This window comes from Corythoichthys intestinalis, chromosome 4 (genome assembly GCF_030265065.1).
Source record: "Corythoichthys intestinalis isolate RoL2023-P3 chromosome 4, ASM3026506v1, whole genome shotgun sequence".
Taxonomy (NCBI): Eukaryota; Metazoa; Chordata; class Actinopteri; order Syngnathiformes; family Syngnathidae; genus Corythoichthys; species Corythoichthys intestinalis.
In genome coordinates, this window is record NC_080398.1 from 36,876,086 (window position 1) to 37,452,801 (window position 576,716).

General features: G+C 39.4%; 1 protein-coding gene and 2 long non-coding RNA genes across 4 annotated transcripts; 1 reads left to right on the forward strand and 2 right to left on the reverse strand.

The window, feature by feature from the left end:
- Positions 1–12,011: 12,011 nt before the first annotated feature.
- LOC130915449 (uncharacterized) lies at positions 12,012–127,773 on the reverse strand. 2 transcript variants are annotated; one of them, XR_009063092.1, is made up of 4 exons: positions 127,703–127,773; positions 127,515–127,607; positions 43,620–43,725; positions 12,012–12,132 (listed from the first exon to the last, which is right to left on the reverse strand). It is a non-coding gene; the product is annotated as an uncharacterized LOC130915449 (long non-coding RNA). The 2 variants fall into 2 exon arrangements; XR_009063093.1 differs by lacking the exon at positions 12,012–12,132 and adding an exon at positions 43,432–43,546.
- A 50,793-nt stretch (positions 127,774–178,566) lies between these two features.
- Positions 178,567–462,308, reverse strand: grik3 (glutamate ionotropic receptor kainate type subunit 3). The gene is made up of 16 exons (XM_057834915.1): positions 461,820–462,308; positions 323,338–323,511; positions 321,101–321,358; positions 318,797–318,978; positions 302,920–302,973; positions 289,592–289,762; positions 285,419–285,562; positions 263,318–263,425; positions 253,861–253,974; positions 242,571–242,774; positions 222,449–222,672; positions 209,962–210,080; positions 196,799–197,016; positions 190,504–190,729; positions 187,441–187,691; positions 178,567–183,738 (listed from the first exon to the last, which is right to left on the reverse strand). Exons 1-16 carry the CDS (start codon positions 461,926–461,928, stop codon positions 183,373–183,375), a joined length of 2,922 nt encoding a protein of 973 aa, XP_057690898.1. The 5' UTR covers positions 461,929–462,308; the 3' UTR covers positions 178,567–183,372.
- Positions 193,985–195,595, forward strand: LOC130915129 (uncharacterized). The gene is made up of 3 exons (XR_009063054.1): positions 193,985–194,873; positions 195,190–195,321; positions 195,429–195,595. It is a non-coding gene; the product is annotated as an uncharacterized LOC130915129 (long non-coding RNA).
- Positions 462,309–576,716: the final 114,408 nt, after the last annotated feature.

Below are 576,716 nucleotides of genomic sequence, written 5' to 3' on the forward strand. Positions count from 1 at the left end.
GCTAATGAATGAACGCCGTGCACCTCTCCGGCGTCTCGACGGGCCGTGCTCTATTTCCGTTTTTTACGATCCCCTTGACGTGGGAAAGAGGTTTAATACCTTATTTGCTATTTGGAAAATGAGACAGCTACAAATGATTGTCGTGTGGAAGCGTAATGAATGATGATGAAGGTTTGTTAATCCCTTGTGAGGATTAATTAGCACCTCCTAAAGAAATGTTGTTGTTCTGTTTCGAATTGTAATGAATTAGTCAAGAACGTAGCAGAAATATTGAGACAATTCAACTTGTTTTGGGCCTCGAAACATAACGAAACTGACAAAATGGAGTCTCCAGGGAGGTGTGGCTAGGGGTAGTTTTTCTTTCAGTGTTTTCACTTTTTTTTTCTTCAAGCTAGCAGTCCCTGCTCCAGGCAACAGTAAATCAATAGCTACACCGCGTGGGTAAATGACACTTCGTTTAGTTTGGCAGCCCACTTCTTTTCACAACACGCCACCCGGCATTCTCAACCCAACTCAGGGATCCCAAAGAGGAAATGTCCCCCCATGCGCTAAAAGAGATCTGACGGCGGGTGGCCCGGCAGAGTTGTGAGGCAGCGGCGAAAACAAAACGACACGTTAGGTGTGCGCCCCTAATTGTGCCGTCGGTCTTCTAGATAGGAGTTTGTAGTGGGAGTGTAAAAGATGTGAAGGACACATTTAACAGGTCCAAAGCTGGCCAAACAAATGGTGTACCGCAAGCAACACGTCACTTCCGCTCATTAATATTCATGACGTTAGCTACTGTTGCTAAGTGCCCCCCCTTAGACAATAATAATAGGAAATAAATGGAAATCGTGTACGAAGGAGATGTTTACAGAGCTAAACCAACCAATTCTCTCTGAAAATGATGTCAATGGTATCCAATTCACTGGCAAACATAAGCAGAGTTTAAGGGGCTGCCAGGGGGGCCAGGCTCCCCTTGGTGGCCGAAAAGTGTCATTGCATGTAATTAGGCCTGAACAATATTGGGAAAAACTATTGTGGCGATTTTTTGGGGGGTTGCGATATATTGCGATATTTAAAAAATATGTACATATATTTTTTTTAAAGAAATTTTCACTAGATGACTTGAATAGCTGTTTGAAAAGACTTTGGATGACTCACCATCACCACAGTGTACAGTGATCCCTCGTTTTTCGTGGTTAATGGGGACCAGAACCCGCCGCGATAAGTGCAAAACCGCGAAGTAGCACACACCCCCCAATTTTTTTTTTTTTTTTGGTGTGTTTTTTTTGTGCTCAATGTATTTATTCTGATTTAACATAGGAAAGAGATACATATAAGACATGTTTTTTTCTCACTTTTTCCCCCAAAGTGATTTAAAAAATGTATATAAATAAATGGTTTTCAAGCACTTCAAATGTCATAATTAGGATCAGTTTTAAACATAACTGTCCAACCAAATCATTTTTGAAAAAGAATAAAGTACTTTAGTAGAAAAAATCCTGGCTTTATTAAATGCTTCTGTTTATCTACCTTAGCTGTAACTCTTGGAGTGACATGTAGAAATCTCAAACTCTTCATGATCACTTCTGGCATTTATTTTATATGTCTCCATCGTCTCCACACACACCAGAGGTTGCGCTAGACATTTTTGTTGTCTGTCATTTTGACTGACAGGGTCATAAAAATCCGGTCATAATCTATTTTTACCCGTCACTTAAATTTTTTAAATGATAATGATGACATATTCAATAGTATTTAGTTTTCATTCATTTTTAATTAATATTGTAACGCTTGCTTGGCGGCGAAAAATTAGACCCGGAAGTCGTGGTATTTTTCTCCCTCTTTTTACTCTGCTTACCTCCAACAACACCAACAAAACAACAACTCCGCCCCCCAAGAAAAAGAGGCAACTATATAGACCCCAATCACCAACGTCACACAATGATCTTAATTGTGGTTGTCAGCCCAAAATCTTCTAAATATATATTAAATGCATCTTAACAGATATAAAATGACTACTACATAGTCTGTGGTGATCGTTTGGTGCCCAGATTTCTTGTCGAATTACAGCAGTCCATCTCGCTCTCCTCTTCGGGTCTCTCAGAATACGGTAGAACTTCAAGTCTCTCCGTCTATCTTCTCCGTTACTGCAACCAACCGCCACACACGCCTTCACCATTTTGATGATTAATGTTAACGAGCAGAAAAACACGCCGTAATAGGAGGAGTGAACATAGCTGTAATGTGTAAACACGACGAGCTTACACACAATATGGCGGCTCCAGTCAGGGGGGCGGAGTTGTGACGTCATGTGATTGGGGTCTATACACAGGCGGCAATCTAGTCCACCAATTGGATGACGCGCTGGCACACCGGGTGCACCAATAAGAACCTCGTGTTGATGTGTCAATCACGGTGCCGCCGCCAGACCCCGGTGACGCTACAATATTCTGACAGAATAGCCAACGACGTCATGCATTAAGAGAGACAACAGCTAATTAATATGCTCACTCGCCACCCTGTGGTCTGAGGTGTGAATTGCAACCTGTCAAAATGACGGACGGACTTCAGTTTTTTCCGTCACCGTTTTAAAAAACCGGTCAACGACGGAAAATATTTGGTTAACGCGACCCCTGACACACACACACATTCATTCAGGCGCGGCTTCCTTGCAGAAACTGTTTAACAAGTTAAACGATGATTGACACATTGCTCCACTCGGCTTACATGTAATTGACTTTCCTATATACCGTATTTTTCGGACTATAAGTCACACTTGAGTATAAGTTGCACCAGCCATAAAATGCCCAACGAAGAGGAAAAAAACATATATAAGTCGCACCGGTGTATAAGTCGCATTTTTGGGGGATATTTACTCGATAAAATCCTACACACAGAACAGATATGTCATCTTGAAAGGCAATTTAAAATGAAAATACAATAGAGACCAACATGCTGAATAAGTGTACAGTATGATAATGTTACATGATGAATGAACAACGAAATGCGAACGTGGCCGGTATGTTAATGTAACATAGCTATTAAGAGTTATTCAGATAACTAAAGCATAAAGAACCTGCTAACAAGTTTACCAAACTATCAGTCTCACTCCAAAACACCAAAATAACATGTGAAATGATATAATAAAGTATAATAATTAAAAATTTCACACATAAGTCGCTCTGGAGTATAAGTCGCATCCCCAGCCAAACTATGAAAAAAACTGCGACTTATAGTCCGAAAAATACGGTATATAAAAGTTGTAAAGCAAGAAAAGAAACAACAAAAATGAATGAAATGAACAAAAAGATTTTTTTACAGTGGGTCAAAATTATTTTTCGAACAGATCATGTGACTAGCACCTTAGACGGTCATTTGCTTTGCATATTATTTTCAAAAAATAGAAATAAAAAAATGGGGGAGGGCAATTTTATTTTTCAAATGATTTTTTTCTTTGATTGAAAATATATATTTTTTGAACTTTTTGGGGGATTGAATGATTTAGACACAAATATCCTACCCATAATATTGCCCAAACACAAAAAGGATTGCTAAAATCAAAGAAAACTTTTTAAATGAAAAATTAAGAGTTGAAATGCAAATATTTGAGTCTCAAACATTTTTTCGCATTCAAAAACTTTTTTTTCTATGATTGAAATTTGAAAAGTTGAAATTTGAAAGTGATTTTTGTTGGAAAATATTTTTTTTGTATGAAGCAACTTAATTTTTGATTGAATAAGCGTGAATAAGAGGTCAAGATTTTCGAATTCTGCATTTGTGACGCCACTTATAACCGAAGATTTACCTGTGGAAACGTCACTAACTGCGACAAAAGTTGTCCCTACGCCACACATGCGCCCAATGTTTACATTTGGAGTAAATTACCGTAATTTTCGCACTATAAGACGTACCTTACTATAAGCCGCCATCCACCAAATGTGACACAAAAACGGCATTTGTTCATAGATAAGCTGCACTGGACTATAAACCGCAGCTGTCCTCACTGTATTTTTTTGGATATTCACACCAAAAGTTATTAACTGGTAACGCTAAATTCGACAGTGGCGTAATACGACTGTCATAAAACCAAATGAACCACCATGAAGCTTTGAACCAATTTGCTGCAAAGCTTTATTGCTTCAAGAAGCTTCATTTGGCCATCACTGCTCCCTTTGGGGAGACAGTCAACCTCTTCTGCCACATGCTGTCAATGCTGTTGTTGTCCGACATGCCTCCTAGCATGCGTTGCAGCGCTACAGATATAAATAAATCAAATTTCTTGTTCTGTTATATTTATTTATTCAGTGACTGTTCCAGTTGTTTTATTAATTGCTAGTTATGGTATTTGGTAACGCTTTATTTGAAAGTGGCGTCATAAGACTGTCATTAAACAATCATAACTATGACATTACACTGTCATGAGCATTAATGAATGCTTATAGCAGATGTCATTTAGTGTTGTCCGGCAAATTATCTCACTTTTAAATGGATGTAAAAGATCCAAACTGGACATATATGGAGTTAGTAACATAATTTGCAAGATGACATTTAATGACATCTGTCATAAGCATTCAGTAATGCCCATAATAGTGTCATGTCATAAATATGACCTTCTTATGACAGTCCTATGACGCCACTTTCAAATAAAGTGTTACCAAATACCATAACAAGCAATTAAAGAAATAACTGGAACAGTAATTGAATACATAAATAGCACAGAACACAAATTTTGATTATTATTTCCATCTGTAGCGCTGAAATGCATACTAGGAGGCATGTGTTGCCTATTAACCCAAACAAATCAACAAATAAGCCGCACTGGACTAAAAGCCACAGGATTCAAAATGAAGGAAAAAAGTAGCGGCTTATAGTCTGAAAATTACTGTAGGTGCATTTTTGCTTCCATTTATTGACAAACTCCTGCAGTGCCTTATATTGAAGAACACATGCGAAGGATGGGAGTATTATAGACAAAACATGAGTGACGAGACCAAACATTACTAAAATGCGTGCTAACTACGCATACGATAAGAAAATATCGCACATTGTGAATTTATAACGGAAACTATGGCTAATTTTCGTCAGACAAAAATGGCATTATTCTCGTTATGTTTTAGTCTCTGAAGACACATTTTTAGCTAGTCATCGTCTTTTCTTTTTTCTCCAAACATAGATTTTAGTTCTAATGTACATTTATAGCTAAAACGTAAAGCCCAGAGAAATATAACAGTAGCCAAATAACAAGATTTATCAGTCGACCATTTAAAAAAAATAATAAATCTGTGACGAGTCGACTATCAAAATAATTATTTGTGACAGCCTTTAACTTTCAACAACGCTCAAGCAAAATGACAAAATAGAGTTTTCACACAGTAGTTGTCAGTCGGCCAGCGTGACATGACCTTGACGCAGAGACGAACTGTACTGTACGCTTGAGCTATTGCTTCTCAACCTCCCCCAGATTATTCAATCTGGCGCTCCTCTTGCAGGTTCCAGATAAAATGGAGAATCCATGCGGAGGGAGCGCTTATCGGAATTTAGCACACGCTCTCCAGAGGCCGAGCTTTCACCGGCGAGAGTCCCTTGCCGCAATTCAGGTATGACCCAATTAATGTCGACTTTGCAGCCATCTCCCGAAAGTGCAACGATGAGTGATAACAGGTTGCAGTAAAGGCACGGGGGATAGTTTGCCATTTATTTATTTTTTTAAAGTGATATTTCTCCAAAAGCAGAAAACAATGATCTGAAACTTGAGTGGGAAAAACCTTTAAGAAGGGCTGTTTGTTTTTTGTTTTAAATGCACAGATGAGCAAAGTCATTTGTGTATTACAGTCCCGGACAAAAGTCTTGTTGCTTATCCATTTTGTTGAAACAATTGCTAATAACCTGACTTTTAATGATTCAATTGGTTTCAGAAATGGCTCATATAAAAGCTAAGACCCTCCCAAATGATGATGAATGTACAAAAATATATTTGTTTCACTGGAAAAAAGATTCATCATTTAATGAAGACATAAAGGTCAAATTTTGGCAAGACAAAAGTTTTGTCGCCTACAGAAAGTAGTGTGAAAATTGAACAAAAAATGTACTTCAAATTAGGGCTGTCAAACGATTAAAATTTTTAATCGGGTTAATTACAGCTTAAAAATTAATTAATCGTAATTAATCGCAATTATTCGCAATTCAAACCATCTCTAAAATATGCCATATTTTTCTGTAAATTATTGTTGGAATGGAAAGATAAGACACACGACGGATATATACATACAACATACTGTACATAAGTACTGTATTTGTTTATCGTAACAATAAATCAGCAAATGGCATTATTAACATTCTTTCTGTTAAAGTGATCCACGGATAGAAAGACTTGTCGTTCTTAAACGATAAATGTTATAGTTACAAATTATAGTAATTTTATATTAAAACCCCTCTTCATGTTTTCGTTTTAATAAAATTTGTAAAAATTTCAATCAAAAGTAGAGTTAATATAATAAGAATAAAAATAACAATAATAAAAAGAGTGACCAAAGTCGAAGTTTTACGTGTATTTTGCATAGCTATTTTGATAAGGAATGCCAGTTCATTTTGCATTGTTGTTTAACTGTGTCAGAATAGGGGCCTCATTGCTATAGACTGAAGTGCTTTTCTTTTTGTGAACATTATTTTTTTTTGGAGGGATAGGATATTAGTTTTGTTGTGCTTTCACTAAACGATACTTATGTTTGTTGTGAAGGAGTTGCCAAAGTTTATGCCAATAAACGGCGCAGTCCAAGAACGCCTGTGTCCACTCGCCTTTACTGTATAACATATATCTGTACATATCTTACCCAAAATACACCAAGAGACACATAATTGCCACTAAAAGAAAGAAAACTTACTGAAATATGTGTGGGGCACAAATAGCAATTTGCATTGCATTGTGAATACAGCATAAATGTCTCACAACAACTAATTCCCCCACGTTTAGAAGAAATAACATGAGTATGGAACGGCGCTGCCCCCAAGCAGCCGGTGGCATTCTCTTCACTCTTAATGTCCATAAATGGCCTCATTGTAATCTGTTTGAGGCAATATGCGAGCAGGTCATTCAGTGCATGCGTTAATTGCGTCAAATATTTTAACGTGATTAATTTAAAAAATTAATTAACGCCCGTTAACGCGATAATTTTGACAGCATCACTTCAAATACAAAAATATGTTACGTAACATAAGCGAATTAAGTAGTGGTGCTGTGAGATCCAAATTTAATATTTTGTATGACTTCCATGGGCTTGAAGGACTACATCCATGCAGTTCGATAAGGAGTCATACAATTTATTGATGAAGTCATGAGTAACATCAAAGAAAGCAGTCTTGCATGCCTCCCAGAGTTGATCAACATTCTTGGGTTTCGTCTTCCATACTTCCTCTTTCATCCTACCCCAGACATGCGCAATGATGTTCATATCTGGTGACTGGGCTGGCCAGTCCTGGAGGATCTTGATCTTCTTTACCTTGAGGAACTTTGATGTGGAGATTGAAGTATGCGATGGAGCACCATCCTGCTACAGAATTTGTCCCTTTTTATGATTAGGAAACTCTTACACACCCCCATACTGGATGTAACCCCAGACCATGATTTTGCCACCACCAAACTTCACTGTTTTCTGAGTGAATCTCGGATCCATGCGGGCTCCAGTAGGTCTCCTGCAAAATTTGTGGTGACTGTGGTATAACTCAATGGAAGATTCATCTGAAAAATCCACCTTTTGCCACTTTTCCAGCGTCCATCCTTTTGACTTTGCCTTTTGACTTTGACAATGGTTTTTTTAGCCAGCAGTGGCTTTCTCCGTAGAGTCCTCCCATGAACACCATTTTTGGCCATAGTTTTTATGTGTGCACAGACATATTGGACTGTGCCAGCGATTTCTGTAATGCACATCAGACAATGCTTCTCATCAAGACACTTCTTACCAGGTGTGTGTTTTATAGTGGGCAGGGCAACTTTAAACCACTCATCAATGATTGGGCACACACCTGACTTAAATTGTTTGGTAAAAATTGGTTTCAATTGCTCTTTAAGTCTCCTTAGGCAGAGAGTTAACGTACCTATTTTCCCCCCTTCTGTCATTGTTTGCATGCTATCCTCATTAAAATATGAAAACCTATGAATGTTTGGGTGGTTTTAGTTAAAGCAGATACAGTTTTGACATCTGTGGGATTTTGACAAAGATCAGATCACATTTGATGGTGATTTTATGCAGAAATGTGAGAAATTCCAAAAGGTTCAGATACTTTTTCATACCATTGTGTATGCATGTATATATATATATATATATATATATATATATATATATATATATATATATTATACTTAAGGGTGTAACGGTACATGTATTGAACCTTTTCGGTACGGGGTGCTCGGTTCGGAACGGAGGCGTACCGAACGAGTTTCTGACGTAATGTAACCCTTACTTTTCGAGGCTGTGAGTCGATCAGGTTACAGGTTCTTTGCGTAGATTATATTTACTCCGTCATCTCTACTATTATGAGGACCAACACGGTAGGACAGTATAACCCAGAAACGTCAACGGTGCGACAACGTGGCTGCCGCGAGAACGCAGTGAAACGCGGGCGTTAAAGTCAATCAGCCAATGCATAACAGTCGCAGTGCGGCCGCGTCTTACACGCGTCCCAGAAGCGGCTCAACGCGACACACGCGAAAAGAACGGCAGAGTTTATTATTTGACACGAGACGCGGCCCTCCTGCGTCAATACTCCTAGCTAGGATCGGGCAGACCGGAAGTCACTCGTGTAAAAATACGGTGGATCCGGTCGATTTTCAAACTAATATGCAATCGTAAACCACTTTTTGAGTCCATCAGATCTCTTGAGTAGTAGATCGAGGCACAGTTGACTTTTCTTTGTTGATTTACTGCTGTCTTCTCTGCTATAATAATAACCAACACGGCCCCGTGTTCAATACAAAACCCTCCTACCACAACAAAACAAGTAGAAACTAATATTCACATAGGAACTAAAGTTACACAACATAAAATATACAATATAAATGAATACTACATCACATTTGTAAAATATAAACACATAATAAAATAAATAACAGCCCATTTAAATAAAATAAATTGAAATGAGCTAAGACACCTGTAATTAAATACCCTAATTTTCGCACTATAAGGCGCAACTGTCCTCACTGTATCATGGGATATTTACACCAAAAGATATTAACCGGTACAACCTTATTTGACAGCGGCATCATACGACCGACTGTCATAAGATCAAATGAACCGTCATTAAACTTTGAACCAATTAGTGCAAAGCTTTATTGCTTCAAGAAGCTTCATTTGGCCATCACTGCTCCCTTGGGGGAGACAGTCAACCTCTGCTGCCACCTGCTGTTGACTGTTGTCATCCAACATGCCTCTTAGCATGCATTGCAGCACTACAGATGTAAATAAAATAAAAAATAATAATAATAATAAAAATCATGTTCTGTGCTAAATATTTCTTCAGTTACTGTTCCAATTGTTTCATCAATTGCTAGTTATGGTATTTGCTAACACGTTATTTGACAGTGGTGCCAAAAGACTGTCATTACACAATCATAATTATGACATGTCTCTGTCCTGAGCATTCATGAATGCTTATAACAGATGTCATTAAGTGTTATCCGGCAAATGATCTCACTTTTGAATGGATGCAAAAGATCCAAGATGGACAAAAATTGAGTTAGTGACATAATTTGCCAAATGAAACTTAATGACATAAGCATTCAGTAATGTCCATGATAGTGTCATGTCATAATTTTGATGATCTTATGACAGCCATAGGACACCGCTGTCAAATAAAGTGTTACCTAAAAAAAATCAACAAATAAGCCGCACTGGACTATAAGCCACAGGTATCAAAATGAAGGAAAAAAGTAGCGGCCTATAGTCAGAAAATTACGGTAATAAGAATAATACACAGATCCTGCTTACACAATTAAATTTATTAATTTCTGTGTGGCGCTTTAACTTGAGAAAATCCACCAATTAAGCTTTTGAAAACCATTCATAAGAAAAAAAAATGATTCATTGAGGCATTTCATTTGTAAAATACATGTTAAAATCTTTGTCATTGGGATTGCTTTTCTCTTTAGCACAGGACTTCTTTTCCTTCTTTCTTTCAGAAAGAAAACTGACCAATACGTGGGGTCTGAAAGGCAAATTCTTGTTGGATTATTTTCTTTAAATACTCGCGACTTTTTGAGCAGAATTCTAGCTTTGTATAGGCTAATGTTCCTGTTGTTGAAAGCACAAAAATGTGTAATAAACAACTAGCACATTTATATTTTGCATTTTGTTTTCTTACTGTACCAAAAAATGAACCGAGCCGTGACCTCAAAACCGAGGTACGTTCCAAACCGAGATTTTTGTGTACCGTTACCCCCCTAATTATACTTCATTGTACTGCCCTCTCTGAGACGTTGGAGCTAAGTACTAGCTAGAAAGCGAGCTAAGCTCCAAAATGACGATGTTAGACGTCCAGGTGGTTTGCTGATGTTATTCAACTGCTCATGCCATCAACACTTGCAGAATGAAACTAAAATAAAACGAAATTAAATCAGTCTTATCTTGAATAACAGCAATTCAAATTTGCGTTTACAAGTAGCTGCTGATACAGCAATAACAAACGATTAGCATGCATGAGTTAGCGTCCGCACATCATCAAAAACAATCACATAAACTTGCCCCAAGTATTATACCACAATTGAAAACGCACAACAAACAGTACAAAAGAGGTTATATGCAGACGTCACGTCTGGATGATTGGCAAGCAACAAATGTGCGCGCAGGCTGTCACTAGGGCTGGGCGATATGCCCTTAAGTACGTATCACGATAAATTGAGCAGATTTACCTCGATAACGATAAGTGATGATAAATTCGCCCAAGCGGACTGTTATATAATTTGAAAATTTGAATCAATGCATGGAATACAAATTAACCGTTTCTCGTTAAATTTATTTAACAGCTTTCAATTTAAAAATTGCACATGCAGTCTAAACATTAAGTAATAAAAAAAAATCTTGTAACAATAAGAATTCTAGTGTGAACATTTATAACAGCTTGTATGACTTGAAAAATGTACATTATAAAAATCAATATGACGACTGTGCAAACATGTCATTCTAACACAAATGACTTGCAGCTTTAACATTACACTTCAGACAACTTATTGGTAATGACTGCTGTGACATAATTATTCAACACAAGTGTTTTTCCCCGAAACATTTTTTAATACATGCACCCCCCCACACAGACACAACCAGATTAAAACTGTATTGCTCTGATGCCAATGAAATATTTAAGGTTTTATGATGGCAGAATAAAGCAAACACATACAGAAAAATAGCTGTGGCCATTAAACTGTCATATTATATATAGGCTTCACTGTTGGATTATACTTTATGCTGAGTGCTTTACCATCATGAAAGCTTTCAGAGAAATCACACAGAGATGCCAAGTAACACGACATAATGATTGCTACATGAAGTCCGTGCCCAGTCCACTCATTAATTTCAGCCGTTTCGACAAGGTTAGAGCCGCTATCCGACTCTTTCACGTTCATTTGTAGCTGCTGTTAGCCGCTGTGTGGCTTGGCTACCAGAAGAAAGCACTTAAAGCATCTTCTCCTGAAATCGTGAGAACCAGGGAGGACAGCGGGTGAAAACCCGTCTTGAACCCGCCAAGAGTTTACTTAATGTCGGGTGAAAGTTTGGCGAAGCTAACTTAAGCCCGACTCCATCCCGTTTACTTGTAGCGTTAGCCGCTGGCGTTAGCCTACCGAGCTTCTGTTTGTTTGGCTTCCTGAAAACCACGTGACTCGATACGTAAGCACACTGTCTGCTTTCTTAAAGTGGGGTGAACATAGCCGAACAACACAGAGTCAAAGCGGGATGAAAAGACTATATTTTCCTTGTTTTATCAAATTACCGAATTTGCCGACATGGTCAAAATTACGTCGGTCATCATGAAGAATTTCGGTAACGGTATATTTTTGGCTTACCGCCCTGCTCTAGCTGTCACCTCTGTCACTCGGCTGCTCTGAGTGTGTTGGGTGGGCGGGCGCATCAGTATGTGCGCTCGCTTCCTCTTCTATGCTTCCTGCGCCAAAAAAAAGCATGCGTCACAAAACAAATGTCAACATTTAAGAGAGTCAGGCGTCGTAAAGTGGAAATCGCGTAAGTCAAGTCTGTCGTAACCTAGAGACTACCTGTATACATTCCTTTTTAAACAAGAAATCAGCAAATACATCTCCTACTATCAATCATTTAAAATCTTTCAATAAATATATCCAATTCAATTTAGAGGCTGGGGAACAGTTAAATCAATGTTCCAGTTCAAAGAGTGGAGGCCATACTAGTTTTTAAACAGTGAGTCAGTGAGCTGTGTACATTGTAATCAATTGACTGTATATCCACAAGAAGCTCTGAGCCTGTACTACTTTCCAAGTATGGATTGTGTGCATCCTTGGAGAGATGTAAAACAAAGTGCTGCTAAAGACCGGATCACCTCAAATGCACACCGAGATCGTTATCGACAGTACTAATCTGACAGCAAACGCTCAAGAGGAAAATAAAAACACAATACGGGAACTTCGAGTGCAAAAACCACTTGAAAAATAAGCGCCATACCTCAATTTGAGGCCTCATTTCTCACTGCTGAAAAGAAATCCGATACCTACAAAAGACTCAAACTTTCTGCACGCTCACACTTTTTCCCCACAAGGATATCCGCCGATTTCAATGGTGGCCCACTTCAGAGAAAGCAAAAGTGAAAGATGAGAGCGGCGTTTGAAAGACACGCGTTGACTGATAAGCTCGTCGACAAAGCGGCTTGAAGCAGAGACGGCGGCCATTTGGCGAAGAGAATGAGGTAGCGTCCAATTAGGAGTTCGCACTGACTCAGCATCTGGGGAACAGTTGGTGGGTTCTCGTTTAGAGATGCTGACACAAAGGGAAAAAATGCCCGGAGATGAAGGTTCATCCCCCGTTGTGCACTAAGCGGGACAACAACACATCGGTAATATCATGATACGGCAATTACACGATATTTTGGAAGAAAGACTTCAAGCAGCAGATTTTTTACTGTAAAAGTTCGTCTTAAGAAGTTTTGAATAAAGGGAGTCTTCGGGTTATGATGACGACGTAACGACTTGTTCACCATTAAGTCCCCTGCAAATAAGTTTCTGCTTAGCAAATGCATATGGCTTGTGTTTGTGAGGCAGGAGTATATTTGCCTTTTTCTGCCCCCCCCCCCCCCCCCCCCGCCCCCAAATTATAGCCCCAAAAAGAAAGCTGGGTCATCTAGGTCCAGCCAAAAGAATAGCAATTACCATGGAAACACAAGGTGGCAACCTCGGGGTGCTCAGTACTAGATAATATTTCGTTCCTACGCTGGCGAATTTGGCGTAAGTCAGACTTAACCCTTTAAAAATAACAATCCAAAAAAGTCCAAAAGTATTTTATTTTGTTTAATGATGGAGCAGCGTTGGGTGTGGACTAGGTAGCGTCTGATGCGTGTGATAGATATCATATGTATGTAGAACTAGATGTGAAATGACCGACTCGGCGGCGTTAATAAAACAGCCACCATGAGGGCGCCATCTTAAAGCCGTACACTTCTCGGCGCTCATATATAAGATTAACGTTACTGTCACTCGCTCACGTAACGTTAGACCTGCGGAGGGCTAGGTTTCTATTTAGGGTTGTTCCGATCATGTTTTTTTGCTCCCGATCTGATCCCGATCGTTTTAGTTTGAGTATCTGCCGATTCCGATATTTCCCGATCTGATTGCGTTTTTTTTTTGCTCCCGATTCAATTCCAATCATTCCCGATAATTTTTCCCGATGATATACATTTTGGCAATGCATTAAGAAAAAAATGAATAAAACTCGGATGAATATATACATTCAACATACAGTACATAAGTACTGTATTTGTTTATTATGACAATAAATCCTCAAGATGGCATTTACATTATTAACATTCTTTCTGTGAGAGGGATCCACGGATAGCAAGACTTGTAATTCTTAAAGGATAAATGTGACTTTGTATATTGTGACTAAATATTGCCATCTAGTGTATTTGTTGAGCTTTCAGTAAATGATACTGTAGCCATTTAACTTCTGCCCAAATGCATGATGGGAAGTGCAACCATGACAATGCGTTGTGGTACCAATTGATATATCTTCTCTGCGTTGGGAAATAACGTAGGGTGTTAAGAAAAAGATCAACTACTACCTTTCTTCCCCACATTGCTTCCCACGATTATTCTAATCGTTGGGAGAGGGATTGTAAGGCTTTAGCCATTTAAAAAAAGGCTCCAAAGGCCGCCAAAATTCACTCTACTCATTTTACGCTGCCTTTTAGCTCTATATTCTGTATGGGTAAAACGGCGCCATTATAAATTGAACGCGACAATGCGTGAGTGGGTCGTGCAGCGCATGCGTTAATTGCGTTAAATTTTGTAACGTGATAAGTGTAAAAAATATTAATTCTCGCCATTAACGCGATAAATTTGATAACCCTACCTTAAGCTTAAACTAAAGACTCTGGAAGAGTGTAACACATTATGTCTGTCACGTTGAATACAATTAGAAAATGATTTAATTGAAAAAAATATATATATTAAAAAAAGGCATGTCCGATATTTTTTTGCCAATTCCGATACTTTAAAAATGACGTGATCGGACCCGATCGATCGGCATCTCTATTTCTATTCATTATGACCACTGTCGATGCATGGCTAACTCTTACATACAGGCTTTATTTAATCTGTTAAAAATGCGCTGTAGAGTGATTCGGATGTAAAATAAAAACTTAATAATGCTAACTGTCAATTTTAGCTCAGTAGTCATTGCTGGATAAAACACCAAGTAGCACTGGCGCTTAATTTGCTCCGATACAGCACAGCATTTATTTTGAACACAGCAAAAACTCAAACTCCTATCAGGACTTACAGTTTAGACTAACTTAAAACTTAACTAGAACTTATAGCTTGACACAAGTGGAAATTCAATTGAAACACGTGGAAAAAACACCTAACTTTTAAGTGATGTGTGTTATCAAGCGTTATGACATCTGTAGGTAAGAAATGTTTTATAAGATCTAAAAGTTTTTTGAGTGAAAGCAGTGAATTAGTCTTTTTTTTCCTTCTTTTTAGTCACATTTGAGATGCAATTGTTGGCTGTTTTCAACAATGTAGTACATCGAAAATAAAGACATTGATTGACTGAAAATTAAAGATGTCCCGATCGATCGGCATCCAATCACGTCATTTTCAAAGTATCGGAATCGGCAAAAAAAATATCGGACATGCCTTTTTTTAATATATATATATATTTTTTTTTTATTTAAATCGTTTTCTAATTGTATTTAACGTTACAGACAAAATGTCTTACACTCATCCAGAGTAGTTTTGGCTTAAAGTGGGGCTATCAAATTAATTGCGTTAACGGCGGTGATTAATTTATTTAAATTAATCACATTAGATAATTAACGCATGCGCTGCACGACCCACTCACGCATTGTCGCGTTCAATCTATAAAGACGCAGTTTTACCTATAGATCGCGCTAAAAGGCAGCGTATAATGAGTAGAGAGAATTTTGACAGCCTTTGGAGCCATTTTTTATGTGGCTAAAGCCTTACAATACCTCTCTGAGCAATTAAAAATAACGTGGGAGGCAATGTGGGGAAGAAAGGTAGTAGTTGATCATTTTCTTAACACCCTATTTCTTTCCCAACGCAGAGAAGATATATCAATTTGTGCCCCTACACACAGTCATGGTTGCACTTCCCATTATGCATTTGGGCAGAAGTTAAATGGCTGCAGTATCATTTACTGAAAGCTCAACAAATACACTAGATGGCAATATTTAGTCACAATATACAAAGTCACATTTATCCTTTAAGAATTACAAGTCTTTCTATCCGTGGATCCCTCTCACAGAAAGAATGTTAATAATGTAAATGCCATCTTGAGGATTTATTCTCATAATAAACAAATACAGTACTTATGTACTGTATGTTGAATGTATATATTCGTCCGAGTTTTATTCATTTTTTTTCTTAATGCATTGCCAAAATGTATATGATCGGGAAAAATTATCGGGAATGATTGGAATTGAATCGGGAGAAAAAAAAAAAAAGCAATCGGATCGGGGAATATCGAGATCGGCAGATACTCAAACTAAAACGATCGGGACCGGATCGGGAGCAAAAAAACATGATCGGAACAACCCTACTGAAAATGTTTCAATATTAGATGAATTGTCTTGTTTTCTCATCTATAATTACTGTATAATTGCTCTTTACCCAAAAAATAAAATGTTTCATCCGATTACTAGATTAATCGATAGAATTTTCAGTCGATTACTCGATTACTAAAATATTCGATAGCTGCAGCCCTAAACCATTTAAAACTCTCTATCCACCTCTCAGCAACGCAAACGCAGAACTCGCAAAACTGCAAGAATGGTTCGATAATAAGTTATCCCTGAATCTCGAAAAAACTAAATACATACTATTTTGCAGAAAAGGACTGAACGAGAACCTAAACATACAAATAAATAATGTTGCGATACAAAGAGTACAACAGCACAAAGTCTTAGGTATTGTTCTAGATCACCGCCTAACTTGGAAGCCTCATGTGGAGCAACTGCGAAACAAGCTCGCTAGGAGCATCTCCATTCTCTTTAGAGCTCAAAACATGCTAGATACGAGGGCTCTCCAAACCCTATACGGCGCGCTCGTTCTGCCGCACCTCAACTACTGCTTGGAGATCTGGGGACACACATATGCAACACATCTATGTCCACTCTTTATCCTTCAAAAAACAGCCATTAGAATTATTCATAGAGCACCGTTCAGAGCACATACAAATGAACTTTTCATCAAGTCCAAGCTATTAAAATTTCATGACCTGGTTAACTACAAAACTGCTCAAATGATGTACAAGGCCCACGCAAACAGTCTCCCGACTAACCTACAAGCATTGTTCCAACTAAGAGAATCCTCCTACGACCTGAGAGGAAACAGATTGTTTTCCTATCAGACCATTAGGACAACACTGAAATCGTTCTCGATTGAAAACACTGGGGCTCGCCTATGGAATACATGTGATGCAGCGCTAACGAATATAAATTCATTGAGTTACTTCAAAAAAATGTACAAAGAAAATATAATAAAACATTACATTGACCAAAATCCGTCATAACCGCAGAGTGCACACACATCACAGATAGAGCTGGGAATCTTTGGGCACCTAACGATTCGATTACGATTACGATTCAGAGGCTCCGATTCGATTATAAAACGATTATTGATGCACCCCACTCCTTTTTTTTTTTTTTTTTTTTTTTAATTTGTTTTGTACATTAGTTCCAAAATTGTTCAAAAATCCTCTCAGGCTAAACCAAACTACTATTTCAGTATCAAGTTAACATATAGCAGTAAACAAATATACAAAAATAACAGTAAATAAAAAAAACTCCAGTCCCCATTCTATATCAGCAGCTTTAAACTACTTTCAATTAATTTAATGTTGTGAATCAACCGTTAAAGTTGTTAAAATTGCTCCTGTTATTCCATAATTTCTCTTTTGTCTACTTTCAACATGTAAAAGTTTTAAAACTATTTTAAAGATAGATTCAAGTCAATATTTTACCGATTTAGGAGTATTTTAGATAAAAAGTTAATTAGGTTCGCTTGGAAGGTTCGCAACAACAGCCTTGCAGGGAAGTGTACTGCTTTAAGATGGCGGCCATTACTAACGCACGCATCTAGTTTTTTGTAGATGTGCTGGTAACGATACCGAAGCTATAATGCATCTAGTCCTATATAAATGATATCTACCGTAACAATGTGGCTTGTAGCAGCTTTTCGGCAGCAGTCAGGTATGTTGTTGTTGTTTTTTTTATCTCGTGGCATGTGTTGAGCTAGAGCCGTGAGTTGAGCATTGGCGTTACCCGAGGGGCCGGGTAATGAGAAGCATGATGTTTAGCTACTCTCGCTCCATCCCTAATTGCGTACTGAAGACCGCGCGGCGCGCTGAGTGTGTCATACCTCTGCTTTACTTGGCATATTTCAATAATCGGAATTTGGATGTTTGTGAATCGTTCTCGAATCTTCCACGGCCGAATCGCGAATAATCTAAGAATCGGAAATTTTGCACACCTCTAATCACAGATCTGATGTTCTCACAGCAAAGGATGAATAAATGTCAGGGTCAGAGAATAAGACATAACAATTGCTCTTAAGATATGCCCTCCAGCAAAATCGCATTACTGAGCTGCCACTGCAACGAGAGTGCCGTGTTTGACCTGCTACACAATGGAGCTTACGGATTGGGCATTGAGCTCTCTGGATAAAATATTTTCTACGATGAGACCTACACCAAGCCAACGACAACTGATACAATGAACCCACTCGAATTGACAATATGTGAAAATCCATGGCAATCAGTGACTTTTGAACGAAATGTGAAGATTATGACTGGACTGTAAAACAAATATGCTGTCTGTGCGTCACTGGCTGATGGGGGACAGGTATCGATAAGCATCTGCTTTTCCAGTCTTTCCTTTGTCTGTCTTCGTCTTTCCTTCGGGTAAAATTCCACACTCTGAAACTGTCAATGATTTTGATGATGATGACAATGACAATAAATAAATAAATTCAAATAACTGTAAGTGGAGCATTGATATTTTCTTCTATTTATTCTGCACTTTAATATGAGATTTTGAGTTCTACCCAATAGAACAAACTTTAACTTTCAAATGTGGTTAAAATTTTTTTTTTAAAAAAGCCTTTTTGTTTTTCCCGAACCGTGACTGTTCAACATAAGGACATTTTCCAAAGATGGAAAAAGTTCAGTTTTTTCCAACAAAGTAATACTTGACTATTGTATGTCACGAGTAAGAGCGGAAGATATAGAATGTAGACTCCACAGTCAATCACTTTGAGTTTATTCTCCCGAACAAAATGAAGAGCTATGTGAAGATTTGAAGGAAGTCCAAGAGCTCTGTGAGTAAGTCACCCAACTTGGAGTTGACATTTACGGCTCCTCTTGTAATAGTTTCCATTAAGGCCGCCGACCTGACTTTACATGCATCACTCTTTCTTGCCATTCCGCTCCACGGCCTTTTCGATAAAGTCCCCTCTAAAAGAATTCGTGCCCAATGTTCTTTGCGGTAATGATGGTTTTTATTGGTTAGGGATCATTTACGAGCGGGCGTCGTGAAACAGTGGCCGGAGAAGAGTGGAGTCGATCATCTTTTATAATGTAAGAGGACTTCTTTTGTGTCTGCGTGTGTCGGAGACTTGGTCACGCCGACAATAGAACTTTGGACGCAGATGATGGGTTGACCTCCACGCAAGGCTAAACCTGAGTCACTCGCTATTTTAGGGGTGTTAGAAAAAAATGGAGAGACGTTTGCTTGGTTATGTTTGATGTCCTTTCAGTCCAGCGTCATAAAATACGATGAACACTCACTTTGAAGGCGTATTTTAGATAATGTCCTAATACAATGAAAAGTTTTTAAAGTTTTCAATTTCATGGGTTCCTCCACCGAAAATTTCTAATATAGAAATATTTATTGTACAGTGGGGCAAATAAGTATTTAGTAAACCACTAATTGTGCAAGTTCTCCCACTTGAAGATATTAGAGAGGCCTGTAATTATCAACATGGGTAAACCTCAACCATGAGAGACAGAAAAAACAACAGAAAATCACATTGTTTGATTTTTAAAGGTGGAAAACATGGTGGAAAATAAGTATTTGGTCAATACCAAAAGTTCATTTCAATACTTTGTTATGTACCCTTTGTTGGCAAGAACAGAGGCCAAATGTTTTCTGTAACGCTTCACAAGGTTTTCACACACTGTTGCTGGTATTTTGACCCATTCCTCTATGCAGATCTCCTCTAGAGCAGTGATGTTTTGGGGCTGTCGTTTGGCAACACGGACTTTCAACTCCCTCCACAAATTTTCTATGGAGTTGAGATCTGGAGACTGGCTAGGCCACTCCAGCACTATGAAATGCTTCTAACGAAGCCACTCCTTTGTTGCCCTGGCTGTGTGTTTGGGATCATTGTCATGCTGAAAGACCCAGCCACATCTCATCTTCAATGCCCTTGCTGATGGAAGGAGATTTTCACTCAAAATCTCTCGATACATGGCCCCATTTATTTTTTCCTTTACACAGGTCAGTCGTCCTGGTCCCTTTGCAGAAAGACAGACCCAAAGCATGATGTTTTCACCCCCGTGCGTCACAGTTTTTATGGTGTTGTTCGGATGCAATTCAGTATTCTTTTTCCTCCAAACACGAGAACCTGTGTTTCTACAAAAAAAGTTCTATTTTGGTTTCATCTGACCATAACACATTCTCCTACCTAGTCCTCTTCTGGATCATCCAAATGCTCTCTAGTTAACCGCAGACGGGCCTGGACTTGTACTTTCTTCAGCAGGGGGACACGTCTGGCAGTGCAGGATTTGAGTCCCTGGCGGCGCATTGTGTTACTGATAGTAGCCTTTGTTAATGTAGTCCCAGCTCTCTGTTGGTCATTCACTAGGTCCCCCTGTGTGGTTCTGGGATTTTTGCTCACCGTTCTTGTTATCATTTTGACGCCACGGTTTGAGATCTTGCGTGGAGCCCCAGATCGAGGGAGATTATCAGTGGTCTTGTATGTCTTCCACTTTCGAATAATTGCTCCCACAGTTGATTTCTTTACACCAAACGTTTTACTTATTGCAGATTCTTCCCAGCCTGGTGCAGGTCTACAATTTTGTCTCTGGTGTCCTTCGACAGCTCTTTGGTCTTGGCCATAGTGGAGTTTGGGTTGTGACTGACTGAGGTTGTGGACAGGTCTCTTTTATACTGATAATGAGTTAAAACAGGTGCCATTAATACAGGTCACGAGTGGAACCTCGTTAGACCTCGTTAGAAGAAGTTAGACCTCTTTGACAGCCAGAACTCATTCAAAAAAATTCCCTGCGTGGCACGAAAATTCCAGTCATTTCGATATTTGAACGGTGCCGATCGGTCAAATGGTAAGCGCAGTGTAGCGCGCCGAAGAAACACCATTCACAAAAAAAAAAAAAAAAAAAAAAAAAAAAAAAAAAGGAATTTTACTATCTGGGCCTTTGCCTTGCAACGCCCCATCTAAATATGAGCATGGTGTGCGCATCCGTGAACTGGCTCAACAATACGGCGGTAGAATGTCTACGATCTCGACCTCCATTCGCCAGTCTTAATAAGTTAAGGTGACAATTATGATTGTGGTTACATCGCCAAATAAATTGCCAGCTTCGTGAGGTTTTTAATCATTTATTTCAGAACTTGTGCAACACAACATGCCAACTGTCCGCCGCAGCTGATGCCAACAACAGAACACTAAAAGAGAAAGTAAAATCTCTACTGCACCTACAGTATTTCACTCTGTCACGTCAGCCTCAATCAGGTACAGCACACAATACACATCCGCCACACGAGAACCTGATTCGTTACACTGTTACAGGAATGATTATTATTATTAGTGATGCACGATAATACATTTTTTAACCGATATCGATAATTTCCTGCCCCTTCAACCTGATAACCGATAATGTCACGCCGATAATTCTATTCAAATATGTATGTAAAATTTTAAAGTATACGGAGATCAAATGTTACTGTGCAAAAATGTCATTTAGTGCTATTTTTTTCCACATCAAATGTGAACAAGTAGTAAATTCCAACAACTAAACAATGGCAATGGTGTTGTGTAATGGTAAGCTTTTGGCAACAATTACTTAGAGAGTAAACACCCAAGTTGCACAAAAATGCCTTTAAAAGTAAGCCATTCCTAACATATATCACATTACTACACTGCAAAAACACCTCGTTAAAACTAGCAGAATTGGACAAAACTGTTGATTGCGCACATTTGGAGGCTAAATGAAGTATATAATTCAGATTGCATTATCGTTTGAATTTCGTTTTATCTGGATTATCTGTGTGACGTCATAATTGCCATTATTGGCCGATAATTATCGGTGACCGATATTATCGTGCATCTCTAATTATTACTATTATTATTATTCTGATCATTATTTCCAATGTATTTGTTTTGCTTTGTGTGTAATTACCATTTATAATAGTACCAGCAGTATTTATTCAGGATTTAGTGTAGGTTTTTGAGCTGTGGAACGAATTAATGGAATTAATAATGTATTCTTATGAGAAAATCTTGCTCCACATACAACCATTTCAACCTACAAACAAGGTTCTGGAACGAATTAACTTTGTATGTAGAGGTACCACTGTACGTCGCTCCAGCGTATAAAATGCACCTCCAAGAAGAAGATAGTCAAAAAAAAACAAAAAAAAAAAAACGGTACTTTTAAAAACAAATATACAGTATATACTGTATATACACTACCATTGTGTTCATAATGAAAAATCCCATATGATAGACTATGGTTCAAAAGTTTGGGGTCGCTTAGACCCCAAACTTCTGAACGTTAGTGTATAAATATTTTATCTCATGAGACTTTGTTAATTGATAGTATTTCTTAGAAAAAAAAAGTATGACACAATAATTACGCATGAAAAAGTATGAAAAAAAAAATCATCTTTCCTGCCGCTTATCCGTATGAGGGTCACGGGGGGTGCTGGATCCCATCCCAGCCAACTTCTGATAGGAGGCAGGATACGTGCTGAATTGGTCGCCAATTGCAGGATTTTAAAAAAATCCTTATGGTGGCTATTTCATAAAAATTTCAACTAGTGTAATTTTCGGACTATAAGCCGCTACTTTTTCCCTTCATTTTGAATCTTTCGGCTTATTGTCCAGAGCGGCTTATTTGTTGCTTTTTTTTGTGTGTGTGTTAATAGGTAACACTATATTTGAAAGTGGCATTATATGACTGCCATAAGACTACTACTTATTTACTTATTCACTTATTTATTTCTACCACGATCATGGGCATTAATGAATGCTTATGGCAGATGTCATTAAATGCCATCTGGAAATTTAGGTCACAAACTTCATTTATGTCCAGCTGGGATCTTTTACATCCATTCAAAAGTGAGACAATTTGACGGATGACAAAAAATGAGATTTGTCATCAGCATTCATTAATGCTCATGGCAGTATCATGTAGTATTTATGATGGTCTTGTGACAGTGTTATGGGGCCACTGTCAAATGTATTCCAAAAATATCATAACTAACAATTAATGAAACAACTGGAACAGTCACTGAAGCAATAATTAGCACAGAACATGAATTTTGATTGTTATGTAAATATGCAGCGCTGCAATGCACGCTAGGAGGCATGTTGGATGACAACAGTGATGACAGCAGGTGACAGCAGAGGTTGACATCACTGAAAGAAGCTTCTTGAAGCAATGAAGCTTTGCACCCAATTGCTTCAAAGCTTCATGGTGGTTCAATTGGTTTTATGACAGTCTAATGATGCCGCTGTCAAATAAAGTGCTCCTGGTTAACATATTTTTGTGTAAATATTCCAAAAAACAATGAGGACAGCTGCGGCTTGTAGTCCAGTGAGGCTTATCTATGAACAAGTGCAGTTTTCCAGTCATATTTGGTGGGTGGCAGTTTATAATCAGGTGCGCCTAATAGTCCAGAAATTACGGTATTTATTTTAAAGAAAAATAAAGTAAAATAAGGTCAAGGAAAAAAAGTGACATTTAAAAAATATCGGTAATTTTAAGACTAAAGCTTTCTTTTAAATCATCTAATACTAACTGACACACATCCTTTATCATTTTTTTTTCTTAGAGGGAAAATGTTTTGGGAATAAAAATCTAGAAATTTCTTCCCAAAGACGAAATGAAAAAAAAAAAAAAAAAAAAAAAACGAATAAAATGCTGATATTTTACTAAAAATAACATACTTTATACAGAAATATACTGCAAATCCAGTATTTAAACAAATCCATCAAAATCAATCTCGTAATTTGAGAGGACTACTCTTCGATTTGTCATAAATAATGAATACAGCTCTGTGTTTTAGCCATGCGCCAGATTGAAAAAACAAAACAAAAAAAACAAAAAAAAAAAAAAAAAACAATTAACTCCGTCTGAAACAATGAAGACATTAACAGCAGCATGCCTATCTGTCAGAATGTGAGTTTTATCTGTTGTTTTACAGAGCTGCCCTGCAGTAACAGCACAAAGTTTCCCCTGGTTCATATTGCCGCTTTCATTTTTCACATAATAAAACACATTCCGCCCCAACGCTCCATCTCCTCCCCCACGTCCCTTCATTAACTATTTCCTTTATCTAAGAACAACAGCCAGAACTGCTGCTTTTTAAGCAAAGCTGCAGCCGCTAATCCACATTAATATTCATAGCAATTAAATCCTCAAAGGGCCGGCGCCATCAAAATTAGAAAATGATTTAAATGAAAATAGAAATAACCTCCGGGTTTCCTGGCACTATACAGTATGTCTTGTGGTTGGGAAGTTGTCTGTTTTTTTTATGCTTTAGCAAGATAAAGCCGAAAAATCTGTGATGAATCACTTTTTTTTTTATAATTACTACTCGGAGAAGAAAAATGATAAGATCTTCATCAAATCATGGAATTCTTTAGAGAATTTGAGAAATGAAAGGTTAATCGTAATCAGAGATATGTAGTAATGCATTACTTTTTTTTTTTTTTTCATTTACTTGAGTACCGTAATTTTCGGACTATTAGACTCTACTTTTTTATGTCATTTTGAATCCTGTGGCTTATAGTCCAGTACGGCTTATTTGTTGATTTATTTGGGTTAATAGGTAACACTTCATTTGACAATGGTGTCATAAGACTGTCATAATTATGGCATGACACTAGGGCTGCAGCTATCGAATATTTTAGTAATCGAGTAATCGACTGAAAATTCTATCGATTAATCGAGTAATCGGATAAAATAAATATATTTTTAGGTGAAGAGCAATTATAAATATACATGAGAAAACAAGACTTTTCATCTAATCTTGAACCATTTTCAGTCAATCAATGTCTTTATTTTCGATGTATATTGTTGAAAACAGCCAACAATTGCATCTCAGATGTAACTAGAATTTAAAAAAAAGACAAATTCACTGCTTTCACTCAAAAAACCTTTAGATCTTATTAAAATATATATATATTTATACCTAAAAATGCCATTACGCTTGATAACACACATCACTTAAAAGTTAGGATTTTTTCCCACCTGTTTCAATTGAATTTCTATTTGTGTCAAGCCATTTTTAAGTTCTAGTTAAGTTTTACGCTACTCTAAACTGTAAGTCCCAATAGGATTGTGTGTTTTTGCAGTGTTCAAGATAAATGTATGATACAGGCTGTATTGGAGCACATTAGGGACCAGTGCTACTTGGTGTTTTATCCAGCAATGACTACTAAGCTAAAATTGATAGTTAGCATTATTGAGTTTTTATTTTACACCCTTATCACTCCACAAAGCTATGTTATGTTAAAGCCTGTATGTAAGACACGTTAGCCACACATCAAAAGTGGTCATAATTAATAGAAACCTAGCCCTCCGCAGGGCTAACGTTACGTGAGCTAGTGACTCGGACAGTAACGTTAATCTTATTTATTAGCGCTTAGCGCTCTTTATTAGCGCTTAGCGCTTTACTGCTTTAAGATGGCCCCTGTTTATTAACGCTGCCCAGACGCGGCCGAGTCTATCATAATGCATCTAGTTCAACATACATGTGATCTCTATGAGACTCCTCAGATGCTACCTGCTACCAACTTAACATCACGCGGGCTAGTTTTTAGCAACGTCGGCGTAGTTTGGAGCGGCTGTGGAAATGTTTTTTATACTTTTTTATTGCTTCTTCCTCGACGCACGTGACGTCAGCGCGTTGTCCCGCATTAAAAGTAGTCCGAGCGAAACGTGATGCTTAGAGCTGTCAAAATAAACGATTACTCGAGGTGAATAAAATTACTCGGATCAGTTTTTAAACTCGAGTTACTCGAGTTGCTCGAGTATTCGTTTCAGCTCTACATGACACTATCATGAGCATTACTGAATGCTTATGACAGATGTCAGTAAGTGTCATCTGGCAAATTATGTCACTAACTCCATTTTATGTCCAGCTTTGATCAGTAACATCCATTCGAAAGTGAGATAATTTGCCCGAAAACAATAAATGACGTCTGTTATAAGCGTTCATTAATGCTCATGACAGTGTCATATCATAATAATGATTGTCTAATGACATTTGTATGGCACCACTGGATTGATGAAACAACTGGAACAGCAACTAAAGAAATAATTAGCACAGAACATGAATTTTGATTGATCGGTAGCGCTGCAATGCATGCTAAGAGGCATGTTGGACGACAACAGTGTTGAAAGCAGGTGGCAGCAGAGGTTGACTGTCTCCCCTAAGGGAGCAGTGATGATTCAGATACAGAGATTTGTCATTGACACCAGCTCCTACAAGATGACAACAGAGGACAACGAAATTCCGTTTGATGAGTGAGCATCGCGCCGCCAACTTCGCTCTCTTCTTCAGAAATTACAGAGCAAGTTACAAGTAGAGTTGTTACAGAAGTTACAGTACACATATATCATACAACATAGCAGGGATGTGACACGACGCGCAAGTCACGTGCAGGGATTTTTTTGTACAAAAAATGAGAACTACCAATCATGGCTGGAGGAAGGGTGGGGGGGCTCAGTGATAGTAAGAAAAAGGCGGTGGCGGACTGGGGGGGAGCTTGCGTGTGAGTGTGTGCATGCACAAGTATATCAGTATTTGTACGTGTCTGTAGACAAAATAAGAGTCGCAGGGCCCTGCGACCGGCCTTGGGAAGATAATCAAGGGCAAGAGAGAGGGCCATCTGCACGGCTCTCTCCAGAAAAAGGGAGGGGTGGGATAAGCGTGTTTGGGAAAGGGAAAAGAAAATTATAATCGAATTAAGCCAAATAAGTAATTTAATCTGTCCAAATACAGTTGGTCTTCAGTCAAATTCACGCTCCTCAGGGCGTAAGTGAGACCTCAGATCCCTTAAGTCATTGCCAATAATCGCGGTCTGCCTCGACTGTTCCGTCACCAGGTGCAAGGTAGCATCCACTTTTCTCCATCCTTCCTTGGACCGAACCGTGAGTCCACAGAACCAGTTCTTGATCCGAGCTTCGAGGCGGTCTTCCAATGCCTTGAGTCGCACCGTTTGATCCGTGGTCAATTTGTTGATTTCCTTGAAAGGTGCCGTCTTGGAAACTTTCCGGTAGAGCAGGGCACCTCCGAAGCCAAACAGAAGGAATCCCACGACTGTCACGCCAAACAGCCAAATATTATAAATATCTTACACGGATAGGACAGTAAGACACGCTGGCTTCCAATGATCCCATGAATCGCTCACGTATCCAGCGGCGAAGGTACGATGGCTGTCCTGGTGCACAGTGTCTTGTTGGAAAAATCTTGTCAATTGCGCTGAGAGACCAACTAATCAGATCCATTTTCGTATGAGAAACCAGCAACAGTTGATCCACAGAGGAAATACAAAAAAAACCAGACAGAATAGAATGACTAAGATAGCAGCAGCAGGAGCAGGGAGGAAACACGTCCGCTGATGGCCAGCTTCCTAAAGCAATGACGCTTTGCAGCCAATTGGTTCAAAACTTCATGGTGGTTCATTGGTCTTATGAAAGTTGTATGATGCCACTATCCAATAAAGTGTTGGACAAGATATTTCACCGAATATTGACCTTTTTCAATCAATGTTTTTATTTTGGATATAAATTGCTGAAAACAACTAACATATTTACGTAAATTAAATTCTAACTGCCTGTTTTATTATTTTTTTTTGCTTTGAACCAAGAATCGAGACGATTTATGTCCATAACTATAAAGAAAAACGGTAGACTAGAAAGCCCGCAAACAGTTTGCCGAAGATGTGTCAACAAAGCACATGGATTACTGGAACCATGTCCTATGGTCTGATGAGACGGGTGGGCTTTCTTTGTCTACCATCTTCAGATGAGGCTTCCTCTTGGGGTGACAGCCATGCACACCAATTTGATGTAGAGTGCAGCTTATGGTCTGAGCACTAACAGGCTGACCCCCCCCCCCCCCCCCACCCACCCACCTCTTCAATCTCTGCAGCAATGCTGACAGCACTCCTGTAACGAATCACATGACATTTTGGAGGGAAAATGACGAGCAGTACTCAATTTGGAAATTTAGGGATGTACGTCGTTTCTAAGGGGTGTACTCACTTTTGTTGCATGGGGTTTGGATATTAAAGGCTATATTTTGAATTAATTTGAGGGAAAAACAAATGAACTCTATTATACAGTGGGGCAAATACGTATTTAGTCAACCACCAATTGTGCAAGATCTCCTACTTGAAAAGATTAGAGAGGCCTGTAATTGTCAACATGGGTAAACCTTAACCATGAGAAACAGAATGTGAAAAAAAAAAAAAACAGAAAATCACATTGTTTGATTTTTAAAGAATTTATTTCCAAATTAGAGTGGAAAATAAGTATTTGGTCACCTACAAACAAGCAAGATTTTTGGCTGTCAAAGAGGTCTAACTTCTTCTAACGAGGTCTAACGAGGCTCCACTCGTTACCTGTATTAATGGCACCTGTTTTAACTCATTATCGGTATAAAAGACACCTGTCCATAACCTCAGTCAGTCACAACCCAAACTCCGCTATGGCCAAGATCAAAGAGCTGTCGAAGGACACCAGAGACAAAATTGTAGATCTGCACCAGGCTGGGAATACTGAATCTGCAATAGGTAAAACGCTTGGTGTAAAGAAATCACCTGTGGGAGCAATTATTAGAAAATGGAAGACATACAAGACCACTAATAATCTCCCTCGATCTGGGGCACCATGCAAGATCTCACCCGTGGCGTCAAAATGATAACAAGAACGGTGAGCAAAAATCCCAGAACCACACGGGGGACCTAGTGAATAACCTACAGGGAGCTGGGACCACAGTAACAAAGGCTACTATCAATAACACAATGCGCCGCCAGGGACTCAAATCCTGCACTGCCAGACGTGTCCCCCCCACTGAAGAAAGTACAGGTCCAGGCCAATCTGCAGTTCGCTAGAGAGCATTTGGATGATCCAGAAGAGGACTGGGAGAATGTGTTATGGTCAGATGAAAAGAAAATAGAACTTTTTGGTAGAAACACAGGTTCTCGTGTTTGGAGGAGAAAGAATACTGAATTGCATCCGAAGAACACCATACTCACTGTGAAGCATGGGGGTGGAAACATCATGCTTTGGGGCTGTTTTCCATGTTGCCCAACGACAGCCCCAAAACATCACTGTTCTAGAGGAGATCTGCATGGAGGAATGGGCCAAAATACCAGCAACAGTGTTTGAAAAGCTTGTAAAGTTACAGAAAACGTTTCGCCCCCGTTATTGTCAACAAAGGGTACATAACAAAGTATTGAGATGAACTTTTGGTATTGACCAAATACTTATTTTCCACCACGATTTGCAAATAAATTCTTTAAAAATCAAACAATGTGATTTTCTGGGGAGTTTTTCCGCTTTCTGTCTCTCATGGTTGAGGTTTACCCTAGTTGACAATTACAGGCCTCTCTAATATTTCCAAGTGGGAGAACTTGCACAATTAGTGGTTGACTAAATACTTATTTGCCCCACTGTATGTAGGTTTTTCTTATTGGAACTTAATGATTTCTGTGGGGGGATTTTTTTGGCCTAATCTGGGTCACTTAACAGGTTATAGTACAACAGAATAATACCATTTCATGGTGATGAAAAAAAAAAAAATTTTTTTGAAAGAAAAATCAGACATTTTAAGCAATTACTTACTAAGTATTCAGTGAAAAGACAGAATACTTTTTTACTTATTCTTTTCATCAAATGTATTTTTTACGTGTACTTGAGTTATTTGGATGACTACTTGAGTAAAATTTTTTTGAAGTAATGCTACTCTTAATTAAAATTTTTGGCTACTCTACCCACCTCTGATCGTAAAAGTACATATCTAAAATTACTTGTATTTTCAGACTACAAGTTTCAGGTATTGGTGTTTATTCATCTCGATATTCTGTTTCTTCATTCATTCTGTGATTTGTTATATTAAAAAAAAAAAAAAAAAAAAAAAAAAAAAAAAAAAACATCCGTTTCAGTTTGGGTGCCTGTTTTTAGATTTAATCCACATTCATATGAAACAGCATGGCTTTCCTTTCAGTCAATCTGTGCATGCTGGGGAAAAAAGTGGCAGTGTGAATCACCTTGAGTGCATATGAAGCAAACATAAATAGGATTACTGTGCTCAAAAGTCATACGCGAGTGGTAAATATAGCTCTTGCGCTCTACTGAGCGCATGCATTTATGATCTACAGCGGCTCATCTGCGACGTACGTGATATTATTTATCAGAATTTAAATCTCGGCAGTTCAACTCAGCAGGGATTTTGGTTGAGTTATTGATTTCAATTCATTTTTGTGTGGAATATAAGTGACATTATATACGAGTATTTTCAAGCGGTTGTTTGGCCAATTTTTCGCTTTAACTTGCCAAAAAAAAAAAAAAGCAGAGTAACGAGTACCCTATGATTTTGCTTCAAACACAAGCAACTATAAACTGTAAAATTCAATTACATCAAAAAAGTTGTCAGAGCTTGAAATTTCAAGTCAAACATTTTCAATTTTGTGAGGGAGGGCTACTTTTCTCAATGTATAAGCACACTTGCAAAGATGCATTGACAGCATCCACAAAAACGATTTATTACTTGACCCATTTTTATTTCAAATACCGACTACATATAGACACGCGTTGCCCCGGTCAGTGAATCTACATGCTAAATAACGTAGCACTGGTCAATGGATCCACACACTAATATGGCGCACAACAACGGCAAATACAGTGAGGCAAATAAGGATTTAGTCAACCACCAATTGTGCAAGTTCTGCTTGAAAAGATTAGAGAGGCCTGTAATTGTCAACATGGGTAAACCTCAACCATGAGAGAGAGAATGTGGGGGGGAAAAAAAACAGAAAATCACATTGTTTGATTTTTAATGAATTTATTTGCAAATCATGGTGGAAAATAAGTATTTGGTCAACACCAAAAGTTCATCTCAATACTTTGTTATGTACATTTTGTTGGCAATAACGTAGGCCAAACGTTTTCTGTAACTCTTCACAAGCTTTTCACACACTGTTGCTGGTATTTTGGCCCATTCATCCATGCAGATCTCCTCTAGAGCAGTGATGTTTTGGGGCTGTCGTTGGGCAACACGGACTTTCAACTCCCTCCACAGATTTTCTGTGGGGTTGAGATCTGGAGACTGGCTGGGCCACTCCAGGACCTTGAAATGCTTCTTACGAAGCCACTCCTTTGTTGCCCTGGCTGTGTGTTTGGGATCATTGTCATGCTGAAAGACCCAGCCACGTCTCATCTTCAATGCCCTTGCTGATAGAAAGAGATTTTCACTCAAAATCTCTCAATACATGGCCCCATTTGTTCTTTCCTTTACACAGATCAGTCGTCCTGGTCCCTTTGCAGAAAAACAGCCCCAAAGCATGATGTTTCCACCCCCATGCTTCACAGTGGGTATGGTGTTCTTCAAATGCAATTCAGTATTCTTTCTCCTCCAAACACGAGAGCCTGTGTTTCTACCAAAAAGTTCTATTTTGGTTTCATCTGACCATAACACATTCTCCCAGACCTCTTCTGGATCATCCAAATGCTCTCTAGCGAACTGCAGACAGGCCTGAACGTGTACTGGCTTCAGCAGGGGGACACGTCTGGCAGTGCAGGATTTGAGTCCCTGGCAGCGCATTATGTTACTGATAGTAGCCTTTGTTACTGTGGTCCCAGTTCTCTGTAGGTCATTTACTAGGTCCCCCCGTGTGGTTCTGGGATTTTTTTCTCACCGTTCTTGTTATCATTTTGATGCCACGGGGTGAGATCTTGCATGGAGCCCCAGATTGAGGGAGATTATCAGTGGTCTTGTATGTCTTCTATTTTCTAATAATTGCTCCCACAGTTGATTTCTTTACACCAAGCGTTTTATCTATTGCAGATTCAGTCTTCCCAGCCTGGTGCAGGTCTACAATTTTGTCTCTGGTGTCCTTCGAGAGCTCTTAGGTCTTGGCCATAGTGGAGTTTGGAGTGTGACTGACTGACTGATGTTGTGGACAGGTATCTTTTATACTGATAATGAGTTAAAACAGGTGCCATTAATACAGGTAACGAGTGGAGCCTCGTTAGACCTCGTGAGAAGAAGTTAAGACTTATTTGACAGCCAGAAATCTTGCTTGTTTGTAGATGAACAAATACTTATTTTCCACTAGAGCTGGGAATCTTTGGGCACCTAACGATTCGATTACGATTACGATTCAGAGGCTCCGATTCGATTATAAAACGATTATTGATGCACCCCCCTCCTTTTTTTTTTTTTTTTTTTTTTATAAAATAAAGTTTTGTACATTAGTTCCAAAATTGTTCAAAAATACTCTCATGCTAAACCAAACTACTATTTCAGTATCAAGTTAACATATAGCAGTAAACAAATATACAAAAATAACATTAAATAAAAAAACTCCAGTCCCCATTCTGTATCAGCAGCTTTAAACTACATTCAATTAATTTAATGTTGTGAATCAACCGTTAAAGTTGTTAAAATTGCTCCCGTTATTCCATAATTTCCCTTTTGTCTGCTTTTGACATGTGAAAGTTTTAAAACTATTTTAAAGATAGATTCAAGTCAATATTTTACCGATTTAGGAGTATTTTAGATAAAAAGTTAATTAGGTTTGCTTGGAAGGTTCGCTACAACAGCATTGCAGGGAAGTTTACTGCTTTAAGATGGCGGCCGTTACTAACGCCCGCATCTAGCTTTTTGCAGATGTGCTGCTACCGCTACCGAGTCTATGTTCCATCTAGTCCTATATAAATGATATCTATCGTAACATTATGTAGCTTAGCTGTACTTGTAGCAGCTTTTTGGCAGCAGTCAGGTGTGTTGTTGTGTTTTTTAATCTCGTGGCATGAGTTGAGCTAGAGCCGTGAGTTGAGCGTTGGCATTACCCGAGGGGCCGGTTAATGAGAAGCATAATGTTTAGCTACTCCCGCTCCGTTCCGTCCCGAAGTCCGCGCGGCGCGCTGAGTGTGTTGTACTTCCGCTTTGCTTGGCATATTTCAATAATCGGAATTTGGATGTTTGTGAATCGTTCTCGAATCTTCCACGGCCGAATCGCGAATAATCTAAGAATCGGAAATTTTGCACACCTCTATTTTCCACTCTAATTTGGAAATAAATTCTTTAAAAATCAATCAACGTGATTTTCTGTTTTTTTTTTTTTTCCACATTCTGTCTCTGATGGTTGAGGTTTACCCATGTTGACAATTACAGGCTTCTCTAATCTTTTCAAGTAGGAGAACTTGCACAATTGGTGGTTGACTAAATACTTATTTGCCCCACTGTGCCTCAGAAAGTTCTACAGACAGATAAAACATACTCAGGATATATTATTTATCCTCATCCACGAATGACTTTTTTTCCAGCTCTAAGTGTACAGTTACGTCGGTATAAATTTCCTCATGTACAGATGCGAGAATTTTTTTTACTAATAAGAAAGAAGCACATTGTTTAAAAAAAATTTTTCCCACTTCTGCTGGAGTCAGTATAGGTTTAAGGGCAGTTTTCTCACTGCCTGTCCAAGAAGCCACAAAGGAGGCGGTTTCAGTGCTTTCTAACCACACAATGGGCACACCATTTTGCAGGGCAATATCCCAATTATTTTTGACATAAAGCATCCCCCCAAGAAGCCCAGTCATAGTAGTTCCTCCAACTTTCGCCCCCATCTTCCCCTTTGATTCTTGCTCTTATTTTTTTCCTGGAGGAAGACTAATAACACGGGAGGATGAACTTTGAAGGAGAGCGGCTAATTTAATCATCTTTGATGTGATTATATATCCCGCAGATGGCTGCTTTTTTTGTAGTTGCGGAGGAAAAGTTTGCACCTCGCCACATTGTAACGCCACATGCTTTATAACATGGTTAACCATTTTTTTTTTTTTTTTTTGCCGTGACCATATGCTGAATATTTTCACCAGATCTGACAGTTCTTCTTCAAGCCTTCTGTCGTCTACCCAAGAGCGCCTTTAGCATCTTATTCTTAGCAAGAGCGTAACTATGGTTTGTCACAACAAATACTCTCTCATTGTGCCACATGCAGGGTCTGTTGCTGTATGCCCACTAAAAAGCAAACGCACCGAGGATTTTTTTTTTTTTTCATTAGCTCAAGCTGCATGTTTTCCTCCATTTTGCGTTCCTCTTTTGTTCTCTTAAAAATCTTGCTGATCATGATGTCACTTATGTTTCATGGAATTATTGTTCAGACTATATTAAAGTCCTAAAACATAAAGCACATATGTCCATTATCACACTTGTCGAGCTGTCAATGCCTGTTATAGTTGATAACTATCAAATTCAGCACGTTAGTCATGATTTCACTGTTATTGGGTCTGTGTCAGCAGTGTTGGGAATAACGCCCTGTATAAATAACGCAGTTACATAACGGCGTTTTTTTTTTTTTCAGTAAATGTTTGTAGCTTTGTAGCGATTTGTAATTTCGGAATCGCTGATGAGTTTAGTAACATACACTACACAAACAATAAATACAGCAGAATGTCCATTTGGCGTAATTGTGGAAGCCCGTAGACATCTTTACTCCATTTGTCTTCGGCTTGCTCGTAAGGGTCAACATTGTTCACATCCTTAAGTTTGATCACATAGCTGTTCTTCGCCTTAGTAACGAGTTTGTCTAATTATCGAACTGGCAAGTTTAATGTCCCGCGAGCCAGACCTGCTTCCAATATGGCTGGGTTGTTGTCAAATCTCACGTGATCCCCCTTTCTGTGACGTAAATGCTCGAGCCTAATAGCGCAAGTACTTCAGAGCCAGTGTTTTCACACACAAACTGGAACACCGCGTGCGGCAAACGCACATGCAAAACAGATGCAGAGGGATATGATGGCAGAGCATTCAGAGGAAAATTTGTCCTTTACGAGGTGGAGATTTCAACAGTATTTCAAGTTGGTCGAAATTAAAGGAAAGAACGTGCATGTAAAGTGTAATTTATGTCCCAGGGCAAAGCTTCTGTCGATGTCTGTGGTAAGAAATTCAAATCTGTTTATTTTTGTTGCACTTCAAGTGTAGGATAAATCTGTTGCTGGTGAGGTGCAGTAAATATTACAAGGTTCTATAACACAACTACCTGTGTGTTCTTCTCTATTCAACTGACTCGAATACTGCTCAAAAAATTTCAAATTCTTTGACATACAACAACTTTTTAAAGTAACGGAAATAGTTACTTTACCTGGTAACTAGTTACTTTTACTATAGAGTAATTCAGTTACTAACTCAGGTACTTTTTGGAAGAAGTAGTGGGTAACTATAATTTTTTTTTTTTTTAAAGTAACGTGCCCAACACTTTGTGTCAGCCACTACTGGTTAGATGAAAGGTAAGATGATGATGATGAGCTGTAATATAGTGATTTAAGAAGGGCTGCAGCTATCGAATATTTAAGTAATCGGGTATTCTAATTCCATCGATTAATTGAGTAATCGGATAAAAAAATTTTTAGGTAAAGCAATTATAAATATACATGAGAAAACAAAATATTTCACCAAATATTGGCTCTACATTGCTGAAAACAGCAAACATATTTACGTAAATTAAATTCTAACCGCCAGTTTTTTGCTTTTAACCAAGAATCGAGACTGTTTTACGTCCATATCTATAAACAGGGGTGCACATAAGTGGTCCGCATGCGCGCATGCGTACTGGAAGTAGACAAACGCGCTGGCCCTCAATGGGTTCCATACGCTTTTGCGTACGATGGCTGACCACTGTATTTGCGGCAGACACGAGAAAATAACTTCTCAAAATGTCGAAGTGGCAGGCCACACTGAGTAATTACTTCCGTGTTCCCCCACCCCCGTCAAAAGACAGACAGACGACAGCGACGTCACCGGAGCTACCGAAAAAAAGGACTTTTGCTGAAAAGTGGCTACAAGAGGTATCATGGCTAGAAGCAAATGATGCTCGCACGGAAATGAGGTACAAAATGTGCCGTGAGAATCCCAATGTCGCCGATAAGAGCAGCGCAATTTATGTAGGGTCCAGGGGTCGCGTTAACCGGATATTTTCCGTCGTTGACCGTTTTTTTAAAACGGTGACGGAAAAAACTGAAGTCTGCCCGTCATTTTGACAGATTGCAATTCACACCCCAGACCACAGGGTGGCGAGTTAGCATATTAATTAGCTATTGTCTCTCTTAATGCATGAGGTCGTTGGCTATTCTGTCAGAATATTGTAGCGTCACCGGGGTCTGGCGGCAGCACCGTGATTGACACATCAACGCGAGGTTCTTATTGGTGCACCCGGTGTGCCAGCGCGTGATCCAATTGGTGGACTAGATTGCCGCCTGTGTATAGACAAGTTTTCGAGGTACCGGTTTACTTCCTTATGTCTTCCTACCCCTTCCGTTTCCGCCTGTTTACCATTGAAGTCAATGGCGGTGGAATCGAAGTTGGAAGGTCTTTATACAAGATCCCGGGAATGTTATTTTGATGTAGGCGGGTGGAGAACCAAGCCAAGGCCTCCATGCTTCGTACCATGTCGATTTCCAAGCCATGGGTGCTCGTACTCGTCATACAGGAGGGACGGAAGGAGATGTACAAAACTGACAGCTCCTGCAGTCATGCCCCCGCTGTTATGGAAGGTAATGTGCTCTAAAAATACGAAACCTAAAATCTGGCGCATGAAACGACTTGTTGCCTTTGCTATTGATATTACGATGATGATTGTAATTACGAAGTTTAAATGTTTTTACAACAACTAGCTTCTGCTGCTGCTGCTATCCGCCTGTTGCTAATCGTGTTTGAATGCACCGCATAAATCCAAGTGTTAGAAGTTTTTATTCGTTTGTTTACAGCTGGGAAACGCTGTTATAAAAGGGAAGACAACTTGACTTGTACGTTGATGGACATATATCGAACATATATCGTTTGCGTTCCACAATGATGATGACAGCTCGACTCCCGGGAGAGGCCGAGAGAGAGGCAGGAATTGTGACAGACTGTGGTTCGCCGAGATCGCCGTGATCCAACTACGAACTTGTGAACGGCAGCATCTTTAAAATTTATGCTATTGGAGCTGGAATTACCGAGGACAGGAAAAAAGCACATCTAAATGCCACCGAGGGCCTCCGTGATGTCGCTATTTGTTCACGAGGCTCCGGAGCTCTGGGGTCTGATATCACATTCTCGTATGCTATTTTTGCAATACTTTTATAAATGTGATTTATTGACCTGTTTTGGAGTGCACCAATCGTTTTAAAAAAAAACAAGAAATGGAATCATGTCTAAATGTTTTATTGCGATCAATGCCTGCAAAAAAAAAAAAAGAATGACATACTATCTGTGTTAACATCATATGTACATAACCTTGTAGCATTTCCTTGTAACAAAACAATCCATTTCAGCCCTTCTGCAGTCGGCAAATGTAATATAACTTGTAATTTCACCACATTTTGGTCACCAATGGCCGTAGTATCAATCCATTCCTCACGTTAACACAGGCTGACCGTTGTTAATAATTTTGTCCACGAATGATCAACGAAGTGACACGAACTGCTATCCAATCTCATCTACGTGTCATCTAGGTCGTGCTGAATCAATTTTTGAAGATTCCATGGGTTGCTCTGGCTTGATTTCGTAGTTTTATCGTCGTCAATACACTGCTAATACACTGCTACTCAACCGGACCGAAAGTGCGAAGCAGACATTTTCCTAGATGGCGGCGCCCATATTTCGCTCAGGAAAATTGTCTATAGACCCCAATCACATGACGTCACAACTCCGCCCCCTGACTGGAGCAGCCATATTGTCCGTCAGCTCGTTGTGTTTACACATTACCGCTACGTACATGCCTCCTATTACGGCGTGTTTTTCTGCTCGTTAACATTAATAATCAAAATGGCGAAGGCGTGTGTGGCGGTCGGTTGCAGTAACAGAGAAGATAGACGGAGAGACTTGAAGTTCTACCGTATTCTGAGAGACCCGAAGAGGAGAGCGAGATGGACTGCTGTAATTCGACAAGAAATCTGGGCACCAAACGATCACCACAGACTATGTAGTAGTCATTTTATATCTGGTAAGATGCATTTAATATATATTTAGAAGATTTTGGGCTGACAACCACAATTAAGATCATTGTGTGACGTTGGTGATTGGGGTCTATATGGTTGCCTCTTTTTCTTTGGGAGTGGAGTTGTTTTGTTGGTGTTATTGGCGGTAAGCAGAGTAAAAAGAGGGAGAAAAATACAATTTCAGTGTCTAATTTTTCGCCGCCAAGCAAGCGTTACAAAATTAAAAATGAGTGAAAACTAAATACTATTGAATATGTCATCATTATCATTTTAAAAATTTCAGTGACTGGTAAAAATAGATTATGACCGGATTTTTATGACCCTGTCAGTCAAAATGACAGACAACGAAAATGTCTAGCGCAACCTCTGGTCAAAGAATTTCAGCCATCCAAACTTTGAAAAGCACGAAAAAAAACAGAGAGCATGTGGCAATTAAGCAAACTATCGATGTCAAACAGGACCCCACTCGCCCTATGGACAGGTGGCGGAATAAAGGTAATGAACAGCGACATGCACTGACAAACGTGTTTTTGCTCGAATTTTACAAAGCTAAACATGCACGTTCAATGAGGTCTTATGAGGAGGACATCCCACTTTTAAAAAGGCTTGGAGTTAATGTGGGAGCCGCATAATGCCCTTTATTTGGAATTGGTGCTTTTTATTTCTTTACATTTCACTTCAAAGTAATGGCAATTATGTTGTGCCAGTTGATGTTAATCCAGCATTAATTGTTAATATAATTAATTGAAGTTAATTGGCTCTAAGTAAAGCTTGTCATAAATTTATCGCATCAGGCGGGTCGGCTCTCAAGCTCAATGAGGACCAAGTCACATCTCCAGGTCCTCCTCTGAGTACCTGGGCAAAAAAATTATGTGCACCCCTGTCTATAATGAAAAACGGTACACAAGAAAGCCCACAAACAGTTTGCTGAAGATGTGTCAACAAAGCACATGGATTACTGGAACCATGTCCTATAGTCTGATGAGACGGGTGGGCTTTCTTGTGTACCATCTTCAGAAGAGGCTTCCTCCTGGGGTGACAGCCATGCACTCCAATTTGATGTAGAGTGCGGCGTATGGTCTGAGCACTACTAGACTCAACACCACCACCTCTTCAATCTCTGCAGGAATGCTGAAAGCACTCCTGTAAGGAATCACATGACATTTTGGAGGGAAAATGACAAGCAGTACTAAATTTGGAAATTTAGGCATGTACGTCGTTTCTAAGGGATGTACTCACTTTTTTTGCCGGGGGTTTAGATATTAATGGATCTTTTTTTGAGTTATTTTGAGGGGAAAACAAATTACCTTTATTATACAGTGGGGCAAATAAGTATTTAGTCAACCACCAATTGTACAAGTTCTCCTACTTGAAAAGATTAGAGAGGCCTGTAATTGTCAACATGGGTAAACCTCAACCATGAGAGACAGAATGTGGAAAAAAACAGAAAATCACATTGTTTGATTTTTAATTTTTAATTTCCAAATTAGAGCGGAAAATAAGTATTTGGCCACCTACAAACAAGCAAGATTTCTGCCTGTCAAAGAGGTCTAACTTCTTCTAACGAGGTTCCACTCATTACCTGTATTAATGGCACCTGTTTTAAGTCATTATCGGTATAAAAGACACCTGTCCACAATCTCAGTCAGTCACACTCCAAACTCCACTATGGCCAAGACCAAAGAGCTGTCGAAGGACACCAGAGACAAAATTGTAGACCTGCACCAGGCTGGGAAGACTGAATCTGCAATAGATAAAACGCTTGGTGTAAAGCAGGGGTGTCCATACTTTTTGCAAAGGGGGCCAGATTTGGTGTGGTAAAAATGTGGGGGGGCTACCTTGGCTGACGTCCTTTATGTAGAACAATATATTTAAGCAAATTTTAGCAAGCCATTCTGTGGGTCACATTTGCTTTATTTTTTTTTTTTTCATGAATAATTTCAACAATCTCAAAACTAGCCTTTGTGGCATTCTCTTTCGACTCTCGGGGTCTTGCGAAATACTGCTGCAGTGAAATTAAACTAGCTTCAAGTTGCTTCAATTTTTCGCTACGTATCTTCCCTGTAATCTTGCCGTACATGTCAGCGTGTCTTGTTTGCTAATATTGCCTCACATTGAACTCTTTAAAAACAGCGACAGTTTCTTTGCAATTGAGGCAGACACAGTTGTTGCGTATTTTAGTGAAGAAATAGTCCAATTTCCACCTATCCTTGAAGTGTCGGCCGTCACAGTCAACTCTCTTTTTTTTGTTGATTGTCGCCATTTTAGAAAATTGGAAGTAAAGGGTCACATGAGGTAATGTTGCTTAGAGTGCTGCTGCCTTTTAGTGGGTAAATGAGCAGCAGCATTTAGTGTGCAAGATACTTCATATGCCGGTAGCAGTACTGCTGACCAATTTATTAAGTCTGTGTGCGGGCCAGACGTTATTGATTTTATGACAGAGGCTGGGGGCCGGATGAAATTTGACCACGGGCCGCATTTGGCCCCCGGGCCGGACTTTGAACATGTCTGGTGTAAAGAAATCAACTGTGGGAGCAATTATTAGAAAATGGAAGACATACAAGACCACTGATAATCTCCCTCGATCTGAGGCTCCATGCAAGATCTCACCCCATGGCGTCAAAATGATAACAAGAACGGTGAGCAAAAATCCCAGTACCACATGGGGGGACCTAGTGAATGACCAACAGAGAGCTGGGACTACAGTAACAAAGGTTACTATCAGTAACACAATTCGCCGCCAGGGACTCAAATCCTGCACTGCCAGACGTGTCCCCCCGCTGAAGAAAGTACACGTCCAGGCCCATCTGTGGTTCGCTAGAGAGCATTTGGATGATCCAGAAGAGGACTGGGAGAATGTATTCCTATGTGAATATTAGTTCCTACTTGTTTTGTTGTGGTAGGAGGGTTTTGTATTGAACAGGGGCCCGTGTTGGGTATTATTAGAGCAGAGAAGACAGCAGTAAATCAACAAAGACAAGTCAACTATGCCTCGATCTACCTCTCAAGAGATCTGATGGACTCAAAAAGTGGGTTACAATTTTATATTAGTTTGAAAATTGACCAGATCCACCGTATTTTTACCTGCCTTTCACTGTTAGCCTCGCTGCCTCGTCAAAATGCTATGTTGTTGACTGCCGTGGCAGACAGCGCTCAAACAGCATGGTAATACACGTGACCTGTTTTTTTTCCCCCCGATGAGAAAACATGAGATGTGATGTTACTCCCAAACCCAAGAGCAATATTTTCTATTGAAATGCTCTTCGTACATGACTACAGTATTCTTCATTCTACATACATTATGTTGAGTTAATTATCGAGGGTTGATTGAATATTTGCTTGTGCTCATATATACCTAATACATACATAATACATATTGCCCTATTTTTTCTTATTGATATAACCAATAAATGATTATTACTTGCTATACTAGGTTGTAGTATAATGCTTAAGTGTTATAAAGTGTTAAAGAGGGTCGGGGTGACAACTGCCTTGCTTCATGGCCGCAACTTTGCATAACTAGACCTTCTGGGACATCTTCAGCATCTTACGTCTAGACTTTCATCTAGACTTTCGAGGACATCTTCCATTCGAGGACATCTTCAATGTCCGCAGCGTTGCATAACTGAAGTGTCTGGGTCATTCTGACCACTTTATCTAAGTGCCTTTGCTTACACACGTGTATTTAGTTAGTTCCGCCTACATGTTCACACATAGCCAATCAAAATCACATGGGTGTCCCCAGCTTGCTTTCCCCCTCCCTTTAGGGCGGCACCTTTCCGTGTTGGGACAAGCCCCTAATAAAAGAAAGAGCAAGGAGTTTAGTTTTAGATCAATTTTGGTGACTAAACAGCGTAATCCAGCATTTCACTGTCTAGTCCCTCCTTGCTCTCCTTGGCCAAGAAAACTGAGTGTCTTCTCTCCTTATTTTTGGGTAATTTTACAAACGTCTACCTAGGGATCTATTTTTGAACTTGACACATTATGAGGCAAAAACAAGATAGTAACGCATAGACACAAATGAAACTAACTGATCAAATTACTGGCTTGGAAAAATGAACGCTTACATTGCTCGTTACTGAAAGTAAGTAATCAGATTACAGTTACGCGTTACTTAGTAACTTCGTAGTTACTTAGTTCCGCGTTACTGACAACATTGGGTTTAGCCCACATAAGGCTGTAAGTTGTTTCAGCTAATATACTGTATGTTTTTGTACGCATTTGTAATTACGTTTAGAGCTACTGTTTGTGGAGTTATGTGTGAGCAATTTGCTATGAAAATTGTAAATACGTTAGCACACTTTTGTTAGGCAAATTAGGCTGAGAAAAAAAGACGACTGGAGACAAAATGGCGGACAAGACTTCGGCGTCATTAAGTCGATATCACGTGAGTCGAGTACGTCGTAATCCGGGGACTACCTGTACTTGTCAATGATCTTTTTCCACCGGGAGGGACGGGTCGGAGTAAAGGTACTTGAACAAAAAAAAAAATCATATTCGTATTCAAAGAGTTACCTGGGGCACATAATAGGGAGCACAAATAACTGACTTTTAATATTAAGTTTAAGATCTATAAATGTACTAAGGTGTAGCACTGTCCAAATGTGTTTCAAAATGAATTACACTCCACAACTACAGGGGGAGCCAGGGAGCAAAAAAAGCTAGTATTCCAAATTTCAGTGCAACACCTTGCCCATGATTTTTTCGGAATGGTGTTTATTGGGCTAATGAAGTGGAAAATAGGAAATCGGCAAGGCTTTAGAATAAGGGGCGACGGTCTCAAAGGTTAATGGCTGACATTTCTGTGCCGTGTTTGTTCATTATTCAAATGCCAAACGGGCCAGCTTTAATCAGAGCTTTTAGTGCAACGCGCCCAGGTGACGTTCTACTTTTCGAAGCATGTTCATTCGATTCCTCATGTTTAATTTAAGTAATCAGGGTGGATTGCCCTCACACTCTTGTCACAAGTGGGTGCTTTGATCCACAAACAAGACCACAGAGTTGATTTTGACTGGGTGGATGAAGGTGGGCGGAAGGTTTAGGTTGTGTGTGATTCAACAGCAACGTTACAATGTAGCAGGAAAACACACTGTGGGTTTTGCAGATGGTATTTAATTACTTTTAGTCTGAAAGCTGTTGATAAAACTTTCTACAATTTATCGGCTGGAACAAAAAGTCAAACACATCAAATGACAGCACTTGGAAAGAATTAAAATAAGTGACAAGCATTTTTGAGCTGTACTTTGACTGATATTTTAGCTTTGGCTTGTAAGAAAACATCTGAGTCACAAGTGGTCTGTGGTTTTGGCTTCAGATCTATCAGATGGGTTTTCTAATGGCATCAATGTTGCCTATAACCAAGATGCACGGTAGAATACAAATACTCGAGGAATACATATAGATAGATACTAAAAAGATACTTACAAGTCTTTATTCTTTATCCTCTGCAAAGAACAACTTTTTGCCCAGCTCCATGTTTATCTCTATTAACTTGCGCTCCAGGTGGCACCCACGACGAAGAGCAGAATTTCTATAGAATTGAAGCAAAAACAGTTTAAATCATAACAGTTTGTTTTACAGTATCATTATTGCATCTTTTCATGAGTATAATATCATAAATTATTACCGTAATTTCCCGAATATAACGCGCACTTTTTTCCCCCAAAATCAACTTGTAAAATCGTGCGCATTATACACGGGTACATGGATGGAGACAGAAATATATACTGTATATATTATAAACTGTATATATATATATGTATATATATATATAAAACGTTTTTTTTTTATTGACACGGTCATGTTGTGTTGAAGAAACGTATGCAGCGATCCGTTGCCGACCATTACGGTACTTGACGTCACCATTTTGTTTCGGTAATTAATACTTCACTCTGATCGGCTGAATGATTTCGTCTGTGTTAAATTCAGCTTTTTTCACTCTTCATAAAGCACAGAATTTAGTTTTTTTTAACTCATTTGAGTCAACGTTTATTGCAGCTCCGCAACGCGGACCATAACAAACGTAACACAACACAGACTTCCTGTATCCGTCAACTATATCTGTCCCTCGGGAAACTCGAACCCAAATAACAATAGTTCCGATTGTCACTGTTGTGTCGACAGCGATGAGCTCTCTCGGATTTCCGACTTACGTTCTCACTTTCATATTATCGTATCAATCCATGGAGGAAACTTTTATTCATCATGATCAAACGAGCAAGTTATACAGCAGCCTTGAAAAGAAAAGTCACATGTTTTGTTTTCTCCTAGATTCTGGTAAATTCCAGAAGTTGTCATATCATATTAGTACCGTACATATTGTCAGTTTACGGTAATGTTTTGAACTACCAATGTGCTATGCTTGTGCTGTGTTTCACCAGTCAGTAAAATGACATTTCTGTATCTGTACACGAGCTCCGTTTTCTTGTATTCTTCTATTTATTGGTGCTAAAATTAGGGTGCGCGTTATACACGGGTACAATAATTTCCCCTAGATTTTACAAGTAAATTTAGCGCCTTAAATTCGGGAAATTACGGTATACTTTTTTTTTTTTTTTTGGGTGCGGGCAATGAAATGGCATTTAAATCACAATGGTGATTTGATTGTTTTGCTGCAGAGAGAATGAATTCAATGGGTTCACATTTTAACTCAATGCACCTTTGCACTGATTTAGCATACAAGCAAGTTGAGTTACAAATTTGGTTGCGAAAATCAACGTACTCATAAGTCAATGTGCACTTGTATTTTATTTGAGAAAAAACTTTTTGAAACAGAAAAAAAAAGCTTAAAGTGTGGTTCACTACAAATTGGACACTACAAATTTGAATTTTCGTTGTTGCCACTTCCCCACAAAACCAATTAGGCCTTGTTCAGACTGGCAGCTTGTGGTCAATACATTTTCTATGGCATAAGTGCAAAGAGGTGAAAATCGCCAACCCTCTTATGGTGACAAGACACATGACGTTCTTGCAAATGAAATACAAGATACAAGAAAATAGGAAATGGTTCCATTTCTGTCGCTGTCACCTGGCAGTACAACCAATCAGCAATTGATTTATTGATCGACAAATCACCTGCGAAGACACTGGCCAACCGGAAATTGACATCCACATGCCAAACTTTGTCAGCATTAATTTTCAATTTGTTTTACTTGGAAGACTAGATGTTTTTTTTACCTCAAACTGCACAATTTTGAAGATTTTATTTGATAAGAATTTTAGATGACTGGCATACTGCTTTTAACTCACTGGTTTCCATTGACGGCGATTAACGTCCTATCCAGGCAGCGCCATCAATGGCGGCTTTCCTTATGAATATTTATTAGGGCTGTCAAAATTATCGCGTTAACAGGCGGTAATTAATTTTTTAAATTAATCACATTTAAATATTTGATGCAATTAACGCACATGCCCCGCTCAAACAGATTAAAATGACAGCAGTGTAATGTCCGCTGGTTACTTGCTTTTTGGTGTTTGGTGCCCTCTGCAGGCGCTTGGGTCCAAATGATTTTATGGGCTTCAGCAGAATGAGTGAGCATGGTGTAATTATTGACATCAACAATGGTGAGCTACTAGTTTATTTTTTTGATTGAAAATTTTCCAAATTTTTATAAAACGAAAACATTAAGAGGGGTTTTAATATAAAATTTCTATAACTTGTACTAACATTTATCTTTTAAGAAGTACAAGTCTTTCTATCCATGGAACGCTTTAAGAGAATGTTAATAATGTTAATGCCATCTTGTTGATTTATTGTCTTAATAAACAAATACAGTACTTATGTACCGTATGTTGAATGTATATATCCGTCTTGTGTCTTATCTTTCCATTCCAACAATAATTTACAGAACAATATGGCATGTTTTATAGATGGTTTCAATTACGATTAAATACGATTAATTAATTTTGAATCTGTAATTAATTCTATTAAAATTTTTAATTGTTTGACAGCCCTAATATTTATATGTGCGAGGCCAAAAACAATGCAAAAATGAGTCCACGTGTTGCTTTTGTTCTCAATGATATCATGACTTATGGTTTCGATGGCATTATTTTGTACATTTTGTTTTTTCACAATGTGAAATCCATGACTGAATAAACCTTTGTTTTTTCCTCATGTCTGTACAAAAACTCTTTCAACATGGAGTAGCATATGATTCTAGCAGTGTGAAAACAGCACATACGTATCTTATGATTTCTCACGGCACGATTTCCAGGACACAGTGTTGTTTTTGGCAGCCATTTTAATTTTCGTCTTAGTCTTATGGACGAAAAGACTTGTTAGTCTTAGTCATATTTTCGTCTTTTCAAAATGGTTTAGTCGACAATTCTTAAAATGTTTTCGTCTGTAAACTTCAAAAGTTTTAGTCCATGAATAAATAAATGAAAAGTTTCCAACAATGAACATGACAGACGAGCACAGAACTGTAGAGTCTTCAAGGATGTCACCATTTTCATGGTGATAATTAAACTCACCTGGACGCCACGAACTGTATGTAAAATGTTTTACAGAGTTTAAGTTTAAGAGTTTAAGACGACACTGAGTCACTGCGCTAAATGCTAATGCTAACGTGAACCCTATGCAAACGCTACAATTTAGTGTGTGATGATCACTCAGCACAGATCTTTAAGGCTAAAGCAACATGGTATATCAAGCCAAGATAAGAAAGCAAAACTTACCAAGCAGCACCTGACACATAAAGTATGTTTCACAAAAGGAACCTGGAATGGGCACAGGCTTACTCACCAGCCAGTGAATAAAAATGTGTGTGAGGCGCATGTGTGAGGGAAGGAGGCGCAGCACATCACATAAGTGACACGGCCACACACTGTTAAATGTGTGCTAACTACACATACAATAACAAAATCTCACACAACCACTAACCCTTGTAAATATATGACAGAAACTATGGCGGATTTACAACTTCTTCTCGTGTCGTCAAACAACAACTGGCATCCATCTCGTTATGTTTTCGTCTCCCATGACACGTTTTCAGCGCGTCATCGTGAAGTCATAGTCAATGAAAAATTATTCGTTGATGAAATATTTTCGTTGTCGTGATCATTGACGAAAACATTGCCAGGACATAAATAAGAAAGCAACAGTACGGGAAGTTGTTGGCTTTAAAATGCTCTCCAATTTTCTAGCCAATCAGAGACAAGCGATGATGCACAGTGGCAGTGCGTGTCGCTTGCCGCTGCAGTCGCATCACACCCCATGTATTGGCTTGCAGCTCAACGGCGATGACGTTCGCATTTCACCATCGTTCATCGCCTCCCAAATGACTACTGATAAGACAACGCGGGGTGTCAAGTGCAGGCCTGATTAGGACGGCGTCATGCCCCGCACTAAAGGTGCACTTGAAGGCATCTTGTTTTCTTCCCCATTAGCATTTGCTGTGCCGCTGCGAGTAGGCCCGTAGGCGCGCATGTTGTTTATCCCCGAAATCGGCACAGACACCTCATTTTGATGCACCCCCAAATTTAATCAACACCTTGAATGAGGCACTTATTTTCACTTCCAAGCAAACTCCACTGACTCGCCGGGAGGGCGGAGGCAGTTCATAAAGCACAAAGCACGGGCGTTAAAATGAAAGTTAAAGGGCAACTCTTGTTGAATATAAATTTCAAGCGGGGAATGTATCTACTGATGGAATCCATCTTTTGTAATTACCAAAGAATGTGTGAGGAAAATAGCGGGAGGAGGACGGCGAGAAAGCGGGCGGGCGACTTGCTCGGAACGATGAATCTTATTATGGGGGGGTGGCGGGGCGGGCGTGGAATAATAACTTCCTCCGCCACATTATGTCGGCACGCTCCTGATAAGATCATCGCAAAATGGCAGCTGTTGGAAATAATGTAATTCATTTCGTGTTGCTGCAGGGACACTGCGAGCGAGGCCCACCAGACCCCCCCTCTACCCCAAATGAAGCATGTCTTCCATTAGACCCCTAAAGAAACAAACTAATAGCCCTGCAAAGACTTGCCATTTATAATACAACTATAATTCCTATGATTCATTAAGCAGGAGTCGAAAACGATAGTATACTCTGATTAGAACGGTCCTCCAGGGAAATGTTTATGTTAATTTATTCGGAACAGTCTCGTTGACTAAGAAACTTGTCAGGATATTGTGTAGATTAACACCACGCCTCCCGTCGTGTTGCCTGTTGTCTCAGCGGTACATATAACAGATTAATGTTGTGTACCAAGATTATATATGTCAATATGTTTAGCCCTGGATCAAAAAAATGTCATTGCATTCTACATCATTTTTATTAATTCATTATTCATTTAGTAGAGTACGTGCAAGAAATGATCTGGTAATCTTAGTTTAACTGTGCTTTAGCGCCACAATCTCTACTTGAACTTCCTTACTTTACAAGGTAAAACCGGAATATCTCCAAGCCAATAAATACAACTGAAAATATTTCATTTTGTGTTCTATAAAGGACACTTAGAGCTTTCCATTAACGACAAATTTAAAGGGTATGTAACGGCAAAGGGGGTGTGAGACATCAATAGAACCGTTATGTGCCAAGATAACAAATATTGATAAAGTTAACAAAAAAATCAATCACATTAATGAGCAATTATCGAAAATAGATCGAAAATGACGAACATTTCCGAAAGTGTTCCGGAAACAGCCGAATGGGGCGGCGACGTCACAACAAGTGATTGACAGTCAAGGCGGAGCCAGGTGCCATTGTTTTTTATCGACGAGAGAGTAGTTCGGGTTTGTTTGACCAAAACATCACTAAAATGGTTCAAAACTGCTGTGCTATGTGGTGTACAAATAGCTATTTATCGGAATATAGTAACCATGAGTTCCCGAACACGAAAAAAAAAAGCTGGACTACGCAGACATAGGGTAAAGTTCGTCCGTGCAAAGAGGGCTAATTTTCTAGACCCAGCCTCCGGCACCGTTTTCTGTTATTTTCCACCTGAAAGCTTCTCGAACTATGGACAAGTGAAATCGGGTTTTGCTGCAAGATTGCTGCTCAAAGCAGATGCGGTGCCCACCATACACCAGCCACCTAAATGTCCCGAGATATCAAGAAAGAGGACGATGACTGGCAAAGGAGGCTAAGGCTAAGCAAAGGAGGGGAGCAGCCAAGCTCGAAATGGCCAGAATGAGTACTCTTTTATAATAAAAAAATATCACGCATTGGATACAGGACTGGACACATGTATAAATTATCGCTCGTAAAATATATAGAACAAATCCTCTGATCCCATTCATATTTGTGTCTGTTGGCAGAGCGAAAAACTATGATAGCGCAATAAATAACAATCATTCTATACATTACTTTATTTTGCGGTCACGGTGTATCAGCTTCACAAAAAGAAATGCAAAAAATATCATTCGTTGTTTCCCACACGATCTGCTGCCGATGTTTCATCAGTGTCATTGCTCCCCTCAATGACCGTTTCATTACGCTGCATTGGCGTTCGTTTGGGCTCAAATTGGTAACCTAAAACACCAATTAAAGCTTCGTAACTCTCCTCGTCACCATTAGATGAACATTCGTTACGTCCTTCTACGTCGGATTCGTCGCTGAAACTAGAAACGAAATTGTCTGCCATCATCGCCGCCATTCAGTATTAAAGCACTGAGCCTTTTTTCTTGTTGAAGAAACACCCCTCTCTGTCAATTCTGAATTCTCTTTTATTGACAACGAGGGGTGTTTCTTCATGAGGGAACCTGGAATATGTGCAGGACGAACACAATGCAACGGCATAAACAGCTCAAAACACCGCTAATTCTCCCCTCACTAGAAGGAATTAATATTGATGCAGAAAAGCGCTGCCCCCCTAGTGGCCGGTGGCACTCTCTTCACCTGTAATGACGTCACACACACAATCTGCCAGATCTCGGGCGCCGGTCGTTTTAGCTTGACAATCGAGCCAAATTTCTTTCATTTTCTTGTGTGTAATTACACGAAGTGGCATGATATGAATACAAAAGGCATGCGTTTATGGATAAATGATGGAATATTAACATTTTCCCAGGGCATGACATACTCTTTAAGATGATAGTCGGAAAAAAATATACAATTACGGTATGCAATGCTTAATTTGTAAATCATAAGGTGCCGAAATGTAAAGTACATATGACAGCGCAGGGATGACGTCACAGGGACAGGTCCCGGAACATATGCAGAAAATGGTGCTGAAAACAAAACGCAAATGCCCACTTGCCATGCTGTGGGACTTTTCTTTTTTTCTTTTCTCTGTGCTTTTCTGACTGGTTTTGAACCATCTTCCGTCTTTTTGAAAAATGACAGTAAATACAAATGTCTTTTTGGCATGTTGAAATTCCCTGATCCTGGCTGCTTGCTCCCCAGAGGCCGCAAATTTCAAAAGTTTTTTTTATTTTCTTATGTCAGGAGTGTGATTTGTTGCTCCAGCTTTTCAGTGCATCAACAAATCTCCGAATCTTTCAAATGATGTTACATTTTTATAAACAACATGCAATTCTCGGGATTTGTTGTGTAAATGAATTTATGCATATTATTTAAGCCTGTCAAAATTATCGCGTTAACGGGCGGTAATTAATTTTTTTGTATTAATCACGTTAAAATATTTGACGTATTAAATGCACATGCCCCGCTCAAACAGATGAAAATGACAGCACAGTGTAATGTCCACTTGTAACTTGTGTTTTTTGGTGTTTTGTCGCCCTCTGCTGGCACTTGGGTGCGACTGATTTTACGGGTTTCAGCACCATGAGCATTGTGTAATTACTGACATCAACAATAGCGAGCTACTAGTGTATTTTTTGATTGAAAATTTTACAAATTTTAATAAAACGAAAACATTAAGAGGGGTTTTCATATAAAATTTCTATAACTTGTACTAACATTTATCTTTTAAAAACTACAAGTCTTTCTATCCATGGATCATTTTAAGAGAATGTTAATAACGTTTCCCATCTTGTTGATTTACTGTTATAATAAACAAATACACTACTTATGTACCGTATGTTGAATGTATATATCAGTCTTGTGTCTCATCTTTCCATTCCAACAATAAATTACAGAAAAATGTGGCATATTTTATAGATTGTTTGAATTGCAATTAATTACGATTAATCAATTTTTAAGCTGTAATTAACTCGATTAAAAATTTTAATCGTTTGACAGCCCTAGTTTAAAGGCTAATCAGGGTACAATACAGTGGCGATTGCTCTAGAGTTGTATCAACTACGGTAGTTGACGTAATGACGTAAATGTGTCGACGAGCACACCATCCCGTTGACGGTTAATAAAGAGTTGAAAAATATATGCCTGGAAAGTTAAGAATGGCGGAAGTTCGGAATTCAAGCAGGGAAAGCGGCACAAAGCCAAAAGAAGCACACCAAAGCATGGACTTAGTTTAACAAAACAAAGGCGGGTACATTGTACACCAAGCTTGCAAAGCACGGCAGCACATCGGCCTTGAATGAACACCTGAAGCGCAGTCACCCAAGTATAATTTTGGAAGACGACAGGAGACAGCAAGTTGGTGGATCGTAAGTCCATATAACGATATTTTTTTATAAAGTTGCCTTTATGTGGGTCGTACGACAGAATATTACGGGCTAATGTCGTGCTAATGTAGCTGAATAAGCAACCACGTACTTTACGTAGCGCGTTGCCGCTATAACGCGCTCAACTTTTATTCAGAATTAGCTTCTCATCACTGGTTAAGATGCAGCTTGCTTTTCATCCATTTGTGGAGATTTAAACAATGTGGACGCTGTGTGACTCTAGACTTGAGAGTGCATTTTTCCAATACAGCGAAATGAGATGAGTCATTGGCTGAAGGGTGCATTTATCCCGCCCATCAGACGCTATGTGTCTCTGGGGGTCAATGGGTCGTGGGCGGGGCTCGGTTGGCCCGGATGCTCTGATTCTCTTCATGATGATTGGATGATGTGTCTGATGTGCCTGTGTCTCACATGTCTTTTTGACTCACCTCCCCTCCTCTTCAGTCATCAGGCCCCCCACATGGTGTCCATGGGAAATGCAATTTGTTAACGATTACCACTATATTCATAGGTAGTGTAGGTTTTTAATGTACAGGCAGTCCCCGGGGTAAGAATGAGTTCCGTTCCTACGCTGGCGACGTAGCCCGAATTAACACTTTGAAAAAATAACTATCCAAAAAGTCCAAAAGCATTTTATTTTGTTTAATGATGGAGAATACAATGCCCTCTGGTGGCAGCTTTGGGTGTGGCTGGACTGTCCCCTTGACTTCTATGACTGAGTAGGAAACTCGTCTGACAGCAAAGCCCTCTCGTTTGGCCCACATAAGGCTGTAAGTTTTTTCAGCGAATATATGTGTATGCATTTGTAATTAAGTTTAGAGCTACAGTTTGTGGAGTTATGTGTAAGCGATATGAAAATTGTAAATACGTTAGCATTCGTAGCATTTAAGGTAGCAGACTTTTTCTAGACAAATTGGCTAATATAATCTACTACGTTATATTTTTATCAGATGATCAGACGAGATGGGCGTATGAAAACCAATTGTTTTGTGTCAGGTGTTTGACAGTTAAAATGTGTGGTGGAGGGGCAGGTGCTCATGGTTCAAAAGGGGCAAATGAACAAGCATTTAATAAACCTGACAACAGCATAACTTCCAGTTTAACCATGCAGCTTTACAGTATAATTGGCCGTGACTGTGACATACTTTAATTCGGAGGGGGGGATGGTGAATAGAAATCAACACTGTTATCATTACTCTCTGGCTGTGACTCAGTCTGTCTTTGCCTCTTTTCATCCTTCAACCTCTACATCAAAACTTCAACAAATCACATCAGCTGGTCACTGAGTCACCATCAGCACAGTTTTTTCAAAACTATTATTTCATTAGTAGTTATATAGAGTTCATTTTGCCTACACTTCTAAATTTATCAAACCTTTTCTTTTATCCCAGGCAATAGTAGGTGGTTTTATTTACCTGACATGTTTCGGCGAACACTTCCGCCTTCGGAACCCTCTGACGAAGCGGTATGAGGTGCTGTCTACACGCCAACAAGCTGTTTGGGAGGCATGCACGGAGAAAATCTTTCCTCACTCACAATCATAAACGCAAACGTCTGGAGTTCGCCAAGCGGTATTGGGGCTTCAACTGGGACCGTGTGCTTTGGTCAGATGAGACCAAAATTGAGCTTTTTGGCAACAAACACTCTAAGTGGGTCTGGCGTGCCACGAAAGATGCGCATGCTGAAAAGCACCTCATACCCACTGTGAAGTATGGGGGTGGGTCAGTGATGCTGTGGGGCTGTTTCGCTTCCAAATGCCCTGAGAACCTTGTTAGGGTGCATGGCATCATGAATGCTTTGAAATACCAGGACATTTTAATTCAAAATCTGTTGCCCCCTGCCCGAAAGCTGAAGATGGGTCGTCACTGGGTCTTTCAGCAAGACAATAACCCTAAACATATGGCCAAATCTACACAGAAATGGTTCACCAGACACAAAATCAAGCTCCTCCCATGGCCATCTCAGTCCCCAGACCTTGTTTTGTTGGCAAAAGGGGATTGTACAAAGTATTAACACCAGGGGTGCTAATAATTGTGACACACATTATTTGATGTCAAATATTTTTTTCTTAATGTGGGATTTTTTCCCCACTGAATGAATGCACTCGTATTGAAGGTTGGATTTTTCTTTTTTTTTTCCATTAAGGTCCCATATTATTTGAATAAAAAAAAAATATTGGAAGCTAAAAAACACATCTTTTTCAAGGGTGCCAATAATTATGGAGGGCACTGTAAATACAAATAAGGTTACACAACAACAAAGAACACCTAGACACCAAGCAGACAAAAATAACGTTACTGAAACCAAACACAGACTACAACTGCCACAAAGTGATACAGTGTTGACCTAAACGCATTTCATAGCCATGCCATATTTGATCCAATCTTATAAATAACCATGCTTGATACATGAGACGTTTGCCCTTGAATGGCAGAAGGGGATGGATAGCATAAAAAAAAAAAAAAAAAAAAAAAAACGTCACACCTTATGGTCTTTACAGCGGGAAGTAGTGATAAATGAGTGGCCCGATCAAAAGTTGCCATAATTAACAAACAATGTTTTGGCTAGGGAAGCACGGCCTTGATGAGGATGCATTACCTTCAGGCATCTCTGCAGCTCCCCTGCCTAAAGGGGTTTAGATGAATGGACCACCACACGGACGAAGCAGGTGGACGCAGCACTAGCTCACCCCAAAAAACCCACAACCCTGCTGACACAAACTAGCTAATGTGGACACACAATTTATGAAAGTGACGGCGTACGCAGCTGCAAGGTGAACACGGGAAGGGGCAGCGGGGGGGACCAATTGGATTCAAGAACGATGACTCGGAATGTGCACTGAAAACAAAATCAGAGTACGGCTGTCTTGATACAGATTTTTTAAAATTCCGATCGGATCAGATAATAATAGCATTAGCCTTTTAATAAGAATAGCGTAGTAGCACACAGTGCAGGAATTCCCATTGCACTCAAGAGCAAAGTGACCTTGCCCATTCCCAAACCTGTGAATAAAATTAATAATAATAAAAAAAAAAACACTCACTTTTATCATCACTCATTTCACTTTATCTCGCCACCGCCTGTCGCCAATCACAAGCTGAAGTACAAAGTCGCCCGTCTCTTTCTTTGTCCTCCGCTTTAAGCGACATGGAGGGGAAAGTCTCGAGCGAGTCACGACTTGATATCGTCAGGTCACTTTAACCTCTCAATGCTGTGCATGAAATGATAAATGTGACTCGTTTAAAGTGGTTCATGCTTCATCTATTTTATTTCTTTGTATCTCTCATTTCTTGACATTCACTGAAAAAGGAGACATTTCGGAAAACTCCCCATCAAGCACTTTTGGAAGAATTGCTCTCTTTTTGCCATATTGTTGCGATTTGTGAAGTTACTAGACTTATAGTGTAACCCAACAGATAATTGAGTACATTTTTTTAAAATAAATACTAACATGATGGAGTTTAATATTATTAATTTTGTATTTGCATTTCAATAATTTTAGTTTACAGGTGATCTAATTCAGGGGTCCCCAACCGCTGGGCCGCGGACCGGTACCGGTCTATGGCGCATTTGCTACCGGGCCGCACAGAAATAATTTAATAATGACTCCATTCTGGCCATATTAACTTTGGTGAGTGCCCCTTAACACACCAATATTCCTGTCTACTCTACAAATAATACTGTGGCGAGCGACGTGGGGAAGAATGACAGAGGGTTAACTTTTATTTCACACTTACTGCTCTTGTGCCCCGTTCACCACACGACAAGAAACAGCGCACTTCATCTAATACAACGCACATGTAATAACATTTGCAACCACCACCCACAGTCGTGGTTGCCCCAACTCTCCATCATGCAATTGGGCGGGGCATATAAGAATTGCTACAATACTACTGGATAGAGGCGTGCGAAATTTCCGATTCTTAGAGTATTCGCAATTCGGCCGTGGAAGTTTCGAGAACGATTCACAAATATCCAAATTCCGATTATTGAATTATACCAGGTTAAGCGGAAGTATAACACAGTCAGCGCGGTCTTTGAGACGCAATGAGGAACGGACTGTTGAGGTAATTATCGAGGTTTGATTTATTAAATATTTGCTTGATTGATTGAATATTTTCTTGTGCTCATTTATACCATAAATAATACATATTGCCATATTTTTCTTATTGATATAACCAGTAAATGATTATTGCTTGCTATACTAGGTTGTAGAATAATGCTTAAGTGTTACAAAGAGTAAAAGAGGGTCGGGATGACAACTGCCTTGCTTCATGGCCGCATCATTGCGTAACTAGACCTTCCGAGACATCTTCAGCACCTGGCGTCTGGACTTTCGTCTAGACCTTCGAGGACAATTTTCCATCCGAGGACATCTTCCATGGCCGCAGCGTTGCATAACTGAAGTGTCTGGGTCATTTTGACAATTGTTTAAATGAGCCCTTGCTTACATACGTGTACTCACTTAGTTCCACCTACATGCACACACATATCCAATCAAAAGCACATGGGTGTCTCCAGCTTGCCTCCCCCTCCCTCAGGGCGGCATCCATTTTGTGTTAGGACAAACCCCTAAATAAAAAGGAGGGTTTTTCTTTAGATTAATTTTGGTGGACATATGGTGTAATCTAAAATTTCACTATATGTCTCTCTATCTTTGCTCTCCTTGGCCAGGAAAACTGTGTCTTCTCTCCTTATTTTTGGGTAATTTTACAATGTCTACCTAAGGATCTATTTTTGAACTTGACACGGACCAAGAGTAAATATCATGTTCAACTCATGCCGCTAGATAAAAAAACAATCATACCTGACTGCGGCCGACAGTCGCTACAAACAACGCCAATTGCTAGTTGCTTCAAACATACGGCTACAGTAGATATCATATATATGTAGAACTAGATGCAAAATGAAAGACGACGTCGGTATTAGAACATGTATTATTGAACAGAGATGCGATATGACACTTTCCGGCGTAAGTAAACAGCCGCCATCTTAAAGCAGTAGACCTCTCTAGAAGGCTCTGTTGTCCATCCATCCATCCATTATCTTCCGCTTGTTCTGGGGTTGGGTCGCGGGGGCAGCAGCTTTAACAGGGAAGCCCAGACTTCCCTCTCCCCAGCCACTTCAACCAGCTCCTCCGGCGGGATCCCAAGGCGTTCCCAGGCCAGCCGAGAGACATAGTCTCTCCAGCGTGTCCTGGGTCGTCCCCGGGGCCTCCCGCCGGTGGGACATGCCCGGAACACCTCTCCAGGGAGGCGTCTGGGAGGCATCCGAACCAGATGCCCGAGCCACCTCAGCTGGCTCCTCTCTACGCGGAGGAGTAGCGGCTCGACGCCGAGTCCCTCCCGGATGACCGAGCTTCTCACCCTATCTCTAAGGGAGAGCCCGGACACCCTGCGGAGGAAACTCATTTCGGCCGCTTGTATCCGGGATCTTGTTCTTTCGGTCACGACCCAAAGCTCGTGACCATAGGTGAGGGTAGGAACGTAGACCGACTAGTAAATCGAGAGCTTTGCCTTTCGGCTCAGCTCCTTCTTCACCACTACGGACCGGTGCAGAGTCCGCATTACTGCAGACGCCGCACCGACTCGCCTGTCGATCTCCCGCTCCCTCCTACCGTCACTCGTGAACAAGACCCCAAGATACTTGAACTCCTCCACTTGGGGCAGGATCTCATCCCCGACCCGGAGAGGGCACTCCACCCTTTTCCGACTGAGGACCATGGTCTCGGATTTGGAGGTGCTGATCTTCATCCCAACCGCTTCACACTCAGCTGCGAACCGCTCCAGTGAGAGTTGGAGGTCACGGCTTGATGAAGCCAACAGCACTAAATCATCTGCAAAAAGCAGAGATTCAATACTGAGGTCACCAAACCGGACCCCCTCAACGCTTCGGCTGCGCCTAGAAATTCTGTCCAAAAAATTATGAACAAAATCGGTGACAAAGGGCAGCAGGGATTCCCCTATATTCAACAGATTGTGGCGCACCGCCACACTAAAATGAAAGCCGCCACGCCTGGCAAATGAGATGTATTTTATTTATTTATTTAAATAAAAAAAAAATTTTTTAAGGCCGCTTCAAACTAGCGGCAGCCGAGTGGGAGGAGTTCAGCGGACACCTATTCATTGTGTATTGTAGCCTAATGTTCGTAACTATGCAGGCCCCCCCTTAAGAGACGCAAGGGGAAGGAGTAGGAAGAATGGGAGAACGAGCGAGATAGCGAGAGATAGCGGTCGCATGTTGTAGCAGCCCGCTGTTATTTTGTTATTGTTTTTCTTTATTATTGTTACCACAATAAAGTGGGTAAGCAAATACAGACTTCTCTCCTTCTTGCCCATATCCGGGGCATTACAATAATTTGGATCGGACTTTTCGGCGAAAGTGAGCGGTGGACGGCCGTCTTGGACGGAAAGCAAACTTTGACTAACTTGCGCTGAGAGACTGCGGAGAGGCGGGGCCCAAAATAAAGCCTTGCTCTATTTTCAGAGCGTTGGTCACAGTAAACAATTTATCAATTCAAGCAGAGTAAAATGATACATACAGTATTCACGGTACAAGAACGTCGTTTCTGTGTCCATCGATTGGTAAGAAAAGGCTGTTTGTACGAGTGACGTGTGGGCGCTCCCGTCAGGGGGGACATTTCACGTGGAGTGGCTATTTTTCGGCACAACACCGGCGCGCCAACTTCAGACAATTACGGCTGACGAAACTTTGATAAATGCGCCCCCCCACCCAAATTTCGCGAGCTCTGGGACACTCGAAAAATGACTCTCATACCTCTCCTTGCTAAGTTAATGGTACCTCGACGTGCCTTTGTGTGGAAATTTAGTTTACGAACAACGGGGAAAAAACTATTCACCTTCTCACCGAATCAAGTAAAACTCTTTACACGGCTATTAGAATTCCCCCAGTGCTCTAAATGGGTCAGTTGACAGAAGGACTGTTATTGTTGTGGTAATGTAGTACTTATGAGGGTCAAATAAAAGGAAAAAGGAGGACTACGACGGTGGTCTGCAACCCGCGGCTCTCGGGCCGCATGCGGCTCTTTAGCTATGCTTCGGAGCTTTTTTTTTTTTTTTTTTTAAATGGAAAAAGATGGGGGAGGGAAATATATTTTTTTGTTTTAATAGGATTTCTAGGAGGACAAACATGACACAAACATTCTTTCAATTCATTAATATTGTAATGAAGTTAAACTTGTGGTGGCATAGTACAACAGAGTAGTCACGTGGTGCGTCATTCTCTATAGGATCCACTGCAGGGAAAACAAACATTTAATCATGAAGGCTAATTACGTATTTCTATAGTAGGCTAATATAGCTAGTATCGATAATTATAAGGCTGGTACAAGGCTTTTAATTTTTTGTGGCTCCAGACATACTGTATCAGTTTTTTTTGTGTTTTTTTGGGGGTCAAATATGGCTCTTTCAACAGTTTGGGTTGCCAACCCTGAGTCACTACGAGATGTAAGTCGTACTATTGCCACGAGAAAAAAAGTTGCATTAGTACATCGGGTAACGTAGCTGTAATCAGCTACGCATTTTACATACATGTACTGTAGCTGAGAGGTACAACATTAGCCTGGCTAATGAAATATTTCAAATATATCTTTGTTATGGTTCTTCTTGGGGGAAAAAAAGAAGAAAAAAAATTTTGCTGTGGCGCGACATGGTGAGGCTGTCCGACTCCGATGCAGCCCACCACCACAGCTTCAAAAAATCCTAGGGGAAACACTGGGCAGCCTTGGCGGAGTCCAACCCTCACTGGGAACGAATTCGACTTACTGCCGGCAATGCGGACCAAACTCTGACACCGGTCGTACAGGGACCGAACAGCCCTTACCAAGGGGCTCGGTACCCCGTACTCCCGGAGCACCCCCCACAGGACTCCCCGAGGCACACGGTCGAACGCCTTCTCCAGATCCACAAAACACATGTAGACTGATCGGGCGAACTCCCATGCACCCTCGAGGACCCTGCCGAGGGTGTAGAGCTGGTCCACTGTTCCACGGCCGGGACGAAAACCACACTGCTCCTCCTGAATCCGAGATTCGACTTCTCGGCGGACTCTCCTCTCCAGCACCCCTGAATAGACCTTACCAGGGAGGCTGAGGAGTGTGATCCCTCTATAATTGGAACACACCCTCCGGTCCCCCTTCTTAAAAAGGGGGACCACCACCCCGGTCTGCCAATCCAGAGGCACTGTCCCCGATGTCCACGCGATGTTGTAGAGACGTGTCAGCCATGACACCCCTACAACATCCAGAGCCTTCAGGAACTCCGGGCGGATCTCATCTACCCCCGGAGCCTTGCCACCGAGGAGCTTTACAACCGCCTCAGTGACTTCAACCCCAGAGATCGAAGAGCCCACCACGGAGTCCCCAGACTCTGCTTCCTCAAGGGAAGGCGTGTCGGTGGAATTGAGGAAGGCATCGAAGTATTCTCCCCACCGGCTCACGACGTCCTGAGTCGAGGTCAGCAGTACACCATCTCCACTATACACAGTGTTAATGGTGCACTGATGGTGGACCAGAATTTCCTCGGAGCCGTCCGGAAGTCGTTTTCCATGGCCTCGCCGAACTCCTCCCATGTCCGGGTTTTTGCCTCGGCGACCGCCGAAGCCGCAGTCCGCTTGGCCAGCCGGTACCTGTCAGCTGCCTCCGGAGCCCCACAGGCCAAAAAGGCCCGATAGGCCTCCTTCTTCAGCTTGACAGCATCCCTTACCGCTGGTGTCCACCAGCGGGTTCGGGGATTGCCGCCACGACAGGCACCAACCACCTTACGCCCACAGCTCTGATCGGCCGCCTCAACAATGGAGGTGCGGAACATGGCCCACTCGGACTCAATGTCCCCCACCTCCCCCGGGACAAGGGAGAAGTTCTGCCGGAGGTGGGTGTTGAAACTCTTTCTGACAGGGGATTCTGCCAGACGTTCCCAGCAGACCCTCACAATACGTTTGGGCCTGCCAGGTCTGGCCAGCATCTTCCCCCGCCATCGGAGCCAACACACCACCAGGTGGTGATCAGTTGACAGCTCCGCCCCTCTCTTCACCCGAGTGTCCAAAACATGCGGCCGCAAGTCCGATGACACGATTACGAAGTCGATCATCGAACTGCGGCCTAGGGTGTCCTGGTGCCAAGTGCACATATGGACACCCCTATGTTTGAACATGGTGTTCGTTATAGACAAACCGTGACGAGCACAGAAGTCCAATAACAGAACACCACTCGGGTTCTGATCGGGGGGGCCGTTCCTCCCAATCACGCCCCTCCAGGTCTCACTGTAATTGCCCACGTGAGCGTTGAAGTCCCCCAGCAGAACGAGGGAGTCCCCAGAGGGGGCGCTCCCTAGCACACCCTCCAAGGACTCCAAAAAGGGTGGGTATTCTGAACTGCTGTTCGGTGCATAAGCACAAACAACAGTTAGAACCCGTCCCCCCACCCGAAGGCGGAGGGAGGCTACCCTCTCGTCTACCGGGGTAAACCCCAACGTACAGGCGCCAAGCCGGGGGGCAATTAGTATGCCCACACCTGCCCGGTGCCTCTCACCATGGGCAACTCCAGAGTGGAAGAGAGTCCAACCCCTCTCGAGAGGATTGGTACCAGAACCCAAGCTGTGTGTGGAGGAGAGTCCGACTATATCTAGTCGGAACTTCTCTGCCTCACACACCAGCTCAGGCTCCTTCCCTGCCAGAGAGGTGACATTCCATGTCCCAAGAGTTAGCTTCAGCAGCTGGGGGTCGGACCGCCAAGGCCCCCGCCTTTGGCTGCCGCCCAACTCCCTACGCACCCGACCCCTTTGGCCCCTCCCACAGGTGGTGAGCCCTAGATAAAAAAACAATCATACCTGACTGCGGCCGACAGTCGCTACAAACAACGCCAATTGCTAGTTGCTTCAAACATACGGCTACAGTAGATATCATATATATGTAGAACTAGATGCAAAATGAAAGACGACGTCGGTATTAGAACATGTATTATTGAACAGAGATGCGATATGACACTTTCCGGCGTAAGTAAACAGCCGCCATCTTAAAGCAGTAGACCTCTCTAGAAGGCTCTGTTGTAGCGTACCTAATTAACTTTTTATCTAAAATACTCCTAAATCGGCAGAATCTTGTCTTGAATCTATCTTTAAATGATGAAATTGTTTTAAACCTTTGACTAAAGTAGACAGAAGGGAAATTATAACTGTAACAGTTGATTCACAACATTCAATTAATTGAATGTTGTTTAAAGCTGCTGATACAGAATGGGGACTGGAGTTTTTTTATATACTGTTCTTTTTGTATATTTGTTTACTATTATATGCTAAATGGTGTTATACTTATATAGCACTTTTCCACCTTTCAAGGCGCTCAAAGTGCTTTACACTATCTCGCCATCCACCTACTGGTGATGCAGCACCAGGAGCAATGTGGGGTTCAGTGTCTTGCTCAAGGACACTTAGACGGGTTCATCAGAGCGTAGACTTGAACCCGCAACCTCTGGGTTGGGGAACAACTAATCTACCACTGAGCCACGCCACCCCATTATTATTATGTTATATGTTAACTTGATACTGAAATAGTAGTTTGGTTTAGCCTGAGAGGATTTTTGAACAATTTTGGAACTAATGTACAAAACATTAAAAAAAATTTAAAAAAAAAAAGGAGGGGGGTGCATCAATAATCGTTTTATAATCGAATCGGAGCCTCCTAATCGTAATCGAATCGTTAGGTGCCCAAAGATTCCCAGCTCTACTACTGGATAAATTGTCATAATAGAAATCCATTGATTGGACTGCTAGCAGTACATCTTGTTTTGTATATCTATGTGCGCTTGTCCTTGATAATGATGTATGACGTAGGGCGGGAGCATCACATTTGTTCCCGGAAATAATTAGCCCGCCACACTAGAATGGCTGAAAAACAGACGTCTTTGAACAGATTTTTTTACGGGGAAAAGGGCACCTGACGAGCCAGAAGATGAGCCTACAACCTCGAAGAAAACAAAATCTATGCTACTTCCCAATCACTCAAGACCCACGAACTACGAAGGAGTGGATTCGTGACCCGTATGTGAATAAACCGAGTGATTCGAGCATGTCTGTGCAACAGGAATATCAGCTTGTAGAGATCGCAAATCACGGAAACCTTAAACGTACCGTACATTTGAGACAACAACTCTACCGAGGTTCTGGATTAAAGTCATTTTGGAATATGCTGACAGCGCTAGGGAGAGCACTGAAAACTGTGCTACAATTTCCAACATCGTATCTTTGTGAAACGGGCTTCTCTCAATCTCCCATCTCGTCATAACGAAACAAACTCAGGCCTCCCACTGATTCAGCGGGTGAGTTGTATGTTCCCTGCACTTAACACGACGGGGCTAAAAACAAATGTTTTTTTAAAAATTTGTTGTATTTTTCTGCAGCACACTGCCGCTGTTCTGACAAATTTGGCATCCGCGCAACGTTAAAAATGACCGCGAATGCAGCGATTCCAGAGTACACACTACAAACTCTCTTTAAAGAAAGGAATATTACCTTACGTTTGCCATGTTAGCTGCACACAACAACTGCACGCAGGTCTCTCACTTAACGACTTTGCCGTGTCGTTAACCATTAATTTTCGTGTTGCACATGTATGTTTATGATGTAAATAGTTTTTTAGCTCCGTTGGATAACATTAAGAGTCCAACTGAATATAAAAGAGGGCTTTTTTCACCGCCACAAAAGCATTGGGAGCAAAATTTTGTAAGGGTGCAAAATTTGACAGAACACCGGTCCGTGAAAAAAAGACCCAAATCACACCGGTCCGTGGTGCAAAAAACGGTTGGGGACCCCTGATCTAATTCACAATATGTGAGTCTCTACCCCTCTGCTATAGCAGTAAGCCAATGGAAATTTACCAACAACGCGACGAGACCAACCCCTTCTCAACTGACTGCGTTGTGAGCTGCCCCAGCAGAGAGGTGCTGCATAGGAGAGCCACTGAACGAATTTATTCAAAATTTTACGGTTAATACCCCTCCAAAAAGCGAGTTAAGCTTTCCTAGCATATCAGCGTGGGCTGAGTTGGAGACTGTGTGCGTGAGGCAAAATTGCAGTTTACTCGTCCTTGGTAAATTCGAGGTACTCGGCGCTAACGTTAGCATTACCTGGCCAGTTTGGCCGTTAATAAGAATTTGTTGAACCAAAGTTGACTAAAGTTAGTCAAATAATTGCCATCCTGTATGCTGACGAATAGGTAAGGGAGTGGAACCGGAATTCCTTCAGCCTGGAGCCAGTGAAGCTCTTTGAAAGCATCTTGGCTAAGTTTTTTGATCACCCTTGAATGGGGTACAGTACGCTACACGTCACTTCCGCTCATTAATATTTATGACGTTAGCTTCTGTGGCTCCGCTGTTAGCTAAAGGGGGACAAGCTCTTGTTTGTCCTCAATAGGAAATGAATGGGAATAGTGTACGAAGCAGATGTTTACAGAGCTAAACCTACCAATACTGTACGAAAATAATGTCTCTGGGGCCAAATTCACTGGTAAAGATGTGGAAGAACATGAAAAATGTTCAGTTAAATAGAGGGCTTGTGTGTCGACGGCTGAAAAATACGGAAAAAAACGAGCTGACCTAAGCATACCCTTAGCTTTTTTATCGACACCTGACAATAACATTCCCCTGTTTCAACAATCTATCCTTTACCACCATAAGCCCCATCTTTCTTATATATTATATCCTGTAGTTGTCTTACATCTCTGACCTTTCTTTTGGGGGACATTGCCATTTTTGTGTAGCGATCGCAAATGCACCTCGTTGACAGCCAACGAACACTTCATTTTTTTCATTAGTATCAAATTTTAATTCTATTTATTTACACTTCCCCCTTACTAAAGTTGTTTCTTTACAACAGAAAAGGTAACAACGGTGGCAGTCAGATACAACTTTAATTTTTTTTTTAGGTCATTCATTGTCAGAAAGAAGCAGCACGGCAAAACGCTACGCTAAAAAAATAAGTCAAAATATCAAAATGGCTTATCTCTTGGCCCAAACAAAATGTTGACTGCATATGAAATGTGAACGGCTTCACTTTGCTGGCGTTAAACTGGTTTTTTAGACGTCCGCGCCATAGTTGCATTGTACCTCCATTCTTCACATTTTTTCCTCCGAGTTTTTGGTTCCCGGACAGTATGAAGAAAACATCCTTTACATGTCGTAATGTCTAGAGTCCTTTCTACAAGTTCCATGGTAGCAGTGAATAATCGGCATGTCATTTTTTAAAAGATTACCGGAGAAAGAAGGCCGAAATATAATGGTTTGCATGCGAGGGCGTGTATATAATGTCCTACGATGTGACGTCACGGTTTAAAAATAGCCTGCGTGCGGTACGCTATTACACTGGATTTGGATTCTGGATTCTCCCTGACGAGGGAGATGGCGAGCTAACCCTTGATCGACGGACCGGACTGTTTCCTTTTCGATGGAGCAGAATCTTCAAACTCCTACCTCTCCAATGTGGTAGTATTGCGAACTGCTTCGGCAGTGGATTGGAAAAAAAACTGCACTTTTATTTTCATATATATTGGGATCACTCTTCACTTATTTTGAAGGGACGCTTTAATTTATTATTCTTTCTGGTACAGTTTTCCGAAATTTCCAGGTTCGCGGTGAATCAGTAACAGGCACACTTTTGCTCAATAGACGATGTTTATTGATTAGAAAATGCAGAATAAATGAGATTTATTGATTACAATCCCACAAAAGCAAGCAAACAGATATCAGAAGCAAGCAAACAAATGGTAACGTGATGCTAGATTTGAGTTTGTCAATCTCAGAATCCCAGTGTTAGGTTACAGCACAACTAGTTGTCCCTTAGAAATGAAAATCGCTTACCGTGACAAACGAGTGGGAAGCCAACAACACTCCAGTAAAGCGTCAAAAGGACAAAAGCTGGGCGATCTGTACTTAATCCACCAGCGGACTTCACTGGTCGCCCGGAAATGTTCGGTTTTAGTAGGGACGCGCCCCGTGGAGGCGGAGAGGCCAACTTCCGCCCCTGAGCGGTGCGGCCCCTTCCAATCACGAACCTTTAAGCTACTTTTGGTTCAGCCCCCTTGGGCTTTTCACATGGGACAAATGAGCTGTGCTGCAACAGATGCCAACAAATGGTAAATATTATGGGTGCAAAACAAGTTATCTCTATGGGACCCAGGCGTGTAACTATGGGACCCAGGCGTGTAATAAAACAATACTATGGTGCAAAACAAGTTATCTCATGAGATTCTCAAGTGCGTCTCCTAACTATGGGAACAAGGTGAAAAACAATAGAAGTTGTTACAATCTATGTCACAGAAGCAATCATGCATCACAAAAGCATAATGTAATATTTTCCCGCATCAGGTACCAATTTCAACTGTAGAGAGCCGGCTCTTATAGGCAGTGATTGTGGATATATTGTAAATATTCTTACACAGGTTTCTATTTCGATTATATAATTTTCATTTTACCTCTTTCGTGGCTCCAGTTATTTATTGTGTGATCAATTACTAGCTGGTACAAAAAAAAATTCCTTCCAGAGACGAACCTAAGCGCATGTGCCCAATTGAAAAAAACTCTTGTTGGCCTTACAGGGGTTACAATAGCATTGGGAAAATGTTACATTTTCCATTGCCTTTGCTGTTTATAAAGGTTTCATATTGGTGCTTGACCACCAACAAGTTGCATGATCTTGGTTGTAGTCAAGAGACTGACTGACACGTGCATTGTCAGCACACTCCCTGTGCCATTTCCACTCAGTCCGACATCACGTGGGTGGATGTGACAGCTAAGCTCCGGAGGCTTTTGTCTTGGACGAGTGCTAGTCGGCCCCGACACTTCTTCTCACCAGGGTTCTATCGAATTCTTTGGTCGGAGGGCCCCCGAGGAAGCTCGGAGAGCGCGGCGACGCTTTCAGTTCGCCACTGGGAGCTCATGCTCCGTGTCAGGTGTCAGGTAGAGTTATGCGGGCACCCATAAAGAGGACTCAAGGGTTTGTGATAGAGCCATGCGAGTTGTCGCTGAGCTTGTATCGCTGCAAAGGAGAGACAGGTCTTCTAAAGGAGGTCTCAAATGAGAGTTATGTCTGGGTGACCAGATAGATGTCTTCTTTTGCTGATATGGCCACTCTGGAAAAGGATTTTGTGAACATAATCTGAATGAACAGTACACTTAAAAACCTCTGACTAATCTTTTCAAAAGGGGTAAACTGTTGTCATAATCAAATCTAAAGTTAAACAACCAAACAAATTAGAAAGCATGTTTATGAGCAAGCTTTACTGAGTTTCGCCATTTGTACAGAATCTGTTGGGCAATTGCGATATTGTATTTCTGTTGGTTATGGCCTATTGGTTGCAGTCAGTCTCGGTCTGTCGGTAAATCAAGGCTTGTCTGTCGGCAAGTCCTTGTCTGTTAGTCAATTGTGGTTTTTCAATTGTTCACTCATTCTGTTGGTCATGGTTTGTCGGTCTATGCCAGGGGTGTCCAAACTTTTTGCAATGGGGGCCAGATATGATGTGGTAAAAATGTTGGGGGCCGACCTTGGCTGACGTCCTTTACGTAGAACAATATATTTAAGCAAATTTTAGCAAGCCATTCTGTGTGTCACATTTGCGTTATTATTTTTTTAAATGAATAAGTTCAACAATCTCGCAACTACACTTTGTGGCGTTCTCTTTCGGCTCTCTGGCTCTTGCGAAATACTGCTGATGTAAAATTGAACTAGCTTCAAGCTGCTTAAATTTCTCGCATTGAACTCTTTAAAAACAGCGACTGTCTCTTTGCAAATGAGGCAGACACAGTTGTGAAGAATTTTAGTGAAGAAATAGTCTAATTTCCACCTATCCTTGAAGCGTCGGCCGTCCCAGTCAACTTTCTTTTTTTTTTTTGTTGATTGTCGCCATTTTAGAAAATTGGGAGTAAAGGGTCACACAGAATAATGTTGCTTAGAGTGCTGCTGCCTTTTAGTGGGTAAATGAGAAGCAACATTTAGTGTGTAAGCTACTTCATATGCCGGTCGCAGTCCTGCTGACCAATTTATTAAGTCTGTGTGCGGGCCAGACGTTATTGATTTTATGACAGAGGCAGGGGGCCGGATGAAATTTGACCACGGGCCGCATTTGGCCTCCGGGCCAGACTTTGGACATGTCTGGTCTATGCATTAGTCCTCATCTGTTTGATAGGAGCTATCAGCACTGTCTTTTGGTTGGTAGTGGTTTGTCAGTCCAGTCTGTCTTTTCTTTCGGTCACTGACTGTTGCTATGTCTTTTGGTTACAGTCTCTCTGTCTGTCTCTCTTTTGGATAGTCGCAGTCTGTATGCCAGTCAAGGTGCGCGAGTCACAGTCTGTCTTTGAGTTGCGTTCTGTCTGTTGTTTGCTTTCGGTTTGTCTGTTGATCAAGGTCTATCGGGTCTGGTCTATGGATCTACTATGACCTGTTGGTCATGGTCCGTCTGTTGGTCATGATCTGTCTGCACTGAGCTGTGGGTTTGCAGTGTTGTTAATAACGGCATTACAATATAACGACGTTATTTTCTTCAGTAGTGAGTAATCTAATTAATTACTTTTCTCATCTTGGGAACGCCGTTACCGTTACTGAGGCGGGAAAGGCGTGCATTACTATGTTGGTTGAATGATGCAAGAAAAGTCTGAGACGGACTCACGGAGAGGAGAGAGCAGAGCAGGAGTGGGCAGGAGGCAAGGGAGTTGTGACGGCGTTGCAAACGCGATGCTAGGTGGCTCCAATACTACCTGACTGTAGCCGATAGCCTACAAACTACGCCCACATGATGCTACAGTAGATATCACATAATATAGAACTAGATCCAAATGACTGACACAGCAGCATTAGCAACATGTATAAAGAACTAGATGCGTTCGTAAACAGCCGCCAACTTAAAGTAGTAGACCTCTCAGAAAGGCTCTGTCGTAGAGAAACTTCCTAGCAAACCTAAGCGTTTTTTTTTTTTTTATCTAAAATGCTCCTAAAAGGGGCAAAATCTTGACTTAAATCTATCTTTAAATGATGAAACAGTTTTAAAACTTACACGTGTCGAAAATAGACAGAGGGGAACTAATGCATTAACGGGAACAATTTTAACAGTTGATTCACAAAATTAAATGACTTCCACACATAGCAAAGGTTGCTATCTATTTATCGCAATATTCACAATACCCCTGTGTCAAGTTAAGTTTAGGGTAAAGAATTGGGCTAGGGCCAATTGTCCCAAAAAACCCTTCAAACTTCACATTGTGTGTGGTTTTTTTGAGAAAAAAAAAAAACCCATTACATATCACCAGTTACTTTGCCAAGTAACTAATTACTCTTACTTTCAGGTAACTGAGTTACTAACGCAATTACTTTTTGGGAGAATTAATTTGTAACTTTAATTAATTACTTTTTTAAAGTAAGATTAACAACACTGTTGGTTTGTCTGTTGGTCACAAACTGGTTGTCATTCTTTTGGTTGCCGCTGTCTGACAGTCGGAGTTTTAGCAAGTTCAAAAGAAAGTTTGATTGATTTGGTAAGGGAAAGTTAGGCAATTTAACGCAGCAGATTTGCAATGAAATACAATAAAAATGAGAGAAAATACAGTTCTATAATTGAAGAGTGTGTTTTTTTTCTTCAGCTACAGGCCAAATAATGGCCAGTCACGCTCTAGACCATGGGACGGGAACCAATGTCGTGCGAGCCATATCTCTTTTGATCGGTGCATCTGGTTCTCCTCCGACCCGTGAGTTTAAATATTGAACCAGCCGTCTCGCTTGACATGAACAAGCTGTGATGAGCTGATGGTGCATTCACACATTGATTTTCAATACTTCAAACGTACATCACAATAATATGCTTCAATTCGGTGCCCATTGCTGGTCTTTCTATTGTGGACTGAATGGAGATGGGTGTTCCAGAGCTCGCCTCACACGTTAAATCTTCGCTCAGCCATCACAATTCGATGCCAAGCAAACTGGAGTATTTGAAAAATGTATAGGGGAAAAATAACTACGAAAGTGAATTGCGTCACACAGGCACACACGATCGGTTTCACATTCTTGACATATTGGACTGTCAAATTGTCGCCATTTATAGAAGAGAGAGAGTTCGTCATCGTTTTCTCAAGATTTCAATCACAACTAAAAGACGAGCATGACCTCACTCTCACTCCTATGTGATGCCTTCAAATGCGTTCAGGAAAAAAAAAAACAATATTCACAAAATGGACTCTGACAAGCTGGCAATCGAACATAGAATATATACACACACACACACACACACAGAGTATAAATAAATACATATACATATACACAGTATGTATATGTGTGTGAATGAGAGAGACCTATGTGGAAAAGTAAGGTGTGATAGAGTTTCAGCTAAAATGAAAGGAACAATTTATAAAACTGTGGTGAGACCAGCGATGTTGTTTGTTCTGGAGACAGTGCCACTGAGGAAAAGACAGGAGGCAGAGCTGGAGGTGGCAGAGATGAAGATGCTGAGATTGTTTTTGGGAGTGACCAAGATGGACAGGATAGGGAATGAGCACATGTTAGAAGATTTGGAGATAAAGTCAGAGAGGTCAGATTGAGATGGTTTGGGCATGTCTATGGCAGGCAGGAGGTCTCGAGGAAGACCAAAGAGGAGGTTTATGGATGTAGATAAAGAAGACATGAAGGTAGTTGGTGTGAGAGCAGAGGATGCAGAGGACAGAGTTAGATGAAGGCAACTGATTCGCTGTGGCAACTCCTGACGGTAAAAGCCCAAAGATCGACACACAACTAAGATGATATACTGTATATACATAGACACAACCACAAAATGCACAAATGCTCTCATGGAATCTCATTTAAATATATATTGTGTGTTTTGGCTCTGTCAAAAATCTCCGCGCGCCCCGTTCTAGACTGTAGTCTTCATGGTGAACAACAAAATACTCATTGCTGACCCCAAATAAGTGAGATTAGTTTAGACATGTGACAGAATGAGATTCTGACGGTATGATAACCTTAAGCAAAAATATCACGGTTTCATGGCATGATGGTATTGCAATTACAGCTCATAAATGTGTTACTTGATGTGGTCTTGATAAAAAAAAAATCAGTCAGGAAGCTACAGCTAGTACAGAATGCTGCTGCCAGAGTCCTTACAAATACAAGGAAACTGGACCACATTACACCGGTTTTAAATCGTTACGCTGGCTTCCAGTGAATCAAAGGATAGACTATAAAATACTACTGCTCGTCTACAAAACACTGGCTTTGGACCAAAATATATACAGAACTTGATTTGTTGGATCCCTAAGAAACATCTAGACCCCAAAGGTCATCTGGAACCGGTCTCCTGTATGTTCCAAGAACAAGAACAAAGCAGGGTGACGCAGCAGTACCTGAATGTCTGAAGTGTGCTCAAACTGTTAGCTCCATGAAATGAGTGCTAAAATTGCTTTTGTTTATCACAGCATATCCATAAGTTCTATATATTTCACATTTCAAGCTATTTGCTTTTTATTCATTTTCTGCTTTATTTCCATTTCTGATTTCAATTATTATTATTATTATTATTTTAAAAATTGTATACGTTTATAAATGTGATTTTTATGTATAATTTTATTTCTTGTTTCAGTTGTCTTTAACTTTCGTTTGATTTAATGTGATTTTTATGATCTTCATGTGATGTAAAGCACTTTCAATTGCCTTGTGTTGAATTGTGCTATACAAATAAATTTGCCTTGCCTTGCCTACTTTGAGATACCTGTTATTTTTCAAAGTATATTAGCAAATTGGAACATAAATATAATGTTAAGTTAAAATAAATAAATAACAAGAAATTACTGAAAAATTCTAAATTAAAGAAATGCAGTCCTTTAGGTGAGCCTAAACCCACAGCCACAGCTAAACATTATTACAATCACAATAAAATTGAACTATTGTCCATAAACAGCACGTGTGGATGACTCGTACCATGTTTACATTATACTAGGGCTGTCAAAATATTAAAATTTTTAATCGAGTTAACTACAGCTTAAAAATTAATCACAATTAATCGCAATTCAAACCATCTCTAAAATATGACATTTTTTTCTGTAAATTATTGTTGGAATGGAAAGATAAGACACATGACGGATATATACATACAACATACTGTACATAAGTAATGTATTTGTGTATTGTAACAATAAATCTACAAATGACATTAACATTCTTTCTGTTAAAGTGATCCACGGATAGAAAGACTTGTAGTTCTTAAAAGATAAATGTTATAGTTACAAGTTATAGTAATTTTATATTAAAACCCCTCTTCATGTTTTCGTTTTAATAAAATTTGTAAAATTTTCAATCAAAAGTAGAGTTAATATAATAAGAAGAATAGAAATAATAATAAAAATAGAGTGACCAAAGTCTAAGTTTTACATGTATTTTGCATAGTTATTTTGATATGGAATGCCAGTTCATTTTGCATGGTTGTTTAACTGTGTGTCAGAATAGGGCCTCATTACTATAGACTGAAGTGCTTTTCTTTTTGTGAACATTATTTTTTTGGGGAGAGATAGAATATCATTTTTGTTGTGCTTTCACTAAACGATACTTACAGTGGGGAGAACAAGTATTTGATACACTGCCAGTGAATCAAATACTTGTTCTCCCCACTGTATGTTTGTTGTGAAGGAGTTGCCAATAAACGGCGCGGTCCAAAGAAGACCTTTGTCCACTCGCCTCTACTGTATAACATATATCTGTACATATCTTACCCAAAATACAACAAGAGACACATAATTGCCACTAAAAGAAAGAAAACTTACCGAAATATGTGTGAAGCACACATAGCAATTTGCTTTGCATTGTGAATACAGCATAAACGTCTCACAACTACTAATTCTCCCACGTTTAGAAGAAATAACATGAGTATGGAACGGCGCTGCCCCCAAGCGGCCGGTGGCATTCTCTTCACTCTTAATGTCCATAAATGGCCTCATTGTAATCTGTTTGAGGCAATATGCGAGATGGTCATTCACCCAAGCGCCAGTAGAGGGCGGCAAAACTCCATAACAAGTGAGCGTTTCAGTGTACTGTCATTTAAATCTGTCTGAGCGGGACATCTGCGTTAATAGCGTCAAATATTTTAACGTGATTAATTGAAAAACTTAATTAACGCCCGTTAACGCGATAATTTTGACAGCCCTACATTATACACAAACTGTCTTTATCTAAACAGGCAGTTACCAGAGAGAAAAAGATCAATGAGTTTTACCACCGCTAAACACACTAAACACGCTGTAATTAACTCTCGTAGCTGGTGGGAAACGTTCACGACAGTGTTTGCTAACCTTTAATTTTTTATAAATGCGAAATCATATTGTAGGTATTGCCTCCTCGACAGCCACCCTCCTCAAACATGTTTTACATGTCGGCTGGCCCTACTCCTCTAAGCCGCGGCCGTTGTAACTTTTCTGTCGCTGAAATATTCCCAGCGATTTTTTTTTCTTCGATGGGGGAAAAGTTCAGGAGTTTCACCTCCTCCAGCCATTGTGTAACACAGTTGACTTACTGACACTGAGTCTTGCAGCTGCCAGCGAGGGATTTCTCCCTCCATTTTTGGGACATAAAAAACAGCATACTGCAGTGACGGTATGACGGAAAATTTTTGCCCTTCGAAACTGTGACGTTTTCATACCACGGTATACCTTGAATCCAGTAATCGGCACATGTCTAGATTACAGTCCCTGACAAAAGTCTTGTCGCTTATCCATTATGTAGAAAAAATGCTAATAACCTGACTTTTAATTATTTAATTGGTTGCAGAAATGGTTCATTTGAAAGCTAAGACCCTACCAAATGATGTTGAATGTACAAAAATATATTTGTTTCACTGAAAAAAGATTTATTTAATGAAGACAAAGGTGAAAATTTTGGCAAGACAAAATATTTGTCGCCTACAGAAAGTAGTGTGAGAATTTAACAAGAAATGTACTTCAACGACAAAAATATTTTACATAACATAAGCGAATTCAGTAGTCGTGCTGTGAGAGCCAAATTTAATATTTTGTATGACTTCTACGGGCTCGAAGGACTGCATCCATGCGGTTCGGCAAGGATTCATACAATTTATCGATGAAGTCATCAGGAACATCAAAGAAAGCAGTCTTGCATGCCTCCCAGAGTTCATCAACATTGGATTTCGTCTTCCATGCTTCCTCTTTCATCCTACTCCAGACATGCTCAATGATGGTTACGTCTGGTGACTGGGCTGGCCAGTCCTAGAGGATCTTGATTTTCTTGCCTTGAGGAACTTTGAGATAGAGATTGAAGTATGCGATGGAGCACCATCCTGCTGCAGAATTTTTCCCTTTTTATGGTTAGGAATGTAAGAGGCAGCTAAGATTTGTTGATATTTCAGACTCTTTATGTTGCCTTCCACCCTGCAGATCTCTCGCGCACCCCCATACTGTAACCCCAGACCATGACTTTGCCACCACCAAATTTCACTGTTTTCTGAGTGAATCTCGGATCCAAGCGGGCTCCAGTAGGTTTCCTGCACTATTTGTGGTGACTGTGATGTTATTCAATGGAAAATTCATCTGAAAAATCCACCTTTTGCCACTTTTCCAGCGTCCATCCTTTTGACAGGTTGTGGGCCTTGGCAAATGCCACACGGTTTTTTAATTGTCTTTTGTTTAATGCTGGTTTCTGGGCACTGATTCGACCATGGAGGCCATTTCTAGACAGAATTCGACAGACTGTTCTGGTTAACACATGGACTTCAGGTGAACAGGTCTCGTGTAGCTCTGCTGCAGCGGAAAAAGAGCTGGCTTTGGATTTTCCAGCCAACAACCGGTCCTCCCGAGCAGTTGTCTTGCGGGGTCTGCCTGACCTGGGCTTGTCAAAAACGTCTTTTTTTCTATCCTCTGTACCTGACGCTGAGACACATTGAAGGTGTCTGCAACATCTGCAGTGGATCTGGTCTTCAGGCTCTTGATAATTAACACTTTGGTCTCTGGAGGAATCTTAGGCATCTTGTCAGAGGTCAGGTTGCAATTGATGTGGCAGTCTAGTGCACTTGGGTTCTTTTTATACATACCTGAGAGTTAATTTATCCATTATTGGTAACAGGTGAAGTTCAAATATGGGATTGTGTGCATCATTTGACAAGGCGACAAGACTTACGTCTTTGCAAAAATTGACTCAATGGGCTTTACCAAGCTGTAAACATCAGAACACTTTTCAACAGTTTTGTTTTGCACCGAAATGTTATTCCAAAACCTGTTGGGATTAAAATTATCAATTTCTTGTAAGAAAAATAAACATATTAGAGGGACACTTCAGGTCCATGTGTATGCAAGCGACAAGAATTTTGTCAGGAACTGTAGTTGAACAGTGGGTCATTAGTGATAGACTATTGACACTGTAGCTTCTTGCAATTGTGTTTTTCTTGAGTTGAGATTTTCCTGCACTAAAACATTTTTTTTCACAATTTCACAATTTATTCACACACACACATTCATATTTACAAAGTGTACATCATATCTCAGTGCTGAGCCAAGATTATGTGTGAGTCAGGTCTCCTTAAGAAGCTACTAAAAGCTTATAGTCAGGAGCCTGCATACATCAAGACAATCACAAGAAACGTGATCAGATCATTATCAGATGAGCATAGGGTGAGTTGCAGTTTTTTACAGTGTTCTCTTACAAAAACATAGTAATGTACAATAACTCAATATATATATATACACAAACACACTCACACACGCCCACCCACACACACAGAAAAAAAAAATAAAAGAAATACTTCCCTAGAGGACAATTTATAACCTAAGTATGTTGGAATTGTCATATTCAAGTTCAAGGTCAAGTTCACAGGGTCAGAACAACCCAAACTCCTCCAATGCTTCCAGTGCACAGAATGCTTTTGGCTCCTCGGCCATCACTCCCCAGTCTCTGGGAATCTCATCGAGCTCATTCCAAATCTGGGGGCCTCGAGTTGCAATGCCCAGGCTGGTGCTAACAAGTCTTCTCTTTTTTCCACTGATGAGGTCTTTGTTTCTGGTGTTATGAGTATGGAGAGGAGTCCAGACTGGAATGAGCTCAGACAGTCTGCTATTCATATTATTTACAATTTGGAACATTGTACATGCGTTATGAAATGTGTTTAAATCAGTGAGTCGGAGAAGGCGTAAATTATAAAACAAGGAGTAGGTGGGAGCATTGAAACTAGCCCAGGACATGGCCCGTACCATCTTCTTTTGTAGCGTTTCTAATTTCTTTAGGTGACTGGGGAACGTGTTGCACCATATGATGTTACAGTAGTTGATATGGGGCTCAAACAACGTTTTGTACAAGGTAAGAAGTGCGGTTAAAGGGAGATGGTGTCGTATTTTGAAGAATAGTCCAACATATTTGGATAGTGTAGATATAAGGTGTTCTATATGGCATTTGAAGTTGAGAGACTTATCAATGAAGACTCCCAGGAACTTTGTGGAATCAACTTGTAATAAATTGTCGTCGTTTACTTTCAGACAAATCCTGTTTGTGTCAACTGCTTTCTTGTTTGATCTAAATACTATGTAATTGGTTTTGTTGATGTTGAGGGAAAGTTTGTTGCACCTGAGCCAGCTATCTATCTTTAATAACTCTGCATTTAAAATATGCTGTAGGTCTAATGGGTTTTATGTGAAAGAAACAAGTTAGTATCATCAGCAAACAAAATCATGTGTAGTATGTCAGAAGAATTAACAAGGTCATTAATGTAAATAAGAAAAAGTAGTGGGCCCAAAATTGATCCCTGGGGGACTCCATGTTTTATTTCCTTTTTTTGTGAAACGTGATTGTTAATACTTACATATTGTTGTCGACTAAATAAGTAACTTTTGAACCAGTTGTATGCTATTCCTCTAATACCATAATGATGTATCTTATCCAGTAAAATACTATGGTCAATGGTGTCAAAAGCCTTAGATAAATCCAAAAAAATGCCAACGCCACACTTGCCTTGCTCAAAGGCATCATTAATTTTTTCAACAAGATCTAGAATGGCCATGCACGTTGAATTCTTCTTTCTGAAGCCATATTGTGAACTGTTTAGAATGTGAAACTTGTCTAGGTATTCGCTTAGTCTATTGTATACGACTCTTTCTAGTACCTTGGAGAGAGTGGGTAGAATGGCAATTGGGCGGTAGTTGTTCATGTTATTTTTATCTCCAGATTTGTACACTGGAGTGATTCTGGCAATTTTGGTCTGTTTTGGCACTACGCCATGAAGTAGGGACAAATTAATGCAATACGCAAGTGGTTTTGCAATTATATGGGCAATGGGAATCATGATCTTACTGCTTATTTCATCTGCTGCTGCTGTATGAGAACTTCTCAGGTTTTTAATAATTGTATGGAGTTCAGTAACATCTGTAGGTCTAAAGAAAAATGAGTTTAAATAATTGCCAGAAAGATAGTGTTTGTAAAATAGACCTACAGGGGGTCTGATTTTGTTTGCAAGTTCCTCACCTATGGAAATGAAGTGGTCATTTAAGTTGTTAGCCAATAGAGAAATGTTGCCATCCAAAGAATCGGGTAGCACTGGTGACTTCTGGCCTTTGTTTATGACTTTATTTAAAACTGCCCATGTTTTTTTAGAGTCACCTTGGGCTGCACTAATATGTTCTGTATAATAGCTACATTTGCTTTTCCTTAAAATATGCGTGAGTTTATTTCTGTATCTATGATATTTGTTTTTGTTTTCATCAGTAGGATTTTTTAAATAAGCCTTGTAAAGTTTTTTTTTCTGTTTTATAGAGTTTAGTATCCCGTTGGTAAGCCAAGGGTTACAATTATTATTGCTGTGTGTGACAGTCTTCTCAGGAATGGAGTTGTGTATAGAATCAGTTAGTTCATGGATCAAGCAGTTATAAGCAGTGTCGGGATCGCAGGCATTGTAAACAGTTGCCCATGATTTAGCCTCCAAACTCTCACAGAGTTGCTGCAAAGTTTTCTCATTCAGAACTTTGATTTTTGTCTTGGAGCGGACGAGTGCCGGTTTGCATGCGAGGTTTAAAAACAAAACAACAGGAAAGTGGTCAGATATGTCGGTAACAACTGTTCCAGACTCTAACTTTAAGTTCCGAATATTCGTGATAATATTATCAATAGTAGACTTGGATGAAGAAGATATTCTAGTGAACATATGTATGGTCAGGAAAAACGAAGAAGAATATAGAGTGTTAATAAATTCTTTTTTGATAGCATCATTCTTGGAGATATCTATATTGAAATCCCCAAGGAGGATGCACTTTGTGTTTTTCTTGTTTAGTGCATAAAGAATTTCTTCTAATTTGGTATTAAAAATGGCAGGGTTCGAATCAGGTGGTCTATAAATCACTCCAACAACAAGATTACAATCCTTACCAGTATTTATACTAACAAAAAGTGAGTCTGATTGATCATCTTCTAAAACTAAATTTTCGCATACATTGGCATGGAGTCTGGAGTTTACATATAAACACACACCTCCACCTCTTCTACCAAGTCTGTTCTTGTTATATATTTTATAGCCCTGCAGGTGAAGACCATCAATGTATGACCTATCACCTAGCCAGGTTTCACTGCAAGCAATCAAATCAAAGCTGCACCCTGTAATGGACAATAGGGAAATTAATTGATCATGGTGTTTGGTGAGGCTTCTGATATTAAAATGAATTGCAGAAAAGTTGTTGCTATCATTAAGGTATTTCAATTGTTCAGGGTTGTACTGTTTACAAGTAATATCAACATTATCATCATAGCAGTGTTGAGTATCTCCATCGTTGTTATCAAAGTTATCCATACCCATTTAAGTACAGTTCTTCATTTAGCACTACAGGGAAAGTATATAAACATAAAATAGATAAACATAAACATGCCCACAAGCACATGGACAGCCATGTATAGGCGTCTATTTTCATACAGTTGCATTCACACTCATACATACTAAAGAACACCCATCCGCTCATGTGAAATATAGATTGACACATATGTATCATAATAATCTCAAATGATCACTCGTCCACAATATTGTAAAAAGGGGGAAAAATGTAACTATGCCTAAGAATTTATATTCATTTTCATTTTGAAGCAACCCAAAATCATTTCAGGAGTAAAAAAAAAGAAAAGCCACTAACAAATTGTATGACTGCTAGTGATGATGGCATTATCGTTCTGAAGCCACAGACCCTTCATTTTGGGATCACTAAAAGTTCACTAATAAACAGACTACTGTAATAAACTAATGAGTCGACAAAAGGGAAAACAAAACAGTCTCCTTTCTAGCTGTGATATTTGAACTCTGTGACCAGCCATGCTTTTTTTTTTTTTTTTTTTCTTTTTTCCCTTCCTTCCTCCTCCTTCTTTCTCCTTTTTATGTTAATGTTTATGTTAACATCCCACATCTTTACTGATACACAAAACAAACTGAGTTCCAAAGTCAGGTGGCATGGCTGAATGGGTAGGGGGGCAATCACAGGGTTTGATTGCTCCTTCTTCAGGTCTCCAACAGCTTCTGTGTCTCTTCCTCTCGCATGAACACCTTGATTCTTAATCAGCCTCCTTTTGGTAATTTAGAGTGACAGTGCTGTTCTGCATCGCAGGACTCCTCGGTCGCCACGGCAACCGGTAGAAAAAACATCCACGATCACCAGGGAAGCTGACATTCCTTGATTGCATTCAAATCTATTTCTTACCAGGGCTCAACCAGCCATCTATGGTAAACACACTGAATAATGAAAATATAGAAAAGCAGCAATTGCACTAAAGATCTTAAATAATACCATATTTCTACTTCTATCTGAAAATTCCAATTTGCTTACATATTCTTCCTCTTATCCGATTCACTTAAAAGAGCGTAGCCGTCAAAGCGGTGCAATGACTTTGCTTCCTGACTGACAGTGACACTGGGCTGGCCTGGGGGGTGGGGTTCACGGAGGAAGAGCAAAAGGGTGGGGGGGTTAGTTGGAAGGGCAGCGCGCTCTCTTGAGTTTTACCCTCCTGCTTCTGCCACGACAGCGCATGCAAAGAATTTGTGAAATGTTTGCCAGGGCCTGACATCCTCAAGCCACGCGCTTCCCTTTCGTGGCTAACCCAACGTGACGTGTATCCCTGCAGCGCTGCACACTTAATGCTGCGTAATCCTTCTACGCAGCCGCATGGAAGACCGTAATAGCTCTTTAAATGAGACATTCATTGATTTATGTACTGCTAAACATGCATGTTTTGTTCTTTTGATGGCCACTCCTCATCTACTTAAAGAAGCAAGAGTATATGGTTCGTGTGCGTGTGTTAAGGGATATTTTGTTTTATAACATTCTTAAAAAATAAGCCTTAATGTTTATGTGGTTTTCTGTTGAAAGATAATTAAGGATAGCTAATGAATTATCAAAGGCTTGATAAATTCAGCTTTCAGATCAATGGTGAAATTTGATAATTACAGTATTTGGTACTGTGTAATCAGAGAAACACGGTTGCAGATGCATACTAATGCATAGACTTCAGACGGGAAACGGGGCCGTTCCGTAGGGGGCCTATTTTCAAAAACTAAAAATATCTTCAAAACCAAAGCCACGAGCGACCTAAAACCAAAACCAGCCCCTCCCTTAGGCATATTTGTGTCTTTATGAGCAGCGGCATCAAAAAACTCAAAGTCGTTCCCTAATAAAATCCTGATTAATTTTTTAAAACAAGTATAACAAAACTAAAAATGGCTGTAAAATTCTCAGATTTTACACTAGATGTACAAAAATCACCATAATGCAGAGATAATCACCTATATTTTAAGCATCAATAGCAATATTTAACATATCATATACATTTTTGGCCAAAATAGCAACTTAAGTATTTTTATTTAGTTTTCAACAGCTAATAAATAACTCCGTTTTCACAACAGAAACTTAATACTTCAGGAAAGCATGCAGAATCATCTTGATTTTACTCAACAAAATCAAATTTTGCATTTTTTTATATACATTCACAACTTATTTAGGTTGAATCCTGTCAGTATTGCCTTAGCATGTCTTGTTGGCCATCTGGCCCTCGTCGTTTTTGTGGAATGTTCGATATAATAAAACCCAGTAAAAGCCAAATCTTTTTAGTATTGATGTAGAAATGTCTAAATTACTAATTTTGTTTGCCAAAAAATGGGCAGTTGGCCAAAAATGACCTGAATATTTGAATGTAAGGTTACGCTATTGTGTATGTAAACAAAATCCAACATGGCAGCCATCACCAAACAAAGATATTTTTAAATTGAAAATTCTTGTAAATTAATGCGTTAATCCCAGAATTTCTATAAATGTAAAACAGTCTAGATTCTTGGTTTAAAGCACAAAAATGGGCAGTTATCATTCATTTTACGTATATATTTCAAGCTAAAGTTTATGGGGTGCCGTTTGTAAAGCAGCACATGCTGAAAATTACGACAATATTTTCTCACATTTAGCGCCACACAGTGTTTAAAAAGGTGTGAAATTTTTAGAGTCACTTTTATTTGCACATTTACATTATGTAGCAACTTAAATATTTATTTTTAAATAAGACGTTTTGGACCTGATTGTTTAAATCAGATCCAAATCCAGAACTAAATATTTAATTCAAATCTTAAATTTATATCCTATATTTCCTAAATGTTAAATCAGGAAACGGTTGGAACTAAATATTTAGCTTAATACGCAAATTCACATGACTGGAGACCAGAAGTAACAAATAAAAGCTGGTGGAGCAGCTCAGACTGTCTGTTTACGTTGCTTGAAAATGAAAAAAACCTACTCAACGGTGGCAGTCTGCTCTTGGACATGAGTCATTGTGATAATAACAATATATAGGTAAAATATATATTTAGGAGAAACTATTTAAAGAGTAATTTGTGTGCTCCAGCTTTTATTTTGTTACTTCCGGTCTCCAGTCATGTGAATTTGCATATTAAACTAAATATATAGTTCTAACCGTTTCCAGATTTAGCATTTAAGATATAGGATATAAATTTAAGATTTATAATTAAATTAGGGCTGTCAAACGATTAAAATTTTTAATCGAGTTAATCACAGCTTAAAAATTAATTAATCGTAATCAATCGTAATTCAAACCATCTATAAAATATGCCATATTTTTCTGTAAATTATTGTTGGAATAAGACACAAGACGGATATAGGGTTCAACATACTGTACATAAGTACTGTATTTGTTTATTATAACAGTAAATCAACAAGATGGCATTAACATTATTAACATTCTGTTAAAGCGATCCAAGGATAGAAAGACTTGTAGTTTTTAAAAGATAAATGTTAGTACAAGTTATAGAAATTTTATATTAAAACCTCTCTTAATGTTTTCGTTTTAATTAAATTTGTAAGATTTTCAAACAAAAAATAAACTGGTAGCTCGCCATTGTTGACATCAATAATTACACAATGCTCATGGATGGTGCCATAAAATCAATCGCACCCAAGCGCCAGCAGAGGGCGAAAAAACACAAAAAAACACAAGTAACAAATGGACATGACACTGTCATTTTAATCTGTTTGAGCGGGGCATGTGCGTTAATTGCGTCAAATATTTTAACGTTATTGATTTAAGAAAAAAATAATTACCACCCGTTAATGCGATAATTTTGACAGCCCTAAATTAAATATTTATTTCTGGATTTAAACATTCAGGTCCAAAACTTCTTATTTAAAAATGAATATTTAGGTTGCTAAAAAATGAAAAATTTCACACCAGGTTTTCAACACCGTGTGGCGCTAAATGTGAGAAAATGTCGTAATTTTCAGCATGTGCTGCTTTACAAACGGCGCCCCATAAAAGTTACGCCAATTTTTTCCATTTAATTTTTTTCACATTTCAAAGTGCATGCATGCTGCTATTTTATATAATTACCTTGACTCCTTGACCAAATCACTCTTGAGACAGTCCTGCCAGTTTGTATGCAATAAAACTTTTTTCCTGTTTCCACCTAAATCTGGCGTGTGTTTGAGTTTATCGCAGTTAAAGCTGACACGACGTTGATGGGGGAAAATATTATGTGATGCCTTAACATGAGCACATTATGCCTTTGTGATGTATGATTGCTTCTGTGACCTAGATTGTAACAACTTCTATTGTTTTTTTACCTTGGGTCCCATAGTTAGGAGGGAATCTCACGAGATAACTTGTTTTGCACCATAGTACGCCCTTGAGTCCCATAGTTAGGAGGGAATCTCACGAGATAACTTGTTATGCACCATAGTACGTGCTTGAGTTCCATAGTTAGGAGGGAATCCCACGAGATAACTTAAATAAACATTCTACTTTAACCGCTGGGAGCCTCAACTGGGGGGGAATCTCATACCCTTGCGGGGGGGGGGGGGGGGGGGGGGCAGGGAGTGGCCACCCGTGTCCCCGCGTCAGACGTACCTATAAGAGTCGGGAGATTCCCCCAACTCGGCGGAAGTCTGCCAGAGGATTACGTTTGGGTCGCCTGGTTTTGTCCCTTTGCCGCTTTGCCGGAGTGTTTTGGCTCCCTGCTCATTTGTCACGGTAAGCGATTTTCATTACTAAGGGACATCTTGTTTTGTTGTAACGGTAACGCGGAGATTCTGGGATTGACAAACTCAAATCTAGCGTCATCGTTGCCATTTGTTATGCTTGTTTTTTGATACTTGTTTGCATGCTCTTGTGGGATTGTAATCAATAAATCTCATTTATTCTGCATTTTCTAATCAATAAACATCGTCTATTGAGCAAAAGTGTGCTGGTTGCTGACTCACTACGAATCCGGAAATTTCGGAAAACAGGCGCTCTGCCTGGCCCGGCCCCCTACGGGAAGCCGTGGCGCAATGTCTGTAGGAGTTGTCTCTTCAACTGATAGTGAATTTCTATGACTAATGTTTATGCATTTTCAGAGGCTAGCTATTTACTAGTAGCTATCTTTAAATGCTTATTTTGCATGTGGATTATATATAACTTGGAGGGTGGGTTGTGAAATGTTCTCCAATCCTGGAATGACCCATACATTTACTCAAAAATAATTCATCAATCAATGTTTGACAAATATCATGCTACTAACCGACGCCAGTAGGTCATCTTACTTACAAACATCTTCTTTCCCTCTACCAGAAAAATAAACTGTCCTACACGTTTTGGTTCAGTGGAAACATTTGTTCAAGTGTTTTACGCGGTGCCTTTAAAGTCCACCGAAGCGGGAAAAATCGGCGACGGCGCTAAAGACGTGTGTCACGACTTAATGAAACGCATAAAAATCACGAGAAATAAAAGCATCCCGAGGAAGATAACGCATCATAAAAACATCATCCAATCTGCACTACACTCCTATTTCAGCCACTTCATTACCCCCCTGATGTCAATTCTTCACATTTGCTGAGATATGCGCAAAATTCTCCGGGGTTTGCTGTCCTCAGTGAAAGGGGGAAAAATGCACCAACAGCAGAATTTAGAGGGGGGAAAAGTCCAATGTGTGAGCCTCAGCAAACACATTCAGTTTCAATGCGGATTGGATGCGTGTTTGTAATTACACCAACATGACGGCTTTTCTCAGATGTGTACGTTTTCAAGTACAAGCGGAATTATTTACCTTCCACATCAGCGAGCTGTCACGGCCCAGTGAAGTTTACTCACTCGTGTGTGCAAACATGGTGTTAGCTTGAATACTGTACATGCTGACACCGCTGGAAATTATGATCAGGCAAATATGGAGGAGTTCTGTTATGTTGAAAGACAATAATTTCGTCCGTAGAAGATCATGTAAATTTATATTAGCCAAATTTTACTGCAGTCAGGTCACGTGTGAGAATGTATAATGGCAAGCCCGTCGACAGGGGGCGGCAACCGGGTATGTTGTCCCGGGCCTCAGGACCATAGGGGCCCCTGAATCACCCTTAAGTTATTTTACTTTAAATTCACATATTTCTTTTTTTAAGTCATTGTCTGATTAAATATGATGTTGTACTCGATATATACTTAAAAAATTTAACACATTAAATATTTCAAATACCGTATTGGCCCGAATATAAGACGGCCCTGATTATAAGACGACCCCCTCTTTTTCAAGACTCAAGTTTGAAAAGACTTTTTGAACACCAAATTAATTTTTATAAAGAAAATAATTACAGTATATCCGAAACAAATGATTATAACAATATATTTGAGAGAAAAAGCATGTTATCCTGCAGCTATCGATTATTTTAGTAGTCGATTAATCGATGAAGTAGTTAATTCGAATAATCGAGTAATCGGATAAGGAACATGAAAAATTACAATACCTGAGCTGGGCGTCAAACGGTATATATATATATTTTTTAATGAGGATCCATGTATACCAAAAGAACAATTGGCTAACTTATATAGCAAAAGTCTGCTAGCTTAAATGCTATAAAATGCTATGTTTTTTTTGTTTGTTTACAATGTTCTTAACAAATGGTTCAGATACATATTCCCACAAAAAAAAAAAAAAAAAAACAGCTAAATATACCTATAAACACATTAGCTCAAACAAAAACTTAGCTTATGTTGGTCTTAACAGGGAGCAGCTGGATTCAGCCATGTGACATGAGTTATGTCATATTCAGTGGTGCCACTAGAGGGAAGTGTATCCACCCAAACAAACAAACTAAATGCAAACACTTTCAAAATGAACCATGACAACGCCACTTTAATCAAACGAATACTCGAAGCAACAAAATTCAATTTGAATCTTTTTTTCTAATCGAATACTCGAGTTGATCGATTAATCGTTGCAGCACGAGCATGTTATTTTGCCTCATTCAAATGTTAATATCCGAACATTTAAATATGTAAACTAAAGTGCAATCACATTCGTAAATGAATGGCTTCTGGTTTTTGAAATGTAAATAAACCAATCAATTGTGATAAAACAACAAAATTGCAATAATTGCATTAACCATCAAAGTGAAGTCTAACTGTAACTGTAGTCTTGAAACAAATCTGAATAAGGAAAAAAATTGCAATATAATTACGCAAACTGGTTAAACTTGATAGTAGCTGAGATCTGTCATGACAGAACATCGCTTCAATGATATCTGGCGCCATCTAGCGTCGTGAATGGGTATAATGTCTAGACCGCGAATATAAGACGACCCCCTTTTTTTTCTGTCTTATTTCAATGCAAAAAAACACTGTCTTATATTCGGGCCAATACGGTATATATTGTATCGTTCTCCGCTCACACCGCGCGAGTTGTCGCTTTACCAACGTCACGTCTGCCCGTCGCTGATTGGTCCGCACCGCTGTCTGTTTGCTGTGGCTTGCTCCGCCCTGGAAATTTGATCGGTGAGTCTGGTGTACCAGGCTAGCGTTCAAGGGTTTATTAAATATAAACAAAAATACACGCAATCGTGGAAAAGGGTGAATAACACAATTGGCTCAGTAGGTCGACGGGGATTAATAATACTAACCTTAGATGGGGATTAATAATACTAACCTTAGCGGTAGGCACTCAAATACCAGCACTACGCATCGGATTTCAAAACAAGGGCATCAGAGGTGTCGAATGGCACCCATTAAGTTAATATCTCCGCACCCTTCTCTTGGATCGCCTGGGCTTAAATACAGTCTTGATTAGCTTGAATTGGCTACAGTTGATTTAATATAAGTTAGTCGGAAACGCTTCCACAAACGGCTCTTTAAAAAAAACACGATCTAACCAACATTGTGACAGCTGATGCCGACCAAAAATGATGGAATGTCCGGGTTATAAAATCGTGCCAGAAGCCCTCCCCGCACAGAGCGAACCAGTGGGCAACAAGGAGCATGTCTGTGAAAATGTCCAACCTGCGTCATTCCTGGGATACCTCTCCATGCGTGAAAGTAATGACGCGAGTAAATCCCATGTCACTTTACACGGAAATTTACCAGGATATGTGTGCGCGAAAGGGGTTTGTGGCTGACCCCTGCCCCACACCTGACGAGTAGAAATGGGAATTGATACGATTTTTACGATTCCGATTCTATTATCGATATTGCTTAACGATTCGATTCTTTATCGATTCTCTTATCGATTCTAATTTGGGGAAAAAGAAGAACAAATATTTTGATTGGCATGGAGTTTGTTTAATCAGAATTCACAACCCTACAAACTCACAACGAGGTCAAAAGAGGCCCAAAGCCTCAATGTTAACTGTGGCATTCTGTAACTGTGGCAAATATACAAGAATGTGTAACATTTTACTAAAACATTATTCTAATAGAAATTTTAAAAATCCTCCTTTTTAAAAGGACATATGAGCTGATAGCACTCAGAAATAATAATAAAAAAAAGACAAATACTGTCAAATACAACAGAACAATGCATAGTGCAAATGTGCAAAAATAACAATTGTTTTGCAGAAAAAAATAAGCATGTCTGCTTTTTCAGGAAGGATACGTGAGCTTTCTGGACTTATGGTGTCTCCAGCAGTGGAGAACATAGAAGTTACGTGACGTAATTCGTGCTGGTTGGAATTGATAAGAGAATTGCTAGATAAACTGCCAAACGATTCCATGGAATTGAAACACACGGATCCGGTTCTTTATAGGTTCTTGATCCCCATCCCCACTGACGAGTTCGGTTGGTTGCCACACCAGCGAGTGAAAGCCGGGCCAATGTTTTTTCTTGACTATCCATTTATCCTGGAAGCCTCTTTTTTCCTCCTCATACAAAACTTTTTGTCTCTTTTGTTGCTCTGCCATCTTTGCAGAATTTGCACGAAAACGCATCAACCTCCATCTCTATAATGAATGGGGAAAAGGGAGAAGCGACGTATGCCGTAAAGCAGTCACCGCATTTTTAGTTTTTTTGTGTTGCGGGGTCCCTGCCACCCTCCTCAAAGTTAATTAGTGCCGGTTGTGAGTGCAGGTGACTCACTAGCCTTGAACCTCTGAAGTTCTTTCGGACGCGACACATTTCTTAAATAAAAGTCTTGAACCGAAGCTTTATGTTGATGAATTTAGTGAAGCTTAACGTGATACAAAAACAAAAGATGAATTCAAAACTTAACATTAATGTGACGGTCAAAAGACTGTGACGCTTCCAGCCTGGTTCATGGCTTCTGTACTGTCTTTGGGCCGTTGCCGCCACCAGGTGTTGACAATTATTGCCAATCAATTGCGTCACAGCGCCGGGTAAGCTCTACCAAATAAATTCTTACATCACTTCCATTTAATTAATTAATTCCAAATATTGATCATACCACGTAAATATACATAATTAATTCACAACATAAAAAATGGCTCTAACACCGGTGCTAGTGATACAGACCCCCTCAAGATATAAAAGAGGTATCATTCAACTAGTTGTCAGTTAACGTATTGTCACAAATGTTATGGAAATATTTTTAGCATTTAAGCTGACAGTGACAATGTGTTTTTTTTTACTTTTACTTTCTACACATTTACTTTAACAAATTCTTTGACCAATTTAATTAAAACCTCCTTTAAACAAACAAACAAATCAATATCATTCATTGTTGCATTTGACTACGGTATTATTTCCATCTCGTTTCATATTTAATAGTCCTACAACCTTTTCCACTTTATAGACCCTACTCACGTGACGTCAAGGCCACGCCCCCGCGCCATGTTGTCCGTATACTCGTCATGTTAATGCATTAGCGCTTCGTAAATTCCTCCTATTATGGCGTGTTTTTCTGCTCGTTAACATTAATAATCAAAATGGTGAAGTCGTGTGTGGCGGTCGGTTGCAAAAACAGAGAAGATAGACCGAGAGACTTGAATTTTTACCGTATTCCGAGAGACCTGAAGAGGAGACCGAGATTGACTGCTACAATTCGACGAGAAAACTGGGCTCCAAACGACTACCACAGATTATGTAGTAGTCATTTTATATCTGGTAAGATTCATTTAATATATATTTAGAGGGTTTTGGGCTGACAACCACAATTAAGATCATTGCTAGGCTAATCGCCGACAACATACACTCAGACGTTGTGAATGAACTACCTGAAAATATATAATTATAAGGGGATAATTAGACAGTTGTCATACAATTAATTTACAATTTCACTATTGAGGTCAACAGCCAAAAAATAAATTCAACTAGGGACAATCTGGAGTAGTGCTATCGCACTTCATATTTATTACATATTATATATGTATGTAGTGAGAGTGCTATCGCTAAACCATATAAACATTAAAAGCCCTAGCTCCATTGACAAATGATATGAAATACATTAGACTTGACAGTGGATGTTAGCAAGAACAAAAGACTTTGAATTGAAATTTCGTAACTCAACTTCCGAGCACAAGATTCCTGCCGAATTTTCGTGTACGAGGACCTGTTTCACCCAACCAGCAACGTAGCATTTATAAGCCTCCAAGCTCTTAAAGTTTTTCAAACTTTCGTGAGAATAGGCTGATTTTGTGTGGACAAGATAGTTGTAAATATCAGGATAGCAGATGTCAGGCGAAGCCAGCGGGTCGAAAAACATCGATTTAGGCATCAAATATGGATCTGGCGAATGGATAAACTGAAGCTTTTCCACGTAACGCCTTTTATGCAACGCATTCAATGAGTTTACAGCGTCAGATAACACCGGGGCTTCCGTGAATTGCTCTATAACTTGCTCGACTAATTGAAAACAATGAGAATAGGTCTAAAAAATAAGTACAATATGGCGGCCGGAAACAGCGACACGCCCATTTTGTGATGTAGGTGAGTAGGGTCTATACCAGTGGATTCTTTACTCCAGGGGTCCCCAACCTATTCCACTAAGGCACACTGTGGGTGCAGGATTTCATTCTTACCAAACAAGATGACAACACTTTTTCCCCAATCTGGTGTTTTACAAGTGCAATCAGTTGATTGCAGTCAGGTGTGGCTTGTTTTAGCAGAAGCCTCATTGGTTCAACTGTCTCTGCTGGATCGGCTGGAACAAAAACCAGGACCCACAGTGTGCCTTGAGGACTGGGTTGAAAACCCCTGCTTTACTCTATGTCAATCTGTTAGTGAAACACCTCAGGGAAGGGGATTCCTACTGCATATTAATAGCCATAAATCAAGACTTTTTCTGGATGTTAGCTAACAAATTATGAGCTAGCAGATATTAGATCACACCGGGCCCAACTCCAAAGGCAGCGTTCTCGCTTGGCAGCGCTTGATAATCTCTTCCCTTTTAAACAGGACTTCACATATATTTTTTATATCCACCTGATCAAGTAAACACTTCACATTACCTAATGAATTCCATCCAGAACTTGAGTAAATATGTCTATTAAACAAGAGTGTACCGAGACAACAGAAAGAATAAGTAGCGGTGGACAAATATAAGCCAAAAACAGTAGTTGGCTTCATCTAAGGGAGGAAAGCAGTGCAGTATATTTATTCTACTGTTTAGTTACTCGTGGAATTGGAAATATAACTGACACTCACGTTCAAACATGATTATTAGCAATTTTGCATTAGTTCACCTTTGTTGTGTCATCCGCTAACACCTGTTGACGCTAGTTCACGAACATACAATTTAAATCACACGAGAGAGGATGCCAAATAAACAGATGGAAGAAGACTTCGAAGAGAAGTGATCTGGTGATACAAAGTTATTTTGTTGCAGTCTTCATCGGAACATGTTGTTGACTTACTGCAGTAAATCAAACTGTGGACTCGGCCACAAAAGGTCAGGATTATCGCGCACTCCATCATTGTTGCTTATCTTGGTCATGACTGTTGTGTTTGCCAGCAGGATCCGGTCACTGTTGACTTTGGCTCACCTGTATCTAGCCTGTAGTGAATCTAACATAGACTGAGCCCAATACACTAGTACAACCATACCTGTAAACCTGAGGCCGTTGGCAATCTTACAAATCGTGAGGTATGTACGGTGGCCGAGAGGTGTCAGGCGAAATGCAAAGTCCAAACACTTTGCAAATAGAAAAAGCACGAACCCCAATTGCAAACGCTTTGCAAAAGAAAAAAAGCACGAATGCAAACTGCCACAACACGATCCCCAATTCCTAAAGCGCGATTGCAAATTGGCAAAAGAACAAACCCCAATTGCCACAGCACGACAGCAAATGGCTCGCAAGACGAATGCAAATTAGCAAAAGCACGAACGCCAATTGCCACTACACGACCGCAAAAGGCTTGCAAGATAATTGCAAAGACGATGACCCAGAAGTTAAAATAAATAAATAAATAATAAAAAAAAGACGACAATTTGCTACATGTGCTTTGTGACCATCTCTACGGGCCTCCGTAAAGTTGCCCCCCACCATCAGACGTTAATTTATATAAAAATGATGGTAATCATTTGTGCTGCAACGGTTTTGTAGATACAGTATTATGCTTTTATTAGGCTCGAGCGTATGACGTGGCACTCGCGAGGTTTCCGCCGCTATCGCCATTATGGAAGCGAGAAACAAACAGTGAGGTATTTCAACACAGGTCGCTCTTTAAAAATGGTTGGAAATTATTGTGCGGTAAAGAATTGCAACAACCGATCGAATAGAAAGGAGAATGTACAGCTCGACGGAACACCTTTGAGTTTCTTCCGGATCCCTACATGGAGAAAAGGCAAGGGAAAGGTCATATCTGAACCTACCCAAACGTCGAAGAATGGCATGGGTGGCCTCAATCAGAAGGGAGGGCATAACGTTTGATTCTCCAGTTACACACTGAGTTTGGTCTATGCACTTCCACTCCGGTAAGTTAATTTCGTTTGTTTACGCAAATTTCAGTAACTTTACGCCCTAAGTCGGCCTGTTGTTAGCTATAGCTACAGCTAAACAACTAGCATGCATACATGTGCATTGTCTTCATAAGACATAATTCCTGTCGTTGCTAAATGAAAAAGCTGTAATATTTTGACGTGAGAGAGTGGCAAAGAATTTGTACACAGGCTACATTTTCTGCAACAAAAAATTTGTACATCCGTGGTCACAGACTAATGTAAACACACATTGCCTACCTTTGCTAGAAAGATGGTGTTGCCGTTTGCTATGGTCATAATGTGCAGATCCTGCACCCATCCGCAGCAAAACTGTTCGTAGCTTTGTAGCGATTTGTAGTTTCGGAATTGCTGATGAGTGTAGTAACATACGCCAAATACTAAATACCGTATGATGTCCATTTCGCGTAGTGGTGGAAGCTTGTCGACATCTTCATTCCATTTGTGTTCGGCTTGCTCGTGAGGGTCAACATTGTTCACATCCTTAAAATTGCTCACATATCTGTCCTTCGCCGTGGTAACAAGTCTGTCTCTGTATCGAATTGGCAAGTTTTCCCTACATTTTTCCATCTTTGGCACTCATAGTTCAATTGTATTTGCCGTTAAGTTTAAATGTCCCGTGATGCAGACGTGCTTCCGCAATGGCTGCGTTGTCGCAAATCTCGCACGATACCGTGCTGCTGTGACGTAAACGCTCGAGCCTAATTGAGATATTAATTTCGAGTGGGGACGTCACTCGTAGCTTTTTCTTAGCTTAGCTCCTGCAGCTAATGGAGCGTACCAACTCTCTCAATAACAGAGGGGTGTCCTAACAACTAGCACGAACAGAGCACAAACAAATTTGGAACCATTTTTCAGTAAATTGGGGGCTTAGAGGGACGTCATCACTCGAAATTAATATCTCAAGCCCCCCAATTTGCTGCAAAATGGACCCGAATTTGTTTGCGCTACGTTCGTGCTAGCCTTGTTAGGACACCCCTCTGTTATTGAGAGAGTTGGTACGCTCCATTAGCTGCGGGAGCTAAGCTAAGAAAAAGCTACTAGTAACTATTATCGTCCATAACACTGAGACGAAAATTAAAAGGGTTGCAAAAAACAACACTGCTTGACAATTTATATCGCAATGTTGATTTTTTTCCAATATCGTTTAAGCATAATCTATATTTTTATAATAATAATGATCAATAAAATATGTTAGTTCATCGACATGATGCCATTCAGATGTCGCTTGAGTCAACTTTAGCTGATTGATAATCCAGTGCTGGCTGGTGCAACAAATACTCAGGTGCAGCTTATATACAGCTGGTTTCACTCATGGTTAACACACTTAGACAGAAATACAGTTCAAGATCTGCCGTCCATTTAGTCTCCCTCTAATTTCGCCTTTCTTCACGATTCCAGTATTTAAACTCAAAAATGGCCTTGGTCGTCCCACATTTACAGGCATGAAAATGGGTCAGGGGTTAAAAAGGTGAGAAGGGTGTGGAGGAAATATGTTCCAGTACACTGTACACCCCAACAAAATATTGAGCTCTGTCGACCCATACTGTGTTTCAGCAGGGCCGTGCAGAGACCGGTGGAGGGGCGGGTGCTTGTAGATCAAAAGGGGCACATGAACAAGTATTTAATACACCTTAAAACAACATAACTTCAATTTTAACCAGCTTTAGATAATAATTGGCTGCGACTGTGACATACTTTAATTGGGAGGGGGCAACAGTGAATAGAAATCAAAACTGCCATCAACACTTTCTGGCTGTGACTCAGTCAATCTGCCTCTTTTCTTCCTTCAACCTCTGCATCAAAACTTCCTTCCTCAACTTGTTCATCTGAGAACAAACCACATCAGATGGTCACTGAGCAACCAACAGCACAGTTTTCTCAAAACTATTATTTCATTATTATCCATACTTAACAACTCTAGCACCTAATGATTAATAAAGCAATGACATAAAATCTTATAGAAAAATAACATTGTAATTGTGTTTATAATTGTATTTAATACCCGACTATCCTTGCAAACTTGTTCTTACCAGGTCTGCTATTCACCCAGCTGATGAGGTATCCACTGCCTTTAGCAGCCTCATCCAACTCCTTTTTTTATCCCTCAGTCTCCTTTCCCTACGAGGCATATCTATGTAATGAATGAAATATAAATATTTTAAAAAATAAAAATAAAAAATAAAAAAGACTCCCCGATGGCTTTTAGTTTTAAAGCTTTCTTAATTTCTTTCTCTCTCAATAACGATGGAGGTAGATTTGTGTTTTTATTATTCAATCAAAAAACAAAGTTACTTCTATCAAAAACAAAGTTGCTTCAATCAAAATACAGTATATACTTTTAATCCCCAAAAAGTCACTTCAATAAAAAAAAATTGTTTTTGATTGCAAGACTAAATTTGAGACAAAAAAAGCATTTGAAAACTTTTTTTCTTGATTGAAACAAATTTTCCCATTGAAGTAATGTTGTTTTGCGTTTGGGCCACATTTTGGCTAGGACATTTGTGTCTTTATTATTCAATCAAATAAGTTGCTTCAAACAAAAAAATATATATAAAAAGAAAAACTTTGCACATGTGTCAATCACCGTTTAACAAAGCCTGAGAGGGTTTGAGTAGACTCACTATGAAGCATTTAATAAAGCCAAGCATTTTCTTACAACTTTATTCTTGTTTAAAAAATAATTCGGTGGGGCAGTAACATGTTTAAAACTTATCTTAATTCTTACATTTTGAAGTGCTTGAAACCCATTTATAAATTATGCTTTGGTGAAAAAAGTGAAAAAACATGTCTTATATATATATGTATCTTTTTTCCAATGTAAAATCTGAATAAATACATTGAACACGCACAAAAAAATGGGGGGGGGGGCTACTTCGCGGTTTTCACTTATTGCAGCGGGTTCTGGTCCCCATTAACCGCGAAAAACGAGGGATCCCTGTATTTCTGTAAAGCTTTAAGAAGCCAGAGTCATTCCCACCACTCGTCGAGCCGGTGTTGTGCCGACACCGGCCGTCAGCTCAAGTCCCAGCCGAAAATAACGTGTCTCTGGCGGACGACGGGAGCGATGCGAGGCGCCCCACTCCATCTGAGAGCATGCCGCTTAATTTGACTCAACAGTGCGTTTCTTCCTTAATATTACCGCTAAATACACGAGCTTGACGCCAATTTAACGGGAGCTATTTTTTCACGGGAGATTTGGCTAGCTCTGGCAGTGTTCAACGCAAGCTGCAACGAATAGCAGTAACTTTATTATATCGCAAAATATGAAAACGATTGAAAGCATTACTCACCAAATTCAATCTGCTGGCAAATACAGGCAAGTGTGTATGCTGCGCTTTGGTCTGTCCCGCTCTGGATTTGCAATGCAACCAAAGGCTCTCCAAGCACTCCATGTACACGTAAAGAGTGCGCGCGATTGGAATAATGGAACGCAGTTTGGCCCGATGATTAGTTCTCGTCAGTGAAGCATCTAGAATGATTTGCTGTCTGGATTTCTTAAGTGCTCAGTTTACGTACTAAGTTAATCACATGATGATAATAATAATAATAATAATGAAATAAAACCTCCCGACCCCCCCCCCCCAAAAAAAGAATTTCTCCTCGGATCTACGCAATTCACGTAGGTCGCCCTTTTTGACTTCAAAACGGCGAATTTCGCCGAAAGGTGAGAGATTTTCATGCCTGCATTTACCTCCCATGGATGTGGTTAAGGATTTCAGTTGTGGGAGGCCAGAACAATCAATATTTCTCTTTCAATTCAGCTGTGGTAGTCTATTACAAAGTGTAATTCAACATGCTTACACTCTAGTGGCTTTACGAGGACAGCTCAATGCATAAGTGACAGTGGTCCTCATGGGTCCTCAGTCCTTGAGCTGATGAGGAATTAAAAACATTTCCTGGTAGTAAATGGAATTTTTGATTGATTGGTGCTCAGGCAAGAGGTAAAATGGATGACAACCAAGACACTAGATCTTCTAGTTATTAACCGTTCAAATGGAAGCGCTTAAAAAATATAATAGTTTCTACTCTGTTATGCAACTTAATGGAGCTCTTAACTAGTGATATGCTTTGGGCAGTACATAATACTGTATACTGCAGTTCTAATGGAGACGATAAAATGACTTAGTGGAATATATTTCAGCCATTCTATGTGTAGTCATGTGGAAACAGATGCATGACAAAGTAACATTCATTTTTCCAAACTGTAGTTGTAGTATTTGATTGACAGGTGACAAGCCGTGTTTGGTTTGAATCTGTGAGAGAACAGCTTGATTGCTTTTGATTCTGAAGCCTTATTTTTAGTATTGTCAAAGTTAAAGCTTCCGCCAATAACATTTTTAGTGCTGCCAAATATACAGTATTCTCTATACCAGGGGTGTCAGGCTGGACTACTTTATTTATAGTCGAATAACACACTGGCTGCCATTGACAGTCAAAATGGATTGGAAGTCGAGCGCCGTCAATGGCACTGGAAGATTATTACTCACAGCCATTCCTTCCAGTATAATTGAATTGGACGTCTATTGTTGTCACTGGGTGGAGAAAGGTCAATTTTGCGTCACTTTTATGAAATGGCGTACTGCATGCATGCTATTTTTAGACCGTGACGTCGCATCGTAAAGCGGAAGTAAAGTTGAAGTGGGACATTGTAGACGCGCCCTCGCATAGAAACCATGTTAATTCTGCTACTTTTCTCCGGTAATCTTTCAAAAACGAACATGCCGAACACACATTGCTTTTTTGGAACTTGTAGAAACGACTCTAGACATTACGACATATGAAGGATGTTTTCTTCATATGTTTCCCGAAACCAAAAAATTTGAAGAATGAATCAACTTGCGCGGACTTTTAACACCAGCTCGGTGAATCCATTCACATTTCATATGCTGTAAACATTTTGTTGGGTTGGCATGGTCTTTCAGAGGACTAAGAGGTAAGCCATTTTGATATTTTTAACTTATTTTTTAACGTGACGTTGTGCCGTGCTGCTTCTGTCTGACAATGAATGACCTGAGAAGAAATAAAACGGTATCTGACTACCACTGTTATTAGGGTTGTTCCGATAATGTTTTTTTGCTCCCGATCCGATCCCGATCGTTTTAGTTTGAGTATCTGCCGATCCCGATATTTCCCAATCCGATTGCTTTTTTTGCTCCCGATTTAATTCCAATCATTCCCGATCATATACATTTTGGCAATGCATTAAGAAAAAAATGAATAAAACTCGGACGAATATATACATTCATCATACTGTACATAAGTACTGTATTTGTTTATTATGACAATAAATCCTGAAGATGGCATTTACATTATTAACATTCTTTCTGTGAGAGGGATCCACGGATAGAAAGACTTGTGACTTTGTATATTGTGACTAAATATTGCCATCTAGTGTATTTGTTGAGCTTTCAGTAAATGATAGTGTAGTCATGCCCAAATGCATGATGGGAAGTGGAACCATGACTGTGCGTAGTGCTACCAATATATCTTCTCTGCGTTGGGAAATAACATAGGGTGTTAAGAAAAAGATCAATTGCTACCTTACTTCCCCACATTGCTTCCCGTGATATTTCTAATCGTGGGAAGAGGGATTGTAAGGCTTTAGCCAATTAAAAAAAGGCTCCAAAGGCTGCGAAAATTCACTCTACTCATTTTGCACTGCCTTTTATCGCTCTTTATGGGTAAAACGGCACCATTACAGATTGAGCGCAACAATGCGTGAGTGGGTTGTGCAGCGCATGCATTAATTGCGGTAAATATTTTAACGTGATACATTTTTTAAAAAATTAATTACCGCCGTGATTGGGATAAATTTGATAACCCTACCTGTAGCCTAAACTAAAGACTCTGGGATGAGTGTAACATATTATGTCTGTAACATTAAATACAATTAGAAAATGATGTAATTAAAAAATATATATATATATTAAAAAAAGGCATGGCCGGTATTTTAAAAAAAACAAAAAAACAAAAAAAAATTTTTTAAAGGCATGGCCGATATTTTTTTGCCGATTCCGATACTTTGAAAATGACGTGATCGGACATCTCTAACAGGAAGTAGGCGGGGTACACCCTGAACTGGTTGCCAGCCAATCACAGGGCACTATTTATACTTGCTCAATGTGAAACTTGAGCCTGTTTAGATGAACACAAAGCCGATATCCTGGTAGCAATCGTCTTCAACAGCTGTCAGTCTCTTTATGTATGTTTTTCATCATCTCTATCTCTAGCTGTTATTTTTTCCTGTTGTAAAAAACTTATGTAAGGGGGAAGTGTAAATAAATTATAGAATTAAGATTTGTTATCAATGAAAAAAATTAAAAGTGTTCGTTGGCTGTCACTGAGTAGCATATGAGATTGCTACACAAAATATAAATAACCCCCAAGAACGGTCAGAGACGTAGGACAACCAGAGGATATAATATTTAGGAAAGACAGGGCTGGTGGTAAAGGATAGCTTGTTGAAACAGGAGAATGTCATTGCCAGTCGCGTAAGAAAAAGGTTTCGATATAAAAGTGAAGGCTATGCTAAGGTCGGCTCGTCTTTTTCAGCCCCCGACACTCAAGCCATCTCTTTAGCTGAACATTTTTATGTACTTCCACATCTTTGCAAGTGAATTTGGCACCAGGGACATCAGTTTCGGAGAGAATTGGTAGATTTAACTTAGTAAACATCTCCTTCGTACACGATTTCCATTCATTTCCTATTGGGGACAAATGGTGGAGTATCCACCCTTAGCAACAGTAGCTAACGTCATGAATATTAACGAGCGGAAGTAATGTGTTGCTTGCGGTACGCCATTTCAAGATATGAGTCACTTCCTGTAAAGTTGAGATCATTTCCTGTTGATTTTACAGACATTTCTGGGCTGCTTTCTGTTTGGGCCTCGACCTTTCCCTCCTGAGACCTGGACCACCTCAAGCAGGTGCACATGTTTTATCTAATTTACAAGTTGGACGTTAGACACGGCCACAGGTGCAAGCTATCACCATCAGCCACCTTTAAAAGCAAGTGGACGCCTCATCTCGTCGCCAGATCAACTCGTCTAGTTTGCTGTCAGTTGCATCACGCCTTGCTTGTATTTGCTCTGTGATTCCCGGCTCATGATTTTTTGCTCTCATCACAGGACATGTCTCTGGGCGCCCCACGTCGGAACCTCATGCCTGCATTTTTCTTGATCCTTGTCTGCATCCTGTCTATCTGAATACTCCGGAATCTCGCAACAATAAAACATTGTTGATGACAGTCACTCGTGGCGTTGTCTGCATTTGGATCCCCTCCCGTCGCATACCCTAATATTTTCCTGTTGACTTTGGAGCATTTCCAAGTTACTTCCTTATGATTTGATGTCACTTCTGTTGGTTTTGGGGAATTATTTGGTCACTTCCTTTTTAACTCCTAGCTAACACCATCATGGCTGCCATCAAATGTGTTAGATGCCCAATCCCTTTTGACTGGGAGGGGGGTAAATGCTGCAGAGACGAAAGTGAGCCAACTGCAGTAGTGCACGCACTTGATCAATCAAAACACAAATTTCAATGTCAAAATTAAAAGCATGTGATTTTGCATGTACGGTAGGAATGAGCTACAACGTGCCTGTCAGGAAGAACAATCCCAGGGTCCAGATCGTAGCCCCTGGCAATCGCTTCCTAACTGCACCATTTTTTGTTTTAGTTTGGAGGGGACTGCGGCATGTATGTAGGTGCAATTTATAGTTCGTAAAGTACAGTACAGGTAGTCCCCGGGTAACGAACGAGTTCCATTCCTGCTAAAAAGTCATTCAATCGAGACATATTTGCTTACAAAAACATACCTTAATGCAGGGTTTCCCCTACCTACAAGAGACTGTGGCGCACCGCCACACCGAAATAGAAGCTGCCACGCTTTGCAGATGTTTTTATTTATGTTTTTTTTTTTTTTAAGGCTGTTTCAAACTAGCGGCAGCCTAGTGTGAAGGGTTCAGCGGCAACCTATTCATTGTGTATTGTAATGTCCATAAATATGTGAGGCCCCCTTAAGTCAACAAAAGGAGTGTGGCGGACACGGGCTACCATCGGTCCTCAGCTATTCGCTATCCTCTGGATCGAATCAACTGAATAAACTAAGTACTAAATTATGAACTAGTCTTCTGGATCTAATCAACATAACAAGCACATCGATCGACTATGGACTATTGGGAAAATTAACAATCAGAGGGGATGGTTATTATAAAAAAAAAAAAAAAAAAAAAAAAAAAAAGAAATAAAAAAAAAACTTGTGATCATTACGAAATCTGAATGTCAAAAATTTGATATTTTCTGCGTCCTTTATGGTATACTGGGGACGGGTTTCAATAAGCTTCGGCTTCTCCCGTCAGCCCTTTTCTTTTTGGGTTGAATTAATTGTATACGCATATAAATGCTGTATTTTTGTTTGGATTTGTCATGCCTGAAGGGAAAATAAATAAATTTTTAAAAATAATAATACAAATTTAAAATACCTGAGGTTAGCCTCAAACAAGAAAATACATAAATGATTATCTAAGAACAATAAACGAACAATTGGCTAACTTGCACAGCAAAAGTCCGCTAGCTTAAATGCAATAAAATGCAAACTTTTTTCTTAGCAAATTGTTCAAAGATGTTCCTACAAAAAACTACTAAATACACATGTATACTAAATTACGAATGCATTAAAAAAACAAACTTATGTTGGCCTTAACAGGGAGCACCTGGATTCAGCCACGTTAAATGAGTTATGTCATATTCATTGTTGCCACTAGAGTTCAGTGTATCCACCCAAATCAATCAAACTAAATGCAAACACTTTCAAAACAAACCATTGTAACGCCACTCTAATTAAGAGATGAACTGACTAGAGAGCTGTGACATAGAGGGAAGAGAGTAGGAAGAATGGAAGAGCGGGCGAGATGGCCGTCGCATGTTGCGGCAACCCGCTGTTATCTTTTAATTGTTTTTCTTTATTATTGTTGCCACAATAAAGTGGATAAGTCAATACCAACTACTCTCCCTCTTCCCCCTATCTGGGGCATTACAGTATTTTGGATTGGACTTTTCGGTAAAGGTAAGCAGTGGACGGCCGTCTTGGACGGAACGGCAAGTTTGAATGAATTTGCGCCAAGAGGTGGGGCCCTAAATAGATATTATTTCAGAGTGCTGCCGCGCTAACATCAACAACGCATCCAATAGTAGAGGGGCAGGCGTACTTATATCTGTGCTATCAGGCTGTTTCGGCTGACGGATATACGCAATCAAGGCTGACGAAACCTTGATAAATGCGCTTTTTTTCAAGTTTCGCGAGCTCTGGGACACTCGAGAAATGACTCTCACACCTCTCCTTGCTAAGCTAAACGGTACCTCGACGTGCGTTTATGTTGAAATGTAGTTCACGAACAACAACAAAAACATAACATAATAACATACTGATAAAAAAATAACATTAAATACTAAATACACACACACACTCACACAAAAGAAATACTTCATTAGAAGAGGAAAATTTATAACCTGGGTATGTTGAAATTTTAATATTTACTGATCAGAACACTTTTTAGCATCGATTTAAAGGTGGAGATGGATTTCAACACTTTTAGCTTGTCGTCCACCCCATTCCAAATTAGGGCAAAATAAAAGGAAAAAGATGGACGACGACACGTGAGTCATACCATTACTACGAAAAAAAAAGTTGTATTATTACATAGGGGAATGTAACTGTACACAGCTACGCATTTTACAAACACGTACCGTAGCTGAGAGCTACGACATTAGCCTGGCTAATGAAATATTTCAAATAGATTTTTCTTATGGTTCTTCTTGGGAAAAAATGTGGGGGAAAAAAAACTCATTTGTCATGATATGATGCAATTTTGCCATAGCACGACATGGTGAGGCTGTCCGACTTCGATGCAGCCCACCACCACAGCTTCAAAAAATCCTAGGGGAAACCCTGTTAATGGCTGCACCAATAATACCGAGGGAAATAAGGTCCAAATCTTGGGTATTTCAACAAAAAAAAACGGCAGCTATTAGTGGCACCGGTCCAGCGGTGAAACGAACACTGCTCAATAAGCTGGCGGGCTAATAGAGAGCTAATAGGGGGGTGCATCGCCCGGCCCGTCACGTTTACCATTTCTCTGCCTTCTAGAAATGTTAACTGGGGTTCACCCCCGCTTCCCAATGTGAAAGCAACACTCGAAACTAACAGAAAATAGCGCCGCGTGACGTCAAACAAGTGCGAGTCTAACAAAGGAAAGCGGACCACACATATACTGTAGCATACCTGTCAAGTGGTACGGTTTCAGCGTAATTTGTACAAATGAGCACTGACTTTTAAATGTCTACGGCGTACGTTTAAAATCTGTACGTTTTTCGTGCATTACGTTTTTTTTTCTCTGTTCGGATTTTGTCACTGTTTCGACGAGACAATGTGTGTTACTACGTTGGTTGAATGACGCGAGAAAAGTCAGAGACACAGAGAGAAGAGTGTTGTGACGCTGTAGCAAACGCGATGCTAGGCAAGGTGGCTCCAATATTTCCTGACTGTAGCCGACAGCCTACAATCTACGCCTAGAACGCAAATGCTTATAGAACTACATGCGAAATGACAGACTGTGGCATTAATAAACAGCTGCCATTTTGAAGCAGTAGACATCTCAGAAAGAATCTGTTGTAGTGAACCTTCCTAGCGAACTTAAGTAACTTTTTATCTAAAATACTCCTAAATCGGCAAAATCTTGACTTGAATCTATGTTTAAAGGATGAAACAGTTTTAAAACTTTAACATGTCGAAAGTAGACAAAAGGGAACTAATGCAAAAACGGTAGCAATTTTAACAACTTTAACAGTTGATTCACAATATTAAACGATTTCCAAACATAACAAAGGTTACTATGTTTGTTACTCTTACCTTCAGGTAACTGAGTTACTAACTCAATTACTTTTTGGGAGAAGTAATTTGTAACTAATTAATTACTTTTTAAAAGTAAGATTAACAACATTAATAAATAAAGATGAAGTCTGCAGAATGAAAAGTGCCGAAAGCGGAGATTTCATTCTGCCAATTTGGTGCCGAACACAATTTGTCCGCAACTATTGCTGATCACTTCTCAGAACTAGCAAAAGAAACGTTCCCTGACTCAAAGATTGCATCGGTAAGTTAATTTTATCAATTGACCTTTTTAATTTATAATTGGACACACTAATGAACTACTTTCAAGTCAATCTGAATTGCGAGCTAAGTGCCATGAAGTGCAGCCATCAGGACATAATAGAAATTAGGGATGTCCCGATCCTGGTTTTTGCACCTCCGATTCGATACAGATATTGTTTTGCACTTCCGATCCGATACCGATACTGGCCGATACCGATACCGCCCTATCTAAGCATGTGTTAAAGTTTAAAGTTATTTAGCTTCCTTACTTAGTTGTCAGACTCATGTTGAAAAAGGTTTTAGAACTATTGATAACAACTAGCCAGCTGAATTAGGTGAGTTTGAATAACACACAACGGTTGGTAACAAGAAACTGACCTGTTTATTCAATGACAAACACAAAACATTACAAATAAACAGAAACGGCATAGTCAGTCAGTAAAACGTGCAAATAATATTGTAAACTGTCTTAAAAAAGCAAAACACAAAAACAACCTCAGTGGAAAATCCCATAAACTCCGCCAAGCTATTAGATGCTTTTAATGTTTAGTGCATTAGTTACAAAAATTGCATAAAAAGCCTCTCAGGTTTAAATAAACGACTATTTCAGTATCAAGTTAACATTTTAAAACAGTAAATAAAATACTCAAGTCCCCATTCTGTATCAGCAGCTTTAAACTACATTCATTTCATTTACTTTTGCGAATCAACTGTTAAGTTAAAATTGCTCCCGTTATTCCATAATTTCCCTTCTGTCTACTTTCGACATGTGAAAGTTTTAAAACTGTTTTGAAGATAAATTCAAGTCATGATTTTGCCGATTTAGGAGTATTTTAGATAAAAGTTAATTAGGTTAGCTTGGAAGGTTCACAACAGCCTGCAAGGGAAGTCTCCTGCTTTAAGACGGCGGCTGTTTACCAACACAACTAGTTTTCAATCCTTCAATGTTGCTAACGCCGTCGAGTCTGTCATCTTGCATCTAGTTCTATATACATGTGATATCTATTATCTACTGTAAAACGATGTTGATATAGTTTGTAGCGGCTGTCAGCAGCAGGCAGGTATTCTTGTGTTTTTTATCCAGCGGCATGAGTTGAGCTATAGCCGTGAGTTGAGCACTGGCATTACCCGGGTCTATGACAAGCATGTTTACTCTCAGAACGCAATGCGGTCCGTTTCTAATTGCGTCCCGAAGGCCGCGCTGTGTATTAGTTCCGCTTTACTTGACATATTTCAATAATCGGAATTTGGATGTTTGTGAATCGTTCTCGAATCTTCCACAGTCGAATCGCTCAAGGATGTCATGACGGCTGGGCATGTTGTAGCGTGGTTCTACGTGTTGGATGGTACGTCTTTACTCACGAGAGATAATGGCACGTCATCCAGAATGAATTCTTCGGCAATGACTCTTGTTATTCCCTGGGCTTTGGGACTGTCGAGTGCCAGTTTGTCACGCATAGCAAAAGTTTCTGCCAGTGTTAGTTGCGTTGGACCTTTCTTTTTGTCTTCGGTTTTCTTAACATACTTCTTATATTGTTTGTGGTGGTATTTCGCTAAATGCTTGATTAGGTTGGTTGTATTAAAACTTCTTACAGCTTTACCACCACGCTTGTTGCACTCTGCCTCTTTGTCTTTGTCGTCCTTTAAGGTGAAATGATCCCACACAGCTGACATTTTTACCGATAAAGTCTCTCAGTAAATTGGGAGACGGTAATGTAAATGTAGTGTGTTGAAGGTGTGCCGTAAAATGCGGACCGGATTTTAGGGAAACCAAAGCAAAAACTGGAATGGATTATGTAAATCGGTGCGCTGGAAAACCTGGACCGGACTTTAAAAAAAAAAAAAAAAAAAAAAAAAACTGGATTGGAAGTCTGGATCGGAATTTTTCCATGTTGGCCGATCCGATACCGATGCACATTTTTTTGCCCATATCGGCGTCCGATCCGATTCAAATATCGGATCGGGACATCTCTAATAGAAATTGCCAAAAGTGCTACATTAAATTATAACAAAAGTCACTGTTAAATTTTAGTAATCATGATGTAGCTGAAGATATTGATTGTTCTTTGATTGCACCAGGTTATATGTTACAATATTACCAATAAATTCATTTTAAAAATTGAGTTTTATTTTTGTTTCATATTGCACGCTATATAGAACGTTGTAAGATTAGTCACCAATTTGTAAGGGCATACGTCACTATTTGTAAGATTGCCAACGGCCTCGGATTGATCGGTATGCTGTAGTATAATGAAATACAAGATATGCATTTACCATTTAAATGAATTAGACCTAAAAAATAACAAAGTTAAATGATAATATACTGTACTCACCATCAATGCTGAGAGGTGGCAGACTGTTAAGTTGAAAAAAAAAAAAACGACTGGAGAAAAAGAAGCAGACGTAAATAAGGTACGTTGTGACCAGGGGACTACCTGTAAATGTCATGTAAAATGTCTTGTTTCAATGGCAGCAAATGAATTAAACGTGAAATCGCACGGGCTTCGAGGTGGCCAACGCTAAAGTGATCTGCAATGGCACCATTAGTAAAGTTTCAAGTTTGAAACAAGCCAAATTCAATTTGCAACTCATCAGAAATTTGAAATGATCCCTCAGCAGCAAACCCTGGGTTGCATCATTTAACGGCTGGCATTTGTGGGCTTTGCTGACAGTCAATCCACCATATCCCAGCAGGAGTCAGAAGGAAAAAAAACATGTTTTGACATCAAGTTTGACATCTTTCGCAAAGGCAGATATCTGAAAATCCAAACGTAAACACCACACGGAACGACCAAGATTTATTGCCCGACGATTCCGCGTTTTCTTAGAACTCTGGTTCAGATATACAAGTGTCAAACGGCAGATGAGATAACGGCCTTTAATCACCGTTGTTTACAATACGTAGCAGGCTTGCTGGGGATGTTAGACGGTGAGCGCGGCACTAGAGGTTATCAAGCAAATTATAGGAGTTACGTGGGCGGAATGGCTTCGCATCTCAGCGCGGCTCATTTTTGAGTCAAGGCCGTGGAAGAACATTGAAGTTATTATGTACTTTACATTTACACGGATTAAACATCACATTTATTAAAAGGAAGAGACAGTAGAACTCAAGAGTGTCTGAATCAAGTAATGTGATATATATTTCCATAATTATGTTACTTTGACCCCGAGTACAGTTGAAAACTAATGTGATTAGCCCATCTAGGGCATGGTGATTAAACTCAAATGACTGTCACTGGCTGGAAGATGCGTCTCTGCAATGTGTCTTCAAAAAAAGTTGTTTTGAAACACAAAAGGGTAAAATCATTCTTGTTTGGGATAAGGAATGGAGACAGAATTTAGGGGGGGGGAGTTGGAGATGCGACCGCACCCAGGCCTGAGCCTCACAGGGGCACAGTTTGCAGGTGTAAAGTAGGCATGGTTGGGTGAGGGGAGGGCCAAACAGAAAAGTAAGATGAGGCGCGGAGCTAGTGTTATTCAACCTTTTCTGAGTCACGGCATGTTATTACATTGGAAAAAAATCTCACGGCACACCACAAACCAAAAATATTTCAAAATTACTTTCTGTACAGTATATTTAAATATGAATTAATTTCTTAGTATTTATACTTATTCATTCATATATTCATTCATCCATTTTCCATGCAGCTTTTCCTCACGAGGGTCACAGAAGTGCTGGAGCCTATCCCAGCTAACTACAGGAAGTAGGCGGGGTAAACCCTGAACTGGTTGCCAGCCAATCACAGGGCACTATTTATATTTGCTCGATGTGAAACCTGTTTAGATGAACACAAAGCCGATAATGTCCCTGCCGCACTGTGACACTTCTTGGATTTAGCAACAAGTTCAGCAACAAGCTAACTGGCTTCGAGGGCTATGTGGTGACCCTTCATTCAGTGTTCATAATTCACCCATGGAACTAATGTGTGGCATGTTGTGTTCCGAGGGGGAACCTTTTTTGTTGCGCGCTTTTGTCGCAGAGTTACAAGAGATTAGAGTAACAAACAAACTCAACGAGCGACAAGAATCGACAACATCATCCGCTACAGTTCGGAGTCTGCTAAAGGCTCATACAGCTACAGAGAGTCAATCTAAGGATGCTGGAGCTGAAAAACAAAGTGGCACACAACAACTTGAGCTTCCTGTACCATTTCCAATGACAGAACAAAAACAAAGTGCCACACAACCACCTGAGCTTCCTATGTTATTTCCAATGACAGAACCACTGAGAAGATCTACTCGAATGAGAAAACCACTCGTAAAATGCCTCTGAGACTTTAGCAAGGCACCTCGGGGTCACCACTGTAGCAGATAATGTTGTTGAGTCTTGTCGCTGGTTGAGTTTGTGTGTTAGGCCGCTCGTGTCTCTTGTAACTCTGCCGGAAACACGCGTGACAAAAAGTTCCCCCTCAGAACACAGCATGCCCCGCATTAGTTTCATGGGTAAATTATAAACACAGAATGAAGGGTCACCACAGAATTCTCATCTACCTTCGTAATTTTTCTCAAAAAAGTTGCTCGTTTCTCTGTGTTTTCAAAAAGGCGGAAAATAATAGTCCATTGTTTGAAGCGACGGGTGTTTTGTTTTGAGATGACGTTTAAGCTTGCTTGGCATCATGGCGCTGTTGGCTCGTGTCACGTTCAAGAACTGCTTGGATTTCTTACAATCAGCCACCTTGCTGTCCTCAACAATGTGTTGAAATAAAACTCGGGGGGAGGATTGATGGTCGTCACATATGGATAAAATGGAAAGGACACTTTCGTGTATATCGCCACTTGACGAGTGGACGTGCTGGGTTCCACATTGTCACGGACAGCAAGGTGGCTGATGGCTAGAAATCCATGCAGTTTGTGAACGCGACACGAGCAATACCTCGCTCATCTGCACACGACCAAGATCTTTGGCTACGTCTACACTAGGACAGATAATTTTCTCAAGGGTATTTTGTCGACTATTTTTATACCTGTCCGCACTTACGCTTAAGGTGGGTTCAAGGCCCCCCCAGTTCTGCAAGGTACGCTTGCATTAGGGTTAGTCATTAATAATAATAATAATAATAATACATTTTATTTCTAGAGCGCTTTTCAAAACACACAAAGACACTTCACAAGAGACATGGAATCACAATATGATAAAAAGGTATTAAAAGGATAAAAAAATTAAAAGCACAATAAAAAGAAGTAAAAATATAAAGAGCTAGGGGTTATAGTGGGTAAGAAAGAGTGAACAGGTGTGTTTTCAGTCTAGATTTGAAAAGTGATAGGGTAGATATGCCGCGAAGATCAGGGGGTAGGGAGTTCCAGAGCTTGGGAGCGCAATGACTAAAAGCTCTGGAACCAAAGGTGGAGAGGCGGACACGGGGGACGGAGAGGGGAGGAATAGTGGTAGAGCGAAGTGAACGGGTTGGATTGTTTAGACGGAGAAGATTGCAAAGGTAGGGAGGGGCCAGGGCATGGAGTATTTTGAAGGTGATGATGTGGATCTTTTAGTTGATTCTTTGTTTGACGGGAAGCCAATGAAGTTGACGGAGGATGGGGGTGATGAGGCGTGCTGCTGAGTTCTGGAGAAGCTGCAGTTTCTGGAGGGACTTGTTAGGGAGACCGAAGAGCAGTGAGTTGCAATAATCAAGCTGGGAGGTTATTAGATTACAGACCAGGGTGGAAGCGGTATGGCGGGTGAGAGGATGGAGGAGGCGAGAAATGTTGCGAAAGTGGAAATAGGCTGATCTGATGATGCTGTTGATATGTGACCGGATGGAAAGTGTGCTGTCGAGGATGACACCCAGACTCTTAACCTGAGACGAAGGAGAGATCGGTAAATTGTTGATGATAATAGAGAACTTATGGACATTAGAGAGCGTTGCGGTGGTTCCAACTAGGAGGACTTCTGTTTTGGAGCTGTTAAGTAGGAGGAAGTTGGAGGAGAACCAGGAGTTAATGTCATCCAAGCAGAGGGTGAGGGAGGAAGGTGGGAGGGAGGCGGTTGGTTTTGAGGATATGTAGAGCTGGGTGTCATCCGCGTAACAGTGAAAGTGAATGCTGTGTTTGCGGAAGATGGAACCAAGGGGGAGAATGTAGATGATGAAGAGGAGCGGCCCCAGGACAGAGCCCTGGGCCACGCCAGCGGAGACAGGGAGGGAACTGGATTTATGGGGGCCAAGTTTGACGAATTGTGTGCGGTTGGACAGGTAGGAAGTGAACCAGGAAAGGGGTGTGTGGGTGATACCAACGGAGGAGAGTCGGTCGAGAAGGATTGTATGGGAAATTGTGTCGAAGGCGGCAGTGAGGTTGAGGAGGACAAGAACTGATAATAAACCGGAGTCGGATGCTATGAGGAGGTCGTTTGTAATTCTAAGTAAGGCTGTTTCGGTGCTATGGAGGGGGCAGAAACCGGATTGAAAGTGCTCGTAAATCTCATTGGTAATTAGGTGGTTATGGAGTTGGGACGCAACTTTTTTTTCAAGAATTTTGGAAATGAAAGGTAGGTTGGAGATGGGGCGGAGGTTATTGAAATCAGTGGGATCCAGGTTGGGTTTCTTTAGAATGGGTGTGATGGAAGCAGTTTTGAGAGATAGAGGGACCGTACCGGATGTAAGTGAAGAGTGAATGATAGTAGTGATGAGGGGAGCTATTGAGGGAAGACAAGTGTTGATGAGGGCAGTGGGAAGAGGATCAAGGTGACAGGTAGTGTGTTTGGATTTGGTGATGATGTCAGAGATAGCCGGGATTGAAGGAAGGCTAAATGAGGAGAGGGTGCTAATGAGAGGAACATGAAAGGGAACAGGATCAGTCCCAGAAACTGCAGCTCCGTGGTGAGTCAGGGATTGGTGAATGTCAGTGATTTTTGTTTGGAAGAAGTCATTAGTATCCGATTGTTGTACGGAGACAGCAGTCTATATTAGGCGGCGGGTAATGTTACCCGCCTAAATTATCCGTGTAACAACTAATCCGGATAATAGGCATACTAGTGTAGCCGACATGCTGTATTGTCCAACTAATTACACGTTCAAGGCCATTATCAGTCCTAGTTTAGGCGTAGCCTAAATCTATTTCTTCCTTCCTACTGCAACTCCGCCCGACAATGTAAAAAACAAAATGCGATATTGGATAATTTCTCACGGCACACCATTTGAAAACCACTGTTATAGTGTTCAAGTTAAAATATCTAGTCGCTTGGCTGACTGTCTGGAGGAGCCACTTGCACTTCCAATTTCACCTCACACACAGGGCGATCGTCTTGAGGGGCCTGTGAAAGTGTGGTGCCCGCGAATAATTGTCCTCTTGCACCCCCCAACCACCCTGAGTGGTACACTCAGGGGTCTCATTTTTGTCCATCACACCCGGGCAGTATTGCCAACTTTCTCACTAAATCTGGCAACTTTCCAAAGCCTTTTGGAGACCTTTTTTTTTTTTGTTAAAAGTGACAATCGACAGATCCAGCAACAATTACAATATTTTTTTGTTCTAATGCGCTTTATTGTATTTTTGGTTCAATTTGGCAATGTTAAAAAAACTTAGGGTTAGGGTTCATTTGTAGTTCTAAACACGTTTAGGGTGTTTTTTTAAACTTATTTTTTGCTTCTCCCACGACGTTTTTCCTGTCTCCTACAGTGTTCATTACAATTACATGACATGCAAATTGCCAATTATGCAAATTGGTTCAATGCCGTAATCTAGCGAATTCTCGCAACTGTGAGGACAACCAATAGCTACTTTCCTTACAGAGGAGTTGGCAACACTGCACTTGGGCCCTGTTCACATTTGTTCCGCTACTGGTGAGGATAAATACTTGTGAGTTTTGCAAAAAGGCTATTCAAAAATGACATTTTAAATTTCAAAAGTGTTTCAGCCCTATAAAAAGGTCCAAAATCTGCCTTTCCAGCTCCAACTCATCATTTACAGAAAATTGAACTCTAACTTGCCTTCCAGAAAATTAAACTTAAACTTTTCCTGCCAGAAAATTCATCTCTCAATAAAATGTCCTTCCAGAAAATTGAGCTCAAACTTGTCGTACCAGAAAATTGACCAAATGGCTTAGAGTGCCCAGCAGGTTCTGAATCATAACCCTCCTTCTTCGGCTGTTGGCCTACGTCCAAACCTGGATCACGTTTTGCTATTTAGTAAGCTCTGTCCTTCACTAACTCCTTAAACTATAGTATCATGTCAACATTGACTGTGAATTTATAAAAGGTGCAATATCGTCACTAGGGGTGTGACTATTTTACTAAAAAGGTGATATTTGCGATGCTTTGTAGCCCAGAAGTTTATCGTTATTCACCCACCAAGAATTGATGTATCCTTTTAAAAATGTGTCACTGTTTACAAAAATAACCAACAGGTTGCTACCAAACTCTTCAACAAGAATTGTGTGTACATTAGCTTACTGGCTGCCATTGACGGCGCTAGATGTCCAATAGCGTATCACATGAATAATATTTTTAGACCGTGCGTCGCCATCGTAACGCGGAAGTGGGACATTGTAGACTAGAGGTTAGATTTTGTGCCCGAACCCGAACCCGACCCGACCCGACCCGACCCGAATGTCGGGTCGGGTCGGGCCCACAATTTATGCATTCACGTTCGGGTCAGGTCGGGTCGGGCCGCCATGCCGGACTAATAAATTATAAAAAAAAAAAAAAAAAATGGAGAGCATGCTCTCTGTATTGCGCTTTTGCTTGTGCGTGTGCACGAACGCCGTGGCGCCGGACGCTTTTTCTTCTTGTCCTCCCGCTGCACGGCCGAGGCGCCGCCCTCTTCTTGTCAGAGAGGCGCGTCCATGTCAGAACAATATCCCACACACTCAGAAATATGTTTAACAAACTTTCCCAGCGTTATTTCGTTGTGTGAATGCTTTGATAATTCTCAAAAAAATATGTAGATTATTTAAACATTAAGAAAACTTGCGTTTTTTTCTGCCAACTCGAAGAAATGAAAATAAATTGCTGCTGCTGCGTTTTTTCCGCGTCACTCAAAAAAAAAAAAATAAATAAATAAATTTAAAAAATGGAGAGCAGGCTCTCTGTATTGCGCTTTTGCTTGTGCGTGTGCACGAACGCCGTGGCGCCGGCCGCTTTTTCTTCTTGTCCTCCCGCTGCACGGCCGAGGCGCCGCCCTCTCCTGTTCCCTCTCCTTGTCAGAGAGGCGCGTCCATGTGAGAACAATGTCCCACACACTCAGAAATATGTTTAACAAACTTTGCCAGCGTTATTTCGTTGTGTGAATGCTTTGATAATTCTAAAAAAAATATGTAGATTATTTAAACATTAAGAAAACTTGCGTTTTTTTCTGCCAACTCGAAGAAATGAAAATAAATTGCTGCTGCTGCGTTTTTTCCGCGTCACTCAAAAAAAAAAAAAAAAAAAAAATCGGGTTTTTCGGGCTCGGGCCTGCAAATCTAGTTAAGTGATCGAGCTCGGGCCGGGTCGGGCCTCAATACCAGCGGGCCGTGTCGGGTCGGGCTGGATTTTTTAGGCCCGAACTAGGCTCTATTGTAGACACACCCTCGTATACAACTCATGTTATTTCTGCTTGTTTTGTCCAGTAATCTTTCAAAAGAGAACATGCTGATCAAACAGTGCTGCTATGGAACTTGTAGAAACGACTCTAGACATTACCACATATGAAGGTTGTTTTCTTCATACGTTTCCCGAAACCGAAAACTTGGAAGAAAAAATGTGAAGGATGGATCAACTTGCGCTGACGTCCAAAAGACCAGTTTAATGCCAGCAAGGTGAAGCCATTCACATTTCATATGTAATAAACATTTTGTTGGGGGTAATGGTCCTTCAGAGGATGAAGAAGTAAGCCATTTTTATATGTTTTACTTTTTTTTTTTGCATGGATTTGTTATTAATGAAAAAAATAAAGTTCGTTGGCTGTCACTGAGTAGCATTTGCGATCGCTACACAAAAACAGCAATGTAAATTGCCAAAAAGAACAGTCATAGACGTAGGACAACCAGAGGATATAATATACAGTCCCTGACAAAAGTCTTGTCGCTTATCCATTTTATAGAAACAATTGCTAATAACCTGACTTTTAATTATTCAGTTGGTTTCAGAAATGGCTCATATGAAAGCTAAGACCCTCCCAAATGATGTTGAATGTACAAAAATATATTTGTTGTACTGAAAAAAGATTTATCATTTAATGAAGACATAAAGGTCAAATTTTGGCAAGACAAAAAAGTGGTGTCGCTTACAGAAAGTAGTGTGAAAATTGAACAAAAAAATGTACTTCAAATACAAAAAATATGTTCCATAACAAGCGAATTGATTAGTGATGCTGTGAGATCCAAATGTAATATAATGTATGACTTCCATGGGCTTGAAGGACTGCATCCATGCGGTTCACCAAGGATTAATACAATTTATTGTTAAATTCATCAGGAACATCAAAGAAAGCAGTCTTGAATGTCTCCCAGAGTTCATCAACATTCTTGGGTTTCGTCTTCCATGCTTCCTATTTCATCCTACACCATACATGCTCAATGATGTTCATGTCTGGTGACTCGGCTGGCCAGGCCTGGAGGATCTTGATCTTCTTTGCCTTGAGGAACTTTGAGGTAGAGATTGAAGTATGCAATGGAGCACCATTCTGCTGCAGAATTTGTCCCTTTTTATGGTTAGGAATGTAAGAGGCAGCTAAGATTTGTTGATATTTCAGACTATTTATTTTGTCTTGCACCCTGCAGATCTCTCGCACACCCCCATACTGGATGTAACCCCAGACCATGATTTTACCACCACCAAACCTCACTGTTTTCTGAGTGAATCTCTGATCCATGCGGGCTCCAGTAGGTCTCCTGCAATATTTGCGGCGACTGTGGTGTAATTCATCTGAAAAATCCACCTTTTGCCACTTTTCCAGCGTCCATCCTTTTGACAGGCAGTGGGCCTTGGCATATGCCACACGGTTGTCTTTTGTTTAATGCTGGTTTCTGGGCACTGATTCGACCATGGAGGCCATTTCTAGACAGAATTCGACAGACTGTTCTGGTTGACACATGGACTTCAGGTGACCAGTTCTCCTGGAACTCTGCTGCAGTGGAAAAAGATCAAGATCCTCCAAGAATGGCCAGCCCAGTCACCAGACATGAACAGCATTGAGCATGTCTGGGGTAGGATGAAAGAGGAAGCATGGAAGATGAAACCCAAGAATGTTGATAACCTCTGGGAGGCATGCAAGACTGCTTTCTTTGATGTTCCTGATGACTTCATCAATAAATTGTATGAATCCTTGTCGAACTGCATGGATGCAGTCCTTCAAGCCCATGGAAGTCATACAAAATATTACATTTGGATCTCACAGCACCACTACTCAATTCGCTTATGTTATGAAACATATTTTTTGTATTTGAAGTACATTTTTTGCTCAATTTTTACACTGCTCTCTGTAGGCGACAAAACTTTTGTCTTGCCAAAATTTGACATTTATGTGTTCATTAAATGATGAATCTTTTTTCAGTGAAACAAATATATTTTTGTACATTCAACATCATTTGGGAGGGTCTTAGATTTCATATGAGCCATTTCTGAAACCAATTGAATAATTAAAAGTCAGGTTATCAGCAATTGTTTCTACAAAATGGGTAAGCGACAAGACTTTTGTCAGGGACTGTATAAGAAAGACAGGGCATATGGTGGTAAAGGATAGATTGTTAAAACAGGAGAATGTCATTGTCAGTGTCAGAAGGCAATGCACACACGAAAAAGGTGTCGATAAAAAAGCTAACTCTGGATCAGGCCGGCTCTTTTTCCCTTTTGTCTCGACACTCAAGCCATCTCTTTAACTAAACATTTGTATGTTCTTCCAGTGAATCTTTACCAGTGAATTTGGCACCAGGGACATCATTTTCAGACAGAATTGGTAGGTTTAGCCAACTAAACATCTCGTTCGTACACAATTTCCATTCATTTGCTATTGGGGACAAACGGGAGGTTGACCCGCCTAGCAACAATTGCTAACGTCATGAATATTATTGAGCAAAAGTGACGTATTGCTTGCGGTACGCCATTCATTTTGACTGGATTGGACGTCTAGTGCTGTCAATGGCACTGGAACCAGAGCATTCAGAGGTAGTCTTGTGGGCATTTACTGGTCACTTCCGGTTCATTTTAGGGCATTTACAGGTTACTTCCTGTTAATTTGGACATGTTTTGACCCACGGAGGGCACCATGTTTAATGCGTACAATGGACGCTCGGGGTGATGACGTAGTTTGTCACTGTCACTACACGAACGCTACCGGCGTTCTGCAATTCCTTCCTAGGCAGCGTGACATCCAACACATGCGCACATCGGTTAAAAGTGGCGAGTATTTAGTATTTGTGTTTTTATTGAGTCTTTTATTACACTTTATTGCCTCAAAATACTTTTTGCATGTGTTTCCCTGTCATACTTTTTTAAACATTGTGTTTTCTTGTAGTAGCTTTAAACCAGATTGTTGATCTGTTGACCACATTAGTCACGTAGCGTAGTTAAACCACCCTTATTTGACATTACTATGTTTAAGCATTTTCTTGAGGCATCTTTAGTATGTCCATATGCATCTAAACAAAACAAGCTGAAAGCGCACGGTAGTACTCTGGGTGTCAAATTTGCCTCTTCGGCCGTTTCGCCGGTGAAGCACATTTTGGCAGAACATAGGTTTTTCCTTACTCTCGTCTCATCCTGTCTTCCCTGTTCATTTTGCTTTTGCTGCTCGTTTTGTGACATATCGACAGTGCTGTCACGCTCATTAATGTTTCCCTCGGGTTCAAATTGAAAGGGCTGAACAGATGATATGTTTATGTCGCTAGAGTCATACTCTGGAAGACCGGAAGCGTAACCCGGTGACAATGAATGGCGAAATACCAGTTAAACTAATTTTACAAACTGTATAAAAACAAAAATATTATTCTAACTCATAATGATGTTTATCTTTTAAGACCTCCATGGTTCCCTTTAAGGATAGGACAGGTAGCTCTCTGACCCAGCGTGCTGTAAATTGTTGATTTTGAACATGTCGTTGTTATTGGAGTGCTTTTATGAAAACGAACACACGTGGAACCTAGAGAATTAAAGAGTTAACAGGTAATTTAAAACATAGGTTACTTTGAAGTTCATTTTTATTACGGATTAACAGATATGTCACCGCAGCCAGAATTGCTAATCAAAGTCTGCACTAACCCAAACAACAGAACAGGCGTCATTATACACTTTCCCACCAATTGCTATAATTTTCATTGTACTAGTGTCCTGTCATTGTGTTTAATGTCTATTGATTTGCATTGTGACCTTTTTGTGCTGGCCAATGTTAAAAAAACAAGCGGTGGTGTAACTTATATAAACTTGAAACTGCTGTGTTATTGTAAAATCAAAAAAGGTCAAGTTTTTTTGTTGTTTTTACAATCTCATTTATTTTCATTATTCCCTAAGAGATCTTCAGTGGCAGTCTATCAGAGCAAGTAGAAAAAAAAGAACTTGCTACGTTAATGAATCTGCGGTTTGCAGAACATTATTAGATGTTTGCTTTGCAAAACAGTGACTTATGATGCCTCGTAATACTTTAGTGGATTCATGAGAGACTGTATACAACTTGAATGTTATCATTTGAAGGTTCATAATGCATTTTACTCGAAATTGGTTATCATAAACTGACTTGACATTTCATCTAATAAAAATAATTACTTTATGTTCAAGAAACTGCACAAAATAAAGTGAACAACTGTTGATTAATCCCCTGACATTGTATTTTCCAATATTCCCCGATAATGTAATGATGATTTGGTGGCGGGTATATTTCCTGGAAGCTGAAACCACAACCGGAGACGACCAGGGAGACATAACAGTGACTGAGACAGGTGAAGCCTCTCAATTTGACAGTCCAAAAAGACATATAAGTGAAAGCGATTGCATGCCTGTGTGCCTGTGTGTTAATTGTGTCCAAATTAAAGCCCACAACATGCTGCCTTGACATCCTTCCTTCAAACTTTTTCAAAACTGTTTTTCATTGCATAGCCCCAGATATACTTTGGATTATAAATACTTCTCTCCAAACAGGAGAGTTTCCACAGACTTTTAAAACTGCAGAAATAAAACCTCTTCTTAAAAAAAAAAAACCTAATCTGGATGTCTCAACCATTAGTAATTATAGGCCAATATCAAATCTGACATTCCGGGGGAAAATTATCGAGAGGGTTGTGTTCGAACAGATCCAGGTTTTTATGATGTGAAACAATCTTTTTAACTCATTTCAGTCTGGATTTTGGCCACAACACAGCACCGAGACCGTGCTTATCAAAGTCCTGAATGATATTCGTCGGAATACCGATGCAGGCAAATCATCTATTCTGCTACTATTGGATCTCAGCGCCGCATTCGACACGGTTGATCACAATATACTACTCACCAGATTGGAAGAGCGGGTAGGGCTTACTGACTCTGTTCGGCAGTGGTTCACATCTTATTTACCGTATTTTTTGGACTACAAGTCGCTCCTGAGTATAAGTCGATCCAGCCATAAAATGCCCAACGAAGAGAAAAAAAACATATACAAGTCGCACCGGAGTATAAGTCGAATTTTTGGGGGAAATTTACTTTATAAAATCCAACACATAGAACAGACATGTCATCTTGAAAAGCAATTTAATATAAAAATACAATAGAGAACAACATGCTAAATAAATGTACAGTGTACAGTGCATCAACAACGAAATGTGAATATACTGTCCTACGCTACGGCTCGGTCCTGGCTATACAGCGAACTCCCAAAAGACAATGCTGGCCGTCCGTATAATTTGCTGAATCAATTTGGTCCTCGATAGAAAACAGGTTCGCATCAACGTAAATAAATGATAATTAGGTACTATTAGTAATAAGTAACAGGTTAGCATGCGTTCGCTATCATTAGCACATCATTCAAACATCCACACAACTGGCTCTAAGTGTCCGATCGCAGGTGGAAAACACATAACAACAACAGAAAAGATGATACACGCAGGCGTTGCCTCTGTAGAGATGATTTAAAAGCATAAACAATTAAAGTAGGTTCGCAGCCGTCTATTCTCTCTCGCTAACTCGCCCACTCACTCACACAGGGCTACGTAGCTGACCGTCTTCTTCTGGCGTGTGAGCACTCTTCTTCACGTAAACAAGTGCGAGTGTGCCCTCACGTGGGCGTGAAAGCGCCACAAACTAAATGCATCCATTTCAAGATAAAAAAGTCAATAATACAATTGAACATACACTGCCAAAGGCAGAACGCGAACGTGGCCATAGCTATAAAGAGTTATTCAGATAACTATAGCATAAGAACATGCTAACAACTTTACAAAACCATCAGTGTCACTGCAAAACACCAACATAACATGTGAAATTATATCATAATGTGTTAATAATTCCACACATAAGTCGCTCCTGAGTATAAGTCGCACCCCCAGCCAAAATATGAAAAAAACGCGACTTATAGTCCAAAAAATACGGTACATGATAGGGATTTCTTTGTGTCAATCGGAAACCATCAGTTAGAACGACCCAAATTCACATGTGAAGTCCCTCAATGGTAAATTCTTGGACCACTGTTATTTAACATCTATATGCTTCCCCTAGCCCAGATTATGGAACAGTATGACATCTATCACACCGACACACATTTCTGTGTCCCCACATGATTATTGTCCCTTAGTCTCCCTGAGTAAATGCATTCCTCAAATCAATGAATGGATGTGCCAGAATTGTTTTCAGTTAAATGTGGAGAAGACAGAAGTGATCATTTTTGGGCCAAAAAAGGAGAGGTCAAAGATAAGCAGGCACCTTAGCACAATGTTAGTTACAGCTACAAATCAAATCAGAAATCTTGGCGTAATTATTGACTGAAATTTGATAGCCATCTAAAGTCTGTCACTAAATCTGCTTATTACCGCCTAAAAATATAGCCAGAACTAAGGGGCTTCTGACTCAACAAGACATGGAAAAACTTATGCATGCATTAATTTTCAGCAGATTGGACTATTGCAACGGTATATTTACAGGTCTTGATAAAAAAATCAGTCAGGAAGCTGCAACGAGTACAGAATGCTGTAGCCAGAGTCCTCACAAATACAAAGAAACTGGCCCAAATTACACCGGTTTTGAAATCGTTACACTGGCTTCCATTGAGTCAAAAGATAGAGTATAAAATACTACTGCTTGTCTACAAAACACTTAATGGCTTTGGACCAAAATACATGCCTGATTTGTTAGATTTCTATGAAACATCTACACCCCTAAGGTCGTCTGGAACCGGTCTCCTGTATGTTCCAGGAGCAAGAACCAAGCAGGGTGAGGCAGCATTTAGTTATTATGCTCCTCACCTCTGGAAAAAGTTACCTGAAGGTCTGAAGTATGCTCAAACTGTTAGCTCCTTTAAATCAGGGCTAAAAACGGTTTTGTTTAGCACAGCATATCCATAACAGTCTATATATTTCAATCTATTTGCTTTCTATTCCTCTTGTGCATTATCTCCATTGCTGATTCCAATTATTATTAGTAGTAGTAGTTTTTTTTTTTTTTTCCTATTCATAATTTAATGTGATTTTTATGATCTACATGTGATGTAAAGCACTTTGAATTGCCTTGTGTTGACTTGTGCTATAGAAATAAATCTGCCTTGCCTTGCCTTTAATGGTTTAATTTTCCACTATACATTTTTTATATATTCCAGTTCGCTCGGCATCGAGTCGGGAGGGTCTTCACACATCGCCACCTTTTTTTTCTTCTGTTGTATTTTCCCTTGGCAAAACAGCTCATTAGATTACCGCCAACTAGCCGTACAAACAAACAAACAAACAAAAAACCTGCAATGTTACTGGCCGCGCATGTGTGAGTAGATGAAAAAAATACTCGCACTAGCTCTGATTTTAGTTGCAAAATGGGACCATTTGGTTGCAGTCTGGAGCCCTGAATAGTAAAATGATCAAACTACATACAAAAAAGGGAGAATTCTGCTGAATACTCTGCCTATCGGGCATTTTGCTAATATAAACTTAGTAACAAAACTTTGAGCAGAGAGGTTGAAGAAGTTATTTTCTTCCTCTGTGGGCGGTGAAACTTTTTGGTGCAAATCTGTTGGGAGGACTTGAGGCCCTGTGCTCTTCATGGTACACCTCACCTGGGAGACTGACAAGACGCTGCTTTATGGGTCCGCAATCCCCTCCGTGTACAACATTGCGCTTAATAGAAGTCTTCATCCCTGACCAACTTCGCCGCTGAGAAAATTACCACTGCTAAAAATGGCTGAGCCGGGCAGTGGGAAAGTGGAGTGGGCTGGCGGAGCGCTGAGGTGGGACAAGAGACAATCATTACAAGTTTAGCAGCGATGCAGAAATGTACCGTATTTGGGGGGCTATAAATTACACATGAGTAAAAGCCACAGGCCCAGCCAAACTGTATAAAAAGCGTGACTTATAGTCAGAAACGATAATCAAAATGGCAGTGAGTAATGTTTTAATGCCATTGATCATTTCTTTTTTCCTGAGCGTTTTAGCTCGCATGGCAGTTTTAAAGTGCCTTGTTGTGCGTAATGTTTCAAGAAATTTTTTGTGTATGTGTTGGCCTGTTGGTGCTCTCCAGCTCAGTACGTGATTAGGAGACACGGCCCAGCCCAGTGTTGGGTTAACTAAGTGAAACACATTTGTGTTTATGTGTGACCATTTCTTTAAAATAAAAATGACTAGCCTGGATCATTTCACATGACGACTGGGTTGTCGATTGACTTCGCCGATCGGCAACCCGCCCGGCGGAGAGCAATTTACAGCTCGTTCCCCTGCTACTACAGACAGGAGAGCTCGCCGGGGTAGCAGCTGGACAATGACCGCCGAGCAAACCGGCTGATGTCGGAGGAGCATGTAGCTGCCAAATGGTCAACATGGATATGGCAAAATCATGCTTTACTACACGGCGAAGACGTAAACAGCGAGAGTCATACGAGAGCGGCTGCAGTTGTTGTGCAGCTAATGTGTATGAGGAGAGCTTTTTACATGCCCATCCATGATCAAACGTAAGTTGTCCTTTATGTAAAGAAAGTGTGTAGTGTTTACTTTGTAATTGCTGTATTCACGGCTATTTTTAACACAAAGTTGCAATTTCTGATCATTTGGAAAAATTGACAGAACCCCGGGCATATGAAGAGGGCAATAAGCCGTTATAGTGCTCTCCCGGCGGGGGGATGTGCGACAAGCCGCCGCAAGCCATTCCTTCCACCAACATATTAAAATGATCCCAGTATTTGACATAATACAAAACACGATGTTTACTCACTTCCTTGTAAATCCAATGGTCCCACAGTAGTAGGGCTTGTTTTGGCCAATATCCACCGGTGAATGGGAACCTTTTGAAACCCCAAAAAGGCGCACACGCCTCTCCCTCGTACAGCAAGATTTTTCTGCAGCCGTCTGGCTGGCGTGATGCGAAAAATAAACGTATCAATCCGTAAAATCAGATGAATCCTTAGTCCTTCTCATACAACAATACGGCTGTATAGTGGACTCCTTCCTCCGTACACGTCACAGCACCCTCTTCCTCAATGCAAGACTGAAGCCTGTCATTTTCGTACCAAGGGATTAAAAATTTTTTTTTTATAAATATATCGATCGCTTCTTCACACATCCAGGTAGTCCATTTCATAAGGAGCATAAAATACCGCGTGTATTATGAAATAAACATGCTTTTTCGTGTCACAGGCACTTTAATATAGTCACGCAAAAATGTGCTATTTAAATTTGAAATATTAGAATCTTTCTCTCACCCCTCTCTTTTCTGAAAATGGTTCCGTCCACTCCTAACCTTAAGCCACACAGTTGCTACCAGTCATATGCTATTGCTTAGCAACAACTGGATTCATATCTTATTACTAGTCATCCTTCACACAGCTGCTGGAAACAGAAATGTCATTTAATCCATCTGCAGGTGACCAGGAGATCAGGATTTTACGACAATGAGCAGGCGATGACAAGTTTGAGTTTAGCCACACTAAGCCACACGGTTGCTAACTGTCAAATGCTATTGTTTAGCCACAACTGGATTCATTACTTTATTACTATTCATCCTTCACACAGCCGCTTTAATCCATTTGCAGGCAACCGGGAGACCAGGATTTTACGACACTGTGCGGGTGTGCGCTGGTCCTCATGAGAAACGCAGTCTTCCTTAAAGCAAATTACTACCGCTTTTGTCCACAGGCGTCGTTAAAATTGACCAAAACTGAAAAGTTACCGGGTGTTCCCTTAACGAAGCTAAAAACTAATAATAGCTAAGCATAAGGTGAACGTCACAGACAGAGAGAAGAGAGGAGATGCCTGTAATAATTTATTTCTATCACTCTAAATGGCTAACTGTCTGGATATTGATATCAGAAACAGTTCATATTTTAATTACATTTTAGATTTTTTTCCAGGAAAATTTATTATCTTAATTACTGATGGAATTTGTCTCCAAGGGAAAAGCAGCTTATACACTCCTGATCCAAATCTTAAGGCCAGTTGACAAATTGCATGAATTTGCATTTTACAAACTTGGATCTCAATGAGGTTTCAAGTAGAGCTACAATGTGCAAAGGCAAGAAGGAGGAGTGTGATTTAAAAAGCACTTTGAAAAAGTATCACCTGATCAAAAGTTTAAGAAGATCGCTGAAAAAAAAAAAAAAAACTTTCGAAACCAGAACAAACCATTTTCTTAATAAGACTCACAAATGATTAGCTCCACCATTCTTGTTAATCACTTCAAAAATTCATTAGGGCATGCCTGATGCAAGTGTTTACAGGAGGCTAGTGGAAGCATTGCTCCAAGTGGTGAAGATGGCTTAATGATGGGCATCAATAAAACTGATGATAATTTGATGGTGAAACATAACATTTAATTTAAATCATTTGGTTACAAATCCGACCTCAGCTAGTGCCAAAAAAGATACTAGTATCCCTGTTTAAAGATTGAAGCAAAAAATTGCAGTAAAAGATGCTGTATAAATAACTTTAATCATTGATCCCCCAATGATTATTCTATAAATTTTTACTATTTATTGTCTCACCCGACTCTGAAAACGGATCTCTTAAAGGAATTTTAAAAAAATATATATTTTCGATTAACACAATTAAATTGAATACATTAGTAAGTTTTATCCTTCTTTATTTTGTTTTTACAATTACTTTGTCTACAAATGTTCCCCAAATTACCGTATTTTTCGGAGTATAAGTCGCAGTTTTTTTTCATAGTTTGGCTGGGGGTGCGACTTATACTCAGGAGCGACTTATGTGTGAAATTATTAACACATTATTATATCATTTCACATGCTATTTTGGTGTTTTGGAGTTACAATGATTGTTTGGTAAACTTGTTAGCATGTTCTTTATGCTATAGTTATCTGAATAACTCTTAATAGCTGTGGCCACGTTCGCACACGCCAGAAGAAGGCGGACAGCTACGCAGCGTCTGAGCTAGTGGGTGAGAAAGGGAGAATGAGAGAGAGAGAAACACGGAACCTATGTTCATTGTTTATGCTTGTAAAATATCTCTACAGAGGCAGCGCCTGCGTGTATCATCTTTTCTGTTGTTGTTGTGTGTTTTCCACCTGCGATCGGACACTTAGAGCCAGTTGTGTGGTTGTTTGAACGATGTGCTAATGCTAGCGAACGCATGCTAACCGTTTGTGTCATTGCTGTAATAGACCCTACCCACGTGACGTCACAACTCCTTCCTCCTGACTGGAGCCGCCCAATTGTCCGTCAACACATCATGTTTCCCTGTTACGGCTACGTACATTCCTCCTATTTACGACGTGTTTTTCTGCTCGTTAACATTAATAATCAAAATGGTGAAGGCGTGTGTGGCGGTCGGTTGCAATAACAGAGAAGATAGACGGAGAAGACGGAGAGACTTGAAGTTCTACCGGATTCCGAGAGACCCGGAGAGAAGAGAGCGAGATGGCTGCTGCAATTCGACGAGAAAACTGGGCTCCAAACGATTACCACAGATTATGTAGTAGTCATTTTATATCTGGTAAGATGCATTTAATATATATTTAGAGGGTTTTGGGCTGACAACCACAATTAAGATCATTGCTAGGCTAATCGCCGACAACATACACGTATGTATGTAGTGAGAGTGCTATCGCTAAACCATATAAACATTAAAAGCCTTAACTCCATTGACAAATGACATGAAATACATTAGACTTGACAGTGGATGTTAGGAAGAACAAAAGATTTTGAATTGAAAATTTCGTAACTCACCTTTCCAAGCACAAGATAGATTCCTGCCGAATTTTCGTGGATGAGGACCTGTTTCACCCAGCCAGCAACGAAGTATTTATAAGCCTCCAAGCTCTTAAAGTTTTTCAAACTTTCGTGAGAATAGGCTGATTTTGTGTGGACAAGATAGTTGTACAGTTCAGGGTAGCTAGCAGATGTCAGGCATATACGGCGGAGACAGCGGGTCGAAAAACATCGATTTAGGCATCAAATATGGATCTGGCGAATGGATAAACTGAAGCTTTTCCACATAACGCCTTTTATGCAACGCATCAAGTGAGTTTACGGCATCCGAAAGCACCGGGTCTTCCATGAAATGCATTATAAATTGCTCGATCAATTGAGACCATTGATAATACAGACACAAAATGACGGACAAGTGGGCGGAACCATACAGCGAGCACGTGATTTTGTGACGTCGGTGGGTAGGGTCTATAGCAGCTAATTATCATTTATTTACCTGTTTGGTATCGAGGACGAAATTGATTTGTATTATTTCTATTTTTAGTTTCACTCTTCAAATGATGGTGTCATAACGACAGCCAAAGTAAAGTTGGCAAATTCTACGGACGCCCAGCATCGTTATTTGGAAGTTTAGCTCACTGTATAGCCAGGACCGAGCCGTAGCGTCCTGGTGAGGACAGTACATTCTCATTTCGTTTTTCATGAATCATGTAACATTATTATACTTTACACTTATTCAGCATGTTGTTCTCGATTGTATTTTTATTTTAAATTGCCTTTCAAGATGACATCTGTTCTATTTACTGAATTTTATCAAGTAACCCCCCACCCCCTCCAGCGCAACTTACCGTATTTTTTGGATTATAAGTCGCATTTTTTTTTTTTTTCATAGTTTGGCTGGGCGTGCGACTTATACTCAGGAGCGACTTATGTGTGAAATTATTAACACATTATTACATCATTTCACATGTTATTTTGGTGTTTTAGAGTGAGGCTGATGGTTTGTTAAACTTGTTAGCGTGCTATAGTTATCTAAATAACTCTTAATAGCTATGTTACGTTAACACACCGGCCAGTTTCGCATTTCGTTGTTCATGCATCATGTAACATTATCATACTGTACCCTTATTCAGCATGTTTTTCTATATTGTATTTTTATTTTAAATTGCCTTTCAAGATGGCATATCTGTTCTATGTGTAAGATTTTATCAAGTAAATTTCCCCCCAAAAATGCGACTTATACTCCAGTGCGACATATATATGTTTTTTTTCCTCTTCATTGGGCATTTTATGGCTGGTGCGACTTATACTCAGTTGCGACTTATAGTCCAAAAAATACGGTATCTATGTTTTTTTTCCTCTTCGTTGGGCATTTTATGGCTGATGCGACTTATACACAGGTGCGACTTATAGTCCGAAAAACACGGTACTACCATCACACCATTTCTAGTCAGCGTTATAGGACTCACAAACAACATTTCTCACCCGTTTTCCAGCATATTCACAACATTGCAGGATCACATTCATACAAACTACATTTAAAGGCATCTAAAAATGAGCTACGTATAAAATCGGATGACACAAACAAGAGGGAAGCGAACATATGGCGTGTTCAATCTTGCCGAGCCGAGGGGGGCCCAGCGGTGACTGATTCAGCGAGGACGTCCATTAAGCACCGGCTGCCGCTAGTATTTGCTTTGTTTCTTTGTGACTACTGCAAACGATAGTACACGCTTCTCCGCCAAAGACATCTTTTGACAAAGCATCGGTGTCTGCTCGTATTTCCGCTAGAAAAGCATTGTTCACATTGTCTGAGCTGAGAAGTTAAGTACACTACAGAGCTCTTCGATCAATTAAGACGCCATCGCGAGATAAATAGATAGCACTGCGGCGTGTACGCTAATGGGAGGCCCGGAGAGCACTTATCAAGGATATGGAGTACTCGCACAACTACAAGATACTTTTTCTTTGAGTGTCATAGACAAGAGGCTTGCTTTTATCAAGTGCTGTTCACAAAATACAGTTATTTCTGGCTTTTTTCAGAACAATTTTACATATGAATGAGTGAGTTTACTCCTATAACGACAACGATAGCCTTTCTTTACGCAGAGAGTTTGAGTCATATAGTACAACAACATAGCATTCTGACAAGGCAGCGAGGCTAACAGTGAAAGGCAGGATATATACCGCAAATGGATGCCTTTGCTCACTGGAACTACAGCCATTACTTCACATTTCTGTCCAGTAAAGATGACAAAAATATCTCCGTGCGTTGCAAACTTTACGCTGGCTGAAAAAGACTGTCGGCCGCTAAAAACTCTACATTCAATTCAACAAGGAAGCACTTGGAATTACAGGACAACGCGACAAAACTCCAAACAGAGCCTACAGGTAACAAGACAGCCAGCACTTCTACAGTTTGTAACCAGCCTTTATGCACATTTTATTGTCAGTATTTGTAACCATAAGCGGAGTTTTACTTTTGTGGGGTTGGGGGCAAAGCATATTGATGACTGAAACAAAAGTCAAAAGTTTGCACACTCCTAAACATTTTTATGTTTTATATATTTTCACTACTATTGTAAATCCTCTCTGAATACATCCAAACTATGAACGTGGAATGGCAAAAAAAAAAGTGAAACAACTGAAAACAGGTTTTATATTCTACATCTTCAAAGTATCCACCTTTGAGGTGTCGCCAAACTTTTGGCCAATACTGTATATATACATATGTATAAAACTGTTTAAGCTCAGTTGTTGGTTGCGTTTGAAAGCTTGGGTTTACAAAAATTCTAAATACCCATCTTGCCTCCACAGGTGTAGTTCTGGCTTAGCAAAGCAAACGCTAGTGTCTTAGGTGCTAGTCATATGATCTGCTCGAAAAATGATTTTGACCCATTCTGAAATACGTTGTAGGATTCTTGTTCCTTTCATTAATTTTCTTTGTGTGTTTTATTGCTTTACAACTTTTATAGACAATATTTTAAAAGCTAGGTCTTTATTTTAAAGGGGAAGTTCAGAATTTTTGACATTAGGCTTTATTTTGGAGTTAGCGGGGGTTTATTTAGTCGTTGGAGTTGATTTGAACAAATTCCGTGCAGTTTGTCAGTTATTTGTTAGTTTCAGGGTTACGGGGTGGCTAAGCTAGCGCGAGTCAATGGTGGTTGAAATCAACTCCATCGACTAATTAAACCCCCGCTAACTCAAAGATTAAGCCTTACGTGAAAAATTCAATTACATGCGATGACATTTTTTTGTTGTCATTTTTATGTTGAGGCAGCAAAAAGAGAAAAATTGGTAAAAAGTAACTGATAAGTTACTTTTAAAGTAACTTAGTTACTTTGATAATGAAGTAATCGGTAAAGTAACTACATTATTTTTTTTTTAGGTGTAATCAGTAATTAAATTACTTTTTTAAGTAATCTGTGACAACACTGGATATCAGAATTATTTATTTCCATTAAAACGGACAAACTGGTTCATCACTGTCAATGTCAGCCTACGAGTTAACTAACAAGCTCCCCAATAACAGTTTTTACATTCACAAGTTAACTATCGGGCTCCCAATCATCATGATTGATGTCCATTCCATTTTGACTGGACTATCCCAGTTACAATGGATTTGACTTCTATCGCTGTCAATGGCATTGAAATTAGCTCAGCTGTTTCAGCAACCTCATGAACACCACAAAATTGTATTTTAAGCGAGTAAAAGAAATACAATTTACCTGCTTATACTGGTTTCCTAGTGACAGATGAAAATTACCGTTGATGTTGGAGTTGTTGTTGTGTACACTTTGCATGCAGCATATGCCTTGTTCCTGATTTTATCAAACAAAAGTTCCAATTAATGAACTAAAACACAAAATTGAGTCAAAGATTTCAGATTAAGTTAAAAAGAAAATGTGGAACTTACTCTTAAAGCCACCCACCAAGAGCTAAACCAAATACAACACTGGGGGAAGAAAAAAACAAACAATTGCACCTTGTGTGCAATTTGTTTCTTCACTTCCTGGTATGTCACTTCCTGTTAACCCTTGAATGAAAATGTAATATTCTAATCTCCCTGTATGATACTAAAATAATATGCAATTACTTCAAAAAATTCAAATAAAATTTCAATTTTATTGAATGAAGAAGCACATTAGTGACCAGCACATCAACGTTTGTGTAAATGTACCAAAGTTAGCACAATGCTAATTTACATTGATAATTCCTTGGCAGAAGAGAAGTCAAAATCAGTTCATACTTTTACATTAATACAGCATTTACACTGCCAACCAGTTGAGTGCAAAATGTTCTACACTCATTTTAGAGGGGGGAAAACTACACTAACATGCACTGTGTAAATTACAGTGATTCTTTAGTGGTAGCACACTAACAGAATCACTGCGCTACATCATAAAGTTGGTACACAGTAAATGAATTAACCACTTTTTTGGACACTGTTCTTTGATGTGGTGCTGGGTGGCCCATTAGAGGTTGGGAACTACCGTAATTTTCGCACTATAAGGTGCACCTGACTAAAAGCCTACCACCCACCAAATTTGACACAGAACAACATTTGTTCATAGATAAGCCGCAATGGACTATATACCGCAGCGGTCCTCACTGTATTATTGGATATTTACACCAAAAGATATTAACCGGTAACAATTTATTTGACAGCGGCATCATAAAACTGTCATAAGACCAAATGAACCACCATGAGCTTTGAACCAATTGGCTGTAAAGCTTCATTGCTTCAAGAAATTTCATTTGGCCATCACTGCTCCCTTGTGGAGACATTAAACCTCTGCTGCCACCTGCTGTCAAAACTGTTGTTGTCCAACATGCCTCCTATCATGCATTGCAGCGCTCCAGATGTAAATAACGATCTATATTCAAGTTCTGTGCTAATTATTTCTTCAGTTACTGTTCCAGTTGTTTCATTAACTGCTAGTTATGGTATTTGATAACACTTTATTTGACAGAGGTGCCATAATACTGTCATTAAACAATCATAATTATGACATGACACTGTCATGAGCATTAATGAAAGCTTATGAAAGATGTCATTTACTGTTATCCAGCAAATTATCACACTTTTGAATGGATGTAAAAGATCCGAGCTGGACATAGAGTTAGTGACATAATTTGCTGGAAGAAACTTAATAGCATCTGCCATAAGCATTCAGTAATGCCCATGATAGTGTCGTGTCATAATTTGCTGGATGACACTAAATAACATCTGTCATAAGCATTCAGTAATGCCCATGATAGTGTCGTGTCATAATTATGACGGCCTTATGACAGTGTTATGATACCGCTGTCAAATAAAGTGTGACCTATTAACCTAAATAAATCAACAAATAAGTCGCACTGGACTATAAGTTGCAGGATTCAAAATGAAGGAAAAAAGTAGCGGCTTATAGTCCGAAAATTATGGTAGCCGAGGCAAAGCGCCATTCTCAAGATTTGTACCAGTGCTGATTGCTCTAAGACTGCAAGGGAAGCTCAGCTTCTCCCAAAATGTCAAAAAAGAAGTGATGAAATGTATTCCGTTGTGTGTATATGTCATTGTCTAAATATGCGCTACAACACGCTCAACCTGTGTTCAGAATTTGCTTCTTATCTTCTTACCTTGTTCCAGTGTAGCGAAATGAGACGAGTCATTGGCTAAAGGCTGGGTTTATCTCGTCCATAGGACGCTGTGTGTCTCTGGGTGTCTATGAGCAGTGGGTGGGGCTTGGCTGGCCCAGACGTCCTGCTTCTCTGCTTGATGATTGGATGATCTGTCTGAGGCTGAATCCCTTTTTGACTGACAGCAAAGTGAGTTAATCAGTGATCTTTTCGTATTAACATCCACGGGAGACATTTTCAATTTTCATTCCGTTGTTTTGAGTTGAACTTTCACAATCATCTTAGCGACAATTGCTTTGTTAAAAACAACTAGCAAAAAAAACTGACGTCTATTTCTTTTTTTTTTTTTCTAAGTAGCTGCTTGTGTTTGGAGACTCGACTTCTGGCATTCTAGTTTCTTTCCCTTCTGAGCAGCAAGTACAGTGGTACCTCTACATACAGAATTTTCAGGTTAAGACACGCCTTGATGAGAAAATATCATAGTCAGAGTTTGACTTTTGGGTCAAGGGGGACACAACATGTTGATGACCCCAAACGCAGTGTCAGCAATAAAATTAACTTACAAGAATATTTATAATAATAAGTTGACAAGGAGCGTTTTTTATTTCCATCATTCGTGAGGGGAATTCTAAATCTGGCTGCTTAGGCAAAACTTTTCACCAAAATCGTCATCCTTTGAATTTGGTATGCCCGCCGGTGTCGTGCCAGTGTAGTTACCCTAGTCAAAAATTTTATCCCCTGGGCGGAGCCATATGGAGGTAGATTTGTGTCTTTATTATTCAATCCAAAAAAAAAAAAGTTGCTTCAATCAAAATGTATATTTTCAACCAAAAAAAGTCGCTTCTATCAAAAAAAAAAAAAAAAAAAAAAAAAGTGTTTGAATGCAAGAATAAATTTGAAACTCAAAATAATGCATTTGAAAGCTATTTTTCTTTGATTATTATTTTTTAAAAATTTTTCTTGAAGTCAAGGTTTTTTTTTTTTTTTTTTTTTTTTTTTTTTTTGATTGAAGCAACTTTATGATTAAAGTAAGGTCGATTTGTGTTTGGGCCACATTTTGGCTTGGACGTTTTTCTCTTTATTATTATTTAAAAACATAAGTTGCTTAAAAAAAATAGATTTTCAAAAACAAAAATCACTTCAATCACTTCAATCGAAAAATATTTTTCACTAATATATATATATATATATATATATATATATATATATATATATATATATATATATATATATTAGTGAAAAAAAATATATATATACATATATATATACACACACATATATATATATATATATATACAGTATATATATACTTTAAATTACATGCAAAGCAAATGACTGTCTAAGCTGCTTGAAAAATAATTTTGACCCATTATAAAAAATTTTTTTTGTTCATTTCATTTATTTTTGTTGCAGTTTTATTGCTTTACAACTTATATATATATATATATATATGTATATATAGGAAAGTAAATTACATGCAATGACACTCTTTGGCCACAATGTATTTGTTACATGTTTTGATGCATTTTCATGCATTATTAAAGGGTTATGATTAGGGCATTTACATGGAAAACGCCTCTCTACTTCCAGAATTTTCAAGTTAAGAAACTAGTTCCAGTACCAATTAATTTTGTAATTAGAGGCACCACTGTACTGCAGAACACCCTCCACTGTCACAAAGCAGTCACAGGCGGACACACATTGAGGTTCCCTTCATAGAAAGACCAGCATCCGCCACCGATGTGTACCCCTCTTTTCTCTTGAAATTGAGGTTACCCCTCTTCAAACATTTACCATGCAGAGAAGCTGCCGCCATTATAATGTAAAATATGACACTGATATCACCGGTGACAGTGACAATATGGAGTCTAATCAAGACATTATTAAACAGACGACACATACAAATCTCTATTAAATGGGCGGAAATGAGAGTTGGGTTAACGCGCATGTGACACATTTGTGACTAATATGAGGTCAGTCGTAACAGTGTTCATCCATAACAGCTGCCAACGGGAGGAATTCTGCATTAGATTATGACAATATTCAATCTCTTTTGATGAAGTATTCAAAGGTAAAAATCGAGACGTTAGTTTTCCTACCCAATCCCTTGTTCGGAAAGTTTTACGTTTTAGCTGTGAGTGTTTTTGTGCATCCCAACCATCATTTCATCATTTAGGCAAAAAAATACCTCTCAGTCACATTTTACACCTATGCAAAAGAAATTGAGTTTCAAGAAATCTTGCTTGAAGTAAACCATTAATTTACCCTTTTGTTTTGGCAGTCATTGTGGAGAGAATTCAAAACTAATAGGAAAGATGTTAGACAGACAGAGATTCTGAATTACAAATTTTTTTAACTGATGTTACAGGTGTCAAACTCAAGACCCACAGGCCAGATCTGGCTCACCACGTGATTTTATGTGTTCCGCAAAAGCAATTCTTTTTTTCATGGATTTCATGTTTCTGGCCTAAATAGCAACATTTCTGATTGTCATCCCTTGAGAGTTTGCAAGTATTTTTGTGTTTCAAGTCCCCGTTTTAACTCATTCAATGCCATTGATGGAGATGTAATCCATTTGATAGTTGTTAAAAGTGGGCATTTTGCACCTAAAATTTGATCCAGTGCAAGTAGGGTTGCACCCCCCCCCCCCCCCCCACACACACACACACCTCATTGGTAAAGCCAACAGGACCAATAACCCACACCCTCTAATAAAATGTTTTTTTATGTGAACTGTTTTGGATGTTTTTTATTTAATTATTAATAATTATGATACAGGTAGTCACTGTGTTACGAATGAGTTCCGTTCTAACGTTGGTGACGTAACCCGAATGTGTAGAGGAATGTGTCAAATGGCGATCAGCAAGACAATATCTTGGCACCCTTCTCTTGGATAGCCTGCGTTTATGTACTACTGTTGATGAGCTGGGATTGGCTGCAGGTGTGACGTCGGAACGCTCCCACAACTGGCTCTGCAACAGAAGAAAATCTGACCAGCAGCAGAATGCAACAACCACAATGGCGTACCACACTCAACACGTCACTTTTGCTCATTAATATTCATGACGTTAGCAATTGTTGCTAGGCGGTCAAGCTCACGTGTGTCCCAATGCTAAATACATATAAATCGTATACGAACGAGATGTTTGCTGAGCTAAACCCAGCAATTCTGTCCAAAAATGAAGTCCCCGGTGCCAAATTCACTGGCAAAAATGTCGAAGAACATACAAATGTTCAATTCAAGGGATGGCATGAGTGTCGAGGGCTGAAAAAGACGGGGAAAAGAGCCGACCTGATCCAGACGTAGCTTTTTTATGGACACCTTTCTCTTGCGTGCGTTGCCTTTTGCCACTGACATTCTCTTGTTTCAACAATCGATCCTTTACCACCATAAGCCCTGTCTTTCTTATATATCATATCCTCTGGTTGTCTTACGTCTCTGACGGTTCTTGGGAGTAATTTACATTGCTATTTTTTTGTACCGATTACAGCCAACGAACACTTTTAATTTTTTCAGAAAGTATTTTAATTTTTTTCAGGTCATTCATTGTCAGACAGAAGCAGCACGGAAAAACGCCACGCTGAAAAATAAGTAAAAATATCAAAATGGCTTACCTCTTCATCCTGTGTAGGACTATGGCCCCAAACAAAATGTTTACTGCATATGAAGGTGAATGGCTTTACCTTGCTTGTAAACTTTTTTTTTAGCTGCATTCAAAGTCCCCTCAGCAATTATATTTTTGCAAATGATCAACCCAAATATAATATGGAAATATAAATAAAATTGACAGAACACAAAAGTTAGTGAAAATAAAGTACACAGTGAAAAACAAGAAAACAAATGATCATTTTGAACATAATTTTTACTCAAGCTTCACTCAAACCTCATATCTTCCACACTCTTATGTTGTCTTCCATTGTCATCATGGCAAGCGACAGTACCTCGACCAATGAGATGAGTCGGATTTCGTATTATCATTTTTCTGTCAGCTCATTGGAAAAAAGGCAACATAGGCGGGGCTATGTGTTTCCCTGCATATTCTTGTAAAGCACCATAGCAGTATTTGTTCGTTCGACAAATATGACACTATTTTCGGGTTTCATAATAATACGGGACGTGTAATTTTGTTTCAAAATACGGGACTATTCTGTTTTCAAGGGATGGTTGGCAATCCTAAATACAAGTCAAATATCCGTTAATTCTGTCATTTTGCTAATTTTGAGATGATTGTATTTATTGATTTTGTTTTTTGTTTTTATTTTTGGGGCTCCATTGTTTTAAGTGTAATAAATCTGGAAGCCTTGCTGTCGTTCAATTTGTGTATACTGGTCCTTCTAAAAAAAATGAGCCTATTGTGATTAATTTCATTATTTTCTGTAATGTACTGATAAAAATTAGACTTTCATATATTTTAGATTCATTTCACTCAACTGTAGTACTTCAAGCCTTTCATTGTTTTAATATTGATGATTTTGGCAAAAAAAGTCAAGAAAACCAAAAATCCCTATCTCAAAAAATTAGCATACAGTGCCCTCCATAATTATTGGCACCCCTGGTTAAGATGTGTTTTTAGCTTCTAATATATATATTTTTTTACTCAAATAATATGGGACCTTAATGGAAAAAAAGAAAAAAATCCAACCTTCAATACAAGTGCATTTATTCAGTGGGGGGAAAAATCCCACATAAAGATATAATTATTTGACATTAAATAATGTGTTTCACAATTATTAGCACCCCTGGTGTTAATACTTTGTACAACCCCCCAAACATCATGAATGCTTTGAAATACCAGGACATTTTAAATCAAAATCTGTTGCCCTCTGCCCGAAAGCTAAAGATGGGCCGTCACTGGGTCTTTCAGCAAGACAATGACACAACTCTACACAGAAATGGTTCACCAGACACAAAATCAAGCTCCTCCCATGGCCATCTCAGTCCCCAGACCTCAACCCCATTGAAAACCTGTGGGGTGAGCTGAAGAGGAGTGTACAGAGGAGAGGACCCAGGTCTCTGGATGATATAAAGAGATTCTGCAAAGAGTAATGGCTGAAGATCCCTCTTTCTGTCTTTTCACATCTTGTGAAACATTATAGGAGAAGATTAGGTGCTGTTTTGTTGGCAAAAGAGGGTTGTACAAAGTATTAACACCAGGGGTGCTAATAATTGTGACACACATTATTTGCTGTCAAATAATTACTTCTTTATGTGGGATTTTTCCCCCACTCAATAAATGGACTTGTATTGAAGGTTGGATTTTTCTCTTTTTTTCCATGAAGGTCCCATATTATTTGAATTTTAAAAAATGTTAGAAGCTAAAAAACACATCTTAACCAGGGGTGCCAATAATTATGGAGGGCACTGTATCATGAAAAGGTACTCTAAAGAAGCTACTAACCTATTCATCTGAATCAACTAATTAACTCAAAACCCCTGGCGAAAGATTCCTGAGGCTTTTAAAAACTCCCGACCTGGTTCATTACTCAAAACCGCAATCATGGGCAAGGCAGCTGACCTGAGTACTGTCCAGAAGGCCATGATTGACACCCTCAAGCAAGAGTCTAAGACACAGAAAGAAATTTCTGAGCGAATAGGCTGTTCCTAGAGTGCTGTATCAATGCACCTCAGTGGGATGTAAAACATGTGGTAGGAAACGCTGCACAACCAGAAGAGGTGACCGCACCCTGAGAAAGACTGTGGAGAAGGGCCGATTCCAGACCATGAGGGACCTGCAGAAACAGTGGACTGAGTCTGGAGTAGAAACATCCAGAGCCACCGTGCACAGGCATGTGCTGGAAATGGGCTACAGGTGCCGCATTCCCCAAGTCAAGCCACTTTTGAACCTGAAACAGCAGCAGAAGCGCCTGACCTGGGCTACAGAGAAGCAGCACTAGACTGTTGCTCAGTGCTCCAAAGTACTTTTTTCAGATGAAAGCAAATTTCGGAAATCAAGGTGTCAGAGTTTGGAGGAAAACCGGGGAGAAGGAAATGTCAAAATGCCTAAAGTCCAGTGTCAAGTAGCCACAGTCAGTGATGGTCTGGGGTGCCATGTCAGCTGCTGGTGTTGTTCTACTGTGTTTTATCAAGGGCAGGGTCAATGCAGCTAGATATCAGGAGATTTTGGAGCACTTCATGCTTCTATCTGCTGAAAAGCTTTATGGAGATGAAAATTTCATTTTTCAGCACGACCTGCCACCTGCTCACAGTGCCAAAACCACTGGTAAATGGTTTACTGACCATGGCATTACTGTGCTCAATTGGCCTGCCAACTCTCCTGACCTGAACCCCATAGAGAATCTGTGGGATATTGTGAAGAGGAAGTTGAGAGACACCAGACCCAACAATGTGGATGAGCTTAAAGAGCATATGACACCAGAAAAAAAGTCTTAAATGGCATTATTATGTGAATTAGAATCATATTTTGAGACGATTCGACTATATACAACAATTTAGCAAAGCGCAGATGACGAGAAATTAGTCTTTTAATCTGCCGGTTAGCCACGCCTACCATTATAGGGCTTTAGCGTCCCCAACAGGTGGATGACGTCAGCGGTAGACTGGGCTCATCGGTTTTACTATTCAGCCCATTGAGGGGGAATTGTTCAGAACGAGGAAAACGCGACGAAGAGAGCCGCAAAATGTCATTGTTTCAGTCTCTCTACTCCCAATATTTTTACAGGATATTCTTTTTATCCAAGTATTTTTCCCCAATAGCTATATAAATGGCTTGAGAAGGACCAGTCAGCCCGTCGAGGGGGAACTATTCACAATGAGGAAAACACGACGAAGAGAGCGGCAAAATGTCATTGTTTCTGTCTCTTTACTTCAATATTTTTACAGGATATTCTTTTTACCCAAGTACTTTCCCCAATTGCTAAATAAATGGCATGGTCATGACAAATAACAATCTTGTGCTAAATGGAATATAAAATAATAAAAATCCATTTATTCAAGACGACATGGCAAAATTACTCCATAATGGTCAAAACAGTCGACTTCACCTTTACTGTCACACCTCCCGAACTATATTTTATGACACCTAAATCGGACATATGTCATTTCCCTTCCCCGGCTTCGGAGAATGTAAACAGACCAGAAGGAGTGACAGCTAGCCGACATGCTAACCCGAACCGAGGGACGTTTCAAAGTCTTCGAAGTGGAAAATCACACATAACTAGCCTGGATTATTTGACATGACGACCCGGTTGTCGAGTTTCTTTGCGGATCGGCAAACCGCCCGGCGGAGAGCAATTTACAGTTCGTTCCCTGGAGGAGGGTGGCTGGAGTTGTTGTGGAGCTAACGTGCTAACAGCTAACTGCTAATGAGCATGAGGATAGCTTTTTACATGCCTATCAATGATCAAACGTAAGTAGTCCTTTATTTAAAGGAATTTTATAGTGTTTACTTTGTAATCACTGTAATCGTATTTGACATAATACAAAACAAGATGTTTACTCACTTCCTTGTAAGTCCAATGGTCCCACAGTAAATATCCACGGTGAATGGGAACCTTTTGAAACTCCAAAAAGGCGCATACGCCTCTCCCGCATACAGAATGATTTTTCTGCAGCCGTTTGGCTGGCGTGATGCAAAAAATAAAAGTATTAATCCGCAAAATCAGCTGAATCCTTCGTCCTCATACACAACAGTACGCTGTATAGTGAAGAGAACGTCTTCTACCGTACACGTCACAGCGCCCTCCTCCTCAATGAGAGACCGAAGCCGGAAGTCACTCATTCTCATGGCGCGGGATTCAAAAAACTAAATAAATATAGCGATCGCTTCCACACACATCCAAGCGGTCCATATCATTCAGGGGCATAAAATACCGCGTGTATTATGAAATAAACATGCTTTTTCGTGTCACAGGCACTTTAAGGCCGCTATCGAAGCATCCTGGGCCTCCATAACACCTCAGCAATGCCACAGGCTGATTGCCTCCATGCCACGCTGCATGGAAGCAGTCATTTCTGCAAAAGGATTTCTGACGAAGTATTGAGTGCATAGCTGATATAATTAATTGAAGGTTGACTTTTTTTGTATTAAAAAACACTTTTTTGTATTGGTCGGATGAAATATGCTAATTTTTTAAGATAGGGATTTTTGGTTTTTCTTGTCTTTTTTTTTTTTTTTTTGCCAAAATCATTAAAACAATAAAAGGCTTGAACTACTTCAGTTGTGTGTAATGAATCTAAAATATATGAAAGTCTAATGTTTATGAGTACATTACAGAAAATAATGAACTTTATCACAATATGCTAATTTTTTTAGAAGGACTAGTATTTAATAATACAGCACTCCTTACTGATATCATCTAACGCAAGCATAGCATGATGTCCGAATTCATCAACAAAATTCCAGCATCCTCTGTCGTAAACTTACCTCAAGCCGACGCTAACTTGATTCAGATCAGACTGGCACTTTATTGACAGTGCGCTATCTCATTCCGATCCATCTTACTCGCTTCAACATGTCGCTGTCGGGTTGTTTCAGCCTTTAACTGACAGCAAGGAAACAACACGCGGACAGCTGGAGGCATCTTGCCGAGGGGAGGCCTCGCCACATATGCTAGCTGCAAAACACTGACGTGTTATTGTGCAGTAAACACATTCCCGTCGGACCAGTTGAAGTAGTAACGACGGATCGGAGCGAATTGACCGCAAATGCCCCTCTGGAGGCCCACTGGCGGCTTTTGTAGGCTTGTTAATTTGACATCCTAGCTCATCAAAAAGGGCACGGTGAGTGGCGCCTTAGCGTCGTCGGGGATAGTGGCTACGGCGGCGGAGGCTCACGGTCCCTTCCCGAGGCTAATGAGCCTCTGATCACATTTGGTAAATCCTCATCTGGCAGGTCAACAAGCGTGTAAGAACTAGTGTTCTCATTAGGACGCAGAACATTGATTAAAATTAAAAAGCGCAACAGAGAGTACAGTTAGGCCGGGCCAGAGGATACCCGAGACCGCCGTCAATATTAAACGCACCAATGCTTGTGTTTACTCGGACTGTGTTTTTCTCACCCACTTCTTCACCAACATTGCACTATGTCAAAACAATATTTTTTACTGCCATTTTGTTTAGAAGGTAGTTGGGTTGAATGATTGACGCATAGATAACTCACTGGCCTAAGACATTATTTAGTATGAAAGAACCCCATAGATTTTCAAGGATGTCCAACACAGAAGTGGTGGAGACGGTAAAAGCGCGGACAAACCTTGAACATTCTTATCATCTTTTGTACTAGGGGACAAATTATTCTTGGCCACAAAAGATAATATCCAATACATTTTCTATACATATTAATACTATTGCATCATATCCATCTACTGCTTAATCTGGGGTCGGGTCGCGGGGGCAGCAGCTTTAGCACGGTACATGAAAGAGCACTGGGAGACTACATGGAAGTACAAATACTCAAGTACATGAATATAATAATGACAATATATTATATGTATACAGTGGGGAACACAGGTATTTAGTCAACCACCAAATGTGCAAGTTCTCCAACTTGAAAAGATTAGGGAGGCCTGTAACTGTCAACATAGGTAAACCTCAACCATGAGAGACAGAATGTGGAAAAAAAACAGAAAATCACATTGTTTGATTTTTAAAGAATTTATTTCCAAATTAGAGTGGAAAATAAGTTTTGGTCACCGAAAAACAAGCAAGATTTCTGGCTGTCAATGAGATAAAATGGTAAAATGGCGGTTACTTATATAGCGCTTTATCTACACTGTTACAATGCCCAAAGCACTTTACAGTAGCACACATTTACCCTTTCACGCACACATTCACACACCAATGGTGCTGCTGCCATGCAAGGCGCTGCCAACCCATTGGGGGCAAGTTAGGGTTCAGTGCCTTGCCCAAGGGCACTTCGACAGTGGGCAGTCATAGCCGGGAATCGAACTGCTGACCATTAGGGTTCCAGGACAACTCAAGCTACCAACTACGCCACGGCCGCCCGTGTAAGTTCTTCTAACGAGGTCTAACGAGGCTCCACTCGTTACCTGTATTAATGGCACCAGTTTTAACTCATCATCGGTATAAAAGACACCTGACCAAAATCTCAGTCAGTCACACTCCAAACTCCACTATGGCCAAGACCAAAGACCTGTCGAAGGACACCAGAGACAAAATTGTAGACCTGCACCAGGCTGGGAGGACTGAATCTGCAATAGGTAAAACGCTTGGTGTAAAGAAAACAACTATGGGAGCAATTATTAGAAAATGGAAGACATACAAGACCACTGATAATCTCCCTCGATCTGGGGCTCCATGCAAGATATCACCCCGTGGCGTCAAAATGATAACAAGAACGGTGAGCAAAAATCTCAGAACCACACGGGGGGACCTAGTGAATGACCTACAGAGAGCTGGGACCACAGTAACAAAGGCTACTATCAGTAACACAATGCGCCGCCACGGACTCAAATCCTGCACTGCCAGATGTGTCCCCCTGCTGAAGCCAGTACACGTCCAGGCCCGTCTGCGGTTCACTAGAGAGCATTTGGAGGATCCAGAAGAGGACTGGGAGAATGTGTTATGGTCAGATGAAACCAAAATAGAATTTTTTTTAAAGAAACACAGGTGCTCGTGTTTGGAGGAGAAAGAATACTGAAAGAACACCATACCCACTGTGAAGCATGGGGGTGGAAACATCATGCTTTGGGGCTGTTTTTCTGCAAAGGGACCAGGACGACTGATCTGTGTAAAGGAGATGTGTAAATCTTGCTTGTTTGTGGTGACCAAAAACTTATTTTCGACTCTAATTTGGAAATACATTCTTTAAAATTCAAACAATGTTATTTTCTGTTTTTTTCTTTCTCCACATTCTGTCTCTCATGGTTGAGGGTTACCCATGTTGGCAATTACAGGCCTCTCTAATCTTTTCAAGTAGGAGAACTTGCACAATTGGTGGTTGACTAAATACTTATTTGCCCCACTGTATATTGATATAATCATTTGTTTCTGATGTACTGTAATTATTTTCGGTATAAAAATTAATTTGGTGTTCAAAAAGTCTTTTTTCAAACTTGAGTCTTGAAAAAGAGGGGGTCGTCTAATAATCAGGGCCGTCTTATATTCGGGCCAATACGGTAATAATGTGTTTATAATTTCACACATAAGTCGGTCCAGAGTATAAGTCGCACCCCCAGCCAAATTATGAAAAAAAAACTGCGATTTATAGTCCGAAAATTACAGTACTTACCTTGTTTGGATAAAAAAACTCATGCTACACTTGGTGTAACATGTCTCACCAAGTGTCAAGACACAGCTCTGAATGGCGACAGCTGGATTTTTTCGGATTTTATGGGTGAAACACGGTAATATAACAAGGGTCGCGATGCAGAAATCGCAGACATGAAGGAGTGTTTGAAATTTTATTTTTCAAATATTTACCCTTTTAATTTTTTTTGACATTTTCTGCCTTTTCTTGGTACCTTTCTCTTCACTTTCGTTGGCTTCTTTGTCATTATCTCTAAATTTATGCGTGGTTAAAATCAAATTTATCCACCGCCTTTCTTTTTACTGCACGCAATATCAGCGCATTGTGCTGCATTAAAAGTAGTCTGGGCAAATCGTCATGCTTAGAGCTGGCAAAATTAAACGATTCTTCAATGCGAAGAAAACTCCTCGATCAATTTTTAAAATCAGAGTTACTCGAATTACTCAAGTAATCGTCTCAGGTCTAATATACTGTATATTGGAAACTGAACAATACAATTAAGAATTAGAAAATCCTATTTCTATATAAAGATAAAAAAATGCAAATTTATGCATGATAATTAGATGATCTTTCTGAGGGTAAATCGCTTTTTGATTGACAGCAAAATGAGCGAATCAGCAATATTGAGGTGCAAAATGTCTGTGGTAGCATATTTCAGATTTCAGTCCGTTAAATTGATGGCACTTTCTTCGTTAAAAACGACTCGCGAAAAATCAAGCTTCCACCAATGACGTCAACTAGTGACAAACTTCGACTACACATGATTGGACATCTAGTATCGTCAATGACACTGAAAGACTTAAATGTAAATTCAGTGTTATTTTTTTGTCTTTCCTTGACACCGATTTCCAAATGAGACAGAGTTTCGCCAACATTTTAATTAAGGTTGGGAATCTCTGGCATGAAGCCGATTCGATATGTATCTAGATACACAGGTTACGATTCGATTAAAAAACGATACATTTTTAAGGCCGATATGGTTCGATACAGAGTGAAAACGATACGATAGTAAACATTTGTTGTCTGTGTCCGTACAGTATTTTAAAAATATAAAAAAGACCACATTTTTTAATAGCAAAATTAAACAACAAAATTTCATACCAATGTTATGGTTTATTTTTTTATGGGAAAAAAACTAAGGCTTACAATATGACCGTCATTTTGTTGGATGGGATTGATAATAAAATAAAACTCCAGTGACAGACAACAATAAAGTGCAGTATTTTAATTTTAATTTAATTTAATGCATTTTCTGGTGTTTTGTACACAATAGGTAAGTAATTTAAGTGCAAACTTTCAACGTAAACATCTTACAAGCAAAAAATATTAATTATATTCAGCAGCTCTGCAAAAAAAAAAGAATTAAACCTGCTAGTGTTATCATGAATAAATAGTAAATTATGCTTTACCACTGGTATAACCGGGAAAATAAAAACATGGCATTTTAGACAGACAGGTCTATAATCATTACTTTAACCTTATACACAGCAAAGTCATTCACTTATGCCTGTGCGTCCACATTTTTTATTCCTCATCACTGTCTATATCTTTTTTGAAGGGCAGATTTTTCTTGAGGAAGATCAACTGATCCACATATTCATGTTTAACCTTTTAACACCTAAGCCTATTTTGGCCGAATTTGCATGCATTTGATGTTGCCTTTATATTTCAAAGAAAAAATTGTTTACAGTGGCCAAGTTGGGTCCCTTTTTTTTCAGGCCACCTTAAACTTCACTTCCAAACTGTTGTTTTCTTCACTGACCAATTATAATCCACATTTTGGACCCAAAAAGACAAAAAAAAATCCCAAAATCTTTTTTCAAAATTTGTAATGTTGATGTCCCATTGACCACCAAACATGCTCAACCAACCGTTTTGAAGCTTGATAATATTTATTCAACTTGTTAGGATAAACATTCAATAGGAAAATATAAGATTGAATAGTTTTATGTTTGACAATTCAATCGGGAGCAAAAAAAAGCAATCGGGATTGGGAAATATCGGGATCGGGAGATACTCAAACTAAAACGATCGGAACTAAACCGATCGGGAGCAAAAAAACATGATCGGAACAACCCTAATATTAAGCAATGCATTGAACTTGGCATTAGAAGCCGATTCTTGTGCTTGCGATAGCCGAATTCTATCTCTACTATCGGTTCATTGAATATTTAATGGCTGAATACTGTCGAATGGTAACTTTACTATCGATACAGCTGTATCTCCCACCTGTAAAACCGGATATCCGGTCATATCAGTTTATCGTTCTCAAGCTTAATTTTAATATGTTTCAGAAAGAACAACAATGCACAAACATGGGGAAAACATTTCCGCGGAGAAAAAAATTATATATTGAGAATCCAAGTTTGCGAATCATTTTTAATGATTGGAGGGAGACACGGCAGAGACAGGACAGTTTCATCCATCGTACCCCGAGCGTTCCGCAGAGGTGATGGCTGGTTTTCTTCGCCGTCATCTACTGATTGCCATCAGCCAGCGTAAAGCGGCTCCCAGCGGATATCAGGCCTATTATCTCAGGTTTAGCACAGCCTCTTAATCACAGCAGCCACACAAACCCATTAGTCTCTGTCACTTTTTCCTCCACGGCTCAAGAAGCAAGATCATAATCGGGTGACGGAATATTTTTGGGGCGCCCATCTCTCGAAAAAAAAGCATTGTACCGTGAACCTTCTGTCTTGGTTGGTTGACTTTTTCATTTTTTAGTTCCTCTTATGTATCATTCTTGATGCTCACCGTCTCTAATAACTGTCCTTAGAAACTAAAAAATGTGGCACAGACGTTTTGTTTTTAGCTCAAAGAAAAGAGAAACAAGAGTCATAACACTGTTTCCTTCATTTCTCTGTGATGCACGCATAAATCTCACTGACAAAATCCAATCCGAGTAAAGGCCATCCACATATTGATCATTAAACGAAGAAAACACATGGACACATTCAATATTTTTTGTTTATGCCTGTGCGAGGGGTATTTTTGCTCATGGAAAAATCAATGGGGCTTGAGTTATCAAATCCAAAGTGTCTTGGGAAGAAATTGCCAAAGGGGAGACGGAGAGGCCGCGAAATCAATGCTGAGATATTGCCTTATTTAACGGCGCGCCATAAATAGCGGCATTATGATGTTAACTGTTGGCAAAGTTACAGCGAGGACGAAGTGATGTCAGACCACCTGTTGCTTTCGCAATGCCTCATCTAAAAAGTTGAAAATTGCTTTCAAAACATTGAGTAATGGTACCTAAGTGTTTAATTCCTTCCATTACAGTGTTTGTAACTCAAAACTCTAGAAACATGAATTGAAATATTATTGATTCGCTTCAGACAGCATTAAATATCAACAAAATTTCACTTTAAATTAAACTCTAGAGAAGGATCCACATGGTCACAGGTCCTCTGTCGGATGCAGAAATACATTTGGCGGAAAACACAGACAAGGCTGAAAAAGCAGTTTCTGCTCTTGCACCCCTCTTTAAAATAAACTGCTGTATTTTAAGCCAAAAGAACGGTTGTGTTTGATAGAACAATATGTCTATATGCTTCAATAGCAGATTCATGGCACATTAAGCCCCCAAACTATTTTTAATTTGTCAGTTTTACCCTGGAAACCCCCATTTACAGACGTCGCTTTTGTTTCAACCCAGCCATAAAACGAAGGTAATTGATCATATTTATTAATCTATCTATATGTTTGTAATAAGTAATAATATAATATATATATATATATATATATATATATATATATATATATATATATATATATATATACATCTCATAATATTATGTAATAATAAGTTAGTTTTGTATGTTAATATAATTTATGTTCAATTATTGCAATTTCAGTTTTCTAACTAGGAACTGCAACTTCTGGAGAAATTACTCTGGGTCTTTGCTGTGCGTAGATAGAGATCTTAGCCCCGCCCAGGCAGGTTTGGGGACATTGCGGGGACAATATCAGGTCACTTCCTGTTGATTTGGGGACATTTGAGGGACACGTCCTGGTCATATCAGGTCATTTGGGGGACACGTCCTGGTCATATCAGGTCATTTTGGGGCGTCTCCTAGTCATATCAGATCATTTGGGGGGCGTGGCCTGGTCATCTCAGGTCATGTGGGGACATTTGGGGGGGCGTGGTCTGGTCATCTCAGGTCATGTGGGGACATTTGGGGGGGCGTGGTCTGGTCATATCAGGTCATTTGGGGACATTTGGGGGCGTGGCCTGGTCATATCAGGTCGTGTGGGGACATTTGGGGGGGCGTGGTCTGGCCATATCAGGTCATTTGGGGACATTTGGGGAAGTGGCCTGGTCATATCAGGTCATTTGGGGCGTGGCCTCATCGAATTAGCTCATTTGGGGACATTTGGGGGACCCGTCCTATTGATATCTTGTCATTTCCTGTTGATTAGGGGACATTAGTTCTTTTGTCATTGAAAATGAATGGGAAATTTGGACGTCCATGGTCGTCAATGGCATCGACATGCATATGCATCAATGGATTACAAGTACACTGGCATCAATAGATTCAACACTCATGGCTGTCAATTGCATCAATGCACTGTAAATTCAATTGGAAATTCCATTGGAAGTGAATGGGAAACTTGAACCAATGTTGGATCCTATTAAAAATGAATGGGAAAGTTTTTGGCAAATTTCCAGGGAAGTTTTTTCCAAATTCTGTATAAAACTTTTATGCCCCTCACCGTTCCAGAATGTTTGATGTCCAAATTATGTGATTTGGTCAAAAATTGTAGGACGAGTTACATTTTGAAAATGTGTTTTTTTCCCCAAAAATCGGTGAAAAATCGGCGTCTACGGGCGAACGGAAACTTTTTGGGGGTCTTTCGAAAAATTCCCTGCGTCGCGTGAAAATTTCGGTCGTTTCGATATTTGAATGGTGCCAATCGTTCAAACAGTTCGGGCTGTGGGGCGCGCCGAAGAAATCCCATCCAAAAAAAAAAAAAAAACTGAATAACAATATCTGGGTCTTTGAAAAGAAAAAGATTATTATTGATACTGTGTATCACTTGAACCAATATAGCCTACAGTATATGAAAGTATAAGTGAATACAAATGTCTTTTACATTGATCATTGAGCCTAACATTTAATTAGGTTCATATTAGTGAGAAATGTAGCCCTGTTCACCCAATTTGTTTGGTCTTGTTAATGCCCCGTCCCCAGCAAAAAGTGTACATGCAGGTTATGCTGTTATATTCCCTACCAATGTTGAGACCAAACCTACGCCTTTGGATGAAATGGCAATATGATGTTTTTGTGATACTCCAAAATACAGAAAAATATCACGTACTTTAATTTTGTATTATATGCAATATGGAAACCATGAACTTGGCATTTTGGTGAGGTTTCAGTCAATGGTTATTTGAACACAAACATTGAAAAAAGATAACAACGATAAATCATTTTAATACTGTATATCCTTTCCTCCGCTCCAGTTGCATCTGCTCGACCCCTTCTAACCGCACGGTAATCCTGCCGACAGCTTTCTCCCTTGCACGCTGCGTGTCGGCCATCTTGGCTGAACTACAAAGAAAAATCGGCTTATCACAAGATTCATTCACGCTCAGTGTTCAAGGAGAAAGCTAAAGTCACGACTTAAATGTACAACATGTGAGCCAATTTTTTTGTGCTGTTTTTTTTTTTTTTTTCCTGTTTAAATTAAGCTTGAGAACGAGAAACCGATACAACCGGATATCCGGTTTTACAGGTGATATATACAGCTGTATTGATAGTAAAGTTACCATTCGACAGTAATTAGCCATTAAATATTCAATGAAACGATAGTAGAGATAGAATTCGGCTATCGCGAGTACAAGAATCGGCTTCTAATGCCTAGTTCAATGCATTGCTTAATGGGATAATAATTTAGCTTTTACTTCACATGCTGCATTTGTGTCATTCACCACACAGCACACTTAGATTGAGACCGCACGCATGATATAATATGGACAAGCACAACTCACGGTCATGGTTGCCTCTACTTCCCATGCATTTCGGCAGAACCGCTACTAGTCGGCGTCATTACCCGATTGTCACGGGCGTGTCATAACAATGCGAGAGCTAACAAAACCGCTGTAACACACGCTCCATAGCGTTTTCTTCACAACCCAAAACGAAAACGAAACTAGTAGTGGCAACGAAGCAACATGCTTAAACAATGGACAGTTTGAGCACCAACGCCAGCGACGTGCAGCGATTGATTTTCAACGCACCCAGGAAAAACAAAAGCTAGTGTGAAGTGTGGAGCGGTACAAAGATCGTGAGTTTTTAACCCTGAAAAATAACCCACTACAATGGTGGAAAGGGCAGCACGACACTCTGGAGATTTTTTTCCCACAAAACGCAGTCTCTTAAACATTAACATGTGGATTAATTGATCTTCCTCAAGAAAAAATCTGCCCTTCAAAAAAGATATGGACGGTGATGAGGAATAATAAATGTGGAAGCACAGGCATAAGTGAAAGACTCTGCTGTGTATAAGGTTAAAGTAATGATTATTGACCTGTTTGTCTAAAATTCCATGTTTTTATTCCACCAATTATATCAGTGGTAAAGCATAATTTATTATTTATTCATGATAACATTGCAATTTTAATTTTTTTTCCCTAGAGCTGCTGCATAAAATTAATATTTTTTGTTTGTAAGATGTTTACGTTGAAAGTTTGCACTTAAATTACTTACTTCTAGTGTTCAAAACACCAGGAAATACAGTAATTGTATTACTGCACTTTATTGTTGTCTGTCACTGGAGTTTTATTTTATTATCAATCCCATCCAACAAAATGACGGTCATATAGTAAGCCTTATTATATATATATTTTTTTCATAAAAACAATAAAACATAACATTGGTATGAAATTTTGTTGTTTAATTTTGCTATTAGAAATGTGGTCTTTTTTTTTACATGTTTAAAATACTGTACGAACACACACAACAAATGTTTACTATCGTATCGTTTTCACTCTGTATCGAACAGTATCGTTCTAAAACTGTATCGAATCGTATCGAATCGCTCGGCCTTAAAAATTTATCTTTTTTTTTTTAATCGAATCGTAACCTGTGTATCTAGATACATATCGAATCGGCTTCATGCCAGACATTCCCAACCCTAGTTTAAAAGGATCCTCTATTTTTAAGACAAGTAATTCTTAAAAGATAAATGTTAGTATGAGTTATAATAATTTGATATTAAAACCCCTCTTAATGTTTTTGTTTTAATAAAGTTTGTGAATTTATTTTTAAGTGATAGGTCGCCATTCTTGTAACGTCGCAGTGCGTGACGTCACTGGTCCCGTTGACGAAATTCCAGCGTGTCACTCGTTAGCTTTCCCAACATGTCGTCAGTTCTACCCTTCCTATTTGAACCAGATCTGAAAAGTAAAGAGTAGGACAGCACTGTCGGTCGTTCACAAGACGAGCTTCAGGGAAAAATGCGTGCAGCAAACACCTGATAAGACAAAAGTTGGGCAAAACTGGTGATGCGAGAGTCCTGTTGGGAAGTCCGGTTGGGAGCGAGAGTGTATGCTGTCCGGTTTTATTAGCAGATATTCAAGGTTAGCATATTGCGTTTTCAAACTTATCCCAATATAATTATGTAGATTGTTAGCATCCAGAGCTGTCGTGGACTTTACATACGGTACAGGCCCGGTACAGCACCCCTTGTGTAATCCATGTCTTGTACATTGTAACGCGTGGTAGCTAGGATATGTGTATAAAAGTACCAAAAAGGGGAGAAGCTTCCACTATGCAAATCTATTCACAAAAAATAATATTTCCACCTTGACCACTCTTCACTCGGGAGCTCAGCAGTACACAAACACGCGTTCCCTGACGAGCTCCCAACATTGTTGTGAGGTCCACGTCAGAGTCACTGTCGTCACTGTAGGGTGCCATAGTGCTTTAACTGTTTAGTATGATTTGGGGAAAACTCCCACGAAGAATAGCCAACATAAAAGAAAGCAATAGTAATCCAAATCCGCGTTTTTTACTCACTCGAACATCCAGGAATTAGACCAATCCCATGGCAATGTCGCAGCCGCGTCAGGCCGTCGATTCCACAAAATAGACTGATCCTAAAAGCTGCTGTTTGGGACCGATGAATCAAAAAATGGACTGGTCCGAAACCAATATTGCAGACGCGGTGGGACCGTCGGATCCAGAAAATAGACGGATCCCTTACTTGACTGAGGATCCAGGAAAAATGTTCGGGCGCCAGTTGTAACGCGTGGTGGGTAGGATACGTGCATACAGGGACCAAAAAGGGGGAGAAGCTTCCACTTGTGCACATTTATTCACTAAAAATAATAATTCCACCTTGACCACTCACTCCACTCCCCTCGTTTCAATTTGACTGTAAGTTGCATCCAAAAGCAGCGCATCGTGGCATTTTACTTCGCGAGTTTAGGCAGCAATAAGCAACTGTTGAACACGCTACACATTTGGAAAGATACCAATTACGTCATCACTGCGAGCCCGCAAACCATGGCGCCAACTAGCGGTTAAAATATGGACTAAATGTTATAAAATATTGCCATTGATTTAACATTTTATGTGTTTCTAACAACACATTTTAGTACAAGAGAACAATTGTGGTTTATTAGAGCCTACATGTATTTAAGTTAGAGGATCACTTTAAACAGGTCAACTGATTGGATTGACCCCTGAATTGACTCTGTTGCCTGTTTGAATATAAGAGAAACTGCATCTGACTGAGAAATCTAATATCTTAGTGGATCTGAATTAGGGATGCTAAATCACAGCCTCCGGCTTGAGCGTTAAAAATAAATGAAACACACCTCTCCCAGGGAGATATTTAATAAAAGCAAAACGTTATAATGCTCATGAACGGAGTATTTATTGCACCGCTGCTGTTTTATCAGCGCTACTAAAGCCGTCAACGGCGCGGCTGATCGATGTACCGTCGATTGATTTAATAACTTAATGTCCTCGCAAACCTTTGACTTAAGTGAATGCTCTATTTGAACTAACATTAAAATATTATCATGTAGGTTTAAAATGAATGGATGGATTTAAAGGCTGTCACTGACGTTAATGTGAAAAGTAGAATTAAAATCTGAGCACAATTGACAACATTTGTTGAGTCATTTTTGTTTTGTGTTTTGGTGAGCCATCTTCCTTTCATCCTGGATGTTTATTTCATATCGAAAGCCCTTCTATGGCGCTAACCTGTGCACACCCACAGCAGTTTGCACCATTAAGGCACAATAGCGTCATTATTTTCCAGGCAGAGGCAAAGCCACTGGCGGATTGCCGCTCAACAGATGAGCTCTCTTTCTCGTGGCGGCGGTTATTGATGACCTCATTAGAATGCAGCCTGCGGCCGCTGGCAGCTCCAGCCTTTTTGAAGGACTTCCTCGCGTGCGACGGGGCAAATGGCGAACAGACCAATTGCCAGGTGAGGCTTTGTTAACTCATATACTTCCAAAAATGTATAAATATGTTCTATTTTTAATTGTTTCAGTGTCCCAAAGTTGTATTTATAGGTCTTTTACGTTTTTTTAACAAGAGACATCTCTGGGTTCTGATTCAACTTAGCTCCAAAGCACAAAGCTGAAAATCCATTTTAAAGCAATAAAACTGGCCACTGGAGGGCAGTAGCGCATTTGGTAAGACCCCCAACCTGATTCAATGGAATTAACGAGCGGCCGCAGGGCTGGGGCGCTGGGGCGCCGGCGGCTGCCAGGCAGCGGACGACCAAGCAGAACAACCGGGACCACCAGTGCAGCGGACGATGCCGTTGAGTCAGTGCTGGAAAGACTAAAAAAAATCCATCTTTATGAGACAGGTGGCGATGAGGGAAAAGTTTACCCCGGCCATAGCGGCCACAACAGCGTCATCTCTCAGTTAGTTATGTGTAAATAAATTGTTACTTTGCTATCAAAAGCTGTATTTGTCTTGTTGTTTATGTTATTTTGTAAAAGGAAAACATTATTACTAAAGCAAAAAACAGCTGTGTTAAAGTCAAAGTTATGTTTGAAATGTATGTGTTGACAAAAAGCTCAATTTCTCTGTTTTTTCATCAGAAATTGGAAAATTGCTCAAACTAAGCTATTTTCTAATGCTGATTTCTAAAGAATGGAAAAAGATATGAACTGAATTTTTTCCTGCTGAAAGAAGAAAGTCTAATCTTTCTTTTGGCGGGTTCCATGTTAATATAGCAATAGAACAGAATTTTCTGTGGGCCTTGCAAAATCAGTCAAAATCCAGTAAAACGGCCGGGAGCGAAGGGGGTTGCACCAGGGAAAATGGCTGGGAGTGAATGAGTGAATGGTCAAGCTTTAGAAGAAATCTATCCAAATTATGCTTTATTTAATTCTTCGAGCTCAGGCTCAGGTACTTCCTTTCTGAAATAGAATTTGTATGTTTTGTAACTGTACATTGTTATGGCAATTTTTCATTAAAGAAAAAAAAAGATGAACGAAAATGATTGCGTACCTACCCTATAGCCTATAGTATGGTGGCCCTGAAGTACAAAACCCAACAGCAAATCAAAAAACAAAACGGAAAATTAAAAAACTCAATGGCAAATCAAAACACAAAACGGCAAATTAACGGTGTGGTACTTGAAAATGAGCCGTAGACATCACTATCAGTTGACGAGACAGCTCCTACAGACAATGCGCCACGGCTTTTAGTAGGGGCCGGGCCAGGCAGAGCGCCGTGGCAGCTTTCACTGCGCTAAACTCAAACACATGCTGCGTTCTAACGCCTGATTTAGGTGGAAACAGGAAGAAATTTTTAGTGCATGCAAGCAGGCAGGGGTGTCTAAAGAGTGATTTGGTCGAGGATTCAAGGTAATTATTAAATAGCACCATGCATGCACTTTGAAACGTGAAAAAAAAAAATGAAATCAATGCAAAAAAGCATAACTTTAGCTTGAAATATTTACGTAAAATGAATGATAACAGCCAGTTTTTTGCTTTTAACGAAGAATCTAGACTGTTTTACCATAATATCTATATCAATTCCGGGATTTAGGCATTTATTTACATGAATTTTCAACTTAAAAAGGTCTTTGTTTTGTGATGGCCGCCATGTTGGATTTTGTATCCATACACAATAGTGTAACTTTACATTCAAATAGTCTGGTAATTTTTGGCCAACTGCCCGTTTTAAAAAAAAAAAAAAAAAAAAAAAAAAAAAAAACTAACTAATTTTGACATTTCTGCGTCCATACAAAAAATAATTGGCTTTTACATGTTTTATTATATGTAACATTTCACTCTAAAAATGACGAGGGCCAGATAGCCGGCAAGACATGCAGAGGCAATAGTGACATTGGAATTTAACCTAAATAAGTTGTGATTGTATATAGAAAAATGCAAATTTTGCTTTTGTTGAGTAAAATTAAGATGATTCTGCTTGCTTTCCTTAAGTATTAAGGTTCTGATGTGAAAATTGAGTGATTTATTAGCTGGTGAAAACTTAATTTCCGGACTACAAAGCGCACTGGATTATAAACCGCATTGGCCAAATTTAACAAAATTTTAGAAATAAATCCACATTTATGCCATACCTGGCTATAAACCGCAGGTGTCCATGTCTTAACATTGGATAGTTTCATCGATGCTAGGCAAAAAATTTTGATCGATCAAAAATATATTTGTTAACTGAATATACACGCATCAACACCATCAATTCGTGTTGTCTGAATGCTTAAAACCAAACAAACTTTAAAAAACAGGTCACCGCATAGATACAGTGGGGCAAATAAGTATTTAGTCAACCACCAATTGTGCAGGTTCCCCTACTTGAAAAGATTAGAGAGGCCTGTAATAGTCAACGTGGGTAAACCTCAACCATGAGAAATGTGAATGTGAAAAAAAAAACCAGAAAATTATATTGTTTGATTTTTATAGAATTTATAAGTAAGAAGCATTTCAAGGTCCTGGAATGGCCTATCCAGTCTCCAGATCTCAACCCCATAGAAAATCTGTGGAGGGAGTTGAAAGTCCGTGTTGCCCAACGACAGCCCCAAAACATCAATGCTCTAGAGGAGATCTGCATGGAGGAATGGGCCAAAATACCAGCAACAGTGTGTGAAAAGCTTATGAAGAGTTACAGAAAATGTTTGGCCTCCCTTAATGCCAACAAAGAGTACATAGCAAAGTATTGAGATTAACTTTTGGTATTGACCAAATACTTATTTTCCACCATGATTTGCAAATAAATTCTTTAAAAATCAAACATTGTGATTTTCTGTTTTTTTTTCCACATTCTGTTTCTTTTGGTTAAGGTTTAACCATGTTGACAATTACAGGCCTCTCTAATATTTTCTAGTAGGAGAACGTGCACAATTAGTGGTTGACTAAATACTTATTTGCCCTACTGTATTAAATATTGGTATTGATCCTAAAAATATGGGTGATTATCTCTGTATTTGGTGATTTTTGTGCCTCTAGTGTAAAGCCGGAGAATTTTTCAGCCATTTTAAGTTTTGTTATACTTAAATAAAAAATAATTAATCACAATTTTATTAGGCAACGACTTTGAATTTTTTGATGCAGCTGCTCATGGAGACTCATATATGCCTAAGGGATGTGCCTGTTTTGGTTTTAGGTCGCTAGTAGCTTTGGTTTTGAAAATATTTTAAGTGTTTGAAAATAGGCCCCGTACGGAGCGGCCCCACGCCCCGTTTCCCGTCAGCTGACGGTGAAGTCTATGAATGAGCATTTTCAAATAAATATCTTCCTAGTTAATCAATACCTACTCTTTCCAGTAGATTCGTCCAATCGGCGATGAGTGTACTTTTTCACTCGTACCTACCTTTTACAGTTCCTTAATGTAATTTTGTTTTGTGTTATGTTATTTGCCGTTGTTTTTTAATTTGCCATCGTGTTTTGCACTTCTGGGCCACCGTAATATAGCCCCCAACTACACAGTAGATTATGCTGTATAGCCCCCCAAAATACATTTGCAGAAGAGGGAACCTAAACAAAAGATATGGTTTTATGTAAACTAACTAAAGAAGAAAAATGATAAGAAGGGCATAATAAGATCAGATACAAAAGCTAAATCAAGAAAAAATATTTAATCTTAAATAGATTTTTCACTTGAGTAATTTTTTTCCCTGACAGTGAGCCTTAATTTCTCCAGAAGCTCAGAATTGGATTGACTCACGCATTTTTCTTTTTTTTCTTTTTTTTTTTTTAAAGTTACTAATGGTCTATCCCTACTAATTAGAGGTAGCCCCATAGTTTTCCATTGTAACAGTGACAAATCTATTTTGTCAAGCTCCTTTCCAACTAGCGGGAGAAGGAACAAGTCGCCTAATGAGCAGTTCCAAGTATGAGAGCTTTACCATTGGAACAAGATACTTCTCATTGTTTTCATATTGTAAGAAAACAAACCTAAAGAGTCAAGTGTGTAAGTTTTGGGTCTTTTCACGATTTTTTTTTTTTTTTTTTTACATTCTATATATTTTTTTATATTCAGGATTTCCATCTTTAAAATTAATATTGAGGTGCTTTAGACTATGAATGTGACAATCCAGTGTTGTTAACCTCACTTCAAAAAAGTAATAACCGTATTGGGCCGAATATAAGACGGTGTTTTTTGCATTGAAATAACACTGAAAAAGAGGGATTATATTCGCGGTCTAGACATTATACCTATTCACGACGCTAGATGGCGCCAGATATCATTGAAGCGATGTTCTGTCATGATAGATCTCAGCTACTCTCAAGTTTAACCAGTTTGCATTATTTTTTTGCAATGTTTTTCCTTTTTCAGATTTGTTTCAAGACTACAGTTAGACTTCACTTTTATAGGTAATGCAGTTACTGCAATGTTGTTGTTTTATCACAATAGGTTGGTTTAATTACATTTCAAAAACCAGAAGCCATTCATTTACGAATGTGATTGCACTTTAGTATACATATTTAAATGTTCAGATATTAAGATTTGAATGAGGCAAATTAAGATGTTTTTTCTCTCAAATATATTGTTATAATCATTTGTTTCGGATGTACTGTAATTATTTTCTGTATAAAAATTAATTTGGTGTAAAAAAGTCTTTTTTTCAAACTTGAGTCTTGAAAAAAAGGGGGTCATCTTATAATTAGGGCCGTCTTATTTGGGCCAATATGGTAGTTAAAGTTGTATTGAGTTCATTTTGTCTACACTTATAGATTAGTTGAATTTTTCTTTTATCACAGACAATTGATTTAGGTTGTTTTAATTACCTGACTCACTCGTGTTGGTGTGACGCGTCTTTATCAGCTGATGGATAAAGGCGTGACTCACACCCTCGGATGCCGGTCCAGGTAGTAGAGAGTGTGTAAGCCCCCTCATCTCTGTTGATGGTCCTTAGGCCCCGCTTGCAGATTTCAATGGTCTCCCTAAATCAGCGCTGATGTTCGTTTTATCTTTGGTGCAGATGACTCTGGCCTTTTCTCAGTCCATAATGTGGTTTTCCCTTTTGCAGTGATCGGTGATAGCTGACTTGTAATGTTCCTGTTGTGCTTGTTCTTTTATTGCCCTTTTCTGTCTTAGTGTTGTCTCCTTCTCACACTTCTTCTTGTGTTGTTTTTCTTGTAATAAAGCTCCTCCCTGTCTCCCCGATGTCTGATTTATTGCATGATTTGCATGGAATTTCATATAAGGAGTTACATTTGTTTTCTGGGTGGATTTTGTCCTTTGGATGGACCAATATCTGGCAGAGTGTTGTGTGTGTGGTTTGATAGGTGTGTTTATGTTGTATTTTTCTCTTTGGAAACATTCCATATCCAAAGAGTCATGAAAAAACGTTCCGTATACGTTCAACTAATTCGGCACAGTCAAATGAGGTTTCAGTGGAAACAAAACGCACCTGACTGCAATCAGCTGATTGCACTTGAAAGAAATCAGATTGGTGAAAGGCTGTCCCCACATAAAACCCGCAACCATTGAGGCCATTTGTGGAATAGTTTGCCCACTTCTGTCCTAGAATGATTTCCTGACCCAAGTATGATCGATAATTGCTGTACTGCCATATCGTTAGATCATCGTTATCGTGAACCTTGTAGCGCAAATTGTATCGTATCGTATGTTCCCACCCTCCTCTAGACAGACTGCTTTTTGTTGCATTGGTGTGGTTTATCAATATTAACTACACACATATTCTTCTTCCCTTAAGACAGTGCTTCTCAATTATCTTGTTACGCCCCCCCCAAAAAGACGTACACGTTTTGCGCCCCCCCCACACAACTCTCTGCCGCCACTGTAAATTGTATCATTTGCCTATAAATTATTAATATAAGTATACCTCTTCATAATATTGTGTCCTTTTAAAGAAAAAATATATAGCTCAACTTACAATAAAGTATAGATAAGACTTAAAGTCAATCAATAAATAATAATACATTCAAATAACCATTTAACTATAAAAACAAAAATTAATCGAACAAAAACAACTGTGTCATTGGACTGTGGGACATTTTTGCTATTTTGCACTGAGCAACTTGGTATGCCACCTTATATGATGCTAACATTGCTCGCTGGTTTACTGATGTAACACTGCGAAACAAAGCAGGATGATTGTTGGCAATATTCGGCACATCTTGGCTGAAAAAAAATCAAGTGGCTTATCAATGTGAGTGGGGTCTAATGTTTATAAGTGACATCTTATTTGATGTGTCTTCCTGCCGTCCATTGCAAACATTTTTAGACACAGACAGGTCTTTTCTTGTCTCCCACTGTATTAAAAGTCAAAGCCAAATGCTACATACGCTTAGTCATATTTCCTCGTCTTAGCTCGTCATATCTCCATTGCTCTTTGCTGTGTGCTCGTTTTGTTCAAAAATACTGCGCACACTTTGAAAATGATACATTATTCTATAATGGCAAAAAAGTATGTTTCCTGAGATCACATGTGCCACCCCATCGCCCTTCGCCCCCCTAAGGGGGCCCGGCCCACTATTAGAGAAGTACTGCCTTAAGAGAAAACCCTACCTGTCAATTGCAGGACACGTAGAGAAACCTATCCACTAATTCAGACCAGAGCTATTGACCTAAAAATGCAGCACAAAGCATCTTTCCAAATATTTTGTCGGGCAAACTTTTGGTCCCTTGATAGCTTGAACAGTATATGAACCAGGATCGAACGTGTGATCAAAAAGTACTTAGCTCCGGACTGTATTACGGGACGACAAGAGGGGATGTCAACCGAAAGCTCCCAAGTGCCTTTTCTTCATGTTCCACAAAGAGGCTATCCCACAAAGAGCAGCTCAAACACGCCAGGAAGTGCATATCATTAGAGCGTTTTTCAAGATGAACACTCTTGATCATATATCACATCACCACATCAATGCGATAAGCGCTGGAACCAGGCCACAACTGCTTTGAGTTCAGAGATTTCCACCAAGGTCAATGAGAGGTTCCTTTTTAGGAGATGAAAAGCACTCTGGATTTCACTCGGTCATCAGAAAAGCACTTAACTGTGGACCTTCGCAATGGCCAAACTTAACAAAAGTGGACAGGAAATTGGTGGCTCACTGTATTCGTTTTTCGAGCTCTGATTTCAGAGTAACAGCCACCAACAATAGACTGAATTTCCAGCTTATTTGAGGATACACAGCTTACAAAAAGTGCTTAGTTTGTGCCTCAGCAGGGGCTACAGCATGATTGTGTCTTGCAATCTCTATTTTGCTCCTGTGTCTACCCAAAAAACCAACACAAGCCAAGTAGTCAAATGAACTTCACCTACAAATGAGAGTTCTACCTGAACCTCATTGCTATTAGGCGCACTTGCATGGCGTCAAGTCCATTTCGGAAACCCCCTGTTGTAGTTGTCTCTATCCTGGACCTTTCAAAAGTTTTACTTTTTTCATGTCCCAGTGTGGTTTTCATCAACATTGACGTAGCTTCTGTCATATGTTCACAATGTGTGACATTTTCATATTGTACATGGAATACCTCAGCTTGCATCGTAGCAGTGTTTGGGTCGTGTCACTCATGTGAGATGTACTGCGTCTCCCTCACGTCACCGGAGTTTAGGACGTGTTTCAAGCTAGGCTGCGCTCCATCTTGCTTGTTTGGAAATACAGTGGTACCTCCCCAGATAGCAAAATATAACTGGAGCAGACATGGGCCAGATGTACTACTAATATCGGCCCAACTTTGTAAAACGGATCCGCCCTAGTGTCTTTTTGAGCAATGGGCCAAACTCAGTATGGATTCACTTGCAGGATCAGAAAACAGTTTTTGATCAGAACTGGTCCAAAGTAGCAGAAACCACATTAATGTATGGCCCGGATATTGCACACATGTTCCCCATTCTGGGCTAGCACTGGGCCAGATTTGTATCAAAACCGTTTTCAGTATTACATTTGGGGTCCAATTTGTTCAATGTTTCATACTCTAATGTGTTTATATTGCAAATTAAAGCTGTCAATTAAGAGCAATAATTAATGCACCTTAACATTACATTGTTTTTTCACAAAATATTTTAATTGGAACAAGCAACTCCACATTAAAGATTACCCAAATTTAGACGGTAAACCACATATAGTCACTGCTTGACTGTTAAATGTTACTCAATCAAACATTAATAAAATGGCCGATGTATTCAAGTGATCTGCCATGTCTCCAAGTAATTCAAAATTTGTTGCAGAACAACATATGGAGATAGAAAGCATTTACTCACATGATCGCCAGATAAACAACTCAACTACACGAGTTTGTGACTCCAGCTTTTAGCTAACAAAGAATCTTGCAACCCTGACACTGAGCTCATTTTTTCCCTTCCTGTACTGCTTGCCTGCCAGAACAGCTGCCACCCTGTTCACCTGTTTTATCACCAAACTGCCCACCAGATTCTTCAGACACTATCTGCCACTCCCTGTAATCGTCAATAAACTCTTGTTACCACTGCCAGTTTGCCTCCCGTCTCTGTGCCTAGGTCCCCCGTTACCCCAGAACCTTAACAAATATAATACAGTCCCTGGCAAAAGTCTTGTCGCTTATCCATTTTGTTGAAACAATTACTAATAACCTGAATTTTAATTATTCAATTGGTTTCAGAAATGGCTCATATGAAAGCTAAGACCCTCCCAAATAATGTCGAATGTACAAAAATCTATTTGTTTCACTGAAAAAAGATTATCATTTAATGAAGACACAAAGGTCAAATTTTGGCAAGTTTTGTCGCCTACAGAAATTAGTGTGAAAATTGAACAAAAAATGGACTTCAAATACAAAAATATGTTACATAACATAAGCGAATTAAGTAGTGGTGCTGTGAGATCCAAATTTACTATTTTGTATGACTTCCATGGGCTTCGGCAAGGAGTCATACAGTTTATTGATGAAGTCATCAGGAATATCAAAGAAATTAGTCTTGCATGCCACCCAGAGTTCATCAACATTCTTGGATTTCGTCTTCCATGCTTCCTCTTTCATCCTACTCTTGACATGCTCAATGATGTCTTGTCATGTCTGGTGACTAGACGAATTCTGCAGCATGATGGTGCTCCATCGCATTCTTCAATCTCTACCTCAAAGTTCTTAAAGGCAAAGAAGATCAACATCCTCCAGGACTGGACGAATTCTGCAGCAGGATGGTGCTCCATCGCATTCTTCAATCTCTACCTCAAAGTTCTTAAAGGCAAAGAAGATCAACATCCTCCAGGACTAGCCAGCCCAGTCACCAGACGTGAACAATTTTGAGCATGTATGGGGTAGGATGAAAGAGGAGGCATGGAGGACGAAATCCAAGAATGTTGAACTCTGCGAGGCATGCAAGACTGCTTTCTCTGATGCTCCTGATGACTTCATCAATAAATTGTATGACTCCTTGCCAAAGCCCATGGAAGTCATACAAATATTAAATTTGGATCTCACAGCACCACTACTGTTCTGTAACATATTTTTGTATTTGAAGTACATTTTTTGTTCAATTTTCACACTACTTTCTGTAGGCGACAAAACTTTTGTCTTGCCAAAATTTGATCTTTACGTCTTCATTAAATGATAAATCTTTTTTCAGTGAAACAAATATAGTTTTTGTACATTCGACATCATTTCGGAGGGTCTTAGCTTTCATACGAGCCATTTCTGAAACCAATTGAATAATTAAAAGTCAGGTTATTAGCACTTGTTTCTACAAAATGGATAAGCAACAAGACTTTTGTCAGGGACTGTATTATATTTGTTAAGGTTCTGGGGTAACGTGGGACTTAAGCACAGAGACGGGAGGCAAACTGGCTGTGGTAACAAGAGTTTATTAACGATCACAGGGAGTGGCAGATCGTGTCTGAAGAATCTGGTGGGCAGTTTGGTGATAGAATAGGTGAACAGGCAGGCAGCTGTTCTGGCAGGAAAGCAGTACAGGAAGGATCTAGGAGGAAAAAAACAAAACAAAAATGAGCTCAGTGTCAGGGTTACAAGATTGTTAGCTAAAAGCTGGAGTCACAAACTCGTGTCGTTGAGTTGTTTATCTGGCGATCATGTGAGTAAATGCTTTCTATCTCCATATGTTCTTCTGCAACAAATTTTGAATTACTTAACTTGGAGACATGGCAGATCACTTGAACACATCGGCCATTTTATTAACGCTCGATTGAATAACATTTAACAGTCAAGCAGTGACTTCAAAACGCGATTATGACTTTGAATGAAGCACTCACCGTTAAAATTTGACGTCCACCACGATGCTGTGTCCTGACTCCAGCGTGTTCTCCTGCTTAATCTTGCAGGGTTCGTGCTGTTGTGACATCACCGACCGTTAATTTTCCGATTTTGAGCGCGTCCGGTCTGAACTGTGTGCCCAGGAACCTATCATTTGGACTGTCAGGTTGATAATCCCGTGCGCCAGATCGCACTGACTTTGACTAGCCGTGATTGCTATGTGAATCTGGCGAGCTGATGCCGGATCCGGCGCACAGTCACCTGTTATTGGGATCTACTTAAGAACTACTACATCTACTTAGTGTAGACGTAGCCTAAGACTAAGACAAACATTTAAATGGCTGCCAAAAACAATACTCTAATGTCCACATTTTTTGTGTCCTTCCTTAGCACCCTTCACTCACCTTCTTCATTCTGACAACTACCCAAACCATACTCACTGTTTGCAGTCATCTTTTGTGGGGATGAGTGCCAAGGCAAGTGTCCAATGTCAGCATGGTAAGCATTTAAGCTAAACAACAGGCAATACAGCATACTGTTCAAATCATGCTGTTGCTCATCAACATGCTGCAAAAGGAACTGGGATTTGTCACGTCCCCCCGCTTTTGCACCCCTATCAGCCCGTGAGCGCCGTGAAGCCTTAAGCTGCTTTAACCCAAAGGGTTGCCTGCGCTTCACCCGGCAGGAAGGTTCAATCTCAGTGCTAATACGATGCCCTTGTGCATAGTACACATGTAGCAGCAGGCTTCTTACTTTGAACCTGCGTGTTAGCTCAGACTATCCCGTGAGATAGAGATAGGATGCTTCGGAGTCAGGATTCTCAAGTGTCACGTTGCGGTATTGAGCACAGTTTGTTTCTAAAGGTCAACAATGCGCAATTGTCGGATCATGTGCGCACGAACATGAGCCTCCTAGAATGTGTTTGACGTTGAAGTCACAAATATGGTTTAGTTTTAAAATGCAGCCCACACGAGCTGGCTGTTCTTTATTTTAGGGTTTGCTGCGACTGTTGTTAGCAGTTAACAGTGTTAACCCCATCGCACTGTGGTCTTTAAGTTGAGTTGCTGTGTTCGAAGGGCCAAATTCTTCAACCTGGATTGAATTTTTTAGAAGGAACCAAAACCAAAAAATGTCATTTACCATATTTTTTGGCCTATAAGTCAGACCTGATTATAAGTTGCACCAACCAAAGAACGCACAATGAAGATATATACGTATATAACTCGCACTGGAGTATAATGTCAATAATGTCAATTTTTTAGTTGATCAGAAACCAAGAACAAACATTCTATGTTAAAGTAATGATAGTAAATATAACTAAATATCTGTTAACATAAGATATGAACATTTTTTTTCCAGATAACTATATCCTAAAAAACAGAACATAACAGGCTGTTGGCGGTCAGAGGGTCAAAAACATAGGTCACACTTAGTACTGTATAAGTCGCAGGCCCAAAAAATTGTGAATTTTTAAAATCATGATATACAGGGGTTGGACGAAATAATGTAAACACCTTTAAAAAAAAAAAAAATTAAATTGTCCAAGGAATTGATTCATACAACTTGTGAATTATTTCTGAAGGAATTGTATCTTTTCTCTTATTTACTGTTCGACTGTTTGTATTACTCTAACGTACCCAATATAAAACAAAAAGCATTTATGTCATAATTTAAGGAAAACAAGCAGAATATATTTGATATAGGGCATAAGAGATACATGACGCCTTCTGACCACGAAAGCCCAACGAGTGTGTCATGTTGCTGACTGAGCAAGATTGACGCTGACTACCAGGTGATAGGCAAGACACCTACAAGCTCACGTCTGCAACATCAAATCTCACAATCAGCTTTTCAGGACAGTCCAGAACCAATGGCGGGACGTCCTGTACTACTACAACACCCGATAACAAAAAGAACTCCAAGATCCCTCTCAGAGGGTGAGGCGGGCAAATCCTCCCACCTCAGTTGCCTCATTAACCATGACCCAGCAACTGTGAAATACGAACTTGACCGCCCAAATCTGCACCAGAAGAAGACCCAAACACATCCTTCTTCCTGCCCAAAGCCTGCCTCGCGAGAGCCTTCAAAAAGACTGAATGTTAAACTAATCGTCATTTTTTTCTCAGGAATCTTTTGTTGACTTGTGATATGACCAGTGTTGGGAATAGCGACGTTATAAATAAAGCCTTTATAACGACGTTATTTTTTCAGTAACGGGGTAATTATTTTTTTCCGCCGTTACCGTTACTTACTTTAAATAAATTGAAGAAACTACCAGCCGTAGCGAGTCTACTCTGCTCTGTTTATTTGTCATCCAAGACTTGGGGTGCGTTCAGGTTCATGGTAATCAAAATAGTAAATACACATAGCCTACATTTGCAAGAACGATGGAGTTGCCGTTTGATACCGTCATAATGTGCAAGTCCTGCACCCATCTGCAGCAAAACTGTTCGTAGCTTTGTAGCGATTTGTGATTTCAGAATCGCTGATGAGTTTAGTAACATACACCAAACAATAAATACAGCATGTCCATTTCGCATAATTGTGGAAACCCGTCGACATCTTTACTCCATTTGTCTTCGGCTTGCTCGTAAGGGTCAACATTGTTCACATCCTTAAGTTTGATCACATATCTGTTCTTCGCCTTAGTAACGAGTTTTTCTCTTTATCGAACTGGCAAGTTAAAAGTTTAATGTCCCGCGAGCCAGACTTGCTTCCAATATGGCTGCGTTGTTGTCAAATCTCACGAGATTCCCCATTCTGTGACAAAAACGCTCGAGTCGGTGTTTTCACACACAAACCCGAACAGCGCGTGCGGCAAACACACACACACACACGCAAGACAGATGCAGAGGGATATGATGGCAGAGCATTCAGAGGAAAATTTGTCCTTTATGAGGTGGAGATATAAACACTATTTCAAGTTGGTCGAAATTAAAGGAAAGAACGTGCATGTAAAGTGTAATTTATGTCTTTTGTCGACATCTGTGGTAATCAATTCAAATCTGTTTATTTTTGTTGCACTTCAAGTGTAGGATAAATCTGTTGTTGGTGAGGTGCAATAAATATTACAAGGTTCTATAACACAACTACCTGTCTGTTCTTCTCTATTCAACTGACTCGAATACTGCTGAGAAAATTTCAAATTCTTTGACATACAACTTCTTTTTAAAGTAACGGAAATAGTTACTTTCCCTGGTAACGAGTTACTTTTACTATAGAGTAATTCAGTGACTAACTCAGTTACTTTTTGGAAGAAGTAGTGAGTAACTATAACTAATTACTTTTTTAAAGTAACGTGCCCAACACTGGATATGACGACCCTGGAATCAGTCTACCTCCTCACCTGGGTCTGTCCCTGTTTTGTCTTGCTGTTTCATCATTGTCGACCAGAATAAATTGTCAACTTGCGTTTCTGAGCCTTTTTCCAGCTTTCAAAATGGAGACAGTACAAAGGTTTAAGACTAAGGTGAACATGCGGAGTTTGGTCTTTTGGCCAGGTCGTTGGTACTGCGCCGGCGTGGGTCTAGCGGTTCAACTGGCGTGATTCCAGCAATTTGTCTAAAACGTCAGATTCCTTCAATTCCAAAGGAATTTTAAACCATTCTACAGTTAGAATACCCTCTAACTCTTTTAGAAACGATGCCGGGAGAAAGCAACATCTTAATTGAATGTAAAACTGACCATAAATGCTCAATAATGTTGAGGTCTAGCTATCATCAGCTATCTTACCATATTTTCTGATATAGTCACATAGATTTTTACCATCTCTGAAACACACCAGCTAGACTATCCAACAAAATTCAGCAAGTTGCCTTTCCATCCTCACAGAAATCCTCAGGTGTGACTGGTGAGACACAGCCTTCAGGCTCCAGTGCATCATCACTGCCTGACGGCCCTGTCAAGGTCATCAAAAACCAACGGCGGTCCAAACACGAGCGGGCCGAGTAGGACAACAATGAGCTGTTCATCGGAGCGAGGCGGATATGCTCCCACCTGCAAGGTGGAACTCAGAAGAAAAAATAATGTGTGAACATGAAGTCAGATTTGCCCACATTGTCGATGTCATTTTATGGAATTTGCGCTCGCGGATACATATATTTCTGATCGAATATTCACGTTTCAGTGCTATTGACGGCCAAAGACTTTAAAATGGCAATGAAAGAAAAATTGTCTCTTTTAAAAAAGGCTTCTGTGTAGTGTATTCATTTTGCTTGTAATAAAAATGTCCAAATGCTAAAAAACTTGGAAGGCGTTTCCAGAAAATGCGAAATCACATAAATACAGTCCGACAAAAGTCTTAAAGCAGTAATGTGAAGTAAGGTTGGCCAATCATGTTTTTGAATAATATCAATGGCTAAACAGTTATAAGCACATTTTCGTTATTTTTTTTAACACAACCCTTCCAGATTCTTTGTTTAACCCATAGCAACGCCCTTGACAAGAAAATGCTTTTCTTCGGCAATCTTTGGAAATCTTCGGAAATTACGTCACACCGGGAAGTGCGAGGGAAGTCCGCCATAGAACAGTATTGTTTGTTGCATTGCTTCTCGGTAAGATGCCACAGCGCTGTGTGGCGATGTTTTGTTCTCACTAAAACGAAAAGTTGTATGAGTGGCCAAAGGATAGCAGGGCACGTAAATGGACATCTTTCGTTCGCACGAAGCGAATGAATTTCACGCCATTATCGAGTAGTGTTCTCTGCTGCAAACACTTCGAAGATGCCTGCTTCCTTAACCGGTCTGCTTATGATCAAGGATTTGCCAAAAAGTAAGAGTGATTTTTGGATAGATGACTGATGACTTTGTCAAAGCAGAGCTGCCAACTGTTGTGGAATGTACAGTAGAAGCTAGCGACATTAGCCGAAAGCCAACTCGTGGCAATAGTCGTGGCATAGTTGTTGTTGTGTTCGCTAGTGTTACGTCCCAAGGACGGCTTGCGAAGGGCGTAACATAAAACGAGCCACACAAGTTCACAAGTGGCACAAAATTTACACAACAATCAAACTCGCAATTAATATGTACACAATGTAGATGAAGCGCGGTTTCAGAGTAAGCCCAGGCCAAAACAACAAACAAAAGGAATCTACACTTGAACCCCACCCGCTAACTAAACCCTGATCATGAAAAAGAACGAAGAAAAGACAGCCACTAACCCAGCTTCTTACGCAAAAAAAAACAGGACAAACCAGGTTGAACAGAAATGGCGACTTACCCCTTCTTGCTTCAGTGCTCTTATTTACAGTGGTGAACAAAAACGATCCGATAACGAATAAACACAAAAGACCTCACCGAAAAAGCGGGAGTGTATCAGACCAGCGATCAAATGCAAACGAGTGTGAATGGCGAGCAAACAGCTGGCGAGGAGGACCGCAGCAGAATGCTGTCAAATGTGAGCGTTGACAGCTCAAGTCCCACAGTGAATCATGGGAAATGTAGTCTCAGGACAACACTGAAGTGGTGCTTTGTAATCTGTTCGCTTGTGTGAAAAAACTACATTTCCTCCCGCCATTAGACGCCACTTCCTGCCGATAGCTCCAGGAAGTAGTAGTAGCTGGTAGTACGAGGCGAGGCGGAGATGAGCGAGAAGCAAAACTTCGCGGTCAAATGTGGCGGCAGTCGGCTATTATTTTGTTTTCTTATTGTTGCCACAATAAAGTGGAGAAAGGCCTCAACGACTTATCTCCTTCTTTCCCAACGTTTTTATATTATTCTTTTATATGTACGAGAGCTGCAGGATCTGCCAAAATGAACATGCAGTCTGATTATTATTATTTTTAAACAATGTCATCAGATAGACAGAAACATAAAATTATGTGCAAATGCCTGCATCTTCAAATCAAGAAAATAATAACAGCCTATATCTTACCAATCTTGTAATCTCGATGGGTCTTGTCTCCATTCCATGTCAGGTAGTCTAGGCACATTGTTTGCATCCTGATTAGCGTCTGGCTAATACATGTTAGGTCCAACATAAAATTCCAAGCTCCTCTTCTTCCTCCAACTCTTCAAAAACTTTGATCTCCTCCCTTGCGCTCGATCTATTGCTCATATCGCTGTTTGAATCATTGTTTGAAGGGCTTTATATGGCGGCCGTATGGAGCGCTGCCATCGCTGTTCTCGGTGTGACGTATCACTTCCGGGTTCGTCCCCTTTCAGGCTCGAACTTCGGAAACGCGGTTATTTTGTCAAATATACAAAATATAAATTATTTTTTTCATGCTTCATTTGTTGGACAATGTTTAATTACTTTAATTGTGACCCTATTTGGCATGTTATGAAATTACTTCACATTACAGCTTTAAGGCTTATCCACTTTGTAGAAGCAATTGCTAATAACCTAATGTTTATTCAATTGGTTTCAGAAATGGCTCATATGAAAGCTAAGACCCTCCCAAATGATGTTGAACGTACAAAAATATATTTGTTTCACTGAAAAAAGATTTATCATTTACTTGTCATATATAATATTTTGTATGACTTGCATGGGCTTCGGCAAGGATTCATACAATTTATTGATTAAGTCATCAGGAACATCAAAGAAAGCAGTCTTGCATGCCTCCCAGATTTCATCAACATTCTTGAGTTTCGTCTTCCTCTTTCATCCTATTCATGTCTGGTGACTGGGCTGGCGAGTCCTGGAGGATCTTGATCTTCTTTGCCTTCAGGAACTTTGAGGTAGAGATTGACGTATGCGATGGAGCACCATCCTGCTGCAGAATGTGTCCCTTTTTATGGTTAGGAATGTAAGAGGCAGCTAACTGTAGATCTCTCGCACACCCCCATACTGGATGTAACCCCAGACCATGATGTTGGTAATGATGTAACCACCAAACTTCACTGTTTTCGGACTGAATCTCGGATCCATATGGGTTCCAGTAGGTGTCCTGCAATATTTGCGGCAACTGTGGTGTAATTCAAAGGAAGATTCATCTGGAAAATCCACCTTTTGACACTTTTCCAGTTTCCATCCTTTTGACAGGCTGTGGGCCTTGGCAAATGCCACGTGTTTTTTTTTAATTGTCTGCACCCTGAGAGATAGTCTGAAATATCAACAAATCTTAGCTGGCTCTTACATTCCTAACCATAAAAAGGGACAAATTCTGCAGCAGGACGGTGCTCCATCGCATACTAAAATCTGTACCTCAAAATTCCTCAAGGCAAAGAAGATCAAGATCCCGCAGGACTGGACAATGAACATCATTGAGCATGTCTGAAGTAGGATGAAAGAGGAAGCATGGAAGACGAAACCCAAGAATGTTGATGAACTCTGGGAGGCATGCAAGACTGCTTTCTTTGATGTTCCTGATGACTTTATCAATAAATTGTATGAATCCTTGCCAAACCGCAAGGAGGCAGTCCTTCAAGCCCATGGAAGTCATACAAAATATTAAATTTAGATCTCACAGCACCACTACTTAATTCGCTCATGTTAAGTTACATATTTTTGTATTTGAACATTTGGTAACACTTTATTATAACTATCTGTTTTACTCGTTAATAGATCATTAGTAAACTGTTGATAAATGATTTATTAATGATTTGTGAAGTATTTGTTAACAGTTTGATAAGCATTTACAGGGTGTTCCAATATGGTTGACCCTATTCTAAATGCCCATGCTAGTTGATGGATCTTAATAAAACTATATACACTTTATGTTGAAGGTCACAAGTTTAAAAACACAAAGAAAAGTACAAATATTTGTTGGTTCTATGGCAGATTTTCATAAATGTGCAACATGAGCGCTGCCTGCAAAATGCCATATAAAAATGCCTTTTCTTATGATGTGAACGGCATTTCTTAACCTGAAAAGATAGAAATGCCAAACGTTACACACAAAAACTTGAAACGTTTCTACACAAACTGTTTCAGGTTAAGAACATCCGTTAAATGCTTAACAAACTGTTAACAAATACTTCACAAATCAACAATAAATCATTTATCAACAGTTTACTAATGATCTATTAACTAGTAAAACGGATAATTATTATGAAGTGTTACCAACAAAACTTTTGTCTTGCCAAAATTCGACCTATATGGCTTCATTAAATGATAAATCTTTTTTCAGTGAAACAAATATATTTTTGTACATTCAACATCATTTGGGAGGGTCTTAGCTTTCATATGAGCCATTTTTGAAACCAATTGAATAATTAAATGTCAGGTTATTAGCAATTGTTTCCACAAAATGGATAAGCGACACGGCTTTTGTCGGGAACTGTAGACTCTTACACATTGATATTTCATATGTTGGGGTGTAGCGATGCATTGATCTAAATCGAATTGAAATCGCGCAAAATGCATAAAAATACAGCATGTTTATTGATGTTTTTTTTTTTTTTAAAGACTGTTTTCATTCAAACATCTGAATTGTTTGGACCCAAAAATAAATCAAAATGGCTTTGTGATTGTTAGTTTTTAAAGTGAAATGTAACTGATTGTGTTAAGTATGTACATAATATCGTATTAATTCAATCAATGGCCATTGAATCGAATCAAATTGTGGCACACTGTAATATCGGCTAATATTGTATCGTTCTCAATACAACCAAAATCGTATTCCCATGAAATTGTTGATTTACACAACTCTTGTTTTGATGTGTATAAAAATAAACACGGTAAAACGGCTCTTTATAATTATTTTCACAACCAATCTTATATTTTTATGAATCAAACTTTTTTTTAACGAAATAATTAAAACCACTGTATTCTAATGTAATTCACGTCGGTGGTAACTATGAAGCTAAGGTGTAAAAAGCTGAATGACCATTGGTCAAATGGACTCATTTTTATACTCACCTTACAGCTAAGCCTGCTTGCTGTTCCTTATCTGACCCTCATGCTTTAAAAAAATTTTTTTTTTTTTTTAAAAAACATACTCCTGATGCACTCCCGCTGGCCCTCCTCTGGCCGAGGGGATTCATTGATAGTGAAGAGATAATAAATCATCACTCATTATGCGCCTGCTGCTGTTCCTTAACACCACACTACATAGCCTGGGACTTTCCCTGCCTTTTTAATAGGATTTTTATTCCCCCCAACCCTCAGTTTTAAAAATACAACAGCAGTAAGGTTAATCCCTCCTCTTAGTCACGATTGGACCAGGGAACACCTGTAGTCCTTTTTTTTTTCTTTTCTCTAAATAATCAGTTATTAGACAGCCCTTGCTGCCAAATTCTGAAACAACACTACATTTCGCTAATGAGAATGCGCCATTTTCAGCGTTAATTGATGAGCTGAAACTTGCTTGGTGGAGGCTATGCCCCACGCCACCGTTTGTAATATGAGTCGGGGTAGTTTTGTGTTATTTTTCGTTTAGGAAAGGCGAGGAAAAGACTTGGAAGAGCCGCTCGGTTCGTGTTAGCATGTCGCCTAGCTCTCACGCCTCCTGTTATGTTCACGCTCTTTCCTCCGTCTCCGAAGCCGGGGCAGAGAAATAACAAAAGCCGGACTAACTCCAGTGGCATAAAATACCATTCGGGAGGTTTAAGAATTCGGCAGTTTTGACCATTATGCAGTAATTTAGCACTGTTTTACTGAATAAATGCATTTTTAATATTTCCTATTCCATTTATCACAAGACTCTTATTTGTTATGACCATACAATTTATTTAGCCATCCATCCATTTTCTCCTGCTTATCCGAGGTCGGGTCGCTGGGGCAGCAGCTTCAGAAGGGAAGCCAAGACTTCCCTCTCTCCAGCAACTTCAGCCAGCTCTTCTTGGGGGATCCCAAGGCGTTCCCAGGCCAGCCGGGAGACATATCTCCTCAGCATGTCCTGGGTCTGCCCCGTGGCCTCCTCCCTGTGGGACGTGCCTCCGAACACCTCACCAGGGAGGCGCCCCGGAGGCATCCTAATCAGATGCCCGAGCCACATCATCTGGCTCCTCTCGATGTGGAGGAGCAGCGGCTCTACTCTGAGCCCCTCCCGGATGATCGAGCTTCTCTCCTTATCTCTAAGGGAGAGCCAGGACACCCTACGGAGGAAACTCATTTCGGCTGCTTGTATCCTGGATCTTGTTCTTTCGGTCACGGCCCGCAGCTCATGACAATAGGTGAGGATAGGAACGTAAATCGACCGGCTCAGTTCCCTCTTCACTTCGATGGACCGATGCAGAGTCCGCATCACTGCAGATGCTGCACCGATCTGCCTGTCGATCTCCCGTTCCATGTTTCCGTCACTCATGAACAAGACCCCAAGATACTTGAACTCCTCCACTTGGGGAAGGACCTCATGGCGGAGTCCAACTCTCACTGGAAACGGATCCGACTAACAACCGGCTACACGGACCAAACTCCCCGTATCAGAAATTCTGATACCCTATACTCCCGGAGCACCCCCCCACAGGACTCCCCGGAGGACATGTTCGAACGCCTTATCTAAGTCCACAAAACACATGTAGACTGGTTGGGTGAACTCCTATGACCCCCCGAGAACCCTGCCGAGGGTATACAGCCAATCAACTGTTCTGCGGCCTGGACGAAAACCACACTGCTCCTCTTGAATCCAAGATTCGACTTCCCGACGGACCCTCCTGTCCAGTGCCCCTAAGTAGATCTTCCCAGGGAGGCTGAGGAGTGTGATCCCCCTATAGTTGGAACACATCCTCCGGTCCCCGTTTTTAAAGAGGGACCACCACCCCGGTCTGCCAATCCAGAGTCACTGTCCCCAATGTCCACGTGATGTTGCAGAGGCGTGTCAACCAAGACAACCCCACAACATCCAGAATCTTTAGAACCTCGGGGCTGATCTCAGCTCTGCTACTGAGGAGCTTTTTAACCACCTCGTTGACTTCAACCCCATAGATAGGAGTATCCGCCTTATTTAGAAATGGGGGAAAACACTTAGATAAAAAGAATATCCTGTAAAAATATTGGAGTAGAGAGATAAAAACAATGAAGACATTTTCCTCGTTCTGAATCTTCTTCCTCCACTGGGCTTAATTCTTAATCAACTGAAATCATTCCTCTGCAGACGTCATCACTCAGATGGCAGGGCCAGAGCGCTATAATGACAGGAGTGGCTAAACGGCAGATTGAAAGACTCATTTCTTGTCATCTGCACTTTGTCAAATTTTTGTATCGTTGAATCGTCTCAAAATATGATTTTAATTCATATAATAATTTTGGCTGTCAAAATTATCGCGTTAACGGATGGTAATTAATTTTAAAAATTAATCACGTTAAAATATTTGATGCAATTAACGCACATGCCCCGCTCAAACATATTAAAATGACAGCACAGTGTTATGTCCACGTGTTACTTGTGTTTTTTGGTGTTTTGTCACCCTCTGCTGGCGCTTGGGTGCGACTGATTTTATGGGTTTAAGCACCATGAACATTGTGTAATTATTGACATCAACAATGGCGAGCTACTAGTTTATATTTTGATTGAAAATTTTACAAATGTTATTAAACCGAAAACATTAAGAGGGGCTTTAATATAAAATTTCTATAACTTGTACTAACATTTATCTTTTAACAACTACAAGTCTTTCTATCCATGGATCGCTTTAACAGAATGTTAATAATGTTAATGCCATCTTGTTGATTTATTGTTATAATAAACAAACACAGTACTTATGTACTGTATGTTGAATGTATATATCTGTCTTGTGTCTTATCTTTCCATTCCAACAATAATTTAAAGAAAAATATGGCATATTTTATAGATGGTTAGGATTGCGATTAATTACAATTGACGTATTTTTCGGACTATAAGTCGCGTTTTTTTTTTCTTCATATTTTGACTGGGGGTGCGACTTATACTCAGGAGCGACTTATGTGTGAAATTATTAACACATTATGATATCATTTCACATGTTATTTTGGTGTTTTGGAGTGACACTGATGGTTTGGTAAACTTGTTCGCATGTTCTTTATGCTATAGTTATCTGAATAACTCTTAATAGCTATGGCCACATTCGTGTTCTGCCTTTCGCAATGTGTGTTCAATTGTATTATTGACTTTTTTATATTGAAATGCATGTTTTAGTTTGTGGCACTTTCACACCCACGTGGGGGCGCACTCGCACTTGTTTACGTGAAGAAGAGCGCTCACACGCCAGAAGAGGACCGACAGCTACGTAGCTGTGAGTGAGTGGGCAAGTTAGCGAGAGAGAAACACGCCTGCGAACCTACGTTCATTGTTTATGCTTTTAAAATATCTCTACAGAGGCAACTCCTTTGTGTATCATCTTTTCTGTTATTGTTGTGTTTTCCACCCGCGATCGGACACTTAGAGCCAGTTGTGTGGTAGTTTGAACGATATGCTAATGCTAGCGAACGCAAGCTAACCGTTTATGTCATTGCTGTAAGAGCACCTAATTATCATTTATTTACGTTGATGCGAACCTGTTTGGTATCGAGGACCAAATTGATTCAGCAAATTATACGGAAGTCCAGCATCATCATTTGGGAGTTCGCTGTATAGCCAGGACCGAGTCGTAGCGTCCTGGTGAGGACAGTATATTCACATTTCGTTGTTCATGCACTGTCCACTGTAAATTTAGTCAACATGTTGTTCTCTATTGTATTTTTATATTAAACTGCCTTTCAAGATGACATATCTGTTCTATGTGTTGGATTTTATCAAGTAAATTTCCCCCAAAAATGCGACTTATACTCCGGTGCGACTTATTTATGTTTTTTTTTTCTCTTCGTTGGGCATTTTATGGCTGGTGCGAATTATACTCAGGTGCGACTTGTAGTCCGAAAATACGGTAATTAATTTCTAAGCTGTGATTAACTCGATTAAAAATTTTAATCGTTTGACAGTCCTAATAATAATGCAATTTAAGATTTTTTTTTTATGGTGTCACAGGCACTTTAAGGACTCCTGTCACCATTTGCAAACGTTGGACTATTGCTTGCTTACCGCTGTGTGCTTTATCTTGAGTCTCCTGACTATTTGCGTTTGTATTCGTGGTAGACGTTGTTTTTGTGCTAGCATTTTTGTTTGGATTTTGCTATTTTGTTTTTGCCTTTTCTGGCCATCGAGGACTTTCCCTTGGTTTTCTCGCCGACTCGCTTAATGTTTTTTTTGTTTTGTTTTTGTTTTTCTCGCGTGTTTTGGCTAGCTCCCTTAGTTTATTTTTGTAATAAATTCTACACAAACTTCCTCGTCTCTGTTGGATCCATTTTTAAAGGCTCGCCATTTCATAACACCATGTAAACATTTCCGAACCAAAGCATACAGTTGGCCATTTTTTATTTAAAACTTCATATAACCCATACAGCAAACTGTACAATTGAATAATTCACAGTGTGTTAAAAAGAAAATATCTCAATAACGTCTTTATTTGATGCTATTTATCTGAACGCCCCCTTTTTTAACTCTCATATTCTAATCTCCGCTTAACACATCCACTTACTAGCAAATCTTTCCCCGTTATTTTATTTGTACAAAACCTTACAAAAACTATATTTATAGAAATTCTCAATCCACAAAGAAAACCCTGGTTGGCACCAACATGTTTGAGAGTTTTTTTTTTCTTTCCTCTTCTTTTTTTTTGGGAGGGGGGGATGGGGACACACATGATAGAAGCAGCACAACTCAAAGGAGGAAAGGCATCATGACTTATTCTTCCCACCAACATTAAAAAATATATATATCACATCACACTCTGCTTCTTTCTTGTTTAAACTCGCTTTATGATATACAGTTTTGTGTTGGGTGACATTATTCACTTTGATTCAAACAAACAAACAAACAAAAAAACGAAAAACTTAATTGCCTTCACCAAGGAAACTACTACAGCATTTACAGTGTATCACAAAAGTGAGTACACCCCTCGCATTTCTGCAGATATTTATCTTTTATTTATTTATCTTTCCATGGGACACCACTGACAAATTGACACTTTTACACAATGAAAAGTAGTCTATATGCAGCTTATATAATAGAATTAATTTATTTTCCCCTAAAATTAACTCAAAACATAGCCATTAATTATCGAAACCCTTGGCAAAAAAAGTGAGTACACCGCATGGGAACGACGTACGTACATCCCTAAATGTCCAAATTGAGTACTGCTCATCATTTTCCTTCCAAAATATCATGTGACTCCTTACAGGAGTGCTGTCAGCATTGCTGCAGAGATTGAAGAGGTGGTAGGTATTCATTTAATTAAAGTGGCATTGTAATAGTTTATTTTGAAAGTGTTTGCATTTAGTTTTATTGATTAGGGTGGATACACTGCCCTCTGGTCTGCCTCTGTTCACATGGATGAATCCAACTGCTCCCTGTTAAGAACAATGTAAGCTAAGTTTTTGTTTGAGCTCATGTTTTTTAATGCATTCATAATTCAGCTTATAGGTATATTTAGCCATTTTTTTGTGGGAATATGTGTCTGAACCATTTGTTAAGAGAATTGTAAAAAAAAAAAAAAAAAAAAAAAAAAACTTTAGCATTTTATAGCATTTAAGCTAGCGGACTTTTTCTATGTAAGTTAGCCAATTGTTCTTTTGTTGTACAAAGATCCTCATTAAAAAAAAAAACAAAAAAAAAACTATACCGTTTGAGGCTCAACTCAGGTGTTTTAATTTTTCATGTTCCTTATCCGATTACTCAATTATTCGAAATAACTAGTCCATCGATTAATCGACAATTAAAATATTCGATAGCTGCAGCCCTAATTTTTACATAAACAAATAGCAAGCTGGCGAGTGCTACCTGACTTTTAACTTTTACCTCAGTTGATCCCTACAAAAAAGGGTGTGTTGTCTAGTTTTGCACATCAACTGTAAATTAAAGAATGTTAGAACCAACAAGTTTGATGTTTTCTTCTATTTATTTTGCACTTCAATAAGAGCTGCTTTTTAGTTTAAGCCAATAGAACAAACATCAACTTTCAAATGCTGTGATAAAAAAAGCCTTTGTTTTTCCTGTTACCGAATCCGTACAGAACCGTGACCCCCGTACCGAGGTACGTATCGCACCGTGTTTCACCGTTACACCCCTAATATATAGTATCTGAAATATATGTGGGGATTGCTCGTGTTCCACCAAAAAGCATGGTTTAGAAAAGGCAAATGGGACTGTAGATGTTCCTTGTCTCATTAAAAATAATAATACTAAAGTAAGAATACTAACTAACCGTTATAAAAACATAACTTCCCTGGTGGAGGTAATTATCTGGACATATTTTTGTTCACCTGCATGAAAATCCTTATGAAGAGAACCATATACACGTGCTGCTTACAAGTATTGATACCCCTATTAACGGAAGAAAAAACTATAGTGGTCACAGAAATATTTTCAAGATTTTAAAAAGAAATACCAAAACATAACTGAGTCTGCTCCATATTTCACTTGGGTTTCAAATTTTGGTTCAAAATTCTTTTAAAAATTCATGAAACAGACTTCAGTTTAAACCTATCTGTTACCACACTACATTGCTTCCACAAATCATAGACTCCACCATCAGTTGACAAGACAACTCCCACAGACGGTGCACCACGCCTTCCCATAGGGGGCCGACCCAAAGAGCATTGAGGTGGCTTTCAGTATTCACTGTGATAAACTCAAACACACGCTGCGTTCTAACGCTGGATTTAGGTGGAAATAGGACAAAGGTTTTACAGCATACAAGCAGGCAGGAGTGTCTCGAGTGATTTGGTCAAGGATTTAAGGTAATTATTGTATTAAATAGCACCGTGCATGCACTTTGAAACGTGAATACACTGAATTGAATGGAAAAAATTAGCCGAGCTTTAGCTTGAAATATTGACGTAAAATGAATGATAACTGCCCGGTTTTTTGCTTTTAACCAAGAGTCTAGACTGTTTTACGTTCGTATCTACAGAAATTATGCGATTTTAACATTTATTTGTAAGAATTTTCAACTTAAAGACCTCTTTGTTCCGTGGCGGCCGCCATGTTGGGTTAAACAATAGCGTAACTTTGCTTTGAAATATCTACGTAAAATGAATAATAGCTGCCCGTTTTTTGCTTTTAACCAAGAATCTAGACTTTTTTTACGTTCATATCTAAAGAAATTCCGCAATTTAAGCATTTATTTGCAAGAATTTTAACCTAAAAACCTCTTTGTTCCATGACGGCTGCCATATTGGAGGAAACAATACCGTAACTTTGCTTTGAAATATCTACGTAAAATAAATGATAACTGCCCATTTGTTTTTGTTTTTTTATTGCTTTTAACCAAGAGTCTAGACTATTTTACATTCATATCTACAGAAATTACGCAATTTAAGCATTTATTTGCAAGAATTTTCAACTTAAAAAGCTCTTTGTTCCGTGACGGCCGCCATATTGGATTAAACAATGCCATAAATTTGCTTTGAAATATCTACGTAAAATGAATGATAACTGCCCGTTTTTTGCTTTTAACTCAGAATCTATATTTTTTACGTTCATATCAATAGATTCCTGGATTTAAGCATTTATTTGCAAGAATTTTCAACTTAAAAAGCTCTATGTTCCATGACGGCCGCCATGTTGGATCAAACAATGCCGTAACTTTGCTTTAAAATATCGACGTAAAATGAATGATAACTGCCCGTTTTTTGCTTTTAACTAATGATCTAGACTGTTTTACGTATATTTATATATATATATATATATATATATATATATATATATATATATATATATATATATATATATATGTATATATATACAGTGCCTTGCAAAAGTATTCGGCCCCCTTGAATCTTGCAACCTTTCGCCACATTTCAGGCTTCAAACATAAAGATATGAAATTTAATTTTTTTGTCAAGACTCAACAACAAGTGGGACACAATCGTGAAGTGGGAGAACATTTATTGGATAATTTAAACTTTTTTAACAAATAAAAAACTGAAAAGTGGGGCGTGCAATATTATTCGGCCCCTTTACTTTCAGTGCAGCAAACTCGCTCCAGAAGTTCAGTGAGGATCTCTGAATGATCCAATGTTGTCCTAAATGACCGATGATGACAAATAGAATCCACCTGTGTGTAATCAAGTCTCCGTATAAATGCACCTGCTCTGTGATAGTCTCAGGGTTCTGTTTAAAGTGCAGAGAGCATTATGAAAACCAAGGAACACACCAGGCAGGTCTGAGATACTGTTGTGGAGAAGTTTAAAGCCGGATTTCAATACAAAAAGATTTCCCAAGCTTTAAACATCTCAAGGAGCACTGTGCAAGCCATCATATTGAAATGGAAGGAGCATCAGACCACTGCAAATCTACCAAGACCCGGCCGTCCTTCCAAACTTTCTTCTCAAACAAGGAGAAAACTGATCAGAGATGCAGCCAAGAGGCCCATGAGCACTCTGGATGAACTGCAGAGATCTGCAGCTGAGGTGGGAGAGTCTGTCCATAGGACAACAATCAGTCGTACACTGCACAAATCTGGCCTTTATGGAAGAGTGGCAAGAAGAAAGCTATTTCTCAAAGATATCCATAAAAAGTCTCGTTTAAAGTTTGCCACAAGCCACCTGGGTGACACACCAAACATGTGGAAGAAGGTGCTCTGGTCAGATGAAACCAAAATTGAACTTTTTGGCCACAATGCAAAACGATATTTTTGGCGTAAAAGCAACACAGCTCATCACCCTGAACACACCATCCCCACTGTCAAACATGGTGGTGGCAGCATCATGGTTTGGGCCGCTTTTCTTCAGCAGGGACAGGGAAGATGGTTAAAATTGACGGGAAGATGGATGCAGCCAAATACAGGAACATTCTGGAAGAAAACCTGTTGGTATCTGCACAAGACCTGAGACTGGGACGGAGATTTATCTTCCAACAGGACAATGATCCAAAACATAAAGCCAAATCTACAATGGAATGGTTCAAAAATAAACGTATCCAGGTGTTAGAATGGCCAAGTCAAAGTCCAGACCTGAATCCAATCGAGAATCTGTGGAAAGAGCTGAAGACTGCTGTTCACAAACACTCTCCATCCAACCTCACTGAGGTCGAGCTGTTTTGCAAGGAAGAATGGGCAAGAATGTCAGTCTCTCGATGTGCAAAACTGATAGAAACATACCCCAAGCGACTTGCAGCTGTAGTTGGAGCAAAAGGTGGCGCTACAAAGTATTAACGCAAGGCGGCCGAATAATATTGCACGCCCCACTTTTCAGTTTTTTATTTGTTAAAAAAGTTTAAATTATCCAATAAATTTTGTTCCACTTCACGATTGTGTCCCACTTGTTGTTGATTCTTGACAAAAAATTAAAATTTTATATCTTTATGTTTGAAGCCTGAAATGTGGCGAAAGGTTGCAAGGTTCAAGGGGGCCGAATACTTTTGCAAGGCACTGTATATAGAAAGTCCGGGATCTAAGCATTTATTTGCAAGAATTTTCAACTTTAAAAGCTCTATGTTCCATGAAGGCCGCCATGTTGGATTAAACAATACCGCAACATTGGCTTGAAATATTTACGTAAAATGAATGATAACTGCCCGTTTTTTGCTTTAAAGTAAGAATCTATATTTTTTTACGTCCATATCTATAGAAATTCCGTGATTTAAGCATTTATTTGCAAGAATTTTAAACATAAAAAGCTCTTTGTTTTGTGACGGCCGCCATGTTGGATTAAACAATACCTTGACTTTGCTTTAAAATATCTATGTAAAATGAATGATAGCTGCCCGTTTTTTGCTTTTAGCCAAGAATCTAGACTGTTTTACATTCATATTTATAGAAATTTCTATTTCTATTTAAGCATTTATTTGCAAGAATTTAGTACTTTAAAAGCTCTTTGTTTTGTGACGGCCGCCATGTTGGATTTTGTATCTCTAGCGGAATTCAACCTAAATAAGTTATGTGATCGTATATAGAAAAATGCTAATTCTGCTATTGTTGAGTAAAATTAAGATGATTCTGCATGATTTAAGTTTCCAATGTGAAAATTGAGTGATTTATTAGCTGTTGAAAATGCACAAAATTAAGTTTTCTATTTTGGGCAAAAACATATATGTTAAATATTGCTATTGAACCTGAAAATGTAGGTGATTATCTCTGCATTTGGTGATTTTTTTAGTGTGTCTGGCGTAAAATTTGAGCATTTTATAGCCATTTTAATTTTTGTTTTACTTGTAGAAAAAATAATCAAGATTTTATTAGGGAACGACTTTTTCTTAAGTCGCTGCTCATGGAGACTCATATATGCCAAAGGGAGGTGTCTGTTTTGGTTTTCGGTTGCTAGCGGCTTTAGATTTGAAAATATTAGAATTTTAAGTTTTTGAAAATAGGCCCCCTACGGATCGGCCCCGAGCCCCATGTCCAGTCAACTGATAGTGAAGTCTATGCACAAATGTACACGGTCCCTCCTTCGAAACGTGTAACATGGGATATCATCTGGTCCATTTTTTTCCCCCCTAATCTTAGTCTTTTAAATTATTTTTGTAACTACTCTACTATAGGTTTTCTTTCATTACCTGACGGGTTGCAATACTTTTAGCCACACGTGTATATCAGACGTTATTGTCTTGCTAAGGGGAATACATCAGTTAAGCTGTACTCTCACAAAGACGATGCATGTTTTCATCCCACGTGTTAGCGTGTATAAATATACCAACCATAAAAAACATTTACATAGATTATTTTCCCACCTGACTGACTTCAAACCATAATATAACCGTAATATAATGCATTTCCGTTAAATAATAAATACGATCGGGGGCTCGGTAGATGGGGGACAAAGTGAGGAAGTGGGTTAAAGTGAGCTCTCTATTGAAATAAATAGCATCTATGACATTTTGACTGTGAGTTCCTTTATAACACGTATAAATTTTAGCAAAATACATTTGTCTCCTGCTCATCTTATCTACACACTCTACTTTGCAGAAGGGGTTGGATAAACAATTTTACAACGGGTCGCTAACTTGACCAATGCTAAATTTTACACACTCAAGATAGATTTTTTTTTAACTGTTTTTTTTCCCTTCTTTATACATATTGTTGTATTTTGCAAACCTCACAGAGGTTCACCCACGCTCTGGCGACACTTGCTGAACTCCCGGCCGATAGGTCCACTTGAACAGGCGTGAGGTTGAATAGGATGTGAAGATCGGGATGTTGAACTTTGATAACAAACGACGTACGAGGGGTGGGGCTCTGTTTACGAAGTTGTTATGAACTATAGTATCCTATTATAATTATTAGAGTTGTCCGTTTGCATGATAAAAGCATTTTAAAATGATATCGGATGATATCGACATCGGTTTTTCATTATCAGTTATGAGCTAATATGCATGTTGCCTTCCAAGTGAACAAAGAAGCATTCTGCCTTTGTACAAGGGCTGATCACAGCTTAGCAAAGCATTAGGTGTTGCCAAACTAAGATGCTGGGGATTTGTTACACAGGTAGGAAAAAGTATCTGAACCTGAATTTCTCACAATTCTGCATATAATCACCATCAAATGTGATCTGATTAGGGTTGTCAAAATTATCGCGTTAACGGGCGGTAATTAATTTTTTAAATTAGTCACGTTAAAATATTTGACGCATTTAACGCACATGTCCCCCTTAAACAGATTAAAATGACAGCATAGTGTCCATACTGTGGAGTGTCCAAGTGCCTTATTGCGAACATTGAACGAGCAACAATGTTTTTTTAGACAGCAGTGGCTTCCTCCCTGGAGTCCACCCATGAACACCGTTCTTGGCCATAGTTTTACATATAGTTGATGTGTGCACAGATATTGGACTCTGCCAGTGATTTCTGTAAGTCTTTAGCAGACACTCTCGGGTTCTTTTCTACCTGAGTATTCTGCGCTGAACTCTAGGCATCATCTTTGGTGGACGGCCACTCCTTGGGAGAGAAGCAACAGTGTCAAACTCTCTCTATTTGTAGACAACTTCTCTGACTGGCGATTGATGAACATCCAGACTTTTAGAGATGGTTTTATATCCTTTCCCAGCTTTATACATAATAAAATATTAAAATATTAAATATTTTTAATATCAAAATATGAAAACCAATTAATGTTTGGGTGGTTTTAGTTAAAGCAGACTGTTTTTTCATATGTGTGACTTTGACAAAGATCAGATCACATTTGATGGTGATTTTATGCAGAAATGTGAGACAAGGTTTAGATACTTTTTCATACCACTGTATGTAAGCAGAGCATTTGCATTCATAGTGCAACAATTAAATGAACAATAACTGATTGAAAAATAATGAATATGTTAAAACAACACTTGGTAACTTTTCAGTTTTGGTCAATATTAGTGATGACAAAAGCGGTAGTGTTTTGCCTTTTACCATGAGGACCAAGTGCACACTCGCATAGTGTTGGATGGATTAAAAATCATTTTTGTTTACAGCGTCTGTGTGAAGGATGAAAAGTAATAAGCTAATGAATTCAGTTGTGGCTAAACAATAGCACATGACGGTTAGCAACCATGTAGCTTAGCCATTTCACTTGAACTCGTCAGCGCTGACGAGTTCGGTTGGGGGTGAAGGGAGCGTTATGCCAGCTAGTGAAAGCAGAGCAATGTTTATTATGTATTTCCTGGTAGCCTCCCTTTTTCTTCCTCAGATAAAACTTTTTGTCTGTTGCTCTGCCATCTTTGCAGAATTCACGCCAAAGCGTTAACATCGACTTCTGTCTTTATAATGAATGGGGAAAGGGGGAAATGACGTATGCCGTAAAGCAGTCACCACATTTGTAGTTTTTTTGTGTGGCAGGGTTCCTGCCGCCCTCCTCAATGTTTATTAGTACCGGTGAAAGCGATACAGACCCTCTCATGATATAAAAGAGGTGTCATTCAACTAGTTGTTCCTCAATATATCATCACAAATGTTATGAAAATATTTTATAAAGGTTGAAAAGTTATCTAGAGTAAGAACATGAACGCATATATCGGTATCGGATTTTTGGAGTTTGACAATATCGGACAACTCTAATAATTATAGTGTTCTCATTAGAATGTCCAGGGCGTGCTCAAAATTTTTCCCACTTTGTTCTTGCTGTTCTTGTTAAGGACACTAAAATTGTTATCACTCAATTTTTTTTCAGTTGAAAAACATTTAATTGCAGAATTTCTAGATGATAAATTGCATGGAGCGTGAAACGTTAGCTTAAATGCATTTGGTCGCGCGTTCTTGGTTCGTATTTTTTCATACAAATATTTATTGTAATTAATTCTATGGCGCGTATCGTACAAATTTGGGTAATTTCGCGGAAATAGTTACACAACTGTTAAACTGAGGACCCCCAGTCGTCGATTCTTCTTGAGTGAACCAGTCGCGCATCTGTTGAAGATCACCGAGCCATACGCGCCATTTTGCCTTTTGCGTTAAAAAAATCTGAACTGATTGTTATGCCCACCAGTCGCTCGTAGTTTAATGGAGAATGCCTCTTCTTTTACTGATAGTCTAGTTTTCAGTTTTATGTGACGGATTGACCAGATAGTTTAGCTAAAAAAATAACAATTTAAACTGGATTTACACTGCACGATTAAAGTGGCTCTTATTATTTGTATTCATTTTACAATGAGTTTCAATTATTTGCAAATATTCAAGGACAGGGATTAAAACTGAGACCTGGCACTTGAACCTGCAATGTAAATCCGACCATTTCAGATCTATGCTTGATTTTCTGATCGATCTGTTTCTCGTCATAAACTGCAGAATCACATCGAACACCGGTTTTCTGTTGAAGGGTCACATCTTTGGCAAGATTTTTTTTTCTTTAAACAGATGAACAGTCCACTCTTGTAAAAAGTCATGCTCGCGTGAGGCCTACTTGGGTTTAAATACATGGAAATCCCGTAACAACACGGAGACGAATGCGGCTTTACCTCGCATCGGTGATTTAGATTCTTGCGTCTGACTTTGTCGTGTAGTTACACAACCTCAAAATAGATGTTTCAACTGCGGGTAAAGGAAGAACCGTCTTTCCGTCATGAGGTTCGTTACTCAACGCAGTCTGAGGTAACGTAACAACCGAAATTGATAGTATGCCTGGTATTTATTGCCTTCTTTTTTTTTCTCGATCCAGTCTGTCAGCTGATTTGTAGAGCGTCGTTTTTGTGTTGCGCACTTAAACGTCGGCCCGATGACTTCTTCTCCGAGGAACTGATTTGTAAGAACATCTCACACTTTCTTCGGGTCCGTGTTGTCATACCTGCGTGGCCGACGCCGCCATTTTGAGTTGTCCGTGTTTAGTCAGCGTCCCCGTGTCGCTGTGGTTCATAGAGAACCGTAGGATCCCGTCGATGCCGTTGTCTCTAGTCTCGGGCAGAGCCCCTGACACGTTGCTCAGGAGGCTTTTGCCCTGCGGGGAGCGCAAGCTCACGGAAAGACGGGGGTCATCCCAGCGCTGCAGCTCAGGTTGTCCTTTCCGGGGAGACGGCGGTCGTTGTAGGCGTGCATGTTGATCACCGCGTCCGTCTTCACAGCGGCCGGCGGCGGCGGCTTGTGTTTCACACGCCTCTCGCAGGTGAACGACAGTCTGATCTCGTCCACCATGGCACTGCACAAAGACCTCTGGGCAAAAAGGGAGGAGGAGCGCGAGGGGGAAGGCGAGCCAGATGAAGATGGCGAGGATGGGGAAGGGGCGGGCGGGTAAAGGCCTTAGCTTTAATTTGTTCTGACAGCACGGAGTGTCCACAAAATGCATTCAAATGTCACATTTGTGTTGGTGCATGTGGCTGCTAGGTGCAACTTTTTAAAAAATTCAACAAAGGTTTGTTTTTCTTAGCAAAATGAGAAAGAAGAAACAGATGGAGAGTTGCAGTTAGACATTTTATCAGCTGATTGCTGTTTTGTAAAGCGTTTTGGTTCGGCTGCACTTGTTATAAACATGCTATCTTAAATCAGCTCCACAAGGTTAGTACCTTTTTGACTTAGCAACATAGAATTTGGTTGGTGTCTCTCTCATGATAAGACCCATAAATGTCTTAAGGACCAGTACCGGAAAACAGATAGGAAGTCTGCCATTTATGGCTAGAGCGGATCTGAAATGGTCCAATTCGGAGTCGGAAAAGCTAGGTTCATACCACAGGTCTTAATGCACAAAGTTTTTCTAGCTTTAGTGAGGCACTAACTTGACGGTCTGAAAGGGACAAGCCGCATAGAAGTGGACCATTTCGGATCTGATCTATGTCAATTTCGTATTTGGTTTTAAATCCTGAAGGCTCCCAAATCGGAATTTATGCAGCAATTACGTCAGCATCATAGAAAATAAAATGAAAAAAAAAACAGATAAGCCCTAGAATGCTCGTTTTTCTTTCCGTGCGCCAAATGAGCAACATTTCAATATTGCTTACATGTGACCGACATGTGTTCTACCAATACATATACGTAACTTTGATTTTTAAGAGTAAATGGGGATTATTTATGTCTGTTATTTGTGTCCTCTTTTTTTTTTAAAACTAAATATGGTCATCCTAGAATAACGTAGTCATTTTTTTGGTAACACTTTACAATAAGGGTCCCTTAATTAACATTAGTTAATGCATTTTTAGACAATACCTAATGTTTAAGTAACATGACAATAATTCATTTAATCCCTTATTTAACATTTATAGATACATTAATTAATATGAGTTAATGCATTAAGTTAATGCATTTTAAGACAATAGCTAATGTTTAAGTAACATTACAATAATTCACATAATCCCTTATTTAACATTTAGTAATATATTAATTAACATTAGTTAATGCATTAGTTAATGCATAACCAGAGATATGATCATTTTAATTTCAAAATAGTAATTATAAAGGAGCTATTCACTGTTAACTAGGAACTGTTTCCTCCACTAGAGGGCGCTCATGCTCTTTGGACGAATAATGCTTCATTTATGTAATTGTTTTTCTCTCGTGGGAATTATATATATATATGTATACCGTAATTTCCCGAATATAACGCACACTTTTTTTTTCCCCAAAATCAACTTGTAAAATCATGGTGCGCATTATAAACGGGTAAAGGTATGTAGACAGAAATATACATATATTACATATATATATATGTATAAACCATTTTTTTTTTAATTGACACGGCCACGTTGTGTTGAAGAAACGTATGCTGCGACCCGTTGCCGACCATTACGGTACATGACGTCACCATTTTGTTTCGGTAATACTTCACTCTAATCGGCCGAATTATTTCATCTGTGTTAAATTCTGCTTTTTTCACTCTTCATAAACCACAGAATTTAGTTTCTTGAAGTCATTTGAGTCAACATTTATTGAAGCTCTGCAACTCGGACCGTAACAAACGTCACAACACACTTCCTGCGTGTGTCCGGAAACTCAAACCCAAATAACAAAAGTTCTTATTTTTACTGTCGTGTTGACAGCGATGAGCTCTCACGGATTTCCGACTTATGTTCTCACTTTCATTTTACCGTATCAATCCATGGAAGAAACATTTATTCATCATTATGAAATGAGCAAGTTATACAGCAGCCTTTAAAAGAATAGTCACATCTGTTTTGTTTTCTCCTAGATTCTGGTAAGTTGGAGAAGTTGTCAAATCATATTATTACTGTAAATATTGTCAGTTAATGGTAATGTTTTGAACTACCAATGTGCTATGGTTGTGCTGTGTTTCACCAGTCAGTAAAATGACATTTCTGTATCTGTACACGAGCTCAGTTTTCTTGTATTCTTCTATTTATTGGTGCTAAAATTAGGGTGCGCGTTATAAACGGGTACAATAATTTTCCCTAGATTTTACAAGTAAATTTGGGGTGCGCATTATACACGGGTGCACCTTATATTTGGGAAATTACGGTATACTCTGTGTATACCACCGTGTGTGTATATATATATATGTGTGTGTTTATATATAGCAACATTCTTACAACAGTTAATATCGATAACTTCGTGCTCAGAAAAAAAATACCATTATTCAAAAAAAAAAAAAAAAAAAGCTCAAAAGACACAGGAAGTCAGCCATTTTAGTTCAAAGCAGCCATTTAGGGTCAGTTTGGACTTTTCCTGGAATCTTTCTAAGACCAAACTTGACCCAAATTTAGTCTGATTGCTATCAAATTTCAAACAGTGTACCGTATTGGCCCGAATATAAGACGACCCCCCTCTTTTTCAAGACTCAAGTTTGAAAAGACTTCTTGAACACCAAATTAATTTTTATACAGAATTACAGTAAATCTGAAACAAATGATTATAACAATAGTTTTGAGAGAAAAAGCATGTTATTTTGCCTCATTCAGATCTTAATATCTGAACATTTAAATCTGTAAACTAAAGTGCATTCACTTTCATAAATGAATGGCTTCTGGGTTTTGAAATGTAAATAAACCAATCTATTGTGATAAAACAACAAAATTGCAATAACTGCATTAACCATCGAAGTGATGTCTAACTGCAACTGTAGTCTTGAAACAAATCTGATTAAGGAAAAACATTGCAATAAAATAATGCAAACTGGTTAAACTTGAGAGTAGCTGAGATCTATCATGACAGAACATCGCTTCAATTATATCTGGCGTCATCTAGCGTCGTGAATGGGTATAATGTCTAGACCTTGAATATAAGACGACCCCCACTTTTTCAGTCTTATTTCAATGCAAAAAACAACGTCTTTTATGCGGGCCAATACGGTATTTAAAAATATTTGAAATTTCGCCATTGTGCTTTGTAGTAAGGTTTGATGACTCGACATGAAAAAAAACCTTTTAATTAGCGGTTTTCAAATCCCAACTGGCTGCATTTGAAGGCTCTCACTGGATGTTTTAAAAGCAGACTTTTCCAAGATGTGTTTTTGTGTGTCAGCATGCTTGCATGTGTAGCATAAATATGTAGCACGTGGCTAACGTGAATAAAAAGTGCATTAATTTGGCAGCGCGTGTGTGTGAGTATGTGTCAAGTGTAACCACAAGTGTGTATTCGAGCGTGTAGCTTACTTAGCTTCAACCTAAATGAGCGCTTCACAACAAGAAAGGGGTCATCTAGTAATAGATTAATTCTCATTGCTCCAATTTGCATTCATGCCTATTAAAATAAGTAAACATTGTGGCCAAGCTGGAATTAGATTAGCCGGGGGCATGCAAATCCTTTTATACCATGTTTGCACTATAAGCTGTAACGAGTACGCCGCTTTTAGCGATACGTGCTTCCGTATCGCAACAAAACAGCTTAGTAACCCCTTCGGAAAAGTGCTAAAAAACTCATCCTGGGAATATTTTGCAATTTGGGCGGGCTTCACGGAGACACACACCTGTTCTCGCTCTGCCGTCTTCCTCAGTTTGTAGACAAACTCTGCAATGGCCACAAAGACCGACAGCACCAGGCCGGATGCCAGCACGATGAATATGCCGCCCAGGTTCTGGATTCCCATGGGACCCGTCTCCCGACGCTCGTCGTCCAAGCAGCTGTTACCGCTCCACCACTTTTCTTTTAGCATATGAAGACGACCGTCCTCCATGATGTTCAGAATGGCGATGGAAATTTTGTCCCTATACGGCGAACCTGGAGGCGACACACATAAGGCCGCTTTGACTTCTTTGCATGGAGCGCCAGCTGGATTTGGTGATAATAAGCCCGGGAAACACAGAGAAACTGTCTGTCATCCTCAAAAATGAAAGACTTCCATAGAAATTAATTTCGACAACATTACTTGAATGAATTGGGACACACGATAGTTTGTTACTTACAAAGTCAACAATGTAACAAGTTTTTGGCAAATTTCTGGGGAACCGTAAATTTTTTTCAATTTCTGTATATAACTTTTATGCCCCTCACCGTCCCGGAATTTTTTTATGGCCAAATTGTGTGATTTGGTCAAAAATTGAAGGTCTACATACATTTAGAAACTTTTTTTAGTTTCCCATTAAAAATGAATGGCAAGTTTTTGGCAAATTTTTACAAAGTCAACAATGTAACAAGTTTTTGGCAAATTTCTGGGGAACCGTACATTTTTTTCAGATTCTGTATATAACTTTTATGCCCCTCACCGTCCCGGAATTTTTTTATGGCCAAATTGTGTGATTTGGTCAAAAATTGAAGGTCTACATACATTTAGAAACTTTTTTTAGTTTCCCATTAAAAATGAATGGCAAGTTTTTGGCAAATTTTTACAAAGTCAACAATGTAACAAGTTTTTGGCAAATTTCTGGGGAACCGTACATTTTTTTCAAATTCTGTATATAACTTTTATGCCCCTCACCGTCCCGGAATTTTTTTATGGCCAAAATGTGTGATTTGGTCAAAAATTGAAGGTCTACATACATTTAGAAACTTTTTTTAGTTTCCCATTAAAAATGATTGGCAAGTTTTTGGCAAATTTCCAGGGGAACGCAAATTTTTTTCAAATTAATTTATATAACTTTTATGCCCCTCACCATCCCGGAATTTTTGATGCCCAAATTGTGTGAGTTGGTCAAAAATTGAAGGACTACATACATTTTGAAACTTTTCTTTGTTTCCCATTAAAAATGAATGGGCAAGTTTTTGGCAAATTTCTGGGGAACCGTACATTTTTTTCAAATTCTGTATATAACTTTTATGCCCCTCACCGTCCCGGAATTTTTTTATGGCCAAAATGTGTGATTTGGTCAAAAATTGAAGGTCTACATACATTTAGAAACTTTTTTTAGTTTCCCATTAAAAATGATTGGCAAGTTTTTGGCAAATTTCCAGGGGAACGCAAATTTTTTTCAAATTAATTTATATAACTTTTATGCCCCTCACCATCCCGGAATTTTTGATGCCCAAATTGTGTGAGTTGGTCAAAAATTGAAGGACTACATACATTTTGAAACTTTTCTTTGTTTCCCATTAAAAATGAATGGGCAAGTTTTTGGCAAATGTCCGGGAAACCGTACATTTTTTCAAAAAACATTTTCTCTGTGACTTTTATGCCCCTCACCGTTCCGGAATTTTTGATGCCCAAATTGTGTGTTTTGGTCAAAAATTGAAGGACTAGATACATTTTGAAACTTCTCTTTTATTCCCCCATTAAAAATGAATGGGCAAGTTTTTGGCAAATTTCGGGGAAACCGTTTTTTCCCCCCCAAATTCTGTGTATACCTTTTATGCCCCTCACCGTCCTGGAATTTTTGATACCTAAATTATGTAATTTGGTCAAAAATTGTAGGACTAGATACATTTTGAAAAAAAAAAATGTATTTTTTTTTTTCTCTCGGAAAATTGCCGTTTGCGGTGCAACGGAAAATTTTTCAGCGCCGTTTGAAAAATTCCCTGCGTCGCGCAAAAATTCCGGACGCTTCGATACTTGAACGGTGCCAATCGGTCTACTGGTCTGGGCTGCGCGGCGCGCCGAAGAAATCCCATTCAGAAAAAAAAAAACATGATAATGAAGTCGTAATTATATTAAATACCTGTAGGTAGACTATAAATTCAGAATAATACGAATAACAACAAAAATACGCAAGGGGGTGTTCGTCGTCTGCTGCTTACGTGCCAAGTATTTTGTAAGTATTTTAACCTTTTGGAATTTCTTACATTTCTGCATAAAATCAACATCAAATGTAATCTGTTCTGTCTGGATGTTCATCAATCAACAGTCAGAGAAGTTGTCCACAAATGCAGAGAGCTTGGCAATGTTGCTTCACTCCCAAGGAGTGGCCGTCCACCAAAGATGACGTTATGAGTTCAGCGCAGAATACTTAGAGAGGTAAAAAAGAACCCTAGAGTGTCTGCTAAAGACTTACAGAAATCACTGGCGCAGTCCAATATCTCTGTGCACTAGGGCTGTAAAACGATTAAAAATTTTAGTCGAGTTAATTATAGCTTAAACATTAATTAATCGTAATTGATCGCAATTCAAACCATCCATAAAATATGCTATATTTTTCTGTAAATTATTGTTGGAATGGAAAGATAAGACACAAGACGGATATATACATTCAACATACGGTACATAAGTACTGTATTTGTTTATTATAACAATAAATCAACAAGATGGCATTAACATTATTAACATTCTGTTAAAGCGATCCATGGATAGAAAGACTTGTAGTTCTTAAAAGATAAATTTTATATTAAACTAAAGACTCTGGATAAGTGTAACAGATTATGTCTGTAACGTTAAATACAATTAGAAAACGATTTAATAAAAAAATATATATATATATATTAAAAAAAGGCATGGCCGATATTTTTTTGCCGATTCCGATACTTTGAAAATGACGTGATCGGACCCGATCGATCGGATAATGCTATTTAAGACTTTTTTCCCCTGTCATATGCTCTTTAAACCTAGTAACCGCACATACATAATTTTAATCATAAATCCACAACATCCTCTGGTCATCCTTACCGAGGGGAGTGCCGATCCCGTAGCCCTTGCTGTCGATGAGGCCTCCAACCTGCGTCAGGTTGCAGTTGTGCCTGGTGATGTAATCAATGGTGGTGGACTCCATAATGAGGGCATAATCCGATTTGAGCACCCGCTGAATGCCGTCCTCGATGGACTTGACCAGCGACGTGCTCGGCTTGCTGCTCATGAAGGCCCACATCTTCTCAAAAGTGGAGACCTTGGATTTCTGTTAGGAGCAGAAATGACAGCAACCAAGTGAATGAGCAGTCCCTGATACCTCGGTCTCATTCATACTCGTCTCCATTTCTTATGTGATGAGGTGCTTTTTTTCCCGGATAAAATTCTCCAGTGTCAACCTTTCTGTGAGGCTGTGAAGATTGTTTTCATGTTCCCTGGCCACCAGCACTGGGTCTACTTTTCATTTTGCCCAAAGCGTAACTTTGTCTCGAGTGTATTTTTAAGAGTCTGACCACCATCTCGTTCCTTATCCTTTAAAGCCACCGACGGACACGATTCTCGCTTCGCTTTGTCACAGGATTATAGAGGACATTTCACTGAAGCAGCGCGCACGTTTATCCTCATAAGTGCTACTCGAGCAGCAATAAGCAGCCACTCCATTAGTCTCGCATTCCTGCCAGGCTGCAGTCCTGTAGTATTTCATGGTGTTTTATACCAGGGTCACATTTCTGCCGTGTCTAATCCCGGATAATTGCCGTCTTAAAGACTGAGAGCCATTTCGAATTGCGAGAGATGGGCGTTTTACGGAGCGCTACTGTTTGCTTAAAACCAGAATGTTGATATTTGAACGTAAAAGTGACAGCTTGGAGATACGGCGAACGATGCCAAGTGGCAACTGAGGCGCAAAGTTTAATGAGTTTTTAATCGTTAGTTCAAGAGGTAAGAAAGACAAACTTGGCAGAGACAAAGCAGGTTTGCAGTAATGTGACTTTGGCAATCATCCCTTAAAGCGCGAAAGAGTGGTTGGCAATGGACACTAAACGGCCGATTATTCCATGGCTACCTATAGGAACCAACAGTTCCTGATTTTAGGTGGGAGGACAGAAAATCAACTGTAAAATCCAGCTGTCAGGTAAACAATGATTTAAAAAAATAGATATGGCAGTGACTCCGTGTTGGAAAAACTGAAAGTTACTTCAGAAGAATAAGTTTGAAAAATAGATGTCTATCCTCCAAAACAAATAAAATGGGTATTTGTTTCCCAACTTGGACAGAACTTCTACACTAACTTTGGCACATGTGTTATTCAACAGTAGGATTGAAGCCAAAGCTCTAAAAAATGAAAACAAAGTGAAAAAACCTGCAGGCAAAAAAAAAGAAAAAAAAAGCACGCAGGAAAAAAAACAATGAGTAATAGTCATACTAGTTTTACAGTTAGAATTAAAGTCACATTTTTCCCTTCCTTGGATTATTGATCTGCTCATACATTGGGGCAAATGAGTATTTAGTCAACCACCAATCGTGCAAGTTTTCCTTCTTGAAAAGTTTAGAGAGGCCTGTAATTGTCAACATGGGTAAACCTCAACGATGAGAGACAGAATGTGGAAAAAAAACAGAAAATCACATTGCTTGATTTTTAAAGAATTTATTTCCAAATTAGAGTGGAAAATAAGTACTTGGTCACCTACAAACATGCAAGATTTCTGTCTGTCAAAGAGGTCTAACTTCTTCTAACGAGGTATAACAAGGCTCCACTCATTACCTGTATTAATGGCACTTGTTTTAACTCATTATCAGTATAAAAGACACCTGTCCACAACCTCAGTCAGTCACACTCCAAACTCCACTATGCCCAAGACCAAAGAGCTGTCGAAGGACACCAGAGACAAAATTGTAGACCTGCACCAGGCTGGGAAGACTGACTCTGCAATAGGTAAAACGCTTGGTGTAAAAAAATCAACTGTGGGAGCAATTATTAGAAAATGGAAGACATGCAAGACCATCGATAATCTCCGTCGATCTGGGGCTCCATGCAAGATCTCACCCCATGGCGTCAAAATGATAACAAGAACGGTGAGCAAAAATCCCAGAACCACACGAGGGGAACCTAGTGAATGTCCTACAGAGAGCTGGGACCACAGTAACAAAGGCTACTATCAGTAACACAATGCGCCGCCAGGGACTCAAATCCTGCACTGCCAGACGTGTCCCCCTGCTGAAGCCAGTACACGTTCAGGCCCGTCTGCGGTTCGCTAGAGAGCATTTGGATGATCCAGAAGAAGACTGGGACAATGTGTTATGGTCAGATGAAACCAAAATAGAACTTTTTGGTAGAAACACAGGTTCTCGTGTTTGGAGGAAAAAGAATACTGAATTGCACCATATCCACTGTGAAGCATGGGGGTGGAAACATCATGCTTTGGGGCTGTTTTTCTGCAAAGGGACCAGAACGACTGATCTGTGTAAAGGAAAGAATTAATGGGGCCATGTATCGAGAGATTTTGAGTGAAAATCTCCTTCCATCTGCAAGGGCATTGAAGATGAGACGTGGCTGGGTCTTTCAGCATGACAATGATCCCAAACACACAGCCAGGGCAACAAAGGAGTGGCTTCGTAAGAAGCATTTCAAGGTCCTGGAGTGGCCTAGCCAGTCTCCAGATCTCAACCCCATAGAAAATCTGTGGAGGGAGTTGAAAGTCCGTGTTGCCCAACAACAGCCCCAAAACATCACTGCTCTAGAGCAGGGGTTCCCAACCTATTCCACTAAGGCACACTGTGGGTGCAGGATTTCATTCTTACCAAACAAGATGACAACACTTTTTCCCCAATCTGGTGTTTTACAAGTGCAATCAGTTGATTGCAGTCAGGTGTGGCTTGTTTTAGCAGAAGCCTCATTGGTTCAACTGTCTCTGCTGGATCGGCTGGAACAAAAACCAGGACCCACAGTGTGCCTTGAGGACTGGGTTGAAAACCCCTGCTCTAGAGGATATCTGCATGGAAGAATGGGCCAAAATACCAGCAACAATGTGTGAAAAGCTTGTGAATATTTACAGAAAACGTTTGGCCTCCGTTATTGCCAACAAAGGGTACATAACAAAGTATTGAAATGAACTTTTGGTAGTGACCAAATACTTATTTTCCACCATGATTTGCAAATAAATTCTTTAAAAATGAAACAATGTGATTTTCTGGGTTTTTTTTTCCCAAATTCTGTCTCTCATGGTTGAGGTTTACCCATGTTGACAATTACAGGCCTCTCTAATATTTTCAAGCGGGAGAACTTGCACAATTAGTGGTTGACTAAATACTTATTTGCCCCACTTGATATTGCCGTCAGTTCCAGTCAGCAATGAGTTAATTTTGGGGAATTTCACGTCATTTCCTGTTGATTTTCGGTCATTTTCTTTTCTATTTTGGGGCATTTTACGGGTCACTTCCTATTAAGTTTGGGATATTTACAAGCCACTTCCTGTTGATTATGCAGCGTTTCCCCTACATAGGATTTATCGTGGCGGGCCGCCACACCAAAATAAAAGCCACCACGCCTTGCAAATGCGATTCTTTTTTTTTTTTTTTTTTTTTTAAGATTTAAAGATCCATTCTAATTTTTAATTAGTATAATTTAACATGACTTCTAAATGAATATATGAAGCTCATTTGTACACACGATTTACCATAAGTCGTCTGAAATAGCATGTAAAATACAAATTGTTCCTTTACATGCTTTATTTTGAAAAGCGTATCATTTCTATTGAAAGCTTGCGGCTGGTACGTCGGCTCGGCGCAGAAATGGAAATCGGGAGACGAAACACAGAAAGGCATTTGAAGTTAATGAATGTACTTCTGGTTTAAAACTGTGAAAATGACCTTAATATACTGACATTGACGTAACGTTTAAGTTCATTATGGCATGTTTTTGATACGAATCGGTCGCGTCCTACTCCTAGCATAGCATTTGTTCGGCGCTGACGTCACTCGTTGTTATTGATGTACAGTATTTTGGAAAGAGAAAAGTTCCTGAGGACGAGGGTCCGCTAACAAAGTGACGATTATTGTTTGATGATTTAGACCGTCATGTTCAGAAATATTTAATGAGCGTCCGAGGCTAATTAAATATTTCGGAACGTACCGGAGGGCTCATGCTCTCAGGTGCTCTTCATTTGCGAATGTATTGGCTCTCATGTTCGGAGGACTAGAAATAACCAAATGGTTATGGCAAGCGTAGTATTCTAATGTTGAGATAAGGTTTTCAAGAACTGAATGAGACCAGATAGCACATAGAGAGGCAGATCAGGATGGCGCAGAGTCCAGGGTAGGAGAAGTAAGCAAAAAAACCAAACAGGAAATCTAGCTGGACCCAACATGGACAAAAATGGCAAAGTTCAAGCTGTGGCTGTACCACAAAAATCAAGGTGAGTGTTTAGAATCGTGCACCAATCATTTTTAATAATCATATTTGTATTATTTTATCTTAAATTGTGATATTGAAAAAGGTTCATTTTCTATAACCTGGCATAATGCTTATCGAAAAAAAAAAAAAAAAAACAGATGGCATTTAAAGAAGTATTTTTAATCTCATTGAAACAAATCATTATATGAATGTGTACTAACAATCAGAAAAGTAACTCCCACAAAGACACTTCAGTTTGAACTGAAGTTGGATTGGCTAATGTAAATTTAACATATTTAATTTAAATCCAAATGGGTAATCCATTGAATGTGTTTCAGAATATGGACCAGGTCAGCATGATGGCACCACAGACTGATGAATGGGGAGTGCTGCTGACAGCAACCGTCCGCCATTGCGTTGACAGTTACCGTCTCAACAGTGAACTGTGAGATTTTTCTTCAATGACCTGAGTAAGACATTTGGTCAACTGTACATTGTACTGAACTGCACAATGTACATTTGAGATGCTTGAGTGTTTTCATTTCCTAGATCTAATTTTTTTCTAATTCCTGTGTAGGTAAAGACAGACTTGAGGAACAGGTGGACCATCTTGTAGCATGCCTCACATTGACTAATAAATGGATCACCTATTGCCGACCCCCCGCCCCCCTTTTTTTTTTTTAAGTCCAGGAAAATCAAGTGTTCCCAGGCAGGATGCAAACTTTGCAAATAGATCTTTGTTATGGTTCTTGAAAAAAATAAATAATAAAATTAAAAAACAATTTTAAAAATTCTTATTTGTCATGATACGAAACAAATTCGCCGCGGCACAACATGATGGGGTTGTCCGACTCCGACGCAGTCCACCACTACCACAGCTTCAAAAAATCCTAGGGGAAACCCTGTTATGGGTCACTGAAAAATAAGTGACTCAAGAATACCCTCTACTGAATAGGAAGTGACCCAAAATCAACAGGAAGTAACCTGTAAATGCCTTAAAATGAACAGAAAGTGACCTGTAAATGTCCACAAAAGACTTGCTGTGAATGCTCTCGTTTCAGTGCCTTTGACGGCGCTAGACGTCCAATCTAGTCAGAAGGAATTGGACGTCTAGCACCGTCAATGGCAGCCAGTGAGTTAACGTAGACACTATTCGAATGGAAGATTTTAGTAGCATCCTGTTGGTTCCTTTTTATTTTAAAAATAGTGACACCTTTTGAAAACAATATATCGATACTTGGTAGTAGCATATCGATACCATTTTGGGCTACACAGTATCGCGATATATCACCTTTTCGATATATAGTCACACCCTTAGTCAACAATGTCGCTAAATGATTAATTGACTACCGAAGTAGTTGTTGATACAGTTTGGTAATAAAGTCAGTATGGATCTCGCCTAATGTAATCATATTCATAGATGGAGTTGTTTTTCACTGAAAACCGCTGACAGTTTTGCCTCAGATAATCATGGACTTTTAACTGCCAACAATAATCATGGACTTTTAACTGCCAACCAGCAAGGGTCATGACCTATTTTGCATGATGAGTTAATCACCAAACAGACACAGCTCCTTTTAAGTACAGCATATAAGCAACGCCGAGCTCTCTGTTCGGTGTGCATTTCTCTACACAGTTTTTGTTCTGTCATTGAACGCACCCAGAAATTTCTGAAATGAAAACTGTGCAGTTATGATCTCTTGTCTCCAGTCTTTTATTTAGCAATGCAATCTAGCCGTCTCACCTGAATTGAAAACGAACACGCGGAGGACCTGAAAGACTGCCTCCAACAGTAATCCATTTATTGCTGATTAGTCGTGGCAATCCTAGTTGTCAGATATAAAGAAACCCTAACTATAGTACAGTATATGTGGCCCATGACAAAAACGAGTTTGACAGCCCTGCACTATGACATAATTAGAATAATCCTACTCAAGGGTAGCATACCTTAAAGAAAGTCATCGTGGCGCCATCGCGAACCACACCGTATTCGATCTTGGTCTGCTTGGCGATGTCATCAGCTGAGTCCACCGGCGAATCCATCCTCTCGATGGTGAGGAACGCCGCCAAGTTGGCCGTGTAGGAAGATATGATGATCAGCGTGAAGAACCACCAGATGCCGCCTATGATCCGGGTCGACAAGGCCTTGGGCATCAACTCGGAGCCTGCGCCAAGAGAGACATTGTTCATGCTTTTTAATCTCTAAAAAGATTTGACTGACCAAGGACAATCGCCTCTATGTTTGTTAATTAGCCAGTGGGAATAATTGTGCGTTGTTCCAGGTAAAATGAATGTGAGGGAACTGTTTAGCAGGACAAGCAGGTTAGAGTTGTAAAACTGTATCGCACCCAGAGATTTACACGAGAAATAAAAGCCTTTATGTAGTTCCCGGAAAACCTGGAGAATTCAATGGCGGTCATAAATGTACATCATCTACTCTACCTGTGCAGTACCTTAAGTCTACACTCTGGGTTCTTAAACACTGTATGCAGTCATGTAGTGATTTTAATAAGCATCATTACATACTAAAAGTAAAAAAATATATACATTTTGGTTTAAAAAAATTCTTGAACAACCAGCTTTCACTTTTCCGTTTTTTTTTTTGCTCAACATTCATCTATAAAAGGTAATAAACTGTAAAAGGCTTGATGAGTTCATCTTAGAGGGAACCTCGTATTAAAGACTTGTATGCTCTAATTAGCCAAAAATGTTCTCTTTTACTAAAATATGTTATTAGAGACACAAACAGTGTGGCAAATAAGTATTTAGTCAACCACTAATTGTGCAAGTTCTCCCACTTGAAAACATTAGAGAGGCCTGTAATTGTCAACATGAGTAAACCTCAACTATGTGAGACAGAATTTGGGGAAAAAAAACTGAAAATCACTTTGCTTGATTTTTAAAGAATTTATTTGCAAATCATGGTGGGAAATAAGCATTTGGTCAATACCAAAAGTTCATCTCAATACTTTGTTATGTACCCTTTGTTGGAAATAACGGAGGCCAAACGTTTTCTGTAACTCTTCACAAGCTTTTCACACACTGTTGCTGGTATATTGGCCCATTCCTCCATGCAGATCTCCTCTAGAGCAGTGATGTTTTGGGGCTGTTGTTGGGCAACACGGACTTTCAACTCCCTCCACAGATTTTCTATAGGTTTGAGATCTGGATATTGGCTAGGCCACTCCAGGACCTTGAAATGCTTCTTACGAAGCCACTCCTTTGTTGCCATGGCTGTGTGTTTGGGATCATTGCCATGCTGAAAGACCCAGCCACGTCTCATCTTCAATGCCCTTGCTGATGGAAGGAGATTTTCACTCAAAATCTCTCGATACATGGCCCCATTCATTCTTTCCTTTACACAGATCATTCGTCCTGGTCCCTTTGCAGAAAAACAGCCCCAAAGCATGAAGTTTCCACCCCCATGCTTCACAGTGGGTATGGTGTTCTTCGGATGCAATTCAGTATTCTTTCTCCTCCAAACACGAGAACATGTGTTTCTACCAAAAAGTTCTATTTTGGTTTCATCTGACCATAAGACCTCGTTAGAAGAAGTTAGACCTCTTTGACAGCCAGATATCTTGCTTGTTTGTAGGTGACCAAATACTTATTTTCCACTCTAATTTGGAAATAAATTCTTTAAAAATCAAACAATGTGATTTTCTGTAGTTTTTCCACATTCTGTCTCTCATGGTTGAGGTTTACCCATGTTGACAATTACAGGCCTCTCTAATCTTTTCAAGTAGGAGAACTTGCACAATTGGTGGTTGACTAAATACTTATTTGCCCCACTGTAGTTTGGGAGATATGGGCATTTAGAATGGGATCAACCATTTTGGAACACCGTGTATATTTAGCTATGTCCTTCTATAAGTTGTTTGAGCCAGGACTACAGTGCTGCAAATACAGTAGGAAGTAATTTCTAGATATCGAGGCATATGGGCCGTAAAGTGCCGCATCTCTACCGCAGAGCAATTCAGCCTCACCAATGGCCCACTGACTGATGCTAAAGTTACTTTATATCTCATCTCTGACAACCTTTAAAATACCCTTGCGGTCAGTGTACACTGTGTTACTTTACTGAGAAGATTTATGACAGCAATTCTGAAGAGTAACAAGCGCATGTAGGAGGAAGGAGCGAGGAGGATGGGGCGGAGAATGAAAGGGGTGGGCAGAGTGCTCCGCTCTTTAACCTCTTCCACCAAATTTGATTGCATTCGTCCTTTGTGGCTCGACAGAGGCTCGACGTGGTTACAAACAAGGGAGGGACGGCGCTATCCCTTAATTCACTGTGACTGCGGGGAGGGACGAGCAGCCCGTCTCTGCGCGGTTGTGCTGAAAACCGCCAGAAGCGACCGGATTAAATTCCACGCTGGGAAAAAAAAAAAAAACTGCTGTCAGCAACAGGGGGGAAGGTATACAGTGTGTAGTCGTGCATTGGAACTCTGAAATAAACGCAAAAAGTAGATCTGTCATGTGGTGGCAGGCTTATAAAAACGTCAATATGTTTGTTCTTACAAGGGGAACTGTTGATGTACTGTGTGCTATGCCTCCTGCACTCACAAGAATAAAAAAGTTTCTTACCCAACATGACACCGTATGATTAATTCTGCTTTAAGTTCGTAAAAAAAGACATACCCGAAGTGAAAATGATTTCACTGATTCCTCCACGGTTGAGCTAAGGTAGGTTGATAAAAAATTAGAGCTGTCAAACAATTAAAATTTTTAATTGAGTTAATTACAGCTTAAAAATTAATTAATCGTAATTCAAACCATCTATTAAATATGCCATATTTTTCTGTAAATTATTGTTGAAATGGAAAGATAAGACACAAGTTGGATATATACATTCAACATACGGTGCATAAGGACTGTATTTGTTTATTATAACAATAAATCAACAAGATGGCATTAACATTATGAACATACTGTTAAAGCGATCCATGGATAGAAAGACTTGTAGTGCTTAAAAGATAAATGTTAGTACAAGTTATACAAATTTTATATTAAAACCCCTCTTAATGTTTTCGTTTTAATAAAACTTGTAAAATTTTCAATCAAAAAATAAACTAGTAGCCCGCCATTATTGCCGTCAATAATTACTTATACAATGCTCATGGGTGCTGAAGCCTATAAAATCAGTCGCACCCAAGCGCCAGCAGAGGGCGGCAAAACTCCATAAAACACAGTTAACAAGTGGGCATTTCACTGTCATTTAAATCTGTCTGAGCGGGGCATGTGCGTTAATTGCGTCAAATATTTTAACGTGATTAATTAAAAAAATTAATTACCGCCCGTTAACGCGATAATTTTGACAGCCCTATAAAAAAATAAATTTAAAAAAATTGCAGTTGATCTCTGTGATCAGAAGTGGCATTTGATTGGACAAATAAGGAGAATATATAAAAATACGAAACAGTGGTATTAAAAATTATCTGAACCTTTTGGAATTTCTCACATTTCTGCATAAAATCACCATTAAATGTGATCTGTTCTTTGTCAAAATCACACAGATGTAAAAACAGCGTCTGCTTTAACTAAAACCACTCAAACATTCATAGGTTTTCATATTTTAATAAGGAGAACATGCAAACAATGACATAAGGGGAAAAATAAGTAAGTGAACCCTCTGCCCAAGGAGATTTTTTACCAAACAATTTAAGTCAGGTGTGTGGCCAATCACTGATTAGTGGTTTAAAGCTGCCCTGCCCACTACAAAACACACACCTGGTAAGAATTGTCTTGATGAGAAGCATTGTGCTTCATGGTTCGGTCAAAAGAGCTGTCTGAAGACCTGCAATCAAGGATTGTTGATTTGTATAAAGCTGGGAAAGGATACAAAACCATCTCTAAAAGTCTGGAAGTTTATCAATCGATAGTCAGAGAAGTTGTCTACAAATGGAGAGAGTTTGGCACTGTTGCTTCACTCCCAAAGATGACGCCAAGAGTTCAGTGCAGAATACTCAGAGAGGTAAAAAGAATCCTAGAGTGTCTGATAAAGACTTAAAGAAATCTCTGGCACAGTCCAATATGTCTGTGGACACATCAACTATATCTAAAACTATGGCCAAGAATGGTGTTCATAGGAAGACTCCACCGAAGAAGCCATTGCTGTCAAAAAAAAAAAAAAAAAAAAAAAAAAAAACATTGTTGCTCATTTAATGTTCGCAAAAAGGCACTTGGACACTCTGCAGAAGTTGTGGCAAAATATTTTGTGGGATCGTTCAACCAAAGTTGACTTGTTTGGGAGTAACACACAACGTCATGTGTGGATCATGATTTGGGGCTGTTTTCCTGCCTCAGGGCCTGGACAAGAATGAATTCAAAGGTTTATCAGGATCTTTTGCAGGAAAACCTGAGGCAGATAGTTGAGGCTAAAAAGAGGATAGATGCTGCAACAAGACAATGATCCAAAACACAGAAGTAAATCAACTTCAGAATGGTTTCAGAAGAACAAAATACATGTTCTGGAGTGGCAGTGTCAAAGTCCAAACTTGAACACCATTGAGATGCTGTGGCATGACCTGAAGACAGCGATTCATGCCAGACATCCAAGAATCCGACTGAACTACAGCAGTTTTGTAGAGAAGAATGGGCCAAGGTTAGTCCTGATCAATGTGCCAGACTAATGTGCAGCTATAGGAAGTGTCTGGTTGAAGTTATTGCTGCCAAAGGGTGGGACCACAAAATATTAAATGTGATGGTTTTCCCCCTTCTGTCACTGTTTGCATCCTATCGTCATTAATATATGAAAACCTATAAATGAGTGGTTCTAGTTAAAGAGGACACTGTTTTTTCATCTGTGTGATTTTGACAAAGATCAAATCACATTTGATGGTGATTTTATGCAGAAATGTGAGAAATTCCAAAAGGTTCGGATACTTTTTCATACTACTGTAGTTTATTTTTTGAAAGCATGTTGGCTTACACGCTGACAAAAAAATTTCAGCGATTCGCATTATTTCTTTATGGTTTTCAAATTGGTTGTACCAGTCCAGTTGGGCTAATTTGCACAACTAAACACACAAAGAAATGGACACTTTCAGTTCATTAAAATACATACATTTTGTTTTTCAAAAGCTCGTTAGCATAAATGCCAACGAATATTAGCATTGTCTTCGTCAAACCCTTTCTTTTATCCCAGGCAATTGTAGGTCGTTTTATTTACCTGACATGTTTCGGCGGGCACTTCCGCCTTCGTCAGAGGGTAAAAACAGGAAACATGTCAGGTAAATAAAACGACCTACAATTGCCTGGGATAAAAGAAAGGGTTTGACGAATTTATAAGTGTAGACAAAAGGAACTCTATACAACGAATATTAGCATTGATTAGAGTTATTTAACTCTCAAATGATGTTGATGAGTGATGCCACTCCAGCTCTACTGTTGTTTTGGTTAGAGAAAGTAAAACGAAAGTTGCGATACATCCTCAGAAACTTATCTATAAAATTGAACTACTTTTCTTAAATACAGTGGGGCTAATAAGTATTTAGTCAACCACTAATTGTGCAAGTTCTCCCACTTGAAAATATTAGAGAGGCCTGTAATTGTCAACATGGGTAAACCTCAACCATGAGAGACAGAATGTGGGGAAAAAAAACCAAGAAAATCACATTGTTTGATTTTTAAGAATTTATTTGCAAATCATGGTGGAAAATAAGTATTTGGTCAATACCAAAAGTTCATCTCTATACTTTGTTATGTACCCTTTGTTGGCAATAACGGAGGCCAAACGTTTTCTGTGACTCTTCACAAGCTTTTCACACACTGTTGCTGGTATTTTGGCCCATTCCTCCATGCAGATCTCCTCTAGAGCAATGATATTTTGGGGCTGTCGTTGGGCAATACGGATTTTCAACTCCCTCCACAGATTTTCTATGGGGTTAAGATCTGGAGACTGGCTAGGCCACTCCAGGACCTTGAAATGCTTCTTACGAAGCCACTCCTTTGTTGCCCTGGCAGTGTGTTTGGGATCATTGTCATGTTGAAAGACCCAGCCACGTCTCATCTTCAATGCCCTTGCTGATGAAAGTAGATTTTCACTCAAAATCTCTCGATACGTGGCCCCATTCATTCTTTACTTTACACAGATCAGTCGTTCTGGTCCCTTTGCAGAAAAACAGCCCCAAAGCATGATGTTTCCACCCCCATGCATCACAGTGGGTATGGTGTTCTTTGGATGCAATTCAGTATTCTTTCTCCTCCAAACACAAGAACCTGTGTTTGTACCAAAAAGTTCTATTTTGGTTTCATCTGACCATAACATTCTCCCAGTCCTCTGGATCATCCAAATGCTCTCTAGCGAACTGCAGACGGGCCCGGACATGTAATTTCATCAGCAGGGGGATACGTCTGACAGTGCAGGATTTGAGTCCCTGGCGGCGCATTGTGTTACTGATAGTAGCCTTTGTTACTCTGGTCCCAGCTCTCTGTAGGTCATTCACTAGGTCCCTCCGTGTGGTTTTGGGTTTTTTGCTCACCGTTCTTGTTATCATTTTGACACCACGGGGTGAGATCTTGCATGGAGCCCCAGATCGAGACAGATTATCAGTGGTCTTGTATGTCTTCCATTTTCTAATAATTGCTCCCACAGTTGATTTCTTTACACCAAGCGTTTTACCTATTGCAGATTCAGTCTTCCCAGCCTGGTGCAGTTCTACAATTTTGTCTATGGTGTCCTTCGACAGCTCTTTGGTCTTGGCCATAGTAAAGTTTGGAGTGTGACTGACTGAGATTATGGACAGGTGTCTTTTATACCGATAAGGAGTTAAAACAGGTGCCATTAGTAAGGTAACGAGTGGAGCCTCGTTAGACCTCGTTAGAAGAAGTTAGACCTCTTTGACAGCCAGAAATCTTGCTTGTTTGTCGGTGACCAAATACTTACTTTCTACTGTAATTTGGATATAAATTCTTTAAAAATCAAACAATGTGATTTTCTGTTTTTTTTCCTCATTTTGTTTCTCATGGTTTAGGTTTACCCATGTTGACAGTTACAGGCCTCTCTAATCTTTTCAAGTAGGAGAACTTGCACAATTGGTGGTTGACTAAATACTTATTTGCCCCACTGTAAATGAAAATCAATGGGAGAAAAATGTGAAAAGCAATCGAGATCAGACTTGTTGAAAGAGAAAACCTCTTTTATAGGGGGTCAGTTCACCCTTCCCTGCACTGAGCTCCATAGAGTGGTGATGTTAATTCATTTTTTCACTCGACCGCCTCCGTTTGAACGATTTCATCTTAATTGACAAGCAAAACAAGCATCATTCAAAATGCAGTTTTCCAACGTGAAGTCAAAGTAGCAGGAAATGATCAGACATATGTTGGTTGTCAAGTGAAGACCACATTTGGTGTGCTTTGTGCTTTGCACTTCACCTTCTTCGGTGTTCTTTTGTGTTGTCGGTGACACCTCACTCCCACAGACAAGCTGTTTCTCTCTCCCTTTTTTTTTTTTTTTTTTTTTTTTAACTTTCCCTCCACTCAAACACATCCATTTGCATTTTAAACGCGTCAAGGAAATGGCTTCCGTCTCAGCTGCTGTCACCGAGGTTGGCAGACGAGCGCGGTGAAGAAGCCTGTTTATGAGACGTCAACAAACTACACCTTTCAGTGATTACCAGACACACTATGTAGTACATGCTATTATATACCATATTAATATAGGGTTTGCATTTGAAGGCATTGTGTCTATACTGTGAATCACAGTGGAGAGTTCAGACATGCTTAATTTAATAATACTTGCATCAAACTAGCTCATTTAGCTATGAGTCTCTTCAGCGGTGCGTTCGATGCCCTCCTGGAGCCCACGCCAGCAAATTGGCAGAACCCCCGTGCCGTTTCGACGCTGCTGATCCAACATGTCTAATGAATTGCTGAATGCATTTGCGGCCACGGCAGGGAAAAGAGCCACTGCTGACTCTGACGAAAGCTTCCTTGATTTGTCCCATTACTCTGTGTTTCAACATTCCTTGACTATTTTTGTCCCACCGATACGGATTTTCATAGATATAAAGTCCCTTTGAACTTGTAGGGCCTTCAGTCCCCCTTCAAATGGACTGGATGTCCATCACTGTGGTGGCAGGGAATGAGTTAATACAAAGAAGGCTGGAGCACTAGTCAAAGATAGGGTGGAAATCATTCAAATTTCATGACGACACGATATATTGTCGATTCTTTGGACATCGATACGATGTTTGCCAATATTACAAAGACTCCCACAATTTTTTAACGATTTGATTCATAGGTTTCGATTTATTTAACATGATACAGTGCCTTGCAAAAGTATTCGGCCCCCTTGAACCTTGCAACCTTTCGCCACATTTCAGGCTTCAAACATAAAGATATAAAATTTTATTTTTTTGTCAAGAATCAACAACAAGTGGGATACAATCGTGAAGTGGAACAAAATTTATTGGATAATTTAAACTTTTTTAACAAATAAAAAACTGAAAAGTGGGGCGTGCAATATTATTCGGCCCCCTTGCGTTAATACTTTGTAGTGCCATCTTTTGCTCCAATTAGAGCTGCTAGTCGCTTGGGGGTATGTTTCTATCAGTTTTGCACATCGAGAGACTGACATTCTTGCCCATTCTTCCTTGCAAAACAGCTCGAGCTCAGTGAGGTTGGATGGAGAGTGTTTGTGAACAGCAGTCTTCAGCTCTTTCCACAGATTCTCCATTGGATTCAGGTCTGGACTTTGACTTGGCCATTCTAACACCTGGATACGTTTATTTTTGAACCATTCCATTGTAGATTTGGCTTTATGTTTTGGATCATTGTCCTGTTGGAAGATAAATCTCCGTCCCAGTCTCAGGTCTTGTGCAGATACCAACAGGTTTTCTTCCAGAATGTTCCTGTATTTGGCTGCATCCATCTTCCCGTCAATTTTACCCATCTTCCCTGTCCCTGCTGAAGAAAAGCAGGCCCAAACCATGATGCTGCCCCCACCGTGTTTGACAGTGGGGATGGTGTGTTCAGGGTGATGAGCTGTGTTGCTTCTACGCCAAACATATCGTTTTGCATTGTGGCCAAAAAGTTCAATTTTGGTTTCATCTGACCGGGTCTTGGTAGATTTGCAGTGGTCTGATGCTCCTTCCATTTCAATATGATGGCTTGCACAGTGCTCCTTGAGATGTTTAAAGCTTGGGAAATCTTTTTGTATCCAAATCCGGCTTTAAACTTCTCCACAACAGTATCTCGGACCTGCCTGGTGTGTTCTTTGGTTTTCATAATGTTCTCTGCACTTTAAACAGAACCCTGAGACTATCACAGAGCAGGTGCATTTATACGGAGACTTGATTACACACAGGTGGATTCTATTTATCATCATCGGTCATTTAGGACAACATTGGATGATCATTCAGAGATCCTCACTGAACTTCTGGAGTGAGTTTGCTGCACTGAAAGTAAAGGGGCCGAATAATATTGCACGCCCCACTTTTCAGTTTTTTATTTGTTAAAAAAGTTTAAATTATCCAATAAATGTTGTTCCGTTTGAAGCCTGAAATGTGGCGAAAGGTTGCAAGATTCAAGGGGGCCGAGTACTTTTGCAAGGCACTGTACATATCAGACACATTTCAGAATATTGAATTAAAAAGATAAATAAATAAGAAAATCATTATTTTTATCTCATTGTCTCCCATTGACTGCAATAGACCTCCACTCTGTTCATTCGCTGTCAGCCCTCCCAGTTCAAATGGTTTCGATGCTCACTAGTGATGAATCGGAACCACATAATCATCATTTGCACTGTCCTAGGCAAAAAACAAAACAAAAACAAAAAAGAATCGGATCCACATAATCATCATTTGCACTGTCCTAGGCAAAAAAAAAAAAAAAAGGATGGAAAGTTTTAAAATATTTTATTTTTGCCAAAACACTGTAGAAGATATTGTTTTTAAAAATAAATGATTAGCAAATTATCCTTTAAGCACTTGATGCGTTTTGTTCACACAGTAACACAAACATAATCTTAAACAAATAGTCAAAGAATGACCACTTACTTGATAGTGCTACAGAGCAAATGAACCACCATGAAGCTTCGAATCAATTGGCTGCAAAGCTTCATTGCTTCAAGAAGCTTCATTTGGCCATCACTGCTTAATGTAATGTAATTGGGAAGGACAGACAACCTCTGCTACCACCTGCTGTCCACAATGTTGTTGTATAAAATGCCTCATGCCTCCCAGCATGCATTGCATCATTACAGATGTAAATAACACTTAAACGTCGTGTTCTACGTTTATTCTGATTGATGTATTGTTACACCCTTGTTCAATTAAAATAATATTCAAACCTCTCCAATAAAAGATGCATAAACTACAAATAATAAAGACAAATGTGGCAAAAGAGTCGGAAGACAAAAAAGATTATGTTTATGTTTCTATTCACTTCGATTAGGGAAGTTGATTTTAGGTCAAATTTATTTCAGGTGCAAGTGTCGTCATGGAATAATATATATATATATTTTTTCTTGCTTTTAACAGAGAATCGAAACTGTTTTACGTCCATACCTATAAAGAATTTGGGGATTGAAGCATTAATTCACAAGAATTTTCACCGGAAAAGTTCTGTTTACATAAGGCGGCCGCTAGCTACATTTACTAACAAACTAGCATTGTACTTCGACATATTTACGTAAAATAAATGCGAACTGCAGGTTTTTGTTTTGCTTTTAACCAAGAATCGAGACTGTTTTACATCAATAACTATAAGGAATTTGGGGATTTAAACATTAATTCACAAGAATTTTCACCGGAAAAGTTCTGTTTACATAAGGTGGCCGCTAGCTACATTTACTAACAGACTAGCATTGTACTGAGACATATTTACAAAAATAAATGCTAACTGGATGCGTTTTTTTTTGTTTTTTTTCTCCTTTTAACCAAGAATGGAGACTGTTTTACATCCATATCGATAAAGAATTTGGAAATTTAAGCATTTATTCACAAAGATTTTCACTGAAAAAAAGCACTGCTTACATAAGGCGGCTGCTAGCCACATTTACGAACAGACTAGCATTGTAACTGCAGTTTCTTTTTGCCATTTAACCAGGAATCGAGACTGTTTTCGGCCCATATCTAGAAAGAATTTGGTTATTTAAGCATTTATTCAGAAGAATTTTCACCGCAAAAGCTCTGTTTACATAAGGTGGCCGCTAGCTAGTATTACTAACAGACTAGCATTGTACTTCGACATATTTACGTAAAACAAATGCTAACTGCAGCTTTTTCTTATTTTTTTTATCTTTGCTTTTAACCAAGAATCCAGACTGTTTGATGTCCATATCGATAAAGAATTCGGGGATTTAAGCATTTATTCACAAGAATTTTCACCAGAAAAGCTCTGTTTACATAAGGCGTCCACTAGCTACATTTACTAACAGACTAGCATTGTACTGAGACATATTTACGTAAAATAAATGCTAACTGCATGGTTTTTTTTTTTTTTTTGCTTTTAACCAAGAATTGAGACCGTTTTACATCCATATCTATAAAGAATTCAGGGATTTAAGCATATATTCAAAATAATTTTCACCGGAAAAGCTCTGTTTACAAAAGGCGGCAGCTAGCATTTACTAACAGACTAACATTGTACTTTGACATATTTACTAGGGCTGTCAAAATTATCGCGTTAACAGGCGGTAATTAATTTTTTTAATTAATCACGTTAAAATATTTGACGCATTTAATGCACATGCCCTGCTCAAACAGATTCAAATGACAGCACAGTGTCATGTCCGCTTGTTATTTGTGTTTTTCGGTGTTTTGTCGCCCTCTGCTGGCGTTTGGGTGCGACTGATTTTATGGGTTTCAGCACCACATGAGCATTGTGTAATTATTGACATCAACAATGGTGAGCTACTGGTTTATTTTTTGATTGAAAATTTTACAAATTTTATTAAAACGAAAACATTAAGAGGGGTTTTAATATAAAATTTCTATAACTTGTACTAACATTTATCTTTTAAGAACTACAAGTCTTTCTATCCATGGATTGCTTTAACAGAATGTTAGTAATGTTAATGCCATCTTGCTGATTTATTGTTATAATAAACAAATACAGTACTTATGTACATTATGTTGAACGTATATATCCGTCTTGTGTCTTATCTTTTCATTCCTACAATAATTTACAGAAAAATATGGCATATTTTATAGATGGTTTGAATTGGGATTAATTACGATTAATTCATTTTTAAGCTGTGATTAACTCGACTAAAAATTTTAATCGTTTGACAGCCCTAATATTTACGTAAAATAAATGCTAACTGCACGTAATTTTTTGCTTTTAACTAAGAATCGACAGCTTCTTACGCCCATATCTATAAAGAATTCAGGGATTTAAGCATTTATTCCCAAGAATTTTCAACGAAAAAAGCTCTTTGTCTGTGATTCCACTCGGTCAGCTTTAACGGCCACACCAACAAGGCAGGCCCCCTATTTATCGGCCCTGTGTCCCGTCAATACATTATGAAGTCTATGGTTTAGGTTTAGTAAATAACACACCATCCATAACGAAAACAAGGACCTGAAGAGTCTTTTAAAAGGGTTTCACAGTTTTCACAGACTTGTATTTAATGTATACGTCCAACCATCAAATGCCACTGCACAATCAGAGACACACTAAGTACACCTGAGACATATGGACATTCTGCAGCGGGTCACTCTAAGTGCAATTAAGCCTCTCTGAATCCATCACACCTGCCAGTTGCAGCGCGGCTGACAGCCGGCATTTGTCAAACGTGTCCCTCGACGTCCCCTTTTTTCTCGTCCCTGGCACCCTGAAGGCACACTCTCGGGGTCAGCAATGTTTTATGGCGGGAAATAAATGCCGCAATACTATCTAGCCTTGCCTGACAACGCCTGACAAGCTTCCCTTTTCCTTTTTTGGGGGGAACAGCAGGTGGGTGACAAGCACCCTGCTATGTCATGTAAGACGGAGCACCGCGCCGCTCGTTCCTGGCGGGTGAACATCTCGAGGAAAAACAATCGCGGAATCCAGCGGCTTGTCAGTTAGAGAGGCAGGAAGTTTAAGCTACCGGCGTGGAGAAAAACAGGGGGGCGGTGGAAATGATGAGATTGTTTTCGACAAAGAATCGCGCGATGGTGTACCTTGTTGCATCAAGGAGCCAACTCCGAACCAGAAGCTGTTCAGCAGCGTGAAGTTGTTCTCCACCACATCTGAACCCGGGTTGCAGGGGTGGGCGTCGTACCATTCGTAAGGACTGAACCTAGAGTTGGAAAAGCAGGATTTAAAAAAGAAAGATAAGTCCTCTTTTACAAAGAAAGCACAACTTTTGACTTTTTGAACAGCATCGGTTCTGTTCTGAGACTTCGTGTGCTATTTTGTAGTTTAGTCATGTCGAGTTGAAACAGAACAGTAACAAATCCGCTGTGACGGAAAGTCGGTAAAAGTAGCAGAGCCGCTGCATTTGCAAAGTATCACTTTTGGAAGGAAGTGCCAACTTAAAACAGAAATAGCAGTACTTACCAGTCATACCTGCACTATAAAATAGGAGTGAATAATTCCCCAAAAGATGTAAATTGACTCATTGTCTGCCATTGATGGCAAAAGTTGATGGCAAAAAATGAGCTGTTTTTACATTTATTACACAATAACTTCGTCAAATTGTTCTAACAGCTATAATGTTTTTCATTAATTACCTAATTGTCTGGCAAAGAGTTAAACATGAAAATGAAAAAAAAACTGCCTTTTGTCTCTTTTAAAAAGTATCTGAGGTTTATACAAAAGCCTCATCTGGTTGATATTTCACAAACGTTTTCAGGTAAATTTAATTGAAATTAACCTTAGAGGTAGGGACGGAGCTTAGAGGGGTGCTGGGGGTGTGGCCACATTCAGGCCCGGGCCTATAGGAGGCCCGGTTTGCGGTTCTAAAGCGGTGTGGTTGGGCAAGGGGAGGGTAAAAAAGCCAGGTACAGTGGTATGAAAAAGTATCTGAACCTTTTGGACTTTCTCACATTTTTGCATAAAAACTAGGGCTGTCAAACGATTAAAATTTTTTATCGAGTTAATTACAGCTTAAAAATTAATTAATCGTAATTAATCGCAATCAATCGCAATTCAAACCATCTATAAAATATGCCATATTTTTCTGTAAATTATTGTTGGAATGGAAAGATAAGACAAGATGGATATATATATTCAACATGCGGTACATAAGGACTGTATTTGTTTATTATGACAATAAATCAACAAGACGGCATTAATGTTATTAACATTCTGTTAAAGCGATCCATGGATAGAAAGACTTGTAGTTCTTAAAGGATAAATGTTAGTACAAGTTACAGAAATTTTATATGAAAACCCCTCTTAATGTTTTCGTTTTAATAAAAATTGTAAAATTTTCAATCAAAAAATAAACTAGTAGCCCGCCATTGTTGATGTCAATAATTACTTACACAATGCTCATGGGTTCTGAAGCCTATAAAATCAGCTGCACCCAAGCGCCATGAGGGCGGCAAAACTCCATAAAACACAACAAGTGAGCGTTTCACTTTACTGTCATTTAAATCTGTCTGAGCAGGGCATCTGCGTTAATTGCGTCAAATATTTTAAATTGTCAAAATCACACAGATGAAAAAACTGTCTGCTATAACTTAAACCATCCAAACATTTTTAGGTTTTCATTAAGGCTGTCAAAATTATCGCGTTAACGGGTGTTAATTAATTTTTGGAATTAATCACGTTAAAATATTTGACGCAATTAACACATGCACTGAATGACCCGCTCACGCATTGCCTCAGACAGATTACAATGACGCCGTTTATGGACATTAAGAGTGAAGACGTTGGGGGCAGCGCCGTTCCATACTAATGTTATTCCTTCTATTAGTGGGAGAATTAGTAGTTGTGAGACGTTTATGCTGTTGCATTGTGCTATTTGTGCTCCACACATATTTCTGTAAGTATTCTTTCTTTTAATGGCAATTATGTGTCTCTTGTTGTATTTTAGGTAAGATATGTACAGAGATATATATGTTATAAAGGCGAGTGGACACAGGCGTTCTTTGGACCGCACCGTTTATTGCCATAAGCTTCGGCAACTCCTTCACAACAAACACAAGTATCATTTAGTGAAAGCACAACAAATATAATATTCCTATCCCTCAAAAAAAAAAGAAATGTTCACAAAAAGAAAAGCACTTCAGTCTGTAGTAATGAGGCCCTATTCTCACACAGTTAAACAACAATGCAAAGTGAACTGAAAGTGAGCATTGCAAATCCAAATAGCTATGCAAAATACGCATAAAACTTACTCAGACTTTGGTCACTCTATTCTTATTATTGTTATTTTTATTCTTATTATTATTATATTAACTCTGCTTTTGATTGAAAATTTTACAAATTTTATTAAAACGAAAACATGAAGAAGGGTTTTAATTAGGGCTGTCAAACGATTAAAATTTTTAATTGAGTTAATTACAGCTTAAAAATTAATTAATTGTAATTAATCGCAATTAAAACCATCCATAAAATATGCCATATTTTTCTGTAAATTATTGTTGGAATGAAAAGATAAGACACAAGACAGATATATACATTCAACATACGGCACATAAGTACTGTATTTGTTTATTATAACAATTAATCAACAAGATGGCATTAACATTATTAACATTCTCTTAAATCGATCCATGGATAGAAAAATTGTAGTTCTTAAAAGATAAATGTTAGTACAAGTTATAGAAATTTTATATTAAAACCCCTCTTAATGTTATCTTTTTATTAAAATTTGTAAAATTTTCAATCAAAAAATAAACTAGTAGCTCGCCATTGTTGATGTCATTACACCAAGCTCACTCCCCAAAACCATAGAATCATTTGGACCCAAGCGCCAGCAGAGGGCGCCAAATGACAAAAAACAAGTAACAAGCGGACTTTACACTTCTGTCATTTTAATCTGAGCGGGGCATGTGCGTTAATTGCGTCAAATATTTTAACGTGATTCATTAAAAAAATTAATTACTGCCCGTTAACGTGATAATTTTGACAGCCCTAGTTTTAATATAAAATTATTATAACTTGTAACTATAACATTTATCTTTTAAGAACTACAAGTCTTTCTAGCCGTGGATCACTTTAACAGAAAGAATGTTAATAATGCCATTTGTGGATTTATTGTTATAACAAACAAATACAGTACTTATGTACAGTATGTACATATCCGTCTTGTGTCTTTCCATTCCAACAATAATTTACAGAAAAATATGCATATTTTAGAGATGGTTTGAATTGCAATTACGATTAATTACAATTAATTTTTAAGCTGTGATTAACTCGATTAAAAATTTTAATCGTTTGACAGCCCTCGTTTTCATATTTTAATGAGGATAGTATACAAACAATGATAGAAGGGGGAAGAAATAAGCAAGTAAACCGTCACATTTAATATTTTGTGGGCCCCTTTGGCAGCAATAACTTCAACCTGATGCTTCCTGTAGCTGTAGATCAGTCTGGCACATGGATCAGGACTAATCTTGGCCCATTCTTCTCTACAAAACTGCGTTAGTTCAGTCAGATTTCTAGGATGTCTGGCATGAATCGCTGTATTTAGGTCATGCCACATCATTTCAATGGGGTTCAAGTCAAGGACTCTGACTTGGCCACCCCGGAACGTGTATTTTGTTCTTCTGAAACCATTCTGAAGTTGATTTACTTCTGTGTTTTGGATCATTGTCTTGTTGCAACAGCCATCCTCTTTTTAGCGTCAACTGTCTGACAGACAGCCTCAGGTTATTTTGCAAAACATCCTGATCCTCCGTGGAGTCTTCCCATGAACACCATTCTTGGCCATAGTTTTACATATAGTTGATGTGTGCTCAGAGATATTGGACTGTGCCAGATATTTCTGTAAGTCTTTAGCAGACACCCTAGTTTTTTTTTTTACCTCTCTGATTATTCTGCGCTGAATTCTTGGCATCATCTTTGGTAGACGGCCACTCCATGGGAGAGAGGCCACAGTGCCAGACTCTCTCCATTTATAGACAACTTCTCTGACTGTTGATTGACAAAGATCTATACTTTTAGAGATGGTTTTTTATCCTTTCCTTGCTTTATACAAATCAACAATCCTTGATCGCAGGTCTTCAGACAGCTCTTTTGACCGAACCATGATGTACATCAGACAATGCCTCTCATCAGGACAATTCTTACCAAGTGTGTGCTTTTTGTGGACAAGGCAGCTTTAAACCACTCATCAGTGATTGGGCACACACCTGACTTAAATTTATTTTATGCTCCTGAATGAAATGGACCGCTTGGATGTGTGTTGAAGCGATCGCTATATTTATTAAGTTTTTTGAATCCCGCGCCGTGAAAATGACTGACTTCCGGCAACAGTCTCGAGTTGAGAAGGAGGGTGCTGTGACGTGTACGGTGGAAGGAGTCCTCTTCACTATATAGCCGTACTTTTGTAAGAGAAGGACAAAGGATTCAGCTGATTTTGCGGATTAATACGTTTATTTTTCGCATCACGCCAGCCAAACGGCTGCAGAAAAATCTTGCTGTACAAGGGAGAGGCGTGTGTGCCTTTTTGGGGCTTCAAAAGGTTCCCATTCGCCGGTGGATACTTGGCCAAAACAAGCCCTACTACTGTGGGACCATGGGACTTAAGAGGAAGTGAGTAAACATCGTGCTTTGTATTTCCGTAATTTCCCGAATATAACGCGCACTTTTTTCCCCCAAAATCAACTTGTAAACTCATGGTGCGCATTATAAACGGGTACATGGATGGAGACAGAAATATATATTTGTATTACATATATATATAAACCGATTTTTTTTTCATTGACACGGCCACGTTGTGTTGAAGAAACGTATGCGGCGACCCGTTGCCGACCATTACGGTACGTGACGTCACCATTTTGTTTCGGTAATACTTCACTCTAATCGGCCAAATGATTTCGTCTGTGTTAAATTCTGCTTTTTTCACTCTTCATAAAGCACAGAATTTAGTTTCTTGAACTCATTTGAGTCGACGTTTATTGCAGCTCCGCAATTCGGACCATAACAAATGTAAGGACACACACTTCCTGTGTCCGTCAACTATATCGGTCCCTCGGGAAACTCAAACCCAAATAACAATAGTGCCTTTTGTTACCGTCGTGTTGACAGTGATGAGCTCTCATGGATTTCCGACTTACGTTCTCACTTTCATTTTACCGTATCAATCCATGGAAGAAACGTTTATTCATCATGAGGAAACGAGCAAGTTATACAGCAGCCTTTAAAAGAAAAGTTACACCTGTTTTCTTTTCTCCTAGATTCTGGTAAGTTGGAGAAGTTGTCAAATCATATTATTACCGTAAATATTGTCAGTTTACGGTAATGTTTTGAACTACCAATGTGCTATGCTTGTGCTGTGTTTCTCCAGTCAGTAAAATGACATCTCTGTATCTGTACACGAGCTCTGTTTTCTTGTATTCTTCTATTTATTGGTGCTAAAATTAGGGTGCGCGTTATAAACGGGTACAATAATTTCCCCTAGATTTTACAAGTAAATTTGGGGTGCGCATTATACACGGGTGCGCCTTATATTCGGGAAATTACGGTATGTCAAATACTGGGATCATTTTAATATGTAGGTGGCTTGCATTTTGTGGCTGACATGCTCCTTGTCTCCTCGGCCGACGACCGGCGGCTTGACGCACATCCCCTCGCCGGGAGAGCACTATACTCGGCTTATTCCCCTCTTCCTGTGCCCGGTGTTCTGTCAAATTTTCCGACCGATCAGAAATTGCAACTTTGCGTTAAAAATAGCCGCGAATACAGCGATTACAAAGTAAAAACTACAAACTTTCTTTAAATAAAGGACTACTTACGTTTGATCATGGATGGGCATGTAAAAAGCTCTCCACATACACATTAGCTACACGTTAGCTTCACAACAACTGCAGCCGCCCTCCTCCACCAAGTCTCTCGCGGTTTACGACTTCACCGTGTAGTAAAGCATTATTTTGCTATATTCGTGTTGACCATTTGGCAGCTACACACTCCTCCGACGTCGGACGGTTTGTTCAGCGGTCAAGGTCCAACTGCTTCCCCGGCAAGCTCTCCTGTCCGTAGTAGCAGTGGAACAAGCTGTAAATTGCTCTCCGCCGGGCGTTTTGCTGATCGGCGAAGACAATCGACAACCCAGTCATCATGTGAAATGACCCAGGCTACTTATGTGCCATTTTCCGCTTCGAAGACTTTGAAACATCACTCGGTTCGGGTTAGCATGTCGGCTAGCTGTCACGTCTCTTGTTTTGTTTACATTCTCCGAAGCCGGGGAAGGGAAATAACATAAGCCCGATTTAGGTGGCATAAAATATCGATCGGGAGGTTTGACAGTAAAGGTAAAGTCGACAGTTTTGACCATTATGGAGTAATTTTGCCATGTCGTCTTGAATAAAATGCATTTTTATTATTTCATATTCCATTTAGCACAAGACTGTTATTTGTCATGACCATGTCATTTATTTAGCTATTGGGGACAAATACTTGGATAAAAATAATATCCTGCAAATATATTGGAGTAGAGAGACTGAAACACTGAAATTTTGCAGCTCTCTTCGTCACCTTTTCCTCGTTCTGAATAATTCCCCTTCAACAGGCTGACTGGTCCTTCTCAAGCCATTTATTTAGCTATTAGGGAAAATACTTGGATAAAAAGAATATCCTGTAAAAATATTGGAGTAGAGAGACTGAAACAATGACATTTTGCGGCTCTCTTCGTCGCGTTTTCCTCGTTGCGAATAATTCCCCCTCAATGGGCTGCATACTAAATCAGATGAAATTGTTACTCCGCTGACGTCATCTACCTGTTGGGGACGCTACAGCCCTATAATGGTAGGCGTGGCTAACCAGCAGATTAAAAGACTAATTTCTCGTCATCTGCGCTTTGCTAAATTGTTGTATATAGTCGAATCATCTCAAAATATGATTGTAATTCACATAATAATCCTGTTTCAGACTTTTTTTCTCCTGACGTGCACACTTTAAGACCTTTTATGAGATTTTAGGAGAATTTTAGACATTTAAATTCAAAATTATTGGATTTAAGATTTTTTAAGACCCAACGAATAACCTGGATAATTAAAAAAAAGATGTCAATATTATCCGATATAATTTTTTAATTATTTTTTTGGGCCAATATCCTCAGCTACCAGATAATATTGGGCAACTCTAGTTAACAATAAGGAATTTATTGTAATGTAATGAAGTCGTTTCAAAGCCTATTAATTAGTGTTGCATTAAATTAATTGCACAACTACTCCTACTCCTAGTATTAGGGCTGTCAAACGATTAAAATTTTAAATCGAGTTAATAGCAGCTTAAAAATTAATTAATCATAATTAATCGCAATTCAAACCATCTATAAAATATGCCAAATTTTTCTGTAAATTTTGGTTGGAATGGAAAGATAAGACACAAGACGGATATATACATTCAACATACTGTGCATAAGTACTGTATTTGTTTATTATAACAATAAATCAGCAAGATGGCATTAACATTAACATTCTGTTAAAGTGATCCATGGATAGAAAGCCTTTTAGTTCTTAAAAGATAAATGTTAGTATGAGTTATAGAAATTTTATCTTAAAATGTTTTCGTTTTAATAAAATTTGTAAAATTTTCAATCAAAAAAATAAACTAGTAGCTCTTCATTGTTGATGTCAATAATTACACAATGCTCATTGTGCTGAAACCCATAAAATCAGCCGCACCCATGAGCCAACAGAGGGCGACAAAACACCAAAAAACACAAGTAACAAGTAGACTGCTGTCATTTTAATCTGTTTGAGCGGGGCATGTGCCTTAATTGCGTCAAATATTTTAACGTGATGAATTTAAAAAATTAATTACCGCCTGTTAACGCGATAATTTTGACAGCCCTAATAATAATACATTATTATCCTAAAGATAATTGATAATCCAGTTCTTAGTTGGATACCGATAAAATTGTCACTGCAATGCAACAGAAGGTCTATGATACTTTTTTGACAAGGGCGTAAAATGTCACATTTGAGGAACAAATCCATAAATAAATAAAGCAGCCTGCTGCCATTTACTCGCTGTAAATTCCGCGCACCTCTTTACTGCGCGTCATTCTCGACGGCAGCTGCTGAGATAAAACATCTCCCAACGTCACGCTTTTTACCCTTTTGGAAGTTATTTGGATAAATATAAAGAATCCCTCGACGTCTCCCGGAAATGTAGCGAATGCCCTTCTTTGTCCTTTTGATAACTAATAACTATAATACTTCATGGGATGAAAGCTCAAGTAGATCACGTCAGTTTTCATTTGGAAAGCTCCAGCTGAATGAAAAAAATGTATTATCCCCATGATACAGCTGTATGTCAATCTAATGACATGCCCTGCAGTCTAATATGTCAACAGACTTTTTAATCGCACACTGACGGTCATTTTACGAGCCACTGAAAGCATATGCGAAGGCTTTAGGAGCACAAATAACTAGTATTTACTGTTAAAGATGCGGTCTCATTAAAATTGCATGTAATTGCTAAGTTGCCAAGAACACAAAACTGACTATTTGTCATCCTGAAATAAGAGCTTTAAAACTACCCACCAAATGTTATTCTTGCCTTTTATACACAATTTAATGGTGCTTCATAGCGTCGCTACTTCCTAATAAAATAGAGGTGAGTCAACAAAATATGTGGTTGTGGCTCAGTTTGCATGTAGTCGACAAGCTTTTGTGAATTTTTTAGATGCAGCAAATAACCCTTTCATAATTGGGTTTTTGGCAAGAGATGGTTTGTAAGAGCATTCATAAACCTGAACAAGCTCATTTTTCAGTTTTCAAAACCTCCTGGGATACCCTGTTTCTAAAGCAATTATCTTATGCGCAATCTCCATTCACGAGGAATCTTGGTCTTATAAAGTGTATCACAAATGTGAGTACACGACACGCATTTCTGCAGATATTTAAGTACAGTGGGGCAAATAAGTATTTAGTCAAACACTAATTGTGCAAGTTCTCCCACTTGAAAATATTACAGAGGCCTGTAATTGTCAACATGGGTAAATCTCAACCATGAGAGACAGAATGTGAAAAGAAAACCCAGAAAATCACATTGTTTGATTTTTAAAGAATTTTTTTGCAAATCATGGTGGAAAATATGTAATTGGTCAATACCAAAAGTTCATCTCAATACTTTGTTATGTACCCTTTTTTGGCAATAACGGAGGCCAGAAGTCAGAAGCTTTTCACACACTGTTGCTGGGATTTTGGCCCACTCCTTCATGCAGATCTCCTCTAGAGCAGTGATGTTTTGGGGCTGTCGTTGGGCAACACGGACTTTCAACTCCCTCCACAGATTTTCTATGGGGTTGAGATCTGGAGACTGGCTAGGCCACTCCAGGACCTTAAAATGCTTCTTACGAAGCCACTCCTTTGTTGCCCTGGCTGTGTGTTTGGGATCATTGCAATGCTGAAGGACCCAGCCACGTCTCATCTTCAATGCCCTTGCTGATGGAAGGAGATTTTCACTCAAAATCTCTCTATACATGGCCCCATTCATTCTTTCCTTTACACAAATCAGTCGTCCTGGTCCCTTTGCAGAAAAACAGCCCCAAAGCATGATGTTTCCACTCCCATGCTTCACAGTGGGTATGGTGTTTTTCGGATGCAATTCAGTATTCTTTCTCCTCCAAACACGAGAACCTGTGTTTCTACCAAAAAGTTCTATTTTGGTTTCATCTGACTATAACACATTCTCCCATTCCTCTTCTGGATCATCCAAATGCTCTATAGCGAACCGCAGACGGGCCTGGGTGTACTTTCTTCAGCAGGGGGACACGTCTGGCAGTGCAGGATTTGAGTCCCTGGCGGCGCATTGTGTTACTGATAGTAGCCTTTGTTACTGTGGTCGCTGCTCTCTGTAGGTCATTCACTCGGTCCCCCCGTGTGGTTCTGGGAGTTTTGCTAACCGTTCTTGTTATCATTTTGACGCCACAGGGTGAGATCTTGCATGGAGCCCCAGATCGAGGGAGATTATCAGTGGTCTTTTATATCTTCCATTTTCTAATAATTGCTCCCGCAGTTGATATTGTTTACCCCAAGCGTTTTACCTATTGCAGATTCAGTCTTCCCAGCCTGGTGCAGGTCTACAATTTTGTCTCTGGTGTCCTTCGACAGCTCTTTGGTCTTGGCCATAGTGGAGTTTGGAGTGTGACTGACTGACGGAATTGTGTGGACAGGTGTCTTTTATACCCATAATGAGTTAAAACAGGTGCCATTAATACAGGTAACGAGTGGAGCCTCGTTAAACCTCATTAGATGATTTCCGGCTGTCTTTGACAGCCAGAAATCTTGCTTGTTTGTAGGTGACCAAATGCTTATTTTCCACTCTAATTTGGAAATAAATTCTTTAAAAATCAATTAATGTGATCTTCTGTTTTTTTCCCCATATTCTGTCTCTCATGGTTGAGGTTTACCCACGTTAACAATTACAGGCCTCTCTAATCTTTTCAAGTAGGAGAACTTGCACAATTGGTGGTTGACTAAATACTTATTTGCCCCACTGTATTTAGTTTTTCAAATAAATATAATTTGAGTCAATCAGTCAATGTCATTGACGATGTGATCCCCTCAACATTGAGCATTGAACTAAAACAAACATAAACCAAACAGGTATTGTACTTTGTGAGTAAATAAAACTTTTTTTGCAACAGGAGAGAGGACTTTTGTGGTCTTGGCCCTTGAAACAATTTTCTTAACAAGGTAGTTATAGGACACCAAGCCTATCAATAACTATAAGGCCTCTCAACAAATTGAAAATATAACACTGTAAAATGCAAACGTTAGCTAATTCCTATAATCACCCCGTGATGGAAAAATTTAGCCTCCAGAAGAGTAACAAAAATCTGCATACTGGCAAAACAGGAGTGGAAAAAAACGTACACATCCCAATCCATCGACACTGTGCCAAAAACATGATACAGTATATTATCGTGCCTATTAATAATGTTATTGGATTTAGTGGGATGACATTATAATTCCTATTATTAGTGTTAGTGTTTTGTGCCACCATGTTCTCAGTACATGATGAATATTTCATGTGAAAGGATTCACAAGAGTGTTTTCGTCAATGATGACAATGAAAATATTTTGTCGACGAACAATTTTTTGATAAAGATGACGTGACGATGACAAGCTAAAAACGTGTCTTAGGAGACTAAAACATAATGAAATGGATGCCAGTTTTCGTCTGACGAGAGGCACAACGATATGAAAATTGGCCTTAGTTTCCGTCATAAGTTCACAATGTATGATATTTTCTTATCGCATGTGTAGTAAGCACACATCGTAGGGTCTGTCGCTGTTTTGTCTTGCCGGTTGATCATTGTCGACCTGAATAAATTGTCAACTTGTGTTTCGAAGCCTTTTTTCAGCTTTCAAAATGGAGTCAGTGCAAGGGGATAACACTAAGGTGAATGCACGGAGTTTGGCCTTTTGGCCGGGTTGCCGGTGTCTCGCTGGCGTGATTCCGGCAGTCTGGCTAAAGCATGGGTGTCCAAACCTGTCCGCAAGGGCCACTGTGGGTCCTGGTTTTTGTTCCTACCAATCGAACACAGACAGTTTAACCAATGAAGTTTGTGCTAAAACAAGCAGCACCTGACTGCAATCAACTGATTACACTTGTGAGACACCAGATTGGTGAAAAGATGTCCTCATGTTTTGTAGGAATGAAATCCAGCACCCACTGCGGCCCTATGTGGAATAGTTTGGACACCACTGGGCTAAAGGGTCAGATTCCTTCAATTTCTATCATAAAAATGTTTCCATGATATTCTATCTGTTGCATTCTAACATTTTGGAACGAGGCCTGTATAGAACTCACATAATATGTGCTGTGGTAGTTAGCGAAAGTACAAATGAGACACATTACATGCAACTTGACTGACTTGAACTCAACAAATATTCTTTTGTAACACTGTGTTTAGAGTGTAATTACTGTGCTTCGGTTATCATGGTTACAATAAAAAAAAATTAAAAAATCAATATAATGATTATATCCTATTGTTGACCTAAAATGCATATGAGACAGTTTGTGGAACATAAACGCTCATAACATAATGCAAATGTGTCATCCTTTATCCTATGAATTCCCCTTTGATTTAATCAGTCATGTCAGCTTGGCACCAAAGTGCACTCGCGCCCTCTTATTGACTCCCACGATGCACTCTGACAACCTTTTAGCTATCTGGGCCAGCCACCTGATATCACAATTTGCGATTATTTCTTTTTTTCCGGTGCTGGCTTGAAGCCCCCTCCACCATTTCTGGCAAAACGAGCGACTCGGGAAGTGCAGCTGTTTGCACTTGAGCAACCTCATCACATGGTTTTGCTTTTTTTGCATGAGCGCCACTTTGCATGAAAAGCAGCAGGAAATGCCAGGAAGAAGAAAAAAAAAAACATGATTATGGGTGGAATGGAGTTAAAAAAGAAAGATAAAGATAATCCAACAACTGCAAAAAGATGACGATTATAAATGATGTGTTTATGATGACGGCAATATATGTTCAATCATTGGTAGCCAATGATCTTATTTTTCTTTCTCACTTGCCTGGCAATGACAAAAAGGACGCAGCTGACTCCCAGGTAGGCTAGCAGGATGTAGATCCAAATGTCGGGCGTCATGGGGTTGAGAAAAGAGAAGAAGCCGTTGTTGGTGGTGTTGGGCTTGCGGTAAAGGATGCTGATGCCCATGCTCATGAAGGGCTTGGTGAAGTCCACCACCTTCTCACGCATGTAAGTGATGGTGAGGGGTGCCACCGCCAAGTCGGCTCGCTGAAAAATACAAATATATACCTGTTAGATAGCATTGACAAACTGTAGTTAATTTTTTACGTTGAAATTTGGTGCAGTTTGTGTTGCCTAATAGGGTTTCTCCCAGAAAACCTGGTTGAGATTGAGGAGCCCATAGTCCACCAATGTTTTTGAAAAAATAGATTAAAATATATTGAATTATGACTACCATATTTTTCGGACTATAAGTCGCACCTGAGTATAAGTCGCACCAGCCATAAAATGCCCAAAGAAGAGTAAAAAAAAACATATATAAGTCACATTTTTAGGGGAAATTTACTAGATAAAATCCAAAACATAGAACAGATAAGTTGCATTTTTGGGGGAAATTTACTAGATAAAATCCAAAACATAGAACAGCTATGTCATCTTGAAAGGCAATTTAATATAAAAGTACAATAGAGAACAACATGCTGATTAAGTGTACAGTATCATAATGTTACATGATGCATGAACAACGAAATGCGAATATACTGTTCTCACCAGGACGCTACGGCTCGGTCCTGGCTATACAGCGAGCTAAACTCCCAAATGACGATGCTGGACGTCCATAAAGTTTGCTGACTTTATTTTGGCCGTCGTTATGACACCATCATTTGAAGAGTGAAACTAAAAATAGAAATAATACTAATCAATTTTGTCCTCGATACAAAACAGGTCCGCATCAACGTAAATAAATGATCATTAGCTGCTATTAAAGCAATCACACAAACGGTTAGCATGCGTTCGCTAGCATTAGCACATCGTTCAAACAACCACACAACTGGCTCTAAGTGTCCGATCGCGGGTGGAAAACACACAACAACAACAGAAAAGATGATACACACAGGTGTTGCGTACGTAGAGATTTTTTACAAGCATAAACAATGAACGTAGGTTCGCAGCCGTGAAACTCTTCTCAGCGTGAACAAGTGCGAGTGCGCCCCCACTTGAGCGTGAAAGCGCCACAAACTAAAAGCATGCATTTCAATATAAAAAAGTCAATACTACAATTGAAGTCACATTGCCAAAGGCAGAACGCGAACGTGGCCATAGTAATTAGAGTTATTCAGATAACAAAAGCATAAAGAACATGCTGACAAGTTTACCAAACCATCAGTGTCACTCCAAAACACCAAAATAACATGTGAAATGATATCATAATGTGTTAATAATTTCACACATAAGTCGCTCCTGAGTATAAGTCGCACCCCCAGCCAAACTATGAAATAAACTGCGACTGATAGTCCAAAACAATACGGTATTATATGTTATTTTAAGCCATTTATAAACAATAGTAAAACAGTCAAAAACGCACATATAGATTTAAGAAATTAATTAGTACTAAATAATAGTAACTATGCATGAAAATTATTAAAGGGAAAGTGAATTGTGTCAATATATTGATAGGGACATACATTTGATTTTTTTTCTGTTTGATTAAACTTGGCAACACATTTTAGTTAAAAACAATATAATAATAATAATGATACTAAAATAGGTGCAAACTAGTGCTGCAACGATTAAACACTTCTCCAAGTATTCGTTTAATTAGATTGGTGTTGTAATGGTTTGTTTTGGAAGTGTTTGCATTTAGTTCTATTGATTTGGGCAGATATCCTGCCCTCTAGTGGCAACAGTGAATATGATATACAGTGGGGAAAATAAGTATTTAGTCAACCACTTATTGTGCAAGTTCTCTCACTTGAAAATATTAGAGAGGTCTTTAATTGTCAACATGGGTAAACCTCAACCATGAGAGACAGAATGTGGGGAAAAAACAGAAAATCACATTGTTTGATTTTTAAAGAATTTATTTGCTAATCATGATGGAAAATAAGTATTTGGTCAATACCAAAAGTACATCTCAATACTTTGTTATGTACCCTTTGTTGGCAATAACGGAGGCCAAACGTTTTCTGTAACTCTTCACAAGGTTTTCGCACACTGTTGCTGGTATTTTGGCCCATTCCTCCATGCAGATCTCCTCTAGATGTTTTGGGGCTGTCATTGGGCAACACGGACTTTCAACTCCCTCCACTGATTTTGTATGGGGTTGAGATCTGGAGACTGGCTAGGCCACTCCAGGACCTTGAAATGCTTCTCACGAAGCCACTCCTTTGTTGCCCTGGCTGTGTGTTTGGGATCATTGTCATGCTGCAAGACCCAGCCACGTCTCATCTTCAATGCCCTTGCTGATGGGAGGAAATTTTAGCTCAAAATGTCTCGATACATGGCCCCAAAGCATGATGTTTCCACCCCCATGCTTCACAGTGGGTATGGTGTTCTTCGGATGCAATTCAGTATTCTTTCTCCTCCAAACACGAGAACCTGTGTTTCTGCCAAAAAGTTCTATTTTGGTTTCATCTGACCATAACACATTCTCCCAGTCCTCTTCTGGATCATCCAAATGCTCTCTAGTGAACCGAAGACGGGCCTGGACGTGTACTGGCTTCAGAAGGGGGACATGTCTGGCAGTGCAGGATTTGAGTCCCTGGCGGCGCATTTTGTTACTGCCTTTGTTACTGTGCTCCCAGCTCTCTGTTGGTCATTCACTAGGTCCCCCCGTGTGGTTCTGGGATTTTTGCTCACCGTTCTTGTTATTATTTTGACGCCACGGGGTGAGATCTTGCATGGAGCCCCAGATCGAGGGAGATTATGAGTGGTCTTGTATGTCTTCCATTTTCTAATAATTGCACCCACAGTTTATTTCTTTACACCACAGGTGTCAAACCGATTCCAGAAAGGGCCGAGTGGGTGCAGGTTCTCTTTCCAACCAATGAAGAGGAAACCTTTTCACCAATCAGATCTTTTACATATGTAATCAGTTAAACTTTGTCAGGTGCTGCTTGTTTCAGCAGGAAGTTCATTGGTTAAACTCTCTTCACGGAATCGGTTGAAACAAAATCCAGCACCCACTTGGCCCTTTCTGGAATCGGTTTGACACCTGTGCTTTACACCAAGCATTTCACCAATTGCAGATTCAGTCTTCCCAGCTTGGTGCAGTTCTACAATTTTGTCTCTGGTGTCCTTCGACAGCTTTGGTCTTGGCCATAGTGGAGTTTGGAGTGTGACTGACTGAGGTTGTGGACAGGTGTCTTTTATACCGATAATGAGTTAAAACAGGTGCCATTAATACATGTAACGAATGGAGCCCTGTTAGACCTCGTTACAAGCAGTTAGACCTCTTTGAAGGCCGGATATCTTGCTTGTTTGTAGGTGACCAAATACTTATTTTCCACTCTAATTTGGAAATAAATTCTTTGGAAATCAAACAATGTGATTTTCTGTTGTTTTTTCCACATTATGTCTCTCATGGTTGAGGTTTACCCATGTTGACAATTACAGGGCTCTCTTTATTTTTTTCAAGTAGGAGAACTTGCACATTTGGTGGTTAACTAAATACTTATTTGCCCCACTGTAACTCATTTCATTCATTCATTCATTCATTTTCCGAGCCGCTTATCCTCACATGGCTAAATCCAGCTTCTCCCCGTTAAGACCAGCATAAGGTAATTGTTTCTCTGAGCTCATATGTTCAATGCATTCGTATTTTAGTTTTTTATAGGGCTGTCAAACGATTAAAATTTTTAATCGAGTTAATTACAGCTTAAAAATTAATTAATCGTAATTAATCGCAATTCAAACCATCTATAAAATATGCCATATTTTTCTGTAAATTATATATATATATATTCTGTAAAATAAATTGTTGAAATGGAAAGATAAGACACAAGATGGATGTATACATTCAACATACGGTACATAAGGACTGTAGTGGGCATTTCACTCTGTCATTTAGATCTGTCTATGCTGTCCTCCCTCCGAAGCGTCTACTTTTTCCAAAGCTAGACAGCTAGTGAACGACGCCTTAATAATCAGACTTCTTCCTTTTTCATCTGATTTATTAATAAAATGGTCTCAAACCATTGTCCTCTTTAGACCGTCGTAAAACTACAAAAAAAAGTACACAAGCATTGCATTAGCAACATCGTTAGCTTAGCACGCTATACAGGTTCACTAAACATAAACAAAAAGCGTCTCATACAAAAAATAAAACATTTCGCTTACTAACACAATATGTACATTCTTTACAACAACCATTATTACGGACAAATCTTGTCCAAGGATCATATAAGCACAACATTACAACGTAGGCATCAGCCCGAGATGTCGTGCAGCCATATTGAACTGGCAAGAAAACAATGAACCATATCGCAAAGCGACCACAAGAGTTCGCTGTTAAACAGCACAAAAAGCCTTGCTGTAAAACTTACCAAAAGGCAGAATACTGTCTGAGCGGGACATGTGCGTTAATTGTGTCAAATATTTTAACGTGATTAATTTTAAAAAATTAATTACCGCCCGTTAACGCGATAATTTTGACAGCCCTATTTTTAGTTTTTTTTATTTTAGCTTTGATTTTTGTAGCTTTGATTTTTGTGCGAATCTGTGTTTGAACGATTTGTTTAGAGCATTGAAAAGAAAAAAAAAGTTCTAGTATTTAAGCGAGTGGACGTTTGCTATGCAAGTTAGCCAATTGTTCTGTTGTTTTACACAGTGGCGCCCCCAGGGGGTGGCCAGGGGTGGCCACGGCCACCCCTATAAATTGGTTGGCCACCCCACTGGCCACCCTGCTTGCCAGTATATCGTTAGATTGTTGTAGCATCAGTTATGCATTTCATCCCAAATGAATGCATTTATTATCTTTAGTTAAATGTCGGGCTGTCAAATTTATCGCTTTAACGGGCGGTAATTAATTTTTAAAAATTAATCACGTGAATGCATTCGCGGTACGACTCATTCACGCAGTGCTGCAAACAGCCTACAATGGCGCCGTTTTACTTGTATACAGAGATAAGAGGCAGTGTCAAGTGAGTGGAGTAGATATAAGCATTCATTGAGACCGTGCTTTTAATTGGCAAAAGCGTCGTCATCTCTCCCACGGCAACTATAAATATTGTGGGAAGCGACGTGGGGAAGAATGACAGGAGTTGATCTTTTTCTTAATACCCTGTTGTGTACCCAACGCAGAGAAGATATAGCATTTGCAGCCACCACACACAGTCATGGTTGCACCACTTCCCATCATGCATTTGGGCAGGACAGTTAAGTCGCTATAGTATCATTTACTGAAAGCTCAACAAATAAACTAGATGGCAATATTTAGTCACAATATACAAACTCACATTTTTATAAGTCTTTCTATCCGTGGATCCCTTTCACAGAAAGAATGTTAATAATGTTAATGCCATCTTGTGGTTTTATTGTTATAATAAACAAATACAGTACATATGTACAGTATGTTGAATGTATATATCCGTCTTGTCTTATCTTTCCTTTCCAACAATAATTTTCAGAAAAATATGGGATATTTTAGAGATGGCTTGAATTGCGATTAATTACGATTATTTTTTAAGCTGTGATTAACTCGATTAGAAATGTTAATCGTTTGACAGCCCAAGTTAAATGTACACCTTATGCTTAATATACTGTATACATAACACAATAAAACAGAATTGTTGTAGAACTCAAAATGTTGACTGGACAGTTATGGACTATTCACATTAAATCATTAGTAACATCAAATATTACACAATACACCAAAGTATATCAGTAGCCGTGTCCTTAAGTCTTTCTGATAGTTTTCCCCTGACCTTTTCACTGCAATAATATAATGAAAACCTGAAATTATGGCTTTTAGTTTTGGCCACCCCAAGATTTTAAGTGGCCCCATCTGGCCACCCCTATGAAAAATTTCTGGAGGCGCCACTGGTTTTACACTGCTGGCCAAAAGTATTGGAATTTTACACAAAACTCCATTAAATGGGCCGGACAAAAGTATTGGCACCCTAAATGTAATACAGAAGGCAGCGGAAACAGCTTCTTTTCTTTGTTTTCTGATTAGTTTTTTTTTTTTTTGTAGAATAATACATATTGTGTCACTTTATATAACAATACAGCGATATAAAGTAATTTTGTCCAGCTTTACTTGCCATTCAGTATTTTATCTGCACAATCCAAAAGTAAATGGTTTGGTGTGGAAAAGTCGCCAAAATTATTCTTTACTTTTAGTCTTTACTTGATCACACAAACAGTAACTATGGCAAAACTTCAAAAGCGCCTGACCTTAAATAGTGAATGCAACCCGGGGTTTTTTTCAAGTGTGCTTTGCCCTGTGGCCTGTTTGTGCCTGTAGCCATCGTCATGGCGACACAGCGGCGTCCAAGGAGGTTGAAAGGTGCTAGTGTGGTCCTGCTGAGCCTCTGCTGTCTCTCAAACTATTCGCATTTGTACATCACGTCTGCGTCCATCTGCGGGTTCTCCTCTGCCAAACTGCAGTTTTGACCTGACCTGACTGCTGATCGGACCCATTCCAGACGTCCCGACAGTGATGGGCAAATACACCAGCGCATACGTCCTTCTTCCACTCAATGCCGGAACGCGGCACGAGCCAAATAACTTGACGCCATCCCGCCGCGTGCCACATGGCTTGGCGTTATCTACGATTGCAGATGGCGAGCTTAGCGGTGTTGTCCCCGCAGAGCTCCCTCCCCTTCCCGCCATCATGGTTACAGTGATTCATGCATTTTTAATCCGCCGCCTGTACACTTAACATTTAATTCATCTGATGAGCCAATCTCACTTGCACAAGAACTCCAATGCGTGACATTTGTCTCGACATGACGACATGGCCACGCGCCGCACGGGGCTAATGATGGAGTGTAATGAGTGTCAGCGTCGAGGTTAGGCCGTAATTTACTGAAGGGCAGCGTTGGCTTGGCCGGACGGTCGTGTTTGCCAGTACGGCGCTTGAACCTGTAGCCCTCCAGCTGCGGGTCAGCCCGTTTTGCCGCCGCCTCCGATGAGGATCAAATTGACACGTCGAAACGCCCGCGGCGATGACGTGACCTCGTGACCGTGTGCAGGAAAAATGTCGAGCAAAGCTTACGGATGGTTGCTTTCAGGAGAAAATATGGAACTCCACAGCCAAGAGTCCTGAAATTTTTTTTTGATCAAGCTAATCTTATTGGGTCATTCCAGAATTGGAAGACATTTTGCATCCAAGCTTTCAAATTTTAAACAAGCTAGATATCAGTGTTGTTTTTGGCAACCATTTTAATTTTTGTCTTAGTCTTTTGGACAATAATAAATATTAGTTTTAGTCATATTTTAGTCATCTCAAAATGTGTTTTCATTTTGTTGACGAAAACTCAAGACTAGTTCCGTCTAGTCGTAGTCGACATTTACTAAAAATATTTTTGTATGTAAAATTTAAAAAATACACTCCAAAAATAAAGGTTTCCAACTACTTCGAATGAACACCAACGAGCACATACAGTCATGTGAAAAAAATTAGGACACCCCAGGAAATATTCAGTTCTTCAGTTCAGTTCTATACATATATATATATATATATACATATATATATAGATATAGATATGGATATATATAAAATAACCTAACCGAGCGGCACGGTGGCTGAGTGGTTAGCACGTCCGCCTCACAGTTCTGAGATCAAGGGTTCAATCCCGGGCTTCGGGCTTCCTGTGTGGAGTTTGCATGTTCTCCCCGTGCCTGCGTGGGTTTCCTCCGGGAACTCCGGTTTTCTCCCACATCCCAAAAGTAGGCTGATTGAACATTCTAAATTGTCCGTAAGTATGAGTGTGTGTGTGAATGGTTGTATGTTGTTGTTGTATGTGCCCTGCGATTGGCTGGCAACAAGTTCAGGGTGTCCCCTGCCTACTGCCCGTAGTTAGCTGGGATAGGCTCCAGCACCTCCGTGACCCTCGTGAGGAAAAGCGGCATGGAAAATGAATGAATGAATATAAACTAACCTTAGGAATGGTATTATTTCATGTCAACATACCTCATAAGTATTACTTAACCTTAACCAACCATTACTGAATGTTTTTTGGACCCTTATTGTAAAGTGTGGCACACGTATGCCTTAACTAAGAAATTAAAAATGCATAAGTTCCCCCCTCTTAACCTTTATTAACCATTACTGAACTCTTTTTGGACCCTTATTATAAAGTGTAGCACATGCGTCCCTTAACTAAGAAATTATAAATGCTTAAGTAAACAAACCCTAACCCTATATAGCCCTATATATATTTTTAATTTTACCAAACCTTTAGTGACTGTCTGGTTATGCATTAACTAATGCATTAACTAAGGCATTAACTAATGCTTTAACTCATGTTAATTAATATATTAATAAATGTTAGATAAGCAATCATATTAATTATTGTAATGTTACTTAAACATTAGTTGTCTTAAAATGCATTAACTGATGAATTAACTCATGTTAATTAATATATTAATAAATGTTAGACAAGGGATTAAATGAATTATTGTCTTGTTACTTAAACATGAGTTATTGTATAAAAATGCATTAACTAATCTTAATTAAAGGACCCTTATTGTAAAGTGTTACCATTATTTTTCATTCGCTGCGCCTATTATACTTGTAGATAATCACTCGCGCAAACCTCGCGTGCATGCGCCCTTGCAATTTGCTACCCCGGTTGACCGTCCCGCCCAACCGCCATATATATGTAGCAGAAAATCAGAAGTGAAGGCTTAATTTTCAAGAATTTTAAATCCAAAATGAAGTCCTCCAATTCTGGAATTATTCCACTGCTGTTGTCATCTTTCCATCTTTTCTTGTTCTTAATAAAGGATTTTATCCTATTCTAATAATCTTTTTCCCTTCAAAAGTTATCAATCGTTCTGTCCAATGACATGAAAACGGATTCATGAGTACCCGGCTTGCAATCCAACATGAAATGGAATGAATGAATAGGGCGCCTCAGCTTCGTTTTATCTGCATTAACTTGCCCTCTTGTAGCCCCTCTTCTCATATCTACACTCGTTATCATTTTATTTAAGTGGAGGCACAGATCACCTACGAAATGCTCATGTACTGTATCTTATCTTGCTACATTACAGCAACAGGATTGTGGTTCGTTGAGAGTCGAGCAGAGGAATTGAACTGGATTATCTGGAGGAGAACCTATCATAACGTGTTTTTTGTTGTAGAAAGGGTTTTTGACAGTTTATAGTGGGATATTTGTCTTTACGTTTTCTGTTTACCTGGAGAAATTATGGTGTTGGTAGTGTTGGAGATAAAAATCCCACTCTATGCACGCTTAATCATGTGAAAAAGTGCTGGGCAGAGCAATAACTAAGCAGCTTAGTTCTCGCTCTACTACGACGCAGTCATGCAAATTGTATTGCTTATCATATAAATTCAAGAAATTCATGTTTAAATATATGTTTGTTTACACAGAATTGGCTATCTGAAGTTTCTGGAGTGTGAAATTACACACGTGAAAATAAATGTCTTTTAAATTGACACGCCACAGATTCGTGTCATGACCAACCCTACCACATTTGAATGATTAAAATAAATGTCCATGTGTGTAGAGCGAGGCAGCAGATTGTGGGTGAAACCATATCTTGCTGAAAAATTACCCAAAAAAAATAATCGCTTAATCTTAATCTTATTTTTTTACTTCATCTTATTAATGACTTATAATACATGTTTTTTTTTTACCTGTCCTGTTCAGCTGCTTGACACTGAGAATGAGAATCTGAGTGTCCGATTGGTGCATGACACACACACATGTGGGCAGTTTGCCCCGAATCTCGGCCGTGTCAGCAATCTTGAAATGTTGCTCATTTGGAGCACAGAAAGAAAACAGAGCACCCACACACATTTTATTTTTTATGACTGTTGTCAAGCCATCCTCTTCCCAAAAAGCCGAGTTTAAGCTAGGCACTAACGCTAATGTACAGCTACAACGCTGCCGTCCTACGTGCCTCTCACTATTTGCTGATGTAATTGTTGCGTGAATTACGATTTGGGAGACTTGACAGTTCAGACTGCAGCCACATTCTGGAAAAATGTGGCCCAGATCGGATTTTAACCACATACAAAAATGACCTCGGTCAGATTTGAAAAGGTCCACTTTTATGCGACTTCTCCCATTCAAGTTAATGCCTCACTCGAGTCGGAAAAACATGACGAAATCGGATTTGTGCATTAACACTGGAAGTTTCGGGTTTTTTTGGCTATAAAGAAACACCACAAAGGCGTCAAATGATACCAAACTGACTACTTGGCTTTGTCAAACAATAGACCACTCAAACAAGCAATCAAGCATACAACCCCCCTACACACTCCTGTATAATCGCTGCGTAGATGTGAACGGGGGGTTTCACTCTGGATAGCTGCAATTAGCATTTTGAATATTTGCGAATCCAGGGCTCCCTTCGCTTTGTCAAATACAGAGGAACACCGAGATGGCTAGTCGCCGTGTTTTACAATATGATTGACAAGGCAGCACTGAATGCATGTGTGTTGTATCAGGCATGCACCGGAAGGCAAGAGAGACGGGTGGACTTCTTGGTGGGTCTTGCAAAGAAATTGGCTTACTCTCATGTGGGCGCAAAGAAGGCACAGAAGGAAAAATTGCTTCGGCAACAACCTCCAACACCTAGCCCCAGGAAAAGGGCGTAGTGTCATATGTCACCACATAATTTTTTTTTTTGGTTTTTATTACACCGTCCTTTGTATATAGGCAAATTGCAGCTTTTGGAAGATGTAAAAAGGTTGTCCACCTGATTGCCTGCCTGAGCAGACCAATGTCCGGCAAACAACAACGGGAAAGAGAATGACCTCTAAAGGTGTTCATTGCCTCAGACAACCATCCAATGGCGCCTTTCTGTCTCCATACAGTTTACACTTGCATACAGTATATGTGAGACATACTGTAAGACTGACCGCAGTATAGTTACATGCATGAAATTAAAAAAAAAAAAAAAAAAAAGTTTAAAAAAAGAAAAGAAAAAAGAAAACCTGACTAGCATGTTCAATTTGGTTTACACAGCGGATAAAACTGGAAGAGTTCAAGGGACAAGTAAACACTTAACTCATTTGCTCCTAGAAATGTATAAATACGTTCTATTTTTAAATGCTTCATTGTCCCAAAAATGTATTTATACGTCTTTTGCATTTTTTTTTTTTTTTTTTAACAAGAAGAATCTATAGCTTGAGAGCTATCTGAGAAACAAAAAACAAGGCTCCAAACGCATTTTAAAGCAATAAAACTGGCCACTGGAGGGCAGTAGCGCATTTTGTAAATACCCGCAACCCGATTCAACAGCAATGAAAGCCCGGGCAGCACGGTCGGAGCGCTGTCGGCAGTATGCCAGGCGGCGGACGACCGAACAAAACAACAGAGAGGACGCCTGGAATGCCAGACGCTGGATGACGGAACAAAACGACTGAGACCACCATGCAGCGGGCTCGTCAACCAGAACCTGCAGAGATTCAAAAATATTCCATCTTTGTGAGACAGACAACGATGAGGGAAAAGATTACACGGCTGACGCGACGACAGCGGCGTCATCTCGACGACAACAGGCGTCATCTCTCAGTAGTCATGTGTAAACAAATTGTTACTTTGCTGTCAAAAGCTCTATTTGTCTTGTTCATTATGATATTTTGTAAAAGGAAAACATTATTAAGATGTTTGGGATGTATACAGGGGTGAAAGTGGCTAGAATTTCTTGCTGGAACTCTCTGACGTGAAGGTCGCCACAGAGCCAGAAATTTTATATATTTATTTTTTTTATTCAAAATTTGTATTTTTTCAATGATTTGCAAAATAAAAGTTAACAAAAACAACAATAACTCCAACCTCCATCTTCTAATTTTTACTTTCCCTCATTTCCTCACTAAATGCCAAATCGCAATTTTAACTACTTAAGATAGGTTGTATATTAAAATTGAAGTTAATGTCAACATTTTCTTTTAATTTTTAATAAGAAAGATATAAGTAACATTCAGAAAAATAAGTAAAAATGACTTACATTATGCAGAGTGAAATGGAATATATTTTGAAAATCGCGCAAACAATGACTTTTTCAAACCATAAAGAAATGAAAAAGTAGCCTAACATAAATGAAAAAATATACGGTAAGTCCAATGTGCACATTGACTGCTAAGATGTTCTGAACCTCCCCATCAGAGCAAATAAAACTAAATATGATAAATAAGCCTGCTCAACTCTTTTGTTGCTCTTAAAGATTTGATCCATTTTATGTTCTTTTTTGTCGCATCAATTCAACCTTTTTAAAAAAAAATTTTTTTATTTTTGCTGTTCCAGAAAACATGCACATTTGAACCAATCAGAGCTAACTAGCTCTGCTGTTTTGACAGTTGCTGTCATATTTTCTGAATCAAAGCACCGTGTACTGGAACATCATTCCGGCCCTCAATCTTATACCGGAACTGCGTTCCTGACCGTTCTGGCCCACTTTCACCCCTGGATGTAACTAATGCAAAAAATAGCTGTGTTTAAGTCAAAGTTATGTTTGAAATGTATGCGTTTACAAAAAACTCATTTTCTCCGTTTTTTTCATCAGAAATAGGAAAATTGCTCAAACTAAGCTACTGATTTCTAAAGAATGGAAAAAGATATGAACTTACTTTTTTTTCTGCTGAAAGAAGAGAGTCAAATCTTTCTTTTGGTTGATTCCATGTTTATATAGCAATACAACAGAATTTTCTGTGGGCCTTGCAAAATCAGTCAAAATCCAGAAAAACGGCCGGGAGCGAAGGGCCTTGCTCTGGTGAAAATGGCTGGGAGTGAACGAGTTAAAAAGAAAAGTCACATCCTGTCAGTAGTTTGGTCTATTTTATGGTGGCTTTTTCACCACAACCTGTCTTCTGGGTGACAACAGGCCCGCGAAAAGAATACCACTTTAACCTTCCTTCGCGAGTGTGAATGGGAATGACTAATAAGGACCATAGTGCTCACAAAAGATATGCTGATTGGGGTCAGATGATCCTTCTCAGGTTACAAAAGCGATTTGTATCAACTGATCCACCCTTGGTAGTTCTAGTGTTAAGACCTGTGATATGAATCTAGCCTTAGTGTATTTTAATAAGGTTCCTATATGTTGTTGACAATAAACGGAGGTGCAATGGAAAATTATTTGAACATACAGTATATGTTGAAAGTTTCACCTTTTTCACGTGGTACAAAGAAGTAGTCTTCCATTTTATCAGCACTGTAAATGTACTTTAGCCTCAGTGCAAATATCTTGTATCACATTTCCTCGAAATCTGAGACAAACATGATATCGCATCTATTGTAACAATGTATGACAGATAGCATCCATCATCTCATTGAAACCACCTTTACCGCTGCAGAGTGAAAAAAAAGCCTCGCGTCCAAAGTGATGGTGGTAATTCTCTGCTGGCATTTCCTAAGTGTCCCCCGTCAACGCTCCGTCTTTGTGCTCGGCAGCCCCGCCGGGTCAGCGCTGTACTCAGCTGAAAACTTGTAATAGCTTAAATGGCATTTAGTGCGAGGAATGGTGTGGCAGGAGTCAATGGCTTGCCCGCTGAAAGGTTTGAGGAAAGGTGGCTACCGCTGCAGCACTTTTCCTCTGTGTGAGCTCTTTTTTTCTTCTCCCCCATGTTGATAACAATAACCTTGAGGGGGAACAGACGGATTACGAAAAAGACTGCAAATACTGATGGATGAAGAAGCATGAACCCATCGTTCAGCAGAGCACGTTCAATTCATTTCGACTAGCAGCGAATGACCACGGTAAAATATCTTGTATGTTCCAAAAAAGATGAAAATTTGCGCATTTTTCGGATTATACGTCGCGCCGGTGTTTGTTGTACTAGCCAAACAATTCACAATGAAGAGGAAAAAAAACATGCTCCATCTGAGTATCGGCACTTTCACACTAGACCAAGAGGACCAGGTTCCAATCGGAGAGCTACCTCGCAGCAACACTTGAAAATGACTTGTTGAAAAGGTTCAGCATTCACACTGCGTCAACCCAAATTTCTGAATAGCATCATGTAGGCGAAAGGTGCACTCATTAATTGGAGAAATAGAAGAGGAAATACCTCCCTCCTGGGAGGGGAGGGAGCGTGGAGCATCACATCGTGGTGCTGTGATGCTGGACGTAATGTTAAATTGTATATGGCGGAAAACACAGACAAGACTGAAAAAGCAATTTCTGCTCTTGCACCCCTCTTTAAAATAAACTGCTGTATTTTATGCCAAAACAACTGTTGTGTTTGATAGAACAATATGTCTATATGCTGCATAAGCAGATTCATGGCGCATTAAGCCCCCAATCTATTTTTAATGTGTCCGTTTTACCCTGGAAACCCCTGTTTACAAACGTCGCGCAACCGCGTTTGTTTCAACCCAGCCATAAAACTAAGGTAATGAATTATATTTATTAATCAAAATGTCATTTTTAGCTTAGAATCATTAGTTGATGTCTAATATTTTGTTTAAAAAAAGACTTTAAAAAATTATTCACTCGCATATTTAAAACTTAAACAAATTACGTCACAATGAAAAAAAATGGTGTCTGTAAAAACGTCACGGATATCTACCTCATAACTATCGCTTAATTGTATTTTTTTTTGTTACTGTCGCATTTTCTCCGATATTTTAGATGATAAATGATCCATCCAAACAAAGAAAAATTGAAAAAAAATATTTAAAAGGGTAAACACATGAAAAAGAAAATCTCGACCACTCCTCGATGTCTGCGATTTCTGCATCGCAACCCTTGTTATATTACCATGTTTCACCCATAAAATCCCCCAAAAATCCGGCTGTGGCCATTCACACTCAGGGGCAGTTTACATGGCGACTCTGCGACACAAAGACGGACTTGCCTCGCGTGCATATGGTGTCAGCGAAGACGGAAGGCGATGATGAAAAATTCTGAATCCTGCCTCCAAAGTGGAAGAATCCGATTGCGGGGGGTTGAGGGGGGCTTCATATGCATGCATATCAAAGGCTCCCGCGGCGCAAGACCGCGCCATTAACGTCAGCACTCGTACACGTCACATTGGGCGTGCGCAGCGGTGCTACTAAACATTAAAAACAGTAAATATGGCGGAATGTCGGCTTTAATTTACTGTTTTAATAATATTTTTAAATTACATATGTTGAAAGTTTCAATTTTTGTGCCTTTTTGAACAAAAGAAAAATGACATTGCTTCGAGTGGGCGGGCATATTTTTTTCCAGGCTGAGGGAGCTTGGTGGGGTCAAAGTGCATCATTCTCTGTCGCCCTGTAAATGTGCACTGCCCCTTAGGGCCTGGCATGAACACTACATCGTTTTCAGAGCGGAACTTCAAGTCACCTGAGTGTTTTCCGCCATAAACCATAATTTCTGGACTATTGGGCACCCCTGATTACAAGCTGCACCCGATACATTTTTAGAGGAAAAACCATTTTTTTGTACATACATAAGCATCTCCTGCCTATTAGCCGTGTGTGCCCACATAGTAACATGAGATATTTACAAAGAAATACACAGCATTTTCTAAATCTTAATAGCATACCTTAACTTTTCTTTCCAAACAGCGCCAGCAACACAGCACTTACATAGCAGCAACACGGAGCACAGCACTAACCGGGCTGGTTATTATAAACATGAACGTTTTTGTTAGACATCTTCTAATCTTCTATCAAATACCTGAGCTAAGCCTCAAACGGTATAAGAAAGTAAATAAATGAGGATCTAAGTACAACAAAAGAACAAGTGGCTAACTAACATAGCAAAAGTCCACTAGCTTAGATGGTATAAAATGCTAACGTTTGTTTGTTTGTTTGTTTGTTTGTTTTACAATGCCTTTAACAAATGCTTCAAATACATATTCCCACAAAAAAAACAGCTAAATATACCTATAAACTAAATTACGAATATATTAAAAAACATTAGCTCACACAAAAACTTAGCTTATGTCGGGCTTAACAGGAAGTAGCTGGATTCAACCATGTGAAATGAGTTATGCCATAATCACTGTTGCCACTACAGCGCAGTGTATCCACCCAAATCAATAACACTAAAAGCAAACACTTTCAAAACAAACAAGTATAACGCCAATTTCATTAAATGAATACTCGAAGCAGCAAAATTTAATTTGAATCTTTTTTCTAATCGAATTACTTGAGTTACCATATTTTTCGGACTATAAGTCGCACCCGAGTATAAGTCGCACCAGCCATAGAATGCCCAACAAAGAGGAAAAACAACATATATAAGTCGCACTGGAGTATAAGTGGCATTTTGGGGGGAAATTTACTTGGTAAAATCCAACACATAGAACAGATACAGTGCCCTCCACAATTATTGGCACCCCTGGTTAAGATGTGTTTTTTAGCCTCTAATATTTTTTTTTTTAATTCAAATAATATGGGACCTTAATGGAAAAAAATAGAAAAATCCAACCTTCAATACAAGTGCATTTATTCAGTAGGGGAAAAAATCCCACATAAAGAAATAATTATTTGACATCAAATAATGTGTGTCACAATTATTAGCACCCCTGGTGTTAATACTTTGTACAACTCCCTTTTGCCAACAAAACAAGGTCTGGGGACTGAGATGGCCATGGGAGGAGCTTGATTTTGTGTCTGGTGAGCAGTGTTGTTAATAACGGCGTTACAATATAACGGCGTTACTAACGGCGTTATTTTTTTCAGTAATGAGTAATCTAATTAATTACTTTTCTCATCTTGGCAACGCCGTTACCGTTACTGAGGCGGGAAAGGCGTGCGTTACTATGCGTTACTAAGTTGGTTGAATAAAAAAAAAGTCTGAGAGAAACGAACTCACGGGGACGAGAGCAGAGCAGGAGTGGGGAAGACGCCGTTGCAACCGCGATGCTAGGTGGCTCCAATAATACCTGACTGCAGCCATAGCCGACAAACTACGCCCACATGACACGGTAGATATCATATTATAGAACTAGATGCAAATGATAGACACTGCTGCACTGCCAACATGTTTTAAGGACTACATGCGTTTGTAAACAGCCGCCATCTTAAAGCAGTAGACCTCTCAGGAAGGCCCTGATGTAGAGGTCCTTCCTAGCAACCTAAGTAATTTTTTTAAATTTAAAATGCTCCTAAATCGGCAAAATCTTAACTTAAATCTATCTTTAAATGATGAAACAGTTTTAAAACTTACACATGCTTAAAGTAGACAGAAGGGAACTAATGCAATAACGGGAGAAATTTTAACAACTTTAACGATTGATTCACAACTTTAAATGACTTCCACACATAGCAAAGGTTACTAGCTAGTTATCGCAACCCCCTTGTGTCTAGTTAAGTGGAGGGTAAAGAATTGGGCTAGGGCCAATTGTCCCCCAAACACTTTAAGCTTCACATTGTGTGACCTGTGTGTGTGTTTTTTTTTTTTTTTTTTGAGAAAGAAAAAAACATATCACTAGTTACTTTGCCAAGTAACTAATTACTCTTACATTCAGGTAACTGAGTTACTAACGCAATTACTTTTTGGGAGAAGTAATTTGTAATTGTAATTAATTACTTTTTTAAAGTAAAATTAACAACACTGCTGGTGAGCCATTTCTGTGTAGATTTGGCCATATGTTTAGGGTCATTGTCTTACTGAAAGACCCAGTGACGACCCATCTTCAGCTTTCAGGCAGAGGGCAACAGATTTTGATTTAAAATGTCCTGGTATTTCAAAGGATTCATGATGCCATGCACCCTAACAAGGTTCCCAGAGCCTTTGGAAGGCCCAGCTTTCAACTGGGACTGTGTGCTTTGGTCAGATGAGACCAAGATTGAGCTTTTTGGAACCAAACACTCTAATTGTGTCTGGCATGCCACGAAAGATGTGCATGTTGAAAAGCACCTCATACCCACTGTGAAGTATAGGGGTGGGTCAGTGATGCTGCGGGGCTGTTTCGCTAAAGTATTAACACCAGGGGTGCTAATAATTGTGACACACATTATTTGATGTCAAATAATTATTTCTTTATGTGGGATTTTTTTCTCCATTGAATAAATACACTTGTATTGAAGGTTGGATTTTTCTCTTTTTTTCCATTAAGGTCCCATATTATTTGAATTAAAAAAAAATATTAAAAGCTAAAAAATACATCTTAACCAGGGGTGCCAATAATTATGGAGGGCACTGTATATTAGGGCTGTCCCAAACGACTAATTTTCTCCCGATTAGTCAGCCGACTATTTTTACGATTAGTCGACTAATCTAATAATTAAAAAAAATAAATATATATATATATATATATATATATATTTTTTTTTTTTTTTGTTTTGTTTTGTTTTTTGTTTTTTTGTTTTTTTTGTTTACTAATTTAGCAATGAAATTTTTGTTGACGCTTATCAATTCACAAAAAAACATACTGGAACACTTAAATTATTTATTAAAGTATAAATAAACACGTAAATAACAATAATAAATCACAAATAAACAATGAGTTCAAATGCTGATAGAATTAACTAGTGTAGCATCCCGATTGAAAAGATGGTCTCTTAAACTGATGGTTTACAACTTTTATTCCATCCTTGATATAATCACACTGTAAGAGCTACGGTGCACACAAATAAAACAACACAATTAGAAATTAACGAAAACTTTTCACCTTTTTCCTTTTAAACCTTATTTATATATCAATGAATTGCCTATATGAATTGCCTTTACCTTAATTTATTACCTTATCATTGGCAATCTCTCCCTTGAGTGCAATCACTGTATATACTGTTTATATTTATGACCTTTTAAACTTATATAATTTTCTATACCATAACATGAAATAAACCTTTCAGTTAGCATTAAGAACAATACTAATAGCACTTCACTTATAGGCCCAATGTCAATGAAACATTATTATTTAGTAAGGCGACAGCACCCTCTGGTGTACAAAAAAAAAAAAAAATTACAAACGGTGACGGCGCTTGAGGTGTTTATTCACGGCCGGCGTGCAGCCAAGCTTGGCATTGAAGAGACAGGACAGAAGAGTGTACCCTCCTTTGTTTCTTTGAAATAAGTCAATGTTTTGGACACTCTGGTGCGCTTTTTTGGCTTTGTGCCGCTTTCCCCGATTGCACACAGAGCATCCGACATTCTGAACTTTCCGCGCATATATTTTTTTAACCCTTCATTAACCGTCGACGGGATGTTGTGCTCGTCGACGGATTTACGTCATCGATGACGTCGACTATGTCGACCAGTCGGGACAGCTCTACTGTATATCAGCTTGAATGGCAATTTAAAATAAAAATACAATAGAGAACAACATGATGAATAAGTGTGCAGTATGATAATGTTACATGATGCATGAACAACAAAATGCGAATGTGGTATGTTAGCGTAAAATAGCTATTAAGAGTTATAGTATTCAGATAACTATAGCATAAGAATATGCTAACAAGTTTACCAACCATCAGTGTCACTTCAAAACACCAAAATAACACATGAAATGATATAATAATGTGTTAATAATTTCACACATAAATCACTCTAGAGCACGGGTCTCCAACCCGGTCCTCAAGGCCCACTGTGCCCTGGTTTTTGTTCCAAATGATCCAACACAGACCGTTGAACCAATGAGGTTTCTGCTAAAACAAGCAGCACCTGACTGCAGTCAACTGATTGCACTTCTAAAACACCAGATTGGTGAAAAGGTGTCATCTTGTTTGGTTGGAACAAAATCCTGCACCCACAGCGGGCCTTTATGTAATAAGTTGGGGACCCCTGCTCTAGAGTATAAGTCGCACCCCCAGCCAAACTATGAAAAAAAAACTGCGACTTATAGTCCAAAAATACGGTAATCGATTAATCATTGCAGCACTAGTCGAAACCAAGTAAGTCGGGTACGTCGTAACCTGGGGACTACCTGTTTTACATATTTACTTAAACATAAGTCTAATTCACTTAAAATGAAGAATTCACAGCTTTAACTTGTTTTGAGTTTCCTCTCAAACCGTAAACAAAACATTGAAATTGATTAACTTGGAATTTCAAGTTGAACCAATTTTGTTTTACTTTGTAGCACTTACATGCTCAATGAGTTCCCGGATCATGCCGTTCCACTGGCCCTTGTCGTCCTGGGAGCCGTACTTCCCGTCGGGGACCAATCGGATCTCATAGGCGAAACCCAGCACGGCGGCCAGCTCTTTAAGCAAGTCCACGCAGAAGCCTTCGAAGCGGTCGTTCCCCATCAGTGCCTTGTCAGATTTCTTAAGCATGACATATGGCTCCTCCTGCACATCAGACGAAAAAAAAAGCCACGGCGATTGGTGAGGTTGCCCTTTACAATTCGATTCTTCACATTTGCCTAATTGGCACAAAAGGATCTAAGCACGAGTCGCTGTTGAATTTAACAGGTAGCGACAGCAGAATCGAGTTGGGTATTAGAATATGTAAAAAGCGTCGAGGCGTTTTTAACTGTGATGGATTAGCAAAAGAAGAAGGGAAAAGTAATGTGAATAAAAGTCGTTTTAAATGCAAAGTGAGGACTGGTGTCTTCCATTTGAGAATTTTTGCCACTAGCTAAGTCTTCTGTCACACCACTATCGTTGCCTTGACCTACATAGCTGGTTCATTTTATGGTCAGGTAGCTGACACTCTTTACCAGTCTGTAATATTCCACCTGGCTGCTCATAATTCGGGCTGTGAAAGAACAGCTTGATTAGCAGCAGAACGTGGCAATTAAACGGAACATGCCTATGACAGGGCTTTCATCGACCGTTACAGACGAGAGTGACATGACGCGATTAATTTACTATGACTTCTCACAGCCTTGTATGTTTAATGTGATAGTAACACAGCCTCACAAGCAGACGGAATGGTATCTTTTCCCGTATGTACTGTTTGACTGTTTGTATTACTCTAATGTAACCAATATAAAATAAATAACATTTGTATCATTGTTTAAGGAAAACAAGCAGAATATATTTGACATAGGGCATAAGAGATACATGACACCTTGTGATCACGGAAGCCCAACACGTGCGTCATGCAGCTGACGAAGCAAGATTAATTTAGTTCATTTATTTGTATATTTATATATTTATTTCTCTTTATATTTATTTATTCATTTATTTATTTATTTTTAATTTTGGCACTCCTGTGACTCCATAGGTGATAGGCAAGACAGCTACAAGCCCACGTCTGCAGCACCAAACCCCGCAATCAGCTCCTCAGGACAGTCCAGAACAAATGGCGGGACATCCTGTACTACCACAACACCTGATAACAAAAAAAGTTTTGATAGCTCAGCACCTCCCAAATCTGCAACAGAAGAAGACCCTGCCCGGCGTTCAAAAAGACTGAATGTCAGGCCCCAGGCTGGGCAAGTGTGTGGGTGTGTCTGTCATCCAATTACAGGCCCAGCACCTGACGGGTGGAGTGACGGCAGCTGTCAGCAATCACCATCAACAGCCTACTTAAGCCAGCCAGAGCTCCACCATGTCGCTGGATCGTCTCTTTCAGTTCACTGTTAGTGCCTTCTCGCGTTGTGATTACTTCTGTGTGGACTCATCTGATCATCGACCTATTTGCTCTGTTCCAGGATTTCGTCTACGCCTTGTGTTTTTGGTACCTTTGCCCAAGACGTTCAACGCCACAGACTCCACAACTCTGCTAACATTAAACTACTTGAACTCAGAGCCTCACCATCTCACGTGTCTGTTTTAGGGTTTCTCTGCCCACGACCGTAACACTGAATGTTTATCAATCATTATCATTTTTGTCGGGAATCTTTTGTTGACTTGTAATATGGCAACCCTGGAACCAGTCTGCCTCCTGGCGTGGGTCTATTGCTGTTTTGCCTTGTCGTTTGAACGCTGTCAACCTGAATAAATTGTCACCTTGTGTTTTGAAGCCTTTTTCCAGCTTTCAAAATGGAGTCAGTACAAGGGGTTAAGACTAAGGTGAACGCGTGGAGTTTGGCCTTTTGGCCAGGTTGTTGGCATTTACGCCGGCCCGGGTCGGCCAGCGCAGGTCTGGCGGTTTGGCTGGCGTGATTCTGGCAATCTGGCTAAAAGGTCAGATTCCAGACTCTGTGACTGCAAGCGAAGCTGAGCTTCCCCTAAAATATCAACCAAAAATTTGCGCTCAACTTTTGTTCAGAATCAGCTTCTTATCGCTTGTTACGGCGCATCTTAATTTTCATTAATTCGCGCAGCTTCACAGTCCTTTAAACAGTTTGGATGCGTTGCATGTCCAGAGTTGAGAGTGCATTGGTCCACTACAGCAAAACAAGACGCTGTGCGTCTCTGGGTGTCTATGGGCAGTGGGTGGGGCTCGGCTGACCCGGACACTCTGCTTCTCTGCATGATGTTTGGATGATCTGTCTGAGGCTGAAATCCATTTTGATTGACAGCGAAATCATACGCTGACTTTAAGGGGGGGCCGGGGGCAGCCCCCCCTCTCAGGTGGCCGTTCTGTGGGTTACTCTGGTTTAAAATTTGCTGTTTTACCTTTGTCAACACACTGTTTACTTCAACCGCACTTCATGTTGTTCTGTCTAAACCGGAAGTTCGGAGCAGAAATTGTCAAAGATGCTGACAAGGTTGTTTCGCTCAGGAATCTTGTCTATAATTCAATACATTTTATTTTGCATTGATTATTTAGCTTATAGATTAATAAGGTTCATATTTGTGAGAAATGTAGCCCTGATCAGTGTTGTCAGTAACGCATTAGTAACGCATTACTGTAATCTGATTACTTTTTTCAGTAACGAGTAATCTAACGCGTTCATTTTTCAACACCAGTAATCTGATTAAAGTTAGTTTCCTTAGTGTCTCTGCGTTACTATTTTTTCATTGCCTCATAACGTATGTAGAATGAAGAATATTCTAGTCATGTACGAAGAGCATTTTTGAATAGAAAATGCTAAAATAAAAGGTTCCCGGTACATGTTTCCATGACAACCTCTTAGCTGTTTCCTGTTTTGGTCTCGCGTCACATGTGTTGTGGGACTGAAGGCGCGGGCCAGGCGGGTGGATATTCGAGCCAAGTGTTGAGACGTTGCGAGGGAATGTTGATCTGTGGATATCCATGAATGAAGGTGAGTATTTTTCCTTCATTCTGGAGGGTATCAGCAAAAGGTTGGACCCTCTACATGCGCGGTCATTTCGTAGCTTTGCCGTAGCAACGACGGGCAGTCATCGCTCAAAGTTGGCAAGCTTTGTTTACATCATATGCGTGTTGCACATTTATGCCGTGAGGTGATGTGTTCGTTTAGCATCTGTTGGATGTGTTATAAGACCGATTGAGTGTAAACTGCTAAGTTGCCGCCACGTTTTGCATCCACGCCCGCCACCACCTTTGCAATTTTGTGCAGTCAGTTTGCATTGTTTTACATTGGCACTGATATGCTGTTAACCATAACCCAAAATTCATACGTTTTGACATTAGGCTTAATCTTAGAGTAAGCGGGGTTTAATTGGTCGGTGGAGTTGATTTCAACAAATTCCAAGCAGTTTGTCAGCTATTTGTTAGTTTCGGGGCTCCGGAGTGGCTAAGCTAGCGTGAAATTCTGATATTCCCCTTTAATTTCCATCATCGGAAAGTCAATTACATGTGATGACATTTTTCTGTTGTCATTCTTATGTTGAGGCGGCAAAGGAAGAAAAATGGATAAAAAGTAACTGATAGATTACTTTTAAAGCAACTTAGTTACTTTGATAATGAAGTAATCAGTAAAGTAACTACTTTTTTGAGGTGTAATCAGCAGTGTTGGGAGTAACGGCGTTATTTTTTCAGTAACGGGGTAATCTAACTAATTACTTTTTCTGCCATTACAACGCAGTTACCGTTACTTACGGTCAAAAGTGGTGCGTTGCTTACTCTGAATAAATTGAAGAAACTATCAGCCGTCTCGAGTCGACTCTCTGCTCTGTTGATTTGTCATCCAAGACTTGGGGTGCGTTCAGGTTCGAGACTAGCGCACGTACTTCTGACTCCAAGCTGTTTGTCCCTGCTCATTCAATTAGACAATTGTAAAGTTTGGTAACGTTTCTGTGTTTGCTACACCTGATGCTAGCCTCGTTCCCATCTCCCACTGTCAGCCAGCAATAATTCTGCTTCCATCTGGAGGATGGCAGACGCTTTGAAGGTGACGTGAATTGTCGGGAAATGCGCCTATCTGAATGCAGCCCCTCGAGAGATGCAATGGAAGTGATTGTGATTGGCTGAGGGTTAGAGTCATGTGTCGTGGTAAGCCAATCAGAACCGGTGATTTCACAAGCAAACCAGAACAGCGCGTGCTGCAAACACACACACGCAAAACAGATGCACAGGGTCGGGATGGCAGAGCATTCAGAAGAAAAATTGTCCTTTAAGAGGTGGACATATAGACACTATTTCAAGTTTGTCGAAATTAAAGGAAAGAACCTGCATGTAATGTGTAATTTATGTCCCGGGGCAAAGCTTTTGTCGACATCTGTGGTAAGCAATTCAAATCTGCTGAAGCACCTAACAAGTTAACTACCTGTCTGTTCTTCTCTATTCCACTGACTCGAATACTGCTCAGAAAATTTCAAATTCTTTGACATACAACAAGTTCTTTTTAAAGTAACGGAAATAGTTACTTTCCCTGGTAACTAGTTACTTTTTCTATAGAGTAATTCAGTTACTAACTCAGTTACTTTTTGGAAGAAGTAGTGAGTAATGTAACTAATTACTTTTTTAAAGGAACGTGCCCAACACTGGTAATCAGTAATTAAATTACTTTTTCAAGTAATCTGTGACAACACTGGCCCTGACCCTTGTTCAATAATCTGCTTGGTCGTATTAATGTCCCGTTCCCAGCAAAAACTGTACATGCAGGTTATGCTGTTATATCGTCCCTACCAATGTAGCGACCGAACCTACGACCTTGATTTTGAGGAAACAGCTCGTTTTTTTTCTGACATGTGACCTCCCCATGTGTTATATTTTTTAATTAATTATACTAAATGTGTTAAAGGCCAACCCATAGTTGCAGGGCTAAAACCTTTTCAGTGACCCATCCACTTTCTGTATTACTGTGGCAACTTACTGCTTCTATTTTCATGTTATGTTAGCCATAAAAATCCAAATCCTCTAGGACACTGAAATTAGTGCCTTTTTCCGAAACAAATAAGTTATGACTACTCGACGGCAATGCATTTCCAGAGCAAGCGGCAAACTTGGCCCGAGTTGTCCAATTAAGTTGATCAAAAAAGTTTTTGCATGTTGAGGGAAGTCATTACCATCTGTTTGGGAGCCTCGCAATTCTTGTTATTCCCCCACGGATCGGGCTGAAATCAAAGCGCTGGTAGCAGTCGCCGTCTCGCCTACGCTGCGGGCCGAAGGAGGGAGGCGGGCCCGCGCGGAGACATTACAGGCAATGGAGTGCAAACAATTAATGTAAGGGGAGAAAACGCATTAAGTCGCTTAATCTCTTCGACAAAGTTATCGCTATAAAGCTGTCAGACGTCTCGTTCACGCATCAGTGGCGTCGCTTTGCAGCAATGTCATTATGCAAAGATGGGGAGATTGATATTAAAGGCAAAGATTTTCTTCTGCAAATTGAAAGTAGATTGTTTTACGACCTTGAACTAATGACTTGATAGAAGTATTGAAAATGCACTTTTGGGAGAGGTGGGGGGCTTCATTATAAACTTGCTTCAACTCATTTATAACACATTTTCCCCAGAGATTTTCCTCATAGTTTTGATAATTTTGGATATTTTCCCTTATAAGGTAAGGTACAAATATTATTGGTGCACGAATTTTGTATACTTGTTAAACTTGACCTTATTCTCGTGAACTGACAATCTTACTAATTGTATATATATTATAACTATAACTTTAATTAATTTACCAGTTGTTAATTTCTCTAGCATAATATGCTCTCAAGTATTACACGCAACCACAAAATTGAGATTTTTTTCCCCCTTGTACAGTGAAGAAAATAAGTATTTGAACACCCTGTTATGTTTAACTTCATTACAAAATTAATGAATTGTTTCAATGCTCTTATGCAATTAAAGAAATGAAATTAAGAAATCTGATTTTTGATGTCATTTTTTTATTTTGAGGTTTTGAAAAACAACAAAATGGAACGTGCATAACATGCCCTTTATCTGATTTTCTGTATTATCTCGGTTTAGTTTTTGAAGTTTGCAAATAGGTGTTCTGATATGTTGATGAATGTCTCCTTCATGTACTCACCATCTATGATCAGGTTTCCAGGCTTTATTATCTCCTGGGTTGCAACAAAACTTGCAGCAGTAGTGGAGTTTGGCAATGCAATCCACTTCTTAAATCTATTTTTGCACTCCTCTAAGTTCTTCAGACGTAATGCAATCACACTTTTTCTCTCACTGACAACTTCTAACCACAAAGTAAACATTCAGGCAATCCTTGCACATTGATAATGAATGCAAATGATTCGGTCCGAGAAACTTTGAATACTCTGTTCTCCTTAGTTATTTTTCTCTTTTTTTCCCTTTCAGATCAATGGCCCATCACACGGCCGCTGGTTTGTTTGCAATAGCCACCTGCCTGGCATCCCGCCTTGCTGATACAAACGTGTGTCGCAGGCTATGACGCAAATCTCCGTCAAGAGAAATGTTGAAATTTAATACTTATTCTACACAATTTTACAGCATTGGAAAACACTACGAATATTTCTGTCATTTTTGTCCTCCTACGATCACGGGAACCAAATCAAAACAAAAAAATATATATTTCCTTCCCCGATCTTTTTCCATTTTCAAACATTTTTGAAAATGCTCCAGGGAGCCACTATAAGACTGCGCTAAAAACACAGGTCGCCTACCCCGTGTGTAGGCAATGCTAGAACGTTGATATGCTTCTTATGGTGCGACTCCTTGGTTTTCCTGGCTGTGTGCTTCGGCCATTTTCATTTTGGAAGACCCAGGCACGACCCATCTTCAATGCGCTGCCTGAGATAAGGAGGTTGTTCTCTAAAATCTCACAATACAGGGCCTCAGTCATCCTCTCTTGAATACAGTCCACCCGTCCTGTCTCATGCACAGAAAAACACCCCCACAGCATGATGCTACCAACCCCATGCTTCACAGTAGGGATGGTGTTCTTGGGATAGTACTCATCATTCTTCTTCCTTCAAGCACAGATAGTGGAATTATGACCAAAAAGCTCTATTTTACTCTCATCTGATGACAAAACTTGCTCTCATGACTTCTCTGCATCATCCAAATGGTCATAGGAAAAACTTAAGACGGACCTTGACATGTGGTGGTTTGAACAGGGGAACAATCCGTGCCATACTTGATTTCAAAACAAGACGTCTTAGTATATTACCAACAGTAATCTTGGAAATGATGGCCCCAGCTCTTTTCAGGTCCTTGACCAACTACTCTCGTGTAGTTCTGGGCTGATTCCTCACCTATCTCAGGATCATTGAGACCCCAAGAGGTGATATCTTACATGGGGCTCCACTCCGATTGAGATTGACTGTCATGTTTAGCTTCTTCCATTTTCTAATGATTGCTCCAACAGTGGACATTTTTTTACCAAGCTGCTAGGCAATTGCTCCGTCACCCTTTCCAGTCTTGTGGAGACTACAATTTTGTTTCTGGTTTCTTTGGACAGCGCTTTGATCTTGGCCATGTTACAGGTTCGAGTCTTACTGATTGTATGGGGTGGTCAGGTGTCTTTATCCAGCTATCGACCTCAAACTAGTGCATCTGATTCAGGATAATCCATGGAGTGGAGGTGGAATTTTAATAGGCGGACTGACAGGTTTTTCAGGGTGAGAATTCCAGCTGATAGACAGGTGTCCAAATACTTTTTTTGCAGCTGTGTCAAACAAATAAATTGTTAAAAAAAATTATGCGTTCTTTTTAGATGTCCTCTTTCACAGTGGACATGCACCTTTGATGAAAATATGAGACTCCTCCATAATTTCTAAGTGGGAGAACTTGCAAAATATCAGGGTGTTCGAATACATATTGTCTTCACTGTATATTGTATGTACATCATATGCGCATTTTAAAATGTTTCTCAGACTTGTATTAAAGTATACTTGTTTAAATTTAGATTATTTTCCCTGCAATTTTATGCTTTATTCTTGTAACTTAAAAGTTGTTCGATATTATCGGGTAGCTGATAATATTGGCCAATAAAAGCATTTTGAAATAATATAGAATAATGTCGACATCGGTTTTCCATTATCAGTTTTGGGCAAAATGCATGTTGCCTTCAAAGTGAATGTAGAAGCATTCTGAGTTCTGCCTTTGTACAAAGGCTGGTCACAGTTTAGCAGAGCAGTTATGCTTATTGCCCATTAGATGTCTCCAAATTAAGATGCTTGGGATGTGTTTAGAACTGCAGCTATCGAATAGTTTAGTAGGGTTAGGTTGGGGTCGAGTATTCTACTGAAAATGTCATTGATAAATTGAGTAATTGGATAAAACATTTTTTTTAGGTAAAGAGAAATTATAAATATACATGAGAAAACAAGACATTTAACCTAATATTGATCCATTTTTAGTAGGGCTGTCAAACGATTAAAATTTTTATTTGAGTTAATTACAGCTTAAAAATTAATTAATCGTAATTAATCGCAATTAATCGCAATTCAAACCATCTATAAAATATGCCATATTTTTCTGTAAATTATATATATATTCTGTAAAATAAATTGTTGGAATGGAAAGATAAGACACAAGATGGATATATACATTCAACATACGGTACATAAAGACTGTAGTGGGCATTTCACTCTACTGTCATTTAAATCTGTCTATGCTGTCCTCACTCCGAAGCGTCTACTTTTTCCAAAGCTAGACAGCTAGTGAACGACGCCTTAATAATTAGAATTCTTCCTTTTTCATCTGATTTATTAATAAAATGGCCTCAAACCATTGTCCTCTTTAGACCGTCGTAAAACTACAAAAAGTACACAAGCATTGCATTAGCAACAACGTTAGCTTAGCACGCTATACAGGTTCACTAAACATAAACAAAAAGCGTCTCATACAAAAAATACACCATTTCGCTTACTAACATAATATGTACATTCTTTACAACAACCATACTTACAGACAAATCTTGTCCAAGGATCATATAAGCACAACATTATCAGCCCAAGACGTCGTGCAGCCATAATGAACTGGCAAGAAAACAATAAACCATGTCGCAAAGCGACCACAAGAGTTCGCTGTTGGACAGCATGAAAAGCCTTGCTGTAAAACTTACCAAAAGGCAGAATACTTTCTGAGCGGGACATGTGCGTTAATTGCGTCAAATATTTTAACGTGATTAATTAAAAAAATTAATTACCGCGCGTTAACGCGATAATTTTGACAGCCATAATTAGACAGTAGTCATAATTAATAGAAACCTAGCCCTCCACAGGGCTAACGTTACATTAGCAAGGTACAGTAACGCTTAGTGATGTAACGAATAATCGATTAACTCGAGTAATTCGATTTTTTAAAAAAAGTGTCAAATTAAATTTTGCTGCTTTGAGTATTCGTTTACGTAGAGTTTTTTTTTTTTTTTTTTTTTTTTTTTAGTGTTTACATTTAGATTTATGGATTTTGGTGGATACACTGCTCTCTAGTGGCAACAGTGAATATGATACAACTCATTTCACATGGCTGAATTCAGCTGTTCACTGTTAAGACCAACATAAGGTATATTTTTGTTTGAGCTAATGTTTATTTTTAATGAATTTGTAATTTAGTTTATAGGTATATTGAGCTGTTTTTTGTGGGAATATGTGTTTGAACCATTTGTTAAGAGCAATGTAAACAGACAAACAAACAAAAAAAACTTAAGCATTTTACAGCTTTTAAGCTAGTGGACCTTTGCTAAATAAGTTAGCCAAGTGTTCTTTTGTTGTACTTAGATCCTCATTTATATATTTTTTGTATCATTTCAAGCTCGGGTATTCTAATTTTTTATCTTCCTTATCTGATTACTCGATTATTCAAACTAGCTAGTTCATTGATTAATCGACTACTAAAATAGTCGATAGCTGCAGCCCTAGTAACGCTAATCTTATTTATTAGCGCTATGTTAACTTAATTTGACCTTGCCCCAAGTAGACTAAACGTGGTGCGGGTCGCGCGGTGGTCCACAGCCCGGGTTTCGGGGGCAGTCATCGTCACGGGTTCCAACCGGGGGTGCGGAAGCATCGGCGGGGCCACGGGTAGTGTTATGCAAGCGCTGTCTTACAGTGAATACATGAAGCAGTGTTCGCCTTGGTGTCTAGCTTCAAATTCTCCCACAATTTTGACATTTTCTGCTTTTTCTTGGTGCCTTTCTCTTCGCTTTCGTCGGCTTCTTTGTCCTTACCTTTATAGTCATGCGTGGTTGAAATCAAATATATCTGCCGCCTCTCCCGTGACATCAGCGCGTTGTGCCACATTAAAAGTAGTCTGGGCAAAATGTCCTGCCAAGAGCTGGGAAAATTAAATGTTTCCTCGAGGAGGAGAAAATGCCTCGATCAATTTTTAAATTTGAGTTACTCGAATTATTCGAGTAATCGTTTCAGCTCTAAATTTTTAATGTGAGAATTATCATTATTAAAGCAACCAGTGGGGCATCAAAATGCAATTAGCCATAATATGTTAAGTCCACAACTGCGTATATCGGTATCGGTTCAATATCGGGATATCGGTTAAAAAGTCATTATGGGACAACTCTACTTGCAACTGAATTTTTACAGTCATCATAACACTGTTGCATTAATCTTACTCTGGAATTTTTTTTTTATATAATGTATACACACATCTTTGCAAAAATTACGAAAATGATTCCCTTTATTTTAAAACTTTTCTGGTACTATTTTAAGATCTTCCTCACCAAGGTTTTTTTTTTTTTTTTCTTCTAATAATAATTATAAATGTGCAAGCTCGCATTTTTCTTTGTTATCCTAAAGTTCTTTTCTTTTCAGTGTGGCTCTGATATTTGGAAAAAAGAAAAAACATTCAAAGCATATGTTTAATGACAGCATCATAAAAAGGGAACCTTTATGTGTGTGATTATGCAAAGTGGGTGAGGTTGATATTAAATCTTTTCCTCAACAAATTTAAAGTTGAGTGTTCTATAACCTTGAAGTAATAACTTTTTTATAATATTGAAAATGCCCTTTTTGCGGGGATTGAAGGGGCGCATCTGCTTTATTACATACCAACTTTTACCCATTTATAACTTCTCCCCCCGTGAATGGAAGTTTATTGGTGCTTAATCCACTATTCAGGGCAGGACATGATAAAAGTATGCGTCTTAAACAGATTCACTGAGAACATCTGTGTCAGCATCTTCTGATACCTCCATTTTGGCCTAATCTTTCAATTGCGTGATAGACAAATGACTTACGAGGATAGTAGTGATGACGAGGGAGCGGTTGGCCAGTGAGTCTGTGATGTTCATCCCTTTCCGCTTGGGCACCTCGGTGATGTTAAGACCTCCCAGGGCACTCCACTTGCCAACCTGCGGGAGGTAAAAAAGCGTGAGATGGGGGGGCGGCCCTAGCATCAAATGATTTCCTGGCTCAATTTTAACAGTGTGCTTTGAAAAAAAAATATATATGGCGGAAAACACAGAAAACACTGCTTTCACCCCTCTTTAAAATAAACTGCTGTATTTTAAGCCAAAACAACTTGTGTTTGATAGAGCAATATGTCTATAGCTGCCATAGCAGATTCATGGCGCATTAAGTCCCTGAACTATTTTCAATTTGTCCGTTTTACCCTGGAAACCCCCGTTTACAGACGTCGCGCAACCGCTTTTGTTTCAACCTAGCCATAAAAAGAAGGTAAGTAATCGTATTTATAATTCGAAATGTCTGTCATTTTTAGCTTAGAATCATTAATTTATGTCTAATATTTAGTTTAAAAAAAAAAAAGAACGACTTTAAAACATTATTCACTCGCATATTTTAAACTTTTAAACACATTACGTCACAATGAAAAAATTGGCGTCTTTAAAAAAGTCACGGATATCTACCTCTTAACTATCGCTTAATTGTATTTTTTTCGTGATTGTCGCATTTTTCCCAATATTGTAGATAATAAATAATCGATCCAAACAAAGAAAAAAAAAAAAAAAACGTTTAAAAGGGAAAATATTAGGGCTGTCAAAATTATCGCGTTAACGGGCGGTAATTAATTTTTTAAATTAATCACGTTAAAATATTTGACGCAATTAACGCACATGCCCCGCTCAAACAGATTAAAATGACAGCATTGTGTAATCTCCATTTGTTACTTGTGTTTTTTGGAGTTTTGTCGCCCTCTGCTGGCGCTTGGGTGCGACCCATGAGCATTGTGTAATTATTTACATCAATCAATGGCGGACTACTAGTTTATTTTTTGATTGAAAATTTTACACATTTTATTAAAACGAAAACATTAGGAGGGGTTTTAATATAAAATTTCTCTAACTTGTACTAACATTTAGCTTTTAAGAGCTACAAGTCTTTCTATCCATGGATCGCTTTAACAGAATGTTAATAATGTTAATGCGGTCTTGTTGATCTATTGTTATAATAAACAAATACAGTACTTATGTAAGGTATGTTGAATGTATATATCCGTCTTGTGTCTTATCTTTCCATTCCAACAAGAATTTACAGAAAAATATGGCAAATTTTTTACATGGTTTGAATTGCGATTAATTACGATTAATTAATTTTTAAGCTGTAATTAACTCGATTAAAAATGTTAATCGTTTGACAGCCCTAGTAAATATATGAAATTAAAATCTCGACCACTCCTTGATGTCTACGATTTCTGCATCGCGACTCTTGTTATATTACCATATTTCACCCATAAAATCCCCCCAAAATCCGGCTGTGGCCATTCACAGCTGTGTCTTGACACTCTGTGATACATGCTACATGGAGTTTTTGGATCGAAAATAGGTAAGTAAGCGATAATATGTTGTTACCTCGCTGTTTAAAAAATGCCCTCCTGTTCAAAATTTTTCTTCCCCCAGAAAATTGAGATTTTAAGCTTTCCAATGATGCATCACACATGCATATCGGACAATTTTGAAATTTGGCCAAGTTGGGGGTCTCAGAGTGGAACTTCAAGTCACCTGAGTGTTTCCGCCATATATATAATAGTAAGTAAATACGTTGTGCTTAAATTCATGGACACAAATACTATTGATGACATTTTGTGTTCCTCCACCGTCACGTAAGGTAACATAGCATAGCGCAGTGTAACGTAGCCTCGTAGAGGGTAATGTAATGTGGTGTAGGGTAACATATTAATACTTCATTCACTGTCAGTTTTCCCTGTTCATTCACTGCTATTGATGATTAGGGGTGGGAAGTTTGGCAATACGATTTGCGAGACAACACTCACGATAACGATTATCGCACGGTTTAGCAATGCAACAATTATCAATACGTAAGTAAGGAAGTTATTTACCAGTATACAATATATTGTTTTTTGGTCACTTCCTGTTGATTTTGAGGCATTTGCGGATCACTTCCTGTTGGAACAGGAAATGACCCAGATATGTCCCAAAATGAATAGGAAGTGGCTCAAAATCAACAGGAGGTGACCTGCAAATAAACATGGAATGACCTATAAAAGCCCCCCAAACTAGAAGGACTGGCTGTGAACACTGTTTCCGTGCCAATGACGGCACTAGACGTCCAATCTATCTTTATCCTTCCCAGTCAAAAAAGGACTGGATGCCGTCAGTGGCAGCCAATGAGCTAACACAAACAATATTGACCACACTATTAAGATTTTGGTAGCAACCTATTGGGTCCATTTTTTTTTTCAAACAAGGACACCTTTTTAAAACGATACAGTGGGGCAAATAAGTATTTAGTCAACCACCAATTGTGCAAGTTCTCCTACTTGATAAGATTCGAGAGCCCTGTAATTGTTAACATGGGTAAACCTCAACCATGAGAGACAGAATGTGGTAATAAAAAACAGAAAATCACATTGTTTGATTTTTAAAGAATTTATTTCCAAATAAGAGTGGAAAATAAATATTCGGTCACCTACAGACAAGCAAGATTTCTGGCTGTCAAAGAGGTCTAACTTCTTCTAACGAGGTCTAATGAGGCTCCACTCGTTACCTGCATTAATGGCACCTGTTTTAACTCATTATCGGTATAAAAGACAACTGTCCACAACCTCAGTCAGTCACACTCCAAACTCCACTATGGCCAAGACCAAAGAGCTGTCAAAGGACACCAGAGACAAAATTGTAAACCTGCACCAGGCTGGGAAGGCTGAATCTGCAAAAGGTAAAACGCTTGGTGTTTAAAAATCAACTGTGGGAGCAATTATTAGATAATGGAAGACATACAAGACTACTGATAATCTCCCTCGATCTGGGGCTCCATGTAAGATCTCACCCCGTGGCCTCAAAATGATAACAACAACGGTGAGCAAAAATCCCAGAAGCACACGGGGAGACCTAGTGAATGACTTACAGAGAGCTGGGACCACAGTAACAAAGGCTACTATCAGTAACACAATGCGCCGCCAGGGACTCAAATCCTGCACTGCCAGACGTGTCCCCCCGCTGAAGCCAGTACACGTCCAGGCCCGTCTGCGGTTCGCTAGAGAGCATTTGGATGATCCAGAAGCGGACTGGGAGAATGTGTTACGGTCAGATGAAACCAAAATAGAACTTTTTGGTAGAAACACAAGTTCTCGTGTTTGGAGGAGAAGGAATACTGAATTGCATCCAAGGAACACCATACCCACTGTGAAGCATGGGAATGGAAACATCATGCTTTGGGGCTGCTTTTCTGCAAAGGGATCAGGACGACTGATCTGTGTAAAGGAAAGAATGAATGGGGCCATGTATTGAGAGATTTTGAGTGAAAATCTCCTTCCAACAGCAAGGGCATTAAAGATGAGACGTGGCTGGTTCTTTCAGCATGACAGTGATCCCAAACACACAGCCAGGCCAACAAAGGAGTGGCTTCGTAAGAAGCATTTCAAGGTCCTGGAGTGGCCTACTCAGTCTCCAGATCTCAACCCCATTGAAAATCTGTGGAGGGAGTTGAAAGTCCGTGTTGCCCAACGACAGCCCCAAAACATCACTGCTCTAGAGGATATCTGCATGGAAGAATGGGCCAAAATACCAGCAACAATGTGTGAAAAGCTTGAGAACAGTTACAGAAAATGTTTGGCCTCTGTTATTGCCAACAAAGGGTACATAACAAAGTATTGAGATGAACTTTTGGTATTAACCAAATACGTATTTTCCACCATGAGTTGCAAAATAAAATTCATTAAAAAAATCAAACAATGTGATTTTCTGTTTTTTTTCACATTCTGTCTCTCATGGTTGAGGTTTACCCATGTTGACAACTACAGGCCTCTCTAATATTTTCAAGTGGGAGAACTTGCACAATTAGTGGTTGACTAAATACTTATTTGCCCCACTTTATATCGATTCTTGGAAGTGGGAGGCCCTCCCTAGTTGAATTGGATTGGACGTCTATCACTGCCAATGGTAGCCAATGAGTTAATGAAACCACTTTTAATGCTTGCCAATTACAACAGTCGTTTGTTGATTGGCAACAACACTGCACTTCAGCGTAACATTTGTCTTGCCCGCTCCTCTTGAAAATCCGTTCTTGAGAGAAAACGCCGCGGCGCCGTCGCTAAGAACCTGATCGTAATTCCGGCGCCAGCTCAAACTCGGGCTAATATTCAATTACAAGGGATTAGCTGAGAAAAGTCCACACCCTAACAGGCTAAAGCCGATTCCGCGGCATGTACGAGACGGAAGGGGAATCTGAAACACGCCGGCGGGGATGCTAATGCGCCATCAAATAATGACAGGACGTGCTTCTATTCAGATGACCGCACACGAGACCGAGACTCCGACGAGAATCGTTTCAAAGCCGTCCGCCCCACCCTCGTGCCGTCGTCCTCCAACATAAGGGTTACGAGATGAAAAGCTTCTGCTATTATATCGTTTTGAGCCTTTAGGGACTACTTGAGCAAGTCATAATGGGGCTTATCCCTATTTGATATATTCATAATGTATGAAAGCCCTTCAACTGCACTAGCAAGACGCTCTTACAGTCCGCCTTCCCGTATGATAAAAGAAGACAAACTTCAACACATACTTTCCCTTTCATTTATTTTGTGTTTATACAGGCCATTAGCGCCAAAATGCATTCTGGGCATCACCTCAAATTATCATTAGGAGAAGCAGTAATTAACACCGGAACATGTACCGGAATCCAATTTGCTTTATGATCCACTTGCATTTCTAGGAAACACCAATTTAGCTCCTTGTTAGGAAGTAAATTATAACTGTCAATTTGGTGTTGTTTGTTGCATGGCAGAGGAGAAACGGTCTTTTATATCTTTTAGGAAACAATTAAAAGAGATGCATCATGCCAGATTTTTCCCAAATTAAACAAGATCCCAAGTGTTTTGATGCAATGTCAGTAGTAAGTAGAAATACTTCAGTTTTAACTTTCTAACATTTAATCCTGGAATTTAAAAACAGCCTGCTACTTATTACTTTGTCAACACAGGATTGATTTTTTTTTTTTCAACCTACACAGATGATGCGTAACAGTAAATAGCAAGAATGAATCAGCATTTTGTTTTACAAAAAGAGGAGAAGGATAAGAGGACTACTAAATAATGTCATGTCGTTTTTTTTTTTTTTTTTTTTTTTTTTTTTTTTTTTTTTTGCGTTTTAATTAGGGTTGTTCCGATCATGGTTTTTTTGCTCCCGATCGTTTTAGTTTGAGTATCTGCCGATCCCGATATGTCCCGATCCGATTGCTTTTTTTTTGCTCCCGATTCATCTCCAATCATTCCCGATACTTTTTCCCGATCATATACATTTTGGCAATGCATTAAGAAAAAAAATGAATAAAACTCGGACAAATATAGACATTCAACATACAGTACATAAGTACTGTATTTGTTTACTATGACAATAAATCCTCAAGATGGCATTTACATTATTAACATTCTTTCTGTGAGAGGGATCCACGGATAGAAAGACTTGTGACTTTGTAGATTGTGACTAAATATTGCCATCTAGTGGATTTGTTGAGCTTTCAGTAAATGATACTGTGGCCATCCCAAATGCATGATGGGAAGTGGAACCATGACTGTGCAATGGCTACCAATTGCTAAATCTTCTCTGCGTTGCGAAATAATATAAGGTGTTAAGACAATGATCAATTGCCACCTTGCTTCCCCACATTGCTTCCCATGATACTTCTAATCATAGGGAGAGGGATTGCAAGGCTTTAGCCAATTACTAAAAGGCTCCAAAGGCTGCCAAAGTTCACTCTACTCATTTTGCGCTGCCTTTTATCTCTCTACGTAGGTAAAATGGCGTCATTACAGATTGAACGCGACAATGAGTGAGAGGGTCATGCAGCGCATGCATTAATTATGTTAAATATTTTAACGTGACACATATTTTTAAAAATTAATTGCCGCCGTTATTGGGATAAATTTGATAACCCGACCTTAAGCCTAAACTAAAGACTCTGGATGAGTGTAACATATTATGTCTGTGACGTTAAATACAATTAGAAAACGATTTAATTAAAAAAAAAATATATATATATATATATATATATATATATATGGCATGACCGATATTGTTTTGCCGATTCCAATACTTTGAAAATGACGTGATCGGACCCGATTGATCGGGATGCCGATCGATCAGGACATTTCTAGTTTTAATACCTACTAGTGATGGAGGAATTCAGATGTCAGCCAAATGTGAGCATTCACTCAACAGGTACACCTCATATCTTACTGATAGTCACTCACAAAGGAAAGATTATTGAGGCCATCAAGCAGTCACAAATTAATTACCATAAAGTGACTACAAGGACCGCCAATACAAATTCAGTTAACCCTTTAACACCGATCGTGTCGGATGCGACACGTTTACGCATATCATCTTTGAAGCCTCGTAACGCTGTAATTACGTCACCCACGTGCCCCTGGTTGCTCTCGTTTGAAAGTACGGAAGTTAATGTCAACAACAGCTTTTATTTGAAGTCAATCGACCGAGTAAAACAGGAGATAATGTCATTTGAGTTTTAAAGTTTTATTGCACTCATAAATATGTATTAAAATGCCGCATGGACCATGTGTCTATCTCCATTTTTCCATCATTTCTTGTCCTTTTTTCAAAACCGAAAGCAGCACAAAAGACTACATATCCCAAGAGCCGTTGTGATGTCAAGAAGGACGAACCTAATGTGAACATTTTTAATAAATTGACGAGCAAGGCGCCAACTAAGGGAAAGGAGACACGTGAAGCAAGCAACGGCCGGTTGAATTGAGTGAGCGATTTTGAAACGTGCAGAATGAATCGAAAATTAAATTTAGCGCAAGCTAATGCATTATTTAATTAACTCAAGGACTAGGATGAGCTGTATTTGTCATTGTTTTCCTCGGATTAGTCGGCGTCTCGGCGAGTAGAAGTGACAGCTGCGCGCAAGCGACGGATGAGTAGGCTGTGTGACGTTGTATGTGACGCAGCTCAGTGACATGTTCAACTTTATTGAGTGCGCAAAAAAAAAAATATATTGGGTCGCATGCCTGAAAAAAATGAATTGAACTGAACTACTTGTCAATATATTTGAAAATACTTTTTTTTGAATGTTTATTATTTTTTCTTCACTATGAATCTTTTCAATTTTTATATAGATGTGTGTTCGAGAAGCTCGATTGCATGTACATATATACCTTTGATAAGGTGATGGGTACAACACCTAACTTCACAAAGAGTTTTTGTGTTGGATAATATATATAATTTTTTTTCTCACTATTTTGCACTGTGTATAACATATTTTGACCATAGTATTTGTAAAGGCCAAAAACGCCGATGACCATAGCTGCTGTTTTGTGTTGAATTGTCAAACATAAAACTCTTCAAACTTTTTTTTTTTCTATATTAATCAAATATTATCAAGCTTTAAAACGGTTAGTCGAGCATGTTTGGTTGTCAGTGGGACTTCAACATTACAAATTTTGAAAAAAGATTTTGGGATTTTTTTGTCTTTTTGGGTCCAAAATGTGGATTAAAGTTGGTCAGCGAAGAAAACAACAGTTTGGACATGAAGTTCAAGGTGTCCTGAAAAAAGGGAGCCAACTTGGCCATTGTGAACAGTTTTTTCTTTGAAATATAAAGGCAACATCAAAGGCATGCAAATTCGGCCAAAATAGGCTTAGGTGTTAAAGGGTTAATACAGCTATGAGCGGCAGACTTTACAATTACCGTCATTTTCGGACTATAAGAAGCATCTGACTATAAGCCGCCACCCACCAAATTTGACACGAAAACGGCATTTGTTCTTAGATAAGCCGCACTGGACAATAAGCTGCAGCTGTCCTCACTGTATTATGGGATATTTACACTAAAAGATATTAAAAGGAACCTCGGACTTAAAGGCTTGTAGGATCTAATAAGCTACATTTGTTTTCTTTTGCTAAAATATGTTATTAGAAACACATAAAATATTGCCATTGATTTAAAAATCTCCAATATTTAGTACATTTTTTGACCTACGGAAGGCGCCATGTTTTATAAATGCTTGGGGTGATGACGTAGATCTAAGGTCCTCAATTAGCGGACCGGACCATGGCACACCTCTCAGCGGACCCAGAGCAAATGGCACTTTTCAAAAAAAAAAAAAAAAAAAAAAGAAAAAAAAAGAAAATAAAAACCCAAACACTTTTTTTAACATATATTATTTGTATGAGTCACCGATCTATCGCTATGCGCTACTATTCTTTCGCTAAATTCTGTTTCATTTTCATTCAGATATCTTCCATGTTTTTCCTGTTCAGTTTTCTTTTGCTGCTCATTTATGTGAAATATTAACAGTGCTGTCATTCTCATTAATGTTACTCTCGGGTTCAAATTGAAAGAGTTCAACGGATGACATGTTTATGTCGCTAGAGTCATACTCTGGAAGCCCGGCAGCGTGACCATGTGACATCGCCGCCCTGGGACGTCAACAACAATGACGACCTACTCGTCGCTAGAGTCATACTCTGGAAGCCCGGCAGCGTAACCATGTGACATCGCCGCCCTGCGACGTCAACAACAATGACGACCTACTCGTTAAACTAATTTTACAAATGGTATAAAAACGAAAACATCAAGAGGGGTTTCAATATCAAATTATTTTAACTCATAATAACATCTTATACGAACTACAAGTCTTTCTATACGTGGATCCCTTTAACCGGTTAAAGACAGAGGCGTCATAAGACTGTCATAAGACCGTCATAATTATGACATGACACTGTCGTGAGCATAAATGAATGCTTATGACAGATGTCATTGAGTGTCATCCTGCAAATTATCTCACTTTTTAATGGTTTTAAAAGATCTGAGTTGGTGACAAAAATTGCCCCATGACACTTAACGACATCTGCCATAAAACTTCATTAATTCCCATGACAATGTCATATCATAATCATGACGGTCCTATGACAGTCTTATGACGCTGCTTAAATATTAACCCCCAAAAAATCAACAAATAAGCCGCAGAATTCAAAATGAGGGAAAAACGTTGCGGTTTATAGTCCGAAAAATTATGGTACAAACATGATGTTTGTGTAGCCAAAGAATGACACCATTGCCCAACGAATGCACTAAAATCAATGACCACCATTGTCCACAATGCAGATTCTAACGGGCTAACTGATGATAGTTGCGACTGGCGGAAAAGATCGGTTATATTTTTAGGGATCAACTAATCACTGACCCCTAAAGTTTATTAAATCAAACCCAATAGATTGCAGTGCACCTTTACTTAAAATCCAAAGACCATTACCTTTTCAAGTCCGTCCTCCTTCAGACTTATGATGTCCAGGTCAAAGTCTGTTCGCAATCCAGTTGTCTTGTTGAACGAGAGTCTGCCAGTCAGTCCATCCCAGTGCGACTGAAAGATAAATAAATATGACATTTTAAAAGTGTATTCCTTGTATGTACTATAGGCATTCCCAAACCTTAATTCCGGTCTCAAGCCTTTGTTCGAAATGTATCGCTCTGTACTTTAATATCATCAATTAACAACTTATTCATTATAACAAAAATCCCAAGTGTAATTCTAAGTGTGACGTTCAAGACCACCTATTACAGACCAAGACTTTTGGGAGTCAAGACCAAGATAAGACAAAAAATATAAAAATCAATTGTACTCATTTACAGGCATGGTCGAATGTTATGTACTATTACAAAAAGCAAATGTATTTTTTTATTTTTATTTTTTTTTTTTACCATGTGTTTTTCCTTAATATCTTATTAACTCATTCACTCCCAGCCATTTTCACCCTTCGCTCCCGGCCGTTTTACTGGATTTTGAATGATTTTGCAAGGCCTACAGAAAATTATGTTCTATTGCTATATAAACATAGAACCCACAAAAAGAAAGATTAAACTTAAAGTAAGTTCATATCTTTTTCCATTCTTTAGTAATCAGCATTAGAAAATAGCTTAGTTTGAGCCATTTTCCAATTTCTGATGAAAAAACAGAAATTGAGCTTTTTGTGAAAGAATACAATTCAAACATAACTGACTTTAACACAGCTATTTTTTTGCTTTACTTACATCCCAAACATCTGAATAATGTTTTCCTTTTACAAAATAACATAAACAACAAGACAACTGGAGCTATTGATAGCAAAGTAACAATTTATTTACACATAACTAACAGAGATGACGCTGTTGTGGCCGCGACAGTCGGGGTAAACTTTCCCTCATCGCCGCCTGTCTCAGCTCGGCGAGCAGCACGGACTAAACAGCATCATCCGCTGCACTGGTGGTCCCGGTCGTTCTGCTTGGTCGTCCAGCGCCTGGCATTCCAGGCGTCCTCCTGGTTGTTCTGCTCGGTAGTCCGCCGCCTAGCATCCTGGACGTCCATTCGGTCGTCTTCCGCTGGCGCCCCGGCCGTGCGGCCAGCCGTTCGTTCCATTGAATCGGGTTGCGGGTCTTACCAAATGCGCTACTGCCCTCCAGTGGCCAGTTTTATTGCTTTAGAAAGGATTTTCAGCGTTGTACTTTGGAGCTAAGTTGAATGAGAACCCATAGATGTCTCTTGTGAAAAAAAAAATGTAAAAGATACGTCTTTGGGACACTGAAATAATTAAAAATGGAATGTATTTATACGTTTTTGGGAGCAAATGAGTTAATGGACTTGAAGTTCTGGTCTCGGTAAAAAACCCAGTCAGAGACCAAGAAAAGACCTAGACTTGTGGAATGGAGACCAGTATAAGACTAAATCCCACAAAATATATTTTTTAAACTGGTCTTGAGACAAAGACTGGTTTTGGTAGTTACAGCACAATTACCATCATTTCCGGACTATAAGCCTTTACTTTTTTTCCTTCATTTTGAAACCTGCAGTTTATAGACCAGTGCGGCTTATTTGTTGATTTTTTTGGGTTAATAGGTAACACTTTATTTGACAGCGTCGTCATAAGACTGTCATAAGACGGTAATAATTATGACATGACATTATCATGCATTACTGGATGCTTTTGACAGATGTCATTAAGTGTCATCTGGCAAATTATGTCACTAACTCCATTAATGTCCAGCTTGGCTCTTTTACATTCATTCAAAAATGAGATAATTTGCTGGATAACACTCAATGGCATCTATTATAAGCATTCATTAATGCTCATGACAGTGTTATGACATAATTACGATTGTCTAATGACAGTCTTACGGTGCCACTGTCAATTAAAGTGTTAACAAATACCATAACTACCAATTAAAGAAACAACTGGAACAGTAGCTGGAGAAATAATTAGCACAGAACATGACTTTAGATTGTTTTTATATCTGTAGGGCGGCAATGCATGCTAGGAGGCATGTTGGACAACAATAGTGTTGACAACAGGTGGCAGAAGAGGTTTAGTGTCTGCCCCAAGAAAGCAGTGATGGCCAATTGAAGTTTCTTGAAGCAATAAAGTAGGGCTGTCAAAATAATCGCGTTAACGGGTGGTAATTAATTTTTTAAATTAATCACGTTAAAATATTTGACGCAATTAACGCACATGTCCCGCTCAGACAGATTTAAATGTCAGTAGAGTGAAATGCCCACTTGTTAATTGTGTTTTATGGAGTTTTGCCGCCCTCTGCTGGCGCTTGGGTGCTACTGATTTTATAGGCTTCAGCACCCATGAGCACTGTGTTACTAATTACTGACATCAACAACGGCGGGCTACTAGTTTAATTTTTTTGATTGAAAATTTTACAAATTTTATTAAAACGAAAACATTAAGAGGGGTTTTAATATAAAATTTCCATAACTTGTATTAACATTTATCTTTTAAGAACTACAAGTCTTTCTATCCATTGATCGCTTTAACAGAATGTTAATAATGTTAATGCCATCTTGTTGATTTATTGTTATAATAAACAAATACAGTCCTTATGTACCGTATGTTGAATGTATATATCCATCTTGTGTCTTGTCTTTCCATTCCAACAATTTATTTTACAGAATACATATATATATAATTTACAGAAAAATATGGCATATTTTATAGATGGTTTGAATTGCGATTAATTGCGATTAATTACGATTAATTAATTTTTAAGCTGTAATTAACTCGATTAAAAAATGTAATCGTTTGACAGCCCTACAATAAAGCTTTGCAGCCAATTGGTTCAAAGCTTCATGGTGGTTCATTTGGTCTTGTGACAGTGGTATGATTCCGCTATCAAATAAAGTGTTACCGGTGAATATCTTTCGGTGTAAATATCCTATAATGCAGTGAGGTCAGCTGCGGCTTATAAACCAGTGTCGTTAATCTATGAACAAATACTGTTTTCATGCCAAATTTGGTGGGTGGCAGTTTATAATCAGGTGCGTCTTATAGTGTGAAAACTACAGTAGCGCATTACTGCAACGGGTATCACATAGCAATTTGTTGTTTTGTATGAAATCACCACATAGTGTTCCCATAACAAAAATTGGAGGAACTTCAGAGGCTAAAGATAAGGTAGTCATGACATGCCCTAATAATCGGCTCTGTCGCAAATATAGAACATTCCAACTGCTGACATACGCGAATGCGAGCTTTGATTAAATCTGCAACAATTGTGTACAATGGAGCTGCTAAACTGGTCACTAAGTACACTGGACAGGATTTTCTCAACAATGCAACCTACATCGAGCCAACGCCCATGAACACTTTCACGTCTGGATTAACAAATCAGACAAACTCAACCTAATCAATGACCCTACAGATGACTGACAGCTTTACGCAAGTGTTACGTCAAATCAATGACTTTGGGGAAGAAAATTCATGTGAAAAAAAAACAAAAACTGCACATGTACCACAATGTGAAATACCTACTCTATCATATAATGATGTGCGTCCTTGGTCTAATGGGGACGTAATTTAATAAGACCAGGCTTCTCCTGTCAGCCCTGGTCTTTTCTTCGGTTTTCTTCGGGTTAATCTGATCGCAATGCTATCTTGTAACTGTCAATGATACCGATGATGATGACAATAAACAATAAACAACAACAGAAGCACATTACTGCAACGGGTATCACATAGAAATGTGTTCTTTTGTATAAAATCACAAATATGTTTCCCAAGAGCCATAATGTCAGATAAAAAAGGCAAATTGGACAACCTTTTACCAACACTTTTCACGCAGTACAGTATAGTAAGAGTTGCAACCCCCAACAAAATGTGCTATTAGCACACATCTGACTCTCATTTCCCGCCCACGCCGCATTTTCCGAACAAAACGCGCACAACCATGGAAACGGTTCAGGCTGCGTTTCATTCTTTTTGTTAATTACAATTTACATCCGACGCCGCTCACACCAGAGGACTGCTGAGTTAATTAACGAGTGTCTTTTGCTTGATTCCCCTTGAGAAGGGAAAACACATAACTGCCCTCGATTACTATTTCCCAGATAAGCGCAACCTGAAAAGACGTGAGCACACGCTGTTTATTAGCACACACAATCCTGGAGATGTTATATTTTAATATTTCTCAGCATAGTATTAGTTGTTTAATTTAGTCGCGGCTGTTTAAGCTAACGTGGGTGGCGTGATGTTATGCTAATACTCCAATCCTTAGACTCAAGTCCATCTGGCCTCAACATGACTAGGCCAGACTAGACTGTGTCTTATCCAAGGAGCCGATTCGACCTTGACAACATATCTGACTGTCTGTCTTTGAAACGAACGTAAATCAGACTTGAGTCTTTTTACAACCCAACTGTGTTGTCCTCAAACGCAAGCATAAGGACAACAATGTAATAATATTTCATAGGCTTTCGTCTTGATCACCAGAGGCTGTTACTCTGGTGTCCTATTAGAAGACAGTAAAACATTAAAAAAAAATAAAAATCAAAGTATTTTGCAAGTGACATTTGCAGTGTCATCTGAAGGACAGGCGGAAGGGGGTTTCAATAATTTTTAAATAAGGACAGAAGACTACAGTTGTCTGACAAGGTGGTAAAACTGAATACAAATAAAGGAGCTAATTCAATTTTGAAGGTTTTTCAGACCTTTGGTTGGTTCCATGATGTTAAGATTGCATTGAAATGGTCTATCAGAGCAGCTTTTTTGGACTCCAGTAGCATGCACAGCTATCATCATTCATCAATCATTCAGTGACGCCACTTTCCCCTACAGGGAAAACATTTTGGCATCATAATAATTGAACATAATTGTTAAATGATGGAATTAGGAACATTCTAATGAAGTTGAGCATCTCGTATGGCCGACATAATCCCCAGACTTCAACATTATTGAGGATCTATGGTCAGTTTTAGAGATTCATTTAAGACGTCGATTTCTACCGCCATCTAAAAAAGTTAAGAGGGTATTATAACTAAAAAATGGCTTAAAATTCCTTTGGAAACAATTCACAAGTTGTATGCAGTGTTGTTTTTGGCAACACAATTTTCGTCTCAGATTAATTTTGTCTAGTTTTAGTTGACGTTTACTCAATTTGTTTTTTGTCTCAAAAAGTTCCACTCCAAAAATGAATAAAAAAAAGGTTTCCAACATTTTCAAATAGCAAGTATTGTAGCATCTATAAATCTATCACGTAATAATACACACTCGGCCGGAAAACAGTACATTATTTTTAATTATATTATGATATATTACAGTCCCTGACAAAAGTCTTGTCGCTTATCCATTTTGAAGAAACAATTGCTAATAACCTGATAACCTAATAACCAATTGAATCATTAAAAGTCAGGTTATTAGCAATTGTTTCTACAAAACGGACAAGCGACAATACTTTTGTCAGGGACTGCATATGAAGAATAAAGCACAGGTTTGGTGTCAAAAGAGTTGTTTTCATGTTTAATTTTCAACAACAGACAGTTCACACACTTGATACATGATCACTGATTGAGAGTGCCTCGGTGCTTTTGTGATAACATGTTTGCCATCAAGGCTTCCAACGCAGTTTGGGAAGTTCCATAGCTGCTAGAAATCTGCTATGGTTTCCCACTGGCTGGTTGTAGGACACGGCAAAGAAATCGCAAAAAACGCTGGACAACTCAGCTTGCTGGCTTCCACCCAATGCTAGAATTCGTAATGTGACTGCCAGTCTCTGTGCGCCATCAACAGTTGGACAGACCACCTCCGCAACAGTCTTCTGCGTCGCCTGTGCCTCAACATTTGTATGATTAACATTTGTTGTTCAATGATGAATGATGAGCTGAAGTTCCACATTCAAGCGTTCCATCTCCGTTGGCATTGTTGTGCAACCGGAGGAAAACTAGAGTCAGTCGACATGAGTCCCCCAAAACTGTACAAACAATGCCACATCCCTCTAGTGCAGTACTTCTCAAATAGTGGGGCGCGCCCCCCTGGGGGGGGCGCAGAGCGATGCCAGGGGGGGCGCATGTGACCTCGGGGAACATGTTTTTTTTTTTGTTTTTGTTTTTTGCCGTACTGGAATAAAGTGTACTTGCACATCCACTCAGTAGGTGGCAGTGGCGCTCTCATTTTCAGAGTGCGCGCAGTATTTTTGAACTAAGGAAGAGCACTCAGCACACACAGACAACAGATAATGAAGAGCAGTGTGCTACCGCCGTTTTCGAAAGCCGTTTTCCGACCGGACTCACTCACGCAGCGACCCACTGTCTTGTCCGGTTCTCACGTCGCCGCCCGAGAAGTGCCATTTTCGGCTTGGGATCGTCACGACGACCGCCCTCACCTACGGTTCGCCCTCGGCCGCCGTGAATGCGCTTTTTTCGTGCCGTTTGCCTTTTAGCTTTGACTTTTAATACAGTGGGTGATGATGAAAGACTACTGTTTACTGTGTCTAAAAATAATTACAGCAGACAGCCAGAAGCCAAATCAATTAAGACGCCACTTAAAGACATTAGACCCCAATCTCATTGTTAAGCCGCTTGGTTTTTTCAGTGAAAACGTGCCGAATATTGCCAACAATCGTCCTGCTTTGTCAGTGTTACATCAGTAAACCAGTGAGCATTGTTAGCATGCTCATTGCAAAATAACTCCACACCACTGCAAAGGAGGTAAATACTGTGAGCAGCAAAAATAAAAACTGTCCTGTCCAAGGACATTTTTTTTTTTCTTTTATTCAGTTTTGGTTTTTCGGTCAAATTTTTTGGCATATTGTCCTCATGAGTGAATGTTTCTAATCAATTTTAATTTGTTATTATTTACTGATTTTATTACATTTTATTTTTCTGTATCAAATGGTCAAAAATGTACCTTGAGTGTATTTTTTAGTTTGGATGTGAATTTTTTTTAAAATTCAGGCAAATTGATGCACGTCAAGTCTTCTCTGTTACAAACAAAACAATGTTAATTAAGTTATACTTTATTATATGTTGATCTACGTTACTTTTTTTCTTTATTAGAAAAAAAGGACAATGTTAGGCAGATGCGTATTTATAACAGTAATTTTATAGACAAATGATACTATTTACAGTGGCGGCAGAGAGTTTGGGGGGGCGCGAAACATTTACGTCTTCTTTGGGGGGGCGTGACAGAAAATAATTGAGAAGCACTGCTCTAGTGGCTTGGCGGTGAATTACAAAGCAACACATTCCCTTGCCGCAGAACTATGGAATGCTCATTGACGGCGTAGGGTCTACATTAGGGTTGGGCATCCTTTCAAATTGAACAATTCTGGTTATGATTCCGATTCCACGTTTCGATTCCGAACGATTCTGGATTCTGATTCTTTTAAGAGGCATGGTCAAAAAAAGGTAGGGTAAAGAAAAATTGCATGGTTTATATTAAATTCTTAATTTCTCGATGATTTTTTTTTTAAATTATATGACTTCTCACAGGGCTAAATTTAACTTGTATATAAATATGTCTTTGAACTCGAGCAATTTTTTTCCCACAGAGTGGTCAGGGCATCGAAACATGGAATCGAAATTTAAAAATTCGAACGATTCTGGGAGCATTGGAGTGTTAGAATTGGTTCCCATCGATGCTCGATGCCCAACCCTAGTCTACATCGTCGCTGCGCTGTCACCCAATGCAGAAGCAGGCTTAAGGCTCACTGAGAATGTCTTTATCCCAAAAATTGACAGTTCCCCTTATAATCCAGTGCATTTTATGCATGAAATTTGGCTGTGCTTAATGACTTTAACCTATTATACTGCTGTCGTAAAGTGCTCAAGACACACATTTATTATTCGTCCAAAACATAAATAAAACTAATCATAAACAAATTAATAAAGAAAGCAATACTTAAAATGTTAACAGATAAAGAACAGATGACAAATGCAGTACATTGATGCAACAATAGATTTAACAATCTGGTCCGTCTTATGTATAAAAATAAACTCATTCAAGTTAAACACATGTCCAAACTAAACCACTAATATGAATAACCTGCCAATCAACAAATAAACAAAATGGCAGTCAGTAGAGTGCTACTCAAAGTCTAATTTGTTTCCAACACCAAGCTCGACACCTCTATTTCGCTGTATTTGAATCCACACCAAATTGTATTACATCCCTCCTTGGCGCATTCCCAACAACTTTCTTCGAAAATGTTCATTTTTGCATAATTCTGCAAAACAAATGATAACATAACCTCCTTTGGCGGTTAGTGTTTATCGCAATATATATTTTTTTCCACCGTAACAACACATCCCACTCTGTTTACCGAGCCGCTGTGATCTTGAGGAGCGAATCACAACAAGCGAATCGCCCACTGTGATCGTTGCAATGTGCAGGCTGTCTCCACAGATTGATCAAGCGAGCCCGCTTCAGCAGAAGGTGAGATGAGAGAAAACAAAACAAAAAAAACATGATGAGACTATCGCGGCTCGCAAACTTGTCAGCTCCTTGCTGGTTTTTGTGCAACACACCGTAAATGCAATCATGTTTGTCCAAGACACCTCCAGACAGGTCTCAAACTACATAAACTAAGGCACAGGTGACAAACTCAAGGCCTGGGGCCCAGATCCGGCCAGCCATAACATTTTTTTGTGGTCCGCAAAAAGAAATCACATGCACTTCATTTTCTCTCCAAAAAAACATTTGAATAACATTTTTTTAGTCCTCAATGAAAGGACAACAGAAATTAGAGACATTTTACAGTTCTTTCCCCTTCAAATAAATAAAATAGGGCTCTCAAAATTATCGCGTTAACGGGCGGTAAATTTTTTTTAATTAATCACGTTAAAATATTTGACACAATTAACGCACATGCCCTGCTCAAACAGATTAAAATGACAGCACAGTGTCATGTCCACTTGTTACTTGTGTTTTTTTTCGGTGTTTTGTCGCCCTCTGCTGGCGCTTCGGTGCGACTGATTTTATAGTTTTCAGCACCATGAGCAATGTGTAATTATTGACATCAACAATGGCGAGCAACTTATTTTTTGATTGAAAATTTTACAAATTTTATTAAAACGAAAACATTAAGAGGGGTTTTAATATAAAATTTCTATAACTTGTACTAAGATTTATCTTTTAAGAACAACAAGTCTTTCTATACATGGATCGCTTTAACAGAATGTTAATCTTAACGCCATCTTGTTGATTTATTGTTATAATAAACAAATACAGTACTTATGTACAGTAAGTTGAATGTATATATCCTTGTGTCTTAACTTTTCATTCCAACAATAATTTACAGAAAAATATGGCATATTTTATAGATGGTTTGAATTGTGATTAATTAGGATTAATTAATTTTTAAGCTGTAATTAACTCGATTAAAAATTTTAATCATTTGACAGCCCTACTATTTGCCCAAATAAATTAACAAATAAACTGCACAGGACTATAAGCTGCGGGATTCAAAATGAGGGTAAAAAGTCAGCATTATAGTCCAAAAATTACGATATTTGTTTTTAGAAGTTACAACACATCATTGAGCTTGTGAAATGATATAATAATGTGGTAATAATTTCACACCTAGGTCGCTCCAGAGTTTAAGTTGCACCCCTGGCCAAACTATGAAAAAAACTGCGACTTATTGTCAAAAAAATACAGTACTTGTTAAATAATAGTGGCAGCCCTATAATGGCCATATGAGTTTGACACCTCTGAACTGAGGCTTTTTTTTCATAGAAAAAGTGAGAAAAAAATAGCGTCATTTCTCGTTTTCAGCATTGGGAGAAATAAATGGTGAGCTTTAAACCTCATTGGGATTCCAGAATAAGAGAGAACGGGAAGTTCCCTGTGTTAAAATGGAAGATCATCCTCTCTGAGGGATGCTAATGAGAACCTCGGAGGAGAAGGGAGTGGTTCAGTGTTCCCGACTCCTCATTTGCCCACATTTATACTTTTACTAAGTCTAGGTCTTATTTCTGGCCTATTTCAAAGTGTTACATCACACCCAGGAGAGAGGGTGGCGATATCAAACCGTGACCTCGAGCTAAACCTCAGTCGTTCATCTGGAATACATGTTTGACAATATGAGGCCTAAAGGACAAGATAAACTGCAACTGAATTGAAGCATTTCAGAATTGTTTTGTGGCGTCTTTGGAAAACAAAATTCAGAAAAGCAAAGCAGAAAGCAGAAAAGCAACCATTCTTTCCTTCACTTTTCATATTCAGGATTATGGGGAGTTGGAGGTTACGCAGGCTGATTTCGGGCAAAATGTGGACAAAACACCACGCTCTGGGACGCAGGGAATACAGTATTCATATAATACTTATTGGCTGCCACTGACGGCAGTAGACGTCCAATCACGTGACTTTTTTCCGCTATCTGTTGTAAATAGAGATTGACCAATATGAGTTTTTCAGGACCGATACAGATACCGAATATTAGTAGATAGAAGGGCTGATAACAGATTTTTGGAGTCAATATTCGTTTGCAGTAGAAGTGTAAAAATAGGCGTAAAAAATTGAATAATGCAAACACTGAACTTCATTGAAATGCCTAAAGTATGTTTATTGAATCACACAAATAAAAAATAATAGCTCCAGAAGTGCCTAACTTTCCTAGACTTGGTAACATCTCTTATAAAGTTGAATAAAAGGTCAAATAAATAGATCTCCGGGGGGGGGGGGGGGGGGGGGGGGGGAGTGTTGTTCCAACAAAAAAAAATGTTTTGAACATGTTACTGTCCCACCGTGCCGCCTTCATAATCCAAATTATTTTTTAAGAAGAATAACTTAGAAAAATGCTGTCTTCATTAAATGCTTCATTGAGTGAGTCCAGTCAGATCCACTTACTGCTGAGAACAGACACACCAACAATGAGTTGCCACAGCACACTACTGTTCAACAAGCCAAACGATGATTGACACGTTCTGCGTCTTTTAAGGTCGCGCTGCCAAGCTTCTCTGGCAAGATTAAAGCTTCAACGCCTGTCAGTCATTGTTAAATTTAACAAGCAAAACTCACAGTGCACTGCTGACCAAGGAAAGCAGCGGGAGGGAGAGTAAGGCTGTACGAGCATGAAGCAGAAAATATATTTTTTTAAAATTAAAAACCCAATCCTTTTTACCTGATTCCGATACTCTGAAAAATGTCGCGATCCCTATTTCCTATATATATACTATAGACCCTACCCACCGACGTCACAAAATCACGTGATCGCTGTATGGGTCCGCCCCCTTGTCCGTCATTTTGTGTCTGTATTATCAATGGTCTCAATTGATCGAGCAATTTATAATGCATTTCATGGAAGACCCGGTGCTTTCGGATGCCGTAAACTCACTTGATGCGTTACTTAAAAGGCGTTATGTGGAAAAGCTTCAGTTTATCCATTCGCCAGATCCATATTTGATGCCTAAATCGATGTTTTTCGACCCGCTGTCTCCGCCGTATTTGCCTGACATCTGCTAGCTACCCTGATATGTACAACTATCTTGTCCACACAAAATCAGCCTATTCTCACGAAAGTTTGAAAAACTTTAAGAGCTTGGAGGCTTATAAATACTTCGTTGCTGGTTGGGTGAAACAGGTCCTCGTCCACGAAAATTCGGCAGGAATCTATCTTGTGCTTGGAAAGGTGAGTTACGAAATTTTCAGTTCAAAATCTTTTGTTCTTGCTAACATCCACTGTCAAGTCTAATGTATTTCATGTCATTTGTCAATGGAGCTAGGGCTTTTAATGTTTATATGGTTTAGCGATAGCACTCTCACTACATACATACGTGTATGTTGTCAGCGATTAGCCTAGCAATGATCTTAATTGTGGTTGTCAGCCCAAAACCCTCTAAATATATATTAAATGCATCTTACCAGATATAAAATGACTACTACATAATCTGTGGTAATCGTTTGGAGCCCAGTTTTCTCGTCGAATTGCAGCAGCCCATCTCGCTCTCTTCTCTCCGTGTCTCTCGGAATCCGGTAGAACTTCAAGTCTCTCCGTCTTCTCCGTCTATCTTCTCTGTTATTGCAACCGACCGCCACACACGCCTTCACCATTTTGATTATTAATGTTAACGAGCAGAAAAACACGTCGTAAATAGGAGGAATGTACGTAGCCGTAACAGGTAAACATGATGTGTTGACGGACAATTGGGCGGCACCAGTCAGGAGGAAGGAGTTCTGACGTCACGTGGGTAGGGTCTATATGTACATATAGATATACAGTGGGGAGGACAAGTATTTGATACACTTTCGATTTTGCTGGTTTTCCCACCTGCAAAGCATGTAGAGGTCTGTAATTTGTATCATAAGTTCTCTTCAACTGTGAGGGACGGAATCTAATACAAAAAAAAAACATAAAATCACGTTGTATGATTTTTAAATAATAAATTTGCATTTAATTGCATGAAATAAGTATTTGATACATCACAAAAATCGAACTTAATATTTGGTACAGAAACCTTTGTTTGCTATTATAGATACGAAACGTTTCCTGTAGTCCTTGACAAGGTTTGCACACACTGCAGCAGGGATTTTGGCCCACACCTCCATGTAGATCTTCTCCAGAGCCTTCAGGTTTCGGGGCTGCTGCCGGGCAACACGGAATTTCAGCTCCGTCCATAGATTTTCTATCGGGTTCAAATCTGGTGACTGGCTAGGCCACTCCGGGACCTTAAGATGCTTCTTACGGAGCCACTCTTTAGTTGCCTTGGCTGCGTGCTTTGGGTCGTTGTCATGCTGGAAGACCCAGCCACGACCCATCTTCAGGGCTCTCACTGAAGGAAGGAGGTTGTCAGCCAAGATCTGGCGATACATAGCCCCATCCATCCTCCCCTCAATACGGTGCAGTCGTCCTGTACCGTTGGCAGAGAAGCAGCCCCAAAAAATGATGTCTCCTCCTCCATGTTTCACGGTTGGGATGGTGTTCTTGGGGTTGTACTCATCCTTCTTTTTCCTCCAAACACGACGAGCCGAGCTTAGACCAAAAAGTTCAATTTTGGTCTCATCCGACCACATGACCTTCTCCCATTGCTCCTCTGGATCATCCAGATGGTCAGTGGCAAACTTCAGACGTGTCTGGACATGCACTGGCTTCAGCAGCGGGACCTTGCGTGCGCTGTAGGATTTTAATCCATGACGACGTAATCTGTTTCCGATGGTTTTCTTCGAGACTGTGGTTCACGCTCTCTTCAGGTCATTGACCAGGTCCTGCCGTGTAGTTTTGGGCTGATCCCTCACCTTCCTCATGATCAGTGATGCCCCACGAGGTGAGATCTTGCATAGAGCCCCAGAACGAGGCAGACTGACCGTCAACTTGAACTTCTTCCATTTTCTAATAATCGCTCCAACAGCTGTTACCTTCTCACCAAGCTGCTTGCTTATTTTCCTGTAGCCCATCCCAGCCTTGTGCAGGTCTATTATTTTATCCCTGATGTCCTAACACAGCTCTTTGGTCTTGGCCATTGTGGAGAGGTTGGAGTTTGTTTGTTTGAGCATGTGAACAGGTGTCTTTCATATAGATAACAAGTTCAAACAGGTGCAGTTACTTCCGGTAATGAGTGGAGAACAGGAGGGGTTCTTAAAAAAGAACTAAGAGCCGAAATATTTACTAGTTGGTACTGTATCAAATACTTATTTCATGCAGTTAAATACAAATTTATTATTTAAAAATTATACAATGTGATTTTCTGGATTTTTGTATTAGATTCCGTCCCTCACAGTTGAAGAGAATTTAGGATACAAATTATAGAGCTCTACATGGCTTGCAAGTGGGAAAACCAGCAAAATCGGCAGTGTATCAAATACTTGTTCTCCCCACTATAAATTTGACAATATACGTCAAATTTCCAAATATCGGCTCGATATATCAGCCGGCCAATATATCGGTCATCTCTAGCTGTGAATTTAAGACATTAATTTGACGCTAGTAGACGTCATATCTATTTCAACTGAGATGCATACAAAAAAAAGCTTTCTTAGACACAATTTTATTCAATTGAAGGAATCCAAGACGTACCAGATCAAGTCCAATGCCTTTTTAGAACACTTTTATCAAGACATTAAAGACTTTTTAAGACCCCACGGGACCCCTGAAAACTAAAGCTTTTCAACTATTAAAAATTATTGAAATATTGCAAGCATTTCTTTCTTATCATGCTTCTTATTTCAAAACCTGATCACATATAGGTTTGCAGCAAAGATGACCCTCAGACTCTCTGACCCTAACAAGCTTCTGAACAAAACCATCAGTCCATAAACAAAAGTTTCGGAGATTCCTTAGGCTACATTTAGATTAGGTAGGATAATGGCCTTAAACGTGTAATTAGTTAGACTATCTGGCTGTTTTGATGAGCGCATCTGCCTCTCCACCAACCCGTAATTTTGAATGTGGTGCCGGCGGGCTCGCTTGACTTGAACGAGCTGTGATGAGCTGATAATTCATTCACATATTTTTCTTGAACCTTCAAACGTACGTTGCAATAATATGCTTCAGTTTTGTGCCCATTGGTGCTCCTCCCATCGTGGATTACACGGAGATGAGCGCTATTACGGAGCTTGTGTCCCGCATAAAGTCTCCGATCAGCCAACAGCGGAGCTGGCTGATCGGAGTATATATAACTGGAGTATATAAAAATGCGTAGGAGAAAATTAAACCACAAAAAGTGAACTGCGTGATACCCCAAGTCACAGAGGCATGCAATCAGTTTCATTTTCATGACATTTTCGCCTGTCAAAACTGTCGCCACTTCCAGGAGCGACACTGTTATGCACAAGCCCTCCTGGTTAAGGTTTCCACTTCCAGGTACTATACGCACACCATATATTTAGGGCCCGAGCACCAACAGGTGTGAAGGCCCTATTGGAATGCAAGGGATTATTATTATTATTATTTTTTCATGCGAAAATGGCCAATTTGGAGGTCTTAACATGCTCAAAAATTCACCAAAATTTGCACAAACATGCAGCTTCGTATAAATTTTGATAAATTTGCAATGTTGAGAAAATGTCACAAAATGGCCCAGTGGCGCCCCCTGGAATTTTTAAAAAAGGCCTCTCCGTTTAGCTTTTTTCAACGTAGAGCGATGAAATTTGGGGAGTCGATACCTTGTGCAAAAATGCTTCAAAAAGTCTCTTGCACCCATATTTCAAACCCAACAGGAAATCGGGTATTTTGCATTGAATGTTGAAAAACATGCACTTTTTGTCGAAAACCAGCGTGCACGTTTGAGACCATTGCACCGTGTTAGTTAGATCCTCCTCAAAATTGGTGAGACTCTTCATGACACATATGAGATGTTAAGTTATAATAATGGTGCGTTTTCATTCACGGGCCTGACCTGGGCTACTAAAGTTGGGCGTTCTATGGGGGTTAGGGTTTAGGGTTAGGGCTTCTTCAGGGCAAATGAAAAGGGCCAATTTGAAGTTCTGAACATGCTTAAAACTCACCAAAATTTGCACATATCAAAATGGTGAGTTTTCATTCATGGGCCTGACCTGTGCGGGGTACCAAAGTTGGGAGTTTTTTTTGTGTTTAGGGTTAGGGCTTCTTCATGGCAAGTTATTATTATTACTTTTTCATGGCAAATGAAAATGGCCAATGTAATAATTATTATTCTTAGGTGGTTATTACTTTTTCACCAATAATAAATTGGAGGAATCGATACGTTGCCCGAGGGCCCGTTCAGTCCTGCTCGCAGGGCAAGTTCTATTTGCTATTTTCCAAGTGGTGAGTGCGCAACTGAGCATCGTCGATTGTAACATCCCAAGTAACGTTGTCAGGCTTTTGTTGTTTTCTAAAGATTTACTGTATTTCAATCACAACTCGGCGATTGATCATAAAAACCAAGTGTGCCCTCAGTCCCTTCACTCTAGCTCCCGCGTGTTGCGTTCAAATGCGTTCACAACAACAACAACAACAAAAAATACAGTGAGGCATATATACTGTATGCTTTTTCTTCCCTACAGACGACAATTTAATGTTACAAAAGCACTTGAGGATGAGTAATTTTCATCAAATATTTAATGTATTTACGATGTCATTACTGCGCTATCATAGCATAGTGATTATGAGTATGTCTGCGCGGCTCCAAGCTTAAGAAAATAAGCTACTAGTGGAATAGAAAAGCAGTTATGCACTCACGATTTGGCTCCTCTGGTCATCACTAGTCTTAAAAAATTCATAGCAATGGGACTACTGAACAGAAAGCGAGAGCAACGGTGCGAAATAAAATGAGATACTATGCTTCATGTGTCTGGAAATATTTGACCAAAAATGTAACTAGAAGCTTGGCCGCGTGCAGAATATGAAAGCCTACCTTCAGATAAAAAAAAAATAATAATAAAAAAAACTAAAGTGAAATTAATACACACATAAAAATACCAAAAAATAAACATTTTTAACATGTCTAATGGCACGCTATGCTAGCAAACATCTTAACATAACATAGCTAGCAAAGACAAGCTCCATGTTCAAAGTCCACCATCATGTTTTTTTTTTTTTTACACTAATTTAATGATTGAATATTGTCAAAGAGTATTCAAAATTAAATTATCAAGACTCAAAAAGATCAATAACTATTGAAATTGTGCAATATAAATCATTTTTGTAAAGGTTTGCCTATGCATCGCTGAAACCGATGACATAGTCAAGGGCAAGGATTCCAGCAGATGTCATAGGACTCAATGCAAAATAGCAGTCAAGACTTGTTCACTTTATCGTGCAATGGGTCACGATACTAAATTGAAAGTGGGTCAGAGGAGGAAGAGAGCGCTATACGTGCAAGCAAGTTGACTCTAATTATCATCGGATCTCGAGCGGCTGAATAGTAACTATCTTACATACAGTCCCTGAGAAAAGTCTTATCGCTTATCCATTTTGTAGAAACAATTGCTAATAACCTGACTTTTACCCCTGCATACACCGCATATTAACTATTGTTCCGTACACAACACATATTAACCATTTTTATAATTAAAACAACTGAAATTCTTGGATAACCAACAAAAATGCTGTCGGCCGCAACAATGAAACTAAACGCATGAGGGCACTGCGTGCAAAAAAGCCTGCCTTTGATTGCATCTCTTCCGGTTACTGATGCTATTTTCCTGGCCACCAGCGAAATTGGCTTAAAATTGTGTTTTGTGTTTTTTGGTTTTTTTATTTTTTGTTCATTTTACAAACAAAAGGACTACTAGTTGTGGCTTAATGAAGTAGAATCTATCAAATTCAGTTAAGTACTCCCTGACGTGATAGCGAGACTTTAATTGTGTTTGACTTCGGTTATTCAACGCCTACTCCATTCTAAAATTAGGTCCTCATCGGGCTGAAGTCAATTGATTTTGTAGTCGATTAATCGATGAGCTAGTTAGTTCGATTAATCGAATAGTCGGATAACGAACATAAAAAAATAAGATACCTGATCTGAGCCTCAAACGGAAAAAAACAAATAAATAAGTTAGGATTTAAATACAACAAAGAACCATTAGCTAACTTACATAGCAAAAGTCTGCTAGCTTAAATGCCATAAAATGATAACATTTTTTTTTTTACAATGCTCTTAAAAAATGGTCCAAACACAAATTCCCACAAAAATCGGCCGAATATATCGATAAACTACATTACGAATGCATTAAACAACATTAGCTCAAACAAAAACTTATGTTGGCCTTAACAGGGAGCAGCTGGATTCACCCATGTGAAATGAGTCAATAATCACTGTTGCCACTAGAGGGCAGTGTATCCACCCGAATCAATATAACTAAATGCAAGCATTTTCAAAACAAACCATTCAAACGCCACTTTAATTAAATGAATGCTCAAAGCAGCAAAATTCAATTCGAATGTTTTTTCTAATTGAATTACTCGAGTTAACCGATTAATCGTTGCAGCACTAGTTCCTCGCATTATCTGTTGAAACCAGGGGTGAATGTGGGCCAGAACGGTCAGGAACGCAGTTCCGGTATAAGATTCAGGGCCGGAATGCTGTTCTGGTATATGGTGCTTTGATTCCGAAAATATGACGCCAACTGTCAAAACGCTATTTAAAAAAAAAAAATTTTTAAATGCTAAACTGCCACACATGCATTTCATCTCCAAGAAGAAAACGATCTACCAACATCAACAAGTGTTAACAACAAGCATAACAACATTCAACATGGCTAGCGCGAGACAGACTGTTGTCAATGACTCGTGTCGATGTGTTTTAGCTCATTTAAAACTGAATTTACCGCGGATTGGAACATATTCTCGGCTGTCCCGTTCGCCATCCGTGTTGTTGTAGAGACGACTTTCGGCGCGCAAGAGTGACGTTGGTCGTGAAGAACACGTCACGCAAATAAACAAATCTGATTTGTCGATTGATTTTGTACCTACTCGAGAGGCTGTGTCCCAGACTTTTCTCTCAGTGTTTGAAAAATACAGGGAGAACAGTCTGGCCGTGCCAGGCAAACACTCAGTTGCCTTGACATTTTTCCGAGTAAGGCCAACGACGTCATGCATCAAGAGAGACAATAGCTAATTAATATGCTCACTCGCCACCCTGTGGTCTGGGGTGTGAATTGCAACCTGTCAAAATGACGGATGGACTTCAGTTTTTTCCGTCACCGTTTTAAAAAACCGGTCAACGACGGAAAATATTCAGTTAACGCGACCCCTGGTTCAGACACCTGTGTATTTCAGGGTAGTTCACGCTCATCAGTCCACCTTAGAGTGCAATGTTTTGGGTTAAAATGCCCAACTTATGTTTTGCCTGAGAACGTGGATTTCACCCCAATCCTCCGTCTTTGTGCCCAAAAATAGTGCCTGGAGCCTCCATGGTGGAAGTTTTATTGGTGCTCTCATTAAAATTATTTCATTCTGCATGTTCATTTACGGTTTATCGCTGTACTTTTATCCAAACATGCTCAAAAACAACGATAATGGGTCGCGCCAACAGCCAGACGGGTTCACGCTCGTCATGCTGCCTCAACGTGCCCCATTTCGGCCATTAAAACCCAAAACAAAGTTTTTCCAGAATCAAGTCAACAGGATGATGTCATGATACTCTTTCCCAGGGGCAGAGCTGGCGGCACTGGAGAATGAGGGAGCCTGTTGCTGAGTATTGAACTTCAAACTACGGAATGCTAGAAGGGCCACAATTTATCGCGCAAAGCGGGTTGCGTGATGCCGTTAATAAATAGTTTAACTGAAAACTTCGTTAAAAATGTGTATTACGACCGCCCAAAACGTCAGGCCGGCCCACCGGGAACTGTCCCGGTTCTCCCGATTAGTCGCTCCGGGCCTGGTACTGTGCGATTGCCTGCTGTTGTGATGTTGAAGCTAATGATGCTAACGGCGCGCACGCACGAGGTGCAGTGCATCGTAAAAAATCTACGCGTCGTCTTCGTTATGGGTTAAAAAAAAAACAAAAAACTTCATCACGGATATAATTTAGGTTGCACTGAGATGTTCTTGAAAATTAAAACCACGGTGAAAAAATTCCAGACTTACGACAGCTAATTTAATACTTTTAATTCAATGCCTTTTTAATACTTTTAATAACCCGCAGGTACCCTGCAAACAGCCCCACAGCATCACTGACCCACCCCCATACTTCACAGTGGGTATGAGGTGCTTTTCAGCATGCGCATCTTTCGTGGCACGCCAGACCCAATTAGAGTGTTTGTTGCTGTTGAGAGAAATGGTGGAGGAAATGTTTTGTATTCACAAATGTGTCCTCAGTTGATGTTGAAATAATGTTCCTATTGCTTATTATTGACATTATCTTTTCGCCACAAGATGGCAGGATGGGACTTAATTCTCTAAAGTGCTACATTTATTACTTCTTTGTGTTTGACTTTGATGACTTTCATTTGTGGGATTGCCTGTGAAGACAGCAATGAGAGAGGATGTATCCGCATGTCAATGGATATTAAACATGCCAAGTTTTGGCTAAAAGACAACTTATTCTCCGTCAATTCTTCCTACGAATGCAACGTTGAGCTGCAATCACCTCAACAGGTTATGGGCCCAGGAGTCATTCGAAGGTAAAGTCAGTTTCCACCGTGTAGAAGGTCGCGAAGGACAGCATGCTCACGGACTGCTGATTAGCGGAAAAAGCTAACAGGCAACATGGATCCACGAGGAACAAGTAGGTTACCTCGACTGGCATTTGACGGAGATGAAGCTAAATATGAACTCTGGGAAACTAAAATGTTGGGACATTTTCATCTAATCGGGCTAAAGAAGACAGTGCTGGTAGGACCAACCACTGAAGCAGAGAGAGAAAATGATGAAATGAAAAATGCGGACGCGTATGCTGAAATGATACAACTTCTTGATGATAAAAGCCTCTCGTTAATAATGAGAGATGCGCCAAATGACGGAAGAAAAGCTCTGAAAATATTAAGGGAATATTATGCTGGGAAGGGAAAACCCAGGATTATAAACTTGTACACCATGCTAACATCTCTTCAAAAGGGAACCGAAGAAAGCATAGTGGACTACATAATAAGAGCTGAGACCGCCATCACAGCATGGCGAAATGCAGGTGAAACAATGGCAGATGGTCTACTTATCGCAATGGTCTTGAAGGGGCTGCCAGAAAGTTACAAGCCATTTACCATTCATGTGGCGCATACCGATGAGAACATGACATTTGCAGAATTCAAAACCAAACTCCGAAGTTTTGAAGAAACGGAAAAGTTAAATGCAGCAGAAACAAGCGACAGAGTGATGAAGACTAAAGCAAGAGCTTCAAAGCAAACCACAAAAGCAAACGCTCGTGACCGGATCAAAGACGAAGCAGAGTTGGTGTGCTTCAAATGTGGTATCAAAGGTCACCGTGCAAAATCATGTCGACAAAAGACATGGTGTAGTCGGTGCAAAACGGACACGCATAAAGACACCACTTGCAGACGCAAGGAAAGACCGGACGGAGCGAGAAAAATTGCTGAAGATGGAGATCCTGACTTCATGTTTAAGGTGAGAGATGAACAGCCCTACACCAGGCGGCAGGATACACACAGCATCCGGGAACGAGGCCTGATGGTGGACACGGGAGCGACATCTCATATCATCACTGACGAGACCAAATTCAAAAGCTTCCAGGAGACGTTCAAACCAGAGAACCACAGCGTCGAGTTGGCAGATGGTACCCGGTGCAGTGGAGTCGCACTCAAAAGAGGAGATGCGGAGTGCTACCTGATTGACAACGGATGACATGATAGCTGATATCATGACAAAACCTGTAACAAAGTTTAAATTGAAGAAGTTTGACAGTGTTATTTTTGGAATTTGAAATTTAAAAGTTCATGTGGTTGTTAAAAAGGCCATCAACATGAGAACAAGTGGGGGTGTTGAGAGAAATGGTGGAGGAAATGTTTTGTATTCATAAATGTGTCCTCAGTTGATGTTGAAATAATGTTCCTATTGCTTATTATTGACATTATCTTTTCGACACAAGATGGCAGGATGGGACTTAATTGTCTAAAGTGCTACATTTATTACTTCTTTGTGTTTGACTTTGATGACTTTCATTTGTGGGATTGCCTGTGAAGACAGCAATGAGAGAGGATGTATCCGCATGTCAATGGATATTAAACATGCCAAGTTTTGGCTGAAAGACAACTTATTCTCCGTCAATTCTTCCTACGAATGCAACGTTGAGCTGCAATCACCTCAACAGTTGCCAAAAAGCTCAATCTTGGTCTCACATAAAAATACACACGGTCCAAGTGTGCTTTGGTCAGATTGCTCTACTCATAGCAAAGGAAAAACAAGTAGCAGTCCTAGCGCCTTTGTTATCATATCAAGTTACAAATATTAGCATCAGCACACAGCCTCTTCATGTTTTTATTTTGTGTACAACAACATACTCTAATGTTTGATAAACTCCAGGCAAGTTTCACAAATTGTGCTTTCAAAAGGTTGCAACATTCAGTAGATAAATCAACCACTGGAGGGAACTTTACACAGCAGACAGCAACGCTGCTTTAATGTGTCCATCAAGGCTGGGCTCGCTTTGTTTGTGGATGTGATTGATTTACTAGGTAAACATGCAAGTCCACTCCAGTCCACCGCAAACACCGCTCAGCTTTTAATATGAACAGCAAATGGAGAAGACAGTTACCTCTTTGATAAAACTCATAAAGCGGCCGCCGAATCTCCAGGGTTTGTGGCGGTGGCACTGAAGAGAGTTGACCGTCATCTGCGGCGCGTGCTGGTAGGAGACGGACACGATGTGGACGGCGTCGTAGGTCAGAGCCGCATCTGTCTGGAATAATGGGGTGAACATTGTTTCAGCTGGTGCCTGCCAAAAAGCGGGGCAAATATGACTGATTTGGGAGCCGTTATGAGTATTGTACTACAAAACACTTCTATATTTATGCGGACCCCTTGGCAACAAAATTCGGAATCCCTGCTGTGGTAGTCGTCTCATTTTGAGTTAATCAGACTCAACCATTTCAAAATGGTTAACTATTTGAAATTCTATAAAGCAATTCAGCATCGTGTGTTTCTCTAAAGATAGCAGTGTGTCTAATGAAATAAAATGCTGAAATTTTGGATTTATTTGCTCAACACTCTCAGTCCGCGCAGTAGAAAAAGCTCAATAATCCTTTCAAGAGAACCGTGAAGGTGTTTTTGAACGATATGGTCGGGCTATGTTCAGCATTTTAATTACAGATAAAACTGATAATATTAATGTTATTTTTCGAACACTCAATTGCAGGTTCTTTTCAGGGTCAAAATTCACATTACTGTCATTTAAAAATGTGCAAATCTGCCTGTGTGGTGAGAAAAATTATCTTCTGTCCATGAAAATATTGAATTCTGCTTAGTGCAGTGGTTCTTAACCTGGGTTGAATTGAACCCCTGGGGTTCTGTGAGTCAGTCTAAGGGGTTTGGTGAAGGTTAAGACCCTATTATTGGATGCTGACTGTTTGAGACCAGGATTTGGACTGATTAGTCGAAACAGGTTTGCTAAGTGGAAGGTTGACTCACTTGGTATGAAGAAGTACAACAGAGTGTACAGTGTAAAAACTGGGCATGCATAAAAAATTATGTTGTTATGACTTATGGACTTATTTGGGCCTCTATCATATGAAATGTTCAAATTAAACTTTTATTATTATATTTGTATATTAGGTCTGTCAAAATTATTGCTTTAACGGGCGTTAATTAATTTTTTTAATTAATCACGTTAAAATATTTGACGCAATTAACGCAGATGCCCCACTCAGACACATTTAAATGACGGTACAGTGAAACGCTCACTTGTTAATTGTGTTTTATGGAGTTTTGCCGCCCTCTGCTGGCGCTTGGGTGCGACTGATTTTATAGGCTTCAGCACCCATGAGCATTGTGTAAGTAATTATTGACATCAACAATGGCGGGCTACTAGTTTATTTTTTGATTGAAAATTTTACAAATTTTATTCAAACGAAAACATTAAGAGGGGTTTTAATTAGGGCTGTCAAACGATTAAAATTTTTAATCGAGTTAATTACAGCTTAAAAATTAATTAATCGTAATCAATCACAATTAATCGCAATTCAAACCATCTCTAAAATATGCCATGTTTTTATGTAAATTATTGTTGGAATGGAAAGATAAGACACACGACGGATATATACATACAACATACTGTACATAAGTACTGTATATGTTTATTGTAACAATAAATCCACAAATGGCATTAACATTCTTTCTGTTAAAGTGATCCACGGATAGAAAGACTTGTAGTTCTTAAACGATAAATGTTATAGTTACAAGTTATAGTAATTTTATATTAAAACCCCTCTTCATGTTTTCGTTTTAAGAAAATTTGTAAAATTTTCAATCAAAAGTAGAGCTGCGCATGACCCCCCCGCCCCCGCGCCCGCCCTCCCTCCCCGGGCTGGCTGGGTGGGGGCCGTGGCCCTGGGTTGGCGCCCGCGCGGTTTCTCTGCCCGTCTGCGTGGCTGTCGCACACCCGGTGGGGCTTGCGTGCTGCTGGATGTGGTAGGGCATGCTCGGGTTTGGGGTCTCGGTGCCGGGATTGGCGATGCGGCGGCGTAGGGTTGGTCGCCAACGGGCTTACACTCATAAGAGATTCACACGATTACTGGGTTATAGATCAAAGAACTGATTTGTGTACACTCTACCCCTTTCAATCACTTAGCTTATAGTCTTATAGACACCCCCACCCCCATCCTCCTCTTTCACTGGCCAATAGGCCCCCACATGGTGTAAACCGGAAATACATCTCGCTGACGATAGCACCAGCATATTAGTAACTAATTTAGATGTTCAATGTATTTCTTGTTGTTTGTGTATGTGTTTCTTTTCTTTCTTCTCTTGTATTTCTTTTCTTCTGTCCCCCCATAATCCCTTCCTGTTCGCTGCTTTGTCATAATAAAAAGGTATTTTGAATGATCACAATGGGAGTATGTCAGACTCTCAATGTGAAACATTAAAACTGTTCAGAATCCCGGCACTTAGACTTCCATTCTCTGTGTCAAACAGCTGAAGAGGACAGGTTAAAAAAAAAAAAATAAAAAAAAATCAAAAGTAGAGTTAATATAATAATAGTAAGAATAAAAATAACAATAATAAAAATAGAGTGACCAAAGTTTTACGTGTATTTTGCATTGCTATTTTGATATGGAATGCCAGTTCATTTTGCATTGTTGTTTAAGAATAGGGCCTCATTACTATAGACTGAAGTGCTTTTCTTTTTGTGAAATTTTTTTTCTTTTTTTTTTGGAGAGATTGGAATATTATTTTTGTTGTGCTTTCACTAAACGATACTTACATTGGGGAGAGCAAGTATTTGATACACTGCCAATGGGTTTTCCCATTGGCAGTGTATCAAATACTTGTTCTCCCCACTGTATGTTTGTTGTGAAGGAGTTGCCAATAAACGGCGCGGTCCAAAGAACGCCTGTGTCCACTCGCCTTTACTGTATTAAATATATCTGTACATATCTTACCCAAAATACAACAAGAGACACATAATTGCCACTAAAAGAAAGAAAACTTACCGAAATATGTGTGGAGCACAAATAGGAATTTGTGTTGCATTGTGAATACAGCATAAACGTCTCACAACTACTAATTCTCCCACGTTTTGAAGAAATAACATGAGTATGGAACGGCGCTGCCCCCAAGCGGGCGGTGGCATTCTCTTCACTCTTAATGTCCATAAACGGCCTCATTCTATAATCTGTTTGAGGCAATATGCGAGATGGTCATTCACCCAAGCGCCAGCAGAGGGCGGCATAACTCCATAACAACAAGTGAGCTTTTCACTGAACAGTCATTTAAATTTGTCTGAGCGGGACATCTGCGTTAATTGCGTCAAATATTTTAACGGGATTAATTTTAAAAATTAATTAACGCCCGTTAACGCGATAATTTTGACAGCCCTAGTTTTAATATAAAATTTCTATAACTTGTACTAACATTTATCTTTTAAGAACTACAAGTCTTTCTATCCGTGGATCCTTTTAACAGAAAGAATGTTAATAATGTTAATGCCATCTTGTTGATTTATTGTTATAATAAACAAATACAGTCCTGTATGTTGAATTTATATATCCATCTTGGTTCTTATCTTTCCATTCCAACAATAATTTACAGAAAAATATGGCATATTTTATAGATGGTTTGAATTGCGATTAATTGCCATTAATTACGATTAATTAATTTTTTGGCTGTAATTAACTCGATTAAAAATGTTAATCGTTTGACAGCCCTAATATATATATATATATATATATACATACACATATATATAGCATAGTTAGTTTTGCTATTAGAATAATACTGCTATTAATGTCCATAGGGGGCATTAAAAAAAAAATAATAATAATAACTATATATGTGTAGATAGGTCTGATGCCAGTGAACATTTTTGAGTGGTTGAAAGTGAAAAAATATTCATAAATGACTTAGTTTTCACACTTCAAAGGAAAAGCCACACCTTGGACAAAATCACAAGAATTTAGTCAAAATAAAATAACGCCCACAGGTTAATCAACAATGTCGACTAGTCAGGACAGCTCTAGAGGGATCGTTCCCACTTCAAATGGATTGGACGTCTACTACTGGTTAACTTATTCCAATCGACATCAGAAGGAGGAAAATAGCTTGTTTTTCTGTTTATTGGTTAATTTGTAGAATATCCTTGAATAATTTCCTGACCCATGTATCAATAATTGTTGTATTGCCATATTGTGATATCACCACTATTGTGAGCATTGTATCGCAAATGGTATCATGTGGTATCCAGAGGTTCCCAAGAACAAGTACTAAAACATACCGTCATGATGCCCTCCAGAAGGCCCGAGTCCGGTTTAGGCGCTATCTGCCTTTCCATGGACCACTTGTCCACGATGGATGACACCAGTGGATTGTCCACGTTCAGGATGCGGAAACCAGTCATGTTGACGCCACAAAAGCGGTACGGCTCCAAATCAATGGCCATCAGATCCTTCGGAGAAAAATATCTCATTTAGTCTCGCCACGCTCGCCGTTTGCCTTTCAAGTGCTCATCCTGTGTGCTTTTCTCCTCACATGAAACACAGAATGATGCAGCTTTTGATTAGAGAGATGCTATATTAAGATCAAAATGAAGCCAAAGAGGGAGAAACAGTCATTTTCAATGCCATGCCAGGAGAATTATGCCTGGTAAATGGGTTATAAAAAGCCAATCTATGAAAAATTGTAATATGTGGAAGAGAAAATGGAGAAAATTAATCCTTTTAGGCGGAGTTTGACTTTTGAGGCGGAGGTGGGGGGGGGGGGGGGGTGTACAACATGTTGATGACCCCGAAATGCAGCCTCAGCAATAAAATTAACTTACAAGAATATTTATAAAAATGAGATGACAATGAGCGTTGTTTTGTTTCCCATCATTCTTGAGGGCAATTCTAAATCAGGGTGCTTAGGCAATACTTTTCGCCAAGATCGTCAACCATTGAATATGGTACTCCTGCCAGTGTCGTGCCAATGTAGTTACCCCTGTCAAAAATTGCATCCAATGGGCGGAGCCATATGGAGGTAGATTTGTGTCTCTATTATTCAATTAAAAAAAAAAAGTTGCTTCCATCAAAAAAGTCGCTTCAATCCAAAAAAAAAAAAAAAAAAAAAACGTGTCTGAATGCAAAAATAAATTTGAAACTCATAAAAATGCATGTTAAAGCTATTTTTCTTTGATTGATAGATTTTTTTATTTTTTGGATTGAAGAAATGTTGATTTGTGTTTGGGCCACATTTTGGCTAGGACGTTTTTGTCTTTATTATTCAATCAAAAAATAAGTTGCTTCAAAAAAGAAATCACTTCAATCAAAAAAATAATAATTTTCAGTCGTAGAAAAAATTTTTGAACGCGAAAAAATATTTGAGATTGAAAAATATGCATTTGAACACTTAATTTTTCAATGAAAAAGTTTTCTTTGATTGAAGCAATCCTTTTTGTGTTTGGGCCATATTATGGGTAGGACATTTGTGTCTAAATCATTCAATCCCAAATAAGGTTGTTTCAATCAAAAAAAAAAATATTTTCAATCAAAGAAAAAAATCATTTGAAAAATTAAATTGCCCTCCCCTCATTTTTTTTTGTTTTGTTTTTTTGTGTGAAAATTATATGCAGAGCAAATGACCGTCTAAGGTGCTAGTTACATGATCTGTTAAAAAAAAATTTGACCAATTCTAATTTTTTTTTTTTTTTTTGTTCATTTCATTCATTTGTGTTGCAGTTTTTTTGCTTTACAACTTTTATATACAGTATATAGGAAAGTCAATTTCATGCAATGAGACTTTTTGGCCACCGGGGGGGGCCTGGCCCCCCCTTAAAATCCGCTTACCGTAATTTCCCGAATATGACACTCACTTTTTTCCCCAAAATCAACTTGTAAAATCATGGTGCGCATCATACACGGGGACAGGGATGGAGACAGAAATATATATATATATATATAAAAAGACCGATTTTTTTTTTTTTTATTGACACGGCCATGTTGTGTTGAAGAAAACTTATGCAGCGATCCGTTGCTGACGTCACCATTTTGTTTCGGTAATACTTCACTCTGATTGGTCGAAAGATTTTGTCTGTGTTAAATTCTGCTTTTTTTCACTCTTCATAAAGCACAGAATTTAGTTTCTTGAACTCATCTGAGTCAACGTTTATTGCAACTCGGCAACTCGGACCATAACAAACGTAACGCAACACAGTCTTCCTGTGTCCATCAATTATATCTGCACCTCGGGAAACTCAAACCCAAATAACAATAGTTCGTCTTGTGAATCAACAGCGATGCGCTTGTTCCGATTTACGACTTCAGTCCCCTCTTTTACTTTACCGTATCAATCCATGGAAGAAACATTTATTCATCATGATGAAAGGAGCAAGTTAAACAGCAGCCTTTAAAAGAAAAGTCACATCTGTTTTGTTTTCTCCTGGATTCTGGTAAGTTGGAGAAGTTGCCAGATCATATTATTACCGTGCATATTGTCAGTTTACGGTAATAATTTGAACTACCAATGTGCTTTGCTTGTGCTGTGTTTCACCAGTCAGTAAAATGACATTTCTGTATCTGTACACGAGCTCTGTTTTCTTGTATTCTTCTATTTAATGGTGCTAAAATTAGGGTTCGCGTTATACACGGGTACAATAATTTTCCCTAGATTTTATAAGTAAATTTGGGGTGCGCGTTATACACGGGTGCGCCTTATATTCGGGAAATTACGGTATGCTTTTGTCTGAACATGTCACCTTTGTGTTCACATAACTTTCAAAGGTAATATTCCTGCCGTACAAAATACACTAAAAATATGGCGGCACATTGTTGGGTCGTTAATAATTCATTACTTCCATTCCCTTGGCTGGTAAAAGCGATTCAATTTAGGCTGGTGTTATTTCTGGGGAAGCCATGGCAGCCAGAGTGCGAAGTCACATGTTGACACATGTCGCGGCATAATGGGCCGGGGGGGCTTGGAAAAAGACATTTGGATCAACATAGATATTTCATTAGCACCCTGTAGGGTTAGTGCAAGGCTAACGGGAGCCCCTTAGACACTTACTAAATAAAACGCCGCCAGCCACTGAATTATTTCTCCTCTTCTCTCCGTCTCGCAGTATCACGCCGGCTTTTTATGGGCGCGGATCAAAGTATATCACTATTGTTCCGTGTGACATTCGGAAATGCTCGCAAAAGTAGATCGGGTCGCTCTCCGAGCTTTTGAAGCTAAGAATACAAACTAAGTGGGACAGAAATGTTGGCAGACGTACAATTCATTTCTTGTGACATCCTGGTTTCTATTAGAGCTTTTTTAGGGTGTCACAAAAGTGTCTTGTTCCAATTATAAGTTCACATTGGCAGCGCCGCTGCCTTTTTACCAGAGACGTCGCACGGAATCCATGCCATTCCAGAAGAAGGCTGACGGCAGAACATTAGGAACATCCGCACAATCTAATGAATACAATTCTGCAGTTCTACAAAAATGATAGCTGTCAGGTTTGATTGACATAGTTGAATAGCGCTACACATATGGACGATATTACAGCATAACATTTATGTACACTTTTTGCTTGGGATAAGACATTAATAAGACCAAACAGATTGGGTGAACGGGGGTCAGGGCTACATTTTTCACGCATATGAACCTAATTAATTGATATGCTAAATCAGGGGTGCTCATGACGTTGATCACGATCAACCAGTATTTTTTTTTTTTAATGTACATAATTGATCATGATTGTTGTGTGTATGTTGTGTTGTGTGAGCTACAGTGGGGAGAACAAGTATTTGATACACTGCCGATTTTGCTGGTTTTCCCACTTGCAAGCCATGTAGAGGTATGTAATTTGTATCATAAGTTCTCTTCAACTGTAAGGGACGGAATCTAATATAAAAATCCAGAAAATCACATTGTATAATTTTTAAATAATAAATTTGTGTTTAACTGCATGAAATAAGTATTTGATACATTACCAACTAGTAAATATTTCGGCTCTTAGTTCTTTTTTAAGAACCCCTCCTGTTCTCCACTCATTACCGGAAGTAACTCCACCTGTTTGAACTTGTTACCTGGATAAAAGACACCTGTTCACATGCTCAAACAAACAAACTCCAACCTCTCCACAATGGCCAAGACCAAAGAGCTGTGTAAGGATTGCCTGGCACGGCCAGTCTGTTCTCCCTGTGTTTTTCCAAACACAGAGTATAGTCTGGGACCCAGCCCATTAACGGCCTCTCGAGCAAGTACAAAATCAATCGACAAATCAGATTCGTTTATTTGCGTGACGTGTTCTTAACGAGCAACTTCACTCTTCCGCGTCGGAGGTCGTCTCCACAACAACACAGATGGCGAACAGGAGAGCCGAGAATATGTTCCAATCCACGGTAAAACAGTTTTAAATTACCAAAAACACATCGACACAAGTCATTGACAACAGTCTGTCTCGCGCTAGCCATGTTGAATAAACTCCGCTCTCCTCGTATGTTTACTTCCGCGCGCAAGTCCCTCGACCCGCCCGTCGCTGATTGGTCAAGGCAATTAAAGCGTGGCTCCGCAAGAAGCATCTTAAGGTGCTGGAGTGGCCAAGCTAGTCACCAGATCTGAACCCGATAGAAAATCTATGGAGGGCGCTGAAAGTCTGTGTTGCCCGGCAGCAGCCCCGAAACCTGAAGGCTCTGGAGAAGATCTGCATGGAGGAGTGGGCCAAAATCCCTGCTGCAGTGTGTGCAAACCTTGTCAAGGACTACAGGAAACGTTTGGTATCTGTAATAGCAAACAAAGGTTTCTGTACCAAATATTAAGTTCGATTTTTGTGATGTATCAAATACTTATTTCATGCAATTAAATTCAAATTTATTATTTAAAAATCATACACCGTGATTTTCAGTTTTTTTTTTGTATTAGATTCCGTCCCTCACAGTTGAAGAGAACTTATGATACAAATTACAGACCTCTCCATGCTTTGCAAATGGGAAAACCAGCAAAATCGGCAGTGTATCAAATACTTGTTCTCCCCACTGTACATACGAGGTTATGTAGCACCCCTCTCTCTCTAACCACCTTCTTGCTAACGTTTTTCTAGTTCCATAGTTTCCAGCAGAGTTCACAACATTTCTCACAGTTTATTTAATGTTACCAGTAGAAAAAACAAAGAGAAGGACATGTCTCTTGAAGCAACTTCCTACTTGAGTTTTGCAGGTTAGCAAGTTCACACAGTTTAATGTTATGCTAACACTGATGCAGGTCGGACCTACAGTAGCAAAATTAATGGAGTGTTCACCACTTCCAAAACAATGATGTCTTTTTCACATTTCTAAAAATGGCTACTGCTGGCAGAAATATCTAATGTGCGTGTGTGTGTGAGGGTCAAGTCATCAGTGAATCAAAATGGAAAAAAATGGACCGGCACATTCAGCAAGTGAAAAGATGTACATGTAAACCTAAACATAATGGAAAATAATTCAGTTAATAAGGGTGGGGTCAATTACAACAATTAAAATATAAGACAATATAAATAACCTACATAACTGAAGTCATTACATAACGCAAATAAAGTTGCTTAAAAGTTGGTGGGGACAATTTGAGCATCCTGAAAAGTTGGTAGTGTTTTGTCCCAACCGTCCCTATGCGAACCTACGCCCTTGGGTGTAACAGTACACTAAAATGTAATTCTGGTTCAGTTTGTTTTTAAGTGCTCGGTTTTGTTAATTTTCAACAAAAAATGCATGAATTTTTTTTTTTTTTTTTTAATTTGTGTAAATAAATAAAAGTGAACCTTTTGAGTAATATTTCAAATAGATTACACCCCGAGTTTATAAAATTAAAACATACATAAACAATTGAAAATAAAATGAAATCTTGAAATTATGAATGAACAAACAAAACAGCCTTCGCAGCAACAACCTGAAAAAAGAAAATTTGATTACTTAGTTTTCGCACTATAAGCTGCCACCCACCAAATTTGACATGAAAACGGCATTTTTTCATCGATAAGCCACGCTGGACTATAAGCCACAGCTGTCCTCACTGTACTATGGGATATTTACACGAACAGATACTGACCAGTAACACTTTATTTGACAGCGGCAACATAAGACTGTCATAAGACCAAATGAACCACCATTGCTTCAAAAAGCTTCATTTGGCCATCACTGTTCTTTTGGGGGAGACAGTCAACCTCTGCTACCACCTGCTGTCAACACTGCTGTCGTCCAACATGCCTCCTAGTAAGCCTGAACGATATATCGTTTAAACATCGCCATCGCGATGTGCGCGATAGTCCCATCGCAAGCACGTGCAATAGTTTTTTGTTTTTTTTAAATCCACATACGCCTTGCTTTCTGCTCTGCGCACAGTCTCACATTTCCTTCACCCAGCCCTTTGTTCCTCACAGTCACTGCAGCACTTGCTTATTAAAGTTAACGATGCTCGTTGTCTTTGATCTTGCCAAAGAAGTGGACTTCAAAGCGGAGCAATGTGTCAATCATCGTTTAACTTGTTAAACAGTTTCTGCAAGGAAGCCGCGCCGAAATGAATATGTGTGGAGACGTTGGAGACATAACATAGATGCCAGAAGTGATCATGAGGAGTTTGAAATTTCTACATGTCACTCCAAGAGTCAAAGCTAAGGTAGATAAACAGAAGCATTTAATAAAGCCAAGCATTTTTCTACTACAGTACTTTATTCTTGTTAAAAAATGATTTGGTTGGACAGTTATGTTTAAAACTGATCATAATTAGGACATTTGAAGCGCTTAAAAACCATTTATTTATATACATTTTTTAAATCACTTTGGGGGGAAAAAGTGAGAAAAAAACATGTCATATATGTATCTCTTTCCAATGCTAAATCTGAAAAAATACATTGAGCACAAAAAAACACACAAAAGAAAAAAAAAAATGGGTGGGGGTGTGCTACTTTGCGGTTTTTCACTTATCGCGGCAGGTTCTGGTCCCCATGAACCGTGAAAAAGGAGGGATCACTGTACACTGTGGTGATGGTGAGTCATCCAAAGTCTTTCCAAACAGCTATTCAAGTCATCTATTGAAAATTTCTATAATTTTTTTCCCGCACTTTTTCGCAAACTTCCAAAAAATCGCAACAATAGTTTTTTCCAATATCGTTCAGGCCTACCTCCTAGCATGCATTTCAGCGCTACTTGTTTCATTAATGGCCAGTTATGGAATTTGGTAACACTTTCTTTGACATTGGCGCCACAAGGCTGTCATAAAACCATCATAATTATGTCATGACACTGCCATGAGCATTAATGAATGCTTACGACAGACATAATTCTGTGTCATCAGGCAGATTATCTCCCTTTTGAATGGATGTAAAAGATCCGAGCTGAACATAAATGCAATTAGTGGGATAATTTGCCGGATGACACTTAATGACATCTGTCCTAAGAAATCATTAATGCTCATGATAATGTCATGCCATAATTATGACGTCTTATGGCAGTCTTATGACGCCGCTGTCAAATAAAGTGTAACCTATTAACCCAATTAAATCAACAAATAAGCCGCACTAGACTATAATCCGCAGGATTCAAAATGAAGGAAAAAAGTAGCGGCTTATATTTGGAAAATTACAGTACACCCTCTAAAAAATGGGATGAAACTGCTTGCGTCTGGAAATTACGGTATTTAGAGTTGTCTGACAATGACTTTTTAACCGATAACCGATATCCTCGATATTGTCCAACTCCAGCAATTCAATACCAATATCAAACCAATCCCGATACAGACGGTCGTGGACCGTATATTATATTACATATTCATGTTATATTATTTTGGCTTCATTCTGCAAGTGTTGATGTCATGAGCAGCGGAATAAAGTCAGCAAACCACACGAACATTTGACATTGTCATTTCGGAGCTTAGCTCGCTGTCTAGCTAGGACTTAGCGCCAACGTCTTGGCGAGGACAGTACAATGTCGTATAACACGTTTTTCGATAGTTTTTTTTTTTTTTTTTTTTTTTTAGAGGGTGTTTTGAAGTATTTAAAGAGTTAATTCAGACCTACGCAGAAATCCAGGTTACATCACCAGCGCAAGGACGGAACTCGTTCGTAAACTGATGATTACCTGTACTTATATACTGTATAACTGGAACTTTGTGGGTGTGTCTCTGTGTGTTCATTCCCTATGGACTGGATTTTGGCAAAATTTTACACAGTTGTACTTTATGTTTCTGGGAGGGTTTGATCTCTTTAGGCCTCAATTTAGTGCGGAGAATGAATTCGTAACTCCAAACAGATCATAGAAAATCCCTGATTGTGGGCATAAGACACGTATCTTGCAATTGCAATGTCTTGGCAAGCATGACAAGCACTTTTTTTTTTATGGTGGCGTACCCAGCTGGTGGGCATCTTGGCTAGGCCGACTAGCGGATGGAAAACATCTTGAAAAGTATATATATCATATTGCCCCGTTATTTCTCTGTACGTGCCAATACCCTTGACATCATTTTTGTGCCGCATCTGTACTGATACTAGTATTGGTATCAGTGGGACACTTTTCAGTATCGGCATCGAAAGATTTCTGAACTGAAGTCTATTTAACGGAATACAGTGGTACCTCTACATATGAATTTAATTAGTTCCAGGACCTTGTTTGTAAGTCGAAGTGGTCGTATGTCAAGCCGAATTTTCCCATAGGAATACATTATAATTCCATTAATTCATTCCACAGCTCGAAAAACTACACTAAATTCTTAATAAATACTGCTGGGATTGTTGCAAATAGAAATTACTAAAATAAATGATTAAAAACCTGTCGAAGCTAGTGATTTCTTTGGCGATGTTGCAAAAAATAATAATTGTCAGCTTAACTTATAAAGACTGGCGAAGGGAGGTCGGAGGAGGACCGTCGGGATCGCAGACATTCGACGGCCTTATTGTCGAGCCAGTTAACAGACGCGCACACCACGCTCATATTTTTCTATCATTTCCATCTTCATTTCAATGGTAAGCCTGACCTTATTCCTTTTTTTCACCACCTGCACTAACATTCTTGGAACCCATATTGATTTCTCCCACAAGAAAATCTGCCATGCGTCCGTCTTGGGGAAAACAAAGAAACTGTGTCATAAATCGTCATATTTCGAGTATGGCGTCAGAGGTAGAAACAAATGGCGAGTCAAATTTTACGTTGATGTCGAAAAGATCGTGTGTCTAAGCGATCGTATGTCAAGCTACCGTTGTACTATCTGTCACATTGAAGTTTTGTTTTGTCATGAACAGTTACTGATAAATTGTGGCACTCTGAAGTCAGAGTATTACTGCCCCTGCATGAAATCTGATCATTTTAGTCAAGATTATGTTTAAAAAGAGTTCAATTCTATTTATTTGCATGAGGTGTTTCAGACTAACACACAATTTGCAACTCGCTTTGCCTCTAAATCTACTTTTAAAAATACAATTTGTCAGCCTTTGCCCCTGTCTGTGAAATAATAACAAACATCCTCGAGGTGCATAACGGGAAAATAACGTCACCTCTCTCGCTGTGTATCAAGACATTCTGGATCAAATCAAGGCGGTGCAGTGTGACACTGTGATGCAGCTTTACCTGATCAAAGCTACTGTTCCTGCCGTAATATTCCTGAATTAAAGATGAACAACATAAAGCATAAAAATGTCTTTGTTTCTTTCTTTTTTTAAAATAAGGAGTTTCCCACCCATTAGAGCAGCGGAGATGCTCTAAAGACATGATGCATGTCAAAACAATGACATTCAGCACGCTCCGGAGCATGCAAGATGACACACATCAGGGCCGGGCCTCGATGTCATAACGTATTATCACCACCGACTGGCCAAGTCCGCAGAGACGCATAGTCAGTGTATGTGTGTGAAAGAGAACGAGACAATAACAGAGGGTGAAAGCAACGGCACAGAACATGCTGCTATTCGTTCCCAGTCAACGTGTTTGTCACCAACATGGCGTCAAGGGGCAGCAATAGCTTCCTGCTGGGTCGGCGCTTGGGAGGTGGCGGGGAGCACAACGGTGATAAAAGTGACGTTTGAAGCTAAATTGACTCTTGTTGTGGCAATTGGACGCTTGAGCTCTGCATGTGTGCGATGCACTGTTTGACAACAGAGATTGTCAAAGGCTGTCACTGAAGGGAAAAGGTTTGAAAAGTGCTACAGTTGGATATACATCCATTGCTTTCTTTTTGAAAGTCAATTTGACTGATGTGGAATTGAATTATTAGATATGAGCTATTTCAAGAGCAAAAATCAGAAATGTTGGTAACACTTTACAATAAGGGTCCCTTAATTAACATTAGTTAATGCATTTTTAGACAATAACTCATGTTTAAGTAAGATGGCAATAATTCATTTAACCCCTTATCTATCATTTATTAATATATTAATTAACGTGAGTTAAAGCATTAAGTTAATGCATTAGTTAATGCATTTTAACACAATAACTAATGTTTAAGTAACATTATAATAAATCATACAGTGGGGCAAATAAGTATTTAGTCAACCACCAATTGTGCAAGTTCTCCTACTTGAAAAGATTAGAGAGGCCAGTAATTGTCAACATGGGTAAACCTCAACCATGAGATACAGAATGTGAAAAAAAAAATGAAAATCACATTGTTGGATTTTTAAAGAATTTATTTCCAAATTAAAGTGGGAAATAAGTATTTGGTCACCTACAAACAAGCAAGATTTCTGGCTGTCAAAGAGGTCTAACTTCTTCTAACGAGGTCTAACGAGGCTCCACTCGTTACCTGTATTAATGTATTAACTCATTATCGGTATAAAAGACACCTGTCCACAACCTCAGTCAGTCACACTCCAAACTCCACTGTAGCCAAGACCTAAGAGCTGTCGAAGGACACCAGAAACAAAATTGTAGACCTGCACCAGGCTGGGAAGACTGAATCTACAATAGGTAAAAAGCTTGGTGTAAAGAAATCAACTGTGGGAGCAATTATTCGAAAATGGAAGACATACAAGACCACTGATAATATCCCTCGATCTGGGGCTCCATGCAAGATCTCACCCCGTGGCGTCAAAATGATAACAAGAATCCCAGAACCACAAGGGGGGACCAAGTGTATGACCTACAGAGAGCTGGGACCACAGTAACAAAGGCTACTATCAGTAACACAAAACGCCGCCAGGGATTCAAATCCTGCACTGCCAGACGTGTCCCCCTGCTGAAGCCAGTACACGTCCAGGCCCGTCTGCGGTACAAAGCCACTCCTTGGTTATTATCGCTGTCTGCTTTGGGCCATTGTCATGTTGGAAGACCCAGTCACGACCCATTTTTAATGCACTCACTAAAAGGAGGAGGTTATTCCCCAAAATCTCACAATACATTGTCCTGGTCATTCTCTCCTTAATACAGTGCAGTCATCCATGTCAGGTTTGCTGGGCAGGCAGGTTGTGTGGACCCAATTGCAGGGAAACAAAAGGCAGCCAGGGAAGTGGTGGTGATCTCAAAAACGTTTTAATGATAACTAACAAAAGCACAAAGTACAACCAAAAGTACTGGGGATAAAAAATGCAAGGTTCAAACAAAACTTACTTTACCGGAGGGTTTAGAACACGAGGGCTTGGACAGGATCTTGGCTTAGACAGAGACATAGACACTGACATTGACAATGACGCAACAAGGACTGAAAAGAAACTGGGAGCTTATATACACACGCAGACAAAGGGTAACGAGACAATGAGGAACAGATGGGTGACACAGGTGGACGCAGATTGGAGGATACACAAGGAGCGGTACACCAGGTGAAATCAATGGCAATTACAAGGATACACTAGGAGGGAACCAACACAAAACCTAACAGTCCAGTCCCAAGTGCAGAAAGCATGATGCTACCACCCCATGCTTCACAGTAGGGATGGTGTTCTTGGAATGGTACTCATCCTTCTTCTTCCTCCAAACACTATGAGTCGAATTAAAACCAAAAAGGTCCATATTGATCTCATATGGCTACATTACCTTCTCCTATGACTCGTCTGGATCATCCAAATGGTCATTGGCAAACTTTAACGGGCCTGTACATGTGCTGGTTTAAGTAAGGGAACCTTCCCTGCCATGCATTATTTTAAACCATCACATCTTAGTGTATTACCAACAGTAACCTTGGAAATGGTGGTCCCAGCTCATCTGAGGTCATTAAGTAGCACCCCCTGTGTAGTTCTTGGCTGATTCCTCACCATTCTTAGGATCATTGAGACCCTACTAGGGAGATCTTGCATGGAGCCCCAGCCCGAGGGAGATTAACAGTAATGTTTAGCTTCTTCCATTTTCTAATAATTGCCCTAACAGTGGATCTTATATGACCAAGCTGCTTGGCAATTCCCCTGTAACTCTATTTAGCATTATAGAGGTCTACAATTCTGTCTCTGGTGTCTTTGGACAGCTCTTTGGGGTGTATGGGGTGGACATGTGTTCATATGCAGCTAACTGCCTCAAACTTGTCAAAAAGACTTAAAAAGACCAACTCCAATCCACTGATTTAGAAGAATCAGTGGAGTGGACGTGGACTTTTTAAAGGCGACTAACAGGACTTAGAGGCTCATAATTCTAGCTAATAGGTATGTGCTCAACTCAAAGAATTGCGTTCAGACGATATGGAAAAAAGAACATTGTATTACATTTTTTGGCCCAGCCCTAAATGGAAGTTCCATGAAGTCAAATGGCAACAGTTGGTTCAATTCTACAAAACACTTGTGTCCAAAACTAAAAAATCATCTTTATTTTGCATTTGACGAGCTTTCCAAAACTGCAAAGATATTTAAAATCAGCTTTACGCTTTAAATCCTTCAAATTTGAGATATATTTTAACAACTTAAAAATCTGCCAAAACAGGCAACTGTTAAATCTGAGGTGTTTTAGGCTGATATCTCAATATTTATGATGATCTGCTCACAAAAGCACACTTGAAATACTTAAGAAATCAAACTTTGAAGTGAAAGTTTCTAAAGTGAGAGTTTATATTTAAATCAGGTTGATGCATATCAAATAATTTGCGGCTGTTGATAACATTGTCTTTCTATATAACGTGTAATTGGTTATTCGCTAAAGACAGCAGCATTATTTGCTATTTGTGAGTTGAATTCTTTGTCTCCCCAATTAGAAATAAAAATGGAGCACATTTCACCTTCCAACTAAATTGTGTGGATTTATTGTTATCCCTTTCACAAACCTGTCATTGTTATTATTCTCTCTTAGCTATTTAGATGTTCATTTGTTTTTACATAAAACATTTTTGACTGTCTTATTTGCCCCATAAAGGCATGCAGACGATTACATTGTAGTGTTTTTCAAGCTTAGAAAGCCACATTTAATTTTCCACTGATGTGTTCAATGGCGCTACCTCAAAAGAATGCGCGTTGTCGAGGCACATAAAAGAGGCGTGTTTGTCTCGCCGCACTATTATGCCTTTCAGGTCGTCAAAGAAAATGACTCTGTAACTGTGTATCCAAACCACTGCCCAATTAGCTGCTGTTTATCAAAAAAAGGACTCAATACACAAAAGATTAGAACATTTTGTATAAAATCATTGGCTAACATTGATGGGGATAGACATCCATCCAATCCATTGGACGGCTATCGCTGTCAATGGCAGCCAATGTTATTAAAAGAGGTACATTACCAGAGTGGTGAAGATGTAGTGGTAGTACTCTGTCATCATCCCCATGGTCTGGGCCTGGTAATAAACAACGGAGAAAATCTTTTTAATCATGTAATCATCAAAATGTGGGCGGAGCTTGTTGAGCTCCAATCAGATACAGCGGGGCAAATAAGTATTTAGTCAACCACTAATTGTGCAAGTTCTCCCACTTGAAATTACCTCAACCATGAGAGACAGAATGTGGAAAAAAAAACAGAAAATCACATTGTTTGATTTGTAAAGAATTTATTTGCAAATCATGATGGAAAATAAGTATTTGGTCAATACCAAAAGTTCATGTCAATACTTTGTTATGTACCTTTTGTTGGCAATAATGGAGCCAAACTCTTCACAAGCTTTTCACACACTGTTGCTGGTATTTTGGCCCATTTGTCCATGCAGATCTCCTCTAGAGCAGTGATGTTTTGGGGCTGTCATTGGGCAACACAGACTTTCAACTCCCTCCACAGATTTTCTATGGGGTTGAGATCTGGAGACTGGCTAGGCCACTCCAGGACCTTGAAATGCTTCTTACGAAGCTACTCCTTTGTTGCCCTTGCTGTGTGTTTGGGATCATTGTCATGCTGAAAGACCCAGCCACATCTCATCTTCAATGCCTTTGCTGATGGAAGGAGATTTTCATTCAAAATCTCTCGATACATGGCCCCATTCATTCTGTCCTTCAGATCAGTCATCATGGTCTCTTTGCAGAAAAACAGCCCCAAAGCATGATGTTCCCACCCCCATGCTTCACAGTGGGTATGGTGTTCTTTGGATGCATTTCAGTATTCTTTCTCCTCCAAACACGAGAACCTGTGTTTCAACCAAAACTTTCTATTTTGGTTTCATCTGATCATAACACATTCTCCTAGTCCTCTTCTGGATCATCCAAATGCTCTTTAGCGAACCACAGACGGGCCTGGACGTGTACTGTCTTCAGCAGGGGGACACGTCTGGCAGTGCAGGATTTGAGTCCCTGGCGGCGCATTGTGTTACTGAGTTACCTTTGTTACTGTGGTCCCAGCTCTCTGTAGGTCATTCACTAGGTCCCCCCGTGTGGTTCTGGGATTTTTGCTCACCGTTCTTGTTATCATTTTGACGCCACGGGGTGAGATCTGCATGGAGCCCCAGATCGAGGGAGATTAACAGTAGTCTTGTATGTCTTCCATTTTCTAATAATTGCTCCCACAGTTGATTTCTTTACACCAAGCGTTTTACCTATTCCACATTCAGTCTTCCCAGACCGGTGCAGGTCTACAAATTTGTCTCTGGTGTTCTTCGTCCTTCGTGGAGTTTGGAGTGTGACTGACTGAGATTGTGGACAGGTGTCTTTTATACCGATAATGATTTAAAACAGGTGCCATTAATACAGGTAACGATTGGAGCCTTGTTAGACCTCATTAGAAGAAGTTAGACCTCTTTGACAGCCAGAAATCTTGCTTGTTAGGAAGCGTTACATAAGTGATAACACATGTGCGTTATTCACACAGGCCTATGCCTCATCATTAACCCCTACAATAGCTCCAGTGGAAGAACTTGTAAATAGTTTCAGTTCCAGTGTGATGACTGTAATGGACACTATTGCCCCGATTAAGACAAAAACTTTGTCAAGAAAGAAGAGGTCACCCTGGAGAAATGCCATACTAGCTATAAAACAAAAGCAAGTTTGTAGATGAGCAGAACGCAGATGGCGAAAATACAAACTCCTAGTTTTTTATGATATCTACAAAGAGAGTCTTCGCAAATACAACCAGGAAATGAAAAATGCTAGACAATCATATTTTTCAGAGATCCTTAGTAGAAACACCAACAATACTCGCACACTATTTTCTGTTGTTGACAAACTGACAAACCCACAAGCATCAATACCTCAGGAATTGGCATCTGAGGTGTCCTGTAATAATTTCGCAGCATTCTTTACACACAAAGTACTAAAGATTAGACAGACTGTGTGCAACTCCGGATTAACAAATGTTACACTAAATGCCTCCCAAAATGTCCCCCACGTCAATCTTAGACAGTTTAGCCTCTTGGACTATGCCACTTTAACACAAATTGTGTCGAAATTAAAGCCCACAACATGCTGCCTTGACATCCTTCCTTCAAACTTTTTCAAAACTGTTTTTCATTGCATAGCCCCAGACATACTTCAGATTATAAATACTTCCCTCCAAACAGGAGAGTTTCCTCAGACTTTAAAAACTGCAGTAATAAAACCTCTCCTAAAAAAAAAACTAATCTGGATGCCTCAACCATTAATAATTACAGGCCAATATCAAATCTGACATTCCTGGGGAAAATTATCAAAAGGGTTGTGTTTGAACAGATCCAGACTTTTATGATCCAAAACAATCTTTTTAACTCATTTCAGTCTGGATTTCGGCCACAACACAGCACCGAGACCGTGCTTATCAAAGTCCTAAATGATATACGTCGGAATACCGCTGCAGGCAAATCATCTGTTCTGCTACTATTGGATCTCAGCGCCGCATTTGACACGGTTGATCACAACATACTACTCAGCAGATTGGAACAGTGGGTAGGGCTTACTGACACTATTCTTCAGTGGTTCACATCCTATTTACATGATAGGGATTTCTTTGTGTCAATTGGAAACTATCAGTCAGAACGAACCAAATTTACGTGTGGAGTCCCTCAAGGGTCAATTCTTGGACCACTCTTATTTAACATCTATATGCTTCCGTTAGCTCAGATAATGGAACATCTCCTATCACGCCTATGCAGATGACACACAACTGTACATTTCTGTGTCCCCACATGATTATAGTCCCTTAGTCTCCCTGAGTAAATGCATTCATCAAATCAATGAATGGATGTGCCAGAATTTTCTCCAGTTAAATGTGGAGAAGACAGAGGTGATCATTTTTGGGCCAAAAAAGGAAAGGTCAAAGATAAGCAGCCAACTTAGCACAATGTCACTTACAGCTACAAATCAAGTCAGAAACCTTGGCGTAATTATTGACTCGGACCTAAAATTTTATAGCCATCTAAAGTCCGTCACTAAATCCGCTTATTACCACCTAAAAAAATATAACCAGAATTAAGGGGCTTCTGACTCAACAAGACATGGAAAAACTTATGCATGCATTCATTTTCAGCAGATTGGAGTACTGCAACGGTATATTTACAGGTCTTGATAAAAAAATCAGTCAGGAAGCTGCAGCTAGTACAGAATGCTGCAGCCAGAGTCCTCACAAATACAAGGAAGCTGGACCACATTACACCGGTTTTGAAATCGCTACACTGGCTTCCAGTGAGTCAAAGGATAGACTATAAAATACTACTGCTCGTCTACAAAACACTTAATGGCCTTGGACCAAAATACATGCTTGACTTGTTAGATTCCTATGAGACATCTAGACCCCTAAGGTCGTCTGGAACGGGTCTTCTGCATGTTCCAAGAACAAGAACCAAGCAGGGTGAGGCAGCATTTACTTACTATGCTCCTCACCTCTGGAACAAGTTACCCGAACGTCTGAAGTATGCTCAAACTGTTAGCTCCTTTAAATCAGGGCTAAAAACGCTTTTGTTTAGCACTGCATATCCATAACTGTCTATATATTTCAATCTACCTGCCTTCTATTCCTCTTGTGCTTATCTCTATTGCTGATTTCAATGATTATTATTAGTAGTAGTTTTTGCTTTATTTTTATTTTTGTTTTATTTTTATTTATTTATTTTTAATCTGTGATTAAATGCAATCTTTTGTCTTGGTTTTTACGTTGTGTTGATTTAAATGTGATTTTTATGGTCTTCATGTGATGTAAAGCACTTTGAATTGCCTTGTGTTGAATTGTGCTATATAAATAAATTTGCCTTGCCTTGCATTGTTTGTAGGTGACGAAATACTTATTTTCCACTCTAATTTGGAAATAAATTCTTTAAAAATCAAACAATGTGATTTTCTGTTTTTTTTTCCACATTCTGTCTCTCATGGTTGAGGTTTACCCATGTTGACAATTACAGGCCTCTCTAATCTTTTCAAGTAGAACTTGCACAATTGGTGGTTGACTAAATACTTATTTGCCCCACTGTACATGTATCCAAAGACAGCCAAAGCTAAAGTACCAAACTTTTTTTCGCTCTCTGTTTACCGACAAGTGCGTTTCTGATAGTAAATAGCTCAGCTCGCACTTGACAACAAAGGGCGGTAATTCGACTGTGGTTTTTGTTTGTTTGTTGTTTCAAATCACCGGGGACACACTTTCTCATTTTCTCTCGTCCAAGCGCCAGACGGAACGCGAGCTGACAGATGCTTGTTGATGTGAGTGCGTGCAGACAACTTGATGGCATTGTGGTACCACAAAAAAAATTGTGTGTGTGTGTATATGTAGGTATAAGTACATGTGCCGCATTGTGAGTGTTGGATGTTGAAAGCATGTTTAAAATATAATGGCATCATAGGCATTTTATCCGGCTCTCACACACACACACACACACACATCTGTTGTGTCTTGCATGGATTAAGTGGCCCGCATTGCACTCATTGTCTTAGATGAGGCAAACACTTGAATTGAGAAGTGAAAATTGAAGTGCACGACAATCATTTAATACTGGCTGTACGCAAGGCTTTAGTCAGTAGCTATATAAAGGTGTTTGTATTATTCTGTCAATTGTTATCTTTTTATGTTTCATTTATTACTGACTGTATCGCATAAGTATTGTGCGTGTATTATTTGCATACGATTTATCATAATTTTCTGACTATAAGGTGCCACCCACCAAATTCGACACGAAAATGCCATAGATTGTTCATAGATAAGCCGCACTGGAGTATAAGCCGCAGCTGTCCTCACTGTATTATGGGATATTTACAACAAACTACCATATTGGCCCGAATATAAGACAGCCCTGATTATAAGAAGACCCCCTCTTTTTCAAGACTCAAGTTTGAAAAAGACTTTTTGAACCTCAAATTAATTTTTATACAGAAAATAATAACAGTACATCTGAAACAAATGATTATAACTATATATTTGAGAGAAAAAGCATGTTATTTTGCCCCATTCAAATCTTAATATCTGAACATTTAAATATGTAAACTAAAGTAAAATCACATTTGTAAATGAATGGCTTCTGGTTTTTGAAATTTAAAAAAACCAATCCATTGTGATAAAACAACAAAATTGCAATAACTTCATTAATCATTAAAAAGGGGTCTAACTGTAACTGTAGTCTTGAAACAAATCTGAATAAAGAAAAACATTGCAATAAGATAATGCAAACCGGTTAAACTAAAAAGAGCAGCTGAGCTCTGTCATGACAGAACATTACTCCTCAAGTTCAGCATTCGCTTCAATGATATCTGGCGCTATCTAGCGTCGTGAATGGGTATAATGTCTAGACCGCGAATATAAGACGACCCCCTCTTTTTCAGTCTTATTTCAATGCAAAAAAACACCGTCTTATATCCGGGCCAGTACAGTATGTTAACCGGTAACACTTTATTTGACAGCAGCATCATAAAACTATCATAAGACCAAATGAACCACCATAAAGAAGCTTCATTTGGAAATCACTGCACTCTTGGGGGAGACAGTCAACCTCTGCTGCCACCTGCTGTCAGCACTGTTGTCATCCAACATGCCTCCGGGCATGCATTGCAGCGCTACAGATGTAGATAATCAATTCATGTAATTATTTCTTCAGTTACTGCTCCAGTTGTTTCATTAATTGCTAGTTATGGTATTTGGTAACCCTTTATTTGACAGTAGGGCCATAAGACTGTCATAAGACACTCATAATTATGAAATGACACTGCCATTAGCATTAATGAATGCTTATGACTGAAGGAATCTGACACGCGGAGTTTGGCCTTTTGGCCAGATTGCCGGAATCACGCCAGCCGAACCGCCGGACCTGATCTGGTGCAGCTCCAACAACACAGGCGGGCGAAAATCCAACAACCCGGCCATAAGGCCAAACTCCGTGCGTTCACCTTAGTCTTTTCCTGACTCCATTTTGAAAGCTGGAAAAAGGCTTCGAAACACAAGTTGACGATTTGGTCAGGTTGACAGCAATCGAACGGCAAGGCAAAACAGCAACAGACCCAGGCGAGGAGGCAGATTGGTTCCAGGGTCACAATTTCACAAGTCAACAAAAGATTCCTGAGAAAAATGACCACAATTAGTTAAACATTGTCTTTTTGAAGGCTGAATGGGGCAGACTTTGGCCAGGAAGAAGGGTATATTTGGGCGTTGTTTAGGATTCTTATCTGTTTGTTGATTGGAGAGGAGGATTCAGGAGTTACTGTTGTCAGGGCAACGAGGGTTGTGGATTTTGCCACTTCAGTGCCACGTGAGTGCTGAGTGTTCACTTCTCGGTCGTGAGTTCCTCCTTATCAGATGTTCCTTGTCAAGACAAGATGTCCCGCCATTTGTTCTGGACTGTCCGGAAGAACTTATTGCGGGAGTTGGTGGTGCAGACGTGGACTTGTAGCTGTCTTGCCTATCCCCTGGTAGTCAGCATCAATCTTGCTACGCGTTGGGCTTCAGTGGTCAGAAGGCATCATGTATCTCTTATGCCCTTTGTCAAATATATTATGCTTGTTTTACTTAAACTATGATATAAATGCTATTTATTTTATAATGGGTATGTTAGAGTAATACTATCAGTCAAACAGTAAATGCGAGAAAAGATACTATTCCTTCATGACAGATGTCATTTTGTGTCACCCGTTAAATTATCTCACATTTAAATGGATGTAAAAGATCCAAGCTGGACATGAATGGAGTTGGTGACATAATTTGCCGGATGACACTCAATGACATCTGTCATAAGCATTCATTAATGCCCATGAAAGTGTCATAATTATGATGGTCTTATGGCAGTCTTGTGACTTTGCTATCAAATAAGGTGTTACCTATTAACCCAAATTAATCGACAAATAAGCCACACTGAACTATAAGCCGCAGGATTCAAAATGAAGGAAAAAAGTAGCGGCTTATAGTCTGAAAATTACGGTAGCTCTGGTATATAAATACAGTTGGGTTGAGTTGAGCTGTATTATCATCAAAGAGTTTGCTAGAAATGCAGTAACTATTCTTGTAAAACTGTAATTTTTGCATTGTATTTTTGCAATTGGATTGTTAAATTTTATGAGTTGATTTTTTTCTTTTATCCTAGACAATTGTTTTAGGAATTGCCTAGGATAAAAGAAAAATTCAACTAATTTATAAGTGTAGACAAAATGAACTCAATACAACTATTGTTAAATTGTGTTTTACCTCTTTTCCTTGCATTCATATTGTTAAATTATTTTACTATTGTAACAATATTTTGTATGGGTAAAACAATAGTATGCATTAATTATTAAAATATACAGAAGTAGTAGGTTACGCCACACTGCTTCCACTCTTGTTTGCAGTCTAATCACCTCCCGGCTTGACTATTGTAACTTACTGCTCTTCGGTCTCCCAAATAAGTCCCTCCACAGAAACTGCAGCTCCTCGAAAACTCAGCAGCACTCCTCATCACTCGGACCCCTAGCACACATCACATCACCACCCATCCTCCACTGGCTCCTAGTTAAACACAGAATTACCTACAAGATCCTCCTCATTACCTTCAAAGTACTTCATGGCCTGGCCCCACCCTACTTATACTACTTATCGCCTCTGTATTAACAGTCATCCCCGTTCACTTTGCTCTTCCTCTACCCTCCACCTTTCTGTCCCTAGTGTCCGTCTCACCACCTTCGGTTCCAGAGCTTTTAGTCACTGTGCCCCACAGCTCTGGAACTCCTTACCGCCTGACCTCCGCAACATATCCGTTCAATCTTTCCTTCCCACCTTGACTTTAAGCCCTGTCTTGACTCAACACTTTTATGCTATTTCTATCTGTGTCCATCTATCATCTGCCGCTTAATCCGGGGTCGGGTCGTGGGGGCAGCAGCTTTAGCAGGGAAGCCAGCCCCCAGCCACTTCAACCAGCTCCGCCGGTGGGACCCCAAGGCGTTTCCAGGCCAGCCGAGAGACATGGTCTCTCCAGCATGTCCTGGGTCGTCCCCGGGGCCTCCCGCTGGTGGGACATGCCCGGAACATCTCTCCAGGGAGGGGATCCGAACCAGATGCCCGAGCCACCTCAACTGGCTCCTCTCATCGCGGAGGAGTAGCAGCTCGACGGCGAGTCCCTCCCGGATGACAGAGCTTCTCACCCTATCTCTAGGGGAGAACCCGGACACCCTGTGGAGGAAACTCACTTCGGCCGCTTGTATCCGGGATCTTGTTCTTTCTTTCAAGACCCACAGCTCGTGACCATAGGTGAGGGTAGAAACCTAGATCGACTGGTAAATCGAGAGTTTCGCCTTTCGGCTCACCTCCTTCTTCACCACTACAGACTGAGTCCGCATCACTGCAGAGGCTGCACCGATCCGCCTGTAGATCTCCCGCTCCCTCCTACCCTCACTCGTGAACAAGACCCCAATATACTTGAACTCCTCCACTTGGGGCAGGATCTCATCCCCAACCCAGAGAGGTCACGCCACCCTTTTCCGGCTGTGACCATGGTTTCGGATTTGGAGGTGCTGATCTTCATCCCAACTGCTTCACACTTGGCTGCGAACCGCTCCAGTGAGAGTTGGAGGTCACGGCTTGATGAAGCCAACAGCACCACATCATCTGCAAAAAGCAGAGATGCATTGCTGGGCCCACCAAACCGGACACCCTCAATGCTTCTGCTGTGCCTAGAAATTCTGTCCATAAACATTATGAACAGAATTGGTGACAACGGGCAGCCTTGGCCGAGTCCAACCTTCACAGGGAACGAATTCGACTCACTGCCGGTAATGCGGACCAAACTCTGACATTGGTCGTTCAGGGACCGAACAGCCCTTACCAAGGGGCTCGGTACCCCGTACTCCCGGAGCACCCACCACAGGACTCCCCGAGGCACAGTGTCGAATGCCTTCTCCAAATCCACAAAACAGTTTTATGTTATCACCTTTTTCCACCTACAGTATGATTGACATTCTGTATTTTTCCACAATATATATTTTTTTTCATAAAACAACATTTTTTCAGTAACCCCTAATGAAGTAAAAACTTTTCCCTTCAATTAATTTTGGCAATACTAATCTTCACAAAGCTTTCTTGTGACTCTCTTGCGTAACTCTACATCAAATGCATTTGAAGCACTTGCTTCCCACACGCAATCCATTTGAAAAGAATCACATGATAATTACTTACTTTTCCAAGTTTGTACCCAAACACGAGTGACTGTCAAAACTTCAACACTACTCTTATTTTCTCATTCATTTCAAAGACGACGACCACGCGCAGCCAGTTTTGCCATGAAGGAGAAACGTGCCTGAAAACCTTGTTTCTTTGTGGAAGAGCCAGAAGCGGATTTCCGTCAACTTTCATCCCGACAATGTTTGAGGAGGAGACGATGCATTTTGGGAGACAGTAACTGAAAGTGACAGCGCACTTAATGGAGGAGGGGTTGAGGATATCTACAGGCGCACAACATGATTGCTTATATCCATCTATTAAGCTGGCTACCACTTGCTATACTGTTCTTCTTTCTTATTTTTGCTTCTCCTAAATAACAAGGGCACTCATTTAACTCACTGGCTGCCATTGACGGCACTAGATGTCCAATCCATTTTGACTGGGCGGGGTGAATGAATGAACGTGGATTGGACGTCTAGCACCCTCAATGGCACTGAAAGATGAGCATTCACGCACAGTCCTCCCAGTGTAAATGAATTGGAAGACAATGGCATGCAATGAATTAAATGCTGTGTGAAAAAAAAAAAACTACAATAATACTAATAATAGAGACACAATAAAACTATACTGGTACCTCGAGTTGCAAAAGCTTAGGTCCACGACAAATTCATTTTAAGAAAGGTTTTTCTCATCTTTTTCGCGTCATATTATGAAAAGTTATTCATGATACGTAAGATAAAACGTGTTGTAATAGATGATTCCCGCTCACAGAAAAGTAATAATGTAACTACATTTAGCTATAAATGTAAACAAAAGAAATATAGAGACTACAATGTGCTACGCCCAGGGGTCGCGTTAACCGAATATTTTCCGTCGTTGACCGGTTTTTTAAAACGGTGACGGAAAAAACTGAAGTCCGTCCGTCATTTTGACAGGTTGCAATTCACACCCCAGACCACAGGGTGGCGAGTGATCATATTAATTAGCTATTGTCTCTCTTAATGCATGACGTCGTTGGCTCTTCTGTCAGAATATTGTAGCGCCACCGGGGTCTGGCGGCGGCACCGTGATTGACACATCAACGCGAGGTTCTTATTGGTGCACCCGGTATGCCAGCGCGTCATCCAATTGGTGGACTAGATTGCCACCTGTGTATAGACCCCAATCACGTGACGTCACAACTCCGCCCCCCTGACTGGAGCCGCCATATTGTGTGTCAGATCGTCGTGTTTACACATTACCGCTAAGTACATGCCTCCTATTACGGCGTGTTTTTCTGCTCGTTAACATTAATAATCAAAATGGTGAAGGCGTGTGTGGCGGTTGGTTGCAGTAACAGAGAAGATAGATGGAGAGACAGCAGTGTCTGGTTGTGTCACTCATGTGATGTGCTGCACCTCCCACCCCCAGTGTCCTCTCCAATGTCTGGGCTTGCACACATGGTAGGATTTGTTTTCTTATCTTGGCCAGAAAGAATATGCAATGTTGCTTTAGCCTTTAAAGGTCTGTGTTGAGTGATCATCACACACTAAATGTAACTTGTAGCGTTAGCATTGGAGATTTCCCGATCGATCGGCATCCCTATCGATCGGGTCCGATCACGTCATTTTCAAAGTATTGGAATCGGCAAAAAAATATCGGCCATGCCTTTTTTTAATATATATATATATTTATTTATTTTAATTTTAATTTTTTTTTATGTAATCGTTTTCTAATTGTATTTAACGTTACAAACATATTATGTTACACTCATCCAGAGTCTTTAGTTTAGGCTTAAGGTAGTGTTATCAAATTTATCCCGATAACGGCGGTAATTAATTTTTTTTTAAAAATGTATCACGTTAAACTATTTAACGCAATTAATGCATGCGCTGCACGACCCACCCACGCATTGTCGCGCTCAATCTGTAATGGCACCGTTTTACCTACTGTATATACAGAGATAAAAGGCAGTGTAAAATGAGTAGAGTGAATTTTGGCAGTCTTTTTTTAATCGGCTAAAGCCTTACAATCCCTCTCCCTGAGATTAGAAATATCATGGGAAGCAATGTTGGGAAGCAAGGTAGCAAATGATCTTTTTCTTAACATCTTAAGTTAGTTCCCAACGCAGAGAAGATATATCAATTGATAGCACTACGCAGTCATGGTTACACTTCCCATCATGCATTGGGGCATGGCTACAGTATCATTTACTGAAAGCTCAACACATACACTAGATGGCAATATTTAGTCATAATATACAAAGTCACAAGTCTTTCTTTACGTGGATCCCTCTCACAGAGAGAATGTTAATATTGTAAATGCCATCTTGAGGATTTATTGTCATAATAAACAAATACAGTACTTATGTACTGTATGTTAAATGTATATATTCGTCCGAGTTTTATTCATTTTTTTCTTAATGCATTGGCAAAATGTATATGATCGGGAAAAATGACCGGGAATGATTGGAATTAAATCGGGAGCAAAAAAAAAAGCAATCGGATCGCGAAATATCGGGATCGCCAGATACTCAAACTAAAACGATTGGGATCTGATCGGGAGCAAAAAAACATGATCGGAACAACCCTAGTTAGCATAGCATTCGCGTTAGCATTAGGCGAATGCTAACAGCGAGCGTCCTGTTAAAATCTCAGAAAACTTTTTTTTTTTTTTTTTTACAAACAGTTCGTGGTGTCCAGTTGGATATAATTAATTGAAAATAATGTGCGGTTTTCCTGTTGAGTGTGTTTTATCACCAAGTTGCCTTTGTCGACACTGCAATATGCGCATGTCTATGTTCATTCGAAATAGTTGGGAACCTTAGTTTCTTTATTTATCCTTTTTTTTTGGAGTAATTTTTTTTTTTATTTTAGAGACGAAAACATTTTTAATGTCGACTTAAACTAGACAAATTTAGTCTTGAATTTTGCCAACAATAACTAGACGGACACAAGCACATTTGAGATGACTAAAATATGACTAAGACAAATAAGTATTATCGTCCATAAGACTAAGATTAGGACGAAAATTAAAAGGGCTGCCAAAAACAACACTTGTGACAACGAGCTGAAACCTAATAAATTAGTTACACTTAAGCACCGCTAGGGGCCGACAAAGCATTACAAATAAACACAGGCAATTAGAGGACATAACAGCAAATATAATGTGGTATTTTAGGTGAGTTTGTAACAAATTAGGTGATTTACATGTAAAACGCCATTCATTATACGAAAAATTCATGATACAAAAGCCACTCCGGAACAAAATAATATTCTATCTTGACAACACTGTACAAGAATAATTAACAAATGACTAAAAAATGCCATTTCTGGAGAAATTGATGTGGTAGCTTTGCTGTTATGGTTGGTATATCAAGTCACTTCCTATTGGTTTTGAAGCATTTCAAGGTCACTTCCTGTTGACATCACTTCACATCCTATTGACTTGGGGGCAGTTCGTGGTCACTTCCTTTTGATTTGACATTATTTTGGTATCACTTCCTGTTGATTTGCTGGCATTTCGGGGTCACTTCCTGTTGATTTTTGGGTGTGCCAATGTAGGTTTTTGAAGGTCTGGATTGGAAATCAATAGAAGTTTTTGTTACCATTGAAAATGAATGGGAAATTTTGGCCATTAGAAATGAAAGGGAAAGTTTTTGGCAAATTTTGGCTGAATCGTAGCATTTTGGCCAAAACTGTGCAAAACTTTTGTGCTCCTCAGCTTCCCTAATTATTTTACGTATAGGTTTTGTGATTTGCACAAAAACTGTAAGTTGTTATGAATTAAAAAAAAAAAAAAAGTTTGGGGGAAAACTGAAATTTTGGGTTCAATTAAAAAACACAGTAATTTGTAATATTTACAGCAGGGCCAAGAACCAAAAGGAGTATTTGCCATGTGGCAAAATGGATTTTGCCATGTAGCATTTTTTTTTTTTTTGCTATGTGGCAAAATGGATTTTGCCATGTGGCATTTTGTTTGCCATGTGGCAAAAAAAAAAAAAAATGCCACATGGCAAATACCACTTTTGGTCTCGCTGTCTCTAACCAAAAATAGTGACATGCACTATAATGAGTTAATGGTCTTCAATGTCAACTTTTAAATAGCTGTTGACTGTAGTTACCAATGTCCCTGAAAGGGTTAAAGACACAAGCGCTCTGACTTTCCTGCAAAAACTGGACAGATGCTCTCCAGCTTCATCTTAAGCCGCTATCTTTGGGAGGAAAAGCTGTCCCATTTCACCTTATGAGCGTTGGGTGTCACGATGCCAATTTCTTGGCTGTCCGTCAAAATGGCTGAAGGAAATGAAGAGGAGGGACAGGCCGAGGTGGCGTGTTTTGCCACAACGGAGGAGCAAAGATCACGGCAGCCACATGAAATATATCGAGTGACACCAAATCTGTCATGAGTAAGGGACAAAAACCTCTGCTACCTATGAGGCTGATAGGTGATAGTATCGGAAGAGGTGACAGAAGGGTTCATCTCTGTACTTGAGTACAAGTACAGATACTTGGTTGAAATGTCAGTTGGGAGTGTCAGTTTCTGGTTATAACCCTACAGCCACAACGGGAAGAATGATTTATGGGGAGGTACCAAAATTTTGGGACTATAAGCCGCTACTTTTTTCCCTCATTTTGAATCCTGCGGCTTATAGTCCAGTGCGGCTTATTTGTTGATTTATTTGAGTTAATAGGTAACACTTTCTTTGACAGCGGCGTCATAATTATGACATAACACTATTATGGGCATTAATGACATTATGAATTATGTCACTAACTCCATTTAAGTGCAGCTCGGATCTTTACATCTATTATAAAGTGGGGTAATTTGCCGGATGACACAAAATGACATACGACCCTAACCCATGGCAGGGTCATGTCATAATTATGATGGTCTTATGACAGTCTTTTGGCACCATTGTCATAAAAGTGTTACCAAACCATAACGAGCAATTAATGAAACAACTGGAACAGCAACTGAAGAAATAATTAGCACTGATCATGAATTTTAAATGTTATTTACATCTGTAGCGCTGTAATGCATGTTAGGAGGCATGTTGGATGACAACAGTGTTGACAGAAGGTGGCAGCGGTTGACTGTCTCCTCCAAAGGAGCAGTGATGGCCAAACGAAGCTTCTTGAAGCAATGAAGCCTTGCAGCCAATTGGTTCATTTGATCGTATGACAGTTTTTTGATGCCTCTGTCAAATAAAGTGGTATTGGTTAATATCTTTTGCTGTGAATATCCCATAATACAGTAAGGATAGCTGCGGCTAATACTCCAGAGCCGCTTATCTATGAACAAATGCCATTTTCGTGTAACAATTTTTTTGTGGCGGCTTAAAGTAAGGTGCGCCTTATAGTCCGAAAATTACCGTAAATTCTTCATCAGATTTAGATTTTGTAGGGTTGATTATGATTCCAAATTAATTTTTTTGTAATTTTTTGGGTAGTTTTGACTGTATTTTATGGTCTTCTTTTGCGAATAATGTCGATTATGTAGCACATTTATTTTGTGTATTTTTTGTCAAATTTTTAGTTTAGTTTTTAACAGTTGTCAATTTTTGTTTTTTCAGGAATTTATAATTTTTTTCAAATTCAAATTTTTAGATTGTTTAGGGATTCCACTTATTATTCCACGTATTGTCCGATGGTAGTTTGTCTAATGTTTTATGTTCATGTAAAAAAAAAAAAATGGTGAAAAATATTATGACAAATTTTTGTTAAATTTTTTAGTTATCTAGTTAGATTTTATACTTCTTTTTTTAGTTGTCATTTTTTGTTGAATCCGGAATTATACAACTTTTTGTGTATCCATTTTTCACATCGTTATAAAATTTTTTGTCAAATTTTATGTATGAATATAGTTTTTACTTTTTTTTGGCGATGGTTTTCTTTTCATTTTATATCTATTTTGTCCAAAAGGATATTTTTGAAATATACCGTAATGGCCCGAATATAAGACGGCCCTGATTATAAGACGACCCCCTCTTTTTAAAGACTCAAGTTTGAAAAAAATACTTTTTGAACACCAAATTAATTTTTATACAGAAAATAATTACAGTACATCTGAAACAAATGATTATAACAATATATTTGAGAGAAAAAGCATGGTATTTTGCCTCATTCAAATCTTAATATCTGAACATTCAAATATGTAAACTAAAGTGCAGTCACATTCGTAAATGAATGGCTTCTGGTTTTTGAAATATAAATAAACCAATCTATTGTGATAAAACAACAAAACTGCAATAACTGCATTAACCATCAAAGCGAAGACTAACTGCAACTGTAGTCTTGAAAAAAATCTGAATAAGGAAAAACATTGCAATATAATAATGCAAACTGGTTAAACTAGTAGCTGAGATCTGTCTTGACAAAACATCGCTTCAATGATATCTAGCGTCGTGAATGGTATAATGTCTAGACCGCGAATATAAAACGACCCCCTCTTTTTCAATCTTATTTCAATGCAAAAAACACTGTCTTATATTCGGGCCAATACGGTAGATTTTTGGTCATAATTTGAGTTTTTTGTCAGGTTGCTCAGTGAGGTAAATCATTACAGTTGGCAGGTAAAGTATAGGTAAATTAGAAGTTTTAGAAATGTGTAGCAAATTATTTCTTAATTTTTTTTTCCCGTCATACAACTGCTGTCGGGATTCTACAGTTGTCATGGTGGAATTTTACCTGCTTGAGGATCTGCGCGGCCATCTGGTGGCTACAGTCGAAAATGATGCGAAACTCGCGACTCCTCTTCATCTCCTTGAGGAGGGGCCTGGTGTCCTGCGTGTCCACGGGCAGTTGCCGGATCTTCAGGCGAATGTTGTACCTGGACGGTGCCATGATCAGCTCCTGTAGTCGAATCAGACCTGAAATACAGACGATGACCGTTGAGTACAGTGGAATAAGAATGGGAACAATGTTTTTGCTCAAATTACATCAGTGAAGTGTTGTTCCTGAAGGGAAATGCAATTTTTGCTAACATGCTAATCGATAATCATGAACATGCCTGCTTTTATTGATTTGTAGCCTACCTAATAAAATAACAGTATCAAAAGCATAGTGTAATCAACAAATAGCAAACATTTTAAATAAAGAGTGCCTGAGCAGAATAATCATGGGAGCTCCTGGAATGATGGCGCCAAGATAGCTGAGAAGAGTGGGTACAACAATGTATGCGCCCTTGCCAGGTTGGCGCGACACAAGATAGGAAAGGAGCAAGGCGTCCAGGAGCCTGATAACAATATTGAAAGATGACGTCGCATTCCTTCCTGGCACACCCCTGGGCAACGCACCGACTGCCCCTCTGATCTGTCTACCCACCTCCCAGCACCTTAAAAAAAACTGAACATTTCCATCAGAAGTCGTCACTTCCCAGGATGCCGAGAGGCAGACTGCTAGAATGAGACCCTAGGCAGTTTTCTCCCAATGTTTGCCTGACAGTTTTCATTGCTGTCCTCAACTTGGATTAAAATTGTCAACTTTTCAGAAAGTCATTGTTTGAGCTTTTCTTCAGATTATCAAATTTAGAGTTCTTGCATCATAACAATAATACATAATATAATATAATAAAGATAATGCATCATACACCAAGGATGTGCGGCAGCAGGGACAGGTTGGGGGGATGGTGACTTGACAGTTGCCTCCCCGCCGCAAGCCCCGCCACTCTTTTCACACATAACATACATTGTACTCCACAGGGGGGCTTCAGCGAGGGGCGCTGAGATGTACGAAAAGAACTTCCATGCGGCGATCCCACTGCCTTCAGCCGGGCTCTCGTATTTAAATGCATACACTGCACAACCCTCCCCACAAAATCCCATCACGGTGCTGGGTAATGGCTACCACAGTAATAGGGCGGTAGATGGGTCCCACACTCCCGCGGCGTGGCCTCCTCTTCGCCTGGGCTGCCAGTCGCAAGGGGAGCTTCAGTCCCGTGCCGCCCCGTGGCGGCTTCTCGGTGCTCTTCTGTTCCGCCTTCCCCTCTCTTTTGCCCGGGTATCCTCCTCAGGCTCCGGACTGAGTGCCAGTAGGTCAGTGGGGTGTCGCCCACTCTGGGAGGGGATCCTGTTCTGCCCTGGACCAAGTGGGCCATGGGTTTCCCGCGGTGTGCCGTACCGGGTGGGTGGGTGGTGGTGGGGGTATGCATGGGGGCTGGTGGCGCGTCCCCTCATCCCTTCCCTGAAGGCCAGTTAATGGGGGCGCGGATGGTCCAGGGGACCACCCTGGATCCCGGTGGGATGACGGCGAACCCCGTGCTGGAGCTGTGGGAGGAGGGATGGGCTGCACTGGCTCACCCACCCCGATTGGCTGGGGAGGGGCCTTTGCCTTAGGGCGACCCCTGTGCAGCATTTCCAATTGTCGGCAGGACTAACACACTTCTGATGGGATTCACGCATGACTGGGTGCAATTAATTAGACACACTAAATTAGAGAAACTGGTGCCAGGATTAGCGATTAGGCAGCATAGAATAGGATGTCATCATATCCACACTTATAGGTGATTCACATAATACTGGGCTCTACATCTCACATTGCTGATTTGTGTATGCTCCACCCCACCTAATTACATCCCTTCATGACTCTCCCCTCTTCCTTTTTCTCCTCAGTTATCAGGCCCCCCTACATGGTGTCAACCAGAAATACAATTAGCTAACAATAGCACTACTATCTTCATAGTTAGTGTAAGTGTTTAATGTACAGCATTTCTTGTTTTTCTTTTCTGTATCCTTTTTCTATTTTCCTTTCTGTCCCTCATAACCCCTTCTGGTCGCCGCTTTCTCCTAATAAACGAAACACAATGGGAGTATAACATATTCCCTTGTGATACATTAAAACTGTTCAGACCAATAGGACACTCAGATTATCATTCTCTGTGTCAAGCATCTGAACAGGGCAAATAAAAATTTGTTGTTCTCGGATTCAGATAGTTGTTACAACAACATGAACATGCGGCGTTTGGCTAAGAGGTCAAATGCCAACAGTCCTCACCGGTGCTGTCGTCGTAAACCACAGTGGCGGTCTTCCACTTGAGGAACTGCACCAGGTCCAGGATGGCGTAGCTAAGTGACGAGTAGTCAGGGTACAAGTTGGCGTAAAAGGTGTCCCTGTTGTCCATGGGGTGGTGCTTCCAGCGCACCTGCACATGCGGCACTTCCAGCGCATTGCAAATGGACTGCACGGCATTGGACGACGAACTGTGCGACGGCCCGAAGATGGCCACCACGCCGAGAGACAGCTGATCGCAAGCTATGACACACACACAAACAAATTTCAGGCAGAGATTGTCAATATTTTTAGGTTTTGGCAAAATTTTGATTAGATTTTTTTGGGTCATATTTTTATACGAGGTTAATCAGTTGATTGTAGTCAGGTGCTGCTTGTTTTAGCAGAAACCTCATTGGTTAAACGGTCTGTAATCGATCGGTAGGAACAAAAACCAGGACCCACAGGGGTCCTTGAGGACCGGTTTTGGAACCACTGAAATAGTGGGAGAGCCAATTGTAATGCAAATGTTTGTTTATTATTATTATTAGGGCCCAAGCACCAAGTGGTGGGAGATCCCTAATGTAATGCAGAGGACTATCATTATTCTTTTTTCATGGCAAATGAAAATGGACAATTTGGAGGCCTTAATTTACATTCATGTACTTAATTTACAAATACATGCAGCTTGGCGTAAATTTCGTGACTTTGCGAAAAACCGTGACAAAAGGCTCAAAAGCACCCCCTTGAATTTATCAACAAGGCCTCTCCTATTGGTTTTTTTCAACGCATAGCAATGAAAGTTAGGGAGTCAATACCTTGTGCAAAACTGCACCAAAAAGTCTCTTGGACCCATATCCCAAACCCAACAGCAAATGGGGTATTTTGGATTAAATGTGAAATTTTTCTTGATTTACAGGGTGCACATTTGAGACACTGGTGTCTAGGGAGTTAGTTGGATCCTACTCAAAATTGATGAGACTGTTCATAAGACATAGGAGATTTAATGTTATCAAAATGGTGAGTTTTCATTTATGGGCCTGACCTGGGCGGGTTGCCAGAGTCAGCCTATTTTTTAGCATCTCACCAAATTGAAGAAATGGCTAGTAATTCCCTGATCCAAGATACAGGTTTTTTCATATCTGGCATGTATGAGAGGTATCGCAGCCTGAACACAACTGCGTTGAAATATTACCCATTAGGCCTGGTGCCCCCTGCTGGGAACAGGAAACGCCCTTTTTTTTAATTAAACAGGCTACTCCTCCAAGGGGAAAAAAAATCAATTAACCTCAAAACTGCATTAGGGGAGCCTTAAGACATGTGTCCAGGGGCCTGATGAAAAATATTGAGGTTTTGTTGAAGCACAGGGGCCAGAAGAAGAAATTGAAAATGACCGTCGCTATTTTGTCTCACCACAAATTTTGAACAGCCATAACTTGGCAGATATACAACATATCTGCACCAGACTTGCCGTGCTTGATGAGAGCCGTTCCCTGAAAGGTTTTGTAGGGGTCATTTGCATCAACCCTACAGCACCAACAAGTGGCAACAGAAAATCACTCATTTTACTTTTACACATCCAGTTCCTTTCAGGTTGGTCAGTGTAGTTACAAGACCTTTTGTCATACTACATTATACTGTAAGGCCCATGTCCACATGTCTGTTGCCATGACAACCCTTTGTTCACCATTGAAGGGAACTATATTTCTTCTTAGGCAGCTTATAGAGCCACGAAATTTGGCACACTTGATCAAATTGGCCAAATTAGAAGATTTTGGATTGGAATAAGGGAGTGGCTGCACAGTTCAGTAGTGCTTCCTTTTTTGTAGGAGTTTCTTCAGTAGGGTTTTTTTCACCTTTGTGTGTGAATGTGTTTTTCAATTCAAATATACAAAAACATCTCTGACAGCCATGCCCAAAACACGAAAAAGATGAGTTTCAATATCAAGCACATGTTAGTTTTTCATGAGATGATCAGAGGGGGATGATCAGGGGATTGGGGGGGGGGGGGGGCTTCTGATTTCATTTATAGATTCTTTGTTGACTTTGTTATGTTTTGAGGGGGAAATTAGAAAATGTTGAATTTCAATGTTCTGCAAGTATTACAGATTTTTCTGATTGTTTGGGGGGATTTTTTTTGTTTAACCTTAAAGCACGACAATGCAATTTTATGTTTTTTAAAAAAAAATTGAAATCAGCAACCAATTTCCCCCAACAAACAAATTAAGACAGTCTGACCGGACCTTTCCTGGATGCCTCGAAGCTGTCGTAGATGTTAATCCTTTGTATGTCGTACGTCAGTGTGGTGTTGGGCAGCAAAGTCCTGTTTCTGTTGATGTTGTTGACTGCGAATTTGAAGGCCAGCTCCTCGGCGCTGACCAGAGAGACGGGTCCATCCGTTTGCTCGAAAATCCCGCCTGGATAAAAGCACATTTAACAAAACAAACACATTAGCATCAATCATCTTCAAAAGACGGCGGGCCTCGAGTGACTAAATAGAGAGAAAACACGGAGATAAACACACTGAGAGTCTTTGAAGTCTCAAGCCGTAATGGATTGAACGAGCCTGTTCTGTACCATCAGGAGGGCAAAACATCTTAGTTGCTCGCCTTTTCATTGATGTGTCCTTTTATTCCAACACAAAACAGGAAAAGTAGCATTTCTACACGCCTGCCATGACTGCCTTTTCGTAATACATACTCAATTTTCAACTGTACTCTAACTAAAATGAGTTCTCCCTGTAGTCGTTTTTTGAAAACTACTGTATGTTATCCTCATTGGTTGTTAAGCGATTGAATGTTGAAAATCCAGAACTTTAAGAGTCATCTTATTTGAAGAAAGACCTCAAAATAGACCGCATATTTCTTTTCCAGACTATAAAACAATAGATAACGAGTTTTCAAATAAATAATAATTTTTAGAAACATTTTTAGAAGACTTAATTCATTTTTTTATATTACAAAAATTACCCATACAAGATGGCAAAAAGGCTTTGTTAATCATAGCATTTTGTTCTGTTCAGTTTGCGCCCTAGTGTTCCTTGTCCATGTGATTACCCATTGATTTCACCTGTTGTGGCCAGCTCCTTGTGTGTTGACCAATCCGCTGCTTCTCGTATCAACCAACTGTGTCTCATTGTCTCGTTACCTCATATCTGTATTTAAAGGGTATTATAATACTAAGGGGCTGTGAGATATCAATATAACCGTTATGTGGCCAGATAAGAAATATTAATAAAGTTAACAAAAAAATAAATCACATTCATGAGCAATTATCGAAAATAGATCGAAAATTACGAACATTTCAGAAAGTATTCCGGAAACAGCTGAATAGGGTGGAGACGTCACAACAAGGAAACAAAAGGTCAAGGCAGGTGCCATCGTTGTTTATTGACGAGAGAGTTGCGTTCGTGTTTTATCAAAAAATCGCTAAAATGGTTCAAACCTGTCATGTTATGTGGTGTATACCGTATTTTTCGGACTATAAGTCGCGTTTTTTTCATATTTTGGCTGGGGGTGCGACTTATACTCAGGAGCGACTTATGTGTGGAATTATTAACACATTATGATATAATTTCACATGTTATTTTGGTGTTTTGCAGTGACACTGATGGTTTCGTAAAGTTGTTAGCATGTTCTTATGCTATACTTATCTGAATAACTCTTTATAGCTATGGCCACGTTCGCGTTCTACCTTTGGCAGTGTATGTTCAATTGTATTATTGACTTTTTTATCTTGAAATGGATGTATTTAGTTTGTGGCGCTTTCACGCCCACGTGATGGCGCACTCACACTTGTTTATGTGAAGAAGAGTGCTCACACGCCAGAAGAAGACGGACAGCTACGTAGCTCTGAGTGAGTAAGTGAGTGAGTGGGCGAGTTAGCGAGAGAGAATAGACGGCTGTGAACCTACTTTCATTGTTTATGCTTTTAAATCATCTCTACAGAGGCAACGCCTGCGTGTATCATCTTTTCTGTTGTTGTTGTGTGTTTTCCACCCGCGATCGGACACTTAGAGCCAGTTGTGTGGTTGTTTGAACGATGTGCTAATGATAGCGAACGCATGCTAACCTGTTACTTATTACTAATAGTACCTAATTATCATTTATTTACGTTGATGCGAACCTGTTTTCTATCGAGGACCAAATTGATTCAGCAAATTATAGGGACATCCAGCATTGTCTTTTGGGAGTTCGCTGTATAGCCAGGACCGAGCCGTAATGTAGGACAGTATATTCACATTTCGTTGTTCATACACTGTACACTGTACATTTATTTAGCATGTTGTTCTCTATTGTATTTTTATATTAAATTGCCTTTCAAGATGACATGTCTGTTCTATGTGTTGGATTTTATCAAGTAAATTTCCCCCCAAAATTCGACTTATACTCCGGTGCGACTTGTATGTTTTTTTTCTCTTCGTTGGGCATTTTATGGCTGGATCAACTTATACTCAGGAGCGACTTGTAGTCCGAAAAATACGGTAAAAAGCCATTTGTCGCAATGTAGTACCCATGAGTTCCCGAACGCGAGAAAAAGAGCTGGACTACGCAGACAATGAGTAAAGTTCGTCCGTGCTAAGAGAGCTAATTTTGCAGACCCGGCCTCCGGCACGGTTTTGTGTGGTGCGCATTTTACACCTTAAAGCTATTCGAACAATGGACAAATGAAATCAGTTTTTGCTAAGAAATTGCTGCTGAAAGTAGATGCGGTGCCCACCATACACGCGCAGCCACCTTAATGTCCCGAGATATCAAGAAAGAGGACGATGACTGGCTCTGATAAGACCACCCCAGGCAAAGCAAAGGAGGGAAATGGCCAGAGTGAGTACTCTTTTATAATAAAAAACATATCACGCATTGGATATAGAACTGGACACATAAAATATATATACAACAAATCCTTTAATCCCATTCATATTTGTGTCTGTTGGCAGAGCGAAAAGCTATGATAGCACAATAAATGATAATTATTCTATACATTACTTTATTTTGCGGTCACGGTGTATCAGCTTCGCACAAAGAAATGCAAAACAAACCATTCGGTGTTTCCTACACGATCTGTTGCCGGTGTTTCATCAGTGTGATTGCTCCCCTCAATGATCCTTTCATTAGGCTGCATTGGCTTTCGTTTGGGCTCAAACTGATAACCCAAAACACCAAAGAAAGGTTCATAACTCTCCTCATCACTATTACAAGAACGTTCGTTGCGTCGGATTCATCGCTGCAACTAGAAACAAAATTGTCTGACATCTTCGCCGCCATTCAGTACTAAGCACTGAGCCGGTTGTTTCCTTGTTGTGACGTCACGCACACAATATGCTAGATTTCCGGGATCTCGGGCGCCGGTCGTTTTAGCTTGAAAATCGATCCAAATTTCTATCATTTTCTTGGTGTTGCGATGTGTGTAATTACACGAAGTGGCATGATATGAATCCAAAAGGCATGCATTTATGGATAAATGATGGAATATTAGCATTTCCCCAGGTGTTGTAATACCTTTTAAGTTCAGCATTTGCTGTCCTTTTTTGTCTTTCCGAGTGTCTAATTCTGCGTTCAGTAAGTAAGTTATGATTCCTGTTTTTTAATAGTACTCCTGAGTTTTGTTTGGACCTTGCCTTTTGATCCCCTGCCTTTTGTTTGTACTTTGTGTGCTGAAGTATTTTTTTTCCATTATCCTCCCTTGCCTTTGTATTTTTGCCTCCTTGTTTCCCTGCATTTGAGTCCTCCATGCGTCCCTCCCGAGCACATTTGAAAGTTGGTTTTTTCTATTGGCTAAAATGAAAAAGCTGTTATTAAAGTGCAAAATGGAAGGAAACATCAAACTTGTTTTTGTTTTCATTGTTCTAGCATTTCATTCACAATTTATGTGCAAAGGTGTACAAGACACCCTTTTTTGTAGGGATCGACTGAGGTAACCGTTAAAGTCAGGTAGCACGCGTCAGCTGGCAACCTTGGTACTTTTTTATAAAAATAACATACTGCCATGTTCAATGTTGGATTAAGCTGTTGACTGTCAACCATTACCAGTGAAATACTCCCACATAAGATTTGTAATATGGCTAAAATGAAATAAAACGTGGATATAGTTCCAGAACTGAGTCTTTTGAAATGGTGCAAAAATACTCAGTGTTTCAATGACTTCAGCCCAGGGCTAAAGCAAAATAAAAATTTCCTCATTTGCAAATATCAAATACTGAAGACTTCAAGACTTCTGAAGGTTCTGAGTCAACTTAGCTCAAAAGCACAAAGCTGATAATCCATTTTAATGCAATAAAACTGGCCACTGGAGGGCAGTAGCGCATTTGGTAAGACCCCCAACCCGATTCAACGGAATGAACGGCCAGGCTGCATGGCCGGGGCGCCGGCGGAAGACGACCGAATGGATGCCAGGCGCTGGACGACCGAGCAGAACGACCGGGACCACCAGTGCAGCGGACGATGCCGTTGAGTCCGGGCTGCTCGCCAAGCACAGCCCGCGCTGCCGTGCCCGCCGCTCGCATCCCCTGCACCCTCCAGTGTCCCGCACGGAAACGCGGCAAACCAGTTCCCCCCCAGGAACACAAGTTCCCCATGCGAACGAGGCAGTGGTCACCACAAAAGAAAGACTTAAAAAAAATCCATCTTTATGAGACAGACGGCGATGAGGGAAAAGTTAACCCCGCCTGTCGCGACCACAACAGCGTCATCTCTGTTAGTTATGTGTAAATAAATAGTTTGCTATCAAAAGCTCCATTTGTCTTGTTTATTTTGTAAAAGGAAAACATTCAGATGTTTGGGATGTAACTAAAGCAAAAAATAGCGGCGTTAAAGTCTAAGTTATGTATGAAATGTATGCTTTCACAAAAAGCTCAATTTCTCTGTTTTTTTCATCAGAAATTGGAAAATTGCTCAAACTAAGCTATTTTCTAATGCTAATTTCTAAAGAACGGAAAAAGATATGAACTAACTTTTTTTTCCTGCTGAAAGAAGAGAGTTTAATCTTTCTTTTCATGGGTTCCATGTTTATATAGCAATAGAACAGAATTTTCTGTGGGCCTTGTAAAATCGGTCAAAATCCAGTAAAACGGCCGGGAGCGAAGGGCCTTGCTCCGGTGAAAATGGCTGGGAGTGAATGAGTTAACAAATCGTTCAAACACATATTCACACAAAAAAACGGCTAAATATACCTCTACACGAATGCATAAACAATCATATTACTTTAAACAAAAACTTACAACCATATGTTGGACTTAACAGGGAGCAGCTGGATTCATCCATGTTAGATGATTTATATCACATTCACCGTTGTCTATAGAGGGCAGCGTATCCACCCAAATCAATAAAACTAAATGCGAATACTTTCAAAACAAACCATTTCAACACCACTCTAATATATTACATTTATTAGCTAAATACAAATACTGTTACACTCGTATTATACACACAGAAACACCAATAATAACTGGGCTTTTCTTTGTTCGTTGTTATACCGTTGCTCAAGATGACCCAAAAAAATGTTTGGTTCCTTCTATTTATCCATTTATTTATTTTTTTTTGTGGGCATCAAACAAATCTTTCACAAATCTTTGTTTTAATGTTCATCCTTTTGAAATATTTTTGCTAGCAGAAACTTGCTCCCGCTTATCATATCAGAAACAAAACAAACAAAAAAAAGTGTTGTTTTTCATCAATTTGCAGTGGCACGCCACATCATCCTTTTGGAAACAAAACCTCCTCCTGACTGATGACGGAACGTCTCGCAGATCAATCATGCCAAGAGACGACGTCTCTATTTCTCTGCTGCTATCGTTCATGCAGTGGAACCTTGACTGAAGTGTCCCACGCTGTCACTCTTTGCTTTGTGTTTCTAGTGAAAACTGAGCTCAAAACTGCTTTTTTTTTCTAACCATGCTTGGATAGAAATTGAGTGGTGAGACTCACACGCATTATGTTGATTCCACACGCATTACATTTTCTAATACGTTAGTATTGTGGCATTGGCCGGAAACATCGCGACTAGCCACTTTAGCTCGAGTCATCCGCAATAAAAGAAATGAATCGTTTCCATTTTGCATGGCGCTAAATCTTATTAAAGTACATTAAGTAATTGCTGGAGTTTTCACTAATTTGACTGTTAAAGAGGGCAGAATGCGCATTTCTCAGAAGCACTTTAACAAATTTGATCAACTCCTCGCAAAAGCAATACGCTTTGGATAATTCGCTTTTAGTGAGCTGCCATTAGCTTAATGCGGCAGTTGCATTGTGCGAGGGTCAAACGGTAGTTTTTAAGCACATGATTCTTCTAATAGAGCAAATAAGCACCATGTTTGACAAATAATTCAAACAATTAACAATTTTAGATTCACAATTTGAGAGGCAAATCGTATTTGGTGGATGTAAACGTAGTAGCTTACTACATGTTTTTGCATGTGTCGATTGAATTCATTTTATAGTAACTGCCATTTTAAGGAACCCTGCGTGCAATACACATATATGTATATATAATATTAAAAAATGTCGGGTCCGATCACGTCATTTTCAAAGTATCGGAATCGGCAAAAAAATATCGGACATGCCTTTTTTAATATATATATTTATTTTATTAAATCGTTTTCTAATTGTACTTAACGTTACAGACAAAATGTCTTACACTCATCCAGAGTCTTTAGTTTTGGCTTAAAGTAGGGCTGTCAAATTTATCGCGTCAACGGCGGTAAAAACATTAAAATATTTAACGCAATTAACGCATGCGCTGCACTACCCACTCACGTATTGTCACGTTCAATCTATAATGGCATCGTTTAACGTATACATATAGCTAAAAGGCAACGTTAAATGAGTAGAGAGAATTTTGGCAGCCTTTGAAGCCTTGTTTTAATTGGCTAAAGCCTTATAATCCCTCTCTTAACGATTAGAAATATCGTGGGAAGCAATGTGGGGAAGAAAGGTGGTAGTTGATCTTTTTCTTAACACCCTAGTTTATTTCCCAACGCTGAGAAGATATATCAATTGGTACCACTACGCACAGTCATGGTTGCACTTCCCATCATGCATTTGGGCAGAAGTTAAATGGCTGCAGTATCATTTACTGAAAGCTCATAAAAATCCACTAGATGGCAATATTTAGTCACACTATACAAAGTCACATTACCCTTTAAGAATTACAAGTCTTTTTATCCGTGGATCCCTCTCACAGAAAGAATGTTAATAATGTAAATGCCATCTTGAGGATTTATTGTCATAATAAACAAATACAGTACTTATGTACTGTATGTTGAATGTATATATTCGATCGAGTTTTATTCATTTTTTTCTTAATGCATTGCCAAAATGTATATGATCGGGAAAAATTATCAGGAATGATTGGAATTGAATCGGGAGCAAAAAAAAAAGCAATCTGATCGGGAAATATCGGGATCGGCAGATACTCAAACTAAAACGATCGGGATCGGAAGCAAAAAAACATGATCGGAACAACCCTAATATATATACAGTGCCTTGCAAAAGTATTCGGCCCCCTTGAATTTTGCAACCTTTCGCCACATTTCAGGCTTCAAACATAAAGATATGAAATTTAATTTTTTTGTCAAGAATCAACAACAAGTGGGACACAATCGTGAAGTGGAACAACATTTATTGGATAATTTAAACTTTTTTAACAAATAAAAAACTGAAAAGTGGGGCGTGCAATATTATTCGGCCCCTTTACTTTCAGTGCAGCAAACTCACTCCAGAAGTTCAGTGAGGATCTCTGAATGATCCAATGTTGTCCTAAATGACCGATGATGATAAATAGAATCCACCTGTGTGTAATCAAGTCTCCGTATAAATGCACCTGCTCTGTGATAGTCTCAGGGTTCTGTTTAAAGTGCAGAGAGCATTATGAAAACCAAGGAACACACCAGGCAGGTCCGAGATACTGTTGTGGAGAAGTTTAAAGCCGGATTTGGATACAAAAAGATTTCCCAAGCTTTAAACATCTCAAGGAGCACTGTGCAAGCCATCATATTGAAATGGAAGGAGCATCAGACCACTGCAAATCTACCAAGACCCGGCCGTCCTTCCAAACTTTCTTCTCAAACAAGGAGAAAACTGATCAGAGATGCAGCCAAGAGGCCCATGATCACTCTGGATGAACTGCAGAGATCTACAGCTGAGGTGGGAGAGTCTGTCCATAGGACAACAATCAGTCGTACACTGCACAAATCTGGTCTTAATGGAAGAGTGGCAAGAAGAAAGCCATTTCTCAAAGATATCCATAAAAAGTCTTGTTTAAAGTTTGCCACAAGCCACCTGGGAGACACACCAAACATGGTGCTCTGGTCAGATGAAACCAAAATTGAACTTTTTGGCCACAATGCAAAACGATATGTTTGGCGTAAAAGCAACACAGCTCATCACCCTGAACACACCATCCCCACTGTCAAACATGGTGGTGGCAGCATCATGGTTTGGGCCTGCTTTTCTTCAGCAGGGACAGGGAAGATGGTTAAAATTGACGGGAAGATGGATGCAGCCAAATACAGGAACATTCTGGAAGAAAACCTGTTGGTATCTGCACAAGACCTGAGACTGGGACGGAGATTTATCTTCCAACAGGACAATGATCCAAAACATAAAGCCAAATCTACAATGGAATGGTTCAAAAATAAACGTATCCAGGTGTTAGAATGGCCAAGTCAAAGTCCAGACCTGAATCCAATCGAGAATCTGTGGAAAGAGCTGAAGACTGCTGTTCACAAACACTCTCCATCCAACCTCACTGAGCTCGAGCTGTTTTGCAAGGAAGAATGGGCAAGAATGTCAGTCTCTCGATGTGCAAAACTGATAGAAACATACCCCAAGCGACTTGCAGCTGTAATTGGAGCAAAAGGTGGCGCTACAAAGTATTAACGCAAGGGGGCCGAATAATATTGCACGCCCCACTTTTCAGTTTTTTATTTGTTAAAAAAGTTTAAATTATCCAATAAATTTTGTTCCACTTCACGATTGTGTCCCACGTGTTGTTGATTCTTGACAAAAAATTAAAATTTTATATCTTTATGTTTGAAGCCTGAAATATGGCGAAAGGTTGCAATGTTCAAGGGGGCCGAATACTTTTGCAAGGCACTGTGTATATATATATATATATATATACACACAGAGGTCGCGTTAACGGAATATTTTCCGTCGTTGACCGATTTTTTAAAACGGTGACGGAAAAAACTGAAGTCCATCCGTCATTTTGACCGGTTGCAATTCACACCCCAGACCACAGGGTGGCGAGTGAGCATATTAATTAGCTATTGTCTCTCTTGATGCATGACGTCGTTGGCCTTACTCTGAAAAATGTCAAGGCAACTGAGTGTCCGAAGTTTCTTCAAAAAGCCCCAAAACGACGATGGTGTTGATAAAAGAGGTGAAAAAACAGGGACTGCACAAGCGGGCACGCAAATCAAGTCCATGCGCACCAGGAGGAAAGTGTGAGACGACGTTCAGGCCACAGCAGGTGAACTGTTTATTTCATTGTTCCATATGCTACATATGGTAGGCTACCTACCTACTGGGGCCACAGTAAAAGTACTCGTGTAACTTGAAAAGGGACACAGATTGTGCTTGTGCAACTTGGACATTGGTGGGGCTACAGGATGTGGGTTTTTTCATTCAGTTCTATTCAAAAACGTCTCATCTGCCCGTCCCTGATTAGTCCACTCCGCTGTCTGTTTGCTGTTGCCCCCCTTTAGTTTAGCTTAGAGTGAACAGTGAGTAATTAGGTTCTTAATTCAAAGGTGTTACATGTATATGTGCAAGGACCCCGTAACAGGCATGAAAATGGGTCAGGGGTTAAAAAGGTGAGAAGGGTGTGGAGGAAATATGTTCCAGTACACTGTACACCCCAACAAAATATTAAGCTCTGTCGACCCACTCTGTGTTTCAGCAGGGCCATGCAGAGACCGGTGGAGGGGCGGGTGCTCGTAGATCAAAAGGGTCACATGAACAAGTATTTAATACACCTTAAAACAACATAACTTCAATTTTAACCAGCTTTAGATAATGATTGGCTGCGACTGTGACATACTTTAATTGGGAGGGGGCAACAGTGAATAGAAATCAAAACTGTCATCAACACTTTCTGGCTGTGACTCAGTCAGTCTGCCTCTTTTCTTCCTTCAACCTCTGCATCAAAACTTCCTTCCTCAACTTGTTCATCTGAGAACAAACCACATCAGATGGTCACTGAGCCACCAACAGCACAGTTTTCTCAAAACTATTATTTCATTATTATCTATACTTAACAACTCTAGCACCTAATGATTAATAAAGCAATGACATAAAATCTTATAGAAAAATAACATTGTAATTGTGTTTATAATTGTATTTAATACCCGACTATCCTTGCAAACTTGTTCTTACCAGGTCTGCTATTCACCCAGCTGATGAGGTATCCACTGCCTTTAGCAGCCTCATCCAACTCCTTTTTTTATCCCTCAATCTCCTTTCCCTACGAGGCATGTCTATGTAATGAAATATAAATATTTAAAAAAAAAAAAAAACAGACTCCCCGGTGGCTTTTAGTTTTAAAGCTTTCTTAATTTCTTTCTCTCTCAATAACGATGGAGGTAGATTTGTGTTTTTATTATTCAATCAAAAAACAAAGTTACTTTTATCAAAAACAAAGTTGCTTCAATCAAAATACAGTATATACTTTTAATCCCAAAAAAGTCACTTCAATAAAAAAAATTGTTTTTGATTGCAAAAATAAATTTGAGACCAAAAAAGCATTTGAAAACTATTTTTCTTGATTGAAACAAATTTTTCCATTGAAGTAATGTTGTTTTGCGTTTGGGCCACATTTTGGCTAGGACATTTGTGTCTTTATTATTCAATCAAATAAGTTGCTTGAAACAAAAAAATATATATAAAAAGAAAAACTTTGCACATGTGTCAATCACAATTTAACAAAGCCCGAGAGGGTTTGAGTAGACTCACTATGAAGCATTTAATAAAGCCAAGCATTTTCTTACTACTTTATTCTTGTTTAAAAATAATTCGGTGGGGCAGTAACATGTTTAAAACTTATCATAATTCTTACATTTTGAAGTGCTTGAAAACCATTTATAAATGATACTTTGGTGAAAAAAGTGAAAAAACGTCATTTATATGTATCTTTTTTCCAATGTAAAATCTGAATAAATGCATTGAACACGCACAAAATACTGGGGGGGCTACTTCGCGGTTTTCACTTATTGCGGCGTGTTCTGGTCCCCATTAACCGTGAAAAACGAGGGATCCCTGTATTTCTGAAAAGCTATTAGAAGCAGGACTCATTCCCACCACTCGTCGGGTCGGTGTTGTGCCGACACCGGCCGTCAGCTCAAATCCAAGCCGAAAATAACGCGTCTTCGACGGACAACGGGAGCGATGTGAGGCGCCCCCTACATCCGAGAGCATGCCGCTTAATTTGACTCAACACTGTGTTTCTTTGTTTATATTACCGCTAAACACACAAGCTTGACGCCAATTTAACGGGAGCTATTTTTTTTCATGGGAGATTTGGCTAGCTCTGGCAGTGTTCAACGCAAGCTGCAACGAATGGCAGTAACTTTTTTATATCGCAAAATGTGAAAACGATTGAAACCATTACTCACCAAATTCAATCTGCTGGCAAATACAGGCAAGTGTGTATGCTGCGCTCTGGTCTGCCCCGGTGTGGATAAGGCCTGCTTTTTGTTTTCGCAGCTTAGCAATGCAACCAAAGGCTCTCCGAGCACTCTATGTACACGTAAGGAGTGCGCGCGTTTGGAATAATGGAACGCAGCTTGGGCCGATGATTGGTTCTCGTCAGTGAAGCATCTAGAAGGATTTGCTGACTGTCCAACTTGTCCAAGTGTCACTTTTTTAAAGAACCGATTTCTTAAGTGCTCAGTTTACGTACTATGTTAATCACATGATGATAATAATAATAATAATTAAATAAAACCTCCCGCCCCCCCCCCAAAAAAAAAGAATTTCTCCTCGGATCTACGCAATTTACGTAGGTCGCCCTTTTTGACTTCAAAACGGCGAATTTCGCCGAAAGGTGAGAGATTTTCATGCCTGCCGTAATCAAAATAACTACCGTATTGGCCCGAATATAAGACGGTGCTTTTTGCTTTGAAATAAGACTGACAAAGTGGTAGTCATAATATAGGTCTAGACATTATACCCATTCACGACGCTACATGGCGCCAGATATCATTGAAGCGAGTGCTGAACTTGAGTGATCAGCTACTCTCAAGTTTAACCAGATTGCATTATTTTATTGCAATGTTTTTCCTTATTCAGATTTGTTTCAAGACTACAGTTACAGTTAGACCTCACTTTGATGGTTAATACAGTTATTGCAATTTTGTTGTTTTATCACAATAGATTGGTTTATTTACATTTCAAAAACCAGAAGCCATTCATTTACGAATGTGATTGCACTTTAGTTTACATATTTAAATGTTCAGATATTAAGATTTGAATGATGCAAAATGACATGCCTTTTCTCTCAAATCTATTGTTATAATCATTTGTTTCAGATGTCCTGTAATTATTTTCTGTATAAAAATTAATTTGGTGTTCAAATAGTCTTTTTTCAAACTTGAGTCTTGAAAAAGGGGGTCGTCTTATAATCAGGGGCGTCTTATATGCGGGCCATTACGGTATTCATTTCTATATGAACCATTGCCAATGTACCATGCGAATCAATAGTATTGGCTGTGTTTTCCTGATAAAGTTATTAAAACTTACCATTGCATGTCAATAATTGTAGTATGAACAACATTTTTAATCCAGCAGCTTTGCAGGGAACAGGCTGTCTAGGCAAATAGGGCTGAGTGATATCACATTGTTTTTTTTTTCATCGCTTTTTTGTTGGGGGAACAAAAGTACGAACGAAATTATTAGCAGACTGAGCATGAGTGGCCAAAGCAATCCTCTCTACTGCCTCTTATATTATTATTTATTTAATTTATTTGACTATTTTAGATCTTTTAATATCGTTTTTACTGGCATGCTAACCAGGCACCATTGACTTACACTAGCCTAGCCACTCCGGAGCCCTGAAACTAACAAATAACCGCACGGAATTCCTATATATAACGGTTTGGATCATTGAAAGCATTATTGGCGGATGACGAACGTTTGCTCTGATTGGTCATTGAAAGCAGTGGGCGTGGTTGGCGGATAATGAACGCTTGATCTGATTGGTTGCTAAAAGCAGGCGTGCAGTTGGCTTGTACTACGGGCCGCAGCTAGACCCTTCTCGTCAAACTGCACACAAAAATCTGAACCACTTCCTGAGGCAATCACCTAGCACAGGTGGGCATCAAAGCTTTGGGCGTCATCGTTTTTAGCATCACCGCTAAATGAAGCGAGCTTTGTTACGTACTCCACGGAAACGTTCCTTCATTACTCGACACACACTTCGAAGGCTCGGTGCACTTCGTTACATCACTAGAAAAATCCCAAATTATTATAACCTTGATGTGAAATAGGACGTTGTTAAGCTTTACATGATCACTCTGTCACCGGCCAACTGCTACTTATTTTGCCATTTGTTTACAACTGATGAATGGCTGCACTTGGTCCGCTGTGACCCCAACAATATTATCCACAGGAAGTGATGGCAGCAATCCCCAAGGGACCAACAATGACAAGCCTCTGACGTCAAAATGTGACATTTCAGCTCCAAGGCACCATCACAAGTAAACAAGGAGACGCAGCGGTCCGCGCTCGGTTGTTGTGCCTGCAAGCCAGCTTATGTAGGCTCGCTCACAACGGCGGCGGGTAGCGATGAAAACGCTTATTTTTAACATGCGTTGACTGACTTCACAGAGCGAGATGTGAGTGACGGAATGACAGCGTGCCAAACGGAACGACGCCGCGGGTTGTTTTGCTCTTTGCTTTCATGCTGCCTGCTGATTTTGTTTCATAATGTTTACAGCTACGACTTTTGTATCGTTTAATTTCACAAGGGGAGGAGGAAGAGGAAAATTATCATGTTGAAGTTTTCTCAAATTACATATCTCAAGCAGTCAGTTTTTTTACAGATGTGGCGTTAGGTGATGGGAATAGATGTACACATGTTTTGACTCATTCAGTGTCAAATATGTGTCTTTTACATTTTTTTTGGGGGGGGGGTATTTTTTTACACGTAAGGGTATAGGAATGTCAAAGAAAACTAAACCGTAAATTTCTAGTTTGTAGATAAGTATATTGATTGTCATTGATGGCACGAGACGTTCAATCTAGAGCTGCAACGATTAATCGATTAACTCGAGTACTGTAATTTTTGGGCTGTAAACCACTACTTTTTCCCTCATTTTGAATCCTGTGGCTTATAGTCCATTGCATCTTATTTGTTGATTAATTTGGGTTAATAGGTAACACTTTGACAGCATTGTCATAAGAATGCCATAAGACCATCATAATTACGACATGGTACTCTCATTGGCATTAATGAATGCTTATGACAGATGTCATTAAGTGTCATCCGACAAATGATTCCATTAATGTCCAGCTCGGATCGTTTACATCCATTGAAAAGTGAGATAATTTGCCAGATGGCAAAAAAATACATCTGTCATAAGCATTCATTAATACTCATGGCAGTGTCATGTCATAAGTATGATGGTCTTTTGACAGTCTTATGGCACCACTGTCAAAAAAAGTGTCAACAAATAACATAACTAGCAATTAATGAAACAACTGGAACAGTAACTGAAGAAATAATTAGCACAGAACATGAATTTTGATTGTTATTTACATTTGTGGTGCTGCAATGCATGCTAGGAGGCATGTTGGACGACAACAGTGTTGACAGCAGGTGGCAGCAGAGGTTGACTGTCTCCACCAAGGGAGCAGTGGTGGCCAAATGAAGCTTTTTGAAGCAATGACGCTTTGCAGCCAATTGGTTCAAAATTGATGCCGGTGTCAAATAAAGTGTTACCGGTTAATATCCTTTGGTGTAAATATCCCATAACACAGTGAGGACAGCTGTGGCTTATAGTCCAGTGCGACATATCAATGAACAAATGCCGTTTTCGTGTCAAATTTGGTGGGTTGCGGCTTATAGTCAGTTGCGCCTTATAGTCCGAAAATTATCTTAATTTGATTAGAAAAAGCTTTGAATCAAATTTGCTGCTTCGAGTATTCGTTTACTTACAGTGGTGTTGTAATGGTTTATTTTGAACGTGTTTGCATTTACTTTTATTCATTCGGGTGGATACACTGCCCTCTAGTGGCATCAGTGAATATGACATAACTTTGCTAACATGGCATAGGGTTGTAAGTTTTTGTTTGTGCTAATATGATTGTGCATGCATTCGTAATTTAGTTTAGAGGTATATTTAGCAGTTTTCTGTGGGAATATTTGTTTGAACGATTAGGAAAAAAAAGTTAGCATTTTATAGCATTTAAGCTAGCAGACTTTTGCCATGCAAGTAAGCCAATTTTTCTTTTGTTGTACTTCGATCCTCATTTTTTTTTTTTTTAAGCTAAGCAAAGTTATTTTATTTATTGCTCTTGTGAAATGAAAGTGCAATCCTGCATAGTTTGAAACACACTCGGGAATTTTATTTTGTTTTCGCCATAAATGCTCTTTTGAAAGTGCAATCTTAGCAAGCCTATGTTTTACATCTCCTAAAATGTATTCTTCAACGCATTAAATGTTCCTAATCCGATTACTCGATCATTCGAACTAACTAATCGATAGATTAATCAATTACTTGAATAATCGATAGCTGCAGCCCTCGCTCAATCCATTTGAATCCAAATTCAATTCCAAATATTAAAGGATTGTACATCTACTTGAGTCAAACACATTTAAATTCCCAGCATAAGGATTAGATGATTCTTGAAAGCGTTTTGAGTAATGGTTGTGCCTTGAGGTAAATTTTCCATTGTTTGGATGATTTTTCGCGTTGATTTGAGTGCAAAAATTTGAGATATGAGTACTGTGTGACAGCATGGTACATGTTGTTTAAGATTACAAGCTAACAAACAATGCAAAAATCTGACTAATGACGAATAAAAAGCATCTCTGAGTTTATTTTTTCAACCTTATAAGACATTATAGATTGCTTTTAGAGCATTTTGACTGATTTTTATAGGCCCAAAGAATTTTGTCTATTGCAAATGTACACACCAAATCTACCATATGAAAGATTAGACTCTTATGTCACCTGATTTTTTTTGTACTTGACCTCTATAGTAATTAGAACATGAAGTTATTATTATATATATTTAAAAATATATATATATATTTCTCTCTGAACCCTCTCATGTAAGCTCACAAACTGGACCGATATCATATTTGAAATGGGGCATCGTTGCCATCTGCTGGTAATTGTGCAGCATTAAAATTGCCATCATGCTTGAAATTCACAGTGAAACAACAACAGATCCGCTCTCCCCTTTGAAAAACGTAATTGACCAGTAAACCCTCGATGGCAGTGAACAATTTTAACTTCATCTTCAAATTGACAACCTAAAATCATATAAAAAAATCTCCAGATGAGAAATCCAATTTTATCAAAATTGCAAACCGTAAATTGCTAGCACTTTTACTCAGTTGAAAAGTACATTTACATCATTTTTTGAATTTTTACAATCAAATTACTTTAGTTTTCATTGTCATTGAATTTGTGTTTATCACCCATTGAAAAAGATACAGAGAGTAACATTTGGTGGTATTTGTGGGTTGGCACCCACACTGTCACATACCGTCTGTAGGATTCATTGAGCTTGTTAGCGCAAACTGCCAGTGCCACCATCTCATTATGCTTGTTTTTGTGTTTGGAATTCCCTGCACTCCCCCACTGAATAGCTTCCCGTCGTCCCCGAAGTCAGACAGCGTTTGCCTCCACAATAACAGCCTCAAAGACAAAGCGGCGAATGGGGCCAAAGTTTACGGCCGATTTCAGCGAGAATTATTTTCGTAACGACACAATAACAATAATCTCACAGGCCCGCGTGAGTCGATTTGTTAGACTTAATTAACGATGGCTATCGTAACAGGAAATTAAAAAATGTTGCTCTGTTAACGGTAGTAGCTCGTTAATTAGCTAACGTGACTGTGTTTGGTCATTGACTTGGTTAGCCATGCTGCCATAATTTTTTATTTTTTTTTATTAATTCCACTTTCACTTGACATGAATTGCAATGTACCAACATTAACACCTCCACACATCCATTTGACATTAAGTAACTACAACCTCACTGGCTTCGAGCAAAATTGGATTGGCCGTTCTCAGTGATTAAAGCAAACGCCGGACACTGACAGGAAACAATGTTTGCTAAGGTTAATTGCAAAGTGACCACAAAAAAAAAAAAAAAATACTCATCGTTAATATTTTACAAGACAGTGGGTGGATTATAATTATGGAAGTGTGTGTGTATGTGAACGTGCTAGTGTCAAATGCACTGAATTAAATGTAGGCAAATGTTTATCTTGGTTGAAATACCATATAGGATGAGTTTTTATGTGTAGCCTTAATACATGACCGATGATGCAATACATGGCCAGTAAACTTTGGTGTCAACCAACGCTGGCTGTGTGTGTACATGTTTAGACACATTTACTCATTGGGATGTATTTTTTGGATGTGAACAAATTAAATAATCTATGTCAAGTGATATAGGACAAGACATGGATATATGGCAAAACAGTGAGAGCAAAAAAATCAATACATGTAGTTCCCGGGTTACGCCTTTATTGACTTTCGTGATTTCGATTTTACGACGTGCATCTCGTCAACTGTTTTTTCTCCAGTTTTTTTTTATTTTTTTTTTTAAATCACTTAACGGTGCCTCGTTCGCCACCTCTCAGCATCGATGGAACGTACAATGATCCCTCGTTTTTCGTGGTTAATGGGGACCAGAACCCGAAAAAATTAGAGAGGCCTGTAATTGTCAACATGGGTAAACCTCAACAATGAGAGACAGAATGCGAAAAAAAAGAAAAAAAAATCACATTGTTTGATTTTTAAAGAATTTATTTCCAAATTAGAGGGGAAAATAAGTATTAGGTCACCTACAAACAAGCAAGATTTCTGGCTGGCAAAGAGGTCTAACCTCTTCTAGCGAGGTCTAACGAGGCTCCACTGGTTACCTGTATTAATGTATAAACTCATTATCGGTATAAAAGACACCTGTCCACAACCTCAGTCAGTCACACTCCAAACTCCACTATGGCCAAGACCAAAGAGCTGTCGAGGGACACCAGAGACAAAATTGTAGACCTGCACCAGGGTGGGAAGACTGAATCTGAAATAGGTAAAACGCTTGGTGTAACGAAATCAACTGTGGGAGCAATTATTAGAAAATGGAAGACTACAAGACCACTGATAATCTCCCTCGATCTGGGGCTCCACGCAAGATCTCACCCCGTGTCGTCAAAATGATAACAAGAACGGTGAGCAAAAATCCCAGAACCACACAGGTGGACCTAGTGAATGACCTACAGAGAGCTGGGACCACAGTAACAAAGGCTACTATCAGTAACATAATGCGTCGCCAGAGACTCAAATCCTGCACTGCCAGCACACGTCCAGGCCCGTCTGCGGTTCGCGAGAGAGCATTTGGATGATCCAGAAGCTGGGACCACAGTAACAAAGGCTACTATCAGTAACACAATGCGCCACAATGCCAGGGACTCAAATCCTGCACTGCCAGACGTGTCCCCCTGCTGAAGCCAGTACACGTCCAGGCCCGTCTGCGGTTTGCTAGAGATTATTTGGATGATCCAGAAGAGGACTGGTAGAATGTGTTATAGTCAGATGAAACCAAAATAGAACTTTTTGGTGAAAACACAGGTTCTCTTGTTTGGAGGAAAAAGAATACTGAATTGCACCATACCCACTGTGAAGCGTGGGAGTGAAAAAATCATGCTTTGGGGCTGTTTTTCTGCAAAGGGACCAGGACGACTGATCTGTGTAAAGGAAAGAATGAATGAGGCCAGGTATTGAGAGATTTTGAGTGAAAATCTCCTTCCATCAGCAAGGGCATTGAAGATGAGACGTGGCTGGGTCTTTCAGCATGACAATGATCCCAAACACAAAGCCAGGGCAACAAAGGAGTGACTTCGTAAGAAGCATTTCAAGGTCCTGGAGTGGCCTAGCCAGTCTCCAGATTTCAACCCCATAGAAAATCTGTGTAGGGAGTTGAAAGTCCGTGTTGCCCAACGACAGCCCCAAAACATCACTGCTCTAGAGGAGATCTGAATGGAAGAACGGGCCAAAATACCTGCAACATTGTGTGAAAAGCTTGTGAAGAGTTACAGAAAACGTTTGGCCTCCGTTATTTCTAACAAAAGGTACATAACAAAGTATTGAGATGAACGTTTGGTATTGACCAACTACTTATTTTCCACCATGATTTGCAAATAAATTCTTTACAACTCAAACAATGTGATTTTCTGTTTTTTTTTTCCACATTGTCTCTCATGGTTGATGTTTACCCATGTTGACAATTACAGGCCTCTCTAATATTTTCAAGTGGGAGAACTTTTATTATTATTAACTTTTACAATTAGTGGTTGACTAAATGCTTATTTGCCCCACTGTACATACATATACACATTTTTGTTATCTCAAAATGTGTTTGTCTTAGTCTAGTTTTAGTCAAGGATTAGTAAAAATGTTTTCGTCTGTATTTTTTTTTAAATTACTATAAATGAATATATAAATAAACCAGATAACAACGGGCAGAAGGCAAGGTACAACCTGAGTTGGTTGCCAGCCAGTCGCAGCAATTTTTAACATTTTTTTTTTTTTAACTTGTTTTAAGCATTCTCTTTCTCTTGTTCTTATTGTAATTGTTTCTTATTGTTAGTAATGATTTTTTTTTTAGATTTAATTTTCAGCACCACTTGTTTGCTACCTGTGACGGCAATAGACGTCCAAATCAATTTCAAATTAGGAGTGTTGGCAACGAATGATGGCTGCCATGCTGCAACCAAAAAGTTGGGACAGTCGCATTCATCCTAATGAATAATCACTAAAAGTTTTTTGACTTTTGCCAATATTTCATAGAAACAAAAACAGCAAAATAAAGACAAGAGCTTTAAGAAAAGGGATTTTATTCACCAATTCCATTATAGCTGAGTCTTAGAAATAGCTGGTAAAATCCCCTTCAAAATAAATAACCCCGACTCAAAGTGGGAATAAGCTGCTGTGTAATGGGAGCATGCTAAAATTATGATATGAGTATTACTGCAAAACATATTAACATTAAGCTGTCATTAAAAAAAAAAGAAAGGGTAATTACCTAGCAGAGCATTCAGTAATTATGGAAGAATTCTTATACTGTATTTGAGGAATTATTCTGAAAATTTATATTGCATCAGGTTTTGAGTTTACCATATCACAATACTTACATCTAAATGAATAAATAATAGTAATAGTAAAATGTACAGTACATAGTTTACATGGACAGTATATAATATATAATATACTCAGGGGTGGAGTTACAGGTGTGGCTACAGGGGTCACTGGCCTCCCCTGAAATCTGATTTGCTACCTCAGGTTACCCCTCCAGATGAAACTGCATGAGAAAAGCCAGTTGCATTTTGCAGTCTGTGACAGCTCGGTTCTTCCTGGACAATATATGGCGCAATGCAAGCTATCACAAAGCGTTGCAACCCACTTTAAAATAGAAGACATGGAAAGAAGAAAAAAACAGACAAAGAGACCGTTGAGATGGATATTTGTCTGAATTTGAAAACTAACCAGTGACCGCTGAGATAAATGACCGCAGTTTATCCTAAAATAACGAGTTCAATCAGTGGATCATCAGTCAGTGGATCTTCTGGCCATGGAGAGGGACCATAAAAATTAGTGGAATTGTGGGGGAGCAGCTTATTTTAGTAGTCGATTAATCGATGAACGAGTTAGGTCGAATAATCGAGTAATCGAATAAGGAATGCAAAAAAATTAAAATACATGAGCTGAGCCTCAAATGGTATAAAATATTTTTTTTAAAAAAAAAATAATAAATGAGGATCTAAGTACAACAAAAATACAATCGGCTAACTTACATAGCAAAAGTGCGCTAGCTTAAATGCTATAAAATGATAACTTTTTTTTTTTTTTTACAATGCTCTTTACAAATGATTCAAACAAAGATTTGCACAAAAAAAAAAAAAAAAACGCTAAACATACTTATAAACTAAATTACAAACACATTAAAAAACATTAACTCAATCAAACAAAAACTTATGTTGGTCTTAACAGGGAGCAGATGGATTCAACCATGTTACATGAGTGATGCATCATTCATTGTTGCCACTAAAGGGCAGCGTATCCATCCAAATCAATAAAACTAAAGGCATACACTTTCAAAACAAACCATTACAATGCCACTTTAATTAAACGAATACTCGAAGCAGCAAAATTGAATTTGAATCTTTTTTCTAATCGAATTACTCGAGTTAATCGATTAATCATTGCAGCACTAGTGAATTGTTTTAGTTCTCTGAAATATACCAGTGGTGGAAAGTACTTAACTGTACTTAAGTACATTTTTGTGTATCTGTACTTTACTTGAGTACAAATATGAAGTGGTACTTTTTACTTTTACTTCACTAAATTTTACAGCACCTATCTGTACTTTTTACACCACTACTTTTCAAATTGTTGCCTGCGTTACATTACTTTTGTTTATTTGTTTTTCTCTCATTGTGAATAGATAGTTTCATTTTCATGCCTCCAGCGCAATCAATAAACCTCATGCAACTATACCGTTATTGAGCACTAGAGGGAGCAACACTAGTACAAGCAAGATTAGACAGGTGAACAAGGTATTGACCAATAAAAAACAACAGTGAGAGCAGCGCGCTTTCAATTGCGTGCTGCACACTCTTGTACAGTAGGTAGTAAGTATCTCGTAGTTGCTTGTAATCTGCCATTAAGATAAATTTTGGAGGTTTTTTAGCTTAACCTTCTTTTTACAGTGCAGTCAATTTAATTACTTGTTTCCATATACACAAAGTATAAAAATTGAATCCAAGAAAACTATTTGGTATAAGAGTTTTAGGTTAAAATATTATGAGTAAAGATGGTGTGTTTTCTACCTTTTCAACTTCGTAAAATCCTGAAAAAGATGCTCAAAAGTTGCTTTTCAAATAGTACAAATACAGTGTAATCCCAAAAGTGAGTACACCCCTCGCATTTCTGCAGACATTTAAGTATATCTTTTCATGGGACAACACTGACAAAATGACACTTTGACACAATGAAAAGTAGTCTGTGTGCAGCTTATATAATAGAGTTCATTTATGTTCCCCTCAAAATAACTCAAAATATAGCCATTAATATCTAAACCCCTGGCAACAAAAGTGATTACACCCCTTAGAAACGACGTACATCCCTAAATGTCCAAATTGAGTACTGCTTGTTATTTTCCCTCCAAAATGTCATGTGACTCGTTACAGGAGTGCATTTCTGCAGAGAATGAAGAGGTGGGGGGGGGGTCAGCCTGTTAGTGCTCAGACCATACACTGCACACTACATCAAATTGGTGTGCATTGATGTCACCCCAGGAGGAAGCCTCTTCTGAAGACACTACACAAGAAAGCCCACAAACAGTTTGCTGAAGACAGGTCAACAAAGCACATGGATTACTGGAACCATGTCCTATGGTCTGATGAGACGAGCGGCCTTTCTTGTATACAGTCTTCAGAAGAGGCTTCCTACTGGGGTGACAGCCATGCACACTAATTTGATGTAGAGTGCGGCGTGTGGTCTGAGCACTAACAGTCTGACCCCCCTCCGCTTCAATCTCTGCAGCAGTGCTGACAGCACTCCTGTAACGAGTCACGTGAAATTTTGGACGGAAAATGACAAGCAGTACTCAATTTGGACATTTAGGGATGTAAGTATTTACTAGGGTTGGGAATCTCTGGCATGAAGCCGATTCGATATGTATGTAGATAGGCCTGAACGATATTGGGAAAAACTATTGCTGCGATTTTTTTTGGGTTTACGATATATTGCGATATTATATTGCGATATTTAAAAAAAATTACATATATTTTTTTCAAGATATTTTCACAAGATGACTTGAATAGCTGTTTGGAAAGACTTTAGATCACCACAGTGTACAGTCATCCCTTGTTTTTCGCGGTTCATGGGGACCAGAACCCGCCGCGATAAGTGAAAAACCGCGAAGTAGCCTACCCCCCCATTTAATTTTTTTTTTTTGTGTGTGTGTGTTTTTTGTGCCCAATGTATTTATTCAGATTTAGCATTGGAAAGAGATACATACAGGTTGACCCAAAAAAAAGTTTACACTCAGTTGACTGCTTGTTTAAAAGCCATTGAAACATATCTAAATAGGTTGTCATGCTTAAGTGATTCATTAAGGTCACTCAGTGCAGCTGGTAATCTCTCGTCTCTACAATTCCTGTGCTTCTGCTGAAAATGAAGAAAACTTTAGCTGTACCTGAATTGCTGCGTGCCGGTCTGACACCTACTGAGATTGCAGCAAATCTGAGAATATCCAGATGTGCAGTCTACAAAGTTAAAAAGAAGCTGAAAGATATTGGAACAGCCTCACGAAAACCTGGGTCTGGAAGTGCCGATCTGTGCGGACCAAAAAGTTGATTGACAAGGTGATATGTGGCCACCCCAGAGTCCAGATCTCAATCCCCTGGATTATAGCATATGGGCAACTGTGGAGGACAGTGCCTGTAAGAAGCCACAAACTTCTGTGGCAGCCTTGGAGAGGTCCATTGTTAGATCTTGGGAAAAGATGACAGCATCCTACATAAAGAAGCGTTCCGCAGGCGCCTGGAGGCTGTTGTGACACTTAAGGGAGGACACATTGAAAAATAAGAGTGTACTGTACATGTTCTTTACAATAATGTATCATTTGTGATTCAATTCTAATTCTAAGCTGAATAAACATGGCATTTAAGTTGTATTATGGCAGTGTAAACTTTTTTTTGGGTAACCATGTATAAGACATGTTTTTTTTCTCAACCCCCCCCAAAGTGATTTAAAAAATGTATATAAATAAATGGTTTTTAAGCACTTCAAATTTCATAATTATGATAAGTTTTAAACATAACTGTCCAACCAAATCATTTTTGAACAAGAATAAAGTACTGTAGCAGATAAATGCTTGGCTTTATTAAATGCTTCTGTTTATCTACTTTAGCTGTGACCATTGAAGTGACATGTAGAAATTTCAAACTCCTCATGATCACTTCTGGCATTTAAATGTCTCCAACGTCCCCACAGTACACACATTCATTCCAGCGCGGCTTCCTTACAACTGTTTAACAAGTTAAACGATGATTGACAGATGCCCGTGTGAAGTCTGCTTCTTTGGCCAGATCAAAGCCATTGTTGTGCCGCAGTGACTGAGAGGATCAAAAGGCAGGGAGAGGGAGGGTAGGAGGCTGTGCGCAGACCAGAAAGTGAGGCGTATGTCGATCAAAAAAAAAGAAAAACTATCGCACGTGCTTGCGATGGGACTATTGCGCACACGCACATCGCGATGGCGATGTTTAAACGATATATCGTTCAGGCTTATATGTAGATACACAGGTTACAATTCGATTAAAAAACGATACATTTCTAAGGCCGAGCGATTCGATACGATTCGATACAGTTTAAGAACGATACGGTTCGATACAGAGTGAAAACGATACGACAGTAACAGGGGTCGCGTTAATCGAATATTTTCGTCGTTGACCGATTTTCTAAAACGGTGACGGAAAAAACTGAAGTCCATCTGTCATTTTGACAGGTTGCAATTCACACCCCAGACCACAGGGTGGCGAGTGAGCATATTAATTAGCTATTGTCTCTCTTGATGCATGACGCCGTTGGCCTTACTCTGAAAAATGTCAAGGCAACTGAGTGTCTGAAGTTTCTTCAAAAAGCCCCAAAACGACGATGGTGTTGATAAAAGAGGTGAAAGAACAGGGACTGCACAAGCGGGCACGCAATTCAAGTCCATGCGCACCAGGAGGAAGGTGTAAGACTCCGTTCAGGCCACAGCAGGTGAACTGTTAATTTCATTGTTCCATATGTAGCCTACCTACCTGTTTTTGTCACTGCAGAGAAAAAGTTACATATTCATCTGCTTGATGTGTGATGGCACGGTGTGGATTCTCTGTTAAGCTTGTTCGGACAGAATATTAATTTAAAATGAATGAAAACTAAATACTATTGTTTGAGGTGAGAAAAAGAGGAGAATTTGACAGTGTATATTAGCGGATTGCTTTATTTTATGATGATTGTGATGTGTGCTGTGTGTTAATATAGTTCAGAAGTTTGTCAATCGTTAAGTATTGTAATGTCCGTAACTATTTGTGGACCCTTGAAGAGGCCATCAGACGGCAGAGTAGTGACATAGTGGGAAAGCAAGGAGGAGAGAGCGTATGGCGTGAGAGCGAAGTTAGCGTGTTGGGGATAACGCTGTTATTTTGTTTATTATTTGTAGGGTTGCCACAATAAAGTGGGAAAGTTATCACCGACTCCTCTCCTTCCTATTTCCCAATTCGGGGCTATTACAGTATGTTTGTGTGTGACTGCAGATGTGTTCGTAATGGCGAGCGGACGACGAGTGAATACTAATAGTGTCGAAAATGCAGAAGTTAAATGTTTTGTCACAAAAATTTGTATTTGTTTAGTAATATAATTATGTAAGAGTCCACATTTTAGCGCGAATAAGAAATGAGCTGTCTGTGTGCAGCAATGCGAGACGGACATTGTTTTATTTCTTGTTTCAGCTGTAGAAGAAAAATGAAAATATAGCAAAATGAAATGTGACACAACAGACTGAAGCATTTAATTCCTGTCTGCACCACGCTACAGATCCATAGCTATTATTTCAACCGACTGCCACACGCATCATCAGACTTCAGACGTTCTCCACTGCCGCAACTGTAGTGTCTGTAGTGTCCCTAATGTCGCCTGATCACTGGGTTTGCCAATGGAAAAAATGTGAGCGCCCCTTACTGGTTGCTCTTTTTAAAGGGTATGACAACACCTGGGGAAATGCTAATATTCCATCATTTATCCATCAACGCATGCCTTTTGAATTCATATCATGCCACTTCGTGTAATTACACACATCGCAACACCAAGAAAATGATAGAAATTAGGTCGATTGGCAAGCTAAAAGGACCCGCCCCCGAGATGCCGGAAATCTAGCATATTGTGTGCGTCACGTCACTTTCGGGAAACAGCCGGCTCAGTGTTTAGTACTGAATGGCGGCGATGATGGCGGACAATTTTGTTTCTATTTGCAGCGACAAATCCGACGAAACGAACATTCTTCTAATGGTGACGAGGAGAGTTATGAACCTTTCTTTGGTGTTTTGGGTTATCAATTTGAGCCCAAACGAAAGCCAATGCAGCCTAATGAAAGGATCATTGAGGGGAGCAATCACACTGATGAAACCTCGACAACAGTTCGTGTGGGAAACACCAAATGGTATGTTTTGCATTTCTTTTTGTGAAGCTGATGCACCGTGACCGCAAAATAAAGTAATGTATAGAATAATTATAGTTTAATATGCTATCATCGGTTTCGCTCTGCCAACCGACACAAATATGAATGGGATTAGAGCAGGGGTCCCCAACCTTTTTTGCACCACGGACCGGTGTGATTTGGGTCTTTTTTTCACGGACCGGTGTCCCACTTTTATATTCAGTTGGACTCTCAACGTTATCCAATGGTGCTAAAAAAACTATTTACATCACAGACATACATGTGCAACACGGAAATGGCGTAAATTAACGCTTAACGACACGGCAAAGTCGTTAAGTGAGAGGGCTACGTGGAGTTGTTGTGTGCGCCAAACATGGCAAAGGTAAGTTAATATTCCTTTCTTTAAAGAAAGTTTGTAGTGTGTACTTAGGAATCGCCGCATTCGCGGTCCTTTTTAACGTTACGCGCATGCCGACTTTGTCAGATACCGGCAATGTGCAGCAGAAAAATACAGCAAATATAAAATGGCATTTGTTTTTAGCCCCGTCGTGTTAAGTGCAGGGAAAAAATACAACTCACCCGCTGAATCAGTGGGAGGGCTGAGTTTGTTTCGTTGAGACAAGATGCGAGAGTGAGAGAAGCTAGCATCAAACTAGCGATGTTGGAAATTGTAGCACAGTTTTCAGCTCGCTCCTAGCGATGTCGGGATATTCCGAAATGACTTTAATCCAGAACTTTGGTAGAGTTGTTGTCTCAAATGTACGTTTAAGTCGCCGTGATTTGCGATCTCAACAAGCTGATATTCCTGTTCCACAGACATGCTCGAATCACTCGATTTATTCACATACGGGTCACGAATTCACTCCTTCGCAGTTCGTGGGTCTTTAATGATTGGGAAGTAGTATAAATTTTGTTTTCTTTGAGGTTGTAGGCACATCTTCTGGCTCGTCAGGTTCTCGTTTCCCTGTAAAATTGCAAAATTAGCCCTCTTAGCACTGACGAACTTTACTCATTGTCTGCGTAGTCCAGCTCTTTTTCTCGCGTTCGGGAACTCATGGGTACTACATTGCGACAAATGGCTATTTGTAAACCACATAGCATGACAGGTTTGAACCATTTTAGCGATTTTTTGATAAAACACGAACGCAACTCTCTCGTCGATAAACAACTATGGCACCTGCCTCGACCTTTTGTTTCCTTGTTATGACGTCTCCGCCCCATCCGGCTGTTTCCGGAACACTTTCGGAAATGTTCGTCATTTTCGATCTATTTTCGATAATTGCTCATTAATGTGATTGATTTTTTTGTTCACTTTATCAATATTTGTTATCTTGGCACATAACGGTTCTATTGATGTCTCACACCCCCTTTGCGTTTTCATACCCTTTAACGCTTCCCCTGTGGCTCTTACGCCCGCCAGGTTTCCCCCGAGGTCCTAGCGCCGTTCCCATTACATAACGCAACATTTTTTTTTTTTTTAAAAATAACTGAAGATTTTTCTGCGAGTTAGATGCAGCCGTCAAAAGAGCCATATCTGGCTCGTGAGCCATAGGTTCCCGACCCCTGTGATACACTGTAGTACAATGTGATACGTATTCATCACATGAAAGCCTAAACTGCATCTTAACATGTGTTTTGCCGCGTATTATGACGGTCATTATTAGCTGGAAGACCTGAAGGCTTTCCCGAGTCTATTGACTCGATGCCATGAATTAAAGATGAGACGCACTCGCCTGCAGATTAAAGAAAAATAGAATGGTGTACTGTAGTTGTAGGAAGTAAGGAATGCGCAGTTAGAGCATTTGTCTTTCAGACTGCAGCATTCCGATGTCACGGTTATTCTAATGCTAATGACGTGTTTAAATATGTGTGGTCACAGCTGATTGAGGCGAGTAATGGGTGACACAAATAATGTAACAAGTGTCATTAACTCATTCACTGCCATTGACAGTGGTGGACGTCAAATCCATTTGAACTGGGATGCCTGCGATTGAATTAGTGATGTGTCGTTCGCGAACGAACCGGCTCAGCCGCACGTGATTGGTCAAGATCCGTGGTAGAAGAGGGAGGAGAGGGTTACACGCACACGCTGCAGTGAGGAGAAGGGGGAGGGGTTAGATATATACAAATCTATATATAATATACGGTATATATTGTATATGGCGGAAAACACTCGGGTGACTTCAAGTTTCACTCTTAGACCCCCAATTTTGGCCAAATTTCAAAATTGTCCTGTATGCATGTATGGATCATTGTAAAGCTTAAAAGCTCAATTTTCTGGGGGAAAAAAATTTTGAACAAGAGGGCCTTTTTCTAAAAAAAATATATATTATTTTTTAAACAGAAAAACCCTAACCTAAGGTGAGAGCACGCAAGAACAGAATTAAAGACGCCATGACTTTAACGAGATATTATCGCGTTCCTACCTCTTTTCGATCCAAAAACTCCATGTAGCATATATCACCGAATGTCATAGTTAAAAGCTTATAAATATACACAATCAGAGATTGGAACTTTTTGTTGACCTTGTTTTGAGATGGGTCTTTGTTTTTGTACGTTATAATTCATTTTTTTGTGGCACTCCATGTTGTACTCCATGTTGAGTATGTTCAGAAGAATATAAATAAAGTAGGGCTGTCAAAATTATCGAGTTAACGGGCGGTAATTAATTTTTAAAATTAATCACGTTGAAATATTTGACGCAATTAATGCACATGCCCCGCTCAAACAGATTAAAATGACAGCACAGTGCAATGCCAACTTGTTACTTGTGTTTTTTGGAGTTTTGTTGCCCTCTGCTGGCGCTTGGGTGCGACTGATTTTATGGGTTTAAGCACCCATGAGCATTGTGTAATTATTGACATCAACAATGGCGGGCTACTATTTTATTTTTTTAATTTAAAATTTTTTACAAATTTTATTAAAACGAAAACATTAAGAGGGGTTTTAATATAAAATTCTATAACTTGTACTAACATTTATCTTTTAAGAACTACAAGTCTTTCTATCCATGGATCGCTTAAACAGAATGTTAATAATGTTAATGCCATCTTGTTGATTTATTGTTATAATTAAAAATTACAGTACTTATTACCGTATGTTGAATGTATATATCCATCTTGGGTCTTATCGTTCCATTCCAACAATAATTTACAGAAAAATATTGCATATTTTATAGATGGTTTGAACTGTGATTAATCACGATTAATTAATTTTTAAGCTGTAATTAACAGTTAAAAATTTAATCGTTTAACAGCCCTAAAATAAAGCCATATAAATAATAAATATTTGATATACTGTATATTTTTTAGATTAGTAATTCGTTTTACACATAATTTTACATCATTTTTGGTAGTACATTAATTTAAGAAACAAAAAAACCGGGGAGCCATTTGGGAGCCGAAAGAGCCGGCTCTTTTTAGTGAGCCGAGCCAAAAGATCCGGCTCTCTAAAAAGAGCCGGAATTCCCATCACTAGATTAAATGATCATCACTGCCATTGCGCGATGTCCAATCCATTTCCACATGGAGGCATTTTTTTTTTCGTCAACAGTGATGATTACAAAAATGTTCTGTTGACGAACAATTTTTTTCATGACAATGACGTGATGATGACGAGATAAAAACGTGTCTTAGGAAACTAAGACATAATAACAAGACGAATGCCAGTTTTGAAATGAGATAAAAATGCCACCAATGCAGGCCCCCTATTTATCGGCCATGCGCCCAATGTCCCATCAATACATTATGAAGTCTATGACTAAAGCTAGACTAAATTTGAGTTTTCATTGACTAAAACTAGACGAAGCCAAACACACACACACACACACACACACACACACACACACATATATATATATATATATATATATATATATGTAGTACTGTGCAAAGGATTTAGGCAGGACACCTGCCTAAAACTTTTGCACAGTACTGTATATATATATTTTTAATTATTAAATTTATTAGGATCATGGAAGCTTCCACTTGGGGAAAATATATATATACATACAGTATATCCTGTATATACATAATATAATAAAAAATATACAGTACTGTATATATATATATATATATATATATATATATATCTAATATATATATATATATATATATATATATTAGGGGTGTCAAGCGATTACAATTTTTAATCGAGTTAATTACAGCTCAAAAATTAATTAATCGCAATTAATCGCAATTCAAACCACCTATAAAATATGCCATATTTTTCTGTAAATTATTGTTGAAATGGAAAGACCGAGATGGATATACAGTATACATTCAACTTATGGTACATTAAGTACTGTATTTGTTTATTATAACAATAAATCAACAAGATGGCATTACCATTATTAACATTCTGTTCAAGCGATCCATGGATAGAAAGACTTGTAGGTCTTAAAAGATAAATAAAAATAATAAATAAAATATATAAATAAATAAAATATAGAAATATTTATAAAAATTTATAGAAAATAAATAAAAGAGAATAACTAGTACAAGTTATAGAAATTTTATATTTAAACCCCTCTTCATGTTTTCGTTTTAATAAAATTTGTAAAATTTTCATTCAAAAAATAAACTAGTAGCCCGCCATTGTTGATGTCAATAATTACTTACACAATGCTCACGGATGCTGAAACCTATAAAATCAGTCGCACCCAAGCGCCAGCAGAGGGCAGCAAAACTCCGAAAAACACAACAAGTACACCTTTCACTTTGATATGTTTGAGCGGGGCATTTGTGTGTTAATTGCGTCAAATATTTAAACGTGATTAATTAAAAAAATTAATTACCGCTCGTTAACGCGTTAATTAATCACGTTAAAATATTTGACGCAATTAACGCACATGTCCCGCTCAGACAGTATTCTGCCTTTTGGTAAGTTTTACAGCAAGGCTTTTTGTGCTGTCTAACAGCGAACTCTTGTGGTCGCTTTGCGACATGGTTTTCTTGCCAGTTCAATATGGCTGCACGACGTCTCGGGCTGACGCCTACGTTGTAATGTTGTGCTTATATGATCCTTGGACAAGATTTGTCCGTAAGTATGGTTGTTGTAAAGAATGTACATATTATGTTAGTAAGCGAAATGTTATATTTTTTGTATGAGACGCTTTTTGTTTATGTTTAGTGAACCTGAATAGCGTGCTAAGCTAACGTTGTTGCTAATGCAATGCGTGTGTACTTTTTTTTTTGTAGTTTTACGACGGTCTAAAGAGGACAATGGTTTGAGGCCATTTTACTAATAAATCAGATGAAAAAGGAAGAAGTCTGATTATTAAGGCGTCGTTCAATAGCTGTCTAGCTTTGGAAAAAGTAGACGCTTCAGAGTGAGGATAGCATAGACAGATTTAAATGACAGTAGAGTGAAATGCCCACTACAGTCCTTATGTACCGTATGTTGAATGTATATATCCATCTTGTGTCTTATCTTTCCATTCCAACAATTTATTTTACAGAATATATATATATAATTTACAGAAAAATATGGCATATTTTATAGATGGTTTGAATTGCAATTAATTGCGATTAATTACGATTAATTAATTTTTAAGCTGTAATGAACTCGATTAAAAATTTTAATTGTTTGACAGCCCTAATATATATATATATATATATATATATATATATATATATATAAATAATTTCTTAACCGTGTACAGGTTGTTTCATCCTTTTTGAGGCAGCATTTTTCTTTTTCGCTTTTTCCTGCTGCAAGGTAATGTATGATTTGTCATCACTACTCAGCTGGCAATTTACTGAGGTATGGCATCTATTCAAGCCATGCCTTGAAAGAAATATAGAACGAATTTCTTCCTCAACAGTGTCCATGTCTCCCTTTTTGAGTCCGCACGAACAGTTTTTTTTTTTTACTTTCTCCTGTGACCTAAGTTCGTATTTGTTATGATGATATTCACTTGGCGGTTTTTTGAGGTGGGGGTTCTATTCAGAGAAATAATGCGTGAATTTATTCAGGAATGGTGTTTAGTTCTCCCCTTTTGAGGCAGCACAGCAGCCATGACCACAGGAAGCTAACTTTTCATTTCCAATGCTAAAACGACTGCGTGTTATTACTTCACATCACCCGTGTAACGCAACAGGATAGTAAGATAAACAAATGATGCAAGTTTAAATCTAACCGGATGCTTTGAAGCGATTACATTTAGTGAGAAATGAAAGCAAATTATGAAAGAGTATGTTCTTTTACAGTCCGAAGCGATACATCATGTCGAAAACTGCATCGTGAACGTCGTCAGCTTTTACACAGTCGTTTATTATCATATAAATTGAACACGGGGCCGAGCCGTTTTAATTATGTTCCACGCTGAACCTCCGCGGAGGGCCGAGAGGCGCTTATTTATTTGATACGATTAGTAGCGCTCATTGCGGCGACCTGTAATGTCGCTGCGGCTTCTCAGTCAAAGTCCTGTCAGGTAACAACACATTTGTAAAATCTCATTTTATGCTCAAGCGCTTCTGCTTCGGCAATTTATCGTAGCCATCGCTCAGCCTGAAGTCCCCCTATGTTTCCCCGAGCATCACCCCCTCCCTATGCGGTCTCCACCTACTCATCCCAGTTAAATCAGGTGTTTGGATCTCATTATGATTCCCAAACATTCACATGGGATAATCTGTCAGGGCAGGAAGTGCACAGAGCACCTCTGTCAGGATAAGCAAGCTTCGGAGGGAAAATACTATTTTTATTCCTGGTTTTAATGAGTGCTAGCTAGCCAACACCTCCACAAATTCACGAGAGTCAACTTGGTTTTGGTACGGTGGCTTTTCCACAGGCAGCAGCTTTGCGGGTTATACATTTTTAGTATGTGGGAGGAAGCTATAATTGATCAAATCGTCACTTGGAATCGTCAAATCGATTTCAAATGGGTAGGGTGGCAATGAGTGATTATATTCAGTGGGGCAAATAAGTTTTTAGTCAAACACCAATTGTGCAAGTTCTCCTACTTCAAAAGATTAGAGAGGCCTGTAATTGTCAACATGGGTAAACCTCAACCATGAGAGACAGACTGTGGAAAAAAACTGAAAATCACATTGTTTGATTTTTAAATAATTTATTTTCAAATTAGAGTGGAAAATAAGTATTTGGTCACCTACAAACAAGCAAGATTTCTGGCTGTCAAAGAGGTCTTAACTTTCTTCTAACAAGGTCTAACGAGGCTCCACTTGTTACCTGTATAAATGGCACCTGTTTTAACTCATTATCAGTATAAAAGACACCTGTCCACAAACTCACTCAGTCATACTCCAAACTCCACTATGGCCAAGACCAAAGAGCTCTCCAAGGACACCAGAGACAAAATTGTAGACCTGCACCAGGCTGGGAAGACTGTATCTGCAATAGGTCAAACGCTTGTTGAAAAGAAGTCAACTGTGGGAGCAATTATTAGAAAATGGAAAACATACAAGACCACTGATAATCTCCCTTGATCTGCGGCTCCATGCAAGATCTCACCCCGTGGCGTCAAAATGATAACAAGAACGGTGAGCAAAAATCTCAGAACCACACGGGGGGGGGGGGGGGGGGGGGGGGGCAAGTGAATGACCTACAGAGAGCTGGGACCACAGTAACCAAGGCTACTATCAGTAACACAATGCGCCACCAGGGACTCAAATCCTGCACTGCCAGACGTGTCCCCCTGCTGAAGCCAGTACACGTCCAGGCCCGTCTGTGGTTCGCTCGCGGGCATTTGGATGATCCAGAAGAGGACTGGGAGAATGTGTTATGGTCAGATGAAACCAAAATAGAAGTTTTTGGTAGAAACACCGGTTCTCGTGTTTGGAGGAGAAAGACTACTGAATTGCATTCGAAGAACACCATACCCACTGTAGAATAGCATTATGTCCCAACTATTTCTAATATGTATAGAATGTCTTTAAGAGGACACAAAGTTATGAAGGAAATTGACCCTTGATCAATATTTTTGGGCAATATTGCACAAACAACCATTTTGTTGGGTGCTAATGTCAGAAAATTATATTTTTTTAAATTGAACAATATTTTCCGGAATATAAGTCAACATTTTTCATAGTTTGGCTGTGCCTGTGACTTATACTTTTTTCATACGAAAAAAACATTTTTTTGTCATGACACTGACGAGATGATAGCGAGCTAAAAATGTGTTTTGGGACACTAAAACATAATGATCCGAATGCCAGTTTTCATCTGACGAGACGAAAATGCGCAATAGTTTCTGTCACATGTTCACAATGTGTGACATTTTATGTGTAGTAGCCTGCATTGTAGCAGTGTCTGGTTGTGTCACTTGTGACGTGCTGTGACCACCCTTTCTGACTCACCAGTGTGTCGTCTTCTGTCTCCATGCAGGCTTGCACACACGGTAAGATTTATTTTCTTGGTCAGAGAGAATATGCAATGTTGCTTTGGCCTTTAAAGGTCTGTGCTGAGTGATCATCACACACTAAATGTAACTCGTAGCGTTAGCATAACGGCGAGCATCCTTTCAACCTCCTGGACAACTTTTTTTACTTACAGTTGGTGGTGTCTGGGTGGGTATTTTTAATTGAAAATAATGTACATTTCTCCTGCTAAGTGTGTATTATCACCAAGTTGGCGTTGTAGATAGACGTTACAATATGTGCTTGTCTGTCAATGTTCATATCGTCAAATAGTTGGAAACCTTTATTTAATTTTGTAGTATTTTTTTTTAATATGTAGAACTTTAATGTTGGTATGGTGAATATATTTGAGTGCAATCCTGGCTAAAATAAGCATAGGTCACTTGAGCGCAGTTGAGTTTGAACAGTCCCGTATCTGAAAAGGTTCGCAAAAAGGTAGAGGCTGCGTTTAAGAAGCTTCAGGGGATTTTTTTTTTTTTTCATGGTGAAGAGGACTTTCTTAGTGGGAGAGTGGCTCTTTTCATTCAACATTTTGAATGGGTCTTTGTTGGAAGTTTTGAATGGGGTGGTTTTCATGTAACATTTTGAATGGCTTGGGTCAGAGGTATAAGTAATACTTGACCTAAGATTCATGTTTCTGTTTTTAAGGAAAGAATGCATTTTTTTTTTTTTTCGCGAAAAATTCAATTTTTTCACTGTAATGTTTCTAATTGAAGTCAATGACAAAAAGTTGAACAATCAGTAAACAACAATTTCCAATGCAAAAATGTGCCGCGACTCAAAAAATGTTGAAAAACACTGCTCTACTGGATGCTTAAATAAAAATAATTCTCACATAACAAATCCAAAGCATCTTAGTTTGGAGACATTTTATGGTCAATAAGCATATATAAAATCAAATTTATTTATATAGCCCTTTTGTCATGCCTTGGGTTGCGTTCTGTTAAGTTTGTGCCTTAATGTGTCTAGTCATTGTGATTATCCATTGATTTCACCTGTTGTGGCCAGCACCATGTGTGTTGACCAATCAGCTGCCTCGTGTCACCCACCTGTGCCTCATTGTCTCGTTACCCCATGTCTGTATTTAAGTGTCCCATGTGCTGTCAGTCTTTGTCGCAACATTATTCATGTTCATGTCTATTACAATGTCTGTTTCCCTCATATTCCTGTGCCCTCATCCAGCTTGTTTTTCTGATTCTCACAGTAGATTTTTATGCCAGTCTTTTGTTTGCCTTTCTGTTTTTTTATCCCATTGTCTTCTCTTTGTACTTTGTTTTTGGTAACTAAAATTATAGCATTTTGAGTTCACCGCCACCGTGCCTTGCTTCCCGTGTTTTCCCTGCAATTGTGTCCAGCTCGCCCTTAGGCCCCCAACCAGTAGGGGGCCCCCAACCAGCTGCCCTTGCCCCAACGAGCAAGGGCTTGGGCCACCGGAGCCAGCAGTACCCCCAACTATTCGTCATGTATTATTATGTCAGCATACCAAACAAACAAATAACGAAACAAAAAAGAAAGCCATTTGAATGCTGCATTTATATTATCCCCCCCCACACAAACACACACACTACAATGGACTGTTCCACGACGATGGACTGAGTATCAGTCGCTTAGCTTCATTTAGCGCCATTTAGCTTCGCTTAGCTCCGTTTAGCATCGCTTAGCTTAGCCGTTCATTAGCTTCACTTAGCTCTCCCGCATTTTCACGCCACTAAGCTCAATATTTTTACAGCTCACTTGCTACTTTGCACGTCGGCTATCTTGTATTTCGAACACATGCGCGAACATGCTCTCCATGTGAGCCAAAGTGCATTGAGGGAGAAGTTTAAAACCGGCCGCTAATGCCTCTTTTAACTTTCTTCTTTCTTCTAAAATACATGACAGCACACCCTGTGGCGAAACAATGCAGTATAGTTCCAATCAGTCATACAATAACACTCAACAGCTGGTTAACAGCATTTGCTAACGAAAAAAAAACTTAAATCTATTAGTGATACCACAAGCAATGACGAAGAATGTTTTTTTACGGAGTGTAAAGCTTTCGGTGAGCGGTTTAGCGAACGTATCTCCGGTGAACATTTCAAAATAAAAGCACGTCATGTTCGTCATATAAATAACGGTTTCTGGAGTTAATCCCACATACTTCAGGATTACTATTCTAATATGTTGAGTAAATACTACAGAATACAGATTCTAAACTAAGAATAGCTTTGAAATTACACTCTTTATGACAAATATGATTGGCAATGAATAATCATTATAATTATTATACTACTATTATATATAGTAGTATACTCTAATAATCGTGATTAATTAATAATTAATAAATAATGCTAGAATTTTTTTAAAGAATTGTTTTGAATAATGTTGCAAAGGCAAAGTCAGTGTTCTGAATCTGAATCATTCTTTTGCACTAGTAAATGCTATCAGCATTTAACCTAATTGTTTTTTTGTGATTAATTATTGTTATTTACATGATTATTTGTACTTTAATGAAGAATTTGTGTTCCAAAATGGTTTTGTGAATTAATAAGCGTCAACAAAAATTTCATTGCTAAATTAGTAAAAAAAAAAGAAAATTATTAGATTAGAACTAGTCGGCTGACTAATCCGGAGAAAATTTGTCGTTTAGGACAGCCCTAGTGTACTGGAACATATTTCCTCCACACCCTTCTCACCTTTTTAACCCCTGACCCATGAAGAGGGCCCCTGGATATGTTCGTCTTAGGCCCCAAAATTGCCAAGTCTGCCACTGGAGGTACCACTGTACCTTATACTCTGATTTCCGGAGTCCTCGATCTTAAACCAAGGACAGCAGAAATTTTATTTACATATTATCATTGCTAAACATTCATAGACCAAACTTAATGTCTTTATATTTTATTTTAGCGAGAAACATTTGTGGGCCAAACTTAATAATATATGAGTTTGACACCTGCGCACTAGGTTATACAACATTTTTGTTTAAAGGTGTGCTGTGAGATATTTCTTGACGTAAAGTTTGGAAAACATCTAACATCATCTACGAGGTCATCTCGATCTTATACCAAGGACAGCAGAAATTTTATTTACATATTATTTTTGATAAAAACATTCATAGGCCAAACTTAATGTCTTTATATTTCATTTTAGCCAGAAACATTTGTGGTCCAAACTTAATAATGTATGAGTTTGACACCTGCGCACTACATTATACAACATTTTTGTTTAAAGGTGTGCTGTGAGATTTTTCTTGACGTAAAATTCGGAAAACATCTAACATCATCTACGAAGTCTATTCAGTGCAATTGAACCCAACTGCCAGCGTAACACTCCAAAACAGAAGCATCTGTGACATCTCCAACATAAATCTGTGCAAATCTGAGCAACTGCTGAAGATAAACAAAGATGGCAGAACCCATACGAAAAGTTATATTTTTCAACTGGCAAACCTTTCCGAGCTTAGAAAGATGACAGGATTCAGCACATGGAAATATTATTCATAACCGTTCCTTCACCCTTTCTCTAAGTTCAAAACAAAGTCAAACATATCAGGTTTGGAGTTTACTAAATCAGTAGCACGTGTAAGCAGCCAAGCAAATATCTGCCAGGCAGGTCAAATAGAGTCATTTCTGCGGGCCCGGCGTAGCTGCTGCAGCGCTATAAAAGTGTGTTCCTACAAAGCAAAGTACACAGCTTATTCATTTGAATGGTACGGCTAGCGCCTGGGTTGAAAACTCCCCAGCGCTGAACGGCGGCTCAGCGTAATAGCCTTTCCACCTCAAGGCTTCAGCGGAGAGTTTTATGTCGGCATTCTTGGTGATGGGTCACTTGGGAGGGGCTGCAGGGTTTAATTTTCATTCCACGTACTTCAGAGGACCTTTTAATTTTACTGTCACCCAGCCCAATAGACTCATCCCCGGGGTTGTATAGTCTCCAAAGTGGAAATCACAAGGTTAGGTAACGAAATAAAAAGTGTATCGTGTAATTGGTATTGATTTTCTGCATCCAGAACACAAAGGAAACACATTGTTGGAATTAATTCACCATTATAAGAGTGCGTTCACATAGTTGACAGGTTTAGGAGTCAAACTCATTTTTTGTTGGTCCCTCAAGTGGCCCGCTATGACAGTGAATGCGGTATATAAAATGTATAATTGGCCTTGAAACACGTTTTTATACATCATCAGAGTCATACAGAAACTCAATGTCGTACTAATAGACTGTTCCCGTGTAATTTATATTTGGCAAATTAGCTAAACTACAGTACTGAAAGTAGCTTGAGAAGCAATCTATGAACTTCCTTGGATACTTGAAGTGTTTGAAAAGAGTCGTAAAAAGTCCACAGGAGCCTAATAGTATAACTGTATGTAGCCTCAAGATCAAAAGAAAACTGAACATACATACACTGGTATGAAAAAGTTTCTGAACCTTTTGGAATTTCTCACATTTCTGCATAAAATCACAATCCAATGTGATCAGATCTTTGTCAAAATTACAAAGATGAAAATACAGTGTCTGCTTAAACTAAAACCACCCAAACATTTACAGGTTTTCATATTTTAATGAGGATAGCATGCAAACAATGACAGAAGGGGGAAAATAAGTAAGTGAACCCTCTGCCTAAGGAGACTTAAAGAGAGATTGAAACCAATTTTTACCAAACAATTTAAGTCACGTGTGTGCCCAATCACTGATGAGTGGTTTAAAGCTGTCCTGCCCACTATAAAACACACACCTGGTAAAAATTGTCTTGATCAGAAGCATTGTCTGATGTGCATCATGGCTCGGTCAAAAGAGCTGTCTGAAGACCTGCGATCAAGGATCGTTGATTTGTATAAAGCTGGAAAAGGATACAAAATCATCTCTAAAAGTCTGGATGATCATCAATCGGCAGTCAGAGAAGTTGCCTACAGATGGAGAGAGTTTGGCACTGTTGCGTCTCTCCCAGTGAGTGGCTGTCCACCAAAGATGACGCCAAGAGTTCAGCGGAGAATACTCAGAGAGGTAAAAAATGACCCTAGACTGTCTGCTAAAGACTTGCAGAAATCACTGGCACAGTCCAATATCTCTGCGCACACATCAACTACCGTATTGTCCCGAATATAAGACGGCCCTGATTATAAGATGACCCCCTCTTTTCCAAGACTCAAGTTTGAAAAAAAGACTTTTTGAATACCAAATTAATTTTTATACAGATAATAATTACAGTACATCCGAAACAAATGATTAGAACAATATATTTGAGAGAAAAAGCATGTTATTTTGCCTCATTCACATCTTAATTTCTGAACATTTAAATATGTAAACTAAAGTGCAATCACATTCGTAAATGAATGGCTTCTGGTTTTTGAAATGTAAATAAACCAATCTATTGTGATAAAACAACACAATTGCAATAACTGCATTAACCATCAAAGTGAAGTCTAACTGTAACTGTAGTCTTGAAACAAATCTGAATAAGGAAAAACATTGCAATAAAATAATGCAAACTGGTTAAACTTGAGAACAGCTGAGATCTGTCATGACAGAACATCGCTTCAATGATATCTAGCGCCATCTAGTGTCATGAATGGGTATATTGTCTAGACCGCGGATATAAGATGACCCCCTCTTTTTCAGTCTTATTTCAATGCAAAAAACACCGTCTTATACTCGGGCTTATACGGTATATGTAAAACTATGGCCAAGAATGGTGTTCATGTGTAATGACTCCATGGAGGAAGACACTGCTGTCTAAAAAAAAAAAAAAAACATTACTGCTCGTTTAATGTTCGCAAAAGCCACTTGGACACTCCAAAGAAGTTCTGGCAAAATATTTTGTGGACTGATAAAATCAAAGTTGAATTGTTTGGGAGTAACACAAAACGTCATGTGTTGAGGAAAAATGGAACAGCTCACCAACATTAACACCTCATCCCTTCGCGCTGTGACCCACGAATTAAACGCATGCTTTCACACATGCAGCGTCCTGTGTAAGTCCCGGATATTATACTAAGCCGCGACCCGGTAAATGTCCGTGTCATCTCCGTTTCAGTCGACCCAGAAAATTGCTGTCATACAAAAAGGCTTCCTATTTAAATCTCTGGAATTAGCTGGAGTTCAGGTATGTGTGAAAGGGGCTTTAGATATGTTTGTGTAAGCTACCGTAATTGTGTTAGATTTGCAGGACACTACGTGAATCTGGAAAGTGTTTGGGTTAACAAAAAAAGTAACTGAAAAACACTTTTCAACTGATGAAGGAACAAAATTAAAAGTCAACATAATAGATATAATTAGGACTCTCTCCTGTAGAGTTTCTGCATATTCTGACCTTAACCTTGTTTTCATGATCAGCTATGAATTAAATAAAAATTGATTTAATGAACTAAAAGAAAATATATAGTTTGACTATCCAGGTTGAAGGGCAGGGAAGCTGAATTACTGTCCCAAAATTAAAATATTCAAAGGGGTAAAAATATGTGATTCATCCAGTCCTACAACAGCGCTGTTGGAGGTTCCTCCCACATGGCAAATTAATTATTCGCACTCCTATTGATAAACGTGGAACAGTCATACACAGTAGGAATGGGAACCTCTTGGTACCTCATGATACGATACGATTTGCGATACAAAGCTCACGATAACGATGATCTGACGATATGGCGATACAACGATAATCGATACATTGGTCAGGAAATCATTCTAGGATATTCTACAAACAACTAATAAACAGAAAAACAAGCTTCTGCTGTGAATTGGAATGAGTTTATCCCTAGTAGACGTCCAGTCCATTTGAAGTGGGAGGGTGGCAGCGAATGAACGAATGCCATCCCTCCCACTTCAAACGGGTTGAACGTCTATGGCCGTCATTGGCAGCCAATGCCAGGCTATGAGGTAATTTTGGGCCATTTAAGGTGATTTACCTGTTGATTTTCAGTTACTTCATGTTGATTTTAGGGTATTTTATGGGTCACTTCCTTTTTATTTTGAGTTACAGAACAGGAAGTGACTTGGGAATCACCCGAATGAAAAGGCAGTGACTCATAATCAAAGGGAAATGACTTGGAAATGAACCTGTAAATGCCCCGAAAATCGGACAGAATGACTGCGAATGCTCTGGTTCCGAATTAGTGCTGCAATTATTAATCGATTAACTCGAGTCTTCGATTAGAAAAAAAGATTCAAATTAAATCGACGGTATTGATTTGGGTGGATACATGGTCCTCTAGTCTACCTCATTTCTCATGGCTGAAACCATCTGTTCCCTGTTAAGACCAGCATAAGCTAAGTTTTTGTTTGAGCTAATGATTTTTATGAATGTATTCGGAGTTTAGTTTAAAGGTATATTTATCTATTTTCTGTGGGAATATGTGTCTGAGCCATTTGTTAAGACCATTATAAAAAAGCGTTAACATTTTATAGCATTTAAGCTAGCGGACTTTTGCTATGTAAGTTAGCTAATTGTTCTTTTGTTATACATAGATCCTCTTTTTTTTATATACCGTGTGAGGTTCAGCCACGTATTTTAATTTTTTTTATGTTCCTTATCCGATTACTCGAACTAAATAGTTCATCGATTAATCGACTACTAAAATAATTGATAGCTGCAGCCTTATTTCGAATGAACAAATGTTCCCAGTCTAAATGGATTGGGCGTCGACCACCGTCAATGGCAGCCTTAGAGTTACTTGAGACACTATTTATGATGGAAGATTTTGGTAGCAACTTGTTGGTCCATTTACATTGCCACCTCTTTAAAACGATATCTCGATTCTTGGCAGGAGCATATTGATAACCTTTTGGGATACAAACGATATATCTCCATTTCGATATTATGTCACACCCTTAATACACAGTATATACATATTTAAACAACAACAACAACAAACAGCTGTCCATTCTGCATTGAAATTAATGAAACTGGAGTTTCGCAATGAAAAACTGGAAATGGAAAAGAATTTTGATAAACTACTCAAATGTCCCCCCAAATTTTTATGCTTCCTTGAGTTTTCCAGATGTTGTGATATAACATATCGCAAAAAAGTTTAATGGAAACTAGTGTTGATCATGATCATGATCATGTTTTTTTGCTCCCGATCCGATCGTTTTAGTTTGAGTATCTGCCGATCCCGATATTTCCCGATCCAATTGCTTTTTTTATTTTTTTTGCTCCCGATTCAATTCCAATCATTCCCGATAATTTTTCCCCATCATATACATTTTAGCAATGCATTAAGAAAAAAATGAATAAAACTCGGACGAATATATACATTCAACATACTGGCATATGTACTGTATTTGTTTATTATGACAATAAATCCTCAAGATGGCATTTACATTATTAACATTCTTTCTGTGAGAGGGATCCACGGATAGAAAGACTTGTAATTCTTAACGGACAAATGTGACTTTGTATATTGTGACTAAATATTGCCATCTAGTAGATTTTTATGAGCTTTCAGTAAATGATAATTCAGCCATTTAACTTCTGCCCAAATGCATGATGGGAAGTGCAACCATGACTGTGCGTAATGGTACCAATTGATATATCTTCTCAGCGTTGGGAAATAAAATAGGGTGTTAAGAAAAAGATCTACTACCTTTCTTCTTCCCCACATTGCATCCCACGATATTTCTGATCGTTGAGAGAGGGATTGTGAGGCTTTAGCCAATTAAAAAAAGGCTTCAAAGGCTGCCAAAATTCTCTCTACTCATTTTACGTTGCCTTTTAGTTCTATGTATACGTAATACGGTGCCATTATAGATTGTATGCGACAATGCGTGAGTGGGTGGTGCAGCGCATGCGTTAATTGCGTTAAATATTTTAATGTTATTACCGCCGTTGACGCGATAAATTTGACAGCCCCACTTTAAGCCAAAACTAAAGACTCCGGATGAGTGTAAGACATTTTGTCTGTAATGTTAAATACAATTAGAAAACGATTTAATTAAAAAAAAACAAAAAAAAAACAATAATAATAATATATATATATTAAAAAAGGCATGTGGGATATTTTTTTGCCGATTCTGATACTTTGAAAATGACGTGACCGGACCCGATCGATCGGGCCGATCGGGACATCTCTAATGGAAACACTTTTTTTTTTTTTTGGTCACCTACGGTTTTGTTGGCTTAAAGCCTAAAGTCATTGCTCAAAATCAGGGAGCACAATATCCCAAGAAATTAATCAAGTTTGATACGCTAAAGAGTACTGTATGTGTAAATAGCAATTCAAATGAGTTTTGTAATATTTAATGACTACGCTGCAGATTGAATACGTGCTAAATACTTCTGGGAATCGCAAACCACAATATTTGATTGCTGTTAGCTTTGTCGTTGGCTCGCAGAACTGTGACAACACGTATTCCTTTCCCCTTTTCACAGTTACGTTCCGCTTCCATTGGTGCTTATTAGCAAAAATAAACAACCTGGGTATTATTTTTCAATCCAACAAAGACAGAAGGACATGGTTCGTAAAGTTTGACCTTGGAGGAGGTCTGTAACGGTAACCGCTTCATTATGCAACACTTTGTGTATGCTGCTGTAGTGAATAGCAACTGACATTGAAGTGACAATACGGAATCCTCTCTAAACACTGAATTATTTCTAGTTCAGTTTATTCCTACTGAGCGAGAAGACGGTTATCACAAATGGCACGGCCCCTTATAATTCCCAATTATCAAAACTGACGAGACCAGAAAATAGATTGTCCGATGACAAAAGTCACCCTGTATTCATTTCCCCTTCTCCAAAGTCATGGCAGTCGCCGCTAAATATAAAGCTGCCCTACTTATTATTCTGATTCCCCTCACACACAATTTTACCATAGACAAATGAGGGGGAGGGGGAGGTCAGACCATTGGGGACACCTTTGGCTAGTTTCTGGGACATGAGGCGCTCAAACGGAAAAGAACCTTCAGAGAAAAAAAAAATTCTCGCACGTTCGACTTGAAGCCGAAGGCACTCAATCTCTTCCATGGACTTTCTGGTGGCACGAGAGTGGAGATTATTCCCCCTAGAGGTGCCTGCAAGAGGGGGGCGCGGTGCAGTGCACTCATGAGGATTAGCAAAGGAGTTGGCGGCGCTCGGGTGGGAAGAAGCAGCCATCCGAGGGACATTAACATACACCTACTGAACACAATTGAACATTAAAGGTACTAAAGGTGGACATTTTCCGAATTCACAGACGGCTATAAAAATCAGTGGCGTTAAGAAAGCCACTCTAGCAAAAACAGCATAATGTACTCATCTCTGACAGCAGGGAGTAACAACTCACTTGTATTTTTTACAATCGCAAGATTGTTGCGCTTCTGGGTGGGTCACTTTATTATTGTCCTGTGCAAGATAAAAAAAATATTGAACAGCTATAAGAGTGACTTTCTTTTATGACATTTAACTTACTTGGGTCTTATTTTATGTATTATGTATTAGGGTATAGGACCAGGTTGCTGATGGATGGATGGATGGATGGATGGATGGATGGATGGATGGATGGATGGATGGATGGATGGATGGATGGATGGATGGATGGATGGATGGATGGATGGATGGATGGATGGATGGATGGATGGATGGATGGATGGATGGATGGATGGATGGATGGATGGATGGATGGATGGATGGATGCTCAAATGGGTGGCTTTGTGGATAAATTGGTAGATAGGTGGCTGGATGGCATAATTAGGTGGTTTGTGTTTTGATTGGTGGAACTATAGAGGATGGATGGATGGATGGATGGATGGATGGATGGATGGATGGATGGATGGATGGATGGATGGATGGATGGATGGATGGATGGATGGATGGATGGATGGATGGATGGATGGATGGATGGATGGATGGATGGATGGATGGATGCTCAAATGGGTGGCTTTGTGGATAAATTGGTAGATAGGTGGCTGGATGGCATAATTAGGTGGTTTGTGTTTTGATTGGTGGAACTATGGATGGATGGATGGATGGATGGATGGATGGATGGATGGATGGATGGATGGATGGATGGATGGATGGATGGATGGATGGATGGATGGATGGATGGATGGCATGAATGGGGGTTTTTGTGTTTTTATTGGTGGAAATATGGATGGATGGATGGATGGATGGCATGAATGGGGGTTTTTGTGTTTTTATTGGTGGAAATATGGATGGATGGATGGTTGGATAGTCGAATGGGTGGTGTGCTTTGATTGGTGGAAATATGGATGGCTTGATGGTACATGAAGTGGTGGATGATGTAATGGATGGATGGATGGATGGCTGGCTTTATGGATAGACGGATAGATGGATTTGTGGATACGTTGGTAGATAGGAGGCTGGATGGGTGGATGGAATCAATGTGTTGTGTTGTGATGGGTGGTGTTGTGTACGGTTGTAATGGATGCATGGATGGACAAATGGGTGGAATTGTTTTTTGATAGCAGAAATGTTGATGCCTTGACGTACGAGAAAGCCTACGTGACGACTCTTCATTCAAAAAGGAACACTTTGCATGCGATTGGTGGCATGATGGACAGATGGATGGACGGATGGACAGATAGTTGGACGGGCTGGGAGGTGAGGTTGTGTGATTATGTGGACAGATAGAAAAACAATTGGATTAATTGCTGGACGCCCACTCTTACATAAAAGTATTCAGATGTACTTGAAATACATACATAATGTTTACAAAAGAAACAGATCAGGTTAAGTTAACTTTTCTGTCCTTGAATCCAGTATAAAGATTGTTCGTATCTAGACGCATGATACTCATTGTAGCACAGAAGTATTACTCATACTATTTGTATATTATAGATGAATGTGGCTGTTGATAAGTCTTGTCAACACATGATGAGCAGCACAGCCAATTTCACATACAAATATCTAGGAAGATTTATCTTTGGTAAGCCTCAAAATAAATCCCCACAGTTTAAACATTTAACACACCCTTTCGCATTATTCTCTGGTCTTTTCAAAGCCGATTAAAACACAAAGGCGAATGGAAGGAGACGAGGCCTGGCGTGTTATTTACAAATCCACGCGCATTCAATCTTTTTCCCGCCGATATGATTCTAACAAGCAATCTTCCTCATAGTTTCACACCCGAGCCCCTGATACAGTAGCTTCGATGACATCCTAAGGGAGGGTACTTGTTACACAATCTGGTCAAATCTGATGGGAAACATCAATTTTGCTGCATATCTTTTGTGTGGGCTCGAAATCAGATGATGCATCATTCTAATGACATTCAAAATATACAAACCAAAAATTCAAGGTTTACATTTGTTTGGTCACTCTGAGTACGTTTGAAAACAGACCAAGATCTGTATACACTGCAACTGAAGCTCAGTTAAGGTAAGACTATCGTGTCTTCTATCTCAATAGGACTGAAAATCCCCCCAGTCAGAGTTTATGAGAAAACACCGTAGAAACAATGTGTGAGTGAATGGTTTCTTTTATTTTGATGGAGTGGCAATGCCTTAACTCGGGGCCCGACGGGAGGAGTTTAAATGTATTCTCGGTGCCAACACAACCGTGGGAGTCTGTTGAGCGACAATTTACTGAATGCAACAATAACGCGGTAAACCTCAAAGCTGACAAGTTCATTATCCACACAAGCCACCTGCCTAAACAGCTTTTTCTTTTAAGTGTTTTGGTTTCTTAAAGCTTATTAAAAAAAGAAATGCACACGCCACTTTTTTCCATCCAGCTACCACCGCTCTAGCAGCGTCTGTGTCAAATGAAGGTCATGTTTTAAAAATCCACAATTTGTCCCAAGTGCTGCTGTTGCAAACCAAATACACTTCTTAGTTCACACAGTGCTTGCAACAGGGCCAGTTCATTTAAAATGCAGTTTGATGGCAACTTGAGAGACCTTTTAATGATTAGACGGAATAGAGAAGAAAAAAAAGCTCTCGAGTGGATTGACTAGGTTTGTAAATGTTCACTTTTCACCTCAGTAGCAGTTAGCCCAATTAGCGGTGAAAAAGTAACATCAAAATAAAATACCATCACTCTCAGTCAGTGCTGTTTTCGTCAAAGATAACGACAACGAAAATGTTTCGTCGACGAACACTTTTCTGTAATGATGACGAGACGATCGCAAGCTAAAAGTGTATTTTAGGAGACTAAAACGTAACGAGACGAATGCCAGTTTTGGCCTGACGTGACGAAAACGAGACGAAAATATGTCAGTTTCCGTCACACGTTCATATGTGTAGTTAGCCTGCATTATAGCAGTGTCTGGTTGTGTCACTCATGTGACGTGCTACGCCCCCCCTCCCCCTCAACTCAACAGTGTCCTCTCCAGTCTCCAGGATTGCAGGCATGTTTTTCTTATCTTGGCAAGAGAGCATATGCGATGTTGCATTATCCTTTAAAGGTCTGTGCTGACAGATCATCGCCCACTAAACGTAACTCGTAGCATTAGCATAGCATTCGCGGTCGCATTAGCATAATGCTGGGTATAATTACAGGAACATTTACGGGAAGTTGGTGTTGTCCTTGTAGACGCTACTGTAGGATCCACCACGTAAAAATGCCCTCAACCCGATGCTTTCGTCTCCTCGCACACCACTGGACAGCGGCGAAGAAAAACACTCACGCTGCTCTTTATGTGTTCGTTCTTTAATCCAATAAAAAAATACTCCACCGAGCGACATCCAAAAATGTAAACATAAGAGCAAATGAGGTCCAAAAACATACAGAGTAAATAGGGAGATTAATCCAGAGAGTTAATGATGTAAAGGTAAAAAAATCGTTTGGGCTCTTATGCTTCCTCCTTCCTGCCTACGCCAACTGACTCGCCCAAAATTTATATCATACAACGTGACGTCACAAGCCCGTCCCACAAAATCAATAAACAAATCACAACTTGTTTTATAGAACCAAAAATAAATTATTTACAATTAACCTGAATAATTAACTTAACGTTATTTTAGACTCCTACAGCCAGAGGCGTCGCGTCCCATTAGGCAAACCAAGCAATTGCCTAGGGCCCCCAGCCAGCAGGGGCCCCCAGAGGGCCAACAGATTCAGCTCACGCAGCTTTACTGCACTGTCGCAGCGACAAGTGTAGGAAGTGTTTCAATACCATGGAATCATTTGGCAGATTATCTAACGATTCTGTTATCAATCCCAATCAGCACTAACCATGTCACGTAGATTATACATGTTTAAGAAAGTCCAATCAGCTATTAATACCACATGATTGTTTAAAGAGTGACTCACCAAGTACTCTCTGGAAAGTCCTTGCCGAGTTATTTTACGTTTATTTTCACAGGCCATCTCATTATTCATGTGACTACTTGAAGAAATGGTGATTTTTCCAAAAGAGTCCATTAATGGGTCTATCGTATTCCTCGTCGAATACTCTATAAGAAAAATATAACATATATGCATCTAAAATAATCCTAAACGATTTTATTAGCAATTTTAATACTCCTTTTAGCAAGGTTCCTTGGGTATGCGTACGTTCCCATAGCAACCAGTCCTGTTATTGTCCTACGTCACAAGCGCTGCGTATTCTGGGAGCGAGAAAAGGCGTAAGGTGCACATTTCGAGCAGAGGACGGGCCCCCTGTTAAAATGTGTGCGTCCATGAATGAATGTAAGTACATCCATATGAGTCAGGGTAACGTGCTTAGTTTTCACCACTTTTATGGCCAAGATGACCGCACGTGCACGCAGCGCGCACTCGCACCCCCCCAACTTTGTGTTCATTATACTGCGCGAGTATGTATCGTATTGGCCCGAATATAAGACGGTGTTTTTTGCATTGAAATAAGACTGAAAAAGAGGGGGTCATCTTATATTTGCGGTCTAGACATTATACCCATTCACGACACTAGATGGCGCCAGATATCATTGAAGCGATGTTCTGTCATGACAGATCTCAGCTTCTCTCAAGTTTAACCAGTTTGCAATTTTTTATTGCAATGTTTTTCCTTATTCAGATTTGTTTCAAGTCTACAGTTACAGTTAGACTTCACTTTGATAGTTAATGCAGTTATTGCAATTTTGTTGTTTTATCACAATAGATTGGTTTATTTACATTTCAAGAACAAGAAGCCATTCCTTTACGAATGTGAATGTTCATTCAAAATAGTTGGAAACCTTTATTTACGTGTTTATTTATTTAGGGAGTATTTTTTTCTTATTTTACAGGTAAAAAACCATTTTTGTAAACGTCAACTAAAACTAGCCGGAATTCGTCAAAAACGAGACGAAGACAAACACATTTTGAGAAGACTGAAATATGACTATGACTAATAAGTAGAGATGATGCCGATCGATCGGGTCCGATCACGTCATTTTCAAAGTATCGGAATCGGCAAAAAAATATCGGCCATGCCTTTTTTTAATATATACAGTGCCTTGCAAAAGTATTCGGCCCCCTTGAACCTTGCAACCTTTCGCCACATTTCAGGCTTCAAACATAAAGATATAAAATTTTAATTTTTTGTCAAGAATCAACAACAAGTGGGACACAATCGTGAGGTGGAACAAAATTTATTGGATGATTTAAACTTTTTTATCAAATAAAAAACTGAAAAGTGGGGCGTGCAATATTATTCGGCCCCCTTGCGTGAATACTTTGTAGCGCCACCTTTTGCTCTAATTACAGCTGCAAGTCGCTTGGGGTATGTTTCTATCAGTTTTGCACATCGAGAGACTGACATTCTTGCCTATTCTTCCTTGCAAAACAGCTCGAGCTCAGTGAGGTTGGATGGAGAGTTTGTGAACAGCAGTCTTCAGCTCTTTCCACAGATTATCGATTGGATTCTGGTCTGGACTTTGACTTGGCCATTCTAACACCTGGATACGTTTATTTTTGAACCATTCCATTGTAGATTTGGCTTTATGTTTTGGATCATTGTCCTGTTGGAAGATAAATCTCCGTCCCAGTCTCAGGTCTTGTGCAGATACCAACAGGTTTTCTTCCAGAATGTTCCTGTATTTGGCTGCATCCATCTTCCCGTCAATTTTAACCATCTTCCCTGTCCCTGCTGAAGAAAAGCAGGCCCAAACCACGATGCTGCCACCACCATTTTTGACAGTGGGGATAGTGTGTTCAGGGTGATGAGCTGTGTTGCTTTTACGCCAAACATATCGTTTTGCATTGTGGCCAAAAAGTTCAATTTTGGTTTCATCTGACCAGAGCACCTTCTTCCACATGTTTGGTGTGTCTCCCAGGTGGCTTGTGGCAAACTTTAAATGAGACTTTTTATGGATATCTTTGAGAAATGGCTTTCTTCTTGCCACTCTTCCATAAAGGCCAGATTTGTGCAGTGTACGACTGATTGTTGTCCTATGGACAGACTTGATCATGGGCCTCTTGGCTGCATCTCTGATCAGTTTTCTCCTTGTTTGAGAAGAAAGTTTGGAAGGACGGCCGGGTCTTGGTAGATTTGCAGTGGTCTGATGCTCCTTCCATTTCAATATGATGGCTTGCACAGTGCTCCTTGAGATGTTTAAAGCTTGGGAAATCTTTTTGTATCCAAATCCGGCTTTAAACTTCTCCACAACAGTATCTTGGACCTGCCTGGTGTGTTCCTTGGTTTTCATAATGCTCTCTGCACTTTAAACAGAACCCTGAGACTATCACAGAGCAGGTGCATTTATACGGAGACTTGATTACACACAGGTGGATTCTATTTATCATCATCGGTCATTTAGGACAACATTGGATCATTCAGAGATCCTCACTGAACTTCTGGAGTGAGTTTGCTGCACTGAAAGTAAAGGGGCCGAATAATATTGCACGCCCCACTTTTCAGTTTTTTATTTGTTAAAAAAGTTTAAATTATCCAATAAATGTTGTTCCACTTCACGATTGTGTCCCACTTGTTGTTGATTCTTGACAAAAAAATTAAATTTCATATCTTTATGTTTGAAGCCTGAAATGTGGTGAAAGGTTGCAAGATTCAAGGGGGCCGAATACTTTTGCAAGGCACTGTATATATATATTTTTTAATTAAATCGTTTTCTAATTGTATTCAACGTTACAGACATAATATGTTACACTCATCCAGAGTCTTTAGTTTAGGCTTAAGATAGGGTTATCAAATTTATCCCGACACGGCGGTAATTAATTTTTAAAAAAGTGTATCACATTAAAATATTTAACGCAATTAATGCATGCGCTGCACGACCCAGTCACGCATTGTCGCGCTCAATCTGTAATGGCACCCTTTTACCTATAAAGAGAGATAAAAGGCAGCGTAAAATGAGTAGAGTGAATTTTGGCAGCCTTTGGAGCCTTTTTTTAATTGGCTAAAGCCTTACAATCCCTCTCCCTACGATTAGAAATATCATGGGAAGCAATGTGGGGAAGCAAGGTAGCAATTGATCTTTTTCTTAACACCTTATGTTATTTCCCAACGCAGAGAAGATATATCAATTGGTAGCACTACGCACGGTCATGGTTCCACTTCCCATCATGCATTTAGGCATGACTACAGTATCATTTACTGAAAGCTCAACAAATACACTAGATGGCAATATTTAGTCACAATATACAAAGTCACAAGTCTTTCTATCCGTGGATCCCTCTCACAGAAATAATGTTAATAATGTAAATGCCATCTTGAGGATTTATTGTCATAATAAACAAATACAGTACTTATGTACTGTATGTTGAATGTATATATTCGTCCGAGTTTTATTCATTTTTTTCTTAATGCATTGCCAAAATGTATATGATCGGGAAAAATTATTGGTAATGATTGGAATTGAATCGGGAGCAAAAAAAAGCAATCGGATCGGGAAATATTGGGATCGGCAGATACTCAAAGTAAAACGATCGGGATCGGATCGGGAGCAAAAAAACATGATCGGAACAACCCTAATGACTATGACTAATAAGTATTCTCGTTCAAAAGACCAAGAGTATGATGAAAATTTAAAAGGCTGCCAAAAAAACAACAACAAAAAAACACTGCTTTCAGTAGTGCTAAAGTTTATGCTACATCACTAACCCATCCTTTCTCAAAATGCCAAACTAAGCCAATTTAACATTCTAAAATTATTCTAAATGCATTTGACATCGCAGCTCCTACGCGATCAAGTCCATCAGCTTGGCCGTCGAGCGCCACCAACGTCTCGTAAAATATGTTCCCCCTCTCGCAGGTTACATCCACACCATCGCTCCACAAGATTAATTTGGCTTGGGAAATGAGTTATTCAATAATTCATTGCGCAATATTTTCCCTGCAAATTAATCCTTATTCAACGTGACAGGGCGAATTAAATGATTGCTTACCGGCTCATTTGGATGTAATTATTCCTCTTTCAAGGAGATGTGTGTTGAAAATCTACAGGTGAAATAAAAGAACTTGGCAGCTAAGTCTGACTTGAGTCATTTCGTGTGATTGTTTATTTAAACGGACACAGTTCAAAATACAATATATAGCATGCCGAATAAAGGTTAAATAGAAATTATGAGGGTCGAATAATGCTTTCAGGCAACCTCTGTCTGTTTTACTTTAGCATTTTACCTGTCAAAAGCTGTTAGACTACTTATTTCATCAGTCAAGACTACTCATGACTGGAGGGCTGCGTGTCGCGGTCCGTCAGACGCCAGGCCAAGAAAAACACTGCAGCACCATGCTGGAGTCTCGTCAGCTAACTGTCGCTCACCCCCAACCACCCACATCTACGTTCGCGTCTCATGAGAGGCGGGGAGTCGTTGGTGGAAGAAGTTTCCTTTAGACAGGAGAGATACGGCCGGTGCTGTCAGCGTGACTTAGACATCATTAGGGTGGATACATGCTGGAAGGTGTGTGACATTAGTGTTGTCAGGTGCTGATGGACGATTATGCGTTGAAGGCTGCGTGAATCTTGTGTCCTTTTTTGCAGCAGTGTTTAACAGAGAGACACGTTTTAAACGGGCTCATGAAATTTCATGAATTGCTAGAGAGGCTTGTATTAAACTTTACCTGAACACGTCCGGGAAAAAATGTACAGTATGTGATAAAATTAAACAAACCCACTTATAGGTGAGGAGGACTTCATTTTAAAGTTAATTCTTTCCATAGACTTCACCATCACCTCACAAACATTGCTGCATGCCTTCCCGTTGGGGGCCCACCCAGACGGAGTATTTGGCTTTCACTGTGATAACAAATACACGCTGCGTTCAAATGCCGGATTTAGGTGGAAAAGTTTTAATCCATACAACTAGAGATGTCCCGATCGATCAGCATCCCGATCGATCGGGTCCGATCACGTCATTTTCAAAGTATCGGAATTGGCAAAAAAATATCGGATATGCCTTTTTTCAATATATATATATATATATATATATATATATATATATATTAGGGCTGTCAAAATTATCGCGTTAACGGGCGTTAATTAATTTTTAAAATTATTCCCGTTAAAATATTTGACGCAATTAACGCACTATGCCCGCTCAGACAGATTTAAATGTCAGTACAGTGAAAGGCCAACTTGTTAATTGTGTTTTATGGAGTTTTTCCGCCCTCTGCTAGCGCTTGGGTGTGACTTGCATATGTTATGTGGCGTAATGTCGCCCTCTGCTGGCGATTCAGTGCAGCGGATTATTTGGGTTTCGGCGCGCTTTTCTGACGTGATTATATGTCGACGTGAACTCACACTAATAGACAGTGCTATTCAGACCAGCTAACGTCCGCATCCAGTATTCAGTGGCAGTTCTCATAGCCCCATCACACTGTTTGTGTCTAATACATGCATCGCTTGTGAGTTATATTCCTCCTTTGTTTATATTCATGAGCATTAGATAGTTATTGATGATGTGTATTTGAATTTGTTCACATATATGGTGAAATGCAGTTACATTGTTAGATGCTTGTGAGCTAATTGGCTAGTGCTACTGCTCAAATGGACACGTGTGTGTACATTTTATGTTATTTTGTGATTTATGCAAGTTATTGACACATTGCCTTGTTATTTTCAGTTTTACAAAAATACAAGAAATGTGCTCCTGTCAAAAAGAGATGACTTCAGTAAAGCCCATGCAACTTTGCCACACCGTCTGATTTCTTTTTGGAACTTATGTTCGCTATCTGTCAATTTGTGTATCACACACATTGAGGACAGAATAGGGCTACTAGTTTATTTTTTGATTGAAAATTTTACAAATTTTATTAAAACGAAAACATTAAGAGGCGTTTTAATATAACATTTTATCCATGGATCACTTTAACAGAATGTTAATAATGTTAATGCCATTTTGTTGATTTATTGTTATAATAAACAAATACAGTCCTTATGTACCGTATGTTGAATGTATATATCCATCTTGTCTTATCTTTCCATTCCAACAATAATTTACAGAAAAATATGCCATATTTTATAGATGGTTTGAATTGCGATTAATTGCGATTAATTACGATTAATTAATTTTTAAGCTGTAATTAACTCGATTAAAAATTTTAATCGTTTGACAGCCCTAATATATATATATATATATATATATATATATATATATATATTAAAGATGCACCGATACCGATACTAGTATCGGGGAATCCAGAGAGCAACAGCCTGACAAAGCCTTGATAGCAATGATTTCACATCCAATTATGTAGCTCTTTGGGAAAATATTTATATAAATATATATTAAGAGTGTGACAATATCTCGATACAGCGTTATATCGCGATATTTTGCAACCCGATGGGTTATCGATATGGTCCCGCCAAGAATCGATACTTTTATTTAACATATTGGCCATACAATGGAGTATGGATGCTGTAAACTGCTCAATGTTTGTTGAGCAATTCCTTGGCGGTCCACTAGGGGCGCTCAAGAGTGGCGGTGAGGGTAAAGTGCGCACAAGTTGTCTAGAGAAGAAGAGAGGAAGCTCCAAGTGGGTTGAAAAAATAAAAAAGCTCCGTGAGAACGGTGGAGGAAAAAATGAGAAAAATATTGCTACAAATCACACATGGGGACACACTTTAGATTTTACACCAACAAGAAAGGAAGTAAGGTGAACAAGGACTTTGCTGTATGCAAGAATTGTCTAAGAAAAATAAGTTTCACTGGGAGCTGGTGACGTAGTGGACACTGGAGTTTGTGAGCTTCGCTTTCATCACTTGAGGTAAGAAAGTTTTGCAATGTAATTGACTTTTTAATTTACATGTATTATTTTGATGACATTTGGTGTTGAATGATATAAAATAAACCAGGACCCTAAACTGGATGAAAATGAATATCTAACAAGCCCACATGAATTTACCGATTTATTTGAGAACCAATTTCCATCTAGTTTACTACACAAACTGTTATTACTGTCATTTTGATACAATAAGCTATAAAAATGGTTTGAATAGGTTCCAAGATATATAAAGTGATGTGCATGACAATTAATGTAGCCTACATATTAAAAATAGGTAATTATTGATGTAGCCTACATATTAAAAATAGGTAATTATTGAATTTTTAATTTCTATACATTCAATTCATTTTTTAAAAAAATTTCAATACTTCCAACACAAAAAAACAGGATTTCAACTCAAACGCTATGAAGTAGCTAATATTTTTTGTTTTATTTTGTTTTTAAGGTGAGGAAGACTGTGACTGAGAAAGTCTGACATCTTAAATGCTAAAGCAGATAGCGAAGTGCTCAAACCAAGCAACAAAGGTCATATACGAAGAAAAGACCCACCAATTTTATCATTGCCCCACTCCAAGCTCAACTGCTGACACCCACGGCACTTTTTGTTTATTATTTTTTTTAAAGATTTAAAACTTTAAAGAAATTAAGGGTGCCATTCATCATGATCTCTCCAAGCGATATCAGTGGTCGTGGTTGGTTTCCTCTATACGTGCAGGGGCACAATTTGCAGTAGATTTATATTTTACAGCAATGTTGCACAGAAAAGGTGTCACTGTTTAATAAATGACTTAAACAGTATTTTTTCTATTTTTAAATATCTTTTTTTTTTCTTTTCGTTTCAACAGTTGTATCGTAGAATGTCATGTATCCAATTTCTGACCAATATATCGATAATCGCTGTATCGTGATATAATCGTTATCGTGAGCCTTGTATCGCGAATCGTATCGTATCGTGAGGTGCCCTGAGGTTCCCACTCCTAATATATATATATATATATATATATATATATATATATATATATATATATATATATATATAATCGGGGTGGTATCGGTATGGTATCGGTATCGGCCGATACTGCACAGCCAAGTATCGGTATCGGGGCCAAAAAATGGTATCGGTGCAACACTAATATATATATATATATATATATATATATATATATTTTGTATTTATTTAATTTTTTAAATGTATTTATTTATTTTTTTATAATTAAATCTTTTTCTAATTGTATTTAACGTTCAGACATAATATGTTACACTCATCCAGAGTCTTTAGTTTAGGCTTAAGATAGGGTTATCAAATTTATCCCAATAACGGCGGTAATTAATTTTTTAAAAATGTATCACGTTAAAATATTTAATGCAATTAATGCATGCGCTGCACGACCCACTCACGCATTGTCGCGCACAATCTGTAATGGTGCCGTTTTACCTACATAGAGAGCTAAAAAGCAGCGTAAAATGAGTAGAGTGAATTTTGGCAGCCTTAGGAGCCTTTTTTTAATTGGCTAAAGCCTTGCAATCCCTCTCCCTACGATTAGAAATATCGTGAGAAGCAATGCTAATAATGTAAATGCCATCTTGAGGATTTATTGTCATAATAAACAAATACAGTACTTATGTACTGTATGTTGAATGTACATATTCGTCCGAGTTTTACTCATTTTTTTCTTAATGCATTGCCAAAATGTATATGATCGGGAACAATTATAGGGAATGATTGGAATTGAATCGGGAGCAAAAAAAAGCAATCGGATCGGGAAATATCGGGATCGGCAGATACTCAAATTAAAATGATCGGGATCGGATCGGGAGCAAAAAAACATGATCGGAACAACCCTACTTGAAAATGTTCATATAGAAAGCCTTCTGGAAGGACTGTGTATTTTATCTCTGATAGTTTCTAAAGCGTTGAAAAATGAACTCTCACCTCAGAAAGTTTCACTTTCGAATTTCCTTCCTATAGTAGTGTTTGAGCATGCTTTTGTAAGCAGATGAATTGTAAGCATACAGAAAAAAGCTTTTTTAAAAAAATCCAAAATTTGCCCATTTATGAGAAGCTTTGATTTGCAATACATACTGTATATCAGCTGCTACATGCTATAACCTGTGGCAGGAAAGTGGGACCAATTTTCCATAAATGTTCAAAATGGCAGTCAAAAGTCTTTATTATTTAAATAAAGTTGGGTTGCTTAGGAGCTTCGAAAGGCAAACGCCTCAAAGCTTCTTTGGCAATTTTTTTCCATATATCACAATTTTGAATTTCCTGAAATTTGAAAAAGCTTAAAAAAATTGGTAATTTCAAAAATTCTAGTCAAATTTCAAATAACTTTACCTTGTTTGAGATCTTGTCTAAATTGACGAGGACAGCTAAATATTTATACTCCAATTGTTTTGACCCGAGTGACTGTATTTGTTGAAATGGCTCCAATATATCAGCCATGTTTTCTTTGGAAAACTGCCTAAGCTGTAGCCAAAATTTTGCACACAAATGATTAACAAACCAACTGAAAAAGCCAGCCTAATGAAAACTGAAACTCCTGCTGGGTTTACAATCAGCTCTAATATCAAATGGGATGTTTGGCCATTAACCTCCTGGCATCAATCGCTCACCCCTTCTTGCGCATGATATTGGCCCAGAGTCACCCCGTTGAGTTAATCTCCTTTCTGCACCACTGACCTGCCACAAGTCCACTCTTTTTCACGAAATTACAGCCAAGCGAAGAGCTGCTGGGTACTTTTTGGGAGGACTTTTAATGCGCATACACAGTCGCAGTGTGTTTATTCTCGCACTGCATGTAGGCAACAAGTTAGGAAATAAATTGTAATGGTAAGAATAGTTAGCCAAAAACAGGGACAACGTGAGGTGGGAGGGAGCAAATCAGATGGAGTATCCTGAGGCAAAAGTGTTTGGCAATCTGTTTACTCTCCGAGTTTCTCATTTAGATTTGTTTACAACATCTATTTTTTTCCATAAGCTTGTCATGAAAACAGCGCCCCCGACCAAGAGGTGCTGCCATCCCGTCTTTCCATCTGTTGGACCACTCTTCCGGGGGCTAATTAGCCTAATCCCTAGAATCCAGAGAGCAGGCTGGTGGCATGTGCATCGGTCCCAGGACGCAAGCGTTTTGCCTTCCGGTTAAAATGTGGCAATTAATTACCGCCTGCCCGGCTGCTGGTGGGAAAAGGAAGGAAGTGGGAAGGGTACTACGAGCCTCTCTTGAGGATTTACAACAATATAGTAGGCTATTGACTATATGAAGTGGGCTGGAGGATGTCTACCAAGTTTGAGAAGTGTTTTTGTTGTTGTTATACGCATTAGTCATGTACAGGTAGTTACAAAAAGTTCCGTTCCCACGTTGACGATGTAACCTTAATTTCCGCATAAATTGGAATTAACCCTTTAAGTAGCCCTAAATACCCTCAAATCTCAAAATAACTATGCAGAAACATGTATTATACATCATTGTACTGTTCTCACCAAGACGTCGGAGCTAAAGCCTAATTTATGCTTCTGCATTGCGGTGACGAAGTAGCTACAGCGTCGACCCTACATCGTCAACGAGCATTCAAGGTTTTGTGTCCAGGGAAACCCAAGCCACTAGATGGGTGTTGCCTTGTGTTTGTGTGATTTTGGGGGACCCTTGTCGAATTCTTTGAGTTTTCTTCCAGTTAGACCAGGGGTCCCCAACAACCGGTACCGGTCCGCGGCGCATTTGGTACCGGGCCGCGCAGAAATAATAAATAATTTATTAACGACTGCGTTCTGGCCGATTGACTTTGGCCTGTGCCGCTTAACACACCAATATCCCTGTCTACTCTAGATATACAACAACAGAATGGGAGGCTGTCATAGAAATGCATTGTTTGGACTGTTAGCAGTACATCTTGTTTTGTATATCTATGTGCGCTTGGCCTCGATAATAACGTATGACGTAGTTCGTCGCCCATCACATTTGTTCCCGGAAATAATTAGCCCCCACACTAGAATGACTGAAAATCAAATGTTTTTGGACAGATTTTTTTACGGGGAAAAGGGAAACTCACAAGCCAGAAGATGAGCCTACAAAAATTCTCAATCTCCCACGAACTGCGAAGGAGTGGATTCGTGACCTGTATGTGAATAGACAGAGTGATTCGAGCATGTCTGTGCAACAGGAATATCAGCTTGTAGAGATCGCAAATCACGGCGACCTTAAACGTACATTTGAGACAACAACTCTACAGAGGTTCTGGATTAAAGTCATTTCGTAATATCCTGACATCGCTGGGAGAGCACTGAAACAAACGAAACAAGCTCAGGCCTCCCACTGATTCAGCGGGTGAGTTGTATTTTCTCTGCACTTCACACGACGGGGCTAAAAACAAATGTTATTTTATGCTGGCTGTATTTTTCTGCCGCACATTTTGGTGTTCTGACAAATTTGCCATGGGCGTAACTTTAAAAAGGACCGCGAATGCAGCGATTCCAAAGTAGACACTACAAACTTTCTTCAAAGAAAGGTATATTAAGGTACGTTTGTCATGTTAGCTACACACAACAACTGCACGCAGCTCTATCACTTAACGACTTCGCCATGTCGTTAAGAATTAATTTACGCCATTTTCGTGTCGCACATGTATGTTTATGATGTAAATAGTTTTTTAGCACCGTTGGATAACATTGAGAGTCCAACTGAATATAAAAGACGGCTTTTTTTCACCGCCACAAAAGCTTTGAGAGCAAAATTTTATAAGGGTGCAAAATTTGACAGAACACTGGTCCGTGAAAAATAGATCCAAATCACACCGGTCCATGGTGCAAAAACGGTTGGGGACCCCTGGGTTAGACAAGAATTGCAACGGAGAAGGAATGCTTGAATGTGGATCTTCAGTTCATCAACATTGAACAACAAATGTTGATCATACAAATGTTGAAGCGCAGGCGATGCAGGAGACGGTTGCAGAGGTGGTCTGTCCGACTCTCGATGCCGCACAGAGACTGGCAGTCACATTACGAATTCTAGCATCGGGTGGAAGCCAGCAAGCTGCGTTGTCCAGTGTTTTGTCCGATTTCTCTGCTGTCTCCTACAACCAGCCAGTGGGAAGCTATAGACCCTACCCACCGACGTCACAAAATCACGTGATCGCTGTATTGTTCCGCCCTCTTGTCCGTCATTTTGTGTCTGTATTATCAATGGTCTCAATTGATCGAGCAATTTATAATGCATTTCATGGAAGACCCTGTGCTTTCGGATGCCGTAAACTCACTTGACGCGTTGCATAAAAGGCGTTATGTGGAAAAGCTTCAGTTTATCCATTCGCCAGATCCATATTTGATGCCTAAATCGATGTTTTTCGACCCGCTGTCTTCGCCGTATTTGCCTGACATCTGCTAGCTACCATGATATGTACAACTATCTTGTCCACACAAAATCAGCCTATTCTCACGAAAGTTTGAAAAACTTTAAGAGCTTTGAGGCTTATAAATACTACGTTGCTGGTTGCGTGAAACAGGTCCTCGTCCACGAAAATTCGGCAGGAATCTATCTTGTGCTTGGAAAGGTGAGTTACGAAATTTTCAATTCAAAATCTTTTGTTCTTGCTAACATCCACTGTGAAGTCTAATGTATTTCATGTCATTTGTCAATGGAGCTAGGGCTTTTAATGTTTATATGGTTTAGCGATAGCACTCTCACTACATACATACGTGTATGTTGTCGGCGATTAGCCAAGCAATGATCTTAATTGTGGTTGTCAGCCCAAAACCCTCTAAATATATATTAAATGCATCTTACCAGATATAAAATGACTACTACATAATCAGTGGTAATCGTTTGGAGCCCAGTTTTCTCGTCGAATTGCAGCAGCCCATCTCGCTCTCTCCTCTCCGGGTCTCTCGGAATCCGGTAGAACTTCAAGTCTCCCCGTCTATCTTCTCTGTTATTGCAACCAGGCCCGGATCTAGGTTTACCCACCAGAGTGGGCACTAAGAAAACTTGAGGGGGCACCCCCAATGCAGGCTTTTTTTACCCTCTGCATTTCTCCAGGCTTGGGACCGGCGCAAGTAGGACACTGGCTTGTGTCCCGTTGAGGCTGCATGAATTTTTGGGGGGTTTGTTTGTTGTTTTTTTTCATTCATCTATCTACTTATTCTCGCTGTCGGCGTGATGTCACGATGACATCATCTCGCATAGCAACGTGTCGCCATTTTGAGATGGGGGCACACACAGGTAAACATCCGTAGACAAACGTCTGAAATTCATATATTTCAGCTGTGTTTTGCGTGATTTTTTCATTAAAAACGTCTTAAACATGACTTATTATCACGAGTCACTGCCGACAGACGCGAGGAGGCGATACAACTTAAAATTAGCATGTATTGGCCTGCAAATCTGCCCATACAAAGTCGCAGCTGATAGCTGGATAAACAATCCAAAGGAATTGCTTGCAGTGGAGTTCGGTAACATCTACAACTACCTCATAAAGTCACCCAGTAAGTTGACCTTTACTAATTACGTGGAATATGTACTGTGAGGAACTAAGAAAACTGGTAGTATATACGGAGTGATCATTTCTGCCGTAACCGGTAATTCGCCTCCAAGCGTTATTTAGCTGTGAACACGTCACGGCAAAATAACCAATTCCCACCAGGCCAATAATATACCGATTGACCGATCAGAGCAGTTCATGGCAAAAAAAAAATAACGCTTTGCAAGTTGTCAGTTACAGTAATAATAAAATGCTTAGTCTATTGAATCCTAGCAGCTAATTGGGGCAAGAAAAGTTTACTCACCAGTAATAAAATGTCAGCTGCAAACGTACAGTAAATGTGCCTGGATTTAGGTTCCCACTGGCGAGAATGGTCCACGGAACCGTCTTCTTTTACTGTTCCTTAATTAATTGCTTTCAGCCATTTGCTTGTCCTTTTCTTCTTACGAGGAAGAATAAAGAACTTCAAATGCGGCTCCGAACTCTTCCTTGTGTTACAAAGCTCAACACGGCAACTTTTAGTCATTTCGATGGAAAAAATGACCGCAAATAAGACAAAAGTTCAACGCGTTTGTACTGCAATAAAGGACAGAGCAACTGCTTGTGACTCGTGTTTTGCCCCCATTTCAATATGGCGACGCTTTGTTGTGGCTGGTGACGTCATTAATGCCCCGATGTCCGACTGCGAGAATGTGTCTGGAGGAGAGAGCACGCGGATAACAAATGAGGTTGGAAAAACAGCTTGTTTTGGTGATTACTTGTTCGGCGTGGTTGCGGCCAACAGTAACCGTTAATCTTGCAATAAAAAAGTAGGTGAGACCAACTCTCCGTGCGTTCTCTATATCCAGTGCGACGCTAAATAGAGACTGTGCCGTCACGATAATCGTGGCTATGAACACCTTTCTCGTATCAACGACTCAACAGACGTGGCTATGTCTAAGCAGGTTTATTAACACTCAAAAGGGTGAAACTAAAGAAAACAGACAAAACAACACAATCAAATTATGCACAATATATGAAATCGCATATGTACTGCCCTATCTGTAGCAAACTGCATATGAAAATATGAATAAACAATTAGCAGGGCGCCCGAGACGCCATTTTGTCGACCCTCTAACTCGTGGGTAATTAACATATCACAAGTTTCATGCTAAGTGAATGTCACACTTTTTTTGCACTGAAGTACACACAATTCACATATTTACGTTTTTAAACACATTTAAACAATACATACCGGCGATGCAACCTCAAATTCAAGGCAAAGTGGTCACAGAGACGGTGCGAACTGACTGCGGCCGTCTTCGTGTGATTCCCTACTGAACAACTACTGAACATCCGTGTGACAGTTTCTTTCAAATAAAGTGCACATGGGATGCAGTAAATTAAGGCGTCCACTAGATGATGCTAATAAGACGTAAAAGCAAAAAAACTCAGATATTCAATCACAAAACCCATCAATCTTTTATGCATAACAGAACACCGACATTTTGATTGGGTGGGCACGACTCACGTCTGGGTGGGCCGTGCCCACCCCGGCCCCCCCCATAGATCCGGCCCCGATTGCAACCGACCGCCACACACGCCTTCGCCATTTTGATTATTAATGTTAACGAGCAGAAAAACACGCCGTAAATAGGAGGAATGTACGTAGCCGTAACAGGTAAAAACGATGTGTTGACGGACAATTGGGCGGCACCAGTCAGGAGGGTGGAGTTGTGACGTCACGTGGGTAGGGTCTATAGCAGATTTCTGGCGGCTATGGAACTTCCCAAACTGCGTTGGAAGCATTGATGGTAAACATATCATACTTATCATAAAAGCACTGAGGCACTCTCAATCAGTGATGTATCAACTGTGTAAACTGTCTGTTGTTGAAAATTAAACATCAAAACAACTCTTTTGACACAAAACCTGTGCTTTATTCTTAATATACCGTATTGGCCCAAATATAAGACTGTTTTTTGCATATAAATGAGACTGAAAAAGTGGGAGTCGTCTTATATTCGGGGTCTAGACATTATACCCATTCATGACGCTAGATGGTGCCAGAAGTCACTGAAGCAAATGTTGAACTTGAGGAGTAATGTTCTGTCATGACAGATCTCAGCTACTCTCAAGTTTAACAAGTTTGCATTATTTTGTTGCAATGTTTTTCCTTATTCAGATTTGTTTCAAGACTACAGTTAGTTAGACCTCACGTTGATGGTTAATGCAGTTATTGCAATTTTGTTGTTTTATCACAATAGATGGGTTTATTTACATTTCAAAAACCAGAAGCCATTCATTTACGAATGTGATTGAACTTTAGTTAACATATTTAAATATTCAAATATTAAGATTTGAATGAGGCAAAATAACATGCTTTTTCTCTCAAATATGTTGTTATAATCATTTCTTTCAGATGTGCTGTAATTATTTTCTGTCTAAAAATTAATTTGATGTTTAAAAAAGTCTTTTTTCAAACTTGAGTCATGAAAAAGAGGGGGTCGTCTTGTAATCGGGGCCGTCTAATATTCGGGCCAATACGGTACTTGAGGTGTAATATGTAAATAAGTCACAGACTCACGGCAAACATATGGACAAAATAAATGTTAAGTAACCGACCAAAAATACAATATAACGTGATAAAAAGCTGGCAGTTTTTGGCCGGCTGGGTCGCTGCTTCGAGTGGCCATTCGCTTCCGAACACACACATACTTGTCTCAGAGGTTCTTCCATTTTTTTATGTATTCGCTGACCCATATTTTCAGCAATCTCCTTCAACAAATTGCTTGCCATTTGGCAATCTTCATAATGCCTTGACGAAACATTGTACAGGTGGTCGTATTTGCGGACCCCTTTGATGATCCTCTTGTCGGCTCGCTCCATTTCTGAGTGTAGCCACTGTAGCACAAGAATGTTTGTAAATGGCGGTGATTTCGCGCTGAACAGGAAACAACAGTCTAAGCGGACCAATCACAGTCCATTTGCGTTTAAGTCCTAGCTAGACAGCGAGCTATGCTCCGAAATGATGATGTCCCTGTGGTTTGCTGACTTTATTCAGCTGCTCATGACATCAACACTTGCAGAATGAAATTAAAATAAAAATGAAATTAAATCAGTTTCATCTTCAATAACAGCAATTCAAATTTGCATTTATAACTAGCTGCTGATACAGCAATAACAATCCACACAAACGATTAGCGTGTAACATCACATCACATAAATTTGCCCCAAGTATTTGACCACGATTGAAAAAAATTCAGAAGAAACACATTTCTTCTTCAAAACTTATTTGTGTGTACAAGCACTATTACTTGCGTGTGTAAGTACTTTGTGCTCTATGCTTTCGGCGCCAAAATAAAAGCATGGATGACAAAACAAAAATCAACATTATTAAACAAACAAACAACTGGAAACAAAATGGCGGACGAGACTCCGGTGTCGTAAAGTCGAAATCACGTAAGTTACGTACGTTACGTCGTAACACAGGGATTACCTGTACTGTTTATGCAGTAATTTAAGTATGGACGGTATTACTTTATTTTTGTTGAATCTGGTTCTTGGTTAGATTATTTCCCATTTATGAAATGTGTGAGAGGTTTTTTAGTTATTAGCTGGGAGCTAGAAAGCTAGCCTATTGACGTGTTACTTGTATTATGTGTAACTTTTGGTAGCTAGCTTGAGGCTAAAATTAGCTTTGATGTATGACCGTCTACTCATTAGTTCATCGCTAATATGTGTGAACCTTCAGGGATTTTTGTGATATCATGTTAATTATAACATATTGACCTATGTTGGATTGTTTCTCACCATCTCAGTCAAGTGTCTAAAAAAAACATGGAGGGGAAAAGTACTTCATTTATTTGTTAATGTGACGTGTGTGATGGCAGTTGTTTGCTGTCAAATTATCAGCCATTTATGTCTCATGGTTATGTGAGAATTTGTGCTTTTTTGGCAGATGTGTCATTTAGGTATTTTGTTATGTTGAAATTCGCCTCCCCAGACAAGCCGCACGGAAACAGCGACAGCTGAACAAAGTGCCGCTCTGCCGATGCTGCCTCCGCGCGCGCCAACCGGGAAGGCGGAACTTCGCGCGTTCATCTCTGATATTAACCCTTTGTACTGACTCCATGTTCCAAAAGTTTGAAAAAGACTCGCCGAAAGCAGGTTGACAATTTATTCATCGACAATGGTCAAAAACAAGGCAAAAACAGACGACGGAGGGACAATTCTAGATCCAAAACAAGGCTACATGTTTACGAGCAGCAAAATCTGTCTTATCTCAGTGTCCAGTGTTTTTTAAGACCGTGGGCCGGCCGAAGGTGTGTCCAGGCGTTGCTTTGGGATCATCCCTCTCTGGCCGGTTTCGGGCTGTTTAGGTTCGTGTGTGGATGGGATGTGGTTGCCACAGCGACCGATGCTGGTCTTGACGTCACAAGCGCCTGCTATCAACTTTGTTATCCGGGCTGGCACTACTTGTTTTAGGACAAAGCGCGCTGGTCTTTGTCCTTGTTCGTTTGTCGGGAGGACTGATTGCCAGAGTTGGTGCGTCAATCTTGCTCGTGGCGCACACGTTTTGGGCTTCTGTGATAAGATGGCGTTGTGTATCTATTCTGTTTCTTTAAACTATGGTGTGCTATTTATTTTACATTAGGTGTGTTAGAGTAGTGCAGTCCTACACCGATTGATTATATTTCGAGTAATGCAAACAGTTAGACGGTGCCTACGAGAAACGGTACCATTTTTCCTTTTCCCCCTCATGAGCGCCGATAAGGTGATTCACTCTACTGTGTTCAAGGCCACTGAGTGGAGTCTGCCTAAACTATAGCTAAATGAATGTGTTATACTAATGCAAACAATTATATGGTGTGTGCGAGAACGGTACCTTTTCCCTTCAGTTATGTGTAAACTTTGGAAGCTAAATTAGGGCTATAGTTAGCTTTCATGTGTGTCGGTAAATTCATGATTGGGCTATAGTTAGCTTTAATGTGTATAGGTAAATCCATGATTAATTTATTATTTTAATTTTGAGTTAGCTAATATGTGTGAAAAAAGGGATTAAAGCCTTGCTTAATATGTCATATTGACTCAGATTTCCTTAAGTGTAAAAATGGAAGGAAATGTAGCATGTTTGATCTGACCCACAAACTGTAACCAAATAGTTCATATCCTTTCTATTTTTGGGGATAATCACACTAGACTAAAAACAACACATAGAGAAACTGTCTAAAATGTGACTAAAAGAATAATAAGTATTTTCATCCTAAAGTTAAAAAAAATGGCTGCCAACACTTGTGTCTGCAATGGAGTTGGAAGTTTGCCACATATTTGTGGGGTTTATTTGCATTTTCAAAGTTTTGGGAGTTCGTTGCCAAATCTGTCAGGCTTGTCCGCTGCATCGCAACAGTATTTGACAGCTTTTTAAGCATAATTTCGAAAAAAATAGGGAAGACACAGACAAAAATAAAATCTATAGTGAACTGATTTTGCTGCAAAGATTTTTGTGCGAGAAGGTCATGACAGAAAGAACGAAGACACAGAGAACTAGTTCCACTGACAGAATATTGGTCTGGTGCCAGTATTTGTTCAAAATATTTGCCTATAGCCAATAGTGAAATGAATGATTTTCTAACCCCATCCTCATAAAGGAACTAAAATGTGGATTGTAACAGAATAAAAACAGCATCTTTCTACCTTTGTTGTATTTCTTGTATATACCCTACCCACCGACGTCACAAAACCACGTGCTCGCTGTATGGTTCCGCCCACTTGTCCGTCATTTTGTCTCTGTATTAGCATTGGTTTCAATTGATCGAGGAATTTAAAATGCATTTCATGGAAGACCCGGTGCTTTCTGATGCCGTAAACTCACTGGATGTGTTGCATAAAAGGCGTTATGTGGAAAAGCTTCGTTCTATACAGTCGCCAGATCCATATTTGATGCCCAAATCGATGTTTTTCGACCCACTGTCTTCGCCCTGTCTGCCTGACATCTGCTACGCTGATATTTACAATTATCTTGTCCACACAAAATCAGCCTATTCTCACGAAAATTTGAAAAACTTCAAGAGCTTGGAGGCTTATAAATACTTCATTGCTGGTTGGGTGAAACAGGTCCTCGTCCACGAAAATTCGGCAGGAATCTATCTTGTGCTTGGAAAGGTGAGTTACGAAATTTTCAATTCAAAATCTTTTGTTATTGCTAACATCCACTGTCAAGTCTAATGTATTTCATGTCGTTTGTCAATGGAGTTAAGGCTTTTAATGTTTATATGGTTTAGCGATAGCACTCTCACTACATACATACGTGTATGTTGTCGGCGATTAGCCTAGCAATGATCTTAATTATGGTTATTTGTCAGCCCAAAACTTTCTAAGTATATCTTAAATGCATCTTACCGGATATAAAATGACTACTACATAGTCTGTGGTGATTTTTTGGTGCCCAGTTTTCACATCGAATTGCAGCCGTCCATTTCGCTCTCCTCTTTGGATCCCTCGGAATACGGTAAAACTTCAAGTCTCTCCTTCCATCTTCTCTGTTAGTGCAACCAACAGCCACACACGCCTACACCATTTTGATTATTAATGTTAAGGAGCAGAAAAACACGCCGTAAATAGGAGGAATGTACGTAGCCGTAACAGGTTAACACTATGTTTTGATGGACAATTGGGCGGTACCATTCAGGAGAGCGGAGTTGTGACGTCACGTGGGTAGGGTCTATAGGCTGAAAGCTTTAGGAGAAACGACACCGCCAACAATTTAGTGCTGCAACGCTTCGAGTAATTTGATTAGAAAAAAGCTTCGAATCAAATTTTGCTGCTTTGAGTATTCGTTTAATTAGAGTGGCGTTGTAATGGTTTGTTTTGAAAGTGTTTGCATTTAGTTTTATTAATTTGGGTGGATACACTGTCCTCTAGTGGCAACAGTGAATATGACATAACTCATTCAACATGTCTGAATCCAGCTGCTCCCTGTTAAGACCAACATAAGGTAAGTTTTTGTTTGAGTTGGTATGTTTTTTTTATGCATTTGTGATCTAGTGTAGAACTACAGTGGGGCAAATAAGTATTTAGTCAACCACCAATTGTGCAAGTTCTCCTAATTGAAAAGATTAGAGAGAACTGTAATTGTCAACATGGGTAAACCTCAACCATGAGAGACAGAATGTGGAAAAAAAACTGAAAATCACATTGTTTGATTTTTAAAAAAAATATTTCCAAATTAGAGTGGAAAATAAGTATTTGGCCACCTACAAACAAGCAAGATTTCTGGCTGTCAAAGAGGTCTAACGAGGCTCCACTCGTTACCTGTATTAATGGCACTTGTTTTAAGTCATTATCGGTATAAAAGACACCTGTCCACAACCTCAGTCAGTCACACTCCAATGGCCAAGACCAAAGAGCTATCGAAGGACACCAGAGACAAAATTGTAGACCTGCAACAGGGTGGGAAGACTGAATCTGCAATAGGTAAAATGCTTGGTGTAACGAAATCAAATGTGGGAGCAATTATTAGAAAACGGACGACTACAAGACCACTGATAATCTCCCTCTCCCTGCAAGATCTCACCCCGTGGCGTCAAAATAATGACAAGAACGGTGAGCAAAAATCCCAGAACCACACGGGGGACCTAGTGAATGACCTACAGAGAGCTGGGACCACGGTAACAAAGGCTACTATCAGTAACACAATGCGCCGCCAGGGACTCAAATCTTGCACTGCCAGACGTGTCCCCTTGCTGAAGAATGTACACGTCCAGGCCCGTCTGCGGTTCGCTAGAGAGCATTTGGATGATCCAGAAGAGGACTGGGAGAATGTGTTATTGTTAGGGCCTCTGCTCCTCACTCCTGAGTTCTCAACTGCCTCCGGCAGGTGTGCATATTTTATCCTAATTACAGGTTGGAGGTCAGACGGGTGGAGCGGCCACAGGTGCAGGCTATCACCATCAGCAGCCTTTAAAAGCCAGTGGACGCCTCACCTCGTCGCCAGATCAACTCGTCTGTTTCCTACGTCAGTTGTTTCTCGCATTCCTATATGATATCTTTGCTCACTGGCTTACGACTTCCTTGCTCTTGTCCCAGGTCCTGTTGTCTGCGCGCCCCTTGTCGGATTCCACGCCTGCCTTGCTTCCGAGCCTTCTCGTCTTACGCCAGCTCATCTACCACGAGCCAAGTCATCCACCCCAGCCACATTCTCGTGATCGCCAATAAACGATTACTCCTCTCACCCCCTGTGTGTCTGCTTTGGGATCCCCTCTTGCTCACGCAACCCTAACAGTTATGGTCAGACTAAACCAAAATAGAACTTTTTGGTAGAAACACAGGTTTTCGTGTTTGGAGGACAAAGAATACTGAATTGCATCTGAAGAACACCATACCCACTGTGAAGCATGGGGGTGGAGACATCATGCTTTGGGGCTGTTTTTTCTGCAAAGGGACCACGACGACTGATCTGTGTAAAGGAAAGAATAATTGGGGCCATGTATCGAGAGATTTTGAGTGAAAATCTCCTTCCATCAGCAAGGGCATTGAAGATGAGACGTGGCTGGGTCTTTCAGCATGACAATGATCCCAACCACACAGCCAGGGCAACAAAGGAGTGGCTTCGTAAGAAGCTTTTCAAGGTCCTGGAGTGGCCTAGCCAGTCTCCAGATCTCAATCCCATAGAAAATCTGTGGAGGGAGTTGAAAGTCCGTGTTGCCCAACGACAGCCCGAAAAATCACTGCTCTAGAGGAGATCTGCATGGAGGAATGGGCCAAAATGCCAGCAACAGTGTGTGAAAAGCTTGTGAAGAGTTACAGAAAACGTTTGGCCTCCGTTATTGCCAACAAAGGGTACATAACAAAGTATTGAGATGAACTTTTGGTATTGACCAAATACTTATTTTCCACCATGATTTGCAAATAAATTCTTTAAAAATCAAACAATGTGATTTTCTGGGGTTTTTTTTCAAATTCTGTCTCTCATGGTTGAGATTTACCTATGTTGACAATTACAGGCCTCTCTAATATTTTCAAGTGGGAGAACTTGCACAACTAATGATTGACTCAATACTTTTTTGCCCCACTGTAACTAGTTGATAGATTAATCGACTACTAAAATAATCGATAGCTGCAGCCCTACAACAATTTATCAACTGACCAATACAGCAACGTTTTTAATCTCTTCATCCAAAAATGTCAGTGTTGCACTGTACAGTACATTATATAGATTTATATCAATTCACACCAAGCGACAAGGTAGGCTGGATTCGTTCTCACAATATCAAGACTTTCAATGATCCTCAGCACAAATGTGTGCATTCCAAAGCTCATAATCCCACTCTACACAGATCAAGCTTGAGTCAACCAGGACGCAAACACTTGCAGTGAAGGGCCCTCTTGCAGCTCCTATGTTTTTGTACTTCCTGACAATGTGGCTCAAGTTCTGTTTCACACAATACGAGTCCAAAGACATGATCAAAGATTGCGTTGAATATCTGAAATTATTCAAATGAATAAATCCGGTTATTTGGGCAAATGAATTCCCTCCAACCGCCTTGGCAACACGGACAAGCTAAGGCCTATGAATAAACCGTGTCGAATCAACATTGCTCATCGCCGTGCTGTCGCTACCAAGCTTTGCATGGTGCTGACTTGATTTGCATGATTTTTGCATCCCGCATACCGTACATGTATTGACATCATGCAGGAATTCCCAAACGCTGCTCATGCTTAGATTTTCTGAGTAACTTTTCTATTCCTCCCCAAAAAATTGCACCGTGCTTGAGGAGTGCATTCCCGCATATCTACCCATGTTTCTGTTTAATTTCCAGTTTTACAGAACTCAACAGAATACCTTTATATACTGTTAATAGCTCTGTTTTTACGATTTAGGAGTGGCTTGTATAACAGGCCATTGAATTGCAGTAGATGTGCCGCTAGGCACCACATTTGATAGTTGGAAACTGCCCATTGTGCACATTTAAAACATCTGAGGATAAAAATGCATGGAAATAGATCAAACGTGCATCATTCTAAGGTCCCAAATTTTGGCTTGCTCTCATTTGGCCTCTGTTTGAAAAGAGTATAAGTCGCTTGTAATGAGTTTCTAAAGCCTTCACCATATGGTAAAAATTCTCATTTAAATTAAAATGTACTGTTCTTGGTTGGAGCCCAAATGATTGGAAAGAGCATTGAGAACGATAATGGCAACGATTGTGTTTATATGCGCGATCCAGTGTTGTTTTTGGCAGCCTTTTTAATTTTCGTCTTAGTCTTAGTTTTTTGAATGAAAATACTTATCAGTCTTAGTCATATTTTAGTCATTTTAAAATGCTTTCGTCTTCGTCTAGTTTTAGTCAACGAAGACTCAGACAAATTTCGTCTGGTTTTAGTCGACAATCCTCAAAATTTTTTCTTCTATAAACTACAAAAGTTTTAGTCCATGATTAAATACTAAAAGGTTTCCAACTACTTCGAATGAACAAAAGCAATACTGTTCGGCAATGTAATAGCAAATTCTGAGTTGCAAATAACTATCGAAGGCGTAACAGTTGAAAAAGTAAATGAAGTAAAATTTCTGGGTATTATAATAGATAACAAATTGTCATGGAAACCCCATATTAAATACACAAAAAACAAAATCTCTAAGTGTCTGTCTATCATAAACAAAGCAAAACATTACCTTGATGTAATTGCACTTCGTACGCTATACTGCACTTTGGTACTCCCATACTTTTCATATTGTGTCGAGGTATGGGGAAACACCTACCAAAGTGGAATAAATCCGTTAGTCATATAACAGAAACCAGCAATCCGGATCATACATAAAGTGGGATTTTTAGATCACACCCATAATTTATTTACTCAATCCAAACTGTTAAAATTCAATGATCTTGTAAAATATTACACATCTATATTCTTATTTAAAGCCTTCCATAAATTATTACCCTTAAACTTACAATCCATTTTTACAGTGTGAGAGCAATCTCATAATTTGAGAGGATTTCACAACTTCTCAATACCAAAATTTCGCAGTACTCGTAAAGGATTTTCTGTATGTCTGTATGTGGGGTAAAACTCTGGAACAGTCTGGATTTAAAATTTAAGCAGTGTCAAAGTATTCAGAGATTCAAATTGTTTTATAAACATCAGGTCTGGTCACAATTAAAGATGCACCGATACCGATACTAGTATCGGCAGGGGACGCCGATCCGGCCCAAAATGGTGGCATCGGTATCGGCGAGTACCAACAAAGACGGCGCCGATACCATTTACCGGTCCATTATTGTAACATTTGACCGCAGCCTTTTTTTTCTCTCCTGGCGCTCACTACACTTTGTCTCTGTGTTGTGTGATGACACGTCAACACCAAACAGCTATCGGTACTGGCCTGCTCCAGACCAATGAGAACGGGTCAATAGCCACTTCTGACCAATGACATGGCCGACATGGCGACATGGCCGACATGGCGGCGGTCAAGAAATATTTCAAAATAGAAATCCCGTCAATTAAAATCAATGGCTGCGTGCAAGATTTGCGTCCTTAAAGTTTCGAGATGTGGAGTTAAATCGGCCAGTTTCAATACCTCGAACCTGATAAAACGTGAAGACGAAACGTGAACGAACACAACGAGTTTGAGCCTGCAAGGGCAGGACTGCTATCCAGAGGAAGGGCGGTGGACAGGTGCAACAATCTCTGGTCAGTTCACTACGTCTACTTTACTTTTATTGTCTTTTACTGAAAGAAATGCTGCAGTAATTTGGGAACTGTTTCCAAAGTAGGGTTGCCACCTTGCAGAAATAGAAATAAGGGACCCACCCCTCCCCGAAAAAACGAGGCTAATAGAGAGACGGGATGCTGTGGTCAATTATTATTACTTATAATTGTGAGCGTCCGCAAATGTGGAAACAAGGTTGGACCTCGAAGCGGACAACAAGCGGGGGATAAGTACAAGGGTTTAATGATTGCAAACAAAAAATAACACGCGATCGCGGGATAGTAGAAATAACAAAAGGAGTCCGTGACAGCAGGTCGACAGAGCTCAATACTACAAACTCGAAGATTAACTAAGACGATAGGCAGCGAGCCAAAAAGCCCAAATAAAAACACTCAAATACCTGCACAGGGTAGAGGTTACAAACGAGTGCATCACACTAACAGAAAAAACCCAATGCAGGGGCGTAACAAGCAAATGTAGCGAGACTATAGTGCGAGATGTCAAATGGCGATCAGCAAAGCAAATATCTCGGCAGCCTTCTCTGAGCTCACCCGTGCTTAAATGCTGCGTTGATGAGCCCGCATTGGATTCAGGTGCGACGTCAGGAACGCCCCCACTAACAGCCCAGCAACAAAACACAATCTAACCAGCAGCAGAATGTGACAATAATTTCATGAAAGTTGCACTGTTTGGCCTTTGAGAGGTTTAAAAAAACGTTTACTCAGTTCATTCAGTTTATTATTATGAACTTATTTTTCCTTTCTTACTGTTGGGCTAGTATTATACTTTGTACTAGTCTTTTTTCTATTTTGCAAAGGTAAGCAACAGCCTGACAAAGCCTTGATAGCAATGATTTCACATCCAATTATGTAGCTCTTTGGGGGGGGGGGGAGAATTTATATATATATATATATATATATATATATATATAATCGGGGTGGTATGGTATCGGTATCGGCCGATACTGCACAGCCAGGTATCTGTATCGGTGCCAAAAAATGGTATCGGTACAACACTACTAAAAACGTTCCTATTTTACAAAGCTTATGGTCAGGCTAGTTGAAAACAGACTGGACTCACAGTTCAGTCTAAGCTGTCCTAGGAACTATAATGCTGGAGGAAGCACAGCCACTGAGTCCTATCCCGTTTTTCACTCTACCTACCACTTGCCTTTACTTTATTTCTCTTTTCTAATTCTAATTCTAATATCTAGTTGACTAGTCTCTTCATCACTAGTCACCCGGTGTCCTCTTTCCGCCCTCCCCTCTGGGGGTGGGGCTACTTTTTCAGCCGCCTGACTATCCTGACCGCTGGCTGGATGGACGTACTCGTTGCCCCCCCTCGTCTCATCTGGCTAGATGGACCCCCTCATGTTCCCTCACCCCATTGCATCTCTACAAACTGGAACTCCTTCTGCTAATGCCCATCATTAGCCCTGGTGCATCTATAGCCTGTCCGTCCTGGGAGTGGATCCTCTCCTGACTGTGGTTCTCCCCAAGGTTTCTCTTTTCCCACTGGGTTTTGGAGTTTTTCCTTGCCGCCATGCAGGGTCTAAGGATGGGGGATGCCCAGGACATCAACTCATCTCATTCATCTACTGTATCTGACTGTGTATCAAATTGACTCTGTAAAATCCTCTGAGACAAGCTTGTTGTTATATAGGGCTATACAAATAAAATTGAACTGAATTGAATTGAACCAAGACGCAAGGATTATGTTGCGCAATGGCCTGGCCTTTATATGGTGTCGTCGAAAACGGAAGGCAAAGTCGCAAACCTTTGAATCCGGGCTCCAAAGTGGAAGGATTCGATTGCGGGGGCATGAGGGGGCTTGCCTTGCATCCATATCAATGGAAAGCTCCCCCACCGATAAGGTCAGCACTCACACACGTCACATTGGGCGTGTGCAGCGGTGCTACTAAACATTGAAAACAACAAATAGAACTTTGGCTTTAATTCAGTGTTTTTAAATAATACTTTGAATTCAAATATGTTGAATGTTTCTATTTTTGTGCCTTTTAAAGCAAAAGAAAAATGCCATGCCAAAATGCTTGGAGTGGGCGAGTATGTTGTTTTTCGGGCTGAGGAGGTTGTTGGTGTTGGGGGCAGTGCAGCTTAACAAGGCAACAGTCAAAGTGCATCATTGACTGTTGCCTTGTAAAGCTGCACTGCTCCCTAGGGCCTGGCATGAATACTACATCGTTTTCACGCAACTGCGACATTGTTCGAATGGAGACGGAACCATGCAAATGCAAATTTGTCGTATTCTCGGAGCTTAACCATGTAAACTGCCCCTTAGTCTACCAAGACGTTTTCAGCACGTCATCACGAAATATTTTCGTTTTCGTCATTGTTGACGAAAACAACACTGGCCCGATCTATGCAAATTTAGTAACCCTTGAATCGGACAATGCGTATATATGGTGCTAGGTTCATTTAAAGATCACTTGAGGATCTTGTGGAAGTGACGAAAAACAACCCATGGAAGCTTTCCTCCTCGTTGGTGGATTAGTTGCTGATTCAACCGTAAGCATCAGCCCACTATCAGAGGAAAACAAAGAAAGGACTCGGGTCATGTGACATTGGTCACATCATGTGGCGGCTTATTAGATCTAAAAGGTCTTCATCTTGGATAAAAGAAAACTGGTCTCAGACCAGAAATTACTTTTCGGTGGAGCTTGCCATTTTCTCTGTATTCAAGTTCTTAGTTTGTTTTCAACTTGCTAATTTTATGTTGTGTTTGTTACTTCACATCAATAACAATTGCGGATTTTGTTTGACAGAGAACTTTTTTCGTTTCCTATGCGATACGAATCCACGAAAAAGATAAATGTATCAGGCGATAAAATTCTCAGGATTTAACTATGACATTGATACCATTGACTGAATCTCATTGCTAAACTGTAAGGTCAAAACCTTCTAAAACGCAAAACTCCAATGCATTTTTTTCTTACTTTAACACATTAACACCGACTTTAATACCCCATCAGTAGATAATGAAGCAAGAAACTAAGAAATTGTCCGGTTCACCGTGTCCAATTCCATATTATCAGACGCGGCGACTTGGGAAGGCTTTGCGCGAACAGGTTTTCATTCCAAACAAACGCCACACAGACTGATTCGGCTTGATTAGCACGCCTCCTCGGAGACAGAGGCAACTAATTAGCGTAATTACCTGCCGTATCGCCACGCATAATTCCCCCATCACCGCTTTTAAGCGACTCACCGTTTCCGTCCACTCGTTGATTACACCCTCGGAACGACCTTGATGATTTGATGATTGTGTGCAGTTGAGGGGGATGGGGTTTCCTAGACATGCTAGTTGACTTCCAGAGATGTGATTCCACCTTCACGTATCCTCATTAGGATCTCTTTGCTCAACATTAGCGCCATAAGTGCCTTTAATTGACGGTCATTTCTCACAGACTGACGAGACCTTGCGCTTGTCAGCCTCGCTCGCTCACCTTTTTAGCCTTGAATGGATTGCACGCTGATGGATGCGTGGAAGCGTCTCTCAGCATTTCTTGGCAATTGGCACATCACCTACTTACCCGCGGGGCCAATTCATTTTTACATAAACGCAATCCCTTGTAATGCGGCCAACGGTGCTTTAGACGGGCGAAAATTGTTTTGAAGGTGAGTCGAATTAGGTGACGGAGTGACAGATTCCATTGGATGACCTTTTCGCTTTTTTTTTTTTAACTCTCCTTCTCTATTTTAAGCTTCTCCCTGACCACAAGTATCGATTCCTATCTTTCAGCTACATCATCTTTGGACATGTTCAATGCGTCCATTTTCATATTTCTGTCCAAATATGATAAAATGGTAGCGGTTGAATGAACACAGTTTAACATGATCACGAGTAGTTACAGAGCAGGATTGAAAATTTGCGTATATCATTTGATGACCAGAGGCTCAGCAAGGGTCCCCGGGGGCCCCAGGCAACAAGCAACATGGGGCCCTTCGAGTGTGTGCAAGTAAAAGGGACAGTTGGACTAGGAGCAATAACATATTTAATAAAAGTCTAATAACGCCTCGCTCTCATAGAGCGCTTTTTAGGACACTCAAAGTGCCCCCCATTGCATTATTCATTCACTCCACACTCAGTGGATGTAAGCTTCTATTGTGACCACAGCTGCCCTGGGGGAGACTGACACCCTCTGAAAAAATTCCCAGATGAAAATGTGTGTGTATGTTGATTCTAAACACTGATTTTATGTTCTAGGTAACATCTTTATGTATGAAGAAACACTAGCATGCTGCAATGCTGTTAGCAAACTCTAACAAGCTAGTTACAACAAATCAAGGCAGTTCATTGGTTTAGGACATAAAAATACTACTACTACTGCTAGTCTGCAGTGCCTCTACTACAGTAGGACATAAAACTACAGTAACATAGTACACTCACCGGTGTCTTGCTTTCTTTTCTCCTCTTCTGCTTTTTTTTCTTTCTTTTTTCGCTTCCAGAAGGATAACTTCTCATTTTGCCAATTAAAAAAAGGCCAGATCGCTACCCTCTCTCACTCCGAGTCACGTGACACACTTACATCTTTGCGCTGTCGCGCAGTATAATGAACACAAAGGTGGGGGGGTGTGAGTGCACGCTGCGTGCACGTGCGGCCATCTTGGCCATAAAAGTTGCGAAAACTAAGTGCTTTACACTGACTCATATGGATGTACTTACATTCGTTCATGGACGCACACATTTTAAGGTGGCCGTCCTCTGCTCGAAATGCGGACCTTACGCCTATTCTCACTCCCAGAATACGCAGCGCTTGTGACGTAGGACAATAGCAGGACTGGTTGCTATGGGAACGTACGTATACCCAAGGACCCTTGCGAAAAGGAGTATTAAAATTGCTAATAAAATCGTTTAGGATTATTTTAGATGCATATATGTTATTATTTTTCATATAGAGTATTCGACAAGGAATACAATAGACCCATTAATAGACTTTTTGGGAAAAATCACCATTTCTTTAAGTTGTCACATGAATAATGAGGTAGCCTGTGAAAATCAACGAATAACAACTCAGCAAGGACTTTCCAGAGAGTACTTAGTGAGTCACTCTTTAAACAATCATGTGGTAATAATAGCAGATTGGACTTTCTTAGACTTATAATCTACATTGACATGGTTAGTGCTGATTGGGATTGATAACAGAATCGTTAGATAATCTGCCAAATGATTCCATGATATGAAGACCAGAGGTGGGTAGAGTAGCCAAAAAACGTACTCAAGTAAGAGTAGCGTTACCTCAAAATAATGTTACTCAAGTAAAAATCATCCAAAAAATGTACTCAAGTACAAGTAAAAAAGTATTCGGTGAAAAGAATACTCAAGTAATTAGTAACATTGTAAGTAACATCATACGATGTTTGATTTTTTATAACAATGGTAATTTTTTCTGTCACCAGTTACCTATATGAACTGTTATTATACTGTACTATAACCTATAACATAACCACATTAAGCCAAAGAAAGAAAAATTATTGAAATCCGACGAGAGAAAAAATATACAGGAATGAAGCGTCATTTGTCTAAAGAGTATGAAAGCCCTCATGTGGTTAAAACATATATCCCATTATGAAATTAAAAGGATCCTAGCTCCTGTTTTCAATTCATGTTGACAGCAGCGCGCTATGTCAAATGCCACGTGATTGAACAGGCCGGCGTGACCATAGTACGGCAAGCTTGAGTTTGATTGGTATAATAGAGTCATGTGATTACTGTTGTGATGTCTCATTGGTGAAACTGGTAGAGCCACTGTTGGCACATCTGGCAAAAAAAGTAAAATATGTAAAATAAAGAGGAACAATGTAACGACTAGTTTAGCCCAAAGTAGCGGAGTAAGAGTAGTGCTTCTTCTTCGCAAATCTACTCAAGTAAATGTAAAAAGTAGGGCTGTCAAACGATTAAACTTTTGAACCGAGTTCATCACAGCTTAGAAATGAATTAATCATAATTAATAACAATTCAAACCATCTCTAAGATATGCCATATTTTTCTGTAAATTATTGTTGGAATGGAAAGAAAAGACAATACGGATATAAACATTCAACATACTGTACATACAGTAAGTACCGTATTTATTATAACAATCAATCCACAAGATGGGATTAACATTATTAACATTCTTTCTGTGAAAGGGATCCACATTTGAGTGTTGACTTCACAACGCACGAGACCTCTGATAGTTTGTATATTGTGACTAAATATTGCCATCTAGTGTATTTGTTGAGCTAAACGAAATGTTTGAATAGAGTTTGACCAAAGTCTGAGTATTATTTTGCATAGCTATTTTGTTTGGAAATGCCAGTTCTCTTTGCATTGAGCATTTTTCTTTTTGTGAACATTATTTTTTTTTTTTGAGAGATAGGAATATTACTTTTGTTGTGCTTTTAGTAAATGATACTGTAGCGACTTAACTGTTCTGCCCAAATGCATGATGGGAAGTTGGGCAACCATGACTGTCAGTGGTGGCTGCAAATGGTATATATTCTCTGCGTTGTGTTCAATACAGGGTGTTAAGAAAAAGATCATCTCCTGTCAGTCTTCCCCACGTCGCTCCCCACAATAGTTATAATTAGGGTTGTTCCGATCATGTTTTTTTGCTCCCGATCCCGATCGTTTTAGTTTGAGTATCTGCCGATCCCGATACTTCCTGATCCGACTGCTTTTTTTTTGCTCCCGATTCAATTCCAATCATTCCCGATAATTTTTCCCGATCATATACATTTTGGCAATGCATTACGAAAAAAATGAATAAAACTAGGACGAATATATACATTCAGCATACAGTACATAAGTACGGTATTTGTTTATTATGACAATAAATCCTCAAGATCGCATTTACATTATTAACATTCTTTCTGTGAGGGATCCACGGATAGAAAGACTTGTGACTTTGTATATTGTGACTAAATATTGCCATCGAGTGTATTTGTTGAGCTTTCAGTAAATGATACTGTAGCCATGCCCAAATGCATGATGGGAAGTGCAGCCATGACTGTGCGTAGTGCTATCTATTGATATATCTTCTCTACGTTTGGAAATAACATAGGGGGTTAAGAAAAAGATCAATTACTACCTTGCTTCCCCACATTGCTTCCCATGATATTTCTATTTGTAGGGAGAGGGATTGTAAAGCTTTAGCCAATTAAATAAAGGCTCCAAAGGCTGCCAAAATTCACAGTTCTCATTTGACGCTGTCTTTTAGCTCTCTATATAGGTTAACAGATTGAGCGCGACAATGCGTGAGTGGGTCATGCAGCGCATGCATTAATTGCGTTAAATATTTTAACGGGATACATTTTTTAAAAAATTAATATCGGGATAAATTTGATAACCCTACCTTAAGCCTAAACTAAAGACCCTGGATGAGTGTAACATATTATGTCTGTAACATTAAATACAATATAAAATTATATATATATATATATATATATATATATATATGTATATATATATATGTATATATACATATATATGTATATATGTATATATGTGTGTATATATATTAAAAAAAGGTATGTCCGATATTTTTTTGCCGATTATGATACTTTGAAAATGACGTGATTGGACCCGATCGATCATCTCTAGGTATAATTGTTGTGGAAGAGATGCCAAAAGCTTATGACAATAAGTAGCGCAGCCCCAATGAACGCCTGTGTCCACTCCACTCGCTTTTCTCTGCCTCTTAGCTCTCAATACACATAAAACGGCGCCATTGAAGTCCATTTGCGGCAATGCATGAGTGGGTCGTTCCGTGCATGAGCTAAATATTTTAACGTGATTAATTTAAAAAATTAATTACCGCCCGTTAACGCGATAAATTTGACAGCCCTAGTAAAAAGTATGACGTTGTAAAACTACTCTACTCTAAACCCTGATCATTTCTTTACGATTAATGCTGGTGAAGCACTGACAAGGACGGACTGACTTGGAGTTAGCACTGAGTACCATTTACTCTCTTTTCATTCAAATCTTTCAGTTCCACATTTTAAGAACATCAATTTCCATTTTATTCATTTAATTTTGATTTTACTGGACGAAAGACTGCTCCTAAAATTTGAGACAGTGCGAATTACTTCACTACTAATAATCTGCTCACCCATGAGCAACCAGATAAGAATACTGTAAGATGCAAATAAGGAAATCCTAACATTCTATTCAAAGGCCTGTCACTTTGTCTTTTTGGATTTTTGACCTGAGCCCGTTTGTCTCTTGAATCTCCTGCGTCACATTTATACTTTGGCTTGATAGATGGTTTTGGGGGTTTTTGACATTGAGGAACAGACTATATTCCTCCCCTGCCTGTCACTCTCTCTTTTGCTCCAGCCTCACCGCATTGTCATTCGATCCATCACGCAGCTTGACAGGGTGATCAATGAGGACAACGCGGGGAAGATTTTTTTTCCCAGACTGCGTTTCTCTTTAAACATAACTGCATTTTTAGTCTCCAAAGTGCCGAAAATATACGAAAACGCCTTTTATCCGGCGCCAACTCTTCCTTTTTTGAACAGCAGCGGGAATTTGGCAGCTAGCGTCTGACCTCCAGGCACGCTAACAGGCTAACGACGCGCTAATGTGTCCCATTACGCCCGATTTGCCGGGAGGGGATTCTTTTTGTAGAGCATCACGCTGCTGGTGGATTTCAGATGGGCGCCGTATAATGATGCGTGCCTTTCTTCCCGCTTCATAAAAGATGGAAGGGAGCAGTCCTGCTGAGAGTCATTAGGAAGGCCATTTATATGACGCTTTTCTTATTCAGAGGAGGAGACGCACAAGGTTGCGCAGACGTCATGAAAATGAAAAGTGCCGGGTCTGGGGGAAAAAAAGGCATCGTTAAAGTACTCGGAGCATCTGTTCAACTCTCATAATTACCAGTAAATCTCGCGTTCGATGAATCAAAATAAGTGATTAGATGCATTAAGCACTTAAATATGTATCGGGGAACAATGGGGAGGAGATTGCAGTTCGCACGATGTTGCTGAGTGTGAATGTAAATTAGCATCACGCCAAGCTGGAAGCCATTTTCTGCCTTCCCAGTAGCGTGCCGTCGACAAATTGGATCCAAGACTGATTTCAATTGTGCCACCATATAAGCTCTTATTTATTCATTGCTTTTCTCTCGCCCACATACTATCAAATCGAACAATTCGGCTTTTTTCGTACGCCTGACGCGAGCTGTGAACAATGCGATGCTCATTCGCATTTCCCCGATGAGAACTCGCGTGTAAATCGAACGCTTGGTTAACAACACCATTTTCACATCAGAGACGCAACGGACATTTTTTTTCAGATGAATGGACTGATTTTAGATCAAAATTCTACCCTGGATTTGGATTTAGATCTATATGTTGTTTTGTCACAGACAGTATGGACACAGACTGAATGCAAAATATTTGAAAGGTTAAATAACATACAGTCTTAGTTCAACCTTACTTCTACAACGTTCGTTCTGTTGTATTGTTTTAAAGATGTTCAGCAAAAGCCAAGGTTTCATCAACAACTTAAGACAATAACTTGCTAGCTTCTATAAAAAAATAACTACCAGTAACTAGCTTGCCGGTCTGCTCGGCAAAACTAGCTAGCTAGGATATAGTGCTGCAACTGTTACTCGCAAATAATTTGATTAGAAAAACGCTTCAAATCAAATTTTGTTGCTTCGAGGATTTGTTTAATTTGTGACCTTCTAATGTTTTTTTCTGAGAGGGTTGCTGGCTGAATCCAGCTGCTACCTGTTAAGACCAACATAAGGTATATTTGTTTGTTTATGCATTCATTATTTAGAAGTATATTTAGCAGTTTTTTTTGGTGAGAATGTGTGTTTGAACAATTTGTTAAGAGCTTTGAAGTAAAGAAACAAACCAAAAAAACGTGGAGTCTTGCTATGCAAGTTAGCCAGTTGTTGTTTTGCTGTAGTTAGAGCCTTATTTATTCATCTTTTTATATCGTTTTAGGCTAATCTCAGGTACTTTAATTTAATTTTTTAAAATTCCTTTTTTTTTGAATGGCGTTTCTTTGTCGTGCTGCACAGCCCAAACCGTTTGACCGACCGTCACCGTTCGAATATCAAAATAACCGGAATTGTCACACGACGCAGAAAATTTTTCGAATGACACCCCAAAATTTTCTGTTTACCCGTAAATGTGGGTTTTTTGAAAAATGAAAAAAATAAAATAAAAAATAAAAATGCCACTTGTCCTACAATTTTTGACCAAATCAAGGTAATTTATACATTGAAAATTCCAGTACGGTAAGGAGCATAAAAGTTGCATGCAGAATTTGGCAAAAACTGTCCCATTCATTTCCAGTGGCATGCCATTGACAGCCATGTACGTCTAAATTTCCCATTTATTTTCTATGGCAGGAAAACATTAGTTCTTGGTATTTTTTGACGATTTACCATTACAGCCCATTGACATTCAACTGGCACCCAAGTCAATGCCATTGACAGCCATGAACGTCCATGCCATTTACGGCAATGTACGTCCAAATTTCCCATTCACTTCCAATGGCTTTTATGATGTTTTTTGCCAAATGCAAATGCATGTTTTTCATTCAGTGTGAACATCCTATTCCGATTTTTCTTTTCAAAATCACAAATCAAGAGGTCAGGTTAAAAAAAAAAAATGGCTCTGGTGCTATAAATCCTAAAAATTGTTACAAAAGCATGACTGCACCGACCTCCTGAAGGCCCCAAATTTACTCCCATAAATATTGCAACATGTTGTGTATTCGTTTTTGCAAAATGAACGGCTACTAAGGGTGTAACGGTACATGTATTTGTATTGAACCGTTTCGGTACGTGGTGCTCGGTTCGGAACGGAGGCGTACCGAATGAGTTTCTGACATAATGTAACCCTTACTTTTCAAGGCTGTGAGTCGATTGGGTTACAGTTTCTTTGTGTTGATTATATTTACTCCATCTTCTCTACTATAATGAGGACCAACACGGTAGGACAGTATAACCCAGAAACGTCAACGACGCGACAACATGGCCGCCGTGAGAACGCAGTGAAACGCGGGTGTTAAAGTCAATCAGCCAATGCACACCAGTCGCAGTGCGGCCGCGTGTTAGACAAGTCCCAGAAGCGGCTCAACACGACGTACGCAAAAAGAACGGCAGAGTTTATTGATTGACGCGAGACGCGGCCCTCCTGCGTCAATACTACTAGCTAGGATCGGGCAGACCGGAAGACATTCGTGTAAAAACACGGTGGATCTGGTCGATTTTCAAACTAATATGCAATCGTAACCCACTTTTTGAGTCCATAAGATCTCTTGAGTGGTAGATCGCGGCACAGTTGATTTGTCTTTGTTGATTTACTGCTGTCTTCTCTGCTATAATAATAACCAACATGGCCCCGTGTTCAATACTAAACCCTCCTACCACAACAAAACAAGTAGAAACTAATATTCACATAGGAACTAAAGTTATACAACATAGAATATACAATATAAAAGAATTAGGGTTGTTCCGATCATGTTTTTTTGCTCCCGATCCGATCCCGATCGTTTTAGTTTGAGTATCTGCCGATCCCGATATTTCCCGATCTGATTGCTTTTTTTTGCTCCTGATTCAAATCCAATCATTCCCGATAATTTTCCGATCATATATTTTGGCAATGCATTAAGAAAAAAATGAATAAAACTCGGACGAATATATACATTCAACATACAGTGCATAAGTACTGTATTTGTTTATTATGAAAATAAATCCTCAAGATGGCATTTACATTATTAACATTCTTTCTGCGAGAAGGATCCACGGATAGAAAGACTTGTGACTTTGTATATTGTGACTAAATATTGCCATCTAGTGTATTTGTTGAGCTTTCAGTAAATGATACTGAAGGCCATGCCCAATGCATGATGGGAAGTGGAACCATGACAAGTGAAACCACGACTGTGCATAGTGCTACCAATTCATATATCTTCTCTGCGATGGGATATAATTTAAGGTGTTAAGAAAAAGATTAATTGCTACCTTGCTTCCCCACATTGCATCCCATTACATTTCTAATCGTAGGGAGAGGGATTGTAAGGTTTTAGTCAATTAAAATAAGACTCCACAGGCTGCCAAACTTCACTCTACTCATTTTACGTTGCCTTTTAGCTCTCTGTATTGGCGAAATGGCGCCATTACAGATAAAGCGCGTCAATGTGTGAGTGGGTCGTTCAGCGCATGCATTAATTGCGTTAAATATTTTAACGTGATACATTTAAAAAAAAAAAATTACCGCCGTTATTGGGATAAATTTGATAACCCTACCTTAAACCTAAACTAAAGACTCTGGATAAGTGTAACATATTTGTCTGTAACATAAAATACAATTAGAAAACAATTTAATTAAAAAATATATATATATTAAAAAAAGGCATAGCCGATATTTTTTTGCCGATTCCGATACTTTGAAAATGCTGTGATCAGACCCCATCTCTAAAAAGAATACTACATCACATTTGTAAAATATAAACATACAATAAAATAAATTGAAATGAGCTGAAACACCTGTACTTAAATAATAAGAATAATACACAGATCCTGCTTACAAAATTAAATTCATTAATTTGTGTGGCGCTTTAACTTGAGAAAATCCACCAGTAAAGCTTTCGAAAACCGTTCATAAGGAAAAAAAAAACGATTCATTGAGGCATTTCATTTGTAAAATACATGTTAAAATCTTTGTCATTGTGATCGCTTTTCTCTTTTGCACAGGACTTCTTTTTTCTTCTTTCAGAAAGAAAGAAAGCTGACCAATACGTGGGGTCTGAAAGGCAAATTGTTGTTGGATTATCTTTAAATACCCGCTACTTTTTGAGCAGAATTCTAGCTTTGCATAGGCTAATGTTCCTATTGTTAAAAGCACAAAGGTGTGTAATAAACAACTAGCACATTTATATTTTGCATTTTGTTTTCTTACTGTACCGAAAATGAACTGAACCTTGACCTCAAAACCGAGGTACGTACTGAACCGAGATTTTTGTGTACCGTTACACCCCTAACGGCTACACAAAAATATCGGAATTAACCAAAAATTCGAATTAGGTATCACGCCCTGATGTGTATGTAGACTAAGACGGAATTTAATGAGAACATAAAAAAAAAAAAAAAAAAACAATCCAAATCCATACAAAAAACAGGTATTTCACTGTATTCATAATATGATATCGCATTCAATGTTGTGTTCGTCCTTGGTAATCATGCTTGTTATAGTTGGTAATATGATTCTAATACTTGACCATGCTAAAAAGGTACAAGTACGCTGAAGTGGGTATAGTTCAGTAAACATTGGCCTTGGTGGCCGTGGTGTCTATTCAAGCAAAATTGTAGATTTAATTTGCTGAAAACAACTTCTCTTCAGTCTAGTAGTTTTCTGAAAACTGATCGAATCCATTCCATGCCAGTCAAAATGCAATCTAATGACCGAGCACCTCTGGCTGCCTCATGCGTCGACTTTTTTGTGTGCTAGACTTTGAGGGAAGTTGGAGTCGAAATGCTCAAACTCGGGAGCCCAACGGAGGCCCAAGATTAAAATTTGATGCCTTGTTTTGGGATTCTTTTTGATACTCTAAAATCTGAGGGTTGGTATGCACTAAGCAATGTGCCATCCTTCTGCCTAACACCCGATGGGTGATTTTTCCATTATGGGGATACAGCTTAAATCGGTCCACTGTTTACTCTGTGTTGTTTATGCCTGAAAGGAAGCTAGTCAGACAGACGAGTGAGTCAGAATGAAAAAGTTTCGGAGAGAATACAGTGTGCGGAATCCAAAGCTATCTTGGCTTCATTATTAAGCCTTGGTGGAAGTCTACGCTTCACTGAGTGCTATTGTCATTGTTAATTAAAGTCCGAGAGACAACCATCTGATTATGTGTGAGTGCATATACTACACGGCTGCAAATAGTGGACATTATACGACACCTGAATAATCTGATTGGTGTTTATGTCAATTATTTTCCCCATTTTACAATTACCCGTGTAGTTTGAATCCATTTATCGTGCAATTTTGGATCCATTGCACGGTTGTGTGCAAGCTATGACAAAGCACACTCGTCGAGTACATAACCTACGTGTGTATAAACCAGACAATGGCGTACCGCACGCATGCTATTTTTAGACCGTGACATCGCATCGTAAAGCGGAAGTAAAGTAGAAGAGTAAAGTAGATTAATCGCATCGAAACAATGATATTTTCTTTCAAAAACGAACATGCCGATCACAAATTGCACTTTTGGAACTTATAGAAACGACTCTAGACGTTACGACTAGGGTTGTTCCGATCATGTTTTTTTTGCCCCGATCCGATCCCGATCGTTTTAGTTTGAGTATCTGCCGATCCCGATATTTCCCGATCCGATTGCTTTTTTTTTTGCTCCCGATTCAATTCCAATCATTCCCGATAATTTTTCCCGATCATACATTTTGGCAATGCATTAAGAAAAAAATGAATAAAACTCAGACGAATATATACATTCAGAATACAGTACATAAGTACTGTATTTGTTCATTATGACAATAAATCCTCAAGATGGCATTTACATTATTAACATTCTTTCTGTGAGAGGGATCCACAGATAGAAAGACTTGTGACTTTGTATATTGAGACTAAATATTGCCATCTAGTGTATTTGTCGAGCTTTCAGTAAATGATACTGCAGCCATTCAACCCAAATGCATGATGGGAAGTGGAACCATGACTGTGCGTAGTGCTACCATAAGATATATCTTCTCTGCGTTCTCAGGGAAATAACATAAGGTGTTAAGAAAAAGATCGATTGCTACCTTGCTTCCCCACATTGCTTTCCATGATATTTCTAATCGTAGGGAGAGGGATTGTTTAAAAAAAAGGCTCCAAAGGCTGTCAAAATTAACTCTACTCATTTTACGCTGCCTTTTATCTCTCTCTATGGGTAAAACGGCACCAATAGAGATTGAACGCGCAATGTGTGAGTGGGTCATGCAACGCATGCATTAATTGCGTTAAATATTTTACGTGATACATTTTTAAAAAATTAATTACCGCCATTATCGGGATAAATTTGATAACCCTACCTTAAGCCTAAACTAAAGACTCTGGATGAGTGTAACATATTATGTCTGTAACGTTAAATACAATTAGAAAACGATTTAATTAAAAAATATACATATATTAAAAAAAGGCATGGCCTATATTTTTTTTGCCGATTCCAATACTTTGAAAATGACGTGATCGGACCCAATCGATCGAGATGCCGATCGATTGGGTCTAATTACAACATATGAAGGATGTTTTCTTCATACGTTTCCCGAAAACAAAAATTCGGAGGAAAAAATGTGAAGAAAGAATCAACTTGCGCGGACTTTTAACACCAGCTCGGTTTATTCTTTCATATGCAGTAAACATTTTGTTGGGTTGACATGGTCTTTCAGAGGACAAAAAGGTAAGCCATTTTGATATTTTTAACTTTTTTTCTAGCGTGACCTTGTGCTGTGCTGCTTGTCTGACAATGAATGACCTGAAAAGAATTAAAACGGTATTTGACTGCCACTGTTACCTTTTCAGTTGTAAATAAAAACAACTTTAATAAGGGGGAAGTGTAAATAAATTACAGAATTAAGATTTGTTATCAATGAAAAAATTTAAAGTGTTCGTTGGCTGTCACTGAGTAGCATTTGTGATCGCTACAAAAAATATAAATTACCCCAAGAACGGTTAGAGACGTAGGACAACCAGAGGATATAATATATAGGAAAGGCGGGGCTGGTGGTAAAGGATAGCTTGTTGAACAAGGCGAATGTCATTGTCAGTCGCGTAAGAAAAAGGTGTTGATAAAAAAGCTAAGGCTATGCTAAGGTCGGCTCGTTTTTTTCTTTTTCAGCCCTCGACACTCAAGCCATCTCTTTAACACACCAGTGACATCATTTTCGGAAAGAATTGGTAGGTTTAGCTTTGTAAACATCTCTTTCGTAGACGATTTCCATTCATTTCCTATTGGGGACAAACGGTCGCGTGTCCTCCCTTAGCAACAGTTGCTAATGTCATGAATATTAATGAGCGGAAGTGACGTGTTGCTTGCGGTATGCCATTGCATGAGTCTCTAAGATCTGAGTCAAGTACGTCCCGAGTCTAACCTGCTGTTGGAAAGTCAAGTCGAGTCTGGAGGTCATGTTGAATCAAGCCGAGTCACAAAGTTGTAAAGATGTGTCATGTCAAGTCAAAACTTTGTTAATTCGAGTCACAGGTTAGTCAAGGCCTTTATCATTGTTCCCCAGCCCACTCACAAAGCACTCAGGTTTCTATGTTATCTTCTAACTTTACTGTCAATGTAAAAAAAACGAACTATTATAGTAATAGTATAGTCTGCAGGGAATTTGATTGATTTTTTATTGCCACGATGTTTCCTGAGGGAGTAAGAGAACAGCCAAGGTGGCCAAGCGGATCACTAGCAGGTGGGAATCAATCTACGATCCTTTTTTCGAGTCAGCTCGTCGAGTCTTGAGTCATTGTCTCACGAGTCGAGTCAAGTCTCGAGTTATTTCCTCACAAGTCGAGTCGAGTCTCGGACATATGCAGAGATTAAGGTAGGGTGAGGGGTGCATAGCCCCCCTCGTGGCCTAAAATGTCATGGCATATAATTGACTTTCCAGTACAGTGTATGAATTTAAAATTAAGACTTTGCCGGTGTCTTTTTTTTTTTTTTTTTTTTTTTTTTTAAACTCTAAGTTTCCGGTTGTTCCAAACAGTAAAACAGAAAAGCACACACACACACAACTGGTATGTCTATATTTACGAGCATAGGCTAAGCTGCTATCTGAGCATATATCTTGTAAATTGCTTTTATTGCTGACACTGCGTTTCAGGATCATCATCATTTTTGTTCCCCCTGCCACAAAACTCAAATGCCGCCTAGGGTCTCGGACCCTCCTAGCTCAAGCGAGTCAAGTTCCAGTGTGCAGTTTTTTTTTTTTTTCTGTATGTCCGACTCGAGTCCAGTTGTCTTGTAAAAACTGACTGCATGCTGAGCACTAAAAATGTATATTGCTACTGTAGGTAGCTATAGCGATTTATTTACAGGTGTCATGAACAGTGTTGTTAATAACGGCGTTAGAATATAATGGCGCTACTAACGGCGTTATTTTTTTCAGTAGTGAGTAATCGAATTAATTACTTTTCTCATCTTGGCAACGCCGTTACTGAGGTGGGAAAGGTGTGCGTTACTATGCGTTACCACATTGGTTGAATGACGTGAGAAAAGTTTGTGAGAGACAGATTTACGGAGACGGGACGAGAGAGCAGAGCAGGAGTGGGGAGGAGGCAAGGGAGTTGTGTCGGTGTTGCAAACGCGATGCTAGGTGGCTCTAATAATACCTGACTGTAGCCGATAGCCAAACTACGCCCACATGATGCTACGGTAGATATCACATCATATAGGACTAGATGCAAATGACTGACACGGCGGCATTAGCAACATGTATAAAGAACTAGATGCGTTAGTAAACAGCCGCCATCTTAAAGCAGTAGATCTCACAGAAAGGCTCTGTTGTAGAGAAACTTCCTAGCGAACCTAAGTATTTTTATCTAAAATGCTCCTAAATCGGCAAAATCTTGACTTAAATCTATCTTTAAATGATGAAACATTTTTAAAACTTACACATGTCGAAAGTAGTCAGAAGGGAACTAATGCAATAACGGGAGCAATTTTAACAACTTTAACAGCTGATTCACAACATTAAATGACTTCCACACATAGCAAAAGTTACTATCTAGTTATCGCAATATCCGCAATACCCCTGTGTCTAGTTAAGTTTGGGGTAAAGAATTGGGCTAGGCCCAATTGTCCCCAAAACCCTTTAAACTTAACATTGTGTGACCTTTTTTTTTTTTTTTTTTTTTTGGGAGAAAAAAAAAACCATGAAAATGATCACCAGTTACTTTGCCAAGTAACTAATTACTCTTACATTCAGGTAACTGAGTTACTAACGCAATTACTTTTTGGGAGAAGTAATTTGTAATTAATTACTTTTTTAAAGGAGGTTAACAACACTGGTCATGAATGGTCATTCGCTGCTACACTCCAAATGGATTGGACTTCGCCTAGTCATGAACTCATTTAAATTCACAGCAGAAAGATTAAAACAGTCACATTAGTGGCACTCAAAGAGTTATTCCCATTGGCTGTCATTGACCGATAAATGTCCAAAGTATGTCAGTAAATGCATTTATTACTCATCCCTCAAGGGAAAACGGAGGTGTTTATTTTAACCGAGGACATACTGTGACACTGTTTGAAGTGAACGCAGCAAACCATGGAAGGTGACAGAAAACAAAAACAACATCTCCAGTAGAGTTAATAACCTGCAGCCACCAGCCCCATCTAGCAAACGACCAGTCGGGTCTGCGCAGAAAACAAATCACCTCCATATTTTCTCTTGACCCTGCGACAGTGCGTGGCACTATATCTCCAGTCCGTGTTGACGAGTTAATCAAAAGACTCACGCAACATACAGTAGCCACGTAACGTCGGCATCCCCCTGCTTGCTTTGTTTGCAGGTCTGCCTAGAAAAATGCTGTGCATCAACATTGACCTTTCACAAGACAATGATTACCGCAATAATGTTGCGATTCATACGTAAAACAGCAATTTATCTTAACTAGGAGTTTGAAAGCACCCGCAATAGAAACATACAAACTAAAGAGTACAGTACCTGACACAAGTCTTGTCGCTTATCTATTTTGTAGACGCAATTGCTAAGAACCTGATTTTAATTATTCAATTGGTTTCAGAAATGGCTAATATGAAAGCTAAGACCCTCCCAAATGATGTCGAATGTACAAAAATATATTTGTTTCACTGAAAAAAAGATTCAACATTTAATGAAGACATAAAGGTCAAATTTTGGCAAGACAAATTTTTTATCACCTACAGAAAGTAGTGTGAAAATTGAACAAAAAATATACTTCAAATACAAAAATATGTTACATAACATAAGCGAATTAAGTAGTGGTGCTGAGAGATCCAAATTTTATATTTTGTATGACTTCCATGGGCTTCGGCAAGGATTCATACAATTTATTGATGAAGTCATCAGGAACATCAAAGAAAGCAGTCTTGCATGCCTCCCAGAGTTCATCAACATTCTTGGGTTTCGTCTTCCATGCTTACTCTTTCATCCTGTTCATGTCTGGTGACTGGGCTGGCCAGTCCTGGAAGATCTTGATGTTCTTTGCCTTGAGGAACCTTGAGGTAGAGATTGAAGTATGCGATGGAGCACCATCCTGCTGCAGAATTTGTCCCTTTTTATGGTTAGTAATGTCAGAGGCAGCTAAGATTTGTTGATATTTCAGACAATTTATGTTGCCTTCCACCCTGCAGATCTCTCACACACCCCCATACTGGATGTAACCCCAGACCATGATTTTGGTAATGATGTAACCACCAAACTTCACTGTTTTCTGAGTCAATCTCGGATCCATGCGGGCCCCAGTAGGTCTCCTCCAATATTTGCAGGGACTGTGGTGTAATTCAATGAAAAATTCCTCTGAAAAATCGACCTTTTGCCACTTTTCCAGCGTCCATCCTTTTGACAGGCTGTGGGCCTTGGCAAATGCCACAAGGTTTTTTAATTGTCTGCACCCTGAGAGATAGTCAAATGTTGTTGTTTGTAAGCTAGTAGGGCTGCAGCTATCGATTATTTAGGTAATCGATAAATCTATCAATTAGTTCTAATAATCGAGTCATCGGATTATGAACATTTAATACGTTGTAGAATAAATTTTAGGATTTGTTATACAGTATCTTGGCTTGCTAAAATTTCATTTTCAAAACAGTATTAAATGTAAATAGAAAATAAAATTCCTGAGTGTTTCTTAAAACTATGCAGGATTGCACTTTCATTTCATAAGAGCAATAAATGCATTTACAGATAAATAATATACCGGAGCTTAGTGAAGAAGATCTTTTACCTTTTTTCGTAGGCTCCGTCTAACTGTTTGCATTATTCTAACACACTTAATATAATCAATCAGGGAATAGTATGATTTCACGTATTTACTGTTTGACTGTTTGTATACTCTAACACACCCAATATACAATAAATAGCACTTATACCATAGTTTAAGGAAAACAAGCACAATGTAGGGCATAAGAGATACATGACGCCTTCTTATCATGGAAGCCCAACGTGTGTGTCATGCAACTGAATGAGATTGACTAAGATTGACTAAGATTGACGCTGACAACCTCGCGTCTGCACCACCAAATCTCGCAATCAGTTCTCCTGGACAGTGCAGAACAAATGGCAGGACGTCCTGTCCCAACACAAGGGACACAAGAGAACGCCCGATATCCAACGGATAACACGACTGATAAGACTCCAAGAGCCCCTTTGACGCTATGGTGGCAAAATCCACAACCCTCGTTGCCCGGACAACAGTAACTCCCGAATCCTCCTGTCCAATCCACAAACAGACAATAATCCTAAACAACGCCAAAGCACACCATTCTTCTGCCCACAGCCTGCTCCACAGAGCCTTCAAAAGAATGAATGTTTAACTAATCCTTATCATTTTTTCTCTGGAACCTTTTGTTGACTTGTGTTATGGTTACCTTGGATCCTCGCCTGGGTCCCTCTGTGCTGTATGATCGCTGTCGACCTGAATAAATTGTCAACTTGTGCTTCGAAGCCTTTCTCCAGCTTTCAAAATGGAGTCAGTTAAAGATGTCTGATCGGGTCCGATCACGTCATTCCCAAAGTATCGGAATCGGCAAAAAAAATATCGGATATGCCTTTTTTAATTTTTTTTTTTTTTTTTTAAAATCGTTTTCTATTCTAATTGTATTTAATGTTACAGACATGTCTTACTCTCATCCAGAGTAGTTTTGGCTGAAAGTAGGGCTATCAAATTTATTGCGTTAATTTTTTTTAATTAATCACGTTAAATAAGTAACGCATGAGTTGCACGACCGACTCACGCATTGTCGCGTTCAATCTATAAAGACAATGTTTTACCTATAGATAGCGCTAAAAGGCAGCGTATAATGAGTTGAGAGAATTTTGACAGCCTTTGGAGCTATTTTTTATGTGGCTAAAGCCTTATGATACCTCTCTCAGCAATTAAAAATAACATGGGAGGCAATGTGGGGAGGAAAGGTAGTAGTTGATCGTTTTCTTAACATCCTATGTTCTTTCCCAACGCAGAGAAGATATATCAATTGGTGCCACTACGCACAGTCATGGTTGCACTTCCCATCATGCATTTGGGCAGAGGTTAAATGGCTGCAGTATCATTTACTGAAAGCTCAACCAATACACTAGATGGCAATATCTAGTCACAATATACAAAGTCACATTTATCCTTTAAGAATTACAAGTCTTTCTATCCGTGGATCCCTCTCACAGAAAGAATGTTAATAATGTAAATGCCATCTTGAGGATTTATTGTCATAATAACCAAATACAGTACTTATGTACTGTATGTTGAATGTATATATTCGTCCGAGTTTTATTCATTTTTTTTTCTTAATGCATTGCCAAAATGTATATGATGGGGAAAAATTATCGCGAATGATTGGAATTGAATCGGGAGCAAAAAAAAAAAAAAAAAAGCAATCGGATCGGGAAATATTGGGATCGGCAGATACTCAAACTAAAACGATTGGGATCTGATCTGGAGCAAAAAAACATGATCGGAACAACCCTAGAGTCAGTACAAGGGGTTATGACTAAGGTGAACGCGTGGAGTTTGGCGTTTTGGCCGGGTGGTCGGGGTTTCGCCGGCAGGGTCGTTGGATCTGCGCCAGCGTGGGTCCAGCGGTTCGGCTGGCATGATTCCGGCAATTTGGCTAGAAGGTCATACTCCTTCATTAGCCTCAAACGATATTGACAAAAAAAAAAAAAAAAAAATGAGGATCTAAGTACAACAAAAGAACAATTGGCTAACTTGCACAGCAAAAGTCCGCAAGCTTAAATGCTATAAAATGCTACCGTTTTTTTTTTCAATGCTCTTAATAAATCGTTCAACAACATATTCCCATTTGAAAAAAAACTACATATTTACTTCTAAACTAAATAGCGAATACATTAGCTCAAACAAAAACATACCTTATGTTAGTCTTAACAGGGAGCAGCTGAATTCAGATATGGCATATTCACTATTGCCCTTAGAGAGCAGTGTATCCACCCCAATCAATTAAAACTAAATGCAACACATTCAAAACAAACCATTACAACTTCACTGTAATTAAACAAATCCTCAAAGCAGCAAACTTTGATTCGAAGTTTTTTTTCCTAATCGAATTACTCGAGTTCATCGGTTAATCGTTGTAGCACTAGAAACGATTGAATGTGTATTCCATTCCATATTAGCATTAAGCTAGCAGACGTTAGAAAAATGGATATCTGTCATTTTAGAGAATAATATGTGTAATTTTATTTGTTAGTTGTGAGCTTTACAGTTTACCTGCTTGTTATTTAGCACTTTTGCTACCATTGACAGCGATTGACGTCGGGTCAATTTTGGATCTAACGTCTTTCATGGTCAGTGGCTTAAAATCCTTCAAAATGTTCTCCACTATGTGCCTTATCTTTCAGAAGGTTGTGCCGCAGCCGTTATTTTTGTTTTTCTTTCAGAACAATACATAAATAATATATATTCGGATAATGGTCAATGACCGATAAAGACTGGACACCCCTGAGTCCTAGCGCTGTCATAATGTCATTAATAATACAGTAAATTAAACCTTTCAATGCTCATTAAAGTATGCATGTCTTTCTCTATATCTCTATTATTTATACATGCAAGAATGCACTTGATGAATAATTCTGCTGTCCTCTTTTATTCTTAAATGTTTCTAAATGTCGTTATGATTGCTTTCATGTATAAATCTCTTATATGATTTCTCATCTCAGATATTCCATAATTAATCACGTTGTAACTTTGCATACATAAGTACATACTTTTACAAGCATGTTTAACAATGCAGCTTTAATAGCCTAATTAGCCGCTAACGGTTGTTTTAATTTCATGTTTATATGCAAGATACTTGCATGATAAGCACTTCTTTTCTAATGGATGGCATGCAAATTGTAGCTTTATTTTGTGTATTTTTGTCAGAGCAAAAATTATCCCCTCCTCCAAAAAAATATCAAGCTTTGTAACTTTTCCATCCCTTAAAGTGATCCTCGATTTTAAAGACATGTAGGCTCTAATAAATCACAATTGTTCTCTTGTATTAAAATATGTCGTTAGAAACACATAAAATGTTAAATCAATGGAAATATTTTATAATATTTAGTGCATATTTTGACCGATAGTTGGCGCCATGTTCTGCGGGCGCGGAGTGATGACGTGGTTTGATACTCCGCATCCTTCCCTAGCTCGCCACACATTCATAGTTTTATTGCCTTCAGTGAGAGTTTATAATGTCAATGGTCAAGAAAATAAAAAGGCACGAATGCCAATGTGTTTTGGCTTGTACTGTATGTAAAGCATACGACAGCTATGGATGCTAACAATCTACACAATTATATTGGAATGAGTTTGATGACGCAATAACTCACCTTGAAGATCTGCTGACAAAAACCTGAGTTCTCGACAACATACGCTCTCTCGCTCCGTTGTCATCGAGATGCACTTGCCGCAAGTACACCAGAAGTTTAGCCCAACTCTTGCCTCATCAGGTATTTCTTGCTCTGCATTTCGCCTTTGCTGCTCGTCTTGTGAACGACCGACAGTGCTGTCCTGCTCTTCACTTTTCCGCTCTGGTTCAAATTGGAAGGGACGAACTGACGAGATGTTGCTAATGAATGACACGCTGAAGTCGAGAGAAGTCCGGCAGCGGGATTTGTGACGTCACATCACTGCGACGTCAACAACCATGGCGAACAATCAGTTAAAATAATTTTACAAATTTTATTAAAACGAAAACATTAAGAGGGATTTAATGTCAAATTATTATAACTCATACTAAGATGTATCTTTTAAGAATTACTTGTCTTAAAACTAGAGGATCACTTTAAATATGGCTTTCAACCGATCAACAATGTTGCAAAGATTTTCATAAAAATTAACTTTGTACAAATAAAACTCCCCTAAAAGTGATGTTGTCCACATCAAAAATAAGGCTCCCCAGTCTAAATGTTTTCCTGCCCAGAATATAACTAAGTACGTTTTAAAAATGAAAATATCAAAAACTTGATTCTGCTAAAATTGTTTACCCAGAACAGGATTTTTCTCTTAAAAATTGCCATTTTCCACCACAAAATAACTGAAAAAAAATATATTCGATTATTTGCTTCCAATTAAGACAGAACCCTTCCAAAATAATTTCTCAATACCAAAAGATTAAATCATATTTATACTATAGCTGTCAAAATTATCGCGTTAACGGGCTCAGACAGATTTAAATGACAGTAGAGTGAAATGCCCACTTGTTAATTGTGTTTTATGGAGTTTTGCCGCCCTCTGCTGGCGCTTGGATGTGACTGATTTTATAGGCTTCAGCACCCATGAGCATTGTGTAAGTAATTATTGACATCAACAATGGCGGGCTACTGGTTTATTTTTTTGATTGAAAATTTTACGAATTTTATTAAAACAAAAACATTAAGAGAGGTTTTAATATAAAATTTCTATAACTTGTACTAACATTTATCTTTTAAGAACTACAAGTCTTTCTATCCATGGATCGCTTTAACAGAATGTTAATAATGTTAATGCCATCTTGGTGATTTATTGTTATAATAAACAAATACAGTCCTCATGCACCGTATGTTGAATGTATATATCCATTTTGTGTCTTATCTTTCCATTCCAACAATTTATTTTACAAAATATATATATAATTTACAGAAAAATATGGCATATTTTATAGATGGTTTGAATTGCGATAAATTGCGATTAATTACGATTAATTTTTAAGCCGTAATTAACTCGATTAAAATTTTTAATCATTTGACAGCCCTAATTTATAACATAAAATGACTCCCTCCACCCCCAAATATGTCCCACAAAAAAAATACAAATCTCAAAAAGATATCATAAAACATGTAGTCCCCCCCGGGTTACGATATACCCGACTTACGTGATTTCGACTTTACGACGCCTGAGTCTCTTTTTTTTTCTCCCTCTTTTTCTTTTTAAGTGTTGACTTTTGTTTTGTGATGCATGCTTTTATTTTGGTGCAGGAAGCGCAGAGCAGGTACAGTAGTATTTCCGCACGAGAGCGCATGTACACATGCGCCCACGCCACACACGCACACGAGGAAGAGCGCAGCCTGGAGAGAAGAGACAGCCTGCGTGCACATTTTTTGCTTGTGAAGCACCCAGAAGCTACGACTGTATATACCGTATTTTTCGGACTATAAATCGCAGTTTTTTCATAGTTTGGCTGGAAATGCGACTTATACTCTGGAGCAACTTATGTGTGAAATTATTAACACATTATTGTATCATTTCACATGTTAATTTGGTGTTTTGGAGTGAAACTGATGGTTTGGTAAACTTGTTAGCATGTTCTTTATGCTATACTGTAGCTATTTGAATAACTCTTAATAGCTATGTTACGTTAACATGCCGGCCACGTTCGCATTTCGTTGTTCATGCATCATGTAACATCATCATACTGTACACTTATTTAGCATGTTGTTCTCTATTGTATTTTTATTTTAAATTGCCTTTCAAGATGACGATCTGTTCTATGTGTTGGATTTTATCAAGTAAATTTCTCCAAAAAAATGCGACTTATACTCCGGTGCGACATGTTTTTTTTTCCTCTTCACTGCGCATTTTTTGGGCTGGTGCGACTTATACTCAGGTGTGACTTATAGTCCGAAAAATACGGTATAGTTTATTGTATAGTTATTGTATAGTTTATTGTGCGTTTTCAATAGCGTACTGCACAAATACTATTTTTAGAAAGTGACGTCGCCATCGTAACCCGGAAGTGGGTCAACATAGACACGCCCTTGCATACAGTGCATGTCATTACTGCTTGTTTTCTGCCGGTAATCTCTCAAAAAAAGGCATGCTGAGTAAATACTGCTGCTACGGAACTTGTAGAAACGACTAGAATTTACGACATATGAAGGATGTTTTCTCTATACATTTCCCGAAGCCAAAAACTCGGAGGAAAAAATGTGAAGAATGGATCCTTGTGCGGACGTCCACAAGACCAGTTTAAGGCCAGCAAGCTGAAGCCATACACCTTCATATACAGTATACATTTTGTTCGAGACCATTGTTCTACAGAGCACGAAGAAGTAAGACATTGATATTTTTACCTATTTATTTTAGCATGGCGTTTTGCCGTCCTGCTTCTGTCTGACAATGAATGACTTGAAAATTTTGAATGGTATCTGACTGCCACTGTTACCTTTTCTGTTGTAAAAAACAACTTTAGTAAGGGGAAAGTGTAAATAAATTATTGAATTAAGATTTGTTATTAATGAAAAGAACTAAAAGTGGTCGTTGGCTGTCACTGAGTAGCATTTGCGATCGCTACACAAAAATAGCAATGTAAATTACCCCAAAAAAACGGTCAGAGACGTATGACAACCAGAGGATATAATATATAAAAAAGACAGGGCATATGGTGGTAATAAATAAATTGTTGAGACAGGAGAATGTCATTGTCAGTGGCGTAAGGCAATGCACGCAAGAAAAAGGTGTCAATTAAAAAGTCTGGATCAGTTCGGCTCTTTTTTCCGTCTTTTTCAGCCGTCGATGCTGAAGCCATCTTTTTAACTGAACATTTGTATGTTCTTCCACATATTTGCCAGTGAATTTGGAACCAGGGACATCATTTTCGGACAGAATTGGTAGGTTTAGCTCAGTAAACATCTCGTTCGTACACTATTTCCATGCATTTAGCAATAAGGAGAAACGCGAGCTTGACCCGCCTAGCAACAATTACTAACGTCATGAATATTAATGAGCAAAAGTGACGTATTGCCTGTGGTACGCCATTTGTGATCGAATATTTGGGGCGAGTTTATGTAACTGTTTTTGATGATGTGTGGACGCTAACTGATACATGCTAATCGTTTGCTATTGCTGTAGCATCACATACTTGTAAACACAAATTTGAATTCCTGTTATTGAGGATATAATTGATTTAATTTCATTTAATTTTAGTTTCATTCTGCAAGTGTTGATGTCATGGGAAGCTGAATAAAGTCGGCAAACCACACAGACGTCTGACATCATCATTTCGGAGCTTACCTGGCTGTCTAGCTAGAACTTAGCTCCAATGTCTTGGCAAGGACAGTACAATGACATATAATTTATGTTTTTTGTTAGTTTTTTTTAATTATTATTATTATTATCTTAAAGGGTGTTTAGAGGTATTTAAAAGGTTAGTTCTGACTTAAACGGAAATCCGGGTTACATCGCCAGCGCAGGAACGGAACTTGCTCTTAAACCGGGGACTACCTGTATTCACAAAAAATATTTTTCCCCCACCAAAAATGACTTTCACCGTCTCTACAAATATTTAAACAGTATTCTCGAGAACATTCACTTGTCATTGTTCTAGATAGAATTTCTTAAAAAGTTGAAAGAAAAATTCCCCTTCAAGCACGACATATTTCTCAAAAACAGCTATATATTTAAGTGTATCCCTCTCAAATACAACTATTTTCCCACAAAATTTATGAGTTTAACCCTAAAATGCACGTTGTTTCTCCTCCTGTTTTTTCCCCCCCTTAAGTTCTATCCAGTGTGTACCTCATACTAATGACTTCCTAATCAACAGCATGTAAAAGTCCATTAAAGGACAGTGTGAGGAATGCTGACCCATCTAACACGAATTACTTGCCTAATTAGTAAGTACCTCAGCCCAGACGGTGCATTTTATCTGCCAGCGGGGAACACTTTTAATGAAACCCTTTTCCTTGACACACTCATGTCTTTTTTTGTGTGTCTTCTTACAAGCCTTATCCAAATAATGAACTTCCCTTCAAAATAAGAGGCGCTGTGGTTTTGCTTAAAGTCAAAAGCACTCTGCTGTATTCATTCTAAAATCATTAGTGGAGCCTCAACTGTAAAAAAAAAAAAAAAAAGGAAAAAAAGTGCCGTCGTGACATCTCGGGTGCCAATTAGAAGGCGCTCGTCAGGGATGAAAGACACTGATGAGAGAGGGGTGACAAACATCAAACAGAAAACATGTCTCCAGAAGATGTTTGCATTGCTTAAAGTAGTGTTGTTATCTTAACTTATGGGTGTCAAAGTCATCTTTTTCGCGGCCGAATTGTGGTTACTGTTTCCGTTGGTAGACCATTTTGTTGGCGCTGTGTACACATACAGTTGTGGTCAAAAGTTTACATACACTTGTGAGTAACATAATGTCATGGCTCTCTTGAGTGTCCAGTTATTTCTACAACTCTGATTTTTCTCTGATAGAGTGATTGGAACAGATACTTCTTTGTGACAAAAAACATTCATGAAGTTTGGTTCTTTTATGACTTTATTATGGGTGAAGAGAAAAAAGTGATCAAATCTGCGGAGTCAAAAATATACATACAGCAGCGCTAATATTCGGTAACATGTCCCTTGGCCATTTTCACTTCAATTAGGCGCTTTTGGTAGCCATCCACAAGCTTCTGGTTGAATCTTTGACCACTCCTCTTGACAGAATTGGTGCAGTTCAGTTAAATTTGATGGCTTTCTGACATGGACTTGTTTCTTCAGCATTGTCCACAAGTTCTCAATGGGGTTTAAGTCAGGACTTTGGGAAGGCCATTCGAAAAGCTTAATTCTAGCCTGATTTAGCCATTTCATTACCACTTTTGATGTGTGTTTGGGGTTATTGTCCTGTTGGAACACCCAACTGCGCCCAAGACCCAATCTTCGGGCTGATGACGTTAGGTTACCTTGAAGAATTTGAAGGTAATCCTCCTTCTTCATTATCCCATTTACTCTCTGTAAAGCACCAGTTCCATTGGCAGAAAAACAGCCCCACAGCAGAATACTACCACCAACGTGCTTGACGGTAGACATGGTGTACTTGGGGTTAAAGGCCTCACCTTTTCTCCTCCAAACATATTGCTGGGCATTGTAGCCAAACAGCTCGATTTTTGTTTCGTCTGACCATAGAACTTTCCTCCAGAAGGTCTTATCTTTGTCCATGTGATCAGCAGCAAACTTCAGTCGAGCCTTAAGGTGCCGCTTTTGGAGCAAGGGCTTCCTTCTTGCACGGCAGCCTCTCAGTCCATGGAGATGCAAAACGCACTTGACTGTGGACACTGACACCTGTGTTCCAGCAGCTTCTAATTCTTGGCAGATCTGCTTTTTGGTGATTCTCTGTTGAATCTTCACCCTCCTGACCAATTTTCTCTCAGCAGCAGGTGATAGCTTGCTTTTCTTCCTGATCGTGGCAGCGACAAAACAGTGCCATGCACTTTATACTTACAAACAGCTGTTTGCACTGTTGCTCTTGGGAACTGCAGCTGCTTTGAAATGGCTCCAAGTGACTTTCCTGACTTGTTCAAGTCAATTGATTTGCTTTTTCACATCCATGTATGTATATTTTTGACCCAGCAGATTTGATCACTTTTTCTGTTAACCCATAATAAAGTCATAAAAGAACCAAACTTCATGAATGTTTTTTGTGACAAAGAAGTATCTATTCCAATCACTCTATCGGAGAAAAATTAGAGTTGTAGAAATAACTGGAAACTCAAGAGAGCCATGACATTATGTTCTTCACAAGTGTATGTAAACTTTTGACCACAACTGTAATTATTTTAATTTATTTGGCAGTCATTGACAGCGCTAGACCATAAGCGGATTTTCAGGGGGGGGCCAGGTCCCCCCTGGTGGCCGAAAAGTGTCAATGCATGTACAGTGGGGCAAATAAGTATTTAGTCAACCACTAATTGTGCAAGTTCTCCCACTTGAAAATATTAGAGAGGCCTGTAATTGTCAACATGGGTAAACCTCAACCATGAGAGACACAATGTGGAAACAAATTTTTATTTTTAAAGAATTTATTTGAAAATCCTAGTGGAAAATAAGTATTTGGTCTCTGCTAAAAGTTCATCTCAATACTTTGTTACTATGTACCTTTTGTTGGCAATAACGGAGGCCAAACGTTTTCTGTAACTCTTCACAAGCTTTTCACACACTGTTGCTGGTATTTTAGCCCATTCCTCCATGCAGAGCTCCTCTAGAGCAGTGATGTTTTGGAGCTGTCGTTGGGCAGGAGAGCTCGTTTGCCGGGGAAAGCAGCTGGATAATGACCGCCGGACAAACCGGCCAATGTCAGCGGAGCGTGTAGCTGCCACATGGTCAACACGAATATGGCGTAAATTAATGCTTAACTACACGGCGAAGACGTAAATAGTGAAAAAGTCTCGTGCCTTGTTGTGCAGCTAACATGGCAGGATGTGTCTGAGTAGAATGTTTCTACATGTCCGTCCATGATCAAACGTAAGTAAATAGTCCTTTATTGAAAGAAAGTTTGTAGTGTTTACTTTGTAATCGCTGTATTGACGGCCATTTTTTAAAACAAAGTTGCAATTTCTGATGCGGTGAAAAATTTGACAGGACGCCGGAAGTGGGCAATAAGCCGAGTATAGCTCTCTCCCGGCGGGCACGCGAAAGACCGAGGGGGAGCGGGGTGCGACAAGCCGCAGATCGTCGGCCGAGTGGCATTATTGGTGGACATGGAGCATTGTCAGCCGAAAAATGCTAGCCATCTCCGTATTAAAACTTGTGCCATGATCCCAGTAATTGACATAATACAAAATACGATGTTTATTCACTTCCTCGTGAGTCCAATGGTCCCACACCTGTTTTGGCCATTCTCCGAGGGTGAACGGGAAGTTTTTGAAACCCAAAAATGCTCATATGTCTCTCCCTGGTACAGCAACAAATCCCTGCAGGACATTTGGCTAGCGTGACGCAAAAAAAATAAATGAATTAATCCGCAAAATCAACTGAATCCGCAGTCCATCTGCATGCTATAAAGCAGGGGTTCCCAAACTATTCCACATCGGGCCGCTGTGGGTGCTGGATTTCTTTCCAACAAAACAGGACGACACATGTGTACCAATCTGGTGTTTTACAGGTGTAATCAGTTGATTGTAGTCAGGTGCTGCTTGTTTTAGCAGAAACCTCATTTGTTAAACTGTCTGTGCTCGATCGGTAGGAGCAAAAACCAGGACCCACAGGGGTCCTTAAGGACCGGGTTGTGAAGCACTGCTATAAAGCAATGCTGTATTGTGAGATGCTGACCCAGGTGACGTCAAATTCGCATTCGGCCCCCAAACGAGACTGGAGTGGGAAGTCATTCATTTTATCATGAAGCGGGATTCAAAAATTGAATAAATAAAACGAACGCCTCCACACACACCCAAGCAGTCCATTTCATTCGGGAGCATAAAATACCACTTAAAATATAAAATAAACATGCATTTTGGTGTCATAGGCACTTTAACACTAGAAATCCCAGAGAATTCTGATACTCCTACTAGTCCCAAACAATGGCCGATATGGCCTCTCCCCCGGAAAACCCAGAGGTGGCAAAAATGACCCAAGTGCTTTTGAATTGGCAAGTCGTTGTCGGACAGAAAACAGCCGTTCATATGGAAATGCAACCACTAGACCAGTACTTCTCAAATAGTAGGGCGGGCCCCCCCTGGGGGGCGCAGAGCGATGCTGGGGGTGGCGCATGTGACCTTGGGGAACATACTTTTTTGCCTTACTAGAATAAAGTGCAATTGGACATCCACTGAGTGGGTGGCAGTGGCGCTCTCATTTTTAGCATGTGCGCAGTATTTTTTAACCAAACGAGCACACAGCAAAGAGCACTGGAGATATGAAAAGCTAAGACGAAGAAATATGATGAAGCGTATGTAGCATTTGGCTTTGACTTTTAGTACAGTGGGAGACGAGGAACGACCAGTCTGTTTACTTTGTCTAAAAATGTTCACAGCGGACAGCAGGTTCCCCCCCCAGCGAAAACGTGCCGCATACTGCCAACAATCGTTCCGCTTTGTCAGTGTTAAAACAGTAAACCAGCGAGCACTGTCAGCATCACATTAGGTGGCATACCAAACTGCTCAATGCAAAATAACCCTACACCACAGCAAAGGAGCTGATACGTTTTTGTTCTATTAATTTTTTTTTTTTTCCCAGTCTAATAGTTTGGCATATTGCCCTCTCGAGTTAATGTTGCTAATCAATTTGAATTTATGATTATTGTCATACGGTCAAAAAATATATCTTGAGTCTATTTTTACAGTATGGATGTGTTTTTACAGTTTTTTTTTCTTCTTTAATATTAAACAAGACACAATGTTATACAGAGGTGTACTTAAAATACCGTATTGGCCCGAATATAAGACGATGTTTTTTGCACTGAAATAAGATTGAAAAAGAGGAGGTCGTCTTATAACTGCGGTCTAAAAAAAAAAAAAAAAAAAAAAAAAAAAAAACTGCGGCCTAGACATATACCCATTCACGACGCTTGATGGCGCCTGTCATCAATGAATCGAATGCTGAACGCGACTCGGGCGGCCAAAGGGAACCCCTGACACGAAGAAGAAAGTGGTAAGAAGGAAAAGAGAAGAAAATACCGGTAATAGAAGAGATAACCGAAAATGGAGAAACTTCGCGACAATTTGGAGAAAAGTGGGTCGAAGATTGGCCAGGTTAACCGGTGTTTGGCCATTCCTTACTACGCGGCGAAACGTCCTACACAATGCTCAGGGCGCTTGCATATGCATTCACACGCATGCGCACATCGGTTGGAAGCGGCGAGTACTCACTATTTTTGTTTTTATTTAGTTATTTAGAACCTTTTCACAGCCTCAAAGATACTTTTTGCATGTATTACCCTCTCATACTTTTAACCATTGTGTTTTTTTGTGTTAGCTTTGAAGCAGTTGACCACATTAGTCACGTAGCGTATTTAAATCGTCCTTATTTGACATAACTACATTTAAGTATTTTCTGCAGGCATTTCTTTAGTACGTTATTCCTGTATGCATCTAAACAAAACAAGTTTAGAGCGCACGGTAGTAATTTAGGTGTCAAATTCGACTAATGTAGGACGTTTCGCCGATGTAGGACATTTTGGCAGAACACCGGCAGCTGAGGAGAAGTTATGACGCAAACTTCAAGTTGATGGTGATAAATGAGGCGGTGTCTTCAAACAACTGCAAAGCGGCTGTGAAATATGGTGTCACAGAGTGTAATGTACGGAGATGGAGAGCTCAAAAAGATCGCCTAAAAAATGCTCAGTCAGAGAAAAGCTTTCCGTGGTCGTTTCTGTATAAAAATTAATTTGGTGTTCAAAAAGTCTTTTTTCAAACTTAAGTCTTGAAAAAGAGGGGGTCGTCTTATAATCGGGGTCGTCTTATATTCGGGCCAATACGGTAATAAGAATCTTATAGACAAATGATACTACAGTTTATTTACAGTGGCGGCAGAGTTGGGGGGGGCTGAACCTTTATGTATTCCGGGGGGGCGTAACGGAAAATATTTGAGAAGCACTGCACTAGACATACATTAACTTCAGACACAATGACCACAATCCATACTCCATGCCCCTGTTTAACTCCTTCTAAACTAACTAAACCTTCTTTACACTCAAATTGCAGTTCTAAAACGCCTTTTTTTACTTCTTCAAAGCAATGTAAACATTTGGGCCATTCTTTCTGTCGTTATGTGTGGAGTATAGGAGAAGTGAATTAAAAAACGTGTAAAAAGTGTCAAACTTCATAAATAAATGTAATTAAATAAATGTAGCTTGACTTGAACTGACACAAACTATCACGAGTCACGGAGAGGCCAAATCGGCCATTGCTAGGGAATATTAGGAGTGTTTGTCTTGGGAAAGGCCAAGTCAGCCTCTGCTGGGTTTTCTAGTGTCAAATGTTTTAGCATTTTTTAATTCTTTTTTATTTTTGTTTTTGTGTATTATTAATTTGTTTTAAAACATTTATGTGAAAACATTTATTTTATTTTATTTTATTTTTTGGCAAATCCAAAATGAAAAGAAAAAAGCACTCTTTCTAAATTTTCATATATTTTTATTTCACTTAAAAAAGGGGAAGGGGAATAAATTGATTTCTGGACTACGGAAATTTTACATGAATTTAATTTTAGCAACTAAATTACAAAATTTTACATGAGTTTAATTTTAGCAACTAAATTACAAACTATTGTAGGCCATTCTAAGTGATGCGGCGGGCCAGATCTGGCCCCCAGGCTGTCAGTTTGACACCATCATCTTAATGGGCTCTATGTTTGTGTGTGAAATAATGCTTAACATTAGTGCTGCAACGTTAATCGATTAACTCTAATTCGATTAGAAAAAAAACGAATAAAATTTTGCTGCTTCGAGGATTCGTTTTATTAGCGTGGTGTAATGGTTTGTTTTGGAAGTGTTTGAATTTAGTTTTATTCAATTGGGTGGATACACTGCCCTCCAGTAGCAACATATGATATAACTCATCCAACATGGCTGGATCCAGCTGCTCCCTGTTCAAAGTTTTTGTTTGCATTCATTTGGTTGTTTATGCATTCGTAATTTAGTTTGGAGGTATATTTAGCAGTTTTTTGTGGGAAAGTGTTTAAACGATTTCTTAAAAGCATTGTAAAAAAAAAAAAAAGTTAACATTTTATAGCATTTAAGCTAGCGGACTTTTGATAAGCAAGTTAGCCAATTGATCTTTTGTTGTACTTCGATTCTCATGAATTTTTTTTTTTTAATTCAGTTTATGAAATGAAAGTGAAATTCTGCATAGTTTGAAAAAACACTCTGGAATTGTATTTTGTATTCGCATTTAGTGCTCTTTTGAAAGTGCAGTCTTAGCAAGACTTTGTTTTACATCTCCTAAAATTTATTCTGCAACGATTATTTGAACTAACTAATTGATACATTATTCGATTACTTAATTAATCGATAGCTGCAGCCCTACTTAACATACCGGATTCCTTTCCTCCAAGACCTCCCAACACTTTACTTAATGTCTCTCTTTCCTCAACTCGCCCAACAAAAATGCTTGAGTTATGTACATAATGATGGATTTTGTTACTAACGCTGTAAAATAACCTGTCGACACCGAAACCTATTTCCCTTCAGGATAGCATAGCATCAAAAAGCGCTAAAAGCACTTTTCATCTCCAGTTTGCCAAATATGAATCAGAGTGATCAGGAAAAAAAAGCAATGTCCTCTTACACAAACACAGAAAGCACTGAAGCATAGATCATATTTCAATGCGGCAGTCGGGAAAAAAAAACCACTCAAGAGTGATTTTATAGCCGGCTTGACAACATCGACTTTTTAGAGAGTTAAAAAGTACACACGAGGAAGCCTGCGGCCAGCCGCAGCTGTCGTTGGTGTCTCTTAGAAGTAGAGATAAAAGCCAAAAAACGTTCAATTTAATTGCACACAAACAGGAAGCAAGTGACTCTACAAAACGCAGAGGTGCCGGCAGGCTGTATTTGAAGCACCGAGCTGCTGCGAGATGGCTTCTGAGGAGCTCAAACGGCACACTAGCGTCATTTTGGGATGATGTGGTTGAGTGGGAAGCGGTAGTGAGGTTGAAGAAGTGGACCAAATTGAACAATGTGATGTTCAACACTCCATTAGAGGAATGGGGGTTAGCAAGAGATAAAAAAAAAAAAAAAACATTTTTGAGGTTTTGTGTCATGTGCACCCTTAATTTATATACCATATTTTTCGGACTATAAGTCGCACCTGAGTAGAAGTCGCACCAGCCATAAAATGCCCAACAAAGAGGAAAAAAACATAAGTCACACGGGAGTATATGTCGCATTTTGGGGGGGAAATTTACTTGATAAAATCCAACACATTGAACAGATATGTCACCTTGAAAGGCAATTTAAAATAAAAATACAATAGAGAACAACATGCTGAATAAGTGTACAGTATGATAATGTTAAATGATGTATGAACAACAAAATGCGAACGTGGCTGGTATGTTAACGTAACATAGCTATTAAGAGTTATTCAGATAACTTTAGCATAAAGAACATGCTAACAAGTTTACCAAACCATCAGTGTCACTCCAAAACACCAAAATAACATGTGAAATGATATAATAATGTGATAATAATTTCACACAAACAAGTCGCTCCAGAGTATAAGTCACACCCCCAACCAAACTATAAAAAAAACTGCGACTTATAGTCCGGAAAATATGGTACCTTCAAATTCTTTCAAAATGATGATCCTTACCACTTGTTAAGTGGTAGTTACAGATACGTTATGTTCTTAGACCTTTTAATTCAGCTTCTAGATTCAGATTGCATAAAAATGCAAATGGTAAGTTTTTTTTTTTGTTTATAACATTTTACCAACCAGTTGGTCCAAAAAAAAAAAAGTTTTATAACATAAGCGGATTACTAGGGGGGGCACGCCCACCCTGGTAGCCGAAAAGTGTCATTGCATGTAATTGACTTTCCTATATATATTTAAAAGTTGTAAAGCAATAAAACTGCAACAAAAATGAATTAAATGAACAAAAAAAAATTTTTAGAATGGGTCTCAATTATTCTTTGAGCACCTTAGACAGTGATTTGCTTTGCATATAATTTAAATATATACATACATATATATATATATATATATATATATATATATATTAGGGATTTTTTTTTTTTTTTTAATGATTTTTTTCTCTGATTGAGAATATATTTTTTTGATTGAAGCAACTTTTTGGGGGATTGAATAATTTAGACACAAATGTCCTAATCATAATATGGCGCAAACATAAAAAGGATTGCTTCAATCAAAGAAATGTTTTCGATGAAAAATTAAGTGTTCAAATGCATATTTCTCAATCTCAACTATTTTTTTCGAATTCAAAAACTTTTTGCTATGATTGAAAATTTTCTTTTTTGAGTGAAGGGATTTTTCTTTATGAAAATCTATAGTTTTTTTAAGTAACTTATTTTTTGATTGAATAATAGAGACAAATGTCCTAGCCAAAATGTGACCCATTACTTCAATCAAAAAGTTTCTTCAATCAAAAAAATATCTTGACTTAAATAAAAAAAAATAAAAAATAAAAAAATCAAAGAAAAATAGCTTTTTACATGCATTTTTTGGAGTTTTTTTTTTTAGTTTCAAATATTTTTGCATTTAAACACTTTTTTGTTGAAAATATATATATTTTAATTGAAGTAACTTTTTTTTGATTGAATAATAAAGACACAAATCTACCTCCATATGGTTTCGCCCAGGGGATACAATTTTTGACTGGGGTAACTACATTGGCATGACACCGGCAGGCGTACCAAATTCAATGGATGACGATCTTTGCGAAAAGTATTGCCTAAGCAGCCTGGTTTAGAATTCCCCTCAAGAATGATGGGAAACAAAAAACTCTCATTGTCAACTTATTATTATAAATATTCTTGTAAGTTAATTTTATTGCTGAGACTGAGTTTTGGGGTCATCAACATGTTGTGCCCCCCCTGCCCCAAAAGTCAAACTCCGCCTATGTTTTATAAATGAGCACACTACATTTTGATGTTTAATGAAAAAAAAAGTGCATATTGACGATAAATCTTCTTTTAAAAAAAACGTAGTTTCTTACCATTTACAACTTTTTGTTCGCAGTCCGCCATTTTTAAAAGTAAACGGTCGTCCCATCTCGGAAACTCGGGTATCATAATAAAATTCCAGTTTTCCAGTAGAGGATGCGATTTAAGGTGGCATTCAGGAGCAATTGTTCGCACATGTGGTACTTACCATTATTACGACATTACACGAAGGCAGCATTAGAAGTTTGGTGGGCCAAAACAACTTTGGGGGATGTAAATGTGTATTGTTAACTACTGTATTGGCCCAAATATAAGATGGCCCTGATTATAAGATGACCCCCTCTTTTTCAAGACTCAAGTTTGAAAAAAGACTTTTTGAACACCAAATTAATTTTTATACAGAAAATAATTACATCCGAAACAAATGATTATAACAATATATTTGAGAGAAAAAGCATGTTATTTTGCCTCATTCAAGTCTTAATATCTGAACATTTAAATATGTAAACTAAAGTGCAATCACATTCGTAAATGAATGGCTTCTGGTTTTTGAAATGTCAATAAACCAATCTATTGTGATAAAACAACAAAATTGCAATAACTGCATTAACCATCAAAGTGAAGTCTAACTGTAACTGTTGTCTTGAAACAAATCTGAATAAGGAAAAACATTGCGATAAAAATAATGCAAACTGATTAAACTTCAGAGTAGCTGAGATCTCTCATGACAGAACATCGCTTCAGTGATATCTGGTGCCATCTAGCGTCGTGAATGAGTGTAACGTCTAAACCGCGAATATAAGACGACCCCCTCTTTTTCAGTCTTATTTAAATGCAAAAAACACCGTCTTATATTCCGGCCAATACGGTATTGTTAACTAAGACTTGCTACTAACAGTAAACATTCACATTTACTGTTTTGCATTTCTGGTTGACAGCTGACTGTCATAAGACCGTCATAATTATGACATGACACTGCCATGAGCATTAATGAATGCTTATGACAGATGTCATTAAGTGTCATCCGGCAAATTATGTTACTAACTCCATAAATGTTCAGCTCATATCTTTTACATCCATTCAAAAGTGAGATAATTTGCCGGATAAAACTAAATGACATCTGTTATAAGCATTCGTGGTAACACTTTATGATAACTATCCGTTTTACTAGTTAATACATCATTAGTAAACTGTTGATAAATGATTTATTGTTGATTTGTGAAGTATTTGTTAGCAGTTTTTTAAGCATTTACAGGGTTTTCCAATATGGTTGACTCCATTCTAAATGCCCATGCTAGTTGGTGGATATTAATAAAACTATATACACTTTATGTTGAAGATCATAAGTTTTATTGGTCAAATATACAAAGAAAAGTATAAATATTTGTTGGTTCTATGGCAGATTTTCATAAATGTGCAACATGAGTACTGCCTGCAAAATGCCTTATCAAACTGCCTTTTCTTTTGAAGTGAACGGCATTTCTTAACCTGAAAAGATAGAAAAGATAGAAACGTTACACACAAAAACTTAAAACGTTTCTACACAAACTGTGTTTCAGGTTAATAACACCCTGTAAATGCTTAATAAAACAAACAATAAATCATTTATCAACAGTTTACTAATGATCTATTAACAAGTAAAACGGATAGTTATTATAAAGTGTTACCGCATTCATTAACGCTCATGACAGTGTCATGTCATAATTATGATTGTCTAATGACAGTCTTAAGGTTCCACTGTGGTGCCACTGTCAAATAAAGTGTTACCAAATAACATAACAATCAATTAATGAAACAACTGGAACAGTAACTGAAGAAATAATTTGCACAGAACATGAATTTTCAATTGTTATTTACATTTGTAGCGTTGCAATGCATGCTAGGAGGCCTGTTGGATGACAACAGTGTCGACAGCAGGTGGCAGCAGAGGTTGACTGTCTCCCCCAAGGGAACAGTGATGGCAAAAACCATGTTTTTATTAGTGAAAATTAACAAACTCTTTGACTGCCATTGATGTCATTCAACGATTGCTGCCATCCATCCTCCAAGCCGAAATTGGATTGAATGTTTATCTCCATCAACAGCAGTTAAAGAGTTACAAACTACTAATAAAATTTGAAGTAAAACTTCCGGTTTGCTGTATTACCACAGCTACAGCACGTGTGCCAATTATGCATCCCCGTGCAATCACCGGGGTCCCCGGGAGCCTCAATGGGGCTCTGATGAGCCCGTGTGTCACACCGGAACTTCAGGGTCACGCGGCTAATCAACCACTTGAGCTTTTCATCACCTCGCAGGGGTAAGAAGCCAATCAGCAGCCTATTTCCATGTGCCATTAACCCATCCGGCGCACACCTTCCACTCTCAAATCAAGTTGAATAGATGACCAGGGAGATAACCGCCGGGCTGAAGTCAGGTTGCCGCTGGGTGCAATCAAATGAGGGGCAGGGGGGAGCGTGCACGGAGCTCTATAGAGGGACGGGAACAGCGGCTGAAATGTGTTGCATTGAACTGACGCTAGCAGACGTGAGATCTTACAATATTCGCATTTAAATTAAGACCGGCGTCTCGTACTTCGGCTTTGTCGGAGAGACAGAAGGGCCGCCCTCTCGAAAAGGTCAGGCAGACGATGAAGTGTTCAACATTAACGTTGAGAGGAGGAATAAAATGGTGAAGCCTTAAGAGTAAAATAAAACCACTAGAGAGTATGTTAGAGTGAATAATCCTTTTTTGTTCAAAATCATTTTTTGTGGAGCATTGTTTCTGGCACCCATTTTATTTTTTGTGTGAGTCTGTGGGCAAAAATACTTATTAATGTCTTAGTCCTATTTGAACATTTCTAGGGCTGTCCCAAACGACTAATTTTCTCCCAATTAGTCGGCCGACTATTTTTGCGATTAGTCGACTAATCTAATATATATATATATATATATATATATATATATATAATTTTTTTTTTTTTTACTAATTCAGCAATGAAATTTTTGTTGACGCTTATCAATGCTCAAAAACATTTTGGAACACTTTAATTCTTCATTAAAGTACAAATAAACACTTAAATAACAATAAATCACAAATACCGTAATTTCCCGAATATAACGCACACTTTTTTCCCCCAAAATCAACTTGTAAAATCATGGTGCGCATTATAAACGGGTACATGGATGAAGACAAAAAAAAAAATATATATATATATATACATATATATATATATATAAACCGATTTTTTTTTATTGACACGGCCACGTTGTGTTGAAGAAACGTATGCGGCGATCCGTTGCCGACCATTACAGTACGTGACGTCACCATTTTGTTTCGGTAATACTTCACTCTGATCGGCCGAATGATTTCGTCTGTGTTAAATTCTGCTTTTTTCACTCTACATAAAGCACAGAATTTAGTTTCTTGAACTCATTTGAGTCAACGTTTATTGCAGCTCCGCAACTCGGACCATAACAAACGTAACAACACAGACTACCTGTGTGTGTCCGTCAACTATATGTGTCCCTCGGGAAACTCAAACCCAAATAACAATAGTTCCTATTGTTACTGTTGTGTCGACAGCGATGAGCTCTCATGGATTTCCGACTTACGTTCTCACTTTCATTTTACCGTATCAATCCATGGAAGAAACATTAATTCATCACGATGAAACGAGCAAGTTATACAGCAGCCTTTAAAAGAAAAGTCACATCTGTTTTGTTTTCTCCTAGATTCTGGTAAGTTGGAGAAGTTGTCGAATCATATTATTACCGTAAATATTGTCAGTTTATAGTAATGTTTTGAACTACCAATATGCTATGCTTGTGCTGTGTTTCATCACTCAGTAAAATGACATTTCTGTATCTGTACACGAGCTCTGTTTTCTTGTACTCTTCTATTTATTGGTGCTAAAATTACGGTGCACATTATAAACGGGTACAATAATTTTCCCTAGATTTTACAAGTAAATTTGGGGTGCACATTATACACGGGTGCGACTTATATTCGGGAAATTACGGTAAACAGTAAGTTCAAATGCCGATAGCATTAACTAGTGCAAAAGAAAGGAATGTAAACAGATTCAACACTGACTTCGCCTTTCCAACATGATTCCAAACAATTCTTAAAAAAATACCTAACATTAATATTAAAGTATAGTACTATATATAATAGTATTATAATAATTATAATAAATATTCATTGCCAATCAGATTTTTAAAGGTTTAGGGCATCATTTTAAAGGTATTTTAAAGGTATAAGGTGTCATTTTAAAGGTATTCTTAGTGTAGAGTCTGAATTCTGAAGTATGTGGAATTAACTCCAGAAATCGTTATTTATATGACGAACTTGACATGCTTTTATTTTGAAATGTTCACCGGAAGTAAGTTCGCTAAACAGCTAATGTAAGCGCTACACTCCGCAAAAAAAAGCACTTCTTGTCATTGCATGTGGTGTCAGTAATTTAAAAAAAATTCTAGGGCTGTCAAAATTATCGCGTTAACGGGCGGTAATTAATTTTTTAAATTAATCGCGTTAAAATATTTGACGCAATTAACGAACATGCCCCGCTCAAATAGATTAAAATGACAGTGTCATGTCCATTTGTTACTTGTGTTTTTTGGTGTTTTGTCGCCCTGTGCTGGCGCTTGGGTATGACTGATTTTATGGGTTTCAGCACCATCCATGAGCATTGTGTAATTATTGACATCAACAATGGCGAGCTACTAATTTATTTTTTGTTTGAAAATTTTACAAATTTTATTAAAACGAAAACATTAAGAGGGGTTTTAATATAAAATTTCTATAACTTGTACTAACATTTATCTTTTAAGAACTACTAGTCTTTCTATCCATGGATCGCTTTAAAAGAATGTTAATCTTAATGCCATCTTGTTGACTTATTGTTATAATAAACAAATACAGTACTTATGTACAGTATGTTGAATGTATATATCCGTCTTGTGTCTTATCTTTCCATTCCAACAATAATTGACAGAAAAATATGGCATATTATATTATTTTATAGATGGTTTGAATTGTGATTAATTACGATTAATTAATGTTTAAGCTGTGATTAACTCGATTAAAAATTTGAATCGTTTGACAGCCCTAAAAATTTTGTTTGCAAATGCTGTTAACCAGCGATTTTTCATGTTTGAAGTGTATTTTAATTTTTCATTTTTCTTATTTCCAAGCTATTAGTCAGGTTTGGTGGTATGGAGGACTATAAAAATATGAATATACAGTATAGGTTTTTTTTTTTTTTCTTTTTAATATATTTGTATTTACAAAAAGAAAATGAATTGAAAAATATATGAATATATTTAACATTTTTCTATCAATGTACATTTAATAAACACATTTAATTATTTAAATGACAATGAAAGGGGTTGTATTTTTCAAATATAAATAAGTAAAAAATAATGTATACTATTAACTCTAAGTGCCACTGCCAATGATAGACCTCCAATCATTTGGCACTTTTCATCCTTCTGCTGTGAATTTAAATTACGTAGTCTGTCACTAGTAGATGTGAGGCTGCCAGCTCCCCACTTCAAATGGTTTGGACGCCTATCGCCGGCACAGGCAGCAATTGAGTCATGAAATATTTTTGGAAGATGTGCTTTAAAACATTTTCAAAATTCTGCTTCACTTTTTTTTTCTGTTCCCTGTGGCGACTGCCTGCCACCCTCGCTGCCGCCCCCTCACGCTACACAGCTGTGGTAACTGGAGAGGCTCCCCCTTACTAATGGGCTCTACTTTCAAAACACACACACGCCAGCATCATCTCATCATGTCCACACAGAATATAAAGCAACAGAGAGTCTCTGATGTCTCTAAGCTTGAGCTCGGGCCCCCTCAGCAAACACTGATTGCCCCTCCACCCCCTGGTCAGCTAAGAGCCCTGATGGAGAACAAAAGTGTCTCTTTTAATGCTGGGTCTTCCTTTATGTCTGATTTTCAATGCTGGTTGCAGACATAGATGCAGATGGAATAAAAGGGCTTAAGAACCTTATGTGAACTGTGCATTAGTTTTAAAATGAGCGTCAGGAAGCTGTTTGTTATTCATGACAAATGAATGGAGTACAGTATTTGATGTTAATATGCATATATCCACACCTGAGATATACTGCCATTGACGATGATAAACGCCCAACCCATTTTCCCTTCAGGATAACATAGCATCGAAAAATGCTGACACCCTTCCAGTTCAAATGGACTGGATGTCTACTAGTGACCCTTGCTAAATCCTGTTTGTTTTTCTCATGGAACCTGCAGATGCATGTGTTGACTTGCATCCATCTTTTTTTTTTTTTAATTTAAAAAGAATTGTCAAAATTCTGAATTACCGTAATTTTCAGACTATAAGGCGCACCTGATTATAAGCCGCTACCTACCAAAATTGACACAAAAACGGCGTTTGTTCATAGATAAGCCGCACCGGACAATAAGCCACAACTGTCCTCACTGTTTTATGGGATAGTTAGACCAAAAGATATTAATCGGTAACACTTTATTTGACAGCGGCATCGTATGACTGTCATAAGACCAAATGAACCACCATGAAGCTTTGAACTAGGGCTGCAGCTATCGAATATTTTAGTTCTATACATAATCGAGTAATCGGATAAAACAAATATTTTTTTAGGTGAAGAGCAATTATAAATATACATGAGAAAACAAGACATTTCATCTAATCTTGAACCATTTTCAGTCAATCAATGTCTTTATTTTCGATGTATATTGTTGAAAACAGCCAACAATTGCATCTCAGATGTAACTAGAATTAGAAAAAAGACTAATTCACTACTTTCACTCAAAAAACCTTTAGATCTTAGTAAAATAATATAAATGCCGTTACGCTTGATAACACACATCTCTTAAAAGTTAGGATTTTTCCCACGTGTTTCAATTGAATTTCTATTTGTGTCAAGCCATTTTTAAGTTCTAGTTAAGTTTTAAGTTAGTCTAAACTGTAAGTCCTGATAGGATTTTGAGTTTTTACAGTGTTCAAAATAAATGTATGATACAGGCTGTATTGGAGCACATTAGGGACCAGTGCTACTTGGTGTTTTTATCCAGCAATGACTACTGAGCTAAAATTGATAGAAAGCATTATTGAGTTTTTATTTTACACCCTCATCACTCCACAACGCTATGTTATGTTAAAGCCTGTATGTAAGACACGTTAGCCACGCATCGACAGTGGTCATAATTAATAGAAACCTAGGCCTCCGCAGGGCTAACGTTACGTGAGCTAATGACAGTAACGTTAATCTTATTTATTAGCGCTTAGCGCTCTTTATTAGCGCTTAGCGCTCTACTGCTTTAAGATGGCTGCGGTTTACTAACGCTGCCCAGACGCAGCCGAGTCTGTCATGTGGCATCTAGTTCAACATACATGTGATCTCTATGAGACTCATCAGACGCTACCTGCTACCAACGTAGCATCGTGCGAGCTAGTATTTAGCAACGTCGGCGTCGTTTGTTGCTGCTGTCGGCTGCAGTAAGTTTGTTTTTTTTTTTTTTGCTTCTTCCTCTACGCACCTGACATCAGCGCGTTGTCCCGCATTAAAAGTAGTCGAGCAAAACGTGATGCTTAGAGCTGTCAAAATAAACGATTACTCGAGGTGAATAAAACTACTTCGATCAGTTTTTAAACTCGAGTTAATCGAGCTGCTCGAGTATTCGTTACAGCTCTACTTTGAACCAATTGGCTTCAAAGCTTCATTGCTTCAAGAACCTTCATTTGGCCATCACTGCTCCGGTGCTCCCTTTGGGGGAGAAAGTCAACCTCTACTTCCACCTGCTGTCAACACAGTTTTCGTCCAACATGCCCCCTCGCATACATTGCAACCCTACAGATGTAAATGACAATCAAAATTCATGTTCTGTGCTAATTATTTCTTCAGTTACTGTTCCAGTTGTTTCATTATTGCTAGTTATGGTATCTGGTAACACTTTATTTGACAATGGTGCTATAAGACTGTTATAAGACCATCATTATTATGACATGACACTGCCATGAGCATTAATGAATGCTTATGACATGTCATTTAGTGTCATCCAGCAAATTATCTCACTTTTGAATGGATGTAAAATATCCATGCAGGGCATAAATGGAGTTAGTGACATAATTTGCCGCATGACACTTAAAGACATCTGTCATTTGCATTCATTAATGCCCATGATAGTGTCATGTCATAATTATGACGGTCTTATGGCAGTCTAATGATGCCGCTGTCATTAAAGTGTTGACTATTTTTCCAAATACGTCAACAAATAAGCCGCACTGGACTATAAGCCGCAGCATTCAAAATGAGGGGAAAAAGTAGCGGCTTGTAGTCTGAAAATTACGGTAGTCTAAAAATCATGAAATTTTAGGTGTATCAAATGTGATACGTTTGCAGGGGTGAAACTGGTTAGAATTTCTTGCCGGAACTCCCTGGCGTGAAGGTCACCACGGAGCCAGAAATTTTATTTATTATTTTCTTTATGGGGGGTGGGGTGGGGGTCAAAACTACTGAAATGCAAAGAAAACTGTTTTGGTCAGTTATTTCTATAACACATACAAAACCTGATTTTCATTCAGAATTGTATTTTTTCAACGATTTGCAAAATAAAAGTTAACAAAAACAGCTATAAGCCCAACCTCCATCTCCTAATTTTTATTTTCCCCTCATTTCCTCACATACTAAATGCCAAATCTCAATTTTAACTACTTAAGAACATAGGCTGTATATTAAAACTGAAGATAATGTAAACATTTTTTGTGTGTTTTTTAATGATAAAGATATAAGTAACATACATTCAGAAAACTAAGTACAAATGACATATTATGCAGAGTGAAATTGAATATATTTTGAAGATTGCGCAAACATTGACCTTTTTAAATCATAAGGAAAAGTAAGTAATAAGTAGCCTAACATAAATGAACAAATATAAGTCCAAAGTGCTAAGATGTTCTGAACCTCCCCATCAGAGCAAAAAAAACCCTAAATATTAGGGTTGTTCCGATCATGTTTTTTTGCTCCCGATCCGTTTCATGGAAAATTGGTACCACTTTCCTGCTACAGGTTATAGCATTTAGCAGCTGATATAGTATGTATTGCAAATCAAAGCTTCTCATAAATGGGCAAATTTGGGATTACCAAAAATAACCCTTTAAAAGTTTTTTTCTGTATGTTTACAATTCATCTGCTTACAAAAGCATGCTCAAACACTACTATAGGAGGGAAATTCGAAAGTGAAACTTTCTGAGGTGAAAGTTCATTTTTCAACGCTTTAGAAACTATCAGAGATAAAATACACAGTCATTCCAGAAGGCTTTGTATATCTTTTTGACCCTCACATGACTACGCACTCCACCCTTATGTTGGATTGGATGAACATTTTCAAGTAGGGTTGTTCCGATCATGTTTTTTTGCTCCCGATCCGATCCCGATCATTTTAGTTTGAGTATCTGCCGATCCCGATATTTCCCGATCCGATTGCTTTTTTTTGCTCCCGATTCAATTCCAATCATTCTCGATAATTTTTCCCGATCATATATATTTTGGCAATGCGTTAAGAAAAAAATGAATAAAACTCGGACGAATATATACATTCAACATACAGTACCTAAGTACTGTATTTGTTTATTATGACAAATCCTCAAGATGGCATTTACATTATTAAAATTCTGTCTGTGAGAGGGATCCACGGATAGAAAGACTTGTGACTTTGTATATTGTGACTAAATATTGCCATCTAGTGTATTTGTTGAGCTTTCAGTAAATGATACTGCAGCCATTCAACCCAAATGCATGATGGGAAGTGGACCCATGACTGTGCGTAGTGCTACCAATGGATATCTTCTCTGCATTGGGAAACAACATAAGGTGTTAAGAAAATAATCAATTCTTCTCCACATTGCTTCCCATGATATTTCTAATCGTAGGGAGAGGGATTGGAAGGCTTTAGCCAATTAAAAAAAGGCTCCAAAGGCTGCCAAAATACACTCTGCTCATTTTACACTGCATTTTGTCTCTCTATATAGGTAAAATGGCGCCATTACAGATTGAGTGCGACAATGCGTGAGTGGGTCGTACAGTGCATGCATTAATTGTGATAAATATTTTAACGAGATACATTTTTTAAAAAATTAATTACCGCCGTTATCGGGATAAATTTGATAACCCTACCTTAAACCTAAACTAAAGACTCTGGATGAGTGTAACATATTATGTTTGTAACGTTAAATACAATTAAAAAATGATTTAATTAAAAAAATATATATATATTTAAAAAAGGCATGGCCGATATTTTTTTGCCAATTCCGATCGATCGGCATCATCTCTACTAAATATGATAAATAAGCCACCTTAACTCTTTCTTGCTGTTAATGATTTTATCCATTTTCTGTTGCATTACCCTTTTTTTTTTTCTTTTTTGGGCTGTTTCAGAAAATATACACATTTGAACCAATCAGAGCTAACTATCTCTGGTGATCACATGTCAATATGTCAGCCAATTGAACAGATAAATGAGCTCAGTCGTTTTGCTTGCTGCGTGCATTCGCACATTGACGTGACTCGTCATTGTCAGACTCGGATAACTGCAGCAGCTGGGTAAACCTCCATGCCGTCTGTGGAATAAAATAAATAATAAATATTGGTGGAAACGGATGACGCTACACAAGCACTTTATTATTTATTTATTTGATTTATTTATTTATTTAATTAATAGGGACAGTGCACATTGATGAACATCTAAAAAGATGTAAATATGCCAGATTGTAGCAAGATAAGCTAATTTACATCTGTAGTCCCTAAACAGGTGACACAAAGATACAAAAAGAAAAGAAACAACAAACGATTACAATAAAACAACACAATACAATACAATACAGTATTGCAAGACTGATTTGCTTTCAACCACTGCTTGAGCTGAGTTTTGAAAGTTTGTATTGTGGGACATTGCCTGATGGCGAGTGGTAAACTGTTCCAGATTTTACTGGCCTTTACAGAGAGAGAATTGTGACCGTTTTTCTGATTGGAACCTCACAGTCCCCTCGAGAGGAGGCCCTGGTCCCGAGACCTCTGTGAGCCCTTTTTTTTTTTTTTTTAGAAAGTCCGACATGGGAGGTGGGGCAAATCCATGTAACACCTTGTACATTAGACAGGCAGTTTTAAAAAAAATTAAATTCTCAAGGCTCAATAAGCAGTACTTTTTTAAAATGTTACACACATGGAATGACATTGGTTTTCTGGCAAAAACCTTTAACGATTTCTTGTAGAGTGATTCTATGTTACTGCATGTATTTACACCTGCCAGTTGCCAACAAGTAATGCAGTATTCAATGTGTGATAAAATCATTGAGTGTAGAAACATTCTAGCAGCCCCAAGTGTTATAAAAGATCTTATTTGTTTAAAATTATTCAAGTTGAATTTTAGTGTTACAAATTCGTTTCATATGGCTTTTAAAAGAGAGTGTGGAATCAAGTGTAACTCCAAGGTACTTGAATTCGGAGACAATTTGTTGTTCCTGTCCTCCCAAAAATACGCCTGAATGTTTGATGTCCAAAGGTTTCTTTGTAAACATCATACAAACAGTTTTACTTGTGTTTAGTAGAAGGCAAGATTTGTTGAGCCAATCATTTACAGGAATCATAGCCGATGTGAGAGCAGAAGCTGCATCTTGACTATTTTTTGCACTGGTGAAGATGACGGCGTCATCAGCATACATTTGAGATTCAACATTTACACATGAATTTGGCAGGTCATTAATATACAGAGAAAATAACGGGGCCAAGAACTGACCCCTGAGGCAGGCCAAAAGGGACATCCCGAAATGCTGACCTGACACCCCAAATGGAGACACACTGTCTACTGAATTCTAAATAAGATTTTATCCATTGAATTGTGTCCAATGAAAAATTATGCTTGTTGTTAACACTTGTGTATGTAAATCTGATGTTGGTAGATTGTTTTCTTCTTGGAGATGAAATGCATGACCGGCAGCTTTGTTTTTGTTTTGTTTTTTTTGTTTTTTTTTTGCATAGCGTTTTGACAGTTGCCGTCATATTTTCGGAATCATAGCACCATATACCGGAACAGCGTTCAGACCCTGAATCTTATACCGGAACTGCGTTTTGACCCTGAATCTTATACCGGAACTGCGTTCCTGACCGTTCCCGCCCACTTTCACCACTGTACGTTTGGCAATAAAGGGTTAAGCGTGTGAAACCACTCATACTAATTCACCTCTAGCTGAACTTTTACCACTAATCTGCATTATTCACATTTTGATATGAGCCCACTTTGAAAATTTCTACGCAAGGACATTTTTGAACCCATTGCCATATAGTTTGTTGTTTCTTAACACATTCCCTCTTTATAGTAGCTCAAGCGCACAGTCCCATTTGATGGAATTAGCCCCGTGGCTTATGCGGTCAGCGTGCAGGGAGTCTGTGCGGGACATTAACGGAGGATTAACTCAGCGATGCCAGCGTATTTATGCATTGAAGCGACCAACAAACCAGTTGGGCAGTAAACAGCACATTTCAGGCAAGAATGTGTAATAAGAGGAGAAAAATGATTCCCAGCACAGTCGTGTTTAAATGAACATACATACTCACAATCTGTACATACCGTAAACTCAATGAGCTTTTATTCATGATCCTCACTAAATGATATGTAACATTTTGAAGAGCACTGATTGCCAAGGCACCCAAGAGACATGTAAGTTGTTTGCATTAACGCCGAGCAGAACGGGCCCTCTTAACATACCGCAGATGTCTCATTAAATTTGCATCCAATTACGGCGGCATTACTTCAATTGATCCTTTTCATCACAGTAGATAATACTCGTTGATTGCAGACGATTCCGGCGCATGCAAATTCTTGGTTGCAATCTTAATGGTAAGCAATTAAGTGCCCTCGCTTGTGGGTTGATTCCGCTCCGCGCAAAAATGCGAGCGAGTTCTGCTTTAATCGAACAGCGGCAGTCAAAAGGAGGTTAAGGGCATCAAACGCCGCAGTGTAAAGTCAATGAGGAATTTGGGTTTTGTGCTGCACCTGGAGAACGTTGAATTGCAGTTATGTTCTCTTTGACCAACAAAAGAAAAAAAATTAGCTCTTTCGGCGCCAACGGCAGCCATTGAGTTTTTTGTAAGCATAATTGTAGTATAATACAAACCCCAACCATGACTAGATCTTTATTCATAAATCTTTAAAAATCATAATTTGAAACTACAGCCTCATCTCGAAACCCAAATATATGCACGAAAACTAGTTTTAAATCTCAATTGAAAACCCTAATCGGAAAACGTTATTTGAAGCACTTAGGCAAATCTAAAAGCAAGCTTGACAATCTCAAAGCTTACCTTTGGTTTGAAACAAACTTTGACTTGAATTCTTAATTTGAAATCTCACATTTTTTTCTGAAGCGTTAACCTTAGGAAACCCCTATTTTGAGATCCTTTCACTACTTACCCTAATTTGAAACTCTAATCTTATCTTGTAACCCGAAAAACCCTGTAGCTCTAGTTTAAAGTGCGTACGACAGGATAAAAAAAGGTCTTAAATAGGCTTATTATGTGAATTAGAATCATATTTTGAGACGATTCGACTATATACAACAATTTAGCAAAGCGCAGATGACGAGAAATTCGTCTTTTAATCTGCCGGTTAGCCACGCCTACCATTATAGGGCTCCAGCGTCCCCAAAAGGTGGATGACGTCAGCAGGGTCACAATTTCATCTGATTTAGTATGCAGCCCATTGAGGGGGAATTATACACAACGAGGAAAACGCGACGAAGAGAGCCGCAAAATGTCATTGTTTCAGTCTCTCTACGCCATTATTTTTACAGGATATTCGTTTTATCCAAGTATTTTTTCCCCAATAGCTAAATAAATGGCATGGTCATGACAAGTAACAGTCTTGTGCTAAATGGAATATGAAATAATAAAAATGCATTTATTCAGGACGTCATGGCAAAATTACTCCATAATGGTCAAAACTGTCGACTTCACCTTTACTGTCGCACCTCCCGTACGATATTTTATGCCACCTAAATCGGACTTGTGTCATTTCCCTTCCCCGGCTTCGGAGAATGTAAACAAACCAAGAGGCGTGACAGCTAGCCGACATGCTAACCCGAACTGAGTGATGTTTCAAAGTGTTTGAAGCGGAAAATCACACATAACTAGCCCGGATCATTTCACATGACGACTGGGTTGTCGATGGTCTTTGCCGATCGGCAAACCGCCTGGCGAAGAGCAATTTACAGCTTGTTCCCCTGTTACAACGGACAGGAGAGCTCGCCAGGGAAGCAGCTGGACAATGACCGCCGAACAAATCGGCCGACGTCGGAGGAGCGTGTAGCTGCCAAATGGTCAACACGAATATAGCAAAATAATGCTTTACTACACGGCGAAATCGTAAACAGCCAGAGAGAGTCATAGGCGAGCGGCTGCAGTGGTTGTGCAGCTAACATGTGCAGCTAATCCGTATAAGGAGAGCTTTTTACATGCCCGTCCATGATCAAACGTAAGTAGTCCTTTAGTTAAAGAAAGTATGTAGTGTTTACTTTGTAATCGCTGTATTCACGGCTATTTTTTACTCAAAGTTGCCATTTCTGATCGGTCGGAAAATTTGACAGAACACCGAGCACATGAATTGTTATTCAACTGTGCAAGTTCTCCTACTTGGAAAGATTAGAGAGGCCTGTAATTGTCAACATGGGTAAACCTCAACCATGAGAGACAGAATGTGGGAAAAAAAAAAAAAAATCACATTGTTTGATTTTTAAAGAATTTATTTCCAAATTACAGTGGAAAATAAGTATTTGGTCACCTACAAACAAGCAAGATTTCTGGTTGTCAGAGGTCTAACTTCTTCTAAAGAGGTCTAACGTGGCTCCACTCGTTACCTGTATTAGTGGCACCTGTTTTAACTAATTATCGGTATAAAAGACACCTGTCCACAACCTCAGTCAGTCACACTCCAAACTCCACTATGGCCAAGACCAAAGAGCTGTCCAAGGACACCAGAGACAAAATTGTAGACCTGCACCAGGCTCGGAAGAATGAATCTGCAATAGGTAAAACGCTTGGTGTAAATAAATCAACTGTGGGAGCAATTATTAGAAAATGGAAGACATACAAGACCACTGATAATCTCCCTCGATCTGGGGCTCCATGCAAGATCTCACCCCGTGGCGTCAAAATGATAACAACAACGGTGAGCAAAAATTCCAGAACCACATGTGGGGACCTAGTGAATGACCTACAGAGAGCTGGGACCACAGTAACAAAGGCTACTATCAGTGACACAATGCGCTGCCAGGGACTCAAATCCTGCACTGCCAGACGTGTCCCCCTGCTGAAGCCAGTACACGTCCAGGCCGTCTGCGGTTCGCTAGGGAGCATTTGGATGATCCAGAAGAGGACTAGGAGAATGTGTTATGGTCAGATGAAACCAAAATAGAACTTTTTGGTAGAAACGCAGGTTCTCGTGTTTGGAGGAGAAAGAATACTGAATTGCATCCGAAGAACACCATACCTACTGTGAAGCATGGGGGTGGAAACGTGCTTTGGGGCTGTTTTTCTGCAAAGGGACCAGGACGATTGATCTGTGTAAGGAAAGAATGAATGGGGCCATGTATCGAGAGATTTTGAGTGAAAATCTCCTTCCATCAGCAAGGGCTTTGAAGATGACACGTGGGTCTTTCACACAGCCAGGGCAACAAAGGAGTGGCTTCGCAAGAAGCATTTCAAGGTCCTGGAGTGGCCTAGCCAGTCTCCAGATTTCAACCCCATAGAAAATCTATGGAGGGAGTTGAAAGTCCGTGTTGCCCAACGACAGCCCCAAAACATCACTGCTCTAGAGGAGATCTAATGGAGGAATGGGCAAAAATACCAGCAACTGTGTGTGAAAAGCTTGTGAAGAGTTACAGAAAACGTTTGGCCTCCGTTATTGCCAACAAAGGGTACATGACAAAGTATTAAGATGAACTTTTGGTATTGACCAAATACTTATTTTCCACCCAGATTTGCAAATAAATTATTTAAAAAGCAAACAATGTGATTTTCAGGGGTTTTTTCCACAATCTGTCTCTCATTGTTGCTGTTTACCCATGTTGACAATTACAGTTATCGCAAATATTTTCAATTGGGAGAACTTGCACAATTAGTGGTTGACTAAATACTTATTTGCTCCACTGTACCAAGTGAAGATCCAGACAAGACCAACAAGGACAATCCAGTTGCAACGATTCAACTTTTGCAGACTAACCCAGGCTTGAAAACCTCATTTGAAATCTTATCCCAGAGTGGAAAACCACCGACAGCGTCTCTACGCCTTCAACCCGTTCGATCGGCACTCAGCAACCTTCAAAATCCTCTGCAAAGGCAGGCCGGAGCAGAAATTGGTAGTGAGTGGAAGCTTCTGGCTCTAAATTGACATTGACTTCTCACCTCCCGGCTATCCATCAGCTGAAAGACTACCGCCATTTCCTGCACCCGTGGGTGCATTTGTTAGCACCGGGATGAAAAGGACAGACGAAGCAGTGCGAGTGTGAATGCGGAGGAAAGGATCTCGCTCGACCTACAGTACGTGACGTGTGGTTTTGGAAGTGTTTTTTGGCCTGAAGAGGCTTGTCTTATCCGCTCCTTCTCTTTGTCTCTCGCGGGCGGGAAAACAGAGGGCGAGTCTTCTCTGGCCGACTCTCTCACAGTTGATTAGTAACTCCCGCTCTGGCCCGACCCTCTGGGGATTCTATGCCAGCTCCCCTTATACATCCCCCTTGTCATGCACGCACACTCCCCTGCCGCCGCCCTCACTTAGCTCCCAAACATACCCTCCTGCACACACCCGGCTCCCTGCAGACATACAATTTTAAAGGATTCACACAACCTGACATTTGCGCCGCACCTACGACAATAAGGCCTTGATTAAAAGGCCGAATGGAAACAGAGGAAGCCTTTGTTCTTTTGTCCTCAGCCCAGAGTTAAATAGGACTAAGGAGACGGTTACCTCCGCTCTGAAATTTCAACTGCCGTGCGCCAAGACATCAGAGGTTACGCGCAACATCTGGGAAAAGATAAAGACGGTGCCAACACAGGGGTGGGGAGTGAAAATTGGAGTCGAGGCTGCAGCTCCGTTGAATTTGCGAGTGTTTGAAGGGCGCGTGGAAGTGAAGCCAGGTTTTATCTGGGCTCTGAGGCAACGCGCATAAGGCAGCGCTGCGCGACGTGGCGGGTTTTCAAATTCGGATAAAAAGGTTGGAGGCTAATTAACAGGCTAAATACGGCTTGTTTTTCAAAACTTTCTTTTGTGGTCGTTTGAAAACCTGGTGTTGGCAAGATAAAAATTGTTGCTTTTACTTCTGGAAAATGCAAATTCTTTTTTTATTGACTTATGAATTTAAGATCTTTGTTAAAGATTATTGCCATCATGTGGGTAAGGATTATACAATACCGTAATTTCCTAAATATAAGGCACACCTGTGTATAATGCGCACCCCAAATTTACTTGTAAAATCTAGGGAAAATTAGGCTACGTTCATACTACAGGTCTTAATGCACAAATCCGATTTTTTTGTCATACCTGTTTTTTTGGCGTGCCCGTTCAGACTGCCTTTGTCCATTGAGACCATTCAAGTATTACGCATGCGCACTAATTCGCAGTCCGACACGCGCTGAGCAAGACGACCCGCATGCGTAGAAGCATCAAAACAAATGAACACACATGCTGGCTGTCATCCGTCATTCCAGGGATATCACATTTTTCTTTTTAAAAAGAGGACACAAATAACAGACATAAATAATCCCAGTTTAGGCTTAAATTTAAAATATATGGATCGATAGTATGCACGCACTGTCCGTGCATGTCACACGCACATACGGGCAGTTTGCCCCAACTCTCGGCCGTGTAAGCAATGTTGAAATATTGCTTATATGGAGCAGACAGAAAACCGATCATTCTCAGGCTTATCCTCATCCCCTTTTTATTTTTTTTATGACTGTTGTCAAGTCCGACCCTTCCTAAAAAGCCGTGTTCAAGGTAAGCTCGGCGCTAATGACGCACAGCTGCACCGCTACCGTAGCGTCTCTTTCGCTTTTTGATGACGTAATTGCTGCATGAATTCCGATTTGAGAGACTGGACAGTACAGACCGCCGCGACAGTCTGGAAAAATGTGGCCAAGATCGGATTTGAACCATATACGAAAGTGACCCAGGTCCAGTTCTATGCGACTTGTCACGTCCAGACCGTCAAGTTAATGCCTCACTCGAGTCGGAAAAACACAAAAAATCGGATTCGTGCATTAAGACCTGTAGTATGAACGTAGCCTTAGACTTCCATTCTCTGTGTCAAACAGCTGAACAGGAAAGGTTAAAAAAAAAAAAAAAAAAAAAAAGGTTGGAGGCTAATTAACAGGCTAAATACAGCTTGTTTTTCGAAACATTCTTTTGTGGTCGTTTGTAAAACTTGGTGTTGGGAAGATAAAAATTGTTGCTTTTACTTATGGAAAATGTGATTTTTTTTTATTGAATTATGAATTTAAGATATTTGTAAAAGATTATTACTCGGGTTGTTCCGATCATGTTTTTTGCTGCCGATCCGATCCCGATCGTTTTTGTTTGAGTATCTGCCGATCCCGATATTTCCCGATCTGATTGCTTTTTTTGCTCCCGATTCAATTCCAATCATTCCCGATAATTTTTCCTGATTATATACATTTAGGCAATGCATTAAGAAAAAAATGAATAAAACTCGGATGAATATCTACATTCAACATAGAGTACATAAGTACTGTGTTTGTTTATTATGACAATAAATCCTCAAGATGGCATTTACATTATTAACATTCTTTCTGTGAGAGGGATCCACGGATAGAAAGACTTGTGACTTTGTATATTGTGACTAAATATTGCCATCTCGTGTATTTGTTGAGCTTTCAGTAAATGACACTGTAGCCATGCCCAAATGCATGATAGGAAGCGCAACCATGACTGTGCGTAGTGCTACCAATTGATATATCTTCTCTGTGTTGGGAAATAACATAAGGTGTTAAGAAAAAGATCAATTACTACCTTGCTTCCCCAGATATTTCTAATCATAGGGAGAGGGATTGTAAGGATTTAGCCGATTAAAAAAAGGCTCCAATGGCTGCCAAAATTCACTCTACTCATTTTACGCTGCCTTTTAGCTCTCTATATAGGTAAAACGGCGCCATTACAGATTGAGTGTGACAATGCGTGAGTGGGTCGTGCAGCGCATACATTAACTGTGTCAAGTATTGGAACGTGACACATTATTAAAAAATCTAATTACCACCATTATCGGGATAAATTTGATAACCCTACCTTAAGCCTAAACTAAAGACTCTGGATGAGAGTAACATATGATGTCTGTAACATTAAATACAATTAGAAAACGATTTAATTAAAAACATATATACACATATCAAAAAAAAGGCATGTCCGATATTTTTTTGCCGATTCCGATACTTTGAAAATGACGTGATCGGGCCCGATCGATCGGCACATTTCTAATTATTACCATCATGTGGGTAAGCATTATACAATAGTTGATACTGCATTGTTTTTCCTACAAACGCGAAAGAGACTGAAGCAATAGTGCCTCTACAGGTTGCAGCTAAGTACTGTGCTCTGTTTTTATTATTACCGTATTGGCCCGAATATTAGACGGCCCTGATTATAAGACGACCCCCTCTTTTTCAAGACTCAAGTTTGAAAAAAGACTTTTTGAACACCAAATTTTTATACAGAAAATAATTACAGTACATCTGAAACAAATGATTATAACAATAGATTTGAGAGAAAAAACATGTTATTTTGCCTCATTCAAATCTTAATATCTGAACATTTAAATATGTAAACTAAAGTGCAATCACATTCGTAAATGAATGGCTTCTGGTTTTTGAAATGTAAATAAACCAATCTATTGTGATAAAACAACAAAATTGCAATAACTGCATTAACCATCAAAGTGAAGTCTAACTGTAACTTTAGTCTTGAAACAAATCTGAGTAAGGAAAAACATTGCAATAAAATAAACTGGTTAAACTAAAAAGAATAGCTGAAATCTGTCATGACAGAACATCGCTTCAATGATATCTGGCGCCATCTAGCGTTCTGAATGAAGAGAGTAGCTGAGATCCGTCATGACAGAACATCGATTCATTGACATCTGGCGCCATCTAGCGTTGTGAATTGGTATAATGTCTAGACCGCAAATATAAGACGACCCCCTCTTTTTCAGTCTTATTTCAATGCAAAAAACACCATCTTATATTCGGGCCAATACGGTATATTTTTTGTTTGAAGCAATTTATTTTTTGATTGAATAATAAAGACACAAATGTCCTAGCCAAAATGTGGTCCATACGCAAAACAACATTACTTCAATCCAAAAAAAAAAAAAAAAAAATCAAAGAAAAATAGCTTTCAAATGCATTTTTTTGTTTCAAATTTATTTTTGCATTCAAACACATTTTTTTGATTGAATAATAAAGACACAAATCTACCTCCATATGGATCAGCGCAGCCGATACAATTTTTGACAGGGGTAACTACATTGACACGACACCGGCGTTCGTACCATATTCAATGGATGACGATCTTGGCGAAAAGTATAGCTGTCCTAAGCAGCCTGATTTAGAATTACCCTCAAGAATGATGGGAAGAAAAAAAACCTCATTTGCAACTTATTATTATAAAATTCTTGTAAGTTAATTTTATTGCTTACACTGCGTTTTGGGATCATCAACATGTTGTGCCCCCACTGGCCCAAAAGTCAAACTCCACCTATGATTACATTGTATTTTATTTTATAACTCAGGATTAAAATGTTTCCTACTTAAAACATTTTAAATGTTGTTCTCTTCAACACTCACGACAAAATACAGCAACACCTTAGCATTGCATTAGAACATTTAAGGTGAAAAAAATCTTAACCGTTTCGAATCAGCGTGGTGTGTATTTCACAAGGCATATGCTCGCAGCAGCCGTTTCACCCGTCACTTTACGCTAGGATATGAAAACACCATCTGGTATGCAAGCTAATGGCTAGTGCATGCTAGCCGGAGGCCGGTTAGGGCCCTGCTGTGTCCCGGGATTATTTTAGTGGTCGGTTAGATCCTCTCTATTTGCCCCCGAGCGGCTCGGATTATTGGGTAATCATCATTTCGTGTGAACGAGTCACCTGGGTTTTCACTTAAGTCTCATTAGTTGAAGCTATCGGAAACTTATTGCGGTTTAGATTCATTTAAGGAAGTAAAAACTGACTGATTGTTTGTAGCATCTTACCTTTGGATTGGAGAACAGGCGATTAATGGAAACCAAATTCAACATCTTCAAAATCAATCTGCCGTTTTGTCAAGCTGATGAATAGACAGAAAATGGAATTGGATTGGCGTGCGAATGCCCCGGAGAGATCAGTCATTTGTTTTAGAGAGCCACTTGGACGGGGAGTTATGGCTTACGGTGCGTTCCTAAAAAGCTGGGAGGCTGGTAACGGCTCGTTTTTGAGGAGTGCATTAGTCTTAATGAGTGAACTGTAGTGTAATACAGGGCAGTGATTCTACTGTGAAATCAGGATTCTTTCCGGATTCCTCAAGTTTAATATTTGTAAAATTTAAAACCTACCACACAAAATCCAATGCCTTTTTAAAACACATTATCAAGATTAGGTAATTTTTAAAACACCACGGTAAGCCTCTTAAACACATTTATGGGATTGTAATAGTTGTAGATCTAACTAGGCATGTACTTGTTTTTAGATTTCTCTAGTGCTGCAACAATTAGTTGATTAACTCGAGAAATTTCATTAGAAAAAAATCTTCAAAAGTAAATATTGCTGCTTCGAGTATTCGTTTGATTAGAGTGGCATTGTAATAGTTTAGTTTGAAAGTGTTAGCATTTAGTTTTATTGATTTGGGTGGATATACTGCCCTCGAGTGGCAAAGGTGAATATGCTATAAGTCATTTAACATGGATAAATCCAGCGGCTCCTTGTTAAGACCAACATCAGGTAAATTTTAGTTTGTGCAAACATTTTTTATACAATCATAATTTAGTTAATATGTAAATTTAACCGTGTTTTGTGGGAATATGTGTTCGAACCATTTGTTAAGAGCATAGTAAAATAAAAACGTTAGCACTGCTAGTTTAATACTAATAAACAATGAAATACACATTCACTCGCTTCTAGTGCTGCAACGATTAACCGATTAACTCGAGTAATTCGATTAGAAAAAAGCTTCGAAACAAATTTTGCTGCTTCAAGTATTCGTTTAATTAGAGTGTCATTGTAATAGTTTGGTTTGAAAGTGTTTGCATTTAGTTTTATTGATTTGAGTGGGTATACTGCCCTCGAGTGGCAACAGTGAATATGATATGTCATTTAACATGGCTGAATCCAGCCGCTCCCTGTTAAGACCAACATAAGGTAAGTTTTAGTTTGTGAAATTTTTTTTTATACATTTGTAATTTAGGTAAGATGTAAATTTAACCGTGTTTTGTGGGAATATTTGTTTGAACCATTTGTTAAGAGCATTGTAAATAAAAACGTTAGCACTGCTAGCTTATTGCTAATATTCAATAGAATACACATTCACTCGCTTCTAGTGCTGCAACGATTAACTGATTAACTCGAGTAATTCGATTAGAAAAAAGTTTCGAATCAAGTTTTGCTGCTTCGAGGATTTGTTTGATTACAGTGAAGCTGTAATGGTTTGTTTTGAAAGTGTTGCATTTAGTTTTGCTGATATGGGTGGATACACTGCTCTCTTAAGGCAACAGTGAATATGCCATAACTGAATTCAGCTGCTCCCTGTTGAATGCAAAAATTAAAAATTTGTTTTAAGGTTTGTCTCAAGGTTGCTTAAAAGTTGGTGGGGACAATTTTAGCCTCCTGAAAAGTTCGTAGTGTTATGTCCCTACTGTCCCTATGCAAACCTACGTCCTTGACATAATGTCTGCGTTTGGTGTAAGTACAATGTACAATATATAGTACAACCCTCAGATAAAAAGCCTGAAAAAATAATGAATTAGTTCAAAAGTGCAACTCTTTAGCATTCAGAAACACTAAAAGAAATAAATAAAAAACATTGCGGTGGTCAGTAAATGTTACTTTTATAGAGCAAGTGCAGGGAAATATATATATGGAATCACTCCATTCTGAGGGAAAAAATATGGAATCATGAGAAACAAACAAAGAAATAATCAAAACACATCTCTAGTATTTATTAGCACCATCTCTGGCTTTTATTACAGCTTGCAGTCGCTGCATTGGACAAGGCAATGCCGATTCTTGACTCTTGACACCTTGTCCAATGCAGATTCTTGACTCGACAAGGTGATAATGCTGGAACATTGATTTGGTGCTGTTCAAGTGAGATTTACAAAGATGACTGCCTGAAGAAAACATCCAAATTCCCTCAGTCCTTGATGATATGTGGCTGCATGTCAGGCAAAGGCACTGGGAAGATGGCTGTGCTTAAATCTTCAATAAATGCACAAGTATACATTGAAATTTTAGACAGCTTTCTTATCCCTTCAATTGAAAATATGTTTGTCATTTTCCAAGATAACAAAGCATCATGCCACAGAGCTAAAACTGTTAAAGCATTCCTTGGAGAAAGACTCATCCAGTCATTGTCATGGCCCGCAAATAGCCCAGATCTCAACCCTATAGAAAGCCTGTGGTGGAAATTGATAAAAATGGTCCACAGAAAGGCTCCGACCTGCAAGGATGATCTGGTAACTGCAATCAAAGAGAGTTGGCAACAAATTAATGAAGAAAACTCATCAAGTCCATGCCTCAGAGACTGCAAGCTGTCATAAAGGCCAGAGCAGGTGCTACTAAATATTAGAGATGTGTTTTGATTAGGGTTGTTCCGATCATGTTTTTTTGCTCCCGATCCGATCCCAATCGTTTTGATTATCTGCCGATCCCGATATTTCCCGATCCGATTGCCTTTTTTTTTGCTCCCGATTCAATTCCAATCATTCCCAATAATTTTTCCCGATCATATACATTTTGGCAATGCATTAAGAAAAAAATGAATAAAACTCGGAGGAATATATACATTCAACATACAGTACATAAGTACTGTATTTATTTATTATAACAATAAATCCTCAAGATGGCATTTGCATTATTAACATTCTTTCTGTGAGAGCGATCCACGGATAGAAAGACTTGTAATTCTTAAAGGATAAATGTGACTTTGTATATTGTGACTAAATATTGCCATCTAGTGTATTTGTTGAGCTTTCAGTAAATGATACTGCAGCTATTTAACTGTTCTGCCCAAATGCATGATGGGAAATGCAACCATGACTGTGCGTAGTGGCACCAATTGATATAGCGTTGGGAAATAACATAGGGTGTTAAGAAAAAGATCAACTACTACCTGGCTTCCCCACATTGCTTCCCACGATATTTCTAATTATTGAGAGAGGGATTTTAAGGCTTTAGCCAACTAATAAAAGGCTTCAAAGACTGCCAAAATTCACTCTATTCATTTTACGCTGCCTTTTAGCTCTATATATAGGTAAAACGGCGCCATTATAGATTGAACGCGACAATGCATGAGTGGGTCATGCAGCGCATGCGTTAATTGCGTTAAATATTTTAACATGATTAATTTTTTAAAAAATTATTTACTGCCATTAACGCGATAAATTTGAAAGCCCTCTTGAAGCCAAAACGAAAGACTCTGGATGAGTGTAAGACATTTTGTCTGTAACGTTAAATACAGTTAGAAAACGATTTAATTAAAAAATATATGTATATTAAAAAAAGACATGTTCGATATTTTTTTGCCAAATCCGATACTTTGAAAATGACGTGATCGGATCGATTGGGACATCTTTAGTATTTCTTTGTTTTTCATGGTTCCATATTTTTTTCCTCAGAATGGAGTGAATAGATATATATTTCCCTGCACTTGTTCTATAAAAGCAATATTTACTGACCACAATTTTTTAATCATTTCTTTTAGTGTTTCTGAATGCAAAGAGTTGCACTTTTGAACTAATTCATTATTTTTTTCAAGCTTTTTATCTGAGTTTGTTCTACATGATAAAATTTCTGAGTGAGTCTTCGTCCGAGACTGTTGATTCCATACTTTTTGCTAAGGGTTGTAAACTTAAACAGCATGTAATGCCAGCCATAGTTGTACAATAATGACGTCTAATATGAAACAGCGGCATCATGCTTTTACAACACGGATAAAAACTGCTCGCAGGCCAGGTGTTCCCAAGACAAGACGAGGAAATGAAGTGAACTCTGCATTGAACAAGCGACACTGATGAAGTGCTTTACAGCACGACACTGATAAAGCAAATTGATCCTTCAATAAATCCCGGGGCCTGCCTGAGTGACGGCCCGACGCGACAACAAAGTGATGAACGGCTTTCATCAATAGAGATAAAAATCCACCGTGACATGTCATTAGCGTTCCTCGGCGAACAAGGTGCAAATTAATGGAAATGATCCACCTACGACTATAATGGGCCTCATATTTCCCACTTGCAAAGGTAACCGTGGGGGGGAAGGATACAAACAAATAAAAAGCACAGCATGCAAAAGGACAAACAGAAAGAGCGCTCTTTTTTTCTCTACCCTCTCCGGCAAACAGAATCGGCAGTTCGAGACCAAGCCGCCATCTGGCCTCGACTTAGATCAATGTACTGTAAAAAGCGGCTGAATCAATGGCGACAACTCCACCTTGGATGCCCACCATTACCCATATGGCACTTGGGTGGGGGTGGAGGTGCATTATTTTAGCAGCAACCGTAAAAAGAGCTCCCTCTGCTGTCTCATTCAGGAACATAGCGGAACGTTTAATTGATTGTGATGGGAATTCGGCGAGTTTGGTGCTTAAAAAAATACTTCTATTTCACATTTCTCTATTGTTGCAGGTCAGTCTCATAGACAGTTATAGCCTGGAGCTGACCCTAACCCTATCCAAAACCTCCTAGCGTGCCGCAGTGCAGATCTACAAAACTTTAACTGCAGTAATATCTTTTTGAGTACATTTTGGGGGGCTGTGAGTTCTGCCTATGTCATGTTGTGACAGTATTTTCTCATAAACATACGCGATCGCCTCGCAGTAGTGTCTAAATGCATGACACTAAATAACATTTAGTTTTGAGCTTTTTTGTAACGCACATATTTGACACTGAGCATTCTGCAACCTTCTCACACACACACATACACACGGGCTGACTCGTACTACACTGATGTAATGATGGCAGTCTATAAAAAGCAATCGTGTGACTGTGGCACTTCAAGGTACATTTGTCTCAGCACCTTGACATTGTTCCTTTTTTTCCCTTCATAAAAAAGCAACTCGTCTGTCAAGACTGTTTTTTTTTTGTCTTACTTTTTTACGCCGGAGAAGAAAATAAAAAAGGATTTTGTGAGTTTGAAGGGATGCCAAGAAACGGTAATGTCAGACAAGTGGAAGCTCTCTGCAGAGCTGGCTAGTCAATCATCGTCGATGTGTTTTTGCTGCGTGACAGCGACATGATGCTCACAGTGCTGTGAGCTTTTAAGGTGAAATTGTAGTTTTAATTGGAATGATAGAAAACATTTGAGTTTATTTTGTTAAAAATGCTGGCATTTTTGCACATAGAACTTGACAATTGTAGACTTGTGACTGTATTTTAAATGATATAATCACTCATGTTATGTATTTTAGATGTGATTTTGATTATTTTCTGTTTTCCAAAACTTTTAACCACATTTTGCCCTTTTAAAATCCTGAACCCCTTAAATAAACCCTAGAGACCAATACACACATCATATAGCCCGTTTCGAATACAGACAAAATAGGCATTGTGATTCTTCCACTCGCAGCCGTTTGTCATTTGTGCAAAAATGCTTCCTGGACAAAAACAGTCAAGCGCTATTTCGCACCGTAGGGACCCAGAAGACAAACGGTATTGATCCCGTTGATGATTGTGCGACTCGGTGAGTGATTGCACAGATGCAACAAAAGCTGAGTCGTTTGGATGTTTGATTGACATGGATTTTATTTCCTTCCACACCTAAAACTGACGGGTGAAACTTGTGGGGGGCATTTTGGAGGTCACTCAAATCCTGTTGCTTCAGGCATTTTCTGAACATTCATCTATTCCAGTGATGCGCATCCACTTTTTGTTTTCTTATAAATATTGGGGAATAAAGACTAAAACCCAACTCACCTATTCGGATGACGTGTGGCATCCCGCACGAGTACTGAATCCACAAGAGACACGCAAGCAGCCACGTCCAGTATTCCAAAGTAGTCCCAAACCTCCAAGTGCGTTGCATGCTTGTAAAGTCACCCGATCCACTTTTTATGAAAGTATGGGGAATAAAAATCCGCCCCTAAAAAAGAGCACTTAGGATTTGCGACAAAAGTCTCCTCTCATCCTCGCTGTTGCAGCATCCTCATGTGTTTTTCCTTTTCTTCGGGAGAGGGGGGACAAAAACACTCCGCCAAGTGGTGCGCGTCGTCTGCGTCCAATTGTCACACACAAAAGCGGCAGATGAGCGAAAGTGATGAGCAGGGTCCGGCGCTCCTCAAGGTCTAAGCTGGTGTTCCGCGACGCGCAGGTGCACAACACGCACAAGAGCGCCTCCTCTACGCTTCGTTTTGCGCGCTCGCGGATGGGTGATGCGCGGCCGTGAGGCTGCAGGTGGTCCGGCGGACGTGCACGCGGGTGGGACTAATGCACGCGCAAAGGGCGAGCGGCGCAGATAGAGAGAGAGCATGAGAGAGAGAGAGAGGCGCGGGGAAGTCCACTCAACCGTGGTTGCGCGTCATGGTCGCGTAAAGAGAGAGAGGGGTGCCCGTGTATATATCAGCCTCATTGAAATGAATACAATGCCATTCATGTATACCAGCCAGCGCAAACATTTTATGAAGCAAACAGTGCTGTAATAAGATGAATAAATGCACAATAACATCATAATCATATCATAATTCAAATTCATAAGTGGATTTTAAGGGGGGGGCCCGGCCCCCACTGGTGGCCGAAGAGTGTCATTGCATGAAATTGACTTTCTTTCATATATATATATATATATATATATATATGTTACAATTTTTAATCGAGTTAATTACAGCTTAAAAATTAATTAATCGTAATTAATCGCAATTAAATCGCAATTCAAACCATCTATAAAATATGCCATATTTTTTTGTAAATTATTGTTGGAATGGAAAGACACAAGATGGATATATACATTCAAAATACAGTACATAAGGACTATTTGTTTATTATAACAATAAATCAACAAGATGGCATTAACATTATTAACATTCTGTTAAAGCGATCAATGGATAGAAAGACTTGTAGTTCTTAAAAGATAAATGTTTGTACAAGTTATAGAAATTTTATATTACAACCCCTCTTAATGTTTTCGTTTTATTAACATTTTTAAAAGTTTCAATCAAAAAATAAACTAATAGCTTGACATTGTTGATGTCATTACACCATGCTCACTCCCCAAACCCATAAAATCATTTGGACCCAAGCGCCAGCAGAGGGCGCCAAACAACAAATAACAAGTAACAAGCGGGCATTACACTGCTGTCAATTTAATCTGAGCGACAGCCCTAATATTATATATATATATATATTATATATATATATATAAATAAATAAGTTGTAAAACAATAAAACTGCAACAAAATGAATGAAATGAACAAAAAAAATATGTATATATTTTTATAATGGGTCAAAATTACTTTTCAAACAGATCATGTGACTAACACCTTAGATGGTCTTTTGTCTTGCATAAAAAATTTTTAAAAATTAGGGGAGGGCAATTTTATTTTTCAAATGATTTTTTTCTTTGATTGAAAATACGTTGTTTTTTTTTTTTTTTTTGATTGAAGCAACTTTTTTTGGGATTGAATGATTTTGACACAAATGTCCTTACCATAAATGGCCCAAACACAAAAAGGATTGCTTCAATCAAAGAAAACTTTTTAAATGAAAAATTAAGTGTTCAAATGCAAATTTTTCAATCTCAAATATTTTTTTCTCATTCAAAAACATTTTCTTTGACTGAAAATTCTTTTTTTTGATTGAAGTGATTTTTCTTTTTAAAAATATATTTTGTGAAGCAATTTATTTTTAGATTGAATAATGAAGTCAAAAATGTCCTAGCCAAATGTGGCCCAAACATATATCAACATTACTTCAATCAAAAAACTTGCCTTAATGAAAAAAAAAAAAAAAAACTTGACTCCAATCAAAAAAATAATTCAATCAAGGAAAAATAGCTTTCACATGCATTTTTTTTCCTGCCCCAAAAGTCAAACTCCGCCCATGTTTGAATTATGATTTTATGCTTTAATTCAATGGACATTTTACTGCTTGTTCTGTTGTGCATGTCTGGGCCACCGGGGGGGGGGCGCAGTATAAAACATAGGACTTGACAACAATTTGGGTAAAATTTGTTTTAGTCTTTTTTAAACACTTTTTTATGTGCAGAATTACAAACTGATTTCAGTTTTTCTCGATCACATGATTATCACATGGTTCTCTTAACTCATTCACGCCCAGCCATTTTCAACCCCCTTCGCTCCCGGCCGTTTTACTGGATTTTGACTGATTTTGCAAGGCCCACAGAAAATTCTGTTCTAATGCTAAGATAAACATGCATGGAACCCACCAAAAGAAAGATTAGACTCTCTTCTTTCAGCAGGAAAAAAAAGGTAAATTCATATCTTTTTCCATTATTAAGAAATCGGCATTAGAAAATACCGTATTGGCCCGAATATAAGACTGTTTTTTGCATTGAAATAAGACTGAAAAAGAGGGGGTCGTCTTGTATTCGCGGTCTAAATATTATACCCATTCACGACGCTAGATGGCACCAGATCTCATTGAAGCGATGTTCTGTCGTGACAAATCTCAGCCACTCTCCCCATTCACGACGCTAGATGGCGCCAGATATCATTGAAGCGATGTTCTGTCATGACAGATCTCAGCTACTCTCATGTTTAACCAGTTTGCAATTTTTTATTGCAATGTTTTTCCTTATTCAGATTTGTTTCAAAACTACAGTTACAGTTAAGACTTCACTTGGATGGTTAAAATGCAGTTATTGCAATTTTGTTGTTTTATCACAATAGATTGGTTTATTGACATTTCAAAAACCAGAAGCCCTTCATTTACGAATGTGATTGCACTTTAGTTTACATATTTAAATGTTCAGATATAAAGATGTGAATGAGGCAAAATAACATGCTTTTTGTCTCAAATATATTGTTATAATCATTTGTTTCAGATGTACTGTAATTATTTTCTGTATAAAAATTAATTTGGTGTTCAAAAAGTCTTTTTTTCAAACTTGAGTCTTGAAAAAGAGGGGGTTGTCTTATAATCAGGGCCATCTTATATTCAGGCCAATACGGTAGCTTAGTTTGAGCAATTTTCCAATTTCTGATGAAAAAACAGAGAAATTGAGCTTTTTGTGAAAGCATACATTTCAAACATAACTTTGACTTTAACACAGCTATTTTTGCTTTAGTTACATCCCAAACATCTGAATAATCTTTTCCTTTTACAAAATAACATAAACAACAAGACAAATAGAGATTTTGATAGCAAAGTAACAATTTATTTCCACATAACTAACTGAGAGATGACGTTGTTGTGGCCGCGACAGCCGGGTAAACTTTTCCCTCATCGACGCCTGTCTCATAAAGATGCATTTTTTTGAGTCTCTGCAGAGTCTGCTCGGCGAGCAGCACGGACTCAACTGCATCGTCCGCTGCACTGGTGGTCCCGGTCGTTCTGCTCGGTCGTCCAGCGCCTGGCGCCCCTGCCGTGCGGCCCAGCCGTTCGTTGCTGTTGAATTGGGTTTCGGGTCTTATCAAATGTGTTACTGCCCCCTAGTGGCCAGTTTTATTGCTTTAAAATGGATTTTCAGCTTTGTGTTTTGGAGCTGAATTGAATCAGAACCCAGAGATGTCTCTTGTAAAAAAAAAAAAAAAAAAAAAACGTAAAAGACATACAAAGACGTCTTTTGGACACTGAAACAATTCAAAATAGAACGAATTAATACGTTTTTGGGAGCAAATGAGTTAATCACTATTTTGTTACCACATCAGGGTTCGCGCGGTGTCTTAAAAAGTCTTAAAAGCATTGAATTTATGAATTTGGAAATATTACCTTAAAAAGTCCCGAAAAAATTAGTTTTTTAAAAATTAGAATTTTTGTTTAATCACAGACAATTGTTTTAGGTCGTTTTAATTACCTGACATGTTTCAGCGAACCCTTCTGCCTTCATCAGAGAGTCACTGGTTTTGGTATGACGCGTCTTTATCAGCTGATGGATGAAGGCGTGACTCACCTGTCAGATTGACAGGCGAGTCACGCCCTCTGCTGACCATTCACTCTTCCAGGATGCTGGTCCAGGTAATAGAGGAAGAGCATGTAAGCCCCCTCGCCCCTCTTGATGGTCTTCGGGCCCCGCTTGCAGATCTCAATGGCCTCCCTGATCCAGCGCTGATGTTTGTTTTCTTCGGTGCTGATGACTCTGGCCTTTTCCCAGTCCATAATGTGGTATTCCCTTTTGCAGTGATCGGTGATAGCTGACTTGTGATGTTCCTGTTGTGCTTGTTTCTTTATTGCCCTTGTTTGCCTTATTGTTGTCTCCTTCTCACACTCCTTCTTGTGTTCTGTTTTTCTTGTAATAAAGCTCCTCCCTGTCCCTGAGACAACAATGTTACAATGCTATAATCCAAGTTTTTTAACAGGCGTGATACTGTATGTTTGGCCACAGCGTACAAATCTGATGTTGCTCACAGTGGTTCGTAGTATGGTCAGGGAGCTTGTTTGTCAGCTCAGACACATGGAAAAATTAGAGGGAACTGATCGGTAGGAACAAAAACCAGGACCCACAGCCGCCCTTTGAGGACCGGTCTGGACACCCCTGGTCTATAGCAGACCAACAGCTGTCTGATTATCCATACTGCAGTTTAGATGGGCGTTCGCATTTACAAAAAAAGCAGACTAACTGAGAAAAAGAAGTTTAAAAAGGACCAAACAGTGCTAGTGTGAAAGCGCCTGTAGTAAATGATGAAGATGGGTCTGCTTAAAAATGCAGTCAAAAAGAAATATATTTGATCTAAATATTGAAGTTAAGAGTTTTTGAGGTGAGAGTTTATTCATAAACCACTGCAAATATATCACTTAACTCATTTGCTCCCAAAAACGTATAAATACGTTCTATTTTTAATTGTTTCAGTGTCCCAAAGACGTAGTTATGTCTTTTACGTTTTTTTTAACAAGAGACATCTCTTGGCTCTAATTCAACTTAGCTCCAAAGCACAAAATTGAAAATCCATTTCAAAGCAATAAAACTGGCCACTGGAGGGCAGTAGCACATTTAGTAAGACCCCCAACCCGATTCAACAGAACGAATGGCCAGGGCATCGGCGGAAGACAACCGAATGGACGTCCAGGATGCCAGGTGGCAGACGACCCAGCAGAACAACCGGAGATGCCCGAGATGACAAGCGCTGGACGACCGAGCAGAACGACCGGGACCACCAGTGCAGCGGACGATGCCGTTGAGTGCGTGCTGGAAAGACTAAAAAAATCCATCTTTATGAGACAGGCGGCGATGAGGGGAAACTTCACCCCGGCTGTCGTGTGCAAAACAGCGTCATCTCTCAGTTAGTTATGTGTAAATAAATTGTTACTTTGCTATCAAGAGCTCTATTTGTCTTGTTGTTTATGTTATTTTGTAAAAGTAAAACATTCAGATTTTTGGAATGTAACTAAAGCAAAAAATAGCTGTGTTAAAGTCAAAGTAATGTTTGAAATGTATGCGTTTACAAAAAGCTCAATTTCTCTGTTTTTTTCATCAGAAATGGGAAAATTGCTCAAACTAAGCTATTTTCTAATGCTGATTTCTAAAGAATGGAAAAAGATATGAACTAACTTCTTTTGCTGCTGAAAGAAGAGAGCCTAATCTTTCTTTTGGTGGGTTCCATGTTTATATAGCAGTAGAACAGAATTTTCTGTGGGCCTTGCAAAATCAGTCAAAAACCAGTAAAACGGCCGGGAGCGAAGGGCCTTGCTCCAATGAAAATGGCTGGAAGTGAATGAGTTAAAATAGACATGACACATCTCTATTATCCATTCGAAAAAGAACAAAAAAAACACTTTGCATTATACTCTTGCCGCAATTGCTACTTTTTTGTACATTATGATTTGCAGCTCACAGGCTAACAAAACAATAGCACTATTCGATCTCTGCGCTTAGCAGAACATCATTGATGAGATAGTCTTGCGCCTCATTGCCTTTATTCCCATTTGGAAGGAGGCGGTGGGATAAAGTGTGCGCGCAATATGCAAGAGGCAACAGGCAACAAGGCAGACCGACTGGCGTTGCATATTCATGCCCCCCACCACAACCCAAGAGCAGATTTATTACCTTTTGGCACAATGTAAGGACTATCAACATGAGTTATGCGGCCCGTCTCTCGCATTATCGAGATTCATTGACTCGCTGCTCTTTCAGACGCAAAAATGTACATAGCAAGAGCAGAGCAGACAATCCGGGAAGTCTGTTTGACTGTGGCTGCCCTCTATGGAGGGATGGTGGACTGTGCTCTCATACAAACATAGACATGCAGACATGCTCAGTTAGAGGAAGTGAAGGGAGTTGTTGGATTTTGTCTTGGCTGCTAATGGCTGCAAACAATTACAAGACGCAAGAAAAGACCATTTAAATTTAACCCCGTCTTCTAGTGCTTGTCATTTTTGTTTAATAGTTACAGTATATATATTATAATGAGAAGCAGGATTACTGGTAGTCTGTTTTTAATTAATCTGTTGGATTTCTCTTGTGTCCATGCTGCTGTATTTGCTAAAACAACACAGCTGTGACAGGCATCTTAGGTTGCCAGGTTGGATAGTTTTCCACTATTAAGGTTTGTCTTTATAGTGTGTTTTTAGCCGTTGGCTTTATTTTCCATTTTGTCGGAAAGGCTTTAATTCTGAGCTCATGAACTATGTTATGAACGCTGCTAACAACCGCTAGAATGAGCGCGTTCATATACAGTGCCTTGCAAAAGTATTCGGGCCCCTTGAACCATGCAACCTTTCGCCACATTTCAGGCTTCAAACATAAAGATATAAAATTTTTATTTTTTGTCAACAATCAACAACAAGTGGGACACAATCGTGAAGTGGAACAAAATTTATTGGATAATTTAAACTTTTTTAACAAATAAAAAACTGAAAAGTGGGGCGTGCAATATTATTCGGCCCCCTTGCGTTAATACTTTGTAGCGCCACCTTTTGCTCCAATTACAGCTGCAAGTCGCTTGGGGTATGTTTCTATCAGTTTTGCACATCGAGAGACTGACATTCTTGCCCATTCTTCCTTGCAAAACAGCTCGAGCTCTGAGGTTGGATGGAGAGTGTTTGTGAACAGCAGTCTTCAGCTCTTTCCACAGATTTTCGATTGGATTCAGGTCTGGACTTTGACTTGGCCATTCTAACACCTGGATACGTTTATTTTTGAACCATTCCATTGTAGATTTGGCTTTATGTTTTGGATCATTGTCCTGTTGGAAGATAAATCTCCGTCCCAGTCTCAGGTCTTGTGCAGATACCAACAGGTTTTCTTCCAGAATGTTCCTGTATTTGGCTGCATCCATCTTCCCGTCAATTTTAACCATCTTCCCTGTCCCTGCTGAAGAAAAGCAGGCCCGAACCATGATGCTGCCACCACCATGTTTGACAGTGGGGATGGTGTGTTCAGGGTGATGAGCTGTGTTGCTTTTATGCCAAACATATCGTTTTGCATTGTGGCCAAAAAGTTCAATTTTGGTTTCATCTGACCAGAGCACCTTCTTCCACATGTTTGGTGTGTCTCCCAGGTGGCTTGTGGCAAACTTTAAACGAGACTTTTTATGGATATCTTTGAGAAATGGCTTTCTTCTTGCCACTCTTCCAGGCCAGATTTGTGCAGTGTACGACTGATTGTTGTCCTATGGACAGACTCTCCCACCGCAGCTGTAGATCTCTGCAATTCATCCAGAGTGATCATGGGCCTCTTGGCTGCATCTCTGATCAGTTTTCTCCTTGTTTGAGAAGAAAGTTTGGAAGGACGGACGGGTCTTGGTAGATTTGCAGTGGTCTGATGCTCCTTCCACTTCAGTATGATGGCTTGCACAGTGCTCCTTGAGATGTTTAAAGCTTGGGAAATCTTTTTGTATCCAAATCCGGATTTAAACTTCTCCACAACAGTATCTCGGACCTGCCTGGTGTGTTCCTTGGTTTTCATAATGCTCTCTGCACTTTAAACAGAACCCTGAGACTATCACAGAGCAGGTGCATTTATACGGAGACTTGATTACACACAGGTGGATTCTATTTATTTACCATCGGTCATTTAGGACAACATTGGATCATTCAGAGATCCTCACTGAACTTCTGGAGTGAGTTTGCTGCACTGAAAGTAAAGGGGCCGAATAATATTGCACGCCCCACTTTTGAGTTTTTTATTTGTTAAAAAAGTTTAAATTATCCAATAAATGTTGTTCCACTGCACGATTGTGTCCCACTTGTTGTTGATTCTTGACAAAAAAATTAAATTTCATATCTTTATGTTTGAAGCCTGAAATGTGGCGAAAGGTTGCAAGATTCAAGGAGGCCGAATACTTTTGCAAGGCACTGTAACTTTTATGAGACAGAAATATGATGCTTTGAATTCACGTTTGCACAAAATATGAACGCGTTCATGCACAACACTGTGTATTTGGTTCACAGTAGTTATTTGCAGTACAGTTTTTTATTGAGTCGTTCGATTCATTACATTTGAACGAAAATATATACATTTATACTGGATATAGTATATGGCAGAAAACACAGACAAGGCTGAAAAAGCAGTTTCTGCTCTTGCATCCCTCTTTAAAATGAACTGCTGTATTTTAAGCCAAAAGAACTGTTGTGTTTGATAGAGCAATATGTCTATATGCTGCCATAGCAATTTCATGGTGCATTAAGCCCCTAAAATATTTTTAATTTGCCCGTTTTACCCTGGAGATCCCCGTTCACAGACACCGCTCAACCGCTTTTGTTTCAACTGAGCCAAAAAAAGAAGGTAAGTCATTATATTTATTATTTGAAACGTCTATCATTTTTATTCATTCATTTAATTTTTTGGAATCATTAATTGATGTCTAATATTTAGTTCAGAAAAAAAAAAACGACTTTAAAAAATTATTCTCTCGCATATTTCAAACTTTTAAACAAATTACGTCACAATTTAAAAACGTGTCTGTAAAGAGTTCACGGATATCTACCTCATAACTATCGCTTAATTGTGGTTTTTTTTTTTTTTTTTGTTACTGTCGCATTTGCCCCAATCTTATAGATGATTAAATAATCGATGCAAACAAAGATAAATTGAAAAAAAAAACTTTTAGGGGGGTAAATGTTTGAAAAAGAAAATCCAGACCACTCCTTGATGTCTGCGATTTCTGCATTACAACCCTTGTTATTTTACCGTGTTTCACCCATAAAATCTCCAAAAAGTCCGACTGTGGCCACTCACAGCTGTGTCTTGACATTCGGTGATACATGCTACACACTGTTTTTGGATCAAAACAAAATCATGGTGTCTTTAACAAGGGCGTGGGTTTGCATAGGGACGGTAGCGACATAACACTACCAACTTTTCAGGATGCTCAAATTGTCCCCACCAACCTTTAAGCAATCTTATATGCATTTTATAATTAGTCCAGTTATACAGGTAATTTAGTTTGTCTTCCCATATGTTCTAAGGATAGAATTGACCCTGCCATTATTGTTTAATCATTTATTTTCATTATATTCAAACTTACATGCGCCCCTTTTCACTTGCTGAATCTGCCGGTCCATTTATTTCCCCTATCAAGCGCAAGTTCGATTGGCTGACAACTTGACCCACCCCGACACACACATGCATGCTCACACTCACACAGCCCCAACAGAAATACATGTATGTCGACAACATGCCGCCTTCTCCGCCCCCTTTCGAAGAGGAGAGACATTAGAAGTTTTTTTGTTTTTTTTCGGCCAGCAGCAGCCACTGTAAGTAATTTAAAAAGACACTAATGCTGTGGAGGTGATAAACACCACTAATTTTGCTACTGAAAGTCCCACTTGCATCAGCGTTAGCATAACATTAAACTGTGTGAACTTGCTAACCTGCCAAACTCGAGTAGGAAGCTGCTTAGAGAGAAGTGTCGTTTTGTTTGTGTTTTCTACTGTTAACATTAAACTGTGAGAAATGTAACTCTGCTGGAAACTATAGAACCAGAAAAATGTTAGCAAGAAGCTGCTTACAGAGAGAAGGGTGCTACATAACCTCATATGTATGTTGCTCACACAACATAATCATGATTAACTATGTACATAAAAAGTGGGGGGTTTTTTTGTTTGTTTTTTTTTTGCTGCGAGCTACCCACACTAGCTCCGCAATCGACTTGTCGATCGTGATCGACGTAATGGGCACACCTGATTAATTGGGTTCATATTCGTGAGAAATGTAGCCCTGCCCCCCGTTCAGCCATTCTGGTTGGTCTTGTTAAAGTCCCATCCCTAGCAAAAAGTGTACATGAAGGTAATGCTGTTATGTCGTCCCTACCAATATTGAGACCAATCCTACGGCCTTGGTCTTTAATTACGCTCTCTCATGCTCTCACCTGGGGTTACCAAAAGGCCACAAAAAGACATACATTGCAGTCAAACCCGAGCGCGAGAATTATGGACCTGGCACGCTAACTGACTAGCGTGCTTTCCATGATCTTTTCGACCATTGTTGCCATTTGGATTGCTTATTATGGGATGATATCGATGTATTAGATACATTAGATGCTTAAATCATAAAGCCAAGGTCCTAAGCTTCATGGCAAGGGCGTAGGTTTGCATAGGGACGATCGGGACATAACACTACCAACTTTTTAGGATGCTCAAATTGTCCCCACCTAATTTTAAGCAACCTTAGTTGCATTTTATAATGAGTTCAGTTATATAGGTAATTTAGATTGCCTTCCCATATGTTGTAAAGATACAATATACCCTACCATTATTATGAGCATCATTTTCATTATGTTCAGACTTATATTTACCTCTTTTTCAATTGCTGAATGTGCTAGTCCATTTTTCTCCCCTCAAACTCACGTTTGATTGGCTGATGACCCGCCCCCACATACATACGCACTGACCCGACAAAAATACAACATGTCGCCAACATCACGCCTCATCCGCCCCCTTCAAAGAGGAGGGCTATTAGAATTTTTTTCCAGCCAGCAGCAACCACTGTAAGTAATGTAAAAAGATGTCAATGTTATGGAGGTGGGGAACACACCACTAATTTTGCTACTGAAATTTTGCTACAACCTGCATAAACTTAAACTGTGTGAATTTGCTAACCTGCAAAATTCGAGTAGGAAGCTGCTTAGAGGGAAGTGTCCTCCACTTTTGTATGAATTTTCTGCTGTTAACGTTAATTAAACTGTGAGAAATGTAGTGAACTGAGGTTTACCCCCTTCTACCTAATTTTTATTTTTGGTTTGTTTATGTGGTCTTACAGCAACACTTGGTAACTTTTCAGTTTTGGTCGATTTTAGCGACGCTGGTGGACAAAAGCGGTAGTTTTTTGAAGAATGTGTTTCCTATGAGGATCAGCGCATAGTGTCTCCTATGAGGGGCGTTCCAGAAAATAATTGAGAATCACTGTTATAACTCAATACAGTTTTATTTAGCAATTATCAGTTAGCCTATCAATTACTTAGGTTCATTTTTGTGAGAAATGTAGCCCTGACCCCAATTTACCCAATCTGTTTGGTCTTATTAATGTCCCGTCCCCAGCAAAAAAGTGTACATGCATGTTATGCTTTTATATCGTCCCTACCAATGTTGAGCCCAAACCTATACCCTTGCTTCAAGACTAAATACAATAAATAGGTAGTGTTATGTACTCATTTTTTATTCCTAATTAGGCATGTGCCGGTATGAGATTTTCACGGTACGATAACCGTGAGCAAAAATACCGCGGTTTCACGGTATCACGGTATTGCAATTATAGCTCCAAAATTTTGAGATGTATGGGTTTAAAAAAAAAAAAAAAAATCCATTGAACAGGATTTTTTCAAAACATATTTGCAAATTGGAACATGAATATAATGTGAAAATAAATAAATTAACAAAAAATAACATATAAAATTTAAATAAATAGAACCTAGACTATACCCACAGCCACAGCTCAAGTTGCTCAATATTAGAGTAAGAACAAAATAATTGCTATAAAAAGTAAAAACACTTCTAAATAAAATTAAAAATATATACTGTATGACTTTTTTTGAGGGGGGAAGCTCAAGTGAAGTTTCGCCATTTTCAGCCACGGTGTCAACTCTAGTCTACATGATGCCATGCCTTTGTGTTAAAAAGAACAAAGAATTCATAAGTTAATAAGTTAGTTAAAAATGTATAAGTTAGTTTTATAAATTAGTTAAAATGTAAATATTGTTGAGGAAAGGTTTCATCTAAAAAAATAAATTAAAAAAAAGTGAGGAGTGAGACCTCTTCGCTCAATTAGCGATCTTTGACGCGATTCTTTTTCTTTCCCCCCTGCATTCAAGCTTTTCTCTCACTCAGCGGCTGTGAGACATAAAAGAAGCTGCTCTCCCAGTTTAGCCTAGGCTAACATTCGTCTTTGTAAGTTTTAGTTAGTTTGTATATTGAATTTGAAAGGAAAATGTGTGTTTTGTTTTTGGCGAACTTTTTAATGGAGCTACTGCTATCCTGTTGAACCTAATCACACGTGGAAAAATACAATTGTACAGCGTTTTAAATGTATTTATTTGTATATTTCACCACAATTTGAGAGCTCAATAAATTGAAGAAAAGTACGCCTTGTGTTTGGAGGATTTGTTTTTGGGTTTGCTGGCTGTTTAGTGACACTCACGGCAACAAACGGGAAGGGGTGAGCGGTGCCGCACCAAGCCACTTCGGCTGCATTTTGGCACATGAAAAATAACGAATATCGTACTAAGGTATGACGGAAAATTTGAATGGTTTTGAAACCGCGACGTCTTCACACCACGGTAAACCGTGAAACCGGTAACCGGCACATGTCTATTCATAATGGAAAAATATTTTTAAAAGCCCATTGCAAAAATTAAAATATTATGGTATTAGACTTTAACCCTTAAAATTCTGGAAATGTTTTATTTTTGAACAGATTAAAATCAAGCCAAATGAAAAACTGTATGCAGTAAAGTTATCATTAGCTATACAGCTAACTCCCTGTTTAGCCATGTTTATTTACAAAATAAAACAAAAGGCTTAATTAAATCTACATTTATTCACAAACCAATTTCCCTTATTATTGTACATCCACCCACATGTCTTAGTGCATGCATATTGATTGTCAAAGACTTGAGTAGACAAAGGGGGGTCATCTTGAAGTGTTTGTATCATGTACCAGGATGGGTGTCCAAAACCTTTTTCTAAAAACCTTTTAAAAAAATTTCAAAGGTCTCAAAAATGTCTAGTTTTCAGTCACCTGATTTGAACTACTTTTAGCGTGTCAATAAATGCCCTTCTTCCGCAAGAAAATTGAGATTTTAAGCTTTCCAATGATGTACACTGAGGCAAATAAGTATTTAGTCAACCACTAATTGTGCAAGTTCTCCCACTTGAAAATATCACAGAGGCCTGTAATTGTCAACATGGTTAAACCTCAACCATGAGAGACAGAATGTGGGAAAAAAAAAACAGAAAATCACATTGTTTGATTTTTAAATAATTTATGCGCAAATCATGGTGGAAAATAAGTATTTTGTCAATGCCAAAAGTTCATCTCAATACTTTGCTATGTACCCTTTGTTGGCAATAACGGAGGCCAAACGTTTTCTGTAACTCTTCACAAGCGTTTCACACACTGTTGCTGGTATTTTGGCCCATTCCTCTATGCAGATCTCCTCTAGAGCGGTGATGTTTTGGGGCTGTCGTTGGGCAACACAGACTTTCAACTTCGTCTGCAGATTTTCTATGGGGTTGAGATCTGGAGACTGGCTAGGCCACTCCAGGACCTTGAAATTCTTCTTACGAAGCCACTCCTTTGTTGCCCTGCCTGTGTGTTTGGGATCATTGTCAAGCTAAAAGACCCAGCCACGTCTCATCCTCAAGGCCCTTGCTGATGGAAGGAGATTTTCACTCGAACTCTCTCAATACATGGCTCCATTCATTCTTTCCTTTGCACAGATCAGTCGTCCTGGTCCCTTTGCAGAAAAAAAGCCCTAAAGCATGATGTTTCCACCCCCATGCTACACAGTGGGTATGGTGCAATTCAGTATTCTTTTTCCTCCAAACAAGTGAACCTGTGTTTCTACCAAAAAGTTCTATTTTGGTTTCATCTGACCATAACACATTCTCCCAGTCCTCTTCTGGATCAACCAAATGCTCTCTAGCGAATCGCAGACGGGCCTGGACGTGTACTTTCCTCAGCAGGGGGACACGTCTACAGTGCAGGATTTGAGTCCCTGGCGGCGCATTGTGTTACTGATAGTAGCCTTTGTTACTGTGGTCCCAGCTCTCTGTAGGTCATTCACTAGGTCTCCCCGTGTGGTTATGGGGATTTTTGCTCCCCGTTCTTGTTATCATTTTGATGCCACGGGGTGAGGAGGGAGTTGAAAGTCCGTGTTGCCCATCGACAGCCCCAAAACATCACTGCTCTAGAGGAGATCTGCATGGAGGAATGGGCCAAAATACCAGCAACAGTGTGTGTGAAAAGCGTGTGAAGAGTTACAGAAAACGTTTGGCCTCCATTATTGCCAACAAAGGGTACATAAGAAAGTATTGAGATGAACTTTTGGTATTGACCAAATACATATTTTCCACCATGATTTGCAAATAAATTCTTTAAAAATCAAACGTGATGGTCTGTTTTTTTTTCCACATTCTGTCTCTCATGGTTGAGGTTTACCCATGTTGACAGTTACAGGCCTCTCTAATATTTTCAAGTGGGAGAACTTGCACAACTAGTGGTTGACTAAATACTTATTTGCCCTACTGTATCACACATGCATCTAGGACAATTTTGAAATTTGGCCAAACTGGGGGTCTAAGAGTGGAACTTCAAGTCACCGGGGTGTATTCCGCCATCTACAGATACACAAATTAAGAATACCCCTGTCTTTTTTTAAGAAAACTTTATATTACTTAGAGAGCTAAGTATAAATATTATTGGTTGGTGTTTTATGTGAAACTTGTGTGAGAAAATATTTAAGATGAACTCCAAGTTTTCTTCAAAATATCGCAAGATAAAAGTAACAACCCTTTTCTGAAGTTTCGACTAAATGCTGGACGCGCTCATCAAAAACGAGCCGGATCAAAACACGCCACCTCGCTTTCTACAAAATGATTACAGTCGCATTTACAATAGGAGGCGGCCGATCGATATCTCGTCTGGCAAGGCGGTAATAACTAATGGCCCCAGAATGGCAGCGTCTCCATTGTGCGAGCTGGAGATGCTGACAAGATGACTATTTCGTCGACTGGATCAATCGGCACATTTTGTTTGTTTTTGTGAGAGGTGAATAGAAGACGATCAATTTCCATGCCGCACCTATCAAAGCTCTCTGGTTTACTTTTATGCACATCACCCAGGATGAAGATGCAGAAGCAAGTTTTGTAATTATTCCGAAGTGAAAATTGCCACCATTCAGTCTGGTCTTAAAAAAATATGGAACCTAAAATGTTTATAGCCTTGCTTTTTAAGGGACTTACAAAGACGACTGAATAGATGATCTGGAAATCAATGACTCAATGCAATGTGTTTTGTAGGACTGAGTTGCCACCACAAGATATGGACCCACAAATGTTACAAACATTTTCTGTCTTTCTGGATTGGAGGTGGCTTCTTGCAAGAACTGGAGATAATGAGCTTTTATCATTGTATCAGTGACTTTTGTGTGTGTTTAGCTTTAAAATGCCTGTGACAGCATTAAAAAAAATTTTTGTATTATTATGTGAATTAGAATCATATTTTGAGACGATTAGACAATATACAACAATTTGGCAAATCGCAAATGATGAGAAATTAAGTCTTTTAATTTGCCATTTAGCCCCGCCTGTCATTTCAGTGCTGTAGCGTCCCCAGCTGGAGGTTGACGTCAACAGGGTCATGATTTCATCTGATTTGGAATTCAGCCCATTGAGGGGGAATTATTCAGAACGATTAAAATGCGACGAGGAGACCAGCAAAATGTCATTGTTTCAATCTCTCTACTCCAATATTTTTACAGGATATTCTTTTTATCTAATTGTAACACCTATGACGTGATTACAGTCAAATTAATTATGCTATGGGCTAGTACCGTATTTTTCGGACTATAAGTCGCGGTTTTTTTCATATTTTGGCTGGGGGTGCGACTTATACTCAGGAGCGACTTATGTGTGGAAATATTAACACATTATGACATAATTTCACATGTTATTTTGGTGTTTTGCAGTGACACTGATGGTTTCGTAAAGTTGTTAGCATGTTCTTATGCTATAGTTATCTGAATAACTCTTTATAGCTATGGCCACGTTCGCGTTCTGCCTTTGGCAGTGTATGTTCAATTGTATTATTGACTTTTTATCTTGAAATGGATGCATTTAGTTTGTGGCGCTTTCACGCCCACGTGAGGGCGCACTCGCACTTGTTTACGTGAAGAACAGTGCTCACACGCCAGAAGAAGACGGACAGCTACGTAGCTCTGAGTGAGTAAGTGAGTGAGTGGGCGAGTTAGCGAGAGAGAATAGACGGCTGCGAACCTACTTTCATTGTTTATGCTTTTAAATCATCTCTACAGAGGCAACGCCTGCGTGTATCATCTTTTCTGTTGCTGTTGTTGCGTGTTTTCCACCCGCGATCGGACACTTAGAGCCAGTTGTGTGGTTGTTTGAACGATGTGCTAATGATAGCGAACGCATGCTAACCTGTTACTTATTCCTAATAGTACCTAATTATCATTTATTTACGTTGATGCGAACCTGTTTTCTATCGGGGACCAAATTGATTCAGCAAATTATACGGACGTCCAGCATTGTCTTTTGGGAGTTCACTGTATAGCCAAGACCGAGCCGTAACGTAGGACAGTATATTCACATTTCGTTGTTCATGCACTGTACATTTATTTAGCATGTTGTTCTCTGTTGTATTTTTATATTAAATTGCCTTTCAAGATGACATGTCTGTTCTATGTGTTGGATTTTATCAAGTAAATTTCCCCCAAAAATTCGACTTATACTCCGGTGCGACTTGTATATGTTTTTTTTCTCTTTGTTGGGCATTTTATGGCTGGATCGACTTATACTCAGGAGCGACTTGTAGTCCGAAAAATACGGTACTAGGTTCGGCTACTAAAGCAGTATATGCATAAACCAAATAAATGACTCGGTCAAGTTATGGTTTTGAACTGCCGGCCTATTTTTTATCTACAAAACAACACATACGACATACATACAATGACATACAGTTAACAAAGAATAGGGAATGGGACGTACTACGTCATTGTTTGGACGCGCCTCCATGCTGGCAATATGATTCACTTCCGGGTCGGCAGACTCAATGCGGATTGTAACGTGTGGTCGTGCTAAGCTAACTCTTTCGGTGTTTTAGAAAGAAATTATGGGTGTGTATTGTTGTGTTACCGGGTGCAACAGCTTCTCCTACGACTAAAAAAAGGGCGAGGAAAACTGGACTCACTTTTCACCGTTTTCCTGCATGGAGGACCAAATATCAGATCACGAAGGCACGACTGATGGCTGGATTGCAGCGGTTCGTCGGAAAAGCATTTCTTATGATCATATTTCTGCTGGAATGAGAGTATTCCCCTCATCTCTACTCTTGTAAGTTGAACGATTTATCAGTTTTGGTTTCAATCCGGTTTTTTTGTTGTTGTTTTTTTTACTGTTGTGTAAATCTGCCTCGGTAGCAATGCTAACCTACTCCTCCTCCTCACCTACCTGTTGTGTTACTAGGAAAACCTGCATATGAAATGCTGACAACACATCCCGATTGGTCACCATATCTCTTCTTGGGTTATTCTGAGGTCAAGCGCACCACATCGGAGCGTTATGAGAGGTTGGAAAGGCGAAGAGTGCACGCTGAAACTTCAGTTTGCTCTGCTCTTACAAACACGATCCCAAGTGTTGTTGTGAAAAGTCAATAAAATATGAATACCAAAACATGACTTGAACAACTTCTTGACAAACTGTAACTGCTTGTTGTTTACTTCAGGTCTTCATAATAAACAGGTGTAATAATTACAAAGTCAGGTGACTTAATTTTGTTATTCTATTTGGAATATGCATTGACAATTTTTGGACAGTGTTGTAGACAAGAACTGGGACTGATAAGTTGCAATAGATTTATTTCAAGTAATGCAATTTCTCCAATACGATATTTTAATTGACAGTTTAAAATCTTTAAATTAGTGCAAACAAGGCCCACCCTCTGACGGTGGCAGCAAATATTATATAATTATAAGTAATACACAAATACAAGATCACAATAAACGTGTCTTTGTCAAAGCAGTTTAAAACACTATTTACTGGCCTTGGGTAAATTGCCAGACAGGATAAAGATGTGCTTTAAAGTTCTTGCATTTCCATTTTAAGTATTGCAAGTACTAGTCTCCAACACAGTATTTGAACTGACAGTTTAAAATCCTTTTAGTACAAAATGGCCCACACTCTGGCAGGGGGCAGCAAATATTATAATACATAATACATTATAAAAAGCTATATACTATATAAATACAAGATCACAACAAAACCTGTATTTTTTCAAAGCAGTTAAAAAACATCCAGTGGCCTTAGGTAAATAAAGGTGTAAAAATATGTACTTTACAGTTCTTGCATTTCTATTTTAGGTATTGCAACTTTTCCAACACTATTTGAATTGACAGTCTAAAGTCTCCATAAGTGCAAATAAGAATATTATAATTTAAAAATAATAATAGAATATATAAATTCAACATTACAATGAAACGTGTCTTTGTCAAAGTGGTTTAAAAAAAAAAATAATAATAATAATACGTCACTGGCCATAGTTAAATAGCCAGGCAGAATAAATATGTGCATTACAGTTCTTGCATTTTCACAAGTTAAAAGCCCGCAGTTCATCGACGAGAAGGGCAGACCCAGATGGCGTCTGCAGCAGGGGCTTGTTTGAGTCCGACACAGGACAAATGGAACCACTCCATTGAACAAATTTTCTTTGTCAAATGATCCAAGAAGAGAGATGGTGACAAATCGGGATGTGTTGTCAGCAGGTTTACCTAGGAATACAACAGGTAGGTGAGTCGTAGTAGGCGAGCATTGCTACCGAGGCAGATTTACACAACGGTGTAAAAAAAGAAAAACGTATTGAAACCAAAAGTGGATAAATCGTTCAACTTACAAGAGTAGAGCTGACAGGAACACACTCTCATTCCAGCAGAAATATGATCATAAGAAATGCTTTTCCGACGAACCGCTGCAATCCAGCCATCCGTCGTACCTTCGTGATCTGATATTTGGTCCTCCATGCAGGAAAACGGTGAAAAGTGAGTCCATTTTTCCTAACCCCTTTTTTTGTCGTAGGAGATGCTGTTGCACCCGGTAACGCAACAATAAGCACCCATATTTTCTTTCTAAAACACCGAAAGAGTTAGCTTAGCACTACCACACGTTACAATCCGCATTGACTCTGCCGAACCGGAAGTAAATCATATTGCCAGCATGGAGGCGCGTCCAAACAGTGACGTAGTACGTCCCATTCCCTATTGTTCAGTCACTTCTGAATCAAGCTTTAATAGCCTATCGAATTCACAAAAATACATAAATAAATAAACTAATTCGCACACTAAAGAGCTCTAAGTATGATTAAAAATAAAGTTATTGTCGAGTGAAGTCGACAAAAGTGCAGTGACGCACGTTATAACCCGACAGAGCAGGTGGCTAGGCTAGGCAAAAAGGAGACATTTTGCGACGTCATACGTTCAATTAACCACCATTTCTTGGTTTACAACAATCGTGTGACCGAAATATCATTAATTGACACGTTTAGCATACACTGGCTCAAATAATATGAACTAAAATATTCAACAAATGTAAGTAAGTATATTTTTGAACTCACCAAGTCCCTTTCAGCAAGCAGTTTGTCACCAAGATGAACAGTGCTTGAGAATAATCAAAAAAATACACCTTTCACAGTTAAAATAAAAGTTTTTGTGTCATAGTTTTAATTAAATTTTAATCGTTTTAGCAGTACCTCTAAGTGGACTTACCGCTTCACTTTCTCAATCAGAATGAGCAATAGCGGTGAAAGTGCGCATTCTACAGGTTAGTGCATTTCGCCAATTGAGATTTTCAAAATAAAAGCATAGCAGAAATTTTTTACTTTTTATTTCTTTTAAATCAAATAATTGTTAGTTTACTGATTATATCAGGTTTTAAATTTTTTTTAAAACATAGATTTTTAAACAACTTTCCAATTTAATGTTTAGACAATGTATTCTTTTAATGGTTGTCTTAGTCAATGGCTCTTAATTTGGTAACTATGTTAACCTGGGTTACATAATATTTTCCCAAATTGCTAAATAAATGGTATGGTCATGACAAATAATAGTCTTGTGCTAAATGGAATATGAAGTATTAAAAATGCATTTATTCGGTACAACATGGCAAAATTACTCCATAATGGTCAAAACTGTCGACTTCTTGCAGCTCCCGAACACTATTTTATGCCACCGAAGTTAGTCCGAATTTTGTCGTTTCTCCCGTTTTGTCGTGACAGCTAGCCGACATGCTAACCCAAACCGAGCGGTGTTTCTAAGTCTTATTCTTGCCTTTCGAAGCGAAAAATCACACAAAACCACCCCGGACCATGTCGCACGGCGGCGGGGTTGTCCATTGTCTTTACCGATTAGCAAGCCCCCCCCGGTGGCGAGCAAGTTACAGCTCGTCGTTCACCTGGAGAGCTCGTTTGCCGGGGAAGCAGCTGGAGAATGACCGCCGGACAAAACGGCCGACGTCGGAGGAGCGCGTACCTGCCCGAGCCCAACCCCAACCCGAGGTTAGTGGTCTATTGCCGGACACACGAAGAGGGCAAACCTAACTAAAATAATGAGAACAACAGAGGGAAAAAACTGGGCCCAGTGTCCGATTCTAGCTGCATGCCTCTCAAAATCTGGACAAGTGACAACCTCTGACAGAACTCTGTAGCCTTTTTGAAGGTTCGGGAGGCGAAAACAAAGGGAAGCAAATCGGAGGGGTGTTGCCAGTCTGAAATAGGGCAAAAGAGTTTGTGACCAATGTTGTCGAGGTGAAGCTGTTTACCTTCTGTCAGCGTCAGCCTTAAGTCGGCTTAATATAACTATCTATCAGTCCGTTATCAAATGAAGAGGGTGTGACGTGGATCATCAACTATACGTATACTGGCCTGTTTTATCACTTAGTCGTACAGTGGTACCTCTACATACGAAGTTAATTCGTTCCAGGACCTTGTTTGTCGTCACGTAAATTGTCGTGTGTCAAGCAGGATTTTCCCATAAGAATACATTTTAATTCCATTAATTCGTTCCACAGCCCGGAAACCTACACTAAATCCTTACTAAATGCTGCTGGTACTCTTGCAAATATCATTTACACAGAGCAAAACAAATAAGTTATGAATAAAAATCAGAATAATAAGATAATAAAAGTAATAATTTCTGTTATAATGTAACGAATCGAGTTCTAATGCGGCGGATGTGTTTTGCCTGGTGAACCTGAATGCAAAGCGTGGCTGACTTGAGAGACGACTTTTTACTTTCACTTACAGTACTTACAGACACTGGTTCGATACAATAATTTATTATTATTAATATTACCTTGGTGCCGTGACCCGGATCGGCAGCGAAGGTTTCCGTGGTCAAGTGTAACCGGTTACACGCAGGTCCGTAGCGGAGCGTTGAAACCTCCCTGCCGATTACTTCATGTATGGACGCTGACGGCTGTGTCGTTGGCTCGAGCTTTATTGGCGCAGTGGTTAGCGTCCCTACCTGCCGAGTGGAAGCGTCGTAGCGCACGGTAATGTACACCAATGTAACCAGTGCGTCAGCGCCGCCCCACGTTCCACTCCCACCTCTGGCGCGAACCCACGCGCCACGGTGCTTCCACTCAGCAGGTAGCGACGCTAACCACTGCGCCAATAAAGCTCAAGACAATTACAGACAGTAGGCAGCTTGTGTTGTACAAGTTCTGAAATAAATGATTAAAAACCTGACGAAGCTGGCGATTTTTTGGCAATGTTACCACAATAATAATTGTCACCTTAACTTATAAAGACTGGCGAACGGAGGTTGGAGGAGGGCCATCAAGATTGTAGACATTCTACGGCTGTATTGTCGAGCCAGTTCACGGAAGGCACACCACGCTCATATTTTTCTATCATTTCCATCAGTGGTAAGCCTGACCTTTTTCCTTTTTTTACCACCTGCACTAACATTCCTGGAACGTATGTTGATTTCTCTCACAAGAAAATCCACCGTGCGACTATCTTGCAGGAAAACAAAGCGCCTGCGGCGCTGTCATAAATCATCATATTTCGATCATTTTGTCTGATGTAGAAACAAACGGCGAGTCAAATTTTACGTCGGATGCCGAAAAGATCGTGTGTCTTAGCAATCATATGCCGAGGTACGACAGTATATAATTGTTAGTTACAGTATTGTTTTATTAGGGCCGGAAAACCACCAGGTGCGAAGGCCCTATTGTTCTGCAAAGGATTATTATTATTCTTTTTTCATGGCCAATGAAAATGGCCCATTTGGAGTTCTTAACATGCTCAAAAACTCACCAAAATTTGCACAAACATGCGGATTCGTGAAAATTTCAATAATTTGGCAACATTGTGAAAAAATGTCAAAAAATGGCTCAGTGGCGCCCAGTGGAATTTTTAAAAAAGGCCTCTCCATTTAGGTTTTTTCAACGTAGGGCGATGAAATTTGGGGAGTCAATACCTTGTACAAAAATGCTTCAAAAAGTCTCTAGCACCCATATTCCAAACCCAACAGGAAATTGGGTATTTTGGATTGAATATTGAAAAACATGCAATTTTTGTCGAAAACCAGGGTGCACGTTTGAGACCATTGCATCGAGGCACTTAGTTGGATCCTCCTCAAAATTGGTGAGACTCTTCATGAGACATATGACATGTTAAGTTATCAAAATGGTGAGTTTTCATTTGCGGGCCTGACCTGGGCGGAGTACCAAAATAGGGCTTATTTGGGGATTAGGGTTTAGGGTTAAGGCTTCTTCAGGGCAAATGAAAATGGCCAATTTAAAGTTCTGAACATGCTCGAAAACTCACCAAAGTTTGCACATATCAAAATGGTGAGTTTTCATTCACGGGGGGCTTAGGGTTAGGGTTAGGTTTTAGGGTTCACACTCTGCTACTTCTTCTGTGGGAGAAAAAAATATGATTTACTTTTCAATGAAATATATTAGGGATATATTGGTTCATCTGATGACAGCAGTGAAGAACTGCTTTGACTCATTAAGGCTGTTGCTTCACACTCTGCTACTTCATCTGTAGGAGAAAAAAAGATACAATGTATTTTTCATCGTGCCAAAGTCGATGGGGTGCCAAAGTCGGATTTTTTGACAAAACACTAAATTCAGCAACATTACTAATAACTCCCCCATACAACGTTTAATCTTTTTCATATTTGGCATGTATGTGATGTATCCCAGCCTGAACTCGACTTCATTGAAATATCACCCGTTAGGCCTGGCGCCCCCTGCTGGGAACAGGAAATGGCCTTTTTTACGACACTGACTCCTCCTGGAAGGGAAAAAAACCTAATGACCCCCCCAAAAATCACCGAAAAGAAATTGGAAAAATTGACACAGGACTCCCGAGGGCCCGTTGAGTCCTGCTTGCAGGGCGAGTTATCTTTATTTTGAACTTAAACAATAGAAGCGTGCATATCTACGATTATTAATTACAATGTTAGCAAAAATACAATTTCCATTCAATATCAACGATTCATAGCAAACAACACAAAAACAGCTTATCCATTGTATGAAACTTCTCTTTGACGTTGTCCAAGAAGTCAACTTTTCAAACAAATTGACACTCGTGTTGATCTGAAAGAAGGGGACAACAGTTCAAAACCAAAGAAATACACTCGAGTCGGCGCTTTTATTCTCTGTTCCTCCACCCGCTGACAACTTCCTGGAACTAAAACATTTCATAGCCAGCGGTAGCCCGTAATTGCCGCTCATCCACAAATCGGGCCAGCCGCAGCGAGCTTTTGTGGCTGCTCCATTACTCCTGCTCGACAATGTCCGTGCAGCATTTTGGGTGGGCTCGTGCAGATAATTAAATATCAATTCCACCTCTTCAGACGCCCAGAGCGAGCATGTCGCCGCTCCTGCTGACAGATTGGAACGTTTGCCGCGGCTTGGAGCGGCTTTATGATTCAAGATGAGGTGCCACGTTAAGACAAGGTTTTGAAGAATTGGCCCAATTCGGGCGCTGATTGCGCTGTTTAATGGCGATCTGCGCAAGCTTCGGAGGCATCTGATGTATGTGGCGGTGGTTCGTTCGCCAGCAGTGGAAGACAATCAAAACGCTGATCAGTCATCCAGACAGCCTGCGAGATGGGAAATGACTGCTAGCGGGCCGCAGCCACTGGATATAGATGAGAGCGGGAGTCATAATAGATCCCTTACCAACCTGATCTATCAATTGAGTTATTAGAGTTATCGTCCGTATCATCTCCGTCATATATCTTCGGTAACTACAGGATGCCAGCTAAAAATTGGCGAGCAGTTTGTAAGACCCGCAGCTTCAGCAAATCCCCCTTTGTTCTTTTCAAGTGGAGTGGCCTTACTCATCAAAATTCCTGAAAAAAGACAATCTCGAAATGCCGCATTCATCTGCCATCATGGGAGGACAACATGAAGAAATGGCTAAGAGTAGCCACAACCAAAATAGTTTTGAATTTTATTCACTTAATAGCAGTGAATGGAAACGCAATCAGGGACCTGAAAAGCTCTGAAGCATCCAGTTGATTGTGTCCTTATACATGAATATTGGAATTTTGTGTTCATGAAGGCAGATGTGGAACCAAGAAAGTGCCACCAAAAAGCAATAACAGGTACAATTATGTTCAATTTGACTACACTTCTGTGCGTTGCGTCACAGCTGAGACATCATTAGCTTTGCATTAGCTTCAACGATAAAGAAATGGAAAACACGTTCATCTATGTAACCCCTGTAGGGTCAACAGGAATTTTTCCATTTGGGCATGTGCGCTGAGGTTCGTCTCTTGAAGGAAAATGAATAATAACTGGACATAAATAAATAACTGGAGCCACGAAAGGGTTAAAATTCAAAATTATAATTAAAAGAGAAAACTATGTACAAATATTAACAATATATTCGCAATGACTGCCCATTAGAGCCGGCTCTCTAATGTATAACAGTTCAGATTGGTGCCAGAAAAAAATAATAAATTAAAGTGTCCCTTCAAAATAAGAGAAGAGCAGGGCTGTCTCAAACGACTAATTTCCTCCCGATTAGTCAGCCGACTATTTTTACGATTAGTCGACTAATCTAATAATATATATATATTTTTTACTACTTTATTAATGAAACTTTTGTTGAAGCTTATTAATTAACAAAAAACATTTTGGAACACCTAAATTCTTTATTAACGTATAAATAAATAACATAAATATAAATAATAAATCACAAACAATGACGTCAAATGCTGCTGGCATTAACTAGTGCAAAAAAAATGTAAACGGAAACACTGAGACTTTACCTCTTTAACAGGAGTCAAAACAATTCTTACTCTTTTTGTGGTATGTCATTGTCTATATTGTTCTAAATGTTAAAATGAATTGCAATGTCCCGGACAAGCATTTTCAGAATACTTTGTGTGTGAGTTCAGATGCTTTTTCTGGTGTGCATTCCGCATTTTTGGGGGAGGGGAAAAACTGTTCAACTTTTGTTTGTTTTAACCTGAAAATAGATAAAGTAGAGGGCACACTGAAGTATTACCACAATTATTTTGAATGAGAGGCACACATACTCACAGTAACAAAAATTAAATATATAGTATTAATTTTATAGCATACTACATAATGTGTATATACACAATGATACTTTATAATATAAAGTATAACTATATAAATACTAATATATACTATATATACTAATATAAACTAACATTAGTGCAGTCATGGATTACAGTAAGCAGGCTAGTGCTGTTTCCATTTATTTTTTTATTATATTATGTACAGTGCCTTGCAAAAGTATTCGGCCCCCTTGAATCTTGCAACCTTTCGCCACATTTCAGGCTTCAAACATAAAGATATGAAATTTCATTTTTTTGTCAAGAATCAACAACAAGTGGGACACAATCGTGAAGTGGAACAACATTTATTGGATAATTTAAACTTTTTTAACAAATAAAAAACTGAAAAGTGGGGCGTGCAATATTATTCGGCCCCTTTACTTTCAGTGCAGCAAACTCACTCCAGAAGTTCAGTGAGGATCTCTGAATGATCCAATGTTGTCCTAAATGACCGATGATGATAAATAGAATCCACCTGTGTGTAATCAAGTCTCCGTATAAATGCACCTGCTCTGTGATAGTCTCAGGGTTCTGTTTAAAGTGCAGAGAGCATTATGAAAACCAATGAACACACCAGGCAGGTCCGAGATACTGTTGTGGAGAAGTTTAAAGCTGGATTTGGATACAAAAAGATTTCCCAAGCTTTAAACATCTCAAGGAGCACTGTGCAAGCCATCATATTGAAATGGAAGGAGCATCAGACCACTGCAAATCTACCAAGACCTGGCCGTTCTTCCAAACTTTCTTCTCAAACAAGGAGAAAACTGATCAGAGATGCAGCCAAGAGGCCCATGATCACTCTGGATGAACTGCAGAGATCTACAGCTGAGGTGGGAGAGTCTGTCCATAGGACAACAATCAGTCGTACACTGCACAAATCTGGCCTTTATGGAAGAGTGGCAAGAAGAAAGCCATTTCTCAAAGATATCCATAAAAAGTCTCGTTTAAAGTTTGCCACAAGCCACCTGGGAGACACACCAAACATGTGGAAGAAGGTGCTCTGGTCAGATGAAACCAAAATTGAACTTTTTGGCCACAATGCAAAACAATATGTTTGCCGTAAAAGCAACACAGCTCATCACCCTGAACACACCATCCCCACTGTCAAACATGGCGGTGGCAGCATCATGGTTTGGGCCTGCTTTTCTTCAGCAGGGACAGGGAAGATGGTTAAAATTGACGGGAAGATGGATGCAGCCAAATACAGGAACATTCTGGAAGAAAACCTGTTGGTATCTGCACAAGACCTGAGACTGGGACGGAGATTTATCTTCCAACAGGACAATGATCCAAAACATAAAGCCAAATCTACAATGGAATGGTTAAAAAATAAACGTATCCAGGTGTTAGAATGGCCAAGTCAAAGTCCAGACCTGAATCCAATCGAGAATCTGTGGAAAGAGGTGAAGACCGCTGTTCACAAACACTCTCCATCCAACCTCACTGAGCTCGAGCTGTTTTGCAAGGAAGAATGGGCAAGAATGTCAGTCTCTCGATGTGCAAAACTGATAGAAACATACCCCAAGCGACTTGCAGCTGTAATTGGAGCAAAAGGTGGCGCTACAAAGTATTAACGCAAGGGGGCCGAATAATATTGCACGCCCCACTTTTCAGTTTTTTATTTGTTAAAAGAGTTGAAATTATCCAATAAATGTTGTTCCACTTCACGATTGTGTCCCACTTGTTGTTGATTCTTGACAAAAAAATTAAATTTCATATCTTTATGTTTGAAGCCTGAAATGTGGCGAAAGGTTGCAAGGTTCAAGGGGGCTGAATACTTTTGCAAGGCACTGTATATACAGGATATATGTATATATTTTCCCCAAGTGGGAACTTCCATGATCCTAATACATGTAATAATAATTTAGAAATTATATACAGTATATATATATAAATTATTGTATCAAATAAAAATGCACGTTGATACGACGCACATAAAGGTAACTTCCATTTTAAAAAAAACATCGTTAGAAAGTTGTATGGACTTTCAATCCGCTAGCTTGTTGTTTCCTGTTGTCTTCGAAAATTATACTTGGGTGATGGTGCTTCAAGTGTTCATTCATAGCCGACGTGCTACCGTGGTATGCGAGCTCAGTTTAGCAAAGGGTACACACAGTGGCACCCTCCATATTTTCCTTGAAATAATTCCATGCTCTGGCTATTCTGTGTCGCTTTTTTGTCTTTATGTCACTTTCACGTGTCACCAATTCTGCCCTTTTTGGTAATTGGCGGTGTTTTCAACTCCTCGCCGTACTGAGGAGTGAACCGGCGATTCACTTGGCTCGTTGTCGTCGGTTCGTCCGATTTCCTCCTCAGGAAGGCGGCGGCGTGCATAAAAACACCGAGATGCATCAGATGGCTCTTTATGGATATTTTTATTGACCAAAACAAAAACGTGACGGATGCAGCAACTGAACTCCGCGCTACCCGCGCACTTTCCCAACTCACCGATCTAGCTCCTTCTCTCTCGCTCGCCCACTTTCTTCCTCTTTGCTCAATCTGACAATGCCGGTCACATTGAAATAACAGCGGCCCCCTTGGGGGTGCCAGTAACAACCGCTTGTATCGCGAGCGCCCGCCATTCTAAACTTTATCCGCATGTAATATTTTTTAACCCGTCATTACCCGTCGACGCATTTACGTCATCGATGACGTCGACAACGTCGACTAGTCGGGACAGCTCTCGAGAAGAGTGTCCCAATTTATGTGAAAATAAAAGTGCACTGTTCAGTTTTTTTATCCTATCCACTGCAGAAGCAGTTCGCAATCCTACCACACTGGAGAGGTAGGAAGTGAAGATTGTGCTCCTTGGGAAAAGGAAGCAGTCAGGTCCGTCAATCAAGGGTTAGCTCGCCATCCCCCCCTTAAAGGAGAATTCAGAATCCAAATCCAGTGTAATTCAAAGGTCATCAAAAAACCTAGCCTGTATAAAACAAGGCTATTAAAATCTAATTATTTTTTTTTAATTCCCAACCAGTTATTTTTAACAACATTAACTGCAGTTCAACTCAATTTAATAACTGAGTTGAGTCTGTTCTCATTTAAACAAATACAAAAATGACATTCAACATTGAAAAGAAAAATCAATGTTGCCATTGTCAATAATTTAGTCTCACAGACAATAGAAGTGCATATGGTTCAACTGCTGTGACTACATTTTTACACTTAACTGTAGTTCGCACATTTGCAGTAACTCACCAAGATGCATTCAAAGAACATCTACAACAAGACAAACACTGCCTTTTTACCCTAAATGTATATATTCAAGTGTTACATGTAGGCATGTGCCGATAACCGGTTTCAAGGTATACAGTGGTATGAAAACGTCACCGTTTCAAAACCGCAAAAATTTTCCGTCATACCGTCCCTAAGGTATTAGCTATTTTGTATGTACCATAAATGCAGGGAGAAATCCTTGCAGCTGCAATGCTCAACCCTCCCTCACTGGTTGTTGCTCAGTGTCAGTGAGTAAGCTGTGCTACACGATGGCTGGAGGAGGTGAAACTCTCTCTCTTAAAACTTTTTTCCCCCATCGAAGAAAATGATATTGCTGGTATGGGAATACTTCGGCTACAGAAAAGACATCTAAAACACATGTTTTTTCACTTTTTTTTTTTCATCAAAGTATAATAAAAAAATAAAAAATAAATAAATGTTTTTAAGCACTTCAAATGTAATAAATTATGATAAGTTTTAATCATGTTAATTAGGGCTGCAGCTATCGATTATTTTAGTAGTAGATTAATCGATGAACTAGTTAGTTCGAATAATCGAGTAATCGGATAAGAAAAATGAACAATTAAAATACCTGCACTATGCCTCAAACGGTATTAAAAATAAATAAATGAGGACCTATGTACAACAAAAGAACAATTGGCTAACTTACATAGCAAAAGTCCGCTAGCTTAAATGCTATAAAATCTAACATTTTTTTCCCCCAATGCTCTTAACTCATTCACTCCCAGCCATTTTCACCGGAGCAAGGCCCTTCGCTCCCGGCCATTTTACTGGATTTTTAGTGATTTTGCAAGGCCCACAAAAAATTCTGTTCTATTGCTATATAAACATGGAACCCACCAAAAGAAAGATTAGACTCTCTTCTTTCAGCAGAAAAAAAAAGTAAGTTCATATCTTTTTCCCTTCTTTAGAAGTCAGCATTAGAAAATAGCTTAGTTTGAGCAATTTTCCAATTTCTGATGAAAAAAACGGAGAAAATGAGCTTTTTGTAAACGCAAAAATTTCAAACATAACTGACTTTAACACGGCTATTTTTTGCTTCAGTGACATCCCAAACGTCTGAATAATGTTTTCCTTTTACAAAATAACATGAACAACCAGCCAAATAGAGCTTTTGATAGCAAAGTAACAATTTATTCACTTACCTAACTGAGAGATGACGTTTGGTGGCTGCGACAGCAGTTAAACTTTTCCCTCATTGCCGACTGTCTCGTAAAGATGGATTTTTTTTAAGTCTTTTTTTTTTTTGTGGTGACCACTGTCTCGTTTGCCTGGGGAACTTATGTTCCTGGGGGGGAACTGGTTTGGCCGTGCGCGTTTCCGCGCAGGACATTTGAGCGTGCGGTGGACCTGAGCAGCAAGCTGCGGAGGGGCTCTGCTAACTTCCATAATAAAGTTGTAATGTTTGAATTGGGTTGTGAGGTCTTAACAAATGCGCTACTGCCCTCCAGTGGCCAGTTTTATTGCTTTAAAATTGGTTTTAAGGCTTGTTTTTTGTTTCGGCGATAGATCGGAAGCTCTAGATGCTTCTTGTACAAAAAAACTCAAAAGACGTATAAATACGTTTGTAGGACAGTTAAGCATTTAAAAATAGAACGTCTTTATACATTTCTGGGAGCAAATGAGTTAACAAATGGTTCAGACTCATATTCCCACAAAAAACGGCTAAATATACATATAAACTAAATTACGAATTCATTGAAATTACATTAGCCCAAACAAACAGGGAGCAGTTGGATTCAGCCATGTGAAATGAGGCAGCCCAGAGGGCAATGTATCCACCCTAATCAATAAAGTAAATGTAAACACTTTCAAAATAAACCATTAAAACACCACTTTGGTTAAACAAATACTCGAAGCAACAAAATTTAACTCGAATATTTTTTTTCTAATCGAATACTTGAGTTAATCGATAAATCGTTGCAGCAGTAATGTTAATGTCCCACCGAATTATTTTAAACAAGAATAAAGTACTAGCAGGCATGCAAACTTGCCACCTTTCGGCGAAATTTCGCCTTTTTGAAATCAAAATGGGTCATTCTTCTGAATCATGTAGATCCGAGGAGAAAAAAATTGAGCGGGGGGGTGGTCTGCCAACGAGCGAGTGAAACCGTTACCTTGAAAACTTCAAAACTACACTCTAGTCCAGGGGTCCCCATCTGCCGGGCCGCGGATCGGTTCCGGTGCGCATTTGCCACCGGGTCGCACAGAAATAATAATTTAATAACAACCACATTCTGGCCAAATTAACCCTGTGCCCCTGCTTAACACACCAATATCCCTGTCTACTCTAGATATAATACTACGGGATAGATTAGAATGTCGTCATAGAAATCCATTGATTGGACTGCTAGCAGTACTTCTTGTTTGTGTATATAATATATCTATGTGCGCTTGTCCTCGATAATAACGTATTAATAGGCCGCGGGCGCAGCACCTTTGTTCCCGGAAATAATTAGCCCCTACACGAGCGAAGATGACTGGAAAACAGACGTCTTTGGAGAAATTTTTACGACGAAAAGGGCACCTGACGAGCCTACAACCTCGAAGACCCACGAACGGCGAAGGAGTGGATTCGTGACTCGTTTGTGAATAAACCGAGTGATTCGAGCATGTCTGTGCAACAGGAGGATCAACTTGTAGATATCGCAAATGACGGCGACCTTATTAAACGTACATTTGAGACAACAAATCTACCGAGGTTCTGGATTAAAGTCATTCCGTAATATCCTGACAACGCTACGAGAGCATTGAAAACCTTGCTGCAATTTCCAACATCGTATCTTTGTGAAGCGGGCTTCCTAATTAATGCTTAACAACAAGGCGAAGTCGTTAATGGTGAGAGAGGTGTGCAGTTTTTGTGTGCAGCTAACATGGCAGGATGTATCTGTGGAGAACTTTTCTACAAGTCCTTCCATGATCAAACGTAAGTTAATATTCATTTCTTTCAAGAAAGTTTGTGTAGTGTTTACTTTGGAAACGCTGCATTTGCGCATTTTGCGGCTATGTTTAACGTTAAGCGCATGCACAAAACCACATCGTTGAAATTTTTGATAGGTTGAAAAATTTGTCAGAACACCGGTCCGTGGAAAAAAAGACCCGAATAACACCGGTCCGTGGTGCAAAAAAGGTTGGGGACCCCCGGTCTAGTCCGATGACCTAGACCTATCACCGCCACTCTCTTCTCGTGACAACAAATGACTGACAATACTGAGAGACGGGAGTACAGCTGTTCTCTGCTTAATGCAAATGGGACATACTGTATATTTTTAGATTTGGTATAATTTGCTACTTAATGCGTCTTATATGTTCTGATTTCAGGATGAGAGATTTAGACTTGTATATGTTAAATTATTATGTACTGTGTTTAATTCGAGATGTCTCTGGTTGCATTATGAAATGCACTTTTCCGCGCATGCCATGTGTCCATGTTACTTTGTCACCTTTTTCACCTCTAACCAGTTTGCATGCCTGACTAGGAAAATGCTTGGCTTTATTAAATACTTCATATTGAGTCTACTCAAATCCTCTAAAACTGCTCACTTACACACAATGAGTTGCCACAGCAACTGTTTACCTAGTTAAATGATGATTGACGCATGCGAAGTGGCAAGATCAAACACAAACATCTGTCAACATCTATAACTTTAATAAACAACTCAAGTGACGTGCCTGACAAACAAAGAGCAGGGAGAGGGAGTGAGACTATGCAACTATGAGACTATTACTTTTTTGGTGAGGGATCACTGTATATCATTTTTCTTCTCACATTTTGTATCTCAAGTCTCTCTTTGGAAGACTAAAAGAGTGCAAATGAAATGGCATCATTGGTTATTTTAAAAGTAAAAGAGTGCTCAGTCGAGTGGAGACCTTCGCTAAGGTTTTACAAAAGCAATTTTCGCTCCTTTGTAAGTTAGCAGGCCACTTTCCAGTTCATGTAGTATGATGTGAAACATCGGGAATAAACCTAAGGTACTCAACTATTTTCAGTCTGGATCAAGGACGTAAACCTTTCACAGCTCAATTGGTGAACAGAGAAGTTTGTATAGCTTTTGAAAATTGTTTTATTAGGAATCTCTAATTAATCCGTTCACAGGATTCATGAAATAAATTAATGGCTTCTCCGCTGACTCGTTCACTTTTCCAGTTAATCTCACATTGGATGTAGATGCTCGATTATTTTTGCTCTACGGTTCTTCATAGGTGACCGTTCATTGGATGCCTATTAATTTTTCCTTGCAAAACCTAGCAATTATACTTGACCGTTGATCTCGACCTCCCTGCTGTTCAGCCACCTCCCTGTTGTTGTTTAAAATCCATATTGGTTCATGATGGTCTTTAGATAAGACATTAACGGATGCATACCGATTATAAAGTGACCTCTGGTGCTGCGAATGCAATATCCATGATTTGAGTCCAACTGGAGTCGTTTGTTGTATCTTTGGGTCTTCCCATGCAAACATGTACACTCCCGGAAGATAATTCAATAATTCCAAGGTGAACTCAGCGCTTCTGAAAAGAAGGGGAATTCCTAATTAGCCCCTGACACAAACAAGACACAATGAACAAATGAGTATGACCTATCCACGACCTCATCTAGCGTTTATTTTCATTATTTATTAGACCATCGATTATTGTTGTATGACCGGGTTGCCTTGATGAGAACATTAGATTTGCAGTCATCTGTCTGTCTGCAGACATTTTTCTTTGCAATTTGTGGAGTAGGTGGTGACATCACTATCATCTATTCTATTCCAATTCAATGATAATTTCTTGGATGAATGAACCATCTCCTGTTGTAAGATTTAATTAAAACTAGTGCTGTCAAATTTATCGCGTAAATTTTTTAAATTACTCACGTTAAAATATTTGACGCATTTAACCCATGCGCGGAATGACCCGCTAATGCATTGCCTCAAACAGATTACAATGACACCGTTTTTATGCACATTGAGAGCTAAGGACAGAGAAATGCGAATGGACGCAGGCTTCATTGGACCGCACCATCTATAGCAGGGGTCGGGAACCTATGGCTCGTGAGCCATATCTGGCACTTTTGAAGGCCGCATCTGGCTCGCAGACAAATGTAATTATTTAAAAAAAAAAAAAAAAAAAAAAACTTTGTTATACTCCTTTGCGCGTTGCGCAAAATGGCGACGATCCCTGGCGACCAGAAAGCCGGTTCGCAGTTATTTTAGTGGGAAAGTGGCAAACATACATGTCGTTGCATCTATTTTGCTGTCAAAGAGAGCGGCCGATGTGCGCATGTCCGTAGTAATTTTCCAACGGTTTTAGTTTCGTTTTCCCCGCCAATTTTAGAAACCCTTTTGAGATGATGGCAAAAAGAAAAAAAGACGAGGAGTATCGTACTTTTCAGAGGAATTTGCCTTTGCGGAGAGAGCAGGTTCTGCGGTGTGTCTAATATGCAATGGTAAAATTGCATCTATGAAAAGGTCAAATATAAAGCGGCACTTCGACACCCGCCATGCTACATTTGCATCGAAATATCCGGAGGGGGACAACAAGAAAAAAGCATGTCAAGAGCTTCTTACAAGAGTGCAAGCTAGTCAGTAGCAACTCCGTGTTTGGACCAAACAAGGTGACCGGAATTCGGTTGGAACAGGAAGCCATTCACCAATGGGGAGTACGCCAAAGCATTCATGCTTGATGTTGCCAATGAACTTTTTCAAGACTTTTCGGATAGAGACAAGATTATTAACCCTTAGATGCATATGTGGGTCAAAAATGACCCGGTGAGGTTGTTTTTTTGAAATATCTTCGGATTGAAAAATTGTTATCAATTCATATTCCAGGTATTCCTCAAAAAACACGTTTTTGATATAATGCCATTCAAATTTTTGATGAACTTTTTGAACATTTGAAGAAATTGTCATTTTTGTATTACTACCCTAAGCTTCCACAAGTGGGTCAAAAATGACCCACATGCATTTTCTATGGAATCCAATGGGAATCTTTCATTCTTATTAACTTTGGCTGTCAGGAATAAATGTACCGTGGACCACACAGACTAGGTATGTAAAAAGTGACATCCCTTAAGAAGATTATTTTACACAGCAAGAGCTGATATGTGTACTGAAAGTATTATCTCCATATAGTATTTGGTGTGTTTTTCATGACTCTTTTTATAATTATCAAAAAAATTACATACTTCATAACTAGCTAGCTAACTAAGGCTAGGTTCATACCGCAGGTCCTAATGCACAATTCCAATTTTTTTGTCATATCTGTTTTTTTGGCGTGCACGTTCAGACTGCCTTTGTCCACTGAGCCTGTTGAAGTATCACACATGCGCTCTAATTCGCAGTCCGAGATGCGCTGAGCAAACTAGCCCGCATGCGCAGGAACATTGGAGCAGAGAGAAAACCGAGCATTCTCAGACTTATCATCGACACATTTTATTTTCTTATGACTGTTTTCAAGCCCGCTCCTTCCCCAAAATCAGCGTTCAAGCTAGGCGCTAATGCACAGCTGCACCGCTACCGTAGCGCCCCGTCTGTCTCGCTCTTTACTGACGTTAATTGCTGTATGAATTCCAATTTGGGGGGCTTGACAGTTCAGACCGCAGCCACATTCTGGAAAAATGTGGCCCGGATAGGATTTTAACCACATACGAAAGTGACCTGGATCGGATTTGAAATGGTCCACTTTTATGCGACTTTTCCCGTTCAGTCGAGTCGGAAAGACACGAAAAAATCGGATTCGTGCATTAAGACCTGTGGTATGAACCTAGCCCAAGTTAGCTGACATTACTGTATATATACAGTGGGGAGAACAAGTATTTGATACACTGTCAATGGGAAAACCCATTGGCAGTGGATCAAATACTTGTTCTCCCCACTGTATATATAGCGGAAAACACTCTGGTGACTTGAAGTTCCGCTCTAAGACCCCAATTTAAACAACTTTCAAAAGAGCCACAATATCCTCAGAAATCGGTCAGTGCCTCCACAAGGGCTTAGCACGGCTGTCTCACCAAAAAGATGGGAGCTCTTCATCATTGATGATAAAATACAAGGAAGGATAAAATCTATTGCTGTTCTGTATTATTATTATTTTTTTAATATTATTATTATTTTATCCAAAAAATGTTAATTGAATAATAAAGATATTTCAAGCATGAAATCATTCTGGTGTGGCCCTAAATATAATACCAATTAATATACATGTGATTATTCTTCACCAAAATGGCATAAAAACACATTGGTTCTAATATGGGTCATTTTTGACCCACTTATAGAAGAGTGTAGGGTCCATTAACTTATGCATCTAAGGGTTAATCGGATAAAGACATGCCCCTGTCAGCAAGAACTGTTCACGAACGTACCATCATGATGTCAAATCAAATTGAGGCAACGCATGAAGGACATAAATCCGGCTCCATTTTTTTCACTCGCTTTGGATGAGTCAACGGGCGTGAGAAATTGATCACAGTTTAGCGTGATCGCAAGGTATGTTGTTGTTTACACACTACGTGAGGAAAGTCTGGCAGTTTTGGCTATGCAAGAGACAACAAGAGGGAAAGATTTATTCAAGTCCTTCATTGAGTTCACTAAAAAAGAAAAAAAATCTACCAATGGACAAACTTGTGTTCCGTGTATGGTTGGAAAAAACAGGATTCGTGCCGTTTCTTCGTGAACATGAAAATAGACGTATCCTAAGTTTCTGAATGCCTGCATGACGCTTAACCTTATCAAGTAATAACCAGACTACAAAGCCATCAGCAACGCCATGCAGCACCAGAAGTCGCATTAATGGTGAGAAATACTCATCATTGATTAGCAACAGCATAACAATGTTATTACAAAGAATTCGGAGACTTATTGTACTTTAAAAATGTTGAAATGACATAAAATGCACACATTACTCGTATTTTTAGTTTTAAACATATTGTATGGCTCTCACGGAATTACATTTTTAAAAATGGTGTTTATGGCTCTCTCAGCGAAAAAGGTTCCCGACCCCTGGTCTATAGGCATAAACTTTGGCAACTCTTTCACAACAAACATAACTACTGTGGCAAGCGACGTGGGGAAGAATGACAGGAGACAATCATTTTCTTAACACGCTTCATTGAAAATGAAGGGAATTGTTACCTTTCTCGCACACACCATATAACTGTTTGCATTACTCTAACACACATAATATAATTAATCAGGGAATAGTATCATTTCTCATATTTACTGTAGGACTGTATTACTCTAACACACCTAATATAAAATAAATAGCACACTATAGTTTAATGAAAAGAAGCAGAATAGATACACAACGTCATCTTATCACAGAAGCCCAACGTGTACGTCACGAGCAAGATTGACGTACCAACTGTTGCAATCAGTTCTCCCAGCCACTCCAAGGACAAAGAACAGGGTGCTCTGTCCTAAAACAAGTAGCGTCTCGCCCAGCCAGGATAACAAAGTTGATAGCGGGCGCTTGGGACGTCAAGACCAGCGTTGGTCGCTGTGGCAACCACGTCCCATCCACGCACGAACCTAACCGCCCAAAACCGGCCACAGAGGGATGATCCCGAAACAACACCCAGCCACACTTTCGGCCCAGCCCACTCCACCGCAACCTTCAAAAACACTGGACACTGAGATAACAAACGATTCGCTGCTCGGAAACTTTCCTTTGTAGCGTTATAATGGATCCAAAATTGTCACTCCGTCGTCTGTTTTTGTCTTGTTTTTTGACCATTGTCGATGAATAAATTGTCAACCTGTTGTCGGTGAGCCTTCTTCAAACTTTTGGAACATGGAGTCAGTACAAAGGGTTAACACGAGGTGAATGCGCTGAATATCAGCCCTCCTGGTTGACTCACGGAAGCGGTAAGCAGCGGAGCACCATTTCCGTTCGGCTGTTGCCGTTTCTGTGCGGCTTAGCCAGGGGGCGAATTCCTTCAGTTGGTGACCCCAATGCAAAACATATACCATTTGCAGCCACAACTGACAGTCATGGTTCCCCAACTTCCCATCATGCATTTGAGCGGAACAGTTAAGTCGCTACAGTATCATTTAGTGAAAGCACAACAAAAATAATATTCCTATCTCTCCACAAAAAATAATATTCACAAAAAGAAAATGCAAGGAGAAATAGCATTCCCAATCAAAATAGCTATGCAAAATACACATAAAACCTACTCAGACTTTGGTCAAACTCTATTCAAACATTTCGTTTAGCTCAACAAATACACTAGGTAGCAATATTCACCTTGTGGTGTATTTCAATCACTACCATACGTAGTTAAAGAAACTGTAGAAGAACGGCAGGGAGCCCATGTGACGTCCCACTTAGCGACGTCAACAATGGCGAGCTATTAGTTTATTTTTTGATTGAAAATTATACAAATTGTATTAAAACGAAAAAATTAAGAGGGGTTTTAATATAAAATTATTATACCTTGTACTCACATTTATCTTTTAAGAACTACAAGTCTTTCTATCCGTGGATCTCTTTAACAGAAAGAATGTTAATAATGTTAATGCCATCTTGTGGATTTATTGTTATAATAAACAAATACAGTACTTACAGTGGGGAGAACAAGTATTTGATGCACTGCCGATTTTGCTGGTTTTCCCACTTGCAAAGCATGTAGAGGTCTGTAATTTGTATCATAAGTTCTCTTCAACTGTGAGGGACGGAATCTAATACAAAAATCCAGAAAATCATGTTGTATGATTTTTAAATAATAAATTTGCATTTAATTGCATGAAATAAGTATTTGATACATCACAAAAATCAAACTTAATATTTGGTACAGAAACCTTTGTTTGCTATTACAGATACCAAACGTTTCCTGTAGTCCTTGACAAGGTCTGCACACACTGCAGCAGGGATTTTGGCCTACTCCTCCATGCAGATCTTCTCCAGAGCCTTCAGGTTTCGGGGCTGCTGTCGGGCAACTCAGACTTTCAGCTCCCTCCATAAATTTTCTATCGTTCAGATTTGGTGACTGGCTAGGCCACTCCAGGACCTTAAGATGCTTCTGACGGAGCCACTCTTTAGTTGCCTTGGCTGTGTGCTTTGGTTCGTTGTCATGCTGGAAGACCCAGCCACGACCCATCTTCAGGACTCCTACTGAAGGAAGGAGGTTGTCAGCCAAGATCTGGCGATACATAGCCACATCCATCCTCCCCTCAATACGGTGCAGTCGTCCTGTACCCGTGGCAGAGAAGCAGCCCCAAAAAATGATGTTTCCTCCTACATATTTCACGGTTGGGATGGTGTTCCTAGGGTTGTACTCATCCTTCTTTTTCCTCCAAACACGACGAGCCGGGTTTAGACCAAAAAGTTCCATTTTGGTCACATCCGACCACATGTCCTTCTTGGCAAACTTCAGACGTGTCTGGACATGCACTGGCTTCAGCAGTGGGACCTTGCGTGCGCTGTAGAATTTTAATCCATGACGGCGTAATGTGTTTCCAATTGTTTTCTTCGGGACTGGTTCCAGCTCTCTTCAGGTCATTGACCATGTCGTGCCGTGTAGTTCTGGGCTGATCCCTCACCTTCCTCATGATCAGTGATGCCCCACGAGGTGAGATCTTGCATGGAGCCCCAGCACGAGGCAGATTGACCGTCAACTTGAACTTCTTCCATTTTCAAATAATTGCTCCAACAGTTGTTACCTTCTCACCAAGCTACTTGCTTTCCTGTAGCTCATCCCAGCCTTGTGCAGGTCTATTATTTTATCCCTGATGTCCTTACACAGCTCTTTGGTCTTGGCCATTGTGGAGAGGTTGGAGTTTGTTTGATTGAGCATGTGAACAGGTGTCTTTTATACAGGTAACAAGTTCAAACAGGTGCAGTTACTTCCGGTAATGAGTGGAGAACAGGAGGGGTTCTTAAAAAAGAACTAAGAGCCGAAATATTGACTAGTTGGTAATGTATCAAATACTTATTTCATGCAGTTAAATACAAATTTATTATTTAAAAATTATACAATGTGATTTTCTGGATTTTTGTATTAGATTCTGTCCCTCACAGTTGAAGAGAACTTATGATACAAATTACAGACCTCTACATGGCTTGCAAGTGGGAAAACCAGCAAAATCGGCAGTGTATCAAATACTTGTTCTCCCCACTGTATGTACAGTATGTTGAATGTATATACTGTATCCGTCTTGTGTCTTATCTTTCCATTCCAACAATAATTTACAGAAAAACATGGCATATTTTGGGGATGTTTGAATTGCGATTAATTACGATTAATTAATTTTTAAGCTGTGATTAACTCGATTAAAAATTTTAGTCGTTTGACACCTCTAATTAAAATTAACCAGCCAATACCAAGTTTATCGCCGCATACGATAAACTTTGATTGGCGTGCGAGAGAACAGGCCTCCGCCAAGACTGAACGATCCTAACGATGAGTGCTGAGAAATGTTCCTCTGAGGATTAATTAAGAGTTCCTAAAAACCTCAAACTCAACATTGGCATTTTCATCTAATCCTGGTAAATCGCACAAGAGATAACTAAACTTGTGAAAATTAGATGAAGTTTCACCTTTAACGAGCTCATCCTCACCACTGTGCCGATATTAATTCAAAGTATCGCTTTCACTCTCGAAACTGCTGATCCCAAAACATTCCACTAATTATGGACATAACTGTGGAAAAGGCCAAAGGCATCACATCCATAAGCATATTCGCTATCTCAAGTCCTTTAAATGGAGCCAGCGTAAGAGGCCTTCATGTTGACGTGTCTTCCAATCCCCGCAAGGCTTTGTTTTTTTTTTTATACTCACACGAGTAGTCCATCTGTCAGTGATGGAAAGGGGGCAGCGGTATGAGCTGATACTAGTTCGCCTTTTGTTGTTGTTTACACAGCATTTGCCCATCATTAAGCTTGGCAAGGCTAGCTGCTCGCTCCTTTTATTTTAATTGAAATTAATATACAGTAAAGTCCCCATGCATGGCTCCCAGCCCATATCTTGAGGTAAGACTCAATTAACCTCGACGACCTTGTCTAACACAAACAATGAGAAATTAATTATATCCAGACATGCATGGTTCTAAATAGCGTGGGGTGCATTTCCACCATGTTTTCACGGGCTTCTGCTCCAATCAATGGCACATTCAAAGATCCCCAGCAACATTAAGTGAGTAGCATGAAAGCGCAGGTGTTGTTTTTAGCCCCGTCTGTCACATTTTATTGTGTATGATCAGCTTCTCATTGATTTCACTTCATGCGCTTGTCAAACTGTAAGCAGACAGGACTGAAAATGAAGTCTGGGTTGTTTATTTTGGAGGTTGTTGGAAGGGACCTTGAGGTTTGTTGCTTTTGGTGTCGACTTCATAATTCATGTCTGGCACTCGTGTATTTCAAACGGGTCGCACTGGCTTGCGGTTTAAAGCGCTTGTACGTGCTGGCCAGACACAGTCAGGCGAATACGGTGGGATTTGTGCCTCTCAAAAGTGCTCAGCAGATATCTGGGCTCATTGGGTTCTAAATCCTCTGTATTCTTCTTTAGACAATGTAATGTAACCCTGGAGGAGAGTTGTCCAAAATCGACTGTATATTTTGTCAGATGATATTCAAAACCAGGAGTAATCTTTAACCTTAATGAATCGTCATTGATGTTTTTTTTTTTTGAAGGGCTAAAGATAGCATAATGCTAGTACTGTGCGATATAACGATATATGGCGGAAAACACTCAGTGACTTGAAGTTCCACTCTGAGACCCAAAATTTGGCCAAATTTCAAAATTGTCCGATATGCATGTGTGATACATCATTGAAGAGCTTAAAATCTCAATTTTCTGGGAGAAGCAACATTTTGAACAGGAGGGCATTTTTTTAAAAAAATGTTTTTTAAACAGCAAAACCCTATCTGGAGGTGAGAGCTTGCGAGAGCAGAACTACAGACACCATGACTTTAACGAGATATTATCGCGTAATGACCTTGTTTCGATCCAAAAACTCCATGTAGCATGTATCACTGAGTGTCAAGCAGGGCCGGCCCAGACTATACGCAGACTATGCAGCTGCTTAGGGCCCCTGACCACTAGGGGGCCCCCAATCTGGCAATTGTTTAATTTTTTCTATTTTGTTTACTTCAGTTTGCTTTATTTGACTTTTGCGAGTTTTGATACTTGATTACAAGCTTAAAAAAAATAAAAGTTCTTCCCTAACTTTTGTCTTTCCTCTTTTAGAAAAAGGTTTGGCGCTATCTACTGTAAGTACTGACAATCATTTGGGATGAGAGGTTTGAAGTATGCAGTGCAACAAAATCTGATTAATATACAAAATATGGACGTATGGATTGGATTGCATGTATGGGTTTCACAGTACACTGTGACGAAATGGTGGGCCAAAAATATGGTCCCTTTTGCATTATTTTTCGTAGGGCCCCCAAATGGCCTGGGCTGGCCCTGGTGTCAAGACACAGCTGTGAATGGCCACAGCTGGATTTTTTGGCGATTTTATGGGTGAAACATGGAAATATAACAAGGGTTGCGATGCAGAAATCACAGTCATCAAGGAGTGGTCGAGATTTTCTTTTTCATATATTTACCCTTTTAAACGATTTTTTTTCAACCCTTCCTTGTTTGGATCGATTGTTTATCTTCTAACATATCGGAGAAAACGTGACAGTAACAAAAAAATATATATATATACAATTAAGCGATAGTTATGAGGTAGATATCCGTGACTTTTTTACAGACACCATTTTTTTCATTGTGACATAATTTGTTTAACGTTTAAAATATGTGAATGAATAATTTTTAAAGTGTTTTTTAAAAAATTATTATTATAAATGAAATATGAGACATCATTTAATGATTCTAAACTAAAAACGGTGGACATTTTGAATAATAAATATAATTAATTACCTTCGTTTTATGGCTGGGTTGAAACAAAAGCGGTTGCGCGACGTCTGTAAACGGGGGTTGTCAGGGTAAAACGGACAAATTAAAAATAGTTCGGGGGCTTAATGCGCCATGAATCTGCTATGGCAGCATATAGACATATTGTTCTATCTAACACAACAGTTGTTTTGGCTTAAAATACAGCAGTTTCTTTTAAAGATGAGTGCAAGAGCAGAAACTGCTTTTTCAGTCTTGTCTGTGTTTTCCGCTATACAGTATGTATATCATCAAAATCAGTGCTGTTTTTGGCAGCCCTTTTAATTTTTGTCTTGGTCATAGTCTTTTGGACGAAAATGCTTGCTATGATGCGTGCTAACTACACATACGATCAGACAATGTCAGACATTGTGAACTTATGATGGAAACTATGGTGAATTTTCATCTCGTTCTGGTTTCTTTAGACAAAAATTGGCATTTGTCTCACGATGTTTTAGTCTCCCAAGACACGTTTTTAGCTCGTCGTCATTTTATCGCAGGGGTGTCCAAACTTTTTGCAAAGGGGGCCAGATTTGGTGTGGTAAAAATGTGGGGGGCCGACCTTGGCTGACGTCCTTTACGTAGAACAATATATTTAAGCAAATTTTAGCTAGTCATTCTGTGTGTCACATTTGCTTTATTATTGTTTTTTTTAATTAATAATTTCAACAATCTCGCAACTAGCCCTTGTGGTGTTCTCTTTCGACTCTCGAGATCTTGCTGCTGTGAAATAAAACTAGCTTCAAGTTGCTTCAATTTCTTGCTGCGTATCTTCCCTGTAATCTTGTCGTACATGTCAGCATGTCTTGTTTGGTAATATCGCCTCACATTGAACTTTTTAAAAACGGTGACTGTCTCTATGCAAATGAGGCAGACACAGTTGTTGCGTATTGCGTCCAATTTGCACCTTTCCTTGAAGCGTCGGCCGTCGCAGTTAACTTTTTTGTTGTTGTTGATTGTTGCCATTTTAGAAAACTGGAAGTCAAGGGTCACACCGGGTAATGTTGCTTAGAGTACTGCTGCCTTTTAGTGGGTAAATGAGGAGCAACATTTAATGTGTAAGCTACTTCATATGCTGGTAGCAGTACTGCTGGCCAATTTATTAAGTCTGTGTGTGGGCCAGACGTTATTAATCTTATGACAGTGGCTGGGGGCCGGATGAAATTTGACCACGGGCCGCATTTGGCCCCCGGGCCGCACTTTGGACATGTCTGCTTTATCGTCATGAAATAATTGTGCGTCGACGAAATATTTTCGTCGTCGTTATCGGTGCTGAAAACAACACTGATCAAAATGATAAGAAAGAGGAGTTACGGATTGTTAAAAAAATTCTATCGTCACTGTTGGCATTATGAATAACATACAGTGATGCCGCTACTTACGAAATTAATTGGTTATGGAAGTAGTTTCTTACCCTGAAAATTCTTTAAGTGGAGACGTATTTTCCATGTAAATGCCGTAATCCGTTCCAAGCCCCCCAAAATTCAGACCTAAATCTTTTATACTGCATTAAAATGCATCAAAACATGTAACAAATACATGCTACAATTAGATTATTGCACAATAAACATAAAATCTGAGTTGTACATAATGTAAACGAAACAAGAATAGAGTAAAGAATAAAAGTGAATACGCTCATGTAAAGCTGTCGGAACATGAGAAGTCAATGAAGAGGCTGCTGGGATACAAACATACACATATAGTAGAGGTTCCTCTTAGCCAATTGGATGCCAGGAATGCTAGGCATTAACCAATGGCATAGCAGCTATACTTATGTTACGTTCAGTAAACTCTGGGAGCTGCGAGTACCCACCGTACTACTTTTTTCCCTTTCTTATCCTGAAATTTCTTTCGTAACAAGAGGCAATATTTTCCCGTTGAGACATGTCTTAACCTGAAAATTCTGTATGTAGAGACGTTCGTAAGCAGCTGCACCACTTTATTGTAAAAAACATGTAATTAACTCTATGGTGTTGATACTTAAATCAATGATATAGATTGACCACCAGATATCCTTATACCAGAAAATCAGGGGCGTAATAAGTCACCATACAACAAACACATGGTTCATAAATATATCAGTTTACTCAGTGACTGCCATTGATGGTGACAGACATGATAAAATGGCCCATCTAGTCACCCAGCAATATGTGCTGCCAAAAAAATGTACTCAATCCTTCTGATACCCCAGCTCCATCCTGCATTCCAGCCTGATCATCACTGGCAACCCTTAATTGCTAATCTGTACAAATCGGTGCACTAAGCATCGTCAAGCAGACATTTGCGTTATCTTATTGTCACTGTGGAGTAATTGCAGCCTTCGGCAGTCCTTAGTCCTACCTCTGGATAAACTTTTAATTACATAAAAGGCACTCTTGAATGAATGCCTCCACTTAAGTCTTGAATGATGAGGGCCTGCTTCTCCAAATAGTGAACACTTGTTTATCTATCTGGCGGGATTAATCTGAGTATCAAATTTGTCGAAGCTGTGGCTTTGTTCCAGGCGGCTTCTTGAAAAGAGTCAAGCAAAGCTTGCGCACTGATAAACGTGAATGAACAAGCCTGTTCTAACATATTCCTTGGGCACCTTGGATCATTTATGTCTTGTATGCCCTGTGCCACCACGCCGGCACTCCCCGTGGAGATAAATGTGTGTGTGCGCTGTCCATCATCATAGAAACAGATGAGGGTGAAGCGGAGCGGAAACAGAACCTACAGCAAGTCTCCCGCAGGCCTTCTGGGGCAAAAATACCACCTAACAGCACCCTTCTGTCAAAAACAGTTTAAAATTCAGATGCCTGTTTACGTCATAGTTTTAATGCAAAAGTACACCTTGTTTAATATTAAAGTAGGAAGGTCTACACCAGGGGTCGGGAAGCTTTTTGACTAAGAGAGACAAAACACCCAACATATTTTAAATTGTTGATTCTACAAGAGCCATAAACAGTGTTTGTGTCTATGTGTGTGTGTGTGTGTCTATATATATATATATATATATATATATATATATATATATATATACCAGCCACTTTATTAGGTACACCATGCTAGCAACGGGTTGGACCCCCTTTTGCCTACAGAACTGTCTCAATTCTTCGTGGCATAGATTCAACAAGGTGCTGGAAGAATTCCTCAAAGAGTTTGGTCCATATTGACATGATGGCATCACACAGTTGGTGCAGATTTGTCGGCTGCACATCCATGATGCGAATCTCCCGTTCCACCACATCCCAAAGATGCTCTATTGGATTGAGATCTGGTGACTGTGGAGGCCATTTAAGTACAGTGAACTCATTGTCATATTCAAGAAATCAGTCTGAGATGATTCCAGCTTTATGACATGGCGCATTACCCTGATGAAAGTAGCCATCAGAAGTTGGGTACATTGTGGTCATAAAGGGATGGACATGGTCAGCAACAATACTCAGTTAGGCTGTGGCATTCAAACGATGCTCAATTGGTACCAAGGGGCCCAAAGAGTGGCAAAAAAAATATTCCCCACACAATTACACCACCACTACCAGCCTGAACCGTTGATACAAGGCAGGATGGATCCATGCTTTCATGTTGTTGACGCCAAATTCTGACCCTACCATCCGAATGTCTCAGCATAAATCAAGACTCATCAGACCAGGCAACGTTTTTCCAATCTTCGATTGTCCAATTTCGATGAGCTTGTGCAAATTGTAGCGTCAGTTTCCTGTTCTTAGCTGAAAGGATTGACACCCGGCGTGGTCTTCTGCTGCTGTAGCCCATCTGCCTCAAAGTTCGACGTACTGTGCGTTCAGAGATGCTCTTCTGCCTACTTGGTTGTAACGGGTGGTTATTTGAGTCACTGTTGTCTTTCTATCAGCTCGAACCAGTCTGGCCATTCTCCTCTGACCTCTGGCATCAACAAGGCATTTTCGCCCACAGAACTGCCGCTCACTGAATATTTTTTCTTTTTCGGACCAGTCTCTGTAAACCCTAGAGATGGTTGTGCGTGAAAATCCCGGTAAATCAGCAGTTTCTGAAATACTCAGACCAGCCCTTCTGGCACCAATATTGACAAGTGGTTCAGTTAAATTTTTTTCAGACATGCGACCCAATAAAGTTTTTTCTTTTTTTGTGTGCACTCAATAAGGTTTCCTCTTGAACAGGTCATGGAGCTACGTCACACAGCCTACTCTTCCGCCGTTTGCGCACTGCTGCCACTTCTCTCCGAGACGCCAACTCCTCCGGGGAAAACAACGGCAAATATGGCTCATCCTTTTCCTTGAATTAATGAAATAATGTATTAGCTTGCGCTAAATTTAGTTTTTGATTCATTCCTCATGTTTCAAAGTCGCTCACTCAATCCAACTGGCCGTTGCTTGCTTTGCATGCCTCCCTTTTCTTAGTTGGCGCCTCACTCGGAAATGTATTAAAAATGTTCACATTAGGTTCGTCCTTCTTGACATCACAACGGTTCTTGGGATATGTAGTCTTTTGTGCTGCTTTCGGTTTTGAAAAAGGACAAGAAATGATGGAAATATGGAGATAAACACATGGTCCGTGCAGCATTTTAATGCATATTTATGAGTATAATAAAACTAAAACTCAAATTACATTATCTGCCGTTTTACTTGGTCGATTGACTTCATATAAAAACTGGTGTGGACATCAACTTCCGCACTTTCAAATGAGAGCAACCAGCGGCACGTGGGTGATGTAATTACAGTGTGACGAGACTTCAAAGATGATATGCGTAAGCATGTCGCAGCCGACACGTTCGGTGTTAAAGGGTTAATGGCGGATTGCAAGCAACTACGTTTTGGAGTTTTTGATCTTGTTAAGCTTCTGTTTACAGCCATCCAGCCATCAGCTTAGTCCGTGGTCAGGTTGAGGAAGCAGCAGCTTTAGCAAAGAAGCCCTCTCCCCAGCCACTTCAACTAGCTCCTCCGGCGGGATCCCAAGGCGTTCCCAGGCCAGCCGAGAGACATAGTCGCGTAAGCGTGTTCTGGGTCGTCCCCGGAGCCTCCCGCCGGTGGGACATGCCTGGAACACTTCTCCAGGGGGGCGTCCAGGAGACATCTGAACCAGATGCCCGAGCCACCTCAACTGGCTCCTCACAACACGGAGGAGTAGCGGCTCAACACAAAGTCCCTACCGGATGACACAGCTTCACCTTTTCTCTAACGGAAAAGACACCCTGCGTAGGAAACTCATTTTGGCCCCTTGTATCCTGGATCTTGTTCTTTCCGTCACGACCCACAGCTCGTGACCATAGGTAGGGGTAAGAATGTAGATCGACCGGTAAATCTTCACCACTACGGTCCGGTGCAGAGTCCGCATCACCGCAGACGCTGCACCGATCCGCATGTTGATCTCCCGGTCCCTCCTACCCTCACTCGTGAACAAGAGCTTATGTTTATAGCGCAGTAATTTTTTTCTATTCTGCACAGGAAATAAAACTGAGCAATCAATAAATTTTAGGGTTCTTTCTTTGAATATTGACTCAGATCTCTGTATCTTATGTATGCACGGGAGAAAATACTTTTAATTTTTACTTGTAAAGTAAATTTTAAAACAAGTACATTGTACCTGAGCAATTCTTTTCTCAAATACTTGCGTTTTTACTTAAGTATTTTTTCACCTGTTTCTGTACTTTTACCTAAAAAGTAAAAAGTGAGTACTTCATCCACCACTGGCGACAGCAACCTGTCAGGTGTGTCAAGAATGTGGACCAGTGTGAATTGGCCCAAGTCTGATTTGGACATTTGCTAAAAATAGTTTAATAGTTTAAAGTTTTGGATACATTTGGTTTATCTCAGCATGTCACAGTTCCAACACACAACAGAGGGCACATACTGGATTTAATAAAATCCAAAGGCCTTAACATCTCTGAGGTTACAGTGAATGATGTTGCTCTTTCGGATCACTACTGCATTTTGCTTAAAATTATCACCTCTGTAAATCCTCTGAAAAGGGAAACAGAGGTGATTAGGAATCGTTACATAAATGATAACACTTGTGAGTTATTCACTCAGGCCTATGCAGCACCATTAACCCTTACAACACCTCCAGTGGACGAACTTGTAAATAGTTTCAGTTCCAGAGTGATGATGGTAATTGACACCATTGTCACAATTAAGTTAAAAACTTTGTCAAGAAAGGTCACCCTGGAGAAATGCCACTCAAGCTTTAAAACAAAAGCAAGATTGCAGACGAGCAGAACGCAGGCGGCGAAAAAACAAACTCCTTTTTCTTATGATATCTATAAAGAAAGTCTTTTTTTTTTCATTTTTCTTTCTTTTTTATTTTTCAGAAATCATTAGTAGAAACACCAACAATACCAGCACATTATTTTCTGTTGCTGACAAACTGACAAACCCACAAGCATCAGTACCTCAGGAATTGGTATCTGAGGTGTCCTGTAATGATTTCACAGCATTCTTTACACACAAAGTACTAAAGACAGACTGTTTGCAACTCCAAATTAACAATTGTTACACTAAATGCTTCCCAAAATGTCCCCCACGTCAATCTTAGACAGTTTAGCCTCTTGGACTATGCCACTTTAACAGAAATTGTGTCAAAATTAAAGCCCACAACACGTTTACGTTCATGTGATTTTTATGATCTTTCATGTGATGTAAAGCACTTTGAATTGCCTTGTGTTGAATTGTGCTATATAAATACATTTGCCTTGCGTTGCCTAAACAGTCAGCCCTTAAAATTAGATTTGAGGATCAATCCGATTGGAATCAGATGCCTGCAGTCTGAACGTAGCCTTCGATTCTTCAGCTTTTGTCCACACCTCAGTCGCATTCATCATAAGCATTGTCATACGTATTACCGCTTTATTCCTGTTCTCTTTGCAGTCAGTCTATATTTGTACTCCCAGCGAGGGAAGGGTCAGCTTCTTTTTTAATCACTCCTACTGTCCTAATCAGAGATCTTGTTCCCGCATGGAAACTACAAGTGACATTTGCATATATCGACTCACAGGAGTCAATCCGGGGAATCACGGCGTGTGATTTTTATCTCGCTGCTCGCGCACCTCAGATCGCTTTCATCAACGCAGTCAATGTTTTACATTGATTTTACCACCTTTGAATCAGAGTGGATATTCAAAAAGGCCCAGCTGGCTCAACAATGTTTGCGTCAACATGTCAGCGATGAGAAATTATGCAGTGCTTTATCTTATTAATAAAACAACACTGAAAATTAATCGTTGTGTATCGGCTGTAGGGCTATTAACTGGGAGTAAAACAATGCCGGTTTGTCATTATTGCAGGGATTATTCCAAACAACAGATGGAGACTAATTTTTTTAATACATACAGCAAGACCGCCGCAGATGCTTTATAACTTTTAAATTTATTAATTCTGCTTGGCTGCTACATAAGTATGACTGAAGACACTGACTGTGCCACTGTCTCTAGGGAATTAATTAACCTATAATGCTGCTGGTGGCATCCTACTAAGGTCCTGCGGGAAATAATGTGACTGAGAGTGCCTGCTTTACTTATTTGTGAAGTCAATGTGGAAGAGTGACCTGACAAAAATGGAAATTTTAATAGAATGCCTTGGTGTTTAAAGTGTAACATTTCTTGCTAAAGGTAAGGTTGCTTCAAATATTCACCCATCTTGTATGACTACATTTTTCATTTGTTCTTTATGATGTACAGTGCAACCTTAAATAGACATGTTGTGGGAAATTGACTGTTTAATGGCTAGAACTTTTAAAATAGTAAAAATAGTTAAAATCTTTTATTGCCTAGTTCAGATTAAGGTTTCTGTCAAACAAGTAAATAGCAAAAATAATGCTAACATATAAAACTGTATAGCAGGGGTCCCCAAACTATGGCCCGCGGGCCGGATATGGCCCGCCTCCACATTTGGTCCGGCCCCCTGAACCCCCCACCCAATAGTGTTATTTATTTCCTGGCTTTTTCTGTGAAGAACCCAGAGAGGGTTATTTGGTTATTATCTTTTTAATTAATAGTGTTATATTATATTATATTATATCATATTATATTATATCAGGGGTCGGCAACCTATGACACGCGTGTCAGCACTGGCACGCGAAGGGTTAACCAGTGACACGCGAGGGCATGGCAAAAAAAAAAAAAAAATGCGTGTTATGTTCATTGTCGGTTGTAGCTTTATCACTTGCTCAAGCGCCCCATCTTGTGGCCGTTTTATTTATTGGTTCTAAAACAGTAGAAGAAAAATGCAAATAGGAAGTTCTTCAAATGGGATTCAGTGTGTTACATGGCAGCTCCACTCTCACAACTTGAGTGGCATTTGTGTTCTTTAGAGCAACGTCTGTGAGTATTTTGTTGTCAAATTGAGAATTACACTCTTCATATTGTCTTTAGATTGCATGTTTGAGGGGAAATGTGTTTGATATTTCTAATTAAGAACTACTGAATACAGGCTAATTGTGTTTGCATATATCGATGGCATTTTGTTATTTGCAGCATTGTTGCTGATTGCATGTATTTTTTCATTGTTTTAGTTTCATAAAAAAGAAAAGAGACACATAAAGGATTACTGAAAACATCCGGAGTGTGAACCTTTGCATGTTTAGCTGTTTGGATAGCGGAAGCGAGCCCATTTACAATGTGCCTTTTTACCGGAAATTAAAGCATTTTCAGTTGCGCGCCCTGTTATTTAGAGGCTTTACGGGACCGCCCCTCTCACCCACTCTGCCTGTGGCGTTATATGCGAGCAATAATTGATTTTGAGCACACCTCCAGCTCTTCCCCAATTTCTCGACTCCTGCGCTTGTCGGATTTTTTTTCTCTGCGCGTTTAATTCAGCCCACGCTACTAACATGTCACGAAGCCGACCAATCAGAGAGCTGGCGGAAGTACACTGTGTTACCAATTGCACTTTTTGGTAATTGCAACTCTGCACCGTAGGGTGTAGTGGACAGGCGATTAACGTGGCTTGTTGTCGTCGATTCGCCCGGTGCTTATTACTTCAGAGAGGTGGTGATGTGTATAAAAACACAGTGACACGTTGGATGGTATTTTGCTGGAGACTTTTATTAACAAAACTAAAACCAGCATGGGACACAGCCACTTTTCATGGCGCTCTTCGCACATCTCTCTCTCAACACCTTGCTCCCTGCCTCTCTTTTTCTTACGCTTAACTAGTAAGCTGGTCATACTGTAGGGGACAGCGGCCCCTTGGGGGTGCCGGTAACAACTGGTTGGCTGGTTACTTCCGCTTGCTCTGTGCATTATGCCTCGGGAGCGTTGTGTGTGTGTCGCATAACAAGTGTCAAACGCAACTACGAGACGAAACATGAAATTCATGGAAAACAGGGCCAGGGATCACATTAAGGTAGTCATCTTTTGTATTTGTTATATAAAATCTAAAATTGTGCATAGAATTCACTGTTAGTGAAAAAGACAAAGTAGTCGCCTGACTTTGAAGGTTAAAACAGTCCGCTCTGTACTGTGAGAGACCTGCACTGAGAATCACGCTTGTTCCCCTTTTCTTGCTGGGTTGTGTGTGTGTGATATGTTTACATAAGATGATGCTCAAGTTTTGATATTTTCTAAAATATACTTTTATTTTTTAGTTATTTGTTAAAGAAGAATGGTAGTTGTAAGATTTCAACGTATGTTCATGTTGTTTTCTTTGGAGTAAAATTACAGCTCTGTTGGATATAAAAATTCGGATGTGCATCATTAATCTTGGTGTGGCACACTGATTGACAAGAAAATTTGAAAGTGGCACGCCACACCAAAAAGGTTGCTGACCCCTGTATTATATTATATTATTTACTTTTGTTCCATGAAGAATCCAGAAAGGGTTATTTGATTGTGGCTTTCTGAAAAACAATGAATTTTTACATTTAGGCACTCCTGCAATCGTTACACTTTTTCTGTTACAAACTGACACGGCTCCTCATAGGGATGGGAATTGATAGGATTTTTACGATTCCGATTCCATTATCGATATTGCTTAACGATTCGATTATCGATTCTCTTATCGATTCTAATTTGGGGAAAAAGAAGAACAAACGTTTTGATTGGCATCGAGTTTGTTTAATCAGAAGTCACAACCTTACAAACTCAACAACGAGATCAAAAGAGGCCCAAAGCCTCAATGTTAACTGTGGCAATAAGTGGCAAATACACAAAAATGTGTAACATTTTACTGAAACATTTATCTAATAGAAATAAAAAATATTGGTATATATTGGCAGATAGGTTTTTGTTCTGCCTTTGGCAATATGTGTTAAAGCAGGGGTCCCCAAACGTTTTCCTGTGAGGGCCACATAACTTTTCCCTTCTCTGATGAGGGGCCGGGGTCAGTTTGTAACAGAAAAAGTGTGACGATTGCAGAAGTGCATAAATGTAAAAAATTATTGTTTTTCAGAAAGCCACAATCAAATAACCCTTTCTGGATTCTTTATAATAATAATAATAATAATAATAATAATTAATCATAAAAACACTATTAATTAAATAGATAATAACCAAATAACCCTCGCTGAATTCTTCAAGGAAAAGGCCAGAAAATAAATAACACGATTGAGAAAAAAAAAAAAATTCAAAATGGCCGGACCAAATGTGGAGGCGGGCCATATTTGGGCCGCGGGCCGCAGTTTGGGTCAACGTGTATTATTTTACCATTACATTGAATTGCATGCCTTTTAGTTTTTGTGGCGCTTACACGCTCAAGAGGGGGCGCCCTTGCGCTTCCTCACTTGAAGAAGAACGCGCTCACGTGAAGAAGAGCGCGCTTACACCCAAAGAGGAAATGCTGCATCCAAGTGAGTGGGCGAGTTAGTGAGAGAGGGAAACACTTCTACGAGCCAACGTTCTTTGTTAATGTTAATATCTACAGAGGCAACGCCTGTATGTATCATCTTTTGTGTTGTTGTTGTTGTGTTTCCACTCGCGATCGGACACTTAAATCCAGTTGTGTAGTGGTTTAAACGATGTGCTAATGCTAGCGAACGAATGCTAACCATACTGTTATTAGTAGCTCATCATCGCTGATTTACGTTGATGCAAACCTGTTTGTTATTGGGGACGAAATTGATTTGCTTCATTTCTATTCTTAGTTTCACTCTTCAAGTGATGGTTGAATAAAGTCAGCAAATCTCCACCTTGCAATGACTGCAAGTCGCTTTGTTGTAATTTTTCCTCGTGAAGTGAAGACACACTTTCGAGCGTTTGAACCTACGTGCTGTCATTGTTATGTTTATGGCTGCAATGCTCGTGCTTACCTGTCGTAACCTTTCATTTTCACACTCTTTCCTGGTGAAGTGTAGTCAAACTTTGGAGCGAGTGGTTCTTGGCGCCATGCTAGTTTGATGCGTCTGGACAACAAGACACGTCACGATGCAATACGCGTCTTTAGGAATCGTTAAAGGGATCGTTAAGGCTTTTTCATTGTGATGTCGAGGCCTCGAAACACTCGTAACTGGTTCCGAATTGGAATCGGATTTCGATTCCCATCCCTAGCCCCTCATCAGAGAAGGGAAAAGTTATGGGGCCCTCACAGGAAAAAGTTTGCGGACCCCTGGTATAGGTCAAAACAGATTTATTTTGCATTGATCATTTAGCCCAGGGGTCCCCAAACTACGGCCCGCGGGCCGAATACGGCCCACCTCCACATTTGGTCCGCCCCCCTATTTTTTTGTTTGTTTTTCAATAGTGTTATTTATTTCCTGGCTTTTTTCTGTGAAGAACCCAGAGAGGGTTATTTGGTTATTATCTATTTAATTAATAGTGTTATTATTATATTATATTATATTATATTATATTATATTTAGTGCTGTCAAATGATTAAAAAATTTAATCTAGTTAATCATATGTCAACAATGTGATTAATCATGATTAATCACATTTCCCTCGGGATGAATAAAGTTGCTCTTCAGGAAAAAAAAATCTAGGAAAATACTATAGTTGACTTAAAATTTCTTTTCAAATGTAATGTATGATGTATGAATGAATTAATACTTAACCAAATAGAGTTTTAAAATTTTATTTAACAACTCAGCTCGTATGAAATAAAATAAATTGTCAGTATTATACAGAAAAGAGCTTAACAGATTAAAGTGCTTCAGACTAACAATGTGGCTCAAGTACCGTTTGGCAAATTGCCCAAAATTAACTGCCAACTTAAAGAGCAGACAAGCACAATACAGTAACAACAGCTAGTGTTTCAAAAAATGTGTAAACAACTTGTCTGTTAAATTAAACATTTCACACAAATAAATGCAGTTTTACACTAAATGGCCTGAAAGCTGTGTGAGATTTAAAAAAAATAATAATAATAATTTGTCAATTTTCACACACTTAACTGAAAAACATTACACTAAAATGTGTGTAAAGGTGTTAAGAAACACTGCTTAAGTTAGTCAGTCACAGAGGTTGCGCTAGACTTTTTCGTCGTCTGTCATTTTGACTTACAGGGTCATAAAAATCCGGTCATAATCTATTTTTACCCGTCACTTAAATTTTTAAAATGATGATAATGACATTGCGGTGACCCTTTGTTTGGCATAATTCACCTTCCGTACTTGTGTGTCCATTTGGCCGAGCGCGACACGACAGTCACGTGACAGAGACACTTAAGAGCCGCGCACGGTCCCCTCACTATCCACTCGCTCTCGCTATATGATTGGCCGAAGAGTCGAAATGCTCTCCCGTGAAATGCCTGTTTAAAAATGTTCCCGTTGTTACTTCTTGCGTTCGCTTATAAGTGCCCATTTAAAAAGGAAAAGCGATGGATGATACTACACACAGAGCGTATTATTAACAAATGTTAAAGTTGTATAATCATATAGCGAGAATAAGGAACGTCACTGACAAGAACAGGCCTCGCGAGTGGATAGTGAGGGGAATAGGATAGTGCGCGTACAGCTAACAAGACTCTTAACATTGCATACCGCTTCAACATATTCAATAGTATTTAGTTTTCATTCATTTTAAATTAATATTCTGTCCGAACAAGCTTAACAGAGAATCCACACCGTGCCATCACACATCAAGCAGATGAATATGTAACTTTTTCCCCGCAGTGACAAAAACAGCTGACTGTGACCCCAGTATGTAGGTAGCCTACCATATGTAGCATATGGAGCAATGAAATTAACAGTTCACCTGCTGTGGCCTGAACGTCGTCTCACACTTTCCTCCTGGTGCGCATGGACTTGAATTGCGTGCCCGCTTGTGCAGTCCCTGTTTTTTCACCTCTTTTATCAACACCATCATCGTTTTGGGGCTTTTTGAAGAAACTTCGGACACTCAGTTGCCTTGACATTTTTCAGAGTAAGGCCAACGACGTCATGCATCAAGAGAGACAATAGCTAATTAATATGCTCACTCGCCACCCTGTGGTCTGGGGTGTGAATTGCAACCGGTCAAAATGACCGATGGACTTCAGTTTTTTCCGTCACCGTTTTAAAAAATCGGTCAACGACGGAAAATATTCGGTTAACGTGACCCCTGGTCAGTCATACCCTTTTTTTTGTCCAGTGGTCTCCTGTCAGTGCAACAAATGTAACTCTGGCTAGTTGCTCCATCTTCGTTGCCTTTGCATTTTCAAAAAGTTCATGAATTTTTGTGGCAATAGTTGCCCGTGAAGGTGTTCTGTATGTTGGGTCGCCCGATGCTATCTGGATTTTCAAGGCCCTTGTCTTTGACTAAGTTCTAAGGTCTACAGTCTCTGGCTACCCATCTAGCGATAGCAGTAGTCAACCTACTTGTTGTCCTTTTGTTGACAAGTCTGAGTCCGCACTCTGCCAGTGTAGCTTGATGACTGCGGCTTGTTTTTGCGGTGTTAGCGTCATTGCTAACACTAGCGAAGATATGCTTTGCCCGAAGGTGGTACTTTAGGCTGGTTGTGCTTCAATGTAAGGACAGTTCATCACAGCAGTATGTGCACACAACTTTTGTTTTATCCAGATTTCCATTAGGCATCTTTTTAAAACGGAATTTGCCATGAAGCAGTCCTGGGTCATCATCCTCATTCATCGTGGCTGGCTGCATTTTGTCCTGCATTGCCGCGCGGAGAATGTAAACATCACCGTGTGGGACTACGGGAGGCAGTTGTGGCCAAACTTAGTGTGAGCGGTAAATTGCGTTATTTTTTTTAATGCGTTAATATTTCCAGATTAATCATGATCATTAACGCATTATTGTTGACAGGCCTAATTATATTATATTTATTTTGGTTTCTTTTGTTCCGGGAAGAATCCAGAAAGGGTTATTTGATTGTGGCTTTCTGAAAAACAATAATTTTTTACATTTAGGAACTTCTGCAATCGTTACAATTTTTCTGTTACAAACTAACCCGGCCCCTCATCAGAGAAGGGAAAAGTTATGTGGCACTCACAGGAAAAAGTTTGGGGACCCATGCTCTATAGGCACAGAGGCAAACAATGAGTATCAAAACAAGGGTTGCCAACTTGGGATACCTCATTGTTAGAGCCGGCTGGCCCGATAACTGTCACTGTGAAATTATCATTTTTGGTTGTGAAAAGTGATTTATTTTTTTTCTTTTGCTATCATAATTTTACTCAAAACTAAATTAATTAGGTACATATTTGAGTGATATAAGCACATAAAAAACAATTATCAGCAACAGGCACGTGCAGGGGGGGGCAGAAGGTGCTTGAGCACCTGCCCCTTTGCCCCTACAAGCCCAAATTCCCGTTTTGACTGGGCTTTTTTTGTGTGCGTGTATGTGTGTGCTGGTCGACTGTGCAGGCACGCCACCGAGTACTTTACTTGAACACCGAAAACACCTTCAGAAAAAAAATCTGATTAAAAGCACATAACCCCACCCCCTTCCACCTGCACTCTGTTCCTCTGAGACCTGGGTGTGTGGTGAGGAGTCTGAAGACATCTGGTGATTGAAAACAAACGGTTACCCTATTAAACTGTGTTCGAGCGAATACTGTAGTAAAAATTCTTACCCCAGGTTTATTGTGGGGATTTTTTTTTACTACTACGTAATTTTCTCCTATATAGTTTTCTACTTTAATAATTAATTAGCCCCCGCCCCAAGGCTATTTCAACCCATTTGGTAAATGGTGTTATACTTGTATAGCACTTTTCCACCTTTCAAGGTGCTCAAAGCGCTTTACACTACATTGCCATCTACCTACTGGTGACGCAGAACCAGGAGCAATGTGGGGTTCAGTATCTTGCTCAAGGATACTTAGGCGAGTTCATCAAGGCAGAGAATTGAACCCACAACCTCTGGGTTGGGGGACAACTACTCTACCACTGAGCCACGCCATCCCCATGTGCCTCTATAGGCAACTATATTTGTCCGTTCTCTTCACAACGTGATCTACAAAGGTACACATCTTTAAGTTCTCTAATAATGAAATAATAGTTTTGAAAAAACTGTGCTGATGGTGGTTCAGCGAACATTTAATTTGATTTGTTCTCAGATGAACAACAAGTTGAGTCAGGAAGTTTTGATATACTGTATAGGTTGAAGGAAGAGGCAAAGACTGACTGAGTCACAGCAGGAAAGTGTTGATGACAGTGTTGATTTCTATTCACCATTTACCCCTCCCAATCAAATTCTGTCACAGTCACAGCCAATTATACTGTACTGTAACGCTAGTTAAACTGGAAGTTATGTTGTTGTCCTCAGTAACGGTAACGATGTTGCCAAGATGAGAAGAGTACTTAATTGGATTACTCACTACTGAAGAAAATAACGCCGTGAGTAACGCCGTTATAATGTAACGCCGTTCTTAACAACACTGGTGGTAGGGTGTTGTTTTCCGCTTACCAGAGCGTTGGCTCCCGCTCATTTGTCACGGTAAGCGATTTTCATTGCTAAGGGACACCTGGTTATGCTGTAACGTAGCGCGGGGATTCTGGGATTGACGAACTCAATCTAGCGTCATCTTTACCCTTGTTATGCTTGTTTTTGATACCTGTTGCTTGCTCTTGTGGGATTGTAATCAATAAATCTCATTTATTCTGCATTTTCTAATCAGTAAACATCGTCGTATTTTCGTATTTTGCAAAAGTGTGCCTGTTACGGATTCACCGCGAACCTGGAAATTTCGGAAAACAGGCGTCCTAACTTTTTCTTCAGTTAAAATATTGATTTTTGTTGATATATTTGGTTCATTGAGTAAAACTATGTTAATTTTTGTAGTTTACCTGCAATTAAATCACTTTCTTTTCCACGCTCTTTCCTGTGCACAATGCCTTTTTCTAATTTTGGCTCGAGTTGAAATCACTAAAACAATTTACGACTTGACAATGATTATGTTTGGCCTGCTTACAAAAACAAACTAAAAATACATCTTTAGGACGTAAATCTTGAAGTGAAAGTTTCTGAGATGTGAATTTTTTCATCAATTAAAACGCAGCAAAGAAATAAATACACACACTTCATCCAAATGGCAACTTCTTATTCTGACCAAGTTTTATTATTGAGAGAGTTCCCCTTTCTACCCTTTTCCTTTAAGATTAGAGCTCAATCTTCTCAACCCCACATGAAAGTGTTTCACCAGTAGGAGGTTGCAAAGGTCTAATTAGCCACTGTCTGTCCTGTCAGTGAGAACTGATGTGTACAACACTAGAAGAGCCCGTATACACCCAAGCTCCATATTAAACTGTCAAACACGAGTGTGCCGGCTTCCTGTGCGCCGCCTCTGCTAGCTCGTTCCCACGGGAGAGCTTCGGCGGAGCGGATACAGCAATTATCTACGGGGCCGAAAGTGAAAGGTGAAAGGATTTGTATTTACCAGCCAGCGAGTGGTTAATGACAATACAATATGGTGGTATTATGGGGATTAGAGGCCCGGGATTTGGGCAGAGTCACTGTAATTTCAATCAGCAACTTTGTGAAACCAACACAAATTGAAAAAAGCCTTGTGAGGCAAGCTAAGGTTTTTTGGATTTTTATAAGCTAAGCTTCCAGCTGGACTTATTTACCATTCCGTTTATGTTAAGTAAAACATGGAGATAAATCCTATATTTAACAACAGTGATCCCTCGCTACTTCGAGCTTTAAAATTCGCGCCCTCAGTACATCGCAGATTTTTTTCAATTAAATAAATAAATATAGATGAGCAGTCCTGAGCCGATCACGTAGTCTCACTCTCCCTCCTTTTGCTCTTTGTTGGTCATGCAGTGTACTGGAGTTGCCTAAGTTAACGATGATTGACAGACGTTTAATGTTTGATTTTGCCACAAATGCTTGGAAGCCAAAACTTCAAAGCCCCGCATTCGTCAATCATCGTTTAACTTGTAAAACAGTTGCTGTGGCAACTCACTGTGTGTAAGTAAGCAGCTTGAGCAGATATGAGTGGACTCACTCAATGAAGCATTAAATAAAGACAAACATTTTTCTACTTTATTCTTGTTTTAAAAAATTAGGTGGGACAGTAACATATTTAAAACTTATCATAATTATTACATTTGAAGTGCTTAAAAACTATTTATTAAAAAATATACAATGAGGAGCAGAAGTATTTGCACTCCTTGTGATTTTGCAAGTTCACCCACTTAGAAAATAGGTAGAGGTCTGAAATTTCAATCATAGATCCATTTCCACTCATAGAAATATAATCTAAAAAAAAATATCCAGAAATCACATTGTATGATTTCAGGAGTTCATAAGTATTTGTACCCCTGAGAATCAGCGATAATTATGACACTCAAATAGTTGTCAGTCTACCTTAAAAAAAATAAAAATGTCCACCTTTACCCCATGAGTAACCACCCACTCCCACCCGTTTGTAGTTGATATTGTCACTTGTGCAGCCCAAAGTCAGTCATTATCCAACTGCTATCATGGGCAAGACTAGAAAGCTATCGAAGGTAACGTACAGTAAATAAACCTAGAGGAGATTTGTGTGGAGGAATCGGCCAAAATCCCTGTTTCCATATGTGAAAACCTGGTGAAGAACTACAGAAAGTGTCTGACCTCTGTAATTAAAAAACAAGGGCTTCTGTACTAAATATTAGCACTAATTTTCTCAGAGGTACAAATACTTATGAATTCCAGTTAATTACAAATAAATTATTGAAAAATCATACAATGTGAGTTCTGGATTTTTTTTAGATTATGTCTCTATAACTGGATATGCATCGATGATTGAAATTTCAGACCTCTACCTATTTTCTAAGTGGGTGAACTTGCAAAAACACAAGGGATGCAAATACTTGTGCTCTACACTGTATATACATAAAAGTATTTTTTTAGGGCTGTCAAATGATTAGAATTTTTAATCGAGTTAATCACAGCTTAAAAATTAATCAATCGCAATTTAAACCATCTCTAAAATATGCCTTTTTTTCTGTAAATTATTGTTGGAATGGAAAGATAAGACAAGACGGATACATACATTCAACATACTGTACATAAGTACTGTATTTGTTTATTATAACAATAAATCTACAAGACGGCATTAACATTCTTTCTGTGAAAGGGATCCACGGATAGAAAGACTTGTAATTCTTAAAAGACAAATGTGAGTACAAGTTATAGTAATTTTGATAGTTTGTATATTGTGACTAAATATTGTCATCTAGTGTATTTGTTGAGCTAAACCTAAAGTTTGAATAGAGTATTATTTTGCATAGCTATTTTGATTGGGAATGCCGGATCTCTTTGCATTGAGTGCTTTTCTTTTTGTGAACATTATTTTTGAGAGATAGGTCTATTATTCTTGTTGTGCTTTCAGTAAATGATACTGTAGCGACTTAAATGTTCTTAACTGTCCAAATGCATGATGGGAATTTGAGCAACCATGAGTCACAGTGGTTGCTGCAAATGTTATATGTTCTCTGCGTTGAGAACAATACATGGTGTTGAGAAAAAGATCATCTCCAGTTATTCTTCCCCATGTTGCTTGCCACAATAGTTATAACAATTGTAGAAGAGCTGCCTCCGCTTATTCCATTAAATTACGCGGTTCCAATAATTGCCTGCGTTACCGTTACCCTTCTTGGTAATTGGCGGTGCTATGGACCGGCGATTCATGTTGGCTCGTTGTTGTCGGTTGCCTCGGTTCGTCCAATTTCCTCCTGAGGAAGATGGCGGCGTACATGCAAACACCGAGAGGCGTTGGATGGGTTTTGGTGGGTATTTTTCTTAACAAAACAAAACCATGTGGGGGACGCAGCCCTTGAGCCTGCGCTAACTGCGCACTTTCTCTACTCTCTCGCTCCCTCTCTCGCTCGACCACTTTCTTTCTCACTGCTCAATCTGACAATGCCGGTCACAATGAAAATAACAGCGCCCCCCTGCGTCCACTCCACTTGCTTGTCTCTGCCCTTACCTCCCAATGTACTTCAAACGGCGTCATTGTAGTCTGTTCGCGGCAACGCTTGAGTGGGTCGTTCCGCGCATGCGTTAATTGCGTTAAATATTTTAACGTGATTTAAAAATTAATTACCGCCCGTTAACGCGTTAATTTTGACAGCCCAAATTTTTTTTTTATACTTTTGGAAAAAAAGTAAATACATTGAACAAACACACACAAAAAATTGGGATGGCGGGCGCTACTTCGCGGTTTTTCACTTGTCCTGGCGGGTTCTGGTCCCCATTAACCGCGAAAAATGAGGGATCACTGTATTTTATTCCAGTAGTAAGAAACCTGATTTTCCACACCCATTAAGAGCAGTGACTCTGCGGTCTTTCTTGTTGTATTTTTTTATTTTCTGCACTACATGGTCTGAACCTTACCTCTAGACATGATGTACAACAGTGGCCCACAGAGTGATTGTTCGATTCATTCTCCCCAGGCATGGGAGCGCAAATGTCGAACCGCAATCATGTGTTTGACTCGGACTTTGGGGCTTTCCGTTGCTCCGTAAGGCTTACTTGAGCTGACGGTGGTAAAGTTCACGACAAGGTAGCCGGGAGATAAATGTTATTTGCTCTCAACTCGCATGGGAGAGGTCGATGTAGCAACAAACCCACGGCTCAACTTTGCCCTCTCGTAAATCCAGAGACACACTATCATTTAATTAAACCGTGCTTATATTCCATTCGAGTTTACAACCCCGAAAGGAGCATTTAATTACCGAGCTTATTATAGAGTACCTTTTGACACCCGGTACTGACACGTCTGTGAACCCTGAAATTGTCGGGAGAAGACGGCAATCAAAAATGAGATACCCAGGCGGTAATTAACAGTGGCTTACCTGACGAAGCGACTTTACGCCACGTATGCTGCTTTTAAGTCGTGCGCAATGTAAGGAGCTGTATGCGGTGCAGGTGATTACATTTCATGTCATTTCAGTTTACACTTTCAACTGTGCCATTGTTTGACTGTAGATTTAACAATCAGCAAATGTCAACACGAACTGGCACTAATCGTCGGAAATAATGTTCATCTTACTCATCGAGTACAATATGAGAATTGTTAATTTGTAAAAAAACATGCATCATGAACGAGATTAGGAATAGATATTCTATATACGATGGTGTGTAGTTTTAAAGAAACATGCTCTTTGTGAAAAATAACTAGTTTCACGTCACGTCAACAAAGCAGTTGTGATGTGAATTTTGGTTTACACCGGGTTATCTTATACATAATTGTAGCCCTTTTAGCTGAATATAATTTGACGAATGTAGTGGTTTATTATGTGTGTAACAGTGTTTGTTTTTGTCCCGTATCGTCACAGTATGGGCATTATGACTACAAGAAAGCCCGCCCGTCTCATCGGACCATAGGACATAGTTCCAGTCATCCATGTGCTTTGTTGACATGTCTTTAGCAAACTGTTTGCGGGAGTACCGTCTTCAGAAGAGGCTTCTTCCATGGTGACAGCCATGCACACAAATTTGATGTAGAGTGCGGCGTACGGTCTGAGCACTCACAGGCTGACCCGCCCCACCCCCACCCACCTCTTCAATCTCTGCAGCAATGCTGACAGCACTCCTGTAACGAGTCTCATGACATTTTGGAGGGAAAATGACAAGCAGAACTCAATGGCGTACCGCACGCAGGCTATTTTTAGACCGTGACGTCGCATCGTAAAGCGGAGGTAAAGCCGAAGTGGGACATTATAGACCTGCCCTCGCATAGACCCAATGGTAATCTTTCAAAAACGAACATGCTGATCACGCATTGCTTTTTTGGAACTTGTAGAAACGACTCTACACATTACGACACATGAAGGATGTTATCTTCATACGTTTCCGGAAACCAAAAACTCAAGAGGAAAAAGTGTGAAGACCGAATCAACTTGCGCAGACTTTAACACCAGCGCGGCGAATCCATTCACGTTTCATATGCAGTAAACATTATGTTGGGTTGGCATGGTCTTTCATAGGACAAAGAGGTAAGCCATTTTTATATTTTTAACCTATTTTTTTAGCGTAACGTTGTGCCGTACTGCTTCTGTCTGACAATGAATGACCTGAAAAGAATTACAATAGTATCTGACTGCCACTGTTACTGTTTCTGTTATATATATATATAAAAAAAAAAACTTTAGTAAGGGGGAAGTGCAAATAAATTATAGGATTAAGATGTGTTATCAATGAAAAAATTAAAAGTGTTCGTTGGCTGTCACTGAGTAGCATTTGCGATCGCTACACAAAGCTAACTAAATTACCCCCAAGAACGGTTAGAGACGTAGGACAACCAGAGGATATATAAGAAAGACAGGGCTGATGGTAAAGGATAGCTTGTTGAAACTGGAGAATGTCATTGTCAGTTGCGTCAATAAAAAAGCTAAAGCTATGCTTAGGTCAGCTCGTTTTTTTCGTCTTTCTCAGCCTTAGACACGAAAGCCATCTCTTTAACTGAACATTTTTATGTTCTTCCACATCTTTGCCAGTGAATTTGGCACCAGGCACATCATTTTCGGAGAGAATTGGTAGGTTTAACTCTGTAAACATCTCCTTCGTACACGATTTCCATTCATTTCCTATTAGGGACAAACGGTGGCTTGTCCTTACTTAGCAACAGGAGTTAATGTCATGAATATTAATGAGTAGTGTTGCACCGATACCATTTTTTGGCCCCGATACCGATACCTGGCTGTGCAGTATCGGCCGATACCGATACCATCCCGATTTTATATATATATTTTTTTTTTTTCCCCCCCCAAAGAGCTACATAATTGGATGTGAAATCATTGCTATCAAGGCTTTGTCAGGCTGTTGCTTACCTTTGCAAAATAGGAAAAAGACTAGTACAAAGTATAATAGTAGCCCAACAGTAAGAAAGTAAAAATAAGTTCATAATAATAAACTCTGAATGAACTGAGTAAACTTTTTTTAAACCTCTCAAAGGCCAAACAGTGCAACTTTCATGAAATTATTGTCACATTCTGCTGCTGGTTAGATTGTGTTTTGTTGCTTGGCTGTTAGTGGGGGCGTTCCTGACGTCGCACCTGAATCCAATGTGGGCTCATCAACGCAGCATTTAAGCACGCGTGAGCTCAGAGAAGGCTGCCGAGATATTTGCTTTGCTGATCGCCATTTGACATCTCGCACTATAGTCTCGCTACATTTGCTTGTTACGCCCCTGCATTGGTTTTTTTCTGTTAGTGTGATGCACTCGTTTGTAACCTCTACCCTGTGCAGGTATTTGAGTGTTTTTATTTTGGCTTTTTGGCTCGCTGCCTATCGCCTTAGTTAATCTTCGAGTTTTTAGTATTGAGCTCCGTCGACCTGCTGTCACGGACTCCTTTTGTTATTTCTACTATCCCGCGATCGCGTGTTATTTTTTGTTTGCAATCATTAAACCCTTGTACTTATCCCCCGCTTGTTGTCCGCTTCGAGGTCCAACCTTGTTTCCGCATTTGCGGACGCTCACAATTATAAGTAATAATAATTGACCACAGCATCCCGTTTCTCCTTTTTTTCGGGAGGTGGGAGTCCCTTATTTCTATTTCTGAAAGGTGGCAACCTGGGCGTTCTCCTGCCTCCGCCTTCCCCTCTCTTCTCTGGTTGGGCATCCGCCCTGCGCTCCGTCGCGGGTCGCTGACTGGGCGCCGGTGTATCGGCGGGGTGTCGCCTGCACCGGCGGGGGACCCTGCCTTGCCTGGGGCTTGGTGGGCCGCTGGGGGTCCCGTGGCGTGCCGTGCCGGTTGGGGGGCTGTGGCTCGTGGCCCGGGTGGGCGGGCGGGAGTGGGTGTAGGCGTGGGGTTGGTGGTGCGTCCCCTCCTGCCATCCCTGAAGGCCGGTTGATGGGTGCGCGGGTGGCCCGGGGGACCACCCTGGGTCCCGGGGGGGGGACGATGGCTCCTTTGCTGGGCTGCGGGAGGAGGGATGGGCTGCGCATGGCCCCCCGCCCCCGCGCCCGCCCTCCCTCCCTCCCCGGGCTGGCTGGGTGGGGGCTGTGGCCCTGGGTTGGCGCCCGCGCGGCTTCTCCGCCCGTCTGCGTGGCTGTCGCGCGCCCGGTGGGGCCTGCGTGCTGCTGGATGTGGTAGGGCATTCTCGGGTCGGGGGTCCCGGTGCCGGGATTGGCGATGCGGCGGCGTAGGGTTGGTCGCCAACGGGCTTACTCGTAAGAGATTCACACGATTACTGGGTTCTAGATCACAGAACTGATTTGTGCACACTCTACCCCTTTCAATCACTTAGCTTATAGGCTTATAGACACCCCCACCCCCATTCTCCTCTTTCACTGGCCAATAGGCCCCCACATGGTGTAAACCGGAAATACATCTCGCTGACGATAGCACCAGCATATTAGTAACTAGTTTAGATGTTCAATGTATATCTAGTTGTTGTTTGTGTATGTGTTTCTTTTCCTTCTTCTCTTGTATTTCTTTTCTTCTGTCCCCCCATAATCCCTTCCTGTTCGCTGCTTTGTCATAATAAAAAGGTATTTTGAATGATCACAATGGGAGTATGTCAGACTCTCAATGTGAAACATTAAAACTGTTCAGAATCTGGGCACTTAGACTTCCATTCTCTGTGTCAAACAGCTGAACAGGACAGGTTTAAAAAAAAAAAAAAAAAAAAAAAAAAAATGAAAGGTGGCAACCCTACTTTGGAAACAGTTCCCAAATTACTGCAGCATTTCTTTCAGTAAAAGACAATAAAAGTAAAGTAGATGTAGTGAACTGACCAGAGATTGTTGCGCCTGTCCAGCGCCCTTCCTCTGGATAGCAGTCCTGCTCTTGCAGGGGCAAACTCGTTGTGTTCGTTCACGTTTCGTCTTCACATGTTTTATCAGGTTCGAGGTATTGAAACTGGCCGATTTAACTCCACATCTCGAAACTTTCAGGCCGCAAATCTTGCACGCAGCCATTGATTTTAATTGCCGGGATTTCTATTTTGAAATATTTCCCGACCGCCGCTATGTCGGCCATGTCGGCCATGTCATTGGTCAGAAGTGGCTATTGGCCCGTTCTCATTGGTCTGGAGCAGGCCAATAGCGATAGCTGTTTGGTGTTCACGTGTCATCACACAACACAGAGACAAAGTGTAGTGAGCGCCAGGAGAAAAAAAAAATGCTGCGGTCAAATGTTATAATAATGGACCGGTAAATGGTATCGGCGCCGTCTTTGTTGGTACTCGCCGATAACGATACCACCATTTTGGGCCGGATCGGCGCCCCCTGCCGATACTAGTATCGGTATCGGTGCATCTTTATAAATGAGCGGAAGTGACGTGCTGCTTGCGGTATGCCATTTCGACATTTAGGGACGTAGTTTCTATGGGGTGTATTCACTTTTGTTGCCAGGGGTTTAGATACCAATGGCTATATTTTTAGTTATTTTGAGGGGAAAATAAAATAAATCTATTATATAAGCTGCACACAGATTACTTTTCATTGTGTCAAAGTGTCATTTTGTCAGTGTTGTCCCATGAAAAGATATACTTAAATATCTGCAGAAATGCGATGGGTATACTCACTTTTGTGATACACTGTGTATGGCACTAAAATGCTGGCATCAGTATCGGTGCGTATTAACAAATAATGCACCAGAGCCATTCAGCTGCACTAATATGGAACTAAGAACTCAACTCGTCTCTTCTCGCCTGAGAGTTAAGAGTGAAGTTGGGCAAAATATCTGAACTCTGTGACCGATAGTTTTATGAATGCTTCCTATGGAAAACGTATTTTCAATTTCAACTTCAGTTTTATATACACATTTCTTAAATTTATTGCAATACATTTCAAGTCATATCAAATAATCACAGAAAAAACCCTATTTCTTACATTTATTTCAAACGGCAACTGCACAGCCCTGTACTGGAGCCTGCATTAGGTGTCATCAAAAGCCACCATTAGCCAGTAAAAATGTTTTTAATCTCCTAATGACTTTGTAGTATCGCTATGTATCGGCATCGGCCGATACAGTAGTTCATTACACCCGTAACTACTTTGATGCCTACGAAATAGAAACATTTTGAAAATGTCGATAAAAGAGGTAGAAGGACATACTGTATTTTATCATTTTCAGGAGAATAGCGTCCAAGCGCTACCCAAGTATTAGCTACAACACTGGAAAAAAATATGTATCCTTTTCAATGTGCGGACAAGCTGCTAATTTGCCTTCACATGGAACAAAATACTTGTCATTGTTGGCATATTTTCAGGATATTGAGTGATGCGGAGGCTATGAGAAATAAGCAGAATAATCTGGTAAAGAATTCCGTCCTTTTTTTTTTCCTTGCCTTGTAAAAATGTCATATAAAACGGATGAGTACTTTTCTCATCTGCGATTAACCGTTCAGTGGGCTTATGCTGCCTTCATAGAGGCAAACGGACATCCAGGCATTTAATGACGTCACCAGCCACAACAAAGCGTCGCCATATTGACAATGGGGTAAAAGACCAGTCACTTATAATAGAAACGCATTGAACTTTCGTCTTATTTGCCGTCATTTTTCCGTCGGAATGGCTAAAAGTTGCTGTGTTGCGGGTTGTCACACAAGGAAGAGTTCGGAGCCGCATTTGAAGTTCTTCATTCTTCCACGTGAGAAAAAAAGGAGTAACAAATGGCTGAGCGCAATTAATCGAGGAACAGTAAAAGAAGACGGTTTGGTGGACTATTTTCGCCTGTGGGAACCGTTTGCAGCCGACATTTTATTACTGGTGCAAAAGAAGACGGACAGCTACGCAGCTTTCAGTGAGTGGGCGAGTTAGCGAGAGAGAAACACGGCTGCGAACCTACGTTCATTGTTTATGCTTGTAAAATATCTCTACAGAGGCAACGCCTGTGTGTATCATCTTTTCTGTTGTTGTTGTTGTGTGTTTTCCATCCGCGATCGGACACTTCGAGCCAGTTGTGTGGTTGTTTGAACGATGTGCTAATGCTAGCGAACGCATGCTAACCGTTTGTGTCATTGTTGTCGTAGCACCTAATTATCATTTATTTACGTTTATTTACATTGATGCGAACCTGTTTGGTATCGAGGATGAAATTTATTCAACAAATTATACGGACGTCCAGCATCGTCATTTGGGAGTTTAGCTAGCTGTATAGCCAGGACCGAGCCGTAGCGTCCTGGTGAGGACAGTAAATATTCACATTCCATTGTTCATGCATTGTACACTGTACACTTATTCAGCATGTTGTTCTTTATTGTATTTTTATATTAAATTGCCTTTCAAGATGACATATCTATGTGTTGGATTTTATCAAGTAAATTTCCCCCCGAAATACGACTTATACTCCGGTGCGACTTATATATGGTGGAAAACACAGACAAGACTGAAAAAGCAATTTCTGCTCTTGCACTCCTCTTTAAAAGAAACTGCTGTATCTGAAGCTAAAACAACTGTTGTGTTTGATAGAACAACATGTCTATATGCTGCCATAGCAGATTCATGGCGGATGAAGCCCCCGAACTATTTTTAATTTGTACGTTTTACCCTGAAAACCCCCGTTTACAGACGTCGCGCAACCACTTTTGTTTCAACCCAGCCGTAAAACGAAGGTAATTAATTATATTATCCGGTTCTGTTCATAATTCTTATGGACAGAATTTCTAGGCGCAGCTGAAGCATTGAGGGTGTCCGGTTTGGTGGCCTCAGCATTGCATCTCTGCTTTTTGCAGATGATGTGGTGCTGTTGGCTTCATCAAGCCGTGACCTCCAACTCTCACTGGGGCGGTTTGCAAGCCGAGTGTGAAGCGGTTGGGATGAAGATCAGCACCTCCAAATCCGAGACCATGGTCCTCAGCCGGAAAAGGGTGGCATGCCCTCTACAGGTCGGGGATGAGATCCTGCCCCAAGTGGAGGAGTTCAAGTATCTTGGGGTCTTTTTCACGAGTGAGGGTAGGAGGGAGCGGGAGATTGATAGGCGGATCGGTGCAGTGTCTGCAGTGATGCGGACTCTGCACCGGTCCGTTGTGGTGAAGAAGGAGCTGAGCCAAAAGGCGAAGCTCTTGATTTACCGGTCGATCTACGTTCCTACCCTCACCTATGGTCACGAGCTGTGGGTCGTGACCGAAAGAACAAGATCCCGGATACAGGCGGCCGAAATGAGTTTCCTCCGCAGGGTGTCCGGGCTCTCCCTTAGAGATCGGGTGAGAAGCTCGGTCATCCGGGAGGGGCTTGGTGTCGAGCCGCTACTCCTCCCCGTTGAGAGGAGCCAGTTGAGGTGGCCTCCTGGACGCCTCCCTGGAGAGGTGTTCCGGGCATGTCCCACCGGCGGGAGACCCCGGGGTCGACCCAGGACACGCTGGAGAGACTGTTGCCTTGGAATCCCGCCGGAAGAGCTGTTTGAAGTGGCTGGGGAGAGGGAAGTCTGGGCTTCCCTGCTAAAGCTGCTGCCCCCGCGACCCGACCCCGGAATAAGCGGAAGATAATGGATGGATGGATGGATGAATTATACTTATTATTCAAAATGTCTGTCGTTTTTAGCTTAGAATCATTTATTGATGTCTCATATTTCGTTTAAAAAAAAAAAAAAAAAGACTTAAAAAAATTATTCACTCGCATATTTTAAACTTTTAAACAAATTATGTCACAATGAAAAAAATGGCGTCTGTAAAAAAGTCACGGATATCAATCTCATAACTAACGCTTAATTGTATTTTTTTTGTTACTGTCGCATTTTTAGATGATATTTTAGATGATAAATAATCGACCCAAACAAAACAAAAAAATTCTTTTATTAAGTTTAAAAGGGTAAATATATGAAAAAGAAACTCCCGACCACTCCTTGATGTCTGCGATTTCTACATAGTGACCCCTGTTAAATTACCATGTTTCACCCATAAAATCCCCCTTAAAATCCAGCTGTGGCCATTCACAGCTGTGTCTTGACACTCAGTGATACATGCTACATGGAGTTTTTGGATCAAAACAAGGTAAGCACTCGATAATTCATTGTTAAAGTCATGGCATCTGTAATTCTGCTCTCGTGCCTCCAGATGGGGTTTCGCTGTTTAAAAAACATTTTTTTTTAAAAACGACCTCCTGTTCAAAATTTTTATTCCCCCATAAAATTGAGATTTTAAGCTTTCCAATGAGGTATTACACATGCATATCGGACAATTTTGAAAGTTGGCTAAATTGGGGGTCTCAGAGCGGAACTTCAAGTCACCTGAGTGTTTTCCGCCATTTGTTTTTTTTCTCTTCATTGGGCAGTTTATGGCTGGTGCGACTTATACTCAGATTCGACTTGTAGTCCGAAAAATACGGTAGTATGACTGGCAACGCCAGGCTATACTGCTTGTCATAATAAAATCCCAGTCCTCCAGTAGAAAAGACGACATCACATGCAATTTTCAACTCGACCGTGGTATTTACTATAATCACGGTGCCACATGAAGGTAGCATCAGTGTTAAAATTTCTTTAGCTAGCGGTCATAGGTAGCTCCTTTGTTATTTCGATTTTTCTCTTCAAATAGCCATCAGTTTCCTTCATCTTGGTGTTAAATGATTTGGCATTGGAAGTAATGAAAACATTTCATGCCAGCAGCGTTGGAGTCAGTGATGATAATTAATGTCCGTTGTCTGGCCAATATCAGTAGCGAATCTGGGTGAGAATTATTTTCTCTTATGAAATCACATTAATCTGAATTTGTGCACCACTACAAGCCAAAACAGTGCCCAGGAGAAAACAGCATGTCTGTAAACAAGGCTCATTTGGGACTTTGTGTGAGATTATCTACAGTAAGGTCTGCCTGCTACAGTTATGGGCTGATGTAAAAGTAATCGCAAAGGATTTGGAGGAACATTATATTCCGGTCTTATCGATTTTTGACCGCCACGGGCAACGTTAGACAAAGGAGTGTAGCTAAAGATTAACTTGGCACCAAAACGAAGTAGTGAAAAAAAAATGCCTTTGGAATGTTTTGGGGTTAACTTTCGACCTCACTTGCTCATTCATTTTTTTTTTTCCTTTCTTAGCAGCACTATTTGCATGGAAGTATAAGAATCAGTGGTGCTTGCAGTCGGAAGCCGAGCTTGGGGGGAAAAAGGAGCTTTTCCAACGTCTCATCCAGAACATGAGTTTGGATCGCTGCACATAATGCTCGTGCGTTTAAAGATCCACTCGCGCACTGTGGCTGTCTTTTCCCACATTTAAAATATTCATTCGAGGTTTTACATTGAATCACCGTTTCTATACCTCCAGGCCACAGTGGATGGGAAATGTCAGTTTTATCAACCCTCATCGCACTTGCATTACAGGAGAAATGTCAAAGTGTAACACAGGTTGCAGTTTATTTAGAGCGCTACTGGCCCATCAATACATCCAAATATTCCCATTTTTATTTATTTATTTATTGTCATCATCATCGGTATTATTGCAGTTACAAGCTTTGCGATATGATTAACCCGAAGAAACAAAAGCGAAGAAGACAAGGGCTGACGGGAGAAGCATATGCTTATCAAGTCCCGTCCCCTTCAACCAACCAAGGACGCACAATCAATACATGGTAGCATTATACATTGCGATTAGGGCTGTCAAAATTGTCGCATTAATGGGCGGTAATTAATTTTTTAAATTAATCACGTTAAAATATTTGACGCAATTAATGCACATGCCCCGCTCAGACATTTAAATGACAGTACAGTGAAAACCCCACTTGTTAATTGTGTTTTGCGGAGTTTTGCTGCCCTCTGATGGCGCTTGGGTGCGACTGATTTTATACGCTTCAGCACCCATGAGCATTGTGTAAGTAATTATTGACATCAACAATGGCGGGCTACTAGTTTATTTTTTGATTGAAAATTTTACAAATGTTATTAAAATGAAAACATTAAGAGAGGTTTTAATATAAAATTTCTATAACTTGTACTAACATTTATCTTTTAAGAACTACAAGTCTTTCTATCCATGGATCGCGTTAACAGAATGTTAATAATGTTAATGCCATCTTGTTGATTTATTGTTATAATAAACAAATACAGTCCATTTGTTACTTTCCATTCTAACAATAATTTACAGAAAAATATGGCCTATTTTATAGCTGGTTTGAATTGCGATTAATTGCGATTGATTACGATTAATGAATTTTTAAGCTGTAATTAACTCGATTAAAAATTTTAATCGTTTGACAGCCCTAATTGCGATACATGAACAGCTTTTTGGTTTTTTTTGTCTTCACATGAATTTTCTTCCCAAAAGTCATTGATTGGACGTAACACTTAAGTGAAGTGGTCGATCAATTTTGAGTTCATCAATTAGTGTGATTGTCAGATTTGTGAATCCAGACGTGAAGGTGTTGGCCGGAAATGGGCGTTGGCTCGATGTAGGTCGCATTGTTGAAAAAAAAAAAATTGTGTCCAGAGAACTCAGCGACCAGTTCAGCAACTCCATTGTACACAATTGTTACAGTTCAAATCAAGTGGACAGCATGTACAGTGCCCTCCAGAATTATTGGCACCCCTGAAAAAGATTCTAATATTTTTTTTTATTCAAATAATATGGGACCTTAATGGAAAAAAAGAGAAAAATCCAACCTTCAATACACGTGCATTCATTTAGTGGGGAAAAATCCCACATAAAGAAAAAATTATTTGACATCAAATAATGTGTGTCACAATTATTAGCACCCCTGGTGTTAATACTTTGTACAACCTCCTTTTGCCAACAAAACAAGGTCTGGGGACTGAGATTACCATGGGAGGAGCTTGATTTTGTGTCTGGTGAACAATTTCTGTGTAGATTTGGCCATATGTTTAGGGTCATTGTCTTGCTGAAAGACCCAGTGACGACCCATCTTCAGCTTTCGGGCAGAGGGCAACAGATTTTGATTTAAAATGTCCTGGTATTTCAAAGCATTCATGATGCCATGCACCCTAACAAGGTTCCCAGGGCCTTTGGAAGAGAAACAGCCCCACAGCATCACTGACCCACCCCCATACTTCACAGTGGGTATGAGGTGCTTTTCAGCATGCGCATCTTTCGTGGCACGCCAGACCCACTTAGAGTGTTTGTTGCCAAAAAGCTCAATCTTGGTCTCATCTGACCAAAGCACACAGTCCCAGTTGAAGCCTGGGACCGTGTGTATTTTTGTGTGAGACCAAGATTGGGCCGTGGGCCGCACGGCTGGGGCGCCGGCAGAAGACGACCGAATGGACGACCAGGAGAACGTCAGGCGCGGGACGTCCGAGCAGGACGACCGGGAGGATGTCCAGGATGCCAGGCAACGAACGACCAAGTGCAACGACCAGGAGGACGTCCAGGACGCCAGGCGGCGGACGACGGAGCAGAACAACCGGGACCACCAGTGCAGCGGACGATGCCGTTGAGTCCGTGCTGCTCGCAGAGCCCGCGCCGCCGTGCTTGGTTGCTTGCATCCCCCGCGACCCTCCAGTGTCCTGCGACTCAGCCAGAAACGCGCATGGCCAAACCAGTTCCCCCCCCCAGGAACACAAAATGCCCCAGAGAAGTTTCCCAGGCTAACTCCTCCATGAGGCAGTGGTCACCACAAAAAAAAGACTCAAAAGAATTAGGGCTGTCAAAATTATCGCTTTAACGGGCGGTAAATAATTTTTTAAATTAATCACGTTAAAATATGTGACGCATTTAACGCACATGCCTCGCTCAAACATTAAAATGACAGCACAGTGTCATATTCACTTGTTACTCGTTTTTTGGTGTTTTGTCGCTCTCTGCTGGCGCTTGAGTGCGACTGATTTTGTGGGTTTCAGCACCATGAGCATTGTGTAATTATTGACATCAACAATGGCGAGCTACAAGTTCATTTTTTGTGTTAAAATTTTACAAATTTTATTAATACGCAAACATTAAGAGGGGTTTTAATTAGGGCTGTCAAACGATTAAAATTTTTAATCGAGTTAATTACAGCTTAAAAATTAATTAATCGTAATTAATCGCAATTAATCGCAATTCAAACCATCTATAAAATATGCCATATTTTTCTGTAAATTATATATATATTCTGTAAAATAAATTGTTGGTTTGGAAAGATAAGACACAAGATAGATATATACATTCAACATACGGTACAAAAGGACTGTAGTGGGCATTTCACTCTACTGTCATTTAAATCTGTGTATGCTGTCCTCACTCCGAAGCGTCTATTTTTTCCAAAGCTAGACAGCTAGTGAACGATGCCTTAATAATTAGACTTCTTCCTTTTTCATCTGATTTATTAATAAAATGGCCTCAAACCATTGTCCTCTTTAGACCGTTGTAAAACTACAAAAAAAAAAGTACACAAGCATTGCATTAGCAACAACGTTAGCTTAGCACGCTATACAGGTTCACTAAACATAAACAAAAAGCGTCTCATACAAAAAATAGAACATTTCGCTTACTAACATAATATGTACATTCTTTACAACAACCATACTTACGGACAAATCTTGTCCAAGGATCATATAAGCACAACATTATCAGCCCGAGACGTGCAGCCATAATGAACTGGAAAGAAAACAATAAACCATGTCGCAAAGCGACCACAAGAGTTCGCTGTTGGACAGCACAAAAAGTCTTGCTGTAAAACTTACCAAAAGGCAGAATACTTTCTGAGCGGGACATGTGCGTTAATTGCGTCAAATATTTTAACGTGATTAATTAATTAAAAAAAATTAATTACCGCGCGTTAACGCGATAATTTTGACAGCCCTAGCTTTAATATAAAATTTCTATAACTTGTACTAACATTTATCTTTTAAAAACTACAAGTCTTTCTATCCATGGATCGCATTAACAAAATGTTAATCATGTTAATGCCATCTTGATTTATTTTTATAATAAAAAAATACAGTACTTATGTACAGTATGTTGAATGTATATATCCGTCTTGTGTCTTATCTTTCCATTCCAATAATAATTTACAGAAAAATCTGGCATATTCTATAGATGGTTTGAATTGCGATTAATTATGATTAATTCATTTTTAAGCTGTGATTAACTCGATTAAAAATTTTAATTGTTTGAAAGCCCTAGTTTTAACTTATTATCGGTATAAAAGACACCTGTCCACAATCTCAGTCAGTCACACTCCAAACTCCACTACGACCAAGACCAAAGAGCTGTCGAAGGACACCAGAGACAAAATTGTAGACCTGCACCAGGCTGGGAAGACTGAATCTGCAATAGGTAAAACGCTTGGTGTAAAGATATCAACTGTGGGAGCAATTATTAGAAAATGGAAGACATACAAGACCACTGATAATCTTCCGCGTTCTTGGGCTCCTGTGATTACTCCTGTGAACTGTGATTAATTACGATTAATTAATTTTTAAACTGTGATGAACTCGATCAAAAATTTTAATCGTTTGACAGCCCTAAAAAAAAATCCATCTTGATGAGACAGGCGGCGTTGAGGGAAAAGTTTACCCCCGCTGTTGCGGCCACAACAGCGTCATCTCTCAGTTCATTAGTTTAGTTATGTGTAAATAAATAGTTACTTTGCTATCAAAAGCTCTATTTGTCTTGTCTTTGTGTTATTTTGAAGAAGGAAAACATTATTCAGAAGTTTGGGATGTCACGAAAGTAAAAATTAGCTGTGTTAAAGTCAAAGTTATGTTTGAAATGTATGCTTTAACAAAAAGCTCAGTTTCTCAGTTTTTTCATCAGAAATTGGAAAATTGTTCAAACTTTCTAAATTTCTAAAGAATGGAAAAAGATATGAACTAACTTATTTTTTCCTGCTGAACGAAGAGTCGAATCTATCGTTTGGTGGGTTCCATGATTATTTAGCAATAGAACAGAATTTTCTGTGGGCCTTACAAAATCAGTCAAAATCCAGTAAAATGGCTGGGAGCGAAGGGCCTTGCTCCGGTGAAAATGGCTGGGAGTGAATGAGTTAAAGAGCACATGAAACCAATTTTTACCAAACAATTTAAGTCAGCTGTGTGCCCAATCATTGATGAGTGGTTTAAAGCTGCCCTGCCCACTATAAAACACACACACAAGATTTAACCCCATTTAAAGATTTAGTTAATCAAACGTATCCCCTCTCCGCTAAATAAGATTTTTTAAAAAAAGTTCTCGTTCTTTCAAATGATTCTTGTGATGTTACTGATTGTAATGCATTATAACTTTAATGGTAATATTCCTCAACAGCTGTCTGGTTTTATATATTGCCAATTTACTTTAGATCAGCTCTCTGGTCTAGGAAGGAACATACATGATGGCAGCTCTTCCACACTGATTAAACATCCTGCATCTTCTCACCGGACCCGACTGGTTGGCATGTGGTCTCCAACTTTGCAGCGACAGTTTCTCTCGCGTGTACCTTAATGCAAACAAGCCGGTAATCACCTTGACGAGCAGCCGCCGCTCTCATCAATGTGACCGCGATGCGCCGAGAGAAATCCCATCCAGTCGACTTCCCTCCGGCTTGAATTTGCTGACTGAGATCTGCGGAGATCGGCCGTTGCTGCACTTTTAATCTCCATTGTCGGAACGTTGTCAGTCGAATGTTCTGTTATGAAATGAAAACCGTGTCACTGGAGCATGAGAAATATCTTAAAATTCACCACCAAGCAAAAAAGGTTTCAGTGATTGGCAGTATAGTAGTTAAGACCAAGAACTTGAGTACTGCTTTAGTCTTCTTTACCCTTCATTTCCATTACCGTACCTCTAATGTCGTATTTGAGGCCTGCTTTATGAATCTTCTTCAATCTGTATCAATCTGCAATTGCTACGACATAATGCTTCCGACTTGATTGAGCCGGCAAAACTACCACTGCGCATCCTGTTCTTGTTCTGTTCTCAGGCTCTTATCTCTTTTTTCCAGAGCTGCTCTTCTCTCACAGAAGTAAACAGGTTGTTTCGACAAGCTTTTAAATGTGCCAGTAATGAAAATGGACCCGTCGCAGAGTTGTTTACAATTTCTCAAAAGTTGAGAACAGATAAAGTTAGATGGGTGGAAAATGTAATGTTGACTGAAATAATTGGAATCATTGATCCTGTAAGGCTTAGCTTATATAACGATAGATATTGTACGAATCTGTGTCAGTCTAACTACACAGAGTACCACTATCAAGGCCAACATTAACTTATTGGGTTTTATTTACGATACTAAACTGGTTGCTGCCAACTCTACTAGCAAAAATTAATTGGACGTGTTGGACGTAATCTATTGAATTAAAATGGAGGTTGAACATGATTTGCAAATCATTGCTTTATTTTATGTTTAACCGTATACTTTACCATCAGTTGACAGGAAACGGGGCAGCGGGGGCGCTCCGTAGGGGGCCTATTTTCAAAAACTTTTTCAAATATTTAAAAAACCAAAGCCGCTAGTGACCTAAAACCAAAACAGGCACCTCCCTTAGGCATATATGAGTGTCCATGAGCAGCGGCATCAAAAAATTCGAAGTCGTTCCCATATAAAATCTTGACTAGAGATGTCCCGATGTGATATTTGGATCGGATCGGACGCCGATATGGGCAAAAAAATGCACATCGGTATCGGATCGGAACACGGGAAAAATTCCGATCCAGACCCCCGATCCAGTTTTTTTTTTTTTTTAAACTCCTGTCCGGGTTTTCCAGTGCACCGGTTTACATAATCCATTCCAGTTTTTGCTTCGGTTTCCCTAAAATCCGGTCCGCATTTTACGGCACACCTTCAACACACTACATTTACATTAACGTCTCCCAATTTACCGAGAGACTTTATCGGTAAAAATGTCAGCTGTGTGGGATCATTTCACCTTAAAGGACGACAAAGACGAAGAGGCAGGGAGTAACATATGCCACAATAAAGGCAAGCGTAGTGGTAAAGCTGTAAGAAGTTTTAATACAACCAACCTAATCAAGCATTTAGCGAAATACCACCACAAACAATATGAGGAGTATTTTAAGAAAACCGAAGACAAAAAGAAAGGTCCTACGCAACTAACACTGGCAGAAACTTTTGCTATGCGTGACAAACTGGCACTCGACAGTCCCAAAGCCCAGGGAATAACAGGAGTCATTGCCGAAGAATTCATTCTGGATGACGAGCCATTATCTCACGTGAGTAAAGACGCACCATCAGACACGCGATTCGGCCGTGGAAGATTCGAGAACGAATCACAAACATCCAAATTCCGATTATTGAAATATGTCAAGTAAAGCGGGACACAATGAGAAACTGACCGCATTGCGTCCCGAAAGTAAACATAACTTGTCTTAGACCAGGGTAATGCCAATGCTCAACTCACGGGTTTAGCTCAACTCATGCCGCTGGATAAAAAACACAAGAATACCTTACTGCTGCTGATAGCCGCTACAAACTACGTCAACGTCGTTTTACTGGAGATAATAGATATCATATGTAAATAGAACAAGATGCTACACGACAGACTCGACTGCGTTAGCAACATTGAAGTATTGAAAACCAGATGCGTTAGTAAACAGCCGCCATCTTAAAGCAGAAGACTTCCCTAGTAGGCTGTTGTGAACCTTCCAAGCGAAGCTAATAAACTTTTTATCTAAAATACTCCTAAATCGGCAAAATCTTGACTTGAATCTATCTTCAAAACAGTTTTAAAACTTTCACATCTCGAAAGTAGACAGAAGGGAAATTATGGAATAACGGGAGCAATTTTAACAACTTGATTCGCAAAATTAAATGAACTGAATGTAGTTTAAAGCTGCTGATACAGAATGGGGACTTAGTATTTTATTTACTGTTTTAAAATGTTAACTTGATACTGAAATAGTCGTTTATTTAAACCTGAGAGACTTTTTATACAATTTTTGTAACTAATGCATAAACATTAAAAGCATCTAATAGCTTGGGGGATTTGTGGGATTTTCCACTGAGGTTGTTGGTGTGTTTTGCTTTTTTAAGACAGTTTACAATATTATTTGCACGTTTTACTGACTGACTATGCCATTTCTGTTTGTTTTTTATGTTTTGTGTTTGTCACTGAATAAACAGGTCAGTTTCTTGTTACCAACCGTTGTGTGTTATTCAAACTCACCTAATTCAGCTGGCTAGTTGTTATCAAGAGTACTAAAACCTTTTTCAACATGAGTCTGACAACTAAGTAAGGAGGCTAAATAACTTTAAACTTTAACACATGCTCAGAAAGGTCGGTATCGGCCGGTATCGGTAGTGCAAAACAATAACGGTATCGGATCGGAAGTGCAAAAACCTGGATCGGGACATTCCTAATCTTGACTAATTATTTTTTATATAACAAAACTTAAAATGGCTATAAAATTCTCAGATTTTACGCTAGATGCACAAAAATCCCCAAATGCAGGGATAATCACCTTTATTTTCAGGATCAATAGCAAGTTTTTACCCGAAAAAGCGACTTATTTTTATTTAGTACAATTTTGACAGTTTTCAACAGCTAAGCTGTGTGTGTGATTGTGTGAGAGAGAGAGAGAATCTCGTGCGCTGTTTGTGTTTCTGCGTTGCTATAGATTGAGTTATGTTGCTGTTGGTGCATAAAGAGGGAGGCTAATAGAGAGACAGGATGCTGTGGTCAATTTGTATTATTTTTACTTAGAATTTCATGAAAGTTGCACTCTTTGGCCTTTGAGAGGTTTAAAATAGTTTATTCAGTTCATTCAGAGGTTCATATTATTATTAACGTATTTTTACTTTCTTACTGTTGGGCTATTCAATTCAATTCAATTTTATTTGTATAGCCCTAAATCACAACAAGGTTGTCTCAAAGGGCTTTGCAGAGGCAATATGATACACAGTCAGAAACAGCAGATGAAATAAATAGAGAGCTAGCGTTATACATGTTTTGATATAACAAATTCAGCACTATTTTGTAGAGATGCCCTGATTATAAGACGATCCCCTCTTTTTCAAGGCTCAAGTTTGAAAAAGACTTTTTGCAGACCAAATTCATTTTTATACAGAAAATATTTACAGTACATCGAAAACAAATGATTATAACAATTAGCGTTGTTCCGATCATGTTTTTTTGCTCCCGATCCGATCCCGATCGTTTTAGTTTGAGTATCTGCCGATCCCGATATTTCCCGATCCAACTGCTTTTTTTTTTTTGCTCCCGATTCAATTCCAATCATTCCCGATATTTTTTCCCGATCATATACTGTACATTTTGGCAATGCATTTAGAAAAAAATGAATAAAACTCGAATATATACATTCAACATACAGTACATAAGTACTGTATTTGTTTATTATGACAATAAATCCTCAAGATGGCATTTACATTATTAACATTCTTTCTGTGAGAGGGATCCATGGATAGAAAGACTTGTGACTTTGTATATTGTGACTAAATATTGCCATCTAGTGTATTTGTTGAACTTTCAGTAAATGATACTGCAGCCTTTCAACCCAAATGCATGATGCGAAGTGGACCCATGACTGTACGTAGTGCTACCAATTGATATATCTTCTCTGCGTTGGGAAATAACATAAGGTGTCAAGAAAAAGATCAATGGCTACCTTGCTTCCCCACATTGCTTCCCATGATATTTCTAATTGTAGGGAGAGGGATTGTAAGGCTTAAGCCTATTAAAAAGAGGCTCCAAAGGCTGCCAAAATGCACTCTATTCATTTTATGCTGCCTTTCATCCCTTTAAATGGGTAAAACGGCGCCATTACAGATTGAGCGCGACAATGCGTAAGTGGGTCGTGCAACGCATGCATTAATTGCGTTAAATATTTAACGCGATACGTTTTTAAAAAATTAATTACCGCCGTTATCGGTACCTTAAGCCTAAAGACTCTGGATGAGTAACTTATTATGTCTAACGTTAAATACATTTAGAAAACGATTTAATTAAAAAAAATATATATATATATATATATATATTAAAAAAAGGCATGGGGATGATCGATCGGGTCCGATCACGTCATTTTCAAAGTATCGGAATCGGCAAAAAAATATCGGCCATGCCTGTTTTTAATATATATATTTTTTAATTAAATCATTTTCTAATTGTATTTAACGTTACAGACATAATATGTTTCACTTATCCAGAGTCTTTAGTTTAGGCTTAAGGTAGGGTTATCAAATTTATCCAAATAATGGCGGCAATTAATTTTTTAGTTAAATGTATCACGTTAACATATTTAACGCAATTAATGCATGCGTGGCACGACCCACTCACGGATTGTCGCGCTCCATCTGTAATGGCACCGTTTTACCTATATAGAGAGCTAAAAGGCAGCGTAAAATAAGTAGAGTGAATTTTGGCAGCCTATGGAGCCTTATTTTAATTGGTTAAAGCCTTACAATCCCTCTCCCTCCGATTAGAAATATCATGGGAAGCAATGTGGGGAAGCAAAGTAGCAAGTGATCTTTTTCTTAACACCTTATGTTATATCCCATCGCAGAGAAGATGTATGAATTGGTAGAGCTATGCACAGTCATGGTTCCACTTGTCATGGTTCTACTTCCCATCATGCATTTGGGCGTGGCCTTCTGTATCATTTGCTGAAGGCTCAACAAATACACTAGATGGCAATATTTAGTCACAATATACAAAGTCACAGGTCTTTCTATTAAAGATGCACCGATACCGATACTGGTATCGTTAGGGGGCGCCGATCCAGCCCAAAATGGTGGTATCGGCGAGTACCAACAAAGACGGCGCCGATACCATTTACTGGTCCAATATTATAACATTTGACCGCAGCCTTTTTTTTCCTCCTGGCGCTCACTACACTCTGTCTCTGTGTTGTGTGATGACACGTGAACATCAAGCAGCTATCGCTATTGGCCTGCTCCAGACCAATGAGAGCGGGCCAATAGCCACTCCTAACCAATGACAAGGGAGCTTTTTCATATGGAGGAAACACAAACCAGGAGTAATGGCGGCGGTCAGGAAGTATTTCAAAATAGAAATCCCGTCGATTAAAATCAATGACTGCATGCAAGATTTGCGGCCTGAAAGTTTTGAGATGTGGAGTTAAATTGGCCACTTTCAATACCTCGAACCTGATAAAACATTTGAAGACGAAATGTGAACGAACACAACGAGTTTGAGCCTGCAAGAGGAGGAGTGGTATCCAGAGGAAGGGCGCTGGACCGGAGCAACAAACTCTGGTCAGTTCACTACGTCTACTTTACTTTTATTGTGTTTCACTGACAGAAATGCCGCAGTAATTTGGGAACTGTTTCCAAAGTAGGGTTGCCACCTTTCAGAAATAGAAATAAGGGACTCCCAACCCCCGAAAAAGGAGGCTAATAGAGAGACGGGATGCTGTGGTCAATTATTATTACTTATAATTGTTAGCGTCCGCAAATGCGAAAACAAGGTGGGAACTCGAAGCAGACAACAAGCGGGGGATATGTACAAGGGCTTAATGATTGCAAACAAAAAATAACACGCGATCGCGGGATAGAAGAAATAACAAAAGGAGTCCGTGACAGCAGGTCGACGGAACTCAATACTGCAAACTCGAAGGTTAACTAAGACGATAGGCTGCGAGCCAAAAAGCCAAAATAAAAACACTCAAATACCTGCACAGGGTATAGGGTTACAAACGAGAGCAGCACACTAACAGAAAAAACCCAATGCAGGGGCGTAACAAGCAAATGTAGCGAGACCATAGTGCGAGATGTCAAATGGCGATCAGCAAGGCAAAATACCTTTGAGATCACCCGTGCTTAAATGCTACGCTGATGAGCCTGCATTGGATTCAGGTGCGACGTCAGGAAAGCCCCCATGACCAGCCCAGCAACAAGACACAATCTAACCAGCAGCAGAATGTGACAATAATATCCTGAAAGTTGCACTGTTTGGCCTTTGAGAGGTTTAAAAAGGTTTATTTAGTTCATTCTGAGTTTATTATTATGAATTTATTTTTACTTTCTTACTGTTGGGCTAGCATTATACATGTTTTATTAATATCATAAATGTAGCACTATTTTGGCCTTTGAGAGCCAAAGGTTTATTCAACTATTGTCTACTAGGGTTTAGTAGACTATTCACTTTGTACTAGTCTTTTTCCTATTTTTCAAAGGTAAGCAACAGCCTGACAAAGCCTTGATAGCCATGATTTCACATCCAATTATGTAGCTCTTTGGAAAAAAAAATATATATATAATTAAATTATTTATATATATATAAACGGGGTGGTATCGGTATGGTATCCGTATCGGCCGATACTGCACAGCCAGGTATCGGTATCGGGGCAAAAAAATGGTATCGGTGCAACACTACTTTCTATCCAAGGATCCCTCTCACAGAAAGAATGTTAATAATGTAAATGCCATCTTGAGGATTTATTGTCATAATAAACAAATACAGTACTTATGTACTGTATGTTGAATGTATATATTCGTCCGAGTTTTATTATTTTTTTTCTTAATGCATTGCCAAAATGTATATGATCGGGAAAAATTATCGGGAATGATTGGAATTGAATCGGGAGCAAAAAAAAAAAAGCAATCGGATCAGGAAATATCGTGATCGGCAGATACTCAAACAAACGATCGGGATCGGATCGGGAGCCAAAAAACATGATCGGAACAACCCTACTATTTTGGCCTTTAAGAGCCAAAGGTTTATTCCACTATTGACACCCATACCAGGTATGCAATAAAAAGTCCTACTGGATTCACTTTATATTAGTCTTTTTCCTGTTTCGCAAAGGTAAGCAGCAGCCTGACAAAGCCATGATACCAATGATTTCACATCCAAATATGTAGCTCTCTGAAAAAAATATATATATGGCGGAAAACACAGACAAGACTGAAAAAGCTGTTTCTACTCTTGCACTCCTCTTTAAAATAAACTGCTGTATTTTAAGCCAAAAGAACGGTTGTGTTTGATAGAACAATATGTCTGTATGTTGCCATAGCAGATTCATGGGGGATTAAGCCACAGAACTATTTTTAATTTGTCCCTTTTACGCTGCAAACCCCCGTTTACAGATGTCGCGCAACCGCTTTTGTTTCAACCCAGCTAGAAAAAGAAGGTAAGTACTTATACTTATTAGGGCTGTCAAACGATTAAAATTTTTAATCGAATTAATTACAGCTTAAAAATCAATTAATCGTAATTCATCGCAATTCAAACCATCCATAAAATATGCCATATTTTTCTTTTAATTATTGTTGGAATGGAAAGATACGACACAAGACGGATATATACATCCAACATGCGGTACATAAGTACTGTATTTGTTTATTATAACATTAAATCAACAAGATGGTATTAACATTATTAACATTCTCTTAAAGCGAGCCATGGATAGAAAGACGTGTAGTTCTAAAAAGATAAATGTTAGTACAAGTTATAGAAATTGTATATTAAAACCCCTCTTAATGGTTTCGTTCTATTAAAATTTGTAAAATTTTCAATCAAAAAATAAACTAGTAGCTCGCCATTGTTGATGTCAATAATTACACCATGCTCACTCATGGTACTAACCCATGAAATCATTTGGACCCATGCGCCAGCAGAGGGCGCCAAACACCAAAAAACAAGTAACAAACGGACATTACACTATACTGTACATTTTAATTTGATTGACTTGTGCGTTAATTGCGTCAAATATTTTAACGTGATTTAAAAAATTAATTACTGCCCGTTAACGCGATAATTTTGACAGCCCTAATATTTATTAATCAAAATGTCATTTTTAGCTTAGAATCATCAATTGAGGTCTAATATTTCGTTTAAAAAAAAAAAAAAAAACAACTTTAAAAATGATTCACTCGCATATTTTGAAAGTTTTAAACAAATTACGTCACAATGAAAAAAAAATGGCGTCTGTAAAAAAGTCACGGATATCTACCTCATAACTATCGATCAATTCTAATTTTTTGTTACTGTTGCATTTTCCACAATATGTTAGATGATAATCGATCCCAAAAAAGAAAATTGAAAAAAAAAAAAAACATTTAAAAGGGTAAATATATTAAAAAGAACATCTCGACCACTCCTTGATGTCTGCTATTTCTGCATTGCGACCCTTGTTATATCACCATGTTTCACCCATAAAACCCCCAAAATATCCAGCTGTGGCCATTCACAGCTGTGTCTTGACACTCAGTGATACATTCTACATGGAGTTTTTGGATCGAAACAAGGTAATATGTGATAACATCTCGTTAAAGTCATGGCGTCTTTAATTCTGCTCTCGCGTGCGCTCGCCTCCAGTTAGGGTTTTGCTGTTTAAATTTTTTTTTTTTTTTTTTTTAAATGCCCTCCTGTTCAAAATTTTTCTTCCCCCAGAAAATTGAGAATTTAAGCTTTCCAATGATTAATCACACATGCATATTGGACAATTTTGAAAGTTGGCCAAATTGGGGATCTCAGAGCGGAACTTCAAGTCACCTGAGTGTTTTCCGCCAAGTATATATATATATATAGATAAATATATATAAAAGGAGTGGTATCGGTATCGGCCGATACTGCACAGCCAGGTATCGTATCGGGACCAAAAATTGTATAGGTGCAACACTACACTGTATGTACACTCACTGGCCATTGTTTAAGACAATCTCCTGCAGTTCAAACCGAGTATCAGTATGGGGAAAAAAGGTGATTTGAGTGACTTTGAACGTGGCATGGTTGTTGGTGCCAGAAGAGCTGGTCTGAGTATTTCAAAAACTGCTGATCTACTGGGATTTTCACGCACAACCATCTCTAGGGTTTACAGACAATGGTCCGAAAAAGAAAAAATATCCAGTGAGCGGCAGTTCTGTGGGCGGAAATGCCTTGTTGATGCTAGAGGTCAGAGGAGAATGACCAGAATGGTTCGAGCTGATAGAAAGGCAACAGTGACTCAAATAACCACCCGTTACAACCAAGGTAGGGCAGAAGAGCATCTCAGAACGCACAGTACGTCAAACTTTGAGGCAGATGGGCTACAGCAGCAGAAGACCACGATGGGTGCCACTCCTTTCAGCTAAGAACAGGAAACTGAGGCTACAATTTGCACAAGCTCATCGAAATTGGACAATAGAAGATTAGAAAAACGTTGCCTGGTCTGATGAGTCTAGATTTCTGCTGTGACATTCGGATGGTAGGGTCAGGAATTTTGCGTCAACAACACGAAAGCATGGATCCATCCTGCCTTGTATCAACGGTTCAGGCTGGTGGTGGTGGTGTAATGGTGTGGGGAATATTTTCTTGGCAGTCTTTGGGCCCCTTCGTACCAATTGAGCATCGTTGGAACGCCACAGCCTACCTGAGTATTGTTGCTGACCATGTCCATCCCTTTATGACCACAATGTACCCAACTTCTGATGGCTACTTTCAGCAAGATAATGCGTCATGTCATAAAGCTGGAATCATCTCAGACTGGTTTCTTGAACATGGCAATCAGTTCACTGTGCTCAAATGGCCTCCACAGTCACCAGATCTCAATCCAATAGAGCATATTTGGGATGTGGTGGAACGGGAGATTCGCATCACGGATGTGCAGCTGACAAATCTGCACCAACTGTGTAATGCCATTATGTCAATATGGACCAAACTCTCTGAGGAATGCTTCCAGCACCTTGTTGAATCTATGCCACGAAGAATTGAGGCAGTTCTGAAGGCAAAAGGGGGTCCAACCCGTTACTAGCATGGTGTACCTAATACAGTGGACGGTGAGTGTATATACCCTCCTTCTTGAGACACTTTTACCACCATTAATATGACAGATTTACTCAAGTATATAATTCTATCAAGGCGAAAAGGCAGTGATATAGTTTAGGTGACCGTGGTCCGCAGCTTTCTTCTGCATTCAGTCCAGGCGAAACAATTAAACAAATGACCTTTGAACACGTCAACGTATTTACTTCATTAGGTTAAGTGGTTCCTTTTAGGCTACACTGCCTCAAGATTGTGCTCCTTGCCCCAAGAAAATGCAGAGATTCAAGCATATTAGTAAACTGTTTTCCGCTAAACATCCGAGTGGATTTTTAAAGTGATCCTCTACCTAAAACACATGTAGGCTCTCATAAACCACAATTGTTCTCTTGTACTAAAGTATGCTGTTAGAAACACATAAAATGTTGAATCAATGGCAATATTTTATCATATTTAGTACATATTTTGACCGATAGTTGGCGCCATGTTTTGCGGGCTTGCAGTGATGACGTAAATGGGATGTTTCCAAATGTGTAGCGCGTACAACAATTACGTATTGCTACCTAAGCTCGCTTAGTAAAATGCCACGATGTGCTGCTTTCGGATGCAATTTCCAGTCAAATGGTAACAAGTGGAGTGACGTGAGTGGTCAAGGTGGAATTATTATTTTTTTCTGAATAAATGTGCATAAGTGGAAGCTTCTCCCCTTTTTGGTCCCTGTATGCTCGTATCCTACCTACCACACGTTACAACTGGCGCCCGAACATTTTCCTGGATCCTCAGTCAAGTATCTAATTTCTGGATCCGACGGTCCCACCGCGGCTGCAATATTGGTTCGGATCTGTCTAGTTTCTGGATTCGTCGGTCCCACAGAAGCTTTTGGGATCAGCCTCTTTTGTGGATTCGACGGCCTGATCGCGTTTGCGACATTGCCTTGAGATCGGTCTAATTCCTGGATCCTCGAGTGAGTGAAAAAACCCGGATTGGGATTACTATTGCTATCTTTTTTGTTGACTATTCTTCGTAGTTTTCCCCAAATCATACCAAATAATTAAAGCACTATGGCACGCTACAGTGACGACAGTGACTCTGACATGGACCTTACTTTTATGTTGTTCGTCCGTCTGGGAACGCCTGTGTGCGTACCGCTGAGCTCCCGAGTGATGAGTGGTCAAGGTGAAAATATTTTTTGTGTGAATAAATGCGCATAAGTGGAAGCTTCTCCCCTTTTTGGTACTTTTATGCACGTATCCTACCTACCACGCGTTACAATGTACAAGACATGGATTACACTCGATTCCAGGATTTGTTCCCGTCAAACTGTTGGCTTGGACTGTATGTAAAGCATACGACAGCTCTGGACACTAACAATCTACATACAGTGGGGAGAACAGGTATTTAATACACTGACGATTTTGCTGGTTTTCCCACTTGCAAAGCATGTAGAGGTCTGTAATTTGTATCATAAGTTCTCTTCAACTGTGAGGGACGGAATCTAATACAAAAAAAAAACAGAAAATTTGCATTTAATTGCATGAAATAAGTATTTGATACATCACAAAAATCAAACTTAATATTTGGTACAGAAACCTTTGTTTGCTATTACAGATACCAAACGTTTCCTGTAGTCCTTGACAAGGTTTGCACACAATGCAGTTGGGATTTTGGCCCACTCCATGCAGATCTTCTCCAGAGCCTTCAGGTTTCGGGGCTGCTGCCGGGCAACACGGACTTTCAGCTCCCTCCATAGATTTTCTATCGGGTTCAGATCTGGTGACTGGCTAGGCCACTCCAGGACCTTAAGATGCTTCTTACGGAGCCACTCTTTAGTTGCCTTGGCTGTGTGCTTTGGGTCGTGTCATGCTGGAAGACCCAGCCACGACCCATCTTCAGGGCTCTCACTGAAGGAAGGAGGTTGTCAGCCAAGATCTGGCGATACATAGCCCCATCCATCCTCCCCTCAATACGGTGCAGTCATCCTGTACCCTTGGCAGAGAAGCAGCCCCAAAAAATGATGTTTCCTCCTCCAAGTTTCACGGTTGGGATGGTGTTCTTGGGGTTGTACTCATCCTTCTTTTTCCTCCAAACACGACGAGCCAAGTTTAGACCAAAAAGTTCAATTTTGGTCTCATCCGACCACATGACCTTCTCCCATCGCTCCCCTGGATCATCCAGATGGTCAGTGGCAAACTTCAGACATGTCTGGACATGCACTGGCTTCAGCAACGGGACCTTGCATGTGCTGTAGGATTTTAATCCATGACGGCGTAATGTGTTGCCGATGGTTTTCTTTGAGACTGTGGTTCCAGCTCTCTTCAGGTCATTGACCAGGTCCTGCCGTGTAGTTCTGGGCTGATCCCTCACCTTCCTCATGATCAGTGATGCCCCACGAGGTGAGATCTTGCATGGAGCCCCAGAACGAGGCAGATTGACCGTCAACTTGAACTTCTTCCATTTTCTAATAATCGCTCCAACAGTTGTTACCTTCTCACCAAGCTGCTTGCTTATTTTCCTGTAGCCCATCCCAGCCTTGTGCAGGTCTATTATTTTATCCCTGATGTCCTTACACAGCTCTTTGGTCTTGGCCATTGTGGAGAGGTTGGAGTTTGTTTGTTTGAGCATGTGAACAGGTGTCTTTTATATAGGTAACAAGTTCAAACAGGTGCAGTTACTTCCGGTAATGAGTGGAGAACAGGAGGGGTTCTTAAAAAAGAACTAAGAGCCGAAATATTTACTAGTTGGTAATGTAACAAATACTTATTTCATGCAGTTAAATACAAATTTATTATTTAAAAATTATACAATGTGTTTCTGGATTTTTGTATTAGATTCCGTCCCTCACAGTTGAAGAGAATTTATGATACAAATTACAGACCTCTACAAGTGGGAAAACCAGCAAAATCGGCAGTGTATCAAATACTTGTTCTCCACACTGTAATTATACTGGGATAAGTTTGAAAACGTATCTTACCTTGAAGATCTGCCAACAAAAAACGGAGTTCTCAACAGCATACACTCTCTGCTCCGTTATCATTGAGACGCACTTGCAGCGATTACATTACCAGTTTTGCCCAATTCTTCTCTTATAAGGTACTGTATTTCCTGTTCTCATTTTGCCTTTGCTGCTCGTCTCGTGAACGACCGACAGTGCTGTCCTGCTCTTCACTTTTCCGATCTGGTTCAAATTGGGAGGCTAGAACCGACGACATGTTGGGGTAGCTAAGAGTGACACGCTGGAAGTTCGGCCCGGTGACGTCATGCACTGCGGCGTAACAAGAATGGCGACCTATCACTTATAATAATTTTACAAATTTTATTAAAACGAAAACATTAAGAGGGGTTTTAAAATCAAATTATTATAACTACAGATCCGATCGATCGGGTCCGATCACGTCATTTTCAAAGTATCGGAATCGGCAAAAAAATATCGGCCATGCCTTTTTTTTATATATATTTTTTAATTAAATCGTTTTCTAATTGTATTTAACATTACAGACATAATATGTTACACTTATCCAGAGTATTTAGTTTAGGCTTAAGGTAGGGTTATCAAATTTATCCCAATAACGGTGGTAATTAATTTTTAAAATAATGTATCACGTTAAAATATTTGACGCAATTAATGCATTCGCTGCACGACCCACTCACGCAATTTCACGCTCAAGCTGTAATGGCGCCGTTTTAGCTATATAGAGAGATAAAAGGCAGCATAAAATGAGTAGAGTGATTTTTGGCAGCCTTTAGAGCCTTTTATTAATTGGTTAAAGCCTTGCAACTCCTCTCCCTACGATCAGGAATATCATGGGAAATAATGTGGGAAAGCAAGGTAGCAATTATCTTTTTCTTAACACCTTATGTTATTTCCCAACGCAGAGAAGATATATGAATTGGTAGCATTACGCACAGTCATGGTTCCACTTCCCATCATGCCTTTGGGCATGGCTACAGTATCTTTTACTGAAAGCTCAACAAATACACTAGATGGCAATATTTAGTCACAATATACAAAGTCACAAGTCTTTCTATCCGTGGATCCCTCTCACAGAAATAATGTTAATAATGTAAATGGCATCTTGAGGATTTATTGTCATAATAAACAAATACAGTACTTATGTACTGTATGTTGAATGTATATATCCAAGTTTTATTCATTTTTTTTCTTAATGCATTGCCAAAATGTACCGTAATTTCCCGAATATAAGGCGCACCCGTGTATAATGCGCACCCCAAATTTACTTGTAAAATCTGGGGGAAATTATTGTACCCGTTTATAACGTGCACCCTAATTTTAGCACCAATAAATAGAAGAATACAAGAAAACAGAGCTCGTGTACAGATACAGAGATGTCATTTTACTGACTGGTGAAACACAGCACAAGCATAGCACATTGGTAGTTCAAAACATTACCGTAAACTGACAATATTTACGGTAATAATATGATTTGACAACTTCTCCAACTTACCAGAATCTAGGAGAAAAAAAAACAGATGTGACTTTTCTTTTAAAGGCTGCTGTACAACTTGCTCGTTTCCTCATGGTGAATAAATGTTTCTTCCATGGATTGATACGGTAAAATGAAAGTGAGAACGTAAGTCGGAAATCCGTGAGAGGTCATCGCTGTCAACACGACAGTAACAAAAGGAACTATTGTTATTTGGGTTTGAGTTTCCCGAGGGACCGATATAGTTGACGGACACAGGAAGTGTGTGTCCTTACATTTGTTATGGTCCGAATTGTGGAGCTGCAATAAACGTCGACTCAAATGAGTTCAAGAAACTAAATTCTGTGCTTTATGAAGAGTGAAAAAAGCAGAATTTAAAACAGACGAAATCATTCGGCCGATTAGAGTGAAGTATTACCGAAACAAAATGGTGACGTCACGTACCGTAATGGTCGGCAACGGGTCGCCGCATGTTTCTTCAACACAACGTGGCCGTGTCAATGAAAAAAAATCGGTTTATATATATATGTAATACATATATATTTCTGTCTCCATCAATGTACCCGCTTATAATGCGCACCATGAGTTTACAAGTTGATTTTGGGGAAAAAAAGTGCGCGTTATATTCGGGAAATTACGGTATATGATCGGGAAAAATTAGCGGGAACGATTGGAACTGAATCGGGAGCAAAAAAAGCAATCGGATCGGGAAATATCGGGATCGGCAGATACTCAAACTAAAACGATCGGGATCGGAAGCAAAAAAACATGATCGGAACAACCCTAATTATAACTCATACTAATATCTATCTTTTAAGAATTACTTGTCTTAAAAATCGAGGATCACTTTAAGCTTGATGTCAGCAGGAGCTTTTAAGTTTTTTTGTTGTTGTTTTCAATCCCTTAAGAATAGACTGAGGATTGATGCGATTTGCAAGGAAAGTGGTTGCTGTAGCATAGACTGTCACTGGCGGCGGAGCAAGGGGGGTACAAAATGAGAGAAAACAGGTACATCTCCCCCAGGTCTATAATCCTGAGATTACTGTTTGCTCTGGGGCCTGTCTGACTACACTCCAGGCCGCCTGCGCTTCACTTCTAATCTCCTCGGCCCCAGCTGTCCACCAATTGATTCGAAGATTCTCTGAATCAATTACTCCTCGGTCCAAGGTCTCATTGCCTGCGAGATACACACAAACACACACGAGCTCGGGCTTCGGAGTAAGGGAAATACAGACATACGTGAGCGTCCAACAAGCAATCCATTGAGGGCTACTGCACAACATATGACACTTCGGTCTTGAACCAGACCTTCTGGTGTCAAGTCGGCCATTATCTTCGATCCAGTTTGGTGAGAGATTTTGCCATTTAAAGGGGAACTTTGAAGTAAGGTTGGCCGACCTTGTTTTTGAATAATATCAATGGCTAAACAATTATAAGCATATTTTCATTATTTTTTTTAACGCAACCCTTCCAGATTCTTTAACCCATAGCAACGCCCTTGACAACGAAAATGCTTTTCTTCGGCAATCTTCGGAAATCTTTGGAAATTACGTCACACCTAGACGTGCGAGGGAAGTCCACCATAGAACAGTATTGTTTGTTGCATTGCTTCTCGGTAAGATGCCACAGCTGTGTGTGGCGATGTTTTGTTCTCGCTCAAACGAAAAGTTGTATGAGTGGCCAAAGGATAGCAGGGCACGTAAATGGACATCTTTCGTTCGCACGAAGCGAATGAATTTCACGCCATCATCGAGTAGTGTTCTCTGCTGCAAACACTTCGAAGATGCCTGCTTCCTTAACCGGTCTGCTTATGATCAAGGATTTGCCAAAAAGTAAGTGTGATTTTTGGATAGATGACTGATGACTTTGTCAAAGCTTAGCTGCTGTGGAAATACTGCTGTGGAGATACTGTTGTGGAATTGAACAGTATAAGCTATGAGAGCCGCTGACAGGTGACAGCTGAAAAATAGCGTGTTGGTTTAGCGTAGCCATTGAGTCAATCTCGCGGCGAAACAGCGAGCGCGCAGGTCACGCAGTGAATCATGGGAAATGTAGTCTCGGGACAACACTGAAGTGGTGCTTTGTAATCTGTTCGCTTGTGTGAAAAAACTACATTTCCTCACGCCATTAGACGCCAATTCCTGCCGAGAACTGTGCCGAGCTGTGTTCTAACTTTTCCATAAGAACTGCTCCATGTGTTAATAAAGAGACAAGGTTGTCAGCGCGTCGTGTGTTCGATACATTTGTAAACAAAAAGCTCATAACAAGACACTATGCACAATCCGTTTAAGAGACGCTGGAGTGGGAGGCGAGGAGGAGATCGTCGAGAAGCAAAACTTCGCGGTCGAATGTGGCGGCAGTCCGCTATTTTGTTTTCTTATTGTTGCCACAATAAAGTGGAGAAAGCCATCGAAGACTCATCTCCTTCTTTCCCCCCCAACGTTTTTATATTATTATTTTATATGCACGAGAGCTGCCGGATCTGCCAAAATGAACATGAAGTCTGATTATTATTTTTTTTAACAATGTCATCAGATAGACAAAAACATAACATTATGTGCAAATGCCTGCATGTTCAAATCATAAAAATAATAACAGCCTATATCTTACCAATGTTGTAATCTCGATGGGTCTTGTATCCATTCCATGTCAGGTAGTCTAGGTACATTGCTTGCATTCTGATTAGCGTCTGGCTAATACATGTTAAATCCAACATAAAATTCCAAGCCCCTCTTCTTCCTCCAACTCTTCAAAAACTTGGATCTCCTCCCTTGCGCTCGGTCTATCGCTTATATCGCTGTTCGAATCATTGTTTGAAGGGCTTTGTTTGGCGGTCGTATGTATGGAGCTGCCAACGCTGTTCCCGGTGTGACGTATCACTTCCGGGTTCGTCCCCTTTCAGGCTCGAACTTCGGAAACGCGATTATTTTGTCAACTATACCACATATAAATTATTTTTTTCACGCTTTATTTGGTGGACAATGGTTAATTACTTTACTTGTGACCCTATTTGGCATGTGAAGAAATTAGTTCACACTACAGCTTTAAAACCTCTGTGCAAGAAAAAAAACACATCCACGAGTGTTAGAATTTACACAATGAAGAAGAAGAGGGGAACGAATTGACTCATTCGGTGTGAGAACTTTTTAAGATGAACTTCCTTACCCCCTCAGCTGTAATTAACACCTCCTCGTTCGGCTTGCCAGGACCGGGGAGGCGGAAATCCAGGGAAACTAGTGCTGACAGTCTTTTAATTTGCTCGGCCAGAAACGGCGTTTGGAATCGCTCCGAGGTTTAGTTTGCGGCTGCAAAAATAATAGCAGTTTATTGCCAATTAAACTAATGAGCGCTAAAATAGCCTCAAGTGTGTTACTTGACAGAGCTGCTCTAAGCAAAAGAGTAGCAATGTGCAAAAATAAAGGACTAGCGGGAACAATGAACGAGGAATAACTGTCGATGTAATTGAAGGTCAACTTGGAAAAAGTCGGTGTGGCGGACACTTTCGAGTCCCTCCTTGAAGTGTTTACTCAACTCTCCATACCATGAGAAGGATCTATTGCTCTTTGACAGATGCCATCTCCAGACTTGACTTGCCAGTGTGGCACATTATTAATCATGCAACACGCGTTTCTTCGAACCTCCCAGACAGATGTGCATCGACTGAGCCTGAAGTTCCCCGCTGCTCGTCACCAGCCGCGTGTTATTTTCCGGGCAGGTTGTATTGTTCCGTTGTATGCCTCGTTTCTAGGTAGAGTCAAAACAACAGTGCTAACAAACCTGTCACTTTCCCTGCTACTGCAGCGGCTCAGATAACAGTGACAGGTGGAACGTTGTTAGAACAGAAAACAAGAATCATTCATAACTTAGGGAAGGTCAGGGTGTAACGCATGTCAGGGAAGTATGTGTGCATAAAAAGTAAAAAAGGGAGCAGACTTCCACTTATGCACTTTTATCACACAAAATAATAAATGAATCCAGCGAGACCACTCTTCACAATTGACTAACAAAAAGCGAAATACCAAATACTTATTCTCCACCATGATTTGCAAATAAATTCTTTAAAAATCAAACAATGTGATTTTCTGGGGGTTTTGTTGTTTTTTTTTTGCATGACAATGATCCCAAACACACATCCAGGGCAACAAAGGAGTGGCTTCGTAAGAAGCATTTCAAACTCCTGGAGTGGCCTAGCCAGTCTCCAGATCTCAACCCCATAGAAAATCTGTTGAGGGAGTTGAAAGTCCGTGTTGCCCAACGACAGCCCTAAAACATCACTGCTCTAGAGGAGATCTGCATGGAGGAATGGGCCAAAATACCAGCAACAGTGTGTGAAAAGCTTGTGAAGAGTTACAGAAAACGTTTGGCCTTAGTTATTGCCAAAAAAGCGTCCATAACAAAGTATTGAGATGAACTTTTGGTATTGGCCAAATACTTATTTTCCACCATGATTTGCAAATAAATTCTTTAAAAATCAAACAATGTGATTTTCTGTTTTTTTTTTTTTCTCCACATTCTGTCTCTCATGGTTGAGGTTTACCCATGTTGACAATTACAGGCCTCTCTAATCTTTTCAAGTGGGAGAATTTGCACAATTAGTGGTTGACTAAATACTTATTTGCCCCACTGTAATTAAAAAGGAGCCACCGTGTCGTGGATGTTGTTGGGAATACAGAGGTAACTGTTACAAGGGATTGAAGTTGAGTGTATTCTGTAAGAGCATATTGATGGGGTACATCAATTTAGCAAATTGAACGGTGTGTTTGGTAGATATTTTCATGAAATCACAGACAAATCTGACAATATCTAAGTAATATATTTGCAAGCATCACACTCCACTATGTGCTTCTAATATGTGAGCATTAATGCATTGTTGCAGTATCAACTGCAAGTTGTTGCACGGTCAATACTCTGTCTAGGAGCTCCACAGGGTTTTGGGCTTTTCTGCCTTGGATGCTTTTTTTCTAACATTTTTACCCCAGTTTTTTACTTCCATGAAATGAAATAATGGGTCATTAAAGGCATAGAACAGTGGCGCACCGTATTGCGGCGGGAGGGTGCGACTGAAACGGAGCCTTTGTTGACAGAGTGTGGGGGTAGGAAATGAGTCGACTGATGTCAAACACCAATTACTGAAGGCACTGAAGCCACGCCGCAGGAGCGATTCTGTCGCCAACGTGATATCGTTCGCAAAGCAGATAAAACTTTAGATTAAATCTTACCTGCTCTGAATATCAATAATTGTTTATCATTCTGCGCTAGCCTTATCCCGGTGACTGGGATTATTCTGTACCTTCTCTAATAATATGTACAGGTAGAGAAGGTTCTTTAATACAGTAGCTTTTCTTAAGGCTTAATCTATGATGAATATGGATGTAACATGAAAAAAACAAACAAACACAAAGATTTTTCATACAAAAGATTTAATTTGGCTGCAGAGACATTTTGCGAACGGCAGTATCTGGGACAAGGTCATTAATAGGTGATCATGTTTCCAGGCTTTCTCATATCTTTATCTACTTTTTCTCATAGTACAAAAGTCCGCTTTCAATAATTCAGTATTTAGTATTTGCTCTTAGTAATCCAAGTATTAGGGAAAAAAAGCTAACCACAAATGTCTTTGGGTTACACATGAAGGGTCTGTATGTTTAAATTAGCCAGTGCTAGCTTTGCTCTGATTGCGTAGTAAAAAAAATTCCACTAGTCTCTAGATTTAACAATTTTTAATGACACACAGTTCACATCGCCTGTTTCCCACCAGTCTGAATTGTCCGCCTGCCTGTGAACAATTTCCAAAGCCGCAGCATGAGGTGAGTCTTATCGGCAAAGACAGATGGTGAGCGTCGATAGTCGACAGACACGCCGATAACGGAGTTTTGGATTTATCTCCAAATCGCTTCACAGGGCCTGGCTGACTGCATCTTCAAAGCAAAAAAAGGCCACAAACACAGAGGGATGTCGCAGATTGGGGATGGCTGGATCGAGATTTTCGGCAAACCACAGGGAACAACTACCCCGTCAACAGTTGGTGTCACCAATGGACCGAGATTGTGCTTTTCAGTTCAATTCTTATCCAATTCAACTGACCCACAGTAGGGGTATATCATGTACAGTGGGGAAAATACCATAATTTCCCGAATATAACGCGTACTTTTTCCCCCAAAATCAAGTTGTAAAATCATGGTGCGCATTATATACGGGTACATGGATGGAGACAAAAAAAAAATATATATATATATACATATACACACACACACACACACCGATTTTAAGAAACGTATACAGCGATCCGTGGCCGACCATTAAAGTACGTGACGTCACCATTTTGTTTCGGTAATACTTTACTCTGATCGGCCGAATGAATTTGTCTGTGTTAAATTCAGCTTTTTTCACTCTTCATAAAGCACAGAATTTAGTTTCTTGAACTCATTTGAGTCAACGTTTATTGCAGCTCCGCAACTCGGACCATAACTAACGTAACGACACAGACTTCCTGTGTGTGTCCGTCAACTATATCTGTCCCTCGGGAAACTCAAACCCAACAATGGTTCCTATTGTTACTGTTGTGTCGACAGCGATGAGCTCTCTCGGATTTCCGACTTACGTTCTTTCATTTTACCGTATCAATCCATGGAAGAAACATTTATTCATCATGATGAAACGAGCAAGTTATACAGCAGCCTTTAAAAGAAAAGTCACATCTGTTTTCTTTTCTGCTAGATTCTGGTAAGTTGGAGAAGTTGTCAAATTGTATTATTACCGTAAATATTTTCAGTTTATGGTAATGTTTTGAACTAGCAATATGCTATGCTTGTGCTGTGTTTCACCAGTCAGTAAAATGACATTTCTGTATCTGTACACGAGCTCGGTTTTCTTGTATTCTTCTACTTATTGGTGCTAAAATTAGGCTGCGCGTTATAAACGGGTGGGGTGCGCATTACACACGGGTGTGCCTTATATTCGGGAAATTACGGTAAGTATTTAGTCAACCACCAATTGTGCAAGTTGAAAAGATTAGAGAGGCTTGTAATTGTCAACATGGGTAAACCTCAACCATGAGAGATAGAATGTGGAGAAAAAAACAGAAAATCACATTGTTTGATTTTTAAATAATTTATTTCCATATTAGAGTGGAAAATAAGTATTTGGTCACCTACAAACAAGCAAGATTTCTGGCTGTCAAAGAGATTAACTTCTAACGAGGTCTAACGAGGCTCCACTGGTTACCTGTATTAATGGCATCTGTTTTAACTCATTATCGGTATAAAAGACACCTGTCCACAACTCAGTCAGTCACACTCCAAACGCCACTATGGTCAAGACCAAAGAGCTGTCGAAGGACACCAGAGACAAAATTGTAGACCTGCACCAGAATGGGAAGACTGAAACTACAATAGGTAAATAACTTGGTGACACCAAGTGTTTTACCTATTGTTACACCAACTTGGTGTAAAGAAATCAACTGTGGGAGCAATCATTAGAAAATGGAAGACATACAAGATAATATCCCTCAAAACTGTAGACCTGCACCAGGCTGGGAAGACTGAATCTGCAATAGCTAAAATGCTTGGTGTACAGAAATCAACTGTGGTAGCAATTATTAGAAAATGGAAGACATACAAGACCACTGATAATATCCCTCGATCTGGGGCTCCATGCAAGATCTCACCACGTGGCGTCAAAATGATAAGAAGAACTGTGAGGAAAAATCCCAGAACCACATGGGGGGACCTAGTGAATGACCTACAGAGAGCTGGGACCACAGTAACAAAGGCTGCTATCAGTAACACAATGCGCCGCCAGGGACTCAAATCCTGCACATCCAGACGTGCCCCCCTGCTGAAGAAAGTACACGTCCAGGCCCGTCTGCGGTTCGCTAGAGATCATTTGGATAATCCAGAAGAGGACTGGGAGAATGTGTTATGGTCAGATGAAACCAAAATAGAACTTTTGGGTAGAAACACAGGTTCTCGTGTTTGGAGTGGAAAGAATACTGAATTGCATCCGAAGAACACCATACCCACTGTGAAGCATGGGGGTGGAAACATCATGCTTTGGGGCTGTTTTTCTGCAAAGGGACCAGAACGACTGATCTGTGTACAGGAAAGAATGAATAGGGCCATGCATCGAGAGATTTTGAGTGAAAATCTCCTTCCATCAGCAAGGGTATTGAAGATGAGATGTGGGTGGGTCTTTCAGTCTGACAATGATTCCAAATACACAGCTAGGGCGACAAAGGAGTGGCTTCGTAAGAAGCATTTCAATGTCCTGGAGTGGCATAGCCAGTCTCCAGATCTCAACCCCATAGAAAATCTGTGAAGGGAGTTGAAAGTCCGCGTTGCCCAACGACAGCCCCAAAACATCACTGCTCTACAGGGGATCTGCATGGAGGAATGGGCCAAAATACCAGCAACAGTGTGTGAAAAGCTTGTGAAGAGTTACAGAAAACGTTTGGCCTCCGTTATTGCCAACAAAGGGTACATAACAAAGTAGTGAGATGAACTTTTGGTATTGACCAAATACTTCTTTCCACCATGATTTGCAAATAAATTCCTTAAAAATCAAACAATGTGATTTTCTATTTTTTTTTTTTTTTGTGGCCACATTCTGTCTCTCATGGTTGAGGTTTGTTGACAATTACAGGCCTCTATAATATTTTCAAGTGGGAGAACTTGCACAATTAGTGGTTGACTAAATACTTATTTGCCCCACTGTACATTATCAAATGTTATTACTACTATATGAGAGACAGTATCAATTGCTCTTTTTGTTCTACATTTACCTGCCAAACTCACTATGACAAAACGCCACTTTAGTTGACTCATTCACGGCCCTCTTCAAGCTTTGGCTGACACTTTAACGTCAGAGTCATTCAGCTCTGTCCACTTGACATCCCTGTGGACTGACATCTTCCTTGCTTCAGCAAAGCTGCTTTAAACCACGGTGGTGGCGACGTCCACTGCCTCACGATCGTTAATCTGAACTGATGTCTCTCAGTAGCACACTGACTTCTCATGTCAACAGTCATGCTTGTTTTTTTGTAAACGCATGCTTGGTTTTAGCATACTGTTGTCGAATGACTCACAAGTGCAATAGCCTACATTCATTCAAGGACATGTGATTAATGGAATACTAGTCCTTCTAAAAAAAATTAGCATATTGTGATAAATGTCATTATTTTCTGTAATGTACTAATAAACATTAGACTTTTATATACAGTGGTACCTCTACATACGAAGTTAATCCGTTCCAGGACCTTGTTTGTAAGTTGAAATGGTCGTATGTCGAGCAGGATTTTCCCATAGGAATACATTATAATTCCATTAATTTGTTCCACAGCCCAAAAACCTTCACTAAATCCTTAAAAAATACTGCTGGTACTATTACAAATGGCAATTACACATAGCAAAACAAATTATAAATCAAAATCGGAATAATAATAATAATAATAATAATAATAATTCCTGTATTAATGTAACGAATCGGGTTCTAATGTGGCGGGCGTTTTTTGCTGACCCTGAACGCACCGCGGGGCTGACGTGCCAGAGGACCGGTGGGCTTGAGTTTCACTTTCACTTTGAATGTTTTCTTGAGAACACCGTCAATTGCGGCAGACAGAAGGTGTTTTTGTTTTGAATAAGTTGTGAAATAAATGATAAAAACGTGGTGAAGTTGGCGATTTCTCTGGAGATGTTACCACAATAAGAATTGTCAGCTTAACTTATAAAGACTGGCGAACGATGGTCGGAGGAGGACCGTGGAGATGTATTGTTGAGCCATTTCACGGATGCCCACCCTACGCTCATATTTTTCTGTCATTTGCATCTTCATTTAAAAGGTAAGCGTCAACTTTTTCCTTGTTTCACCACCTGTACCAACCTTTTCTGAAACCAGTGTTGATTTGTCACACAAGAAAATTCGCCGTGCATTCGTCTGCGGTGCTGCCATTGTCGTCGTATTTCGAGCATGTCGTCGAATGTAGAAACAAATGGCGAGCCAAATTTTACGTCGGATGTCGAAAAGTTCGTGTGTCGAAGCGATCGTATGTAGAGGTACCACTGTATTGTAGATTCATTACACACAACCAAAGTAGTTCAAGCCTTTTATTGTTTTAATATTAATGATTTTGGCAAAAATGTCAAGAAACACCAAAAATCCCTATCTCAAAAAATTAGCATATTTCATCCGACCAATACATAAACGTGTTTTTTAATACAAAAAAAGTCAACCTTCGATTAATTATATCAGCTATGCACTCAATACTTGGTCAGGAATCCTTTTGCAGAAATGACTGCTTCAAAGCGGCGTGGCATGGAGGCAATCAGCTGGATTTAGCCATAATATGTTGAGGCTACGATCGTATATATCGGTATCAGTTTGAGATCGGTATCAGATTTTTGGAGTTGGAGAATATCGGGATATCGGTTAAAAAGTCATTGTCGGGCAACTCTAATTACAACCCTAGTAATTACTACTAGGCCGTTAAACTTTTAATCTCACGCACCACAGTTTGGGAATCCCTGGTTTAAACAATGGCGCCAATACATTTCCTTGCTTCACAATTATCTTGGGGTTTACGGTAAAACTGCAGTTTAGCGCAAGGTAAGACATGATATATTTTCAGGAAGTTCACAAACAAGTCCTCTAAAGTTGTGGAAATATGAACGCGAGCGTGTGTAATTGCATTCGAGGCTCAAATGTTGGCGAGGCGGCGGGGGCAACGTGCTGACCATCCCTCGCTGTCATGACCAATCAGTGTCTGCAAAGTTAATGGAGAACACAAAACCTATTTAAAAGCTACATTTAACACTTGGCTGATTCCATTACATTGTGTAATTTCCAGGTGTCACATTTCCCCTCAACACGTCTGTCTTAATACTCCACCTACAGAAGTCTGATTAGTCAGCCTCGACTGGCTTGCCCCCACCCATCAGAAAATTCACTCCTTAACCCCCATCCCCCAAATATCCTTTTACACTCTTCTGGAAGTGAATACCTCCTTATTGCAGTTCTTTTTTTATTGTAGCGTTCAGCACATTGGTAGATAAAGTTAGACACGACCTGAGCGGGGAAACTAATGTATATTGCAAGACTCCTTGCTCCGATATCAAATGATCTCTTGCAATAGCTTTGCAAACTATAGGGTAAAAAGAGAAGATGTATTTGATATCTTCTAAAGCCGGTTGTAGATATTTGTGGGGAAAATTGGTGGCAAATGTGCGGATACAAAATAGGTTGGGAGTAGAGAGCAGAGAAAGTATAATATACATTTTACATACAGTGGGGCAAATAAGTATTTAGTCAACCACTAATTGTGCAAGTTCTCCCACTTGAAAATATTAGAGAGGCCTGTAGTTGTCAACATGGGTAAACCTCAACCATGAGAGACAGAATGTGAAAAAAGAAACTAGAAAATCACATTGTTTGATTTTTAAAGAATTGATTTGCAAATCATGGTGGAAAATAAGTATTTGGTCAATACCAAAAGTTCATCTCAATACTTTGTCATGTACCCTTTGTTGGCAATAATGGAGGCATAACATTTTCTGTAACTCTTCACAAGCTTTTCACACACCGTTGCTGGTATTTTGGCCCATTCCTCCATGCAGATCTCCTCTAGAGCAGTGATGTTTTGGGGATGTCGTTGGGCAACACGGACTTTCAACTCCCACTAAAGATTTTCTATGGGGTTGAGATCTGGAGACTGGCTAGGCCACTCTAGGACCTTGAAATACTTCTTACGAAGCCACTCCTTTGTTTCCCTGGCTGTGTGTTTGGGATCATTGTCATGCTGAATGACCCAGGCACGTCTCATCTTCAATGCCCTTTCTGATGGAAGGAGATTTTCGCTCAAAATCTCTCGAAACATGGCCGCATTCATTCTTTCCTTTACACAGATCAGTCGTCCTGGTCCCTTTGCAGAAAAACAGCCCAAAAGCATGATGTTTCCACCCCCATGCTTCACAGTGGGTATGGTGTTCTTCGGATGCAATTCAGTATTCTTTCTCCTCCAAACACGAGAACCTGTTTCTCTAACAAAAAGTTCTATTTTGGTTTCATCATCTGACCAAAACACATTCTCCCAGTCCTATCCTGGATCATCCAAATGCTCTCTAGCGAACCGCAGACGGGCCTGGACGCGTACTGGCTTCAGCAGGGGGACACGTCTGACAGTGCAGGATTTGAGTCCCTGGCGGCACATTGTGTTACTGATAGTAGCCTTTGTTACTGTGGTTCATGCTCTCTGTAGGTCATTCACTAGGTCCCCCGTGTGGTTCTAGGATTTTTGCTCACCGTTCTTGTTATCATTTTGACGCCACGGGGTGAGATCTTGCATGGAGCCCAAGATCGCGGGAGATTATCAGTGGTCTTGTATGTCTTCCATTTTCTAATAATTGCTCCCACAGTTGATTTCTTTACACCAAGCGTTTTACCTATTGCATATTCAGTCTTCCCAGCCTGGTGCAGGTCTACAATTTTGTCTCTGGTGTCCTTCGACAGCTCTTTGGTCTTGGCCATAGTGGAGTTTGGAGTGTGACTGACAGATTATGGACAATTGTCTTTTATACTGATAATGAGTTAAAACAGGAGCCATTAATAAAGGTAACAAGTGGAGCCTCGTTAGACCTAGTTAGAAGTTAGACCTCTTTGACAGCCAGAAATCTTGCTTTTTTGTAGGTGATCAATTACTTATTTTCCACTCTAATTTGGGAATAAATTCTTTAAAAAATCAAACAATGTGATTTTCTGATTACTTTTTTTTTTCACATTCTGTCTCTCATGGTTGAGGTTTACCCATGTTGACAATTACACGCCTTTCTAATCTTTTCAAGTAGGAGAACTTGCACAATTGGTGGTTGACTAAAGACTTATTTGCCCCACTGTACCATTGTTCAGTTCTTGATCAGACTTTCAGTTAGAGCAAATTTTATGGACGCCATGTTATAAACTATGGTCCAATTGCTTTATGAAGCCTTTTTCTGTTTCTGATGCATTTTCGACGTAGCCACAGATTGTTCAGTCGTTTTATCCTTGGGCAAGATACTTCACCCTACTTGCCAGTGTGAAAGGAGTGTGAGATCGAGTGGTCGGAAAAGCTGATGGCGCAGATTGGATGCCTCGCTTCTGTAGAACTGCCCCAGGGCAGCTGTGGCTACAGTATTGGCTTACCACCAAGTGCAGAGTGAAAGAATACTGCAATGTAAAGTGTATATCAGTGTCCAAAAAAATCACTATATCAATTCAAGGCATTATTATTATTTTCCATAATGACCAAAGCTATGCAGGGTAAAATATAAGGACTATTCAAAATTTATCGTATTGGCCCGAATATAAGACCTGGTTATAAGACGACCCCATTTTTTTCCAAGACTCAAGTTTGAAAAAAAGACTTTTTGATCACCAAATTAATTTTTATACAGAAAATAATTACAGTTCGTCTGAAACAAATGATTATAACAATATATTTGAGAGAAAAAGCATGTTATTTTGCATCATTCAAATCTTAATATCTGAACATTTAAATATGTAAACTAAATTGCAATCACATTCGTAAATGAATGGCTTCTGGTTTTTGAAATGGAAATAAACCAACCTATTGTGATAAAACAACAAAATTGCAATAACTGCATTAACCATCAAAGTGAGGTCTAACTAACTGTAGTCTTGAAAACAAATCTGAATAAGGAAAAACATTGCAATGAAATAATGCAAACTGGTTAAACTTGAGAGTAGCTGAGATCTGTCATTACAGAACATTACTCAAGGTCAGCATTCGCTTCAATGATATCTGGCGCCATCTAGCGTTGTGAATGGGCATAATGTCTGGACCGCGATTATAAGACGACCCCTACATTTTCAGTCTTATTTCAATGCAAAAAAACACCGTTTTATATTCGAGCCAATACGGTATATGGAAAGGGCCTGGTGATTGAGGACCTGGAAGTGTCAAGTAATTTTCTTATCCCAAATGTTATGCAAACGATTATATTTATGAAAAACTAGCCGAATGGCCGTGCGTTTCTCGGGTTTGGGTAAATGTAACGCAATCCAACTGAATTGCAGATAAAACATTTTCGTTAGCGATGCAGCTGTAATGAAGCATTAGTAAAAAGGTCAATCAAGGTTAATGTGCAATTGCTTTTCCATCATGTGTACAGTTTGGTGGCAAGTGGCGTAGAAAAGAATGAGAGAGACCGTTTTTATGTTTCACCCTTGCTGCTCTTGTGACCCACTCACCACACGACCTCAAGAGAAAACGGCTTGATTGAACAGAAAACACCAGAATATAACAAAGGCAACCACCCCTCTCAGTTATGGTTCTCACAACTACCCATGAACCACTGTGGACATAACACACAATAAATAACAGTGGGTACAGTATGAATATCAAGCCGAAATGAATTCCTTAGTAATATTCCAGAAATTTGGAAAATAAATAAATAGTAAATCCAGCGTCTTATTATGGAGTACTCAAAGCCACAATGTATTGTCACAGCAATATTTTAAATTTGTACATTGTACAAATTGTGACATTGCAATCATAAGTAGGCATCGTTTGAAATTAAATGATTCCGATTCCACGTTTCGATTCAGATTCCGAACGATTCTAGATTCCGATACTTTTAAGAGGCAGGATAATTTTTTTTTTTTTTTTTAATTTTAAAAAAGAGGCAGGGTCAAATAATTTATAGTGTAAAAAATTAATAGTATATATTAGTCTTAACTTCTCAATGTTTTTTTTCAATTATATGAATTTAAAATTATTATTCATGATTATCATTTTATTATTTATTATTAATGCAATTAATATGAAATTTATGAATTATATGAACTCACAGGGCTAGCTATTTTTAACTTGTACGTAAATATCAGTCTTTGACCTCTAATGCGATAAAGTTTCTTTCCACAGGAGTGCACTTTTACAAAGATGTTTATTTTTCAAAAGCTCACGGAGAAAACATTTACACATTCTTTTTTCATACATGTACCTTAGCTGGGAGCTACAAGGATGCATTAGCATAAATTATTCTATTGATTATAATTTGAAGATCTTTTAATACTGTTGATTTTAACGGAGGCGTTTACTGCTTTAAGATGGCAGCAGTTTACTAACGCCGGCGAGTCTGTCATTTCGCATCTAGTTCTATATACAGTGGATGGGATATCGACCATAGCCCGACGTAATAATACGACTTATTCTTGTATTATTCCATCAATCCATCCATCATCTACTGCCTAACTCCGGGTTGGGTCGCGAGGACAGCAGAAGATAGACGTTTTGTTTGTTTTACTTACCTGGTTCTGACGGCGCAGCGTGTCAAATACGCAGCACTCAGGTATGCACTTGGCACTTGTATTTCATGAAGCCGGAGGTGTTTAATCATATTGGTCGTGCAGCCCGCTTTGCATGATATAGTAGTGTTGCAAATAAATGTTGCACTATTCCACGGAGCTGACTGGTCTTTTTAAAGATGAGCCAAACTTTTGAGCGCCGCCATACGGTGTCCATGGTTGTAATCAAGTTGCAATGCACAAACACGCGTTTCTTGTGGCTTCTTCTCCATAGTTTTCGGCAGAATTTTTGTTTCCACTCGTCGGTCAGGGCATCAAAATATGGAATCGAAATTTAAAAATTCGAACAGTTTTCTGGCGCATCGGAGTGTTGGAACCGGGTCCTGTCGATGCCCAACCCTAATCATAAGAGACGTGTATTTTGCCCCAAACACAATCAGAGATTTTCATTGCTAATTTTGGGAGTTTCAAATTAATTTTCCATGCTAAATGGAGTCCTACAGAGATCAAACCCATCTAAGAACACTACCGGGCACGTAAAGTACAACTGTGTAAAATTTTGTTAAAGGGTATGAAAACACTAAGGGGCTGTGAGATATCAATACAACAGTTATGTGCCAAGATAACAAATATTAATAAAATTAACAAAAAAATAAATCGCATTCATGAGCAATTATCGAAAATAGATCGAAAATTACGAACATTTCCGAAAGTATTCCGGAAACATCCGAATGGGGCGGAGACGTCATAGCAAGGAAACAAAAGGTCGAGGCAGGTGTCATCGTTGTTTATCGACGAGAGAGTTGCGTTCGTGTTTTATCAAAAAAAAATCGCTGAAATGGTTCAAACCTGTCATGCTATGTGGTTTACAAATAGCCATTTGTCGCAATGTAGTACCCATGAGTTCCCGAACGCGAGAAAAAGACCTGGACTACGCAGACAATGAGTAAAGTCCGTGAGTGCTAAGAGGGCTAATTTTGCAGACCCAGCCTCCGGCACGGTTTTGTGTGGTGCGCATTTTACACCTGAAAGCTATACGAACTATGGACAAATGAAATCAGGTTTTGCTAAGAAATTGCTGCTGAAAGCAGATGCGGTGCCTACCTACACGCGCAGCCACCTAAATGTCCCGAGATAACAAGAAAGAGGACGATGACTGGCTCTGATGAGACCACCCCACCACCCCAGGCAAAGCAAAGGAGGGAAATGGCCAGAGTGAGTACTCTTTTATAATAAAAAACATATCACGCATTGGATATAGGACTGGACACGTGTATAAATTATCGCTCGTAAAATATATAGAACAAATCCTCTAATCCCATTCATATTTGTGTCTGTTGGCAGAGCGAAAACCGATGATAGCACATTAAATGATAATTATTCTTTACATTATTTTGCGGTCACGGTGTATCAGCTTCACAAAAAGAAATGCAAAACAAACCATTTGGTGTTTCTGTTGCCGCCGGTGTTTCATCAGTGTGATTGCTCCCCTCGATGATCCTTTCATTAGGCTGCATTGGCTTTCGTTTGGGCTCAAATTGATAACCCAAAAGACCAAAGAAAGGTTCGTAACTATCCTCGTCACCATTAGAAGAATGTTCGTTACGTCTGATTCGTCGCTGCAACTAGAAACAAAATTGTCCGCCATCATCGCCGCCATTCAGTACTAAGCACTGAGCCGGCTGTTTCCCTATAGTGACGTCACGCACACAACATGCTAGATTTCCGGCATCTCGGGGGCGGGTCCTTTTAGCTTGACAATCGACCTAATTTCTATCATTTTCTTGGTGTTGCGATGTGTGTAATTACACAAAGTGGCATGATATGAATTCAAAAGGCATGCGTTGATGGATAAACGATGGAATATTAGCATTTCCCCAGGTGTTGTCATACCCTTTAAAATCCGCCCTGCCGTTTTGGAGTCCATAGGGAACGAACACACACACACGCACACAGACAAAGTTTGTTATATATAAGTAGATAAAAGCATTCATGCTGAGAGCGGCACACAAATGCAAATATGAGGGCAATAGAGGCAGACTAACAATGGTAGATACACTTTGATAGATATGGCTTTGTGACCATCATCTAGTAGATATCATTGCATGATGTTAGCCGTTAACCTTAACAAGTCAGACATATAGCAAGTCAAATGTAAGTGTGTTGGGGTACTTCTGTTGTAAGCCGTAAATTAGACTTTCAACATTATCATCTCTTCTTCCAAGCTCCACTCCCTAAAAATTAGAAGTCACCAATTGAAATTGATTTTTGTGCACTTTATGACGTGTCGTGAGGTACGAAAAGGCACATAAAAATAAACAAGCTGTAAGCCATTTTTTTAAGCTGCCATTTCAGACAAATTCCAGGGCTTTTACTTTTAAGAACACCAAAATGGAATTCGCCCAACAAAATGGCAGTGATAAAGTGCAGGGTATTTTTGCCTATGCCAGCTAATAGCGCATGACCTCCAACTTGTAATTTGAAAGATTTACAAGAATAGGGAAAAAAAGGTCTGCAATTGTTTTTGTCCTTTCCCCCGTAATACTTGCACTAAAGAGTAAGATTTAAAAAGATATAATTAAACTAGGGCTTTCAAATTAATCGCGTTAACGGGCGGTAATTTTTTAAAAACTAATCACGTTAAAATATTTGACACAATTAACGCATGCACGGAATGACCTGTTCATGCGTTGCCATAAACAGTTTACAATGAAGCCGTTTTAGCACACTGAGAACGAAAAGGCAGAGAAATGCGAGTGGACACAGGCGTTCATTGGACCGCGCCTTTTATTGGATCAAGGTTTGGCAGCCACTACTAACAGTCATGGTTGCCCAACTTCCCATTATGCATTTGGGTAGAGAAAGATCTTTTTCTTAACACGCTTAATTGATCACAACACAAAACATATTGTATACCATTTGCAGCCACGACTGACAGTCATGGTTGCCCAACTTCCCATCATGCATTTGGACGGAGCAGGAGACGTTCGTTTTCTTAAAACGCCTAATTGAACACAACGCAGAGCATACTGTATACCATTTGCAGCCACCACTGACAGTCATGTTTGCCCAACTTCCCATCATGCATTTCGGTGGAACAGTTAAGTCGCTACAGTATCATTTAGTGAAAGCACAACAAAAATAATATTCCCATCCCTCCAAAAAATAATGTTCACAAAAAAAGACCACTCAATACAAAGAGAACTGGCATTCCCAATCAAAACAGCTATGCAAAATACACATAAAACTTACTCAGACTATGCCTTGGCTAGATCTCTAATTTCAACTCGCCATTGACACCTTGCGATATATTTCAATCACTACTTTACGTAGTTAAAGAAGAGCGGAAGAGCGACGGAGCCCAATGTGACGTCACCGCTCGGTGACGTCAACAATAGCAAGCTATTAGTTTTGTTTTTTTTTATTGAAAATTTTACAAATTTTATTAAAACGAAAAAATTTAAGAGGGGTTTTAACATAAAATTACGATAACTTGTAGTTCTTAAAATATAAATCTGAGTACAAGTCTTTCTATCCGTGGATCCCTTTAAGAGAAAGAATGTTAATAATGTAATGCCATCTTGTGGATTTATTGTTATAATAAACAAATACAGTACTTATGTACAGTATGTTGAGTATGTTTTTGTCCGTCTTGTGTCTTATCTTTCCATTCTAACAATAATTTACAGAAAAATATGGCATATTTTAGAGATGGTTTGAATTGCGATTAATTACGATAAATTAATTTTTAAGCTGTGATTAACTCGATTAACAATTTTAATCGTTCAACAGCCCTAAATTAAACCAGAAGCTCTGAGAGAATGCTGTTAATTTAACTAGTAGTGCATCTACCACTGTTTAATCAAGGTGCCGACATTGGATTGCAGATCTCCAGGAAGTCATGAAATCAATGCAGGTTGAAGATGCAATCTGAGCTGAACTTGATTTGCAACCTTTAAACTGTTTCTTTTACCTCTTTAGGCTTATGAAATAAATGCGAAATTAATTTTTTGTCAGGTTTTTTTTTTTTTGCACTACTATATTAACAGATTCTCAATGATGAGCTGCCTTTTATTTACGTGTTCTCAAGGTAGCGTCGTCCTGTGTCTCTTCCACAACGTGAACCCTGAAAATGAAGCCATTTGTAACGTCTAGCCGCAGAGGCCCGGCTCCTTTTCACTCCGTTTAATTACACGCGCTAGCCTGAAGTTATGCAATCTATCAAACTGTCAATACTTACAAGTGTGGGGAAAATAGGGACCTAATTGATTCGGAGAAGGGTGATCATTGCCATTGAGCTAACATGGCCCTGGGAGTGACTCGACGGTCATTATAGCTCGAGGCAGCTTACGGAGGAGAGGCCAGCTGATAATGAGATATAGACTAAATTATACCTGTGTCACTTTTGTTGTTTTGATTCCCCTACTGTGTTTTATTTCTTAAACTGGCAGATTCTAAAAGAGTAAATTGTCTCAGAAACACTTGGTGTTCTCAAACTATGAAAATTGTGTATGGGAATTTAAGAGTCAAATATTGTAAGTGAGTTTTAAATTCCCTAAATGGTGTACTTGATACTAAAATGAAGAAAAACTAATGCAAATTTTTGACACACCAAAAAATAATCAGGTTTTACAACATCTCCAGAGCTGGTTAGGGATCATCTAACATCAGATGACAGCCTATGAGATTTAATGCAACATCATACTAAAGTGATAATATAATAATATAATAATTAGGGCTGTCAAAATTATCGCGTTAACGGGGGGTAATTTTTTAAAAAATTAATCACGTTAAAATTAGGGCTGTCAAAATTATCGTGTTAACGGGTGGTAATTAATTTAAATTAATCACGTTAAAATATTTGACGCAATTAACGCACATGCCCCGCTCAAACAGATTGTTACTTGTTTTTTGGTGTTTGGCGCCCTCTGCTGGCACTTGGGTCCAACTGATTTTATGGGTTAGTACCATGAGTGAGCACGGTGTAATTATTGACATCAACAATAGCGAGCTACTAGTTTATTTTTTGATTGAAAATTTTACAAATTTTAATAGAACGAAAACATTAAGAGGGGTTTTAATATAAAATTTCTATAACTTGTACTAACATTTATCTTTTAAGAACTACAAGTCTTTCTATCCATGGATCGCTTTAACAGAATGTTAATGTTAATGCCATTTTGTTGATTTATTGTTATAATAAACAAATACAGAACTTATGTACTGTATGTTGAATGTATATATCCGTCTTGTGTCTTATCTTTCCATTCCAACAATAATATACAGAAAAATATGGCATATTTTATAGATGGTTTGAATTGCGATTAATTACAATTACTGTAATTTTTAAGCAGTAATTAACTCAATAATTTTAATCGTTTGACAGCCCTAGTTAAAATATTTAACGCATTTAATGCACATGCCCCGCTCAAACTGATTAAAATGACAGCACAGTGTAAAGTCCACTTGTTACTTGTGTTTTTTGGTGTTTTGCTGCCCTCTGCTGGCGCTTGGGTGCGACTGATTTTATGGTTTTCAGCACAATGAGCATTGTGTAATTATTGACATCAACAATGGCGAGCTACTAGTTTATTTTTTGATTGAAAATTTTACAAATTTTATTAAATGAAAAACATTAAGAGGGGTTTTAATATAAAATTTCTATAACTTGTACTAACATTTATCTTTTAAGAACTACAAGTCTTTCTATCCATGGATCGCTTTAACAGAATGTTAATAATGTTAATGCCATCTTGCAGATCTATTGTTATAATAAACAAATACAGTACTTATGTACTGTATGTTGAATGTATATATCCGCCTTGTCTCTTATCTTTCAATTCCAACAATAATTTACAGAAAAATATGGCATATTTCAGGGATGGTTTGAATTGCGATTAATTACGATTAATTAATTTTTAAGCTGTAATTAACTTGATTAAAATGTTTAATCGTTTGACAGCCCTAATAATAATATTTGATAATATTTTAGTTACACGTGCAATTTAGAACAATAAATCGAAAACAAACAAAAACATTTAATCAATGAGTCTTCCTAACTTAACTTTTGCCCTATCAGTGCTCTACAACCTCTTCAACCGGTGTGCCGTGGCACAGTAGTGCTTGAGATTGTCAGGTGTGCTGTAAGAAATTATACAATATTGCATTTTCAATATTTTTTTTTTAAACTCATTCACTACCAGCCATTTTCACCGGAGCAAGGCCCTTCGCTCCCGGCCGTTTTCCTGGATTTTGACTGATTTTGCAAGGCCCACAGAAAATTCTGTTCTATTGCTATATAAACATGGAACCCACCAAAAGAGAGATTAGACTCTCTTCTTTCAGCAGTACAAAAAGTTAGTTCATATCTTTTACTATTCTTTAGAAATCGGCATTAGAAAACAGCTTAGTTTGAGCAATTTTCCAATTTCTGATGAAAAAAACTGAGAAATTTAGCTTTTTGTAAAAGCATACATTTCAAACTTTGACTTTAACACAGCTATTTTTCGCTTTTGTGACATCCCAAACATCTGAATAATGTTTTCATTCTACAAAATGACATAAACAACAAGACAAATAGAGCTTTTGATCGCAAAGTAACAGTTTATTTACACATAACTAAACTATTGAACTATTGTGAACCATTTGCGCACATAACAACGGGGAAGGCTCTCAGCTGCTCCGTGTTGAATGAGGTGGCTCCCAGTAATCTGATGAGTCCGGATCAAGATCGGTCTCACTTTTTTCATCATCTTCATCGTTGGTTTCAACCCCATGCTCAGGAGTAACACAACGTGAGCTCCGCAGAATGCGTGTGAAACCTGATGCTGTTGGGGCCATCACCGTCTTTATCAAGACATTTTTTTGAATCCTTCTTTGACGATGGTTTCGTTGTCTTTTCAAAACACTCTTCCAGTGTTGTTTGCCTTTTTTTTTTTTTTTCGATTGTTGTCCACATTTTTCTCAAATTCTCACATGCCTTCACAAGATCCCTCCAACTTCTGTTTCCTGACCATTTTTCTTCACTTCCTTTCATGGCCCGAGATGAGTTCTTACAAAATGCGCTACTGCCTTTCAGTGGCCAGTTTTATTGCTTTAAAATGAGTTATGAGCATTTTGCATTGCACTTTAGGTGCAACAGAACGTAGAGATGCCTCTTGTAAGAAAACAAAACAAAAACAAAAACAAACAAAAACGTAAAAGACATAAAAATACGTTTTTGGGACACTGAAACAGTTAAAAATAGAACGTATTTATACGTTTTTGGGAGCAAATGAGTTAATGTAATCAGATT

What these genes read in the sequence shown, in the direction of transcription:
- grik3 (XM_057834915.1), bottom strand. Translation starts at nt 461,928, where the DNA reads ATGCAACGCACTTGGAGGTTTGGGACTACTTTGGAATACTGGACGTGG. An exon ending in TCGTCATCACTACTATCCTC is followed by an intron (nt 242,775 to 253,860) that starts GTAAGTCATTTG and finishes TCTGATGTGCAG; the next exon opens with GAGGAGCCATATGTCATGCT. An exon ending in CGGGATCGGCACTCCCCTCG is followed by an intron (nt 187,692 to 190,503) that starts GTAAGGATGACC and finishes TGTCGCCTCCAG; the next exon opens with GTTCGCCGTATAGGGACAAA.